Here is a 576,716-nt window from a genome sequence, read left to right as displayed (position 1 = left end):
TTGAATCTGCTCTGAAAATAAAAAGGGATAATATAGCTATGATAAGATATAAGATAGATAATTGAATCTACTTTTCAAAAGCAACTACTAGTTTTAAATGTTTTACATTGGATTGGACTCTTGTATATTGTATACAAATTTTATATATTAATACAAATTTGAGATTAATTTTGTTAGAATATGCTGTACATATATTTCTATTCTTTTTTAAAATATTTATTTATTTATTTATTTATTTATTTATTTATTATATATACAATATTCTGTCTGTGTAAATGCCTGCAGGCCAGAAGAGGGCACCAGATATCATTACAGATGGTTGTGAGCCATCATGTGGTTGCTGGGAATTGAACTCAGGACCTTTGGAAGAACAGGCAGTGCTCTCAACCTCTGAGGCATCTCTCCAGCCCTATATTTCTATTCTTGCTCAAGGAATGTACTTATACAACTCATTTAACAATGTAATGCAAATTTCAGGTCCTTATAAGTTATTATTACCAACTGTTTACGATAAAGAAATATAAGTTAGTAGTTAATCACTTAGCATAACTGAACTTGTAGTCACATTAGGAATGTTTTCAAGGTCAATCAAAGATATATTTTAGATAGGCAGATCATCTTCAAACACTTCAGAGATCTACAGAATATGACACTTAAGATGTTTTAATAACTTAGCTTCTTCTTTTTTTATGACAATGAGACATGTCTGCTCCTGGCAGCAGCAATCTACTTCAGAGAAGACAATGGGCATCAAAGATACTCCACATAAAGCAAAATTAAGCCAGTGGGCAAGAAAATGTCCCTGCCTCTACTATTGATTGAATGATGTTCTAATTAGATAAGCAGGAAACAAAAGAAAGTAACTACTAAGGATTGTCAAGACAAGGAGGGAATGCCCTTCAGAACATCCTGATTCACAGAAAAGTCTGTAGACCTATAGGCTGAAGATGAGTGCCCCAACATTACAGAGGAACTTAGGGTGACTGTTCAGGCAGCCAGCTGTTTCTGTTATTACTCACAATTTTTGGAAGTCACTTGCTTGCACTTCCTACTTTCTCAGTTAATATTATTTCCTTTTTGGGACTTTGGGAGCGTTGAAGAGTAGATAGCTATAGTTATAGTTTTCCTTGTTTACCTGATACAGAAAGAAAAATTATGATAGAAAGCAAATTAAGTACAAGACTTTGAACTCACAAGATAGGACGGATACGGAGTATTTTCTCTGAATTTGTCAATTGCAAATGGACTAGGCATTGCTGATGTATATTGCCTATATATTGTATATGGTTATTGTACAGAATTTTTCTTATATTAGCTATAGCTTCTTTTTTATTTTAGACAAAAAGGGGGAATGTAGTAATATTTCATTTGTATTTTAATAAATAAAGCTTACCTGAAGACCAGAATGCAAAAATACTCACACTAGTCAGCCATATAGGCCAGGCAGTGGTGGTGTATGCATTCAATCCCAGTACTAGAAAATATAAGACAAGATGAGACAGAAACTTCCTCTTTTTCAGTCTGAAGATTTCACAGATATAAGAGTTCTCTAGTGGTTTTGCTGCTTTGCTTTTCTGATCTTCCGGTTGAACCCAATATCTATCTCTGAGTTTTTATTATTCTTGCTACAAGTTATCAATGTAATAAATTGGAGGGTGATGACTCAGGACACCCAGCACCCTCTTCTGATGTTCACAGACAGATTACATGGGCACATACATATGCACAAACACCATGCACATAAACCACACACATATGTATACACAACTACCCTCAATTATGCAGAGAGTAATATTTTAATGTGCTATAAGTGGGAAGGGGCATGATAATGGCAGCTTGCTGCTGTAGACATTGTAGATCCACCTCAGCTATTCTGCAGAAGACACTGTGTGGTTGAGCTGTGTGTCTGGCAACCTGTGTGACCTTGTCAGGTCATGTGTCTGCATCCAGGAAAGAAGGGTGTGTGATTTGAAGGTAGTGCCAGTAGGTGTTTCTCCAGTGGTTCATTTGCCACACACAGAAACTCTTAGGCAAGCTAAAACATTACACGGAGAGTGAAAGGACTTTCGAGTTAAATTTGCTTGCTAATTTTGGAATATCACAGTGTCTGGTGCTTACTGATCATGAATAACATGCTGAGCATGGCATACATCAATCAATTTCTTCCTTCCAGCAAGTCAGCAGGCATCATTTACCTAAATGAATACATTAAAGAATCCGTATCTCTGCCTACATTTTATCGGCTTGTCTACCCATCTATTCCTCCATCCATCTGTCTATTTACAACTTCACATCTATCTATCACAGAGATTATAGGTTTGAAAAAAAAGATGCACCCAGGGCCAAACAGCCAATAGACACAACCCCCTAAGGGTTTCTTTCATTTGTTAAAATCTTTAGATAGAACAAGGCCAGAATGTGCTTTTTACATTTCTCATTTATTTCCATCTTGATGGCAAACAACAAATTAAGAGAAACACTGTTTCCACCCAAGATAAAAACAAACAAAATGGTTGAAAAAGGATTTGAACTCAGGTGTCCTGATATAGAATTTTCTGCTCATATTAAGTCAGCTCACCTTTGTAATTTCTTCTATTTTTTTTAGATTTATTTTACTTTATGTGTGTGAGAGTGTTTTATCTGTATGAGAGTATTGTATGTGCATGTATGTGTGTGTGTGTGTGTGTGTGTGTGTGTGTGTGTGTGTGTATGTGATACATGAGTGGGGTGCCTTTGGAGGCCAGAACATCTCCAAAATCTGGAGTCAAATTGTGAGTCACTGTGAGTGCTGGGTAATGAACCCAGATCCTCTCTGCAAGGCAGCTAAGCACTCTTAACTTCGGAGCTAACATCCCAATCCCTAACTGCCTTGTACTTTTATCAGGCTAGGTAGCCAAGGTGTGTTTTCTGCCGAGGATGACATTCTCAGCCTATAATTGGCACACCTCCAAAATGCTTAAGTTCAGGTCTCAAACCTGTGTGCACTTGTTATCTGTCCTCTGGCTGTGACAAAAGGCTCTGACCAAAGCAATGTAGGGAAGAAATGGTGTGAGATCATTCCATCATGGTGGAGAAGGCATGACTTCAGGAATGGCATGGCAGGCAGGAGCTGGAGGCCAGCTGACCACAGTGCATCAGCAGTCAGGAAGTAGAGAATGAACAAGAAGTGGGGACCAATTATGAAGCTCAAAAGCCCCTCCCCATGACCTACTTCCTCCAATGAGTCTCCTTCTCGTAAAGATTCCATAACCTCTCCAAACAGCGCCATCTACTGGAAATCAACGGTTCAGACACTCGCACCTTTGGTGGATGATTCGTGTTCAAATTGTAACACTCTGACTCTCAAAGACACTGAAGATGTAATTAGATGGACATTTAAAGGAAAATCTTTTACTTACTTCTTTCTTTTATTCTGTTTTGACTCTTTTTTATCTAGAGACAAAATAGCTTGGATATTATGATTCTCAAGCTTAATTAACTTTCCCCACAATTAAGTAATTGGATCAGTCATGTGTTTAATGTACTTCTTAAATACAAAGTGTAATTTAAGAGAAAACAATCATTGTGTTAATGAAGTACCCACACCCCTTTCCTAAAACCAAATATAGCCACCAAACACCACAGTGGGCCTTGTAATAGCAAAGATTCTGGATTTTTCTCATCAATTACTAACTTTTTTTTGTTGAAATTGAAAAGTAGAGATTAACTAATGATGAGTAGATTATGAAAATATTCTGACAACAAATGAGATTTTTCTCCTTGTTGCAACTGGAGGAATTAAAAGATAATCAAACAAGATGGAGCTTTTAAAATATGAGTCAGAGCCATTAAATATTTCATGTCAGTGAAATTCTCCCATCCTTAGAAAAAAACATGGACTGAAATTATAGCTCATTTTATTTCCAGGGGCTTCTTTGGAAATTAATCGACATGATTATTTCCCATGTATATGTGGTTGAGCCTTCATGAAGCTTTGATTTCATCATATATATGAGAAAGACATATAATTTTACCTGTCAATTTAAAAGCCAAAGTAGGATTTAAAATTGGCAATGGCTCCATCCAACAGGCGATGCTATTTAAATGACATGGCAAGGAGCTAGGAAGGCGGCTCAGTGAGTAAAGCACTTGCTAAAGCATCATGGGAATGAGAGCAGATCCTCCACACATCTGTTAAAACTGGGCACGGCTGGGGCTGGAGAGAGTACTGAATAGTTACGGGTACTTCCTCTACCAGAGGACCAGAGTGTGATTCCCAGCACCCACATCAGGCAGCTGACAACTGTGTATGTCTCCAGCTCCAGAAGTTCTCAGACATCCAGTCTATGTGGGCACCTGCATTCATGTACACATACCAACATGTAGACACATACCCATAATTAAAAAAAATGATAACAAATTTTTAAAAACCTGGGCATGTGTGTATGTATCTGTAACATCAAGTAGCTGCAGGGAGACAGGTGAATCTCTGGGACTTCTTAGAATGTAGCCAGTCAGTAAGTTCCAGGTTGAGTGAGAGACCCTATCTCACACAGTAAGATAGAAAGGCAACAGAGAAAGACACCTGGAGTAGATCTATAACCTCCATGTAGAAGCCCATGAGTGAACATCACCAACCACACATGCATATGCCACACACAAGAAATAAATATAGAAAAAAGAAAAATGCTGATAGAAATAAGCTATACAGATAGCAGATAGGTAGGTAAGTAGATAGATAGATAGATAGATAGATAGATAGATAGATGATAGATAGATAGAGAGATAGATGATAGATAGATAGATAGATAGATAGATGATAGATGTATGGATAGACATACAGACAGAAGAAAAGATAACAGATAGACACAGTAAACATAAAGGACTTGTGGTATCCTGGGCAGATAATAATCAATCTGTTAATAAAATCTATGTATGTCTCAAGAGATGGTTTCTCTGACGTATATGACTACAGTATCTCTGAGGATGGAGACACCATGATTATTCAGATCCATCGTCTCCACACAACACAACATCTCCACTCCACAGGCTTAGGATGAGGGGGCCTGAGATGGGCATTCTGTCATGCTTAAGCTGTGAGATATCATAAAGGAACCTCCAGTGGGTTTCTAAATCTGACTCTGTGAACAGATACTGAAAACACCCCATGGCAAAGGTATTAAAATTCCACCACTGCCCCTGAGGTGACTTGAGGATGCTAATTTTTCTGAATACCTGTGTGTTGCTATGTTACAGTTCCTCTAAGGTCCCAGGAATAACCAACTGTTTTCTAGCAGGAGACAAAAATGTAACATTTAGCAAAAGCGCCACTGCAGATGTTCACACCTGTGCTTTGGTGGCCATCACCCTTTATTCCTGGTAAGCCATCTAATAGGACCATTGATGACTTTCGCTTCAACTCCCCAACACCTTTTTGTGGAAATTCCTAGAAAGAAGAGTCCAATGAGGGTTTTATTTGTGCTAAGAATGCATTTCCATAAGGCCAGTTAATATCTGTTCATTACAATTAAAGTATGGCATTAAATAGCATCATAAGGGAAGTGAACATCGTCAGCTATTTAAACTCAGAAGAAATCATATATTAGGATTCAAGGAACAAGTCCAAGCATTAACCAATGAAGACTCTTTATTCTCTTTCTTTACTTTGTGTTGAAGGGAAAGGAGATAAATATGTTGGTATCTGTGGGCAAAGAGATATTGCAGAAAGAAGACACATGACGGAAAGGGTTAATCGAAGTTGCATGGCACACAGTGATGGTTTGTCTAAGGGTGACTCACATTAAGGCAGTGAGTTCACAAAGCTGTATTACCTAACAGTGCTGCAGCTCTTGTGGTTTATGTGAGCACACCCTACGGTGTCCTCAGAAGAAGAAGCTTGCTGAATGTCCTGTCTACAGAACATACTTCCTCCTCTGTGATGAGTGACACCAGGCAGTATATGCAGATGTTCTTTTCAGTGTCTTATCAGTAATCAGAAGAGACAGCTTGAAGAAGAGAATTATTTTTCTTATTCTGTTGTCCTCTGTCATGACCACAACCAGCATTTCACACGGTTGCTTTATCAGCTTCAGTTCCTGAGGGACAGCCCTGAAAGGACCTGTAAGGAAATAAACCCTGGATCTTTTAAATCATTGGCAATCTAGGATTTTTAACACATCAACTTAACCAGTGTTGCTCTGAACTAGTACATACAGAAATTGTTTGATAGCTAATGAAACACATCTTCTAAGGGTTCAACTCTGCTCCCAGATTATAAGACAGTGAGTCTGTTTTAGTGGGTTTTCACATAATGTTCATGGTTCTGGCAATCAGAACTCTGAGTTACACTGGCTTTTCTGTCTAGATTGATACAAAAATCACACAATCAAACTCTTGGACCTTCCCTTATCCTTGTCAACATCCTTGTTATTGCCACCATTATCCCACCAGCATTACAATCACCATCATCACCACCACCATCATCACCACAACCGTCACCATTATAATCACCACAGTTATCCTCAGCACCATTGTTATCACTATCACCACCATTATCACTACCATCACCATTGCCATCACCACCATTTTGGTGGCTACCTTTACATCAATTTGATGAAAGATAGAGTCATTTAGGAAGAGGCACTCACAACTGAGAAATTCATCCATAAAAAATCTGACTACAGGAAAGCCCTTGTGGCATTTTCTTGATTAATGATTGATGTGGATGGGGCCAGCTCACTGGAGGCAGTGCTATCCCTGGGCAAGTCCCTGGACAGTATAAGAAATCAGGCAGAACAACCCAGTATGCAGCACCCCTTACATGGCTTCTGCTTCAGTTCCTATATCCAGGCTCCTGCCTTGAGTTCCTGCCCTTACTTCTCTCAGTGATAGATTTATAAGCTGCAATAAAAGTTTTCCTCCTCACATTCTACTGGTCATGGTGCTCTTATCACAGCAGCAGAAACCCTAAGATAAACATCATCATCATCCCTATCACCACCACCATCACCTATTACCACATCCATCACAGTAATCATCACCATAATTGTCACCGTTATCACAACCGTTATCATCATCATGACCACCACAATCACCATCATCATCTTCACCACCACCACCACTTGTTCAATCTTGAAGAGATATATCAGGAACAATTATATGACTGTCACCTTAATTTAAAACAATATTCATGGATCACTGTTTTATCTGTTATTATCACAGTACCCTCATATCCTGAATTAAAGGCCTGATGAGATGATATGTATATATGATAAGTAAATGGTAAGAAAAAAGTCTAGCCAACTTTTGCAAATGTTTTTGAATAGTAATTGATTTAAATCCCAGAATAGGATTTGGAAGTGTACCTTAGTGATAAAACATATACTCAGCATATTAAGATTCTGGTTCAGCTTCAGCCATAAAAAAAATCAAAGTAGTGATTCCCACAGTTTTTCCTTAATCAAAATGGAATTAGGAGGCATGGAACTGAGCAATGTATGCACAATCATGTGCTTTTAGAAAAAATCAACAGTTTTTCTCCACTTTAACTTCATCTCAAAGTGAATTACGAGAACTGAATCCCAGAAACAAAAGTAAAAAATAGATAACTTATTTTCCATATTTATATGGAAATAAATCTAGGTAATAATAAAGTTTGATGTCAAGATTTAAATTATGTAAGTTATTAGTCTAAAATTTGGAAGGTGTTTTATCAATTGTCGAAGAGTTATTTTTCATAAATATAATATTACAAACCTATGTGAACAATTATGAAGCCTGCATATACTTAGATTTAATATTTTCACATTTACTTATTTTATGTGCATGTGTGGATGCTTGTGCCATGGTACATTTGTGGGACAGAGGACAATCTGCAAGTTGGTTCTCTTCTTCGACCTGGGGTTGATCTCAAGTTTTCAATCTTGGGAGAAGCAACTGGCAGGCTGGACGTTTTTCCAATCCTCTTTCTGAGCATTTAAAAGACCCAATGTCCCAGGAAATTGTCCAGAGGATGAGGGAACACCTAAGGGACTTGGCAGATGAATGTGGAGGCCTGGAACCCCTCCCTCTTGCTCCTCGTCTCCACTGTCCTCACATCTTACTCCTCTCCACCTCCATTATAGGAAAGACCTTACCTGCTCGATCTGGCAATTCTGTCACAGTTCCCTCACCATTGCTTGCAACAATTCTGAGAGTAAGATGTAAAATGGCTGTTGCTAAGAATGAGCAAAAAAAGAATAGCATGTTTTCTTTGTTCTAAGTTGTCCATATTTAATACATTACTGTCATACAATTTTTCCAGAAACAAGAAAGCATGCTATTACAATAAATGTCCTCAACACTTACTATAGTTGTGTGTCTTTATCCTAGAGAATCTGTCCTCACTCAGTGGCATATCTGCTTCATGTCGCCCTTCTCTGCAACTAACTAACTGTAAAAGTGGGGTTGACAAGAGGTGGGGAGTTAATTAATCAAAATACAGCAAAGCCAAGAATACTTAGATTTTAACCCATAGTTGGAGAGGAAAGAGAAGAAATCATAGTAGGCAATGTAGGCTTATGTGCCATGCAGAACCATGTATCAGCTGTGGGACTAACATGGGGACAACCATGGATTTGTTCTGTGAACAAAGCAAATGATGACTGACCTCAGTGTCAGGAACCTTGTGTCCCATAAAATCTCAGAATTCCATAGTGGAAGGGATGCTGAGAAATCCTTCCAGAAAAGCAATGTATCGCAATGGGCTTCCCTCTTTTATTTTCTTTTTTGAAATCATATTTTTTATTTATTCTATGAAAACCACATGTACCATACAATGTACACTTGCTTGCTTGGACTTCCTTTGATACCCACCAAACAGTTTCCCTCCTTACATCATGTCATTTTCTGATATTAATAACAGTACACAGAGTCCAGTTAGTGCTGACCATATGATGTGGAACCATCTACTGGGAAATGGACAACCTCCCAGGGGCTGTATCTCCAAAGAAAAATCTTTATCTTTCTCTCAGCAGCCATTAACCTCTAGTGTGGCTCCTCTACTGGAGGGTGGAGCCTCAGGAATCCCTCCTCGTCCATGATATCTCTTCTGGCTTGATCAGTTGCAGACAGCCACAGCTATAGTGTGTTGATGTGTGCGGCAGAAGTATCTTGTACAGAGGACAGCATTTTACAGCACTCCTCCTCGTCATTCAGCTCTTAGGTTGCTCTGCCTCCTCCTCCATGATGTTCTCTAGCCTTGGATGGTGGAGATTTATTACCCGCCTGTGGCTGGTCACTCAGTGGTCACTTATTCTCAGCACTTCGAACGGTACTGTGCTGCTGTGCCTCTGCATTAGCCACGACCCACTGCAGCAAGAAGGTTCTCTTGAGAAGGCTGAGAGCCGCAGAAATAGCAGGGTACAGACATAAATATTTAGGAGGCAATTGACAACACCAGCCAGGCCCCCTCTCAGGTCTAGGATATCACGGTCATTTTGGGTGTCCTCTTAATGAGTGTGAAGTCGAAGAACACAAGCAGAACATCGAAGAGTATCGATCCATTCATTACTTGTAGCAAGTAAGACGAGCATAGACGTTGTCTCAAATTATTTTCACCTTATGCAGAGGAAGCGCCGGGGACTCTATTCAGATAGACAGTACACACTCACATAGATAACCGCAGGGGAGGCAAGTTGGTGAGCATGCTTAGATTAAAACACACATTCCTCAGCATGCTCAGTTTATAATATTAATCACATACTTAAACAAGTAAAGACGGCTAACACAGTTCTGGGCATGTTCCGTTTAAAGTCATAAAATACATGCTTATTAAAGAAAATGGCAGACATTAATGCTTTTGGGCATGCTCTGTTTAGTATTATAGTGAGTCAAGTATTCTCTGGATCACCTAAAACAGTAAGTTGGAGAGACTGAAGGGATCTTGACTAGATCCAGGCAAATTTTCCCAAAGACTTTAATCTAAAATAAAAGGACTTTTAAGGTGTGTTAATGTACTCCCTTTTTAAGATTTATTTTTATTATTTTTAATTATGTCTACATATGTGTCTGTGTATGTGAGTGCAGGTATCCAAGGAAACCAGAGGGGTCAGATCCCTGGACCTGGAGTCACTCTCTCACAGGGTAGCAGCCTCCACCACCTGGAAGGGCAGGCATCCATCCCTAAGTCTCACTGAGCAGTTTAGAAAAGAGCCTTCATTTCATGCTGAAAATTAAGACCCAGAGAAGAACCATGGGCACAGAAGACTTTCCGCCAGGGACCAACGCTGGACTACCGCCAAGGCCTCTGCAGTCATTTCTTCACTCGGCTGTTTATTAAGCAGGATTATGCACTTTGAATCTTGCACTATTTCAGAGAAGAAAGCCAGGTTATTTCCTTTAATAAGCCTGCATTTAGCAAGGTGCTTTATTTAGTTTTTATTGTGAAATAATGAGTTTTTATTTATTGTTGTTGTTGTGGGTTTTTCTAAGATAGGGTTCTTCATAGAGTCCATTCTGACTATGGTTGCCCGCATTCCAACTCCTCCCACATCCTCCCCATATCACCACCACCCTAAAACCACATTCTTTCCTGCTCTCTCGCATTGGAAAAAAACAGGCATTGAGAGAGAGAGAGAGAGAGAAAGAGAGAGAGAGAGAGAGAGAGAGAGAGAGGAAAAACAATAACACAGTAATATAAAATAAAGACAAACAAACCAGAATAGGACAAAATAAACAGAAAAACAAAGAGTCAAAGCAAAAGCTCAAGAAATACATATAGATGCAGAAAGATACACCTTGGCATGCACAGAAACCACCTTAAAAAACATAAGATCAGAAACCATGATGCATGAGCAAAAGGTCTATTGGGGGGAGGGAGCCCAGACAAAGCATTATGAGACAAAAAAAATAAAACCTCCAAATTAATTATACCATTGAGTTTATTTCATTTTTATTTAACTTCCTACTATGTTTCAGTTCCCAGAAGCACCTATGAAAATAGTAAAAAAAAAAAAAATCTAGACAGCTGCAGAAGAGACAGATTTTAAGAATAAACTGCATTCAATTCCATCGAATTCAAAGCAGGAGGCGTTCACATGCTGGGGTGTACAAAACAAAAATAGGAAGCACATGGAGAGAGCGCTCAATGTAATTAGGGCACCTGCGTTTGCTAATTGGATCTTATTTAAAGCAGGCCTCTCTCTGCTGCAGGGACCGGGAGGGGCATCAGTCTTGATGGTTACTGCGGAGGATGCGTACAAGTTCTCCACGAAGACTCTCCCAGGCTGTTTTCTAGGGGACACCTGGGAGAGTCTCACTTTAGAAGAAGCAGAGAAGAAATCGAGCCTGTCAAGCATTCAAGATAAATGCTCAAAGAAAGGGGGTGGCAGAGGTTGACTGCAGAACTTGGCTGAAAAACAAAAACAAACAAACAAGAGTTGAACATAATCTTTGAGAAACCTCAGAGGTTGGGGAGCTTTGTGAAATTGATTCAAGTGTCAAGAGTGAGGATGGACAAACCATTTGTGATTAAAAAAAAAAAGTCCATGATTCTCATGGGTCTCGTGGAGATGATCAGAGAAGCCTGGCTGAATTTTGACAAGAAGGGAAACCTTATCAGAAGTAATATTAAAGATAATATGCTGAGAAAACACTGAGAAACATGTGCTGAAGGCACTTTGTAGACAGTAGTCTAGCCTAAGATGTTCAGGGTAGTGTCATTGTCTATAAAATCAACTAATTCGGATTGGGGTGGGGAGGAAGAGAAAGAAGGGGAAGGGAGGGAGGAATGGAGGGAGGAAGAAAGAGAGAGGGGGAGGGAGGGAGGAAGAGAGAGGGAGAGAGAGGGGGGAGGAGGGAGGAAAGAAGAGAGGGAGGGAGGGAGAAAGTAGAGGGAGGGAGGGTTTAATTAAATGGTTTAATGGCAGTAAATCGATCATCTTTCCATTTGGCAACTGTTTACCTCCAAATTTGGATGGGGACCTAGAGAATTAACTCTAGTTTGTTCTCTCTACAATTTCAGTCCACAAAGATGCTCAGCCTCTGCACATCTCGTCATACTGCATGTGACTCCCGACGCTGGGAGATTAGCAGCATTTCATGCTCAGTCTCTCAGACAGAAGCCAACAACTTCTGGCTTCCACCAGAGAAGCAGCCATCTGTTACGAGCCAGTGTGCTGTGCTCTCCAGTTGATAGCTCCCTAATCAATATGGATCCCAAGCAGGAAGGATGCTATCCCCAAAGAATCCACCTTCCAAGGTCAGGAGCCAATGGGGTCAGAAAGGTTCTGCTTTGGGCTGAGCACAGAGAAATGAATTTGTGAAGCAAGAGCAATGGGGAGATGAGCTGCCTGCAGCTGTGGGGTAGCCACGATCCTATCCGCAAGCCTTTACAGCAGCTGTATATAGCATTTTGGCAGAGTCTGAAGCTATCACCTTCAAACTGTTGCAAAGGAAGCTAAGTGGGGTCACAGAATGGTTCCTCAAGGGGCACCGGACAGAAGGACAATTGGTAATGGAAAGCTGTAGAACACAAGGCTGCTGGAAGGTGTAACATTTTCACAATAAATAAAGGCAGCAGTCTTGTTTGAGACTCCCAGAGAATGTTTGAGACTCCACCCAAGGTCATACACATTCAGGCCTCACTCCTCACTTTCACGGCTGTTTTAACATTAAATATCTATGTATGAAAAGAATATTGTTACTGTGTCAGCAACCTTCGTGACAAGTGTTAATTGTGTTAAGATTAGTGTGTGTGTGTGTGATGGGGGAGAGTCTTCTGGCTTGTGTTAATTTCAGTGGTTAAATAAAGAGACTGCCTTGGCCCTTTAATAGGACATAAAATTAGGTAGGCGGAGTAAACAGAACAGAATGCTGGGAGAAAGAAGCTAAATCAGAGAGTCGCCATGATTCTCCCACTCCAGACAGATGCAGGTTAAGATCTTTCCTAGTAAGCCAACTCGTGGAGCTACACAGATTATTAGAAATGGGTTAGATCGATATGTAAGAGCTAGCCAATAAGAAACTGGAACTAATGGGCCAGGCAGTGTTTAAAAGAATACAGTTTCCATGTAATTATTTTGGGTAAAGCTAGCCGTGAGGACAGCCGGGTGCCGGGGATGCAGCCCACCGCTCATATTACAACGTGTGTGTGTGTGTGTGTGTGTGTGTGTGTATAAAGTATATGTATGTACAGTGTATGTGCATATGCATGTGGGTATGCAGAGAGAACATCAGGTGTCCTGCTCTGTCACTTCCTATCTTATATCCCTAGACAGGGTCATTTGGTGAACCTTTAGCTGGTGCAGCAACCAACAAACTCCAGTGACCTTCCTGTCTACACCCCTCACAGCACTGGGCCACACATTGTTTTGCCTTTGTACTTTGAACTCAGGTCCTCCTGTAATGTGGGATTCTCCTCTGTATGATGTGAATACACTTGGTTAATTAATAAAGAAAACTGGTTTGGCCTGAGAGAATAGGGTAGAGCTAGGCAGGAAAAACTAAACTGAATGCTGGGAGAAAGAAGGTCAGAGTCAAATGAAGCCATGTAGCCCTCATGGACACAGATGCCAGAACTTGACCCAGTAATGTACAGCCTCGTGGTGATACACAGATTACTAGAAATGGGTTAAATTAGGATGTAAGAGTTAGCCAATAAGAACCTAGAGCTAATAGGCCCAGCGGTGATTTAATTAATACAGTTTCTGTGTGGTTATTTTGGGTCTGAGTTGCCAAGTGGCTGGAACAACCAAGAAGTCTCCCTTACAACACTCCTGCCTTCACAGTAAGAGTTCTCAACCACTGAGCCACCTCTACAGCCCCAACTATGCTAAAATCCCTGCTTCTTGGCTGGCAAGAGACTTAGACCAGACTCACAATGAGGGCTTCCTTCCCTTCCCATTTTCTTTCTCTCTGGCTCAGGGAGACTCTTCATGACTCTTCAGTCTCTGTCTAAAAGAATTTGGACACCTTGGAGTTTCCCTGAAACATCCACACTCCCAATGTCTGTGGTTGTGCCTGATGATGCTGGAATCCAGTAAGGAGGTCTGGCTACCTTTGACCTGTGTACACAACTTAGGGCTGAAGGAAAGAGCAGAAATTGAATTTCTCTTGGTCTGCATAGTTGTTTTCTACTAGAAGGTAAAACTCCTGGGTATGAAGAATTCATGTTGTGCCTGGAGAGATGACTTGGTGGTTAAGAGCCCTGGCTGCTCCTCTAGAGGACTCACTTGATGGCTCCCAGCCATCTATGACTCCAGTTCCAGGGGATCCATGGTCTCTGTACATGTGTGGTGCACATATATGCATGCAAACACTTACTCACATATAAAAATAAAAGTAAATACATTTCAAAGAGTTCACACACGTCTTGCAGAGTGGAAGTAAAAAGCCTACATCAGGCTAAGGCAGTTTGCTAATGGATGGGTCTTCTCTGACTGACAGCATCCTGAACTCATCACCTTCCTCATTGTGCAATCGAGTAACAGCAAATTCTAGCTGTCATCACCTCATCCGAGGGAGCATCTGTAACTCTGCAGTTCACCCTTACCCTGAATCAGTGTGGTATATTCCTCCAGAATGGCGATGGGAATTCCCAGAAAGAAGCTGTGTCTGCAAAGGCTGATTGGCTGCCTAGAAACTCACTGATGAGATGTTAGAATGTTGCAAGTCCAGTGTCTAATTAGAATTTATCTTGGGCTAGCTTTAGATACACGAATAGCCATTTCTTCTTGCCTCCGTGTTCTACTTAATGTTCTGTGCCTCATAGCTAAAAAACCTTTTGGAATGTATTAATTTGTCAGGCCACTACTTTTCACCATCCCAAAGCCAAGAAAGTCATCAGATAAATTCTGAGGCCCATAGCTGCTCTTTCCCCTCTTAGCTGTAACAGTGTCTCAGTGCTTCCACCAATACATTTGAAAGGTGACTCCATCCCTTTTTTTGTTCTGTTTCTGTGTCTCATGAATCTGCTTCCACACTGGAACATGGAGTTTATGGTAACCTTAGTCTGTGTTCCCAGGCCATTTTCACTCATGTTTGACTCCAGAATAAACTGTATCTTATCCCCTTTAAGGTGAGAACTGTGGTTTTGCATTAACAAAAGCATCGGCTCCCACATACCCTTTCTCCTAATTGCAATAACCATAAATCTTCACAGAGCTTGTAATTTATACCAGCATCCCCCCAGCAAAATGTGAACAAGAAAATCACTGTGTCTGCTGACATTACAAACTGTTTATTTATCAATGCATTCTCCATTCTCCACAAATGATTGGACTTTGGGAGACATAAAATTAGTACCTGCTTAGAAATCAAATATCCTAGTCCAAAAGTTCATCTGTTACATCCCCTGTGAATTCAGTGGCTTGCTGTTCCACACTTTTTACCCATGGGTCCACAAGGCTGGCTTCTGTGCATGACAGACAGAAGAAGTGTTCCCGAAGTTCAAGTCTGTCAAATGCTTTTTCACTCCCAGAATGTGCAAACTGTTTATTTGTAATTCAGTGGGAAATTTAACCCAGGCTTTTTATGAAACCAAAAGTAGAGATGTATTCAAGAACTTAGCTACATGGTGTTGTAGATACAGTGAACACAGCACTGATGGTGATCACGGTTACATTATCTATTTAGACAGGCATCAGCTGAGCAGAACTGAGAGGAGGCTCTATCTCAGTGAAATGAGCTTTTCAAATTCTTATTAATGCCTACTACATGCCAGGTCCAGTATCAAATCACTGGTGATCAGCAAAGAAAAAAATCCTTGGTTTTTAAAATTTGTTAGAGATTTATTTTAGTTTTGTTTATGTGTACCCTTGGCTGTATGTGCATGTGAATGCAGTGCCCATGGAGGCCAGAAGAGGGCGCCAGATCCATTGGGGCATTTGGGAGACACCTGATGTGGGTGCTGGTAACCAAACCCAGTTCAGTTCTATGCAAGAGCAGCAAGTGCCTACTTGGCCCCCAGTCTTGTAGACAATGCTAAATAAGTACTGCTAGCCACTGACTGCTGGGGCTATTTGTTACACAGCACTCAGACAGAATATTTCGTCAATTTCAACCAGCCTTCTTGAATAGCTGGTCAGTGTTAGAAAGATTCACGGTAAACTGTCCATCCCATAGCCTGTTTTCTGACCCATTTTACTTTCTCATTTTCTTTCTGGTTTCTTCCTCTTGACCATGACAAACTGCCCATCCATTCCTCAGCCAACAGGAGAACACAGACACAACATGCACAGTGTTAGTTACCTTTGCATCGTTGTGAGTAGATGTCTAGTAGAAACAGCACAGGGGAGGAAAAACTAATTTGGGCTAAGTTTCCAAGAGAGTACAGTCTTCATAATGGGGAAGACCGTTGGATCAGCTCCCTCTTTGGGGACAGGACTGGGGAGCAGTAGCTTGTTTGTATAGTGGCTGACTGGGAAACGTAAGAAGCAGGTCAACTCATACTGGACCCAGCTCAAATTCTTCCACCAAACAAGCTTAACCCCCTGAAGGTGCCACAGCTTGCAAAATGGCTTCCCAAGCAGAGCCTAAATATTCAAAACATGAGTGATCGGGATGCTTCAAACTCAACCCATAATGACCATTCAGATAACCAACAGTGCAGGAGAGATAAAAACACACATGGCATGCTGTGAAGCCTGCTCCCAGCATTTTAAAGAGCCCATATGAAGTAATACTGACATCCATATGATGGGAACTACATGCAGCTGAAGAAATCCTTATAACTTCTGTGCACAGTGAGTTCTGTGCAAGTAGCCAGTGTCTTAAGTGAAACAGCCCGTCTGACAGCTTCCTGCACGCACAGCACTGTGCACATTCAAGATCGAAATGAAATTGTTTGTTCAGTAACCCAGGCCTGTCTTGCTCCGTTGCTCTGAATTCATTGTGGAATCAATCAAAATGCCTCAACTTTAAATGATGACTTTGCTCTCTCCTGTGGCATTTCCAATGGAATAGTTTGGTGTTTGGAAGAATAAAGACAACCATTCACGTATGGTGTTAGTGTCTGTTGGAATCCACCTGCATTATTGTTATCTGCCCAGGTGAGCAAGTGCCACTGGAGACATTCATTGAAGTCGGATTTCTCCCTTAACTTGGGCTCAGATTGCTGCTGTAATTATCTTTTCTACTCAGTCCACATCAGAAGAGACGCTGTCTGCCTTGATTAGTAACAACAACTGGTTCTCCAAACGTAATGAACCTGCTGATCACTCTCCCAGGTCTGTTCTGCACATATTTACTTCTGACCACAGAGAGTGTTTCCCTGAGAGCCAATCTGAAGCTGGAACACACTCCCTTGTCTCCATCTTTGAAAAGCCAGGCATAAGATGAGGGTGGAGCTTTGCCACCTCTGCTGTTTTGTGTTAGAAGACAAAATGAGCAGCTTGTAGAGACCTAATGATGCTTCTCTCCTGCTTGTTGCTTTAGAGATCCCAGAGGAGGAGGGTTCTAGGGAGAATTGTCTGTATTCTGTCAATCATGTTTTAAATAAACACTGATTGGCCAGGCAAGAAATATAGGGGAGGGGGGTCAACCAGACAGGAAGTAGAGGCGGGGTGATGAGAACAGAAGTTTTCTGGGAAGCAGGAAGCTCCCTCTGCAGTTCCGCCCAGACCACTGAAGAAACAAGATGTGAGCTGCCCCACTGAGAAAGGTACCAAGCCATGTGGCTAACATAGACAAGAATAATGGGTTAATATAAGCTACAAGAGCTAATAAGTAGCCTGAGCTAATGGGCCAATCAGTTTTAAAACTTATGGAGATCCCTGTGATTTTTTTTTCTGGGACTAAACAGCTGGGGGACAGGCAGGACAGAAATCCCAATGAACCTGGCCTTCATGTTACAGGAGGGATTGGCTAAAGGTCCCACAAGAGGGAAAAGTGAACCAAGATGCCTCCTTTGACAAGGATTCATTTTAGAAAATGAGGCTAGAAACTTGAGTTTTCTGCACATCGCCACAGAAGAATGAAGTGCTAGATAATGGATTTTTATTTAATAATTACGTTTCATGTTGCTGTGACAAAAGCACAGCGACTTTTAGGAAAAGCAACTTTAGGAAAGGGGGTTTGTTCTGTCTCATGTTTGACCGATTCTATAGTCAGTCCATCATGCTGGGGACGGGCAGGATGGTTAGGAACATAAGGCAGGTGCTCACACAACATCCACAGCAAGGAAGTAGAAAGAGATGAACACTGGTACTCAGCTCTCATTCTCCTTTTGATTAATTTTAGGATCCAAGCACATGGGCTGTTGCCATTAACAACCAGGAGAGGTCTCCCCTCTTCAGTTTAACCCAGAGGTTCATCTTCTCCATGACACTACAGTCCCTTCAAGGTGACAATCAAGATTAATCTTCAAAGATTGTACTGTCTGGGATGGAGAGAAGGTTCAGCAGTATCTGCATCCCACGGCTCAGAACTGCCTGTATCCCCAGCTCCAGAGGATCCCATGCTCTCTGCTGGCTTCTGCATGCACACAATCACACTGAATGACATACTCATACCCATTTTTAAACAAATTAAAAGACAGTGCAGAAAAATCTCAAAATATGAAGTGTTTTTATCTTATTAACACTGATACTCTTTTCTCCTGCCTCTCTCCTTCCATCCCTTCCTTTTATTCCCTTTTTAATCTCTTTTATAAATATTTGTTTATTTATTTATTATGTATACAATATTCTGTCTGTGTGTATGCCTGCAGGCCAGAAGAGGGCACCAGACCCCATTACAGATGGTTGTGAGCCACCATGTGGTTGCTGGGAATTGGACTCAGGACCTTTGGAAGAGCAGGCAATGCTCTTAACCTCCGAGCCATCTCTCCAACCTTTCAAGCCCATAAGTATTGATTCTGTCTGTGGTGTTTCAACACCTCAGCTCTCTTTGAGGAGACTCTCTGGTCCTTCTGACCCCTCATCATGGGAAACTGATGAGGATAATGGTCCTCTTTCTGCTAATAACCCTCTTCAGCTTTCCCCTTCATTTCACAGCAACAGATGTTTATTTGAGAATGATTTGTGAACCCATCTCTTCCAGGCTAGCCCATTCCTGGCGTCTGTCCTCAGCCTGCACTTCCCTATGAGATAGCCACACACTCTGGCCTCCCCAGCCTCAAGTGTGCATGCTTCTGCCAATAAAACCAGAACCTCTGCGCCTGGTGTCACTTTCGTGGGAAATCCTGAAGAGATAATCCAATTATTCATTTGTTTCTTCTTCTGTCTGAACAGTTCCCACATGATTGAGTCAAAAGCTGGCCTGTCACCCTCAGTCCTGGAGAAGAAATTCCTGCAAATGTCTCAGAACTTTTTAACTACTATGATCAGGTGCCCGAGGAAAGTTACGTTTCTCAGAGTTTCTCAGAGCTCATTGCCTCACTCCGTACATCATGCATGGGAGGACTCGTATGGTGATGAAAAATCTGGGGGAAGGAGGAGTTAGGTAAGAGGGCGCCCCAAAGACACCTCTCTAGTGACCCCGATTCTTCCAACTTGGTGCCACATTCTAAGACTGTTGTCATCGTGTGAATCTATAAAATGACCTGTTTATTAGATCAATTATTAGCATTGGCTCCCTGGAGTCACCCTCACTCATACCCCAGCAGTCTGCTGCCATGGTTCTCAACCTGTGGGTCACGATCCCTACAGGAGTCAAATGACTCTTCTACAGGGGTCACATATCATATATCCTGCCTATCAGTCAGTTACATTATGATTCCTAGCAGTAGCGAAATTACAGTTATGAAGTCACAATGAGATAATTTTATGGTTGGGGGTCACCCCAACATGAGGAACTGTGTTAAAGGATCACAGCATTAGGAAGGTTGGGAACCACTGCTCTAGAAGTTTCCCAGTCTGGTCAAGCTGACAAGGTTAACAATGCCAGGATAAACTTCTTGTGTCACAAGCCATAGAGATACTGGGAAATATTTGCACACAATATATCCAGCTACATCCTTGCTTTAGAGAGTGGATAAACAGACAAAAGAATAGATGAGTATAATACTGCAATCATCATCTTAGCTAATTTCCTCGTAACTAATTCTGGAGCCTTTGTCTCTCACTAGCTATATACTCAACCTCTACGATTTTATATCTGTATTAAAATGTATGCATATCCACATGCTGTATCTATCTACCTATATAGTATGGGTGCATGTATGTTTATTCATTCATAATGAATGTGCTCATTTAAGATAAAAAATGCTATTGCAGTACAGCTTTTTGCTCCAGACATAATGACCTTACTGTCACATCATGGAGCAGAGATACCCTTGGCCCTGTAGACATAGCAAGCCATGCAGTAAGGTGATGTCATGACAACAGAGCTGCCAACATGAAGGAGCAGGATATAGCATCAGGCCCTCTTCTGGAATTTCATTCACCACTCCCTCTTGCCTTCCAACTACACACATGTGATCTTGGGAGTTGATACAGTACACTGGGTGTAAGGCTTCCTGGCTAGCTTTAACTATCAACTTTACAATGCCTATAGACATCTGAGAGGAGCCACCTACATCAGGTTTGGGGGAGGAGGGAGTTCTCGATTGATATAGGTAGAACCAACTACTCTGAGCAGCATCTTCCTAGGCAAATGGTTCTGATCTCTATGAATAAGTTCCCTGAGTATAAGTTAGCCTATGGACCAGCTAGGACACAGCATCCTCCACTGTTCCTCTTTGGCTGTGAAGTAAGTTCCCCACTGTGGAATACAGAGCAGGCCCGGCCGACTTTGAGTTCCCACTCCAGTTTCCTCCCTGACTTACCAAGGCAGAGGGTATAACCTGTATGCTGAAACAAACACTTCCTCCTTCAAGTTGCTTTTTGGTCAGAGTGTTTTATCCTAACAACTGAAACTGAGTTGGAGCATAGGCTGAAGGGAGGACCCTGTGATGGAGCTTCTCCCACCTTCTATCTATAATGGGTGGGACTTAGTACACTAAGTGGTGTCCATGGTCCTGTGGGTAACCTCTCGTCCATGCACTTGTAAATGAGCCCAGTGAACTCATTGGCTTGCCAAGTTGGACTTTGGCCAAATCCTTGTTACATCAATGATGCCTCATCTGGGTGAATGGGTGTTTGCTTACATCTTCCCAGAAAAGTAATACTACTGATGCTGACAGAAAAAAAATCCATGAAGCAATGTGGGTGTGACTAGACCACAGGGTGGTGGGGGGATGAACACAAAGATACCCTTCGCAATAGAAAGATGTGCTGTGCTCAATCTGAATCCTCCTGTCCTGTCTTAGTTTGCTTTTCTGGTTTTGCTGTAATAAACACCACAGCCAAAAGCAACCTGGGGAGAAAAGGTTTGTTTTGCCTTACAGAAGTCCTTCATCCAGGGAAGCTCAGGCAGGAGTCTAGAGGTGGGAACTCAATCAGAGACTAATAAATGAATGCTGCTTGCTCAGACACATTCTTTATACAACTCGGGCCCACTTGCCTAAGGATGGTACCAGGAAAGCTGGGCCTTCAATTAGCAATAAAAACATGTTTCATAGATGGCACAGGCCAATCTGATCTGGGCGATTCTTTAGTTGGGTTTCCCTCTTCCCAGGTGACTCTAGGTTTGAGTCAAGTCAGCTGAAACTGGCTACATGGGCTCGGAGCCACACTCCTCATACCTGTCAGTGCGTGACAAATCCTCAGCAAATGCATTTCAGCAGATGAGCACTGGAGTCCCAGCTCAAGGGAACCTCTTGGGCATGCAGGGCAGTGAGCTTGATACACGGAAGGGAAACCACCCATATCTTTCTATTCTGACCCACAGCTCGACAGCCTTGGAAACTTGTGTTTGATGAATATTTATGAACGCTGCCACTCTAATTAGAATATAAAAGCCCCGAGCTAAATTAATTAAGCCCAGAAAGCACACACCACAGCAACTGCATTTGCCTTCTAGAAGATAGAACAAAGGGCAGAGGTTGCTTTTATTCAGCCACAGAAAACTCCATTAAGGGTTTAAATAAGGAACATAATGTAAAAGCATTTCCAAACATCAAGTTGTGGAAACAGAAGTCCGATCTTGGCTTGCTGGCCAGAGTCAGCATGGAAGAGCCTGGGACATCAGTTACCTTTCCACAGGTGCTCTTTAAAAGGCCTCTGCTATCCCCAAATGCCATCTCATTGGCATACAGATGCCACGTCTGCCTTTCAAGTCTCTGGAAACTCACAAGATGCCTAGGGAGTCTCACTTTTTAACTCCAACTGCAGCTATTATGGTTCAACTGGCACCTACCAGAGGAGGCCCAGGTTCATGTGTCCAAAACAAGGAACTAAACGGAGTCACACAGAGAGTAAAAAGCAGAGTGGAAGAAGTGCCACACTTTAAAAGGAAGGATGTCAGAACAAAGAGAGTTCAGTGTCTCAGACAGTCCAAAGAGTGGGGGGAGGAGGGGTTAGGTAACAGAATACAGGCATTGCAATTTTTTGAATAGCGCAAGTCTATTTTCTTACACATGTGCTATCTGATACATGTAGTTCTGTTTACAACTTCATGGATCACAGGTCTCATTGGCATCTTAAATGTCCACTGAAGTCAGGTGTTTTAGTAGTAAACTGGGCCACAGTGTGGTGGTTACTTTATGTCAGCTTAACATAGCAGCTTGAACTTAGACATACCTGGAAAGGAAACCTCTGCCTCCAGCAGACTGGCTTGTAGACCAGTCTATGGGGGCATTTTCTTGATTAATGATTGGTGTGGGAGGGTCCAGCCCATTGTGGGTGGTGCCACCCCTGGGCAGGTGGTCCTGGATGCTATGAGAAAGCAGGCAAAGCAATCTAGTAGGCAGCACTGCTCCATGGGTTCTGCTTCAGTTCCTGCCTCCAGATTCCTGCCCTGACTCCCCTTGGTAATAGAATGTGACCTGAGAGGTATAAGATGAAATAAACCCTTTCCTCCCTAAGTTGATTCCTATTATGTTGTTTATTCCCAAGGTAGAAAACAAACTAGAAAGCACAGATCATTGCTGTACACTGGACTGTCTCTGCTCCCATGCTCTGCTGGATCCCCGCCCCCATCACTCTCTCCATCTTATGTATGGTATGATGGAGATCTTGCCCAACTTTCCTCTTTGCCAATTTATTTTTTCATATGCTAATTTCAAAGCCTTTGGTGAGGGTCCTTCCATACCTCACGCTCAACTGTCTTCCTGCCTCAAATCCACAGTATTGAACTGTTTAAAGCTCAGTCTACATCATGGTATTTACCACAAACACTCTTCCATTTTCCCCACATCAATTATGTTAAGTGAAATAAACCAGACAAAAAACTCAAACATTTACAAGTGAAATTTAAATAAGATTATCTCTAAAATTTAAGCAAAGAAAACTTATCTCTCTCTTGAATTTAGGACGACAGAAAGAGAAAGTGGGACAGGAATATGAAAGAATTTGGTCCGTGTGCACAAAGGTATGTTTAGATAGAGGAAATTCTAGAATTATATTACACAGATGAATAACTGTAGCTAGCAACAGTGAATCACATATTACAAATTGCTGGAGAGCAGGGACTTAAATGATCTCACATCAAGGCAACAAGCAATGTTGAAGATGGTGGAGGTATTTATTATGCTGGTTCCATCTTGACTTGATGTATTTATGCCCCATCCCATGGTAACCCTAGGGATGCATAATGGTTCCAAGTCAATAATCTTCCCACAGGTGGCTCCTAGATGACACCTCATCCCTTGAGGAAGGGAAGACACTGAGCTTCTGAAAAAAAGTATCAAAAAAGATTTAGTTTTCTAGACCCAGCATTATCAAGGTCGCAGGGGTGGAGAAATTATGTCCCCATGATCACTTATTCTGCTTTATTTGAGAATAGGGATAAATCCTACTTTAATTCCTTGGAGCTAACAGTTCTCTAAAAGCATCTGGGTAACTCGTAGAGTTCAAGTTCACTTTTATACAGCAGGGTTTTTTTTTTAATTTTTTATGGGTTTGCTTGCTTTTCTAGAGTAATTATCCATAGTGACACCTTTTATTTTTGATTTACATCAGCCTGGATCCTCGACCCCTGGACACAGCTGGCAGTTTTCCACAGGGAAGCAAACAAATGAGCTGTCCATGGTGCTGCCCTGGAGCCATTGTCTCCAGCGTCTGTTTTTCTTTTTTTTTCTTTTTTTTTTAATTTATTTATTTATTAAGGATTTCTGCCTCGTCCCCACAACCGCTTCCCATTTCCCTCCCCCTCCCCCAATCAAGTCCCCCCCCTCATCTGCTCGAAGAGCAATCAGGGTTCCCTGACCTGTGGGAAGCCCAAGGACTGCCCACCTCTATCCAGGTCTCGTAAGGTGAGCATTCAAACTGCCTAGGCTCCCACAAAGCCAGTATGAGCGTCTGTTTTTCTAACCATCTGCTTTCTGTTGCTGTCCATTACCAAAACATTAGCTTTAGTTGCCACCTTTCCAAGTTCTGGAAAGTCTGTGTGGGAATTGTTAAAAAACAGGTGTGTCAGTTGGTTTCTGTCAGCTTGACACAAACTAGAGTTATCTGGGAAGAGGGACCTTTTGGTTTTTGATTTTTCAAGACAGGGTTTCTCTGTGTAACAGTCCTGACTGTCGTAGAACTTTCTTTGTAGCCCATTTTGGCTTTGAATTTACTGAGATGCTCCTGCCTTTGCCTCCCAAGTGCCAGGATTAAGGTGTGTGTTACTACTGCCCGGAAGGAAGAGGGACTCTTAACTGAGGATTGTCTTGACCAGATAAGCCTGTGAGCTGGTCTGTGGGGCTTTGCCTTGATTAGTGATTAATGATTAATGATTGATGTAGGAAGACACAACACATTGTGTGGAGTGCCATCCCTGGGCAGATGATCCTGGGTTATATAAGAAAGCAGGCTGAACAAACCGTGGGGAACAAGTTAGTAAGCAGCGCCCCTCCATGGCTTCATGTTCCTGTGATGGCTTCCCTTGATGATAGACAATAAGGCTAGGAACTCTTATTTTATGTATACTTCCACTTTCTCTATTACATACCCAGTTTGTACCCTTCTTTATGTACCTCTTTAAGGCAGCTTTATGAGTTTTCAATATTTATAAAACCTCTATCCTAGTCACCATATCATTTTAAATGAATCCACATGAATTGATTTATTTTCAAGATACTTTATATTATCTTATGAATAGAAAATTGCTATTACTTGTCATAAACAAGAGACAAGAGGAGAGTCGATCCAGGAAAAACATGCCGATGTTATTAAATCACATCCCAGAGATTGTTCCATAGTGAAGGCTCTTGAAATGAAGCTGACTCTCCTCTTAATGAAAGGGGGATTAAAAAGCACTCAAGTGATGTTTTTAAATCCCCCAAATGTCAAACTAATTGTTCCACAAGGATGCACTAAAAATGTGGTGGGAATCATTCAGTAGTTCAATGTTACTCAATGACACAACCATCAGCTCATAATTTGCCTGAAATAAAACAAATGATCAGAGTGAATTCTTGCAAGAAGGATATGGTGCTAAGATACACCCATCTTAAATACTGAAAAGCACAAGCAATAACATGATGGAGCACTTTCACAAAAAAAGAAAAATGCAACCCTCAGTTTCTTGTATGTCACATAAAAGGTGTCATATGGATGGATACTAATTGTTCTAATAGATCACAGTATAAGGGGACCAGAAGAGCATGATTTTGTCCAGATTCTGTAGCTGGGAATACTGTGATTTGTTGTTATGTGTGGCATAGTCATAGACATTGGAGCTATCTTTGTAAGGTCCAGGTTAAAGTCCTGCTGTGATTGTCATGCTTTCCTTGGCATTCTTGAATACCTTCCCCAAATGTGCTTCAGGGCTAATTTGGAGGAGAGTCCCCTACTTTCATCAGGATATTTACATGTTTACTGATTGAACACACTAGATACTAGTTTTTCCCTAAGGTTTTCCCTAACAAAGACTATTTTGAAGCCCTTTAATTCTTTATATCTATTGTATTATTTTAGTTTGGGTATTATTGTGCAGCAATTTCCTCAATCTGTCCCACCAAATCCTGCAGCCATTCAGTTCCAAAGGAACACACAGAGGTCTACATTAATCATAAACTGGTTGGCCTATTAGCTCAGATTTCTTATTAACACCTACATCCTACATTAACTCATAATTCTTGTCTGTGTTAGCCACACAACTTGGTACCTTTTATCAGCTAGGCATTTTCATCTTGCTTCCTCAGCATCTGGGTGATGATTGCAGACTGACTCTTTTCTCCTCCCAGAATTCTCCTGTTTTCATCACCCCACCTCTACTTCCTACATGGTCATCTCACCTATACTTCCTGCCTGGCTACTGGCAATCAGCATTTTATTAAAACAATACAAATGACAGGATACAAGACCATTGTCCCATAGCATATTCCATCCTCTGGGAAGATCCTTAAGTCAGAAAGTAAACACATCGAAACATCATCAGGAAGTATCTGAAACTGATGAGATTCACTAAGCTACATTCTCCAAAGAATAAAAAATACAGACTGTTAAGAGTCACTCTCAGACAAGCAAAGATGCAAGGCAGACTTGAAGATCAGATCAACTGTCTGGAAGAAATGGAAACAGCCTAGAAGGGGTTTAGACCAACTGATTCAGTTGAACATTCTCTATAATCTGTTGAGTTGCCTGCAGTCTGTACAGTATGCTCTAGGTTCCCAGCTTTGGTGAGCTGTCACCCATACTGGAGTAGGTTTTGGTGATGCAGCTCTCATTGAGTCACTTCTGCTTCCATAAGTAACTTCTCACCTGTATTTCTGTAAGTTCAGTAAATCTTATTGATTTACCAAGTTGTACTTTTATCATAACCATACTTTGATCTGTCTTAGGATCCCTATCTGGAATAAGTAGATGTGTGTGTGTTGTGTCTCCCAAGGAAAAGTTTAGTCACACAACAGATATGAAATCTCTTCCTTAAGGAACTGGGGAGAGGGCTCTGTCTATAAAGTGCCCGATGCATGAGGACCCAAGTTTGATCTCTAGCATCATACAGGAAAACCACTGTCAATATTAAAGGCCTGTGCCTGGGGAGGCAGAGATAGGAGGATCTCTGTGGCTTGCTTATCAGCAAGTCTAATCAAATTACTGATCTCCAAATTCAATGAGAGGCCTTGTCTCAGAAAATAAGTAGAGAAGGTTTATGGAAGATGCTCGAGGTCAGTCTTTGGCTTCAATAATACACAAGAACATATACAAATATGCATGCAAGATAAGAAAAACAGGAAATGAGAGAGAGAGAGAGAGAGAGAGAGAGGAGAGAGAGAGAGAGAGAGAGAGAGAGAGAGAGAGAGAGAGAATTAGTTAGATTTTCTATTGCTGAGATGTAACACCATGACTAAAAAGCAAGTTGGGGAGGAAAGGGCTTATTTGGCTTACATTTCAGCATTGCTGTTCATCACTGAAGGAAGTCAGGACAGGAACTCAAACATGGCAGGATCCTAGTGGCAGGAGCTGATGCAGAGGCCATGGAGGGGGTTTTGCTTACTGGCTTGCTCAGTCCACCTTCTAATAGAAGTCAGGACCAATAACTGGGGATGGCACCCCCCATAGTGAACTGGGCTCTCCCCCATTAATAACTAATAGAGAAAATACCTTACAGATGGATCTTGTGGGGCATTTCCTCAACTGAGTCTCCTTCTTCTCATGATTCCAGCTTGTGTCAAGTTTACACATACAACCAATAAGTACAGAAAGAAAAAGAGAGAGAGGAAGAAAGAAAGAAAGAAAGAAAGAAAGAAGGAAGGAAGGAAGGAAGGAAGGTAGCTCACTCTTAAAAGCTCACACCTTCCTTGCAGGCTTGTTCTCAAAAGCAAAAATCATAGATGGCACTTCTGAAAGGTAGTTGGATTGGGTTATGAAGGCTTCAATTCATGAGTAGTTGATCTATTGATGGATTCCTAATTTGTAGCATTATTGAGAGGTGATGAAATGTCAGGGAGTGGTGAAAGGAAAAGTATTGGGTCAGGACTCCCAAGACAAGTTCTCAGCTCAAAGATTTATTTGACCTAGAAGGACAGACGACAAAGAATAAAACATAAAGACAGGAGATATGGGGATGAAGGAGAAGGGGAAGGGAAAAAAGGAAAGGGGGAAGAGATTTTGTCTCAGAGTGAAACAAAGGGACAGCCTTGGGATAGAGAGTTGACCGGCATGGCCCATAGGAAAATAGCAGTTTATAAAAGTAAAGGGATAGAATCCATGTTAGGATGGGGTGTTTATTTTTAATTGGGCTTGTTAATTAGGTGAGCCAAAGGGGACTTCTGATTGCTGGACTTCAAATTTTTAATAGCTGAACTTTGTTTGTCAGCCTTAGAAGGAAAAAGTCGCCAAATAAGGGCATGGACCTTAGTGGCTACTATTAGGAATGCAATCTAACAGTTTAATGATGCAGAGGGAATAAGGGAGGGGGGCAAAGCCTGCCTGAACCATGTTTGCTGTGCTAGGACTGGATAGAGTCCCTTCAAATGGAGCCTTGGGAATTTGGTGGCAGGCCTCTGAAGCACGTGTCTTGTTCCATGTCCCTTCCTTTCTGTTACCTTCCTTTCTCTGCTTTCTGACCACCATAAGATGAGCAGCTTTTACTCGGGCCCCACTACTGCAATATTCTGCCTCTTTTGATGGAACACATGGATAGCCTCTACACTGTCAACTTAAGTTGCTTTTCTGGAAATAAACATTTAAACCAAAGGCTAAAGTAGTCTCACCCAACACTGTCTCTCAACCCTAATGAATTTTCTTCATAACCTGAACAATTATCTGAAATTAACTTTTGAATTCTCAGTGCTCAATGAGAACAGAAACTTATGTAACCCGATCAGTACAGTAGCTACTTCCTGTCCATACTAAAAAAGTATTTCCAGAATGTTCCCAGGGAATATTCTAAATTATTTTGTTAAATGATACTTACTCACTGGAGTAGCTTGATGATGTCTCCTTCCAGCGTCTGTACACACAAGCATACAGGGCAAGTGGTATTGAGAGAAGGGACATGGCATTGGGTACCCTGAAAGGGGAAGATGAAGCTGATCCATATTTACATCTCAATATGGCTTCCTGGGTCCTTACAGTCTACATCATCTGTGCAAGTTACTTTTGTTGATGTTGTGCCAAATAGCAAGCAAAAACAACTCAAGGAATACTACACTTTGGTTCATAGTTTGAGAGCATCTAGTCCACTCCAGTGGGGAGGGCGGGGCAGCAGGAACATGAGGTGGCAGTCACATTTCATCCACAGTCAAGAAACAGAAGGAGATAAACATTGATAGTTTCTTTCCCGTTTTCCATTCAGTCTGGTCCTAGCAAATTGGATAGTGATGCCCACACTGAACATGAGTTCTCCCATTAAGCTCCTCTCAAAATGTTTTCATAGGAAGATCCAGAGACATGTTGTCTAGGAGATCAAGCTCCCACCATCAAGATGATTGGTAGGATTTTATTCACATCTTTCCTTCATTACCTAACTGTGTCCCAGGTGCCCTGTACCGCCCCAGTGAGTGTGGAAAACTGATAGGAACCGTGATGTGGAGAACACTGCCACGGGTACTGGGACCTTGGGACAGTCTTGTTGCTCTGTGACAAGCCTCACCTCACCTCGAATTTCAATGAACAAAGGCCTCCATGCTTTGAATTTTGGTTCTTTATTTTCATTGAATTTGAGGTTTCATTTTCACAGAAAATTCATCTTTTTGTTGCAATGTTTGATGATAATTAAAAGGCACAAAAGCAAATGAATGAATCATCACAATATTTTAAATTAAATATTACCAAGTCTGGATGCATGAGAAGGTTTTCATTATTCAGTGCCACAATTGGGCAGAGATTTCAATTATGTCTAACAATATTCTCTACTCTCAACATTAGAAAGTGTCCAGGAAATGAAAATAGAATTTTCTGTATTGATGCAATTCTGTGAACAACCCATCTGCTTATAATAAATACTTGAACTGCATTGATGTCAGTCAACTAAAAGAATTAAAAGGTTTTTAGCTTACTGCAAGCAAAACTTGACCATGGTGGGCAACTGCACATACCTCAGTCAAGACAGGAATTTAAAAACTACTTAAAATTATACAGTTACACAGATGGAGAGGAATGCTTGTTCCACAATCCAGAGGACCAAAAATCAGATCTTTAGAATACATATTAATAGCTGTTATAGCCCATCCATAATTTTGGCCCTGAAAGGTATACACCATGGATCCCTGGAACAAGCTAGCTAGTGAGACTGGCAATATTGAAGAGATCTGAATTGGCTTGAGAGATCTGGAATATATATACTTTACAGATGTTCATAGCACTTTGCTGATAGAACATGTAAAGAGTTTAAATGTTTATCAGCTGGTTACAGGATAACAGAAGCCCATCTCTTCACATGAAGTGGCACTATTTGCCACTAAAAGGGATTAAAAGCTATCATGATCTCATATGGGTGAGACTTGAGAACATTGGGCTAACTGAAAGAAGCCAGGCTCACTGAAAGAATCACCTGCCATCAGATTCTATTTCCATGAAATATCCAGAATAAGAAATTTCACAGAGGAGGAAGTGCACTACTGTTGGGGTGATCAAACACATTGACAGAAAAAAAAAAGGTTTTGTTTTGGTTTCTGGTTCCAGAGAGAGAAGTGTCCATCATGGAGGATGAGGCTTGGTAGCAAGAGGAAGGAAGCTGAGAGTTCATATCTTATCCACAAGCACTCAGAGAGAGACAGACAGACAGAGAGACAGACAAAGAGAGTGAACTATGGTTAGGCTATGAGCCTCCAAACACCACAAATGGCAAACCTCCAGCCAGACTCCAAATTCTAGAGGTTCCATAACCTGCCCCAAACAGCGCCATCTGCAGGCGATCAGGTGTTCAAACACATGAGGCAGTAGGTAATGATTCTCTCTCAAATGACCACCCTGATAATTAGGTAATGGGAACAATGGGGGTTAGAAATGAATCCTATTATTTATTTACAATCATTCTTAAGTTAAATTGTGGTCTTTGTCTCACAGCTTTAAAAATTTGCAAGGAAAACACTGAGTTTATATTTTTAACTAGGTCATTTGTGGGGTGCTGTACTTATTCCACGTTAACCACCACAAAACTTCAAACCAATTCTAAATTCAGATCAACGAATTCGCTTTAATTTGGTGAAGGGAACCCGATTTGATTGTATCCCCAGGTAAATACTCATGGTTAAACAGCTCTTTTCACCGGTGGGGCTGGTGCTTCCTCGGGTCTCAGGCCTCTTTACCTTATACGTTTCCCTATTGCCAAGGGTTCTCTGATGAAGACACTACTAGGAGTTGAGCTGTAGTGGTATCTTTGAGGACCAACTGTCAGGAACTCAACTCCCAGAGTTCCTCTTTCTCTTGGGGTTTTAACCCCAGCATTGCAGCAGGATCTCTTGTAGACTGAAACAGCCAGACATTCTACAAACCATCATCAAAGAGTCAATGCAATGCATAACCCATGCTTCTATATTCTCCTGAAAATAACACAGCTTTGAAAACCTATCCAGGGGTCTTAGTTATGGTTTCTCTTCTTGTGAAGAGACACCACAACCATGGAATTTTTTTTTTTTTTTTGGTTTTTCGAGACAGGGTTTCTCTGTGGCTTTGGAGCCTGACCTGGAACTGAACTCACAGAGATCCGCCTGCCTCTGCCTCCCGAGTGATGGGATTAAAGGCGTGCGCCACCACCGCCCGGCCCATGGAAATTTTTGTAAAGGAGAAACATTTAACTTGGGTGGCTTCCATTTTCAGTGGTTTAGTCCATGATCATTGTGGTGAGACAGACCAGACCTGGTGTGCCTGGTGTGCATGGTGTGCAGGCAGACACGGTGCCGAAGGGGTAGCTGAGAGTGCTACATCTTGCACAGGCAAGAGGAAGTGGTCTGAGACGCTGGAAATTCCTTGAGCATATATGACATCTCAAAATCCACCTCTACAGTAACACACACCCTCCAACAAGACCACACCTACTCCAACAAGGCCACACCTCCTAATAGTGCTACTCCCTTGAAGACTACTTTCTTTCAAACCACCACACCAGGGTTAAGAATATAATAATCCTGAACTTTGCTAGATCATTAATTAACATGCATTGTTTATAACAAACAATGACAGCCCACACTTATTCAGCACGTAAACCTTAGGCAGTTGACAAACTACTAATTTTATTACTAGAATATCTATTAGCTCAGCACCATTATGATGCCTACTTAAGTAGAGATAATATGATCTGAATTAATTCTGAAAATTAAAATATTAATTGTAATTGCCCTATTAACTTAATGAAAATATTTTAAAATAAAATTCATTTTTGTTACATGGTGGAGATTCATTCAGTTAAATTTGGAATCGAATTAGTGTGTTTTACTCAATAATACTCCTTTGGAGGGATATTTGATGACATAGGTTTTAGACTATTAAAGTTACCATTTTTTGTTTGCTTTTTTGAGTTCTCTGTGTGACAGCCCAGACTATCCTAGAATTTGTGTTGTAGACCAGGCTGGCCTCAAACTCACAGAAATCTGCCTTCCTTGGCTTCCAACTGCTGGGGTTAAAGGTGTGTACCACCACCGCCTGGGCTAAAGGTGACTATTATTATTATTATTATTATTATTATTATTGAAAAAAATTTCCTCCTCCTCCCTACCTCCCATTTCCCTCCCCCTCCCCCAACTCACCATGCCCCACTCCCCTCCCCCTCTCTCTCCAGTCCAAAGAGCAGTCAGGGTTCCCTGCCCTGTGGAAAGTCCAAGGTCCTCCCTCCTCCATTCAGGTCTAGGAAGGTGAGCATCCAAACAGGCTAGGCTCCCACAAAGCCAGTACATGCAGTAGGATCAAAACCCAGTGCCATTGTCCTTGGCTTCTCATCAGCCCTCATTGACCACCATGTCAGAGAGTCCGGTTTTATCCCATGCTTTTTCAGTCCCAATCCAGCTGGCCTTAGTGAGCTCCCAATAGATCAGCCCCACTGTCTCAGTGGGTGGATGCACCCCTCAACGTCCTGACTTCCTTGCTCATGTTCTCCCTCCTTCTGCTCCTCATCTGGACCTTGGGAGCTCAGTCTGGTGCTCCAATGTGGGTCTCTGTCTCTATCTCCATCCATCGCCAGATGAAGGTTCTATGGTGATATGCAAGATATTCATCAGTATGGCTATAGGATAGGGTCAATTAAAGGTGACTTTTTTAATCACTTAAAATATGTAACCAGTAAGTACAGTAAGAGTTTTTGAAGGGCCTTGTTCCATTGCTAATTATTTTCTCTTTAAATAACTTACATAATTTTCCTAATAAATAGAATAAGACAAACAACAACAACAATATACCCAGAATTACGCCTTTTCCCATCTTCTGGCGCCAGCTCAGCTCTCTTCTGTTAACATCTGATATTCTTTGTTGTTTTCCCACTTGACTTGTTTTGTTATTGCTTGTTCACCTTCCATCAGTTTCGTGTGAATTTCTTTGGTGCTGCAGAACTTGGGGTCAGCCCAGCCCACACTGAGCAGGTGCTCTCTAGCTCTGCCATTGCGCTCCACCATCAGTACTCTTTTTAATACTTGCTCTGAGACAGGGTCTCACTGAGGTGTCTAGGTTGGCCATAACTTCATGCTGAGGTCCATGAAGGCCTTGAACTTGTGATCCTCCTGCCTCAGAGCCCTGAGTAGTTGTGATAGCAGGCCTGTGCTGTTACACCCAGTTTCATATAAATACATAAATTACTTTTAAAAAAATTAAGTTACAGTGTGTGTGTGTGTGAGAGAGTGAAAGAGAGAGAGATAGCATGTGTACATGAGCATGCACATATCACAACATGTGTGTGAAGGTCAGAGGTCAGAGAACAAGTTGCAGAAGTCAGTTCTCTTACCACGTGGGTCCTGGAGATCAAATTCATGTCATCTGGTTTGGTAGCAAGGGCATTTACTCACCGAGCCCTGTGTCTCCAGGCCCTGGAGCTTAGGCTATCCAAAAGTTGTCTCCACCAGGTGGGAATGCCAATAGTTTTGCACCAGACCAGTTCCAGCCTCCCAAACCCCTGATCAGTTGTAAAATATTTTTTTAAATGTATTGAAAATTAAAAACTTACAAAGCACAAGAAAGAGAGGCAAATAGTAAAGAATCAGATATGCTAACTTTTTATTATATTGAATGATGAGGGTAGTGAAAAGTGCAAAAAAGATTAATTAAATGAAAAATAACAATTATAAAGTGTCCTAAACTTTCTTTATGAGATAACAAGTAAATAGAGAACATTTATGCAATCAGTGTCACCAAACTGATGAGATTAGTGAGAAGGCAATTCTATGCTGAGACTGTGTTGGGGATGGAGAAGAATACAAAACTATGATTTTATAATGAGAAGTCAATAGTAGCTACATAGAGAAGGAGGAATGGACTTAGCAGTGTCTAAGGAAATGCAGCTAAGAGAGTGGAAATGCCTCGCCTTCAGGAATTGATCTCTCAAGCACAGAGGACTCTCAACGTCAGCTCTGAAAGATTTGGCTTGGATATCTTCTTTTATTATAATAAAATATTGAATGAGTTAAGCGTGCCAAGGAGATGGAAAATTGCTAATGCCCTCTGCCTCAGTTGAGTGGAAATCTTGAGTTCGTGGCTGGCATTAGAATCAGAATCCATCCTCCGAAGGAGCGGGGCTTGGTTTGTCTGCACCAGAGTCACTCAGCAGAGAGAGGCCCAATAAATCAGCTGTTGGCTGGTAAATGCTCAAGAAGCGTCGTTCTGCCAACTGAGTGCTTTTGATATGGATCAAAATAGAAAGCAATCAGTGCCCCTATTGAGCTTATATTTAAGATGGGGAAGATGGTAAATGGAAACAAATAAAGACAACAAAGTTAAAGACTATATCTTAGAAAACAAGACATTCAAGAATGATTCCTAAAGCTGAAGGAGGGAAGACAGAGGAAGAGAGAAAAGAAGGAACGATGGAGGGAAGGGAAGAAGGAATTGAGAGTGAAAGATAAAAAAATTGGGCATAAAGAAATGTATTTAGGGATAAACCAGAAACAAATAGGAAGAGTCTGTTTAGAAGTATACCGAGACAGGAGCAAGTTTTATTTTAATATACAGGATTTTATTGTGGGGAATTATTGCAATTTAGGTTCTGGGGAGATGATTTCAGTAAAATGCTCATTATGCAAGCAGAAAGATCTGAGTTCCAGACCCCCAGAATCCACATAAAACAGAGCATAAGGGTAACGTTTATAATCCCAACACTAGGGAGATGGAAGCAGACAGATCCATGGCGCTTGCCGGCCAGACAGTCAAGAAGAATAAAGATGCTCCAGACCCAGTGTGAGACCCTGCCTCAAAACACAGGGTAGAGCACACATAAAAACAACATCTGAGGTTGTCCTGTAACCTCCTCATGCACATGTGGAAACATACCACCCATCTGAATACACCCACCTCTCACACACCCCACACAATTATTAAGAATTCCAGACAATTGGCTCTCATTTTCCCTTTCTCCGCTTCTATGTAAGTAGTCTTCATATCTATATATACCAGTTTAGCAGCCTCTCTCAGACTGTACTAGAGTCTGTGAGTACTTGTGTCCCCATTTATATGCTGCAGCATTTGCATGCAGGCTGTATGCACCATTCTGTGCACTTCAGTCATCTCTGGATGACTTCATACCCAATGTGATATAAATGCTAAGCAAATGCGCAGCACACTGTATTGTTTAGAGTATAATAGCAAGAAGAGCTAAGTTGTCCATTCCTAGGAATGGTTCTGGTTAGTGTTGACTGTCAACTTGATACAATGTAGAGTTAATCTGGGAAGAGTCTTAGTCCGGAGTCATGTAGAGGAAACTAGTTTATGGACATGTCTGAAAGGATTGTCTTCATTGTTCATTGATGCAGGAACACCCGGCCCACTCCGGGTGGCATCATTCCCTAGGCAGGCGTTCCTGAACTGTGTAAGAAAGCTAGCTGAGTATAAGATGGCCTGTGGTGCAACAAGCAACACCCTCTATGGCTCCTGTTGTATGGCTTAGTTATAAAATGATGTAACTCTGTGTGGCATTGCACGCAGGCCTAACATCACGTTCCTGCCTTGACATCTGTCAGTGATGGACTGTGACCCCTAAGCTAAAATAAACCTTAAATGCCCAAAGTCTCTTTGGGTTGAATGTTTTATCACAGCAACAGAAGGGCAAATAGAATATATTCTGGTTATTATGAACATTGCTGCACCCACTGTGGGAATGGGGATGTCTCTTTGACACATTGATTTCATCTCCTCTGTATCCACACCCAGAAAAGGGATTGCTTCATAAGTCACATCCATTCTATTTTTAGCTGTTGAAATCACTGCAATTCTGTTTCCCAAAGAGGTTCTAGGGATTTACACAAATGGCATATAACGTGTCCCTTGTCCACACATTCTGGGCAGTTCCCATTGACTTCTGTGGTTTGGTTGTGTTTTTCCTTGACATTGATGGTGCACAGCTCCTTTTTATCCATGTAGCTGCATTGCTAATGAGTCTTTGTGTGTTTACAAGTGATATATCTGGTTTTATGAAGACTAAATAACCAAGTGCAAAGAACTTACCCTCTTATCCATTAATCGTTTATTTAGAATGTGCTATCCACATTTATCTAGAAGTCATGGGCTCTTATGGTTCAAAACTTTGTATAAACCTGTGGCTAGATAGGTCATGGACCCTTGAAGGAAAGTTTACTGTTAGTAGTCTGCTAAACAGAAATTAAATAGGCATAGTATTAGAAGGACTTTTAATGACTTTTCTCTATACTCATAGATACAAATAGCTCTCATTCCTCATCAGAGAAACTTCCCCTTGTAGTAGATGACAATTAATTCTAAGATCCTAAACTGGCAAGCAAGGGGAGAATAATAAACTGTGGAATGTCCAACCCTAAATATGATGGACAAATCATTCCCCTCTTCTCAAGAATCAGGCATCATGAAGAAAGGGGTCAGAAAGATTGAAAGAGCCAGTAGGCAAAAGACAACGTCTAGAAAACCACTCTCTGGGCAGGCACAGTAGGCAGCTTCAAGCATGAATTTGCAGTGTGATTCTAAAAACATTCACAGGACCCAAAGACAGACAAATCCCAGCATGGGGTGTGAGGAGATGGGCAAGTCCAGCCCCTTGCTGAGGAACTATTGACATCTGATTTCTGCGGGGAGAAGGCGAGTCAGTTGTCTTTGATTGTGTGACCCCTAGCAGGGTGACCACACTTCAGTGCAGGCTGCACATCCAAGAGTAATTGCACGCCTAGAGAGTCAGTTTTCTTTGATTGCATGACCCCTAGTAGAGTGACCACACTCCAGGGCAGGCCCCACACCCAAGTGTAATTGTACAACACAAATTAGACTCAAGGAAGGGCAAAAAAAGAAAAGAAAACTCAAAGTTGGGTGGGTATGGAGTGGAGGTAGAGTGCGTGGACTTAGAAGAAGTAAAGGGAAAGGAGGAATACTATCAAAACACATTGCCTTCATTTCTTAAGGATTTGTACAAATGCTACTTTTAAAAAGAATCATAATTTTGCTTTGCAAAATCCACACCATCCACAGTCAAACAAAGCAATGCCTAAAGTTTCTCCTTCACAAGAGTCAACTTCACTAATGCATTTGCTTAAAAAGAAGCTGAAGAAAGCCTGCTTCCTACATTCATTCCTTTTATGACTGATAGAAAAAAAAACACCTCCCCTTCATTTTACAGCTCTGTGTGAGAAGTATCTTAATTCATCCCTCCAGTGTCTACTGGGAGCAAAAGTGTCAACCCCAGGTGTTTGTATATTGCTTTTACTGAGCTATATATTTTTCTCCACTCCCCTTCCTTTGTCTTTCCTCCCCTTCTACCCTCTACCAAGGTCTCCATGCTCTCAATTTACTCAGGAGATCTTGTCTTTATCTACTACCCATGTAGATTAGATGCATGTATGTCTCTCTTAGGGTCCTCATAGGTTCTCTGGGAATGTGATCTGTAGGCTGATTTTCTTTGCTTGATGTCTAACAGCCACTTATGAGTGAGTACATACAATATTTGTCTTTCTGAGTCTGGGTTACCTCACTCAATATGATGTTTTCTAGATCCATCCATTTGTCGACAAATTTCAAGATGTTATTATTTTTTTTTCTGCTGTGTAGTACGCCATTGTGTAAATGTACCATATTTACACATCCATTCATTGGTCGAGGGGCATTTAGGTTGCTTCCAGGTTCTGGTTATGACAAACAGTGCTGCTATGAACATAGTTGAGAACATGCCCTTGTAGTATGGTTGGGCATCCTTTGGGCATATACCTACTGAATGGAAAAAGATCTTCACCAACCCCACATCAGACAGAGAGCTGATCTCCAAAATATACAAAGAACTCAAGGAATACATCAACAAAAGAACAAATTATCCAGCAAAAAATGGGGTATAGACCTAAACAGAGAACTCTCAACAGAGGAACCTGAAATGGCTGAAAGATACTTAAGGAAATGCTCAACATCCTTAGCCATCAGAGAAAAGCAAATCAAAACATCTCTTAGATTCCATCTTACACCTGTATAAGAATGACCAAGATCAAAACACTGATGACACCTTATGCTGGAGAGGATGTGGGGTAAAGGGAACACTCCTGCATTGCTGATGGGAGTGCAAATTGGTACAGCCCCTTTGGATGTCAGTGTGGTGATTTCTCAGAAAATTAGGAAACAATCTACCTCAAGACCCACTTTGGGGTATATGTAATGTGTGATTTAAGGTTTAGAAGCGTTTCTTTTACATATGAGGGTTCCTTTGTATTTGGGGCATAGATGTTCAATATTGAGATTTCCTCTTGATGGATTTTTCCTGTGACTAATATGAAATGTTCTTCTCTCTTTTGATTGATTTTAGTTTGAAATCTATTTGTTAGATATTCAGATAGCTATACCAGCTTGCTTCTTGGGTCCATTTGATTGGAAAATTTTTTTCTCAACCCTTGACTCTAAAGCATTGTCTGTTTTTGAGGTTAAGGTGTGTTTCTTGTATGCAGCAGAAGGATGAATTCTGTTTTTATATCCAATCTGTTTGCTTGTATCTTTTTATAGATGTGCTGAATCCATTTACATTCAGGGATATTAATGACCAGTGATTGCTAGTTTCTGTTATTTTAATTTTCGTTGTTGGTGATGTTATTATGCGTGTTTTTCCCTTCTTTGGGATTTGCGGCTGTGAGATCATCCATTGTATGTGTTTTTGTGTAGCCATCTTCCTTGGGTTGGAGTTTTCCTTCTCACACTTTGTGTAGGGCTGGGTTTGTGGCTAGGTATTGGTTAAATCTGGTTCTGTCACAAAATATCTTATTTTGTCCATCTAGGGTGATTGAAAGCTTTGCTGGGTATAGTAGTCTTGCTTGGCATCTGTGGTCTCTTAATATCTGCACAATGCTTGACCAGTACCTTCTGGCTTTCATTGTTTCCATTGAGAAGTCAGGTGTAATTCTGATAGGTCTGCCTTTATACGTAGCTTGGCCTTTTTCCTTTGCAGCTCTTAATATTCCTTCTTTATTCTGTATGTTTAGTGTTTTAATTATTATGTGGCTAAGGAACTTTTATTGATCCAATCTATTTGATATTCTGTAAGCTTCTTGTATCTTCTTATGCATATCTTACTTTAGGTTGGGAAAATTTTCTTCTATGATTTTGTTGAATATATTTTCTGTGCTTTTGATGGACTTCTCTTTCTTCTATCCCTATTATTCTTAAGTTTGGTCTTTGCTTGGTGTCCCATATTTCTTGGATATTTTGTGTTAAGCTTTTGCTAGATTTAATGTTTTCTTTGCCTGATGAGTCTATTTCCTCTTTTGTATCTTCAGCACTTGAGATTATTTCTTCTATCTCTTGTATTCTGATGTTTATGCTTGCATTTGTGGTTCCTGATAGTTTTTTCATACTTTTAATTTTTATAATTTAATCAGTTTGTGTTTTTTATTGTCTCTATTTCAGTTTTTATGTCTTGAATGGTTTCTTTCATCTGTTTGATCATTTTTTTCTTGGTTTCTTTAAGGGATTTGTTGATATCTTCCAATTATTTTGTTTGTCTTTTCTTCCATTCCTTTGAGGGCCTCAAACATTCTCCTAAAGATATTTTTAGGAGATATCTGCATTTTCTTCTGCATCATCTATATTTGGTTGTTCAAGTGTTGCTGTTGTAGGGTCACTAGTTTTTATTGGTGTTGAGTGTATTTTTTACCTTATCTACCTATCTTTTCCTCTGATTGGTGTAGTTGGGGCTGTGTCTCTGGTGATCAGTCTTCGAGGTACCAGTGGATCCAAGGATCAGATGGTTGGTCCTCACGGTGCAATCAAGGCCACGGTTTCTGTCACCCTGGAGGTCACTCAGTGTTCCTGGAGGTCGCTCAGTGCTCCTAAAAGTTGTTCTGCAATACCAGGGGTCATTTGGGTCTGCTTGCATGGATGCTGCTGTCTTGAGCCTGCTCTGGAAGAGGTCGTTGGCTCAGGCCTGCTCCCTCAGAGGTCCCTGACTCGCACCTAATCCCTCAGAGGTCTCTGGCTCCCAACCCCCAGTGTTTTAAAGCTGATAACCCAGAGAAAGGAACTGCAGCCCATTCACAAATATCTTTCCATATTTGTCTGAGAAATGTAGGGTCAGGCCAAACATCCTGTAACACTGAGAAAGGATGTATGAAGAAACAGCATGAATTAAAAGCATGGGCCTTTGGTTCCCAATCTAGCACTTGTGTCAGAAGCAAGCATGAGAGGGGCTTTAGTTAAGTGCTGATGAGCTAAGCCTAGAAAGTCAGTGCAATGCACAGTGTATAGCTTCATCCCCAGATCCAACATGACATCCCCTAAAGTGATGGAGTCTGATACATGGCCAGGGTCAGGGAAGATTTGCAAAGCATTTACCAGAACTGCCTCATACCCAAGGCAGGAAGTTGATGATTTGGATTGGTGGACCCAAAGCTTCAAGCTCCTGCAGAGTCTCAAGGTGAAAGATATAAATCACTTTAAGTAAGCTGCTTTGGTTCCCCTTCGAATTTTACTTCTGCATTCTCTGGAGCAAGCAGATAAATTGAGCTTGTTCTGAGTATTATTTAATAAAGGAACAGGAAAATGTGCCCTTGCCTCAAGGCTGTTTAGCACAGAACAGGCAGTACACTGGCTTTGGTTCTCAACAATTTTAGTGTGTGTGGACCATCTGTTATTTGTGGGGAGTAATAGAATCCATTTTTCCGGGGTTTTGTCTCCAGCTGTGTTATAAGAAATGGTTCTAATTGACTCTTCTAGCTGTATCACCTTGAAGAAACTGCTCAGCCCTATAAACAGTTTCCCCAATTACTTTTTTGCACTAAGAGGTTCTACGATTTCCCCTCCCTCCCTAAGTTTCCTCATGCCATTCAAAAGTGTTTTCAGTTTAAATGAACGCCCCCTGCCTCCCTTGAAAGTCAGCTAGAGAAGACTCAGACACATTAACAATGGTTATGTAACCCTGTTTTCTGCAGACCTTTTTTTTCTGATCCCAGAAATATAAGTCAGCCCAACAAAATAAATGTGACAGAAAATGTTGTTTGGGAAATATCCACTCAAGTTTCTTAATCATTTGAGAAGTACTCACCCAAACTGCATAACCAATTGTTTTCTGTGGTGATATCTTGTTTGTACTCTAACAAATAAAGCTTTCCTGAAGATCAGAGGGTGGAGCTACCAACTGTTTAAACACAGAGGTCTGGAGGTCTGTACAAACAGACAGGAAGTGATATGGTTGGGTAGAGAGAGAAATATAAGGGGCTGGGAGACAGGCACTCAGTCTGTTTTTTGGCTGACAAATTACTAAGGTCAGAGTTGGCTGTGACTTGTTCCTTTCTCTTTTAGGTCTTTCATCATTTACCCCAATATCTGTCTCCAAGTTTTTGTTATTAAGGTCAATTAGAACGTGTACGACAATTGGTGCCCAATGTGGGGCTTGAGCCCGTGATCCTGTGATTAAGAGTTACGTGCTTTATTGACTGAGCTAGTTAGGCACAAGATAATGAAGAAATTGATCAAATATTCATTGGAAATGTGCTGGAGGGCTCAGAATTAAAAAAAAATCATGTCAACAGCAAAAGTTTGAAAAAAGATTTTTTCCATCACCTGGCAACAAGGCAATAAAAATATAAGAAAATGGCCTATTTGTTCTACATACAACCAAACACCACTACCTGCAGGAAGTAACCCAATGGATATTCAAAGGATTGAATTTTCATAGATGACTGAGTTTCATTTTGTAGAATTTGGAAAATTAAAATATGTATACACACCATTGATACCTATTCAGAATATAAATGGACAATTGATTTGAGTTCTGAAAAGAATGACTAGTAGTCATACATTTGCTAAAAGTCATGGCTATCATGGGTATACCTGTATAAATTAAGATAGACTATCAAAAGAACAAATAACCCAATATAAAATGGGGTACAGACCTAAACAGATAACTCTCAACAGAGGAATTCAAAATGGCTGAAAGACACTTAAGGAAATGCTTTACACCCTTAGCCATCAGAGAAATGAAAATCCAGATAAGAAATCTGAATATTGAGACATTTGAAGAAAATTGACAAATATTCTAGAAAAAAAATGTCCCAAGAAGAAGAGTAAATTGGCCCATTGGTATATCACATTTCCAACAGAATAAAGTTTCATAAATCTTTCCACAAGTTTGTTTTTGTTGTTCTCTACAGACATGCAATGCAAATGATCTTTTTTAGTCTTAGTCCAGTTAAAAATTAAAGCTAGCACATGTCCTTGTGGCACGACTGAGCATCCTGTGGATATATACCCAAAAATGTATTACTGGGTGTTGAGGAAGGTTCTTTCCTAATTTTCTGAGAAATCGCCACACTGACATTCAAGAAGCCTGTACCAGCTTGCACTCCCATCAGCAATGAAGGAGTGTTCCCTTTAGCCCACATCCTCTCCAGCAGAAGTTTTCATCAATGTTTTTGATTTTGGCCTTTCTTACAGTTATAAGATGGAATCTCAGTGTTGTTTTGATTTGCATTTCTCTGATGACTAAGGATGTTGAGTATTTCCTTAAGTGTCTTTCAGCCATTTTAGATTCCTCAGTTGAGAGTTCTCTGTTTAGGTCTGTACTCCATTTTTTTTATTAGATTATTTGTTCTTTTGATGACCAATTTCCTGATTTCTCTGTATATTTTGGAGATCAGCCCTCTGTCTGATATGGGGTTGGTGAAGATATTTTCCCTTTCTATAGGTAGGCTGTCATTTTGTCTTGTTGACCCTGTCCTTTGCTTTACAGAAGATTTTCAGTTTCAGATCTCATTGTTTCTCTCAGTATCTGTGCTACTGGGGTTATATTTAGGAAGTAGTCTCCTGTGCTGCTTAACTATGCTCATAGCAGCATTGTTTGTCATAACCAGAACCTGGAAACAACCTAAATGCCCCTTGACTGAAAAATGGATAAGGAAAATGTGATACATTTATACATTGGAGTACTACACAGCAGAAAAAATAATGACATCTTGAATTTTGCAGGCAAATGGATGGAGCTAGAAAACATCATTTTGAGTGAGGTAACCCAGACCCAGAAAGACAATTATTACATGTACTCACTCACAAGTGTTTTTTAAACATAAAGCAAAGAAAATCAGCCTACAAATCACAACCTCAGAGAACCTAGACAACAATGAGGAACCTAAGAGAGACATACATAGATCTAATCTACTTGGGAAGTAGAAAAAGATAAGATCTCCTTAGTAAATTGGGAGCTTGGGGACCTTGGGAGATGCTTGAAGGGGAGGGGAGAGGCAGGGAGGGGAGCAGAGAAAAATATAGAGCTCAATAAGATCAATAATTTTTTTAAAAATTAAATCTGATTTTGGAGTTGACTCTCTCCATCTCTAAACCCAAGCATGCTTGTTAAATTAAAGTCCAAAATCTCTGTCTCATGTCTGAAGAGCTTCCTAATATTAAACAGAAAAAAAAATCAAGGGACTATTTTATTGCCACTAATCTCATAATCAATTGGGGTTTTGATTCTTTAAAGCTTTGCTTAAGATATAAATATTATATCAAAATTTATAAGATTAATATATATATTAATTTTTTTCATAATATTAATGGTCATATAGAATACTAACTAATTCTAGAAAAAGGCTTTGTCTAGTTTCTTGTACATGATTTTTGCTTTGAGTCTCTATCAGGTAACTATGAATTAGGTTTTCATGCTCTGAATGTACTTAACAAGTATTGATTCTTTAACTTCCTTGAGATCTGCTGCATATGACATTTAAAATGTTTGAGTTTTCTGCAGGGAGTCAGGACCATGTCTATAAAAAACTTTGATGTCTCCAAAAGAATGACGAGACCCCACAATGACAATGCCACCAGGACTGAATATGCCACTAAGCTGACAAACATCATCTAAAGATCAGCTATGGACGACAAACTACTCAGGACAATTTTGAGGTGGCTATGATCCAACCTCACAGACTACTCTAGCCAGTACCTGAGACATGGCTTTTATTTTGCCATTATGTAGAGACTGGACAATAAATGATAAAGCTACCTCTCCCTCTCCCAGGACTTGACAAGTAACACGTTTTTTTTTTTCTTTTCAGGTCCCCTAAAGATGCCATCACCCCCAGACAGCAGGAAGTAAATTTAAGAACATAATACCCATATTCTCAAGAAGTGGAGTGGGTTAAATTTGTCATTCAAGGGATTATTGGATGTTTGTCATAGTTTAGGTAACTGGTTAGAAGTTGTTATTGGTAACAGTGAGTAAAAAAAATTTTAAAAAAAGAGATTAGATTAAGGGTTCTTGTCTTGGAAAAAAAGAAAGAAAAGGGAGGATATAGATATGATAGGATATAAGAGTAGATTATTTCATCTACTCTAAAAAGAAAAAGGAGGGATATAGAAATAGGATAAAAAGTAGATTATTGAATCTACTTTTAAATCAAAAAAGCAATTACAAGTTTTAAACATTTTAAATTGATATGGATCTTTGTATATTGATACAAATTTGTAATTAATTTTGTTAGAACATACTGTACATACATTTCTACTCTTGTTCAAGGTATTTTACCTATATAGCTCATTTAAAATGTAAAGCTAATTTATAGTCCTTGAAAGTTATTTTTGCCAATTAATTAGGATATAAAAAATGTAAGTTAGTTGTTAGTCATTACAATCAAACTTATAGTAATATTACGTATGTTTTCAAGGTCAAACAAATGTATTTTAGATAGGCAAGTCATCTTCAAACACTTCAGAGATCTACAGACTATGGAATTTAAGAAGTTTTAATGACATAGATTCTTTTCTCTTTTTTTATGACAATGACAAAAATCTGCTCCTGGCTTCACCAATCTACCTCAGAGAAGAAAATAGACACTGAAGAAACTCCACATGCAGTTTAGTTTCTTTGTGGCAAAAGTTAGCCACTGGGCAAAAAAGTGCTCTTGTCTTGACTGCTGACAATATGCTGTCCAAATCGGACAAGCAAGACACAAAAAAAGGACTGCTGAACTTTGCCAGGACAATGCAGAACAGCTCTTCAGAATATCTTGCTTCACAGAAAAGCCCATCAGATATGTTAGGCCTGTAGGCTGAATATGGGTGCCCCAACACTGCAGAGAAACCTTGGGTGACTGTCCAGGCAGACAGCTGTTTCTGTTATTTCTCACATTTTTGGAAGTCGCTTGTTTGCACTTCTTGTTTACTCGGGTAATATTATTACCTTCTTTGATCTCTGATGGAGTTGTAGACTTTATAGTTATAGTTTTCCTTGTTACCAGATTTGGAAAAAAATTCACTAAAGAGGTATAAAGTGTATAAGGTTGAGAGACATTAAAAGTTTCAATAATGCAAGTTAGAATAGATAGGATAGATATGGAGTACTTTCTCTGAATTTGTCAGTTGCTAATGGACTAGATATTGTTGATGCATTTTTTTGCCTGTATGTATTGTATTTATTTATTGTAATTATTGTATGTAGTTTTCCTCATAACCATGTTTTTAGACAAAAAGGAGAAATGCAGTAATATCTTGCTTGTACTCTAACAAATAAAGCTTATCTGAAAATCAGAGGGCAGAGCTAGCCACAAGTTAAACATAGAGATCTGGAGGTCTATGCAGAGAGGCAGGAATTGATATGACTGGGCAGAGAGAACAATATAAGGCAAGAGGAGAAAGCTGAGGAGTTAGCAAGGTAAAAGTTGACTGTGGCTTGTCCTTTCTCTTTCAGATCTTTCATCATTTGACCCAGTATCTGGCTCCAAGTTGTTTTTTTTTTTAAAAAAAAAAATTAGGACCAGTTAGAACTCCTGCAACAGCTGTCTCCAAGCTTCTCTAGAGAGATGGGTCCTTTCATTCAGAAACTTCCCTCATGTACTTTGTGTCCTAGTGTCTTGTAAATAACCAGGAGTTAATTCAGTACAAAGACACCAAATTACAGCCCTTCCCTTGAAGGGTAATTAGGACTGAGTGGGTAAATAAGAAACAATGTTGATAATCTGCCCAGCTTGGGTGAGGGACGACCTCAGAATATCAATACAGAGGGAGGGCTCTGAAGGTTGTGAGGCTGTGAGTGGGCCAAGAGGGCTCTCCAGGAATCAAGGCAGAGGGAACAGTATGCATGGAGGTCCTGGGGTGAGATTATAGCCAGAGTGTTTTGATTCCATCCATGGACATAGCAGATGTCCATGGAGCCTGGATGTCAGGCAGGAGTTGAGCCTGGAGAGCTGTCAGGTGAACTCCGAAATGGGCCTCTAGCCTTGCATCTGAAGTTTGACTTTCACTGTCCATTCCAACTGTTGACCTTTGAGGAACTTATAAAATTAGGGTAATACAGTTAATGTGCAAAATATCGTTCTATAGCACTATTCTGAAATGACTGAAACAAGAGCAAGGAGAGAAAGACAGGGAGGAGGGATGGAGGGGGAGTCTTGTAGACTTTGTCATAGACAGCGATGAGGGAAAATGGTGGTGAGGATGGGAGAGGTCAGGCAGTAGAGGTTTTCTGAAGCGACTGTGGTTCCAAGTATATCTTTAAAAAATTCCAGTAAAATTTGTTCATGGGTTAGGCACTGCTCTGGTTTTATTTCTCTTACTGTGATTAAAAAAAAAAAAAGCAACGTAAGGGAGAGAGGGTTGATTTTTAGCTTAGGTTCCAGGTTGAGTTCCTCAGAGTGGGGAAGGCAAAGTATCAGGAGCTTAAGGGACCTGCTCCTATTGCATCCAAAACCAGGGACAGGGTATCGGATGCACAGATGGTGTTCGGCTAACTGCCTCCACTCTTAAAAGTCCAGGACTCAAAATGTGGGAATGGTGTTCCCTGCTTTAAGACTAGGTCCTTCCAAATCAATGAACAATCAAGAGAGTGCTCCACAGGCATGCACACAGGTCAACCTGATCTAGACACCCCTATCCCCAGGCTATCCTAGGATGTGTCATGCTGACAATTAATTAAGCACAGATGTGAGGGTAGAGTATGGACACAAGGATTCATGCCCAAGTCCCAAGAATGTCAAATGACTGACATGGGAAATCAGTGGGATGTGCTTAAGGGAGGAGACTGAAGCTCAATTCTGAGTGGGAGGCAGGCTGCTACGGGACACAAGTCAGGGCCCAGTGAGTGGAAGGAGGACCAGAGCAAACAGTCTTGTCAGCTCAGTGTCAACAATCTTTCAAGATGAGGGAGCCAATTGATGTGGGTGCTGGGAACCAAATTCTTGTCCTCCAAAAAAAGCAGTGCATGTTCTTAGCCACTAAACCATCCATCTGATCATTTATTATTTATTTATGTATTTATTCATTCATTAATTTATTCATTTATTATAAACATAAAAAAGTAGACTGGAGCACAAGTATCTGGCACAGCCTTGATTCTGTGAGGTACATAGGCTAAAACTGGCAACCTCAAGCAGGAAACGCCCATTTACCTTTCAGCGTTCCTCATGATCCTGGGGCTGCAGAGCCATCCAAGCCATGTTACAGTGCTGATGCATCAGATAAAATCGTTTATATCATGGTGTCAATGTCCACAGTTGCTTCTAAGAAAGTGAAAGAAGTGGAGCTTTAACCTCTGCCACACAGAAAGAAAATTGTGGCAAAGAAATAAAACAGTTTATAAGATGAGAAAAAAATCTTTTTGTAATTTTTAGGGTGAATGACTGTTTTGCTTGCATGCATGTATGTGCATTGTGTGTACTCAGTGTGTGAAAATCAGGCCAAGAAAGAACACTGACTCCCCTGGAACTGGAGTTACAAACAGTTATGAACCATCAGGTGGCTGGGAATTGAACCCAGGGACTCTCCAAAAGCAGCCAGTGCTCTTAACCCCTGAGCTGTCTCTCTAGGCCCTGGAAAGGAGAAATTTAGCAATGTCCTGGTCTCTGATGGTGCTGAACTGTTTCTGGGTTGAGGGTCCTAAGTTTTTACTGGGAATTTCCCATCAAACTCCAGCAGGTTTTCCAGGTATCATTTACAGATCAGTTTCAAAGGTCTTCATCCACAGCACACACATAAGTAATATTATGCCAAGACTGTCTCACAGCAAACAAAACTTCCATCAAGGGCAGCAGTTAATCCTAAGAGAGTTGTCCCTTCCCTACCATTCCTGATTGAGTGACCAGAAAGGAGGACCCAACACCAGCAATGCCCTCAGGAAGAAAATCATTTAAAATGCATTTGGTAGCGCATTATCAATTGATTACATATCAGCCAGGATTTTCACTTCTTCTATATAGCTCACCCTGGAGCTATCCACCACTGTGAAATAAAGTTGATCAGCAGCCCAGGTGCCAAGAAGAGAGAACCTTGCCTACTGCTGTGAGAAGCAGGGACCACCAGAAGCAGGGAGAGCAGGGAAGGTTTTCCAGCAGGCCAGAAGAAAGAAGGAGATGAACCACTAGGATGCAGAGAATGGGAGAACTAAGACCAGTCAAAGCAGACAAAGAATCCAAGCTGGAACTCAGTAGGGGACTGGCTGCTGGTGCAGAGCAGAGAGGCAGGAAGGAAACCATACAGAAAGGTCATTCTCCCCAAACACAGTATGTGCCTCACTTCCTTTCATTTTCTTAAGGAACCTTCTAGATTGCAAAGCACTATCTCGACATACATTTAACTCATATGCACTTAGATACACATTCATAGATAGATAGTGATCCTACCTTAACGGAGTTGCTTTAAACCTTGACTTTCAAATTACTCTGTTTTTGTTTCCTTTTTATTGATTTGTTTTGTGTGCTTTTGGGAGACTGTGGATATGTGTATGCCATGGCACAGGTATGGATGTCAGATGACACCTTGAGGGAAGCTGTTTAATCCCTCTACCAAGTGAGTCCTGAAAATTGAACTCAGGACATCAGATTGGCAGTCAGCACTTTTACCTACTAAGCCATCCCACGAGGCCTGTATTTTGAATGCCTCAGTGCTATAATTTGATCATGTTACAGCTGTTTGAGTGGTCCCCCACACGTAGTTTTTTATGATTAAATTTTATCATCTATGTTAGTTTTTCTTTTTGTAATTGTGACCGAATGGCTAACAGGAACAACGTAAAGGAGCTGAGGTCTGTTCCAGCTCGGTTTCAGGAGAATTAGTCCATCATCATGGGAAGACACGGAGGCTGACAGCCCTGTCTGTAGAGGTAGGAGCTCGCTGTGTGAATGGTTCACATTTTTGTTGGGTCAGAGGACACAGAATGGTGTAATCAGAAGCGGAAACAGGCTATAACATCCAAAGGCTGCCCCGAGTAGCAGTCAGAGATCCTGTCCCAGACACTATACAATCTGTCAAAACCTCATCACCACCTGGGAAATCAAAAGCTCAAACACATGAGCCTGCTGGAATCAGATAACAATGAGACCCTCATGGAACAAACCTAAATTTCTGCTTGCAAGAGAAATCCAAGAGGAAGGACAGCACAGTCAATAAAGTCACCTTGACTAAAATACAGAACTAAACCCAACTAAGTTTCCGGAACCACCTATGAAGTAGCGGAGAATTTCCTCTACAAACTAGGGAGTTCGATACACTTCTGGGATGCAAAGAGCCAATTCCAGATGTGAGAGCTAACATTAGATAAACAAAGCAGGTTTGTGTCCTCTTTTTATTCTACTTTTGTGAGCGCACACACAGTACCTGCAGAGGGAGGAAGAGGAGGTTAGATCATCCAGAGATGGAGATACAGGAGATTGTGAGCCACTTGACATGGATTCTGGAAACTCAACACAAGTCCTCCGAAAGAGCAGCAAATGTACTTAATTGCTGAGCTCCCTCTCCGGTCCCAACTCAGGTTTCCATTGAGTAAATATCAAGAGGAAATGAGGGAAGGGAGCTTTCACAGCTTATAGGAAACTGCCTCACCAGTTAAAGGAAGTAGGAGGACTTTCTTTGTCTTTACAGTTTGTCATCCTAATTTAAACAAAATGGCTATAATAAAGTACATTTTGAGGCAATCAGCAAATTCAACACTGTCTGAGTATTAGTTATGATTATGCAATTATCATTAATGTTTTACAGGCTGTAATTGTACTTCAGTTGAGACAAAAAGTCATTCTTTGTCAGAGCTACATGGTGTTATTTGGAACAGAATACTGTTTGAAATTTGGTTCAAAGCCTCAGAAAGAACTGAAGGAAAGGTTAAGTGATGGACTCTTTCAAGAGGGCACTGCTGATCTGATGAAAGTAATGGCCATTTGGGGTCAGAAGACCACACTCTACAACAGATACCAAACCCTCCCCCAAGCTAGAACCACGTTCTTCTTGCTGGGTTCTTTTGGGATCCCCAGCCATCTCTGAGTAAAAGCCTGTGGTCGGAACCAAGGAGTTCCCAGCTTCCTCCTACAGCTGCTGCCATTAAGCACTGTGGTCTTTGGGGTCACCTTCAGTGCCTGTGCTTCTTCCACACTGACCTGCTTAGCAGAGGTTTGCTATTTCTTCCTGGGAAATAAACCAAATTGATGTATTTTCCAGCACATCACCTCAGTTCTGCAGGAGCCAGAAGAGCAAATTAAAAACTATGTTTCACATTTTGTGAGAGAAGTTAGTTGCATCTGTATTAGAATTAATGAGAGCGGCTGCCCAAGCAGCAAGTTCCATTTCTTCCAGGGAGCCAGAACATCCTGTCCAAAGTACCAAGAGACAGCATGCTTTCGGAGCCAATGACAACGCTTTAAACTTTTAATAACATTTTATTTGAGAATGAATAACATAGGCCCTATATGATTTAAATCTCTCTATTACATTACTTTTTTCATTTTGCAGATTATTATTTTATGATCGCTCCCCCTGCACAGCACTTGGCTCTTGCCCAGCGGTCTTCTGAGAGCTCAACAACAGTGAATACATTTAATTCTTTGTGCAACCCTCTGAGGAAGGTCCTATAATCACCCCCTCCCACATAGCAGGAAACTGAGGCACAGGCATATTAAGCTGCTTTCTCAATTGTGCCCTCAATAAGGGGAGTATACAGGATGCAAACTGGAACAGTCCAGTTTGATTCTGAGTTTTAATTCTGCAACAGTAGCCTTCAAATGGCTACAACCCTGAAACTGCTTTTTAAAACATCCACAGGTCTGACTGGTTGAAGAAGAATCAGTTGCAATCTCCTTCCTGGGACGCAATGTGTCCCCATTACTCAAGTCTTGGGGTGAAAGGAAGAAGGTCTTTTGGCATAGCAATGAGCATTTTCATAGCTGTGTCAAAAAGAACAACCACTTTCTGGTTGTATTTAAGTTCTGCTCCACAAGATGGAACCCATACCTAATGCCATTATAGAGCCAAGGACATGTGACTAAACAGGTCACAAGCCCTCGGGGAGAACCTACTACTAATTTACCTTGTTAAATAGACATGCATTAAACCGACTCCTGCTTATTTATCCTTATACCCAGAGATCAGCGCATCTCTCAGCACTGATCAGAGCTGCGTCTGTCTGCAGCAGATGGAAGTCAACACGGAGAGGCACAACTGGTCAGTGTTCAGAGGATAAGAGACTGGGGAGAGCTCAGACCAAAGTGGGACATCTGTATCCCATCCCTCCTCCTGAGGCCCAGAGATCACCGTGGAAGCAGGGCCAGAAAGATTGTGAAACCCAGAGACAGCTGATGACGACAAGGAACCTGAGTTCTGCACACAACAGGGCAAAAGCACCTGTGAACTCACAGGAACTGTGACAGGGTGTTCAAGACCTGCACAAGCTCAAGATAAAAGTCCAGCTAGAAGTGGGGGGCTGCAACATCCTACCTCCAGCTGCCCACCCTTGCCCTCATCTGTACGTGCACGATGAGAGGCTTGGATGTTGGTTTTGTTTACAGTCAGAGAAAAACCACAGGTTGAGGAAGTGGCAAAATGCATTGAAATTCCAGCTCTGACTCCTGTTAACCAGGTGATCCTTGTCGGTAGTAATGATGCCAGACCAGTTAGGTGTGACAGCCATAATTTACCTCAGGCCCACTGTGTTCTTAGCAGCATATGGTAAGATGTTTACAATGTGTGCCACTTTCATCAGTAGCAACAGCTGGGAAAGAAAAGGCTGATATTACGCTGCATTGAAAGATGAAGAAATCTAGGCTCAGAGGGAAACGGAGCCAGACTGAGCCACACCCACTGAGGAGGGAGGGGCTTCCCAGTACCTGTTCCTCCTGACCACCAGGTCACACTCAAACTGCCTTGCTCCCACACTACCAGTGTCTCCTGTTAAAAACCCCAATTAAACCTATTAGGAATATTCCACTTGCCACATGTCCCCGAGGGGCCTGTAAGACTCCTTATTAATTCTTATTTAATGTGATGCAGCATTTAGCCAAATTCTGGAGTTGTGCTCCAATTCTTTCCGCCACAGAGAAATGACTACAGAGCCCCAGTGCCTCCCTGTCTGTGTTTGCATCTGGGAGTTCAGCCAAATTGTGTCCTCAGGGCTCATGGAGTAGGGGAGCCAGGAATGCTTGGCTCCTGTTGATTTCTGCAGCAGCCTGATGCAGCCATTCCTCTAAGATAAGTACGCACCTCAGGGAGAGAGAAAGATGAGAGAGAAAGAGACAGACAGACAGATAGGCAGAGACACAGAGACAAAGAGAAACAGAGAGACAGAGACAAATGGAGAGAGACACAGAGAGGCCAAGACACAGAGAGAGACAGAGATATTAGGAGCAGGAGAGAAGACTAAGCCAAGCTTTTACATTTTTCCCAAAATATTGTTATCAGAATCCTACCCCCATAGCCACCCATGTTAAATTAGAAGACAGACATGTTGAACACAGATGTAGATCTACAGAGACAAAGAATGTAGACCCCTTGCCATGTGCCTGTCCTTCACCCCACTGTCTCCCTTCTGAAAAGATGATCACCTATTTCTAACACCCATGATGATCCAGACCTATCTCAAGTCCACCCCACTCACTGTCACTCTGGAGATCTTTTCTAAGGACCTCTTTTGGTGACCCTCATCTGCTCAACTGATGACATCCTGGGTTTGAATGCAGCAGACCCTCCTGGAAGGAAGGTCCCTGTGAAAAGAGCTCACTGCCTGGTCCTGGGTCCTGTATCCCATTTCCAGCTCACGGTATCTTGCTACATAAGGCTGTGGAGGCTGGAGCCAACCTGTCTAAGAGGATGCCCTACCTCCACATTGCATATTTTGAGTGAGAGGATAGAGACATTAATTTCTGGAAGTTGTAGATTCCTCTTATGCCCTCAGAGAAACCCCCAAACTCCACTTTACAAAGTCATTAAAGAGACCTAGTTCTCAGCACCACCACCATCTACACCCCACAATCCCATGGATGTGTTTGCACACTGGGCATATGATATGGAACAGAAGTGAATGGTAGGAGATCACACTCTTGGTGCTGGGAATGAAGAAGGATCCAGGTCCTTGGGAGTATCACTGAATGGTGTGAGGGAGGGGAGGAGGGAAAGAAGGAGGAAAAAGGAAGGATGGGCTTAATATCTTCATGCAATGAAGTCTGAAATGAGCCATCGCTGACTGGCTTTGAGAAAAAGCCAGCTTGGAGGGGAAAGTTAGCTTTGGGGCATTCCAGAAGGACATGCAGGCCACAGGTAGGTCAAAGTGGCAGCTACCAACAGTCACAGCACTCAGAGCACCAAGCTGCAATGTTTCTGGGTGGCTCATGAGCCCTGGCAGTAGAGCGCAATGCTGATGAAGGAGGCAGCCAGGTGGATAAACAGATGAATGATGCTCCCAGCCTTGCCTTGGCACTGTCTTCTCTCCAGACCCCAGCGCATGGAGTGTCTGCCCATCAGGTGACATAGAGGCTGTTTCTTTGGCCCACAGGTGCATAATATAAACAAATGAAAGGAATACAGTTGCTAGGCAAGCCTTCTCCACGCTGTAATGTGAAATTTAGTGCATGGAGGAATTAAAGCAAATTCTGTTGTAGAGGTGGAAACGAAGAACATACCTGTCTATGATGCTTGGCTGAAATTCTAGCTCTTGTGATACTTGCAGCCACTTCAGGTCCTTTCTGTTGGCTTTAGGTACCACACTTTAATTCCTGGATTCTTGGCCTGGGAAAGAACCCCAGTTTCCTGCCCAGGCACACACGGGATCAGAGATGTAGAGCCTGCAGAGGCTTCTGGCTTCAGGGCATTCTCAAAACAGTAAGCAGACATTCTGGGAAAGGTGATAAGGACAGGCTGTCTCTCTAAACCTAAGATTTCTGTTTAAGATTCTGCAAACACATGGAATCCAAACAAAATCTAAATGCCTTTTGTGTTCCAATAACCATAGCCAACCTAAACAGTGTCTGTGCAAAGAACAAGTTGCAATTTCCAGGGTCATTATGGGATTTTGTGTGTTCTTATGATTGTGTATTGTACTGTGAAGGCTCCAAATCCAGTCAGGGCAGGGTAAGAACTCTAACATGGCACCTTTGCATGCCTCTAAAGCATGAGTGTTTATTGTTCTACTAAAGCATAATGAGCATGGAATGGGGCTCAAACAGCAATGGAAGTGATGGATTGGTGGCTTAGAAAATAAGTTGTGATTGAAAGCTGGGATTTTATTTCACACCACTAATGGAATTTCTCCTACAGTTTCCACAACACTGACTTCAGCAGGTTTGTCACAGATCTGGCATTTCCTCTTGGGGTCACTGTTTTCATTTGATTCTATTTCTGTGACAAGTACCGTGACTAAAAGTAGCTTGGCACAGAGAAGTGTTTATTTATCTTCTACTTCTAGGTCACCGTCCATCATTGAGGGTGTTCAGGGCAGGAATTCAAGCAAGAACTTGGAGGCAGAAACCATGGAGGAGGCTGCTTACTGGCTCATTCATAGGCTCGTGTTCAGTTGGCTTTATAACACACCCTAGGATCACTGCCTAGGGAATGGCGCCACCCACAGTGGGCTGGGCTCTTCTGCTTCAAATAACAACAGATATAATATCTCAGAGACATGTCCACAAGACAATATTAATCTAGGAAACTTCTCAACTCAGACTTTCCTATGAGATGATCCTAGGTTGTGTCAAGTTTACCATTAAGGCCACACAGAACAGGCACCTAAATAATAATAATATTTTTAGACATTGTCTTATATGTGCAGATTTCTCAGGGAAGACACCAAGAGGGAAGTGGTATTGTTGTGGGAGATGGAAGGAGGGGGGACATACAGGCATTTAATCTAAGAGCCAAGACTTAATGCATTATTCTCACTTTTAGACCTCTTCACTACTCTCCAGAGTCAATGTCTTTTCACATAAGCAACTTGAACTTGGAGCCAGGTGAGCTGTGTCTACACAGGCACAATGACAAAGAGAGGCCTGAATCAGGCACATGGTTCCACACGAGGAGGCTCCACTAATGCTGGGATACATGAGTTCGTTCTCTTTTATCCTTGCACCCCAAATGGCAATATGAAGCAGAAGACCTTTCCCATGCCTAGGAGTCGTGGATGCCCCTTCCTCCACCCATGCCCATGTCTGCCTGAAGGAGGTCTGGATAGCTTAGAGTGTTTCTACCCCATCTCTTTGCTCCTCTGATTCTCGGAGAATGCCAAGCCGGAGCCCTGGGGCTGAAAGATGAACCCCATTTACTCTTCTGGGCACAGTCCCAAGTAGATCTGCATTTCCAGCATGGGGACATGCTTTCTTTCTGGGCTCCCATGTGACTCTCGGGTGGCAGGGCCATTTTACTATCTGTAAAATGATACATTTACAACAGCCTCTGCTATTTCTCCAAAAGACAATGAATCGTCTCAATCTTCAAGAAGGCACGATGGACCTTCAGGCCATCACTCTCCTCTCAGCCAATGTTCAGCTGAAGAAATGTCAAGACTGCCCAAAACTTTTTTGTGCATATGGACACAGCAAGCACCAATTCACACACTCTGTGACATGCCATCTGAGCTGGTGTGGATGTTCTGTCTCTGAGACCCATTAATCTCCTCCTGCTTTCCCCATTAGCTGAACATTCTCTACAGCTCCCAAACATCATGCCCCGAGGTCAGGGAGATGCGTTTTCAATTTCCTTCTGCAAATTGGACTGGGCCATCCTTTTATGGAAATATGAGACAAGGGAAAGACAGTGCTGAACTCTACTCCTTTTTCATAGGACCTTTGAAAGAAACGGTTTAGATCAAAGACAAAAGCTTGGTGAATCTAAGATTTGAAGCTTCATGCTGGGCCCTCTGTGGACAGAAAGGAGCAGACTCCACACAGCAAGGCTGCCTCATGCCTTCTGCAACCAAAAGCAAACTCTGGGACCTGTTGGAGAAGACTCCCATTTCTCCTAACCCATAACTAACCAGTCAACAGATCAGTACTCTGTACCTACTTCCTAGCAGAGTGGGCCAGCTACTGCAGACAACAAAGTAGGAAGTAAATAATATTAAATACTGAGAATTCACAGTCTAATAAAAATGAAGAATTTTTCCATTATTAATTAATTATCTATGGTTCATACAACCTAGTAGGGCTGTGAAGTGAATGTGTGGAGCTATTCAGGGAATGTGTTTTGCAACAGAGCCCATGATCCCCTGAGCTCATGGCTCTGTTGACTTTGTACTGTATGGTTTACCTCAATACTATCACAAAAAGCTGCTTCACACACACACACACACACACACACACACACACACACACTATATATATATATATATATATATATATATATATATATATATATATCCCTAAATTAAGGTGGTAGTGGATAAAGGAAAGTAACATCTAAAACAGTCGCTTAAAGAGACTTTTAGGAATTTCTTTCAGCAATTTCTACTGCTATGTCCAGGCTCAGAGTTAATGAATGAGCTCTCCTGGCTTCAAAAAGCCTACTGGGAAATGGAGGACATTTTCAACAGGAAAGTAAAATCCCAGCCATTAAGGGAGTAAGAAGGGAATGTGAGCATGCCAGCGTTTCAGCCACAGGTTAGGAAACAGTAAGAGTGTTCTCAGCTCATGATCCAATCATAGAAGGAAACGGCTAGAAGGAACATCCAGGCTGCACCCCAGAGAAACCAAGTCAGGATCATTGGCAGGATGGAGAGGAAATCAATAATTTTCAAATTAATAGATTTAGTTGTAGAGAATTTTTCAGATTTGTCTCCTAGGTGGTTTCAAACCCAGCCAAGCTAGCAATTTTGATTGACTGTGTAACAAGATGGAAGTACTGTAGTATGTCCAGAAATGAGCAGAGCACATCCTTGGAGAAATTCTGGACTCATGTGTGACAACAAAATTAAACATATCAAACAAGAGAGAGAGAGAAAAAAAATCATTTATTTAGAAAACAACAGAGAGTGTTGGATGGGGCCCATGCAACAGGCACAGCAGGCCTCTAGCCCAGGGCAAGGAGCCATCCAGGTTAAACTGCAGCTGTTCTTCACTGGTTCTTGTTCTCGCTCACATGAACTATCCTCAGTCCAGTATTAAGCACTTTCTTGCAATGCAGCACCACAATATTGAACTTAATCCATGCTAGTGCCTCACTCCTTCTCGGCACAGGCTCCCTCTAAACTCTCAAGAAACAGGGGTTGGTAGACTCCATCGTGCTCACTATCATATCCCACTAATGGGTGTAGAATCCTTCTTGGTGGTTTCTTTTGACTATAATCCTTTGTCTTCAATATATAACTTGTGGGATGAGAAGATGAATAGACAAAGAAATATGGTCTGTGTACATCATGGGGTTTCATCTAGCCATAAAGAATAGAAATCACATTGATTGGAGGAAAATGGATGGAACTGGAAATTACTGTGCTAAGCAAAATAAGCCAGGCTCAGAAAGACAAACATCGCATGTTCCTACTCATATGTGAAACCTAGAAAAAAATAAAGGGCATGTAAGAGTAGAGGGGAAGTGTTAGGGAAGAAGGGGGCTTTAGGGAGTGTTCAAGAGGGCAGTGGGGTTAAATAAAATAAAAGTGCAATATACACTTCTGAAATTGTCACAGTGAGACATGTTACACTCTACAATTAATATACATCAATAATAAAATAAAATGTTAATTTTAAAAAAGAGTTGGGGAATATGGTAGAGTGATAGCTCATGGTTAAGAGTAATTGCTGCTTTTCTAGAACATCTGAATTGGGTTCTCAGCAGCCACAACCACCTGTAACTCCAGTTCCAGGGAATCGGATGCCCTCTTCTGGCTTTGGTAACTACTGTACACACACAGACATATATTCAGGCAAATCATCCATATAGATAAAATAAAAATTAAAAATAATAAGTCTTCATTTAAAAAGAGTTGAGAGAGATGAGTACACTAACTGCTTCCTCCAAGTAGCTGTCAGTATCTCTTATCTTGCTAAGAGGAGGAGGCATTGAGTTCTCTTGGAAGAACCATGTTCCTGGTTCGGACTATCTTCACTAGCTGGCCCCCTTTCAATTTCTAAGATCTATGTGATACCTGTTTCATAACTCTCTCCTAATTATGCAGAAAGTCTTCACTAAGTAGATGTGATATCCAAAGTCAACCATCATATTGCATCTGTTTTCTGTCTCCTGAAGGTTCTATTCCTCATGGTCCCTGTGGCATTTTATCAAAGCCTTCACACATTTCCACTCTTTCTTTTTTTATTTTGTTTATCCATGTTTCTTTATTCTTTTTTTAAATTTTCTTTTATTTGTTTATTTATTTATTTATTAAAGATTTCTGTCTCTTTCCTGACACCGCCTCCCATTTCCCTCCCCCTCCCCCAATCAAGTCCCCCTCCCTCATCAGCCCAAAGAGCAATCAGGGTTCCCTGCCCTGTGGGAAGTCCAAGGACCACGCACCTCCATCCAGGTCTAGTAAGGTGAGCATCCAAACTGCCTAGGCTCCCACAAAGCCAGTACATGCAGTAGGATCAAAAACTCATTGCCATTGTTCTTGAGTTCTCAGTAGTCCTCATTGTCTGCTATGTAAACGGAGAAAGCATACATTGGGGACTCAACAGCACACCTGAAAGCTTTAAAATATTTTTTAAATTTTCAAATTGTTTATGTGTCTCTGTTGGTTTGTACACTCAAGTGTAGTGTTCACTGGGGACAGAAGGGGCAGAATATCCCTGGAGCTGGAGTTACAGCAGGTGTGAACAGCCCAACATAGTTCCAAATCTGGTTCTTCTGCAAGAGAAACACTATCAACAGGCAAGCCATCTCTACAGCACCATAAAAACATTTATTTAACCCTCAATTGTGTGACTATAAGATTTTAGTCAAGGTATTTAGAGTAGTTTAGGAATGGGCCTCCAGGAGCAAAGAGCTCAAATTCTGCTAACATCTTTACTTTTTGACCAGTAATTTAAAAACCTCTGTATGCTGATGTAAACATGCATATCATGATGTAATCATGTATCCCATTGTTTAGGGTTGTGTGGTGTTATTTCTTCTCTAATATACCCTACAAAGAAAAAGTTGTATCACAATTAAAATTTGCTTGTGATACTGAGGCAGTTCCAAGTGGTTTTTTGTGATATCCACTCATTTCTCTAAAAAGTAAAATAAAACAAAACAGTTCAGTGTGCACAGATTCTTAGCCATTGAAGTACTTGACTCTCCAGTCTATTCTCTGTGATTGCAGTGACTATACACCCACTGCAAAGTCACATACCCTCACCCATCAGGAACTTTACACGAGGTTTTCCACTCACAAAATTGCCTGCTCCTACAAAGCAAAAACTAGTACTGATATTTTCAGCTGGTGGAGAGCTGGATGATGTGGGTCCTAGTGAACTCTGGTCTTCTGCCTGCTGAAGCCATGTCAGCCTCTCTGACACTGACAACTACCCAAGACTTCTGTGCAGGACACAGCATTGATTCCTGATGGAGGAAGGTCATTGGCTAATAAAGGAACTGCCTTGGCCCATTTTATTGGTTAGAGGATAGGTGGGAGGAGTAAACAGAACAGAAAGCTGGGAGGAAGAGGAAGTGAGGTCAGTCTCAACAGCTCTGCTCTCCAGAGCAGATGCCTCAGCAGAGACGCCATGCCCTGCTCCCTGGCAGACACACGCGATGAAGGTCCGACCCAGGATGGACATAGGCTAGAATCTTCCCGGTAAGCGCACCTTGGGGTGCTACACACAGATGATTAGAAATGGGCTAAATTAATATGTGAGAATTAGCCTAGAAGAGAATGGGCCAAGCAGTGTTTAAATGAATACAGTTTGTGTGTTGTTATTTCGAGCATAAGCTAGCCGTGCAGGCGGCCGGGGTGCTGGGAACGCGGCCCTGCCACCCTAATTACTACAGTTGGCACCCCATGTGATGGACTAAACCCACTTAAAAAACCTGCGAAGGCTTAAAAATAAGGGAGAGAGAGTTTAACACAGATTTTTGCTGTTTGTTGGTGGCATGCTGTAGAGAGATTTCCTGATTCGGCAACAGTAGCAGAAAAAACGCTGTGTCATTTTAAAGCGTGACTTCCTGGGGCTGTGCCGCCATTGCGATCTCTGTCTGGCTCCTGTGGGAGACAGAGCTTTTGAATAGAGCATTTGGAGTAAAATGCTACGATTTGTTTGATGGCAACTAGACTTGCTGTGTTCTCGGGTCTGCTCTGCTTGCTAGAGGCAAGCCAGCGCCTCATCTGAGAGAGTCTTCCTGACTCAGCTTTAGCTGCAAAACCCTGCAGCTCATTAAGAGGTCCTGCCACAAAACACTTAAATGGTGTTGATGAAAAGCTTTTCGGTTTTCAGCTGTAGCAGGAAAAAAGCTGCGCCGTTTAAAAATGCCAGCTTTCTGGGCTGTCCTGCCAGGGCAAACTCTGACTCTTTTACGCAGGTGGTTTGTGCGGTTTGCAAGCACAGGCTGCTGAAGCTCACTTGCTGGCTACAGCCAGTACCTCAGCCATGAGGCTGGAAAGCTAAGAAATGGACTGGATCTAGCGGGCAAAGCCACACCTTTAATCCTACCCATATTGCTTGGTAAATTGTGTGGTCAGAAAAAGAGAGATTCAAAGACAGAGAAAATTTCTAAATGATTTACAGCGTGTTAAAAATACATGCAGACTAAAAGTCAAAATTCTTAAAGTAAAAAACAAAAAAAAAAAAAGGAAGAGAGTTGTTGTGTGTGGTAGCACACGCCTTTAATCCCAGTGCCTAGAAGGCAGAGGCAAACAGATCTCTGTGAGTTCAAGGTGTAGTAGCTTACACCTTTAATCCCAATGCCTGGGAGGCAGAGACAGGCGGATCTCTGAGAGTTCAAAGACAGCTGGTCTACAGAGTTACTTCAGGTCAAAGATACAGAGAACCTGTCTCAAAAAGCAAAAAGTTAAAAGTAAAAATAAACGAAATAGAGGTTAAAACAAAGCTGTACAAAGATGGAAAATACACAGAGAATCTTGATACTGTATGCTATTCTCTCTTTGAATTATTTGAATGCTGAGTAAGGAGCAACAGCTGCTAAAAGATATTTATTTATAAATACTGCTAAACTAATCCAACATAGATATTTTGAATTTGGATCTAAGGATATGATACTTTGGAAAGGAGTTTCTTATTTTGTTTTCACAGAGGATGAGACACTGTTCATTTCTTCTATTCCGATTTGGTATGATGGACCACGCCCTCCTGAAGGGTTGCAGTGAACATCTTCAGAAAATTGCTTCGCTCAACTGCCAACTGAGATGAAACTAGCACACAGGTTATACCATGAAAGACCTAATTAATGATGCCCCCATTCAGCAGGAAGCAGTTTGGAGAGAAAAAACGGCGCCCATGTTCCCAAATATGGTTTATAAACGTCCTTTTACATTTAAAGGGGAATATGATATAGATATGAATAATTTACATTAGTATAGATTTTGCTTTATTGATAGAGATTTAAGGTCAATTTTGTTATATATATAAGTGTTTCTGATTTTGATTAAGGTATTGTGATTGTGTAGTTCATTTAAATATGTATTGTATAATTAGGAAATATAGGTTGTTGATGGATAATCATTGATAATAGTAAAGCTTGCAGTCATGTTACTTAGATTTTCTAGATATATAGAGATATATTTTAGATAGACATTCTTCATGTCTTTCAAAGATTACAGAATAGGACATTTAATGTTTTAATAACTGAGGACTTTTCATGACAATGAGACACTCTGCTCCTGGCAGCACCAATCTACTTCAAGAGGAAGATGGGCATCGACGAGGCACCTTATGGAGTTTGATAGCCATTTGGGCAAGAAACTGCTCTTGCCTGGACTATTGCATAAACTGGACACAGAGAACCCGCAGAGAGAGGACTACTGAACTTGCCTAAGGTGAGATGATCTTTCGGGGTTCCTGATTCATGAAAGAGTCTGTGAGACATTCTGCAGGACACAACAGATAGTGACTGAACTGACTTTGAATTTTCCTGCTTTATGGAAATGTCTGCTGGATAGAATGGGCCTGAAGGCTGAAGATGGATGTCCCAAAGGTACAGAGGAACTTTGGGTGACTGTCCAGGCAGCAAGATGTCTCTGTCATTTCTAGAGTTTTAAAAGTTGCTTTTTTCTTGTTTGCTTAGGTAGTATTGTATCTTTCTGGAGTCTTTGATGGAGTTAAGAATAGTTAGTTATAGTTTTCCTTAGTTATGATAAAGATTATTGTAACTTTTACTTGATAACTGTTTTGTTATATGTAATTTTGCTATGTTAAAGTTAAAGCCTTTTTTTTTTTGTTTAAACTGAAAAAGGGGAAATGATGGAGGAAGGTCATTGGCTAATAAAGGAACTGCCTTGGCCCATTTTATTGGTTAGAGGATAGGTGGGAGGAGTAAACAGAACAGAACGCTGGGAGGAAGAGGAAGTGAGGTCAGTCTCGACAGCTCTGCTCTCCAGAGCAGATGCCTCAGCAGAGACGCCATGCCCTGCTCCCTGGCAGACACACGCGATGAAGGTCCGACCCAGGATGGACATAGGCTAGAATCTTCCCGGTAAGCGCACCTTGGGGTGCTACACACAGATGATTAGAAATGGGCTAAATTAATATGTGAGAATTAGCCTAGAAGAGAATGGGCCAAGCAGTGTTTAAATGAATACAGTTTGTGTGTTGTTATTTCGAGCATAAGCTAGCCGTGCAGGCGGCCGGGGTGCTGGGAATGCGGCCCTGCCGCCCTAATTACTACAGATTCCACCTATTCAAATTTGTGTTCTATTGCTGTGATAAAACATGGATCAGAAAATGACTTGGGGCCATCCAATGGTGGAGAATGACTTTAATCCCAGCACTTGTGAGGTAGAGGCAAGGGAATCTCAGTGAGTTCAAGGCCAGCTTGGTCTACCAAGTTAGTTCCAGGAGAGACGGGACTGTTACACAGAGAAACCCTGTCTCAAAAGACTAATAAATAATTAAATGATGATAAAATAGTAATAATAATAATAAAGGCTTGGGGAGGGAAGGGTTTAATTGGCTCACAGGTTACCTTTCGTTATGAAGTGAAGTCAGGGAAGGAACTTGGAGGAAGGAACTAAAGTAGAGACCATGGTAGAACATTCTTACTGACTTCCTTCCTGTGGCTTGCTCAGCCTGCTTTCTTATACTATCCAGGACCACCTTTCCAGAGGTGGCATCACCTATGGGAGGGAGGGGCTTCCATATTAAATCTTTAATCAAGAAAATGCCACAGTTTATAAAATACCACTTGTATAAGAAAACGTTTCCTTTGGGCTTATGGTTCTAGAAGGTGGGAGTCCACCATAGTGGGGAGGCTTGGCAGCAGGTGGAAGAAAGAAGTGGAGAGCTCCCTTCAACAGCTCCCATCATCAACTCTAAGCATGAAGCAGAGAGAAGAGAAAGCAACTTGGACATGGAGCAAGACGATAAATTCTCAAAGCCCACCTCCAATGACACACCTCCTCCACCAACACATTTCTTAAACCTCCCCAGATAGCACCACCAACAGGAGACCATGCTTTCAGATACCCAAGCCTATGGGGGACATTCTTATCCAAAGCCCCCATTATCTTTACTACTAACTGCATCTGTATCAAACATTTGTGTGAATACACTCTGTCCTTTGTAATCTAGGTTAGAACTCACTTCCAATCTTCTAGTTACCAGCAAAAAGTGAGTATAGTGGACTTTATCCCCCCCCCCATTCCCATAATCCTTGGATTTTATGAAGCTTGGCTTCAAATCTCAAAGACTGAAAAAATTCTCTTCAGAGAAAAATCCCTTAGATTGACTGAATTTAGTATAACATATTGGACCAAAGAAAAACAAAACTAAGGAAGACAGGTTCGCAAAGCTGGAATTTCCCAGAAGCAGAACAAACTCTGACAACACAACCAAAAACGTCAAATGGCATTTGCGAACACCAAAGTAAGGCAGAGAAAGCAATCTAATTGGCTACAGCCTATTCAATCGGCAAGTCAGTTGGCTGCAGCTTATTTAGTTAACTGACTTAAAGGACCCCTGCAACCAACCAATCTCCACAGACTGTGATTAAACTTAATATTGGTTCAGTCTACTGGGGCCAGTGAAGGGAAGCTGGTCCAAATAAATGCTCCTTTGCAAAGCATTATTCAGTGTGCACCAGACTATCAGGCAAGTGTCCTCTCTGTAGGGACTGGAGCATACTGGCCCAATGCAGATGTAATTACACTCTGTAATGTTCATAGTCAATTCTGCTCTTCCAAACTCCCTTAAGAGTCTTACAAACTCCAAACACCATCCCTAAACGTTGAGGTTAGAAGTCTAGTGAGCCTGTGGGCTCTGTAACTGACTCAATAAGCATGCTTAGCCTTACAGTTCAGTGGTTAGCATCAGAACGCCAGTGGCTACAGAGAGGAGGCAATTGACAGAGCTGAAGACAGCACATGGAAGACACCTGAGTCCCTTGGCAAAGGAGGGTCAAGAGGTAATGAAGAGGTAGATATGTGCTAATCCCAGATAGAGACCTCCTGGGAAAGCTCTCCCTGCAGGTGCTTTGCCGCAACTGGGAAACATTTATCCTTATGGGCTCCCACTGTGGGCTGCTATTTCAAGACCATGCACTTTCCTTTCCTTGCTGGGATATGCTGGTATCTCAAAAGCACCCCTGACGGCATAGGCAAATGAGTCGATTAACTCTACAGAGTCTCCCCACATCCTGTTCCTCAGACTCTGCTTTGCAAAGGCACCTGCAGCCCTTGGGGTCCATGGTGGGAAGTCACTTTGCTGCCTTGATGCCACTTAGATCCTTCTCTGTGGATGAGAAGTCAGGAAGCTGTCGGACACAAAATTTCCTTCAACAAAAAGATTCAGATTTTGTTGTTGCCCTTTAACTTTCTCTCAACTTGACATTAAAAGATGTTTTTTTCTCTCAGTATTTTCAATCCATCTAACTATAATATATAGCAATGAACAATAGTAGTTCATTGTCATCATCATTGTGCATTTAAAGATAGATTTGTTGTATTTTTAAACATACAATGATAAAGCTTATTATCAGATTAGTTTTCATTGGAAGACTGATCACTGGAGCTTGGGCCTCAGTAGACCCTTAGGGGATCATTAAGCCCATTCATACATCTTTCAGATAGGATTTCCCATTTCTCCTGACAAAGAAATACCAAGAATATCTGTTTGTTAACATGCCATACTTTCTTTTTAATAAACTAATTAATCATTTAATTAATGAAAACATAATCAAAATATGTTGTATGGAAAATGTTAAAAAAAGGAAGTGAAAAAATCAGTCTAGTTATCTCCAAAAGAATGATTTTTTTGGCCTGTTTTCACAAATAAAATGTAAAAAGATATTTATCTCTGTATAGGTTTAGCTTCCCAGGCAGTTTCCTCATCTCCACAGCTGTGGTTAGTGGGAAGGATACACAAATGCCCACAAACTCTCTTCTAAACACACGTTAGTATGCTAGCACGCTCTGGCTTTGGAATAATCACATTTTTCCTATTTCAAGCATTAGAAACAATGTGACAATTTGAGACCAAAATAAATGACATTTAGAGTTTGACAAAATGTGTCTTTCTCCAATATAGGTTGTCACATCCCTGAGAAATCCATAAGGGAAATCTATGAGACCAAAGATGGGTGATCCTCAATTCAATCTTTCCTAAGTAACTTATCTTCCATCCATGCACCGGTGGACAGAACGAGCCTTAGGAGACTTACTAAAGGGCCCTGTATCTGGTGTGGTAATTGCACACCGGGGAGTTAAGTGTCCCTGCCCAGAACTGCTCTTTCCCAAAAGTGCTCAGCCCTCTTGGGTTGTGCATGCCCCATATTTGACAAACTGGGAATGATTGCCAGGACACAGTCAGGACCTTGTATAGTACAGTAAAGATACCCTGAGAGCTGAATTTCCAACCTGTGAGTGAGAAGGGAAGGCGGGTGTGGAGATTACATTAAAACTGAAGTTAAATTAGAATGAATAATGCTGGAAGGTGCTTTTTTAGCCAATACCCAAGTTATATGGATCAACTATACCTGTAGATACCCATAGGACCCAGTCAGTGAGTCAGAGGTATTTATACACTCCTGTTTACTGAGGTACTGCCAATCACAGCTAAGATACAGAATGAACCTGGATGTTTGTCAACAAATAGACAAAGAAATGTGCTGTGCATTCACAGTGGAACTTTACTCGGCCATAAGGAAGGAAAAACAAACATATTGTTTGTGGGGAAATAGATGCAACTGTAGATTTTTCACAAATTAGGTCAGTTTCACGTGCTTCTTTCATTTGTGGATCCTGGATCTTATAGTGATAAATAACATCTTGTGTGTCTATGGCCTGAAAGTAGACGTGACGCTTTCTGGGACTGAGGAGGACTAAGGAGAGAAGGGATAAAAGATAACGGAGGCAATGTGAGAGAACTTGATTAAGAAGTGCTTTTATTTTAATAGTAAAAAAGGAGGAGAAAGTCATTGCAATGTATTAGGCTCTAACTGAACCACTGGCCAGTACTACTAACCGAGGTCCAAGCCACACTCCAACCAACAGAATGACACGTAGACTCTGTTTCATTGTACTTGAAACCTTCCCCAAGACAGACCAGGTGCTTTTTCCAATAACCAAGCCTCTAATAAAATTAAGAAAGCATAGTTGCATGTGTAGTATCAGGCTGCTGTAAGACAGAATCAAAAATTGGGCACTGGCTTTTAATTGTTAACCGTTAGTAACTCCACTTCCAGGAGATATGGCGCCTCCTCCTGGTCCCCATTGACACTGCTGCATACACACATGAGTACGCATGCAGACACACACATGCACACATACACAGAGAGACCCGATTTAAATTATTTTAAGTTTAAAAACCAAAGATTTTGTCCCCTCTACTTGAAATGAATTTTTCAGTTACAGAATTATAATTGTGTTTTTAATCTCTCGCTAGGTGAACTTTCACAGCCCCTGACTGCAGAAACATGATTTCTTAATTTAACTTAGTCATGAAGCTGTTACCAATACCCCAGTTTTACCTGCTTATATTATCAAATTTTGGCAAAAAAAAAAAAGCTATGGAAAGCTTAACTTGATAACATTTTTCCTGCAACATGTAGAGCGAAACTTGAAGTTAACAGAACTATTTTTTATTTCTTTTTGAGTCTTCTCAATAATCAAAAATATAAATATATCTTCCAGGACCATTTGAATTTCTACAAAATATTTTCAAAGATTTATTTTGCATGTGTTTGTGTGTGTGTGTGTGTGTGTGTGTGTGTGTGTGTGTGCCCACAGAGGCTAGACACATTTGATCCTCTGGTACTGGAGCTACAGAAATGGGTGCTCAGCACTGAACTTGGGTCCTCTGTGCTATTAATTATTGAGCCATCTCTCTAGGCCCAACAGTATATTTTTATAGATGAAATTTTTAGTAGCTGTACCAAAAGCCTTTAGGCATAAAACATACACTATTTATTTTTCAAAACACCTTAATAAACTATGACATATACATATGCTCCCAAATCATCATATGATCAAGGCTATTTTTTTTTTGAGAGGTAGGATTTCACTGTTTAGACCTGGATGTCCTTAATCCCACAAAGATCTACTTGTCTCATTCTCCCAGGTGCCAGAACTAAAGGTGTGCACTACTACCATGCCCAACAAGCTAATGCTTACATAAATCTTCCCCAAAAGATCACTCATGTCCCACTAACTGCTCTCCTGGCTCCTCCATGGCTAGGCAACATGGATTCAGTTCTGTCACTATGGCAACAATAGTGGAAAGTTCCAGAAAATTTCATTATGATGCTCACATAGAGAATCTTCCCATTATCTATAGCATCCAGCATCCAGCAGCTCCAGAGACTTCCACTTAGAAGATAACCTCAGACACAGATGGGTGTGATGGGTGCTGATGAGAAATGTGGTAACTGTGTGAACCCCTGTGCATTCTGGGAAACATGGTAGGAGAGGATATGGTATCATAAAAGGTGATGTTCTTACCCACAAGTCATTCAAATTAGCTAGAATGGAAATCAGAGCTGAAGAGTCTATGAACAGAAAAGACTTAGGGCTCAGCTAGGACCTTGATCATAGTTGGTCTTCATATGTAGCTGAAACGTGATTATTGCAAGTAAACTGTCTATGTGCAAGCAAAGTAAATCACAAGTGCCTCTTACATGGCAGATCTGGCCACTTTCCAGTCATACAATTTCTTGCTTGTTCTGACCCAGTTTTGCATTAAATAACTGACTCTCAGGCTTTATTGTCAAGGCGCAGAGTCTCTGGGCTGGTGTTCCCCGATACATGAATTTCTTCCTTTTCAATTTGCTGTATCTTTATTGATTAAAGCTCATATTTGCTTTTATTGAAAATTCATATAATACATTCTGATCACAGTTCCCCTCCCCATCTCCTTCCAGATCCTCCACACTTCCACAGCAAAACAACTTCATACCTTCTTTTTCTCTCTTTAAAACACAGACAAATTAAGAAAGCATACAAACCAGAATTTAAAAAAAAAAACTTGAAAAATACGAAAAACATGCACACAAAAACAAAAGCCATAAAACACAAAATTGCGAACCATAATATACAAGCAAGACCTGTAAGACCAAAAAATAATTTTTAAAAAAAGTGGAAAAAAAAGTGTTTTGTGTGGGACCTACCCTTACATGTAGTTTATATACCCAGAGAAAGTCCACTGAAGAAAACTAATTTTTCCTTCACAAATGATTATCAGTTAAGGATAACTTTTTTTTCTCGAGACAGGATTTCTTTGTGTAGTTTTGGAGCCTGTCCTGGAACGTGCTGTGTAGACCAGGCTGGCATCAAACTCCCAGAGATCCGCCTGCCTCTGCCTCCTGAGTGCTGGGATTAAAGGTGTGCACCACTACTACTGCCTGACTGGAGATAGCTTCTTTTTATTGTCAAGGGGACGAGCTCCCAGCATGCAGGGCTCAAGGAGAATCCACAGAGTCAGCTTACTATGACAATTTTTATACCTGAGGGGGTTAAGGGAAAAAACACTCACTCTCAATGGTTTCCTTCTTCATTCTTCTCCTGAGTTCTCTATCCTTTGCTTCCCTGGTGATTTCCCAATCTCAATCTCGATGGCTTCCTTCAAACTCATTTTAACTCTCTCTCTATTCTTTCCCTTGCAGCTTGTACACCACCCCAACAAAATCTTTCAGGCAATATAAAAATTACAATGTTCAAGCAAAGAATTACAATGGATACAAGTATAAAACAGCATGTTTTCCATATCCCTTCCATGAGTAAACATTTTATGTATTACAGATGAAAAACAAATTATCCCCAAGAATTCATGTACATTCATAACCAAGCAACTTGTTATAGATTAACAAAGTACAAGCAAGCAAGTTCTTTTTCTCAGCCAGGTCTTATTGGCAGGATGTAGTTTTGCAATTATGAGAGAGGTTAGAAGGAGAGGGGGAAGAAAGGGAAGGGAATGAAGAAAAATATATAGCTCAATAAAAACAGTAATAAAAATCAAAGGACTATCATTTTCTTACTTACCTTGAAAGGTAATCTTATGAAGAATCTTAAAGGAATCACAAACCTAAATGTATGTACATGAAAAATAATCTGTTGGCTCTACTTTAAATCTGTAGTGTGCATACCCACTCATCAATAGTTTTTAATATCAGGAGATTGAGGGCAGAAATGGGTGTACGAAATTGATCACTGCTATTGGTCATTAACTAATCCTAACAAGAAAGGCACGTTGGCTAATAATAATTGGGATGTTTTGTTCTTGTTTCCTGACCTTAATGAGTTCCTCATTCAACTCTGTGCCTTTTTAAAACTTTAGATTGTCTTCTAAGGTATTTCGCCTCAAGGCTATTTAACAAAAACATCTAGTCTAAACTTAAGTTATTTTCAGAGCTTTGTTTTACTATGATGCACTCTGAAGCCTGTGAACACATCTCCCGACATTAAGATTAAAAGAATTTGAGCCAGACTGGCTCCTGGGACTCAGTTGTTTTTCTTCATCATTAACCTAAGCCACAGCCTATACAGCTACTCAGTAGAAACTCATGTATTGTAGCTGTGTTGCACTTCCTCTATTTAAACTAAAATTATTATTATCAGTTACACAGCACAGCTTAGGAAACAATTGCCTTCATAATAATCCACAGGTAAAAATGCCTAGAAGAACAGGATGTTCCTATGAGATAAACACGCTACATTACAGGCAGTGGGGAATCTCCTCACGCCCATTCACACCATGGCAGATACTAGAGAAAGAAGGTAGTGGAAACATAGAAAGACACAGCAGAAGCAAACAATATTCTGTGGCCTGGGGTCTTGGGGCCTTGCTTATCTGAAATCCATCTATCAGAGATTTGCTTTCTGGTGGTCTGACACCCTAAAGTCAACTGCCATCTGCTGTCCCTCTGACATGGCCACGAGCAGCTTCTGGTTGGGGATGGGAGCTTGTGTCTTCTTCCATCCTTCAGTGTACATATTGCCACAACCACAACATTCAGTGGAGTTCAGAAAATGGCCTTGAATATCAGACCTTATCCTCTGCCTTGTTTGAGACAGGCTTTGTCATTACTCACCATCACAAACTCCTGAGCAAATGGACCACAAGTTTCCAGGAAGTCTCTTAACTCCCATATTCCCATAGGAATGATGGGTTTATAGACATGCAGTACTGCATCCAGTTTTAGTTGAGTTCTAGGGCTCCAAACTCAGATTATCAGGCTTGGGCAGTAAGTGTGTTTACCTAACAAGCTATCCCCTTTACCCCATGAGCTGTTTCCTAAAGAGATTCTCCAAAGGGTCATTGTATGCCAGATGCTTTTTATAGTAGGTACCATCATTGGCATAGTAGATGTTGGCTCACATTTTGTACCCAACGAGTAAGGGTGATGTCAGAGTTGAGGTGCTAAGATTGGAAAAGAGAAGACATTGTTATATAGGATTTTCCCGAGCCATCTGTGTCCTCAAAACTGAATCATTTCTCAAGCCGCCTATGTTCTATGTAGACTTTGGGTCTACCTGGCTTAGGAGAAGATGGAGATATGGGAGTGGAGACATTTGAAGTACATTGGTGGCCCTGAATCTTACAGCAGCCCAAAGAAGGTCCTGGGAATAAAAACTAATCAGACGTCATCTTCAAGGAGACATTGACCCACAATTGGTCCAATTACACTTCCTTGTTATTGTCACTTTGGTGTGTTGCATTTATTGGGTAGAAAATGCAGAGATGGCAGGACAACATTGTGAGCTGCACCAGTCAGGATGCGTGACTCATCAAAGAACCCAGAGGTGTCCTCTATAACTACACGGAAGCAAGTGTTCAAAGATCAATATAAATACTATTTTCTAGCCTCTTCACTGCCTACATTTCTTTTCAATGTGACTATTTTAATACTATTATTTACTGGTGTAAGTTTGCCAAGTCTTATCTAGGGGTTCTTGGTCAACTCCCCTGAGTTCCTTTTCAATCTGTAAAAGCTCTCTGTTCCCATACATAGCTCATGAACCGGAGAAGACCTTGTCCCATCAGCAGGTTTTACATGAGCATCTGTCTCCTTTGCATCCTTGAATTGACCATTCCTCATTGCTTCCTCCTATATCCATCACAATACATCACAGAAGAGCTTCAGGGTCTATGGGTTCTACTCAAATTTTACTTGTAGACGAGGAACTCAGGCCTGTCTATGGCTGAACATTTCTCTTCCCAATTTCTGAACAGATAGGGTGAGCATTTAATGATCAAATCAATTTCCAGCCAAGAACAGGACCTGGAGGAGGAGGGAGATGAGAATCAATGGAATCAACAGGACCTCACCAGCTACAAGGATTCTGAACTCTCCCTTCTCTGTGTAGAATTTAACGATTTCACTACATCTTCTGCAAAGGGGAGTCAAAATATTATTAACATGTGCCTCCCAGACACAGAATCTCCAAAGCATCATTTTGCTTAGCTCATGTTTAAACAGTAGTCATGTTTGTGAGACTTTATGGGTGTGGCTTCTGACATTACTAGTAGACATAGTCTCACAGCAACCTCCCTGTTCCTCTGGCTCTTCCACAGTGTCCCCTGACCCTTGTGGGGGGAGGTTTGCAGATTTGTCTATCAGGATTGGGCTCTACAAGTCTGCATTTTGATAAGTTGTAGTTTTCTATAATGGTCTCTGCCTATTGCAGAAAAGTTTCATTGGTGAGCGGAGAGGACAACACTTCTCTGTGGGTATAAGGACAATGGCAGACAAGCTAACATGAAGATAGGAAAGCCTGGGAGGCCTCAACCATAGACAAAGAGCTAAGAAATGCTGAGAGTGGGGGAAATAGTCTTCCCCAGGGAAGAGCACACCAGTTGATTATCCAGTAGTAAATAGTCATCCCTGAAAACATACATACAGCTAACACTATACAGTCTAAACTGGTTGTATTTAGGATTATATATGTATATACATACACACAAATACATGTAACAATTAATGAAGAAACCTTGAATTTGAAAGAGAGAAAGAAGTACGTGGGAGGGGTATATGGAATGATTTGAAAAGAGAAAAGGAAAGAGATAAATGATGATTATAATCTCAAAATTGAAAGAAATAGTTTAAAACATTTTTGTATATCATTTCTTAAGTAACATAAGATATCTTGGAAAATACCATGTCCAGAATATAGGACAGAGATCATAACTCATCCGCATTATGTTTATTACTGAAATAGTCATATTATCTAAGCTGTTATAACAGAAGAGCACCAGATTCAGTTTTTAAAAGATTTTCAATGGTACAGGAAGTATGGTGTAAAGTTTGCCATTATTATGACATTAACATCCACTTTGTGGTATTAGGATCCCTATGCACAAGGGACACTCTGCTATAGTCCTGAAGTGCAAAAGATGATGTCAGGGGGTGTGGTCAGCATTCACAGAAGGAGAAGAGTGAGACCTTGTTGGGATATCCTCAAAGTACCTGAGCTGAAAACCAGCTTCTGAGCTTCAGCAGTTGACTTTCTGGGGGAGGAGTGGAGAATAAGAGCCAGGAGCTCCTTTCTAGGTGGATCAAGAAATATTTCTGGAATACTAAACCCAGACATTTGGCATCAAACCATTTCCTTGCCTGTGTTGGTGCAGAGTCAGCTTATTCCAGCATGCATCTCGAGTACCCTAGGTATACCACACACATACACACACACACACACACACATACACACACACACAACACATACATGCACATTTTGGTCAATGACGTCTCACTGAGATTTTCTATAGTTATTGGATCTGGAGACATGTCCAAGTTGAGACAGGGATGAAGAGGATTCAGGGGGGGATGTTGAGAGTGAGAGGACGTGTGTGGTTTCTGAAGCGCTGTGGAAGAGAAGCTGTGTATGAGATATGGGGACTTACCCTGTTGTACATGGAAGCCACATACAAAATATACATCGAGATAGGATTTAAAGCCCACCCCACAGGAGGAAACACTTGCCTGGTACTGTACATCTGACCAAAAGCCCGTGTTTGGGGACCTCACAGGCCCCAAAGGTGAACCTACTATTATGATGTTGCTAAATGAACATAGTACCAACTGTCCTCTCAATTCATATCTTTCTAACCATAAATCAAGGCAGCTCTCAAATCTCATCAGAGAAGCTTTTTGCGCAGTGGAAGATGGAACTCACAACTGGTCAAGGTACAGAGAATGCCAGTGGAGTGCTCCTCCAAAAACTGGGCATCTGCACCACACCCTACTCCCCATCCCCAAGGTTCAGGGACTATCATAGAAGGACAGAGCAGAAAAACTGCAGGAAATGGAGGCTGGAGGTGCCTGGGGTGAAACGGTATTTCCTGAATATGCCAGGACACATGTTCATGGGTTCACAGCTGCTGTGGTTGCCTACAACAGATCGAGGAGATCAACATGCTATCAGGGAGTGAGGAGGGGTTCCTGAGCCTCTGTCCTCAGCCTAACTCAGCAGCTATAGACACTGATGGCTCCTAGGGGAGGGACAGTCAGTTTCCTTTAAGTGTGTGGCTCCCGGTAGATCAACTATGCTCCAGCCGGTGACCCCACACCCAGGAGAACATGGACAACAGTACAGTTTGTATTTAGCTCATTATTAAGAAAAAAAAAAGAGGACACATAGGTGTGGGGAGCTGGGAGGAGTTAGGGTGGATGTGGGAGAAGCTGGGAGGAGGAGTGAGAGGTGAATAATGGTTAAAATACATTGTATAAAATTCTCAAAGAATTAAAGAAAGTCAATAATTTAAAAGGCACATCACAATTATTTTTGCTTGTTCTGCACTGTTTTGAAGAAAGCAAATGATCAGATGTGTACTAGGAGTTGAGGACATCGAATGTCTCTGAATGGCACTGTTTGGAGGGTGTCGCCTTCATGAGATAGGACACAGTGATCTGTCTTCAGCCCACTTCTTGTTGGTCTCCTGGCTACAAGATGAGCAGTTTTGTTTGGAGGTTTTGTTTTGGTTTCGTTGCTGTTGTTGTCTTAGCTGAAGATTCCTGCCCTTACCACCAGGCATGCCCACTGACATTCCAAAGCAATGGGTGCGCCTTCTGTGGTCCTAATAAACCTTTGCCCTCTATAAGGTGATTGCCTCGGGTATGCCATTATAGCGGTGGAAAGCTGACTACAGAGTATTTCCTAATCTCAGGAAGGGAAAAGTCAGGGTTTCCCTTGAGTAAGATTAATTCCACCAGCACGCTTGCTGAGTTGCACTTCCCAGTGGGAGCTAGTGGCAGGTGAGACTGAACCTGGTGTCACATTGAGAGTCTTTGAAAGTCCTTAACTGACTGAGATTCTGACCCTGTTATTCCTGCCACTCGCGGAAGCACAGTGAGCATGGGGAACTGAAGTGAAACGGCCTTTTCCTTTCTTCCGAGTTTCATGTAATTGAGATAAAACATCTGAAAGCAGAAGCCAGCAGAATGTCCTCTTTCCTAATCACTTCTCAGAAAAGTCTGGCAGGCAGGGCCTCCAGACTGCAATTATTAGGGGACTCTGAGCTCCGGAGCCTGCAGTGTGTTCCTGGGAGAGCAGGGTACAGGCCTGGAGGGGAAGAGAGCAGATATCAAGGAAGAGAAGCATCGGCTTCACTCTCATTTCAGAAAATGGTCTCACATTTCTCTCCAGTTATCTGTAACAGTAGGTGAAAATCTTAGGGGGATTCTGAGCCCTGGAAATGAGAGAGACTTGGGCTACCAGTATCCACTCTGAACAAGCAAAGGAGGACCAGGCCCTCATGCCAGAGTTCAGCATGACGATGGGGTTGTACCTTCTGCTTTGTTTCCTTTGGACAACTGTGTCCCCCAAGAATGTCAGATACCAGCAGATCCCTCCAAACCTGTGAGGCTGTTCCATGATACTTGTTTAAAATAATAGTAATAATGTTGTGTGAGAGATTTTTCACCCAGGGTAACACAACACACAGACACAGATACACACACATGCACACACACACAAACACACACACCTATTCACCACAGAGAGAGAACCCAAGTAGAACAAACTAATGATCACACCAAAGTTCATTTTGAAGAGTCAATGAGTTTTTACCCAGTGTTAGCAACATAAATATGGGTGACGGTCACTGGCAAGGAGGAGAGACAACATAAAAGCAGCTGCATTACTGAAAAGCCCATGTCATCCTTGGTGACATCTGCAGAACCTGTGGGCAGCGCCATACTCTTTTCCTGGCCTCTACTGGCCAGACTCGCCATCCCCCCAGCAGCTGTCCATTTCTTCCAAAAGTTGGGGAGTGGGAACCTTGCCAGTGTTAACTTTCCCAGACTTGAGGAGCTTGTTTACCTCCTGGGTCTCACAAACCACCTCCTTCTCTTGTGGAGAAAATCAGTCTAAATCTGAGGAAAGTTCTGCACAACACATGTTAAGGATGTTGTATATGTGTACATGTAAATGTATGTGTGTGTATGTGTATGTATATGTGTGCATGTATGTGTGTTTATGTGTGCGTGTGCACATGCACAGTATTTTCTTCCTATCCTGGGAAGATGAGTGAGAACTAGAGATGTCTGGACATTGGTGCCAATTCAAAATCATACATCTGGAGAAAAAAAATGAACAAAACTTTCCATATGATCCAGCAATGTTGAGCATCATTCCAGATAGTGTGTGTGTGTGTGTGTGTGTGTGTGTGTGAGAGAGAGAGAGAGAGAGAGAGAGAGAGAGAGAGAGAGAGAGGGGGGGGGGGTGGTCCTCACATAGCCTAGGCTGCCCTTGAACTCCATTTTTAGCTGAGGTTGTCCTTGAACTTTTGATCCTCCAGTCTCCACCATGGTGCATGCATCACCAGCCCAGTGTAACAGCCTTCTTAATTGTTGGAAAATCCCAGACTAATCTAATGTTATAAAGGAGAGAAATGAGCTTTTCGCATCTGCCCACGAGGTGCATAAAAGAAAGCCAGGCTGTGCAGGGGTCTATTCCGGCCACCTCCCTGGAATGGCTGGAGTTTGCTTACAGGATCAATCTTGCCATCCGACTTATAAAGACACCTCTGTGGATGGTGTGGAAAGAGAGGGAGATGTATTTAAGTACTAAAGTTCCTTGAAACCCAGTCTATTTATTTTAATGCTTTTGTTTGAAAGATTCGTTCACAGACAGTGAAGGAAATTTCGGCTTTCAGCATCGCATTTCAGGGAACAATGGATTCTCTTCGCAAAGTGAATTGTCATCTGTTTTCCCCAGAAGAGGCACCATGCAGCTGAGCTGGGAAATTAACCGCTAAAATAGCAGGAGAGACGATCGCTGATCACAGGGACAGATGGGCTGGTCTGTTCCATTCCTATTTATTTCAGTGGGATTGCTGATGGGTCTTCAGCTCTGTCTCGCGTCCCTTTTTTACCCCTGTGGCAAGGTAGAACCAAAAGTCCTCAGCATGGGGTTTATGTTCTGTGGGTGGGGGAAAGATTCCGAAAAGAAGTGGCTACAGCATGGGGATTCCCCTAATTTGGGAGTTCATTTTATAATCAGACTTGACACTTTAATTTGCTTCCAGACTCTTAGGCAAAACATAGTCACTCTTTGAATTTTTAGGGAAAAGTAATTCCATCACCCCCTCCCTTTTTTCAAGCCATTCAAGATCAGTTCAGCAGATACCCATTAAGCATTTGTGTGCTCAGTGCTAGTCTAGAGTTGAGGATAGACATAAAAGCTTTGTGCTGCTTATATTCCAGATAGTAAGACTGTTAATAACTCTGAAAAAAGTAGAATATAATTTTGGGGATTATTGAATGGGAATTTATGCATTTTTCACATCTTTAAAGAAAGTATGATAAACTACTAAATGTTCTAATGGGAGGTTAGAGCAAGGAGGCTCCTCAGACTCAGTAAGGGAACAATTCAAAGGGTTCAGGAAGTTCCTGAAACTGACAAGATTCCCTAGCTCCCTGCCCCACATAAGCAGTGAGGAGGCTGAGAAACACTCAGAACAGATGAGATGCCTGGAAGGTCAAGTCAGAGACCAGCTGAGGCACTAGGAAAGGATACTCTCGAACCTGTTGAGCTGCAGTGAGCTCCAGGTTTCCAGCTTTTGTGAGCTGTCACCCATACGGGAGTGGGCTGTGATGACAGCTGTCATTGAGTCATTTATATTACTTTAAGAAATCCCTCGCCTATACTCTTGTAAATAACCCCAGGAACACTCATTGGTTCACCAAGCTGGACTTTGGTGGTACCTTCCTGCAGTCTGTTGTCAGGGCCCTATCTAAGCTGAGTAAGACATTTGTTTATGTCTCTCCAGGAACAGTGCCACACAACACTCCCTCAGTCAAACACTGGCATTGTGTAGATGTCCATCTCAATAACATGTGCCAACAAAGAGGACTCCAAGAAAGACATCCATGGATCTTCATAGGAAGGAGAAAAAGACAAGATCTCCTGAGTAACTTGGGATTTGGGGGTCATGGGAGAGGGTAGAAGGGAAGTGGAAGGAAAGGAGGGGAGTGGAGAAAAATGTATAGTGCAGTAAAAACAATAAAAAATAAAAAAATAAATCTTTGTTGTAGAATAAAGAGACTGATGCTCTTCCATCTGTATTATAGGCCTTCCCTCAGTTTTCATTTGTCTTTTCGTTCATTTAAGATGCAGTTTAATAAACACATTTTAAATTTACATGTACTCAAATTAACAAGTAGTTTTTTATGGTTTATTAATTTGCCTTTAAGAGGAAGAACCATGTCCATATGTCAGGAAAAGAGCAATCCTTTATTTTTATGTTTACTAAAATGAGATTTGCAATATTCTAATAACTTGCGTAATTTTGTTTGCTCCTAATAATTTCTTTTTCAAACCCATATGTGCTTTGTCCTCACCTCTGCCACCTCAGGAGAGGGCACAGCTTGCTTCAGAAATGGCAGGGTTTTGAAAGTAGGAAAACCATGCAATGAGAGAATCTACTGTACATGCGCCAGAGAGACTCCAGCCTCTGAGTTTCCCTTCTCTAAAACCTCAGCGTTCCTAGAAAACACGAAAGAAAGTAGTGATTCTTAGAACCACAATTTGTATTTACAAAGTTGTTTTATCATAATGAGTCTGGGGAGGGAAGCACATCTTTAGTTTCATATAAGTTGATATCAGAGTATGGCACAGAATAAAAATTTGCTACTTTTAGTATTGCATTTGCTTTTATTTTAAGTGTATTTGCCAGCATGGCTGTATGGGCACCATATACATTCAGTACCCACAGAGATCAGAGAGGGCCTGGCATCTCCTTGAACTGAAGTTAGAGACAGTTCTGAGCTACAGTGCAGGTGCTGGAAATCTAACCCTGGTCCTCTGCAAAAGCAACTGGTACTCCTAACCACAGAACGATCTCTTCATCTCTCCAGCCCCAACATTTGGCACACAAAAAAAAATCTTAGCTTTAAATAGTTTGGAAACTAGCTCATTGGGTGTTTATTGATTTCTCCCACCTCCCATATGCGTGTATGTGTGTGTGTGTGTGTGTATGTGTGTATATGTCTGTTTATTGCTAACTTGAAATAGAGTATTTACTGTGTATCAAATTCTAATGAAAGTGTTAATGAGCCTTAGGTGTTTTCTTCAAACTTTCTCCTGAGGATTGGATAATTTCTCAGTTCACTATGGGCATCAGATGGCTTTGGAAAATCACAGAAATTCCATGTGATTTAGAATGCAGCTTAGACAGTCTTCAAGGCAATAACTGCTTCCTCCGAACCATGCTGGAGTCTGGGTCCACCTTGCCACAAGTCTGGCGTTATGAAAAAGATTTGGCATGGTTTCTCTTTTTCTATATTGATCTGTCCATCCTAGGTTTCAACATGTTCTGCTGTCAATTTAGGCTTTCTTTCAATGTTTTTAGTTCAGCTTCATAGCTTCATTCCGGTAGGGTCTGTGCATCTCTTAAGGGGTTTAAGGCTAAGTGGTGTGAGTGTGTGTGTGTGTGTGTGTGTGTGCACATGTTATTTTGTTTTAACTAGTTTCTTATTGCCTTGTCTTTTGGGGAAGAATTAAGGATGAGGTCCGCTCCAGGAAAGAAACAAATTCTGTAAGAATTTTAGGTGGTAAAGTTTTTTCGGTTTTGTTATTGTTGTTGCTTTTGCTTTGTTTGCTTGTTTGTTTCTGTAAAAAGTTCTTTTAGTTTTTCTTCCAACATTCATCAATTTTAAGAGTATAGGAACAGATCCTTTTATGCTACAGTCTCTGTCTCCCCCTCCCCGGGGAGAACTTTCTGTATTTAACAGGGTCTTGTCGCCAACTCTTTCTGCACTGCTTGCCTCTGTCATCCGCAATGACCTCGGATGTAGTTATTAACTGCAGTAGGTGCAGAGGACCTTTGCCTCTCCATACCTCACCTCACTTGCAAAATCTCTCTTCGATGCTCTCTCCAATGCCCCCACTCCTTGAGATACCTCATCTGTTCTTTTCCTGTGAAACAGAATTTGAAGCCAGGAATCGCATTCTAGACCAGGGAGGCTAATGTCCTGAGGTTTATTTTAAAACCCACTGGATTAGGACTGGATCAGTGGCTATGGGCATTGGCTGATCTTGCAGAAGATCCAGGTTTGATTCCCAACCCCTACAGGGGAGCTCACGAGACATGGCCTCTTTTGCACTCCTTGAGCACTGAATGTATATGATGCACATGCTTACATGCAGACAATCACCCACACACATAAAATAAAACCATTTTTAAAAACACCATATGTTTACCAGCTGGGGCAGTGAATGGGGGAAAGGTAAGTTTCAAGGGACTTGGATCCTCCCACAATTTAAATATTGCTGTAATGAGCTGGGGTTCAGAGATGTCTCTGAAGTAACTGGTTCATTTCCTGTGGGTGTGAACTTACTGTGACCATCTCCTACTGTCCCAGAGCCCTTTGCCCCACCCTGCAGTAAAGAGCATACCATCTTTCCTCCTTTCCCTCCTGTTTTTGTCACTCAAGCACATCCTCCCCAAGGGCAGAGTCAGCATGTCTCTAGCCTTATGGTCTGATCTACACAGAGTGTGAAGGTTAATACTAATTATTAACTCAGCAGAAGATAGACTCACCGGGGTACAAACCTGGACGTGTCTATATGGTCATTTCTAGACCAGCTTAACTGAGAAGAGATGAGAAGCCTTAGCCTAAACAGGAGTGGGGTCAAGAACTGAATAAAAAGAAGGACTGAGCTGAGCACCTGTGTTCATCTCTCTCTGCTTCCTAAGTATGGATGCCATGTGACCAGCTTTCTCACACTCTTATTGCTGTGCCTTCCCCACCGCAACGGACTGTACCCCTCTCAAATGTGAGCCAAATAAATTCTTCATCCCTTTAGTTGCTTTTGCTAGGTATTTTGTCACAGCAAGAGGAAGTGTAACTAATGCACATGACAGCTCGTAGATGTGAGCAGGAAACTGGAATGGAATGGCGCTTTTACCCTCTGAACCCTCTACTGTGGAAAAGGCCAAGGTCAGAGTCTGTAGTCAGCTCTCTGGTGTGCATAGGTGTCGACATAATTCTTGGATCTGTAGGGCATAGCCTCTCATCTGTGGGGTCAGCGGACATTAGAAGTCTGGAACAGGCAGCTCTGTCAGCAGCTCTTCACTGAAAACAGAATTTTAGGAATTAAGCCTGGAGATTAACCCCACCACCACTAAGAAAATAGATAAAGAATGCACCCATCCTTCCCTGAAAAGGACCGAGGACCTCAGAAAGCAGTGGCATTGAATAAAGTCTATCCAGATGAATTGCTTCCTGATTTATAGACTGCTTCCCCTTTTTCTCTCAATTGTCAAGAAGCAATTTAAAAGGCAAACTTAGAAGTCTTGCAAGTCAAGGTGAGTTACAAGTAAAGGCTGGAAGAATGACTTCACAGTTAAGACCACTGGGTACTCTTGCAGAGGACCTGGGTTAGATGCCTAGGACCCACATGGTGGCTCACAGCCATATGTAACTCCAGTTCCAGGGGATCTGGCACACACATACACACACACACACACACACACACACACACACACATACACGCACAGCTTCTGTGTCACTGCATAGATTACATACACACACACGTGAGGTTCCAAGATATATCATGAACAACTAGATGTTAAAATGCTTATAGATAAGATGTATACTATAATGCATCCATAAAATAATTCCTGAAGTTATTACAAACACAAAACTGTTCTCCCCCTCTCATTGTTGAAACATTATAAATCATCAGGCTGAAGCATTGCATTACAGGGTGTGAAACTCACCAAAGATTTTCAAATTTAGAGATACAGTTTTATAACTACGCTAAAAATAGGTACAGCATATGATCCACCCTTGGTTCTGCGCCCAGGAAATTGAAGCCAGTATATCAGAGGCACAAATATGCATATATTTATGAAAGCATTGATCACAATTTCCATGATTCTAGGATGCAGAAGCCTCATCCCTGCCAGAATACAACCAGTGAACTCACCACGTCTTCCACTAGCTACCAGGGCTAGCAGCCAGGATTCTGGGGTCCTCTTTACTAATAGCCTTCACTGTGATAGGAAAAGCATGATGCAGATAGAGCAAGCTACCAGGGCTGTGCTGAGTCTCCCAACTCTCCTCTCATAGTATCTCTCTCCATACTCTGCAGAGACCACAGGACCAGGCCAGGAGTGTAGCACAGCCTTTATTGTAGTGTATGGGATGCTCACTCGTGCATCCCTGTTGAAGGGCAGCAGTGTGCCTGATGTGATACTCAGGTATATTTGTAAACAAGCAGAATTAGCATAAACACCTGCTGTGGCATCCTTCTTCACAATGCAGGACAACTCTTGGGAGAAAGGCAGGGAGGGAAGGGACCCCCAACACACATAGACACCTGGAAAACAGCCACGGATCACTAGCCTCACGGTTGTCCTTTATCTGACTTTTAAATTAAGTTTTACTCTATATTCACAGTGAAAGAGTAATCTCGGGGACTGTGAAAAAAATCCCTACAGATTTGTCCATTTTCTCCATTTTAATTGCTTTTTTCCCCGACTGTCCAAAATGTACTCACTGGTTCTCAGAGCTGTATGCATTTGGGGATTATGAAATGGTTCTTGTTTGTTTCTTGGTTTTGAACAGAAACTCAATAGACAGGAAAATAAGCGGAGGATTTTGGTGCTTTTTCTCCATTCCTATGTGATGTGTGTGTCACACGGGATTATGTTTGCTCTGAAATTCGGGGAGACTCAGCCTGCAGCCCATAATTAGCAATGACATGTCGCGCCAGTGAGAGCCACAGTCCTGTACCACCTTGTGGGACCCAAGTCCTGATGATGAAATCCAAGCCAGCACACAGACTCCATCCCCTTTGAAGGGTCTGAATGGTCCCTTGCAAAGCCCCTTTCATCCCTCATATGTTTCTCTCTGGCACCTGTCTGGTCCACCCTGCCAGAAAATGAAATACCTCTTAATGAGAAACTGCATCCACCTTTTGGCCTTCAGTTTCTGAGTTTCGAAGCTTATTAGGAAGCTCTCTGTCTATTACTAGTGTGCTTTTCTGATATGTTAACTCCATCTTTCAATCGGTTTTATTATAACTCTGTCTTGCTTTTTAAAACGAGCTACAATGAGATCTTTGGGCATAGGACATTTTATTAATCTAGGCTCTGAAAACCTGGCTGTGTTGGACATAGTCCTTCTCTTTCCTCTTTGGACTCACCAGGCAACGCTGAAGGCAGCTGAGGCCATGAGAGTAGAGTTCAGTGACGTTGTGGAGCCCCAGACAATGCTCTCCACATCTCCTGCTTTATCTCCAGGGCTGCAGAGAACCTGGTGCAGAGCCATGACCCATCCCATTCACAGACAGCATGCAGACAGGTTTCGTTTGTTTGTTTCACTTCTGGGAGTGAGGGTTCAACACAATGGGATACCCTACTGTTGTTACTGGTTTTATTCTTCAATCAAGGTTCTCCGCAGATGAATCTAGCAGGGGAAGTTTCACCTCAGTCTTGTTTTAATTTAAAAGAAGAGGAGGGGAAAAGGTGGGCACATGGGAGAAAAAAGAAGAGGGAGAAGGAGAGAGGGGGAAAGGTGGAGAGGAAAGAAGAGAAGAGGGGAGGAGCAATGGCCATTGGGAAGGGGTGAAAGAAGGAGAGAGGGAGGAGGCAAGAGGAAAGTAGAGGAGTGATGCGGGAGGTTCTTCGGTCTATGTGTTGCTTTTATTGGTTAATGAATAAAGAACTGGCTTGGCCTATAGCATGGGAGGAAGAAGGCAGAGTCAGGGATTTGCCATGGAGCCACTGCAGAAGATAGACATGCTGAAACTTTGCTGACAGGTCATGACCTCATAGTGATGCACAGATTAAAAGGGGATGGTTAAATTAAGATGTAAGAGCTAGCCAATAAGAAACTAGAGCTAATGGGCCAAGCAGTAATTTAAATAATTCAGAGGAAAAGGAGATAAGACAGGAAGAGAGGTCAGGAGAGGACAGGAATCTCATGTCCTCTGGTGCCTGAAGGTTCAGGACAACACCACTTTCAGCCTTGTCCCAATCTGGGAAGTGGCTTGTCTATTTCTTGGGATCCCAGTTTCTTCATCTTACTTATATCTGATAGGTTGTTTTCATTTTAGGGTCTATGTGAATTGATGGAACCCACATACGTTATAACAGCACCCACCCTCCCTATTCGATTATTGGTTGGAAAACAGAATGGCACTCTGGGAGAGCAGCAAGAATACCTGGTTCTTACCTAGAGGCAATCTCTTCACTGAGCCCACCTAGGAGAGAGAGTATCTACAGCTGTGGGCAAATAGAATGCGAGTGGGTTAGGGCGGGAGCATGCCTGCAACTAGACACCAGTCATATGGGGAGCAAATTAGTGGAGGAACTGTCGTTCCTGAACGGCATGTCTGGATGATGTTAGAACAAGTGAAGGGCAGTGAACCTTCAGTGACACTAATATCCAAGTTCAATCACAGGGATTGTCCAGGCACAGCAACCCGATAGGAGAGAGAGTCAAAACCTGATACAGGGCACATGCATAAAGCAATTCTTTGTTAATTATATATAAGCAACAAATGTCTTCTGTGTGAAAAATAGAGATATTAGCTGGCACACTGGGTGATATTGTAATGGAAGTCTACTCATCTCTTCCATGCAGAGACAAGCTCAAAGACACGTGGTGGCATTGTCTAAGAAATAAGAGTTTCACTAGTCCACCAATGCATCAGTCTTCACATGACCCCTCTTCCCAATGGCTCACAATGGCCAACATTGGATCCAGGCTGGAGGGTGGGGAGGGCCGGGGTATCCTCAGGAAGGGTCTCTGCTCCACTACAATGAGGCAGTCATTGGAGTTACAGTCACCTGCACAACACTTTAGAGAAGGGCACATTATTTGAAGTGGCCACATGAATAGCTGGGCATTTTGAATTCTAAAGTATTGTATTGAGAACACTGGAAACAGATCAGTGGTTTGTCACACCTGACTCCACTTTTAGCCACCTGCGGACAGAGATGGACCATGATCAGGATGTGTAAGCCATATAAACCCTTTCCCCCAAGTGGCTGTTGGTGATGCTGTTTATTACAGCAACAGAAACCCAACTAGAACAATTACATCCTAGGAAATCTGTAAAATACAGAGAGTCTCCAAGAAAATAATAAAATTATCAAACCATCAAGTTCTCAGAAAATCACAATGGAAAATTTTGATTTAAGTTTTTTGACCTTTTTTCAAACACATGCATTTTGAGGAAAAACATTACTCAAAAATAATGTTTTATAATTGTCAGCTGTGGCTGAAGCATACACCTCTTTTGTGTCATTTGATATTTTATGAATATTGTCTACAATAAATGACTAGAATTTCATTATTACAATATTTGATACAAATTCTTGAACTTAAAACACCTAAAGGGGTCATTGTGCTCATGTATGCCTGTTATCCTAGCACTTGGGAGGCAGAGGCAGGCAGATCTCTGAGTTCCAGGATCACCTGTCTAGAGCGTGATACCCTATCTTCAAAAAATTCAACATAGCTCAAATACATAAAATATTAAGGATCTTGGTGAGTTTTTATATTCCCATTTTGTACCCACTCTTTGTTTCCTTTTTGGTGAAATGTCTTTTCTATGTGGGAGTGTGTGTTTGTGGTGTGTGTGTGTCTGTGTGTGTGTGTGTGTGTGTGTGTGTGTGAGAGAGAGAGAGAGAGAGAGAGAGAGAGAGAGAGAGAGAGAGAGAGGTGTTAGTGGTTTTTCTATGTTAGGATTAGCAGAGGTGTAAATTATACATCGTTTAAAAGCAGATTTGACACATCCATATTGTTATAACAGCCTTTGCAATAATTTTTCTGTACCACAAATGATTCAAGATTTGAAGTATATAAAAAACATTTTGAAGAAGGGATAGCATTCTTGATTGAATGTGTACCTGTTACTTGAGAAATAAAAACAAATTTTCCAACAGTAAAAGAAAATGAAGGCATGACATCCAGGCACCATAGAAGAGAAATCAGTCTTCAGCTTTTTTTTCTTTCCCCAAATAATTGATAAACACATCAACTGTCTGGCAACCTAGGATGTGACCAGAATTATCCTTCAGCCTCCCATGGACCCTGTTTCTTACTGTAGTCACCATTCAAACCTATCCGAGTTATCTCTTACATATTAGTCTCTCACTTAAATGCTATGATTTAAATAATATTTTGGTGTTCTGATATACTTCAGTGAATATTCCCATTCACTGGCTGATGGGTGTTTGGAGTATGTCTACCTGATGGCTGGTGTCACTAAAATTTTAATGAATGTCATGTTATACATGGTTTTGTTCAGATGCGTGGGTGAAACTAATAGATATTATGCCAAAAAATGAATCAATGCATGGGTGGTCGTGTGCCATGCAGCTACCATTATGTGGAAATAAATGAGATAAATAAGCACACAGTGACAGAAAGTAAACCAGTGGTTGGTAGGGACAGGGAAGAGAGGGTAATTAGGAGTGCGTGGGAAGGTGGAAGTGGAAAGACCTTAAAAATATACAAAGCTGATGTTTGCAGAGCTTTGTAAAGAAATATAATAAAATGCTCACAAAAAGGAAGGGGAGTGGAAAATGTATAGCTCAATAAAAACAAGAAATCTAGAAAGAAAAGTAAAAATGCATGCAAAATGATGACTGGATAATTTTATGTCACATTATTTTCTCTTAATACCCACATATGTATATATCAAAGCAAATGTACAAATATTACTAGGCTGTATGTGTCTACTACCATCTGTATACCAGTTGTTAATCTGCAACTTATCAGCCATCTGTCTACTGATCATCTATCCACTTACCAATTATCTATCTGTTATCAACTATCTATCCAAATAATCTATTATCTATTATCTACCTTCCTATCACCTCTCTATCATTTATCTATCCTCCATTTTACATTTATCTGCTCATCTAATTCTCCGTTCATCTATCTATCTATTCTATCCATCTAATTTCTATAATCTATCATCTATTGTTTGTCAACAATCCGTTATCTTTATCTACCTATCTCATCTATCTATAATCTATGTAGTATTTATAATTCATCTAGTTCTGTGTATCTACCTATTCATATAATCTAGCTATCTAACATTTGTCTATTGCTACCTATCAAATATCTATGTATCTATGTGTCTGTCTGTCTTTCTATGAAGAGAGTCAGACTCATTGCTTCATTTACCTCTAAAACCTAATGATCCATTACAATGTCTAAAACACAGAACTGACTCAGTAGATTGCATTAAATTACGGTATTAGACCATTTACAGAAACTCATCCATAGTCCTCTCTTTCTCATCACCTACCATGTAGATTAGCAAAGAGGAGCCTGTTATTCTTTATTTGCGATCTGTGAAATGTCAGGCTGCCAGCTCCCATTTGATTCACAGTGTAGTCACCTTCGGTAAAAAGTTCCTCATGTTTTATTAAATCTGCTCATCCTGGGTGAGTACGATTCATCACACCATGCCCATGGGGTTTTGCTTGTCTTAGGGGCTCGGGGAAACACCATCTGGAAGGCACAAAGGCCATCTGAGGATCCGGAACTGAAATCTTTCTCAATTCACAGCCTCCTCTGGATTATGAGGAGTGATGCTGCATGTGGATACTTATGCATGAGCAGTAGTCATATTTGTGAAGGATCCTTGATTCGCAGAACAACGGGGGGAAAGAGAATAAGAGCCCTTGGCACCAGGGATAGGAGGGGTGCCTGCTTCTCCATTACACACACCTGGAACTGTCATTGACTTGATGGAATGAGGATGAATTTTTTAGTCCAGTGATGCTCTTATCTATCTTCTGGTAGTTTCTAGGGTGATGAGCTGTCTCAACTGCCCCAGGATTGTCCTACTTTTATTTTTTTTTTTTTTTTTGTTTTTTGTTTTTTTTGTTTTTCAAGACAGGGTTTCTCTGTGGTTTTGGAGTCTGTCCTGGAACTAGCTCTTGTAGACCAGGTTGGTCTCGAACTCACAGAGATCCGCCTGCCTCTGCCTCCCAAGTGCTGGGATTAAAGGTGTGCGCCACCACCGCCCGGCTTGTCCTACTTTTAATACGAAACTTCCTATATCTCAAAACACCCATGTCCAGGTCACAGAAAATCCTGTTATAGTGATCAACATGGGAGTTTAGCAGAAGATCCACACATCTCTGAAGACAGAGATGAGCATTCTTGTCTCTACTTTTTAAACCCTGTGTGTGTGTGTGTGTGTGTGTGTGTGTGTGTGAGAGAGAGAGAGAGAGAGAGAGAGAGAGAGAGAGAGAGAGAGAGAGGTGTGTGTGAGAGAGGGGAGAGGCAGGTTGCTTCAGCCCTCATCTTCCCCTCTTATCCGAGATAACATCTCTTGTTTACCCCTACAGATTTGCACTCTGACTTTTGGGCATTCTTTGGTCTCCTCACATCTTTCCATAGGATCAGTGGACTGTAGGCCCAACATGCTGCATGCAACTTTATGTGGGTGCAGCTTTATGTGGGTTCTAGTGATCTAAACTTAAGTTCTTATGTTGACCTTGGTTCCCAGAACCCACTTCAGCTGCCTGTCACTTCAGTTCTGAAGGATCTAGTGCCCTCTTCTGTCCTCCATAGGCGCTGTGCTCATTAACTACCTCTCTCTCTCTCTCTCTCTCTCTCTCTCTCTCTCTCTCACACACACACACACACACACACACACACGAACATAATTAAAAATAATAAAAGTAAATCTTTTTAAAAAATCACAACAAACCTCATTCCTCTTGTGGGAAGTTTCTTAAAATTTCAAATTATCTTTGATTTTATGAAGACTTTAATCAATCCACAGAAATCATGAAACAATAGAATTTTTTGTAATTTGTCAAAATACAAACCAGTTTTTACTCATTTTTTTTGCAGATTCACTCAGCATCCACTTGTAAATTCTGACAAATTCTACTCAGCCTATAAATTCGCCCCCAAAGCAAACAGTCATTATCTGTCAAAGCCTTGCTTGTCTCTTGCAGCACAGTGACAAGCAGAGTGGGGTATGGCATGCCTCCCAGTGACACGGAGGCTCTCAGCAGGAACATTTTTTGGTTAATTTTCTCTTTCTTCAAGAGTGCATAAGGACTTAATAAGATTTGGAAACTTTATAGGAATTAAATCAGATAGGATTCTTAGACATGTGTACACACGCTGACACAGAGAGGGTGTTAAAATGCCAGTCTGCCCAGAAAACCTTATATCCGATGTGCGGGCATGGAATGAGTGTGTCTTTCTCTAATCAGGAAAGGGGCTGAGAGGCAAATGCAGTGAAGAAGTGATTGGGATAGAAAACTCCATTGTTTGCTTGCGGCAGCTGGATGACCTCTGGAAGGGTCATACAGAAACCAAAAGAGGTGAGCAGATTCCCAGAGGGTGTCACACGTTACTACAGGTCATGATCACAGATTTACATGAAAAGGAAAGAGTTTAAATGTTTACCAGCAGCTCTAGGGGAGGTCCACCAACAAAGAGCAACTGTGCTCAACAATTTGTTGACGTCATTGCAGAATTCAGTATTATTGGGATTCCATCCTTGATTTCATGAGCTCAGAGTTTTCTTATGACTTTTGCTTTCTCTGACAAAAGAAGGGTGGAATTTGAAATACTTTCTGGGAATTTAAAATTGAAGGTGCAAGGCTGGGGGATAGCTCAGCAGGCAGAGTGCTTGTCATACAAGAGCAAAGAGCTGAGTTTGAGTTCCCGTGATGACCATGCAAAACCTCAGAGACCACAAAGCCCATCTGTTAATCCCAGCCTGGGAGACTCAGAGACAAGCAGATCTCACGAGCTTGCTAGTCACCCTCACTAAACAGTATCAGGTTCAGTGGGAGATCCTGTTTCAAGACATAATGGGAAGAGGAGTGGAGGAAGACCCAAGTACTACACATACATAATCATAAGTGTGTGTGTGTGTGTGTGTGTGTGTGTGTGTGTGTGTGTGAACCACACACAAAACCATGAATGGTGCATTTCAGACATGAGGAACCAGTGTTAAGAATCCATAGATTGAGAAATAATCTAAATAACACACCACTGGTCTCCCCCCGCAAAAAAAAATCAACACCAAGGGAATACACTATATTTTTTAAGAATAGAGACTCCTACGTGTGTAAGATTTTATTGATAGTCATAGGTGTGAACCTGTGCGTTTCAAGCCCAATATTTCCTGCTAAGATCTACAGTGACACATGGGCTTAAGAATAACTATAAATATAAGATTAAAATGGAAAAAAAATGACTGATTACAATGTACAGTTGGTGAGGGTTGAGCTGAAAGTCAGAACGATTTAACCTTTGACTGCATTTAGTTTCCAAACTGTGAAAACAAGGCTATTGGGAGAGCCAGCATCACTTCTGAAAAACCCAGAGCCACAACCCCAGGACAAATGAGCCATTCTTCCTCATCCCACCCCGACCCAGCACAATGGAGCCCATTCCACATGGTATTGTTTCCTCCGAAATTTGAGGAAGGAATATCAGGTCTGGTTCACCAGCTACAGCTATGGTGGCTTCCTGGAGGTTGTTCAGTGTTAGGCAATGGCCCAAAGGGATCTTGAGGTCGCAACTGCATGAACTCCAAAGAGTAGGGGGGATACCTGTTCTGAAGAGAAATGGCCATCGCCTTCTTCCTTTGTCACGTCCATGGCATGTGCTTGCGGTAAGTTTGTTCTTGTTGCCATCTCAAAGGAACAACAGCTTTGCAAGAAGTGGAGGGCAGAGGTCAAAGTAGACAACGCTTCCTGTTGTTTGGCTACTCGGATCAGCCCTCCACCGTTCCTTCTATCAACAATACTAAATTTTTATCAAGTTTTTGTGGAAATAGCTATCCTGGCCAATTACATACTCAGATTTCTACACATCACACACCCTTTGCCTAGCTAGAGGGGCTGAGTTTACCTGTGTTCAGGCTCATTAAATCACCTATGTGCAGCTCCTTGATATCAATGAAGAGCAAAGAGTTCACTGGTGGTGTCTGTGTTGTCATCTCTCTGGTTATGGTGGCTTTTGGGACAGGAATGTTGCCTATGTTGACAAGAATAAAGGATGTTTCATGACTGATGACATCACCTGTCAGATGAAAACAATCATTTCTGTGTAGTAACTAGAGAAATATATCAGAGAAGGGTCCCTTTTGCCTTAAGCCTGATCATATGGATGTTTAAGGTAAGTGTAAGTAGCTGAGAGCCGCCTAGGGAGATGGGTAGACAGAATCTGCCATGTGGTTCACTTCGGAGGAGGGAAGAGTTCAGAGTGAGCAGCCTACTTACCAGGAGGCTTGTTCTCTTTACAAACCATCAACATTAATGTACTTTGGTGGCCAGGTGTAGTCATGACACCAGGCAGAGAGCCCAGTGTGACCTGTCACCTTCCTGAAGAGGGAACACAGGTGCATTATGGCCACATTGCTGCCACCATGGAGAAGATGAAGCTGAGGAAGACAACTGAGTCCTAATTCACGGAGCCCCCAGAGGGAGGTGTCAGTTTCCAGCGGGACCTCCCTTGGACCAGATCCTACTCCTTCCTCTAACCCACACACGAACCAGTCTGTCTAAGTAAGTTTCTTAAATTTGTTTGTGATAAAAAGCTTGCCCAGTTATTTCCTTATTTGTAGAGAATCTGAGAATAGAAATAAAACATCCATGTAGCTTATGACAAAATTCAGCCACATAAGAAAGTAGAAAGAAGTTGGGCTCAGGAAGCAGAAGTCTAGACTTTCAGTGAAGTTTTCCTAAATGAGCTACACATAAATTCAAAGGCAGTCCTTGCCTCTAGTCCACAAATATGGCTAACCTTGGAGGTGGGAACAAGAGAGCATCATTCTTCACACTCAAGCCTCTTTGCAGATCAGGCATAAATATAGGCTCTGGCTGACTGGCTTCTGTTTTAGCACATGGATGCTGTGAGGTAGAGTATCCTGGGATAATGTAGGAGAGATGGATGTTTTGTGGTGACTTGGGGTTCTCCACCACTCTGCCCCACCTCTCTGTGTGGGGTCATTAACCCTCTAAGCAGCTGGGGATAGAGTTACTCAATTGTCCTGTACCTAATGCTGCTGGGGGACCTCCTTCAGCCAATAGCCTTTAAGGTATCAGCCCATTTTGGGCGTGGTCTCATTTAAATGGTCTCATATAAATGCAGACAAAAAGCATGACTGGATCTCTTGGGTGCTAGATTCGGTTCCAGTTCTCAGCACTCGCAGAGGAATGCAGATCGCTACCCTTTCTGTGAGTTTATCCCCAGATAAAAAAGCCGTTGTTATACAATCCTAGGTGATTGTGGAACTTTGTTCACCAACAGTACTCTTCAGTGCAGCATTCCACCACTGAACGGCTCCCTTCAGCAGCACCACACAGGTTCTCTAGGTTTATTCTCTCAATCAAGGAAGATACAGTTGCCAGATTAAACAAAGCCTTTTAGAGGGTTTGTTAGCACCTTTGTTGACTCCCCATGGAAGGCCTCACCCTCACTGAGGAATGGCTGGAGAGTGGGGTATGGGGAAATTGGTGGGGGGGGGAGTGGGAGGATGGAAGGGAAAGGAAACTGAGATTGCTATGTAAAATTTTAAAAGACTGTTTTTTAAGAAAATAATACATAATTAGTCACTTTGACACTTTGAAACATGTATATGATGCATAGCACTCATATTTGGGGGTTTAATTTTTAAGATCTATAATAATCATTTTAATTGTGTAGCAGATGCTACCAGAGGTCAGAGGCATCAGATACCCTAGAAGCTCAGCCACACAAGCAGTTGTGGGCTACCTCGTGTGGGTGCTGGGAACTGAACCCAGGTCCTCTGGAAAAACAACCAGTGCTCTTAGCTAACTGCTTAGGCATCTCTCCAGTCTCCAGAATTTTTAAAAACTAAATATTTCACATGCAGCATGTGAGACTTGCTTGCTTGGTCCTAAATTGTGTGTATTGCCTGAGATTCAGACGTCACTGCTTGCCCCTGTTTTATCTGAGAGCTTCAGTGGGGTGGGAACATGTGCCGTGTGGCTCGTCTAGGCAACAGTTACTCTGGAGTAGAGCACGCTCACACATTAGCAGTGTTAGGAAAGGATGGGGCCAGGGTGAGATTGGAGGTCCCTGCGGCCTTGCTTGAAAACCTAATCAGGAGCCGATTCCCAGAGTAAAGAAAGTAATTACTTGACAGCAATTACTACACTTAGGTTGTGTCTCCTATTGCAGGGAGTCAGAAAAAATAAAATCCCGCTTCTTTGGCCTTAGGAAAAGCCAGTGGAAGATCTTCACCGTGGCTCTCGCCTTGCCACTGAATGCCAATAGCAAAGAAGGATTTTATTTATTAATATTTTCATAAATATTTAAGATCATGAGGACCCCTAAACAAACACAAAGGACTTCCAAGCCAACTCCTTAGAGTTTCTCTGGGGACAGGTTTTATTTTCACATCATCAAGGAAATTAAACAAAGATCAGACCAACACATGAATAATTCACAAGCAGATTAGTAAGTATCTGGCATGGAGTGTTTTCCAAAGCGATGTATGTTTCTTCTTTCCTGCAGTGGCCACAAAGCGTCACAAGACCCACCATTCCCTTCCCTTCACTGAAGAATTTGTTGGCCAGAGAGATGGGTTGCTGGATAAACCATTCGCCACACAAACTTGAGAGTGGAGATTAGGAACACCCTTCCACCCCCACCCCAGGGCAAAAATAGCTTAGTCTGAAAGCTCTGGGTCCAGCCAAAGATCTCACTACATTAAGTAAAGTCAAGAGGGGCTGAAGAGATGGAAGAGAGGTGAAATACACTGGCTTCACGTGCTTAGAGGTGCACAGTACCTGTAACTGCAGTTCTAGGGGCCCTGATACCCCGATGCCCTCTTCTGGCTTCCTCTAGCAATGCACAGAGATGTATGCAGGCAAAGCATCCATGCACATAAATAAATGTAGTGATGGGCTGCAGGCCTGCTTTTTGTCCTGCCCGGCTCCTGCATGGTTAGCTTTACACCCGAAATAACAACACACAAATTGTATTCTTTTTTTTTAAAGATTTATTTATTTATTATGTATACAACATTCCTGCAATGTATGTTTGTATGCCAGAAGAGGGCTCCAGATCTCATTATAGATGGTTGTGAGCTACCATGTGGTTGCTGGGAATTGAACTCAGGACCTCTGGAAGAGCAATCAGTGTTCTTAACCTCTGAGCCATCTCTCCAGCCCCCACAAATTGTATTCTTTTAAACACTGCCTGGCCCATTAGTTCTAGCCTCTTATCGGCTAATTCTCACATCTTGATTAACCCATTTCTAATAATCTGTATAGCACCACGAGGTGGTGGCTTACTGGAAAAGATTCAGCATGTTTGACCCGGCGGCTGGCTCCATCGTGTCTGCCCAGAGAGGAGAGGCATGGCGATTGTCTCACTCCCTTCTTCCCAGCATTCTGTTCTGTTTACTCTGCCTACCTAATTTTCTGTCCTATCAAAGGGCCAAGGCAATTTCTTTATTAACCAATGAAATCAACACAAAACAGAAGACTCTCCCACATCACCAGACAGAATGACAGCAGTTACTATCAATCGTTGCAAAGTGGGAGGTGCCTTGAGACCTGTAATTTTCCAGCTGCCGGATGCAGGATGGATTCTGTTCTGGTAGGGTTGTGAAGGTTTTGAAAAATCATACTTCTGTTCATTCTGGAATTCACAGAGCAGTCTAGATTTATCATGTCTTTCAGGAACATGATTCTCTTATGGGTCACACAGAACTGAGTTTTAATTCTGACTGACAGTATTTTTAATTTGTTTTCTATAAAGAAAACATAATAAATTTGTCACAGTTGGCCGAGCGCCCACCAAAGGAAGTTCTGTCTTCCTTTCTTTTTGCTCTAATATATATATATATATATATATATATATATATATATATATATATAATACTGAGGTGTGTGTGTGTGTGTGTGTGTGTGTGTGTGTGTGTGTATGGTCGGGGGACAGATCGCATTCACCACAGTTCTCTCTGGAAACCCCCAGCCACCTACTCCAGCTGTTTGAATATCTATCACACAGCAGTTGGAGGCGCTAGAACCCCTCTCTAACCAACAGAGGAGATGAGGTTCTTCTTCGAGCTTTGGAACATCCTCCTGTGATCTTGGGTTTCAAGGTCGCTTTCTTTTCCTGAAGCTGGAATCTCCCCAAATGGAGCTGGACTGGAGACCCTGTAGACTGATGTCTTGCTGCTCATCAATTTTGGTAGCAGGGCTAGTAAAAAAAAATAGAGCAGTGTGTCACACCGTGATGCCCAATCTGCAGAACAAAACACAAAGAAGACACATTGATCCTCACCTTTATCATGTAGAGTGGCTTTCTGGTTCAGTACTTGGTAATTTGATTTCCTATCATAGATAGTTAGTGATAAATAGTAACCAATTCTATAGCTTTAAACTAATTTGAGGCTTCTATTCAGAGTAGTGAGTGTGTGTGTCTTTTTTTTCTGTGTGTTTCTGTCTGTGTGTCTGTCTGTCTGTCTCGCTGTTTCTTTCTCTATGTGTCTGTGTCCATCTCTCTTTCTATATGTGTGTCTATCTGTGTCTATATCTGTATGTGTGTGTCAGTCTCTGTGTGTGTGCACATGCATGCACACACAAACGCTCATGCACGTGCGTGCGTGTGGAGGACAACTTCAGGCACTAGAGACCTTGTTTCTTGAGACGGGATCTCTCAATATCCATGATGTCACCTGTTAGGGATAAGCTGACTGGCAAGCCCCAGTGAGTCTCGTATTTCATCCTCCCCAGCCCTGGGATTACAAGGCAGGTTACCACACCTAACTTTATTGTTATATAGGCTACTGGAGGTTAAACTACAGCCATCTTCCCTGCTTCAGCATATAGAGAGAAGTCCAGCTATCGCTGAACTGAGTCTGTGACTCTTGGTTTTCAGGAGTAGAGATAGCACACACAGAGTCCCTGTGGGCAGTGCCCATGTCCATTAGAGGCAGCTGGAGGAAAGGTTGACAGTAGTTTGGGGGGATGGGTTACATCTGTGATAGCATTTACAGGGTTACCATGAGCTAGTTAAACAGTTTCAGTGGGTTTTTAGTGTTGGGGCTGTTCTCAGTTTTCTGACAACTGACCACAGTTGACCACAGTGACAAGGAGAACAGAGGCAAAGTGGCCCCAGTGAGAGCCCCCTCAAGGAGGAGTTAGTGACGATGTGGTGAAGGTCTTAGTCTGTCTATGGAAGATGCACATTCTTTTGATGTTTCTAGCCATTAGCTGTCCTTGGAGAGCTGTCCCTTTCTGAGAAGCAAGGTCCCAAAAGCCAAAGCTTAGCAAACAGAAATTTAAGCCATTCATGATTAATACAAAGGTCACTCTCCCTCAGGCGACCTGAGAGTTGAAAGCAATTGTCCTCTCCTGTCCCGCAGCACTGTGCAAACTGATCTTACAATCCTCAAACCCTTGGGATTCAGGGCACAGAGGCGTGTGGCATAGAAGAATGTGCTCTCATTACAGACATCTGAACTTTAGCACCTGAAAACCCAGCCTATTCTGTACCTGGAAGGGGAAGACTTGGTGGTCACAAAGTCAATGAATGTGCTGCTTTTCTCAGCCCAGGGTTTATTGCTTGAGTCAGGACAAAAGTCCAATGGGAAATGAGGGCATGAGCTCTCAGGCAGCTTCAGCAAGTAGTTTCAATGGTCTTTCCTTGAATAGCATAGCAACAAATCAGAAAGCAGTTTGTAATAAAGAGAGGGGTTTGGAAAGAATGTGAGCGATACAAGGAAAGATTGTCTTCTGGAGAAAGTATGGAATATATACATATTAGAGTACTACTCAGCTGTAAAAAACAAGGACTTCTTGAATTTTGCATGCAAGTGGATGGAAATAGAAAACACTATCCTGAGTGAGGTAAGCCAGACCCAAAAAGAGGAACATGGGATGTACTCACTCATATTTGGTTTCTAGCCATAAATAAAGGACATTGAGCCTATAATTCGTGATCCTAGAGAAGCTAAATAAGAAGGTGAATCCAAAGACAAACATACACGCATCCTCCTGAATATTAATCTTCATCAGGTGATGAAAGGACAGAGACAGAGACCCACACTGGAGCACCGGACTGAAATCTCAAGGTCCAAATCAGGAGCAGGAGAGAGAGCACGAGCAAGGAACTCAGGACCACGAGGGGTGCACCCACACACTGAGACAATGGGGATGTTCTATCAGGAACCCACTAAGGCCAGCTGGCCAGGGTCTGAAAAAGCATGGGATAAAACCGGACTTGCTGAACATAGCAGACAATGAGGACTACTGAGAACTCAAGAACAATGGCAATGGGTTTTTGATCCTACTGCATGTACTGACTTTGGGGGAGCCTAGGCAGTTTGGATGCTCACCTTACTAGACCTGGATGGAGGTGGGTGGTCCTTGGACTTCCCACATGTCAGGGAACCCTGATTGCTCTTCGAGCTGATGAGGGAGGGGGACTTGATCGGGGGGGGGATGGGTGGTGGCGGGGAGGAGGCAGAAATCTTTAATAATTAAATAAATAAATTTAAACAAAAGATTGTCTTCTGGACACAGTCAGGCAGCTGCACATATGAACTCACAGAAGTTGTGACAGGGTGCACAAGACCTGTACAAACTCTACCCTTGCAAAATCCAAGAATGGAGAGGGGAGGTGGGCACAAAGTCCCACCCCCACCTGAGAGGCTACTGGCAGTTGGTGGCTCCTGGGAAAAGGACAGTCGTTTTTCTTCAGGGATGCCATCCCTGAGAGGCTACCCAAGTTCCAGTAGATGGCTCTACATCCATGCTCATACAGGCAGCACTAAGTGGACTCACTGAACTAAAAAAAAAAATTTGATGCAAAGTTGGGAGGAGAAAGTGATGGAGCATTTGGGAGGAGCTAGAAGGGAGGAGATGAGGCATGGGTTTGATTGAAACACATTATATGCATGTATGCAACTCTCAAACAACCAAAAAAGGAGAAAAAATAGAAAGCAGCCTTTTCTCTTCAGTTTGACCCAAATGAAGTCACCCCTGATGTGCTGTGTCTAGTGTAGTCAGCTCTACTTTCTATCAGGCATGCCGGACATGGATCAGATGCAACTAGTCCCTCAAGCTTCACTCTCTTTATCTATGAAATGGGATGACAATTGGATCCACCACCAAGGACCATCAGGGCAGACAAGATGGCACAGTGAGCATCTGTGATTTGTGTGGGAAGTATGGGCTCTGAAAATGATGGGTGTAATTAGGATGGAGGATTATGTGGTTATATTTTTTTCTCAAGACTGTAGTATATATTTTTGGGTTGTTTGTTCCCTTCACCTTTGGAACGGGGTGCTCTTCTACAGCTGTCTTAGTGATTAGGGTGTGCTAGACACTGGACTGTCAAATCATCAGTTGTAGCACAAAGGAGTTGATGCACCTTCTGCATTGTTACCTGCAGACTCTTGTGCTTTGGAAGCAGTTGTTGTGCTCAGATGGACTCAAGTGCCTACATAGAAAAATGCAGCCAGTGCCAGCATCAGCCTCTGTCTGCTTGGGACCTTTGTGTGGCATCAGTCAGCAGGCAATCATCAGCCATTTATCTATCACTTGATGGGTGCAGCTGGCCTGGCCCAGACCCTCCTATTCCAACTCAGACAGAATGATCACATAATAAAAATGAATGCCATTCTTTTAGCCCACTGAATTTCAATTTTGTTTTGCCGAGCAATTTTAACAGACATGCCCTGTTTCAATTATGCATGTCAACAGATTCCTCTCCCCAAACTTAAGATAGAAAAAGAATCAAAATTAAAAGTAACCTGGACATTTTCAGGTATGTGCAATCACACATAAAAAATGAGCAGCATATGAAAATGTTGTTTTTAAATAAACAATTTGTTGAGATAAATTGCTAGTTTATATGTATTTGTACAAATTACATTTTCAACATATATCAAATATTTGCTGGACTATTTATCTTATTATCAGATATCTAATCTAATTGAGTGTCTCTACAGACTAGCTAGGATAATAGATTAGAAACTGCTATTAGAAGTCAGATGTGGAGGGATTTACCACACCTATTAATTCATAGTCTATTTTCATATCTATTTACAGATTAGATACAAATATCAGATATGCCTAGATTAATAGATGGGTATCGATTGGACAAAGCATAAAGTGACACACAGAGAAAGAAATGAGGCAGCATTATCTTCCAATTTTTATATTTGTCTTCTTTGAATAGTTTTTAAAGCTAACATTGTGTCTGTGCATGTGGCGCCACTGCACACATGTGGAGGACAGAGGACAGTCTGCAGCAGCTGGTTCTCTCCTTTTCCCATGTGAGCCCTGGGTCTTGAACTCAAGTCATCAGACTTGGTGACAGGTACCATTTTAAACTAAGCAGTTTCACCAGCTCTGAATAATTTTTTAATAAACTGAGGACTTCTTGGTCAGTAGATTTGGTTCATTTTCTACTTGATGAATGAGAAATATCCACGCATGATCTCAAGAGAAGACAAAGGAAGAACAGCTGGAATTGTATTGCATGTCTGAACTTATTTTACAAATTCCATCTCAAAGGGTGTAAAGGCTTTGTAAGTAAGAGCGATTTCCAATTTGATTTGAAATGGCCTTGCTTACCTGGCTTTAAACTACCTTCATTTTGTCAGGTTAAGGAGTGAAAGAAGTAAAGAATAGCCTTCAGATGAATAGAGCTGGGTGAAGGTTCATCTTCATTATTCACATTTCCTCGGTGAAAACTTTAACCCTCTGAACTGTCTTTGTTAATGTCTTGTTTCTCAAGAACGGTCAATGGTTTCTACTTTTTTCCTGGAAGACTCTTTTGAAAACTCTCTGCCTTAATCAAGTTATGGCTGCTTGCTGGCCGATATTCAATATGAAAAATCGTCTTAATGAATTTGGCATGTTTTGTAGTAATGTCCTTAAAAAGTGAACACCTTCTTTTAAACTGATTTTTCTTGGTCAAAAAAAAAATGTCTGCACAATTTATACAAAAAAGGTTTATTTGGGCTTAGATGGCTGGAGAGTGTAATGAGTCCATCCCAGTGGGAAGGCATGGTGACCGCAAGGGGAAGCCCAGAACGCACATCTTCAAATGCAAGCACAGAACAGAGAGTGAACTCTCAGATTCCATCCTCCAAGTCCCAGCACTCCAGCAAAGTTCCACCTCCTAAAGATTCCCATAACCTCCACACACACAGAGCCACCTGCTGGGTATCAAGTGTTAAAACACCTGAGCCTGTTGAGGACATTTCTTATGCAAATCACCACCCTTTCCAAATGCTTTCGATAAGAAAATATATCTACTGTTACTATACTACATCAGCTATATGGCATCAGAGATGTGTCCCTGCAGTGTATGTACAAAGTACAAATAAAACTCAAACAGTTTGTGAGTCTGAGCTTTTGGTTACTCAAGTCAAGATTCTATGAGACAGCTATCATGGTTCTGTGTCTATGTGTGAGCACCAAGTCCAGAAACTATGGAAATGTCTGATATTTGGACACTGACGCCCACTAAGATTTCCTTCTCAAGAATCCACATTCCAAAGATCCAAAACCAATTCCGAGGCAGGGTCTCTTTCTATTTTATAATTCTTTTGCTGTTGTTTGTTTCTTGCCAAATATAAGGGCTGTTCTTATATTATTCCTTTTTAAATTGTCTAACCATAGCTCTCATTTTCCAATCAGCCACAATTATTATGTCTGTAAGACTTTGTAACACAGATCTGTATCCTCAGGTGGATATTTTATGTGAGTATTTTGCAAAAATAATAGGAAAGTCATTGTGTAAATGTTTAGCTAATACCTGAATGTATTATCTTCTTGTGATATTCCAACTCTCTGAAACAGGAATGCCATATGTTTGCAATGCCTCATATGGTCTTTCTTCTTTTGTTGCTGTAACTGGCTGATCATGTTTTGCATATCCTTGGGACTTGCTCATGGGTATATGACATAAGTTTGCACTTGGTAAGTGTTGCTGAACACAGAAGATGAGAGGCTACCCCTCAGGAGAAAACCACAGACTTTGACAACACAATCGCCCCAGTTTGGCTCTTGTCTGTCTGTTCATTGATCAATGTAGTTCATACAGAAGATGCTCACACTGAAGAAAAGAGTGGGAACCATGAGCTGGATAGCACTGAAGGATATGAAAACTAATTAAAATCCATAACAGGATCTAATGAAATGGTCACAAAATTTCTACGGACAAAACAGAAGATAAATTTCTCAAAATGCTTCCAGGAGTCAGGGCTAGAATCCTACTGAGGCATGGAATGATTGGAGCTGATTTAACTGGTTTTATGCTTGATTTCTGTACATTTGATACAGTTTGGACTCTTGCACGTTGGTGTAGCTGTAAGGCCACGTGAAGTGGCTCACACCTGTAACCCTATTATTTAGATGAGACAGGAGGATTGCTGGGAGTTTGCAGTCGACCTGGGCTAGAGGATGAGCCCAGATATTAGAACTTAACAAACAACAAACAACACAATCATGTGCAGGAATCTTGTTTCTTTCTATAGCTTCCTTCTTGGTGCTCTGGAAACACTTAATGTCCAAAAATAGTTAAAGAACTTGGAGAAACTTTTTTTGAGAAACTTTTAAGATAGCTCTGTGTAATGATTTTGTTGCCGTGTTCTTTGACATGGGCTGCCTATAACTCAGGGTGATTTTGAGTTTGACATGTGGTTAAGGATGGCCTTCAACTCCTAATCCTTCTGCCTCTAGTTCCCAAACTCTGACATTATATGTCTGTGACACTATACCTACTACATGCTGATTTTTCCTGTTGATTCGACGTGAATCAACGCAGGGAATTAGGAAGATTCACCAATACTACAGATATATGAATTCACTTCATAGACAGAGACTTGGCTCATGTCTCCTTATATTTGTTATTTTCTGGATGTCCCCAAGTGCAACTAACATTTAGAAACATCCTTAATTGGTTTGTGGTAGTTGCTTCAAGATTAAAGGCTTAGCCGAGAAGCCTCTGGGGTATAGTTAGAGGCAGAACAAGTCCAGCATTGCAAGAGCACTGTCAACCCCGAAAATGCTAAGGTCTGCCTCTTGCCTCAATGATGTTTCCCAAGACACTCTATCCCCACCACAGACTGAAGTTTAATGCTCTCTCTTATTCATTTAAAATCCAAATTCATTTCTCTCAATTCAACGATGGAACTTTTCACTGGGGGGGGGGCACAATTCAATTTCTGAACCAAGCTGAGTCTCATTTTGTCTCGATGATTGGGCTTTTGAGCTGAACTCCTGCAGAGAACCCAGCTCCATTATGAAGCAATGAACATCCGTGGTTTGGATGTGGAAACTGGACTGAAAGGCGGCCCTTCTCATCGGTGGAAGGAAAGGTGCAGCATCTACAGCTGATGAGTTAGAGGTTGAAGAACAACCCAAACTGGCAACATAGCTGATGGCGTTAAGACTGTATGCTCAACCTTATTTAATAAGGATGACATGGTTCCAGTACTACAGTCATATTCAAAGTGTCCTGACATTTTTAGCAAATACTACTTTAATTGAAAAAAAAATCTATTCTTTTTAAGAAACTCGGAGGAGTTTTTTTTTTAAGTTTTTCCTTGAAATTTTTATGTATATGGTCAATGACTCTTGGTCATTCCCACCCCTTATTTTTCTCACCAGCTACCCCCCAAACCCCCCATCATAACTTCATGCCCTCCTTTTATCTGGCTATGTGTTTATTCATGTAACCCATTTAGTCCAATTAGTGCAGCTCATGTGCTCATGGCTGGGATGTCACCCTCTAGGACAACTGGAGAACTCGCCAGTGACCACACTCTTAAGGGAAGCAACCTTGCACTTCCCCAGGAGCCACCAGTTGCCAATAGCAACTCAGATGGGGCTGTTCCCTCAGGAGCCCCTCTCCCATCTGTGCTGATATTTTTTAACTAACTTAGTTGTGTGCCAGTGATCACAGCTGCTGTGTGTTGTTCATGTTGTGCCACAGCCACATCGTGTCCAGAAGACAGCATTGCACAACTTCCTCCCGTCCTCTGTCCTTATCTTCTCTTCTGCCCCTTAATGTTCTTCTCTCTCTCTCTCTCTCTCTCTCTCTCTCTCTCTCTCTCTCTGTGTGTGTGTGTGTGTGTGTGTGTGTGTGTGTGTGTGTAACTGTGTGGAAGTCTGTTTGACAGCAAGAATATTTACAAAATCATTATCAGTATGACATTCCTAGCCATACATTTTGAACACGTTTTAGTGCCAGGCCTGAATTTCTACAGAGCAAGCTTCAGTCCAGTCAAGAAATCAGTTCGTGGCTGTCTTAGTCGGGGTTTCTGTTGCTGTGAAGAGACACCATGACCATGGCACTTCTTATAGGAAAACATTTAAATGGGATGGCTCACTTACAGTTCAGAGGTTCTGTCCATTAACATCAGGGCAGGAAGCAAAGCAGCAGGCAGGCATGCTTGATGCTGGAGCTGAGTGAGAATCCTTACTGCTTGATCCAAGGAAAACAGGGAGTGAACTGACACACTGGGCATAGGTTGAACATATATGAGACTTCAAAGCCTGCCTCCCTAGTGACACACTTCCTCCAGCAAGGCCACACCCCTAATAGTGTGTGTATAGCCACTTCCTTTGGCTGCTTTTTTCCCCCAAAACCTCCACAGTGGGGTTTCATGATCCTTCTTCACACGTCCTTGGTTTTTAGATAACTTACCTCCTACCCCTTTTCTCACCACTTTCCTGCCCCTTTAAACCCTCCCACACTCTTCCACTGTTCTCTCATGTCTCATAGATCCCATTATCCCCTCTTGTTGTATTTTTAACTCAAATTGCAAGATCATCGGCTCCCAAGAACTTCTCCACGCACAATTCACTTTGGTTAAGCATATGGGAATTTTTTCTTACTACATTAATTCGTTTTCTGTGAACACTTACATGTGTCTCAGTGTGTGTGCGTGGAGGTCAAAGGACAACATGCAGGAGTCAGTTCTTTCCTCCCGCCCTGTGGGTCCCAAGGATCAAACTCAGGTCATCAAGCTTGGTGTGAAACACCTTTGCTCACAGGGTCGTCTTACTGGCCCTCAGAAGGAATTTTTTAAGATTCTATTTTTTTTTTCTTTCTTCCCTTTTGGGGACAAGACCCCAGAAGCCTTATACATGGTGGACCAGATATCTATCACTGAGCGGTATCCCCAGCTCTCTTTCTGATTTTGGTTGGGAGACAGGGTCTTGCTGAGTTGCCGAGGCTGCCCCTAAACTTGCTCAGTAGCCCAAACAGGCCATGAACTTGTGGTCTTCTTGCCTCCCACTACTGAATAGTGGGACCACCAGACACAGCTCTTGCAGATTTTTTAAAAGAAGTCTGTTTTGCTTTTCTCACTAATATAGTGACAAGACCACCATGATCCTTAAAATCAGCTCACTATTTCTATAACCACAATAACAAGGCTATATCCCCAAATGCTTGAACATTCAGTTTTTCAGGAGGCCTCTGGGTTTTAGACACTCAGCCCCAAGTTCTGTTCTGTATCCTGCAATGATGGAGTCTTTCACAGTGTAGCTTTGAATACCATGTAGCAAAGGAGCTTCTAAATGGGCTGTTTGGCCACAGTGAGAAATCTTTATTGAAAAAATCCTCTGAATGCAATAATTAAATGGACATAATTGCAAGGCTTACTGCCATGTGAAATTGTAAATAGACTGACAATGTAATTTATGTTCATTTATGATACAGTAGCTCATTATGACTCCAATTTCCATTCCTTTCATCATCCAAGCTCATCTGTTTCTCTGATGGATGTGCCATTGTATTAACCGCGGTCTTTCGGGGGGAGTTGGCAATGAGGACAGAGTGTGCGGGGTGCAGGTGGCAGGCACATGGGTACAGTTAAATTCTGAATAGCTGTTGACGCCACATCAAGCAAGGAGCAGGTACTTAGGAGCACTGCAGTGAACACTGCATCTGCATCACACTTATTACTGCTTAGGTTTGGAGAATGACTTCTAAGTAACAATGTAGGTCACCACTAGCATTCTAATAGTCTTGATAACAGTATGAGCCATGACCTGAATGAATGAAAAGCCCACATGTTCCTGTTCCTTATAGATATGTGCACTCTTCAGATTCAATTTATCTTGAAATTTTTGAGGTGTGTGTGTGTGTGTGTGTGTGTGTGTGTGTGTGTGTGTGTGTGTGTGTTGGCTGCATGTAGTTCTGTGCAGCCCATGCATGCAATACCCAGAGGCCAGTAGGGAGAATTAGATTTCCCCAGGACTAGAGGGACAGGCAGTCCAGGTCTTGGACAAATAGCAGCCAGTGCTCTTAATCACTGATCTATGTTTTCACCCACCCAACCCCATCTCAATATTTTTTAGAACACTTAATAGACCTATATTCCTCTTTTATAAAATAGAAAAAGCACAGAAATACTTTAAAGATTCTGTGAGCACCCTTTCAGTTGACAATACACTCGCTAAGTTTGGGGTTCTTCCATCTGTATGCACTTTGTGCCCACTATGTAGGTAATGTCAATTTCCCTGTGACAGTCAGAGAAAACCTTCAGAACAATTCATTTGGTATTTTAAGGAAACTATATTTTCTACAAGTTCCCATCCAATTTGTTTTGATATTCTAACAACCTGGCTCAGGGTTTCAGAATCAGGAGAGATTTTTCACCATAGGGTGTAGAACTGGCGAGGTATGGGGGCAACTGGGGTCTCTTCATACAGCCTATAGGTAGAGGACTATTGATAAATAGCCCACAGTGAAGAAGAAGAAGACACAGAGGACCACTCCACAATGGGTTGTTTCAGCTTGTCTAAACCAGCAGTAGCATCTTAGTGCAGATGGAAAAATAGGACCATAAACAAATGGATACTGCAACCTTTGTCCTTTCTCTGATTTGCCGGTGCAGTTGCCATGGAGACAAGTTGATGCATTCCTGTAAATCCAATCACTGTGTAGAAGTCTCAAGGTCAAGATTGGGAGAAAGAAAATAGTAAATGTCAAAAATTTGTCAAAGACAATAATAAATGCAACAGTTGCTGTGTTGACATTAACAAGCCAGTTTCTGCAGTAGGGGTCTCTCCCTTAAAGCCTCCAGGCAGGTGAGGGGGGCCCGTTGGAGCAGGGGATTTCAGAGCAACCTGCATCCCCAAATATCACAGCCACAGGCTTGATTTGTTTCTCCTTTTCTGTCACCCATGTTGAGAGGTAACGTGTAATGAAGAAGCAAACTGCCAAGCCCTTTGAGAAGATCACAGACGTAGCAAGGGGAGGCACTTTCAAGACAGGAAGAGTGGAGAGGCCACTTGGAATCTCAGCGAGTTCAAGGCTTCTGCTAATTCGGCGGCAGATCTACCCTGCCATCGCTTCTTGTGGGAAAGCTGACTCAGGGGTAGTCACCTTGATTTCAGCACTCCTTCCTGGTTTCACTTCCCTCTGCGGGACTTCATTATCACTTCATATCTGTTAAGAGCAGATATTGATCTTCAAATCAAGGAAACCAGGAAAGCACAGCCATTCCCCAGAGCTGTTAATGCGGGAGCCATAGTGGGATGAACAGGTGGTTTTGGCACCGATCAGAGGACTGCTTTTCATCCACATTGTTTGAGATGAGTTGTGCCGAGCTGACCCAGAATTAGATCAAAGGTCGTAGGCTCCCAATATAAGCCTCAAAGAGAAGAGTTGTATGTGACAGAAAATACTCATAAGCCAGTCTATGGAAGGTAAACTTTTCCCCTGGTTTGATTGCAGAGTTTGTAGTTAGCCTAATCTGGGAACATTCTTGGAGCATTCAGCCCTAAAGGGGCATCTGTGTCACCTCCCCTTCCACAAAACATTCAGGGAACCACATAGAAGAGAGGATGGACACCTCATGTGAAGCCAGAGGTTGGGGAGGAGAGCTACGAAGCAGTGCGTCTGGACATGACAGGGCTGTTGCACTCAGGAGGTGGCAGAAGCTGTGAAGTGGGGAGGGCATCCTACGGTTCCACCCTGAGCTGAAGAGCTCGTGATAGTTGATGACTGCTCAAGGTTGTGGCCCCTCATAGGTTGCCCATGGTAACCAGTGGATGAGTCCCCATCCATGTGCATGTGGGCAGCACTAACTGGGTTCAATGGGTTTTTGTAAGGATATGCCAGACACACGTAGTGATAATCCTGGGAAGAACCGGGGACAGAAGTGTGATCAAAATGCATTGCACACATGTATGGAATTCTCAATGAATAAGTGAAAGTATTAAGCATATATATTTAATGTATACATTTTATATATAATTGGGGGACTGGAAAGATGGCTCAGTGCTTAAGAGTTCTTACTGCTCTTGCAGAGGACCCTGGTTCAGTTCCCATATGGTGGTGGCTCACAACCATCTGCAACTCTAGTTCTAGGGGATCTGATCTCCTTTTCTAGCTTCAGCAGACACCAAGAACATATGCAAGATATTTTTATTTATATCCACACATAGGCATACACATATAGGTACATATACATCCATACAGGCAAACACTCAAAGACGTACCATCAAAGTCAATGTTAAAATGCTGTTTTTGAAGGAATGTCACTGCAGATAGAATCTTGGAAATACAAACCTCATTATGACCAGAAGCCTCCAATGATTTTACCCACCCAGCGTTGTCTGTTGACTGAAGGGGTAAAGGTTGCATACCTCAACAGGAGTTCTAGTCTAAGACAGACCAATTGGCACACCCTGCATCTCTGTGAAGATAGGCGAAAATCAAAGTTCAGAGCCCTCAAGGTAGCTGAGACTGTGAGGACCAAGAGAGAAGGAAGAGGAGATTGATGAAGTAGGAACTGGAGGTTCTACAGCTCAAGGCATTTGACAGAACCTCATCTTCTTGGCAGAAGCTCAGCGCCTGCTGAGAAAGCTCATTAAGAAACTGAGAAGCTAAACATAGTGTTCAGGGCCTTTGCAGTGCCGGGGTGATGAAAATTAGAGTTAATGGGTATCTTGATGCATGACAAGAATGCCACCTTTGTACAGCAGAAAACGGCTCACTTGGTGTGTGGTGTCAGCTCCAATGAATAGTCATGGGACAGGGGACAGAAGAGAATGTGAGACTTCTGTAAAACCTAAAGCACAGGACTCAGCATGGACCTTATGTCTAGAAGTGAGGTGGACGACAACAATGGCTCTGGAGAGGAGCATGAGAGAATCTCGTTACATCTCTGAGTTAGGCAGCAAGTTCTAATTAGTGCCCTGGAAAGGAAATAAAATTCTTTATGTGAGAAGATAAAATTAGCTACATTAAAATGAAGAATTTTATGTACAATTTTTATTTGTTAATAATACTTATGTAAAGCTGGATTTATTTTAAAGTCACATCCAGGGCTGGCTCAGCAGGTAAAGAAGCTTGCTGTGCAAGCATGATGACATGAGTTTGATCCCCAGAATCCATATAAAGATTCTATCCAGAGATCACTGATGCCTGCAAGCTGTCCTCTGACCTGCACATGTGTGCCATAGTTTGCATGGCACAAGTGTCAACACACACACACACACTAACAATAATAAAAATAGTAATAAAACAACACATTCATAAGAGAAGGCAAGCCAACACAGAAACACGGCAGATGCACACAAAAGAAATAATATTCAAAAGAAATAATGAAAAGTATTGAAGCAAGTGCGTCACACACTAGGATGCAATGGTAAATGTGGGAATGCATTCACTACCTTAGGAGAGGTGGCAGCGCTCCACGGCCTACTCATAAGATTGATTTTACATTCTGACTTAATGTAATCATTATATATAGAACAATGGATTTGAAGATGCCCAGCATCAGCAAAGGACAGTGGTCCCTAAGCAATGACATGCATGCTGGATGGATCCTGAACTGTAACAATGCCGATGAGAGGAAGATTCCACCAAGTTCTCTGTGGATATTCTGGAGAGCGGAGTTGCTAGAACCAACGGGACAGAGCCCCTGTCGTTTCCTAAGCCGGTTCTGTTTCCTAATGATCACGCCTGCACTCTGGCTCCTTCATTGTAGACATGACAGTCAGAGAATGGTGTTTACTGAACTATATCTCCTGTCTCACTCTGCTTCATTTCTTGTCTGCCATAATCCCTCAAAATAGGGTGGAATTATAAAACGATTTTGATTCGCCTTCTATCTGATTTTTAAAATTCTAATAGGAGCATGGAGACATGACACGGTGGTTGAAATATTTGCTGTGCACTTGTGAGGACTGGAGTTCAGCTCTCCAGCACACACGCAGTTGCCAGATGAGTGTGGTGACCCACCTGGGATTCCATCCCTCGGAAGGCAGAGATGGGATCTCAACACAAGTGGGGTAGCAGACCAGCCATATCCTGTGCTCTGGATGCAGCTGAGATTCTGCCTTGAGGAGTAATGTGTGAAGTGACTTGGAGACTCTCGGTGTCAATCTCAGGTTTCCACATGTACATGCACACATATACACATGCACCTGAACCTAGGTGTGCCCTCACACATACACATATGCACACCACACACACACACACACACACACACACACACACACACACACACCATACACGTGCATTTAGAAAGAAGCCAATAGAAGAGTGCTCTTGGTTGCTTACCAGCCTTGTGCTGGACACTTCTCTCATCCCCTATGCAAAACAACTGTATTAAAAGCTTCTAGAGGCTACAGCATCTAAGTATTGCTGCTTTCTTATTGTGTTTGGTCTATTGTAACAACTCCTGTGATTGGTAAGTGGTGTGTGTAAATGTTCATGTGTGTACATATATGTGCAGGCATGTGGAGGACAAAAATTGATGTGGGTCCCTCTCCATTATATTTTTTTGAAGTAAGATCTCTCATTGAATGTGATGCTCATTATTTACTTGGCTCCAGTATGCATGATTAGGTCTTTCACTTCTTTGGTTAGTGTTACCCCCAAGATATTTAATTTGTGGCTATTGTGAAAGGTAATGTTTTTCTGATTTCTATTTCAGCCCCTTTATCCTTTGTATATAGGATGTCTACTGATTTTTTTAGTTGATCTTGTCTCCTGCTACATTATTGAAGGATTTATCAGCTGTAGGAGTTCCCTGGTGGAGTTTTTGGGGTCATTGATATATACTATCATATCATCTGCAAATAACAAAAGTTTGACATTTTTGTTTCCAGTTTGAATCCCCTTGATCTCCTTTTGTTGTCTTATTGCTATAGCCAGAACTTCAAGAACTATGTTGAAGAGATATGGAGTGAGTGGACACCTTTGTCTTGTTCCTGATTTTAGTGGATTTGCTTTGAGTTTCTCTTCATTTAATTTGATGTTGGTTATCAGCTTGCTGTATATTGATTTTATTGTGTTTAGATATGTTCCTTGTATCTTTGATTTCTCCAAGACATTTATCATGAAGAGGTGTTATGTTTTGTTGAATGCTTTCTCATCATCTAATGAGATGATCATATGGTTTGTTCTTTCAATTTATTTACTTCATGGATTACATTGATAGATTTTTGTATGTTGAGGCAAACATACCTGCATCTCTGGGATGAAGCCTACTTGATTGAGGTGGATGATTTTTTTTTGGTGTTCATGGATTTGGTTTGCCAGTATTTTATTGAGTATTTTTGCATCTATGTTCATAAGTGAGACTGGTCTGTAATTCTCGTTCTTGGTTGATTCTTTGTGTGGTTTTGGTATCAGGGTAACTGTAACCTCTTAAAAAGAGTTTGACAATGTTCTTTCTGTTTCTATTATGTGGAACACTTTGAGGAATATAAGTATTAGCTCTTCTTGGAAGTTCTGGTAGAATTCTGCACTAAAACCATCTGGCCCTGGACTTCTTTTGGTTGTAAGACTTTTGTTTGTAACTTCTATTTCCTTACAGTTTGTAGGTCTATTTAAATTGTTCACCTAGTCATGATTTAATTTTGGTATATGGTATCTATTCAGAAAATTGTCCATTTCTTTTAAGTTTTCCAGTTTTGTGGAGTACAAGTTTTTGTAGAATGACCTAATGATTCTCTGGATTTCCTCTGTGTCTGTTGTTATGTCCCCCTTTTAATTCCTGATTTTGTTAATTTGGATGTTCTCTCTCTGACTTTGGATTAGTTTGGATAAGAGTTTGTCTATCTTGTTGATTTTTCTCAAAGAACCAGCTCTTTGTATCATTGATTCTTTGTCTTGTTTTCTTTGTTTCTATCATATTGATCTCAGCCCTCTAGTTGATTATCTCCTGTCTTCTCCTCCTCAGCACCGGGATCTTATGAGAGTTCTGGGATCAGACCTCATGTCCTCATGCTCACATGACAAGCATACTACCAGCTGAGCTCTCTGCCAAGCTCCAGGAAGATTTTTAAATGTACCAAAATATATCGAACATCAAATGTTGTGTCCCAATCATTTTTAAACATGCAATTCAAATCTGTGAGAGGACTTGAGGGGTAAAAAATGTTGGTTTGCAAACTTAACAATCTAAATTGAATACCTGAAACCACATAAAGTGTACAATCCAGGAGTGCCAAGTACATTCTCATTGTTGAACAAGAAGTTTCCAGAACATTTTCACTTTGAAAAACCCAGACTTACATTTATTATTCCACCCAAACCTTCTAACCATTATTGATAGCATCCTGCCATTTCTGTGAGTCACACTAGGGAACTCCATTAAAACGCATGTGATATTTGACACTGGTGTCCGGCTTGCTTACTCTACATAATGTCTGAGCCAGTGATCCAGTTATTATTATGCTTGCCATAGTTAATGTGTGCAGTATCAGCCCAAGCATAAAGCAGGTATGTTAGACTTGAAAATATAAAATAAATTCCTATTATAGAATCACAAAATGTGTCATTTGCAAACTGACAACAGAAACTTAAATTCACACAAATTGTTTTTAACCTCTTTTGTAGTTACCTGCCTCCCCAGTAGCACATCCAAAGGGACGGTGATAGATGAGGTTAATACACTAGAGAATTCTGTCAACCTCAATCCCCTAGGAAAAGACCTTTCATTGGTGCAAGAAGGTCCCTGAATTAGACATGTTCTCACCCGTGCTACCCAGACATAATTTCTCCTCAAATTCTGTTACTGGCCTTTGGCTGCACACAAATAAGATAATTCACAGCCATGTCAATAACTCAGTCACACTAAAATTGAATCAATGGGTTTAATCAGGTCTGCTCCTGCGTTGTAATTTGGTGATGATGATATTCATGGTGAGCTGGTTGCATGAATCACACAGTGTCAGGAGTAAAATATATTGGCCCAGGAAGACTTGGACTCAGGTTCCCTGGCAGGGTTAAGTTGGTTGGACATGGAGGTCTTGTACAGCACCGTAGCCAAGCTCTCTGAAAGGAAGCCCAAATGAGCAACCATGATAAGAATACACCATGCATCTGCCCTGCCTTCTGCAGACTCCGAGACTAATGCATCAATATCCTGCTTAAGTTGCTCGGGTTTTGAAGGGTGTCAAGTGCCCATTGTGGGTTAGGAAACTTACAGTCCTTCAACAGGCAAAGGCAATACCTCAATGAGTGTATAGGGCTGTGTGTCAGGGGGAAAAGTGTTTGGAATGGAAGCAACAACTGAAAACTCTAAACCTCAAAGTTGAGAATAGGAACTAATTTGGGGCCAGCAAGATGACTCAGAAACTAAATGAGCTTGCCACCAAGGCTGAAGACCTGAGTTCAATTCCCAGGACACACACAGCAAAAGGAGAAAACTGACTCCTAAAATTTGTCCTCTGACCTTCATGACATGTACATGTGCAACAGGTCCCACGGCAACACACACACACACAAAGATAAATAAAATGCAATCGACATGTTTTTTAAGAGTTGTTTTCCACACAGCTCTTCTGAGAGTAGTCACTTGGCTTATGAAGTCACAGCAGGTCTGAGGGATCAAAATAAGCCAGAGCTGATCACATCAGAGATGTAATGTCCACCCTCAGTAAAAGTGGATCCCAGAGATCAGAGCACGCAAAGCAGCCTGGCCACGCCAATGGCGTGTCATAAGCTTAGGACATCAGAGATGGGGCAGGCAACCCTTAAGAGCACAGGTGTTCTGTTTAGTGTCACCTTTCACAAAGCTGCCAAGAGAATGCAAGATGTATTCAGGAATGTTCAGACACACAGAAGGGGTTGACATCTTGGTGGTTGTCAAAGGAGCTACGGAATGACATGGCACCAGAACCTCCTTGTCATGGCAAACTGCATGCTCAGACTGTGAGCCAAATTAAAACTTCCTTTCTTCCTGAAATTGCTTTTATCAGGCATTTTTTCAAAGCCATGAGAAAGACAACTAATACTGGAACTCTGCCTTGGTGATGGAAAAACAGCCATACTGGGCAGGGGTGCACATCAATAAAACTTTATTTATAAAACACATGGGAAGGGGCAATTTTGGACTCAGGACTGTAGTCTGTTCACTCTACGTGTCCACTGTTGTTATCTATCCACACTGATGACAGATATGGGACATACTGTATGGGAGGTATACAACACACTGCCTGAATGTTGTTTAATCAATACTAAATAAATTGCTTCTGTGTAACCAATGAAATCAAATGGCTTTCTGATTAAATAGCTGAGGAATCCCTGTCCTTTCTTAAGGCCTGTTGAGGAGCCTTAAAAGATACAGTGAAAATAGTTGGTGGGACTCTCATCGGGCTACAGTTCTGGGGACATCTGCCTGCTCTCTGCTTTCTGCAAATAAGGCTTTATGGGAGCATGCTGGGTAGTTTTCATCAATGTCACAGGGACCAGCTCATCTGGGATGGGAGAACCTCATTTGAGGAATTGCCTCCATCAGATTGACCTGAGGGCAAGTCTATGGTGATGGTTTGTATGAGAGGGTCCAGCCAACTGTTGGTGATGCCCCTCGTGGGCAGGGTTGGGTTCTAAAGAAAGCAAACTGAGCAAGTCATGGAGAACAAACCAGTTAGCTGCACTCCACCGTGGCTTCTGCTTCAATTCCTGCCTCCCAGTTTCTGCCTCGACTTCCTTCCAAGCTGTAAACTGAAATAATCCTTCTCTTCCCCAAGTTGCTTTTGGCCTTGGGGTTTAATCACAGCCATAGAAACGCTAAGACATTGCTCTTCTTTGACCTTGTAATTGCTCCCCAGATATCTGTAGCTCCATCCCTTTGACAAAAGAACACGGTGGACCCCCTTCCATTAGTTTCTGTGTGTTAAAGGCGGTGCAGAGAGCAGGTAGAACAGCATGAGTCCATGTCTTTGCAAATGGGCATCACTCCGTGAAAACACAACAGCATTTGCTGCCTGTCAAATAGACTAATAATTCCAGGCCTGGAAACATTTGCCTTGAAGCATCAGAATAATTGAATGCTGTAATGACTAGGCACCTTGCTTAACATTATAACACCAAGATTTACATGATTCTCGGCCAGGAGCAAATTTTTCATCAGCTTTAACAACCTTTCTCATGCTTCTCCCCACCCTGCTTCCCACACGGCAGCTGATATGAGGGACCTAGCTCTTAAGTAATACGTCTTGACGCAAATGCACTTGTCCAGAAAGGCGTGAACATCAAGGTCAAAGAGGAATTCTCATTTAATAGGCCTCAAAAATCTGTAAAGTGCAGTGATGGAGAGAACCTCCTGAACTGTGGTTCCTCCACTCTTCAAGGGTGTAATTGGCTTTGAGGTCTCCTCATACCCCCAGACTGTGAGCCAAAGGAAACCCTCTTGCTTTGTTGTCTTCTGTGCTGCAGGTCACAGCAGCAGTTATGAAATCCTTTCTGTACCCACCATTACCAATAACAACTTGGGAAGGAAAAGACTTGTCCACTCCACAGTTGACACTCCATCCCTGAGGGAAGTCAGGGCAGGAAACTCCAGGCAGGAACTGAGCAGAGACCACAGAGGAACACTGCATACTGGCTTGCTCCCCATGGCTTGCTCAGTTTGCTTTCTAATACAACCCAGGACTACTTGCCCAAGGGCGGCACCACCTACAACGGGCTGATTTCTCCTACATCAACCATAAATCAAGAAAAGGCCCCCAAAGACTCGCCTGTGGGCCAATCTGTTGGAGACATTTTCTCAGTTGGGATTCACTCTTTTTAGGTAACTCCAGCTTATGTCGGTTGATAAGAAACCGACCAGGACACCCTCCCTCCCTTCCTTCCTTACATCACTTTTCTCAGGTATATTGGTCCAGGTGACAAGAAAGGGAACTCATACAGGCACTCTGCCCCATTGATGGAAAAATAGCCATAGACAAAGTGAATGGGTTTTCCAGCCCCTCTTTGCAGAGCTGTTTTCCTGCATCCATTGACCTCTTCTGTGCTGGAGATCATAGTAGCAGTTATCAAATTATCTGTGTAATTACTTTGTTCTGCATACTCAAATTTCAAAGTCTGTCAGGGAAGTGGTCTGAATTAATGAGGCAGGATATATTAGCAGCTTTGATTAACCCAAAGGAGTACCCCATAAGAAGTCAGCTGGACTGTCCATAACTCAGCTGTTTCTGTAGAAGAATGCCCCGCTGTTATGAGTTCCTGGCATTTTCAAGAGTGTCAGAAATGTCTTTATTAATACATCTCACTGTTGGGATGGGTTTTGGTTCACAAGATTGCTGAAGAAATCTTATAGAGTCCATTCATTCTGTAGTTGATAAGGGATGCCAGGGACCTCCAGTTTGGTACATCTGGCACCAATTATTAGTACTTTTATTATTAAGTATACACCTTCATCATAAAAAAGAAGATTAACTGTGCTGTCACATAGACATATTAATAGGACATGTAGAATAATTGGTCCCTCAAAGATACTCAGTTCTCACACGCAGAGTCTGTGAACTTGCTATCTGCCACAGCAAAAAGAATTTTGAGGATGTAATGAAGTGTTGATTTAATGGAAAGACGGAATTCATTCTGTTGGATGTCTAGTTATATATAAACAGGTTTGACAGTCGCCTGGGACTTTGTGATAAGCAGCAATAGGGCTGTGTTTACTCAACATAAGGATGAGACCTGAGTCATAGCTCTGATCCTGGACACAGACATGGCAACTGAACTGCCGGGTGGTCATTAGTTAATAACCATCTACACCTGGTACCAGGAACCATAAATCTTATGAGGTCATTTTCTAGCCGGGGCTTCCTGACAAAGAAGGACATCTCATTGCTCTTCTTGAAAGAGCCCATCTGACTGAACCTGTCTATTACCTAGACCCATCCATCACCTGGATCTGTTCATCACCTGGACCTGTCCATCACTTGGACAAGAAAACATTTCTCAAAGAGGATGTTCTGGAGACTTTACACATAATATAAAGCCTACCCCAACTGCAGACTATGGTAACTGTCTCTTTGGTCATTGCTGGCTCTCATTTCCCAAGTGTTGTAGCTTCTTGTTGTATTAGGTTAACTTGACAAAGCTAGACTTATCTGAGAAGAGAGAACCTTAACTGAGAAAATACATCCATCAGACTGGCATGTGGGCAAGTCCATGGGGAATTGTCTTGATTAGTGATTGATGTGAGAGAATCCAGATCGCTTACAGCAGTACCACTCCCAGGCAGGTGGTCCTGGGTGTATAAGAAAAGATCTGAGCAAGCCAGTAAGCACTGTTCCTCTATGGCCTCAGCTTTAGTTCCTGCCTCTGGGTTCCTGCCTAGAGTTCCTGCTCTTACTTTTATCTTTTATCTTGTAGATGGACTACAAGATGGAAGATAAAGTAAACCCTTTCCTTCCCAAGTTGCTTGTGATCGCAGTCTTTATTTTTTTCTTTCTTCAAAATGTATTGATGTATTTATTTTTTAAAAATAATCTTTTCTCATTTTACATAACAATCCCAGTTCTTACTCTCTCCCATCCCACCACTATCTGCTCCTCAGAGAGCCTAAGGCTTCCCATGAGAAGTCAACAAAGTCTAGAACATTGCTTTGAGGCAGGACCAAGGCCCTCCCTGCAATATCTAGGCTTATCAAGGTATCCCTCCAAAGAGAATGGGTTCCAAAAAGCCAGTACAAGCAGTAGGGATAAATCCTTGTCTCAATGCAGAGGCCCTACAGTCTGCCAGCCATACAACTGTCAGACACATTCAGAGGGCCTAATTTGATCCTATGCTGGTTCTCTTGCTGTCAGATTGGAATTGGTGGGCTCCCATTAGCTCAGGTAAGCTGTTTCAGTGGGTATCCCCATCATGATCTTGACCTCTATGCTCATATTCTCACTCCTCCTACTTTTGCACTGGATTTTGGGGACTCAGCCCAGTATTGCATGGTCTCTGTCTTTATTACGGCAATAGGAAGCAAACTAAAACACTAAGAGCCCCACACTTTACAGTAAACACTATATATATTCTACTTAGGTCCCTGTATGCCAGATATGATGGTGGTCATGGGATTGGAAGATGAAGGAAGTCCAGAGCAAGGACCAGCTGAATATCCTGGGTCATCTGGGTGGACCCAAAGTGATGTAGGCAGGTCTTCTATCTATCTGTTGTTTCATTGGTTAATTAAGAAAGAAAACTGCTTGGCCTGATAGGTCAGAACATAGGTGGGTGGAGTAGACAGAACAGAATGCTGGGAAGAAGGGAAGTGAGGCAGACGTGATGAAGCTCTGGCCCAAGATGGATGTAGGTTAGAATCTTCCTAGTAAGCCACCACCTCGTGGTGCTACACACATTAATAGAAATGGGTTAATCAAGATGTGAGAGTTAGCCCGTAAGAGGCAAAAGCTAATGGGCCAGGCAGTGTTTAAATGAATACAGGTTGTGTGTTGTTATTTCAGGTGTAAAGCTAGCCATGCAGGAGCCGGGCAGGACAAAAAACAGGCCAGTCCACAGCTCCTTCTACACCAAAGCATCACATGGATCCTTGTTAGAAGGACGGAGGAAAGTCATAGTCACAGAGAGAGCTATGAGGACAGAAGCAGGGGCCAAATGCTATGGCCATTGCCATGGAAACCTGGAAGTGGCTAGATGCTGAAAGGGGATGTCAAGGATGGTGTTAAACTTGGGGCCTCCAGAAAGCCTGAGAATAGCTTGACAGGGAATCTTAAACTTGGGTCTTCCCCAACTATAGAAGATAAAGGTGGGCTGTCTAAAGGCTAACTCTGTGGAAGGACAACTAGCATGATATCTAATTCAGTGGGAAGGAAAACATTCTGTCATTCAATAGACCCCTACTACAACTGCTTTGCTAAGGGCCTTTGTCTGGTTCAGTGTTCCGACATTAACATTCCTGATTCCAAGACTGAACTCATCTGCATCTCTGATACTGGAACAATGCATGGTCCTTAGAACGAGTGTCATAATTGTGGGCTGAATGAAGGCTATTAACCATTTAGGATCCTTGAACAATAGACAGTTTATCTTTGTTTCAGGGAAAGAGATATTAGAAATAGCAACGGCATTGATCATGGGATTTTATGGCTCTGGGGTACTCTTCTGTATTTCTAGGAAGCTTCAAGCTTGCCTGTGATTTTTTTTATTATGGATTGGGTAATTTTGAAAATTATGTGAGCAGAGGAAACACCCCAGAGCTTGATGTCTATCCTTCCATGTTCAAGTGTCTGAAGGAAAACAAAACCCCAAAGACTATTGTGCTTTGTCCCTAAGACCTTTATGATGAAGCATCTCTTTTACCTGGTGTCTTCCTCAAGGATGAAGAACTCACGAAAAGAAATCTGAATTGAGATACTGTTGGACCAAGGAGAGAACCCTCAATGTCATTATGTTCTAACCTCTGCAAAGGCCAGGACACTGAAGCAATGAAACATGATGCAGAGATCAAAGTCATTTGAGGGGACTGCACACAGACATACATAGATACGCATATGCACACACACACATACACATAAACAGACACACAAGCACACATATACATATACTGAAACACAGACACACACACATAGATACACAAACATACACTAATACAGAAACACACACATACATAGATACACATACAGAGATATACATGCAAACACACATAAATACACACACAGAAATATATATAAGCACACACATATATACTTAGATTTTTTTAACTGGAGGAGAGAAAATTAATGGCTTAATTCAGTAGGAAATGAATTATATGTGAAGATATTGACTCCTCTAATAAATTCTTCTAATAAATTTAATAAAATAAACATCTTGTATATTAAAAGAAGTTATATTCACAAAGAGGTTCACTTCAATGTAGACATGGAAGTATGTTGGAAACTCTTCATCATGTAAAGAAAATGACCAGCTCCTGAGGAGAACATCTGACAATGTAGTCTGAGATATAATGTATAAGCAAAGATTTTAAAGCTTTATAAAAGTTTAAAATCTTTGATAACGCATAATCATTGTAAAGTGTTTGCATTTTAATGACAAGGCATCAAGAACTTTGAGGCAGAAACAGGTGAAAAGGGATAGATCGGTACTCACCGAGTGGAATTTTCATCCTGGCCGGCACACATTTATCATAAAGAGTGGTTCTCCATTCATCCCTGGACATTCATCTGAAACAATTAGAAGGCAAATTAAACCCCAGGAAAGTTGACAGGCAAAATAATCAAGAAAGAGCAGAAATTAATTAGCGATAAGCAAACTATAATTCCACCAGCTACTAAAAGGGCTGAGACACTGAAACACTTAGCAGAGCCCACGGAGGGCTGAGAAATCAAGCTGGAAATGGCATGAAAGCAACGCCCGAGATAAAGAGAGGGTGAATGCTTGTGAGAGACATTACAATGATAAAAAGGTAATATAAAAACCTTTACGATTAATAAATTCCAAGATTCAGATGTAGCCGAGAACCCAGCTAAAAACACACAGGAAGAGCTGAAACAGCTGAACGCTTTTCTAACAGGTAGAAAAAAATGAATCTATAATTTAAAATATTTTAACTCACACACAAAATGGGGGCGGGGATGACCAAAGAAAGGGAATATACCCTAACTGTGCCTAACAATCTCGGCATAAATCCTGGCTTATTCTTCTAGGAAATTGGCAATTTGGTTATATAAAATTTATACAGAAACGTTAAGGGCTACAATACCAGATTCCCATGAAGACAATAAATCAGATAAATAATATCCTACTTTGTACTGAGGTTCAATAAAAAGCTGTGCTGATTAGGAAAGCTAGGGCTGTCAAATAACTAAGGCAAAAAGTTGAAAAGTGAGCTGGGGCGGGGGGGTTGGAGGGTTGGCTCAGTGGGTAAGGTGCTCACCACAAAAGCATGAGGACCTGAACTTGGGTCCCAGCTTTTTAGTATTCCTATTAATGAGCAAGTGAGGTTTCCTAAGCCATGGGTTGTATCCTCCTGCTTCCACCTGGGTCTGCGTTGTCTTGGGTATGAGCCCTGGCTTTTCTATGATGATCACACATTGGCTGTTCACTTTCTGAGCAGATGAATTGACAGCCTCTCTGCATAGACGCAAGCGTCTCAGCTAGTCACAACTCACATGGATTCACACGATTAAGGGTGACTCGGGAAGTCCAAAGAGTGTAATTCCTCTCACCGTCAACATCTGGCCAAGCAAATCAGCTAGCTGAGTGTCCTCTGGAAAGCACTTTGACCTTGCAGATTGTCTGAACCGTGTAAAGACTAACACATATGTGACAGGCAGGCCAGTGGGGGTTTGGTTCTGGCTTTGTTACTAAGTGTGATGTCTGTACCTGTATTTCATCATCATCAAAAAAAAATGGGAGAGATGATGAGACTCCCTATCTCACACTGACACTGTAAGGATGTGGGCTAGGTGTATGAACACAGCCAAAACAAGACCTATGTGGAAGAACACAGATGACGAGTCAGATACACTGACTATTATTAACTTAATAGCACCCATAAGCTTCCTCATAGGAACTGCGTGATTTCAAAAGCATGATAATTAATTCAATAAAGGCAATATCCATCTCTGTGTGTACATGCCTGTACACACATGTGCGCACATGTCCTTATATGCATGAGCATGCCCCTGGAAGTCAAGGGATGTGGTTATGTACCCTCCATCATTCTCCACCTTAGACAGTAAGACTCTACCTCTCTGAATTAGATAACTCCAATTACATAGCTAGCCAGCTTGTTCTGGAGATTTCCTGTCTCTGTCTCCTGAATTCTGGAGTTACAGAGAGCCAACCACCCAACCAGTATTTACCTGAATGCTGCAGGTCCAAACTGTGGTCTTCATACTAACAGCCCCTAAAGGTAGTATCTAAATGGATGCGTTAGGACCAGGTCCATAGGAGAGGGTATAGGCACCAGGGAGCTGCTCTCAGTGTAAAGTTCATACATCAACCCTGTACACTCACCCCAACCAAAAAAAAAAAAAAACTAGAGGAAATAGCCTGTAGCAGAAGCAATGAGAGCCATGACAGCCAAAGCCACAGTAGCTGGCACTTCACTGAAAGGAATCCAGACAAAGCTGAGCCACCAAACCACACAGAAAAATATCTCTTGACCATTCTCTGATCGTCACCCCCAAAATCTCAGTTCTTCCCAATGGAAACTCTACCCAGAAGCCAGTGCTCAAAAGAAGCCAGGCATTCCATTACTGAAGCTCAGTGCCCAGGTTTCCTAGTATAGAGTCATTAAGAATCCATAAATTCTGAGGACAAGGGTTTAGGACTGTCTACTTTACCCATGTCATCAAGAGGAACAGACTGAACAGACATGACCAAATCAGTCATGAACTCCACCAACCAGAAGTTCAAAAGCAGTGACTCTAATCAGTAATGGCTCGTTCCTTCTGTGTCTGGCTCCCGGCTGCTGGTGGAGTGTGAGAATCCTAAGAAAATACCCGCACAAAAGTAGGAGTTGCAATCGGCATTTCTATCATCTGTCTTCGTTGCCAGGACACTCTGTACGGTGTGCAACATCATCCCATTTCAGCATCGCATGGCTCTACTGCAAGGGAGCTATTTATCCTCACCACACAGAGAAGGGAATCGAAGGCGAAGTGTTTCTTTGGTTAGAATCAAAAACATTCTGTGATTCATACTTGCATCTCTTCGACACTGCAAAGGAGGCTGTTGACACAGGGATACAAGACCCGGGAGAACTCAGTGTGGGGTTCGCTTGCTTTATTCAAATAAGATGCTTTGAGGGTCAGGCTACGGGGACCTCAAAGACCCAAATGACATCCTGCTTCTCCTGTAGATCTTAGTGACTACTCTAAAAATCTCTCAGTTAAAAGACCTACAGTTGACCCAGCATTCGCAACAGAAGTAAGCACACGTCTGTGCCAAATCTTAAGCATGAATGGTTATGGTGGAGCTTTCCATGACAGACAAAAGTGGAAACATCCCAAAGGCACAGCTACTGAGATACAGATAAAAATGTAGCACACCCCTACAGTGAAACATCATCTGTCTGTGGAAACGAAGTTCTGACACACGCTGCGTGAATGAATCATGAGGACATTATGCTAAGTGAGAGAAGCAGGTCAGAGAGGAACAAGTGTTATATGACCCTGTTTGTGAGGAGGCTCAAGAATGAAGGAAGTCAGAGGAAAATATATCAGTGGATGTCTAGAAGTGGGAGAAGTGAGTGCATAGGACAGATAGGAGCTATGGCCAAGGTATGTATTATCCTTTCAAGATAATGAAAACGCTTTAAAATTAGCCTCAGTGATGTATGTTTAAGTTTGTGAATATACTAAAAGCTATTACAGTCTATATTTTAAATAGGAGAATTGTATACTGTGTAAATTTTCTATCTATATCTCTATATATAGTGTGTATGTCTATATGTGTGTGAGTGTGTATGTGTGTATTAGGATTTGCATGTGACCAACCATCTTAAGTAGTATGTGGGTGTCTTTGTGTTTGGTTCGATTTCACTAGAAGATTTTACGGGGTTGATTTTGGAAAAAGCTCTGGGGGAGTGATTAAATATTTCTCATAAAACATCAATCCATGCGCTGGAGAGACAACTCACATACACCTCTTCCAGATGGTTCAAATTTGGTTTTCAGCACCAGTATATGGTGGCTCACAACTGCAGGGTGATCTGATACCTAAAATAAGTAAATAACCAAAAAAAACTTTAAAAAAATACATGAACATTTATTATTCAATCTCGTTTTTTTCCTCCAAGTTTATGTCAGTTTAAAAAATCCCAAACACATGTACATATGAGCAGTACTAAATGAACTCATTTTATAATATATATTATATATTTATTCACTTATATAATACTGTAGTATATGTTTATAATATAATGTAATATATAACTAAGTATATATTATTGATATTTATCAATAAGGAAGAAGAGATTATGAACTTGGAGGGAGTGGGAGGTCTGGAAGGAGTTAGAGGGAGGGGAGGGTGGGAATGATTTCAGTCCCTGGTGAGATGAGTAGGCAGGGTAAAGGCAGCCTCAGTACCCCAGGACTGAACTAGGATTTAACTAACCTTCTTGGAAGCAGTAAACTCTTTCTTGGATCATTTACTTTAGGGTATTTGTCATTACTATAAGCAATGGTGCAGAGAAACTGTCAAAGTAGACCACTCCATGAGCAGAAAGAAAGATTCACTGGGGATCAAACAGCCAGTAGATTTTATCTGACCGTCAGCAGGTTAAATATTGCACTCTCTGAAATCCAGAACTAGATGCCCTTTTTGTTGTAGTTCACCTTTGAGGAAAGGTTAAGGGAGGTTCGCGGTAAATAGAAGCTGAATTAAGAGATTAGCTTTCTAGCGGACCGAAACCCTTCTTAGGCTTGTTCACCAAATAGCAGTCCTTCTGTTTGGCCAAGGTGCAGTGCCATTGGGAGGGGGGGGCTTCCCTTTCAAATGTTTTCAGCACACACACGTCTAGGGACAGTGAGCCACTAGCTTTGTGGGAACTGCACTTCCGTCACAGAAATGAGACAATATCTGCTTTGCTTTGGGTCAAACCAATGAGCAAGCCTAGAGGGCTCTCACTCCAATTCTATACAACTTAACTCTCTTCAGAGGAGCTGAGCTCCATCTGAGGTCTGTCCACTCCACTATCTTCCAGAGTTTTAAATAGATGCTAACCCCTCTTTTTGTTTGGTTTGGTTTTGTTATATCTGAGGCAGGGTCTCCTCAGGTTGGCCTTGAACTTGCTATGTAGCCAAATAGGACCTTAAACTTCTTATCCTCCGTGCTCCCAGCGCCTTTCACACCTTTTAAACTCTCTAGTGAAATTTTGGTGGCTGGTTAAAAATTATGCATATAGCATATGTGGAAATCAAATCTTAGATACACAAGTACAAAATGATATGATGCAGGAGAAATTAATTTGACCACAGAGAAGGCAGAAGAAAATGGGAACGGCTGGTGATTTGGAGACTCCGTTCTCCACTGCAGTGGAGTGAATAGTGTCCCCATAGAAGACATGTCAAACTTTTACCCCTGGCCTCTGACACCGGTGAAAGAAATGTAAAAGAGGAGTGTTTGTGGTTGTTAACAAGTAGACATTCTTGAAATAGGTAATCTTCCACTTAGGCTTAGACCTAAGCCCAAATATTGAAACAAGGAGGAGGGCAGGGGAGGAGGAGAAAAAGTCAGGTATTTGTGCAAAGTCAGATGTAGGCAGAGACTGCTCATTTGTTTTCTAACTGCTCAGACCCCACAGAAATTATATTAATTACAACACTGTTTGGTCAATGACTCATGCATATTTCTAGCTAGCTCTTACATCTTGAATTAACCCATTTCTATTAATCTGTGTATCACCATGAGGTTGTGGCCTTCCTGTCCTTCCTGCAGGCATCTTTCTCCTTTGGCAGCTACATGGTGTTTCTTTGACTCTGCCTACTCTCTCTATATATCTCTTTTCGGATTTCCTGCCTGGCTTTACTAAGCCATTGGCCAAAACTTCTCCATTAACAAACGGTAATAAAATATATTCACAGCACGCAAAGGGGAATCCCACATCAGCCAGAGACCTGAATGTTGTATTCTCAAATGTGAGATTGCTTTAAAGCAAGGCTCTTGAAAAACCAGGGAGACACATGCCTGCAGATGCCTCTGGCTGCAGGCTTCTGTCCTCCTAGACTGTGGCTAGGTTTCCTGGTAGTTTATGTCACCATCATGAAATACATGTATCTATAATCTGTCTGAAATATCTCTGTCTGTAGACAGTGAGGAACAATTTACTTTTTCTCTATGTGTTTAACATAGTAATGGGCATAAGCCAAGTCTTCAGAGAGTAGAATAAATCCTCCAGTTTGGGGATCTGGCTGGGGATTTGAGTTTCATGGATTGAACTGTTCCAGGTGACTAACTCTTACAACATGAATCCCACCTGAGGGGCCGGTGATTGTTGGTTCTGAATGTGGTTTTTACAGTTCTTTTACCTAAAGGCCAGGGGGACTGTGGTTTGCTACTTAAGACATGAAGCCATGTCTGAGACTGGAGGTACGGGAGAATGATCTTGGATAATTGACCATAAGGCATGGCAGGCAGAGCTGCTCCTCCCTCTGGGGGAATTGTCAGTCTGAGATGATGGATGTCTTTTCTTTCCCCACTGATGCTGCAGATCTGGAGGGTTTAAAACAAGAATCCGAGTTGACTTATTTCTGCAAGAAGGAAATAACCGCTAGTAAGATGTGACTATAGCCCTTCCTGCTCCCTCATAGCTGGAGGCAGGGGCATGCTGGGCTGAGAGTACAGCTCCCATCCTTCTAATGAGGTTACACATGCAAAGAGTCTCCTAGAATCTGGACTAGATGGCTGAATGTTAATAATGAGGAGAACAGGGGATAGCAACTGGCCATGTAGGCTGGGAATCCCGAAACAGCCTTTCTGAGAGTGTCCCTGCTGGAGGCCACTTCTGGTTCCTCTGTCTTTATCTCCTAAATGAGTGCCTCTGTTTGAAGGTTACGTGTGATGACGTGACAGAAACTGACAGGGAGCACCTGCCAGTTGGGCCAACTGGACTCTGCTTCATGATATCACCCAAGTTTCTGCCTTAGATCCTTTAAAAAGCCCCCAGATTCATAGTTTAATGGTGCTCTATGTCCTGAGGCTTTCCCTGATATACAAAAAGGCTCTCTCTTTGTCTCTCTTCCTCTCTCTCCTTCTCTCTTTGTCTTTCTGTCTGTCTCTGTCTGTCTCTGTCTCTCTCTCTCTCTGTTTCACTCTGTTTCTCTCTCTCTCTCTCTCTCTCTCTCTCTCTCTCTCTCTCTCTCACACACACACACACACACACAATGCCACCTATCAGTTTATAATAAACTCCCCTCTAAAATCCACCCTTCTTGAGCTGTGAATTTCCTAGTATTCCCATATCAATATCTCACATACAGTCCCCACATTTCTAAGCAGTCCACTCTGGGAACTGTACTTAGCAAATAACAGCCAAGCTTAACTTCAACACATTCCCCTACATGCAGAAATGTCAGATGAGCCAGTGTCTCACATTACACGGTAACATCTTCTGCCAGCTCAGTTAAACTCGAGCAAAGATAGAAAAAAGAAATAAAACATCTTCCTTATAAAGACCCGAGTCAAATGGGCAGCTGGGGTCTTTTTAGTGAAATATACCTGTGGACCAAAGCCTCAAAGAACGATTGTCAGCAGTTAGTGGGTTTTTATTACTTTTGCAGGGAATCCCAAGCATCTGCTTGGCTTTGGCACTCATTTTCCTTGGCTATCTAGCCAATTAGCCCCTAAGTTCCCATCCCACAGGGACAGATTCCATGGTCTTGCAATCCAGGGTATCTACCAATCACATTCGAGAAGAAAGGGAGTCATGTGATGTGGTCCACAATGCCCAGGAGGTGGCAGAGTCTGTGTTTCCAGGACTTCAGAACTCATTAGTATATTGTTCCTAAGTGTGAGGCACGGAAGAGGAATTGTAGACTTAAAAGTCAGTGTGTGCCTTAGCCTTCCTTGACCTTAAACTGGAGAGAGGTCATGGTACTTCATGGGCTTCCGTGTCTCACGTGTAAGTGAAGCTGTCAGACTAATATTGATTGTAGTTGTATACTATTTGTGTTTTAATAAATAAAGCCTGTCTGAAGATCAGAGGGCAAAGCAGCCGTACTAGTCAGCCATACAGGCCAGGGAGTGGTGGCCAAGACTCAGGAGACAGAGGTAGATGGATCTTTGTGAGTTCAAGGCCACCCTGGGCTACACAAGATTGAATCTGTCTGAAAGAGAAACAGAGCTCACACAAAGGTGATCCCAGCAGTTGGGACCACACACCCTTAATCCCAGCACTAGAGAGGAAGAGACAGGAGAGATACAGTTGGGCAGAGAGAGGAATATAAAGAGGAAGAGACAGGAATTCAGTGTGGTATGGAGTTTGAGGATTTGTGGAGACAGGATCTCACCCCATTTTGGTCCAAGGTAGATGTAAAAGACAGTGACTGACTGCTTTGCTTTTCTAATCTTCAGGCTTAACCCCAATATATGTCTCTAGGTTTTTGTTATTTGTGTTACAATTGATATTAAGGTCAGAGGTCACATGCTGAGGCTGGAACACAGGTCTGTATGGACATCCTCATCCATGCATTGGGAAGGATTTATTATCACCAGGGAGGGCCTTCTCAGCCTTGTAGGGGATTAAAAATAGTCTCTGTGGTGAAAGCCTTTTTTTTTTCTTTTACCTGCTTGATTGACATTTAGCTCCCAACGATACTGGCACAATGAAAGAAAACAGCAATGCCAGAGCAGGGTTAAAATGGTTAGCATACAAATTTAATCATTTTTAATTCTACAAAAAGAATTACTATTAATATTTCAAAGGCTTGCATTTTAGTGATTGATTTGATCATGCTAAAAGTTTTTAAAGAGTCTTAGGTGCTTTTCTCCCCTCTTTGATATTTTTATTTAGTAAAGCAGCAAAAACGGAGAATTGACATATCATTTTAAAGTCATTAGAGGTGGTGGGCCCAGCTCTACCCACTCAGGGATCCTGGCTCTGAAGTGTGGCTTTCACACTGTTCCTATGATGTGGGACTTTCAATCCCCAGCTACTGGGGCTCCGTCTAACCTCAGCTGTCACTCTTTAGGTGCAGTCTGTCCTGTATTTTGAGGCAGGGTTTCTCACTGACTTGGAGCTGGTGCATTGGGCTAAGTTGGGTGGCAGAGATCCCCAGGGACCAGCCTGATTCCTACATCCCCACCACTGTGTCACAAGCATGCATTGCCCTGCTGGGCTTTCTTTGAAATCAAATACAGGTTTTTATGCTTTTCCTACTGAATGATATCACCTTTTGCTAAAGCCAGGTGAGGGAGCAAACAGCCCTTGGAGAGATTTTTTTTTTTTTTGGACCTTATGAACCCTCTTTGCTTAGGCGTTAAGGTCATTGAAGATGACTATAAAGGATATCTGATTATAAAGAATATTGTCCACTGAATTTTGTTAGAATGATAGAAAATAAAATTAACTCATTATTCAGTAAAGTCAAGGCGTTCAGGATTGACTGGGTAACTTGTAAAATAATAATAGGCACCAAATTTGCTTTTCTCAAATTTGTGTGTGTGTGTATGTGTGTATACATATGTGTGTTGTGTATGTAATTACAATATAATTGTTTGTATACATATTTACACATATACTTATGTATCTATACTATTCTTTATATGAAACCCAGTACTGTATACAATGACTATGTGTCCCCCAAACAAAAACCCAGGAAAACAATTGATAACAACAATGTACATCAATGGTTTCATTTTATTAAAGTAGGCAGAGAGAAGAAGTCAGAGCAACAAGCGCCCTTCTTGTTTCGCCTGTGTGTCATGAGGCGAGCCTGTAGGATAGCCTCTCCCTCCTCTGTTCCTGCCACCTGTACTTGTGATTGAGATGAGAGGCTGACATTGGAGATAAATCTGTAGGAACTGGTGATGAGGGATACTGACTTCGATCTTTTTATCCTTGAACATTTCTTTTCCTTCTCATCCTTTCCCGGGAGTTTGGTTACCCCACCTAGTGTACATGGCTTCAGAGAAAATCTATTCCATCAAAGAAAAGTCTACTGGGTTTTAAGTTTATTCATTCTGAGTGACTAAGGGAATGTGAATTTTAAACTATCGAATGAGAGGAACTTTTTCCATCCTCAAGGTCAGAGACGATACAAATCACTGGAATAAAGAAGAGAGCCCAATGGGAAGCTTCTGGTCCATGCAGAGAAGACAGGGACAGATCCCAACCTTTGTCCTGATGTTGACTGGAAATCATGAAGGTGAGATTCCTGAACTAATAGGGAACAATGCTATACTGCCTAATGTGAGGATAATTATTACTGGCATTAATAAAAGTTACTGAAATGAAAGAGTGAGTTCCTGGTAACAATCGCATGTGTAGACTGGGATGTGTTACTCTAGGCATTTAGGTTGAGACTTCCCACACTTCTGCCCCATGGGAAGAATCCTTGGTGAATGTTGCAGTGCTTAAGCCAAGCGTGGCAGTGCTCATCTGCAATCCCAGCACTCAGACGGCTAAAGCAGGAGGATTTCAAGTTCAAGGCCAGCCTGGATAGGTAGTGAGTACCTGTCTAGGAAATGAAGCAGAAGTTCTTGAAGCTCTGGGTTATCTATTACCCTAGTGATGGAAGAGACTAGAGTGGCCTATTTATTTGCTAGGTTAGGTTTTATTTAAATCACCCCTGTCCCTATAGCCTATTGGCCTTCCCATACAAAAAAAAAAACCTTCAGAGAATAAAAACAATGGCGAAATAGTTGAAGAGATAGTGCCAATATCTAAACATGGGACCCTTGAGTTGATCTTTGTCCTCCTTGAGACTCAACTTCCCTCGTTGCAGAGCAGCAGCTGATGTAGGTGACACCTTGTTAAGACTCTCTTTTCACATGGCTCTAGGCTGCATCAAGCAGACAGTTAAAACTCTACACATAAGATGGCTTCCCCCTGACCATGCTTCTATAGCCACAGCTCATCAGACCCCAAGTGGGAAGTTTGCCCAAGTCTCAAGGCGTGACTGGGCTGTGCTCATCTGAGGAAACAGCATAATGCCTTCACCCCAGCATCCTTAAGGATGCCTACAGGGTCCCTTTCACCAGCTAAGGCAAAGCATTCACTACCTCCAGAGATGAGGATGTTGGATTAGTCAGGTTCAAGTCACTGGGACCAAATACTCAACAGAAACAACTTCAGGAGGGCAGGCTCGCCGACTGAAGGGTACAGTCCACCATGGTGAGGGAGACACGCAAGTGTGTGTCTCTGATGGTGGCAGCTGCTAGTTCACATCTAGCAGACTGGGAGGCAAAGACAGCTGCTAAAGCAGATTCTCCTCACTACACACAGCACCTTATCTCTTAAAGTTTAGACAGTCCCTCAACACTCTGATACCAGTTGGCCATGAAATGGTCAAACACGTAAACCAGTGAGACACATTTGGCACTCAAGCCATGATATATCTGGATGCCTCTGGTAAGTCATATTGCTTCCTACACATCCCTTCGTGGTCCGTTCCTCCTGGTGGCTGACTCCAGACAGAGACAACTTGGATCCTTGTGGAAGACGAGTTGAAGAAGTGTTACATTTGTTTATGCTGCAGAACACTTGTTTAATGATGCAAAGATGTGTTGCATTCTTCTATGTTGCATTTGTTTAACTCTGTGAAGCGGTGTTACTTTACCTGTCTAAAACACCTGATTGATCTAATAAAGAGCGGAATGGCCAATAGGTAGGCAGAAGAAAGGATAGGCAGGGCTGCCAGCAGAAAGAATAAGTAGGATGAGAAATCTGGGAATGGAAGATGGAGGGCAAGAGGAGAAAGGACACTATGGGCCACCCAGCTGCACAGCAAGCCACAGAGTAAGAAGTAAAGAAAGGTGTATGAAATAGAGAAAGTTAAAAGCCCAGAAGCAAAAGGTAGATGGGAGAACTGTTAAGAAAAGCTGACTAAAAATAAGCCAAGACAAGGCCTGGCATGCATAAGTAAGAATAAGCCTCCATATGATTCTTTGGGAAATAGGTGGGTCCCCACTCAAAGAACAAAGAGTAAAAACAACTATAACTATAGATCCTCAACTAGATAGAGGACATGGTGAAGCCATATTGACCAGTCAAACACTTTCTAATGGCAGTGGGGGAGATGGCTCAGCAGGTAAAGGTGCTGGCTGCAAAGACTGACAACCTGAGTGTGATCTCTGGGATCCACATGGTTGAAAGAGAACCAATTGCCACCAATTACCACAACTGTCCACTGACCTCCATACGTGTGCCATGACATGCTCACCTGTGTGCATATAGATAGATAGACAGACAGACAGAAAGAGAGAAAGAAAGAAAGAAAGAAAGAAAGAAAGAAAGGTGCAAAAATAGGAAGCTTCTAAGGGTGTCAGAAGCTCAAAGAAAAGTTTAACTTATTAATTCATCTACCCCCTTGCCTTTATGTGTATTGGTCTTTATGCAAGTCAGCCTGGTGCTTCTTCAGAATCCTGACTATACATTTTGGTGCAAAGTGTATGTATCCCATTGTACTTCCACTAAACTGTACTCATGACTTCTGTAAGGACCCTTCTTTAAAAACCATCGACATTCATGTTTCCTTTCTGGCATCCTCATTTCCATCCTTCTGTCGAGGCCAACCCTTCAAGTCAAACCAAGACACTGGTGACTGAACTCGGTTGAGCATTTTTTGTGGAACTGTAGAAAAAAAGAGAAAATACCCTACAAACTCAATTCTCACATGTCTCCGTATTTAATCTTCTGACTCACTTCAGAAGGAAACTTAAATATTATTTGACATAAAGGTAAATTAAGGATTAAGGATGTTAATGTGTTAATGATTCCCCTTATCCACAATGCTAAAGTCTATACATATACACCCTTCTGTATCAACAGAGGATTTGATCAATGTTTTCAGTATTGAGTACTATGGGAAAGTAAGACGGAGATTTGGGGGAACACAGATCTGAAACGTTATTCGGGGATACTTTGGGGGAATTTTGGAAATCATGAAGACTGACTATAATCCTCGAACTGTTCTTTAATTTCTTGTCATTTAGAAATTATATCTGAAGCCAACAGCTGGAAGGCAAATTTAACAGTTCACTAAGAGACCCCCTGGGCCCACTGAACCTCGTGCTTCAATGAGGTACTTAGTATCTTCTCACTGAGATAAGTGAATATTTATACGACAGCAACCATGAAATTTAAGTTGATTTTGACCTTCTGTATATATTTCCATAATGAAATTGACATTAATCTAAATCATTTGTGGAGAAGGGCAAAAAGGTTTTCTGGATGGTAAAAAGTTTGTTTAAATAGCTAAGAACCACGGGCTTGTAACATGGAGACCCCAAACAATTGGTGTGGATCTTTTTAAGATGTCTGTTATAACCTATCAGGAGTCTCACCCTTGGAGAAGACAAATTCTCCCTCTCTCAGCAGCCATTCATTGCCCACAGCTCCTCATCTAGGGCGGGGCCTTGTAGGATTTCCCCACCCACATGGCCATGTTAACTGGAGAGGCCATTAAGCAGGTCTTGTGTAAGCAGCCATACTGTTGAGATTCTGTGACTGCATTTCCCCTGTCATATACAGAAGACACAACCTCACAGCAGGTGTCCTGGTTCTCTCACACTCTTTCCTCCCCCTGTTCTGTGATGTTCCCTTAGGAGGTTGTCTTGTGAATCTGTCGGTTGGGCCTGGGCACCTCCTAGTCGGTTGTTCTCTGCATTTTGACCAGTTGTGGCTTTCTGTAATGATCTCTCATATGAAAGAAACTTCTAAAAATGCCCAAATATATTGTATAAATTTTAAATTAGAGAAAGATTTTTGATGAGGCGTGAGAGATATAGTTACTCCCTGGGTATATGGGCAGTTATTTATAATGCAGCTAAAAATTACCTCTGTATGATAAGGTGACAATAATAGATTCTCCTCTAAGGTCTGCATCAACCTGAGATGCATATACATATGAGCAATACCAAACAGACGAGAGAGAGAGAGAGAGAGAGAGAGAGAGAGAGAGAGAATCTATATATTGTAGCAACACATGTAACAATTATAATTTTAAAAGATCATAAGTCTAGAAGGGAGTTGGGGGGTGCACAGGAGGGACTGAAGGCAGGGAGAGAGGGGTAAAAATGATTTAAATTCCACACACGAGTAGGAAATTTTCAAAAAGAAAGTAAGAGAAATCTGTTCGATGGCTTATAGGGTCAATCATACTTCCTAGGAAACTGATCCTTCAGTATCCTGAGCAGCAAATGACAGACTGTGGGCTCACACTTTATTCCATTGCCTCACTACTCTAAAGGGATCTGATGACCTTAGTATGGTTTTACAGAAGGGTAAGTTGAGGATTCAAGATGTTCAATGAGTCTACAGAGCCAGATGGACACTAATGCACCAATTCATACACCCACTCTTTCCCACTGTGGCCATCTGTAACTTCTTTGCAAACCTAAGATAGTCATTTCACAATATAGAAATGTAGATGGCTCCAAGATCAGATCAGAGGATAATACACTCGCCATACAAGAGCAAAGACCTAAGTTCAAATCTCCAATGTGTGATGGTCTGAGTGAGACAGGTTTTCCATGCTCACGGGTATTTGAACACTTGGCCCCGAGAAAGTAGTGTTGTTTGGGGATTTGTGGGCTATTGAAGAGGTGATGTATCACTGGAGGAAGCTCTTAAGACGAGCTTTGAGGACTGGTAGCTTTACTGTGCTTCCCCAGACATTATGGGCTGACTCTCCTTCTGAATTGGAATGCCCAAATAAACTCTTCCTTCTGTAAGTTGCTTTGGTAGTGGTGTTTATCACAGCTACAGGAAGGTCCAGCTGGAGATGCACCATGAATGTCTGTAAGCACAGTGCTTCTATGGGGAGACAGGAGGTCGAGAGACTAGAGAATCCTCAGAAACTCCCAGGCCAGTTGTCCTGGTGCATACAAAAGGCAAAGAGAGTCCATCAACAGGATGGGAGACAAAGACTAACAAACCAGGTTGTCCTCTGACCTCCATATACATCTGTGGCATGCGCCTGTCTGCAATTCAGACACATAAACATGCACACACTGTACACAAAAGAGGCTATAAAATCAGAGTCCTCTAGTGGAATCGATTGCAAGTGGATCTCAGAGGAGAGGGAGATTGGAGGTGATGCTAAGAGTCTCTTGCACCATTTAAGACAGTGAACTCTGAAAGTACCATGGATCCAGCCATCACCTCCTTGAGGACTTCATTATAAATCATTTGCGTCATAGCTGAGGCCGCCCTCCATTACAAAAACTTCCTGGGTGCTTCTTCCCAGCTTGTCCTAGGTACAGGTGGGTGTGAAGGATGTTGCTTGTATCCAGGGACTTCAGAGTCATTCATGATGTATCTGCTGAGGTCTTTATGGATCTTTGTTCTCAAATACAAACTAGAAAGTTAAAAGGGTCAGAAAAAGAGTTGTAAGCACCACTGTCTGGAGTTCACTCGTTCACGTTCAGAGCAATCTCAACTCCCAGATCCCAAGCCTGAGAAAACAAAGAGATTTTGCCAGGCTGCATGATTGCTAATACGTAAAGACAGTTTTTAAAATTATGCGAGGAGCAGCCAGCACGTTGTTCTGCTGTCAGAGACTCGATTCACTGGGTGAACTCTGGTGCAAAACTCATTTTCATGAAATGTTTCTGAGAATCATAACCGGAAAAAAAATAGATACGTGACCGGCATTACTCCTGAGAACCTGTCTGTGGGTGCGCTGGACTATAATTACACTGAAAGAGCAAAACTTCAAAACTAACAAAAATCTCCGTGCGAATAAAAGAAATAAATTCGCTGGGATTTAGATGAGTGAGGACAGCTGAATTAATAATGCTCATCTTTTATTAATCGGTACATTTTACATAAGACGTTTATTTTACTAGCTTGGGCAAACATTGCTGAAGTATTTTATGCAATCATAGGAACAACTGGGCTCTGACAATTTAATGCTATTTTGCAACATGGGGGAGTTTTGTTGGGACTCACGTGAGCCGATTTCACACAGATGGTTCTCTAATCACTTTATCTCAGGCCCTTGCTGGGACCTTGAGCTGGTTAGTTTTTGTCAATTTGACACAAACTGGAGTTGCCTGGGCATTCTCTTGATCTATGGTTGATAAAAGGGGGGCTCAGCTCACTGTGGGAGGCACCACCTCTGGGCTGGTGGTCCTGCAGGGTAGGAGAGAGCAGGCCGAGCAAGCCATGAGGAACAAGCCAATAAGCAGCTTCCTCCATGGCCCCTGTTTCTGCTCCCTGGCTGTTTTTTGTCTTTATTCGGGGACCTCTTCATACGAAGCTGTGGACATTGTTCACTACCCCTTGAGGAACTTCTGATTTGGGGAAGTTTTTTTGCCCCGTGCTCTCCGATCTGGACACTTTCTAGAGCTATGCACTAAAGTTCACTTGGTTTCTGTTTTTCAACCATAAACCCCTGTCACCCTGTTTTTTATCTCTTATAGTCTCTTCAGGAACACACCCTTCCTGGTGGTCTATCTCAGTCTCTCCTGAGCCAATATTTAGCCCTCTATGGGACATTGTCATTCTATACAGCTGAGTGTCCCCTGGCCATTACTTCTTGGTAACTGGACAGCATCGCACACGGCAGTTACTGTCCCTACTCTCTTGAATTTTTAGCTTACCATGCTATTTGTGCTAACTGAACTTTCATTTCCCATTAAAGCATTAGCATTTGTGACACTCCGTGATTGGATTTAAGATCTATGGAGACATCTGATTTAGCATTAGAAGGCATACTGGCTGGAGAAGATGGGATGTACCCAGGGTGAGCACCCAGAGTGGAGGTGCTGTAGGAATTTCAGTCTGCTCCATTCTTTACCAGGGGGGTCTTTAAAATGCTCTTCTTCCATCTTCTCCAAACAAGTCTGGTTTAGTTAAAGGGGGGGGGAGTATTGTGTGTATTTTGCTATAATGTTCCAAGAATTGGTGAGATTATAAGTTAAAGGGGGTTAGTGTATGTAGTTTGCTGTAATGTTCCAGGAATTGGTGAGGTTATGGAGATCTGTAAGGAAGTGAAATTGGCTTGCAGAGTAAGTTTGGGGAAATCAAACAATGTCCGAAATTGTCACGTAGTTTGTATCCAGTAATCTTAAGCAAGCCACCTGCTCTCTGCCACACGTCTGCTCGCTGCCATTTAGACTAATTTTCCTATGTAATGTCTGATGCCGAAAGTATGTTTGTAACTTATATTTTCTGTTTTGAAGGGAAAAAACTGCAGATTTTTATAGGAATTTTCACACTGGTGCGGTAGAGGCAGGGACTACACAATGTCTACAGCCCTCCTTATGAGGTTCAAATGATACCCCCAAGTTCATTTCCACCAGACTTCACCACGAGGAACCAAAGGGTTTATTAGACTTACATGGGTGAGGGGCTACTGACAGGAGCATGAGTGACCCCATAGCAGCCCCTTTGGAAAGTCTACACTCAGTGTGGATGAGGGCTTCCCCGTGACTGAATAGATGGAGTCCTTCCCTTAGTCTCCGGGAATATGTGCTCTATGCCCTAGGTGAGATCCTAAGGGCACATGAACGAAAACAGGACAGAATTTTGCACAAAAGATTAGGGATATTCAGCTCAAGTTGTAGGGATAAAGGAAACTATCTTAGGAGAAGCTGAGCTGGTGGCAATGGAGGGATCAATGAGATTTTTGAACACACCCAATGATGAAGGGGATAGTGATCCAAGGGAAGAGAGAGGCAGGAGGGAGAGTGGAAACCAGAGGATTACTTTATGGTGGCCAGGGAGGAAAGCTAAAAGGCAAACTTAGACCCGGATAAAAGAGAACACCATAACATCACATGAGTGTGGCTTTCTTTCCCCCTACTGCCGAAACAAAATGGGATTCACATGTTGAATGGGGGACCCGGAAAGAAGTCATCTCTGAAAAAACTGTCATGAAAATAGGGTGAGTGAGCACCTGAAAATCATGTAATTACATAAGTAGCATGTAAGAAATAGTTCTTATAAAATTTTAAATACTTCAGAGAAAGCTCATTTCTCTTGGCTCACTGTACCAGCCCCCACCCCCCATGTTCAGATGGAACCACAGTTACCTAGTTGATCAATGTCCTTCTAGATAGTTCTCTGAGATATTACTGCCATGGCTTACCCAAAGGCAGAGATTGGAACAACACGACATGGTTTTAGTAGTGCTTGCTTACAAAATGTCATGCCCATGGGTTACTTAAATCTGTAGCTCGGGTATTGTTACTACTAGAGTGTTTTTATTGCCACAGAGCAATCAATGGAGGTAAGCAGTGGTCAAATACCCCTACCATTTATGGGTAGTCAAGCCCTTTCCACATTCTCACTAAACAAACAATGAGGTAATAGAGCACCTGTGTAGCCAGTCTTTCTCTGTGCCGCCAGCCAATTCTCAAATAATGACACAGAAACTTATTATTAATTATGAAAGCTTGGCCTTTGCTTAGGATTATTTTTAAGTAGCTCTTATAACTTCAATTAACCCATTTCTACCCATCTATGTTCTGCCACATCTGGCCCATCCTGCTTCTTCCGTGTCTCTTGGAGTCTCTCCTCAAATCTTCTCCTCCCATTTCCCCTCTCTGCCTAGAAGTCCTGCCTATACCTCCTGCCTAGCTATTGGCCCTTCAGCTTTTTATGACACCAAATCACAGCAACACACCTCACACAGTGTACAGATATTCCACAACATAGGCGCATAAAAGCAAAAAGAGAGGTTATCTGGAGGGAGGGAGGAGACCAGCAGAAGGGGAAATAGGGACTGTGGGGAAGGCAGTAGAGGGGGCAAATTACAAAGTGTAATGACACAAATATGTGAAAATGTCACAATAAAAAACTTTCTTTACAATAAAAACAGCTTTCTTTGTGAAGCTTTCCCTGGCACCTTTATGAAATGTTAAAATTATATATAATTAAAGGCTGGCAAAATTGTTTAGTAGGTAAAGAAAGGTGTTTGCAGCCAAGCCTGATGACCTGAGATTGAGTCCCAAGCCCCACATGGTATAATGAGAGAACTGACTCTTGCAAGTTGTCCTCTGACCTCCGTATACACAGTGTGGGGCACACACACACTAGCGTCCAGACACAGGCAAACACTCTGTGTACAATCACTTGGTTAGGGGAAGCACTGCATATTAGTCATAATTTTCTAGGGGATCAGAGCTGATAAATGAATCTATTGAGGGGAGGAGAAAAGGAGGGGGAGGGGGACAGAGAGACAGAGGGAGAGAAAGACATTATTAGAGTTGGCTTATAACTGTGGCTAGTCCATCAACGGCTGTCTACCAATAGGAAGCCCAAGAAGCCAGTAGTGCAGTCCACAAGGCTGGGCATCTCAGTTCATCTTCAGTATACGTCAGAATTCAAACTCTGACGTGAGTGGAGAAATAAACTTGTCAGTGAAGAGCGAGGGTAAGCAGGCAAAAGCAAGCAGCTCCTTCTTCCACATCCTCTGTATTCCCTACCAGCAGAATGTGTGGCCCAGATTAAAGGTAGATCTTTGTGTCTTCAAAGATAAAAAGTAAACATGAGTCTTACCACTTCAAAATGACCTAATTAAGACAATTTCCCTCACAGGAATACCCAGACACTTGGGATTTAGTTGCTCCTTTGTGTCAGTCAAGTTGACAGCCGAGAATAGCCATCACACAATGCCTGCTTGATAACGCTGACCATGAAAATTGTGTACCGAGGCAACTTGCAGTGTTTGTGTTGCTTACAGGGGTGCAGGCAGAGGTCAAGGCTGACTCTTGAGTGAAAAGGGGATGTAGGTTGGAAGTGGATGACTCACACCCTCAGATGTCATGCCTACATGGCATGTGTCATGTCCGATTCCTCTCAGCTTGAGCAGCAAAAGACCACAAAACATGAAGCGTCACTTTCTGCCTTGGTCCCCTCTCACTTCACCTACAGCGGTCTCATCAAGCATTAGGAAGGACCCTTGACAGAAAGCATTCTCTTAGGAACCACCCAGGCTTGAAACGTTCATATCCTACCCTGGTCTAACACAAAATGCAACGCCCACCCCTTGCATCAGTGAAGCAATACTTGGGAGAGGTGTGTAAATTCTATGCCCTTTGCCCTTACAATTGCAGGAGGCATCTTATAAGTAAGTCCATATGCATGTTGCCCATGCCCAAGGTCTCCAGGAAGAGCTGAGTCCAGCCCTGAATATGAACTGTTTGTGGGAGCTGCTCCTTTGCCACAGTAAACCCCCCTCAAGGCTGATTTCACGGCCTAAGACAATTCCTGGATGCCAGTGCTGATAGGAGTCTTTACAGCCAAAACCCTGGCACTTCCAGAACAGTGTCCTCCTTGTGCCTAATTTTAGTAGCCAAGTTAAGGCAGGCTGTTATGGATAGGAAGAGTTCCTACTACCTTCCAATGCATTCAATCCTCCTACTCAGAAGGCCAAGGAAGGCGGAACTTGATGAGTTTGAGGCCAGCCTTACAGAGAGAGTTCCAGACCAGTCAGGGCTCCATGGAAAGGCTGTCCTTTGGGAAAAAACCAGTGCTGAGGTCTATGTGTAAAGACAGTTGAAATAAGAAAGACAGACATCCCTTGAAACAGGCTTGGTCCTGATTAGTTTTTGTAAACTTGATAGAAAGTAGAGTCAGTCACCTGTGAGGAGGAAGCATCAGTTGAGGGACTGCCTCCGTCAGCTTGGCTTGTCGGTTTGTCCATGGGGCTTTTTCTTGATAACTGAATAATGGAGGAGGTTCAGACCACTGTGGGGCTGATTCCCCTAGAACAAGGGTCCTAGGTAATAAAGAAAACTAACTGAGCAAGTCAAGAGGAGCAAGCCAGTAAGCAGCACTCCTCCGTGGCCTCTGCTTCAGTTCCCGCCTCCAGATTCTCGACTTGTGTTCCAGCCCTGACTTTCTTTCATAATGGACTTCAAGCTGTAAGCCAGATAAACCCTTTCCTCCTTAAGCTGGTTTTGGCTAGTGTTTTCTGTCAGCGATAGAGAAGATAACTAATACAGCCTTGAACTCCTGTGTCTATGCCAGATGGTCTCCTGAGCTCCATGCAGAAACAACACAGACTTTAGAGGAAGCAGGCTCACAGTACCACACATTTTCCTTGGATAAAGATCATCTGGAGCCTCCGCCACCCCCAGATTTGCTCACTTTGATCTGCCCTGGTGAATGTCTAAACTGTGTTACATGCAGAAGGACAGAACCAACAGTACCAGCCAGGCCACGGGAAAGCCAGAATGGCTATGCTTCCTTTATTGTGAGTCAGCACCTTACCCACAAGTGCCCAGAAGTAAAAATTTGTTCAAGCCTTGGAGAAGAAAGATGTTGAAGGTGTGGGACTGTAGATATCTGAGTGAAAATATAATTAAGTTGATTTCATACATAAAGAGGTTTAGAGCTTTCTCTTGTTTTCCTGGTTTGAAAGGCGATCATTTGACGCAGTCAGCATAACCCCGTGGACTCGTCTCTGCTAATTTTTCATCTAATGAGATCCGCTAGCTCCATATTTCATGCTTTTTGTTCTGTTTATTCTTTCAACTAAACTCCAAAGATAAAAGGTATTTTAGTTCAAAGAAATGCACAGCCCTTTTCTCTGTGCGAGGCATGTGTCTGAGTGGCATTTCTTTGCAGGTGTGCAAACAAATCCTATGAGAAGTTTCCCTGTTTGTTTTTAGATGTCTGTAAGCCACCCTCATCTAGGCCATTACCTTTTTTGATCAGATCAAGTGATGTCTGTGTGTGGAAAGAAATACATTTGTGCCAGTACACGCACACAGGGCCTAAAAAGTAAAGCCAGAAAAATCCCAGAAGTTGCCTGTGGAAATAAAATGAAAAGTTCACCCTGTATTGGTGAACTATCACTCATCCAGGCCTGGTGATGTCTGATGTCATTGTGTGTTCAAAGGTTCTGTCTCCAGATGTTCACCCAGCACTAACAATAGCTCTCACGGCTCAGGGCTGAGGTTGGAAGGCTACAACCAGTTTTACCCTTGACCCACAGACTTTCTGTTGGTCATTCTAACACAGCAATTCTCAACCTGTAGGTCACAACCCCTTGGAATCGAACAACCCTTTCTCAGAGGTTGCCTAAGATCATTGGAAAACACAGATATATGCATTATGATTCACAGCAGTAGCAAAATTACAGTTATGAAGTAGCAATGAAAATAATTTTATGGTTGGGGTCACCACAATATGAGGAGCTGTATTAAAGGGTCATACAACATGAGGAAGGTTGAGAACCACTGTAATAACAGGTCAGGATCCCAGGAGACCTAAATTTGCTAGGCTTCAGGCATTCACAATTTCTTTTCCTTGAGCTTTGCACACAAGCAGTGTTGGTCCTGTGTCCTAGGCATGCATGGCGGTCATCACTGGGTTTAACATGAATCTGTCACCTGTTCTTTCTGATCCAGGAAGACCTGTGCAGAGACAAGATGAGAGAAGGCCCCTGGGAGATGGAGGCTGTTTTCAATCCTGACCTTGGGGGTCCTGCGTGCTCAAGAAACATGACTTGCTGATAAATAGTCCTAGTTATAGGCATAAAGCAATAACCCCAATTTCCAACATCTCTCTGACAGATCAGTTGGTATCACCTCTGTTGTCCTCTTCCCAGGCCTGGCACTCAGCAGAGTTCTGGGTAAATGGCACCTGTCACCATGGTGGCTTCAGAAACACAGATGCTGAGGCATATTTAGAAAGTTTGTGCTCTTTGGTCCTTCCACTCTCTGTAAATTTCCCATTTCACAGACTAGTGAACCCAGAGCCTAGCTACAGGCCATAGCTAACAAAGACAGAACAGGGCCAGACTTTTCCCTGCCTTAAATGTCTCTCAGTCCTCCACCCTGCCAGGCTGCCGTGCACAGCCCAAAATACGGTCAGGAGAAAAATTCAAAATGAAGAAGAAAACAGGCAGAGTCTGGCTGGAAACAACAAGAAGATAAATGGTTAACGTCAAACCTTAGGGCGAGCCTGAGCCATCTTCCTGTTACCCCTCTACCCTAAGCTGTTCCTTACAGGGTGAGTGTGAAAGCCACAGGTTGCGGCTACAACTTGGATGTCACAGCCCAATGAGGTTATTTTAGTGCAGATCTCATGTTTGTCTGATTGGAAACAGGGTCTGACATAAACCAGCCTGACTGGAACTCCCTCCATATCCCCAAAATAACCTAGAATTTCTGATCTCCCCCCCCATCTCAGAAGTTTTGGGGTAGTGGACATGTGCCAACATACAGGGTTTCTAAGGTGCAGGACTTTGTGCCTGCAATGCATCCACTCTACCAACTGAGCCACAGCCAGGCCACACCTTAAAAAAAAAAAGCTTGATTATGGATAAAGATTGCACTTACTCCAAGCAAAAGTAACAGAACCATGACCTCCACCACATCAGCTGAGCCCTCATCCAATGGATCAGGGTTGATCAAGGATTCACTTTCAAAGCCCACGGAACTTCCAAGGGAGCTAATCATTGTGCCCACACAACCCATTCCTCATACTAGAATCTGGCCCTCTACTCTGCCAAGCCACAAGATTGCCCTACCTTATTCTTACTCCTAAACTGTCCTTTGAATCCTCACTCCCCCACTCCCAATCTCTGAATCTACCTCTCCCCTGACCTTTAAAAATTACTGTTTTATTTCAAATAATGTATAGATGTGTGTATCTCTGTGGGGATTTGTGCTCATAAGTGCAGTGCCTGACGGGGCCAGAAGAGGGCATCTCTGCAAAAGCAACTTTAGTGCTGAATGATTTCTCAAGCCCAGTGCCAAGCCATTCAGACCATTTCTTACTAATGTCACGGTTGTCCCAACGTGGAGCAAGCAAGACTGTTGTGTTTGGGGGTTGTCCTGGTTTCACTGCTATTGCTTTGATAAACATCATAACCAAAAGCACTTGAGGGGAAAAGGGTTTGTTTGGTTTACATTAACCCATTACAGTCTGTCACTGAAGGAAGTCAGGCCAGGAACTGAAGCAGGAGCAGAAGCAGGAACCATGGAGGACAGTCATTTACTGACTTGTTCCTTATGACTTGCTTTGACTGCTCTCTTACATATACCCCAGGCCCACTAGTCCAGGGATGGTGCTGCCCTTAGAGGATCTGGGCCTCCCTCACCAATCCTTAATCAAGAAAATGCACAACATACATGGCCATGGGACAGTCTGATGGAAGAGCTTTCTCAGTTGAGATTCCCTCTTCCTGGATGACTCTGGCTTGTGTCAAGTTGACAAAATACTAGCCAACACATTCGTATGCATGTTGGGTTGGACTGTGAAGCCGATGTTGGGAAGCAGTTTCTACGAGGTCTCTGGACATGTCCAGTCTCCTACATCTGATAATCTGCAGTCATTGCATGTGTGTGTGTTCCGCACTAAGGACTGTGGGTGCAATTCAACCCCGCTGCCTCATGCTCCTGACACATAGCTAGATTCACTCTCCCCATCATGCTTTCCCCACAAAAAAAAAATGGACTATGAACTCCCAAACTGTGAGCCAAGATAAACCCAAGTAGCACTGTATGCTTCTGTGTTGAACATTTAAGCTTTGAAAACACACAGCATGGGGCTGGAGAGATGGATCAGATGGTGGGACCATTGCCTGCTCTTCCAAAGGTCCTGAGTTCAATTCCCAGCAACCACATGGTGGCTCACAACCATCTGTAATGAGGTCTGGTGACCTCTTCTGGCCTGCAGACATACAAACAGACAGAATATTGTATACATAATAAATAAATATTAAAAAAAAAGAAAACACACAGCAAAAACAAGTCAGTCGCACCTTTTTAAGGCAAAAGTCTATACATAGTATTATGTATTTGATGATGCTAAAAGAAATTATACAAGGCACTGTCCAGAAAAGTAGGTCTCCAGCCTGGACCTCAGGAGCCATCCTGAGGTCTGTCCATCATAAATACACACAATTTTATTGTGACCTGTGGAGCATCCTTTTTGCGGGACAAATGTAGAGGAAATGAGGGTCAGGTAACAATCCCTAAATCATGGGGCTAGAGAGATACTTTAGTGGTTAAGAGCATTGGTCCGTAGGCAGAGGCAGCTTGCTCATTTCCCGGCTTCTCAGACCCAAAATAATTACACAGAGACTGTATTAATTAAATCACTGCTTGGCCTCTTATTGGCTAGCTCTTATATCTTAAATTAACTCATTTCTATTATTTTGTATTTTACCACGAAGTACGAGGTTTACCAGCAAGGTTCCAGCTGGTGGTTTGCATCTTTCTCCTCCAGGAGCTACATGGCATCTCTAACTCTGCCTTCTCTCTCTCTACATCTCTATTTGGATTTATCGCCTGACTTTACTTTGTTAAGCCATTGACCAAAAGCCGCTTCTTTATTAACCAATGGCAATAAAACATATTATTAGCAAACAGAGGGGGATCCCACATCACTGGCCATTCTTGCCCTGGACCCAGATTTATTTCCCAGAATCCACAAGGCAGCTCACAACCATCTGTAACTCTAATTCCAGGGGATCTGAAGCCCTCTTCTGGCTTCTGAGGGTACCAGGCACAGCTTTGGTGCAAAGAGATACATGCAGGCAAAACACCCACACACTTAAAATAAAATGAAAACTAAAATTTTTTTTCTAAGTTGTGAGCCACATTCCTCTGAATTTCTAGTGGAAAGCACATGCCTGTAGCTGCTATCCATATTGCTCCACATCCTTTCTGGTGTAATATTGAACCTAAATAGTCAACTTGATGGAATTTAGACTCATCTAGAAATGACATCTCTAGGTAAGTCTGTGAAAGCTTTCCAGCCAGATTCACTGAGGAGATCCATCAGCTCCATCCTGAATGCAGGAAGTACCAACCCATGGGCTGGACTCCTGGACTGAATTAAAAAGAAGAAAGCTGAATCAATCTCTCTCTCTCTCTCTCTCTCTCTCTCTCTCTCTCTCTCTCCTGAGTTCAGATGCTACATGGTCAGACACCTCACCTCCTGACGCCATGCCTCCCTGCCATGTACTCTTGAACTCTTAACCTAAATAAGCCTTTCTCACTTATGTGGCTTTTGCCAGGCATTATGTCACAGTGACAAAATTCACCAATATATCTGACTGATGTTTTAGTGGCTGAGAATAAAGTGACATCACGTTATATAGATTTTACCTGTGGCAAGCAGGAAATGTCTATAATTGTGGTTATTTAACATGTGTGAATATTCTGGAGAAGTTTTTTGCCTCATGAAATAATAAAATCCATGAAAATGAGATGGCCAGAAACCTACAAGATGGAGGAACACACACTTTGTTACTTGTCCTTCAGGATACAGGCAGATTCCTTGTAAGACTGGGCAATGGGTTCCTGTCATGATTGACTATGTGGATCTCTATCTTAGGATCATCACCAGTGGAAAACCATGTGACATAAGCAGCATGAATCATGGCATCCCCACAGCAGAACCACAGACTCAGGCCATTTGTCCCACACTGATGTGAATTTTCCATCACCCGGGAGCAAAAGCAGGCATGTCTTCTTGGCTTTGTTTTCTTTCTTCCTTTCCCCATTATAAAACTTAGTTTAGCTGTGGAAAGATAGAAAGAGAAAGATGACATTTATAGAGCACTCATCTCAGCATAAAAAGTGAAATATTTTTCTAACAGCCTTTCATTTCTTCCAGAAAAAAAGAGATACTTTTTCATTAGTCATAAGAAGGGCACATTTTCTGGATTCCTTACCTAATGTCACACACAGCTGCTAAGATTAATTTCTGTGATGTGTGTGTCATAGAGGGGGAACAGTAAACATGGTGCATGCAAGTAATTTGCATTATAAATATGGATGTTGTTTTTCTTTACCATAAACTATGAAGAATCACAATAAAAATGTCAAACTATGGTTTGGAAAAAACTTGGTATTCAGGAAGTTAAAGAAGGGCATTTGTGCGAGCCATTATTCTATTATGTGCCTACTAGTTTCCTAAGTTTCTCTGCTTATAAAGCTTTTATTCTCTGATTAACTTTTTCCAGGCCGTATGCTGTTTCCTTGAGCTCAAATGAGCATAATAAAATATTTGTGTGTGTGCAGTTGCACATGTATACAAGTGTTTTGTGCAGATACATGTATGTGTGTATGCATGCGTGTGAAGGTGCATGTGTGTGTTGGTGTCTGTGTGTGAAGGTACATGTGCATGTGTGTGCAGAGGCATGTGTGTGCCTATGTATGTTCAGCTGTATGTGAGCATGTGTGTGTGCAGGTACATGTATGTATGCATGTGTATGTGAAGATGTATGTGTGTGGCCATATGTATGCAGGTGCATGCAGATGTATGTGTATAACTGTATGTGTGCATGTGTATATGTACATGCATGTGCAAGTACATGTTGGCAGGTGCATATGTGCAGGTACATATGTATATACATATATATGTATGCACGCATGTGTGCTTGTAAATGAAGAGGCCAAAGGTCAACTGGGGATGGTGTGATTCCCTCAGTGCCCTGCTAACAGGTGAATACATTGTATAGAACTGACATATCTTCCATACTCACTGACAAAGAGTTCATAATTTACACATAAAATTCTTTGATAATATCCTGTCGTTTGGGAGGATAAATACAGGAAATGAGCTTTCTTCCAGCAACTTATGCTGATGCACAGGACATAACTCTTTTGATTTTATTTTAGTAAAGGAATCATATTCATAAAAGAAGCCATAACTCAGTTCTATATTCTTCAAAGAGTTGGCTACAATTGCTCATAATTGGTTTAAATGTTAATGTTTGCATAATGCATGATTTCTTTATTAAAAGGCCATGGCAGGAACACACATTAGTCCTCTTGAAAAGAGCCCCAGGAAAAAGATCTTTCCTGCAGTCTTGGATGATTTAAAATTGATCTCCTATCGTGTGTCCTACTTTTATAGTCTTAATGATAGACAAAATATATTTTTTCCATTTTAAGTCCAGCCGTTTGGAGGACCCCAGGTTGAGTTATGCTGCTATTTTCAGAGGATACTCATAGGTTTATCTTCTCTTCCTTGGTAATCTCCCTGCTGAGGGACACTCAAACAGGTATCTCAGACTGGTTTACCTGTGGCAAGCTTGATGTTTTCTAATGATCAAACTTGTATCCTATGTAGATCCACTCAACTCATCTAGACTCACCTCCATGTCTATCTATACCACTCACCTTGACACCTGTCTACACCACTCACCTAGACTCACCTCCATGCCTGTCTACATGACTCACCTAGACTCACCTCCATGTCTGTCTATACCACTCACCTTAACACCTGTCTACACCACTCACCTGGACTCACCTCCCATGCCTGCCTATACCACTCACCTTGATACCTGTCTACACCACTCACCTGACTCACCTCCACACATGTCTACACCCTCCCTAGGGGCTTCACAATTTTATGAGGCACATTTGGGAAGGGGACAAACCAAAGCTGCTATTGGAAGAAAATGTCTTGTGTACTTCTAGCCAATGTCTCAATGATCTGCTGCTAGGTCCTGTGCCAGGTCACGCGTGTGGAAATCAGAAGCCGGCTAGACACAGCCCTACCCCATGGATCTGTGTTCTGAAAGGATCACATGGTACATGAAGGAGTGTGTGTGGTGGGGAAAGGAGGAAGGGGTGTGGAGCTAAGCTGAGTTCTGTGAACTCATACCAGGTGTCTTAGTCACTAGTCTATTGCTGTCAGGAGACACCATAGCCAAGGCATCTCCTTTTCAAAAAATTCTTCTCACATATATTCCCTCCTGAGCACAGTTTCCTTTCTCTGTCATCCCTCCCCCTTCCCCATCCCCTCACCACTACCTCTCCTGTCCCCCAGATCTACTCCCCTCCATCTCCCTTCAGAAAAGAGCAGGCCTCCCAGGAACATCAAACGAACATGCCATAACATGCTCCAATAATACCAGGCACATACTATCATATCAAGGCTGGACAAGGTGAATCAGTAGGAAGAAAAGGGTCCCACAAACAGGCAAAAGAGTCAGGGACAGTCTCTGTTCCCACTGTTGAATTCCACAAAAACAACAAGTACTCAGTCATAGAATATATGTAGAAGGTCTAGGTGAGACCCCTACAGGCTCCCTGATCTTTATGTGTACCCATGAGTCTCCATCAATTGATTCTGTGGGCCATGTTCTTGTGGTGTCCCTGTCTCCTCTGGTTCCTTCAAACCTTCTCCTCCTCCCCCTTCGGGACTCCCTAAGCTCTGCCTAGTGTTTCTCTGTGGGACTCTGCATCTGTTCCCATCAGTGGCTGGATGAAGTCTCTCTGGTCTCTTTGATGACAATTATACCCAGTCCCAAGGCAACTCTTATAAGAGAAAGAATTTAACTGGGGCTCCCTTATAACTTCAGAGTCCATTATCATCATGCCAGGAAGCATGGCAACATGCAGGCAGGCACGGTGCTGAAGAAATAGCTGAGAGTTCTATGTCTGGATCCTTACACAGCAGGAAGAACAGGAGTGGCACCGGGACTAGCTTGGGCTTTTGAAACCTCAAATCCCACCCCGTGTGACACAATTCCTCCAACAAGACCACACCTGCTCCAACAAAGTTACACCTCCTAATCCTTCTCAAGTAGTGCCAGTCCCTGATGACCTTGCATTCAACTATATGAGCCTGTGGGGGTGACTCTTACTGAAATTGCCACAAGAGTGTTGGAGACCCTACCTCACTCAGAGCTACCACATCATCCAAAGAGAGCAACAGCTGAAAATCATTTGTAGCTGGTTACTACTAAGTGGAATGCTTGCACCATAATGCCATATCTCAGACTTGTAATCTCAAAAATATCACTAGATACCTGTATTTCATGCAAAATGCCCTATTGTTAAATGAGGCAGTGAGAGCTCACTTTGGGGAAAGCATCAGACAAATCTGAGGAAACACACTTGTATCTTCATCTCAGCCCATCTGTCTTCAGATCTTCACTGTCTCCATCCTCGAGGAGGTGTGGAGCTTTCTCCTGTTTCTTCTGTATGCATGCACACAAACCTGTTGATGTGTTAGCAAAACCATCTTTACAAAGCCTCCCAGCAAAGGAATCCTGGGAACACGGTTTATGAGGGAAGTTCCCTTCATAGAGTCTCCCCCATCCCCGGGGAGGCAGAGGACTGAAAACTGAGAGCCAAGCTCAAGTTGCAACATCAGCAACCAGCTATCTGTTCCTCAGAAGAATGACTCTAGGCCTGTGCAGGATCCACAGAGCTGACCTGATCCAGTCACAGAATTGTCCTCCACCACCTGTCATCACAGTGACAGCTTATCCAGGAATGGTGATAGAAGATTCTCTCTTTAGAGAGACTCAGCCCTGAGCCATTTATAGCTCACACTTCCTTCCACAGCTCGTGACCAGAGTCCTAGGTTGGTTGACATTCCATAACATTTCACTATGTGTGCAGGAGGCTGGTTCCACCTTCCAAATGACCAGACTAATGCTTGTGAGGGTGGTTTTTTTGTATTTTTTACGTTTTATTCCAAGTTAAATGTGTAGTCTTAGAGATATAGAAAGGAATCTTGTTTGAAGTGAAATTCCCTCAGCTTCCTTCTTTCACATTGTGTTTTGAGGAACGGGAACTCCTTAATACAGTTTCTTTTTAGCTCGTTCTGAAAATCAAATTGGCACAAGTCTATCATCAGTAGAGAAGGACACACTTTTATTAAGATGGGTTTTTTGGGGTCCCAGAGGCCTTTTAGAGAAATAAAGACCCAATGGGCCTGTTAGAAGCAACTCACATTGTGGGTTGGACAGAGAACAGTAGTTGTAAATAAGAGAAGATTAAGAGCTATCTTAGCTATTTTAGTGAGGTCTGTGTAGGACTGAGTGTGGGCTTGATTGCACCCCCAACCAAGCACAGGGTACTTGTCTTTTAGCGAAGGAATCTTTTGAGAATTTTATTATTGCTACTATAACTATTATTATTGCTGTTGTTATTGTTGTTGTTGGTGGTGGTGGTGTATATAGGGGTTCCTGTGTGTGCATGTGAGAATGTAAAGCTCAGAGGTCAGCACCTGGTGTCTTCTTTGCCACTCTCCATTGTATTCTTTGAGACAGCATCTCTCACTGAATCTGAGGCCTGCCGATGGACTCTATTGGTATTCCAGAAAGAACTACAGTTCCTTCTACTGTTTCCTTGTTGTGCTGGGATGATAGGCATATCCCTCTGCACTCAGAATTTCAGCGTAGCTTTTAGGAGCTCAAACCCAGGGTCTCATGTTCACACAGCAAACACTTAATTGATGCAGCCATCAATTCTTCTTTTTTGATGCAGCCCCTATTCTTCTTTTTATCAAACACAGAAGAGGTTACAATGACCTTATTTTATCTGATGTTTTTTGAGTGTTTTTAATTCAAAATAATTGACCTGCAAAATTAGTGTATTTTTACCATTCCTTTCATGCAAAGTCAGATTTATGGAAATAATGGGTTTTCACTCAGATTATATAGAAAGTTTTGCTTCACAGCCTGCCTGTGTGCCTTTGACATTGCTAGTTTTTTAGATCACTCTGAGACTTGTCAAGACTTTTTTTTCAGATCCATTACTCTTCATGCTTGATGATTTGTGGGAAAGCCCTTGGTGAAATTCCTCTCTGAAAATACTGTCCTCAGCCACGGATACCCATCTTCATATCCGCATTTTATGTCACCTTATATAGTTGTTATTAAGAGGTCAAGTCCCCAATCAGACATTACACTTTTTTGTGGTTATCAAGAGGAGCAATAGACTAGGGGCACTTCTAAAAATAACCTCAACTGGGATCCTTTAGGACCTGTGATTCTTCCTTTCATGGTCTTACGATAGTCTTTCTCAAGGATAATTTTGGGAGTGTGTCCTAGTTAACATTAACTGTTGGCTTGACACAGCTAAGAATTGCCTGATGAAAAGAGTTTTGGTTGAGTAATTCTTCATCAGGTTGTTCTGTGGGCATGTTCTGGGGGGGGGGTTGTCTTAATTATTAACTGTCACAGGAAAACCAACCTACTTGGGCAGTACCATCCCCTAGTCACTTGGTACTAGGCTATATAAAGAAGCCAGCTTAGCATGGGCAATCCAGGGGTGAGTCAGCAAGCAGTGTTCCTCGATGGTTTCTGCTTCAACACTTCATCGATGATGAGCTGTGACCTGGAAGTGGAAACCAAATGAATTTCTTCCTTCCCTGTGTTGCTTTTGATCAGAGTGGTTTATCACAGCAGCAGACTGGACTCCAGGCCGCAGAAATCTACTTACCTCTGTCCCCTGAGGGCTGTGAGGAAATGTGTATACTGGAGAATGGAATGTCTATGTGACATAAGTCTGAGTAATTAATATGAGAAGATGGACCCTGAACTGAGAAAATGCCTCTGTCAGATCAAGCTACAAGCATACAAACCTAAAGGGTGTCTCTTAATTGACAGGAGAGGGTCTAACCCATTGTAGGTGTTGTTACCTTTGGATGGGTGGTCCTAGGTGCTATCAGAAAACAGGATGAGCAAGCCAGGAGGAGAAAGTCAGTAAGCAACACCCCTCTATTCCCTCTGTATCAGTTCCTGCTCCAAGTCCCTGTCCTGTTCGAGTTCCTTCCTTGGCTTCCCTCAGTGTGACTAAGAATATGTAAGTCAAATAAACCCTTTCTCCCCCATGATTTTTGGTCATAGTGTTTCATCACCGCGGTAGAAACCCCAATAAAGACATCCAGCTTAGATTTTTTTTTAATTTTTAAATAATTATTTATACTTAAGCATAAATCAGTATCTGTGTATAGTTATTGCTTCATGTAAGTGCAGTACCTGCAGAAGCCAGGAGAGGGCATTGATCCAAGGGAGATGGAGTTACAGTGGTTTTGAACCGTTATGTGAGTGCTTGGAACCGAATTTCTCCATTCTCCAGAGCAGTGGATGCTCTTCACTGTTCTCCATGTCCCTAGCCCTATTAAGATATGCAGCGTTGTAAGCTTTGGTGCTTAAAAGCTGTGCTGTAATGAAGTGACCACAATGCATTCCGTCTCCTCGCTTGGCACCCCCAAGTTCCTGAAACTTCGAATTAAATTCTCCAAAGGGGAAAAATGCCACGGCTTCTAGAAAAACTTCTGTGTTTCAATGCAGCTCTCGACTTCTGTTTCCCAGGGTCTGTGACCAACAGGCCAAATGCTTCTCCTGTCTCCATGCAGCAAGGACCTTTTCATGTGGAAATATGACACAGACCATAGATGAAATGCCTCAGAGGCTGAAGAGAATCTCCAGGATTATCTTTAGCTCCAGTAAGAGTGACATCATGTGATTATTGATGACTGGTGGGGGCTGCAGAGATTTTCTGTAATCATGTAGTAATACCCTATAAGGTAAAACCATGCCTCACCTGAATTAATTCTGTGGGTCACAGCCAAAAGTCGCATTACCCACACAGGCTTCCCACTGGCTCAGCTCCCTTCAGACCAAACAACCATCTTAAGAGAACAGTGGTTGGGTTTTGTGTGTGTGTGTGAGTGGCTAACTGAGAATCCAATTTGCTTTAAAGTATGTATCTGATTGTGTAGGTACCAGCAGTTCCTCGTGTAGACAGACACATGTAAGATTTGAAATGATGTTCAGATTTTTTTATTGATTTTGAACTCATGCAATTTGGCTGGTAGCTGCCCCCTTGGGATCCATTACAGATTTGTCTCAGAAATAAACCTTGCAAATCCAGAATGGTTTGATTTTTTTTTCACTCTCTGCTCCAAGGAGAACAGGCTCAGACACTTTCCATTCATTTATGGCTATATATCATCCTTAAACCAATTTAAAACACAAAGGTCAATTGATCAAATACAAAGTTTAAAAAATTGCTTCCCTAAATAACAAGAAAGTGCTGAGAGAGCCTTTTTTCTCACAAGCCATTCATAAGGTTAACCTAAAATGCCTCTCAATACACACAGTAAAACTTTGCCTGCAGAGATAACCCAAGCTCTGTAATTTGAAGAAAAATACAATGCAGGTTTGCAGTTCTATGTGTCATAATGTTATATTCTTCTAAATGCTAGAAATTAAACATTTATGTCTCAAAATTTTAATTTTGTTATCTTATTTTAGGTGCAGGGGTGTTTGCATGCATGTATGTGTACCTCACATGTATACTGCTTGCTTAGGCCAGAAGGAGGCATCAAATCCTTTGGATCCGCAGTTACTGATGGTTATGAGCTGCCATGTGGGTGCTGGGGATGGAACCCAGGTCCTCTACAAGAACAACAACTGTTCTTAATCCCTAAACCATCTCTCCAGGTCCCTGGACATTTATTTTGAATAAAAATAAGTCTTGGAGTACATGTTTGTCTTCTCAAAGCCAAAGAGCAACAAGAAACCAAGAACTATTGATAAAAGTTGGGGTGTATTTTGAGGGAGATTTTATAGAGTCACCCATACTGGGTTTGGCCTGAATCAACCTTGAAAATGTCAAATGTCATTGAAATGAATAAATGCTAAGCCAGGGTAAGCAGAAGCTCACCAATGAAGCATAAAAAAGAGTTTGCAGCTTTCAAGACATGCTTCTAGCTTATTGTAAAATGTTTCCTGCTCAATTGTATCTCAGTTGCCTTTTGAAGCCTTGTAGAGGAGCAAGTCTCTGCTGCCTTGATAGTTGACAGTTGGCCAATACAGACAGGAAAGCTGGAGAGATAGCTGAGTCAGTGAGATATCTCAGTTACAAGCATGAGGACTGAGTGCAATCCCGAGAGCCTACCTAAAAAGCCAGGCATGGTGTCACATGCTTGCAACAGCAGAACTAACGAGCAGAGACTTTCGACTACTCAGTGTATCTATTCTAATGAGTTAATTCCAGACCAATGATACACACTGGGTCAAAATACAAAGTGGCCTCTCTGATGATGATTGGGCCGAGCCCTGACCTATGAGTACAACAGGATATCATTAGGAATCATTTTATTGATTTTTTTCTCTGTTTTTCTCTTTCTCTCTTTTATCTTGGTATACTGTGTTTGGTTCTTCTCCCTGGGAGACCAGCTCAGTTCTGAAGTGAAACAGACAAGGAGTGGATCTGGGAGAGAGGGGAGGTTGGAGGGGCTGGGGGGCGGGGACTGGGAAGAGTGGAGGGAAGGGAAATTTTGGTCAAGATGTATTGTATGACAGAAAAATTTCAAAAAGTGGAAGGTATATAAGGTTGATCTCTGGCTTCCACATGCACACAAACGCATGTACTTGAGTACACAGAAGGGGGAGGGGGAGAGAGAGAGAGAGAGAGAGAGAGAGAGAGAGAGAGCAACTTAAGATGATCAAGTACTGAAACGCCCAAGCGACTAAGCATGCAGTGCCACATTCACACCAACACAGATGTGTCCTCTCATCCTGCAGAGGAGTTATCCACACATTCATTCTAAATACAACTGAAAAACACCCTCTATTTGTCCCCCTACTCTTGTGTGTGCATGTATGTGCACGCCCGCGTGCGCGCACACACACACACACACACACACACACATACATAGAAAGAGAATAGTTTCATTAAAGTTCAATTTAACAAGGGGAGGAACACTTAGGAAAAATTCTGACATTCACAGAAAAGCCACCATGGCAGTCTACCTTTCTGAGGTTATAATGATTGGATAGTTTAAGAATATCAGAGCCCAGCTTCATATCTTCCACACAGTGAGGCTCACCTTCGGCCACAGTAATGCAGCTTCTGCAGGGGGATCCCCATATCACTCACATCTGCAGCCTGCCATCTTCTTCCCCTCCTGTGTGATCTCGTCCAGTCCCTGAGCCTTAAATGTAATTTACACACCACCTACTCATAAACATGCATCTTAAGCTCCTTTATCCAGTGGCATATAAGACACGCTTTAAATCTCCAACAGTCACCTCAAAGTTAGAGCAACAATGCTTAGTCTTTCTAATCCGTCCTCCTCTCATCTTCCAAGTTGATTTTAGAGCCACTGACTGCCTGCTTGGGCAGGGCTAATAATTTAGGGCAGAGTCTCTCGGGTTTGGGTGAGAGTCACTTATTCATGACAGCCATCTGGGACCTTCCCCAGAATCTCCAGTTCAGTTGCTCTGAGATGAGAGAATTCTCATTTCTTACAAGTTCTAGAATAGTGTTAATCACCATTCCATATCACTTGAAGAACCGCGGTCTTGAGGTTGTGTCGGGTGTCTCCCGTTTGCACCGGTGACCTTGCCCCTCCACCACCACTGCTCGGCCTTGAGGCCATCCTGACTGGTCTCGCTCTCGCCTTGTCATCTCCCCTCATTTATTCACACAGCAGCCCCAGTAATCCCCCTGAAATATAACCTAAATTGCATCCTTTCCCTGCTCAAACCTCTCCAGTGGATTGCTATCTCACTGGAAATAAAATCTGAAGCCCTGATAATATGCCGCAAAGCCCTTGGGGCAGAAGTTTGATAGGGGAAAATGAGGGTGGAGAGCTTTTGCTACCTGTAAATCAGGAAACAGAGCTGGGCTCTAGGCCCAGACAGTCTCACTCCAAAGTCCCCATGCTTCACCATTGTGCTGGCCACTCTTATGTCAACTTGACACAAGCTAATGCTAACTGAAAGGAGGCAACCTCAATAAAGAAAATATCTCCATAAGATTGAGCTGTAAAGCATTTTCTTCATTAGTGATTAATGGGGGAGGGTCCAGCCATTGTGGGTGGGGCCATCCCTGGGCCGGCAGTCCTGGGTTTTAAAAGAAATCAGGCTGTCAAGCCATGATGCGCAAGCCAATAAGCAGCTCCTCCATGGCCTTTGCATCAGCGCCTGTCTCAAGTTCCTGTCCTGACTTCCTTTAGTGATGAACAGCAATGTGGAAGTATAAGCCAAATAAACCCTTTCCTCCCCAACTTGCCTTTTGGTCATGGTGTTTTGTTGCAGCAATAGAAACCCTGAGACAACACTAAGCAGTCTGGTAGTGATGTATGGTTCTACTTCTAATGAAAGCTCTCCAGAGACATCTATCTACCAAACTCGTTGTCCTTGCACTTGGTCAGTTGGTCATTAATCTATAAATATAAAGAAGACAGAGTTCCTGACTTCAAGATCTTTGTTTGTTTTCCTGGGGGGCAGAAAGGGATAGTGGGAAAGATGCATGTTGTTTTGAGAAACATGAAGAATTGGCATTGCGATTCTTTCCTTAGAGTAATTCTAACAGCACGGGCATTGGTAGAAAAAAAAAATCTATTCTAAGTCCAAGAGGCTAGTTCATTGCATTTAATTGTCAAATACTTTGTGTTGCATAGTTATTGCAAAGTTCAAGAAGCATGTTCAAGAAGTGGTTGCCCTGTGTTTCTTTGTGTTATTCCTTGGAAGACAGATGATTGACACCATATAGAACGGGTGACCCACAAATATGCTTCCTGGACCAGGTGTAGCAAAACTCTAGTCTCTATTGCAGAGTTGACAACAGCTAATGGACACAAATCTCCATACATGGCAGGTGGCTAGCACAGTGTGTTTAGGGTGCAGATATGGATACATCTGACTCACTTCTGATTTTAATAAGATTGCTTCCAGTCGTTAACACATGGATAACCAGACCATCCGTGTGGAAAGGATACTAATGTTTCACTTTATAGGTAGTTTTTGTCAGATATAAGATCATCTTATCTTGCCATGCTCTTTCTCCAAAGTAACATCTCAAGCTCCTGCTTCCCATTATAACACTTGTACTGTCCCATATCTTCTCACCCCTCTTACCTGCTCCAGTGACGTTGAAGAAAAAATACACAGATATAAAGCCCAGCATTTTAAGTTCTTGTAGAAAGAATGTGTGCGAAATTTTAGTTTACCAGATTGCCACATAAAAAGTCGTTTTTCCCATTTCACTTTTAAAAAAAAATTAAAAATTCTATGTGCATGCACATAAATGTCTTATGTGCATATGAGTGCAGTGCCCACAGATGCTAGAAGAGGGCACCAAATCCATGGAGCTGGAGTTAGAAACAGTTGTGAGCCACCAGCTGTGAGTACTGGGAATTGAACCTGGGTCTTCTGCAAGTCAGCAAGAACTCTTACCTACTGAGTCATCACTCCAGCCCCAACCACTTTGTCCTGAATCACCTGTTGTTTTCTTCTTTTGTGTTATTTCTCCAGATATTCAAAACATTTGTGTTCCTCTAAACTCCAATGAAGCACTTCAGAAATTTTGTTTTTATAATTTTGCGTTTACTGATGAGGCAGAGTCTCTTGTAGCTCAGACTAGCCTCCAACGCTTAAGGTAGCCAAGGATGATTTTGAAGCTCTCTATCTTTTGTGTCTATCTCCCTAGTGGTTGTATCACAGGCATGCACTACCATGCCTGGTCTATGCAATGCCGTAGACTGAATGCAGGGCTTTTGTGTGCTAATAAACACTCTACCAACCGAGATATATCCTTAACCCCTACCTTTAGGCTCTCTCTTCTGCCACTTTAAGGGGTCTCAGTGCCCTCTGATACACCCACCATTCTCCCCATGCCACTCTCATTAACGTATTATATTTAAACTTTTGTTTTATTTCTTCTATCAAAGGTTTTTGCAACTCAAAATAAATACTTTATTCCCAGATTGTGAAGTAAATTTTAAAAAGTATTTTTTGCTTCCAAGGATATCTGTTTACAATCGTGTGTGCATGCACATGTGTGTGCATGCGTTTGAGAGACCAAATGAACACAAAGACAAGTTCAACTTTTTTCCCTATCTCAAATGCCAAAGAGAATACAAAACCAGGAACCATGAGGTGGCTCTGGGGGTAAAGGTGTTTGCCTCCCAACCACCTGAATTCAATCCCCAGTGCCTACATGTTAAAAGGAAATAATCACCTACTCAAACCTCGGTGAACATACTGCAGCTTACGTGTGTGCTACACAGACATACATCTTCATCTATGGTCCCTCATTCATCTCCAGCTGTGCTGTAGATGAGAAAGGTTATTTGCAAATTTCAGAACTAGGTTGTGATCTTTGCTTGGTGTGAACTTGGGTGTTGTGGATTCACCGTCAGGAGTAGATGATCGTTGGGATGTACAGGGAGTATAACTCATTGCTTCAATCAACACGACTGCATAGTCAGTCACTAGCAGACATTATTCCATGGCCTCAATCAGGTTTCTTAGTGGTTACTCCTGGTTCCTCCCAAGATATGTAAGGACCAAGTACTCTAACATGATGCTCCATGCCATTGGCCTCTATATTGGAGGAAAGACATCTACTGGGGTAAGTCCTAGGCATCTCTGTGGTGTGTGTGTGTGTTGGAAGGGAGGTTCTATACAGCACTTACAACAAACCTTTGCACAGAAGGATAGAAATCTAAAGAAAGAAAAGCCCATGCAAAGGAGTAGGAAAGAGAGGGGTTGACAAAAAGTCACCGACACAGCAGGAACCTGTGTCCTGAGTGGACTCATGTTTCCGAGCAATCTTAGAAGTCCTTGTTGTGAGTGGATGCTGTGTAGACTCCAAACATCATAACAAGTTCTGTTTAGCACGTGAGATGGCAGAGGCAGCTCCAGCTGAACAGGGCTAAGTGTGAGAAGTGAAGATCCCAGGGCTTTGGAAAACTAACAAATGGCTGTGGCCAGGACCAGGCCCTAATGCTGGGCAAAGGAGTGACATCACAGGTGATCAGACTGTGCACTCAACAGTCCCGTGGATCTTTTATAGCCCCAGCATTTTTATCATGGTCATTTTCTTGCAGGTTGTAGCATGGTGCCCTGTAAAAGATGCAGCTTTTCTTTTCTATTGCACAGTTTAAGTCATCATTTGCAAGGGCGATGGGGCTGTAAATCAGAATTCAAATGGCAGATCTTTGAGGGTAGATAAATTTAAAAATTCTCTTATTCTTAAAATATATGCTTTAAGGACCAAGACGTATTGTTAGACAGGACAAGGGTCACTTTGCACAATGCTTTAGACTGAGACTTTGGCAATCAACAGAAGCTGGCCGTGTGCAATTTTCACTTTTTGTATTTATGAAAAAAAGTATGTGCTGCCATTGTGATGGTTGGTTTTAATTTTCAACCTGATGTAACCTAATAGCACCTAGGAAGAGAGTCTCAGAGAGGGACTGTCAACATTGGGTTGGCCATGTCTGTAGGGGATTATTTTGATTAGTTTAATAGATCTGCGAAGATCCAGCCTACTGGGGGTGGCGCCATTCCCTAAGCAGAGGATCCTGAAAGAGTGGAGGCATCCAGATGAGCACAAGTTAGCAAGTGAGCATGCCCACACTCATTGTTCTCTAGCCCGAGGATGTGATGTTTGAAGTCCCTGCCTTGACTGCTCCAAAACAATTGTCTGGAATCTGAAACAGTGAACTGAAATAAATCCCTTGATTTCTCGGTTGTTTTGGTCCAAGTATTTTTATCACAACAGCAAAGATAAAACCAGAACAGCCTTCCTAACAAAAGCAAAGTTAATTGGATCCAGTAGGTTAGTATGAAAAGAAAAAGAGGACATGAAGGGAGCAGGCCAAAGTTTAGTGGGGAATGAGAGTGGAATATGATCATGTTTTATCACATACATGACCAAGATTCACAAACAATATCATTTAAATAAACTGAAATGAAGATGTGCCAGGTTGTGATAGTGTACACCTTTAATTCCAGCACTCAAGAGTCAGAACAGGCAGATTCCTGTGAGTTTGAAGCCAGCCTGGTCTACAGAGTGAGTTCAGAACAACCAAGGCTACTCAGTGAAATTCTGTCTAGAAAAAACAATAATAATAATAACAATAAAATAAAGATATATAGACTAAAAGTTATTCTGCTGTTGCTGTGACTGAACACCCCAATAAGGAAGAAAAGGTTTGCTTTGGCTCAGAACCCAAGGGTACAGCTCATCACAGCATGGTAGTCATGGCAGGAGGCGTTCGAAGCATCAGGTCATATTGCAACCACAGGAAAATGGGAGCAATGCATGCTGGTACTCAGCTCACAGTCTGCACTTGCACAGTCCAGGACTCCAGCCTAAGGAATGGTGTCACCCACATTTAGGGTGGACTTTTTCACTTCACTTAACATAGTGAAGAAACCCCCACCGCCTGCACACCCAGAGGCTCAATTAACCTAGCTAATCCCTCACAGGTGTGCCTAGTTGTGCGTCTCCTGAGTGATTCCAACCATCCCGAAGTCTATATTCCTTCTGTCCTCGTCTTGTATGCTGTGAGCTAGAGAATGATAGCTATGATGCATCTTGGATGGAACATGGCTTTGTAGGACTAAACTCGTGGGATTATGGGAATTTTTGAAATACTCTCTGGTATTTCTTCAGAATTCTCTGCACCCAGGACAACCTTGCCTCTGTCAAGCGAAATTTAAGTTGTTCAACTTAATAATTGATGAAACTTCTTCTTGTCTCTGGGCACCAAGAAGATGAGATTTTGCCACCTCTCCTCCTCATCACTGATGGATGCTCGAAGTCCAGTAGTGTGCCTCTGCAGGGTTGTGCTGGAGGCCTGCAACAGGTTAAATGAAAGTGTCTAAAGAGGACAATGGATGGTGCTCCAGACCCCTGTCATCTCTGGAACTGGCTTCCATTAACTGCAAAAAGGAATCTCTCAAAGAGTCCATCTCTGCTCTGATTTCCCTGATATAACACCTGACATACGTACTAATAGATGTATATGTATATATACATTCTATATGTCCTTAGCACCTGATATATGTAGTTTAGGTAAAGGAGGTTTGTGTCACCATACTTCTCGCAATGAAATTTATACTGAATTTTGCAATTGGTTCTCTGGGCCCTTCTAGAATCCACCTTGAGATAAAGAGAGAGAGAATGGAAACAAATTGCTTGAAGCCCAGTTTCAGAAGTGTGATCAGGGACAGCTGTGAGCAGCTGTGACTTTTTAATGTGTGACTCTGAGGCATGTTCAGCGTTTGGAATCACTTGCCAAATTTGGGAGGCCTTTTAAGCACTTTTTTTTTTCTAAAGAGCCATTTGTTCTGAGCCTTTGCCTCTCTGAACAAGGCTCCAAAGTTAATGAGGAAGCTGGGAAGCATTTAGCATCTGGTGCAGTGGGGCTTTCTGTTTATTCAGAAGATGGCTTTTGCTAGGGTTTGGTCACATATGTGGAATCCCAATCTTCACAGCTCACACCACAGGAGCTGGTTAAAAATCTTTTGCCCACTAAGGAGCTAGAGGATGGTATGGTGATACAGTACAACAGATAAAGGTGCTTGATGCCAAGCCTGATGACCTGGGTTCAATCCCGAGGTCCTACAGGATAGAGGAGAGAACTGGATCACTCAAGTTGTCCTGTGAACTCCACACATGATCAACACACACATACACACACACACACACACACGGGTGGAGGTGGGGCAAATAAAGTAATCAAAATTGTGAAGAAGATGGAGAATTAATAGAGTACATTGGCAGAATTTGGGCCCATTTGGGTAATGGGGATGAGTCTCTTTAAGAAGGGCTGCTCCCTGATCTCTTGATCACCTCCCCAAGAGATTGTAACTGATGAGCCGGGCAAAATCAGCCAGAGAGAAAAGAAAGTGTCTTAGTTAAGGTTACTATTGCTGTGATGAAACACCATGACTAAAAGCAACTTGGGAAGGAAGGGGTTTATTTCACTCACAGATTCGTATAACAGTGAGGGCAGGAACTTGAGCAGGAGCTGATACAGACACCACAGAAGAATGCTGCTTACTGGCTTGCTCCCCATGGTTTGCTTTCTTAAGAGCCCAGGGCTACAGGCTTCCTTCCAGCCCCATTTTATGGGAACATTTTCTTAATCGAAATCCCCTTCTCTCAGATGACTTTAGCTGGGGTCAAGTTGTCATAAAACTATCCATCACTGGGAGTCTGTCGTGGTAGGCCCCCAGAAGCCATATAAAGTCCACCCGGAGTCCCTGGGAAGGCTCTTATCCTGGGTTCCCTCCTGTGCCCTTGGTGGGGGTTGTTTATCTGTGCTAATCAAGTTTGTCAGTTTTTCTTCTTTCTCTTTGTAACTGTTGCTTTCACTCTGCGAGCTGCCCTCCCCTCTGGATCTGTAACTGTTCCTTTGTGTTTAGGACCGCTAAGATCATCTCCACCTTAAACCTGTAACTGTTACTTTCTATCAGTACCTAGCTTTCTAACTGCCTCTCTTCAATACTCACTTCCATTTTCTGGGTGGATCTTCTTTCCAGTACCAATAATTCTTTGTTAGTCCCACAAACAAATTCTGTGCCCCCCCCCAGATGGCCACTCATAATCCAAGACATGCCACCCCTCCACCCATCCTCCCCACTCCACCCCCGAAAACCAAATGCTCTGAGGAGCTGACAGGTGGTGCCCAGCTGCAGCCTTTCTCCCAAACATCTCTAAAGCATCAAGTCCCAGCCCCTCCTGGGAATGGACCCTTCCAAATAGAAAGCCCTAAAGAGGGACGGTCTTACAGACCAAACAAGTACCCTCATATCCACATCACAGTCTAGCAAAGTACAATTCTCTAGAGGCCACTTATCCAGGAATGCCCTTGGGACTTTTTAAACACCTGCCTTTGTCAGAGAGAGAAGAAAGCATGTCTGTGTCTCCTTAGGTGATGTCAGCCGACCTTGGCTCTGGTTCTTCATGGCACACCTCCCCCACAGACTCTCTCTCAAGAGCCTTTAGAGCAAGCCCTGCTCCCTGAGAAGGCGGAAACTTTCCTTCAGACAATGCCGTGTTGTTGTTTCTAACAAACTCTTAACTTTGGGGTGGATCTGACTCCGTCTCTCTCAAACTCAATCTCTTGAACTTAGGAGCCTACCTGCAATGACTGGGACTTCTTAATGGGGATGGAAATTTGAGGCAAATTCTTCCTTTCCTAAGTCCAGAGTGTCCATGCAGTGCCCTAGGTAAGGGAGCTGCCATCCTCTCTTCTGCTCCGAGTTATGAGTGAACAGTATTGTCTCCATTGTTGGGGCCACCAGGTAAAGATAATCCATCCACGAACAGAGAACAGACAGGAACTTATAACTAATAAAAGGCACAATGTAGTCATATTGGGGCAAGGAGGCTTTCTTAATCTTAATAAATCAACCGTGGAAGCTGAATAAATCAACCGAGCTGAATGTACTCCTAACAGAGGGAACCCCAGAAGAGATACCAGAAAGATAAAGGAAGGGCGGACATGACAAACAAGTATGGAGGATGTTGGCTGAGACAAAGGGGTCCCCTGGGACAAAGAGGGGGCTTTCATAATTTGGAAGATTACATGATCATTTTAGGAGGGCTACTGGAGACACGGCTAAGAGAGGGGACCCACACACCCAAAAGAAAAATGTCGAAGTTTTTCTGAGGTGGGACATGATCTGTTCTGTGCAAAAGAAGCAGAAATCACAAAATCCTAAGGAGGAACTCAGATCGGGGTTCTGAAGGATGGTGGGTGGGGAGACTGGAGAAAAGTCATGAGAGGAGGTGCCAGATACCCAGGGAGCTCCTGGCCGTGTGGTGAGATCTGCCAACCCAGCCCAGAGTCCTGTGTCTGGGGAAGTGAGTTAGAAATGTTCAGACTGGTGGCAGGTGTCTAGGTCAGGATTCTGGAGTCCCAGAGGCTGATACAAGTGGGAAAAAGAGAGATGGGATGATTTGAGTACAATTGAGAAAGACTGCATTGCTCACAACTGAGCTCCCAGGACAGACTGGGGGAAAGAGAGAGAGAGAGAGAGAGAGAGAGAGAGAGAGAGAAGCTGATTTCTCACTCATTGCTTGGAAATTGGTATGATGAGACGTTTCAATTCTTTTCCCTTTCATGGTACTGTTTTTGTTTGGACACAGCCCAGGCTGGTGGCTGTAAGGAGTGAAAATCAATCAGAACCAATGCCAACCCCACCCCCAAATTATTGCGAATCAGTTGATTTTTAAACCATTTTTTGTTTTACTTATATGAGTATTCTGCCTAAAAGTGTGTATGATATATATATTTATATGTGTGTATACATATGTGTGTATATGTATATAAGTGTATATATGTATATATATGCCTAGTGCCTGTGGAGGCCAGAGAGGGCATTGGATCCCCCAGAACTGGACTTACAGATGGTTGTGAGCCACCATATGAGTGCTGAGAACTGAACCCAGGTCTTCTGAAAGAACAGCCAGTGCTCCTAACCACTGAGCCATCTCTCCTTGAGTCAGTTGAATTTTAAAGGCTACAGGAAGGTTGGGAAGATGTCTCAGGGATTAGGGGGTTTTTGTCTTCTGGAACAAACATGAAGACCACAGTTCAGATCTCCAGAGACATTCAAATCAATGGCAATGCCTTGGTACAGTGGTCCATCTGTATTCAAGGCCTGGAAGGTGGTGACAGAGATCCTCCAGAGCAAGGCAGCTAGCAAGACTAGCCAAACCAAGCTCTGGGTTTGATTGAGAGACCCTGCCTCCACGAATGAGGTAGAAGAGTGGTAAAGGATCATTCCTGACATCAACCTCTGGTCTCCACATGCACACGCACACACAAATGCAAGCATGCATGACTACAAACACCTGTATGCACACACACATGCATGCACACGCACACACAGATGCAAGCATGCATGACTACAAACACCTGCATGCATGTGTGTACACACACATGCGTGCACACGTGCACACACGCACACCAGTCAAAACTGGAAAATAAACCAATGGAAAGCATCACCAGGCTGGAGTCTCACATGCTGAAAACAGTTTTGGGCCACTTCCCAGTAGTTTTGTTCAATTTAACATCCCATCAGCCTGAGGTGCAGCAGATCTGCATTTCTGAATTATTTCTTGGCCTTCAGACTCCAGGAAATTCTATTACTGACCCTCTGAGCCATCCCAGAAGAACGTCAGTCACGGAAGTACAAACTTCTTCCCTGAATTTGGCCCTCCATTTTAAGCCATCCGTAATTGCTAGACTCACATTTCCAGGAGACAGTTCCTGGTGTCATCCTTGCAGAGAGAAACACCACGCTCTGGTTGGCAGTACTGGGACAGCGAGTGGTTTAGATTCTGCAGAGTCCTCTGCTGGTTAGAAGAATCCTAGCCCAAGGGCTTGCATTTTGGAGCCTTGTGCTGTATCTTTTACCATGTTTCCTACCATCTCAGGTGAAATCTTTGATCCTAAAACATCTTCTTTGCCAGTGAGTCTTGTGTATCCTGTCCACCAGCAAAACAGTTTCCCTGGTGCATGGCCCTGCCCTCTCTACACTCTGCGTGTGCCTTTACTTTTGACCCCAGGAGAAATGCCGCCTGCAACTCTACCTCCCAGTCTCCTGCCAGTGTCTCCATCACCTCATGTCTCCACCTCCAGTCCACAGGGGAGCTCAGAGAGAAGCATCCTCAAGCAGACTGTCACTCTCTGCTTGCCTTTCTGGCTAAGCTAGGTTTCCCAGTTACATTAACCTGCCTGTTGTGTTCTTTTACAAACCAGCGTCAGGGTCCAACAGAGATGGGAAAACTGACTCGTGAGCGAGATCCCTCTGATTAAAGCTTGTTTGTACAAAAAGGAACCTGAGACACAGAGAAATTGAGGCACACAGTGATTTCAGGACAGAGCCAAGGACATGAATGGGGGCCACAGAGTTCAACCTATGCATTCCTTGGACAGAGCAACCAGCCATCCTAGGTGGTTCAGGATTTGCTGAAGTTTTAGTAATTAGAAAAGGTGTGTGTGTGTGTGTGTGTGTGTGTGTGTGTGTGTGTGTGTGTGTTTGTGCAAGGTCAGGGTTGTTTCCCTCAGGAACCACTGACTTGATTATTGTTTGTTTGTATGTGAATGGAATTCACTTGGAGGTAAGTTGCGAGAAGAGAAGCAGAGACAGGGAGCACATGGTCAGGCGCTATCATTAGACCATGTTCAGAAGCCTTGGGGTTCTCAATGACAAGACTCAGCCAACCATGTTTGCAACAAAGGAAATCTTGACAACAATAGCACTTCATTGTTGACTTACAGACACCTGTGTCCTTTTAAAGCTAAAAAACCCTTCCTAGCCTCACAATAAGTCTGTTTTAATAAAAAGAAAATCAACTGATTCCCATTATTTTCTTTCTATTGTCTTACTGCATGCAAACATTAGAATTGGGGGCCTGGTCCTAACTCAGTGGTTAAGAGTACTAGATGCTCTTGCAGAGAATACAAGTTGGGTTCCCAGCACCCATGTGGCAGGTCACAACTACTCATAACTTCAGTTTTAGGAAATCTGTCACCTCTTTCTAGATTCTTTGGCTGTTGTATACACATGGTGCAAAGATATGCATTCAAGGAAAACACATGTAAAAAAATGAATCCTTTTCAAAAGAATTAAAATAACTAAATAACTGCATCTTCCACCAAGTTTCCCCAAATGTTAATACCTTGATGTGTTTGCTTTTAAGCTTTTATTTTCAAAATTGGTAGCTATACTCTAATTGTATGGTAGAGGAAATATAATTAGCCCATCAAACGCATCCTTTCGTGGATAGTTTAGCTTAGGACAAACCAAGAGTAAACATTTAAGTAAAGGAAATAAATAAAACACATAAAATTCTAGAGCAGCTGGTACCTGTCAAGGACAAGGCTGTGATGGTGCCACGTGACAGCTGTCAGTCTCAGGAACAGGCTCCCAACCAAATGACACGCTCTAATGAAAAGCACATCATTTGGCCAAAGGTTTCTGTTCTTGTGTGGCAACTTTTAATGAAAATTCTGCAAAACTAAAGTGAATGGCATTAGGCTGTGTTTCAAAAACATATAATTCATCTTAAAGTTAGGGGCCATAGGGCTGAGAAGATGGCTCAGTTGATAAAGTGCTTAACTGTATAAGCACGAAGACTTGAGTTCTGATACCTACAACCCATGAAAAAGTAGGAAAAAAAAGTAGGGCAAAATCCTACCTACATATCCTGGTGCCAAGGGCATAAAGACAGGAGAATCCCTGATGCTTGATAACCAGCTAGTGTAGTCTCATTGGTGAGGCTTCAGGTTGAATGAGAGATCTTGTCTCTAATAATAAAGTGGAGAGAAACTGAGGAATACACCCAAAATAGACCCCTGGTCTCTACCCACCTCACACACATATATACATCAGTATGATGATCTGTAGAACAAATATCATACTACAAAATGATATTTGAGGGGCTGTAGAATTGTCTCAGTGGTTAAGAGCACTTACTGCTCTTCCAGAGGACCCATGTTCGATTCTCAGCACCCACATGATGGCTCACAATCTGTAGCTCCCAATTCCTGGGATCTGATGCCCTCTTCTGGCTTTTCTGGGCACTGCATACATATGAAGCACATGCATACATGCAGGCAAAGCACTCATACAATATGTTTTTAAAACAAAATGATATTTTTACAATTCAAGGAAAAAATCTAGTGATCCAGGTGACATTCATTTGTTCATTTATGTATGCCTTATCTACTTGTTAACCTACTTATTTCCTGAATTTTATTTTCCAGTTTGGCTTTACCCATCTCCCAAACTCTTTAAAAGTTTTCTGTAGCTGAAGAAAGCAGCAGCCATAGAGTATATCAGTCTCAGAAAAACAAGAAAGGTTGACAGCATCATTGCTAGCACTGTAGTCAAGGACGGTGCGAAACAACAGGACCCGAGTGGCAGTCCTCGGGGAAGTGGGTACTCTAGGACTATAATTGCAAGAAGCTGGATCCTCTCAGCTACGTGAGTGAAGCTGGAACTGATTCTCCCTGATGCCTCTGGATGAGAGAGAGATGGGGTGAGTACCTTGTTATTAGTTTGCTGAGACCCCAGACAAAACACAGGCATGCTGAAATGTGGAATGTTCTGATCTGCAGAGCTCTGAGGTGAGACACTGTGTGTGTGTGTGTGTGTGTGTGTGTGTGTGTGCATGTTCATGCGTGTGTGAGTGTGCATGTACATCTGTGTGTGTGTGTGTGTGTATGTGTGGGTGGTTTTCCTTAATTCCATCTCCGCTGAGGTTTTTCTGCACCCCGTCTGCTCAGATCGCCTTTCCTCCCCTCTCCCCATCTGAGTCCAGTTCATTGGGCATCCATCTCTCTCCCCACCTGCTACATTTCATGGACCCAGTGGTCACATGACTATGTAATTATTCTACTCATATTAAAACCCACCTCTGAGGTATCAGCCTGGGACTGTATGTTCATTGGCTACATGTGGACTGTGATTACCAGCAAGCCGGAGAAGATAGATTCTTTCTGAGTCCATTTTCATTTCTGATGTGGCTACCCACACAGTCACAACTCCCAAACCAAATGCCTGGAGGTCAGGTGGAGCTCAAGCCTACAGATTCCATGGTGGAGAAGCCACTGCTACCTCTTTACCTTTAACCTTTTCAACATGGATGTCCCGCCTTTTCACCCACCTCAAGCAGATCCCAGAGCCTGTAACCATCTTGTTGGCACACTGCCCTCATCCTATTTCATGGCCAGCACTCATTTAATTATGATTTGACCCTCTTGTCAATATGATCATGTATTTACAAATGCCAGCCCTGAAGTAATTTCACTAATGAGCTAAACATCATTCTGGTTTGAATTTTCAAAAGTATCAATGAAAAGGAGAGAAATGTGACTGTTTCACTGTTTTATCTTGTCAGCTGTGTGGTTTGAATGAAAACTGTCTCTCACAGGCTAAGGTGTTACACTCATGAAATGTATATACACAACTTTATATATCCATATAAATATTATTTTGTTTTTATAAGATTTATTTTTATTCCTCCCTTCTCTCTGCATGTATGAGCATGTGTGCATGGGTGTGTGTGTTGGCTGCATGTGTATGCTGTTCCCAGAGACCAGAAGAGGGTGTCAGATTCCCTGGAGCTAAAGTTATAGGCAGTTGTGAACCTGCCATTGTGGGTGCTGTGAACTGCACCCAGGTCCTCCAGAAGAGCATCCAGTGTTCTTAACCTCCGCATCATCTCTCCCGCCCAGCAACTTTCTCCTGAACAAACGCTAAACTCACTGTCAAGTGGAGGTGGTGTTAAATGTAAAGAATCTATGAACGAGATGAAACCAGTTAGTAGATTTCAGCCTGTCCTTTGGAGGCTGTTTCTCCAATACACGTGAAACTGTAAGGGACGGCATTGTCAGCAGTGATTACCTGAGCCCATCACAAGCCCGGAGCTGTGGCGCTTAGATTAATTGTTCAAGTGCTGAAAGCAGGCTCCAAGAGCTCTCCACGTAGATCCAATTTGAACTCAGTTTAAAACCTATCTTAAAATAGATCAGAACCAAGGCTCAGTCAGGAAGCCTTTGGGGGGGAAGTGGGCAGGACAGAAGGGTGACAGGTAGCTTTAAAGCAGAGAGAAGAGTGGCTCTCTCTGGGTCCGTCATCCCAGCCTATTAGGGGATATCTTTGATTCTGTGTGAACTTATTATATTCCCCTTATTGACACTGCCATCCTTTACCATGCTTAGGACTTTCAGGGGCCTCCCTGCCTGCCTTTCAAGGACAGGAACATATTTATACCAGTGCTGAGAGAGCAATCGGCTGAGCTGGGGGAGCAGTCGGCTGAGCTGGAAGATCAGTCGGCTGAGCTGATCGCTGTCCACCCCTCCGGAATGGCTTCAGCTGCAAAGCAGTGCCTCGGCCAAGTCTGTGTCCTCCCTTGGGCAACAGCATTTGATGACTGACGGATTTAGGGACCAAAAACTTGGCTAGCTTAGCCTCACTAGGGACATTCTCTAAGCCACCCTGTCACAGAACGTCCTTGTGGAGTCATCTAAAGCTTATTTAGAACTTCACTGCTCATTAGCGTTGTTGGTCCCCCATCCCCGGGGGCCCAGTTCCATCTGCCTTTCCACAGGTGTGGTCCCCAGGGTGAGATTTAATAAACATCCTCGATCTTAGAAACTTTCCCTGGCTCGGATAGCCCAAGCTGTGATGATCACCATGGCTGATGCTTCACAGGCATCAGTGACTTTGGCTGGGCATGATGCTCACATAGACATGATCTCATCTCACTTCCAAGTGCCTGTGACCTGGGTTCTTTTTTTTTTTAATTTATTTATTTATTAAGGATTTCTGCCTCGCCCCCACAACTGCTTCCCATTTCCCTCCCCCTCCCCCGATCAAGTCCCCCTCCCTCATCTGCTCGAAGAGCAATCAGGGTTCCCTGACCTGTGGGAAGCCCAAGGACTGCCCACCTCTATCCAGGTCTCGTAAGGTGTGCATTCAAACTGCCTAGGCTCCCACAAAGCCAGTACGTGCAGTAGGATCAAAAACCCACTGCAATTGTTCTTGAATTCTCAGTATTCCTCATTGTCTGCTATGTTCAGCTAGTCCGGATTTATCCCATGCTTTTTCAGACCTAGGCCAGCTGGCCTTGGTGAGATCCCAATAGAACATCCCCATTGTCTTAGTGTGTGGGTGCACCCCTCGTGGTCCTGAGTTCCTTGCTCGTGCTCCGTCTCCTTCTGCTCCTGATTTGGACCTTGAGATTTCTGTCCGGTGCTCCCGTGTGGGTCTCTGTCTCTGTCTCCTTTCATCGCCTGATGAAGGTTAATATTCCTGAGGATGCCTATGTGTTTGTCTTTGGATTCACCTTATTTAGCTTCTCTAGGAACATGAATTATAAGCGCAATGTCCTTTATTTATGGCTAGAAACCAAATATGAGTGAGTACGTCCCATGTTCCTCTTTTTGGGTCTGGCTTACCTCACTCAGGATAGTGTTTTCTATTTCCATCCATTTGTATGCAAAATTCAAGAAGTCCTTGTTTTTTACTGCTGAGTAATACTCTAATATGTATATATTCCATACTTTCTTCATCCATTCTTCCGTTGAAGGGCATCTAGGTTGTTTCCAGGTTCTGGCTATTACAAACAATGCTGCCATGAACATAGTTGAGCATATACTTTTGTTGGATGATAGGGCCTCTCTTGGGTATATTCCCAAGAGTGGTATTGCTGGATCCAGGGGTAGGTTGATCCCGAATTTCCTGAGAAACCGAAACACTGCTTTCCAGAGTGGTTGCACAAGTTTGCATTCCCACCAGCAATGGGTGAGTGTACCCCTTTCTCCACAACCTCTCCAGCAAAGGCTATCATTGGTGTTTTTTATTTTAGCCATTCTGACAGGTGTAAGGTGGTATCTTAAAGTTGTCTTGATTTGCATTTCCCTGATCGCTAAGGAAGTTGAGCATGACCTTAAGTGTCTTTTGGCCATTTGAAGTTCTTCTGTTGAGAATTCTCTGTTCAGCTCAGTGCCCCATTTTATAATTGGGTTGATTAGCCTTTTACGGTCTAGTTTCTTGAGTTCTTTATATATTTTGGAGATCAAACCTTTGTCAGTTGCAGGGTTGGTGAAGATCTTCTCCCAGTCAGTGGGTTGTCTTTTTGTCTTAGTGACAGTGTCCTTTGCTTTACAGAAGCTTCTCAGCCTCAGGAAGTCCCATTTATTCAATGCTGCCCTTAGTGTCTGTGCTGCTGGGGTTATACATAGGAAGTGGTCTCCTGTGCCCATGTGCTGTAGAGTACTTCCCACTTTCTCTTCTATCAGGTTCAGTGTGTTCGGACTGATATTGAGGTCTTTAATCCATTTGGATTTGAGTTTTGTGCATGGTGATAGATATGGATCTATTTTCATTCTTCTACAGATTGACATCCAGTTTTGCCAGCACCATTTGTTGAAGATGCTTTCTTTTTTCCATTGTATACTTTTAGCTCCTTTATCGAAGATCAGGTAGGTGTTCATAGGTTTGTGGGTTAATGTCAGGGTCTTCTATTCGATTCCATTGGTCGACTTCTCTGTTTTTATGCCAATACCAAGCTGTTTTCAATACTGTAGCTCTGTAATAGAGTTTGAAGTCAGGGATGGTAATGCCTCCAGACAATCCTTTATTGTATAAGATTGTTTTGGCTATCCTGGGTTTTTTGTTTTTCCATATAAAGTTGATTATTGTCTTCTCCAGATCTGTGAAGAATTTTGATGGGATTTTGATGGGGATTGCATTGAATCTATAGATTGCTTTTGGTAGAATTGCCATTTTTACTATGTTGATCCTCCCAATCCAAGAGCAAGGGAGGTCTTTCCATTTTCTGGTGTCTTCTTCAATTTCTTTCTTCAAAGACTTATAGTTCTTGTCAAGTAGATCTTTCACTTCCTTGGTCAGGGTTACCCCAAGGTATTTTATGCTATTTGTGGCTATCGTGAAAGGTGATGCTTCTCTGATTTCCCTCTCTGCTTCCTTATCCTTAGTGTATAGGAAGGCAACTGATTTTTTGGAGTTGATCTTGTATCCTGCCACATTACTAAAGGTGTTTATCAGCGGTAGGAGTTCTTTGGTAGAATTTTTGGGGTCGCTTATGTACACTATCATATCATCTGCAAATAACGAAAGCTTAACTTCTTCCTTTCCAATACGAATCCCCTTGATCTCCTTATGTTGTCTTATTGCTATTGCTAGAATTTCAAGCACTATATTGAAGAGGTATGGAGAGAGTGGACATCCTTGTCGTGTTCCTGATTTTAGTGGGATGGCTTTGAGTTTTTCTCCGTTTAATTTAATGTTAGCTGTTGGCTTGTTGTAAATAGCTTTTATTATATTTAGGTAGGACCCTTGTATCCCTATTCTCTCCAAGACCTTTATCATAAAGGGGTGTTGAATTTTGTCGAATGCTTTTTCAGCATCTAGTGAAATGATCATGTGGTTTTTTTCTTTCAGTTTATTTATGTGGTGGATTACATTGATAGATTTGCGTATGTTGAACCAGGCCTGCATCTCTGGGATGAAGCCTACTTGATCATAATGGATAATTTTTCTTATGTGTTCTTGGATTCGGTTTGCCAGTATTTTATTGAAAATTTTTGCGTCGATGTTCATGAGTGAGATCGGTCTGTAATTCTCTTTCTTGGTTGGGTCTTTTTGTGGTTTTGGTATCAGGGTAACTGTAGCTTCATAAAAGGAATTTGGCAATGACTCTTCTGATTCTATATTGTGAAATACATTAAGGAGTATAGGTATTAGTTCTTCTTGGAAGTTCTGGTAGAATTCTGCATTGAAACCATCTGGTCCTGGGCTTTTTTTCGAAGGGAGATTTTTGATAACCATTTCTAATTCTTCGCGAGAGACCGGTCTATTTAGATCATTCACCTGGTCTTGGTTTAGCTTTGGTATATGATACTTATTTAAAAAAAATGTCCATTTCTTTTGTATTTTCCAGTTTTGTGGCATACAGGCTTTTGTAGTAAGATCTAATGATTCTCTGAATTTCCTCTGTGTCTGTGGTTATGTCCCCCTTTTCATTTCTGATCTTATTTATTTGCGTGTTCTCTCTCTGTCGTTTAATTAGTTTGGACAGGGGTTTGTCGATCTTGTTGATTTTCTCCAAGAACCAGCTTTTTGTTTCATTGATTCTTTGGACTGTTTTCTGTGTTTCTATTTTGCTGATTTCAGCCCTCAGTTTTATTATTTCCAGTCTTCTACTTCTCCTGGGCGCGTCTGCTTCTTTTTTTTCTAGAGCTTTCAGGTGTGTTTTTAAGTCCCCAATGTATGCATTCTCCGTTTTCTTTAAGTGGGCACTTAGTGCTATGAACTTTCCTCTTAGCACTGCTTTCATTGTGTCCCATAGGTTTGAGTATGTTGTCTCTTTATTTTCATTAAATTCAAGGAAGACTTTAATTTCTTTCTTGATTTCTTCCTTGACCCAGGTGTGGTTCAGTAGTTGACTGTTCAGTTTCCATGAGTTTGTCGGTTTTTTGGGGGCAGCGTGGTTGTTGCCTTCTAACTTTAATCCGTGATGATCTGATAAGACACAGGTGGACACTGATATTTTTTTGTATCTGTGGAGGTTTCCTTTGTTTCCGAGTATGTGGTCAATTTTTGAGAAGGTTCCATGAGCTGCAGAGAAGAAGGTATATTCTTTCCTATTTGGGTGGAATGTTCTATAGATGTCTGTTAAGTCCATTTGCTTCATTACCTCCAATAATTCTCTTAATTCTCTATTAGGTTTCTGTCTGATTGACCTGTTCCTTGGAGAGAGAGGTGTGTTGAAGTCTCCTACTACTAGTGTGTGTGGTTTGATGTCTGCCTTGAGTTCTAGTAATATTTCTTTTACATAAGTAGGTGCTTTTATATTGGGGGCATATATATTCAGGATTGAGACGTCCTCCTGATGAATTGTTCCTGTTATGAGTATAAAGTGACCGTCTCGGTCTCTTCTGATTGATTTTAGTTTGAAGTCAGTTTTGTTAGAAATTAGTATGGCCACACCTGCTTTTTTCTTAGGACCATTTGCTTGAAACACCTTTTCCCAACCCTTTACTCTGAGTAGGTGCCTGTCTTTGTGGTTGAGATGTGTTTCTTGCAAACAGCAGAATGTTGGATCCTGTTTTCGTATCCAATCTTTTAGCCTGTGCCTTTTTATAGGTGAATTGAGCCCATTAATATTAAGTGATATTAATGACCACTGGTTGTTTACTCCGGTTATTCTTTTTGCTTTTGGTAGTAGAGATTGTGTGTCTCCCTTCTTTGAGATGTGCTCGTGAAGGGTCATTAGATGCCTGGGTTATTGTAGGCAGTGTTGGCAGTGTTGGATTCCTTGGGTTGCGATTTTCCTTCTATTACTTTCTGTAGGGCTGGATTTGTGGCTACGTATTGTTTAAATTTGTTCTTATCCTGGAATGTCTTGTTTTCTCCATTGATAATGAACGATAGCTTGGCTGGGTATAGTAGTTTGGGTTTGCATCCATGGTCTCTTAGCTTCTGCAGAACCTCTATCCAGGACCTTCTGGCTTTCATAGTTTCCATTGAGAAGTCAGGTGTAAGTCTGATCAGTTTACCTTTATAAGTTACTTGCCCTTTTTCTTTTGCAGCTCTTAATATTCTTTCTTTAACCTGTATATTTTGTGTTTTGATTATTATATGGCGAGGAGATGTTTTTCTTTGATCCAGTCTGTTTGGTGTTCTGTATGCTTCTTGAATATTTAAATGAATATCTTTCTTTAAGTTGGGAAAGTTTTCTTCCATAATTTTGTTGAAAATATTTTCTGGGCCTTTGAGCTGTGACTCTTCTCCTTCTTCTATTCCTATTATTCTTAGGTTTGGTTTTTTTATTGTGTCCCATAGTTCCTGAATGTTTTGTGTTGAGAATTTGTTGGCTTTGCTGTTTTCTTTGATCTGTTCGTTTATTTTCTCTATGGTGTCCTCAGCATCTGAGAGTCTTTCTTCTAGCTCTTGTATTCTATTGATTATGCTTGTTTCTGTAGACTCTGCTCGTTGGCCTAGATTTTCCATATCCAGCTGGTCCTCAGTTTGTATTTTCTTCTTTGCCTTCATTTCAGTTTTCAATTCTTGAACTGTTTCCATTACCTGTTTGATGGTTTTTTCTTGGTTTCCCAGGGTATCATGTACATATTTACTCATTTCTTCAAACTATTTGTTATACTTCTCATCCATTTCTATAAGGGCATTTTTTACATGTTGTTTAAGGGACTCTATTATCTTCATAAAGTCAATTTTTTCCACTTCTTCTGTGTTAGGTTGTTCAAATACTTCTGTTGTAAGATCATTGGGTTCTGTTGTTTTCATGTTGTTTTTCGGATTATTGGGTGAATTCTTGCCTTGGCGCCTGCCCATCTCCTCCTATTGATCCTATCCAATGGGTCCTTTAAAAACCGGATCAGGTTTCCCTGCTGGCCAAGGGCTCCGCTTACAAAATGCCCTCACTCTCTTTCGTGGTTCCTGCTGCAGGCCAAGAACCCTCTCACCCTCCGAAGGATCTTCAGGACAGGACCAGGCTCCCCTTGTGCCATTGACCTGGCCAACCAAAGGCCTACCTCTTTGATTCAATTGTAGTAGGGCGATCTGCTCTCCTTATTGCATGCCTGTCCCAGCCGCTTGGGTCTGCCGCTGCGCTGGTCCCCGAAAGCCTCTTCCTGTATGCGGTGTTGCTCCGCCGCGTCTGGCCGCCGCCGCTCCGCTCCGCCTCTGTGCGTCCGGCCGCGCCACCGCTCCGCCTCTGTGCCGTGACCTGGGTTCTTAAATACAGCTTAAGGATGAGCAATCTGAGACTTGGAGACTCGGAGAATCAAAGATGTAAACTCAGAATTATAAGCACTACTCTGTGGAGACCAAATTCCAGGCTATGTAAATACATCTTCTGTCTCCTGGCATGCCGGAACAGGCACATTTAAGGGACCTCCTGTACATAAACTTAGAATTCTCTGAATGTATTTTCTGTGAGGTGTCCCTGTGTGTGCTCTGTATGTATTCTCAGATGGCTGTGTACTGTGTATCCCCCAGTACCTCGGTTAGCTGGACTCTTGGTACTCTCTTATAGAAATAGATAGGAACTCCTCTGAGAAAGATTCAAACTCTAGAGCCCATTTCACCTTCTGGGAACACCTCTGTTTGTCTGCATCCCTACAACATGCTTCGTCTGTAGATGAAATATGAGGCTGATGAGCAGTGAGCTGTATCCGACTCCGCGTATGATGGGGAGCTTGACAAAAGCGCCATGCTGAGGTCAGGGTGTGGGGACTGGGAAAACCAACTGAATCCTGCAGAAAACCATGTGCAGGGACATCAGTCAACTGTTCCTCTGACAGGCTCGATGTTAATTCTGAGCCCTTGTGAGTCATGAGATTTCCCCAGATCTCTCCTCTCGGCACCTACACGCGGCATCTGTTCATGGAGCATTCATCTTGGACCCTCCATGCATAACAAAGAGGCACCGAGACAAAATGAAGACACAGAGGAGGAATGCCTTCATAACAGGGTATACACTGTACTCAGGATCTGTCTCAGGCTTCTCCAAATCAGCGCATTTAAAACGTTGCTTGGAGGTATTCAGTAGCCCTAATGAATGCAGTTTCCCACAGCGCATGGCTACACAGACAAGGCAACAAAGGGGAAAGACACATGTAATAAAATACAGAGAAAACCAGAAAGGAACATTCATCCAAGTCTTCTTCCGGTGCTTATATTAGGGTGTGCTTTATTTCTCCCAGGATGAGTCACGCCAACCAGTGTGAAACATCCTGCACCAGAGATGCCCAGCAGAGACTCCAGGACCAGAGCAAGTATTGAGGGCCGTGCACACAAGCACCTTCTAAAAGTAGGCACTCAGTATAGCCATAGTGCTTGAATTAACAGACAGGTGCAGGAAGACATTGATCTGAGTACCATGCGCTGTGTGTAGGAAGCCCTCTGAAGGACAGCAGTCTTGGGTCTGGTTGGGAACTCTTTCGTGTGTAGCACTCAGTATGAGTGTGCGAATAAGCACGTTCACAAAGACAGGGAGGGCCTTGTGGACAAGGGGGGGGGGGATGAGTCCAGTCCACATCAGCCCTAGCTGAAATCATATTATATGGGCCAGTTGCCTGTAGTGCTATGGGATATGGTCCTTGGGCTGGGATCAACTACTTATGTCTATTGTAGATGGAGAATGGCCTGCTGATGATGGCACCCACACTGTGTGTAGTGTTTGTCACCAACACATCTTTCTTTGATTCTGGTGTATATACATTTCTCAGGTCCCTTTCTTCACATTGGCCCTGTATGGTTATGGTGGCTGTCCTCTTACACCTTGCCTTTCCCAATGAGAAGGCTATACATACCATAGGCAATTCTCAGACCAGTGAGGCCAAGAGTGGACACTGTTAACAGGTCAAACTGTTTCATAGGTTAAAAGCATCCTGAGAAGGTATTGCATTTGGGGAACACTATGAGATTAAATGTAAAATTCAGGCTTCTAACTTCACTTGGAAAAAGCAGAAAATAGGATAAAATTAAATTTACATGTGTGAATAGCAACCACTGACTGGAAATTGGTTAAGGGTGTGAAGTGTGCGCATAGGTGATCTTTGAGTCAAAATCTACTAAGTGATACTTAGTAAATTATTTGAAGATGTGGGTTGGAAGGGAGTATTCTGAATAAGCTACCACAATCTACAATTAGGGACTATTTTATGTGAAGTTCTAAATTACCATCTGCTTCTGAAATGGAGAGAACTGACCCCAGTGGACCATGGTGCTCCAGGGGTCATTGCTGGTGACATAAAGCCCGCACAGGGAGGCATCCAGCTTTCCTGTATATTCTCCACAAGCTTTGTCTCCTCTGGATTTGGATTTAGAATCCATAGCCAAGGAAGAACAGGCGCGGGGAGTTGACTGTCAGTAGAGTGCTTGCTTTGCACTTGAAAGCCTAAGCCCAATCCCTAGGACCCATTTGAAAAGTTGAGGACAGTGGTGCGCATCTGTAATCCCAGCACTGGGGAGGTGGATGCAGGCAGACTCCTGGAGCTTGCTGACCAGCTAGCCTGGCCTGCATGATGAGTTCCAGGCTGGTGAGAGACCATATATCGAAACCGAGGTCTGTAGTACCTGGATTAATTAGGCTTTCTATTGTTGTAAAGAGATACATTATCAGAAAAAACTATTATAAAGGAAAAAGACTCAATTGAGGTGGTTTACATTTTCAGAAGTTTAGTCCATTATCATCACGGTGTGACACAGTGGCCTGCAGGCAGACATGGTAATGGAGCAGTAGCTGAGAGTCCTATATCCTGACTCACATGCAACAGGAAGTGATCTGAGACACTGGGCATGGCTTGAGCATAAATGAGACCTCAGAGCCCGCCTCCACAGTGATACACTTTCTCCAACAAGACCACACCTACTCCAACAAGGCCACACCTCCTAATAGAGCTACTCCCTTTGGTGCCATTTTCTTCAAACCACCACATTCCATTTCCCAGCCCCCAAAGGCTTGTAGCTGTACCATAATGCAAAAATGTACTTAGTCTAACTTCAACAGTTTCCATAATCTATCACAGTCTCAATAATGTTAAAAAGTCCAAAGTTCAAAGTCTCTTCTGAGATACATGCAATCTCTTAACTGTAATCCCCTATAAAATCAAAATACATATCACAAACTTCCAACATATAATGACATAGGATATACACTAACATTACAAAATATAGGGAAAGGAGCCTAGTTATCTTCTGGTATACACATAGACACAAGCACATACATGCCTGTGTACCTACCCACACATGAAATTACACACACACACCTACAGGCATGTCTGCTGGGGTATCCCTTTGGATGTGAGGTTTCATATTCTCACCTATGACTTCCTTGGCAGCAGTATCCCAGCAGATCAACACTTTAGCTGGATTTCTCCTTCCTTAGGAAAGTATCCGTGTCTTTGATAAGCACCCCTGTTATCCTATTTGGGTCAGACAAATCCTGCAAACATCTATCAAATTAATCCACTTGTTGTCACTTTGCTTTCTCAGTCGAATCAAAAATATGTATTAATCTTTAATTTATAACAAACCTTTGATTCCTGAATCTCATTACATTCTATAGGACTGAAAGTTGGGCTCTGTCTTGATTCACAGATGTCTTTAGTAATAACTACCTGGTGCCCCATTTAATCAGTGCATTGAATAAAACCAGCCCTGCTATCTGCTGGGGGATTAAATAGTTCAGACACCTTAAAAGTCTATTAACTACTCCCAACTTTTTCAGAGAAAACTTTTCTTATGTCAATAATATTTGCCCCACTCACTGCCCTTCCCATTTGCTAGGAAGAGTTTCCTACAAACTTCCCACTTATTTTCTGTTTTAAGCCTTCTATTCCACTTATTGCAAAATTGCTTTGTTCAACAAGTAAAGCAGGCAGTAGTAAGAAATTGATACTCTTATACCACATACAACACATATGTTATTAATAAAAAAACTCACAAGTGGCCCTTCATATCTGGAGGTTCCATACCCACAAGCCCAACCATCTGTATTCAGAAAAATATTGCAAAAGGTTACGTCTGTGTTGAACTTTGTTGTGAGAGTTCCCTTCCTGGGGGAGACATAAGCTATGTCTTCCCTTCCTCCTAAGGTCCCAATAACAAACCAAAGTACAATTCCCCCAGGTTCCACTCTGGGAAGTTGTCTTAGTCACTGTTCTATTGCTGTGAAGAGACGTAATGACCATGGCAACTCTTATAAAGGGAAGCATTTAGCTGGGGCTGGCTTAAAAGTTCAGAGGTTTAGTTCATTGTCATCATGGCAGGAAGCATGGTGGCAGGCAGGCAGACAAAGTGCTGGAGAAGTAGCTTGATAGTTCTACATCCAGATCCACAGGCAGAGGGAAGAGATAGACACTGGACATGGTTTGAGAATTTGAAACCCCAAAGCCTACAGCAAGTACCATACTTCCTCTAACAAAGCCACACCCACTCCAAAAAGACCACACCTCCTAATCCCTCTCAAGTAGTGCCACTCGCTAATGACCAAGCATTCAGATACCTGAGCCAATGGGAGTCAATCCTATTCAAACTACCACAGGAAACAGTGAGTTTCTTGGGCTTAGTAACAGAGGATGGGGGAGGGGTTACTGATAGGTACCTGTGACTTCATGGGAGTCACACCCAAAGTGTCCCTTCAGCTAACCTTCCCACCCTATAGTCTCTAGCACCTTCAGAACTGTGAGACCATGTGCGATTAGAGCACAATTTCATAAAAACTGCTGGGAGGAATGGCTGGAATCTGAGGTTAAGAGCCAATAACTCTGGTACCCACCCCTTCTGTGATGGCATGTAAGTCAAAAAGCCGAGCTTAGGGGATCTCACAAGCAACTGCTGCTGACCTGAGGGAGGGAGCAACTGTTCTGCTCAGAGGACCTAGTTCTGCACCAAATATGCCTGGAATTTTCCCTGTCAGTATTCCTTTATTAATATGGCAATAGTGTCAATAATTTACATAATACTTGCATTGTATTATCTAGTACTTGGAATCTACAAACAATGTAAAATGTATGGAAAATTTTCCACATTTATCTCTGAGAAAAATGTGTTCTATAAAAGGAGATTGAACATGAAGAGATTTTCTTTTTTTTTTTTTTTTTTGGTTTTTCGAGACAGGGTTTTTCTGTGGTTTTTGGAGCCTGTCCTGGAACTAGCTCTTGTAGACCAGGCTGATGAAGAGATTTTCATATGGGGTTGGTGGGACTGAAGTCAATCCCCTATGGATACCATGGGATGATTTTAAAAATAAGTATGCAGATTTCATATTTGTATAACATTATATGCACTGACCTGAACTTCCCGATCAGCATGAGCAACAATCAAGAGTGTACGCTGGAGAAAATGCCTCCTTGGTAAACATAAAGAGAGAAGGATCCAGACTGGGCTTGGCATGGATAATGCAGAGAAACCCAACTATCCATAGGCATGTTCCCTAATGGCTAGAATGTTCTAGAGGGTGCAGAGGCAAAGGTCAGCGTGAGAGCATGGGAACGGCCAACCATGGGCAAGTAAGGCCGGACTGCTACTCATATCATAGTTCAGAGGCAAGTCTGCCTGGCCTCTCCCAGGTTCCTCCTCAGCAGCATGATTGATGCTGGTGAAGGGTGAAGGAAGGTTGCTATGAAGGTGATAACGGAGGGGCCTTTGCTCTGAAGGCCCTTTCTAGATCCTGTTGTCAAGGTGCCATCATTCAGTGGGGTGATTATAATTATGGGTCCTGCATGTCCCCAGGCAAGAGTGGATGATAAAGGTCACAGACCAGCCCAGAGGTCAGGTTACCCTCTTTCTGGGCCCTTCAGTAAAGAGAAACCAAATGGCAAAATAACCATATATGCCTCAGCAACAGATGTGGCCCTAAAATCGAAGCACCCAATAAAGCGACTCTATGTAGAGCAAAAACAAACTCCCAGAAGGAGCGATAGCTGAGTGGGTTTGCTTTGTGAAGAAGTTGTCCTTTTTATGACTAGCTGACTTTGAAGGCTGAGTTGTAGAGACTGTAACAGTCATATTTTAATCAGAATGTCTCTGCTTCTGGAAAGGGGAGGGCAAAGGGGATTGCTCAGCTCTATGCATCATTGCTACTCCCAACATGTTTGCTGGGGCGGGTTTGCCCTTTGTGTGGCTCGTGGGTCCTAGGCTGGGCGTCTTGTCAGCAGGCTTGCCCTCTAAGTGGCAGTGGAGGAGGAGGCTTAAAGAGTGGAAGCACAGGGAGGCTGAAGCTAGTTTGAACAATCCAAGGTGGCTTTTCCTGGGACTCCCTTTAAGCTAATCGTCCAAACCCAGCAGAGCATCCTCCCTTCCCTTCTGCTGCTAATTTGGTCCCAGGAGTCCTGGGTCAGCACCCCTACCCTGCCCCATCACTGCCTGCCTATCAGAAAGAGCAGAGACAGGATAAGAATATACAGCAAATTTTCCTTATCAGGGCTTAGGGTCAGACAGCTGTCACCACCAACGCTAAAGGCTTCAGTTAAATCAGTCAGGAATGATAGAGGCCATTCTGAGGGTGATTGACAGATTAGGGGTGATGGGGTCAAACCTATGTTTCTGTGTTTGGGTCTTCTGTAAATTCATGAAGAAAACCAAGATCAATGGGCAATATGGTGTCTGGGCATGACCGCAAAGCCAACCTCTTGGGTTCACATCTTACTTTTGCCACTGGACAGACAAAAGCAACTTCCAAGTTATCATACTTGGATTGAGCTTGCTTGAGAATGAAAATTTAATAGAATATATGTGATATGTTGTATAACCAAGCAATGGTGAGGTCGTGGCAAAGCAGGGGAGGGAGCAGGGCCACAATGTAGGGTTCTTAGGTCTCAGCTCCTCTGCTTTCCCCATATACTCTAAGCAGGATATGACACAGCCTCACACCAAGAGGAAGGTGAGAGACAATACACATCCTAGAAACAACAACAACAACAACAAATGCTATTTGCTGACCAAGTTTTCTTCTCATACTTCAGATCAAAGGTCTGAGCTTACTGTCTCTTCTCCCTGCCTCCAGTCCCAAGGCTCCCTCTCTCTGTCTATAGCACCCATCAGGTTGTTTTATCTAGGGGACAGCCATTCCCCACAGAGAAAGGTTTGGTTCTGTCTTAGCTTGGAAGCATTGGGGGGTTCATTTCACCACAAGCTGTGTTGTAAGTCACCCTGGAGAAGTCAAAGCCATCAGAACGTCAAAGTGAAAGACAGTCCAGAAGACTCGGGCCTGTGGAGTACAAACCTTCCTGAGTGATGTCAGCCAGCCCTGTGTGGAAATCTGGAAGTAGACAATAACGGCTCTCATGAATGAGAGAACAATACACTGTTTGACCAGTTTGGGACCTCTCTTCCCTCACCATTAGCCAGAAAGGAAGTGACGTGGTTGGCATAGCAGACTCCATCTGATCTGCAGATCTGGGTCAGCAAGCGATGACTCCACTCCTGTCCCATTATCATCGTAGCTTAGTGATCTCAGACACTGCGGATAAAACAAGCTGAGGGTATGTTCCACCAAGATGCTCCCCTGCCTGGAGTCTAGTCTGCCTCATTTTTAAATTAGCTTTTATTGCCAAACTATTTTTTCATTGTATGAGGTACTAAGTTATGTAAGGCATCCCAATAACTATGTAACATATTTTGAGTATTTGTGCCCCAAGTCCACCCACGACCCTCCTTTCCTCCTTCCACCATTCTATTTGTCCTTAGGTCATTTTATACAGTGTTGTATCCACTTTCATGTCCTATGTACACTCATGATCTTATGCCTCTATATAAAATCTAACCACAAATAACAGATTAAAAAAAAAACTTGTGTTTTTGAAGCTGACTTATTTTGTTTAATCTGATCATCTCTGCCTACATCCATCTTACCGTGGATGGTGGCCGGTCTCCTTTAGAGCTGTACCAGTTCTGGAGATTGCCTCCGATGCCCTCTATGCAGTAGGAGAGTTGCAAGGAAAGCTGTGAGGATGGAGCAAGCTAGACGTGCACATCCCAGCAGGTGTTTGTCACCTCGCACATGTGTCTGTTCCTTTTATTCCATGAAGATATTAAAGGGCTTGGGTAACAACACACCTTTCTTTCTGACACCATCATTGTGAGACTGACTTCCACTCCCAGACCCCATGCCCACCACATAGACCAGCTCTTTCTGGGAAGATGTCCCTTTATCCTAATTCCCATTGCATCCCCCTAGACCCCAGCAGAGGTACCCTCCCAACTGGCTGGAGGAGAGCTCTTCTATGAAAAGAACAAAGAATTGAGTTTTGGACATCTGTGTTATAAAGATTAAAAATGTTTGGTTAAATGACAAATTAACCCTGAGAAACTTTATCTTGCTTCCTCTCCGTAGACCCAGAACCATGTTCTAGAAAGCTCCCCCAGCTGCCTCCGGCTCATATCCCCCACTGTCTCTGAGGCTCCCACTGACAGAGCTCACCTAAGCAACCTGGCCAGCATCCTCACAGCCAGGACAGGTTGCCCAGTGTTCTTTCTGAGGATCCACTCCTTCAGCTGCCATCCAAGAAGAAAAAAAAAATAAAAAATAAAAAGATGGCACACTCCTTGTTTTGATTCTTCTCTGTTTAATATTCAGACTTATAAAGACAAACATGGAGAGGGGCTCGCTCGCATCAAAGGCGTCGAGCTCTGTGGGAAATTCCTACTGCTCCATTCATAGATCCTTTCCTCTAATACCATCTCCACGAGGGCGTTTTAATGAGTTAGTGAATTACATTCTTTTAAATATTTCAAAATGTGTTCATAAATTTAACATATCTAGCTCCTTTTAAAGCAGCGGATAGAACTCATTAACATGGGAAGCATTCTCAAACACTTAAGGAGTCCTAATAAATCTCACAAGAGAAACTTCCAGAGAGCCCTTGACTGTTGCCGCGCCCCCCACTCTTGTTGGTACTGACATAAACTCTCCTAAGCTTCTCAACTTAGAATTACAAATCCAAAATTAATTTCTCACCACAGGCACCTCGAGGCTATTCACTTGCCTGAGAGAATAAACGATCATAAATATACGGAGAAAATACTATCTGATAATTACAAATGCTTATCATAAATAATATAAAGAAAGAGATCTGTTTTTATTTGGCAATAACTCTTTTAAATTATTATACTTCTTGGGTTCTAGGCTCAGGAAGAAAGCTCTTTGCCATCTTCAGAAAATTTAGATTTTACTCCAAGAAAGGCAAGATGCATTGCTCATTAGCAATTATGACTCCTGTCTCAGTGGGTCAAAACTGCCAGTTGGTCAACATTTAGGGTCAATACCATGATCTGCCGCCCACACACACTCTACCTTCATCCTTACCACCACGACTCACAGCATTATAGCCACCCTTTTGGAGTCTCCAGGGCCAAACTAGAAGTTCTCCCATAATCCTGTTGATCTGGCTGGATTCAACCTGTGTCTCACCCCCACCTTAATGGTCATAATGGTTTTAATTCTTCCAGACTTTTCTTTAAATAAAAAAAAGAGTATAGAATAAACAACCTTATTAGACGAACTGATGTTTTAGTTTGGGTTTTTATTGCTGCGAAGAGACACCATGACGACAGCAACTCTTACAAAGAAAACATTTAATTGAACGTGTCTAGCTTACAGTTCAGAGGTTCAGTCCATTTAGGACCAATGAGGGGGAGCGAAGAGGCATGCGAGCAGATGTGGTGCTGGAGCTGAGAATCCTACAACTTGACTCAGAGGCCTCAGGAAGTCGACTGCCTGTCACACTGACTGAAGCCTGAGCAAAAGACCTCAAAGCAGGGCTCCCCCAGTGATACACTTCCGACGGAAGCTGTGGCCCAGTTTAAAGGGGTGCCCTCCAGCCTCAAGGTCTGGATTAAAGGCATGTGTCATCCAGCCTCCTCCAACAAAACTATACTCCCTAATAGCACTACCCCCTATAAGCTTATGGGAGCCTAATACATTCAAACTACCACAACTGAGTAATCTGAGATTCATATAGTTAAATTATTCAAAGAAAAATGCCATGCCACTGCATAAAAAGAAGCACATTCTCATGTCAGTAAGTGCAATAGTGGTTTTTAAAATGGACGCTAGAATTTAATGTGAGAAACACTCTGTAAAACAAGGGAGGGCTGGAGAGACACCACCATAGTTAACAGCACTGGCTGCTGTTGCAGAAGACCCAGGTTGGGTTCCCAGCACCCACAGGGTGGCTCCCAGTCATCTGTAACTACAGCTTTAGGGGATCAGATGCCTTCATAAGTAAGAAGAAAAATAAATGTTCAAAAATGGATTCGATGAGATCAGCAGGAGGAAGCAGATAAGTTATAGAGAAAAGTGGTTGATAAGAACAAGCAACATTTAGATGTTACAGAGGAGAATGGCGAGGGGAGGCTTAAGCACCAAGTACATCATAGGCTCGTTATAGATCACGTGATAGTAGAGTCCTATGCAACCTGTACAATAAAATTTTAAATTAAAAAAAGAAAACTATGACAAGTCCTTAGAAGAAAATAATTATCCTCTAAGCAGTATAAAAACTTTCTTTGGTCCTGGCTGCCTGCCAGTATATAGTGAGTGTGTGTTCAGTTTCTGGATGAAGACAGATTTCTGGGAAGAATGGAAGCAGATACAGAGAAATCACGTGGGGCCATTGTTCAACAGCTCCCAAGGGTCCTTAGAGAACACACCCTCAGATCAGGACTTTGAGCTGGGAGCCAAACACAGACCTCACTGCGATCAGAATCTACTTAAGTGACCATGTCTCTTAACAGGATACTGTTAGTGGCTCCACCTGTCCCTCCCTGGAAGCCCCAGCCAGCCCCTGTCTAACCCCAGATGGCCTCTGATTCCACAGTCTGGCTCTTTAAATTAAGTTTGGTCTTCAGAGTCCTAGACCCATCTCTAGTGATGGCAGACTCCCATTGGGTTTCCATGACACTTCAATCATATTCCCCCACTCTTCACCTCGCTATCTGATCTTCCTGTCTCCGTGTATCTAGTTCCCCATCACAAAGTAAAACTGAGCTTTACGAATGAGCACCCACCTTCTTGGTCCAACCCGTGGCAGAGGGTAGACATTCAGTGTTTTAATTTGTTTCGGAGGAAAACCATCTGGGGTCCTCCATGCAGCTCTGCAGAGCAAAAGATACACAAGGGGAAACAATGGCCTCGTTAGCTGCATGCAGGTCCTGACACGGGAGAAAAATAAAACACCGAAAGCAAACAACAAAACTATATTCTTGAATAAAAATTTCCATCAATAGCTAATGTTAAAGTAACTAGTTTGATGAGGGCAAGGAAGATGTCAGGCAAAAGTAGAAAAAAAAAAGCAATTTTACGTTTTAAAAAATAGGAAAGGGAAAGCAGAAAGACTTTTACGCATTACAGCTCCGGGGATTCAGAATTGATTGAACAAACTCCAAAGGCTCTTTCTTAGGATGTGATTAGTTATTCATACAAGTGGCATTTGTTTTCTACCTGCATGGGCATTTTAAATATGATTTTGACAAACAAGAAAAAAAATAATTTCTACGCTTGACTTCCAAGTGGACAAAAATTGCAACTTGAAGGGAATTGTTGTTTGGAGGAGTCTAAGGGGAAGCAGGAGCTGCCCAGCTCAGGGCCCCTCAAACAAAAGAATGAAGAGAGAAGAAATGTAGGCTATGAGGAGATAAAGAAGGAAGGGGAGGATGCCCATATTTTTGTCTTTGGATTCACCTTCTTATTTAGCTTCTCTAGGATAGCGAATTATAAGCTCAATGTCCTTTTTTTAAAAAATATTTATTATTTATTATGTATACAATAGTCTATCTGTGTGTATGCAGAAGGCCAGAAGAGAGCACCAGACCTTATTACAGATGGTTGTGAGCCACCATGTGGTTGCTGGGAATTGAACCCAGGACCTTTGGAAGAGCAGGAAATGCTCTTAACCACTGAGCCATCTCTCCAGCCCTCAATGTCCTTTATTTATGGCTAGAAACCAAATATGAGTGAGTACATCCCATGTTCCTCTTTTTGGGTCTGGCTTACCTCATTCAGGATAGTGTTTTCTATTTCCATCCATTTGTATGCAAAATTCTCCTACTGCACATACTGGCTTTGGGGGAGCCTAGGCAGTTTGGACGCTCACCTTACTAGACCTGGATGGAGGTGGGCGGTCCTTGGACTTCCCACAGGTCAAGGAACCCTGATTGCTCTTCAAGCTGATGAGGGAGGGGGTGTTGATTGGGGGAGGGGGAGGGAAATGGGAGGCGGTGGTGGGGAGGAGGCAGAAATCCTTAATAAATAAATAAATTAAAAAAAAAGAACACATAGCCCATGTTAAAAAAAAAAAAAAGAAGGAAGGGGAGGAAGGCGGGAGGGAGGGAGGGAGGGAGGGAGGGGGGAAGGGAGAAGATAGCTGATGTGCCAGAGGAATTGATAAGTGGAGAGAGAGAGGGGGAGAGAGAGGGAGAGGGAAAAGGAGAGGGAGAGGGGGAGGGGGGGAGAGAATCTTCCTATGGGGATGGTACTAATCAGAAACTCATTGTTTTTAAAACCTATGCCACTAAAATTAGAAATAGACTCAGGAGGGGTCTAGATAAATGGATGGATAATTGCCAGGAAATTTAAGTTACTTTAAATTAAATTACTTTAAAGGTATTTCATAACTGCTCCTCTAGCTTTTTCCTTTTCGAGGCTGCTGAGTTGGAGATCCACAGTGGGCCGTTCTCGTGGACACCTGCATGCACAGCCTCTGACCTGGGCAATCAGACAGGGGGTCTGCATTGAATTAACCCAAAGTCATAGGACAAGTCATCGGGAGCTTCAGCACACGTGGCCCCAGGTAGAAGTGAGACCTTGGATAGGACAGATAATGAGTCTATATCAGGTTGAGGTGAGGATGATGGTTGTCCCTCTGACAAAAGAAAAGGGTCCCGAGGCATGGACTGCAAGGGAGGGAGTCACGTGATAATTGAGGTGGTAACTGATGCTGCCACGTGGAAATCAGGGACACAGAAAGAGTTGGGGGTAGGGGTGTTGTTTCCTGGAGTCTGCCAAACAACACAGCCCTGCTGGTGCCTTGACTTTAGATTTCAAGTTCCAAGAATTGAGAACAAATAAACTGGATTAGACCAGGTCGTTTCTTCTTCACAAAAGCGTCTGAAGCTGTGTATGGAGACAATAGATAGCTGAAGGATTAAGATAAAGGAGGTCTTCACAGTGGGGCCATCATCCAATCGCTTAGATAATGAAAGCCCCTCTTCTCCCCTTTCCTCTCCTTCTTTCTCCCCCTCCTTTCTCTCTCTCTTTTCCTTCCTCTCCCTGCCACTCACTACCCCCTTATGAAGACAGCAAGCCAGGAAGAACCCTCACATAAACCAAAGTGCTCTGGCACTCTGACATCAACCTCCCAGCCTCCATAACCAAAATAATAATGATAAAATAATAATAATAATAATAATAACAATAATAATGCAACTCACTTGTTCAATAGGCTCAGTCTGTGGTAGTCTGTGTCTATAGCCAGAGTTGATCAGATCAGTCATCGGCTGTAGGATAGCCTGCCACAGCAGCCACTGAACAAAAGACTGTAGAAGATTCTCGTGAAAAAAATCTAGGCATCACTAGAATGTCAAAGTTTGCCTATCTTGTTTAAATGGAGACCATCTAAGTATTTTTCCTCTTGGACACAGACTGGAGGAGACACGATCTCCATCCTGTAAGAGACATTCAGGAAAGACTCACTCCTGGGCAGAAATTGGCACTTTCTGCATAGATGTATCCCAGGCTCTCTTTTGTCTGGCTCAGAATCCATCAATGGAGAAGTGTGAGAGATGGAGGATGATGGGAGCTTGCAAGAAAGAAAAGCAATTCATACAACTGTTTGAGGATCAGTCCTATATTTCATGCAGGTAAATTCAAACCTCTCAGGTGCATGCATGATCCCTTCACACCCAGAAAGCCTGCCGGTCTCAGGGCATGAAGGCACCCTCAACACAGATGAAAGTTGAGAGTCAGTCCACGAGACGCAGTGAAGATGCTGTGTGGAAGCTTTGGGCTGACGTCACTGTTGTTTTGAGTATCCTTGTGCCTACTCCACACGGACTCCAGAAGAGAAGAGATAGGAAGCATTTATGTTATAAAGAGGATTTTTTAGATTGGTTACATGGCATGGGCTCAGCAGCCCAACAACTGTCTGTACACTAGAAAGGAAAAGAACGCAGGCTGCTCTGTCCACAAGATTGGATGCCATGAAACCTGTTGCTGAAGAGCTGGAGGATTCCTGGAGAGATGCTGCCCTTCAGTGTGTATTGGAAGGCCGTCGAAGGATGGTAGGCGTGAGAGCAGCGATAGGGAAGAAGCACTCACAAGTGTGGAGGGAAGACTGCCAGCATCAGCAACCCCCTTTCCTCAGACTTCTTTAGAAATAGGCTGTCAATCTGGCTAAGGGTCTCACAGCTCTTTCCAGAGGGGCATCTTCCAGCTGATTCCACACCCTATCAAACTGACAATCAGCAGGCATGTGGCAACTTTGTTCTTGCTGCCTCAGGTTGTCACACACAGGTGAGACACACAAACCACCCAGAGAGAGACAAGTAAACTCCTGAGACACCAGAGACAGGTCAGTTCCTGAGTCACCACCCACACAGTCACCATCTCCTCGGCTTCATCTGGGACCATACTTGTGCTCCAGATGAGAAATATCCCCTTCAGACTTGTGGGTTTGAACCCTTGCTCCTCAGTTGATGGTGTTGTTTTGGGGAGGCTGTGAACCCTTAAAGAATCAAAGCCTTGCCAGAAGTGGGTAATGTGACCAGGCCTTGTGGTTTCATAGCCCAATCCCACCTCCTGTTCTCTTGCTTCCTGTGTGTACTCACAATGTGATTAGCCAGTCTCCTTCTTCTGCCACTGCACCTTGGCAAAAGTGATGGACTCTGTCCCTTTGAAACTGAGCAAAAATAAACTTCCTCACCCTTAAGAAGCTTTTATTGTGTGATCATATGCTATCAGCAGGAAAGTATCTGGAGAGACGGTTCAGTGCCCTTTCAGAGGACTAGAGTTTAGTTACCAGCACCCAACTGGCAGCTTACAGACTCCTGTAAGTCCAGCTCCAGCAGGAATACGATGCCCTCTTCTCGCCTCTATTGGCACTGCGCTCATGTGCACAGACACACAGAGATAAACAAAAACACAATATTTTGACCTAGAGAGAAAGAGACCATGCACACATGAGAGCTAAGACCCTACCCTACCCACAAGCTCTTGAGGCCAGGCAGGTACCATAGTGAGTGGTCCTGGTGACAGAAGCATCTGGGAAACCGAGGCAAGCAGATGCTTTAGCCCATTGCTGCTATGCAGGGAAGGGACTGGACCTGTTTTGGCCAGATCTACAAGCTTCCGAAGAGAAGCTGGTTTCTGCCTCTCTGTGTTAAATACTAAAGTAATATGTGCTCTCTGATATCAGAAAACAAAACTGAAAAGGCCCCAAGTCTACATAGAAACAACTTTCAACAGAGCTAGGCATCTGTAAACCTTTGAAAGTCATTTTGCTTTGCCTTTTGAAAGTGAATGGTGTGTCTGCAATATGAGTCACAACTCATCTTTGCTCATGGTTTCCCTTTGCCATGGGTATTTCACTTGGGTTTGTCCTGCTTGGAAACCCAACAAGGTCCACAAGTTGCTGCCACCCATGCTGGACTGTGCTGCTATTTAACAAGGTCACTAACTAACCAACTTCCCATCCCTCATCCACCTTCACTCACTTCCTTTTTTTCTCTTCTTTCACCTTCTCTCAATCCCCTCTTACTCCCAGCCCCTTCTGTGGATGCTGGCTGCCTCCGAATCAAGGTCCATGGGAGCTCTTCACTTCCTGCTTGAGCAGAACAGATTTGTTCACAGCAACAGTACAGGAGAAAGTGTGCCTGGAAACATAAATGACGCCGGGCAGAAAGAAGACAAGAGAAAAATAGAGGAAGAGTCTGCTATTTTTAAGTAGAACATTCTTTTCTCTCCAGTGACTTGGGAGAAAGGTAGACCCTGCTGAAAATGAGTCTCTACTTACAGCGAAGTGCTGGCGAGTGGGAATCTATTTTGGACCAGAGCTGAAAACAAAGTCTATTTTGAGAAACAAGCTGTGATTGGCAGCCTGCTTTGTTTGACTTTTGAAGGCCATTGTCCCCCGCAGAATGAAAAGCTTGTGTGTTTGCTCATTATTTAAACGGGCAAATATTCTCCCTGCTTTGCAAGATACAAGATTGAAACTTTTGTCAGAACGCTCGCAGCAATGAAACAAGGCAAATTTCCGAACTCCAACGGCTCTGCCCTCCAGTCCTACTGCGGCTCTGTCTTTGGTATTCTTGCCTGTATCATCCACCATCACTAACTATTACCATCACCAGGCAAGCTCTTGTCCTGGGAAAGGCATTGTAGGAGAACCCAGAGAACACTGAAACATTAATTCTGTAGTCTAAAACATGAATTCCACAAGCTAAAATTTGGGGTCTGCCTGTGCCTCGCTGGTGTACCATGGGGGCTCTTCTCTTGGGGCTTTGGGGTGAACCCCTCAGGGTAACAATCTGAACAAGCTTAAACAGAAAGGACTTAAACTGAGAGAAAAGATACTATATCAATTATTAATAGACCCTCAGGTAGGAGATAATGAGATTTGTTTCTCTTAAAGGGAGGTAGGTGTCTTGTAGCCCAGGTTAGATAATTTATCATATTCTCATTCTCTTCATTCGCTGAGCAAAGAGCACCTGGGACCATTCCATTCCATCTTTGCAACTTCCTATAAATCTATAGTTATTTAAAAGGAGATTTTCTTTTAGATAAAAAAAGTATGTCCCAGACACCTTCAGTCTTATTTCTTTAAGAAGTCAAAAGACCACAGGCTCCCAGGGTGTGCCACTGTGTGGCTTGGTGCTAACTCTGCACATAAATGTATAATGGGTATCATCCAGGATTGTTCCTGTGGCACAAATAAGTGATATGTTTCCCATTAGCGCTTCTTGTTGTCAGGCTGTGACACTGCCTATATGACAAGGTCAACATGGAAACTCACACGTAATGTAGAATTGATCATTATGAGCAATCACCAAGGGCGATGGAGATGCTCACTCGGTGAGTGCCACTGGGCAAGCAGGAAGGCTGCATGTGGATTCTCAGCGCGCGTGCAGAAGCCAATCATTGAGTCACATATCAATAATATAGATACTGGAGAAGCAGAGACTTTAGACTCCCAGAGCTCACTGCCCAGTCTCTAGGCTCAGAGAGAGACCCCGTCTCAAAAACTAAGGTGGGGAGTGATGGAGCAAGGCTCTATCGCCGACCTCTGACATACATGCTCGCAGATCCATGCACAGAAAGTACTGTGTGAAAGTGAAATCACTGTAGATATTGACTATATCCTATCAACGCATGGTCATGGTGGCCCAATTTGACCACAAGCATTTTTCAGGACGTAAATGCCAAACAATGGGATCACAGACTCCAGGGTAAAAGATGTGGCTTCCTGCCTGCAAGATGTTGTTGGAGACATTGGGAGCATAAAATCGCAATGGTGGCATAGACGAACTCTGTCATATCTAAATTACATCAAGCCCTGAAAATACAAAAGAACACATTTTGATAAGGAACCCACTTAGAGAATAGCCAGTCCTCCTGAGCCAGGCAGAGGGAGAATGTGAGACCAGCTTGATGCTGGCAGTGGGGTTTGCTGAGTGAAGTCTGATGATTCGTTTAGTGTCTATTTAAATTTCATAAACTTTCTAGTATCCATAGCAACTGGATTTGACGAGATCAACTGTTTTTCTCAACACACATTCACACAACATAATATAATTCAGTTGTGCATTATTTTAGACCTCTCTCAAATATTAACTTTTGTAGACACAGCCGTGTGATTGATACCCCTGGGGTTTGGTTTTTTTGTTTGTTTGTTTGGTTTGTTGGTTGGTTGGTTGGTTTTTTTTTTTTTTTGTGTGTGTGTGTGTGTGTCTCTATAACAGCAATGGATGGGGTCACTAGGAGACAGCATCAGGAGTACATTTGACACCCTTGATAAAGACTCACCTACATGTAGAGACTCTCAGATGAAGCAATTTCTGGAGAAAGTATAAAAGGATACTGAGTCTTTAGGATCCTTGTAGGAAAATTCCTTTATGCTTATTTTTCCTTTCAAAATTTTCAAACAAAGATTAAAAAAAAAACCTGGGATCCCTGCTTCAATGCACCTGCACCACACTTAGCTGGGTTTCTTAATGTCTGTTTGCAAATGAGTCAATTATTTTCTTCATTGGCAGAAACCAAACATACAGCAAATCCTAAAAAGTGTTTTGTAATAGAATCCTCCCTAAGCAGGGAGGGAGGCAAGCTCTCTTCAGAAACCATCGGCTCCATGGTGCAATCAAACCCTACACTCCTGGGTCCACGTTAGCTTTTTGCTAACACTGAGCTAATTAAAGGCTACAAGCTCATTTTATATGAGATTCCCAAAAACACAAGGTGCTAATAAAACTGTAATTTCAATATTTTATATCAATCACAACGTCATTTCATTTACAAAAAACCCACTTAATTGGTAACTAATTTGCAGTACAATTTTGTTAATCACATTCTTGATGTGCACACTTACTGCAAAGGTTTGGTTTGGGTTTGGGGGGTTTACCGGGCATCTTTAAAGCCTGGAAAGGGTCTCATGATCCTGGATCCACAGTTGTGGATCTGCGTCTTGATTGGATGAAAGGCAAGGCTGAGGACCCGTGCAGCAGAAAACGGAAGACTCAAATGAATTCTAGCTGCACATGGCTTTATTTTTGCATCTTTTATTCCCCACAGTAAAGTGGCAGGAACTAGAGAGATGGATCAGTGGTTAAGACCACAGGCTGCTCTTTCAGAGGACTCAAGTTCAGTTCCCAGCACCCACATGGCAGCTCATAACTGTTTGTATGTCCAGTTCTAAGGGACCTGATGCTGTCTTCTGGACCCTGCAGGCACTGTATGCATGGTGCACAAATATGCATGCAGGTGAACACACACACACACACAATAAATAAATAAACCTTTAAAAACAAAGTAAAATGGACAGTTTGTACACAAGATGGTAAGAGCCTGTGGCAATATGTTCTAAATGGCTTAATGTTGCCTTTCTCTTGCTTTGTTTACAGTTATTCAATGCTTGCTACAATGACGGGTTCAATAACACTTTGTTAATTAATTTTTGGCTGAATCAATAAATTACTGGTGAAAAAATCAACACTTAATTTATCAGAAAACCAAGCTGGTCAAGAGGGTTGTATCTATGATTCAGCTTTTATCAGAGTCTTCAAGTACATCAAACAGTCAGGAAATATTGGGGTTTGCTACATGAACAACATTAGCATACACTACCTGCCAATAGAAGTGATATTTTAAAGATGTTTTTTTAATTTTATGTATATGAAGGTTTTGCATATATATATATGTATATGTATGTATATATATATACATATATATGCAGTGCCCAAAGAGGCCAAAAGAGGGCATCAGCTCCCCAGGAACTGGTGTTACAAATGGTTGTGAGCAACCCTGAAGGCTCTGATAACTAAATTCAGGTTCTCTAGAAGAGCAGTCAGTGCTCTTAACCACTGAGCCATCTCTCTAGCCCCTGAAGAGGTATATTTTCACACATCCAATGTTCCTGCTATGAACAAGAAGTCTGAGCTTAGTCCAGTATGGAGGCCAACATTGCTCCATCTCAATGTATCAGCTATATACCATGGTGGGTATGAGAACAGACCTAGATACTGATTGAATATTGTCAGATTCTTTTAGTTTTTCAATGTAAGTTTTGGAATTTTTAATTTAATTAATTTAATGTTTAGAGCCTTTATTTTAATTTTGTTAATTCAATTTTGAAATATTTAAATTTAATAGAAATAACATTTCAATTAATTTTTGCACAAGCTCTTTATTGCACAACTGGAAACTGAAAGCCATTTTACCAAAATAGCATATGCCCACATAGTAGCATATCCGTGCAGAGGTGTGTGTTCATACCTGGGACTGCATTGGGAATAACAGAGATGAAGTCTGAACCAAACCAACCCATGTGGCTGTTAAAATGTCACTTTGAAATTGTGCCACTGAAATTATGACATAGGCACATTCAGCCAGCGTGTCATTTAGATGATAAACGTATGCTCCAAGGATGTGGGAAATCCTCGCGATGCTCCAATAGATCATTGTGCTGATAGATCCCACTGGCTGAGATGGGTGGAACTGAGAGACGGGAACACTTCACCTTTGTCCATCCATTCTACAGATATTAACTGACCTTTGACGAGAAGATAACTCATTATGAAGTCTGCCTACTTGGGATAATATAGACGAGACAGGTTTACCACTAGCTAAACACTAGGAAAGACCTAGATGGGCACCATGAACAAGACACATGAAAGGTGGCAGAGACACAACTGGACCCCAGCATTGGACATCTTCAGCTGGGTGTTATATGTTACATCACACCCATTGCCATTTGTCTGATGGGAAAATACAGCCTCTTACATCTTTGTAATAAGTAGAAAGTTACTCTGACTGCCAGACACTCAGACACTTAGACAGAGACACAGATGTCATTTGCAAGTGGGTGGTCACAACTCAGAGCAGGCCTCGAAGGAGACATTCCTAGGAGCAGAGTTAAGGAAAGTGATTTAATCTTCGAGAAGACAAGCTTATGTCTCCAACACATGGCTGAAGGGCTCATAAATATTCCTTTTCTGAGAGCAATACTGACGGAATGGCTAATCCTAGTTGTCAACTCGACATCCCTGGAAAGACAGAACCTTAGCTGAACTATTACCCCATCATATTCACCTATGGCCACATCTGCGGGGCATTTGCTTGCTTATTGATTGATAGGAGAGGCCCCAGCTCATTGTGGGCAGTGCCACCCTTGGCAGGTGGGCCTGGGTAGTATAAGGAATCAGGTTGAGCAAGCCATGAGGAAGACTCAGTAAGTGTCATTGGTCTCTACTTTCGTTCCAGGTTCCTGCCTTGAGTTCCTGCTCTGATATCCCTCAGTGATGGACCATGGGCTGTGAGCGGGAATAAAGCTTTTACTCAGTGTTTTACTCCTAGAGAGCAAACTAGAACAGCTGGCTAAGCACATTGAAGACTTCTCTTCTCGGGGCACCAAGGAATTTATCTTTTTACTTGTGTGAGCAATTGAGTATTTGATGCCAGCTTGACTGCCCTCACCATAGCTTTGTGGTGCTAAGAATCGGGTAGTGGAGAAACTCGGTGAAAACCTAGACATTTTAAATGGCCATAGAAAGAAGAACTGTCATTAGTCTCAGCACCCCAGAATCCCTTGGTGGTCAGTCTGTGTGAGTTTCAGCAGGTTGGGACTCGTGGGATGAGGCCAGTCATTCAGCTCCCCTTCCTCACTGGAGCCTCAATTTCAAAGTCCTCTGCTAGGCCTCGACTTCACAGTACCTAGGTTAGGCAGCTGTTCATCATGGGGATAAATACCTGAGAGAAACAGTTTGGAAAAGGTTTATCTGGGCTCAAAGTTTTAGAGATTGCAAGTCCATCATCAATCCGGCCCATTACTTTAAAAGCTGTGAAGAGATAACTCATGCCTGGGATGTGGGTGTCACAGAATCAGCCGTGAGGATTTCTGGGTTGACTAAAATATTTCCCCAGGGCATGGCATGAATGGATCACTGGCCATTCCTAGAGCAGAAGTTGCTATGGTGAGCTACAGAATGTTTGGCACCGTAGCCATGGCGACATACTAAGAGCAACAGAGAGATGGCTAGGTCAGTAGGGATGGAACTGTTAACATTTCCTAGTAGGAGAAGGGAAGGCAGAAACAGCCTCCTCACCTGGGAAGCAGTCATCATTCCCTCCTGTCCACACATCACACGTGGTCTTGGGAGTTGCTAGAATATTTGAAGCTAGAAAGTTAACTAAAGGAATGTCCATGAGATCACCATCCCTGATAGAGTTGGAATCCTTGGTGACACCACCGTTCTGGGGTCACCCCTGGTCCTCCAAGCAACCCATCACCACTGTTCCTGTGAGTAACTTTAACTAGACACATTGGTTCATCGAGCTGGACTTTAGTGGTATCTTTCCTTTCATCTCTTGTTAGTTCCCAACCTGGGGTGAGCGAATGCTTGATCAGAAGCAGAAATGACATCAACAAAGCCCAGCCCATGACAGCTCACAGAACCTGGAAACCTGGAGCACTTACACCACTTGTAGTCAACTGGACAGGTTGATAGTATCCTTTCCAAGTGGGTCAGGTAGTTTAAGCCCTTTCTGAACACCTCAACTGGTCTGAGAGTGACTCCCAACAGTCCCTGCTACTTATACACACTCAGGAAGGGAGGGACTTAGCAGAACTGATCAGTTTCAGGGACTTCCTAGATCTTTTGAGTAGTTTACTTCCTGAGTTTTAGCTGAATGGACTGTTTCAGCTCAGAAGGAATTGCTACACAACAGCCATCTTCACAGGAAGTCCCTTGTCTGCTTGTCACTTGAATCTCAAGGGTGATCTCCATGGCCACCAATTTACAAACAAGAGAACCTACTCTTAAAGGCAGGCAAACCTTCAGAAGGACAGAAACCACCATGTGCTCAGAGAGTTGACTCTGAATGGTAATGCATACACAGGCAGCTGCCTTTCCCGGGACCCCGGCTGGCTACACAAAGTATACTGGCTCTGTGCCTATAGAGGAACTCTTGCAGCCTGCACAGCCGATAATTAAGCTGCCTTGTTGGAAGATTGCTGTGTTTACTGATGCACTAGGAAAAATCTGATTGAAAAAATAAATAAGAAAAGAAGTCAAAGAATACGAAGAATCACCTTTAAGTCTACTTTGATGTCAAAAATCTTCCAAACAAGCTGCTAAAATAAGAAGCACAATCCAAGGCGGCGTTATCCGAACGTGGCCGAGTTCCACAGCTCCCGAAGGATGCTTTTGTGAGGTGGCTGATGCCTATGCATGTGTATTGTTGAATTTTTAGGTATGTAAATCTGGGCTTAGGGCAGATGGAGACTGTTTATTGAACAATGCACAGAGAGGCTGTAATACCCTTAAAGCTGAGAGACCCAGACATGGCCAGGACTCAACCATGCCCTGGGGGCGGGGGGAGGCTTTGTCAACCAAGACTGAGCAGCAACAAACAAAAGGAACACAGAATGTTAGTCTCTTCAAAGCAAAGGGTCCTCATGAAGTCTGCAATTAACTCTTTGATTGCTGTAAGCAAGGCAGTCATATCTGATGTCTTAGTGAATCTTAGAGTTTAATGGCAGAATAGTTCAAATGAGTGTAGGTTGTCTTGATTGGATAAGCCAGCATGCCCACTAAGGAGTTAGTTTAGCTCAGGAGTGACTGTGTTCACATGCCAGTGTGCCAAGGTGACAGTCATTGGCTGCCCACATCTGAGAAATTGTCTTCTGTCTCTGTGCCAACTCATCTTCCATGGAGAGAATACAGAATCCTCGGGATACACTCCTCTGGGCATGTCTGTGAGGATGTGGCCAGGGATATTTAACTGAGACAGGAAGACCCTCCCTGAATGTGGACATCAGACCATTGGCTGAAGTCCTGCACTGCATACAAAGGAGAAAGTGAGCTGAGCACCAGTGTCCATCTCTCTCTGCTTCCTGATTGAGGGTGCAATGTGACCAGCCTCCTCATGCTCCTGGAACCATGATGGGGTTTACCCTCAAACCGCTAGCCTGGATAAACCCTCCATCCTTAAATAGCTCTTGTCAGACCCTGTCACAGCCTTGAGAAAAGTCACTATTTTAGATGATATGATGATGGCAAGGAGACATCTGGTTGTCTAATGGGCATCACTGAGAGCCTATGTGAGACAAGAATTCAGACTCGTGGCCTCTGTAACCACTAGCTCAGAGCCATCAAGGCCTGATAGCAACTGCCTAGTGCCCCACTTCCTACTCAGGATCAGATAGAGCAAATCCCAGAAGATTCACTACTTCTAATGAGTCCACCCACAGCCTCCCAAGGATGGTGGCCAACCTGAATACCATACACCCTGCCCTCTGTGTCCTGGATGACTCTCCTATGGCTGTGTCAGTCTTCGAAACTGAAGAACAAAAAGATGGCAGCTGACCTCCCTGTAAAAGTGATCAAGATGGGTTTGGTCTCACCAGAGAGGAGTTCTCTTAGTCTCAGGTAGTAATACTTAAGAATTTGATAGATTATACATTCAGGGCCTCAGCTGTGTCACGCTCTGCAAACCACTTCTGTCTCTAGCACCCCGAGCTTTTCATCCTTGCCCAGCAGCCCTGCAGAAGTAAATATACCTGTTTTCCACCTGAGGCAAAGAATGGGGAGCTGACATTCTGGTTGAAAGAGGAAAATGGAAATAAAGCAACATCAAAAAAGCTAAAGCCCCAGAATATTTATTTCAAGCATACACAAAAAAATAAAAAATAAAACAGAGCCTGAAGTCTTGTCTACACTTGGTGTGTATATTACTTCCTGCAAACCCTCGCCCAACAAGAATGTTTCCTGCAGGCCTTACTTTCCTATACATGTAGATATGGAAAGGGGGAAATGTTTTGGTTAGGGTGCCTGTATAGGGAAGCAAGTGGCTCTTGGGGGGTTCCGCAGCTGGCATGATTTGATTTTGCTCAGGAATCAGCCAAGTTGAAGACATCGCTGTGCATGTACGAAAATAGATTTCCCCAAATGGCTGTGTTGGCCCGAGAGATGATAAATTGCGCTGCCTCCCCTCTGTGCAAATCAGGAATGGAAATAGACGAAGCAAGGCCAGAGCAATGTCATGGCAAACGAGCCCGTGCTTCTCAGGTAATATTGTCTCTTTGAGGAGGTGGCATGTGGGGTAAGGGCGCACTGACTCTCAGCCCGGAGACAGGCTAGCGTGTCTCTATGGGCACACTAGTTACAGGTGGTATTTCTCACTAATATCCTGACTGCCATAACCTGTGTTTGGTATTGATTCTCACATTCTAACATATATCCAGTCTTTCAGTTTTAGGTGAGAAAAAGATATTAATTGAACTTGGTGTCCTTGGGGAAGGCCTAGAAAGTCAAAGGAGAGGATGTCTTCCTTTTCATGAAACAACTGATCCCTAAATTACTCTCAGATTCTCACACCATGCAGATGCTAAATCCATTTTATTCTTCCATTCTCTTTCTCTCTCTCTGTCTCTCTCTTTCTCTCTCTTGTGCATGTGTGTAGTATATATTTATGTTTTACATATGTTAATCCATGAAGTGAAATATGCAACATACATGTTGAGACCCCAAGGTTGACTTCAAGAATCATCCTCCATCACTCTTCTACCTTATTCAAGGAGGCAGACTCTCTCAATCAAACCCAGAACTCATCAATATGCCTAGCCTCTTTAGACATCTTGTTCTGGGGATTCCCCTGTCCCTTGTCAGCCAAGACTGGAATTACAGATAGACTTTCATTCCCACTTTGCATTTAGGTGAGGCTCTGGTGATCCAAGCCCCAATCCTCATATGGAAAATGCTTTAACTCTTGATCCATCTCCCGGAACCTGCAGGTTGGTTCATTGAGCACAATGCTGTTTAAATGTCTGTTCTGTTATCAGCCCAGTGCCTGGTACCATCCAAAACCCAAATGGATAGGCAGCCCCATTAAGAGAGCACAGAAAAGGTCACATCATAGCTCTTCAGAGCATCTCAAAAGACCATTTCTGGAGCATAAGAAGCAGCCTTGGTTCTTCCTAGACACCCTGAAGCATTTCCTTCCCAGATTACTTGTTTCTTGAAACAGAAGAGAGCAAATACAAAAGATCGGTAGATATCTTAACCAAAAGCACCAGTTGATATCCGCTGATATCTGAACCGAAAGACCACAGCTTGGTTCCCACTTTTTCTGATTTTATTTGTAGAATGGTTAAGGTTCAACCAGTTTCTATAACTAACAAACCCACAAATATATAACTGAAACATGATTGGCATTGTTTTCTCTCGGTGCTGTCAAGGGAACAGTTCATTGAGGCAGGTTTAACTTGGGGGAAGAAATGCCTCTCTTCTCTTCCGCCCACCCTGCCACCCACCCCCTTCCTCACATTCAGGTCTTGTTTCTTCGTGTTGGGACTCAGTGATTTTAACCATCTATGGTTGTTTGAGTGAGAATGGCCCTCATGGGCTCATATGTTTGAACACTTGGTCCTTAGCTGGTAAAACTGTTTGTGAAGGATGTGGAGGTGTGGCCTTGCTGGATTGTAACAGGAGCAGCAGGCTGCTTGTCGTGCTGGCCACCCAGCTATCTTACACCCGAAATAATCACACAGAAACTGTATTCATTTAAACACTGCCTGGCCCATTAGCTTTAACTTCTTATTGGCTAATTCTTAGATCTTAATTTAATCCATTTCTGTTGATCTGTGTATCACCACATGACTGTGACTTACCAGCAAGATTCTAATCAGTGTCTGTCTCAGGCAGGAGATCCATGGCATCTGCCACTCTGTCCTTCTTCCCAACATGCAGTTCTGTCTACTCCACCTATGTTCTGTCCTACCAACTAGGTCAAGGCAGTTTCTTTATTCATTACCCAGTGAAAGCAACACACAAACTAAAGGAACTCCTACACCACTGGATGAGGTGTGTCACTGGAGGTATACTTGGAGGTTTCAAAAAAAAACTTATGTCATTCCCAGTTAGCCACCTCTGCCTCCTACATGTGGAATAAATGTGAGCTCTCAGCTGTTTCTGTCACCATGACTTTGCTCCACCCACATCGACCCTAGCTCTTTGAAACTGTAAGTCCAATTAAACACTCTTATAAACTAGTCTGGTCATGGTATCTTGTCACTGTGATATAAAACTAACTAAGATGCCAGGACTGTCTACATTGCCAGGTCTGGTACTCTCCTGGAGGGTGTACTAAGTACACACATGAAGACATTGACTGAGACTGGGTCACATGAACTCAGCTATCTACAAGGTGGATAAGACCTAAACATATCCCACAAGGGAAAAGAAATTATTAAGTCATCTCTGAGAGTCCTTTTTTATTAAATTGTGACATTTTCATACATGTAAATAATGCATTCTGATCTCTCTCATTTTAGCTAGGAGAAAATTATAAAATTCCAAAAAATTTCCCCCAAAAGAAAACCACTACAACCAAAAATGGAAAGATGGGAAGATCTTATTTGTGCATTATTTTATTGACTTTTTTCTTTATTTCCCCCTTCTTGTCTTCTTTCTGCTCTTTTTGAATATTTGGGTGGGGGGAATTTTAGTCAAATTCTCATGTATCCCAGGCTAGTCTCAAACTCACTACATATCTAAGAATAGTCTTGACCTGTCTCCAACTATAAAGTCCTTGGATTATAGATATTCACCACTACACCCAGTTTTATGCAGTACTGGAGACTGGACCCAGGACCTTAAATAAGACAGGCAAGCATTCCACAAACTGAGCTATGTCTCCAGTTGTCCATAACTTTGAAGGTGCACTGCCCATGTATGAGAAGGCCTAGGTTTTATAAAAATGGATGTCAATCTGCAGAATGTAAGATAAACACAAGACAAAAGAGAAATGTACACATAATTTCACAGACCTGGAAAATTGTCTCAGTAGATAAAGTGCTTCCTACATGAGCATGAGTACCTGGGTTCAAACCCCCAGAACCCACACAAGCTTCACTCAGTAGCAAGCATCTGTAATCCCAGTGCTGCCTACAAAGATGGGAGTCAGCCTGATATACACAGGAGCATACAAGACATCTATGTCACATAGGAGGAAAAGTGAGGACTGACAGTCATGACTGTCACACACACACACACATTATAATTTAAAGACAGGTATATTTCAAAGACAACCTTTTATGTTTATTTCATCAATAAAAGCAACAGACCTTAAGTTAGTCAACCTTCAGAAGTAGTCATTTGTAGTACCATGGATACAAAATTGTGTCAAGTAAACAACCCCTCAGTGTTTGCATCTAGGAAAGGCAGAGCTGGTGTATGCATTTGTGTGGTCAGGCCAGTAATATACACTAGCAATGTGATAAGTTAATGCCTGGCTAGCTGTCAATCATCCCTTCACCTGTGATAGCTTTTATATCCAAACAGGAACTATGAATGATCCCCAGTTATTGTTGAGGAAAAAATGTGTATATTAATCTTGGTACAATTTCCATTCATCATCAATAGGGTCATAGAACACTCTTGGGCAGAATGTACTGAGACACAGGCTGGATGCTGAAGCAATGGGAGGGAAGAGTTGGGTCTGTTTCATGTAGAAAGCCTGGGTGTGGTGTGTAAGATGTTTGACATCACAGGAGAAAAACATACAGTGCCCCTGGGTCACAGTTGGCTTCAATTGTCAACTTGACACACTTGGGAAGAGAGAATCTTAACTGAGAAAAATGCCTCCATTAGACTGGCCTGTGGGCAAATGTGTGGAGCATTCTCTTGACTGATGATTGATGTTGGGAGGATCCAACCCCTTGTGGGTGGTGCCATCCCTGGACTGGTGGTCCTGGGTGCTATAAGAACGTAGGCTGAGCAAGTCAGTAAGCAGCAATCTTCAATGGTCTAAGTGTCAGTTCCTGTCTCCAGGTTCCTGCCTTGAGTTCCTATCTGGCTTCCCTGTGTGATGGACTGTAATCTAAGAAGTGTGAGTCAAATCGAACCACCACCACCCCACACACACCAAGTTGTTTTTTGTCAGTTTTTAACACAGCAACACAGAAGCAAAGTAAAACATCCTGTACCTGAGGAGTGTTCATGATGTCTCTCCAACCCCAACCAAGATGTCTGCAGCAAGTAAAAGGAAGTGGGGACAGAGAGGCTGAAGGAGGGGAAAGTGGACAGATTTGCAAAGGTCTGGTATTCTCAAATAGAAGCACTGGTGTCCCAATACCCCCTTGTAGGTCTGAAGCAGGGAGCTTGGGTGGATTGGTCAGAGTAATTGACCAAGGCTCAACAGTCTCTATTCGTGTACTCCAAAAAGTCACTGCCATGCTGCAGCGCCTCCTCTTAGGTCAGGGTCAACCACATCCAATAGCTACAGCCAGGCTCCCTCTGGGTCAGTGAGGGTCATAGGGAGGTGGCACATGCTCACTCGTATGCATAAATTGTCAGACTGTGGGTTCAGAGGGAGCTGTCTATGTTCAAATTCCCAGCCATCGGCTAAGCACATTTGACATAAACAGTTAACATTGATCAACTGACTTAGGAAAAACTTCCTAACATTTTATTCCTCGAAAACTTTTTAAATTAGTGTATGCCTGCCTCTGTATGTGCATGCATGTATGCCTATGTGCATGTGTGTGTGTGTATTAATTAAATGTAATTATGAGAAGTGATTATCCACTATATAATGAGAAGTTGGCCTTCGGGGAAACTGACCTTCTCACTATAAATGAGGTTCCTTCTCTGTCACCAGAATTTTCCCAACATGCCTCAATTTCCTCATTTACTAAACATCCTGAGAATGAACAATTCATGTTTCTTTTCATACTTCTGTAAATATTCCTAATCTGTCAGACTCAGATATTGGCAAGAAATAATTACCTAAAACTATGATTTCCTATCCTAAAACTAAATAATTATTTGCCCTTTATGTCCCAAATATATGAATGAACAATAAAACAGTGCAGCCTGGTAAATTTTCCACATGACTTTTCCCAACACTTATCAAAATGCGCCCTCACACACCGGTGCATTCCAGAATCTGACTGCTGTGCTCTGCTCAGTCTTCCGAAAGCCTAAACTAAGCTATGAGGACCATTCAGTAGTTATGATGCTACAAGCTGACATTAACGTCCTCTCGTGTTGTAGTAGCTACTTTCCTCTTAGTTGTGGCAAAATATCGAACAAAACAACTTACATAGGGATTTATTTCAGCCCATGGTCTGAAGTCACAGTCTGTGGGGGTGGGGAAGGCACAGCAGCAAGAGCTAGAGCCAGCTGTTACATTGCATCTCCAGTCGGGAAGCAGAGAGATGGATGCCGGTGCTCAGCTCGCTTTCTCTTTTTTATTCACTTGGGACCCCAGTCCTGCTGTCGCATCAGCCTCTGGCCATTGTGAAGCTCTCCTTTGGTTTCCCCATGACTGCTCAGCCTGATGCCCTTCTGTAGTTCCTTGAGATGAGAAGCCAGGGCTGTCCTGAGATCTGGAGGCAGCCTAGCCAGCTGCTGGACAGGCTGATACCGCCATCGCACCTCACACCCGCTTGCACAGCTCTGCTTTGCTCCAGCCTGTGTTCAAGTCTCCTAGAAACCCAGAGCCCTCCCTCTCCCTTCTTTGTCCACGATGCTACATATGGCTGCCCTGTGTCCCAGAAGGCCTGCAAGTAGTTCAAGAGGAAAACCCGGTTCAGAATATTTTATAAATCCTCTTCAGGGATAATGACTAGGTTCCCAGACACTGTCTTGTCCTTTTACAGTGACTAAAGGTGGTGACAGCTGTGGCTGTACCTGAGTGTAGAATACAGGCTGGATTAAGCACCTGGTCCCCACCCCTTCAATCAGTGGCCATTATAACTGGATAAGTCGTTTGTGTCTCCCACTGCAATGTGTCATGGGGTGAACAGGATTGTTTTTCTTTCCATGATAGGAGAAAAGATTTTCACAATTAAGGATAGCATGACCTCTGCTCCACAAATAATCCTGCTGATTGAAGACTGTCCAGCTCAGCTTCTTCCCTGACCCTGGCTACATCAATGCCTATTGTAAGAAACATGCTTGTCCTGCTGAATGAATACAACTGTGGATTCAGAGCAGCTGTGGCCTCCACTTCAGAAGGCAACGTCTTCATAATTTCATTTATGTCTTCCATGAAAATTCTACTTTTCTTTATTTTTTAATAGTGTGTTTGTGTGTGCTCACATGTGTGTGTGCCTGTGTATGTGTGCATGCAGTACCGGCAGAGGCCAGAAGAGGGCACAAGCAACTGAAGCTGTAGTTATAAGGCATTGTAAGCCATCAGATATGGGTACTGGGAACTAAACCCGGTCCTGTGGAAGAGCAGCAAGAGCTCAGCCTCTACCATCTCCCCAGCCCTATTCATTTGTTTGTATAAGACAGAGTTTCACTCTGCAGCCCAGGCTGGACTCAAACCTGATGATCTTCCTGCCTCAGCCTGCTGGAGTGCTAGAATTTGTCAAAACCCCAGATGCAGATGTTCCCTCAAGGGGGATGAGATATGGTTTCTTCTAGCACCAAATATGAGTGACCATGACCTGGGAACACAAATTCATATAACCCCAAGTTCTCTGTTCCAATGAGGTAACAATTTCGTGAAGTTTTATAGATACAGGACAAAGAAGGTAACAAATCAAGACATTGATGGAATTATCAGACAGGTTGGTTACAACATGGACCTCAGATGCTGTCTTATAGATCTCCGCCTTTGGGTGGACGGTGTGTGCTCTGTGATGCCAATACATTCCACAAGGTTTTGCCTGTTAGTTGTGGGATGTTAGGTCAGACACAGAAGTGGACAAGGAGTGACTATTAAGGGACCAAAGATAACCTATGATAAACTGTAATTAGGTTCTGTACCTGCAACATTCCAACCCCACCCCCCTACAATCAGTGGAGCTCTAATCAGCCAATCAGCCTGGCAGACGACCCAGAGGAAGGTTCCATTCTTCCTGAGAGCTTCTGTTGACAGATTACAGACACCAGCCATCCTGCCTACTCTGCAAAACATTTGGAAGTAACCAATCTTCATCAACTTGCTACACAAATTCTTAGTATGGGAAACAGCAAACACTGGCATGCCCCATGCCTCAGACATGACCTGAAATACCCTAGACAAGGTCACAGGACCCTGCCTCACCCACGTCATCCTCCTTCTAAAATCTGAGATAAATATCGTGTTACCTAGGACATTGTAACATCTGCATAAATTTCTGAGGCTTCTCCACCTTGAGAGGAAGGGAATAATTTGGCAACATTGTGAACTAAATGTCCTTTTGATTTTGTTTAAACGGTTGACCCTTCTCTGCATTGGCAAGGTTTCAGAGGCCAGGTCTACTGTATGCCAACACATAACATCCACTTCTACATCCTTTTCAAATTTACCTCAATTCAAGACCAGATGCTAGATGCAGATTTTACAGCACACGGAAACACCTACCCTGGGTTGTGGTGTAAAATGAGAGTGCGGAGCTGCCCCAATGGTGTAGTGAGACTCATTCCAAACTGATAAGGGATGCACAGTCCACAACGGCTTTTGATCCCAAGATGCATTGGTTTGGCTGCCAGGTTCCATCATAGCCAATGCAACAACTGGGGTGATGGAACAGAGACGAGGAGACACCGCAGGACCATCCGTCCTATCCCACCACTCCTCCATAAGGGGAAAATTCATGTCCTCTGCTCACTCGGGCTTTGTTGAAACTATAACCCACAAGTCAAAATACAAACCAAGCAGTATCTCCACAGAATTTCATGGAGCTCCTATCTTGGCCATGGAAAGGGCTCTGGGGCTGGGTATGAGGAGGTCTCCTGGCAGAATATGCAGTCACACATTCTACTGTGACAACCCTGGACCAGAGCACACATGCCTCAGCCCATTACAACCCATTCCCATGCTTGCGGCACAGAGTTTGCACCACCCTGTGCTACTAAAGAAGGTCTTGGCATCCAGAGGACTGTCCCAGCCACAGTCACACAGCCTGTAAACACCGGGCTGGTGCCAACATCCCACCGCACCCCTATCTTTCTTGCAGCGGGCTCCTGGCCAGAGGAGGATCCCACCTCTGCAGCAAGGGCTTTGTTTCTTTTCCCTCATCCCCCAAATAAAATCTTAGCTATCCTATGAGCAATGCTGCCTCCACTTCTGTTCCTGCTGTCATAATAGGATATCCCGATAAAAGCCACTTAAGAGAAAAAGCATTTATTTTCACTTATAGCACAAAATACCGTCTATCATCCATCATGGTGGAATCACAGAGGCAGGAGCTGGGAGTGGCTGACATCAATCCACAATCAGGAAGGAGAGAGGAATGGAGGCAGATTCTAGGCTCATTTTCTTTTCAAACAGTCCAGGATCCCCTATCCAAAAGAAATGATCCCACCCACAGAATGATAGGTCTCTCCACACCGTTTAACCTAACCTAGATAATCCCTACAAGCAAGTCCTCCCGAGCGTTTCCAGATCCCATCAAGCCAACAAGCAACAGTGTCAGGAACCAGGTTGGATGAGTTTTTCTCATCTCTGTGTGTTTCTGCTGCCTCCGGTGTTGAATGACTAAATGGGCTCATGTTGACAAGACGGCTGTGAAAGCACAATCCAACACCCTTGACCTTGGGGGAAAGTTAGGCAGCCAGAAGCCAGAATGTTCCTCGGGCTCAGAGGATGGATGGAATAGAAACAAGGACTTTACTGCCATTATGACCGAAGCCCTTGGAGGATTCTAAGATGAAATCTGGGCACGCTCTCCCTCCCAAACTCATATCAGGCTCCCACTCCCTTATTCAAGGCAAGGTCCAGGTAGCGTCTTTGCAAGTCAAGACCTATTACCTAAAATGCCTCTGATGTCTGGTCTCGTTAGCAGCAGAGTCAGGATAGGCCTGGATGGAGTAAGTGCCTCTAAGTATTCCTCGCCTCCGCCCTCTCCTGTGTGATTTCATGCCACATGTTCTTTGGTCTTTCTTGCAAGTCTCTATTTGGTATTATAAAAATTCTCCAATTCCTTGAATCTATTTAATCAGAGTAGAAAAAAAGAAACTCCCCTGCCATTTAGCCCTTTCGAATGAACAACTCAGCATAGTCTTGGATTACTCTACTATTTTGCATTCACGACAGAAAAATACAAAAGGTGACAGATGAAATGTGGGTCAGGCCAACTTTTATTCTGGCCCAATAAAAGTGCAAGTCCTCTGAAAAAGGAACCTTTCCCAGCAATTACGAATATAGAAGAATAATGTAAAAAGTGTGGCATTTGCGATGGAGGCCACAGTCATCATTTTAAAGCAGTGAGGGGCACATTTCAGAGTAAATAGGCCTGCTTCTGTATGCTGCCTGGAGTGGATGAAGCCAGATAGGATTCTCAGAAGCCCTCAAAGGGGAACTGCTTGTCGGATAATCAAGTCATTGGGATACGATCTGGAGAATTGAAAAAATTTTCATTTTGATGATGTGAGCCAAAATGTGTTGAGAGAGAAATGGGGGAGGGGAGAGGTGTGTCCTTCAACAGTAACATCTCAAGATTAGAGAGAGTGATGTACTTGGGCTGTTTGTATCTCTCTCTCTCTCTCTCTCTCTCTCTCTCTCTCTCCCTCTCTCTATCTATCTATCTCTCTCTCTCTCTCTTTGTCTCCTCCCCCCCCTCTCTCTCTCACACACACACACACACACAGAGGGAGGAAGGGAGGAAGGGAGAGAGAGAGAAATAGAGAGAGACAGAGAGAGAGATCATGGGTGTGTCTTTGTATATAGAAGCCAGAGGTGCTGCTGCAGGTAACTTCTTAAATCACTCTCTGTCTTATTTTTGAGACAGGTCTCTCACTGAACCTAGAGCTCACTGTGAAGCCCCAGGTGTCCCTCTATCTTCCCCCTCCCCAGAATCGGGATTATAGGAACACACTTCAGTGCCCATCTTTTCATATAGATCCTGAAGATATGAGCTCTGGCTATGTATTTTATGTGTTTGAGTGTTTTGCCTATATGTGACTGTGCACCATGTGTGTGCAGTGCCTGATGATGCCAGAAGAGAGTGCTGGGTCCTCTGGAACTGGAGCTACAGATAGTTGTGAGCCTCCACGTGGATCCTTTACAAGCCCAGCCTCCTCCCACTCCTCCCTTCCTGTTCCCACCTACTACATACCACTCTACTCTCTTCCTCCACACAATGTGTTCTCACATATAAATGAGAACATGCAGTGTGTGTCTTTCTATGCCTTGCTTATGTCACCTAATGTCCAGTGGCCCACATGTGCCCCTGAAAATGACAGCTAATCTATATAGTCCAACCTGCCTGTAGACTACATTTCCTTCATCTCTCCTCTATCATCTGTCATCGATGGGCTGAGGTAGGGAAGTATGGTGGAGCATGAGGCATGGAAGGGCTAACACAAAGTCTCCAGATTGGTGGAAGGGAAACTTCCTCTGACCAAGGTTAACTAAAACTGACTGGAGGCACTGGTGCAAGGGCAGAGGCACCCCAGAGTGCCTACAAGTGATCTGTGTGGCTCTTTATGATCTTACAACACATGCCCTTGGGAGAGATTCAAGATGCTAATGAGGCATACATGGGAGCATGAAGTTGTATGTAGAGCTACATGTAACATGCAAAGACACTTGAATCTACACTATGTTTGATGTTAAAACCCCCACATTGCACACACACTTAGTGGGTCTGTACTGTCTGAGTGTCCGAACTTTCTCCTGCTGGTGCATCTTTCTTCAATCAACTCCTCCTGTTTCTGCCACTATCTAAGTGCCTTTATTTGACTGCTCACTTCTGGACACACAAATCTGGAAATCCCAAGGGGTACCCAGCAAACCCCATGAGCCATTATCGCCCATATTTTGGTATTGTGGAGTGTGTCTTAATAAACAGTGCATGGTATCTCTCAGTACACTTGTTTGCTCAACCCTTATGCCAATGATTCTCATTGTCACATCTCAAGTCATGACCCCCCAAGGGTTGAACAACCCTTTCATAGGAGTCACATATCAGTTATTATGCATATCAGATATTTATATTATTATTCATAACAATAGCAAAATTACAGCTATGAAGTAGCAATGGAAATAATTTAATGGTCGGGGTCACCACAGCATGAGGAACTGTATTAAAGGGTCCCAGCATCAGGAAGGTATAGAATAGAACCACTGTGTTATGCTAAGAGCACAGCAGTCAGCTTAGACCGCATTCCACCCTCATCCACAAGTATTCCATTGTATTTACCTGTGTCTGCAATGACCCTATTTTTAATACATTATCACGTTTATATCTAATTGGAATTAGGCCTCCCTCCAATCACAGTTGTTCAGGGGACACAATTTTACCAACTCCATAAAGATCATTTCGTCTAAAAAAAAAATCTAAGCTCTGCCTATTCTGGACCTGGCTTCCCATGCCATTGGTGCTTTGAACTGAGTGGCATAAATGCCAGATCCTGGTTTCATAGTGAGGTTTCCTCTGGGCTTGATGGGACCATCTTAAAGCTGGGGAGGAAACCTGGGGTGAATCTAGCAGGAACTAGAGAGTGGTGTGATCAAAATGTGTGCATGTGTAAAACTCTCAAAGAACAGATAAAAAGATCACTTTTATCCATCCCTGGAAAGAAATTGGAAATAATGCAGTTTGTCCACCTGCTAGACCAGAGCTGTGTGAGAGGGAGGGAGGGAAAGGGCAGACACATAGTTAATTGGAACCCAAGAGCAAAATCCAAAATGGCTTTGTTTTAAATGATGGCTTTTGTTTAAACTTTTTTCATTACTGATGGATATTTCTGCATATTGGGATAAATGACTAGTGAAGGTCTTGTTATTTTTAACACACACACATAGTCTGTGTTAACCCATCAGCCTTTACCCAACAGATGAGAATATTAAAAGAGAAGACCCCCCAGTAAGCTGAGAATATGGGGTAGAACCTGAATATTCACATTTAACAAATCTCAGTGGGAAAGAACAGTACTTTCTAGGTGAAAAGTAAAAAGACAACAAATGGTTTTTAATAATCAAATAACCAAAGTATTTGAGACTTTGTTAATTGTACACCAAGTATTTGGAAATGAATCTAATAACTGGGGTGGGAAGTTTCTGTTGACCCTAGTAGTGTGGTTGCAATGGTGAAAGGGGAGAGAGAGGGAGACAAATGGAGAGAGAGAGAGAGAAAGAGAGAGAGAGAGAGAGAGAGAGAGAGAGAGAGAGAGAGAATAAATATGGGGAATAAATTGTGCCTTTTTAACATTTATTTTGTATTTTTCTTTGTATACCTACTGTATGTGTATATGCAGAACCCACAGTGGCCAGAAGAGGGCAATAGATTTCCCTGTATCTGAAGTTGCGGGAGTTTGTGAGCCTCCATGTGGGTGCTGGGAATTGAACTCTAAACCCTGGGTAAAAAGCAGCTGGTGCTCGTAACTGCTGAGCCATCTCCCCAACTGTTCTTTGACTTTAAAAGAATATTCATATTTACTGTATCCATGTACACAGTGAACCTCAAATCAGAATGCTATCTGAGGAGAACTCATCTGTATGGATTTTGTATCTTGCATAATTGACATGTAATTAATTCATGGCCAACATCATTTGGTTGAACAGGAACTTAATCCACCCCTTCCTCGTGTAACTTTACATAAACAGGCAACTGGACATGCTTTGGGGCTGGTTGTGAATGTGTGTAAAAAATACAGTGAAGCTAGATCCAGTATTTCACTTTGATGCCTTTAATTATATTTCTACCGTATGAAATACTTGATTTATATCCTTTGACCTATTCTCATTAGTTGCAAACAAGCTAGACAGTGGTGTTACCAGAGATGGGAGAAAGCAGACTGAGGCGCTTTTCCATTGGACTGGAATTTTCATGCTAAACATAGCACAAAGTACAGACAAATTCATATTCTCTGGCTGTGATGGAAAATCCTCTAACTGAACATGAGCTGTGTTAGAGACAAGGGGTGAAGGCTCTGAAGGTGGAGCTCTTTTCTAGATGGCTGTTTCCAGAACCTTGGACAGCTCTCTGTCCCCAGCATTCCGTTGACTCTCAAACTCTCATTGTTGGCGCACGCCTATAATCCCAGCACTCGGGAGGCAGAGGCAGGCGGATCTCTGTGAGTTTGAGACCAGCCTGGTCTACAGAGCTAATTCCAGGACAGGCTCCAAAACCACAGAGAAACCTTGTCTCAAAAAAAAAAAAAAAAAAAAAGATTCACCAACATCCTGACTTGCATCAGTGCGTCCTGGACAAACATGCACACTTTGTACAGCCAGGCTGGGTGAAGCTGGGGCAAATGCGCTTTTTCTCAGGGAAGAAAGGGGCTTTGTGTTTGCAGTCTGTATTAGTCTGTATTACATGTTTTGTTCTAGTTTCTGATGTTCCCTGGCTGCTAGTGGGCCACTTGTGCCTCTGTGGACACCCCCTACTCACGTGCATAGATGTAGGGTTAAGACAGACCCTTTAGGGAGCGGGGTTTGCCTCGGGCGAATGCCTGCCAATAAATGGGCGTGGGGGGAGGCGGCTTGGCCCTTTTTTTCCTTCCTACCTCCTGTACCACGCTGGAACTTCGGTTCTGTAAGTTTATCATTAAAGTGGTAAATATTCTTTAATATCTACATTACATTTATTTACGCCGGTACACATAGAGTATCATTAGCTGGAGCCATCAATGGCTGCAGAGGTGCCACTGGGGAACCTAAAGTATCATTCCCAGACATCCCTGACATCCTTGGTCACTCTGTGTTTGTGAGGGGCAGAAGAGAACTGACTTGGAAGCTCCCTGTGGGAGTTTAGAATTACTTCTAAAAGAGAAATATCCTGGGTCAGGAGACTAAGAAAATAATGTTCTTCTTTGCTGGGGAAGGAATTCCCAATCAAAAGGCATCCAGGACTGGGTGTTCCCTGCAACTGAGGGCATAGAGAGGGTGGGTGGGCTCTGTGATGGCTCATCTTGGCTATCAACTTGACAGCATCTGGAATTGACTGAAACCCAAACTGTTGGGCACATCTGGGAGAGATTTCCTTAATCAGATTCCTTGGAGCAGGAACATAGAAGAAGGAAGATTTTGCCTTTTGCCTGCTCGCCCTCACTCTTGCTGGCAAGTTCATCTGTTCTGTTGCTACAGCTGGTACTAAATCCAACTTTTTTGGGATTCTGATGTAGACTGAAAACTGGTAGTTCTCCATGAATCCTCCAGGACTCCAGTACCAGACTAGGGCTGCAGAAAAATTCAGTTTCATGGACTGAACAACTACCAGATCCATGGTCTTTCATTCTAGGAGACAGCTCTTGTCATACTCAGACTGAGTCTTGTGAATCACTCTCATAAAACCCTCTTCATATACATGTTCATCCTGTCAATCCTGTCCCCTCAGAGAAGCCTGGCTAATGCAGGCACCTAGCCTTCAGGTCCCTCTCCTGGGGTCTCTGAATCTGCAGAGCATGGAAGGGCAGCTCTTGCCTCTGAATAGAACCTGAGGACCTGAGATCCTGGAGTTGAGTCTTCAAGATCAGCAGCCATACTGGACCAAGAGGTGGCAGTCTTTACAACCAGTCTGGACAGTGTGGCTCCAGCTACCTGAGAACCCCACAAAGGGAAGGAAGACTTCCCTAAACCCCAACATGGGATGATCCTAATGGTGACCATTGAGGAAGCTGTGCTGGCTGGGTTGGATTTACAGGTATGAATGGGTATGGTATCTACTTCTCTTTCAGGATATAACCCTTTCAGGTTATGTAAAATATTCCCCCAACACAGACACTCAAGCTTAAATGCCTGTGAGTAGAGACAGTAAACAGCAGAAAGGGTTACAGACCCTGGACTGGAAGGAGAAGGGGGAAGAAGAGAGAAAAGGAGGAAGGGAAGAGAGAGCTGGAGCCTAGAAGGGACTCAACATGTCACTGTTGGGTTCAAGGTGTACAGGTGTGAGTGGCTTCATCTGAAGGGGGCTCCTATGGACAGGGAAATGATAGCCTAAGATTCACAGCTTGGTGGAACCAAATTCTGGCAATAGTGTGAATGTAGGTGTATATTGGTACCCTTCCAAGCATACAGAGAAGTCCTCAGGATGACAACACAAAGGAGGCAGATCCCCACCCCACCCCTATTCCCTCAGGGTTGTATTCCGATCTTCAGAACAAGGAGACAACTCCCATGTGGGTTTATGTCACAAAGTCCACAGCAGAAACAGAGTGGCATTACCAGTGTGGATGCCAATAGGAAAGCCCCACAGCTCTGCAGGGCATGAGAAGGGAGGAGCCAACCCCGTCTTCCTAAAAGAGGGAGGTAGAAATGTCCAACCCCAAGAGAACGCGATTCTGGGCTCTCCCCCAAAATACCCAGGAGAGTTGTTCTGGAAGAAGAAAAGGGGAGCTGTCTCCCAGGCCCCGTGTGGGATGACTGGATCTGGATAGATGGTAGAGACTAACTGTGTGATGTCACCCAGATGTGCTCGAGCAGCCAGGAGGCTTGTCTTGAGTTCAAGCGTCTCATGCAGCCATTTCTTTGCAGGGAAAGAAAATAGTTTTTATTGTTTAAATAGGAAGTAAAAAAAATCAATCTACATGACAAGAACATTTTTAAAGGCTAATTTAGTGAAAATTGTATGAAAAATGTAGAAAATAATTTTTTCCTAGCAGGGTAGATCTGAGTTTTCTATTTATATGCAAATGCTGGATGTCTGAGCCTATTTTATGTTTTACAATTTTGAAATATTACCTGTTTCTTAAGCCTTGGATTAATGGAGTCCTGACAGGGTAGTGAGCCCTTTCTCGGGAAATAGTTTGGGAAGCTACACTCTTCTCCGTGGACATTTGTTACAGCTATTTCTTGCTCCACAGAAAATCACAATGAACATTTTAATTCTTAGCCATACCATGTTCTATTTTCCCCACATTATTCTAAAGATAAGTTGATTCATTTTTAAGATTTATTTTATTTTTTATTATGTGTATGCCTGAGAATCATTCATATGAGTGTAGCACCCATGGAGGCCACAGACATTGAATCCATCCAGAGTTAAAGGCAATGGTAAACCATCTGGTGTAGGTTCCGGGAATCGAACTCAGCTCAATTGTTCTTAACCATCTAAGCCATCTTCCCAGATCCTTGTTTGTTTGTTTTTTTTTTAAGAAAAATGATTAAATGTTAAATCTTAAAAATAAGCCCACCTCTTGCCACTTAGCCTAGAATATCTGTGAATCTCTGCCTTTCAGATGACCTGGGACAGCAAATGTGACTGACAGTTCACCTCCCTGAGAACCCTCACTAGTCACAGTCACACAGGATATGGGGGAGGCACACCTGTGGGTGTGTCCATGAGGGTTTCTTCTGGGAGGAAGGGGAAAGAATGCCCTGAATGTGGGGACACCACCCCAAAGCATAGAATTAAAAAATGGGGGGAATGAGGAGGACAGCAGAGTGCTTTCCCTCTGTCTGCTGTGCTCCTACAACCAGGATGCTACCTCATCATGGTGGAGAGAATCCTCAGAAACTGTGAACAAAAGCAAACCCCCCCCTTTTTTTTTTGTTAAGCCATCCCCATCATTTTTATTGTCACTGCTTACAATAGAAGCTGACACTGGAGTATTTTCAAGTTGCCCAGGAATTCCCTGGACTATTTGGTTCCCAGGGTTTTAAATGTATCTAATGGTCACTGTGGGAGGAAAGTAAGTAATTCAGATTTATTTGCTAATTCTCTCCTGCACAGTGTAAGCTTATATAGCATAGAAATATATAACTCCCAAGTGAGTGGGAAGTTAAGAGGGCCAGATGTGTGAGCATCTGAGTTCAAATCCCCAGATCCCAGGCCAAAAGATGCTGGTATGGTTGTGGGCAAAACATGTAACCCCAGCACTTTGGGAGCAGAGACAGGAGGATCACAGGGCTTGCTGGCAGTCAGTGCAGCTCCAGGTTCAGGGAGAGACCCTGTCTCAAAGGAATATTGCAGAGTGATCATCCTGTACTCTCTTCTAGTCTCCATATGCACAAGTATGCATGCACACATACATACACACATTCATGCACATGCGCATACGCATACATATATATGCATGCACACACGCATAAATAAAAGTTTAAAATATCTATAAAATGAATTGCACTATTTGCTATCTATTTTAACTAGCTTCCTTGGTCAGAATAGAACTGAACATACCTTAATTAATTTCTACATCCTTGGTGATGGGTCTGTGTAAGACTGAATATACATAATTTCTACAGTGTAGGGGTCAGGCTGGAATTTGAGGAAGAGAGAACAAGGAGCACAAAACTCTGCCAGCTCTTGCCTAAGTTTACACTCAGAATGCACCTGGGAAAGCCAGAGGAGGTCATGTTGCTGAGACTTCTACACACAACCAAGCCTTGCCTGGGTGTTCAGTGTGGGGGATTCTTTAAACTCTGGAGTGATGTAGGAGCCCAGGGCATCAACCATACTCTTGTCCTTTACAAACATTAGTTCATTCCTTAGTTTCCATTCACAAGCTCCCAATGCCGCAGCCTGAATCACATCTACGAGCCATCCTGAGAGGAGAGTCCACAGAATGAAACGAGGAGGTGTCAACTTGATGGCTTGCCCAAGAATGTCTTTTTCTGACTGCGATGGCTTCATTGAAAACCATGCTTCAATTTATTCTGATAATCAGAGGAAAATCGCCTTATTGGTGAGATCTACGGGGAGGTAGGGAAGGGGAATTATGGACACACACTAATGAGGGCTGGCTGCGCACAAAGGCCATGAGTGTCTCTAAGCCTCTCAATTAGCACAAATCTCAGTATGCCAACAGAACATTTGTGATCTGCGACCCAATTAGGGCTCGCCTAGTGGGTCGGGATTAGGCAGAGGTAATCAATGAGCATAAAAGAGATGTGTCCAGGAGCTTCACCCTCTCGCCATTCACAGAGCCTTGCAACACCCGAGGGACAACTGCAGAGGACATCAGGATGGACTACACAGACACACGACAACTTCATGGAGCACGCGTGCCCATTTGCCATAGCTGCAAAGTGATCTGTACCATCTGGAGTTGAAACAGAGCTGTCTTCTGTGCAGAGACCCTGCAGCAGGAGAGCCTGGTGACATCAAGCAGATCAGAAAATGTCGCAGATTTCACGGTGCTTGTGTCTGTGACATCATCAGTGAAAGCCAGTTTAAGACATTTTAGTCTTGAAGGCAGCATTTTCTCTTAGTAGAGAACTGCACACAATCTTCCAAGACTTCTTCTGCTTGTGCGCATATTAGTGTGGGGTGTACACATGTGTCCAAGAGGCCAGAGGTCACCTCAGATGTCATTCTTCAGGTGATGTCCACATTTTTTTTTCTTTTTGGAGATGGGATCTGTCACTGGACCTGGGATTCTCCTATTGGGCTTGCCTGCTTGACCAATGAGGCTGGGGGAAGTCTCCTGTTTCTACCTCCTTAATGATGGAATTATAAGCAGGTATCACCACATCTAGCATTTTACATGGGCCCTGAGAATTGAACTCAGGTCCTGAAGCAAGCATTTCACCACCTAAATTACCTTCTCACTCTCCCTTCCTTTCAAGATCTCCAGGAGTTTTCTTGCTACTAGAAGGAACAGAGAAAGAGAGAGTGAAAGGCATTAGTCAGTCTTACGGTGTTTTTTTTTTTTTTCTTCTTCTACCATATACCACATGAGTGTAGTGCCTGAAGAGGCCACAAGAGGGTGCTGGAACCTCTGACCTGGAACTACAGGTCATCACAAATTGTCATGTGGGTGCTGGGAACTGAACCTGGGTCCTCTGCAAGAGCATCAAGTGTTCTTAACCACTGAACTATCCCTCCAGCTTCCCTCCCTCACAATTAAAGCTTTCTTAGTCTTACATGCTTTAAAAAGAATTTCACAGTCATGTCTACTCCCACACTACTCCCGAGAGGCTGAGTCCAAGGAAGGCATAACCCTATCTCCTCCACCATATTTTCCCCCTTAATGAATACACACTAGTTAGTGAGTATGGCCAGAACTTCTGAGCAATGGACATTCCCCTCACCCCCAGCCTACCCTACAAAGAAATGCTAACTCTAGTTATACAACATAAGCCCTGCTCTGAATCTAAATTTTCCCAGTGCCAGTGCTGTCCTATAGTAACAACCCTGTGGCAGAAACCATCTCATCCACTTGCTCGGCTCCCTTTGGCAAGCAGCCCTGTCTACTGAGTCACCTTTTTTACTCCTTTTATTTTTTTTTCTTTGTACAGCTAAAGCCTTGGCAGCCAGTAAATGTTGAGACTTTCCTTGAAAGTAACAGAGACCAAGGAGTCTCCAGTCAACATGGACAAACATGGTTTTCTATGTCAAATAAACACTTCGCTCCTTAGAGGAGGGTGTGTTCCTGATCCCTTTGGTGCTACCATACAGATTCCATTCTGCTTGTGCCATGGAACATTGTGTTCACCGCTCTGCCTTCTTTCTTCTCTCTGCTGTTTGGTGAGTCTGGGAGTGTTGGGGCTCTGGTATGAAAGGTCAGAGGAGTAATGGAATGAGGACAGAGACCTCGGTTCTGGCACCTGCCTTGTGGCTTGTGTTCACATGTGGTCTGATGTGGGATTCCCCTCTATATGCTGTGAAAACCATTGGTGAATAAAGAAACTGCTTTGAGCCTATAGCAGAGCAGGGAAGAACAGAGGTAGGTGGGGGAAACTAAATTGAATGCTGGGAGGAAGAAGGTGGCAGAGTGAGGAGAAGCCATTTAACCCCACCGGAGACAGACTTTGGGAACTTTACCCGGTAAGCCACAGCCATGTAGCAATACACAGATTACTAGAAATGGGTTAAATTAAGATATAAGTGTTAGCCAATAAGAAGCTAGAGCTAGTGGACCAAGCAGTGTTTTTAAATAATACAGTTTACGGTTCCTGTGTGATTATTTTGGGGCTGAGCAGCCGGGAACAAACAAGCGTTCCTCTACTACAGTGGTCCATATTTGAGACAAAGCAGGGTGTCCGATGTCCTCGTCCTTTTGTCTATTTTGGTGTAGGGAAAGTAAGTATGGTCCCTGCCCCCAATGGCGTCCTTGCACACAGTCCCTTGCCTGAATTTCACTCAATCCAACTAACATGTTTCCTCCTGAGGTCCTCATCCCCTGGTGACAAACTGGATTTCTTTTTACTTATTCAGGATCTCTCAGTCACCGGGTCTTCTCCTGAGTCTGGAGGCTAGCCTCGGATAAACATCTGCCCTTTCCTGCTGACACATTGATGGGCCCAGAGAAGTCAGCAATCTCAGCTGCTCTCCAGACATTTCCATGGCTTCCCACCCAGGCCTAGCCTGCCCCCTTGTGGTTGAGTAAAGGCTACATGGCTGCTTCCCACTGAAGGGTTCCCACCAGGGGCTCCTTCTGAGAGGGAGATGGGGATTCACGCCGCCAATGTTGTCTCACTGTTGTGTGGTCAGTTTCTGGCCTTCTGAAGCTCTTCTTCCCACTCTACAGTGATGCACGATATTGACATGTCAAACTAACTAAATGAACTCTGACCTCTGAGCATCTCTACTGATGGAACAACACAAAACGAGGGTTTTGGAAAGACCATCATGCTCCTGACTCTAAGATGTGAATATTCCCCAAGCAGAGGATGTGGAGGAGAGCTTGGAAGAGAGTGTAGGGGAGTCTGTTTTTGTCCACCCAGGATAGGGGTACCATTGCAGCACTCCTCTTCTGGGGACTTTTCTCCTAAGGGTAGGATACAAACATTTTCCAGTTGTGTGAGGAGCTGTATGTGGATATACATGCAGATACCAGTGGAGACAAGAAGGGGGAACCTGAGACTAGAGTTACAGTTGGTTCTGAACTGTAACAGTTATAGTATGCTTGGAAGTCAACCCCAGGTCCTCTACAAGACCAGCCATCCATCTGCTCATCCATCTCTCCAGCCCCCATGCAATTCTTTCGTGGCTGAGCTGATATTGCCCACATTATAAAGAATTCCACAACAGACTATGAAAAGACCATCTAGGCTGGTGATGTAGTCCAGTAGGCAGAGTGCTCACCTAGCATGCACGAGAACTTGGGTTCAATCCTCTCTGCCCCCCACACAAAAGAACACCATTTCCCATCTCATTACCCACACCCAGGCTCACACTAGCACAAAGTATATAGTGTAGCAGGTGAAAACACTTCTTTACTACCAAGTAGGAACCACCTGTTTGCTTCAGCACCAACTCACCAGGCATCATCCACTGATTAATAATGTCTACCAATGACTCTGTTGTGCAGGTGCAAAGGGTAGGATGGGAAGATCAGGGTTCGATGCTGCAGCTCTTGCCTCTCTAAACCTCATAAACCAGAAAGCAGGTTCTTCATTCTACTCATGTAAATGCTATTTAACATTTCTCTGCTCCAGGATTTGACCTACAGACAAGGCACCAAAGCTACGGTTCCATTTATAGAAAGTAATATAAATTTTAATAACCTTGTAATGTAAACATGTGGCTAGGGTTGGGGGATGGGGAGACCAGGTGCAGAAGGAAGCTCTGACATCAAAAATGTGAGTAGCCACAAGTTGGTTCCAGGAGGCTGGAGGGATGGCTCAGTCAGTAATGTGTCTGCCTCTAAAGCACAAGGAACTATCAGTTCAATCCTGGGAAGCTGGCTTTTAAAAATATTTCTTTTAGCTTATGAAAGACAAATGACATGGTCAACAAGACAAAACAGCAGCCTACAGAATGGGAAAAGGTCTCCACCAACTCCACATCTAACAGAGGGCTGATCTCCAAAATATACAAAGAATTCAAGAACTAAACAACAAAATGCCAAAAACCCAATTTAAAAAATGGGGTATAGATCTAAACAGAGAACTTTCAACAGAAGAATCTCAAATGGCCAAGAAACACTTAAAGAATTACTCGACATCCTTAGTTATCAGGGAAATACAAATCAAAACAACTCTGAGATACCATCTTATTTATACCTGTCAGAATAAATAAAAATGCTAATGACAGCCTATGTTTGAGAGGATGTGAATTAAGGGGAACACTCCTTCAATGCTGGTGGAAGTGCAAACTTGTACAGCCACTTTGGAAACCAGTATGGTGGTTTCTCAGAAAATTGGGAATCAGTCAACCTCTAGACTAAGCTATGACAATCTTGGGCATATACCCAAAGAAATGTGCAATCATATAACAAGGAGACTTGCTCAACTATGTTCATAGAAGCATTATTCATAATAGCTAGAACCTAGAAATACTCTAGATGCCCCTCAACTGAAGAATGGATAAAGAAAATGTGGTACATTTACACAATGGACTGTTATTCAGCTGTAAAAAAAAAAATACATCATGGAATTTGCAGACAAATGGATGAAACTAGAAAAAAAAACTCATCCTGAGTGAGGTAACCCAGATCCAGACAGACAAATATGGTATATACTCACTCAAAAGTGGATATTAGATGTAAAGCAAAGAATAACCAGGCCATAATCCACAGATCCAGAGAAGCTGGGTAACAAAGAGGATCCTAAGAGGGGTGCGTGAACGTCCCTGGGAAGGGGAAATATATGAGATCTCCAGAGTAAACTGGGGGCAGAGGGTGGAAGGGAGAGAATGGGGGGTGGGAACATGAGGGATTGGGTTGGTCAAGCTGCTGGCAGAATACAGGGGGAGAGTAATGGAAGCGATATCTTGATAGAGGGGACCATTTTCAGGTTTGGGAGAAACCTGATGCCAGGGAAACTCCCATGAATCTACAACAATGACCCCAACTAATACGCCTAGCAATAGTGGAGAGGGTGCCTGAGTTGGCCTCCTCCTGCAGTCAGATTGGTAACTACCCTAATTGTCATCAGAGAGACTTCATCCAGTAACTGATGGAAGCAGAGGCAGCGATCCACAGTCAAGTGCTGGGCCGAGTTCCGGAAGTCCAGTTGAAGAGAGGGAGGAGGAGAGCAAGGGGGGGGGGTCAAGATCATGATGGGGGAATGCACAGAGACAGCTGACCTGAGCTAATGGTAGCTCAGAGACTCTGGACCAACAGCCAGGGAGCCTGTATGGGACTGACCTAGGCCCTCTAAATGTGGGTGACCATTGTATAGCTTGATGTATTTGTGGGGCCCCTAGCAGTGGAATCACTACCATCCTTGGAGCATGAGCTGACTTTGTGGAACCTAGATGCTTTTCCCAACCTTGATGCAGGAGGAGGAGCTTGGTCCTACCTCATTTTCCCCCAAGACAGGGTTTCTCTGTTGGAGCCTATCCTGGAACTAGCTATTGTAGACCAGGCTGGCCTCAAACTCACAGAGATCTGCCTGCCTCTGCCTCCCGAGTGCTGGGATTAAAGGCATACACCACCACTGCCTGGCTGATCCTGCTTCATCCTGATATGCTATGCTTCGTTGAATCCCATGGGAGATCTGCCACTTTCTGAATGGAGGAGGAGTGGTTGAGAGGGGTATAGGGGAGGTGGGGGATGGGAAGAGAGAAGGGAGTGGAAACTATGGTTGGTATGCAAAATGAATAAAAAAATTAATAGAAAAAAGAAAAAAATATTTCTTTTACTTATATTTTTGAGATTATTCTCCCTTTCTGTTTCCTCTCTCCAAACCCCCACTCTCTTTTAAATTCGTGGCCTCTTTTTCCATTAATTGTTACCCGCATATATATATATATGTGCATGTATATACATGTATGTATATATATTCCTAAATATAACCTGCTCAGTCCATAGCATGCTGTCTATGTGCACGCTTTCAGGGCTGACCGTTTGATATAACCATTTGGATAACCAATCAGTGTAGTCTTGCTGGGGAAGACAATCTGCCCCACCCACTCCCAGCTCTCCTCAGTTGCCTGTGCTTCTTTGTCTGGGGCTGAAGTCTCTTGGGCTTTCCCTATCAGCTCCTGTAAAATGCCTGGCTCTTTACACGGGTGCGGGTCCCTAACTCAGGTCCTTCAGTTCAGGCGGCAGCACTTCCCTGACTGAGCCGCCTCCGTGGTCTCAGAAGGGTCTATTGGATGGTGAGAAGCTGTGACTTTTCATTTTCCTCCACCTCCTGCGGAAATTTAATTAACTGCCATGTGCACCTTCAGATATGCGACCAGTTCAAACAGACTTCCACAAGTAAGGAAAGGGACCCGAAGTGGCTTTGCTGAGTCCCACACAGCTGGAGAGCAACCGGTGTGCTCAGAAACCGAATGTGTCATTCTTGAAAAATGCAAAATGTTTGAACATTTTCTAAGCTATAAAATATTTTTAAAAACCCAGAGATATTCTCAGACTCTCTTTAATTCTTCTCAAATTTTTGTCATGTGTATATATGTATCTATACATATATATGTACACACATACATATACACATATATGCATATATATTATATCTATGGATTAGCAGCCCAAAACAATAATTTTCTCTGGGGTAGCATTTTCCTATTTTCATTGAGTTACTGCAATTTACAACTCAGGACCGGCCCGAATTTGAGAGTTCCACTGTCCCTGCCTGCAACTATAGGCGCTGTCCCTACTACCTGGCTCTGCCGTTGGTCCCCAGAGGGCATGAGTCTTCCCCACGGCCAGTGGAGCTTCTAAAGCCCAGCGTTGGGGAGGTGGACACTCCCTGCCTTGAAGCCTCTGCGCCTCCTTCCCATACAGCTGCCGCTAAACTCACTCCTGAGCCAGGAGGAGAGTGAAGAGGAAGGTTAGTACTGAAGGTAGTCAGGTGGTGAGAGGAGGCAGACAAGCCAGGCCCATCTGAGCAAAGTAGGCAGAGGCAATCCGGCTTTGCGAGCTCGCAGGCTCTGCAGTGATTCTGTGTGAAACCAGGTGCCCATCAGTTGTAATTTTGTGCACTTGTAGGAGTGGTTTGGGAACCAGGGAGTGGGGAGATTCCAGACCAGGCAGGATTTACATAAGACAAACATCTGAGCTCATTGCCCTCCAGGAACCCCAGCGCCAGTGCCAGGAGATTGGTGTTCACTCTGAGTACCTTTGAGATTCCCTAAGGAGGGCACAGGCTACCAGGGTCCCTTACAAAAGCCGGTTTTACGTTATACACAACAGCTTCTTATGATTTGCGTGACCTCAGCCTCAGTGCGCGAGCCATCAGGCTGTGCCCTCAGCAGGGTAATCTCTCATTACAAGCTTGGGTTTCTCTCTGGTCCCGTGAGCCTCAGCTGTGGCCCTCACGGGTGATCAGCCACAATCAGTCTATCTCTGTTCAATTTTTGTAGTGGGTGAAATGAGCAGAAAGGAAAACCAGGGAGAGACGGGAAGAATCTTTGAATTACAAGTTTAACACCCTTTGAAGCATGAGCTGACTCGTTTTTACCCAAACAAAGCCTGGGAAATTAATTTGATGACTATCTTTCCTCTGCAGGCTTCAGTCACTGAGTGAAACTTCTCCATATTCCTTATCAAAAAGAAAAAAATTTGGAGGTATTGTTCAGATTACAAACGCAGGCGCCATCCTGGGAGAGGGTGGGGCCCAGGAAGAGGGCATTTGTGGATCCTAATGAACTCTGCAGGGCAGGCAGGCTTTGTGAGCTGCATTTGAAGCCTCGGTCTCCAGCTGCTCCTCCCCCTCCTTTCCAAATTCAGAGATTAGTGCTGGGGAGATGGCTCAGTCACCCAAGAGTCTGTGGTGCAAGTGCGAGGACCTGAGTTCAATCCTAACCCACACGAAGAAGCCAGTCAAGGTGGCATGTGCTTGTAATTCAAGCCCCGGGAAGTGGACACCCTTCTCCCTGCGCTCACTGGGCAGACAGACTGATTGGTGAGGCCACTGAGAGACCCTGTCTCAAAAACTTAATGAAAAGCAAGTCTGCTTTAAGAGTCTGTTAAACATTGCTCTCTACCTTCCTGCTGCCAGCACGCCTGATGTCTTTTCCTAGAAATAAGCAAAGGCACAGAGTGGGGCATGGGACTCCCTAGCTAGAAGCTGTTGGATGCTTTCTGTTCTGCACTAGCTACCTGAGCAAAAGAACTGTCAATCACACAGCCCCGCCTGACTACCCTTATGCCAGCATCAGCCATCCAGAACACTCCACGGTGTCTTGGGGAAAACTACACAGTGATCACAGCTGCTTGCTCCAGATCCTGTAGACAGGGCTCCAGCCTGGACTGTATCTGTTTACACTAAGCTCTCTGCTATCACAAGCCTCTGTGAATTCTCCATTATCAGCTACCTAGGTCAGAGGGGAGCACTTCCCCTGGTGTGACTTGGGGCTAGAAAGGTAAGCTTTGATAGGCCTGAACACAAATCATCATTTGCATTGAGGGCTGCTGTGATTGGTACAAGCACAAGCCTTCATTTGCATGTGAGATCTGCTGTGATTGGTATAAGCACAAAATTGTATTTGTGTGTGTGTGTATGTAAGGTCTGCTACAATTGTTGCATTTTCATTTCGCTTTGTGTCACTGTGAGTAGCACGAATGTAGCCTCATTTGCATGCACACATGTAAAATGGTAACGTTGCCAACACAACTCTGATGGCTGGACAGGATTGCTCTGGAGTCACCTTCTTTCCCCATTAGAAATGTCCATGGTCTGACCAGTCAGTGCAGGGCCACCAGCCGAGGTTTGCACTATCCTGTTGATACTGTCACAAATCACCCCAAACTCCATGTCCTTAACAACAGACATATGACCTAATGAGCATGGAGTTTAGTAATCCTCAAATCAAGTTCATTCAAAAAGATAAGTGGAAGAAGAAAAACAATACACACTCAGGAGGCAGAGGCAGCAGGATCTCTGTGACTCAGTAGGTAAAGCTGCTCGCTTTCACAATGACATTGTGAACCCTCATTTTCATGGTGGAAAAAGAAAACCAACTCCCAAAAGTTGTCCCCTGACCTCTTCACATAGGCAGTGGCACTGCACTTCGTCTCTCTTTCTCTCTCTCTGTCTCTCTCTCTGTCTCTCTCTCTCTCTCTCTCTTATTCTCTCTCTTTCTCTCTCTCTCTTTCTCTCTCTCTCTCTCTCTCTCTCTCTCTCACACACACACACACACACACGGACGCACGCACATGCATGCACAGTAATAGTCACCATGAGAAAGGGAAGGGGGACGACAATAAACGTAGGACAGAATAGTTAATAGAGATGAACAACTGAGAGGACCACACTGATAAAAGATGAGGTGCAGACAGGAATGGCATCCATTCTGGTTTTTAAAATATTCTCCTGACTTTAAGCAGATGAACTTGGTTTTTGTAAAGCCCAGAGGAGCATCAGCTTCCAGTGCAGTGTACAGAAGGGCATCAGAGGACTGACCCCCAAACACCATGAAGAACTTCTCTCTATCCCAAGTCAGCCAACAGTCAATTGTAGTCTAAACGTCCGTCTCTATGGCCGCACCTGAGGTCTGGTTTCAGGCGGTTGAGTTTAGCTGTGAGAGTATATCCTAGGAATGTCAGAAGTTACAACTGTAGAGTCTCACCAACATGACTGTCCAAACATGCTGAACAAGAACAACAATAGATGTGCTAACATGGATGAAGGAAAACCCACGAGGCCTCAAACCAACACAAAGAACTATCAGCAACCAAGGAATGCAAGAGCAGGAGAAATGGTCTTCCCAAGGAAGAGCACACAGACTGGTTATCAGATACCAAATGGACATCAAATACCAAGTACATAAATACACATGGATTGGTTATCAGATACCAAGTGGTCATCAAATAGCAAATACATAAATACACATGGATTGGTTATCAGATACCAAATACATAAATACAACCTGCTCAGTCTATGCAATGCTACTTGTATGTGTGTAGCAACATTTTATTGGCTGAGCAGTTTGTATGTGTGTATTTAGGAGTGCACACACTTATGTAATAACAATATTTTTAAAAAGAAGCCATAAATTTGAGAGAAAGCAAGAAAGGGATACAAGGAAGGAAAGGGGCCAATGATTATATTTTAATTTTAAATATATATATGCTTATATATACATAGACATATTATTTATTTATATATTTATTTATAAAGGACTTGAGAAGAAGCTGCAGAATGGAGTCCTCTGGAGTCTGAATGAAGGAAATTCCAATGGCCTTTGGGATCGATAACTGTTTGACCCCCGAGTCTGTCTTCCTGAGTGGGTCTCGCTCTCAGCCTTGACTACCCCCTACCCTCAGCAGGGATATTAAAGTTCAGCCTTGGGAAGTTCCAAAGGCCAGAACATGCATTTGATTTAACAGTGTGACACCAACCAAGGAAAACAGGCCCATAAAACAAAGGCAGATACATCTGCTATACCTGTCAGGGGAAGAGACAAGAACGAATGGGGGAGAAAAGACCGGGGAGGAACCAGGAAACCAAACTAGAGGCCAGGCCAGTCTCTCCCACCCCAACTTACTTGGTGATAAAACTTCACCAGATGCTCATAACTTCAGGTGTAGCTGCCCTCCCACCTGGAGCGCAATAAGCCAATCACATTCATGCTTGGCACCTGCCCTATGTCATGTTGTCCTTATTAATTTTCAGTCTATGACCGGACAAGTGACTCCCACTCTATTTCATAGGTGAGACACATAGATGCAGGAACAGCTGAGACGTTTACCTAAGGGTGCAAGGCTGGGGAAGACTTAGAACCAGTCCTGGCACTCCAGAAAGCAATCCCCCAACTGCTGCACAGTGCCGCCTGCTGAGTACCGTTAATACAGCCTTTGTGAGGGGTGGGAGCTCTGGGGAAGAAGGTACTTGATTCAGAAGAGAAAATGATTGCTGACTGGGGATATTGCTCAGTGGGTAGCGTGTTCTCTGGGCATGCATGAAGCCAATCCTAGTGCCACATACGTTGGGCATTTTAAACTGGGCATGGTGGAGGTGAGGGTAAGGGGGGATCGAAAGTTCAGGGTCATCTTCAGGTACATAGTGAGTTTGTGGTCAACCTGAGCTAAATGGGACCATAGTTCACCACATCTCAGAAAGAAGGAGAGAGAGGAGAGAGGAGAGGAAGAGGGGAGGAGGGGAGAGGGGAGAGAGATAGAGACATAGAGAGAGAGAAGGGATCAATGCTAAGCTGGTCCTCATCAATACAATCAGAGCTTGTGGTTAAACACATGACTGTATGCATAAGCTCATCCTACTGAATACTTGGCTGAAATCCCCTCAACAGCAGGAGGTTTTGTTCAGTGTTAGGACACTTCCCCAGCATGTGTGAGGCCAGAGTCTCACACACACACACACACACACACACACACACACACACACACACACAAAATTAAGACCCCCCCCCCCTCCTCTGCAAGTGATAGTTTTAAAGGTATTAAAAGAAGCCACCAGAAAGTGGTGACAATGACAAACCAGGTGGGAGAGGAGTACTGGGGTTGCCACATTCGTTACCATGGATGCCCTGATTGTGCAGCCACCACAGCCAAACCCTTTGTCCAGGGAAAGCCTCACAGGTACTTACATCAAAGGTGTCCTGAGCCCTGGAGTGCATTGAAATCAGGAGGAGGGAGGGGGCTGAGAAAGGGAAGGGAAGTGCGGTTCCCTAAAAGCTGAGATCATGTCCTCACCTCTTCCATGTCAGACTGTTCTACTGGAAATGATCTTCTCAGAATCCAAGAAGAGTTAAAGAAATAGAACAGGGTTAATGCCTAAGTCTCCCAGCTGAGCAGCGGACTATCCCCAAGAGCACCTCAGCTGACCTTGCGATGCAAGCAGCTGAACACACCCTCTCCTGAGCCACAGCCTCCTGCAGGCCCAAGGCTGCCTCTCTGCAAAGACTATTAAGCCTGGAAAGAGGGACAAGCTGCAAATACGATGGGTCTGTCTGTTCCACACACCCCAGGTGTATCACCCTGAAAGATGGCTTTCCGGAGTCCTAAGCTGTCCAGGCTTCTGGGGCCCCCACTCAGCTCTTGGAGCAGCCACTTCAAATAACATGTGTCGAAAGAAAAGGCAAAGATTAAAGAGAAAAAGAATCAGAAAGAAAGGAGACTGGGCAGACATAAAATACATCTTAAAGAGAAACCCATTAATATTTGTATTCAAGTGCTTGGGGTTTAAAGGCGATGGCCTTTTTTATGGAAATGAACTGTTTTGTGTTCTCTTCTGAGATGGGTGGTCAGCTGTGGCCCTAGCAAGAGAGAATCATTGCTAACTGGGGAATATGGTTCTGTGTAGCGTGTTTGCTGGGCATGCATGAAGCCGTGAATTCTATGCCCTCCCCCAGCCCCTGCAGCAAACAAACTGTGTGTGGTGGTGGACACCTATAACCAGCACTCAGGAGGTGGCTGCAGGGGGATCAGAAGTTCAAGGTCATCCTGTGATACATAGTAAACTTGTGACCAATCTGGGCTGAATGTGACCTTATTTCAGAGAGAGGGGGATGGGAGGGAAAGGAGGAGGCAGAAAGACAGACAGATGGATAGATGAATAAGATAGTTAGTGCACAGATGAATAGATAAACAGATAGGCTGAGGAGCAGGGAGAGTAAACCAAGCTAAACCTTCAGGATGTAGGGACAGAAATCACAACTACCTACAGCACTTGGCAATGCCACACAGGGAGCTTGACAAAGCTGCCTGGCTCAATAAAGGAAACACACATTAAGGAAACTGGGGCTTTGAGCAGGTTTGTTTGCCCCTAGAGGGCTGAGCCCTCCTAGCCGAGTCTTTTGGTATCTCTAAGAATTGGCCAGCCACAGGCCTCTCTCTCCTGTAACCAAGTCAGGGTCCTGAAGATGTCAAGTCATCATAATACGCAGAATAATTATTTTAAAGATAATCTGAAGAAAATTAAGAAAGCACATGGGAAGACAGCTCAGAAATATGCTTGTCATACAAATGGGGACCTGTGTTTGGACTCCCAGCACCCACAGTAGATATGGTGTGCTGTGGAATAATCCTTCTGTACACAGTGAATATGCATCACTCTCACAGGTTAATAAAGAAGCCGATTGGCCTATAACAAGACAGGATAAAGTTAGGCAGGACAATCAAACTGAGGATTCTGGGATGAAGAAGGGCGGAGTCAGGAAAGATGCCAGCCAATTGCTGAGGAAACAGAGTGTGTAGAAAATGAGATAACAAGCCTTGAGTCACTTGGTGAAACATAGATAAGCAATATGGGCTCATTTAAGTGTAAGAGTTAGCTAGTAACAAACCTGAGCTATCGGCCGAGAATTTATAAACAATGTTTAGCCTCTGTGTCAATTATTTGGGAGAAGGCACAGGAAGCATCTGCCTGTGGTGATGGTGTGTCTAAAGCCCAGTGCTGAATGAAGGAGATTCTGTGGCTGCCCAGTTTAGTCGAATCAGTAAGCTCCAGCTTCAGTGGAACCATAGCATATAAAACAAATTGGAGACTGGAGAGGTAGCTCTAAAACACCAGCTGCTCTCACAGAGGATTGGGATTTGGTTCCCGGCACCCACACAGCAGTTCACAAGCATCTGTAACTCCAGTTCCAGAGTATCTCACACCCTCTTCTGGCCTCCATGGGTACTACATGCAAGTGGTGCACAGACTATATGTAGGCAAAACACTCAAAGGTAAAATAAAATAAACAAATCCTTTTTTAAAAAATCCAAGAGGAAAAGAAAGACGAGAAAAGCCAGGGCTGTGGATAAAGGATGAGAGAAGAATTTCACATAGAAAGGGACAACTGAGAAAGAGTCAGCCGTGTCTTCAGCAAGGTTTGCAGAGTGGGAAGACCACTTGGGCTGTGTCTTAGAGTCTGGCACTGACTTCTCTTGCAGAGAATGCTTTCCCACGCTTCCCACCAATGTTCACTAAGCGCTGCCCTCATCCCGGGCACAGGGTGACACACTGAAGGGACAACAAAGATGGCGTGTGAGGCTCCTACAGGAGAAAGACGGACAGGTCAGTGGGAAACTGGCATTTCAAGGAAACCTGAACAAGATGGTAAAGCAAGGCAGTGCCTGGAGGCCCGTGCTTTCTCTTCAACTCTCCCTGTACATCCTTCCCATTCCTCACCATCTCAACACTAGAAACGAAACAAAAGGATGGCAGGGGCTGCTTCCCATCTAACAACTCATGGAGAAACTCTGTTACCTGGCCCTTTTCCCATTTCCAGACATCCAAAGGTTGCCTGCAGTCCCTGGCTTGTGACCACTTAACCCTCTCTCTCTTGAAAGCCCATCACTCCAGCTCTTCCTGTGTCCTCACGTTCCCCTTTGTCTGCACTCCGCAGCTCTCCCGTCTCCAGCATCCGTTATTCCTCCAGTCATACACAAGTCGACACGGTTTGTTCCCTTTCCACTTTAAGACAGGCTGCGGTTGGTCGATCTTACATACAAGAACAAGAAATGACAGAATAAATAGTAAGATGCTTCAGGCTGTGGGAAAAAAAGACTATTGCAACTAGACGAAGTCTGGGAGGGAGATAATCATGAAAGCGGTGTTGAGCCTGGCGACGTGTGCAGTGGATGACAGGAGCTAGGGTGTGGGGCTCGAGAAGTGCTATACAGGCAGGAATTTATACCCCTGGGTCACTCAGACAACCCTGTAGCTGGAGGCTTTTCTCTGTCCTGCCTGGTCCCTCTGGATTGGTCTCTCCTGCCCCCTAGTCCCTGCAGCCACTTATAAATAATCATACAGAGGCTTAATATTAATTATAATTGTTTGGCCAGTGGCTCAGGCTTCTTACTGGTTAGCTCTACATATAAATGAACCCATTTCTAATAATTTGCATATTGCCATGTGCCCCATGGCTTACTGAGTGCTCTGGCATCTTACTCCTCCTGCAATGGCTGGCATCTCTCTCTGACTCTGCCTTCTTTCTTCCTGTATCTCTGCCTGGATCTCCCACCTAGCTTTACTCTGCCCTGCTATAGGCCAAAGCAACTTTATTCATCAACCAATAAAAGCAACACACATTCACAGCATACAGAGGGATATCCTGTATCACAATTCTGTTCCCATCTGTTGTCCGGGCATAAGCACTGGTGGTGTCCTGACCCCCTCCCAGATCTATCCTACTATGGTTACTTAATTACACAAGTGCCCTTTGTTTGGGGTACCCCAAAGGACCAAATTTACCAATCCTTCTGTCTCTGGGTTTCTACTGCTGCAACAAAACACAATGGCCAAAAAACAAGTTGGGGAGGAAAAGTTTTATTTGGCTTACACTTCTATACCATTGTTGATCATTGAATAACGTCAGAACAGAACTCATGTAGTGCAGGAACCTGGAGGCAGGAGCTGATGCAGAGACCATGAAGGAGTGCTGCTTTCTGGAATGCTCAGTCTGCTTTCTTATAAAACCCAGGACCACCAGGGTCCTAATTAAGAAAATTAAGACTAATTAAGAAAATGCCTTACAGCCTGATCTTATGGAGGCATTTCCTCAATTCCCTCCTTCCAGATGACTCTAGCTTGTGTGTCAGGTTGACATAAAACTGGCCAACACACCTTCCCCACCCCTTTCTTTTTGTCACGGCCAGGCAGTGAAAAAGTACCCACTCCACACAGCGCGCCCTCCCCAGCAACTCAAGGCTCGCATGCCAATGGCCCTGGTCCCAAACTCCTCAGATGTTGATTTTTCCCAAGCTCCACCTAAGAAGACAAAAGGCAGGGAGTCATCTTCAAGGTGAGTCAGGAGTGAACACATTGTGGTCCGAGAGGGAATCCGTCTTCCTGTAATTGGCGGCACGGAGAGATGGATGGAGCCGATGACTCTGTGGTTAGCCCTGCACCGGGGAAGGCAGCAGCTTCTGCAGACTAATGAGTGCCTGTCAATAACTGTCACAGACCTTTAAAGACTCAGTCTGAGGGCGTGTGTCAGGATGGGCTACTTAGCATTCTAAGAGAGGCATCTGCTCCAGACATTTCGGGGAAATCTTTTCTTACAAATTCTTAATGATTGCAGACATCTCAGAAGCAGGCTCGGGGGAGCAGAGGAGGTGGGCGGATGCTGGCTGAGGCCCTTTGATCACGCCTGTTCCTCGATGCCAAGATCAGAGCCAGGAGAGTGCCTTGTACCCTAAAATAGAGGCCTGCTCAACTCTCTCTGTCTCTCTCTCTCTCTTTCTCTCTCTGTCTCTCTCTCTCTCTTTCTCTCTCTGTCTCTCTCTCTCTTTCTATCTGTCTCTCTCTCTCCCTCTGTCTCTCTCTCTCTTTCTCTCTCTCTGTCTCTCTCTCACACACACATACCTGACAAAGTCTGTGGTTTATGTCATTCTGTTCTTTTTGTTTTCTTCTGCAACAGATAGTTGCAGAACAAATGTATGAAAAATAGTTCCCAACCAAAGGAAGGAATTGTCCTGTGAATGAATGTTTACTTAATAATTACAGAAAGTTTATTCCAAATGCAAAATACTCCTGATAATTTACAAATGCTTGCAAGTGTACACTTGCCTCACAGAGGTACCCTCCTGTCATTCTGGACACCCCTTGATGGCAGTGACTCAGTGTGGAAGTCATGTGATCCTCAGGAGCAGGCAGGAACCAAAGTGAAACTCTGTTTCCCAGGATTCTGGGGATCAAACTCAGGTCCTTCCGCTTGTGCAAAGCACTTCATAGGCTGAGCCATTTCCACAGTTCTTGCTTCATTTTTTTCAATAATAAGAGTGACTTTTCTGGCCTGCCCTGCTCTGACAGGATAGACCTGAGCATGGAGGGGAGAGTTGCCCTTGGGGCCTCTGCCTGGGAGAATCCTCATTTGGCTCTGGCTTCAGTTACACTGATGTATTAGTCAGGGTTCACTAAAGGAACAGAACTGGTAAAGTGTGTGTGTATATGTGTGTGTGTGTGTGTGTGTGTGTGTGTGTTCATCCTAATAATTTCCATACATGTGGAATTACTGGAATGGCTTTCAGGCTGTGGTCCAGCTAACCCAACACTGGCTGTTTACCAATGAAAGATCCAAGAACCCCGTAGTTGTTCAGTCTACAAGGCTGACTGTCTCAGCCGAACTTCAGGATATACAGGAAACCCTGAAGAAGCAGCCTCAAACACCAGCAAAGGAAGAAACTTGCCAGTGAGAGTGATGGCAAAGCTTCCTTGCATGGTCTTTATACAGGCTGCCAGCGGAAGGCGTGGCTCGGATTAAAAGTGGCTCTTCCTACCTCAAAAGATCCAGATTAAAAAGGAGTCTTGCCACTTCGAATAGCTTAATTTAGGGAAAAAGAGTTCCTTGTAGATGTACCCAGCCACTTGGGTTTTAGTTCATTCCTGACGTAGTCAAGTTGACAACCAAGAACAGCCATCATAACTGGTAAGTTGGATCGCAAGAACGCATCTTTGGCATTTAGTCAACAGCCCGCCCAGATTTAGATTGTTTGCGGCCGTAGCCACCTCGGTGCAGAGACAAACAATAGAGTTTGCCAGTCTTGACTGGGGACTCATACTCAAATGAGAATTCTTTTTTTAAAAAAAAAAAAGCTATGTTTTACTCTACTTAGAGTCAAGAAATGATTTGCTTTGGCGGCATGCATGCGTATGATTGAGACTGGTTATTTTTCTCCATGTGTTTTTATTGGTTTTTACTGAAATATTGATTTGATTGCCTGCACGGTGGCTACCTGGGTGGGGGGAATTCAAGCAAATGCATGAGAATCTTTACTGTTATTGTTATTTTTTTGATTTATTCACCCAGTGTGAAGCGTAGAGGGACTCATTTCAACTTCAATTATTTCCTATCGCCGCCTCCTGTTTAGTCACCAACATCCTCTGCATTAGGGAAGTTTGCTTTAACAATAAGATGCCCGAGGCACAAGCAGCCTTTTCCCCATACCCCACACGATATTTCTCTGCCATCTGCCAGCACGTGCCTGTTTGCACGTTTCTTTTAGATGTATAATTTTAGAATGTATTTGTAGGTCCGAACAGCTATTGCTGTATATAAAGAACCTATTTCCCGGCCACATTCCCATAAAGAATGACTGGTTTACGGGATTAAAAATCCACAACTTTTCTTTGAAATCTCACTTTCAAGTCACTTGCAAGGGGTGCCTGATGGATAGTGGTCAGCGCCCCTAATTTTGTTGTGAAATAAACTCGTTTCATTTTCACGGACGCCTTACAAATTAGCAAATGAGTCTCTCAGGCTTGACGGGCAAGAGAAGATCACGGAGTGGAAGAAATCTGAGATGCATTTGCTGAGGAAAGGCATTTGTGTGAAATATATTTACTCCTTAAACACCTTCCGGGAGCTTAAAGGACCTGTGCACACAGCAGCCCTGGGCCACGCACAGCTGAAGGCTAGTCCTCAGCTGTCATCTGGGGACTGTCATGAAAAAAGTTCAACTCTCCCCTCACAGGGGACAATTTCTGCAGTTAAATGTGATTGACCGTGGTGGCCAGAACACATTCAGGTTTCCCCCAAATTCCACATTCTAATATGGAAGAAATTTCCATAGCAACAGGATAAAGAACATCATAAATCAGAACTTTTCAAATACATCGGAGAAACGTAGGCAGGTGACCAAAGCCAAGTGGGGCAGCTCGGCTCTAGGCCTCCGTGCTGTCTGATGGCATGTCCAGCCTTTCTGTTGGTGGGAACCAGGATTTTTGTTCTGCTAACACTTTCTGGAAAGTTTATCTCTTAATAATGAGATATTGGGTCAGACCATAGTGGTACGCAAGGAATGGCTATTTAGAGAGCTAAGAATATTCCAGAATAAATAGTAATTAGACTGGACCCGCATCCTTCCAACCTCTCTACATCACTGCAATTCTAATCAGTTAATCCCAAGACTCGGTGGAAGGTGCAACTTCCTTCTGGAAACTTCTGGTCACAGGACTTGACTGGAAATGTGCCCTGCATAGATACTTGCCCTAGATGATAGACTAGTCCCCAGCATCTGGGCTACAATGTAGGGTTGCTCATCCAGGCTTTTGTTCTGATGGTGGTGAACAGCAGGCAGACAACCTCACTCTAAGGATGCCCTTCAACCCATTTTATTTTATTTTATGTGTGTGTGCATCTGTGCACTGAGTGCCTGCAGTACTGGCAGAGACCAGAAGGAGGCAGAAGAGTTCCTAAAAACTGTCATCCATTTTGGAATCCTGGACTTCACTGCAAAACATCCCAGTCACAAGTGTGGGGTCTGAGGGTTTGGCCTGCAAATTTGATTCACAGATACACAAGCCTTTGGATTGAAAGCCTTTCCCATCAGAGTAGCTTATCTGACCTCTTCAAACATTGGGGTGTCTCAGATGAAGCCCTCATCTCCCTCAGTCCCAATAACATCTTACAAAACAGTTGGGAGTTTGGAATTCAATACAGGGATTTGGGGCTCAGGCTTTAAGGTTCAGCTGTCACTGGCCCTTCATAGCAGATCCTTTAAAGTGTGTGTGTGTGTGTGTGTGTGTGTGTGTATTATTTATTCATAAACTGGGATCCCTGAACATTAAAGGAGGCCATCATGTGTAAGCTCTCTGCTGTAAAAATAGGGAAACAGAGGCTGGCAAGACACAACGCCCTTGGGATCCCAGTGATGGTAGAATCCAGACCCACACACTCAGTTGATAGCTTTTCTACCAGTGGGGTGGACTTTAGGATCCATGTGAGATGCACAGAAAACATTGATGAATATAAGATCTACACAGAGAAGACCCTAAAGCCACAGGGGGAAAAACTGAGTCCAAACTGGGGGAGCCTTATCTAGAAAGTGATGAAGGCCCCATTGCAACGTTCCTTGGAGCCAAAAGAAAAGATGTCCTAAGAGAGGTTTGTGTTTATATCTGACCTCATTCAAAACACAAAACTCATTTTAAGGGTTGGAGAGATGCCTCAGTGGTTAAGAGCACTGAGTACTCTTGCAGAAGACCTGGTTCCATTCCCAGTACCCACACGGTGCCTCACAACCTCCTATAACTCTAGCTCCAGGGGATCTGACACCCTCTTCTGGCCTCTGTGAGCATTGCACTCACATGCATGTACCCACATAGACATGCACATTCACATAATCACAAAATAATAAGGATAGATCTGTTTTTCAAGATGTGTACTTGCACTAGTGATAAGCCATATAAATAATTTGGATGTTAGATCACCACTCCTTTCCCATTTACATATACTATTTTGACAAAAATGTTCTCTCTTGTTGCATGGAGTGGGCCCTCATTCTGTCCCAGCCATCCGGCTAGCTTACACCCAAAATAACCACATAGAAATTGTATTAATTAAATCACTGCCTGGCCCATTATCTCTAGCCTCTTATTGGCTAACTCTCACATCTTGATTTAACCCGTTTCTATTAACCTGTGTATTGCCATGTGGCAGTGGCTTACCAGGAAAGATTCAGCAGGTCTGATTCTGGGGGCTCCGTGGCAGTCCTCTCTCTCTGCTTTCTTTCTCCAAGAATTTAGTAAAGTCTTCTCTGCCTAAGTTCAGCCCTATCAACTAGGCCAAGGCAGTTTCTTTATTTATTATCCCATGAAAGCAACACACATACAGAAGTAACTCCTACACCATTTCTTCTTTTCTGTTTTAAACAAAAAGGAAGGCTTTTTTAATTTATTTATTTATTAAAGATTTCTGTCTTTTCCCCGCCACCGCCTCCCAATCCCCTCCCCCTCCCCCAATTAAGTCCCCCCCCCTTCAGCCCGAAAAGCAATCAGGGTTCCCTGTCCTGTGGAAAGTCCAAGGAACCCCCACCTCCATCCAGGTCTAGTAAGTTGAGCATCCAAACTGCCTAGGCTCCCACAAAGCCAGTGCTAAAAGGAAGGCTTTAACATAGTAAAATTACATATAACAAAACAGGTATCAAGCAAGAACTGCAGTTACCATATTTATACCTACTTTACCTTTTATCATAACTAAGGAAAACTATAATTATAACTGTTCATCCTTCAACTCCATCAAAGAATCCAGAAGGATATCATATTACCCAAGTAAACAGGAAGTATATTGTAATCAACTTCCAAAACTCTAGAATTTACAGAGACATCTTGCTGTCTGGACAGTCACCCAAGGTTCTTCTGTACCGTTGGGGCATCCATCTTCAGCCTACAGGCCCATAGTGGCCAGAAGACTTTTCCATGAAACAGGAAACTTTAAAGACAGTTCTGCCTATATTGGCAGTTTGCCAGTCATTTTCTTCTGTATCCTACAGGATGTCTCACAGACTCTTTTCATGAAGCAGGAACCCTGAAGGTCCATCTCACCTTTAGGCAAATTCAGCAGTCATCTCTCTGTGAGTCCTGCATGTCCAGTGAAGCAGTCCAAGAAAGAGCAGTTTCTTGTCCAAATGGCTAAGGAGCCTCTTCAAGCCCATCTTTCTGTTGAAATAATTGGTGCTGCCCAGAGCAGACATGTCTCATGGTCATGAAAAGCCCTAAGTTATTAAAATTTTTAAATGCCATATTCTGTAGTCTTTGAAAGATATGAAGAATACCTATCTGAAAGATATATATATATATATATATATATATATATAAATCTAACATGACTATAAACTTGACTATTACAGATGATTATCTATTAACCTATATTTCTTAATTATAATTACTTTTTTAAATGAACTACACAATCACAATACCTTAATCAAGATCAGAAATACATATACATATAACAAAATTGACCTTAAATTTGTATCACTAAATCAAGATTTAGACCAATGTACATTATTCATATCTATATCATATCTCCCTTTAAATGTAAAAGAAAATTTATAAACAATATTTGGGAATATAGACACAGTTTTTTCACTCCAAACTGTTTCCTGCTGTAATCAGGTCCTTCATGGTGTATCCTGTGTGCTAGGTTCATCTCAGTCAGCAGTTGGGTGAAGCATTTTCTTTGTGGGGGTATTCACAGCAACCTTTTAGGGGGGTTTTGTTCCATGAAACCATATTGGTGTAGAAGCAATCCACAGGTTCTCATCTTCTGTGAAAACAAAAGAAAAACCTCTTTTCCAAAGCACCATATCCTTAGACCCAAAGAGTCAAGATACCTTTATAATATACATTCTGGTTTAGCTTAGCAGTTTCTTTACAGTCAAAAATTTCAAAGAAAACACAATAATATACATATTCCAGACTCTCTGTGAATTTTCCATTTTTATGTGGCTTATTTTTCTTTACTCCTTTTAATCTATCACTATTTGTACTGCCTGTCTCTTTAAAGACTTTACCCTTTTTAAAAGCATTAACTTTATTTTATGACTTTATATACTCTTTTTTTTCTCTCTCCCAAGCCTATACACATTTATCCAACACTGTGACCCATTTAGAGGTCTTTTCTGTCTGAATCTGTCCTATTACAAATCTGTAATTCTTTACTGTCCAGGAACACTTTTGCTTTGCACTTTTAAAATGCTAAGCACTTAAGAATCTAAGCTGCAACAATCCTAGGTCAAATTCAGGTACTGTGGGCTTGCCCCTCGCAATCCAGCATGGCGGAGCTGCTTGTGCCTCTGAGAGCCAAGCACACTGCCCCACTTCCAGGCACAAAGCTGGTCCACGTTGCCATCAAGCAAGCTGCAGCAATCTGCTCACAAACCCCATCCAAATGCTCCATCTCCCAAAAGAGTCAGAGGTTACACTGGTGGCACAGCCCAGAAACTGGTATTTTAAAGCCACCTCTTTCTAGTAGACCTGATCCTGCTGCCTACCCAGGTAGGAAGAGCTGAGCTATGGGCATGGTCTCAGCTACTTTACTCCCAACCCCGAGTGGGCACACAAACATCAGTGCCCACAAATGCTCCATAGCCAGAGTTTGCACTCGTGGCAGAGTCCAAGAAGCCTCATTTTAAAATGGCGCAGGTTTTTTTTTTTTTTTGCTGGTATTGCTGAGTCAGGAAAATCTCTCTGCAGCATGCCCCAGCAAACAATAAAAACTCTGATTTTCTCTGTGTCTAGAATTAAGCTCTCTCAGGTTTTTAAGTGGATTTAGTCCATCACGTTGGGCACTCTCTCCTCTAATTGTCCAACCAAACCAGAACTTGTGCCTCCAAAGAGTTCATGCTTGTTCAGCCCACCCTTCATAATCCCACCCAACTCATGGATAACAAGTAAGCTTTGGGCTTACTTGTTAAGGAAGTATTCAGAGCTCATGACCTAGAAATAGGCATGAGGATGTGTATTGAAAGAGGTGGCATTTAAAAAAAAGAGAGGAATACTTTTTGAAGTGACTGGCTGGCACAAAATGCATCAATTCCTGAAGCACAGCCCTGGAGGACTTCCAGAAATACATGGAGCTAAAGTATGATTTCTATTTATCATGCTGCAGATGACTCAATCCAGGCAAAAACTACCCAAGACCCCAGGGCAACCATCCTTAGACACTGGGTGCCGAACACTTCCTGGAAGGTGTTGATGCCAATATAGAAAGGCTTATCTGATGCCTTGAGAGGGTCCCAGTTGGTGGTAGATTTTCTGAATGCAAGAGCAGACTGAGGAGGATGGTGGTGGCTTCTGATCCATGCATTATACTTAGAAGAAACAAGTTACTTAGACTTTTCCAACAGGGAGGCTGCCCAGAGTCCCCCCTGCTGCTTTCATTATTAGAGTACCTGTCTCGTCGATCATGGTTGAAGGACCAGAGGCCCCTGGAGACACACAGAGGCAATTTTCAGTGATTCTGTTAAAACTCCCTCTTCCTTTAAGATCTACAGCTAGAAAGAAAAAAAAAAGCATAGCCTTGTATCAAGGCATTCGTCAGTCAATCTCCTTAGAGCCTGTGTTCTGAAAGCATCAAGTTGCTGAGCAGAGCAGCCATGTGGTGTATCAGAACCCAGCAACAAGGATGAACTGTGGTAAATGAAGACACCTCCCTCCATCAAAAAACATCAAAATCCAAAAATGCAACAGCCTTCTCCATGCATGGTGGTAGGACTGCACAAAAACATGAGTTCACAAATGCTCCCATTAAGCTTTCTGAAAGATGATGTTCGCAGCGTTGGGAGGGGTCTGTGGCTGTTCACCTACACAAGTCCTGTCTGGTCTAGAGCAAGTGAGAAATACAACTTGGGACAGTTTCTGTAAATACCAGGTATTCGCACGAATAGGCTGCGGAGTAAATAAATGTGCATGTTCCTGAACCCCACAACTGATAGGGGTTGGTGGAATGAAAATGTGGCCATGCCCACACTTTTAAATATTGTGTCCAAACCACAGAGTGTTGTTTCTCCACCCCAAATGAATCTGATAACCCTTCAGGGAGATGATGTCATCTGTCTCTCACTCAGAGAGAAAGCCAGGAGAGACACTTGTCCATGAGTAAGCATGTGACCCTGTCCTGGCCAATGAGAGAAAATGAGCACTGAGTTCCTTGGGGAAAACATCCTTGGGTTAAAAAATGGGTGCAGAGTCATTGCTGGGTTTACACGGACCCTTGGAGAATATGCAGTCATCCTCATTGGAGGGAGGCAAAGACTGACATTAACAGAAAGATAGAAAACGTACCATGAGCTTCTGGGGGTATCCCCCACTCTGGTCTTTGTCCCTGAGACTTTCTATGTGTGACTCTGGGCTTTTCTGTTTACTTAGATTGATTGTATGGGTTTGCTGTTATCTGAAGCCAGAAGGATCTCTATGCAAATTCTATTTTGTCTTTAACCATGAACTCTAAGATGGCTACTAGAGAACCCTCTTTTAAATTTATTTGAGTTTTTATCTTATGTGTATAGGTGTTTTTCTTGTGTGTCTGTGCAACACATCTATGCAGTACCTATGGAGGCCGAAAGAGGGCGACAGATGTCCTGGAGCTGCAATCTCAGGAGGTTGTGAGCCACCATGTGATATGGGTGCTGGGACTTGTACCCCAGGACCTTTACAAGGCCAGCCAAAGCTTTTAACCACTCAACCATCTCTTTAACTCCGAGTTGCTCTTACTGCTGTGACCAAACACTGGAAAGAAGCCACATAAACGAGGAAGAGTTTATTCCGCCTGCTGGTTGAGAATCTCCAGTTTGTTGTGGTGAATGATCTGCCTGAGGGGTGGGTCAGTCCACGGCAGGAGCTTAATATAGTAGATTCCCACTGGGTGGATCAGGAAGCAGAGGTGGGACTTGAAAACAGGGATGGAACCTTCAAGCCCGCCTTTCCTCCCCCACCCACCTGCTTTCTCCTGCAAGTCCCCGTTTCTACTGAAACAGTGTCACCCGCCAAGGGCTGATCATTCAATTATACGAGCTGATAAGGGACATTGCAAACACAAACCAGCAATATTTCCTACACCTGGAATTCGACCTCTGACCAGGTAGGTGTTTTAAGATGCTAAGTTTGAGGTGTTTGAGATAGCGCATTAGGAAAGTAATCCATCGTGGCCAATGTTGATCACCTACTGGTACCATAAGACCTGGACACATTTGAAATTTGGGATCTAAGTGGTAAAATGAGAATAAATGCAGCCACCCGCAGATTCACTGGGATTCCTCACCAATAGGTTCTGGAAAATGCTCAATAAATCTCATCATTGGATTCCTCTCATTTCCCCTGAAATGTGCGGAGCTCTATGCTCTGTCTGAAGCAAGCATCCCAGCCTGAAGACTGAAGGCATCACTTGACATACGTGTCCTCAAGACACAGCCACGGGAAGTAGCCATGTCTACAGGGAGCATCAATGAAATCTTGGCCAATGTGAGCTCAATGGGACAGAAAGGTTTGAATGATGGAGCCTCACTGTGTACTGATGAGGGAGGCTGCCCCCCCAATGCTGTCTCAATCACGTGTGAGAGCCATTGGGACCTAAGGGAGGAGATCTGGGTTTGGTGTTTGAAGCAGACTGTGAAACAGAATACAGGTATTCTAAATACAAATAGCGTCATATGGAGAACTCACAAATGTGCTGGGAATGCATCTTTGAGGCACTCTGACTTTGCGTTTTAATGTTGTTGGCTCAGAGGATGATGTGTGTGTTCAGGATAAAACCAAGTCTTAGCATGGTGATGCATGGAATCCACATGTCAGACAGAGCCTGGTAGTGTGGAGTACCCTGGGTACCATGGCCAGCTTTGCATCATTGTGATCCTAACATCTAGGAGGCACAACTTAGAGGAGGGGAGAGATTTGTTGCGGTTGCTGGCATCAAAGGGTGTCCATCTATCATGGTGAGGAAGGCAAGGCAGGCAGCTCAATGCATCATCCGGGAAACATGGTGGAGACTGTTCAGGCCATGAGTGCCAGGAAGCAGGGAGAGAATGACAGGACTTGGCCAGGGAAGATAGACTTTTAAGAACCTGTCCCTCACAGCCTAATTTCTTCTAGCGAGGTTCACTTCCCAATGTTTCCAGAAATATCCAAAATAGCACAGCCATCTGGGAACCCAGCTATCAAATCCTGAACCTGTGGGGCTACCCCGGACTCAAACCAAACTCAAGGCAAGTGGTTTGCCTTGTCTTCTAGTTTCACGTGGCTGTGAAAATAAACAAACAAACAAGAAAGACCTGGCCAAAAGAGATTTAGAGGAAGATAGGTTTATTTTGGCTTAAAACTTCAGGCCACAGTCCATCACTGAGAGGAGTCAAGGCAGGAGCTCAAGGCAGGCGCCTGCGGCAGGCTCACTTGCCTTTCCACACAACACCACCTCCAACTGAGGAACTCACAGCTAGAGAAGCATGAAAGGAACCATGGAGGATGCTACTTAATGCTTCATGTGGGCTCATACTCAGCTACCTTTCTTGTATAGCCCAGGACTGTTGTCTATGGAATGGCTCCACCCACAGTGGACCGAGCCTTCCTATACCAATTAACAACCAAGACAATCCCCATGCAGACATAGTCAGAGGCCAGTCTGACCCAGGCCAGTCCTCCACTGAGGCTTCTCCTCTCAGATGGCCCTAGGCTGTGTCACACTTACCAGTCAAAACTGATCAGGACACCTTGCATAACAACAAGGATGAAAATGTGACAATTGCATATTCATTCAAAAAAAAAAAAGTCCTGCTTGGAACCAAGAATTGGAGAGAGTGAGAGAGAAAAAATTATTCTCCTATGACTTCCCTGGTGATTGGCGTGAGGTTTGGGGCGAGAGAGCCAGAATATACAAAAGGATTCAAAGGCACCTGTTTCTTTCCCCTTGATGGACAGGTCTCCCTTCCATATTACACCTGGCTATGGTCACCACACTGCTGGCAGAATCCAGATCCTCCTTGAGCTGGCTAATCATGAAGAAAATGTTTTCTGATTCTTCTAATTGACTTTTCACTTGGCCTCGGATGTCAGGGCTGGCTCCTCGTGACACCTTCCTCCCGCGTCTTAGATGACGTCCATTAGTTATGCCTCAGCTATTGGAAACTCTGGAGGTGCTGGCGGTGAAGAGTCACGGTGCTCAGCATTGCCTGCTAATGAAGGAGTATTGATCTCGCTCCAAGAATAGATGTGGGGGAAAATGAAATGCTGAGTTAGAGTGAGCGCCCCGGAATATCCATCCTCCCCTTCAGCAGCCAGGGCATGCTGGAGACCTTGTGATGGACACTTGAGGGACATTTGCACAGTCCCCTTGTGCCGTCTCTGCTTCTGCCCAGCCCTCCAAAGGCTCCACCCTCTAGAAAATCTTACACCTGATTTACAGGCACACACTTGAGAAGTGGCAGCCTCCTGCCTCCAGCAGGCCCAGGCACAGCAAAGGACAAGGCAGGGCAGCAACGAAGCTGATGATCATTTTCTAATAGACTCTAAACATGGTGTGATTTTTTTCCATCGGTCTCTGGAGTCGCGGGAGAGCTGGGGCTCAAAATTGAGGTTGACTTTCAAATCTGCATTCCTAGGATTGGAGAATCTTAGACCAAAAATGAAGACAAAGCCAGAGACTCTTAAGAAGTGGGTATGGCAGGATTTATCCCTAGTGCATGAGCTGCCCTTTTGGAACCCATTCCCTATGGAGGAGGGCCTTGGTCCTACCTCAACTTGATAGGCCAGACTTTGTTGACTCCCTGTGGGAGGCTTTACCCTTTCCAAGGAGTAGATGGAGGGGGGATTAGAGGGAAGGTGGAAAGGGCAGAAAGAGGAGGAGGAGAGGGGGAACTGTGGTTGATAAATGAAATAAAAAAAATTGAATAAAAGATTTTTTAAAATAAGTAGATATGGAAAGAGGGAGGGAGAGAGGAAGAGAGGGAGGGAGGGAAGGAGGGAGGGAGGGAGGGAGGGAGGGAGGGAGAGCAGGCCAACTGCTGTTCTGTGGAGACACCATGAAATGCAGCTATTACAGCCCAGAGTCACCATCCACAAGGATGGGCCCAGCTCCATCTCATCCTTCATCCCCAGAGCCCCTGACAGTGCAGGGATGGAGATGGACTCAGTTTCCTCCCTCCCTCTACTACACATCCGACTGTTCGTTCTCATCGGAAGTGGCTCTCCGTCCTTACACATTTCCCTGGAGTATCAAAGCATTAAGAATGTTATCCCTCCTCTTCGTCTTCCTCGTGAAGTCAGGATGGATGTGGACATCAGCCCTTAAAGACTACACACGGCATCACCTCCTCAGAACTGAGACAGGCCAGAAGGTGAACTCGAAAAGCAACTTCCTGCCAATCAAGACCACTGGGAGGTCTCAGAATCAACCTTTTTTTTTTTTTTGACAGGATCTCACTATGTAGTCCTGGTTGGTCTTGGACTTGGTATGTAAACCAGGGTGGCCTCAAACTCAGAGAAACCCACCTGATTCTACCTCCTGAGTGCTATAATTAAAGGTGTGCACCTCTACTCCCAGCCTTAGATCCAGCCTTCTCAATGAAGATACTTGTATTAAGCTACTGAGATTGTCATGACAAAACCCCATCAGAGAACAATTTTCTGTGCTTCTAGATCCCACAAGTTAGGTTCCCATTGTTAGCAGGATTGGTTCTCCCAAGACTGCTGCCCTCCTAGGTGCCCCTCTTCAGTCACACCTGGGATCACCCTTTCTTATTATAAACACAAGTCATTAGGGCCTTCTGTAGCTGTAATTGCTCCTTTAAAGGGCCCATTCCAGATAGAGTTTCAGCCCATGGACAAGGTGGGGGGGGGGTGTCACAAATCCTCACTGAAGTTGCCTGTGTCAATTTGTGGGCGGTCCATCACAGCGATGAAAAAATTAACACAGCATCCCGCCCACAGATTCATGTTCATTTGAGCACAAGATTTTGTGGCTGTTTGTTGAAAAGACAGTCACGGCAATTGAGCCATGAAGCATCCTCGACTTTCCACACAGAGAAGTAACTACAGATCGTGCTCAACACCCCCACAGCATTGTGTGTTTGTTTGTAGGACCCCAAAGCCCATCGCAGGGTGAGGAGATGCCATGGCTCCCCGCTGGCTTGCACTTGCCCCTGCCTGCCCCCGCCAAGTCTCCCAGATACAGTCGCCCTTGGCTCTACAGAATCTAAGTGGAATTTCCTCAAATGCAGACTCGCTCCCAGAGCTGCTTAAATATTCACTGCCTGCATTCATTCCACTTGGGGAGAATCTTGCAGCCATGAAACTAGAATTGTCGTAGGCGCCAAGAGGCTGCGTTTCCAGTACTAAATTTGACTTCTTGAGCTGAAGATGATAAACACCAGGTCTCGTACCTCCATTTCAAGTAACGAAGCCTTGAGTACCACGGGGTACCCAGGGTTCCAGGATTGTTTGAGGGACACACGTGGGATGTATTTGGATGAGCTTTACAACACAGCTGGCAGAAGCGTGTGCGTGATGGAGCCTTGTCTGCCCAGGGAGTGTCTCAGCATGCTGAAGTGGCAGTCATCAGGCCGACAGCGTTTAGTGTAGTCAAAGACACACGTAGGACAGCTGACTGTTGGTATTAGTGGGGTTACTTATGGGAACATGAGTGACTTAAGGACAGCTCCATGTGGGGAAAGCCACCGCAGCCCGGAAGATGACTCCAACAAGCCACATCCCTCGCTCCATGCACAAATGCAGACAGCACCAAGGAAGAGCCTTCTCTCCCTCAGCAAATACCTACTGTTTGATAACCATGTGGAGAAGAGAGGCTTGGGGTTGACAGAGCTTTCTGAGTCCTCTTGTTCACTTCCCGGGCCTTAATGGAACTTTCATTTCTGAGGAAAGAGTCACACAAGAAACTCAGAGGAGGCTCAGGTCCTGAGCTGAGCAAGGAATAAAGGCCGCATGGTGAGGATTTCAGATTAGAAGGGCATGCTGGGTAGGAACTGGCTTCTTAGGTGGCTAGAAGCTTCTGGGTGATGGAATTCTGCCAGCAGAGAGACTGGATCGTCTCTGGTCTGTGGCTGAATGAAAGGCTGGTCCTCTGTTCCTGGGAGCCCTGCCCAGCCCTTCCTCTTTCCTTTCTGGTCTTTCCCCATCCTTAGGATTCCAAAGCCATTCCTGCAGCGGACATCTGGGATTTTCTGTTCACTACTTCAGCTTACATCTTCTTTAAGCTCTTATTTCTGATTTGAAATTGACTGGAATCAGAGAAAAGTCCTCGGGGTGCCATTGTGAGCACAGACAGAAAAGGCTGTTCACATAAAATTTACCTTATTCGCAGGGCAGTGGTGGCGCACACCTTTAATCCCAGCACTCGGGAGGCAGAGGCAGGCGGATCTCTGTGAGTTCGAGACCAGCCTGGTCTACAGAGCTAGTTCCAGGACAGGCTCCAAAACCACAGAGAAACCCTGTCTCGAAAAACCACAAAAAAAAAAATTTACCTTATTCATTGAGGTCTCACCTGGAGTGGCACAGGACCTTGGCCAGGTGTAACAGATGTGCTTATGGGGGTGGGGCTCCTTCTCATAACCTGAAGCTGAGAGACAGAGAATAACAGGAACCAAGGATGCTCCCCAAGGTGATGAAACAAGACACAAGAAAGATTCTGTCTATATTCACACCACACACACTACCCGGCCCCCTCTGCCATCCTCACCACTGTGCTGAGAAATGGCTATGGACTGACACCCTCCCTAGGGTCACTCAAGGAATCAAAGTTCTTCACAGCAGCCCAGATGTGCAAACAATGTACCATGCATCAGCAAGGGAAAAAAAATACAATGGCTTTGGGGTATAATATTATTCAACTATCAAAAAGAGATATGCTCTGGGGGCTGCTAAAACGTGGAAAGGAGTCTAGAAACAAGGCTAGGTGTGTTGTCTCAAGCCTTTAATCCCAGCACTCAGGAGGCAGAGGCAGGGAGATCTTTGAGTTTGAGGCTAGACTAGTCTACAAAGTAAATTCCAGGACAGCTGGGGCTACACAGCCAAACCCTGTGTGGAAAAACAACTTTAAACGAGAGTCTAGAAACATGAGAATAAATGGTGTCACATCGACAGTGAGGCATCTGATCCTTGGTGTGTGGGGCTGGATGTTGTTCACTGTAGGAACCAGCCATGATAAGCTAAATATGAACAGATCACCCAAAGGAAGTTCACCTGCCAGAGTAGGACTCAGCCATCAATAAATTTAATAGAGGCCTGAGTCTCAGTAGTTTACCCTGAAGCAATACCTGGTTGCAGGAAGGAGCATAAACTGAGATTACCTGAGCACCACCCAAGAACAGACCATCCAAAGGAAATGCCTAACATTCCAACCGCTGTAGATAGCATCACCTGCCAGCACAGACACCAGGACACCCCCAGACAAATGTCAGACAATTAAGGGCCCTGAACCTCAGAAATCCCTCACCCCCACATCTACTACTATAAAAACCCAACTCTATCTGAGCTCAGGGCTCTCTCCATTTATTCCAATACATTGGGTATGTGGAGAGACTGAGTTTGCAAACTTGCACAAAATAGGGGCTCTTTGCTTTTCATATGGGACTTGGTGAATTTGGGTGTAACGTTCACATATGTGTTCATGTGTGTTCACATGTGTGGGTATGTACACATGTATCTGCATGCATATAGAGCACAAATAACCCCAGACATCATTCTACAAGGCACCAAGCACCTTCCCCCCCCCCACCTTTTTTTTTTTTTTTAAATGAAACGGGTTATCTCACTGACCCAGAACTCTTCAAGTAGATCAGGCTGCTTGGACGACAAGCCTCTGGACCCAACTGTCTCTGCCTCTTCAAGGCTGGGGCTTCAGGCCTGTATCCTGGCTTTTTGTTTTAATGTGACTTCTGGGGATTGAACTCAGGTCTTCAGGCTTACATGGCAAACACTTTCTTGACTGGGTCATGGGGGAGGTGGCAGAGCCTGAGAGGTAGTGAATTAACCACGGCCAGGAGAGCCTGGCTGCCTGTGGGACATCCTCTGGGGAGTGTATGAGTAGCCTGAGCTGGGATCTTGGTGATGTTTGCACACAGCACTGACAGTGAACTCACAGCCAGAATAATTACTCACTTTTAAAGGGCTTGCAAATTACATCTCAATTAAAAAAAAATATTCCCAGTCTCAGGGCCAAGAGCTTTGGGCCAACATAGGTCATGTGTTCACCTGACACTGGATGGGGGCTGGGAAGGGGGACAGGTTTCCTTCAGTTCCCACTAAGGTTCATTCCGTGGGGTGAGAGACAGCAGTGGCTTCACTGCCATTCAAGGCCACAGGCAGAGGCTTGACCACGAGGAGAAGGAGGAACCCTGAGGAAGGAGGCCAGTGGGCTCTCCCCAGCTGTCCTCACAGACTCTGGATCCATTGATTGTTTGTAGACAGAGGGCGAGCTCTAGAGGCTCAGGGAGAAGCCAGTAATGGTTTCTATTAAATTTGATTTTCAAACAATCAGCATGCAATATTAAAAGTAAATAAATTAAATTAAATCCACACTTCTCTTCTGCCAACAGCCACAGGGAAGCGCTCTGCTCTCCAAGGGCTCACGTTCACGATAGACCACTTTTAGGGGTAGCATGAAATCCACTGATTAGCAAACTTAATTACATCCGGAAGCTTCAATTTATCAAGGAATATAATACAATCATGAGAAGATATCTGTATATTGACAATACATAAATCACGATAAGATCTCGGGGGGGGGGTCGCCTTATGGTGCTGTGGACTTATTTTGCCTTAGTTTATCAATGAACAGCCTCCTCCATCACATGCTTCGGTCACCACCGTGCCCTGCACCCCCTGTCCCAGGAACTGGAGTCAATTCACCACAGGCTCAGCCCTCTGAAAGCACAATAACCTCTTCCTATGCCATGTTATTTCTGTCAGGACACAGAAGGCCCAGAGTGACTGATGAACCCAACATGGTCACATGCATTCTTAAACAGAGTTTAAGTGAAGGCTCTGCCTCTCTGACCATCCTTCTCCACGAGTTCTCTAGGATTCTGGCCTCAGCAGATAGCTCCGCCCACCCACATTAGACTTAGCTTTTTTCCCCCCCTTTGCTCCGCACATCTGAATTCAAAAGGCCAGCTCACTCAGCAAATCGCAGCATCTTGCTCTCGGCATTTGCCAGCAGGATGCTTAACGAGGTCAGACAGGTAATGTGATTTCCTCAGGATCGCGGGCCATCTGAGCAAAACGGTCCTTGATCAGATTTTTATTTCATGAAGTAGCCTCAGGACGTCCATGGGAGCAAGGACTTTTCCACTCTGGTTTGGTTTGTGTAAGGGAGTGGGGAGCTTTTGTCTTGAGACGGAGCCCACCGTTGGGCTCGGGGGCCTTCTATGCTTTGCCTCTTAGTACTGGTGGGAAGAATGGAATCACAGGCGCCAGGCGGGTATTAGCGTTCTCTCTTCCCGGTGGGGAAAGGAAGCTGTGTCTATAACGCAATCCCAGAGCCAACCCCCTTTGAAGGAGTCACCGGGGTGGAACAGGTCTCCTCACTCAGAACGCTTACTAGTGAGCTTGGTGACCGTCATAAAATAGACTCAGCTGACCTGATACGCACAGGAGCTGGGTTCACACCTCTGATTCCCCTAAACTCAGCTGATAAGCACAGGAGCTGGGTTCACACCCCTGATTACATAGCTGTGTACACAAAGCCCACCTGTAATCATGGGGGACACGAATTGTAGAGTCCATGGCCAAGGGTAACCTAGAGAATGCCGTTCACTGGGTTACACTTCTGCCAACATAGCAGCAATGGTAGATGAGTGGGGACCCGATGGGACCTAGCACAGCTAAGAAATTGAGAACCCAAACCGGAGCCATACAGAGCTGCGCTAGCTGGCTAGTGCCTGCAGTCCTGATGGCTGGGTTGTAGTGCAGGCTGACCCTGTTGACTTGGCAATCAGGAATCACCTAGACGGACAACCAGGGCTCTGCTGGGTCATCTCTCTTTCACAGTGCTGTCTAGATATGGAAAAACAGTGCAGATGGGGTGGAATTCGAGACCCATTAGCTACATCAAACTTTCTCCCAAAAGGACCTCTGGAAAGGATGCCTCCCCTCTCCTCCCTTCCCGGCATTCATTAGGCGGCAGGAGGAACCAAGGCCTGCTGTGCCAGCATACAGCTGTGAGCTCTGAGGCAAGAGGCTGCCTGCCTCTTAACCTCAATTTTTTTTGCCTGTACAATGGGACAGGACAATGAACCTGCACATGGGTAAACTCTACTGTTTTCTTAAAGGGCCAGAACACTTTAACTCTCTTTTCTCCTCAGCTCTATCTAGATTCTTGCCATAAAAAGTGGTCTCAGAGAAGCCCACTACTCTAATCCTTGAACCACCAATAAACCAAAGCCTAGGAGTTTGAGGAGATGGCTTCTTGGGTAACAAACTTGCCTCCAAGCCTAGTGACCTGAGTTCAAATCCCAGGACCCACATGATGAAGTATGAGAACACACTTCTGCAAGTTGTCCTCTGGCCTCCCTGGGATCTCTCTCTCTCTCTCTCTCTCTCTCTCTCTCTCTCTCTCTCATACACACACACACACACACACACACACACACCACTACAACAAATAAAAGCATAAATTTTGTTTTAAAGAAAAGAAACATCTTGGCTGAACCCCAGGAATTAAACTCACGGGATCACAGTCAGGATCATCTCACAGGTCTTTTCCACGGGGTCTATGAGTTTAGCTGTCCCCTTTTGTTTTTATTTTTAAGCTTTGTTGACTTTCTGTTGTTGTTGTTGTTGTTTTAAATGATTCCCCCACCCATCCTTCCTTTTTCTTTCCTTCCATTTGCTTTAAATGGCCTACTCTCTATCTCATGATAATGAGCTCTATCTCATGGATTTTAGGTCATTCCGTTCTGCTATAAATATTAAGAACTGTAAGTTCCTTTCTTAACAGGTTTTAGGAATGACAGGTTTATAGGTGTTGTATAGATTCATAGTCATTCAATTTAAAATCTTTTCTAAGTTCCTTTGTCATTTTTGGTTCATAAGTTAGGTAGAGATTGATAGGTTTCCAAACGTCTGGGTTTAGCAAGATAATGTTATAAATTTCTTTCTGGGGGTGCAGGTAGCACATCCTAGACCATGAAGGGCCTTTTATATCCATGTGTGTGCATTTACTGAATAGTCAATATTAAGAGATTGTCGAGTATGCTTACAAACAACTCGTGTTCCTTGGTTCTGGTGTAGTGTTCTCTGGTCTCTGATTATTAGCTAGGTGAAGGGACTTGATAATTTGTGCAGAGCTGATATGGGAGTGTCATATATTAATCTGTTGATTTCATTGGTTAAGCAATAAAGAAACTGCTTGGTCCTCATAGGTTAAAACATAGGTGGGAGGAGTAAACAGAACAGAAGGCTGGGAGAAAGAAGCTGAGTCAGGAGTCGCCATGATTCTTCCACTCCAGACAGACACAGGTTAAAATCATTCCTGGTAAGCCAGCTCGTGGGCTACAACAGATTATTAGAAATGGGCTAGTTCAGGTGCGAGAGCTAGCCTAGAAGAGGCTAGATAGAAATGGGCCAAGCGGTGTTTAAAAGAATACAGTTTCCGTGTAATTATTTGCCGTGGGGGCGGCCGGGTGCCGGGGACGCAGCCCGCCGCTCCTACCACAATACAGAGCATTGTGTCTGCTCACACAGTAGGTAGACATAGGGATGACAATGAAATATGTGTGGGTAGATGGTGGGAAAATACATGACTGATTGATTGATTGATTGAATGATAGATGAATAGAGAAGTGGTTGATAACGATAGATATTTTGATATATAAAAAGTATATGATAATAGATGATAGATAGATAGATAGATAGATAGATAGATAGATAGATAGATATAGGACAGAACTATTCTACTATTCTTCCCATTACTGGTGGGGAGTGTTTGAATTTTCCAGCAGAAATTTTTGCATATGTTCCCATCTCTACTTAGTTCGGTTCCATTTTTGTTTGATATGATTTGAGCCTTCGTATTGAGTTCATATATATATGTAATCTTCTTTAATTGATTCTTTTGACATTATACAATAAGATGAGTCTTTTATAATTTTTAATTTTATATGTGTGTCTGTGCAGCTCATTCGTGCAGTACTTGCAAAGGCCAGAAGAAGAGGTTGGATCCTCCAGAACTAAAGTTGCAAATACCTGTGAGCTATAACATGGGTGCTAGGAATCGAACCTGCATACTCTGTAAGAGCAACAAGTGCTCTTAACCATAAGCCATCACTCCAGTCCCTTGACTAGTCTTTGTACCTGGTTACACATTCTTTATTTAAAGTCTATGTTATCTGATATTAACACAGCCGTTCCAGAAAGTCAATATTTTCATATGCATTGGAATTGTATTCATTACTTTGAAGTTTTAGTGCAATTCTTTCGAGTGATAAAACATCTCATGTGTTTTGGGTATCATCAACCCAGTCCTCGTGTCCATAGCTATGTGTCTTGGGGACCTTTCCACACAATTGGGATCGTGAGTCATTCAAAAATTTGTGAAAAGTCTCCCAGGAATTCAGTCATCTTCCCAGCTGCTGTTTCTTTGTTCAAATTCTTCCTTTTGTTTTGGAGGCTTCAAACAAGACAAACTTCGTCCCTGACTCTTTAAATCTTGCAGGGTGGTGCAGACCTTTAATCCCAGCACTTGCGTGGCAGAGGCAGGAGGGATCTCTGTGTGTTCAGGGCCAGCCTGATCTACAGAGCGAGTTTCAGGACAGGTTCCAAAACTACACAGAGAAACCCTGTCTCGAAAAACCAAAAACCTCTGTCATTCTCCCTTTCTGGGACAGGCAGCCGCTGATTTCTAGGAGAAAGGTAGGAATAACTAGAGGCCAGCTCCCTCGGTGCTCTCCCCGTTTCTGTGTGCCCAGCTCATTCTGCAGCCTCTGTCTGCTTTATATTTCAACGCAGTGCTCACTGGTGTTTGCTGATTGGAGCTGAGTCCAGGAAGATGCTGGCTTGTGTTCACCGGAGTCTGCATATTTCCCCTCTCAGCTCTCTTCGTCGTTCTCCCCCCTGCTCTTCCCAGGCTCTGCATCTCCAGAGCATCTCGCAAACTCTTCCAGGAAGCCAGTCAGTGGACTTTGCTTATCCTCCGCCGCCCCCTTCTGGTGCTTTCTTCTCCATTTCTGCCTCGGCATTCAAGGTCCAACCTAGATGCATATTTTATTTGCTCCAGGCAGAAACTGGCCTGGCACTCTAGCACTGGAGCCCATCAGTAAATAGAACGGCCACAGAAACAATTCCTGGTCCCCGCTTTAACTGTGAACCGGCAAGCTAGGAACCAAATCCTGCTCCCTTGTCTCTCTAGCTTTGCTTCTGGTCCAGCTAGCCTGAACCTTGGTCTCCATATCCTCAGTATCTCTCTTTACTCTCAATCATCAAGCTTCTGGGGTTACTGTAGCAATTACTGTTACCTAAGTCATTTTAGGGACGGGCCTCCCCCCAAGGCATATCCAACTATTATTATGAGTCAGACATAAAGGGCCAGTGGCACTTAGAACTGCCTCTTGGGGACAAAGTGTGAAGCACAGTTGAACTGGGAGCCCCCTCTCTGAAGTGTTATTCTGTCCAAATCCAGAAATCTGAACTTTTTCTGTATGTGTCCCGAACCTCCGTGCGTCCCGTGCCAGCCGCTGTCAGTCATCACCACTAGGGGGCGCTGTTGACCCTGTAACTGGCTGAAGGCTGGCTGGGTTTGGATCTGAACTATTCCTTACTCAAATTAAGGGCAATTGTATTGCCTTGTTCCAGCTGTCAAAACAGCACGACTTTAGTGGGGTTCCTTTGGAACTCAATCTTTTAAACAGGCTACCAGAGTCTTGTGGGACATTAAGAGCGATATAGAAGCTCTAACTAAAGCTTACAGGCTCTGTGAGTCCAAGAAAGGTGGTTGAAAGTGGCTTGCCCTAGGCCACAGTTATCAGTGTTCTTTATAAATCTACAGTTGACAAGCAACATAATAATCCAGTTGCTTCCACTGCCTGCCTGGAGGGAAACAGACAGATTATAATTGTGCCATTTGATGTCATAGTGGTGGCAAAGTTTGAACTGAGTTTTTTCCCAATAAATATTCAAAATGTAGGTCTTTATGAATTCTGGGTGTTCTATTAACAAAGCAAAAGCAAGGATATCAGACAACAGAGCAAAATCAGTGTCATGGTGAACATGGGGTCTCAATACGGAAGCCTGAAGAGTTACTGTGGCCTTTGGCTGGGTGATAAGATGGACTGCATCTTGCAGGTCCTAATGGCATAGCCGCCTCTCTTCCCGCCTCCCTTTCCTCCCTCCTCCGTTTGATAGCCCACTGGGGTCAGTTAGTGCCACCCATATGTTCATGGAAGTTGGTCACTCTCCCTAACTCAGTAGACACCAACCATGAGTTCCTCCACTTGAGTCAGATTGGAAACCTCTTCTCTCTTGCTGGAATTTCTCACTGTTTGGATTCAGACTACTTTGTATGTGCTTTGCTCTCCCAGTGGGCTCCCTACAGGCAAGGGACCTTGCTCGTAGCCATCACTCAACGACTACATAAGAATTAAAAGATGACCAGAGAGTCAACGTTGCCTGCAGAATCTCATGACCACAAAGGCCAGGGTTACAGTTGAGTGAATGTCACTCAACGCACATCAATGGCTGATGTGTTGATGGTAAGGGGTTACACTATAGAGCGGTAACACATAAGCCTCAAATTCTGGTGGTTTCTGACACCAGACAGCGGACTCTCATCCCATGTTCCAGGTTCCTCAGTGATTAGCAGGGGACTGTGTTCAGTGGGGTCCCTCAGGAAACAGGTGATGGAGTAGCTGGTACCTTGACCAGAGTTGGCCTCTGTTGGCCCTGTCCAAACCCTGGACTCACTGTGCAGTGAGCAACTGTTAGCTTACTTCATCCAAAGCAGCACAGTCTCGTGTTTCTGAGATAATATCATACGATCAGTTTGCTCACCGTGGTTGCTTATTAAGAAGCAATAGAGAGATAATTTGGATGAAACATCCAGATACTTGTGGTCGGGATGGTGAGAAGGCAGCTAAGTAGGTAAAGAGCTGGGTAGAGACATTCTTACTCAAAGAGGGACCCACTGTCCTACCACTCCACGCCACCTGGTGGCTTTTGAGAAACGCAGGGTCAGGGGCCACCAGACCTCCAGATCCACAGTCAAGAATCAACATTTTAACAAGGCCCCAGTGGAATGTGAACGGCAATGGCTGAGAATGGTTTAGTCGGTGAGGGATTCCTCTACCCAGAGAGCTTGGTTTAGAATCCCAGTTCTGACAACTTTCAGCTTCACAACACAGGGCAAAATCCTTCCCTTCTACATCTGTAATCAGAAATGTCTATAAATGGACTTAATAACCACAGTAACACCCTGGGATGGTCGTGAGAGTGAGCTAACACTGTCAGGCGCTTCTGTATGGGAGATGGTGATGCTGGTAGGGATGACGATGCTGATGGAGAGGATGTCGATGATGCTGATGGTGACAATGTTGATGCTGATGGGGAGGATGTCGATGATGCTGATGGTGATGATGATGTAGAAAATGTACTTACGGAAATGCATTAGAGCTAATTTCATGTGTAACCTAATCTGAAGTGTACCGACCCATTTCCTACAGTAAGTGAACGTCCGCTGTTCTTGAACCATGACAGAGGAATGAGCAGCAGAGAATTCGTCCTGTAGATTTTATTGAACAAGGCACAAGCAGTAGTGCATCCAACAGGTATCATGGAGGACATAGGATGAGAGGTAGGCAGAGGAATCTGAGCATCAGTCCTGATGTTCTCACAGGTGAGCATTACACGCATCTCACACCTCAATGAGGAAACCCAGCCCATGTTCCCATCAAGGGATATTCAGCTATATAGAGTCTATGTTAGGATGAATGACCAGGAGACTGTCAGTAACATTGTCATAGAACAACCATTCTTTAATGTTTGAAATAGAACTGTCTAATGAGTGAAAAAAAATCACATAAAGACCCCATCATCACAAGTAAGACCCAGTAAACGTCACCTAGAGAGACACCTGGTGTCAGGAGCAGACACATGTGAGCACAAGCTTGTACACAAATCACCCCCATGAACAATTGTGAGAGAGTAGGCTACTCCAGGTTAACTACTCCTAACCTTTTCCAAGCTGGGCAGCCTTAAAGAGCCGCATCACCCCTTTCAACATGTTTCCCTATCTGTGACCCGAAGACAATAAAGGATGACAGGGTCACAGGGTGCTTGGAGAATTGTCATCACCATAGCTGACTAAACGAGATAAAGGTAAAATGTTTCCATCTCAGATTCCTCATCAGTAAGACGGAGATATAGTCTATATAGCTCCATGGTGGTTCTTCACGAGAAGAGTGCCCCTCTGTGCCCAGATGCTCCTTATAGAGCTGCGAGCACAGAGTTGAGCAGATCAGAGCTAACACGGGATGGAATATTAACCAAGCAACAGAAAAATGAGCCAGAGTGGACAGGAAGTGCCCAGAAGGCAGTCCCTAAATAGTTGTGTCCTTACTGGTTGGTCCAAGGTGTGACGCTTTCTCTCAGTCAGTGAGGGAAGGAGGGGGGGGGGTCCTGGTTTTATGTTCCAGCCCCAGCTCCCTCTTCCTTAGTCTGGGGTTTGCCACATGGAGACATATCGTCATATCACGCTAAGTGTGGTCTTGTAACTCACAGCCTGGGGGCATCAAGATTGGTGTTTCAAGGGTTGGTTTTATATTTATCTATTTGCAAAGGTTGAGGTGCACCATGTGGTGTGTATATGGAGGTCAGAGGACACTCGGCCTGTGAGAGTCGCTTCTCTCCTTCTGCCATGAACATCCTGGGGACTGAACTCAGGTCCTTGGGCTTGGTGACAAGTACCTTTACTACCTGAGCATACCCCCTGGGTGGAAAGTTGATTTTCAGAGCAGTGATGTAGTCTTCTCTAGGGGCCTCAGTTTCCTAACCAGTGGCCTAGGCTGCCCCCCATTCCCAGAATTCCTCCAACTCCAGACAGGACAACCCCAGATTCAACTGCTCAAGATGCCTCCTCCTCTCTCACAATTACACAGGTCCATCAATCGCTTCACTTATCCACCCTGCCTGTCTTTGGTCCAGGCCTCCCCAGATGCACACAGAAGTCCTGAGCATCCTCTGCCATCCCCAGGGGTCATGTGCCACCAGGGCCTGGAGTTTGCACTGTGGATTTTTTTAAAATGTCTCAGCTGGCCTCCACTCGTCATCCTGAAAGTTGTCCCCTCATCACAATGGTACTTTCTCTTAAAGCATTACCGAAAGTCACAGCTCATAACAGACAGACAGCCTTAGTCATCCACCTCCCTGGAGCTCCCCTCTGCCACATGAAGAAAAAAAATCCCAGTGTAGGACCTCTCATTTCTGTGACAGAATACTTGACAAGAACAAGTCAAGAGAGAAAACTGTCAAGGGACAGTCTCACTGTCTGAGGGCGCGGTCCATCATGCCAGGGCAGACATGGCCACAGGGGCATGAGGCAGCTGGCCACGGGGCATCAATAGCCAGGACGCAGGGAGAGATGAATGATGGAGTTCAGTTCATTTTTTCCTTTTTATTCCATCCAAGATCCCTCCCCATGGGATGGCACTGCCCACACTCAAGGTGTGTCTTCGTCAGGTAAACCAATCTAGAAACCCCCTCACAGACACGCTCAGAGGCTTCTTTCCACACGAGTCTAAATTCCATCCAGCTGTCAATCAAGGATAACCATCAGGGGACCTTGGTCTACTCCACTCTCAGAACCTCTAGAAACCAGCTGGTGACCGGAAACAGTGTTTGCTGAATGGCTGAATGACGCGTGTTATTCCGAGGGTTGTTTCGATGAGTCTGTCTATACTGGGCATCACTGGCATATTGAGCTAAACGTGTATTTCTTATTTTTCTTCCTTCCCTGTATTCTACGTCCACCAGTAAGCAACGGAGTTAAGATGCCGTTTGCTTTGCAAGCTGACAACAGCTGCTTTATGAGGTCGATCTATAGCCCTTGTCCTACCACCAATAACATTTGCTCATTTAACGCATAACAGCAATACGCAGACACACACCCTTCTTGCAAGCAGACAGGGCAAGACACCAACAAGTTCTATACTTCGTATAATGCAATGTCAACCACCTAAAATTTCAGCTTGAACAAAATAAATCTAAAAAGCGGCCTCTTTCAGTTAGAAGCCCTGGGCACATGTGGAAGCCATGGGCTTTCTCTTGCCAATAACTCTGCCCTCCTATAAATCATGGTAATTGTCTCCATGTGCCCACAGCCTACGGGGAGTTTCGCAATACCCTTTGAGGAGATTAGTGGTCCCTGATGTCGCTTATGAGACTCAGGCAAGCATCTGGAAGCAATTTCAGTTAAAGAATTAATGATTTTGAGGTTCAATAATACAGGGCTTAAAAAAATAAATAAATACAGGAAACTTTGTTAGCCCCGGGAACCTGTGGGTTTCCCTAGCTGAGATAAAGGGACCGACAGTCCTCTGTCCCATTTGTTGAATCTGTGTGAGTGCTTGGTTGATGTTTAGAAGGTCACATGGCAGATTAAAGGCAGTCTTAAAGTGGGGCCTGCAGAAGGGAAACTCTGTTTTCTTTGGTCTCTTTCTGTTCATTCTGGGAGAACCAGGAGGGGAGATGCATCGGAGGTTCATGGGGCTGGAGGACGGCAGGTGCCTGTCTGGTGATTCAGGCTGTAGACATGGTGGCGAGGTCCCACTCGGGGCTTCATTCTTTATTCCTATTCTGGAACAGGACACGGGGGATGGCGCAGACCCCATCCTTCAGTCTGAAATCTTGGACTGCTGAGTTTCCTGTTGGGAGGGGACCAAACATTTCAATACAAAATATTCATTCTCTGTAGATTTCCAGAGAAAATGTGCCTTGGATTCTAGGGGCCCAAGTGACTTTGCTATTGTTCCCCAAGGATGTGTCTACAGTAGTGAATTGAGCTGGAGGGTTGGGCCATTGCCTGCATCACCTAAATACAAAGCCACGGCTATCTCTCCTTTCCGGAACGAGCTCCTCTTCAAGACCCGCGCACCCTCGGACTTCTTATGCTGTCTCAAGACCTGGGGGTTGGAAAGTTCAGCCCTTTCCCTGGTGTTTCTTCTGCATCAATCACTGTTATGTTTGTTTTCTTTTGAAAGCTTTTCCAAAGGACTGGCCAGCTTGATCCATTTAACCCTAGGTGGGAGAGAGATCCCCAGCCTGTGCAGTTTGAGACTCAGATCGGGGTGGGCCCCCCCCCCAGGTTTGGAGAGCTGGTGGCTGATAAGAGTCCTAGGCTTCCAGCTTCAGAACCTTTCACTTCCAGCCCCAGTCAGATCCTATCCGCAGCACACTGCCCAGACTCCTGAGCAGCCCATGAAACAAACCCCAGCGTCAGTAAGCATGCAGGGACATTGCTGGAACCTAGTGACACCACAAGGGAGCACCGGGAAATTGGGGGAGCGGGGAATAGGTTCAGGAGTGTGTGGAGAAACCGCTCTCACCAGGACACGTCTGGGGCATAGTGTCTGGCACTGAGGGGGACGTGGGGGGACGACGACGACGTTGTTTTGTTTTAAGCCTGGATAGTGGGATACACATAATTGGGTGAGATACAGAAAAACGAGTCTAGCCTTCTCCACGGAGCACACGTATCAGTACACATCCCACTGAACCACTGGTATACGTCCCACTGAGTCCAATCGTTCGTTCACCTAGATAGTTCCTCCACAGCTGCAAGCGACTTTGAATTCCAGATGTCCCCAGACCTCAGAAGAAGATGACCTGAAGTTACCGATGGGGTAACTGACGACCGCGAGACCTCGCGGTGACCGTGGGAGGTGGTAAGACTCAGAGCTCAAGGGTTTAGCTCCATCCCGCGTGGCGGGCACCTGGGCAGAGCCTCCTGTAGGACGTGGCTGCGTGGAGGCAGGAAGCTTGAAAGCCGGGGATCCGCTGTGGGAGAAGAGGATTTCAAGTCTGCAAGGCGCCTTGTTCCTGCCCCCAGTCTTGGTCCCCAGGCCAGCGCGCCCCGGGCCTCCTGGCCCCTCTAGCATCCTCCTTCCATCCGGCCGCGGGCGGGGCCGGAGGTGGGCGGATCCGGAGGGTGTCGTGGGAGGGCCCGAAGTGGGCGGGCCCGGGGGCGGGATCAGCAGGACCGCGGCTGCAGCCGGAGAAAAGTTGTCTGGACCAGCTCAGGAGCAGCTGCGGGAGCCGAAGCGCTGCCGGGGGCGGCCCCGGGCATGGGGCAGCCGGCACGGGGCCCGGGCTGGCGATGGGTGGCGTGACAGCGACCACGATGCGCTCCGAGGGCGCGGCCCCGGGGTGGGCGGCGCGGTACAGGGCACTGAGCCTGGTGCTGGCGGCTCTACTGGGTCAAGGTAAGGCGGACGCTGTCGGGGATCACCGGGTCCCTCGTCGGGGGCTGATGGGAAGCCAGGGCCCGGGTAGAGAGGGTAGCGCTGATGATGAGGGCTCCGGGTCCCACCGAGACCTCCCAGTTATCGAGACAGCGGATTCCGGCCGCAGCTGCGAGCCATTGAGCTGTGGCTGGGGATCCGCCGCGGCAGCCCACCCCGAAGCCCTGCTGCCTCCCTCCCGGAGAGCGGTGGGGGGGGGGGGGGCGCGGGGGACGGGGGGCGTGGCTGCCGGACTCTGGGTCTGGGCTGCACCCTGAGTTCTATATGGAGCTGCGCACCCTAGACTCGGTGCAGCTGCGGGACGCGGGGAGGACCCTGGTTTCCCGCGGTCCCTTCTACAGCTTTGAGAAACCCAGGACTTTCCGCCCCACATTTAGACCGAGCGGTGGAGTTGGGGGAGCATCAGGCGGCTCTGGTTTCCAGCGAGTCCACTGACAGGCTCCCACTTCGGTCCTTTGCCCGGAGCTGTGGGAACCAGGACTCTGCATGTTTCTGGAGACTTGTGCAAACGGGCTGACGCAGGCTTGCCAGGGCTCTCGCTGCTGCTAAGGTCGCTAAGTCGGATTATTACCCTTCTGTGGGTCAGGTTGTCTATGGGCGGGGCTGTAGAAACAGAGCCGCTGGCTTCAGGCGCTCAGAGTCCCGGAACCCTAGGGTGCGGTAGGGGCGCCCTGGTGAGGTTCTAGCGTGCTATAGGTTAAGCCTGGATGTTCTACGGTGTTCTGTGCTCACCCGCAGTGAGGCGGGTTCAAGCTCAGCCATTGACAGGACCGGACTGAGATTTCTCTCTAATCCACCCGGCACGAATGTCAAGACCTCTCTCCAGCCCGGTGCTCCAGGGCTGTGTTGGAAATGTATCCGGGCAGACAAGTTGTCAATTGGTGTTTAAAAAGTAGAATTTGCTTTACAAAAGTCCTTACTGCGCTATGGAAACTGGGGGATGCCCCTTATTCCAGGAGCATTCCCCCAGACAAGCCTACCATGCATTATGTACGCTGTGCTTCCTCCCAATGGGTCCTGTTTCCCCAGAGCCCCGGGTAAACTGGGGCTCGGGTGTTTATTAACCCAGAGGCTACTCTCAGCACACACCTCCCGGTGGATTCCCATCACTAAATAGATTAATGGGCATTTAGAAAGAAAAAGAGAAAGAGACCCAGATTTCACTCCGGATCAAGCAGAGGCTGTTATTGCAGTGGCCGGTGTAGACCTTGGACTGGCGATTGAAGGCGCTGGGGTGGGGCTGGCATGGTGGAGATCGCCCATGTGATACAAAGCGTCCCCCTCTCCCCCAGGCACCTGGATTTGCTACATTTCACTGTGTAGGGCTCCTAAGGTTGGTCCACGAAGCATCGTGTGCTAAATGTGTTTTCACTTTGCAGTGTTGATCAAAAGCTTGCAGCTCATTCTGTGTTCCCACAAAGCAGCCTGATGTTTACTCTGTAAGACGTTGCATGCATGCACAGGCGGGTGTGTGTTTGCACCTGTGTGCAGAGGCAGGCGACCAACCCATAGTGTCTTCTGGGGTCAGTCAGTCTCCACCTTGTTTTTTGAGACAGGGCTTCTCACTTTGCAGAGAGCTCTCTTGTTTTTGTGCCGAGAGCTCTCTCATTAGGCTAAGCCTTCGTGCCAGCGAACCCCTAACCTGTCCATCACGGCCTCAGCGCTGGGATTGCAGCCTGCTCCATCTGCCCCGCTCTGCTGCTGTTTTCTGAGTCTGGGATTCAGGTCCTCCAGGTTGCACGTGCACGTGCGTGAGTCTGCCACTAAGCCACCTTCCAGCTCCCCCCACACAATGTTTTACAGAAACAAACACCTTCTCGTCCTTGTTTAAATTTCCACTGTCTTAAAAAAAAAAATAACCATGCCAAACCTGTGTGGGTTTCTGGAACCCTGGAAAACTGTCTGGTCATTAGCACCAACCGAAGTGTGTGTTTTTGACTGTTGATGCTGAAGCTTCGCCACTCACCAGGGTTTGCAGAAAACACAGTTGTTCTTGCGAGTTTCCATAAATAGGACAGAGCATTGAAACAGAGGAATCGTTCTCTGAGATTTAGACCCAACTTGAGCTGAAACAGGCTACACCTGCCAACCTTCAACGACAGGTGGAAGGGTCTGAAGGGCTGATGGGCTCCTCGGGAGGGCTGTGAGGGCTTCTGCTCAGGTGTGGGGCCCCAGCAAAGGTTGGATCCAGCCGTTGTCCTCTAACTCACCTGACCTGTTGTAAGGTCCGCAGTTACTTCAATGTGCATATGCCCCGGTGAACAGAGACCTCCGTGGGGGGTGTGAGCTGCAAGCAGTGCCCATGGCACTGGCATCACACACCTCACCGGTGGTGCACGAGGCACAGGCATCTTTGAATAGAGGAGGCTTTAGAGACCTGAAGTGGCTTCAGAATCAGTGCTGTCCACTGAAGGAACGAAGTAAAGATGAGCAGTTCCTTGGCATCTCAGCACTATGGCGCCTAGGGGGACCTTGTGGAGGGGTGTGGGGGGAGGGTTGAGAAGGGTTCTTCTCCCCTGCCCTCAGCCATGCTGTCAGTGGGGTCCAGGGGCTCTGCTCAAATGCGCATCCAGCCTCTTCCATGCATCACTCAGCATCACCATCTGTTCGGCCTTTCAGAGGTCCCCCAAACCCCACTGATGATACCCCATCAGACCTTGACTTGCCTCAGTTCTCCCCTCTAGCCCGACTCTCAGCACACATGGGCTGTCTACAGGATGTTTGCAAAAACTAGACAGATTGCTGGCATCTTTTAATGAGAGAAGTCACACAGTTATATTTTAATTCAGTAAAAAAATAACATTTTTAGTCTTAAAAATGGGAGAAGGCATGTGAAAATATCCAGATTCTGAAGTGTCTGTGTCAGACTCCTAAGCCACACTGCACACCTGCATGCAGATTTTATAAGTAAATTACCAAGCCAAAAAAAAAAAATCTTCTATTTTCTATGAGTTGTATGTCGTCTTCTTGTAATTTTTATTGTGTGTGAGTGTTTGCTGCCTGTAAGTCTGTGCACCATGTGTGCAGTACCCATGGAGGCCAGGAAAAGGTATTGGAGACCCTGGAACTGGCGTTACAGATGGTCCTGAGTCATCATGTCAGTGTTGGGACTGGAACCCAGGTCCTCTGGAAGAGTAGCCAGTGCTCTTAAACCCCGAGCCGTCCCTCAAGGACCCAGTTGTCTTCTTTGTCCAAAAGTCGTGTTTAATGAGGGGAAAATGCATACAATGAAATTTGTCCCTTTAAGATATATAGTTGTAAGTTTTGATTAACACATACACGTGTCAACTTTTGGATCACCTTCAGCAACCCTGTGTCCTCTCCCTCCTCCATCCACAGTTGCTGACACACCGGTCTTGGTCTCTGGACCTTTCCTATTTTAGTAGCAACACCATGATGGGCTTACACCGTGGGTGGCTTTCAGATCTGCAGCTGTGCAGACAGCATCATGCATTCCATAGTCACCTTTGCCCCAGTGCTGGGCCTCCCTTTTTAAATGCTGAGTAATAGTCCTGCTCAGTTTTCTTGTTTCTCACATGAAGGCCATTTGAAGGACTCCGCGTTTTATTGATTATGAGAATATTGTGAATATTCACAGACAGGGTTTTGAGTGGCATGCATTTGTTCCTCCTGGTTAAGTATCCAGGCCTTGGAGTGTTGTCAAGTGATTTGGTAACTTTGGCTTTTTGTTTTCTCTCAACTGGGTTATTTTGTATCATCTGCAGCACTTGATATTATTGCTGTTTCTTTGGTCTGCCAATTCCAGTAGCCCAGTAGTTTGTATTTCTTTGAGACTTTCAAGCTCTTTTCTCTTGGTGTGTTCATGCATGTGTGTGGGTGCAGGTATGTGGAGGTCAGAGGGCAACGCAGACAAGTGGTTCTCTCCTTTCCACTGTGTGAACTCCAGAGGCAAAACTCAGATTGTTGGGCTTGGCAGCAAGCTCCTTCGCATGCTAAGCCATCCCACTGGCCCTTCTTTAGGATTTTACTTACTTTTTATTTTTTAAGTTTTATTTACTTCTTTGGGGTTTTGTTTATTCTCAGTCTTTGACAGATAAGGTGGCGTGTCCTTGGGTTTCATGATCATCTGTACATCTCCTTTGGTGAAATAACTTTTTCAAATGCTGCACGCCCACTTTAAAAATCGGTTGTTTACTTTCTTACTGATGATTTTTCAGGCAGTTTCTGTGTTCTGGACATGAGTTCTCATCAGACAGTGTCTGAAAGATATTTCTTTTCAGTTGTCCTAGGAAAATCATATTTTAAATTTTAAAGAAAATTTCTCTTAATAAGTGGGCTGTTGGTGCCAAATCTAGAAGATCATCCTCTAAGCCAAAATCACAAGACACTGGGGCCAGTGAATGCAGGCGAGTCCAGTGCCCTCAGAGGCCAGAAGAGGGCAGTAGACCCCTTGGAACTGTAGCTACAGAAGGTTGTAAACTGCCAAGTGGGTGCTGGGAACCAAATCCAGGTCCTTTTAAAAAGCAGCCTGTACTCTTAACCACGGAGCTATGTCTCTAGCCCCAAATCATTGCCTTTTATATTTTAGTGTTGGTGGTTTACAAAGAACATATAGTTGGGTTTCCTTTGTTTATCTAGTCTGTTAATCTCTGTCTTTTATTTTTTTTAATATTTTTTATTTATTATGTATACAATATTCTGTCTGCATGTATGCCTGCATGCCAGAAGAGGGCATCAGATCTCATTACAGATGGTTGTGGGCCACCATGTGGTTGCCTGGAATTGAACTCAGGACCTTTGGAAGAGCAGGCAGTGCTCTTAACCACTGAGCCATTTCTCCAGCCCCAATCTCTGTCTTTTAATCATCATGTTTATACCATTTATATGTAATATAATTATCTGCATGTTTAAATTAGGAACTGACACTGTACACACTGTTTCCCTTCATGGTCCTTTTGCTCCTTACTCTTCCCATGACTTTTCCTGCTTTAGGGTTAAGCATTTTCTATGAATCTATTTTATCTCCTTGATGGGCTCATTTGTGCTTCCTATTCAGTTTTACCCATTGCCCTAAGGTTTACAAAATGCATCTTTAATTCATCAAAGCTTAGATTCAAGCTGCTTTATACTGCTCCATAGGCTTTATACTAACCTTAAAAGAATATATTTCCAGTATGTTTCTGCCCTCTACATGAAATCATTTTGAAGTGCATGCCCTCTTATGTGTTAGGTGCCGCTAAGAGAATTGTTGATTAAGGATTGTTGCGATATAGTTTCTAGGAGAGTGAAAAAAATCACGTTTAATCGGCTCAGGCTTGTTTCTGAGTGGGCACTTTGGGCATGCGGATGCTGCCGTCCCTACGGATCTTTATTCTATCTCCTACCTTTACTCGATTTTCTTGTTTAAGCACCTTGGGGATTTAGAAATTGCTGCCTCTAGGAGACGAGGAAGGTCAATACTAGTGTCTGAGTTAGCAAAATTTTCAAGAGAATGGGTTGCGCTACTCTTCAGTGACCGACATCCCATCTTTGGCAACGTACACACATCCTTTCCCTCACGACAGTTGTTAGCAATACAATAGGACTCTGAAATGATTGGAATCCTGAAGCCACCAAGGATTTGATATCTTTTCTACATAAGATGCACCCCCTTTGATCCGTGTGAAGAAGTGTCACTTACAGGCTAATTGGGGTCAGACTTGGTGACCCTGAAAGGGCAACTTCATATGGAGCCTCTGTTCTGCCCATTTCTGGAGGAACTGTTCAGGGAACCCAGGCTGTGAGCATCAGAAGCATCGGAGGTCTCAGAAAAGAAAGGAGTTAGGAGTTCACAAGCTGAAGATACAACAGAAGTCTGCAGGCTGGGTCTCCTGGGCACAGTTTGTGGCTTGCTGTAGGCTTCCTGTGGCTGTCAATTATGTCTGCCTCCCATGGGGCATCACAGCTTAGATGCAGGGGAAGTTTTGGTCATTTCAGTGATTTTTGTCTCTGGCTCAGGTTGTAGATTCTAGGGATAAAGACTCTTGAACTTAGAATGAACTCGAGAGAGTCGTGTGTGTGTGTGTGTGTGTGTGTGTGTGTGTGTGTGTGTGTGTGTGTTGGGGGGGTGATGATGTTTGTCTTTTAGGAGCTCCCCGGGGCTAGGGATGTCACTTATTGGTAGGACCTTGCTTGGTGTGTAGGGGACCCTGGGTTCTGTGTGTAGAATGGCAAAGCAAACCAACAAAAGGAACTGCATAGTCTTCAGTAATCTAGACTGGCTGGGTACACCTCTGTCTAGAGTCAGATGAGAGTGACTGACAGGACCACCATGCCATATTTGATGGGAGTATCTCTCCCAGAGGGAAACCATAGAGCCATTTGTTACCAGAAGTGGGTGGGTAGATGCTGAAAGCAAAATCCGTAGACAATGTTTTTCCCAGCACAGAGACCTCATGGACGTGGCCGTTACAGTCAGCACAGTTCTTCTGAGCCCCAGATTTTATCCTATGAAGCAAGGGACCACACCTACTTCCTATGTTTTAAGGACAGAGATGCATGAGCCTGAGGCATGTAGCATCTCTCTCCCAGGGCTGGCATGATAAGAAACCACACAGTGAGCAGCTTCTGTGCCGCTTAATCTACCGCCTAAGGTAGAGAAATAATTCTCTCTCAGAGCCAGAGTCCTAAGTCAAGGTACCAACAGGGCCAGACGATTGCCTGGGTACCTAGGAAGGATGCTTCCTCGACTCTTGCAGCTTCTGGTAGTGTCAGGTTTCCCCAGCTGTGGCTGTAGCATCTTCTGCTCAGACTTGTGTTTGCATGACTGTCTTCTAGGTGGGTCCCCTCCCCACTGTCATTGTGCATAGGGTGGGAGAGTCAGAGGGAGGCAACTTTAAGTGTCAGTCATTCCTTAGGCTTTTTTTTTTTTTTTTTTTTTTTGAGACACCATCTCACTGGCCTGGGTCTTACCAATTAGAATAGGCTGGTTGGACAGTGAACCCTTGAGATCAACTTGTCTCTGTCTCCCCAGCACAGGAAAAGCAACACAAGCTACTACATCTAGCTTTTCATACAGGTTTCGGGGATCAAACTCAAGCCAGGTCCTCATGCTTGCAAGGCAGGCGCTGAACCATCTCTTCATCCCCCACTCCAGAGCTCTATAAGGACTGAATGTGGGTTCCAACATAATGTATCTACAGGACCTTTTCCTAAGTAAGGAATTGGTCACAGGCTCGGAGGAGGGCCACCAAACCATCACACATAGTTAGAAAAGTTCAGAACACTTGCTGTTAGAATTGGTGACATTAACACTGCCAGAAAGAATCAGTCTTGTCACAGAAAGATGTTTCCAAAAAGGCCTGAGAATGATGTCAAAGCAAACAGAACAGTGAACCTGACGATTTCGGAGGGAATGGAAAGACACATTTTGTGAGAGGTGACCATCTGTCACAGACCACAGGGAGCCGGGGCTTATGTTGTCCTTAAATGCATCAGCCGTCACTTCCATGAATTCCTTTCTTAAACACTACTTTCCCCCTGAGTTTCTAGAGCCATCAAAGCAGCCTAGAGCAGCCCCAGGCTATGCCCCTTGATTAGTTTTCTCACCCACTCTGCGATCGACTCGTTTTGTCTGTTTGGCTGAACCAGTCCCCAGCCTTTAATTATAACATCTGTTTTTGTCTGTGTCTCCTTGCCTTGTCTGTGAACCCCTGGCCATGAAAATGCTGATATAATGTCACCTGCTTTGGCATGTGGTGACCCATTAGGGACTCTGTGAGGCAATAACGGTTTCTTATATTCTCAAACTAAAGAAATGTTGAAGACTGTCCTATTGTCCAATATAGTGTGCACACACTGCTAATTCCTGCTCTTACCATTGAATTATACCTTAGCAATGATTTTTTCTTAGAAAAAAATGACAACAAAATAAACAAGAAATCTTGCACTATAAAAAAAAAGCACACTGTGAACAGTATCAGCCTTGGAAACATTGTTTCATCATTTTGTTTCCATGGGAAGCAATGACTTTGTGTTTCCCTACTGATGTGATTTCCATGCACCTGCCTGGTGGTGAGCTGTGGATGAATGCTGAGCTGTTCAGTTTTCAGTTATGCGACTGAAAAAGCTAAATATCCCAGCTTCTCATCTGCAGCAGTGTGTTAGTGCTGGTAACTGAAGAATCCTTGTGGGCTTCAGGCCCTGTTGGATCTAGGCACCAGGCAGTATTCACACTCTTTGTCTCCTCTAAATGACTTTGTCATCATTGCGGGCAGTTGCCTCTGTCATGTGAAGCTCCCCTGACAGTTATATTCCTTCTTTAAAGCACACCATCCCAAAGACATTAACTTCCTAAATGACCATGGAAATTTCAGGAGTGAGTCACTTGACAAAGTTGCCCACACTTGAACCTATCAAGGTGGCAGAGGGAATGGGAATTTCTGATTGGTCAGATCAGTCCCTGGAGTTTGAGGCTCCATCTAATCCCTAGGACAGAGAGTATGAAAGGAATGAAGATGCACAGAAATTTGAGGTAGGAGAGAAGGCTTGGGGGTCAAGAGCACATGACTACGTTCAATTCTGGCAAAACATCCATACACATAAAATAAATGCTTTCTTTTAAAAAGAATGGTGTTGGCAGAAGGGGGGACTAGAGGATCTATGGTGAAGCCAAGTGTCTCTCAACCATCAAAAGACCAATGTTTCTACCAAGGCAGAGAAGCCCCTTCCCGGGATGCAGAGTAAGCTGGATTCTCGTGCTTATGCAGAAGCAATCACTTCCCAGGGGTCTCCAGGAACACTGGGAAGGTTCAGTGAGGAAAGCGCTTGCCACATGAGCCTGAGGACTGAAGATCAATTCCCAGAACCCACGTAGAAAACTCTGTTTAGCGTTTCTCAGTTGTAATCTCATTTCTAGGAAGGCAGAGATGGGTGGATCCTTGGGCCTCGCTGGCCAGCCAGCCTGGCCAAATCAGTGAGTTCTAGGCCAGTAAGAGACCCGGTCTCATAAAGAAAATGTGTCTAATAGCTGAGGAATAACATCCAAGAATGACCTCTGGCCTTTTCATGTAGGCAGGTACACACGAAGCCAACCACATGTATGCACACACACACACACACACACACGTCCCCCCATTCCTCCACAACCAACACATCTCCCTCTCAGAGTGTTCTCTCTGCTTTAGAAATCATTTATTCACTTATTCATTCCGTCACCCATCTGACATGGCTCCAGCTCTGACTGAGGACCAGGCTCTCCATTCACTGACCCCCTCCCAGCTGAATGGAAGGGGTCCTCTTTCCCAATCCCCCCTCCCATCCAGGACTACAAAGGAACTCTGGGTGGGATTCCTAAAGCCATGGCTACATACAGCAGCCCCCAAGGCTCCCCTCCGCCATCCTTGCTGAGTGGAGACATATTCCCTGGGAGAAGTCTCCATCTGGGGCGATTTGTTCTGCCCCAGGTTTGTGTGGCATCTCCAGCTTTCTAACTAGCAGTGTGTTCTTTTCTTTAGCTTTTGGAAATGTTTTGGGTCAGTACACAGCCCCGGGTTCCCATTTCATTAATGAATTGACTCACTGTAGACTTTTCTCATTTCTCTTCAAAATCCAAACAGTTTCATCTTGTGCACATAAATTCTGTTAACAAAGTATGTTTTCCTACTTGGAGCCCATCCCTTCCTGATGCTCAGTTGACCCCCCTAGCCATGGCCCTGCCCTTGAGCATTGGGTCTGTGAGGAGAAACATTTAGTGGCTTTGCCTAAGAGGTCTCCATCTAGCTTTGGAGGCAGACTCCCCCCCTCCCCCCGCCATGCCTGAGGTCCTCAGTTCTGCAGTTCTTTGTGGCTAGGCCACAGAGCCCAGATATTTGGTCAGACATTCTGAGTTTCATTTATTTGGGGAATTTTATTTTTTTGAATTTTTATTTTGAATTTTTATTTAATTTTCAAATTTTGAATGTAGTGCATATTTTGGTAGACCTGGAGTGCATAGGAGGATTTGTTGGACATAGATAGGTCCCATCCAGGGAGACGAGGTCCTCATTATACCAACAGAATGGTCTACCCCCCAAAGGCAATGTTGGGTTTTGAACTACAGTTTTGGACTTCCCTGCAGCTGGCTGGCCGCAATTGACCCCAGCTGCTTCTGTCTTCTTCCGAGTTGGTTGCTTACGACAAGGCTCCCTGCCTGCACACATTGATTCTGACCCTGGATAACCTTGGCTAATAGAGGGTCCTCAGGGACTGGATTCTGGGCAAGGAAGAGTTGCTTTTCTCTTTTTGGGTGTTTCATTCTTCTCTTCTTTAATAACATCATCACTTGGGTTCGGGGCTGTTGTTTTCTTCCCAAATCACAACTAACCAACAGGGACGGTTCTTTCTTCTGAATTTCCGCCACCTCCAGGTAATACCAGCTGCCTCTGAGATTGGACACCTCCCACCCACCCAGTTCACATGGTCACATAATTGTGTCTTTTGCCACAGCCTCAGTGAAGCTCCCGTTAAATTAACAGTCAAAACTGTGGTGAACTGCAAGGCATTCCAAATGTGCCTTTGATTTTTCTTACAAACTAAGACAGGCTCTCTCTTACAAAGCTATAGTAGAACATTGAAATCAGGCAATTCTCATCTCTCTGATAGCCTGTCTGGTCCTCAGACCCAAGGTGTGGCTTCCTCTAGTCTCAGTACTGTTCTTTGTAACAAGCAATCAAGCTCAGAACTTCATGTATTTTGTAGTTGTCCTTGTCCCTTTTATTTTTTAAATCATGTGTGCACTGTGTGCATCTACATATGTGGCTATGCACCTGAGTCCATGGCCCACAAAAGCCAGAAGAGGGTGTTGGATCCCTCAGAGCAAGAGTTACAAGTGGTTATGAGCTACCATGTGAGTCCAGGAATTGAACTTAGGACCTCTGGAAGAGGAGCTAGTGCTCTTAACCACTGGGCCATCTCTCTAACCTAATGCTTCCTCACTTTTCTCAGTCTTTCTTTACGTTTCATGACCTTGACACTGTTGAAGATGCAGGCTAGTCTTTCCATGACTGTAGTGGTTAATCTTCATTGTTGACGTCACTGAATTTAGAATCACCTAGAAACACACATCTTGTCATGTCTGTGAGGGCATTTTCATGGAGTTTGCCTGAAGTGGGAAGATTTGCCCACTCTGGGTGGCAACATCCCGTATGCGAGGGTCTTGGATGGTGTCAGAAGGAGAAAGTGAACTGAGCACCTGCCATCACCTCTCTGTCTCTGTCTTTCTTGACTCTGGGTGCAATGTGACCAAATGCCTCATTCTTCTGCCTCTGTCTCTTCCCCAACATGGTGAGCTGTCCATCTAACCATGACTAAGGTCATTTATCAGGCTGCACAGCTAAGCACATCCCCTTAAAGAAATGCCTACTCTGGCGACTTGACCAAGGTGATCTCCTCCAGGCTTTCTGTGGTATCTTCTAAATCATTTTTTAATCAATAAGTATTTTTATGACAAGGGCATATGGAGACTTCAAATATCCCAATTCTTGGTAGAATTTCAGTTTTTTTCATTTTAAACCCAGATTCTTCTTGTACCTGTCTTTATTTTTATTACCATTCCTGTTTATTTTGAAGCTTAAAATATCTTAAATTTGGCCATGGGAACCATTTTTACAGTGAGGTCTGTTGTTGTTTTGACAGGTCTTCATTTTTCTTCAAGCTCTGCCCTACTTTCTGGATATAAGATGTTCCAGGCTTATCTGTACTTCCCCTGTCTTGGCTCACTATATATATATATATATATATTTTTTGTTCTGTGGTCTTAGAAAACAAAATCTCATGTCCGTATGTGCTCATTGCTCCCAAGTGCTCCAGCCCCCATCTACTAAGAAGGAGGCATGACATTGCTTTTAAGTCCTTGGAGTAACTGGTTCCCGTCTGTGCCACTGTCTACTGCACTGAGTGGAAATAATGAAGCATTACCAGGGTCCCATGTTTGCTCATCACGTGGTGTCCCAGTACTGGGGCCCACACACATATTGCAGTTCCCATCTGTCCTGGTTGGATTTAATTGTCAACTTGACACATCCTACTTTCATCTGAGTGGAAGGCCTCACTTGAGAAGTTGCCTCGATCAGATGCCTGTAGGAATGTCTCTCGAGGGATTGTTTTGATTGTTAATTGATGCAAGAGAGTTCAGCCCACTATGGGTAGGACCATACCCTAGGCTCGTGGTCCTGGACTGTATAAGAAAGCTATCTCAGCATGAACCTCTGACCAGCAATGTTCCTCCATGGTTTCTGCTTCAGGTTCTTGCTTTAGTTCTTCCCCTGATTTCCCTCAACGATAGACTGTGTAAGACAGATAAGCCCTTTCCTCCTCTAAGTAACTTTGAGTTATTGTGCCTTGTCACACCAACTGAAAGGAAGCTAGAACACCATCCAGTGCACATGGCTAAAGCTGGAAAAACAACCTTCCCAAAAGAAGAAACGCGTTGACATCAGAAGAGAGGAATGGGAGGCACATTGAGCTGGTGGACAGGACCACGGCATACTTGATAGACCTGCTATAGCTTGAGTGACAGTGGCTGAGTCAGAGAGAACAAAGCTAAGAAGGACGATGTCATTGCCACCAAATAGTGCTGGCTTCTGGTTAGTAGCTCAGCAGTTACCCCAGTTCTGCCAGTGATTGACGGGATTACTCTTTCTTTAAAATGTTGACTCTGTGTTTCTCAACCTCACCAAACTGACGTGCTGACAAGGGGAAGGGGTGTGTTGGGCAAGAGTTCTTGCCTGCAGCGTGCTCTCTCCAAATAATGCCAATCCAAGTGACTCCCCACATTGTTACATGCACCCTGGGCACACATAAAACTGTGTCTTCAGCATTGTCCAGTATATACAGAGAAATTCCTCAATCAAAATAATTGTAGATATTTCAGAGAAATTGCAGAAATGCTAAAAAGAATCTCACATGCTTTCTAACTCTCCAGATTAATTTCTGTGTATCACCCCTATGTCTCTATATTTGGGATTCTATGTAATTTTCTGAAGTACTTACAAATAAGTTGTCCCTATGGGATCCCTTGGGAGTGTATTCTCTGAGACAGGGGCATTCTCTTACCTAACATCACCGTGATCAAAACTACCCACGTCCCCACTGGACATCCACAGTTGTTCTGTTCGTGTCTTTTACAGCAAACATGTTGAGTCTGGAATCAGCTGTGATCTCACACTGCATCTTGCCCATGACTCGCCTGTGTCTTTTTATCAGATGCAGTTCTTACTCTCGATTCTGTCCTAACTCTAATGCGTTTGAACGGTGAAGGCCAGTGTTGGGGAAGAATGTCCCACACTTGATCCAAATCCGTTTGAAAATGAACCTCATGTTTCTTTTATATTGACCTGACCTCTGACCTTTGAACACAGACCTCTGGATTTGGGCGGGGGGGGGGGGGCGGTACATATTCAGTGTCATCTTAATGTCCGGAGTGACCCTGCAGTGCCTGCTCACAGGATACTAGAAGAACCCTCCTTTCTCCTCTCTTCCTCAGAACTTTTGGGCATCAAACCCCAGGAGCAGTTGTCCCCCACCATTGCTTCTTCTTCTTTATTGTTCAGTTGCTGAGATGGGTCTCACTGTGTAGCCCTGGTTGGCTGCACCTCACTATATAGACCAGGGTGGCCTTGAACTCACTCACCTCTGAGTGTTGGTATTAAAGTCAGTGTCGCCATACCTGGCTCCAGGTGGAAATGTTGGCCTTTCTGACCAAGGAGCAATGACAAGAGACTCCCCATACTGGCCAAGTGGCCATTCTTATATGTTGGTGGATCAGTCCCAACTTTGGCCTGTGAAGTCTGGTATGTCTCAACTTAGAGACTTGAGAGAAAAACTTTCTTGCTGCCCCTTCAACATAACTGGTTTCTACATTTCTGGTTTCTACTCTTCATGGGAAAATGCAAAGCCGGTGCTTGTGTGCATGTATGTGTGTGAATACACTCACACACATATGTACATATTCACCTAAATTCATGCATACATGTGCACACACACACACACACACACACACGCATGCCTGCAGGCCCCACAGCACCAGTCATTAGCTTTTAGACATGAGACAGCTGAAATGGAGGTGTAGCAATGACTTCTTTCTTTACGTCCCCAGCTGCATAGCATAGGGTGCTGTGAGTACATCTGTCTGACTGAACGCCACCTCTGATGTCTTTATTTAGCTTGATAATGGCTTCTGAGTTTTCTCCAGAAACATGGGGGCTTAGTTTTAAAAGTTCAACTGAAAACACACAGAGAGGGGTGACATTCTGGAGAACAGAAAGCATGTTCAAGATGCTGTGCTTATACACCCCACCTTCAAAGACAAGAAAAAAAATTACCTGTAACTCCAATCCCGTTTTCTAATTCTCAGTCGCCCTCTAGGGCCCTTAGTGATTTTTGCCGCCTCGCTGTCACGGGCGTTTTCACTGGCTTCACACAGTTTGTCTCTGCTCTAAATCTTCTCATCTGAGCTCAGCCCCAAGCAGTCATTTCCATAAAAGTCACTGTTTTACATACTAATTGCATTTCTGCAAAAAAAAAAAAAAGGCATCAAGATAACTACATCGGTTATAACATGTTTAAAGGTCCTTCTGTGTTTCCTTCCATATCATCTGCCATGGCACACTTGGGCAAACACTAGCCTGGAGCCCAGGTGCAGATGGAGCAGGCAGGTCTCGTGCCAGCTGCTTCCTCCCCACGATAGGACCTCCAGATTGCATCCTCTGTCAGAACTTATAAGAGGACCTTCAGCAAAGATGGTATTCTACTTTCATTTCTGTTGCTGTGCTGAAAGACTCTCCCCAAAAGCAACCTAGGGAAGGAAAGGGTTTGTTTCAGCTTACAATCCCAGAGCATGTCAGGGCAGGGACCCAAAGGCAGGCACAGCATCGCTTCCAACCAAGGAACTCAGTTGGCCATGCAAGTGCAGCAGGGTGTGGAGGAGGTGGAGGATGTGGCTTGCTGGCTCACTCACAGGTGTACACTCAGCTAGCTTCCTTATATGGCACAGGACCACCAGCCTAGGGAATGACATCACCCACAGTGGGCTGGGCCTCCTGCATCAGTGAACATAACAAGGTCCCAGGACTTTCCCGTAGTCCAGTCTCACTCAAGCAGTTTCTTAGATGAAGTGTCTATAGGCTGTGTCAAGTTAAAGCTGATCACAACAGATGAAAAAAAAGTGTTCTCAGGTCCCTGAAAGTCTGGGGGTGCAGATTAGTGGCAGAAGACTTGATTGCCATATGCAGTGTTCTGGATTCAGTCACCACGGTCTCCACCACCACCTTTACACACACACACACACACACACACACACACGGTCACACACACAGAGTCACACACAGTCACGCACACAGTCACACACAGTCATGCACACAGTCACGCACACAGTCACACACACAGTCACACACACAGTCATACACAGTCACACACACAGTCACACACACAGTCACACACAGTCACACACACAGTCACACACACAGTCACGCACACAGTCACGCACACACAGTCACGCACACAGTCACACACACACAGTCACGCACAGTCACACACAGTCACACACACAGTCACACACAGTCACACACACACAGTGACACACACACAGTCACACACACACAGTCACGCACACAGTCACGCACAGTCACACACAGTCACACACAGAGTCACACACAGTCACACACACAGTCACACACACACAGTCACGCACACAGTCACACACACACAGTCACGCACACAGTCACGCACAGTCACACACAGTCACGCACACAGTCACGCACAGTCACACACAGTCACACACACACAGTGACACACACACAGTCACACACACACAGTCACGCACACAGTCACACACACACAGTCACGCACACAGTCACGCACAGTCACACACAGTCACACACAGAGTCACACACAGTCACACACACAGTCACACACACACAGTCACGCACACAGTCACACACACACAGTCACACACACAGAGTCACACACACAGTCACACACAGTCACACACACAGTCACGCACACAGTCACACACACACAGTCACACACAGTCACACACACAGTCACACACACAGTCACACGCACACAGTCACACACAGTCACACACAGTCACACACACAGTCACACACAGTCACACACACACAGTCACACACACACAGTCACGCACACACAGTCACGCACACAGTCACGCACAGTCACACACAGTCACACACAGTCACACACACAGTCACACACACAGTCACACACACACAGTCACGCACACAGTCACACACACACAGTCACACACACAGAGTCACACACACACAGTCACACACAGTCACACACACAGCCACGCACACAGTCACACACACACAGTCACACACAGTCACACACACAGTCACACACACACACAGTCACACGCACACAGTCACGCACACAGTCACGCACAGTCACGCACAGTCACACACAGTCACACACACAGTCACACACAGTCACACACAGTCACACGCACACAGTCACACACAGTCACACACACACAGTCACACACAGTCACATACACAGTCACACACACACAGTCACACACAGTCACATACACAGTCACACACACACAGTCACGCACACAGTCACACACAGTCACACACACACAGTCACGCACACAGTCACACACAGTCATGCACAGTCACACACACAACAGTCACACACACACAGTCACGCACACACAGTCACACACAGTCACACACACAGTCACACACAGTCACACACACAGTCACACACAGTCACACACACAGTCACACACACAGTCACATACACACACAACAGTCACACACACACAGTCACACACACAGTCACACACACAGGCACACACACAGTCACACACACAGTCACACACAGTCACACACACAGTCACACACAGTCACACACACAGTCACACACACACAGTCACACACAGTCACACACACAGTCACACACAGTCACACACAGTCACGCACACACAGTCACGCACACAGTCACGCACACACAGTCACGCACACAGTCACGCACACAGTCACACACACACAGTCACACACACAGTCACACACACACAGTCACACACACACAGTCACACACACACAGTCACGCACACAGTCACGCACAGTCACACACAGTCACACACAGAGTCACACACAGTCACACACACAGTCACACGCACACAGTCACGCACACAGTCACACACACACAGTCACACACACATAGTCACACACACACAGTCACACACAGTCACACACACAGTCACGCACACAGTCACACACAGTCACACACACACAGTCACACGCACACAGTCACACGCACACAGTCACGCACACAGTCACGCACAGTCACACACAGTCACACACACAGTCACACACACAGTCACACACACAGTCACACACAGTCACACACACACACAGTCACACACAGTCACACACAGTCACACACACAGTCACACACAGTCACATACACAGTCACACACACACAGTCACACACAGTCACATACACAGTCACACACACACAGTCACGCACACAGTCACACACAGTCACACACACACAGTCACGCACAGTCACACACAGTCACACACAGAGTCACACACAGTCACACACACAGTCACACACAGTCACACACACACAGTCACACACAGTCACACACACAGTCACATACACACACAACAGTCACACACACACAGTCACACACACAGTCACACACAGTCACACACACAGTCACACACACACAGTCACGCACACAGTCACGCATAGTCACACACAGTCACACACAGTCACACACAGTCACACACACAGTCACACACACAGTCACACACACACAGTCACACACACACAGTCACACACAGTCACACACAGTCACATACACAGTCACACACACAGTCACACACACACAGTCACACACAGTCACACACAGTTACACACACACAGTCACACACACACAGTCACGCACACAGTCACACACAGTCACGCACACACAGTCATGCACACAGTCACATACACAGTCACGCACACAGTCACGCACACAGTCACACACACACAGTCATGCACATAGTCATGCACACAGTCACACACAGTCACACACACAGTCACGCACACAGTCACACACACACAGTCACGCACACAGTCACACACAGTCACACACAGTCACGCAAACAGTCACACACAGTCACGCACACAGTCACACACAGTCACACACACACAGTCACACACAGTCACACACAGTCACGCACACAGTCACACACAGTCACACACAGTCACACACAATCACATATACAGTCACATACACAGGCACGCACACAGGCACACACACAGGCACACACACAGGCACACACACAGGCACGCACACAGAGGCATGCTCACAGTCCCCCACACACACAGGCATGCACAGAGTCTCTCACACACACATTAGGGGAGAGATGAATGATAAATTATCAGGCCAGGAGGACAACCCTCAATGTGGTACTCACTTAGTCAGGCATCAACTAAAGACATTGAAGCTTTAGTCAGTCAACGTTTAATTCAGCATTTCCCAACTTTGATCATCCATGCCCTTTTCAAATAAGTCTGAAAACCCAGAGACATTTTTCTGCTGCTTCTCCCAGAGGTGGACACGCTGTTGCTTCAGGTCCATGTGCTGCCTTCTACAAACTACAAGAACAGCAAATACATCAACTCTGTTTTTCTGGGCTTTATTTTACATAGAACACAAGTAATTTCTCATTTCATAGAAAATACTGAATACAAGATCTAATGTTTCACGTACCCGAGTAGTCTGATACACACGTCACATCCGCAGATTGAAAATGGATAACTGTGTGTCTAATTTCAAATACTAAACCTGCCCATGCCATTGATGAGTACACTGTCCTCCTGTACTGCAGATTTTAGGCAAGAGAGTGATGGGGTAACTTCATTAGGGGTGGGAATGTTGGCTGGAAAGATGGCTCAGGGGTTAAGGGTACTGGCTGCACAGTCATGAGCACTTGGGTTTGAGTCTCAGCACTCATATAAGGGGTTTTACAAACACATGACTCCATTTTCAAGTGATCCAGCATGTTCTTCTGACTTCCACAGTACCCCGTCACACCACACACACACACACACATACACACACACACACACACACACACACACTATACACCAAATCTACATGATTTTTAAGAACTGGGGATTCTTGAGGGATGTTCTTGCCCAGTCCTGAGACAGGTCTCTCGCAGTCACCGCATTGATGAAAGCCTTTGGAGCCCAGCCCCTCTCTGCTGTGCACACCATCTTATCCTTGAAAGCCAGGGTTTTCTATCCATCCACTATCCACCATCAGTACCTCAGTCACCTAAAACCCCAAACACCTTCATTCTTTGATAGACGCCCTATGGTTGGTGAGCCGGGGCTGGCGATGAAGCTCACAGCTGCTCATAGTCACCACAGGCAGACCATTGAGGAGAGGAGGATGCTAGAGAGGCAAAAACAGAGGAAGGGGATGACAACTCTGGAGGGAGCCGAGATTCTTAGCTTCGATCTTCCACAGGCTTGATTAAGGATCATGTAGCTCCGTGACATGCCCTCTACACATGGATGCTGGGTCTGGTCTACGGCTCCATCCCCTCCTCCTTTCTCCCAGCTCACAGGGAACACTACCTCCCAGGCTCCCTTGTCTTCTGGCTTCTCCTCCTGAGTCTGCGGAGGCTATAGGAGATAATGGCGCAGGATAGTACAGTGGCCGCAGTGCATTCATTTCCACCTCTGTTTGCAGCTTGAACCACTGGTGGCTGTGGCAGCATCTTCTCCAGTTCCAGCTGCCTGAGGCGGCTCTTCTCATATCTCATTTTGCTCTCCACAGTTGGCACTGCCCCCCAGGACCCCCATCATCTCTGTCGTCCTCCCTGAGGACTGACGGTAGCCCCCCACAGTAGTTAACATCCATCATCTTGATCTTAACTCTTTCATCCCTGTGTAGTCTGATCCCCACATTCAAACTCTTCTATTGAAATTACTACAGCATTTTTTATTTTTTTTTCTGGTTAAGTCTGGCAAAAATAGCTCTTTTTATTCCTCACGTGCATGTTCAGGATTAGGGTCAGGACAATCCTGACTAATAGAGCTGCAAAGGAAAAAGAAACTGAAGACCTTGGACACAAAGCTCACCTCTCTATCCGATGCTAACATATGCACTTTCCCGCTCACCACCTGTTTTCTAGCAATTGAATGGGATTTTGCCAGTTTTTTCCTAAACACCTCGTGATGACACAGATGTGGGAAGTGCAGTTACCAGTATTTTATACGTAACATCATAGGACAGTATGTTTCATTATAGGCCTGAATTTGATCATCTCTCTCCTTATTGAAACCCTACTTACTATACAGGAAAATGCCAAGCATACAAGAGACACTTTATAAATGTCTATTATCAGTAATATGAACCGTGGGCCATGACACAGTAAAAGCAGCATTGTGGATATTAGAATTGAGTTTCTTGTGAGTTCAGTTCCCAGCACCCACATTAGTGACTCACAACCATCAGTAACTCCAGCTCCAGGGGATCTGATACCCTCTTCTAACCTCTAAGGGTGCCAGTCATGTGGCACACATACATTTATGCAGGCAAAAACACTTAAACACATAAAATAAATAAATTTAAAAGAAAAGAATAAAAATCAACTTGCCTGGTAGTTTGACAGGTTTTCTATGGGGGTGTGTGTCTATGTCAGCTTTCCATACAAGACCATTTAAGAATGTATTATTTTCACATGTATATACATGTACTTACATGGGATTATGTGCACCGTGTGTTCAGAAGCTACAAGAGGGCATCCGATCCCCTAGAACTGAAGTTGCCGACAGATGTTAGCTACCCTCTAGATGCGGGGAACTGAACCCAGGTCCTCTGCAGGAACAGCCAATGCTTTTAGCCACTGAAGTCATCCCTCGAGATTGCAACAGCATCATTGTTTTAATGAGCCATCATTTTAGAAAGCCTGAAAGATAACAGGCTAGCCTGTAGAAGCAGTGAGGATTTGTGCCTATTTTATGCCTTCATTCTTCCCCACCCAGGGAGCACAGAGAACATTTATAAAAATCCAATTTGTATTAGCTTTCTCATCTTTTTAACAAAGTACCCAACAGTAGTGATGTACAGAAGAATTCCACCTTGCTTTACGGGTTTTGGGGATCACAGTTTGTGGGCAGGAGCAACTTGGTCGATGGTAAAGACTGCTTGTGACTGTCGGTTGTCCTGTGCTGTGGACCAGGAGATCTACTAAGTGTTCAGGAACTAGTACAATGGTAAAACCCCATCCCCTGTAACCTACCAATGGCACCCAGGCACCAACACCTGCAAAAAAAAGCACCAGAAGCTGAGCCTGGAGCCCTCAAATATGACTCTGAGCCACCATTTCAGATCTGAACTTTAACATAGTCCTAGCCACCTCTCCAGAGGGTTCCTCAGCATGAGTCTAGCTCCCAACCTCTCCGGAAGAAATCAGTTCTCAGAAGTCGCTGTCATTACAGACACTGTTGTTGGCTCACAAATGTAGTTAAGTGATTAATGAAATCTGGTGATGGTTAATAAAACTCACGTGGTACACCAATTTTATTTCTTATAGTGCACACAAAATTAAATACCCCTCAGCCCTGATTTTGTTTTCTGATGAGTTTACATTGTCCATAGAGAAACCTGAAAACATTCATTGCTTTCCAAAGCAGGCATCTCACACAATTGAAGAGAACACACAGGTACCTCTGTGTGGCCGTATATTTGTTATAAAACAGGACTCACCCTTTCTTCTTCAGAAAGGATTTTCTTTTCTAAAAGATGAGGGCAGAAACAGGAACCTTGGGAAAGACATCTTTCCTGGAACTCCCGATCTCCATGTTGAAAAGTGGATCCCGTCTTGTCGACTTCCAGGCATCTCCTCGTTGCTTTTGTTTCTCTACCTCTTAAGGTCAGGGATAATTCTTTAGGACAAAGGGAAAAGGAAATGTTCTTGTAACAATACAACTCGCTCCCAGCAAACCAGAGTGTGGCTCTCCTGCATCTTTCCTGTCACCTCCCTAGGTTTTATTGTGTTAGCAAGTCTCTCCAAAGCTCAGATCCTATTTAATTATTCATGGTGCTGTAATGTTTATGTGATCCGAGTAATTATTATAATTATGCATTGTGAATTTTCATAATTAATGACCTCACTTGGATTTCATTTGCCACGGAATATTTCCAAAAGGGATTCAGAAGGGGAGACTCTCCCAGGGAATCAGACTGAAACAGACACGATGGCCTAGCTTGACTTTTCAAATATTGGTGAGAACCTTAGTCCTTCTTCTTGAGTGGGGATAGGTGGCTTCCTGAGAAGTAGGGAGATGGGATCCATTGGTGGAGTGCAACTAGGGGCCCCTGACCCCCCAGCTCAGCATCTTCTGGGAGCCACCCACATAAAACTGCTCAGAGGTGGTCTGGCAGAATAACCAGTGTCTGTTTCCTCCGGGTGGTCCTACCAGTCTCTTCTCCTGAGGCTTTAGAATCTGCTAAGACAACCAGTACAACCACCAACCCCCAGCCGTGTATGACAACAAGATGACCCATCCAGGGACACAGTTCTCCATTCTGTCCCCTCCCCTCGTTATGCAACGTGTACCATACCAGTCATTTGGAAGTGGCTGGTAGTCGTCTGGGCATGGGAAGCAATCTTGTCTTTTATTCCTGATGCTTTCCTTGGACCATGTGTTGAGGTGCTGCAACATAGATACCAGGACCTTGGCAACTTCAACACAGACCTTTGTACCCCACAGGCATGGGGTTTGGAAATCTGAGATCAGGTACCAGCCTGCTCAGTGTTTATCAAGGATCTGCTTCCTGGCTCACAGATAGCACCTTCTGCCACATCCGTCCAAGATGGATGGTACAGACTAGCTCCCAGGGCCCTGTAATAAGCACGCCATCTTACTTTCCTTTCCCGTTGCTGTGATAAAAGTCCCTGACAAAAGCCGCTTAAGGGAGCAAGTTTATTTGGTTCATGGTTCAAGGTTCAGGTTCCAGTCGGCCATGGCAGGGACGTCACAAGTGTCAAGGGCTCGAGAGAGATGGTCACATTGCATCTGTCGTCAGGAGCAGAAGGAAGTGAATTAATGCACGCCCAGTGCTCAACTCGCCTTCCTGTCGGTCCAGCAACCCCTGTGATGGCTCCACCCACGGGGACAGGGAGGTCTTGTCAGTCATCAAAATACTAGCCTCAGAAATGCCCACAGGCCAACCAGATAGAGACAGTTCATAACTGACTCTCTTACCGGGTGACTCTAGGTTGTGTCAAGGTGACAATTATATTAACAGTCATACTCAGTCCCATTCCAGGGACTCCAGTCTGTCACTTGGTCACTTCCCCAAAGCTCCAGTTCCTCGCACTATTACCCTGCATATTAGGTTAGATTTTATTTTATTTTATTTCTTTTTTTTCCCCAAGACAGGGTTTCTCTATTAAACAGTCCTGGCTGTCCTGGAAATCACTTTGTAGACTAGGTAGGCCTTGAACTCACAGATATCTGCCTGCCTCTGCCTCCCAAGTGCTGGGATTAAAGGTGTACACCACTGCTTCCCAGCTCAGGTTAGGATTTCTATATGAAAGAACAGACATTCAGATCATAGCAATGTCATGGTCATATTATAAATACTTCATTTTAATAGGCCTTCACTTGCTGATTTCCACCTGAGGGATGGATGGTTGTTTTCCTCTTCACAAAGACCTCTCACTCATTGCTCGCAGTGGCTGACTTCTGCGAAAGTGAGGTCATTGTCTGTGCCCTGCCCCCTCCCCTTGTTACGGAGGAGAAGAGCAAGGGAGAGGAAAATGACCAGTGACTGTTTGGAACCTCTGGCACCCTCGGCTCCTTTCCGATGGGTGTAATGGAACTTCTGATTTCATGTCTTGTGTTCTCTCTACCCTAGGCTAGTCAGATACCTCCCAGTGCCCTTGAGGAGGCAACCAGAATGAAATAGAAGAAGAAATGGAAGGTGAAAGAGCAAAATGAGGAGGAGGAGGAGGATGAAAGAGAAGGAGGAAAAGCAGGGAACCCCCACCTCTCCACCCCCTCTGCCTGTCTCACTGGCTTATTTAGAACACCAAGCTGTTCCTAGGCAGTCATTAGAAAGCATGGTAGATTAGTCTTAAAATCGTTCGAACCACTTTCTGGAGGTCCCTGGGTAGGGGTGGGGGACAGGTACAATCAACCCATGAAGCATTATTGTTCTTTGAGACTCATCTCTCTCTTTCCCTCCCCTCCTCTCCCTTTCTCCTTTCCCCTCCCTCTCTCTCTTCCCCTTCCCTCCCTGTCTCACTCCCTCAGTGTGTGTATGTGTGTTTGACGTCTATGTGTGTGGTGTGTGTTTGCATGTGTGTGTCAAACAGAGGTTGTCCCCAGGTGCCTTTCCCCATCACTACACCATGTATTTCATGAGGCAGGATCTCTTGCTGAGCCCGATATGGCTAGTCTGACTAGCCAGCTCACCCTGAAGATCCCCCATCTCCACCTGCCAAGTGTTGGGATCACAAGATCACCAATTCTATCCTGCTTTATAGGGGTGTCGGGCATGTTAACCTTGCTACTCATAGCTGTGTAGCAAGCACTTCATGCGTTGAACTACCTCTCTACCCCAAGACTCATTTCTTTAACTAAGGAAAATAATTCCCAAACTCTCTAGACTCACCATCACCGTGTTGTTTCCTTCTGTTGAGAATTAAAAAGAATTAGAATAGCATAGAGGCTTACCTGGTATCATTTGAAAGCCCTGAATTTAAGTGAACCTTCTTGGATTTAGACATGTCTCCTAATGTACTCTGTGGTCTTAGGAAGGAAATAATCTCATCTATTTTGGATGCAGGAGATGTAGGTGCAGCTTTTTTTTTCCATAATTGCAATGAACATATATTAGTTTTTCCCTCTTTGAACAAATAGGATTCAGTAGAGAGGCCTGTTTTTAGGGGTCGAACTGGCCAACTTTTCACTTGGCCTTGGCTTGAAATGAGTGGTAGCAAACAGAATAAGCAACTGCAGTGAAGGGGATAATGTGGTATCGACTGTCTGGCTCTGGTTAATTTTCTGTGGTTTGAACACCGCTCAGACTTGGCGGGATGCGATGCCCCCTCCGATTCCAGGGCTGGAAATATTATAGGTTTGTAAACTCAGAAGGGCTTTCGAGTGCAACCAGATTTACTTAAAGTCATAAATGGATTATTGGATTACCCCTCAGCCATGCCTCTGAGTGATTTATGGCCTCAAACATACTTTTGGGCCTATAATAAGCTTCCTGAATCTTCAGAATAGTGGGTGGTTTGCTTTTATTAATGCCCAGTCTTCTCCATTGAGTTCTTCTATTTGGCCGGCCTACATGTGCTGGGTTGAAGAAGTGTCTTAAAACTGAGGGGGTCCTGCTGTGATATATTTATATTCATATTCTCTCTCTCTCTCTCTTTCTCTCTTTCTCTCTCTCCCCCTCTCCCCCCCTCACTGTCTCTTACTGTTTTTCTCTCTCTCTCTTGCTCTCTCTCCTTTCTCCCTCCCTCCCTCTCTTTCTCTATGTCTGTCTCTGTCTCTCTCTAGGAGCACAATAACAATACTCCTGGAGAGTATAGCACGCTTTCAAATTTTTCTTTAAGATTCAAGATCATGTCTTTTTTGTTTCTTTTTGTTTGGTTGGGTTTTTGTTGTTGTTGTTTTATTTTGTTTTCAAGACAGGGTGTCCTTGTATAGCCTTGCTGTTCTAGAACTTACTTTTTAGACCAGGCTGGCATCGAACTCACAAGAGATCCACTCGCCTCTGCCTAAACCTAACCCTGTGTGCTGGGATTAAAGGTGTGCACCCCAACTGCCCAGCTGACATTTTTTTTTAAAAAATAAGATATCTATCTACAGGTTTTCAAAGAAAAACTCTCAGAATATCATGGTTTGTGTTAATACAGCATTGTAATCCTCTACTTTGGGACTGAGCCATTCCTTGTTAGACCCCCAAGCTTTACAAAAGCAATGAGAAGGTCCTTCTCACCCTGCCTGCAATCAACATTAAAGAAGTGGACAGACATAGGGCAGAAGGAAGGAAAGTTTGACAGATTGTTCACCTTTCATGACTTTAGTATCAGGTGCTTATGCCCCCCTCCTGGCCAGTCACCTGTTATACTGTAGCATAGACACCCTGTGATTGGTGCTGGCTGGGAGCCCACTCCTCCCTGAGCTCCCAACACTGAAGATCAGAATCTAGTGTGTGTTTCCAGCCAGCTGACCTGCTTTCCCTCTTCTCCAAGTGACTTTAGAACACTGGCTCTGAGTTTTCATAATGCTGTGACCCTTTAATACAGCTCCTCATGTTGTGGTGACCCCTAAACCATAGAATTATTTCATTGCTACTCCATAACTGTAATTTTGCTAGTGCTATGAACTATAATGTAAATATCTGATATGCAGGATATTTGGTATGTGACCCCTGTCCATACTATGACCTATAGGTTGAGAACCACTGCTTTAGGGTGTTGACAGAAAGCACTTGAAGAACATACAGCTAACTGGGTTACCCTTCCCTCTGAACCATAAGATGTCTCCCTTCGTTCTCTGGGTCAATCTAAGGCTCCCCATAATCTGCCACCTCCTCCAATCTCTCCTTCCTCAGCCCCACCCCTCCTCCTAAGCCTGACTCTTCTTCTTTGACTTGCCAAATACTCTTCCTCTAGAACATTTCCTTCTTTTGTCTGAGATCTGTTTTTATTTTAAGACAGGATGTATAGGAGATTGCCCTAAAAGGGGGGACATCTGAGTGTCCCCTTTTTCTTCAGTTTCCTCGTGGCCTGTTAACTATTCTAAGAGGCCAACAGCCCCGGCTCCCACTGTTGGTTCAGTGTGTGCAGAACACTGTCACTTTGCCATGATGCACAGCTGCAAGATCTGCTGCAGCAGAGGGGACTGAGCCGTGGGTCTCTTCTTTCTGCCTCCCTGGCCCTGTATGCTTCCCAGACCTCCTCACCCAGACTTCTTGACCTGGGTTTTGCCTTTAGAGCATTTTGTAAGTGGAATTGCTTGGTGTGTGAGCCTTGAAGATGCCTGATGCCCTTGTCCCGTAAGCCCTGGAGATGCCCAATGCTCTAGCACTGTGAGCCCTGAGATGCCTGGTGCTCTTGCCCTTTTTTCATCTATTCTTAAGCCAGTCTTTAATTATGTAAACAATAAGGAATACTTTCCTTTGGGAGAAAAATTTGAATACTGCTGATAATAGTGCTTGCATCTTCTCTAATGCTTAGCTCACATCTCTGCCTGTCCAAGCCCTCAGCTTACCTCCTAGGAACTTCTCCTCACCTGGAAACAGACGGGGTCCATGTTTTTATTCCCAACACATATTCCTGACAGTTTTGACTTACCCCCTTATAAAGTGAGTGCTGATGTTTATGGTCACTGTTTAATTTTAAAGTCTTTGTGCACAAGGATCTCTCTCTCCTGTTGAGTGTTTTGTAGAGTCGTGTCCCCAGTGTGGCACTGGTTTCCTGAATAGTGTTTTTTTTTATGCTTGTGGTACTTGTATGGACACTGATGGACCGAGCTGGACCATCTTCATGGCAGTCAGTGTAGAGCTAATGGGAAAGTCTAGGGGCCCAGACTCTCAACCCCACGCTGGCATTTTACCCATCACCCTGGCTCTTCAGGGGTAATTAATTTATATTCTAAAAACTCACAACTTTGCTAGAAACACTGGCCGTGAGACTCACTGCCATAGGGCTTCCCTGCTGCCCAGTAGCCCTAAGTATCAGCCAGCCATGTTTATGCATGGGATTTCTATCTTCTGTTCCTGAGTTATGAACATAGTTAGATTCTAAGAATCACCTCGAACCAGGAGAATGGCAAGAAAGTTGGTCAAGAATTCTCATGCTGAGCCTAGGCAGTTTGGATGCTCACCTTACTAGACCTGGATTTAGGTGGGTGGGTGGTCCTTGGACTTCCCACAGGGCAGGGAAACCTGATTGCTCTTTGGGCTGATGAGGGAGAGGGACTTGATTGGGAGATGGGGAGGGAAATGGGAGGCGGTGGCGGGGAAGAGACAGAAATCTTTAATAAATAAATAAATTTAAAAAAAAAAGAATTCTCATGCTGTCAGAGATGGAAAACAGTGACCCAGAGACAAATCCCTAAAACTATGCCCCCTTCCACCCTAGTAGGAAATGAAGGTGGCATTTTCTAAACAACCAGGAATCATCTGCGAGAAGTGGAGACATTCCAGAAAGTGTGCATTGACAAAGCAGATCTTGAATGGAAGCTGGGGGAGGGGGGGCGCTGCCCCAGTCTTCAGAGGGCCTGGAACCTCACCTGTCCTCCAGACATGGAGCTCTGTGAGGGTGGCCTCATTTGACTCTCACTTTTGCATGTCTATGGAACTCCCAGCATCCCATGCTGGGTAATTGGAGATGGCTTGTGCTACTCTGAGGTACTGGTGGGGAAATGGATGAACCAATCTCAGGAAAAGAACAAGAGCTTGGTCCCTGGGGAGCTTGAACAAGAAGCCCTCGCTTAAACAGAAAAGTCAGTAGAAGTCTAGACAGGCCTGGTTCCATCAACAGGTCTTAAGTAATTGCTAGACGCAATTTTTTTTAATAAAAATTACATTTATTTAGTGAGTGAGTGTGTATATACAGATGTCATAGGGTGTGTATGAAGATCAGAAAACACCTTAGGGAGTTCGTTCTCTCATTTTATTGTATGGGTCCTTGGGATCAAACTCAGGTCATCAGGCTTGGCCACAAGCGCCTTTGCCAGCTGAGCAGTCTTGCCGGTATCCTTCCTTCATGTACATGTTGTTATGGGGATACTAGTTAACGCCGTGTTCAAAGGCATGTAAAGTGTTGAGAGATGACAATTTTGGTTAAAGCCTGTTTCAAATGGAAGCTAGTGAAATACATCCGCATGGCACACAGCAAAACCGCCCAACCTTGCCTTTTGTAAGTGCAGAATGAGGGTTGGACAGATGGCTCAGTTGGGAAAGTGTTTGCTTTGGCTGCATGAGGACCTGCCTCCCCCCAGAACCTAAGTGAAGAAGCTGGGTGTGACATTTCATGCTGTGGTCCAGTGCTGGAGACGGAGGTAGGCGGATCCCTGGGACTCCTTGGCCAGCCATCCTAGCCTGCTCGGTGTGCTCCAGACAAATGAGAGACCCTGTTTCAGAAGTGAGGAACGGTGTCTGAGAGGTCACCCCTGAGGGTTTCCTCTGGCTTCCACATACATGTGCACACACATGTGAACATGCACACACATACATATGAAATAATAGGATCAGCAGTCTGTGGACTGACTGATGATGTAGAGTTGTGCTGGGTTAAGCCAAAGATGCTGAGCTTACTGGGTCCCCTTCCCATACATCAGATCTTTCAACGAAAGCACCATGGCCATGACCTCTGGAAGCATCTTTGGATGCTAGGGTAATGTGTGTATACACTCCACTCCCAACCTGAGCAGGTATCAGTATGCTCTCAAACAATGAAAGAAGAGCATCTGGCCTATCCCATGACCTTGGGATGTGTGTCCATTTATTCTTGGCTGCCAGGACACTGATGTAGACATGTGGCTTCAAGTTTCTTCCTACAGATATCGAAACAAGTAACTCCAGCTCCCAGATGCATAAGGAAAAGGAAACATTACTATAAACAAAGGATCCTATGAGAACTGGAAAGCAAAATATAACAGGAGAAATTAGTCCAGGCTCTTCCTGGCGTCTGAACCTTGCATTTCCCCAGTTGGGGCTATCAAGGTGACACTGCAAGGGATGTCACCTTGGCATGCAATGGGGGTGATTCTGACCGTGTCGATCTGTCCATCCAGCCTTTCCTGGAAGCGTTGTGTGAGACTTCTCAGTAAGAGGTGTGGGCATTTCATTTGTAAGACAATAGAGACTGAACGTTTCAATTATTTTATCCCACATCACCTTGGCCGTTGCTCCATTTTCCTTAATTGCCAGAGCTGTGCAAAGTCCCCCAAATCTTGCAATTACCCCAAGCCTATAGTGCAGTCATTTCTCTAAACATTAAGCATCCACAGAACTCGAGCTGATTCTGCGGCTCCGTGTTGTGGTTTCGTGGTTTCTTTAAAAAAATTTTTTCCTCCATTGGAAATTAAATTATCTGGAATGAGGAAACCACAGCTGTTAAACAGTGGGCACTTGGTGACATTTAAACATCATTATCTTACTCACTAATGGAAGAATTGGCTGGTGATTCGAAGAGTCCTCCCCCGCTATAGTGCTCTGGAGTCTCGTAGTTTATAAATTGCCTGTTTTAGGAAGACCCCTGAATCTGCCACTGGATGTTTGCAAAGAGAACTTGGGGACAGTGTTATCCACACCTGGGTCTTTGATGACTTCTATGATGACAGAATTTTCCAGCAAAATGGTGATGCCTTGGTCCCCGACCATGGGCACGACCTTGAATTGATAGCAGTCTGGTGATAACGATTACTGCAGAATGTGTTCTAGTTTCATTTCTGTCACAGTAATAAAGTAGCCTGACTAAAAGCAATGTATGTGTGTTGTTGTTGGGGAAATGGGGCTTATTTGGCTTACAATTGTCATATGTCACTTTGGGGGAGTCAGGGCAGGAACTCCAGCCCAAATGTTGTCACAACACATCCACTGTCAAGAGCAGAGAGAAAAAGCACCTTTGCTGCCTGCTTCCTTGGATATAGTTTTCTCCTGTCCTTTTCAGGGGCTCCTGCCTAGGGAATAGCACTGCCCACAGTGGGCTGAGCCCTCGTCCATCAATAATGTAGGCGATCCCTGGTACACAGGCCAACCAGATCTAGAAAATCCCTCAGTTGAAACTCTCCTCTCAGGTTGTTCCAGGTTGTGTCAAGTTAACACTTCAAACTAGCCAGCACATAATGTTTTATGGATATTAATAAAATTGTCCTGGAACACATACCTTTGCCCATTAAGGAGACCCATGTACTCTTGGGGGTTTCTGCTGTTTTCTCTTATAATGGCTTTATAAAGGCTAAAAGAAGAGCTATGTCATGACTGAGGTGTGAGGTCTACGTGACAGCAGGAATTCCGTGGCAACTATCTATGTCATTATTTCAAAATTCTGCTTTTTGAAGCTTCCAGGAAGTGCATATTTTAAAAAAAAATGAGTGTCACTGCTCAGGTTTTGTAGAAAAGGAGAAATGAAAGGGTCACAAATGGTTTCTGCAAAAATGAAATCATTGCAGAAACAAGAGCTGTGGGTTTGTGATCTCACTTGTATGTTGCAAAAGGCATGGGCATTACTCACAGTTGTTAGCACCAAGGGAAGTACCGTTCTTGGAGGCTTTGAGAGAAGAGGGTGTGGCTGGCCCAGGGATTTAGAAGGTGACGGATAACTCTGTTATGAAAGGATTCCCCCATTGTGGGAGGAAGGAAGGTCTTCCAGGTATTTTGTGGCTGCTGCTGTTGTTTTGAGACAGGGTCTCACGAAGCGTGGTCTGGTCTCCAACTCAGTGTGGAGCAGAATGACCTGGAAGCACTGATCCTTCTGCTTCCACTTCCCATGTGCTAAGATTTCAGGTCTGCACCACTAAGCGCTGTGATTGTTCCTGCGTTCTTTAGATCCTGAGTCTTCAAGAGTCCGGTGGTCCTCATGTCCCTTTACCACACGTGGATCCGTGGCAGTGGCTGAATCTTACCCGCTGGCTTCAAAGACGGGCTCTCCCTTGTATCCTGGCAGAACGGGGGCTCTGTAATCATCGCCTCCCTAAATCAGGGTATTATTCAGGAGGGAGAGAAAAATGGCAAATTGTCAGAAAGCACAAACAGCACAAGTGGGAACCACTATTAGCTTTAGAAAACCGGGACTGCTTGAGGAAAGACGTCGAGAATTTCCTGTAAAAAAAAAAAAAAAAAAAAATAACTGTAGGTTTTAACTCTGGTTTGGGCGTGGGAGCAGCTTTGGGGGGGGGGGCATCTATTAATGTTCACTATTATGTCTCATGGTATTTTCCTGGATGAATTTCTGTCAGGTGACATGAAAATGAGGCCAGATATTTTCATAATCTCCTGTGACCCACATGTATTATGAATCTCTCCATCCGGTTGTAATTTAGCTCTAAATTATTCCACAAAGTCTATTAATAATTAAGGGAAGCTAAAGTTGCATTATCTCTTAATGGCGTTTTGACTTTTTAAATTTTTTTTGAACGTTCTGAGTGAGAGCTTTGCTCTGTCAAGCTGTGTCTGGGCCTTAGAGTAGGCCTTTCTGTCTCTGGTTCGCTTCATGACTCCTTGAGTGTCTGTGAGCGGGGCCCCACCTTTGTCTTCATCCCCAAAAGTCACTGCTGTCCTCACTTTGGGCCCTTCACTCATATTTATTTGTGGGGAGTTGTCACTCCTGACTCTGGGCTTTCTGGATTGAGGTTTGATCTTCTGCTGCTACAGGAAGTCACATGGCCCAGACCTGTCCAATGAGAGCAGGGCAGTCTAGGAAGTTTGTGACTGAGTTCAGAGTTGACAGGTCTTCAAACACAGGGCCACTGAGAATCAACCAGTGACAATCCACAGAGTGTGGCTTCAGCCACTGGGATGTAGACCTTGCGTGTGGTTCTTATAGCTACCACTGGGCCTTCGTGATAGTTGGTGTTAAACACCCACTTGACAGAACGAGAGTCACCCGGGAGGCAGGCCTCTAGACATGCCTGTGGGGGCTTTTACTGACTGCATTAATTGAAGTGGGAAGACCCGCACACTGTGGCAGGCGGGGGAGGGTGGGTGCACATTTTCCAGGGCCGAGATACTGGACTGTAGACGTGGAGAAAGTGAGCAGAACACAAATACACGTGCTGTTTCTGCTTCCTGGGTGTGGATGGGATGTGACCAGTTTCTCCGTGGTCCTGCCGCCTTGACTTCCTGCCATGATGGACGGAGCCTGTGAGCCAAAATACATCATTTGTTCCTTCAGTTACGCATCTCAGAGTGTTCTATCACCAAAACTGGGAAAATGGCTAAGGCAGCCATTGTGCCTAAGACAGTTCTTGTCGATCACAGGAGCCCAGTAGGTCCTCATGGTGTTACCTGAGAGCGTGTCTTTCGTGCCCAGTCCTTCCTTGAGGCTGATCTCCAACAGAAGCCTCTGCTAAGCTTCAGGGAGTCAGTTTTCTCATACTCGTTTTTGAGCTTGTCAAACACACTGTCTTCCTGTAATCTTACAGCCCTGGTGAATCAGATTTGGGGCATGCTTGGTTTCTTTCATTATCTGAAAGCTCATTGGCTAGACCGGATGCTGGTGCTTGCGGTGGCCATCAGGGTACCACAAGCACGGCTGGATGAAGGCAAAGCTGGAGCTGTGTCTGGCAGGTTGTTGTTTTTCAGCAAACCTCAACTTGATGCACAGAGATGTCTTCTCCCCTATTCCTTTCACTGGGGAAGGTCTCCAACTGTATTTCCCCCGGGGGGGGGGGGCTGAGACACCTGACATGTCACTATTGGTCCACACTTCTGGAACCTCCAGGGAACCTCTGAAGACTGTGACAACCTGGAGGCTCCCTCTGCTGGAATTTAGTGGCTGCCAGAACCCAGAGCCTATTCTGCTCCCACCACCTTGGCTGAGATTTTAGCTTCATGTGGCAGAACTGGCTTTTAGGTTCAATGACCATTTCTCTCTGTGTCCCTGTACAGGCTAATGATATTTTAACTGATTAATCAATTGATTTGATTGATAGGGCCTTATGTAGCTAAGGGTGGTCTTGACCTTAAACTCCTGATCCTCCCAACTTCACCTCTCTAGTGCTGGGATTACCAGCATGTACCACCAGGGATTGAACTCAGGGCTTCATGTGTGCCAGGCAAGCATCTTACTGAGCCCCGTCCACACACCCAGCGATGATGGAAAGCACTTTCAGCTCTAGGGGTGGGACAAGAGTTGTCTGGGATGTCTGTCACATCAGTAGTGACAGAGATGAGAGGGTGAGGGTCACAGAGAATAGGTCTTCTCTGTCATGGCAGAGGCATTGCTGCCTGGATCTAATACACTGTTGTACAGGTACAGGTGGGAAGCAGGCAGATTCAAAGATGTGCCATGATTCATGAGCTAGAAACCAAAAGGAGGGAAAACCATGCCCTTCTTTGTCTCCCTTAATTAATGTCTGACATGTGGCGATTTAGGGACGAAGCCTTGGGTCACTGTTTTTAAACTTGCAGTGATTGACAGACGCTCAGCCAGCATCAATACATTTTTTTTAATGAAGTGGAATTCTCATAGCACACATATCTTAGTTTCTCTTCCCCAGGCTGTGACAAAAAAACAAACAAAAGCAATTGTGGAGGTCAGAGGACAGCTTGCAGGACTTGGTTCTCGCATTTTACGGTGCGCACCCGCCCTGAAGATCCAACATAGTTGTCAGGGCTGGCAGAAAAGTGAATTTTTACCCACAGAACCATCTCAGCAGCCAAGTTTTATTTCTAAGATTAAGACTTGTTGTGTGTGTGTGTGTGTGTGTGTGTGTGTGTGTGTACACGTGCGTATGTCTTAGGTTAGCCTTGAACTCACCATCTTCCCACTTTAACAGTACCTTTACTGGATAGCAGATGTGTACCACCGTGTCTTGCAAACACTAATGCTGCTTTGTGTATGTGTTTCACAAGTATGTACACATGTGTGTACATCTGCATGGGTGGGCTAAGCGCCTAGCACTGAATGCTGTCCTCAACAGCTCTCTGCTTTATTTTTGAGAAAGGGTCTCTTGCTGAACCTTGAGCTGACTAATCAGCCAGACTCTCCTGCCAGCAAGCCCTAAGGAGTCTCTGTGTCTATCCCCCGGCACTGGGGTCATAGGCATGTGCCACTATGCCTGGCTTTCTGGATGGCAAGCCCTTTACTGAACTATAACCTCAGACCATAGAACTATTTTTTTATTTTAAATAATTTATTTTTGTTTTATGTGCATTGGTGTTTTGCCTGCATGTATGTCTGTATGAGGGTATCAGATCTTGGTGTTACAGTTGGGAGCTGCCATGTGGGTGCTGGGAATTGAACACAGGTCCTCTGCAAGAGTAGTCAGTGCTCTTAACTGCCGAGCCATCTCTCTAGTCACCCCCCCCCCAAAAAAAAACCCACTTTTTTTTTTTTAATAACATAGACCAGCATCTCAGGAAGCTTCCTGCTTACCTGCTCCAGGTGCCCATGTGGTTTTAGTCAACAATCTCTTACACTCTGATAAGGAAAGTCCCCGCATCTGTCTAACTGATCAACTTAACAAATCAGGGTCATTTGTGGCCTTGATTGCACTTCCATGACTGGCTTCTGGTTACTCAGGGTGACTGTGGCCTATGATGCATCGCCCCCTCCTTCAACAAGATGCCAGACTTTGCCCCCTACTTAATGTGCACATGAGGCATTACATAGGTACCACTTCTCTGACTGAGATGACCCAGCAAGGGCCAGGCTGAAGGTGGCCCAATTCCTCTCTCTGTCCCTCGCCTTTGTTTTCTAAAGGAAAAAGTCTGAAAGTGTTGCCATAGTGACAGAGTTAGCGCCGAATGTTGATGAAGTCAATTAGATGTGTGCCCGGAAGTGCATTTTGCTCGCGCGTGGTCCATTCAGAATGACTTATCTGCTCCCTTTCTCCGCCGTGAAAGTAATGTGGCCACATCTGCTTAGGTGCCGCTCAGTTGCTCCCACTCTGCCACTCCTTGTCAGGATGCTTTCCCTCCCAACCATCCTACCCTTGAGAGTCCCTGAACCCCCTTCTCTGACATCTGCAGTGAATTTCCTAGGGTGTCCACATCCCCCTCACCACCTCGACAGAGTTCTTGTCCTGGCTGTTCCTGATTGCTGTCACGAGTGACTCTTATTTCAGAAGCTGTGTCGTATCCTTCAGTCACCATCTAACCCAGGCTGAATTCATCAGGATTCTAAGTAGCAGGTGACAGAAACCCAACTCCAGGTAGATCTCAGAGAGGTCTCACCATGGAGCCGGTTCCACGGAGACCCTTCAACATCCTCCCCGCCTCCTTCCCTTTCTCTGATTTTTCTGTGGTTGTAAAAGGTCCCCTCAAAACATCATGCTCACCCAGAGCCTCAGAATGCATTCTTACTGGAGATATGTCTTTGTGGAGATAGCTAGTGAATCTGATGGCCTAGCAGATAAGGAGTGTCCTTATAAGAGAATGGAGAAGCTTGTACGTAGACATATGGGGAAAACAGCCGTGTAACAATGGAGGCACAGATAGGGGTGATGGAGCTACAAGCCAGGGAGTCTGAGAATTCACAGGAGCAAATGGGGAGAGACAGGAAAGGAGCAGCTCAGAGCCTCCAGGAGGCGCCAGCGCACAGACACACTTGTCTTGAACTTCTGAGTAAGGAACCCAGAGGGAGTGCCACCCGAGCTCAGTCCACAGACAGGCTAACAGAAGAGTCAGGTGGTGGTGGTGGTGATGATGATGATGATGATGAGTTATTTTGTTCCTTTTTTCTCCAAGACAGAGTTTCTCTGCATGACCCTGGCTGTCCTGCAACTCACTCTGTAGACCAGGCTGGCCTCTAACTCACAGGGATCTTGCTGCCTCTGCCTCCCAAATGCCGGGATGAAAGGAATGCACCACCACGTCCGACAAGAGTCAGATTTTTAAAAATTGTTTGACAGTTTCATGCACTTGTATAATAAATTTTCGCCATTTGTACCTATTCCCCTCCCAGCCCTTTCCCTCCAGCTGGCATCGTTCAAGTCCCCCTCCTCCCTTAATGCCTGCTTCTACAGTATGCCCCGCAGAGTTAGAGTTCCTGGCCTAGCACAGATAGTAGGTTATCTTCTAGATCAAGGCCAACTTAACAGTTGCTCCACAGCCAAGAATGTGCCACCTCTCTCCAACAGCCATTACTTGTGGAGTGATACTCTGTGACCCCTTCTTCCACCCATCCTGTGCAGGGGACCACAGCTGACATAAGTTCACAAGCACTTAGCTGGGTCACATCAGCAATAGTCTTCTGTTGCTGGACACCCCACCCTCAGATATTTCTGCCCCCTATTCTATGATGTACCCCAAACCATGGAGGGGTGACACTGCCACCCCATTTAGGACCAAGCACTCTGCCATTTCTGAGGTGATGTGGGATTCCTCTCTGTATGCTGTGAATACCATTGGTGAATAAAGAAACTGCCTTGACCTGTTGATAGGGCAGAACTTAGATAGGTGGGGAAAACTAAACTGAATGCTGGGAGAAAAGAGGCAGAGTCAGGAGAGAAGCCATGTGGCCCTGCCTGAGATAGACGCTGGAACTTTTCCCAGTAAGCTACTGCCATGTGGCAAAACACATATTAATGGGGATGGGTTATATTAATATGTAAGAGTTAGCCAATAAGAAGCTAGAGCTAATGGGCCAAGCAGTGATTTAATTAATACAGTTTCTAGGTGGTTATTTCGGGGCTGAGCAGCCAGAAAAACAAACAAGTGGCCCTCTTCAGCACTGATGCTCTGCACCTTGTCCAGTTGTGTGTTTCTGCATTCGCTGTCCACCCACTGTACTTTGGATGACCTAGGAAGGTGAACCATCCCCCTTGCTCATCAGTCACAGGCGTCCCCCATAGAAGGGCACAGGCCATAAGGATCCAGAGAAGAGGGCTCAGCAAATCCAGGCTGCTGGTGGCTCCCTGGGCCCCTGTTTGCAGTGTAGATTCCTTCTTATATGCAGAGGGCTGGGAGGCCCCACTCAGCCTCATGTAGATTGAGATCATCTGTCAATCACCTTTGGCCATACTTCCAGGGTCCATGCTGCTGTCTTTACCCCATCTCCTGAGCGTGCCCACATCTTTCCTTTGACATGGAGCCCAGAGAAGCTAAGTGACCATTGTGATGTCACTTTCTGGTTGTCATCAGTGACAGAATCATCCTGAATGCCAGGGCCTTCATCTCCACATGGGAAATTCTACTAGCCACTGCCTGCTGCCTCCACCGATTCAAAGACGACACAGTTCCTACCTGAGGCCTGAAGTACCCAGAAGTTGGGATTTACTTTTCTCCTTTTCTACAACCAAAGAGTCAAGGACATTCCTGGTGGGGCTTGTGCACTCGGTGGACAGAATTTAAGCAAACATAGCCCCTGTGGGGTGTGTGTCTGTCTGTCTGCCTGCTATATCAAAACTCTCCTAGACAATTACCTTAGTTAGGACCTAGCACCTTTGGTTGTGAATGAAGCGGTAGAGGCTGTGAGAAAGTGACCAAATCTGGATTCTGTTATGAAGCCCAAAGGAGCTGTAGGGTCTTCCTTCCCTCCAGCATGATGTGAGCAACCCAGCTGCTATGGGCAGAACCACATAAAAAAATCAGCATGGGGAAGAGTGAGTTATAGCAAGAAAGGAAAAAAAATGGCCCAGCATGTGGGGACTATATATATATTTCCCCCCTGAAGAGAATCTTTAAGTTCCCACAAAGAAAAAAAAATACCAGTCCTGCCCTTCGTTGGAGGTGAACCATTCCTTTCCTGCTATAAGTTGTCTGAGAACTTGATTAAATCCATCACTCACAGCTGAGAAGAAAGGGTGGGAAACCCTAGAAATGGCCTGAGCCCCTGGGAGACACTTGAACTCGGGATCTATTTAATAGCTCTTGGCAGGAAAAGCAAACAAGAGTCTCTCGGAGATCAAAGGGCTTTTATCTCGGTGGAGAAATCTGTTACTTCAGTCAGTTAATGTTTGAGCCAAAAATACCCCTAGAGTGAGAATAAAAAAGGAAGAAATGTGCTGTCCATTTCTGTCTTTGTGACTAATCTCACTGTTTACATTTTAGTAGGTTTTTGAGCATTCTAGGAACCTGGGTATTTTCATTACTGAAAGCATGAATTAGCCGGCCCGTTCACAACTGCTGAACATGCCATTGGCCAAACGTTCCCTGGCTCACTTATTTCTCAACTTAGAATAAGTACACACTGACTACATTTATAATCTCAGCACTTGGGAGGCTGAGGCATGGGCATCGAATGTCCCATGCCAGCCTGAGCTACCCAGCAAGTCCCTGCATTACCGGAAACTAAGCTGTAGTGGATAGTGTCCCTCACATTCATCTCTACCGTGAATGGCAGAACACAGCTTAACTTGAAAATAGACTTTGCATATACATTAAAATATCTTTAAAAAGGAAATCACCATGCTCTGGGTTTAAGAGCTGGTTACAAGAATGCAACCCAAGAAATCAGGAGTGGTGCTACCCCACGATCCTGTAAAGAAATGGCTCAGTGCATAAGAGCACTTGCTGCTCTGGTAGAGGACCTAGGTACAGTTTCTAGTACCCACAAGACCACCAGCAACTGTCTGAATTCCAGGGGACCAAATATCTTCCCGCCTCTTGAAAGCATTGACTGCATGCATGCGGTACACAGACATGCATGCAGGCAAAACACCCATACAATAGAAAATAAAAATAACCATAAAGAAAAGAACTCATAGAGGAGGCCAGAGCAGAGATTGAAGTGATGTGTCTACAAGCCAAGGATGATGGGCTGCACTGAGGACTGGAGAAAAACCCAGAGTGGCTTCTGTCTTGGCGTCTCCAGAAGAGCTGGCGCTGAAGCACCTGGGTAAGAAAGTGCCTATTTTTAAAGCCGCATGCAAAGTGTGTATTTGCGTGGCTGCCACAGGATACAATTGTGGGGACTCCTGTCTCCCAGTGGGGGATAAATAAACGTGGAGAACAATGGCTATGCAAAGACACAGGTGCTGTTCAGCCCCAAGGCCTGTGTGATAAGTTACCTGGCATTGGAATGGAGGCATGGAGGTACCTACAGTGAGGATGGGCTGGCCTTTGAGCTGGAACCTGAGTGATCAGAAGGGAGGGATAAATACATCATGACCTTTAGAGGCAAAGCCCTGGGCTGAGGTGGCAGCCAGCATATGAAGTTCTAGAGCCTGGGAAAATCATGGCCGCATTCCTGAGTGCCAAGGGTGGAGAACTCAGGTTGCATGGGGATTCAAGGGGAGGTGTTTGTGCAAGCTATACAAGGTTTCAAGTGTAGAGATGTTGCAACATGCAAGATAAGGAAAGGAGCCCATAGCAGGACCAGACCAGTGCATAGGAAAAGTGAACTTGAGGGAATTATTAGCAAATACAAAGGAAACCAGGTCTGGTGGCACAGAGCTGTGATGCCAGCCACTTGGGAGGCAGATTCAAAAGGATTCAAGTCCTTCCCAGGTTACAGAGTGAGTTCAAGGACAGACTGGGTCATTTAGCAAGACCCTATCTTAAAAGGTGGAAAGAGGGCCGGGACTATAAGCTTGGTGGTAGAGCTCTTGCCTGCCATGTATGTGGCCTTGGGTTTAATCATTTGAACTATAAAGGAAAAAATATTAAAAAAAGAAGCTGAGGAGAGTCACACAGGAATCCGGGGGATGGTGCCCCTAGTCCCCCCACTTGGCAGATCTACCTGAGTTTTATAAGAAATAATAAATATGTTAGCTGGCATTTGGGAGTTGGCTCTCTTCTTTACAGGAGGATCAATGGCACCTATTGTATGTATGCATAAGTCAAACCACCCTTATGACGTCCTGAGACTCAGTGCATGACTCTCCCTGTGGCCCTGGCAAGTGTGGGTAGTAATGATGAGTTCAGAGTGGAACAGGGTGGGCCATGAGTCCAGCCGCTGGGGTCCTTCTAAGACAGCCATGTGGAGACCTAGGGAGAGAGCCAAAGGGAGCTGTAAGAGGTGAACCTGGGGACCCTCAGCCTTGAGCGGAGAACGGGTGGATGCTTGCTACACCTGCCAGGGGAGACGTTAGGGCTCAGATGTAAACTGTCCCTCACTTGTCTTTGGCTGGTGGCACCGATCGGGGTCATGGGACCTTTTAAAGGATGATGCTACATAAGGCTGTAGGAACAGGGACGGGGGTATCATTAGAAAGTATACAAACAGCTTGTGTCAACACAAGAGACCAAGGTGCAGTGTAAACTGAAGCCCCTGGTTGACCCATTTCGCTTGCAGTCTCATTAAAACAGGTTGAGATTTTCCATTTTGATCCTATCATTCTAGGAGCCCAGGTGTAGAATTGGCTTAATCATAACCCTTGTTCCCAAACAGGCTCTCTTCCTGTACCTCAAGTAACTCACTTGGATTTACACAATTATTTAATTAGTTATTTTAAAAAAAAACACATAATTCGCACCTGCGACCCCATTACCAAAGACAAAATCAGGGCAACCCATCTACCTGACCTCAATTTTCTGAGTTTATCTGTATACATTTTAAATGCAGTTATGCAATGAGGGAAGATTTGTGGGGTTTGGGTTTCGTTGTCTCTTTCTCCTGTTCCCTTTGAGCCATGACTGTTTCCGAAACATCTTCAATTCCCAGGTGGAACTGTTGGGTGCTCAGAACCAAATAGTCCACCCTGTTCTCCTAGGTGGGTGACTCTCCCTTCCTCACCAGCTCCTGTCCTGCAATTCTCTTTTTATTTTCCCCTAAACAGAACTTTCTCCCTAAGTGATCTCTGTTGGAGTCAGAGCCAGGCGCCACTGAGTTTCCATGTGGTAAAATATAATAAAAAGAACAACTGACTTGGGGTAAACTCAACTGGTAACAGATCTCTCTGTTTGAGCCAGGAATGTTTACTAAGTGTTTAGGAATCCAGATCACGGTGCCTCCTGCTCTCAAGTACTAGGTGATAAAACATAAGGGGGAAAAAGTCACGAAAGTAGCAAGAATCCAGCAAACCAACACATTCAGACACATGCACACGCAAACATGCACACATGCAAACACACACAAGCCCTTTCACACACATGTGACAACATGCACACATAAATACATGCACACATATACATACAAATGTACACACACGTGCACACACCACACACAAGCATGTGCATACACAAAAGCACATGCACATACATGCATATACAGATACACACGTGCACACACACACCCACCGGGTAGATGTGTTGGGATAAGGCCACAGCATATTTGCTCGTCTATACACGCACAAGATGATTCCTAAGGATATATTTGATGCCAGTTTGAAGTCGGACTTTTGAGACTGGAGTGAACACATGTCCACATGGAGTCTCAACCCTAAATCCTACAGAGGAGTAAGAAGCAGATATTTGGAAAAGATCCTGAAACTGACTGGAGTTTGAGTACAGTCAGGGGACTGATTTTGTTGTTTCCTCTTCAGTCTTATTGGACTCCAGAGACCCTGTTCCCGAGACCCTGTTCTCCAGGCCTCTGGAAAGTAGACACCATGGAAGCCTTGATGTTTCTTTCTCTTGGATCTTTACATGGAACCAACCTATTGGCCAGCTGCCCATCAGAAACCGTTTTATGTTCTTAAATGATAAGTAAAAACACCCCTTCCCCGGGAGTCATCTGATTTGCCAAAAGGCTTTTGTGTAAGAACAACAAGGGTCATTATGTGCTCTGTGGCTGATGACATCAGTACAACTTCAAGAATTAATTACATTCTTAATTATAGCCGTGTATCAAATTAGGGACCAGCATCCATAACATAATTGAAACCCTGCTGAGTTCACGTCTGTTGCCAACTAATTGCATGCCATTAAAAAAAAAAAACAACTAAACTTTAAGTGGAAAAAAAAACAGTATTTCATTTGTCTTAGCTTTAATTGACAGGCAAAACTTAATCAATGCTTTATCGATAGATTGAATATATTCACATGACTGAGGGACGAGCTGCAAGCTACATGCTGGGCCAGACTCTTTGGATACAATGTCAGGAAGGTGCCTGTGCATGAATTGGAATAGAAGAACTTGATTGTTCTGTGTGGAGCAGGGTGGCTTGTTTGGCAAATGCTTGCCGTGCAAGCATGAGGACCTGAGTTCAATCCACACACGGCAGATGTGTGCTTGTTGGCTCCCAGGACACACTGGCTATTCAGCCCAGCAGAATCTGAGAGCTGCAGGCCAATGTCTCAGAAAACAGGATGGGCAACATCTGGAAAGCTCACCTTTGTGACTCAGGGTAGAACACCCAGGCGAGGGAGAGGTAATATGTTGGTTTTAGACAAATCTGTCTTGGCTCTGATGTTGCTGTTCTTTACAGTCGGAGCCCCCTCGGTGGTCAGCAGTGGAAGCTGTCTTCAGCCTTTCAGAAGGACTTGCAGGGAAGAAATGCAGATGAGGGTCAGTTAGAACCAAAGCCAGGTACCAGAACACCCCTTGTTTGATGATAGCATAGGAAAGACCCCGCCAGGGTGTTGGTAACGGGACCAGTGCCTACATCAACTCATCCTTTCTGATTCCTTCTCACAGTCTGCAAAATTGAGAATTCTCCCAACCTTGGCTCAGGTCCTGACTTGACTGACAGTTCACTAAGTTTCCTAGGAAGGTGAGAGGTAGTGACCATAAACCAAAAGCAAAGGACTGGGTCCTATGCAGCACAAATGACCACACGCCCTGTCCCTTCTTATCTGGGACCTTCTGGGACAAACAAGGGATGGATCTCACTGCATTCATGAGAAAACTCTGTTCTCGTGAGCTTGTAGGGAGCTCAGAATGATTGAAGATTGACAGCAGTGTGCAGAAAAATAAAATCTTCTCATAGAGATAGGGGATCCTCAGCACCTTAAAGAACAAAGGAAAACAGCTCTAAATCTACGCTGTCTCATAAGAGTCAACCTATGTCCCAGTCAGGCATGATCTTCCCTCTGCTTTATTCTGTGGTTTGTCTGAAAACTGTCCTCAGATGAATTGCCTCTGTCATAAAAATCAATCCATTATATTTCACTATCAAAGCCATGGTCGAACGTGAGCTGAAGTGAGGCTGCCTGTACGTTCCTCGGCTTTTATTCTGCTTTTGCATTCTGCGTCACTTTTAGTGCTGTTGACTTTCGCTGGGTTGGAAACACGCCTGCTACTTGGAAGTTGCTGTTTGTCATTTGGAGACAGGGTCTTAGTATGCAGCCCTGACTGTCCTGGAACTTGCTTTAGACCAGGTTTGGCCTCACACACACAGAGATCCACCTGCCTCAGACCCACCCTCCCCCAGGTTCTGGGATTAAAGATGTGTGCCACCTCATCTGACTTTAAAAATTTTTAAGAGGTTTTAGATGTGTGTGTGTGTGCGCGCGCGTGTGCGTGCATATGCAGTTACTGCCTGCAAAGGTCAGAGACATTGGATCCCCTAGAGTTACAGTACGTTGTAACCTACCCAGCACAGGTGCTGGGAACCAAGCCCGGGTCCTCTGCCAGAACAGCAAGCCCCTTAACTGAGGAGCCTGTCCCTTCTCAAAATTTTTGTTTAGTCTCCAGTAGGCAGGATTCAATCTACCTCTATCCTTCCTATTGTTTTACTCACTTTCAAGTGTTATTTAAAATCCAGTTAACAGCAATACACCTTGGAGTTTAAATTGTCATTCAGCTTTTAAGGAATGGAGAGATGGCTCAAAGGCTGAGAGCCCTCACTGCTCTTCCAAAGGACTCAGGTTCGATTCCCAGTGCCCACATGATAGCTCCCAGCTATCTGTAACTCCAGAATCTGACACCCTCATCCATGCAGGCAAGACAACCAATACCCATAAAATAAAAATAAATTATTAAAGGAAGAACAGGCTTTAAAATGGGTATCTAAGAAGTTAAATGCCATTGTGAGCATCTGCTTTAGCCGGGCCATGTAGAGGTTGCTCCTTGTGTGTGAAGTAGAGAACCTCAGCTTTCTGCAGTAGAAACTAAGCCAGGTAAGCTAAGCCCACAGAAGCCCATCAGAGCCTTTGAAGGGCTCACTTACTCTGTTCTGAAGCCAAAATGGCTACAGAGGAATGTCAGCTGTCACCTACCCGAGGCATCGTCCTTGAGAGATAAACAAGTGCCCTGGCCCTGTCTTGTCCCCTTGTGTCTCCTTTATGATGAGGAATTTGGGTAGATGATGTCTTTCAATGGGAGACAGTACTTGAGTACCATGGAACCATATGCAGCAGTGAAAAGCAACCGATTTATAGGTTGGCATAGAAACACGAATGACACACTGCGTGAATTGTGGAGACTGATAAGCTTATTCAAAGGGTGGCATATTGTGTGATTCCCCCTGTTGAGAAGACATGGAATTTAACCTGGAGAGGGGGTCCGTGATGGCCGGGCACTAGGGTGGGAAGACTGATAAGCTTATTCAAAGGGTGGCATATTGTGTGATTCCCCCTGTTGAGAAGACATGGAATTTAACCTGGAGAGGGGGTCCATGATGGCCGGCCACTAGGGTGGGAACAGATGTTGGGAAAGAAGTGTGGTCACTATGAGGCATCAGGAGGGGTCCTGGTCAAGGCAGCTCCTGTGTATGGTAAGTAAAGGTGATAAACTCCCAGCCCACAGCTGTGATGAAATTGTATTAAACAGAACACATAGAAATGTGTAGTAAGCAAAGTTCAAACTCTAAGCTTCCAAAGATGAAGGCTATGGAATCACTGTGGATGTCCTGGCTGTGAGACCGCACTTAATAGTTTCTTTCTCTACTAGAAAAGGAGATAAAGAGTTCCCGGCCCTCGGCGCCTTTCTCATGGCTGTACATACAATTATAATTATGATAAGTATAATTATATAAATTTACAGTTATAATAACTGTAAGTATATAGGTGGACAATTATATGCAAATAAATATACTTGCATAAATAGGATTATAAATAGCTTCATGCTATTTTAAAATCAAAGGCCACATTCTATCAAAAACCTTTTTCTAAGAAAATTTGGAGGTATGTGGGGGGAACCCCCTTAAAGACCTGCGTTATGCGTCATTGGAATGAGGCTCTTGGGCTCTCGGCTCACCTAATGTATCCACTGTGGCATTTATGACCCACAGAGTTTTACAGACTTTGCTGTAAGCCGGGAGGATCTGGGAACGTTTTGTGACCCTCTGGGACTTACTGACTGGAATGATCTGACTCTGTGATTGTAAGACCAGCAACCCCTGGGAACTCAGTCCCCATGTTGTGAGGAATTCGATTCCTCCGTATGCCGTAGCCACAAACAAGTGCCATGCCCTCCATCCAACCCAAAACTGACTCCCAGAATTGAGAATGAATGAGTCTAGCTTCTCTTCCTTGGCATTTGTGCCACTTTGGCTAGAGACAGATGTTGTGGCTGAGCCCGGCCCAAATTACAGATTCATGAGCAAAATAAACGTTTTAAGGTGGAGACTTTTGGAGTGACTGATAACACTGTGACGTGTGACTGGGCCAACCTTCTGAGCAAAGTGTGCAGGGAGAGCTAGCGAGCTCTCTGCACATGACACCGTATTCCTGCCACGAAACAGCTAGAGCCGTATATGGCGGTGCTCCGTGAGGCACCAGACTGTCTACCTCTGTGCTCACCTTCCTGAAGACCTCACTTCAGGGACTCAGGACTTCCCAGTGACTGCAAGCTATCAAGACCAAACCTCCACACCAGAAGACCCTTTGCCATATCTAACAAGGCGTGCTTTAATTAATATTATGAGTACCTGTTTGTTTACACTTTGGATAAAATATGCCTTGCGTTTCCTTGACTCCCCCCCCCCCCCGCCCCCAGTTGCACTGTGGAGTCTTGGGTTTATGGAGGGTGAGACGGTCACTGAAATGAAAATAAAAGCGGAATGCATCCATCCACCCTGCATCAGCTTTCAAGTGCCTCTCCCGGTGTTCTCAGTGAGTTTCGCTTCTGTAGGTTTTTTATCTGGAGGGAGACAGCGTTAACAGACAAGCGAGCTAACCCACTAACAGCCATCTTTAGGGGGAGCCCACTCAGAAGAAAATGTGAAGAAAAATGTAGTTTATGTGTCGGCTCCAGGAGAAAAATCTCTGTGGTGTCCTGGCTCCACATGAAGAAAATGAAGCGGGAGTCTGGAAACGATCCATTGAGAGCAGCTAAGCTTGCTGAGCCCCGGCTGATTGGAAACACGGAAGACAGTGTCGGGTCGTCGGCCAAAGATTGGCCCCGAGCCACGGTACACAGAGCTGAGAGCCCCCTGGCCTGAAAGGAGATGATCAGGCGTGACAAAACAAGAATTTGAGCCTAAGAATATTCACAGATTGTAGGCCCAGAAGAAAGTGGGAAGTTCATATTCTCTTTACAGTCTCTCTCGCTGGGGGACTCGCTTGTCTTTTATTGTTAATATAAAAATCAATATAGCAGGAGGCGAGTCTTTGCCGTAATGATATTGGCTCCTTGGCAGCAGGCGCGTGGAATTAGATTGCTCATAGGTGTGCCTCTGTCACCTCCCCGGGTTCTGGAGAGAAGCTGCAGGCTTTGCCAATAAGCACAGCAACAGAGTGTGTGCTGAGGGCCAGCGTGTAGCCAATCGCATTGGTGAAAAACTCAGTTCCCTTATAAGAAGCCATCCTGGGGGAAGCTGGGAAGCAGCCAGTCTGGTGGCATAGGCTGGGCTGCACATGGCCTAGAGCCCTCCACAAGGAGCCTTTGGTGCCATACGAAGGGAGAAGGCATCAATACGGAGATGAGCAAAGGAAATTTATTAAAACATAAAGAACAGGACACCAAGAGGAGCGAAGGCCATGGGCAGCTTTAAGAAACTGTCTCCTTTGGGACTTTGATTGACATGTAATCCTTCCCATAAAAGACTGAGTGGTTTAATTATTTCCGAAGGATTCGGCACTTGGGGAGTGGCTGTGAGCCTGGCTGCAGAGCCTTGTGGAGAAAACATCTTCGTCCTCTTTCCTACCGTTCCTGTGGAAATGGGAGAGATCTCTCTCTGTGGCTTTCAGGAGCTTGTGCACGATCATGCTTATTCAGATTGCAAGACTCAGGGAGTGTTTAAATACTGAAATGAAGGTATCAGGATGCAGCTCAGGAAGATGGATGGATCGCCTGGCATTTACAGCGCCCTGGGATCGTTCACTGAACTGCAAAATCACTTAGCGTGTGCATGGAAATAGGGCATACATGTGAATTCATCAAGTACCCTGCTTTAGTGCTCCCCGCCTAATTCTCATGAGACAGAGTCTCTTGTTGAGCCTGGAACTAGGCTGTCAGTCAACAAACCCCAATGATCTTCATTTTCTCTGGCCTCCAGCTCTGGGGTTATAGGAGCATATTTGCTTTTTACATGAGTTTTGGGGATTTGAACTCAGGTCCTGCTAAGCCATCTCCCTAGCCACCAACTAATTGTTAAAAATAAAATATCAACTCGCCATAGCTTCCTCTCAGCCATATCAACTGCCATCCACTGTGATGGGTATCTGTCCTTTCTTGCTGTGGCATTTCCTTGCTCTGGCTCCATCTGAATGTGTTTGTTTCATAACTTAAGCGTATATGTGTAATTTTGTGAGTATAACATGTACATTGCTTGTTTACAAAGTTAAACCAAGTTGTATTTATGGGGGTTGTATTGTGTTTTTGTAACTTTGGAAGGTTTTGTTGTTTGTTTGTTTGTTTTAAACTGGCACCAGATCTCAAGTAGCCCAGGCTGATCTTAAACTTACCATGTAGCTGAGTGACTTTGAACTTTCAGTCCTCCTGCTTCCATATCCAAGAGCTGAGATTGTGGGCATGCATCCTATACCTGGTCTGTGTAAAAGTGTGAATGTAATCCAGGGCTTCATACACGCTAGCCAAGCATCTATCAACCAAGCCACAGCTTCCAACCGTGTTTCTTCATATTTTCAATTCCTGATGCCAAGAAATGTGTTGGAGAGCAGGGCTTTCTTATTTCTGTCTTGTAGAAAGTCAGGTTAATGGGTATTTGGGTTTCTCTTAGTGTTTCCTTTCATAAAACTCTGTACACAACGTTAAGTGGCAACCATTGAGCACTTTGGGAATATAGATAAATTCCTCAAGGTAAATTCCCTGTGCTGAATTCTGAAAAGTGGCATTGCCCATTAGAGGGGGAGGAGCTGCCCAAAGGTTCCTGATACTGATACCTGCTTGCTGCGTAGACACTGCTGCTGTCTACCAGCTTGTGAGCAGGTCCATTTAACATCAGCATCATGGCACTTCTTTCTGGTATTCAGTATGGTCATGGTTATCAGTTGCCAGCTTCTCAGTCTTTCTGGGGCAACTGTAAAAGATGAAAGAGATGTTCAGATAACAACAGCATCTATACCTGTTAGAGAGTGGTACCAGAGATAGGTGAACGTAGAAAGGTGAGCTGAGCACAGAGCCCACAGATGTTGTAAGGGGCCGCTAGTTAGTTCCCAGCTGCTCATCCCCGAAATAATTGCACAGAAACCATATTATTTGCAATACTCTTTGACCAATAGCTTAAGTGTATTTCTGGCTAACTCTTTTATCCTAAACTAGCCCATCTCCATTAATCTGAGTATGGCCACATGGCTGTGGTTTACCGGGTAAAGTTCCATCCAGTGTCTGTCTTCGACGGGGCTACATGGCTTATCCTCACTCTGCCTTCTTTCTCCCAGCATTCAGTTTCGTTTTCCCCACCTAACTCTACTCTATCCTATCACAGGCCAAGGAAGTGTCTTTTTTAACCAATGGTATTCACAGCATAAAGAGGGGAATGCCACATCACACAGATAATTACCATATGACCATGTGATGGTCTAGTGTTAATTATCAACTCATCTAGAGTCACTTGGGAAGAGTCTCCAGGAAGGACTGTCTAGATCAGTTTGTCTTGTGAGCATGTCTATGGAGGAATGCCTTGACTGTTAATTGTGTACAAGATACAGCCCATTGTGGGTGGAACCATTCCCTAGGCAAGGTATCCTGGGCTGTATGAGTGTGGAAACCAAGCTGAGCAACAAGCAAGTGCATGCATAAATTTCTCTCTGCTCTTGACTGTGGGTGTGATGTCCCGTGGCTTCAGTTCATGCCTCGATTTCCTACATGATGGACTGTAACCTGAAACTTTGAGCTAAAACAGACAATGCTATCACATCGTCCCTGCCTAGTTTTACTCTCAGCTCTGCTTTGCTGATAGGAATTGAACCGTGACCAGTTAGTAGGCTTTGTGCTTCAACATACCGTCGTCCAGTTGGTCCCCCGTCTGGTGACTCGAACCCAACAGCTCACTGTCCTCCCAGCATCCTATATCTTTCTGTATGGGATCAGAAGCATATGATGGCAGAAGGTTCTTTTCTCTTTACAAGTCCTTGCTCTCTATCCCACAGTGAACAGGACGGGTGTCACCCTTCTCTGTCTGTTCACTGAGTCTCATAGGTAGGATCCTTGGATCCCATAACAAGGACAGGGTCGGTTCACCATTGCATTAGTGAATGGGTGAGTGTACATTGTAGTAAAGAGAAATAGTGGGAATCTGCCATCTGCTACATTCTGTTATGTTTTTATGAGCCCACGGGAATTAATTGCATAATTGCGTCCCAAGTTCTAAAGAATGTAGGGGGCTGAGATAAGGTGAGGATCTGTCTTGGTTTTGGTCACCATTTAACTCAGCCTCCTGGGGGCTTTGCCTCCTGGGACCATCTGGCTGAAGATGGCTCTGCCACCCTGTAGAGAAAAAGTTTGCTTATCAAGTTGTCACATCTGCTAAGAAGCAGGTGGGGGGGGGGCATAACTTACTGAGCATCTGACTGCCAGGCACCCCTGCCTGGGGCTCTTGTCTGTTTGTATTTGAAGATTCACAGAGCAGCCCGGCTTTCCCTGGGCCCTGGGCTTCTTATCCCTCCTCAAACCCATGATGAGACTGCAGGGCCTGGGGTTCCACCATATTTACAAAGGAATTCGAGCAAGCCAGACCTGTCTGCAGCTAGGGAATTGCAATGTCACTTTTGTGGGAGGGACTTTGTAGTGAGGTCTCTCTCTGTTGCCACCCCTCCCTGAGTCCCAGCTCTAAGCTAAGCTAGAGGCAGAGGTTGGAAGAGACTCCCCTCTCCCTGTTTCAGTACCACGGGACACCTCGTTTGTGTCTTTCTCAACCACACAGCCAGCCGAACAGCGCCCAGCACTTCATTGTATTTTCAATAAAGTGGAGACTGTCCTTCTCCCTCCGCCCTGCTCCCCCGCATTGAGCTCGCTTAATTCTGAGAACTCAAGATGAGTCTTGTTCCAGAAGAAAAATATCTTGCAGACTGTCGAGGACACGTTCCTGTCTCACACTGTCGTTTTTCCCGCTCCTGTTGCTTTTTTTCCCCTCTCTTTTTCAATTATGTTTCTATTTATTCTTCGAAAATTTCATACAATATTTATTCCCATTTGCCCCAACTCCTCCCTGTCCCTCCCTACTCCTGAGTCACCCAAATTCATGTTCTTTCTCACTCTTCAAGAAAAATAGAAAGAAAAAGAAAAAAAGAGTCCATTTTATGTTAGCCAACTACTCATGGCCAAGGGTCGTACACGTGGCATGTGGTTGACATCTCCAGCATTGCTTCATTGGAGAAAACTGGTTTTCCCTGTCCCAGTGGGTATCAGTTTACCAATGTGTCCCGGTTAGGGGTGGGACTTTGTATTTGATCCTGTGCAGATCTTGCATATGTGGCCACAGTCTCTGTGAATTCATATGTTCATCAGGTTGCCACATCTGCTGAGAAACAGACATCTGCCGTGTCTGGAAGATACAGTTTCCTTAAGTCATCCATCACCTCTGGCTCTTCCATTCTTCCCTCTGCTGTCTAGATTCCTAAGGCTTGAAGGGAGGCCCTCTGTCTTTCTTTGCCCCCACACCCCTAGACTCCTTGCCTCTGTAACAAATGACATCATAAACAAGTGACCTAATGCCACATCCCACCTTTGATGCCCTGTGTGTGGACACACCTGTGTGAGGTATGCCCTGAAGGGCGGGCAGTAGGTGCTGAGAGTCAGTCACATTCACAGGGGACAGCAGCTATGGGGAATCAAGCCAGGAAGGCTGTGTTTTTTAAAACAGCCCCATGACTGCCAAGGATGGGGCTTCGTTTTAGCTGAGCTGGTAAGAATAGCACTAATGCTGACAAAGCAGTCTCTGTGGGATGGTGACCTGGGCTGTGGACACTTTTCTTACTACTGGAGTTTTAGGGTACAAGCCTCGGCTCCAGTCTTCCTAACATGTTAAATTCGACCACCCATCCTCAATATGCCAATTCAAAAGAAAATCATATTTACAAGCTGAGAAAGGGGATTTATTGATTCACTGTGGCCACAATGAGAAGAGCATAGAATGGCCAGCGCCCCCCCCCCCCCCACCATACACAAGCCTGCCTTTGGGGTTCTGACCTGAGGCTTAGGTTAAAATGGAAGGTTAGAGGCATGTGGCACTCTGCAGACTGGGTCACAGTATGGGTGGGGTCTGGGTTGCTCATCACTGAACGGGCATTGTGTTGGCTCCAGTCCATCCAGCAAGCTGTCAGAACTGTGAAATCTCTACACAGGAGGGAAGCGCCTCCTGTGGGGTAAGCAGGACTTTGGTCTCTGCCCTCTCCCAGCGTGTGATTCCTGGGGTCACTCTTACTCCTTTGTGGCACCCAGGGAGGTGAACACAATCATGCCTTTTTAAACCATTGGTTCTAAACCTTCCTAATGTTGCAATCCTTCAATACAGTTCCTCATATTGTGGTGACCCCCCCCAACCATAAAATTATTTTCATTGCTACTTCTTAACTATAATTTTGCTACTGTTATGAATCGTAGTGTAAATATTTTTTGGAGAGAGAAGTTTTTCGATGGGGTTGCGCCCCACAGGTTGAAAACCAATGCTTTAGACATGTGCTCTTGTCAAGATAGTTGCTGCCTCAACCCAGCTTTAGCGTAAGGACCTGAAGCCCTAAACCACCTAACTGAAGCAAGGCTGGAGCAGCACAAACTGTTTGCGCTGCAAGAATGCTACAAACCCTGTCCGCAGAGCCGGGGCTCAGAGATGTGGACACGCATGGTGGCTTATCCCCAGCTCTCTTTGCTCTCAGGCCTCCTCTGGATTCCCTCTGCCCTGGTTTCCATGGGAACTTTCTGGGACTGTTTTCCTGGTCACAGCTTTCTGCCTTAGGCCTGGCTGAGCCTCATCAATGGAAGAAGTAGCTTGGCCCTTGAGTGACAAGGTGACAAGTCTGCAGACACGGAGAGAGGCTTTGGTAACCCAGGGATTTGCAGAATGATTCTGCCATCTTCTCTAAGCAAACTAACAGATCTTCTAGAAGATTTCTGTACAGCTGAACTTAGACATAAACTCCTATTAGCCTACTTGACTTCTTTCTGTTTAACACACACACACACACACACAAAACTTTAGTTCTTTGATCTCAGCAAACTTTGCAGGGCAGTTGGGCAAAAGGTAAGCAGTTGGGAAGCCTGCAGATTAACCCTCCAAGAGCCAGTGACCTCGGAACCCCTGGCATTTGTGTGAGGCTAAAAGCCCTTAGAAAAGCAGCTGGGAGGCCACAGGATTAACTTTATTGGTTTGTGAAAATCCCAGTTCTCAGGGAAGTAGTGGACAGTTGTGCTTTCCTGGCCTGAGACCCCTAGAAGAGCGGTGTGTGTCGGTTCCCTTTCTTCTAGTGTTTAGGACCAGGAGATGGTATGAATTATCTCCCCTGCAGATGGATAGCCCAGCCACTGAAGATGGTATGCAAAGGTCTAGAAACCAGGACCAGGGGCTCTCCAGGCTTCCTGCTGCTTCTATAATGGGAGGCTTTGCCATCCCCCACAGAGAAGGCATGTGGAGGCCATTAATCTAGCCCCAATATGTCTGGGCAGTTTAGCATTAAGAGAGAAAAAAATCTCCCTGCAACACAAAAAGCCAAATATTTAGTCAAGAGCATCCTCGTGTTAGAGGTTTGACTTGTCAGATGGGATGGGAACTTGTGATGTACAGCCTGGCAGATGTTTGTGATAGCTTGTCTCTGGGCCCTGTGTCCAGGTCTATGTGCATTCTCCTTCCTGACCTGGAACTGTCAGGTCATTGAAGGGTTCCCCACATCCCCCAGGCTCCTCTCTGCTGAACCTGTTGGACACTAAGTCTCATGAAATGAAAGTTGTGAGCCTGCCACCCAGGCTGTTCCTCCTGCCTGGAAAAGGAAACCTTTTATGCTATCTCCCCTTTCCTAAGGAAGGCAGGTGCCCACCTCGTCAGTAAACCCTCGGGTGTCTGAAAAACACATATGTACACATCATGTGCACGTATACAAAACAGGTAGGTGCCCCAGATGAAAATCTCTGGAATATTGTGTTTATGAGGGCCAGTGGTCTGTTGAAGAAGCAAACATGTTCCTTCTTCCTGCTGAGCCCCGGCCAGCACCAGAGGGTCTCTGAGCATGGAGACTTTAAAGATGGTGTCTCTTAGGTGGGTGTGAACAAGTTCATTACATAGATGCTTTCCTGACCACTCAGTGTAACCAGAAACCTTTCCATATTTTCTCCATGTGTTCGTGTGTGTGTGTGTGTGTGTGTGATGCCCACAGAGGCCAGGAGACATCAGATACCCTGGAATGTTACAGATAGTTGTGAGCTGCCATGTGGATGCTGGGAGCTTAAGCCTGGGTCCTCTGCAAAAGCAGCCAGTAATCTTAAAGTCTGAGCCATTTCTCCAGTTTCCTGTCTCCCTATCACCATGGGTAAAACTGACTCTTCCTCCATACCACAGCAAATCCTGCTTCAAATGTGTGTGTGTGTGTGTGTGTGTGTGTGTGTATGGATTCTGGGAACCAAACAAATCAAACTCAGGGTCTCAGACTTCAGTGTCTAACCCTTGACTGCCTGAGTGGTCCCCCAACCCTAGCATGCCTTTTCAGTAGGATGACTTCACTTGTTAAAATGTCCCCTAAGCCAGTGAAGGATTTCTTCTGCTTCTTAGGAGACTGAGCAAGTTGATTTCCTGGCAGGTGGACCTGCTCCCTCCACTGTCCTTTTCCTGCCTTCAGGAAAACAACTGCCTCACCCAGGCAGAGGACTGTTTCCATTTACATGAAAAGTCACCTCTGCTTTCTGGCCTGTTTCAAAGTTGTCAACAGCTCCTCCTTGCACATGTGTGCCCCCCCCACACACTCCCCACTGCTCTTCTCTGTCTCCCTCTCAGAAGTGATAGACCCTGCAATTCTCACATGTCAAAGTTCTAAACCCAAGTCCTGCAGCACTCCCTCTGGCTCTCTTGAAGGATGCAGAGGAGAGCACTGCACCAGCTGAGGTCCTTTCAGTCTGCCCTGTGCCCCTGTTTCAGGGATGCGCCCCATTCTGTGTGCTGATGCTGGTCCCTGAGGACACCCCTCCTTCCTTGGGGTGTCCTGGAGCTCTGGGTCGGTCTCATTTTCTCCAGAAGGGGGATCGGATTTTCCCAGCAGTCTCTGAGATTATCTTTATTCTTCAAGGAGCTACAGGACCAGAGCTCTCTGTGAGCCCTGCCAAGTGCTCTGGGATCTTGGAAATCTGCCCAGGGGCTCAGTGGAGGCCTCCACTCCTCCAGACAGCACACACTTATGAAAGAAAATGTGCGTCGGCTCCCAGGGCTAGCAAACACACAGTGGGCACCTGGTCTCATGTCTTGGAAAGTTGAGCATAAATGGTTTTTGCTCACTGTGTGTTCGTAGGCTGAGTTACGGTGTGTAAGAGTGCAGACTTCATACACAGGCTTGTGGGTGTGTGGTTTATGCATGCTCGCAGTTGTATGTATGTGCTTATGCATGTGAGTGTTGTATGTACGCATGTGAGGGTGTCTATGTATGTATGAGTTGTGTGTGTATATATGATTGTTGTGTATGTGTGTTTCCACGCATGCATTTGACTGTAAAACCATGTGTGTAGGTGCCATATAGGCAAAGGGAGGAGACAAAGAAATTCTTACTAGTTTTCTTTTTATATAAAGTTGCTTATTGTATTTATATGTACCTGAGGGTGTGCCCATGCACCATATGTGTATACCTGAGTTTTGGTCCATGTACCTTGTGTGCCTGGTACCCAAGGAGGCCGGGGGGGGGGGGCATCATTGGATCCTCTGGAACAACAAGAGTTATAGGTGGCTGTGAATTACCAAATCTGTGCTGGGAATCAAACCCAGGTCCTTGGAATGAGCAGCAGTGTTTTTAACCACTGAGCCATGGCTTCTCTGGGAATCTCCCTAGAGTGCCTTTTCCCTTTTACCTGTGCCATCTGTAGCTGAGGTTCTTTAAAACATACCTTACTTCTAATTCCAACAAGAAAATCTTTTCTTTTTCCTTCTCCGGGAGTGTGCGGGTGGTGACGCATGTGTGCAAGTGTATTTGCCCACAGACTGTATGTAGATCTCGTCTCTCCTCCTTACTTTTCGAGACGAGTCTGATGGTGATAGTCATTTCCTCTCAGTGCTATGCTGTGATACAGCAGTGTGTGCACCTGTGAGGCTCTTTTTCCACCTTTAAGATACACGTAAGGAACCTGGGTGTGGTGGTGGCACATGCCTTTAATCCTAGCACTGGGGAGGCAAAGAGAGGCAGGCAGATCTATGTGAGTTCAACACCATCCTTGTCTACAAAGAGAGTTCCAGGACAGCCAGAAGTGTTCTACAAAGAAACCCTATCTCAAAACAATTGAAAAGAAAGGGAAGAAAAAAATATATGTAATGAGCTAAATTCAGGTCCTTAGGATTAGCACAGCAAGCTAATTGCCTGCTGAGCCATCCTGAAAAACACACACACACACGTGCGTGCACACGCGCACACACACACTTATATTTGAGAATTTCATACAATGCATTTTTAACATGATAAGGCATCACCATGTCTTCTCTTCCCCCTCCTCTCTTGAAACTGTTTTCTTTAAGGGCGTGGCTCCAGGCTGGTCGACCACACTCTAGTGGAGGACCCAGGAGCATATGTGTGTCGTTGGGTTATCTAGAAAAGTTCTCAGCATCACTACTTTCTGTTTATTTGTGCTATTTTGCTTAGAAGTCAGTTCTCTCCTGCTACCATGTGGGTTCCAGGGTCTGAACTCAGAGCATGATTTATTAGCAAATGCCTTTATCTACTGAGACATTTTGCCAGCCTAAGCTCTTGCCTTTAGTTCTAAGTAGTTGGGGATGTCCATGTCCCTCAAACTCCTGTAAATTGGGTCATTTAAATGTATGATGAATTACAAAAGTTAGAGGGTCACATGATTTTCAACAACAATGTGGGCTTGAACTTGTAACCCGAAATCCTCCCCCTTGTGAGGCCCCCACCCTGCCCTTGGTGAAGCGATCAGGGTTTAGGTGATGGCACTTGACAATCATGCCATTAGTGTGGAGATGATTTATGACTTTTAAGGTAATATCTGAATTTGCAATTTTACATAGAAATTTTGCTATGCTTGTGTTATCTACTAAAACATGCTCAATCTTTATGATTTATCCAGAAATTTTGCTTTGCTTGTGCTGTCCACCAAAATATGCTCAATCTTTATGATTTAGTCTCCTCTGTTCAGAATATGTTTATAAATGTGAATTTGGATGATGTGATCATTGTTTTTATTGTCAACTTGGCACAGTCTGGGTATCACGGGAAGAAAGTCTTTATGAGAGATTGTCTAGATGAGGTTGGCTTGTGTGTACGTCTTTAGAGGATTGTCCTAATTACCTTAATTGATGTAGGAAGACTCAGACCACTATGGGCAGCGCCATTCCCTAGGCAAGGGGTCCTGAACTGTATATGAGTAGACAAAGCCATCTAGGCATTAGCAAGCATCCATTAATGTACTGCTCCCCACTCTTGATGATGGATGTCATATGATCAGCTGCTTCAGGTTCCTGCCACCTTTGGCTTCTCCCAAATGATGTACCCTGACCTGGAATAATGGAGTAAATAAGTCCTTTGTCCCTTAAATCATTTCTGTCTAGGTGTTTTATCACAGAGATCAGAAAGGAAACTGAGCAAGTGAATGAATGGTGCCCTTTCAAATGTTTTGGATGTTGATGTTTGTGTTCTGGAAAGAAAACCCTTTTAAGAAAAATTGTGCAGGGAGCTAGAGAAATGGGTCAGTTGGTAAAGTGTTTGCTGTACAAGCATCAAGATCTGAATTCAAGCCTCCAGTACTCACCCCCAAAGACAGGAAGGACAGTGTGGGATGTAATCCCAGGGCTCTGGAGGAGAGACAGCAGATCCTTAGGACTCACTGGGCCTCCAGCCTAGCCAATGAGCGAGCTCCAGGTCAGTGAAAGACCCTGCTTCAAAACAGTAAGGGGGAGCAATGGAGGAAGACACCTGACTCCACACACACACACACACACACACACACACACACGCGCGCGCGCACACACACACACACTTGCACAACCAGGTACACTCACATGAGCATACACATACATATACAGAGAAATAAAGACTGTCCATCCCAAACATATTCTAAACTGCCATCATTCTATTGAACAGGGCCAAGAAATCTTCATAGCGACTGTTTTGAGGCAGGACCTCTCACTGGCCTGGGACTTACTGAGAAAGCTCTCATCAGTTAACCAGCCCCAGTCATCCTCCTGTTTCTGTCTCCCTAAGGCTGAGATTACAACTGTGAACCAATACACCAGTTTTTACAAATTGAACTTTTTAACAAACGTGGGCTTTGGGGATCAGACTCAGGTCCTCATGCTTGCAAAGGAAGCGTTATTAACTGAGCCATCTTCCCCGGCTTCTCATCTGGCTCCCCAAAGATTTCCTAACTAGACAAGGAGAGATGCCAGGGCAGATGCCAGGAGAGGTGCATTCCAAGCGCCGCCCCTGCCCCGCTCCCTTTGCATTCTTCCTGTCACTCTAGAACCTGTCCTCTGCAGAATTATTTATTTGAGACAGGGAGCATAGATAGTCTCTGAGATCTAATCCATAATTATCCACAATGTTTTACCCAACTCATTAACTTAGTTCAGTGTGGGGAAACACGGAAGCTTGCCTCTGTAGTATTGGGGTTTAACTGTTCAGAGCAATTTTCCATTGTAATTTTGTGTTCTAAATAAATCGAACCAGCGTCACTCCTGACACGCTTGTCTAATGTTGTACAATAAGTGTTTAAGTGGCTTTGGTGAAATGACTAATCATACTGGATAAAATAGAATTGTTTTTGAGTTTGCCCATTAGATGGGAGGAGGCTAAGTTTACAGAAGGAGATGCATGCCCTTAATACTGAATTTAAATAGGTGCACATGCAAACCGATGCTTACTCATTTACACACATGGTCATTAGGGAGCTTTGTGTGGGGATCTTTTCTATGCACCGGCTCTTGCTCAATGGGAGGGGCCAGATGCTGACATCCCAGGTCCATTTCCTTAAACCAGCGTCTCTAGTTGAGTAATTACACAAGGCAGACAACCCAGCCGGGGCTCTATATTTAAACCCAAGTCGCTGTTTCCAAGCAGACCATTCTTTCAGAGAGGTTAATAAGTCAACCCTGTTATTTGGTCCTACAAGTTAAATGTCAAATATGTGTGCGTTCCCCCCCCCCCTTCTTTCTCAAATACATAGCCATTTACCCAAACGGTCTTTTGCTATTGTTTTCTATGCTCGGGAATGAAACAGGCCAACTGAGATTAAAAAACCATCTTGGCCAGCCATCTGTTTGACCCTATGCTGCCTTGGTGGTGTTTCCGTTCCCGCACAGCAGGGCACAGATGGGGACGTGCCAATCATTAGGCCAAAGGCCCAAGGACCTGGCTTTGTTGTGAAATACTGTAAGATCCAGAGCCACATCTGTCCCCTGCAGGAAGCAGGAGCTAGGGCTGACTTCGAGGCTTAAGTCAAGGGAATTCTCAAGAGTGTGTGCTTACCTCTCCTCGCTACTGTCCACCCGTGCTTTTGCGGTTGGTTTTGCATGGACAGATTCTATTCCGTCTCCACTCTGGCCTCTTTCCAGGTTGGCATGACAAACTTCAGACTTGAAGCCGGGGAAATCAGAAACCACCCAAGCTTGAAGAGAAAGGGATTTAAAGGGAGAGAAACGCAAGTAGAGATGGAGAGATGCTCTCCCTCTTGCTCTCCCTCCCCTGCCCTTAGCATGTCCTTTCATTCCTATAGCCCTTTCTGCAACATGTTGTCACAGATTACAGCATCTGGCTAATTCAACAGAAGACGGGATAGGTAGAAAGTGGATACTATGTTGAACTTTGACCCCTTCATTGGACCTTCTGTTGTTTGGAGACTAATTTGGGACTAGCTAGGCTGAGCTGTTTAGGCACAACTAAACCACAAGGAAGCTTCCGGAGAGAGCATGGATATTGGTGGGGGGGGGGGGGGGGAATGTAGCTTTTGATTGCATTCCTTTATTCTCTTTTGCCCCTTAGTGGGGGAGAGGAGCAAAGAAACCTAGGAATTGTGTCCCAGGGTTTATGGCACCCATATTAGCCTCCAAATTGATGGTGTCCAACTCCAAAGTAGAAACAAAAATGGGGGTGGGGCCTGGGGAGGACAGCGACCCCTCCAATCCCACAGGTTCCTTTGTTCCCTACAGCCTTTTGCAATTAGGTCTCCTTACTGTTTCTTGTCTTCCAAGAGTTCAGGAGCCCCTTCTCCTGTTTCAAACATTCTGTCAGCCTCTTTATCCTTGTGCTTGGGTAACGACCCATCTACTTAATTCCTTCCTTCTGTAGCTCTGTAGAGCAATTGCTGAAATAAAGGTGGACTTCGGGTTTTTTGTTGTTGTTGTTTTCAATCTGGGGGTCACAAAAGCTACTTTGACGCTGCATCTTGCTCAGGATAGTGAAACCAAGGTGCTAGCAGATGTGTGATATTCCTCACACACAAACCTGGCACGAAGCCCCTGAAACCTCAGCTACACCCTCCTGCTCTCCCCACATCTCTCTGCATCTGGTTTTTCTGCCTTCGGGATTTTATCAGCCATCTGGAGGCATTCTCAGGCTGATGTGAACAGATCCTTAAAGGACCAGATATAAGTTCTCTGAAATCAGGAGACCAATATGAGGCATTAATAGGGAGGATGATGGGGCATCTTTGAGATAACTCTCACTCTTAGGTAGAGAGGGCTCCCGGATAGCCTGCAGGTGGATCTATCAGGAAAAAGCCATTGCCACTTAAGGATTACAGGAAGAAGCAACCTCTCCATATGCCTGCAGCTCAGTGTTTGCTTCCCATGAGTTAGACCCTGGGTTTCTACCCCATATCCACCACAAACACACAATAAATTAGGAACCTCCTTCATGTAGGTAGAAAACTCCAATTTGCTGAAATGGAAACCCAGGCTGATAATTTGTTGGGAGATGTTTTTTGGTCCATCATTAGCAAATGTGATCGTGGGGATCCTTCATATGAACCTTTGGAAGGAATAGGACTGTCTGCTGTTGAAGAAATGACCTTGCCTGCCAGCTTGTCTGTCTCCTCCCTGGCACTCTTACCTTTCCCGTACTGTTCTAGGCGACCTCAGAAGCATCCCAATTTGAGCAATTCCAGGTGTCTTATTTTAATAAATTCCTCATTGAAGAATCAAAATGACTAAGTGGCTTAGATCGCTCTGAAATAATGGTTTTCAACTGTGTCTTCTTGTGCTCCATGGGCAAAGGGCTTGTAAAACAAGCCTAAGGATCTGAGTTCTGATCCCTAGATCCCACCTTAAGGCAGATGCAGCAGCGTGTGTGGTAAGAACCCAGCACGCTTACTGAGAGTGACAGGGAGGGAGACATAGGAGAACCAGTGGGCGACCAGAGATCTTTTCTTAGGCAAGGTTGAAAACACAGACTGATACCTACAGTTGTCCTCTGACTGGGTATGCCTATGTTTGCATGTGTGCATGCACACACATAGTTTTTTAAATGTATCTTCTCACCTGAGTCGTTCTTTATTTTAAAAAAGTCATGAGTAATAAACTCTAAAGAAAACTTTCAAATGCTCAAAATGATTTGGTGTCTGCCCGACCCAGTTCTGGATCTGATCGGCCTTGAGGGGGTAGGGGATAAACTCACAGTCAACTTCTCAGATAAAGGAGGAAGCAACATGCCTATTTTGTCCAGCTTGTATACAAATACTGCAGCTCAACATGTTACAGAATTAGTCTTCCAGATACCTGTAAGCCACCCCCTTCGTGCCTGTCAATCAAAAATGCAACTACTACACATATATCAGAATGGCTAAAATCAGGAATGATAACACCACCAAATGCTAGCAAGGGCTAGCTGGTTCGTTACTGGTGGGAATGCAAAATTCGGGGACCTCTTTGGAAAAAGTTGTCTCTTTCCTCAGAGCTGAACACAGAGGTGCCGTGATGCGCACCAGTTGCATGCCTGGATGTTCATGCACATCGTTTGAAAACACAAAAACATGCAAATATTCCTGGCAGCTTTATTCATAATTGCAAAGCTGTGAAGGAAGCCAGCCCATCTGTCCTTCAGGTGTGTGGGTGAGCACGTCCTGGTGCATTCGCGATGGACTAGTACTCGGCTGTAACAAAGCTGAGTTATCACGTGACACATGAACACAGGGTAGCGTTCTAAATGCATATCACTGAGGGGGAGAGCCAGCCTGAAAAGGCTGCCCAGTGATTGGATGATTTTATTTCTGTGGCATTCTAGAAAGGCAGAAGTACTGCAGGAGTAAAAATGGCCAATGGTTTCTGGGGGTCTGGACTGTTGTCTTCATCAAGTAGATGAAGCACTGGGGTGCTCTCAGGGAGGGGAACAGTTCTGTGTGATGCAGTGGAGATGGACACCCAGCTCCACACATCTGGAAAAACCTGTAGACTGTATGGCACAGCGTGGGCCTTGATGTAAAATATGGGCATTCATTGGTGACATATCAGGGTGGGTTTATCAATGGCACCTTACAGAGTTCAATAATATAAGAGGGTAATAGTTGGGGAAGAGTGTGTGTGTGTGTGTGTGTGTGTGTGTGTGTGTGTGTGTAAGTAGCCATGTTTAAGTTCTTTGTACTTCCCTGTTACGTGAAACCACAAGAGTCTGTTAAGGGTCTCAAGAATTTATTTAGGTATATGATATGGACAAACACTGATACAGAACACTGATTCAGCTGCCTCTGTCCAGTCGTTCTTCCTAGAGCTGAAGAGCACCAACTTCAAGCTGTCTCTCCACCCAAGAGAGCACGAGAGCAAGAGAGAGTGTGACCCTCTCCCTCAGCTTTTAAGCTGTGATCCATGCCCTAAGACTTGCTGCCCCAAAAGCCATTGGCTAAATGGATCAAAATCCCACCATACTTCCCACTTAATTTTCCTATAACAGTAAAAGTATTCTAAAACATTTAGTACAAGGACTAGAGATATGGCTGAACAGTTAAGAGCACTGGCTGCTCTTCCAGAAGACCTGGGTTTAATTCCCAACACCCACATGGCAGCTCACAACTGCTATAACTCCAGTTTCAGGGGACATGCCACCTTCTTCTGGCCTCCCTAGGAACCCGCACACACATATGCATACACTTACTCAGACATGAACACACACATAAATAAGAACAAAATCTTTTTTAAAGTAAGTATTCAATTTTTAAATCATCATTTATTTATTTGTATATTTATGTATGTGCGGACATGCCACAATGTGCATGTGTATGTCAGAGAAAAACTTTGTGGATTCAGTTCTCTTCTTCCATCATGTGGGTCTCAGGGATCGAACTCAGGTCATCAGGCTTGGCAGCAGGCCCCATTACCACGCTTACCATCTCGCTAGCCCCAATGTATTCATTTTTAACAAGGTCTTGTCAGCCCCATCGTCTCCATCACCACCACATGGTTTAACCTTGCCGCAGAACCATTGACAGTTCGTCCTATTTCAAATGTGTCGTGTTTTGTGGCGACTGCTCTGGTGGGATAGAAGCCTCCGACGTGAAGTCTTGAGCACGGCTGTGTCTTGTGTGTCTAGAACAGCGCTTAGCACACAGTAGGTACTCAGCAAGTGCTGGAGAATAGGTGTGGAGAGGGTTCAGAACATGAGCGGCCTTTCCCTCTTGCTTTACCTCCCTGAGCCATAGGCCAGGCCAGCATGGCCAGCACGAACTGAGTTATCTGATAGATGCAGGCCACTGCACTCAGACCCCCACACACTCCTTTCTTATTTCCTTTCTGCAGATAATGTCTTTTCCTCTCTCTCTCTCTCTCTCTCTCTCTCTCTCTCTCTTCTTTCTTTTTTCCTCCTCCTGCAGCGAAGATGAAATCCATCTCAGGTCTTAGGATTTATGAACTGTTGCCTGAGTCTTTTTGCATGATGTCAGGGGAGGAGGTGAGGCGGGGCTGTGCTTAGAAGTGCCTGTACGAAGGGCTTTGGGTAATTCCCTGATTCTGTAAAGATGTTGGGGTAGCTTAAATGATTAGCCTGAGGTCCTTAAGGATGACTTAACTTAAAGCACTTAAGGTTCTTCCCCGTCTTTGAGGGCCCCTCCTGGGCCGCCCGGATTTTCACATCTGGAAGGTGAATTGAAAAGGCGTTTTGGAGTCCTTCCACCTTCCTGCTTCTTTTCGGAGCCCTGCTTGAGTGTGTCTGTGTCCAGGGGTCCCTGCTTCAAAGCCCTGGAGGTCAGCATCCTCCCATCAGCATGTGGTCTCGTCCAGGGAAGAATGCCAGACACATTCAGGCTTTTTACCTCTGCAGGCAAAGGGGGATCATGTTTCACAGGATAGGCCTTTCAAGTTCTGGAGGGGGAGCTTGTAGACCCAGGGGGGCGGAGGCTGGCCTCTCTCCTGGCCTAATCATTACCTTTACTGCCGGTGAGCCCGGAGGGGGTCCTGAGGCCATTTCTCTGTGAAGGGGTCAGGACTCAGAGCAGTCTGCTGCCCTGCAAGGCTACTGTCTGTTGCTGCTACTCTCTGCTGAGTTACCCAGAGGATAGGAGCATGGAGACCACACAGGCCTGCATCTCAGGGTGGTCCTAAGCACAGGGTCTACAGCATCCTCTCACAAAGATGACTTCCCTGGAGGGCATGAAGGACAAACTTAGGCCCCTGCTGCCCTCAGGGTTCTCTGCCACTGTTTCATCCCAGCATCTAGCACTTCTGGTAAGAATCCTGGCATGAAGTTCTCTATGCTTCCCACAAGGTAGCCCTACTGAGTGCAGACCTTCAACCAATGCAGGAGGGGAGCCATCTTGCTTGAGGCTTGGAATTTTGGTTGCCTTGGCAAGTGGAGACCTGGAAGGTGAGGGTATGACGGCTCTCACATCCACTCTGTCTCAAAACTTCACTTCATTTCCCTAGATCCAGAAGGTGTTTTGTCTAACCCTCCTCACAAGCCGACCCGAGGCTCTTCATTCCAAACTGTTTTATTCCATAAAAATCAAAGCTGATTCGATTTGGCTGCGAGATGCCAGAGGTATTTTGTGTGCACTCTAGAGAGCTGTTACAAATTGTTCTAGTTGCTCTTTCTGGTGCTTTGATAAAAAAAAAAAAAAAATGGCCCTAACCAAAAGCAACTTACGAGAAGAAAGGCTTTATTTCAGTTTACAAGTTAGAGGCCATCACTGAAGGAAGTCAGGGCAGGGACTTAGCAGCAACTGTGCAGGGTGCTGCTTGTTGGCTCTCTCACCACCTTGTGCTTATATAGCCTTCTTATAGAGCCAGGGCTCTCTGCCTAGGGAATGGTGCCACCTACAGTGGCCTAGACCCTCCTACCTCCAAAGACATGTCCCCAGGCGAGTCTGTTCTGAACAATCTCCTATTGGAGGCTTTGCTTCTCAGGTGACTCTCAGTTAGGTCAGGTTAACAATTACAGCTAGCCAGGCCCCAAAGTCAATCCAGAAACATAATAAACTCATTTGGAAGAAGAGCACAGACCTGGTGTAGTAGAGGCCTCAACAGGCAGTCTGTGCACATATGGTGGCCCATGTGTCCACTGACCTAACCTTGCGGGCTCAGCAAAGATGGTGGGCTGGTGACAGCGCTGGGGGCCATTGTTACTCCTTATTCCTGTGTTGTTTGGGATGCATCCTCCATGTGTCTCCATGGAAAGGCCAGGCCACCAGATCACTTTGTTCCCAGTTCTGATTATTAGGCACTGCTCAGGGGACATGTTTGGAACAGGAAAGGGAGGTATCAAAGAGCGACCATTGACCTTACTGACCACGCAGGCCCAGGTGCATTGCTTAACTCTAAAATACTTAAAAAACATTTTAGTTCAGTATGCAGTTTTTATGTATGTTAGTCAAATTCCAGTGCTGTGACAAAATGCCTGAGACAATCTACTTAAAAAGTGGTCTCTTTTGGTTGGTTTTATTATTTTGTTTTGTTTTGTTTTTGTGGTGAGGAGAGGATGAAGCATGAAGTGGGATGCGACAAAAGCACAGACTCTTTCCTGTTGGCGTCACAGAAGCAGAGAGAGAAGGAATGACCAAGGACAAGATACTGCCTCCAAATATACATCCCTAGTGACTGGTTCCCTGCACCCAGATCTCACTGCCTGCTCTATGCCACCTCCTGAGAGTGACACCAGATTACAAATCCCTCGGTGGATTAGTCACGTGACAAAGAGCCATCGTGACCCATCCTCCAGCTCCAAAGCCTTTCATCTCTGAGCTTGCAGGAGATGTTGCAAAGTCAGGCTGTATCATGGGGAATGCAAAGACTTGTTGGAAGTGACCAGTGTATATAACAGACACAAACGGGAGTAGGTTATACACCTTTTAGGACCGGTCTTCCAAAGAGCCAGAGCAGGCTTCTCTTCTTAAGGCTCATTAGGACGCAGATGTGATGGCTGGAACTGAAGCAGCAGCCATGAGGTAGGAGGCAGAGATTGACAGATACATTGGGGGCCTCTCAAACCCTGGGATGGTCAAATAACCTTCAGATAAACTCATTGCTTTGGACTTGAGATGAGTAAGAAATGAATCTCTACCTGCTTTGCAAACTACTGACATTTTGAACTGTGTTGAGGTTTATAAATGATAATCTCTCTTGCTCGCAGCCAGCTCCACTCCTCGCCTGCCCACACTTTGATCTTTTTAGAAAGAGGGAAAGTAAGAAAAGATAGTCTGTGCTAAGTTCCTGGGCTTTGTTTTCTTTCGTTGTTGTTATGCTTGGGGAATCCCCTTTCTGACCACTGTGGAATGAAAGTATCACCAAGAAGTGATGTTGTGGTCTATTCTGCCTGAGTCAGCTCCCAAAACTAGCTGAGATGGGCTAGAGGAAGGCGCTGAGGCTGAGCTGAGGTAGACGCCCCAGCTGTGGTGTCACTCAGCATCCTCCAAGGGTTTGATCACCCACCATTTCCTCCGATTTTCCTGTGTTCAGTGCAGCAGGAAGAAGCCTTTGTGGATGGCTTCCCAGACAAACCCAGACTCTCTGCAGACCAGCTGGGTGTGATTTCTGTGGCTCTTTGATCCTTCCTTGCGTGGCCACCATAGAACTCTCAGTCTGACACCGCAGCTCTCCTTCCCTGCCCCAGGTCCTCCTGTGGGGTGCGGAGAGGTTTTCTGTTAGGAGGAGAACATAAGTGGGTATTACTGCAAGAGCTGGGGGTGGGGCTGGGCTGGGCCTCAGCACCTTTCACAGTGCTGGGTGAGCAAGGCCCAAGAGGTTCCCACCGAGTCCTAGCAAGCAGGGGCAGTGAAGAACAGATGCCAGAAGGCAAAAAGGGACATGGAGGCATAGTGAAGAGCCCCTGAAGGCTCAGTGGGGTAGAAGACTCACAGGAGGACTAGAGAAGCAGTCACCTTCCTGCTAAGATCAGAGAGCTGTTTGGACATACTGAGTGACCTGTTCTGGTTTTCAGTAATAACAGTTTTGAGAATGGTCTGGGGCGCCCTGCAAAGGAGCAGTGGACTGAATGATAACCAGTGTACATCTGTGCCATCAGCATTTTTACAGCATGGGTGTATGTTCACTAAAGGCAAGATGTAGTTTACCAAATCATTCATATGTATATATACATACATATATACACACACGTATATACGTATGTGGATCCATGAATGTAGCATTTTTACACTAAAATGTATTAGCTAAAAAAATCCTACTTTAATGGTTCAGTTCTTAAAAACCCACTGTCTCAAGTAAATATGCATTGAGATTGCTAGAATCAAAATTAATAGTTTTGTCAGGGTAGAATTTACATACATAACTCTCCACATTAGTGTATGTCACTGGAGTTACATATATATGATCCTCAGAGTCAGGAACCATCATCTCTAATTCTAGAATTTTTTTCTTGCATCGTCAAATAGCCCTGTATCCATTCTGAAGCAGTCACACTCATCCCCCTGCCTCACAACCCACTATGTGAGGCCTGCTGCTGCTGCTGAAGATCTGCTCACCTGGGACTTTTCTGACCAATAGAGTCCAAACATAGTCCATAGAATAAAAGGCCTTTTGGTGTATATGGCTGTATATGGCAATCCATTCAGTTTAATATGTAGCATTTGTGACTTAATTCTCTCACTTGGCATAATGGTTTTGATGTTTATTCCTGCCATGGTGTGTACCTGATACTCATTTGTTTTCATGACTGGGTACTATTTTACTGTGAAGGCTGACCTAGTTTTCTGTCTGTTAATGTAATAAAATGCCTTGACAAAAGGCAACGTAGGGGAGAAAAGGGTTTATTTTCACTTAAAATTGCAGTTTATAGTCCATTATTATGGGGGATCAGAGTCAAGGAAGGAACTTCAAACCTCACACTGATAGGGCAGAGAGAATTGGGTGTGCAGACACGTCCTTGTGTTCAGCTCCCTTTCCCCATTCTTGTACAGTCCAGGACTTCCTGCCTAGGGAATGGTGCCGCCCACAGGTGACTGGGTCTTCCCCTATTAGTTAACTTGGTTAAGACAATCCCCACAGACATGTCTACTTAACTTAGTTAATATAATCCCTGCAGACATGTCTACGGGCTGCTGCAGTGTAGACAGTCTTTCGATGAGACCCTCTTCCCAGATGAGTTTGGGTTGTGTCAAGCTGACAGTTAGCCAGCCATCACAGTGGGTTCACTCGCCTTATTTTATTTATTGATTTACTAGTGGGTGAGTATTCAAGTCACTGTTTTACTTTGAAACCACATTAAATGCTGCCATCACGAATGTACACACACAACCTTTGTCATGAAATTAGCGTGTTCATGTCTTTGGGGGTAGGGTGGCCTTGTATCATCAAAACAAAATGAATTGCCCACAGACACAGGGCTCTCCTGGGCTCTAACTCCATGGATTTTGTTCATGTGTCTTCTTCTGCTGGCACTGCACCCTCTCCGTGGTGACTCTCAAACCTAGATAGTGTGACTTGTACAAATTTGTTCTTTTCATTCAAACTCATTTTGGCTACTTTGGAATTCACACAATTCCCTGTGAGTTATAAAATCAGTTTATTGTTTCCTGCGTAAAAGCCAGCAGGAACTCTGAGTGGGGTTCTTATCAATCCTGTCCATCAGTTTGCTATCCCAACAGTGTGTGTCTTCCAGTCCTTGGCCACGTCTTCCCAGTCACTTGAGAAACCTCCTCTGCATATATTATGACTTCCAGAGTCCATGTCTTAACCTCCCTTGTTAAGTTTATTCCTAAATATTTTATTCTCTTTGATGCTTTGCTAAGTAGAACTGGCTTCTTAATTTCATTTGAGGGTGTCCATTGCACATAAATTCAATTGATGTCTGTGTATTAATCCTGCATCTTGTCATCTTGGTGATGTAATTAGTTGTAATCTTTACGGACTCGTCTGGATTTTCCATAAACTGATCATGTCATCTGAAACTGGAAATGTTCTTGCAACTTCCTTCCCATGCTCGGTGGTTTTAGTGCTCTTTCTTGTCTAAATGCCATGACCGGATCCTGTGGTGCAGTCGGAGCAAAGCAGGGAGAGCAGACAGACTTCATGCATGTATATGCAGGTGCACATATGTGTGAGCATGTGGCAGCCAGAGGACATGGGTCACCACTCAGAGACAGGTTCCCCTCGTCAGGCCCCAGAGAGCCTCCTGTTGCCACCTCCCCAGTGCTGAGATTACAGGCTCACTTATGTCACCACACCTGATCATGTTTTTACACATAGGTTCTGAGATTCAAACTCATGTCATTGCATGGCACTGAGCTGCCTCCCGCTGGCTTAATCTCAGGATGAAACTGTCACCCTCCACTGTAACCGTTGACGTCAGCATCTGTGCTGGGTGCCTTCACATAGAGAAACTGTGTTGCTGTCCAGCCTGGGGTCCAGCCAGACACTGCAGCTAAGGTGGGGGTTCCAAGAGGTACACTTCGCTGTGGGGGTGTTCGTTCGTTGCTTTATTCATCCACACCTCTGTTTACCCGATAACTCATTGATTCATGCATTGCATTATTTCTTCACTAAATTCACTCATTTCTTCATTTGCCATATCATTCATTCATTCCCTCAACCCACGCGTTTGTTCGCCTGCTCACATCCATTCATTCTCTCACCCACATGCATTCATTCACTTGCTCATTCAAGCATTCATTCAGTGTTCATTTGCTCATTTGCTCACTATGTACATCCCCGTTCAGTTTCTCCAGTCAGCCCTTTATTTATCCACTTCCTTCCTCACTCTCCTTCCTGCTCACCTAGTCACACGTTCCCTCACGAGTGCATTCACTCACTCATTTGTTCACTTTAGCACTCACTCCGTTCATCCATTCATTCATATCATTCCTCTTGCATCCATTCCATCAGGAAGCCCCTGAGAGGCCTCCTTTTTCACCTCACCTCGGTTCCTTTGTGTCCCTGACAAGGAGTTCCTCCTCCACGAAGTGTCCCTGAAGATGAGGAGGATGGAACAGAGGAGGGCAGGCTGGCAATATTATTCACTAATGGAAGACACGTCTGTGTGGAAGAAGTTTGTCTATGACCATGGGTTTTTCTGGAGTAGGAGCCCTGTTTCTGAGACAAACCCACCATTGGTGACCCAGGCCACATGTGCAGAAGTGTGGATGAGCACAGGTGGTCAGGTCACATGACCATGGTGTCCTTGAAGCTTGGTGACCATCACCAAGGGGTCATACTCGCCCACTCCTGTCTATGCCACGATGAGGGGTCTTTAGGCAGATCGAGTCTCTTCCACCACAGCGCTTCAGGCATCTGTGACCAGCCAGAGCTATGGGGTCTCATCCTCATCCATGGCTCTCCTGTATCATTCCTTACTGTGCAAAGATAATCTCTCCTGTGGCTCCATGCTGCCCCGCAGGGCCGAATGCATGTTTGTGGGAGAGGTGGGAGAATTTCCCTCATCTCCCTTTTCAATTCATGTCTCCTTATCCTCAGGCTCTCTCTGAGTCACTATAACTCTGTGTGCATGTTTCTCTCACACACACCTGGATCCACAATTTCAGCCGAAAATAGGCTCCGAGGAAAAGGTTTTCATACAAAACCCTCCGCACTTCTAAAGATGTCACCTGCAGGTTGGTTTGTTTCCGACTGCAGTTCATGTTATGTTGAATGCTCATTTGAACAAAATCCTTTCTGTAATGCAAACGGCACGTGAAACTGTCCCCAGCTGTTACATGAATGTGTCACATATCCATGGAGTATCTTTGGGACCGATGGTGCGGGAGAGGTGACCCAAAGTCACTGATTTTCAGGAGCCTGCTGGCTGGTGAGGATTGAAAAAGCAGGCTGTCTACAAAGCTGCAGGTGCCATGCTGGGGAGAGGGGAGGGAGTGCGCAATGATGGAAAATAGCGCCGCTTTCCATGACAGCGTGATGGGACCTGCCTCTCTCAGAAACCGAACTTGGGGTCAGAGATGTGAGGGATGAGATGCAGGCCTGCCAGTCTATAGGAGGAACAGGAAGTGTGAACCGGTCCAGAGACTGGAGTAGGCTTGCTATACAGAGAGAATGGTAAAACCTTATAACTGGAGGTTAAGAAGGCAGCGTGAGTAGGCAGAGGCATAAGTAAGCTAGATCCCATGGTCCCCAAGGGCTGTCTTCTCTAAGGAACAGACTCTCTGATGCCCATCTGGACACTGGACACAGAGGGCAGTAAGCAGCCTCACCAACCAGTTTTCTAAGTGCAGGTCATGTGTCCCTGTGATATGGTCCTAACGTTTTGTATTGCAGAGTGGCTACCTATGTCACAGGGATTTGGTCTGGTTTGGATTTATGAGTCAGGGTCTCACTTGCAGCCCAGAGGGGTAGCTCACTGCATATAGAGAACCCTGACTCCCCTCCCCTGGCCGTCATCTCTGTCTACTCCAGACATCAGGCCATAGCCGCTTTGTAATCCTGACTTGCTAAATCAAAAGGATAAATCCTACATTCACAGATACTGCCACCCCAGGGTGCCTCCCACTTCCACTAGCCATTCTGTATATGGCTCTTTTTTCTTTCTTTCTTTTTCTTTTTTTTTTTTATTTTGCTTTCAGTGTAACCTTCATCTTCATAGACAAGGCCAGTCTGGTCCTGTTCCTTGCTTCCCTGCTACAGGGGCCAGAAAGGAACGCACTGTCCCACAGCCTTCCCAGTTCTTCATCACAGCACGTGAGCATCTACTCCAGAATGCTGGTGGTTCTCTGGCTCTGATTGTGGAATTGTGGGTACTATGAAGAGAAAACGGGACCACTTATCCTAGGACTCCTTGCTTCTTACATAGTGTTCTCGTTTCCCTGTGCCCAGACCATGACTGAATTGGCCTTTGGAGCGGATTTCCTATGAACCAGGCCTTCTTGCTGAGCTTTTCTATGCATGGTCTGGGTACAGCCTCTCCACACAGACAGCAGAGTGGGGGATGGGGGTGGGGGTGGGGGAAGACCTGGAAGGAACAAATTTTCTTTGGTAGAGATGGGAAAACCATAAGAATTAAAACTAAACAAGTAACAGAAAAGGCGAACTGATAAATCTGTGAGGGAAACAGTTGCCCCAGGGCATGAGCACTCAGAGGAAAAAAAAAAAAACGTGTTTTGCAGGCGTTTTAAAAACAAAAATTTGATACAGAGTCACAGCTCCTTAACCCTTTAGTGACTATCACGCTCAGAATGTGTGAAGCACCCAGGAGGGGCTGCTTCCTAAACATACACTGTCAACCGTATAGATGATGGCCTGATGCACGCTGTCACAGCCCTGTGAGCTCACATGCAGTAGCCCTGTCCTGCGCAGCAAATGCTATGTCACTGCAGGCCTCCCTCTGACTCTTATTATCTATCATTCTGCTGTCTGTTCCAAGTTGATTCCTGACTCTAGGGAGAGGGTTGTGACACAGATGTCCCATTTAGAGCCCGAGCACTCCACAGTCTCTTTCTTCCTGCATGTTGACCAGTTGGGTTGATTTGTATTTGCGTCTCTGTATTAATCACCCTGTACTGGGGGAAAACACAGAATGGAACCATCTTCTCAGGCGCGGGCTGAGACAAGTGGTAGCTTCTTTGACATGGGTCCGGGGACTAAAACTCAGGTCCTTCTCCTTTTGAGGCACACACTTTGCCAACTGATCCCTTTTCCCAGCCCCATCTATCCATTCTGCTCAGCCAGCTCTCACGAGAGCTCTTGTAGAGGACGGGCTCAGACACCTGGCATGTAGCACATCGGCACAACTCAAATACCCAAAGAACGGTGCATGTTTTTTTTTTCCCTTGGGCCAGTGTGTTCATGTTGCTTATCAAATCTGTGTGGCTTTGTCAGCAGCTTGATGGGTTCTAATTTAAGGACAGCAGCTAATGAGTCTTTATAGCAGGATAAAGCTAATTTGAAAGCATGCTAATGAGTGAAGTTTTCTATCAGAGAAGGCAAAATATTAATTTAAAACCCAAGAGGACTGGTGATGAAGGAGGTTTTAATTTTTTAATATGGTCTGTGTGATTGCAGGTGGAATAGCAATCACATGGTGGGTATGAGTGTTATGCCTCGGTTTGGTTCCATGGGCACTTATGGGGGGGTCTAACCTGTGCTAACCTGGTATTCAACTCGGCTCAAGTAGCCTGGGGGGTCTCACAGGCTTATAGAAGACCCTAACGTGGATTTGATGGCAATTTTATCGTATTTATTTACTTGGGGTTTTTGAGACAGGATCTCATATAGTCCAGGCTGACCTTGGACTTACCATATAGCAGAGGATGAATCTCTGATCCTTCTGCCTTTTCATGTGCTGAGATTCCAGGCCTGCACCGAGTTTATGTGATGCCAGGCATTGAACCGAGGGCCTTATGCATGATATGTATGATGGTTGACATTGATTGTCAACCTTATAGAAACTTGAGTCACCTATAAGACAGACCTATTGGCCTGTGTGTGAAGAGGTTCCTAGATTTGGTTAATTGAGTCAGGAGGATTCACCTTGAATGTGGGTGGCACCATCCCATGGGCTGGGGTCCTGGACTGGATACAAAGGAGAAAGTGAGCTGAACACCAGCATCCATCTCTCTCTGCTCCTGCCTGGAGGTGCCATGTGACCCACTGCCTTGAGCTCCCACTGCCATCCCTTCACTACCAAGGTGGACTGTCCTCAAATGATGAGCCAAAATGAGCCCTCCTTTTTTTTTTTAATGTTTCTTTTGTCAGGTGTTTTGTCATAGCAGTGAGAAGAGTAACTAACAGACTAGATGAGCCCACTGTTAACTAAGTTTCATTCATAGTATCTGATGGCAATTTTAAATTGATGCGTTATGCATGCATGCACATGTGTGTACACACACACACACACATAAATATACACTCACACCTAGATGCATATACTCAAGCACACATACCTACACAAATACAAGTGCACACACACACACACACACACACACATATATATATACATACATACATGTATACATACACACATATATGCACAGTCCCACACATACACAGATTGAGGGGGGAGGGAGGACCACCGCTTATGTATGCCAGCACACAGTCACAATGCATCCAGTGGGATTTGAGACCTGGTTTCTTCACTCTGCTTGGTTATAATGGATTTGAACTGAAGTAACCACGTGTGCCTGTGTTCCCACCTGGGCCCCTCATTTCCTGTGTTTGCTCCCAAGTGATCAGAAATAATGACCATACCATAGGCAACCCCCAAATGGATCCTCAACAGCTCGATCCATCAGTAAGTGGGAACCATGACAATGGATAGCGGACCTGTAGCACCGTCAGGAGCTCTCATTCTGTATCAAAAACTTATTCAGGGTTGGAAATAATTATCTCAGTGGTGATGCCCCTCAAGATCTTAGCTAATGCCAACCCCGAATCTTAGGAACTTCTCTTTCCACCTTCTCTACCAGCTGGCAGGGCCAGCCCTGCCAGAAGACACTAGTAGATTGCTGTCTTCATTGCACAGAGCCTCCAGAGGACTTCATGACTCTATTGCTCAACCCCAGTTGATGGCTTCTGGATGATGCGCTGTGCAGGTACTGGGGGACTTATAGATGAGATGGTCTCTGTCTTACTGATGCTCACAGTGCAGGGGCAGATGAGGGAGGAGTAACCCATGCACGTTTAAGTTTTCATGCATGACTTTCATACTAATTGTTCCTGAGCAGCTCATCTCTCCTCTGTGTGACTGAGGTCTCTCATCTGCAGCCCAAGGGGCTGGCCAAGTGGGGACCATCGTCCCCCAATTTACACCTGTACTATCAGGGAACAGAGGTGACTGATGTCGCTAAGATATTGGACATTCTTCCAGAAGGGAATGGTCTTGAAAACCTCAGAGACTGCTGGGTTCCGATGCTGTGTAGTGGCCCTGAGTCCCAAGGACATCTGTCCGTGAATCTGTGTGGGGGCATCTGACAGACTGGGAGCCGAGGGACAACTGGAAGTTGCTGGAGTGGCCCTAGCCCTCTCCTAGCCCTCAGTGAGAACAGACCGTTGAAGAGCAGCCCAGCCTCACTGGTTAAAGAAAATCCATGGTGACTGGGGCGCTGCGCGGACAACATCTTGAACTGGTTTGGCAGGCAGCGCTCCACAAAAGCGGAAACACATTTCTCTGCATTCCTCTTCCTTTTCATTCCCCTTTTTTTTTTAAAGCCCCATGCCTGTGAAGGAGGTGGAGGCCATCTGCTTCCAATCTCAAAACACTTAACGCTCCACAGCAGACCCGGGGCCAAGGACATTTGATGCACGGCCATCCCCAGGCCCCACACACTCTTGAAAGAATAGAGAGGCCCCCGTTCCCCTCAGAGGGAAAAGAATCTCAGGTGTGCCATTTGAGCGGCCGTAAATCATGTGTGTGGGATCCATTGCTAAGAGTGTGAGACTCGGGGACCTGAGGAAGGGACCAAGGGCATGCTGCATACCCCATGCATTCCTAGACATCACTGGTTATCCCCCTCTGTATCTCTAACAACACTCAATATCCTATTTTTGTGAAGAAAAAAATCAGTATTTTAATTGTCTTGTGCTCATGGTCTATAGTTTCAAGGCACAGTGTGATGTTTGAATATGTATACACGGTGTGTAGCCATCTATCCGAGTTGGCTTAGCCATCCCTGCAGACATCTTTTCTTTCTCTGTATTGAAAACATTCGAAATCTTCCGACTACCTACTTTGAAATCCATGATTAATTGCCATCAACCAGCAGCCCACCTACACTGCCCAACACCGGCAGCCATACCTCCTGTCCACCCATGCCCAGGGTCATGGGTGTCCTAACTTGTGAAATGACCAGGTTAAGAAAGTACATGTAATGAGTTGGGTTCAGACAAACATAAACGGGTAACTGTGGTTCGAGAGCAAACAGTGCCTGATAAAGTTACAACTGCATGTGACCTGTAGGAGGGATGCCAACTGTAGGTGATGCTTCACCACCCAGGGGTTGCTCTACCTGGTCACAAGTCCCCTCATCAGTAATCTATGCTCTTTCATGTTTGTGTGTGTATAGGTAGGGTGTGTGTACACACACGCACACACACACTCACACACACACATTAGATACAAAGGTCAACCTAGGATGTCATTCCCCTGTCATTAAGACAGGGTCTCTCATTGGCCTGAAGCTCAAGGGTAAAGTACCCAGACTACTGAGTGAACCCTGGGAATCCATCCACCTATCTCCACCTCCCCAGTGCTGAGATTACAAACATATTCTTCGTACCCAGCTTTTGACATAGTCTTTCAGGATCTTACCCCAGTCCTCAAGTTTGCAGGGCATGCATCTGGGTGGCAGACACCACGTGCATGGAATGTGAGGTTGAGGGAAGAAAGGAAGGCTCCCTTCTCATTGCTCATCTTTGTCCCTAGATGTGGCACAGAGCGGGAGGCTCCAACCCTGCCCTTTCTGTGTTTAGGTCAAAGGCCAACCCTCCTCTGGGTGGCTCCCTTCACTGCTTAATGGGTGGTATGGAGCTGACTTGTTTAAAAGCCAGTTTGCTGTCATAGCAACATAGGACTAAGTCTATCCCTGCCCTGCAGGGCATTAGAGAGACCCGGCAGACCATGATTTGCAGGCAAGTGCAGTATTTCACCCAGTGAGTCTTTGACTCTTGCAAAACCTGCAGGATTGCCTGTAGTCCACATCCTGACAACAGGCAAAGCCGCTGAAAGCCAATGTTGGGCCATGGTGTACTAGCAAATGAAGAGGAAATCAAGGGAGAATGATCTGAATATCAAAGTTATAAGAGCAAGCCTCCCTGAAACTGTAACATTTTAAATACTTTGCAGGGGAAAAATGTCATTATCTTTATGACAGAGCTGAGAAGTCACATATAAATGAGGACTTGCTATGGGTCTGCGAACCTCAGTTTTGTTAAGACACTCATGTCTCCCCAGCAGCCCCCACCGAATTCACATCCATTTCCTTTTCTTTGCATGCTAACAGAGACCACGTGGCTTTCATTAAAACCTTTATTTTGTGAAAAAGCAACTCAAATATAATTACTTTCATAACTTCTACTTTGGAAAAGAAAGCCCCAATCCAATCCTCCCGCCCACCCACCTCAAACTCTCTCCCCTTTGCTGTGACATTTCTTTTCCCATTTGAAGTGGGTGCCTTTTAACTTTCCACTTTCCAGCAGCTGTCCCTGGAAACTCATACAGTGCGGGGGGAGGGGGGGCACCCAGAGGAGGAGGACTGACCTTTGACCCAAACATAGAGAGGGCAGGGTCTGGGGAGAGGAGCCTGCTCCCTGTCAGACGGCCTGTTGTGCTTGGGAGGGACAGTGATAGGTGACAGGAAAGGACAGAGAATGGCGAGTCTCTCCTCCTTCATCCCATACATGTGGGAGTCTTAGTGTCTTGGACCCAGGAAATCAGCATCTGTGAGAGGAGAGGGCAGCACTCGGGAGCCAGCCCAGAGAGGCCAAGGGAAGATGCTGCATGCTGTTGGTTGTTTTTTTTTTTTTTTTTAACTCTTTTGGCTTTTTCGGGGGTCTGCCACCCAGCTCCCAAATAAGTCACACACAGAGTCTTATTCTTACTTATGAATGCCCAGCCTTAGCCTGGCTTGCTTCTTGCCAGCTTTTCTTAACTTAAATTATCCCATCTACCTTTTGCCTCCGGACTTTTACCTTTCTCTGGTTCTGCATATCTTTTCTTTCCTTCTTATTCCGTGTCCGGCTGTGTGACTGCTGGATGTCCCCCACCCCCTCAAAGCCAAAAGACTAAAACAACCAAACAATAGTGGCAATAGGCCGTCTGCCTGGAGGGCCCAAGTTATAGGATCTTCTGGTTAGAAAAATCTCTCTTATCTCTCTCTCCCCTCTCCCCCACCTCCTGCTTTTCCTCCCTCCCTCCTTTGCCACTCATAAACACACACACACACACACACACACACACACACACACACACTATACACACACACCACACTAACCACCACCCTGGTTTTGACTCTCTGTGTTAGGCACCTGTCTGGGTCCTTCTAACAATATTTTTTTTGCAGCTTGGGAGCTCTTTTCTCCCTCTGTCTTTCCCAGACCCCAGAGACTTCCCCTGGGAGCAGCAGGAGGCAGTGAGTGCACACAGGGTGGCCATAGGGCTCATAAAAGACAGCCTCTCTGCCTCCAAAGAGGGTTTGGGAACCTTCAGGAGGGCCCGTGCCTGTGGCATTTCAGGGTTCCTCTTTGGTCACTAACGCCATGGTCTCTCTCTTAACAGTCCTGACAGTTAAGTCTGATGGGGCAGCTAGCTCCTGGGATGTGGAATGGTCAGGACCAATGCTGCTGATGGATTCTTTTATCTCCATGTGTATTCATCCATGTGTATGCATTGTGTGCATGTAGATATGCGTTCTGGGCAGGTATATGTGTGTGTCTCTGTGTGTATGTGTCTTTGTTTCTTTTTTGTTTTTGGAGACAGTTTCTCTGTGTAACAGCTCTGGCTGGCCTGGAACTCACTCTGTAGACCAGGCTGACCTAGACCTCACAGAGATCCAAGTGCTGGATTAAAGGTGTGCGCCACCCTCCACCCCACATCTTAGTTTCTTTTCTGTTGCTGTGGTAATTGCCCTAACTAAAGCAAATTCTGGTCCACAGCCTTCATAGGCAGAGACACGAAGGCTGCTGGAACTCGATGCTGTCTACCTCGTTGCATCTACAGTCAGGAAGCCCAGAGTGAGGAATACATGCTGCTGCTTAACTCCCTTTCTGTTTAGACGGCCCGGCACCCTCTGTGGAGGAAAGTCCCACTCAGAGTCAAAACATGTTTTTCTCACATCCATTATTGCAGTAAAAATAATCCCTCCCAGGCATGTCCAGAGGCCTGTCTCCCAGGTGATTCCAGTCCTGTCATGTTGAAAGCTAACAGTGTTACAGGGTGCCTGCACATAAGTGTGTATGTGTGTGAGGGTGGCTATGTGTGTGTGTGTGCGCGCATGTGTGTGTGTGTGTGGAGGGCAGAGATTAATGCCAGGTGTCTTACTTAGTTACTCTCTACATTAGTTTTGTTTGTTTGTTTGTTTGTTTATGACAGGGTCTCACTGAACCAGGAACTCACAGACTGGCTAAACTGGCTAGTCATTGAGCTCCAGGAGTCTTCCTATGTCTGCTTCTGAGCACTGGCTTTATAGGCATGTACTTTTAAAAGACCAGTTTGTTTTATTTTTTGTTTTTTGTTTGGTTTTTGGTTTGTTTTATTTTTTTGGTTTTTGTTTTTGTTTGGTTTGGTTTTTGGTTTGGTTTTCGTTTTTAGTTTTGTTTGTTTTGGTTTTGGGTTTTTGTTTTGTTTTTTTGTTTGTTTGTTTGTTTGTTTGTGGTTTTCTGTAGCTTTGGAGCTTGTCCCAGAACTAGCTTTTGTAGACCAGGCTGGCCTCGAACTCACAGAGATCCACCTGCCTCTGCCTCCCAAGTGCTGGGATTAAAGGTGTGGGTCACTACCGCCTAGCTATTTTTTTCCCCCAAAAGAAACAATCTATTTTCATTTTACATACCAATCTCAGTTCCCACTCCCTCTCTTCCATTCTCTCTACCTCCCCACCAACCACACCCCCCCATCCACTCCTCAGAGAGGGTGAGGCACTTTGCTTTGAGGAAGGTTCAAGGCCCTCCCTACTATATCTAGGTTGAGCAAAGTATCCATCCAAAAAGAATGGGTTCCCATAAAGCTAATACAAGCAGTAGGGATAAATCCTGGTGCCACTGCCAGTGGCTCCATGATCTGCCCCAGCCATTCAACTGTCACTTTCATTCAGAGGGACTAGTTTGGTCCTATGCTGGTTCCTTCCCTGTCCGGCTGGATTTGGTGAGCTCCCTCTAGCTCAAGTAGACTGTTTCAGTCAGTATCCCCATCATGGTCTTGACTTCTTTTCTCATATTCTCACTCCTCCCACTCTTCAACTGGACTTGGGAGCTCAGCCCAGTGCTTTGCTGGGGGAAAGACCAGTTTTTAAAAATATTATATTCAATGCATGCATGTGTGTGCACGCGTGTATGCCTGTGTGTATGTTTGTGTGTGTGTGTGTGTGTGTGTGTGTGTGAAACAATGCATGTATGGAGACAGAAGACAATTTTCTGGAGTTTTCTCTCCCTCCTTCTTCTGGGGATTGAACTCAGATTGCCAGGTTTGTTTGACAAGCACCTTTATCCACTGAGCCATCTTGCCAGCCTCCATGCCAGGCTTTTCCATGGTTCTGAGGATCAGAACTCAGATTTCCATGGTTGAGCCATCTCGCCAGCCCTACCAGGGCTTCATTAACAAAGGACTTTGCGCACTTACCAGCCTTTATTTTCCTTTCCTAGTTGAATGTACATTTATTTCCAAACTCCCTTTTCTCACAACCCCAAATTGTCGTCCCTCTTCCCACAGGTTTGGGGATATTCCTCCTCCTTATGGCTGTGGCTTGCAGACCACATAAAATGAGAATCTCCCAGAATGGTGTGGCTCCCTCCTCCCCCATAGCGAGCTCCGGATGGTGTCTGAGTTTCATCTTTACAAGGGGCCTTTAAAGCCTTCTGGGCCCCTTGAAAACTCCCAGCCCCCTTTGTCCAGATGGGGACTGGGGTGGCCAGGCTGCCTAGCTGATTGTGTGCCGAGGAGTCCTCCCAGGCAAGGCTGTGATTTATACGCATGGGCTTGTCACAGGGTGAAAGGAAGGGGCCACTTTTTCATTTTGATCAAATGTTAGGTTTGAAAGCCACCCACTGCCATAAACTCAGCTGGATCCGCGGGCCGAGATGAAACACATTGCCTGCTTTGTTGTTGAGATGGTGTTTCGGAAGGCCGTGTGAATGCTCTTCCCTTGGCTCGGCTCACACACACATACACAAGAAGCAGAGTGCATGCAGGGAGAATGGCACCCTGGCTCAGGCCTCCGCCCGGTGTGAGACTGGAGAAGGTGCTGTTTGCTGTCCAGCCTGCAGCTTTCTTTCTAACAGGCCGACCACGGGCCTCTGATTCGCAGATCCTTTTTCTCCTCATCCTGCCCTGCGACCTCCCTCCTAGCAGCCTTTGAAGGCTGGGAGAAGTGTGACTGTCCAACCGCAGGGTGCCAGCCTGCTTACTTCCCCCTCCATGGGCCTGCAGCGTCTGAGTGTTTTAAAGGGTGCCTGTGTATGTGACCTGGACTTGTGGCAGCGCTTGACAACATCCTGGCTTCTCAGCTGGACAGGGTTTCTTAGGTCCCCTGCATCACAGGGCTGTTTGATGGCTTCCTGGACTGCCCGCAGCCTTGTGACTTCATAGTAAACAGGACTTGGAAGTGGCTCTTCTATCACTGTTCCTGGTGCCAGCACTGCCTGAGGGAAGTGTGGTCCAGCCCCAGGCAGCAGTAAACATCCTCGTCTACAAAGTTTAGGGATGCACTAAGGAGAGTTCTAACAGCCCTGCAACCTTCAGGCTCCCAGTTCACCTGCATTTATTAAGCATGTCTTATGTGATGGATTACTTATGGCAAGATGACTCAGTGGTTAAGAGCTCTCTCAAAGAGGACCTGGGTTCAGTTCCCTCACCCAGATGGTGGCTCATAACCATCTGTAATCAAACTTCCAAGGGATCCAATGTCCTCTTCTAGACTCCATGGGCACTAGGAATGCATGTGTGCACAGCTATTCATGGAGGCAAAATACCACTATGTATAAAATAATAAAATGCTTTTTAAAATTAAAAGTCAACAGTGAATTTAGGAAAGCAGGGCATTCTGGGAAGGAAACCACATGGGTGAGGTAAATGGTACCTAGATAAATTTAGGCCTGTTCCTAAAACAATGACACCAGAGGCTTTGTGTCCGGACACAGGTGGCAATTGTACTGAAGCCAGAAAGAAACGATGCTTCTCTCAGCAGCAAGAGGAATGTTCTGGAATGGGAAGATGGAATGTCCAAAAGCACTAGAGAGTAAATGATCCCCAAGCAGCAAGTGCGGGGGCAGCCCTTGAAATGAAAGGGGCTGCTCCAATGATGGGTTTGGTAAAGCCAGTGGGCAATTTCAGAACACCCCAAACTAGTGTTCATCTTTAGAACACCTTCCAGGGCCAAGGATGTCTCCAGAAGATGAATATGTGAGTGCCGTGTGCACACTCTCTCTAGGAGAGAAGCCTAGCTCTTCCAGTGAATCGGAAGGAAATACTGAGGTGGATTCGTGACAGTTACCTATGACATGCTCAAGCTGGGTTAATGGTCCCTGACCCTAGCTGGGTTCCTGGCAGGGTCCTCAGCTGGTAACAAGCTGGTAGCTATTTCCTGATGTGTCTAGACCCACCACAAACAGAATCACCATTAAGCCCTTGAAATGGGTCAGTCCAAATTGAGATATATTATGGGTGTAAAATACCCACTCAATATTTGTCTGAAGATGGAAAAGGGAAAGAAAAAACTTACATAAATAATTTATATGGTAATTACACATTGAAATGGTAATATTTGGATATATTGGGCGAAATGCATTGTTAATATTAACCTCACCTTTTTCTTGTTGTCCTTTTGAATGTGGCTTTTTGGAAATTTAATAAATTTAGTTCAATATTTTAGGCTGGTATTTTCTGTCCATCAGTCAGCTGAACAATGATCTCTGTGTGCCTTCTTACACTCTGGAGGTGAAGAAAAGCCATGAGACACAACGGGGATCTCAGCTGTTAATGTCACGTGTGGGAACTACGTGGTTTAGAGCGAGATGCAGGCCAGGGAACGTCCAGACCTGAGTCAGGCACAGGACTGTGTGTTGCTTGGCTTTAAGTGTCAACTTGACATGACCCAGAATCACGTAGGGAAAAGTCTCAACTGAGGAACTGTCTAGATCAAATTGGCTTGTAGACATGCTTGGTGGGAGATTGTTATCTTGATCGTTGATTAATGTAGGACGACATAGCCATTTGTGGGCAGTACCATTCCCTAGATGGGGTCCTGCACATTATACCAGAGGAGAAAGTGAACAGCAAGCAAGTCATCCATTCTCCTTCTGCCCTTGGCTGTGGATATGATGTGATTCGCTGCTTGGATTCCTTCCTTGACTTCCCCAAAATGATGGGCTGTCATTTGGAATTGTGAGCTGACTTGTCACGCCCACCTCTACCAACAAGGAAGATGCAACACCGGAGCTCTTCTAGCTAGCAGTTTATTCAGGACCTTGTTCTCTTTCTCTCTCTCCCCGGGCAAACCTCTCCCAGCCCTTAAAAAGGCAGGGGCCACCAACCCCGGATTGCCAGGTGGGCACTGCCCATAGGTCCACGCATATGCAAGCAGCTGACAATCATTGCGTGATAATAGGAGTTGATTATCACGGAGAGCACTCGCTTTTGGGATCGCGGAGGGCGGAGCCAGCACCATCAGGTGTGGCACCACGCAGCTCTCTACACTGACTGAAGTCTTTCTTCTCTGAAGTTGCTTGTCTGGACATTACAACTGCTGCAGGCTGCACAGCTGTATGGATCTTCTCAGGTCGCCGTCCCTCTTTGCTCTGCTACACAGCTAATACTGTGAGAGCCAGGGAGTGCGCTTAAAGGTGATAGGATGGTGACAGTCGTTACTGCTGGTGACAAGTATGCTTGAATCTAGTCTAGTTCTGACAACAAGTGACCAGATACTTGATCCTGGGAACTGGACTCATGGAAACCCCTCAAATCTGTTTCCCCATTTGTAAAACAGCAATGGCAGTGGTAAGAGGACCCTTGTGGGGTTGATGATGCGGTTAGTTAAACAATGTTATTGAAGTGGGGTTCATGCACTGTAATATTTGCCCCATTGTGTGGGCTGTTCGGGGAGTTTTAGTAACTTCCCCGCTATGTGTAGACATCCCTGTGACTCTGGTTTTAAGAGCTCTGCTAATCCAGTAAGATCTGTCACATCCTATTGGCTCCACCCCAGCCCAGACACTTCCATCCTTGTCACTGCTGGCTATTGGTAGCTGTCTTAATGCCGTGAGGAGAGGTCCTGAGACTGGAGTGAGATGAGAAGATGCAGAGAAGCCAACTTCTCTGACATTGTTGGCGAACCGGGAGTCATCTTAGCTTTCTCCTGGGATTTCCAGCGACTGACACACACCTTTATCTTTATAATTATGTATATGTGCACATGTGAACTTGTGGCTTCATTTCAGTGAAGTTTTTTGGTCTTATGTAACTGTACCTCTTTTGACTCATAAATTCAGTAACAAGTTACAGACAGTGGGGTGGGGTGGGGTGTGGTGTGCAGAGATGGGGAGAGGGAGAACATGTGTGGTGGGTAAGAGCTGAGACCGAAATGAACCTGTGAGAGAGAAATCAGGCTCAGCGTGCTGATGGCCGTTGTGGGGTACAATGTTCACTAGCTGGCACGCATCCCTTACTGAGCCGTCATGTCTTAAATTCTTTGCACAGTAATAGTTCAGTACCTGGTTATTAATTTCTTAAATGCCATCTTGTTCCACATCAGGAGAAACATGGAGGTGCTGAAAGTGCAGGAAGATGAAGCGCATGCAAATAAGAAAATGAGGAAAGGGGAAAATCCAGACAGGAGAGGAACTGGAAGCTCATAGATGCCCCCACCCCATGAAGGCTCAGGGAACATTGCTGGAGATGGATGGAAAGAATGCAAGAACCAGAGAATTGAGAAGAGAACCATGAGATACTGTCTTTGGGGCATGACAGGGTTGTCACACACATCAAATCGTAGTAACCATGGTCACCTGAATAAAAGCAAGCCAGTTAGAACACTCCCATTTGAATGGGAAGGGTCTACAAAGGCCACACCCCTAGCCGAGGAGCTACTGGAAGCCCCTGGGAAGGGGGAGTCATTTTTCTTTAGGGGTTCCTGGTAGATTGCTCATGACCCTGTGGATGACCCCACACACATGCGCATAAAGGCCACAGCAACTAAACCTGGTGGGTTAAGAATAAATAAGCTGTAAATTTGAAAAAGAGGGAATGAAGATATTCTAAGTAGATGCTTGTGTCTTTCAAACTATCAGACTATTGAAACAGTGAGCCCCGAAGAAATGGGAATTTCCCCCACGAATCTCATGCTAGGAAAAGGAAATGGCTCCAGCCAGAGGCAGACTGTCTTCTGGAAAGAGATTTCCCACAGTTCTAGCAACCCAGCTTACAGGATGAGACTGAAGCTCAGTCAGTGATGGGTCCATGGAGGGTGGGATCACATTTTGACTGGGGGAACTTGGATGTATATCTCCTTGGCCCTGTACTTAAACTTCAACCTCGCTTCAAGACCTGCTTAGGGATGGTTGCTGGGTCTCTCTGACCTTCTTCCCTATCTGGCCACATTGAATAAATCTCTCTTCTCTGCTTTCTACTTTAAAAAATAAAGTCATGAAGTTGGGAGGAAGACATGTTGGTGGACATATAAACATATAGCAATTTGACAGATGAGATGCCGAATTTGAAGATGAATGTAAGAAAGAGAGATCTGTGGTACTTACCTCAGCCTCAAAGTACTCAAGACTAGAGGAAGCATGGCTGCCTTCTAGAAATGCAACGTGTATAAATTTAAATCTTTCTCAAGCCACTTCCAAGTGCAGCTCACTCCCAGTAGCCGTATTGACCTATAACACCCATCGACACAAGCTTGGACCTCAGTCTGTGACCCAGCCCCTGTATGTAGAGTTTGTGTGCTCGGCTTTAAGGACAGTAGACCTGTCCAGGATGCTTTCAGCCGCTGGTTAGCAGAGGCCTCTCCACCGAGGCTCACAGCCAGCCGTGGTAGCGTGGATTCCAGGGAAGGGTCTGGGCTGCTGCCTGCAGAACGACTCTGCAGTCTTCTCGCAAGTCCTGTCTCTGTGTAATTAACTTTCTGCACAAAATCAAAAACTTATTCTGGCCTCTGTGTCACCACGTGCTGAGTTGAGAGAGGAAGATGCAGCAGGGCCGTTCCTTCATCTGTTCTCGCTAAACCTTTCCATCAAGGTCACCCCCTAGGTGTATCTGGCCAGACAAGGGTCACCCTCAGCTTCAGGGTAGACTCAAGTGCAGAGCCTGCTTAAAAGAAATGGGATGCGTGACTGGCAGGGCAATTATCTTCACCTGCTGGACTTGACAAGTCAGGTTCTCTGGGTGAGGAAGAAAGGAGTGGGTATCAGATTGGAGCTGGTAACACCTGCTAGAGGGGAGATGATGATTGGCCCCCATTCCTAGGCACGGGGCTCCCTTTCCTGTGCATAGCATAGGGACTTGACAATCTCTCAAGCAAATGCCTTCCTCTCTGTACATAGGCTAGTGGGGGACGGCAGAGACCATCTCTCAGGCAGATTGCCTACCCTTTGTGCATAGGATAAAGGAGTGGGTAATATCTAGGGAAATTGTCCACATACACACTCTGTGCATAGGATGGAAGACTGGAGCATGTCCCGGGTGGATAGTTTCTTCTCTGTACACAGGATCGAGGGGTATGAGCGGAACCCCTAATAAAGAAGGTGACCTCTAGCCCAAGTCAGGAACAGAGATCCGAGTTTGTTGACTGCCGAGTTTCATTGTTAAGGAAGAGTAAAGATTCCCTCTGGAGTATCAGAGAATGTAAAAAGGACTCAGAGGCTTGGATATGAGCTCTGGCCAGGTACTATCTGCTGAGGATTTAACATGTCGTCTTTTGAGCGAGAGTCAAGAGGGGCTGGGGCAGAACGTCGGGATGTTGGTCTTGCATGAGGGACTTCTAGCTTAGTCAGCCTTTATTCCCAGTGATTTAGCTTAAATCAGACAAGTAGAGTTAAAAAAAATAAAGCCTTAGGGCTGGGGAGATGTCTCAGTGGGTCAACTGCTTACTGTACAAACACGAGGATCTGAGTTTGGGTACCCAGCACCCACATAACAAGCTGGATGTGACCTTGCATATCTGTAATCACAGCATGGAGGGGTGGAGATGGGTGGGGCCCTAGGGCCTGCTAGTTAGCCAGCCTAGCTGTATTCGTGAGCTCCAGGTTCAGGAAGAGACCCTGTCTTAAAAGAAAAACAAAAACAAAAACAAAACAAAACATGAAGATCAATTAGGGAAGACACCTGATGTCAACCTCTAGCCTCCACAGGCATGTGTGATGTATGTATACATGTGTGTGAGCATATTCATTTCCCCTTGCGCATACACACACACACACGCACGCAATGCCTGAAACATTGGCTCTGGAGTCTGACTTTCTAATTTGAATCTGATTATGTATGTGTACAAAGGTGGTATTTCTAAATAAGGTCAATTCATAGGTACCAGGGCTTAGGACTTTAATGAGCCCAGAGAGTGAGACCCAAGCATTGTGTTGGGATGGGGTTGGACATCTAAACAAGGTGTGATGGATGTGCTGGTGATGGATTCTAAGGCAGGACATAGGGTGATGGCTCCAGGGAGAGCAAGGAAAAGCACTGGGCCTGCTGGATAGAGATGAAGGCAGGGGAGTATCGGGTGAAAGCTAGGAAGCTGGGCACACGGTGCTGGGATCAGAAGCGGTCAGGAGCACATTGGGCTTGAAGAGTGTGGGAGCTTCGGAGCTCGGAGTGGGGTTTGTGCTGTTTTCTTCTTTCTGGCTTCCTGTTTGGAGGAGGCTGTCTCCCTAGCGTTGGCGCCACAGCTGCTAATTGGCAGGAAGCGATAATCACCGCAAGAATGGCTGAAATCATCAGTTAAGGATTTTGGGTTTTTTGTAAGTAAGTGAAATCCTGAGATAGCCTGCCCTAATTATTTCCTGGCTTAAGGAAACCAGGTGCGTTGAAGACATTATTTTTCCTCTTCTGATTTATGGAGGTCTCTGGGTCTGCGTTTCGAAAGTGCTGAGGGAATGAGGTTCTAGTTGTCGTCGTTGGAATAAGTAACTTTTCTACTCATCTCCCGGTAAAAATTTCTTCAATTATTCTCTCTAAATTCTGACAAGTTAAAAAGAAGTGTCCTAGATTTTTTGTTTCTGTATCAATTTACTTACAGAAACACACAAGCACACACACACGTCCCTAGCATGCATATGGAGATCAGAGGACAAGATGTAGGAGTCTTCTTCTGCCATCTGTGATTGAACTCTGGTCCTTAGGCTTGCCTGCAGACTCCTTTACCCGTTGAGCCCTCTCTCTGGTCCCTCAACTTTAACTATCAAGGAATTATGAAATACTTACTGTTACCAAAGAGCAAGAGTGAACCATGGGCTGGAAGGAAGCAGAACAGGACAAATCCTCTTGCTGCAAGCATTAGGGGAACTCTAGGGCTTCAGGCACCTCAAGGTGAGGTACCAAATATGACTTGATTTACAGAGGGGATCAGAATGTGAAGTTAGCTGACACTTCTTGGAATTTTGAAGGCTAAATCACTCTTTTATCAGCGAGACATTCAAAACAGCGTGTTAAATGATGAATCAAACAAGGGGTATTATCAGGTCCTTCATAGGACGATGAGTTTGAACCCTTGGTCTCCAGGTAGTGGCGCTCTATGAGGAGATTATGGAACCTCTAGAATGAATGTGGGACTCTGGTAGTCGGCTGTCGGCCAGTATGGGTCTTTGAGGATGATTTCTGGTTTTCGCCTGAGTTCTCTGTGTCTGGGTCCACTGTGACATGAGGCATCCCAGCAGCACTCCGTGTCACCAAGAACTCCACCACGCCATCCCTGTCATGATAGCCTGTGCTCTGCCACACAGTTTGACCCTTTGCTTGCTGGAGTTTCTTCTTGACTTGACACTGAGGAGAAAAGTAACGCAAGCTCATTTGCTACAGGGTCCTCTTTCCTGCTAGGCCCTGCTGAGAGCCTGTCTTCCACGTCAGCTCTAGTCTCCTTTCTGTTGAACTCCTCTTCATGTGCCCTGACTGCTTCAGGACTCCCGGTGCTGCTCCACGGTGGCTCCCAGACTGCTGTTCGGCATTGGCATTCAGCTTTGGGAAGCACTTCAGTCTTTCTTGTCTGTGGGACTCACAGAACTCAAGGATCATCCACCCTTCTCCACACAGTTCCTGGGAACAATGACCCAAGGAAATAACAGGCTAGAATTTTGCTTTTAGTACTACCTAACTACCACAGGAGAGATGTGATTGCATCGTGCTGTGGGCAGATGCTCTGTAGACAGTGTAGTGACCTGGTGGATGGAGGTGAGACCCACAGACTAGGTGCTTGTTGAAAAGAGGGATAGAGTGGAACAGAATTTCACAGAGCAAGAGGGAAACAGAGCACTTTGCGTTAAGAAATTCTAATTTTGGTTAAACGAGTTTTGTGTTACATGTGTAGGTGGGTGTGTTTGCATCTTGGCGAGGTGTGTTTTTAGGCATGTAAATGCACAGGTGCTGTAAGCACGATGAAGATGCTTCAAACTATGGGACACACTTAAGAGTTTGAAAAATAACGCTGCTGGTGGTGGTGCACACCATTAATCCCAGGACTCGGGAGGCAGAGGCAGGTGGCTCTCTTGATTTCAAGGCCAGACGGCTCTACGGAGTGAGTTATAGAACAGCTGGGGCTACACAGAGAAACCCTGTGTAAACTAAAAAAGAAACAACAACAAAAAAGCTATAGCCTTTGGATCCATGTCTCTCTCCTCACTCTTGCGTGCGGGAGTAGAAAATAGACGGTTTACTTCTCCAGCTCAGATATTCTTTTTTGTTGTTGTTGTTGTTTAAGATTTGTTTATTTTTGTTCTACACGAACTAGAGTTTTGCTGGCATGTATGTGCACATGTGTGCCTGATACCTATACCTCTGGAGGTCAAAGAGGCTGTCAGATCCCAGATCCATAAGATTTCCTCAGATGACCATGTTGAAATTACATCAACCCTCTGCCCAGCTGTTTCTTCTTCTTCCAATACAGGGAACATTGTGGAAGAACAGGTTTGTTTTTCTGTTTGTTTGCTGTTCTTCTCCCATTCCGGGGTCTCAGGGACTCTGCAGAGGCATGAGTGAATGACAGGCCAGTGTGCGGAATGTCATCAGTGTGTGGACAATAATGAAAATATACGGAAAGTCACAGCACAGAGCCTATAAACCTGTAACGCTCCCTGCTTTGTTTTCTAAATTGCTTTTTCTTTATTGTACCCATGATGCCTTGGGTGTCCTTCATTTCATACTGTACCCATGATGCCTTGGGTGACCTTCATTTCATACTGTACCCATGATGCCTTGGGTGTCCTTCATTTCTGTACTGTACCCATGATGCCTTGGGTGCCATCACATATCACAAGATGTTGTATGGTGATAAAAACACAGTGTCTGTGTCCCCCATCTTGCCCAGTACAGACGCACCAATGAAGACCGTGATGGTGTGTTTACTCACAGTAGGTTGTAGGTTGTTCTCCGATGTCCACGTGAAAGATGACCTAGTGAAACTGGAGTCGTTGCTCCAAGGGAAATGGGGTCAGGCCCCTGTCTGCCTCTGCCTCTGTGTAGTTCCTTTCCCAGTAGAAACACGGACAGAAGGGAGGAGATTTTTGGGTTCATGTTTTGATGGGCTGTAGTCTATCATGGCCGGGGAGGAATAGTGATGTGAACAGGGGAGCTGCCTGCTCACAGTTTGGCTGTTCAGGAGAGGGAGCTCTGGCCAGAGGTGGAGAGAGCCTGTAACTCTCAAGCCCCACTTCTGTGCCTCTATAGCTTCTGGCTGGACCAAGGGTCTTAAAAATCAGTCACCCAAAACAGTGCCACCAATTGAGTTATCAAGTGTTCAAACATGGGAGATTTGGAGACATGGAGACATTACACAGGGAAACCAAAATACACATGTCACCATCAATAGTTATATGTCCTCTTGGTTGTATGTATGTGTGTTAATGTTTCTTTTTTTTCCACATTTTTTTTTTTTTTGTGGTGGTGGTGGTGGTGGTGGTTTTGAGAAATGCTCTCTTGTAGCCCAGGCCGATTGTCCAATTCACTATGTAGCTGTGGCTGGCTGACTTTGAACTTCTGACCTTCCTGTCTCTACTTCCACGTTTCAAGTCACTTGAGTCACTACTTTCTATTGATTGATTGACACTGAATCTTCAGGAAAACTACCGCAGCCTGTTCCTGAGCAGAGATCATCTCCATTGCATCATCTTGGTGGACAACCCCCGCCCTCCTGGCACTTAGCAGGAATGCCAGCACTTCAGAGCTGTGCTTTGGGGTGTTCTAAACAAGAAAATGGCTGTTTCCATCAAGAAAGCACACACAGAAGCCAGGCCTTGCAGCACAGTGGTCAGAAATACTCACTCTGGAGGCTGAGGCATGAAGATCACAAGTTCAAGGCTAGCCTTGGGTTGCAGAGTAAGGATAGAGACAGCCTGGGTAATTTGGTGAAACCCTTTCTCAAACTAAAAGCTACAAAGGGGGCTCAGAGGTAGAGTGCTTGCCTAGCATGCATGGAGCTCTGGATGTGATTGCCCCAGTGCTGAAAAAATTAAAAATAAAAAAGATGCAAAAGCAAAATTCCTGGCTTTAAAGTGATCCCCCCAAAAATGTCCGGTTACATCCAGGGTGAGAATTGAAGGGAGAGCAGGCAGCGTACCACCTTTTCACTTCCATTGGGAACAACACAGTGTCTCAGACCTTAAAATATTCCCCTTCCTGCTTGGCTGGAGAAGGGCATGATAGTCCCCTCTTGGTCCCTGGAGAGTTGATTCACTTTAGCAAGCAGACAGACCTGCAGCAGCAGAACCTGTGAGTGAGCAGGGCAGCCTGTCTGGTGGGTACCACCCAGTTGAGCAGCGGAAGTCACCCACAGCGTCTGTTGCGGAGAAAGAGCCTTCAAGATTCTAATGTGAGTCCTCAAAGGATTCATCTGCTCACCGTGGGTGTTCTTTCGAGAGAACTTAAAATAAACAAACACAGCAATAGAAATGAGTGTTTGTCGTGTGCGTGCGTGCGTGCGTGTGTGTGTGTGTGTGTGTGTGTGTTTACGTGTGTAAGGCAGGACACTTTTTCTTTATGCCCTTTGAGAAGTGACTTCTGGAGGAGCCTGGGAGGAGTGTGCTACTCTGGGTTTGCTATCTGAAGGCACAGTCCCCAGCAGACTCTGGGAGACAGATAGTCCGTGGGCGCAGGAGCTGTCCAGCTGGGAGGCTGGCCTGGGGTTTCATACCAGGACAGCCACAAAGAGCAGCTTTGAGGGACGAGACATCTGTCAGCTTGAAATAATGCCAGCAGCAAGACACCAGCTTCAGAGAAGGACTTCTCAGGAGCGCCCCCCTACTCGCCCCGCCTCATCCACCCCACCTCTCCAGAGGGAAGGGGGTTTGTTCTTGGGCAACTCTGAAGGAGGGACTTTCTCCACTCCCTTCTCTTTGTCTCTCTGAAGCCCTGTCTCAACACTCCTCCCCCAAAGACACCAGTTTTTGTTTTCCCTACTCATTTTTAAGAGTGTGTGTTTTTTTAGGCACCCAAATAATGCATTAATACTGTCTTGGTAAAGCGCCTTCCCTGTTGCCGGGCAACCCACCATCACTCTATAATCCTCTGAGATGCTCTACAGTCCCCAGACTCTTTTTCTTTTTTTTTCTTTCTTTCTTTTTTTTCTTTTACAAGCTCCACACACGAGTGTGTGCCTGTAGGAAATGCAGGGTGTTCTTTTCAAATCTACAAAGTTACGTAAAAGCTTTCCTTGAGAACCGCAGCAGCTCTGGGCAAAGTCATTTTTCCTGCTTTGTAGACTGAGGGAGGATCTGAAATCCGTGTGGCTAAATCCAACACGCAGACACTGCGGATCGGGGAACTTCTGCTGGGACGAAATGCCCTCTCCCAACAGCAGCCCTGCGTGCCCAAGGAACCGAAGTTTTCTCTTAAGTTAATTGGAGGTAACTGAAACTCCCATCCTGCCTGTGGTTGGTGGCTACCATCCGGGGCAGTGGCACCAATCTGAACCAGCTGCGCTGTTTGCCAGTTCACTTGTGCGTGCATGAGTGTGTGCAGGGTTGTATGAAGGTCAGAGGTCAGAGTCAGATGTCTTCGGTTGCTCTCCATCGTGTGCTTTGAAACAGGGTCCCTCCCTGCCTCCAGAGCTTACCTTTTCTACTAGACTGCTTGGCCAACCAGCCCCAGGGATCCTCCATCCGTGCCCTCAGCCCAAGGATTAGAGGCATGCTCCACCATGCCTGGCTTTTGATGTAGCTGCTGGGAATTCAAACTCAGGCCCTCTTGCTTTCCTGGAAAGCAGTTGGCAAACCAAGTGGGCTCTCTTCAGCCCTTTCAGTTTGGGAAGCCCTCCAAGAGCTACCAAGAACAGGGTGGCAGCTCCTTCTCTGGCCCCCCTAATTATCACCGCAGTGATCGCAAGTCATTCTTCCATCTCAATTCCTCCTCCTGGCCATTTTGCAGAGTCATTTGCAGAAATCATGTTTTGTTTCAGCATTGATTTCATTGATAGACCAATATTTATGTTGTTAATATTTTTCTGCTAAGATATGGGAAAGCATGATTTCCCCTTAGATGTTTCTGTGTCTGGGGTGGGTGCTGCGATTGGAGTGAGAAAAAGGCCCTCATAGGCTCACGTGTTGAACACTTGGTCTCCAGCTGATGGTGCTGTTTGCTTGGGGAGGTTCTGGAAATCTCTGAAGGGTGGGGCTTCACTGGCAGAAGTGGGTCCTTAAGATCTTGTATGAGAGCTTGGTGCTGCATAGCCAGGCCCCATTTCCAAGTCAGTCTGTGCTCCCTGAATGTAGATAGAATGTAACAAGCCAGCTTCCGGCCTCTGGCCACCATGCCCTCCCTGCCTCCTGCCATGATGGAATCTGCCTGTCTATAACTAGGAGCCAAAGTAACCCTCTCCTGCAGGTTGCTTGTGTCAAGGTGCTTTAACAGAGTAACAAGAAAGTAAGTCAGACAGGTGGTAGGTGTCTCTGTGTGTGTGTCTGCACATGAACCTGTGAGTCTGTCTATGTGTTTATATATGTGTGTGTACATGTGCCTTTGTGTATCTGTATGTGTGACTGCATATATGTACATTGTGAATGTTTGTGTACCTATGCAGGCATGTATACTTGCACATATCTGCACAGTGCCTACACATGTGTACATGTATGTGTATGTATATACATGTGTGTTTATATGTGCGGGTGTGAACACCTGTGTATCTGTCTGTCTATGTCCTTGTATGTATACATGTGTACACTGTCTGCATGTGTGTCTGTATGTGTATATGGACATTACTTCTTTTGTCTTTGCAATAATATACATTCATGTCTGTGTGTGTGTATGTCTGTGTGTATGAGTTGTATGTGTGTGTCTGTATGTGGTTGTTTATATATGTGTGCCCTCATGAGCATGGTGTGTGTGTGTGTGTGTGTGTGTACCTGTATCTTTGTAAGTGTGTACATGTATCTGTATATGTGTTCATGTCATCGGGTGTCTACATGCAGCGATTTGTCCATGTGTGTACACGTTGTTGTGCATATGGGATAGGTTCATTTTTGCCAGCTCCTTGCTGGTAATTTTTTTTTCAACAGCAATGAAATTAAGTAAAGCTGAAACACATCCAGTGCCAGGGCTCCAAGCCAGGCCCTCAGAAGGCATTCCCCACCCGTTTCCCATGGTGCAGCGTCCCTGTGTTGACTGGGAATCCCTTGGTGTCCCTGGATTCTGGGCCACATAAAAGCAGGTCAGATTAATGACACAAAGGCTCCCTGTCCCCATAATCACCTTATCATTCCTCAGTTCAAAAGGAATTTCTCTCTCCAGCCCCAGGGGAGTTCTGTCCCACCCCCACTCCCCCAACACACACACACACCCCCGCCTGGCTTCGCTTTTGTGGAATGGAGCTGGCCCCTCCCATCGGTGTCTCCTGGGCTTGCTTGAATGAGTTTTCCAGGAGAAAAATCTCCCATAAAGACACAATGAAGGGAGGAAGGACTCAGGCGCCCAGGGAGAGAGAAGGCTAAGCCACTTTCTCGTTTTAACAGTTTGCATAGTTCCGCTGCACTTCAAGAATCCTTGGATTTCAATCCCTTTCTCACTAAGAAATAACCCCCCACAGCCCCTGGTGATATGTATGGATTAGCTAAGGGACTGAGTCTCTTGAGCCGTGAAGAATATCAGCATTGCTTGCTTGGCTGGGTAGCATGCTTGGGCCAGACTGCAGAACCAAAGCGTGGTTTTCAGCCAAGCTGCTCAGTTGAAAAGAAAATAAAAACAAACACAAACAAACAAACATCACCCTATAGAACAAAGGGAGGCCACCAGAGAAGCAGGTTCACCTGTCACTCATAAAGCTCAAATCTGACTTTCTCCTTCTTGAAGGATAAGAGGGTGTGTTCCAGTTCCCTTTCTGGTGCTATGAAGGCTTGGCCAAAAGCAACTTAGAGGAGGGAAAAGGGTTTATTTCAGCTCAAATGTCACAGCTCATTACTGTGCAAAGTCAGGGCAGGAACTTTAGGAGCAGCCTGAGGCAAGAACCTTGGAGGACACTGATGCTGGCTCACTCACAGGTTCATGCTTAACCGGCTTTCCTCTGCAGCCCAGAACTGCCTGCCTAGGGAATGGTGCCTCCCACAGTGGACCAGGCCCTCCCACATCAATTAACCATCTCTCACAGACATGCCCACAGGCCATTTCTCTCCTGCATGATTCTAAACTGTGTCAAGTTGACAGTCTGGGCTAACTAGGACAGGATGCAGCTTAGAAAAGTGGGAATGTAAGCCAGGGTGGGATGGAGAAGTTACAGCACGTGTCAGGTCACGGGAAGAAAGAGGAAAAAAGCCTGTCCTCTCCAGGTGATGTCTTAGGAGGCAGAAGCTGCCAAGATGTGGTCAGCAGTGCCTATCCCCAAAAACTTCTGGTCTGATGACAATGGGTGACAGGATTTCACTGCTCCCCATCACCCGTGTTTTAAGGACTCCCTTCCCTCACAGATCAGACACCCACACTTTCACAGAGCAAAGCTAAGCCCCAGAGAGAGGTAAGCAGTGTGAGATCTTTTATACTCACTCTCTTGGAGACCCTGACCACAGCTCCCATCTCAGAAGCTGCCTGAGGTTCCCCGAGGAAGTACTTTGAACACCTTTCTCACCGTGAGCCCCTCTGGGTCATTTCCGCATTCCATGCGTATCTCCAGCAACCTTTGGCTCACTTAATCAGACCTCCAACAGCAGGAATGAATTCCTTCTGGGAATGCCCCTGCTGGTGGCAGCAAAGTCCAGAGTACGGATGAGGCCTTGTGTCCCTCTATACCCCCATGAGGACACCTGTATTAATCACTCACTGCCAATATCCAGCCTCAGGACCAGACCTTACCGTTGGGCCCTAGACCTTACCCTCTAACCCAGTGCTGATGCTGTGACCCTTTAATACAGCTCCTCAAGTTAGTAGTGACTCCCAACCATAAAGTTATTTTTGTGGCTACTTTATAACTGTAGTTCTGCCACGTGTTTGTTATGTAAATACCTGGGTTTTCCGATGGTCTTAGGTGACCCCTGTGTAAGGATCATTTGACCCACAGGTTGGAAACTGTTGATTGGGTCTGTGCCTATCCATGTGTTTGACCTGTAATATCTCTCCCACCCCCCACCCCCCTCCCTCGCCCCCGCCGCAGGCTCTAATCCCTTCTTCCTGCTCATGGAGGGCTTGCTCCATGGTGTTCACCTTGTCTCTCTGTATTTTCTCTTTCCTCTACCCAGTACTAATCAGGCAGGCTGCATAGGACTCATTTTTACTCTCCATTTTTTTACCCGCCTCTTGTCTCAGAGTAAGCATGGTGGTGTCTCTTCCTGTTGAATCACACTCACACTCAGAACCTTGCACGGAATTCATGTATGTAGAAGTGTAGTTGGAACTGGTTGGGTACACTGTGGGCTGGGGAGTGTGCAGTGGGTTACGCTGGACCGTGCCTCCCCTCAGCTCAGCCCAGGATGGGTGCTCTGATCTGCCTCCTAGCTCAAGTCCATGACCCAATACTGTCTCCTCTGCCATCCCAGGTCTGGGGTTTGTGCCAGAGAAAGTGCAGACACCTCTGGAAAGCTAAATAAATAGCTAGATTTGGCTTGGAAGATGTCTGTGTTGACCCAGACGTTAGCCTTTCCTTTTGGAGTTTTGTGTTATTTGGGTTTATTGTAGATGGCAGCAGGTCCAAGGGGTGGGTACAATCTTTGTAAGATTTGGTGGCACAACCATAGCATCCACCAAACAAGGAAATAAAGCTGCAGGGCTTGGGATGGGACTCAACAGGTGGAGTATTTTCCTGGCAGGCAGGAAGCCCTGGGCTTCATCCCCATTATTGCACAAACCAGACGTGATGGTGTATGCCTGCCATTGCCTGTACTCCCAGCATGTGGGAGGTGCAGACGGAGGCTTTAGGAGGTCAAGGTCATCCTCAACTAGGTAGTGAAGTCAAGGTCATCCTGGGCTACGGGAGACCCTGCCTCAGAAACAAAAGAAGAGAATTGTTTAATGTTCTCATCACAACAATAGTAACTATTTAGGGTCATGAATATATTTACTTTGATTTGTTATACAACACACACACACACACACACACACACACAATGTTGTATGATACTAACATGTGTTAATACTAGGTATCAATCAAAAGTAAAACTTAATCCAGGCTTTGTGACACATGTCTTTATTTCCAACCCTCAGGAGGCAGAGGCAGGTGGATCTCTATGAATATGAGACCAGCTTGGTCTATATAATAAATTTCAGGACAGCCAGGGATACATAAAATCTGTCTCAAAAAACCGTAAAAAATAAAATAAACTTTAAGACATGAACACCAAGAAAAAAAGACTACCAGACATCACAATGTTGGAGAGGCGCTTTTTGGAGGGAAGAATGCTAGGCCTGGCTGGACACAGGCCACACTGTCGTTTGAGAGGCCTCCCTGGCCTCACCTGGCCCCTCCAGAGCGCCATCTGCTGGTAAACCTCAGACGTATGCCCAGACCCAGGACCAAAGAGGTCCCAAGAGACTCAGACTTCTTTAGTCAGAAATAGGTTCCCTCCCACCAGGCCCCTTCCACTTCAAGGTACCTGAGCAGGGCAGAGCCTCTGGTCTGCTGCCATCCTGGGCCAGCCTTTGTCTGGGAAACTGCAGCTCAGGGTGGGAAGAAGAGCATCCCCTTTGAACCCAGGGTCATCGCAGAGCACACGTGGACCAGGCAGAGAAGAGAGGGTGGGCTGCCAGAAGAGTGGATTTTGGTGACCAAAGTGGGGCAGCTCCTTGACCCAATCATTTGCTACCAGACAAGAGAGCTAGTCTGGTGTTATTCCAAACTTCAGTCTTCCTGTACAAACTAAGAGTGTAAAATTTTGTGTGTGTCCTCTGATTTTAAAGAATTTCAGCTTTCTTTACTTCCCTCTTCCTCTTCTCTCTATTCTTTTTTAATGGCTCCATGGTCCAGTAATCATTTGAGCCTACTGTCCATGTACACGGGTGTACGAGGCTTCCCTAGAGATGCCCTAAGAGCTTTGGCAGCCTGGATCTGTGACATACTGTTCTCTGTCAGCTTTGCGGTCCCTTCGTGTGTCCCAAGAGTCCTTTGAAAAAAGAGATCAGAGACACCTGAGGCCATTTGTTCAGGGGACCCAGATAACTGATAGTCAGAGGCACGCAGGCTAATGATTTGTCTTACTGTTTCCATCTGTCTATCTGTCCATCTGTCCATGAATCCATTCATCATGACCCTTCCATTTATCGGTTCATCTATCTTCCCATCCATCTGTGCATCCATTCATTCATCTATGAATTTGTCCATCTCTCTGCTTTCCCTTCTATCCATCATCCATCCATCTATCCATCCATGAATGATCTGTCCATTTATCTGTCCATATATATGTATGTATATGTGTGCTCATATATATGTATATATACACACATGAACATACATTTTCTCATCCATCCATCCATAAATATATACAACATACTCACAAACATTAGTATCACTTGCCCATCCATCCATCCATCTGCTGTAGGAACAACTTTGTGTACCAATGAAGAAACGATACTTTCCTATGTCATCACTGGAATATGAGCTGTTTGTTTGGATTTTATTTCCTTGGGGCTCCATCTCAGGACTTAGCAGGTTGTCAACAAAGGGCCAAGTTGAGAGGAAGCCCTGAACCATCACAATGAGCCTTGTGAAGATTTTGTAGAAGCTGTGCGTTGATTGGCTGAAATTGAGATGCTTGTCCCACACCTGGACCTCATGCTAGGACCAGGGCATCCAAACACACATAGGCTACTCATCGAAGGCAATGGAAGATCCGTTATCAAAACAGAAATAATTATGGGGTAGGAAACTCCAACAGAGGGCCTCCTAGGTCCTTCAGTCCCCAGGTCAGATCTCACATCACAACCTTGCACAATTCAGCCTCCATGCTCACCAATGCCCAGAAGCCACACACTCTTGTGCAGCAGGCTGTTGCTTGTCTGCTGTGGCCTAATGTCCTCTATGGTGGCTGATGCATATCTCACATAGTCTCTGGGTGGCCCTGAGGCTTGGCCTCGTGAGGGATCATCTCAGGATGTTACTGAGAGCTGCTGCCATTTTCAGTCCCACCGACCCTCAAGATGACCAGCATTGTTGACTGTGAGCAAGAGACATTGGCTTCTCCAACATGTGGCTTTCTTCCTGGCTCAAGTGTCCCCCATGACATGGTAGTGGCTTCCTCCAAAGTGAGGGATCAAAATCAGACTTTTAGACCCAAGTTAGGAAGAGGGGAGTGCATCGAAATAACTATAGAACTGGAGGACAGACCTAGATACAACTGTGCAAACCTGACTTTAGTATAGCCTTGATGTGTGTGTGTGTGTGCACGTGTGTGCGTGTGTGATTATGTGGCTTTTATGTACTCAGGTGTACACACTTAGAGGACAGAAGGGAGTATCTGGTGTTATCCTCCCTTACTCTCCACCTGTTCCCTTTGAGTCAGGGTCTCTCCCTGGATCCAAGAGTCACAATTTTGTAGCTAGGCTGAAAGCCAGCCATCTCCAGTGACCTTTCTTCCTGTTTCCACCTTCCTCATTGATGGGGATACAAACATGTGCTGGATGTTCAGTTCACTATGTCTATGCTTGGATCCAAAATCCAGTCCTCGTGATTATACATGGAGCAATTTTAACCACTGATGAACCTCTCCAGTCCAGAGGTGGAGAAGGAAAATCCCAGAATCTAGTCTCTCTCTCTCTCTCTCTCTCTCTCTCTCTCTCTCTCTCTCTCTCACACACACACACACACACACACACACACACACACAGGGTTTCTCTTCATAGTCCTGGCTATCCTGGAACTCACACTGTAGACCAGGCTGGCCTCCAGAGATCCGCCTGCCTCTGCTTCCTGAGTGCTGGGATTGAAGGGGTGTGCCACCACCACCACCCAGCTAGTATCTCTCTCTCTCTCTCTCTTTTTTTTTTTTGGCTACAGGGCAAAACCAAATGGTGTTCAATTCATTAAGCTCATTAGTTCCCCCCCCAAAGCCAGTAGGAAAAAAAATAGCATAGAATGGGGCAGAGAAATGAAAAGATACTTGGACCTTTGAAGCACACACTGGTCTTCATCTTCTCTGTGTGGGTTTTTTGTTTTTGTTGTTTGGATTTCTTTTTGGTTTTATTTTCCCAACAATTAAGATAACAGCAGCCGTATCACCGAAGGAAGTCCTCTTTTTAAAACAGTATTTTAATCACATAACTGATGTGCATTTGTTTTGTTTTGCAGAATAGGGTTAAGCATCCATTAAAGCTAAAATATATGTGGCTATCCAAAGCTCTCATTTCTCTTCTTCTCTTAGGTGGTTATTACTGTGGGAATGGTGTTAGCATTCAAAGCCGTTTTCTAAGGGTTGGAGCAATGGATCAGTAGCTAATAGCCTCTAAGCCTGTACTTTCCTTTCAGAGGACCCAAGTTGGATGCTCAACACCCATGCTGGTCAGCTCACATCTGCCTGTAACTCCAGCGCCAGGGGGAATCTGATGCCCGTCTCTGGCCTCCACGGGCATCAACAGTCACATGCACCTGATACCCATATACCCAATTAAAAACAGAACACTTTTTTAAAAACTTTAAAGTTTTTTTCCCTGAATATTTGTGTTTGTGTATACATATGTATATAAATAGGTAGAAACACGGTGCTAATTTTGGGACCTTGTCATCTTAACAATTATGCTACATGTATTTATACTTTAAGATACCAATATAGTTACTTAACAAATATTTTAGCAAGATTTATTTCCTCCTTGTGTAATCATACCAATCCCAGCAAGAACATGCAGCTGAAGTTCCCTGGGCCAGATTTCTGAACCTAATAAATTTTCTGATGGTAGATGGCACACACATATTAACTTTTCTTCCCTGGAACTCAGATGTAATGGCTGGATGGTCAGCAGCTTTATTTCAGTCATGAAAATGAAGACTTTCAGGGAAGATGATGAGACAGGGAAATGGATGATACTCAGGTCTTTAATGTTTTCATGGAGCTGCCGAACAAAATCTGGACTGGGAAATCTGAAGGAAAAAAATCGCTGTAATCCTCCCAAATATTCCTAGTTGTTTAATTTTTTAAAGGTATTTTTTTCAAAACATATGCATAATTTATGCACTTAAGCACAGTGCCCACTGAGACCAGACAAGGGCATCAGATTCCCTGGAGCTGGGGCTGCAGGCTGTTGTGCACCAACTGATGTGGGAGCTGAATCTGGGTCCTCTGCAAGAACAGCCGGTGGTCTTAGCCACTGCACCCGTCTCTCTAGCACCTTTTGTTTGCTTTTAAAGTTTTTCTTCTTTAGAAAAATTGATATTTTTCTGCAATTTAATTTTTACCTAGTCATATGTGGAGATCTTTCTAGACAGAAATAATAAATAAATAAATAAATAAATAAATAAATAAATTCTCCTTTGCTACTGCCACCTTCCAATAGTTGAAACATTAATAAGCAATGGTTTCGTGTGCCTCCTGTGTGCCCGGATGGATGGGTAACGACTGAGGACCTTACCTCTTGACTGTCATTTCACCTTCAGCGTGGCTCCTTGAGCCTGAGCTATCACTAGCATTGCTGTGCAGTTAGAGATGCTGAGGCCCAGCTTTGCTGCGGCTAGGATGTGCTATGGTGGGACGGAGAACCCAGTGGCCTGGCTCAGGACTGTCTTCTGTCTTCATCCTCCTTCCCAGCATTCCATTCTGCGGCTGGCTGTGTTCTGACACTCTGTGATTTCCATCGTACCTTTTCCAGCTTGGGGTAATAGAGAAGTGCTCCCCCAGACCGTTTGGGTATTTCTTTCTGACTTCTATCCAGCGGCAGGGTCCCAACTCATCCACCTCTCCACCATCTTCCCACCCACGGCACCATATGAGAGCCTGAAGCCTGGATCTTCCTATCTGAGTTCTTCCCTTGTGGAGATAACATCCCCTCCTCTGCGTAAGCATCCTGCAAAGTCAACAAATGCGGATTGATGACCTGTACGTTCCCTTTAGCAGCAGAGCCGCATGGGGTGCACAGAAGAGCCTCTTGGTTCATGGATATTGAATGAAGACCATTCCTTGTGCAGCCTCGCTTGATTTAGCTTCGCCGAGATTAGCACAGAGAACAGGATTGATGTCTTAAGAACAGGCATAAGCTAGGAGGAATCATTTGTCAGAAACAGGATGCTGATTATCTGTTGATTTAAAATGGCAGGAAAGCATCTTAGACTTCCCTAAGCTTCGAAGAGACAAACTCCACAGATTCCTTCCCCCAACTGCAGACACAGTTGGATCCAGTCTCCTGACTCCTTGACTGACCCAAGCATGAGGTGGCGAAGTGGATCATGCCATCGCTCACCAAGCTCTGACCCCCTCTCTCCACAAGAAGCACATGGTGGTGGAAGGGAGATATGAGCCCAGAATGGCAGAGCCAGGAAGCTGAGGCCCCAGAGACACAAACTCCAAGTTCAAGTCCTGATGTCAGCATACCAGACAAGTGGTCGCCAGAAAATCCCAGCCTTCTCTGGGCTTCCCCTCCTTTGTTATGAGTAAAATAAAGACAGCGGAGGCTGAGTTGGCTCATGGATAAAGCTCTTTCCACGGCAACATGAGGACCTGAGTTCAATCCCCTGCACCCACGTAAAACAACAGGATGTGGTGGCTCAACATTGATCATCGCAGCACTGAGGATGTAGAGATGGGAAGATCCCTGGGTCTTGCTGGCCAGCCAGCCGGGCCCAATCAACAAGTCCCAAACTGGTGAGAGACCCTGTTTCATAAAACAAGGTGCATGATATCATATGGGATGACAACACAGGCGCACACACACACACACACACACACACACACACATTCACCCGGGTGTGCACTTATCCCAGAGTGATTTTTAAGTGTCTTTCTGGTGCCACCAAGGGTCAGCTTTTTGAGTGTGTCACTTTCTACATCTTGATGCCTTGTATTTCAGGCTTGTGGGGCTCAGCATTTACTTCCCATTTAAGTTAAAAAATAAATAAAAAGAGAAGAAAGAACAGAACTGGGCCTTGGTTTTCAGCACACCCACCCTGTAATTTGCCGTCCCCTCTCAGCAAGCTCAGTCTGAATGTTCTTTTCGCAGCACAGAAAGTTAAAGAGTTGGTGATGAAAGAGAAAATGGCCTTCATCTTCACGGGCAATCGGTTCTTGTATTTACTCAACCATCAAGAGTGCGTTTCCTACCTCGTATACCCCAAGACTCTTCGTTAATATAATCATCCTAAATTCCGCTATAACCAAACAAACCTACAGATGCTTACTGGCAAATGAGACTCATATGTGTGTTTGTGTGGGGCGGTGTGGGGGGAGCATATGCCTCAATAGGACATAGATTGTTTTAAAAAAAAATTAACTGTAATTATGGGGAAAGGAAATAAGGGCAGTATATTTAAAAAAAAATAAGCTCATTTATTTATTTATTTATTGAGGAAAAAGACCGGCCCTAAAGATGAGATGCTGTTCCTTTTTATTGACATGAATCGAGATAATTTGGACTCTTGGGATTAATGTCGGGTTCCACATAAATAATGACACCATCTGCCATTCATGATGCGCCTCTCTCTGAATAAACTCCATGAAGCATCCTGCAACCATATGCTGTGTGAGCGCAAGGGTGGTTATTTAAATCCCACTCGGGCTATGCAACTCCAGTTCCCTCCTGTACTCTCCCCCCTCCCCCGTTTTCATTTCCAAACTGTTTCAGATGCATAGTGAAAACCTTGTTGCTCCACAAGGTAAGCCTGACTGGTAATTCAGGTTATAAAGCACACTGGAGAAGAGGCCGGTGGCCTCCACCTGTACAGGGAACCCAACTCAGAAGGCTCTCTCCGTGCTAGAGACGGCAAAGCAGTGTCCAAATACTGAGCGCTATTTGTTTTTCTATAGACCGAACACTAAGATCAACTTCTTCGGTGATGGATATACTTTTCAGAGAGAGGGTTAGCAACCTTTTAGTGGGGATGGGGAGATAGATAGTTCAGCGGGTAAAGTCCTTGTGAGGCAAACAGGAGTGCTGGGATTCAAGTACACAGAACATAAGTGAATTTTTGGTTACTCTACACCTATAGGAGGTAGAGATGGGAGAAGGCCAGACTCGTCAAGAAATTCCAAGAGGGAGGCAGGTCAGGGCTGGAGGAAGCTGGGAAGCCATTTGCTTTGCAGATGGAGAAGAGGCCCCCAAGAAAGAGAAATCAGGAACCCCTAAGAAGTGGGAAAGAGAAGGAAAAGGGTTCTCTCCTGGGCTGTCAAGCCACACCCGCACGCGGACTTCAGATTTCTGATTCCCAGGGTAACCAAAAATGCACTTTTGTCCTTTGAAGCTGCTAAGTTGGTGGCGGTTTGTTCTGAAAGTAAGGAGAAGCTGATGTTCTTCCTCTATGCAGAAGCTGGGCCTCAGCCCATCGGAATCCACACACTGGCTTGGGACCTGCCCATGGTGTCCAGCGAGGACAGGAAGATGGAGGCGCAGGGACACAGAACTACTGTGAGGGCCACCACAGGCTCAGCTCCGGGAATACCTAGAGCCTCAACTCTCCACCCCGCCAAGACTCACCCATGGGCATTTCCCCCCTGTCTACCTAAAGCACTGTTTCCATTCCCATCAGGCCAGAGATCCTGAGTATCTTGGAGCATTGACTCTTGAAAAACAAAGCTCTTTGCCTGTTTCTAGGGACCTAACCTAGCAGCAGCTGAGAGTGATCCCACATCTCTCTCTGAGAAAAGAAGACGGGGATATCCCCTTAGGGGCCCCGACAGGAATCTAAGAGGCTATGCCTTTCAAGAGGCGTTTTTGGTGTGTTATGAAATTGCAAACCCCACTGTGTAATTTCAGCAAAAGGTATTCGGGTTCCCCCAGAAGCAGCATTGAAACCAAATAATCCGCTTATCAAGGTTCCTTTTGTTTCAGGAGGAAGGAAACAATGAGCCATATTTAGCAGAGAGAGAAGTCCTGCCGCCGAGGAATGTTAATAAATCAGAAATGGGAAAGGGGAAAGATTCAAATTGGCTCGAGTTTCCAGCAAGCTGCAGCGACTTGGCAGGTGCACCCGATCTGGTTTTCCTTGAGGCACACTGGGACAGGCCAGCAAGCCTTCTGCAGGTGTCTATGAGAGTGGGGGTTGGCAGCCAGTGTCTGATGCAGATTAGACTGCGCGCAGGTCCACCCTCCAAGACTTGAGACTTCTTATATAAATGTCACGCAAATGTTTTGTTTTGCTTTTTTGTTTTTGTTTTCTCTGTGTGTGCGCTTTAGTTTTTTGTTTGTTGTCTGTTTCTCTCTCCCCCGTGTGTCTATGTATCTACACTAAAACTTTAAAACTTTAAAAGTTTTAGTGGAGCCGGGCAGTGGTGGCTCACGCCTTTAATCCCAGCACTTGGGAGGCAGAGGCAGGCGGATCTCTGTGAGTGCGAGGCCAGCCTGGTCTACAAGAGCTAGTTCCAGGACAGGCTCCAAAGCCACAGGGAAACCTTGTTTCGAAAAACCACACACACAAAAAAGTTTTAGTGTAGTTTATCAACATAATCTAAGGGTGGAAAAGGAGAAGGAAAGGCTGGGGTGTGGTTGGTAGAATTTTTGCTTAGGATGCGTGAGGCTCTGGGTTTGACCCATCGTTGTATAAACAAGGTGTGCTAGACACCTATAATCCCAGCACTCAGGATGTAGAGGCAAAAGGACCAGGAAGTTCAAGATCGGCCTGGGCTACATAATGAGTTCATTGCCAGTATCTACATGAGACCCTGTCTCAAAAAGAAATGGAAAGAAAGAAGAGGAATGAGGAGGAAAAAGAGAAAGAGGGAAGAGGAGGAATGGGAAGAGGGAAAGAAAACAGTCCCATAACCTCTGTCCCCTTACCAGGCTTGCTGAGGCCATGAATCTGACATGTTCCGAGGGTCTTCAGTTGATTCTATCTATACAGATGATGATTCTGAGACTCGAAAGTTTCAAATATTTACAAGAAATAAAAATGTCCCTGATTATGGTAGCTCAGGGGTTCACCAGATCCTCATAGTTTTGTCTGACTCCAGCCATGGTTACCATGATGTGTTTCTTCTTTCTAGGCTGGAGAAAGCTCCGGCTGAAGTCCTTCTGTGTCACTTCTTGATGATGTTACTGTTCATATCCCATTCTCTCCTGCCATGGGGCCTTGTTAGATCAGGGTTTCTCTGCTGTGCCAACACGGAAACTTGCAGTGGCACTGCCCTGTCCATCAGAAGTGTTTATTAACATTGCTGACCTGCACTTGCTCTGCACTGGTAGTGTCCACGTCTTGGTTCTGTCCATCAGAAGCGTCTCCAGGGGCTGGAGACATGGCCCAGTTGGAAAAGCCAGTGCTGTGCTCACACTGAGGACCTGAGTTTGATCCCCAGCATGGGCCCATAAAAAACTCAGGTCCTTTGATGTGTATTTATGATCTCAGTACTATGGAGGCAGAGACAGATGGATCTCAGGAGCTCGCTGGCCGGCCAGTCTGTCCAAATCACAAGCTCCAGGTTCAACAAGGGATCTTGTTTCGAAAATAAGGTAGGGAGCAACTGTGGAAGGCCCTTGACGTCAGTACTTGGTTTGCAAGGCATTCACATGTATGTACATGCAGAGAGACAGAGACATATAGAGAAAGAACATACATGAAAATAATTAAATAAATGCAAAATAATTTTAAAAGAAGAGACCAGAGCTCCCTTAGACAGTTAATCAGTCACCTTTGGTGGGAACGCCTTCACTACTCTTTGCAGAAGTCCTCACCCTATCTTAAAACAATCTCGTGTAACCTGGCCACATATGTTCTGAAAAATTTCATTTCAGTGTTACCTGATTCAAAGCAGGAAGGATCTAGATAAGCCATTTGTCACCGAGTGACGTGGGCACCTTCTGAGAATCCCATGCTCCACCATGCCGCACCGCACAGTGGCTGAGACGTCACTAGGCCTCGGGGAATTTAGAACTTCACTCTGTTACTGTTACGCCACCACTGCATTCATGTTGCTTGGAGCATCTTGCCATGTTGTGTGACTACTTTGATGACATTACACTATGGATTTCTGCTGCTGATCCCATGCAGGACAATTCTTCCTCCTTCCACTAACCTAGGCCCTGGGTGATCCTTCCATCTGCCTGTCTTTCTTCCCCGCTCCCATCTTAAGTCCATTCTTTTCCACTTGCGCGAGCCGGCCTACCCTTCCCATCTTGGGCCAGAGAGAGTCACCTGAAAAAAGTCCATATTCTGCCAGCATGGCAGAGAGTGAGCCTCATGGTGATAGCAGGGCATCATGTGGACTGACAGGGTCATTCCCCCCGAGAGAATGTCTGGGTGCTAAGTGACACAGCCATGTCCTAGGTCCACTATCTCAGGATCTCAAAAACTCAATTTCCGGTGGTGACTTTGCACTGGGGTTCTTTGATGAACAACTGACGGAGGACGCAATATCCCCGACGCTGACAGCAAACACAGATAAAGCAAATGGATACACAGGGAGGGAGACAGCAAGTGGGCACACTGCCTGTGGCGTGGAGACCGGATGGGAAGGTGCAGCTGTCAGCGGCTCCCTGGGCCTCTCTGTGTGGCCTTCGCGAACCAGCATTGGCCTGAGACATCGATTCAGACCCTTAAGATCTAGCATTTGTCCTCTCTTCCCTAGAGATGCTGGCAGGCAGCAGTGAGCCAGAATGAGGGTTAGGACATCAGAACTCAGGGGCCCACCGCAGTGTGGAATGGATTCTGTGCAGTTGGGAGACATGGCAAAGGTCACTGACATTCCTATCTTCCTAATTAGCGAGACCCAGACTTCCCCAAACATGTGATGTGTTTTGGTAGCGCACACAGTGCTGAAACCTTTGGGAGTGCAGAGGTGAATGTGCATGGCCACCAGGCTCGTAGGCAGGCATTTGGGTGGGACATTGAAGAGACGAAGACTTTCTGGAGTCAACCACATCATCAGGAGATTGGTTCCCTTCTCATTCTTTTTGAATAGTTCTTCTTCTTCTTCTTCTTCTTCTTCTTCTTCTTCTTCTCCTTCTCCTTCTCCTTCTCCTTCTCCTCCTCCTCCTCCTCCTCCTCCTCCTCCTCCTCCTCCTCTTCTTCTTCTTCTTCTTCTTCTTCTTTTATCCATGTGTGTTTGCCTGCATGTATGTATGTGTGCCAAGTGCATGGAGTTCTCACAGAGCCCAGAAGAGGGCATCCGGTCCCTGGAACTGTAGTTACACGTAGTTGTGAGCCACCCAATGTCGGGACTGCGAATTGAGCCTGGGTCCCCTTGAAAGAGCAGTGAGTGTTCTTAACCTCTGAGCCATCTCCCCAGACCCTCTTTAAGTAATTCTATCATGAGAAAGTGTACTGGGTGTTCACCAACAAATGATGATCTTGCCCCTTACTGTAGAAATGACAAACCGTAAGCCCAGACCTCTACCTAGGCAGGTAGCTCTTGGACCATGTGATCTTGTATTTTCCTTTTAATTTCTAGAAGGATTACTTTAAAAATTAGTTGATATTAATGCATTGCTTATTTCAGTCAGTAAAGCTATCAACAATTAACCTCTTGGCTAATTAGAGCATATTCGTATATCTGACTACTGTCATGGAAGTGTCTGGTTGAGAGAGCTCAGTCAGTGAAGTTCTTACCAGACAAGCATGAGACCTGAGTTCAACCCCCAGGACTCAATGTAAAAAAAGTGTTGTGTGTATGTATGTATACTGTGTATATACATGTGCACATGCACCTGAATGTATACACTTAAATTAATAGGTAATAAAACATGACCCTATTCGAGCCCTCATCAGGAGCCAGGCTCTCACTAAATGGGTCATATGACTCTCATTACTGACTTTATCATTCTCATGTAGCTGGTAGAGAGAGGCCCCGTTGTCCACAGGGTCATGGTCTCTGGCTCCAGCCACCTGTTTGAAAAGCACCAGTACAATCAGGATTTCATGGGAAAAGTCTTTTTCTAGTCCCCCATTTCCTCATCGGTATGTAGACGTTCTCGTAGCATGTTTGTTAAGATTTGGCCGGGCGGTGGTGGTGCACACCTTTAATCCCAGCACTCGGGAGGCAGAGGCAGGCAGATCTCTGAGTTCAAGGCCGGCCTGCTCTACAAGACAGGGCTTCAAAGCTACAGAGAAACCGTGTCTCGGAATCCTGCCCAGAAAGCAGTCAAACTACTGCCTTCTCTAGCAGGATTGGCTTTGTAAGGGAGCACCCCCAATAAGCTGTGGTCTCATGTTAGTGGTCTACCTGGGCTGGGCTACTAAGAATGAGCTGCCTCACCTGATGACTTGGCTATAGATGGCTCGTGTACCATCAATGGGATGACCTTGCTCTCCCATATTCCCTCCACCCCCAGTACTCAGCCCAGGCTTCTTCCTTTGTGGGCATCAAAACCGAAAAAGACAGTGGTAGCTCAGCCAGGACACCTGTCATATTTGTGATTGACGATTATAATGTTTTCTTTTCTTTTTTTTCCTTTTTTCATTTTGTTCACTTAATTTGTATTTCTGGAAGCAAGAGGACAGCTTTTGGGAGTTAGTTATGTTCTTCTGCCGTGTGAGCCCTGGGGACCAAACTCGTGGCGTCCATCTTGGCAGCAAGCGCTTTTGTGAGCTGCGCCATCTTGCTAGAAGCTTACAGAAAGTAAACATGTACCCGGTGCCATATGGCTGGCGAGTGGATCAAATGTGGATATCTTCATACTCAAACTGCTTGCCCTTAGCCTTTATCCAAGGCTCCCGAACTTGACTCAGGTCCAATCTCACAGATTGAACTAGGTTCGGCTCAGAGACCAGAGCTGGTACCCTAGAATGTATGCTGAAGATACAGTGACCCTAGACGACAAAGAGCCCCAGCTCTGAAGATTTGAGCAGAAAGTCCACTCCGCCTTCATCTTGCAGGGACGGAACTCCACATTTGCTCAAAAGCAAAACAGTCATTTGTGGATTTGTTTTAGTTTTTTAGAGAAAGCAGGAAAAAATATCCCCCTCCTTGAGCCTGGAGAGGGCTCAGTCTGTAAAGTGCTTGCCTTGTAAACCTAAGGACCTGAGTTTGATCTCCAGAACCTACACTTAAAATTCGGAGCATGGTAGTACATGCTTGTAATTCCAGTGTTGTTGGAGGCGGGGGGGGGGGGCAGAGAAAAGGCAAATCCTTGGGGTTAGTTTGAAGGGTCCAGACCAATGTGAGACCCTACCCTCCCTGTCCCCATTCCCCCAAAATGGTAGATAAAGACTCAGAAATGATACCTGAAATGTTCCTCTGATATCCACATGCACGCTCACACAGTTGCACCTGCACACATGCACGTGTGCACACGCATGCACACATACACAGAGACACACAAATAGAGAGAGAGAGAGAGAGAGAGAGAGAGAGAGAGAGACCCCTTCTGTGCAGGAAGGAAGAGTGAAAAATGATGGCAAAACTTGTTGGCAAAGCTTCATGTTTCCAGCACTCCCTGCGACAGACGGACCCTACAATCCCATGCTTAGCCTTGGCTCGCTCTCCCCCACATAAAAACATAAAAGTGGCTCTAAATCTCTCTACTTCAAGTTCTTAAGAATTGTTTTGGACAGGGCTAAATACTTTAAAATGAAAGTTACTAGATGTGGCTATTTGCCTCTTGGTGTTTTGTCAAACTTTATGAGTTTCTTAAACAGTCACTGCTACACTCCTGAGGACTCTTCCTGGAATGCGGTACCTTGGCAGAGCTTTTGGGTGTCTTTGAAGCTGGCACAGGACCGAGTGGGTTAAACCGGAGATGCTCAGCCGTCTCTCTGTCCCTAACAAGAAAGGAATGAAGGTGCCCTTGTCACTGGTGACCTCAGCACAGGGCCTCTGGGGCTAGGAACAGAGTGTTACTTCTTTGAAGAGACATCTTGACAACCTAAGTTCATCTGGACACAGAACCAAAAGGCAGCTTTGATCTGCTTGCCAGTGTCCCTGCAGGGAAGGGATTAGGGATGCTTCCAGAGGAGAGCAAGCAGGATGTCCCATATGCTCAGGGGGGTTGTGCAGGCTGCTGTTGGAAGGAGAGACAGGGAGTGTGGGGGGGGGATGGGAGTCAGGGAGAATGAGGTTGGAAAGAAAGAGGAAGAGAAAGATTTCCCAGCTTCTCTTTTATGGATGGGATGGTTTGGACCCCACCCCCCACCCCCCCCACCCCCCCCACCCCCCGGGAGTCACAAGGACCAGGCAAGGAGGCAGGCTGACTTGAGGCTGCCAAGGTGGAGGTTGGGCATTCATGATCTTGAGCCCTGCATGCAGTCAGAGACTTAGTAGTGTCCTAAACAGTGGAAGCCAAAGCCCTCATGGGGATCTCATCACAGACAAGCAAATGGCTATCAGTCTACTCACTGGCTGATAAGTTATCTGGGATGGATAGAGGAACACAAGAGGGAGGCGTATGTGTTGTCCTTTGCTGACTTAGTGTGGAATCTGAGCAGCCCCAATAGGCACAGATTTAACCATCTGATGATTCTAAACTAGGGTTGTAAACATTAAGTGCATGCCGAGGGTCTAGCAGGCATCTCGCTCAGGATTCAGGTGCTGAGTACCAGACAACAGCCAGCATGCAGACGCCCGTTACTTACTCTGTTCACTTGCAGACAGAACCCCGCCATTTGCAAACTCACTATGTTGAGAGGGAAGCTGGTGTTTCAGTTTAGAGAAATCTTGTAAGATGCTGTGTGTTGAGCAAAATCAGTTTTCAGGTGGGGCCGGTCATCGTCCGGATCTGAATAGACTAAAGGGCAGTAGGCAGGCTACCAGGTACCAAGGAGTGCTGGTTGCTGCCTGAGCTGAATTGTGAAGGGGACCAGAAGGGCCCGGGAGGCCTTTAAGGGCTCCCTCCTAAGCAGGGGATGGTTGACTTATTCAGCCTCTTGCACATTTGGTGATGTGTACTCTGTCCTCAGCTGTAAAGGAAGACAGTGGTGACAACCTGGCCTTCAGTGATTAATGACTAAAGTTACGAAGCCCAAGCGGCCCACATTACCAGAGGACTTGAAATCCTTCCATGAGAATACAGCTGTTTTTGCTCCTGGTTTTTGAATAATGGAGGAGGATTTCTGCTGTTGCTGTTTTTCCTAACAAGCAGGCAAGATCTGTATATAGGAGATGAGGGATATAAAACGAACATGGCTTGCTCACATTCTTTTTGCTTTGCTGGATATGCTTGCTCTTCTTTATTTTGGCTTTGGCAATGGCTAGAAGAGTTGTAACATAGTAAAAAGAACCTCTCTCCCTCTCTCTCTCTCTCTCTCTCTCTCTCTCTCTCTCTCTCTCTTTATGGTTTTTCAAGACAGGGTTTCTCTGGAACTAGCTGCCTGTCCTGGAACTAGCTCCATAGACAAGGCTGGGTTCGAACTCAGAGATCCACCTGTCACATACTTCTTAATATACTTTAAGTTTGTCTGTGTGCTGTGTGTATGCAGTACCAACGGGGGCCAGAAGAGGGCATTGTGTTCCCCTAGAACTAGAGATATAAATAGGTTTAGGCGGCCATATGGGTGCTCAGAATTGAACCCGGGTCCTCTGAAAGAGCAGCCAGCACTCTTAGCTGTTGAATCATCTCTCTAGCCCCTGTTTCTATTTACCTTTTGCCCAGATGCCTCATATTTTACAGTATCTACTTCAGATGGATTTTCTTCTCCCTCCCCTCTGCCTCTGTTTGTGTCTCCTTATCTTTTCTCTTTCTCTTCTCCCTCAGTTATCCTCTACTTCACGGATCCATTCAGAGTTTAGTATTATAATTTGTAGTATGATGTGTGCGAGACTCTGTGCTGTGCATTCATATGTATGCACAGATGCACAAGGGTTTGTACCCATGCAGGTGTGTGATGGCCAAAGGTTGGCATCAGGTGTTTTTCTCTCTTGCCTTCCAGCTTATTTTTCAAACAAAGTCTCTCTCCAGACCTGGGGCTCACCAGTGCAGTTACACTGGCTTGCTGGAGAGCCCTGGGATCCTTCCATCTCTGCCTCCCCAGTGCAGGCCTTTCCATGGGTTCTGGGGTTTTGAATTTCGATCTCCAGGCTCACATGGCAACTACTTTACCCAATGAGCCATCTCTCTGGCCCTAAGGTTTAATCTTGCTTATAAGATTTGGATCTGGAGCGTTGGAGGGGTGGCTCAGTGATTAAGAGAACTGACCTGGGGTTCAGTTCCCAGCACCCACATGGCAGCTCACAATGGCAAAATATCAATGTACATAAAATAATAAATAAATTGAAAAAAATATTTTTATTTAACATTATATTTTTAAGCAAGTGTCTACCCAACTATCCCAGCAATATTTATTAAAGTCTATATTTTTGCCTCAGGGTTTGAGGTACTATCTTTACCTCAAACTAAATCTTTCTTTTTTAGGATTTGCTTGTGGATTTTATTCTATCCTAGGAGTCATTTTCTTACTCCTAAGGTCACTGATTTGGCTGGACTAGCTGGCCAGGAAGGCTTAGAGGTCCTCCTGTCTCTGCCTCCCAAGTGCTGGGACCACAGACACGTGTCACCATTACCACCTTCTTCTTCCTCTTCCTCTTCCTCCTCCTCCTCCTCCTCCTCCTCCTCCTCCTCCTTCTTTTTAATTCTGGAGATCTGAACTCAGGCCCTCAAGTTTGCATGGCAAGCACTTTTTTGTTAAGTCATTTCCCCAACTCCCAGCTTTACATACTTCAGTCTACTTTACATATTGGAACTTAAAAATTCTTAATTCATGGACCATCTGGAAGCCTTGGCTACTTCCGGAAGGTCTCTTTGAGGCTTTGTTCTCCTGGACTTTGGGACTTTAATTCCTTTGTTCTCAATTGCAGCCTGAACATCAAGACCAGAATACACCAGCCTCTTACTGACTGTACTTCTTCTCTTCTCTCCCTTTAGTGGCAGAAGGTCGCCGGATCATCGATAATATCCAGAGATTCTCTTCATTGCCGCCGTACCTGCCCGTGAGCTTCCACATCCTCAGAACTGAGACCTCCTTCTTCCTAAAGGAGGCCAACCCTGACCTGCTGCGGAATGCCAGCCTGCAGTCCAGGGTGGAGTCTTTCTTTACCTACAAGGCCAGGCAGCCCCCAGTATTAAATGCCAGCTATGGGCCATACTCTGCAGAAAAGGTTATACCCCTGGACTTGATGTTGAACCCCAACTTTTTAGGCCCAACAAATCAGTTTCCCTTTGACTGGAGGCTCAAGGCCTACATCCTCCAAGAGAAAGTCTACCTGAGTCGGCCCAAAGTGCAGGTGCTCTTCCATATTGTGGGCAGAGACTGGGATGACCACAGAGCGGCCGAGAAACTGCCCTGCCTGAGGGTCTTTGCTTTTCGAGATACCCGGGAAGTTCGGGGCAGCTGCCGGCTGGCTGGGGCCCTGGGGCTGTGCATAGCCCAGCTGGAGATGTCGCCTGGCTGGTTCAGTCCCCCGATGATTATGTCCGGGCAAAGGAGGCCCGCGGAGCAGCCAGAAGGGAACCTCGTGGAATTGTACTACACTGTGCATCCAGGGGACGAGCGAGGGGATTGCACCGGAGGTGACACCAGAAAGGACAACGCCATCCGTCCAGGGAAGGATGGGCAGGAGGACAGGACGTCCCACCTGCAGAAGATTGGCAGCATTGGCCTTTTCCGCACCCAGGACAGCATCCAGCTCAGCGAACTGCGTTTGGATGGCAATGTGGTCATCTGGCTGCCCTCCCAGCCCGTCAAGCAGGGAGACATAGTCACTGCCTCTGTCACCATCTCCAATAACTCTACTGTGGACCATTTCATCCTGAGGTAGGTGCCCAGGCTGGCCCCTGCCATGCCGAGTCCAGAGTGAAGTCTGACTCCGCGCATGGGGTAGGGCAATTGCCACCTCCCGGGGGACCCGCCCCTTAATACAGAAGCCAGTGATTTCAAGCCACGGTGTGCTGGGAAACTGTTCCTAGGCTCTGTCTGTTGTGGGTGATGAACGGGAAAGAGGGCGATGCTGCCTTGTAGGTGGCCCCTTTTTCTCTGCCAGCTACGGAATTAAAATTCAAGGAAACAACCCTGTGCAAAATGAGCTCATCGACTTGCAAGTTTCGTTGACTTCTCAGATAAAGAAGGGGCCCCGTAACTGGGGAGACCACCCACTTTAAGGGGCTTGGGAGTTTTCATTTTGTGTTAGGGTGTACCACCCAGTGATTGTCCCTCTTTCTCATTTTCTATTGATCCAAAGGCTTTGTACCTTCCTAGAGACTAGCTTTCTCTGTCTGTAATGTTGATGAACTGGTGTGAAGGTGGAAGCCCCCATTTTATTGTGGGTGTTCCAACAGTCATAGTGACCCAACACTACCAATGAGGGTGATGGGCTTGTGTTTCAGAGAAATGGAACCTTCATGCTGGGGGCAAAAAGCCATGCAAAAACCTCAAAGCTGAGAGATGACCGTTTGTCTTTCTACCATCCTGGGAGCCCATGGCCTTAGGATGGCAAAGCTGAAGAATTTCAGTGTTGTGATGATTTCAGTCTTTGGCCCTGAGGTTTCGTCAGACTGGAGAAGGAGGCTAACCTGTCTTTGTCTTCATTTGCTTGTCTACGGATGTGGGTGTGATATGAGCTTGCTCATTCACGCCCAGCCCAGGGGTATTGATGATCCCTAGGCTGTATCTAAGAAAAGAGTCTCAAGGCTTATCTATCTTGTACTGTTGGTTTCATGTTTCCCTTTGGGAGCTAGGACAGCTCAGTGATTCTAGGGGTATGCCTAGCAAAACAGCAGACAGGCACCATCTTGGGAAGCTCGCCTCCATGGCCACTGTGAGCTGGGCACAGGGTATCCAGAGGAGCTCTTATGGGCTGCATCTCACTAAGAGGGTTTTGGAACTCAGCTCAGGGACATGTGTTTTATAACGTGCCTAAGGAAAGCCCCATGAGGCAGAGCCGCTTCAGAGGAGTCCAGGAGTTTCACAATAGGGAAAGGCAGTTGATGTTTGTCTTCAAGTAAAGCTGAAGAGTGAGATAATCAAAAGAAAGGGCTTTTGATTGGCAGTCAGAAAACCTTGGGTTATAATTGATGTAGCTACATTTTGTTCCTCTTAGAAATATATATATATATATATGTGTGTGTGTGTGTGTGTGTGTGTGTGTGTAAGTGTGTGTATATGTATATATATATATATATATATATATATATATATATATATATGTCAGATGATTTGCTTTGGGGGAAAATGTTTTCAAAACAGAACGCCAGCCTGCTATTCCACACTTTAGTGCAGGCTTATTCTTGCAGTCTGGCTGCCAGGATGGTTATTTTTAAGGCTTTTGCTTTTTTTGCGTGTGTCACATAAAGAATTCAAATTCTAAGATTCTGATATGTTTCTTAATCCCGCATGTTCCAATAATTATTTACTGAGTGCTCTGTCTTATCAATATACACACTTTCCTGTGTCTGTGATCTTCAGGAACCAAACCGTGATCCAACCGTGGTCCCATCTGTTTGTGTTAACTGAATATTCAGTGGCTGAGCAGCACCCTCTGCTCTTTCTTGCTATTTATGAGTGGACGGATGCTGTGGGTCCAATTTTCTGTTGCTCTGGGTGTAATTGAAGAACTTAAAATACAACCCCCTCCCTTTGCAAAATCCATGTCTTTCATGGACTTGAAATGGATGGGTTCAGGGGCAGGGGCTTGGTGGGGGGCAGAGTATTCTCTGGAAATGTGTCTGTGGCTTCCTGCAAGTGCCATCACCTTATCAGTGAGGAGCCAGGGTGGTGGAGATTCAGCATGAAGATCCAGCTTCACCGCCACTTCGCCCTACCCCCACCCCCCAAGCTGAGCAGGGAAGTTACTGATCCAAGTTCTGAGTTTAAATCTGAGTTCATTGCTTTGCCTGGGGCTCTTGGATCTTGTAAATTGAATACAGGCAGTACTGGCTTGGGGATGTGGGGCTGAAGGGCAGGCAACTGCAACACTTGGAGGGAGTTATGACATGTCAGCGGCACCCTTTGTTGTCCCCCACTTGTGTGAAATAGCATTCCCCTTGAGAAAGTGCAGCCTCTGCTCTCCACAGGGTGACTCTGAGACCCCCTAGGCAGCCTGGATCTAAGCCTGGTTGCAGGGGAGTTGCTCTGGCTATCGCAGAATGATGTCTGGATTTTCCATTCTTAAGTTAGAACCTCTGTTCTGGTCCTGTTCCTGCCACACACAGCCTGGGTGACTTGCAAGGCTTCTCTTCCCAGCCTCAATCTCCTTATCTTAAAGATAAATTCAGTTTTATTACCCGCTTCCATAGGTCTGTGGTAATTCTGTATTTATGGGGTGGTTTATACCAGTGTCTCGAACATAACAAAGATTGAATATTATCCACAGATTTTTAAAAAAAAAAATTATGAAACTCCCTTGAGTTCTATTTTAACAGCGGAGGGACATTGTTCTGTGAATCCCTCTGCTCCCATGCTTGTCCTCCAAGCTGTACTGATTGACATATCACTCTGGCTTTGTTAGGAAGGACCATCTTTTAGAAAGCAGGGCTTTCAGAGCACAGAAGTGAAAAAGTCCCCAGAGTTGAGTGTCTTAGTGTCCCCACTCTGACTCACAGCATTCTAATCACAAATCACAACAGGCCTCGCGCAAGGAGGTGAGCCTTGCTTGCACACAAATGCTACATGTCCTCTGACCTTAAACTTGACACCAAGTTTCTCAGCACAGAAGACCTAGAGCACACAGAGACCCAAGTGCTTATGTTTAGAGCACATGCAGAATCCCACGTGCTTATATGTAGAACACACACAGAGACCCACGTTTTTATGTCTAGAGTGCACACAGAGACCACGTACTTACATCTCAGTTCTGAACCCAGTGACCAGAAAGAAAAGTCTTGTCTGATGGTTTGCCTTGGAGTGATCCACTCTCATTCCAAAGACCCAATTTTACTGTTTGAAATGGGGAAGGGAAATCATTTAAAAATAAAGGGGCGATAACTCAGCAGTTAAGAGCACTTACTGGTTTTCAGTCTCCAGAACCTCACAAATGCTTGTAACTCTCGTTCCAGGGGCTCTGGTGGCTACTCTGTGGGTTCCTGCATGCATGTTTACATATAAACTCACAAAGGCAAATACACATAATAAATAATAAATATTAAAAGGTGAAGAGTGACTGGGGAATTATTGTTCAGAGAGCCACACCTCGCCATGCTAGACTGGGGACTGGAGTTCAGGTCCCCAAGGCAGCCCACCAGTAATTCCAGCCTTGGGAAGAAGACATAGGAAAGTCACAGAACAAGCTGGCTAGGAGACCAGCCACATCTGTGACCTCTGGGTTGATTGAGAAACTCTGCCTCCATGAATAAGGTGTAAAAGAGATGGAGGATGGTTCCCAGCATCCACCTTGGGCCTCCGGGTGCTCACACATTTGCAAAAATATGTACACACACGTTGAAACACGCATTCACATACATGCATGACACAAATACATGAAACATGGGAAATAAAATAGCACAAAGTGAGGAGAGAGTTATGGACGGTATAGATATCTGGGGATTTTCTGCTATCTGGCTTTGAGTTGACCATTGGCCCATTTGACCAACTTATCATATGGTTTTCCATTCTGTGCTCCCCTATTGCAGATCTCAGCTTTTCCTGTCTCATTAGTCTCCAACCTCTACCTCGTCTATGTATCTCTTTGAAATCGGGGCATGGCAATACATGCCTTGAATCCTAGCATGCAAGAGGCAGAGGAAGGTGGTTCGCTGTGAGTTCAAGGCTAGCCTGGGCTACATGGAGAGTTCCAGGCCTGCCAGGGCTACACAATGAGACCTCATCTCAAAAACAAAACAAAAAGCAGCTCATTTCTTTTTCTGATACTCCTGTGGCCAGCTGCAGAAATCACTCAGTCATTCTCAGGTACCTTCTCCCAACTTCGTCCCTCAATCTGCCAATCCATACCTTGCTTTCAAGGCCACACATTGACCATTTTAACTAAGTTTCATGTGATATTTGGATTAAAAACTCATGTCACAAGGCACATTATCCCTTTCAAGTTTATTTGTAACTGCGGAAATTTTTAAAGCGGAATATGCCCAGTTGCCTTGGGCAAATTTTGGAAGAAATGTCCAGTTTCCCTTAAGAGATGTGCCCTGTGGACAGATGAGATATGAGACCTTTGCCTGTGCAGGGTGCCCTCTTCAGGCCCTGGATTTGGAGGGGGATCCTGCATCATTGATGGATTGTGCGCGCTCTGCCCACTCTGTCAAACATTCGCCGTTAAACATCTGGACTGAGAAGTGACCACAATATTTGGGCACGGTTACCACAGCCTGGACGATGATGATAAGGCCTGCCTTCTCAACCTGGTACTTGTCAGATGAGCAGGCATGTTCAGACACTAGATGCCTTAAGCTGGGGAGCATCTCAGAGACCCTTGAAGACCTTAGCATTTAGCCAGGGAGGCAAGGCTTTGCTCAGAGAACGCATCCCACAAGCAACTTCATGAGCAGTGAGCCCTCCAAGCCAGGCAGGAAAGCTCTGCGCTCCAGCAGGCTGGAGAAATAGCCATGTGCCTGTAAGATGCTCAGGGGGCTCAGGTAGCCACCCTCCTCCGAATCATCCAGCTCTTATTCCACAGGGAGGAGCTTGGTTCTCCGCCCACCCCCACAATTAACCCCTTAAGAGCAGCTCTGTGAAGCCCGCTCTTGAGCAAATGAAAGGCTTGCATTCTCCGAGTTGTTTATTTATTTATGTATTATCTCATGTCTCTATTGTTTGTGACGCATGCGCATGCGTGTGCCCATGCTCGCAGAGGCTGGTGCTGGATATTGGATGTCTTCCTGTCACTGTCTACCTTACTTCCTTGAGACAGGGTCTTTGGATATTTCTAGGCTCCACTGCTGGGACTACAGGCACTACCAACCATGCCAGCTTTTTACATAAATGCTGGGGCTTCAAACTCAGGTCCTCATGATTGCATAGCCAACACTATTACCCCTGAAAGCCTTCTTCCCATCCCATAAATTGTCATTTCTGTCTGGGATTTTAAAACATTGCTCTGTTTCCAGGGTTTTTTTTTTTTTTTTACATTTATAATTACCTTCTTTTTGAGCCAAACAAGACCCAACACTCTCCCATTTTCACTGTGCACACAGCATTTCTTTTAATTCAGTAAATCTTTGTTCCACTCATATTGACTAAGCCCATTGGCAGAGCATTGTTCTATAGCAGTGAAGGAACCAGGGTAACCACATTCCTGAGTGGGTTTTCTGCACTACTGCGAGAAGGGAGCCTCTCCCCTCCCCCTCCAATAAGGAAGTAAATGCTATGAATATGACCAGGGAGAAGAGGAGAAAGTTCCGAGAATGCATTTTAAATAAGGCAGGCCTTGCTGGAAGGTAGCATAATGGACAAGCATAGTCATGGAGGCTTCAGGACGAGGATGCTGAGACAGGATGGAAGAAGGATCAGTTAACGATGACCAGATGAATACACAGACCATGTGCTCCCAGCCCTGTCAGCAACTAAGCGTTCAAACTGAGTACAGATCGTTAAATGTAGAAGGCTCTGGAACACGCGGAGGTGACAGCTAAAGAGGAAAACTCGCTGTTTCACATGTATCTTTGCTCCCACGGACTCCTGTGTTTCTCCAGCCCTCAGGAAGCTTTGTTCAAGCTCTGAGACCTAGGATAACAAAAGTGTCCCCTTTTAGGTAGCTGCCAGCTCAGCCCAAACCAACCCTCCACAAAGGAGAAGCAGAAACATCTCTACTTCCTTTCCTGGGCCTTCCAGTAGTCCTTAGGATGCATGGGAGCCATTCACCTTGCTCTGTCCTTGCTGGGGAAGTAGATCCCCTAAGATATCAATCCCAAGGGGTTTGGCTTTTTATAAAAAAAAATAAATAAAATTCAGATTTCTTTGTTTTACTCTTTTATGTGTTTGAGTGTTTTGCCTGCATGTATGTGTGCACACAAGATGCTTGTCTCAAGACCATGGAGATCAGAGGAGGGCATCCGATGTCAGGAACTGGAGTTAACAGATTGTAACCACCATGTGGGTGCTGGGAACCCAACCTGGATCCTCTGGGAAAGCAGCAAGTGCTCTTAACTGGTGACTCATCTCTTCAGCCCCACCCCAAGAGGATTATTTTGTTACTAATTCTTTGAGAATTTCAATCCATCCCTACCCACCACACTTCCCTGCCGTGCTCTGGAAGCACTCTTTGTCATCATTTATTGGCTCTTGCCATCCTTCCACCTCTTCTTCCTCAGTGATCCCAGAGTCTTGCAGAAAGAGGATGTGATACGTATGTCCCATTTATGTCAGAGCACTCCCCGGTCTCTTACTCTCTGCACATTGAAGAGTTACGGGTCTCTGTATTAATCACTATCTGCTCTCGAGAGATGCGTCTCTGATGAGGGCTGAGAGTTATATTAATCTAAGGATATAAGGGTGAGTTGTTAGGTCTGTCCATTTAGCAGAGTACTAGCAGTAGGTTCTTCCTAGTGCCTACAGCCTGTCTAGACACAGGTTCTTGGTCCCAATAATGATGCCAGGTATAGGTTCCATCTTGTGGGATGGGCCTCAAATCCAATCAGAAAGTGGTTGGTTATACACCTGATGTTTGTGCCACTGTTGAGCCAGTGGACATGTATTGCCGGGCTGGTCATTATTGTACTTTGTAAAATTTACAGCTAGGTAAGATTGATGATTACATTTCTCCACCAATAGTGTGCCTGGAACCTTCTAGCACCATGAAAGCTTTCTAGTAGGAATGAAGCTTCCATGTGAATACCTGCTTGATTTCTTCATGTTCTATGACTCAAGTATATAGTGTCTTCAGCAATAGGGTCCTACAGTCAAGTTCTGGAGGGTAACTCCATTTAAATTCTTTTTATATGTATATGGTGGCAAAGTGTGGAGCTAATCCTGACAATGGAGGGGACAAAGAAAAGCTGTTCTAAAGCCAGCATCCAGCCCTTCATAGCCTTGTCTTCCAGAGATGGGACCGTAAAATGGGTGAGGAATGTAGTAGTAGCCTAAGATGGGCACAGAGGCGATGCCCCTTTCTCCCCTCACTCTTGTATACAAACTGAATCATTATCTGTGATCCCTGTGACTGCTGAGTGAGGCAGAGTCACCATAATCAGTGACCCCTGGTTCCCCAACCGAGTCAACATAGCCTTGGTATAATCTCAACACATTTCAATAAATAAATAAAAACCAATCCCTACTGTGACGTGTTCTTAGCATGTTCCAGTCAATGACTAAAAAGGATGAATGCAGGAAAGCAGCTAAAGAGATGTACCATGGGACTTCATCTACAAGAGGGCTAAGAGAGCATTGGTTCCCAAGTGGAGGAGGTGGATTGTTTTTGAGAAGCCTGACAAATGCCACTGAGGCTGGCTCCCACCTCCTTTACAGGGACTAGGAAGGTTAATCCAATAAAGTCAGCTTGTAACCAACCAGCACAAAGGGCCAGAGTCATGGACTCCCACCAGAGGTCAAAGGGTAGCATGCCATACAATGGCACAGAGGACACAAACATGTACAGAAATATTATTGTTATAGCCAGACATGGAAACCACTCATCAGCTGCTAGGTGAATTAGCAAATGTGAGGTACCTATGTAGTGGAAGAAAATGAAGTACTGATAAAGAATTAAATTATGAGATATGCTGCCATGTAGGTGAACCTCGAACATACAGTGCTGAAAGAAGTCACATACTTATGACTCTAGTGACTGTGATTTCATTTGTATAAAATGTCTTGAACAGGCAAAACAGAGGCGTAATCAGTGGCCAGGGCAGGTGATGAAAAGGGAGTGATGTCAGCTTCTGGGACTGATAAAAAATATCCTGAATTAGATAGTCATGAGGCTTGCAAAGTTTATTAAGCATGCTTCACAGTTCTAAATCCAACTGCCTACCTGCTCATGGCGACCAACCTTTAGGGTGTATGCCACGCCTAGGGAGCTAAAAGAAACAGGAGACACAGGCCCTGCATGCTCCAGTGTTGCTTCTGAAGGGATGGCCACCCGACAGCCCCAGCAACTGGTAATAAACAAAAAGTTTACTGCCAGGCTTTGTGGCTTTAAAGAGAAGCCAGAAAGGGGTATTCATAAGTGCCTCCATCTGAAGAGTGTTATAGTTTCATTTCTGTTGCTGTGATACAATATCCTGGTGAGGAGGTTAGAGAAGGAAAAGGCTTATTTGGTTTTTGGTTGATAGTTCAAGTTTACAGTCCATCATTTGGGGAAAGCCAAGCAATTAAATCACATCACATTCACAGTCAAGAGCATGCGAGATAAACAAATCCGTTACTTGCTCCCAGCTAGCTCTCTCTTTTATTATGCTGTTCAAGACACTCTGCCTAGGGAATGATGCCGCCCACAATGGACAAAGTCTTCCTATGTCATTTAGACAATCTTCCACAGACATGCCCACAAGACAGTCTAGATAGTCTAGTCTAATCTAGATAATTCTTCATTAAGAATCTCTTACTTGGGGCCAGAGAGGTGTCTCAGTGGTTAAGAACAATTGCTGCTCTTGCAGAAGACCCAAGTGTGGTTCCCAGCAGCCATATGGTTCCCAGCAGCCACGTGGTGGCCCACACCTATCCATGACTCCAGCTCCAGGGGATCATCTGACATCTTCCCCAGGCCTCTTCAGGAACCTATACTTATGTGCACATACCTACATGTAGAACCACATGCATTAACGTAATTTAAAACAAAATATTATTTTAAAAAGGATCCTCTTCCCCGGTGACCCTAGGTTATGTTGACAGCTAAAACCAACTGTCACTCTAGGTAGCCCAGTCCTATTACAGCTGTCACGTGACAGACACAAATGCCTGTAGGTGCTCTTTTTGCCTCCAAGAAGTAATAATTAGGGGCTGGAGAGATGGCTCAGTTAGTGAAGTGCTCTCTGTACAAGCGTGGGGACCTGAGCTTGGATCCTAGAGCCCGTGGTAAGAGCTGGGTGGTGTGGTGCCTGTAATCCTGGCATGGTAGAGGCAGGTCAGAGGGTCCTTGCCTCTCCCCACAACCCGTCAGTCTAGCTGAATCAATGAGCCCAGGTCCAGTGAGATACCCTGTCCCAGAAAACAAGCTGGAGAGTGCTGGAGGGAGGCCCTGATGTCTGCCTTTGGGCTCCACAGACACATTTTCATACCTGCATGTATCCTCGCCCGCCCCCCATACACACAAAGTAGCAATGAGATTTTTGCATCTGTCATGACAACTAGTTCTAAACTTTGTCACTTAAAGCAGCAAAGCTTCTTTCCCTCACAGGTTTGAAAGCCAGAAGTCAGAAGTCAAGGTGCCTGCAAAGCATCTAGGGAAAATTCCTTCCTGTCCCTTCTCGCTCCTGATGGCTCCTGGCGGTGTGGCCCTCGTCCCTCAGCTTGTGGTTGTGGTGCTCACTGCAGCTTCTGCCTGTCACACCTTCCTTCTCGTTGCTGCTCAGTGACTTTTACATCTCAGCGCCCGCTTCCTTCACCCTGTGAGGACATTGTCATTGAGTACCAGGGCCCGCTCACTGGTGGCACCTCACAGAGGCTCTGTTCCCAGACGGGTCTCATTGTGAGGCCCCATGTGGGCATGTGTTCTGGGATGGGAGCTGCATAGACTCCACCACAGAAAGGCCACTTCCAAGCCTTTGGCTCTTTGAGTGCTGCCATGTCCCCTATCAGGAAGCACCAGAGTTTGAAGTAGGTCTCTCCCTTCCCCACCCCCATCCAGTCCTGCACCCTCACGTTCACTCCTCTTAATTGTTGAGCCTAGACTGCCTGATGCTGTTATAATTCAATTTCACAGAGACATCTTTTCTCTTCTGATCTCTTTCATGTTTGAAGATTTGTAAAAGAAAGAAAGAAAACAACAAAAACATTAAAAAAAAAACCCAAAAAAACAAAAAGAACCCCACAGCTCCTCCTCCCCAAAGCATTTTCCAGATACCTGGACCACCCTGGCCATTTCTGCCCCTACCTTCCCAACTGGCCATAAAGCTATGAGGTCAAGGGAGGGCTGGTCTGTTCTCAGACTCCCCATTACCAGAGGAGACCCTAAGACACAATCAAGTTTGCATCGACAGTACCTTTGGAAGAAAATCAGAAAATTGCAGAAATTCGTTTTTCTGCACCCTGTCCGATGTCTGTTATTCTCCCCACCGCATGCCTGCGAAGGCGAGGGCTTGTTTTCATTTTCTTTGACTTGTCATTTTAAACGTGTCCTCCCGGAACAGACAAAGGAACCGTTTTCTTTCTGCTTGGGAAGAAGTAAAGAAATAGTTTCCTGCTCCAGCCCCTGTCTCCTCCCCAGCTCCCCCCAAACACATCTGGGTTGCCAGGCAGCCCAGCCTTGGTTCAGACTTTCAGAGCTATTTGCTGTTGTGGGAAACATTTGAGCAGCAAATTGACTCCAGCTCGGAACAGAGAGGAGCCAGAGAGCCCTTCCGACCCACCACCCGCCGCCTTTGTTCCACATTCTTTAACCCACTTAAAAGTCATCTTGGCTCTCAAGTTCCCCAAATTATGCCTTTGACTGTGGTGCACAGTTTAACCCATAAGGAATGGGCCTGTGGCATCTTGTGTCTTTCTGGAAAATTCTCAAAGTGCAGAGGTGCTAGAAGGATCAAGCTGTAATTGCAGCAGGGAGGCTTAGTCCTTTCTGTCTTTTGTTCCTTTGTTGTGGTGTGTATATATAAGCATGGATGTGTATGCAGTGTGTTTGTATGTGTGTTACTGTGCATGTATGCATGTGTATATGCATGTAAGTGTGCACATATGTGTATGTGTATATGTTAGCGTGTATGTATGTACATGTGTGCATTGCATGTATATGTCTGTGTCTGCATATTTGTATGTGGCATTAGAGTATATATATTGTGTGTATATATATATGTGTGTGCTTATATGTGTAAGTGTGTAGTTAGTATGCATGGGTGTTATGTGCATATATATGTATGTTTATGACTTGGGAGGTCCTTCTATCTGTGTGTTGCTTTTATTGGTTAATGAATAAAGAAGTTGTTTCAGCCAGTGGCTTAACAGAATAGAGCTAGGAGGGTAACTAAACTGAATGCTAGGAGAAAGAAAGCAGAGCCAGGAGAAGCTATGTAGCCCCACCAGAGACAAACACTGGAACTTTACCCGGTAAGCCACAGCCTTGTTGTGATATACAGATTAATAGAAATGGGGTAAATTAAGATGTAAGAGTTAGCCAATAAGAAGCTAGAGCTAATGGGCCAAGCAGTGATATAATTAATACAGTTTCTAGGTGGTTATTTTGGGGCTGAACAGCCAGGAACAAACAAGCGGCCCCTTACAATATGTTTCTATGTATATATTAGTATGCATGTATTGTGCGTATGTATGTGTATGCACACGTGTATGTGTGTTAGTATACATGCAATTTGAAGTGTGCATGTGTGTGTATGTGTGTATCATAGAGCTGTGTATGTGTATGTTTGTATTGTGAGTGTGTGCACATTGTGTGGGGGTGACTTAGGTCTATTGTATGTATATGTGTATTGTGTTCTTGTGTATGAGATGCATACCTGTATGTGCGTGGGTGTGGAGACCAGGGAACAACTTCAGATGTCACTTTTGGGGTGTTCCATCCACCTGTTTAGTTTTTGGTTTGGGGGTGTTTTGGTTTGGTTTGGGTATTTATTTATTTTGAAGCAGGGTTTCTCACTCTCCTGAAGCTCACCCTGTAAGTGAGGCTGACCCACCAATGAGTTCCAGGAATCCACCCATCCTTGGCTGCTCAATGCTGGGATTCCATCATGTACCAGCAATGCCTGGTGTTTTATGTGAGTGCGGGGCTTGAACTCAGGGCTTCATGCTTGCATGTTCAGCACTTTCCCAACTAGAGTGACTTCCCAAAGCCCGTTTCTGTTTATGGACACTGGCTCTTACTATGTTGCCGGGCTGGCCTTGCACACGTCTTGTAGCATGGGCTGGTGTCAAATTTACAGTCCTCAGCTGTAGCCTTGGGAGTGCTGGAATGACCAATGTGTTCCACCGTGCCCAGTGAAGTATTGTGGATATTTTCAGGTGTAACTGCCCAGTTAGTCTGTGGTCCGATGTCAGTTCTCTGGGGCTCCTGAGCGATGTGTCTTGTTCTCCTAAGAGATATTAGCCAAGTCCAACTCTTAGCCAGGGATGAAAAGACCATTTAGAGAGTTTTCTGATGGTGTCACCTCTTTATGATTGCTTCTAGATTCAGGCTGCCATTGCAGTCTGTGTTCCCAGTGTTCTTAGAGGCATTGGGCGTGTGTGTCTTGGAGTTCCCTCTGGACAAATGGGCTGCCATCCACTTTGAGAGGAACCCTTTCTGGAAAGGCAGAGGCTTTGTATGGGGACATTGGGGACATGGAGGTAGACAGAAGGAAACCATACAGCAGCAGGACAAGGGAAGTGGCTGCAGCTCTCAGCTGTCCAGGTCTCATCCACCTCCCTTCCCCCAGAGCTGGGATCCTTATCTTCCCCTCTCCCTCCAGTGCGATTCATGGTCTCTACATCTATCTTATATGAGCTAGGACTTTCTTCCTCGGTCCTCTCCCTGGAGGACACGGATCTGGGAGGCCAGGATGCTCCCCCTCAGACAGAAACATGGTAGCAATGTGCAGAAGGCAGGCACCACATCTTACCTTCCCTAAAGTCTCTGCCCCCACTGCCACATTGCCATGACATGACAATCACAGTGTAGGCTTCTCTTGAGTTTCCCAGAGGGGACTTTGAAAATAGAACTTGCTATCGACAAAGGAATGTGAGTTCTTTTCTGCCAATCTTGCCCAACACAGCCCGGATAGAACCTGTGGATCCCAAGAGTCAAACAAAACTCTAGCTCCTCTTGGATGCTGTGGCTCGGGTGGTCCTTGTGGGCTCCTAACAGTTGTATCTCCAAGGCGCTTGGGAAAAAAAAGCCAGTCTTCTCAGCAGCCAATCCTGCAGACGATAATACAGAGCCACGGAGAGGGAAGGCATGTGTCTGTCACATTCAGTTCAGTTACAACTCAAACTGACTTGAACTAAAAAGAGCTTTCTTTGTCCCCTGCAATGGAACTGGTGGGGGAATTTGGATTCAGAGCCTCTGGCTTAAATGACATCCCTTTGGCACAAATTATCCTTACCGCCCTCATTTTCTGCTCAGGGAGCCCCAGTGGCTCCTGCCTCTTGCCCTGCATAGAGTCTAAAGTAGATGTCTCTCTTATAATGAGTCCAGTAAATGGCCTGTAATTGAGTTGCCTTGACTTTGTTTGGGCCACACAGCCATCTCTAATCTACTTACAATGGCCGGCAAAGGCAAGTGGGCTATTCTTAAAGCTGAAAGAGGCGAATGGATCTCACCAAAGCATGTTAAGGGCCTGTGGAGATGGGGTCATCTGGGAAAGAAACAAAATGAAGGTGCTAGAACGAGGAGGACTCATGGGTGGGGCAGGAGCTAGCCACGGGTGTGCACTCTGGCTACAGCCTGGGGCAGAGGCGTGAGGGTCAGGCATAGGTAATGAGCTTCAAAGTCAGCACCACAGTTCCCCAGCTGTGTGACCACGACAGGTTCCTAAGCCCCTCTGAGCCTTGACTTCTTCGTGTGGATAAATCGTAGTGTACAGTGGTATCATGAGACTTCAACCAGATAGAATTTTATTACAGTTGGCACCTATTATACTTTTAATAAATATTATCTGTTTTTATATTGCTATTATTTTTTATTACACATATTTTGTTTTTGAGGTCCCCTGACACATTGGGCCTTCGGATAGAGAGCTGTGAGTAAAATTAGGAGCATCTGACTTGGGGGCCCCTATCTCTAATGCAGGATCAACTTCTATTGGGGAGACAATTGCCCTTGCTTTCATTGAGATCAACCAAGGACTGGTTCCACCCGCTTCCCCAGAGATACATTCAGGGGGATTTTTTAGTTATTGACTTGAGAGTGGGAAAAATTGCTACTGGTGAATGGAAACTAGGGAGGGTGTTAGGTACGTCACAGCGTGTTAGGTACGTCACAGCGTGTTAGGTACGTCACAGCGTGTTAGGTACGTCACAGCGCACGAGACGGCCTCCTCCACTGAGCAGAAAGAACAGCTCAGCAGGTTCATGACCGCCACTGTGAGAGTGGTACACCATTGCTTCTCAGACTTCAGAGCCCATGCGTGTCATAGAGACTCATCAGCGTGCCCTCTCCATCTTTAAAAAGCTCCCCGATAAGGACAGAGCATCCCTTCTTGGCAAGGCCAGGGTTCTGTTTTGCACATGTTGGCTGAAGATAATGTGGCCATGAGCCATTGAACTCAAGGCCAATTTTCCTGTTTACCAGAGAGCAGGGTTTTGATCTTGTTAGTTTAAACCTTGATAGTGAGTCCATCTTCCCATCTCTGCTTCTGCAAACAAGTGATAATCTGGATCATTCAGACGGAACCTGTCCTTGATATCACATCAGCAGGAAGGGGACTGTGCTTCTCTCGGGTCCCTTCAGTATCCGTTAATGAACACTTCCTGGAACGAGGTTGGGCATGTGACCTCACCATCGATGGATCTCTGTCAGGGTTTCTGAGATGCAAGACTTAAAGATGCAGTCCAGATGACAAACTAAGTTATGTCATCCCAAAGTGTGGAGTGGGGAGATGAGTCACACGTGGTGACTGAGTTAAAACAGGATCGTGGGAGCACACGTTTGGTTCAGTGGGGTTGTTGGATGAGAGGTGCTGGGGGAGGGACGCCCCCCTGGCTCCTCCTTGCTAAGTACATGGTTTTATGTCTCTGAAGAATTCAGGAGAGTATTTCTTTCCGTGCCCTTCCAGCAGCAAGCCTGCTATTGGAGTTTAACTCTTTAATGGCTCACCTCATAGTGGATATGCTATTTTGATACAATAAATGATACTTTCACCTGCTGTAGTTCTTGCTATATCATGGTTCTTCTCGAGACTGGGAGATGGGAGGGACTTTTACTTAGACAAAATCAGACCAACTCTGTATCTGTAGCAAACAATGTGGTCTTTGTCTTCCTTCCTGGCCTGTCTTCTGAAAGCTTCTCCCACCCGTACTATCCCTGTAGATGGCCCCAAACAGTTCCTGTCTGGTTCATGACTCTTCGTTTGCTCAAATAAAAACATTGATTTAGTTTTCTATTTAGCATCTTTAGTTAAAAGGGTTTATTTGTGTGAGTGTTTGCCTACATGTATTCTGTGCACTTTGTGTGTGCAATGTCCTTAGAGACCAGAAGAGGGAGCCATATCCCGTGGAACTGGAGTTACACATGATTGTGACCCACCATAAGGATGCTAAAAACCAAACCTGGGATATCTATAAGAGCAGTCAGTGCTCTAACCACTGAACCGTCTCTCCAGCCTAAGCATCTTTAAATTTTAATTTGGGCAAGTTATTTAGGCTTATTCTTATTCATATGAAGTTTTCCTAAACTGGCAGTAAAGTGAGCCAAATAAAACTTGGCAGGGAGAAGTGTTATTGGAACCATATCAGGCAGCCTCACCTCTGGAGGGATCTTGAGACCTTTGGGGACTCAGAAAGGAAGGGAATGAAAGTTTCTATCTCTGCAGCAAGAGGACTTCAGAGCTCCCTTGCACCCAAAATGTCAGGACAGGGCAGTAGAATAGAGATGAATGCAATTTCCAGCAGCTGTTGTGCAGGACAAACAGACACAGAAACAACTACAAGAGAAAGCTGGCATCGTCACATCATAGAGGAGACATGTGGTCGACGTGAGAAGCTCCTCCAAACTATGCCCATGCCCTTGATACTACCATGAGCCTTCAGCTCCCACCAGTAACAGCTTAGACAGGGGATTTGAAAGTGGTAACAGCACCCCCTAGAGGGCTTGTGCAAACACGCTGGACCCCCAACCCACAGTTGTTGGCTCAGAACCCATGTGCATAGTGAGGCCTGAGAATTCCACAGAACAGTGTGCACCTGCACCCATATGGGTGGGTCACCCTCCTCGACTAGCTGATCACACTGCTGCTGTTGGCACTATTTCCCGTTCACCCATGTGAGCTAGCTTGTGTGTTACCTTCAACTGTACTCCATTCCTGCCTATCTAGGGACACTCCTTTCCCCTCCAGCCTTGTGTCTGGAGGGACAGTGATTAAAGAAAGGGGCATTGGTGTCTCTGTTAAGATTAGGTTGCTTCCTGGCCCATAGGCTGCTGCTGTTGGGATAACATGGGTGCTTCCAGCAATGGGGACATGGCTCCTTCCACAGAAGGGAGAGGAAGAGGTAAACCAAGATACCTAGTGTCGCTGTGGGTACCTCAGAAAGGAAAGCCTTGTGGCCTCTGATGGTGGCTTTGAAATGATAAGCAGTAGATAAATGTGGAGGTGATATTTCCAGCAACTGGTGTTTGAGGCTCCGCTCATATGACCCTTACTTAATGCCACCCAAATTGAACCACTGTGAAGCCTGGGCAGCTGAGCTCATTCAGTTTTAGGGAGTTTTGAACCTTCATGGGCCTGAGTCTACCCATATGGAAATGGAGATTCTAGCTTTAAGATCCCAGAAGTCTCAACGTTCCCTGTTCCCTTTGTCCCCTTGTCATTTGCCTCTTACCATCATAGGTAGAATTCTTGTTGGTTTGTTTTTCCTTCCCATGGCTTCTGTTCTACTTTTATTCTGTTGCTGTGCTAATACCTTCTGACCAAAGCCAACTTGGGGGTGAATGCTTTTTAGTTTATACTTCCTGCTCACAATCCATCATTGGGCAAACTCAAGACAGGCACTCAAGCCGGAATCTGAAGGCAGGAACCATGGAGGATGTTACGTGCTGGCTCACTCGCAGGTTCGTGCTCAGCTAGCGTTTTTATTCAGCTCAGTTGCCTAGGGATGGTGCCACCCACAATGGCTGGACCCTTCTGTATCAATTAACAGTCAAGACAATCTCCTGCAGTCACACCTACAAATCGACCTGATAAAGACGGTTTCTCAGTTGCATTTTCCAGGTGAGTTCTAGGCTGTGCCACTAGGTTGTGTTCTTTCAAAAAGTGTCTCATTGACCCTAATCATGTAACTTCTCAGTAGGGTTTATTCTCCAAGGAAAACTGGTCAGAATCCTTCAATACCACGAATGCCCTGGAAAATGAACCAAAGGGAAGGTGTGTGTGTGTGTGTGTGTGTGTGTGTGTATGTGATGTCTGGCATGTCTGAAAGGAAAAGATTGTCAAGAATTGTCAACCAAAAGCTACGGAGAAACCCTGTCTCGAAAAATCAAAAAAAAAAAAAAAAAAAAAGAATTGTCGCCCGTGATTCTGGGAGCAAGTGTGTCTGTACTGAGGAGGAAATCACAGAGTTAGCCCTGAAATAGTGCATTTGCTGCACGGATATTCTTGAGTACAGCCCAGCTCTAGCTCCATTTTTAGAGAGACTCACAGCCATTGACCATTTAGTTCCCATCTCATCTCATTACAGCCTGGGACTGGAGAACTGGATCTCTCTCTCTCTCTTTCTCTCTCTCTCTCTCTCTCTCTCTCTCTCTCTCTCTCTCTCCACACACACACACATACATACACACACTGATTTTTTTTGAGACAAGGTTTCACTCAAGTTCCTTTGGAACTGTGTAACCTAGGCTAACCTTAATCTTCCAGCAATTCTCCTGCCTCTGCTTCACAAGTGCTGGATTTATAAGCATGAGCAACCATGCTTGGTTCTGTATTATGGTTGTTAATATTGTTGAGTATCTTAGAGATTGTCTTGTCTTAGGGATTGGGGTTTCTGGTTTCCAGGAATGTATTGTGGAATCCTAAGAGTGAAGTATCTTGGTGTTTGCTATTGCCTTACAAATGGCCCCAAAGCTTAAAAAACTCTCTCTCTCTTGCTCTCCCCCCTACACACACACACACACACACACACACACACACACACACAGCGAGGGGGGGGGCTTCCTTTGTGTCTGTGCGTGTGTGTGTGTGTGTGTGTGTGTGTGTGTGTGTAGAAAGAGAGGGAGAATGAGGGGGAGAGGGAGAGAGAAGAGAACTCAAGGGAAGAGAAGGGGGAGAGAAAAAAGGTAAAAATTTTAAAGTGCATGAAATCAGGTGAGATTAAATAGGATTTCTGGATGTTGTTTTTCTACTTTTTAAAATAGGTTTGTCAATCTTTTGAAAACTGTTAGAAGAAGCCTATGCTGGACCTTTCCATGACTCTTCTAGAAAAGCAAAGCAAAACAAAAATCTCCTCTTTGGCTGTCAAAGAGCTTCAGTAATATTTTCATTCTCCCTATTGTTTGGGGTAAACCCTGAGAGAGCCTTGGTTGTGGTTTCCACGTAGACAACATTGTTTAAGCTCCCCTTTGTCCACCGCACATAGAGCACATGCAAAGCGATCCCCAAACTAAGTCTGTGTGGGGCACCCTTAGAAATGACTGTCGGTCACAAATAAGAATGTATTTGGCCTGGGTGGTGGTGGCGCATGCCTTTAATCCCACCACTTGGGAGACAGAGACAGGAGGATCTCTGAGTTTGAGAGCAGTCTGGTCTACAAGAGCTAGTTCCAGGACAGGCTCCAAAGCTACAGAGAAACCCTGTCTCGAAAAACCAAAAACCAAAAAAACAAAACAAAAGAACAACAACAAAAACCCGTATTTGGACATTGTGTTAGAGATAGAAGTGGCTAGAGGAAGATGGCTGGAAATCATAGGGGCTTAAATCCATGCTAGTGGGATCTCATTCCTTTAAGGTTAATTGAGGCCACTTTCAACTCTATTCAAAGAAGCATTGGGGCTGGAAGCACTGGGGCTAGAAGCATTGGTACAGCACTTGCTGAGCACCCGTTTCAGCCCCAGAACAATTATCAGCAATTAGAAGTGACCCGCTTCTGGAAAACCCCCACATGGGGTTGTAGATCCAGGACTGGCCTGGCTGTCCCACCCTCCATCCTTCCTAGAGCAGTCTCTAGGAAACCGGCGGCCGAGCTGTTGCTATGGAAGTATCTACCATTCTGCGTGTTTTGTTCTTGCATAAGAAAAGTTACCGAAAATATTACATAAAATCCCTACAACTTCTCCCCTCCTTCCAGATTGCTATCATTTTGGCATCTCATTTAAACAGTTTAGCAGTGTGCACGTTAAACAGAGTTAAACAAGCAGATTAAAAGTGAAGGGTGCAATTCTGAAGGCTGGAGCAGCCTCTTTTCTCCTCTCTCAGGTCACCTCCTGGGGTTTATGTTCATATACATTTTCTGTTCTTTCAGCAAATGATAACCAGAAGCTTCCCAGGGAAGGTGTGAGCTTGACCTGTAATGACCCTGTGCCCAGCATTGAGGCCAGGAGCCTTGAGAAACAGCCTAGGCCATCCAAGGAGGCTGGTTCCTCCTCTGGGCCCCTGCTCCAACCCTGCTCTCCCCAGCAGGTGTTGCTTGGCTGTTAGTTAATGGAAGGCTTGCCCCCAGCGTCTGTGTTTACAAAACCTCCAGGGAAAACCTCTCTGTGTGCGCTGGCACTCGCTGTGAACTCCGTATGGATAAGAAAAAAAAAAAGTGTTCCATAATGGAGTCATAATGGTGATTATAGAAAAGAAAAAAAAAATGCCCTCATGGGAATTTTACATACTGGCTTCTAGAATGTTCTGTCTTCAAACAAGCAGCCAAGCCTATTTACAGAACATCAAAGGAGGGGCCACAAAACAACACAGAGTGACAATCACTGCGCCCTAATGAGTGTGAGATGATTAATCTGTCATTTCCCAAGCTGCGGAGGACTTCATCACTCGGCACTGTCAGTGGGTTCTTGCTTATCCCCCTTACACTGAAGAATGAGAACCTAGGGATGGCATAGATGGTGTGAGCTGGGTCTGTGGGCTCACCCCAGCTTTGCCTAAAGCGATTTGCCTTTTTCAGATGCGATAAGAAGGCCATGTGTTTTCAACAGACAGAGCGTGTGATTTGCCCAGACCACCAGCAGTCACAGAGCCCTCAGACTCCGCAGTGCCTGCGGTAACAGCTTCCTGCGTCTTTCCTGTATTACTCTTAACTGCTCAGCCTAAGTCCCAGTACCAAGAAGATGTGGACCAGGCTGTGAGCATTGCAGGGAGATCAGCCAGCCTCTGGGGTGAGGACGCTACAGCCACGAGGAGTCTCCTCTACAATGCAGAGGCTCAGGAGGCAGCATGATCAGGCTGCTAAGAACCAAGTATCCAGACAGACCGCACATTCCAGACCACCAGGTGTCCATTCTGTCATTTCCCCCCAAAGCATCTAAATCTCTGCATCTCATTCTCTTAATCAAACGTCTACTAACACGACTCTGTAGTAACCATGAAAGAAAACAACGCGGGTCAGCGCCATGGGGAATAATGATTTCTGCCAACTTCTGAACTCAGAGCTGGCTCTGTCGCTGACGGCTTTGATCTCCCACACTCCTGGGCCTGGTGCCTGTGTTTCAGGGAATCACAGCTTTCTGGTATTCCAAGTTACATTCAGCACATACTTAAGAACTGATGTGCTTTAGCTATGACCCTTTAAAAACTAAGAATATAGATAAAGCTTTCTACAGTCCCTCTGGGGGCCAACTGCAGTGTGGTTTTCCAGCACATGGGTCCCTAGCTGCCCATGTAAATGAATGCAGACCCTGCAAGACCCGTAAGTCCAAAGGACTAAGCAAGACCCTGAATGAACTCTTCAGATCTCGTGCTGACATCTGTCTTTTGTGGTTGTCAATCACGGGGAGTGAGGGCAACTAAGTAATGACCTCAGCAAAAGAGAAACCAAGGAAAAGATGCCCAGCCATGTGAATGAGAGCACCGGGGATCTTCTCAGGAATCCTCTTAAAAAAAAAAAAAAAAAAAGCTAGGGCTCGGGAGCAGTCATGAAGGCAGCAGTGATGTTCATAGTTCTCCTGACCCTGTTTCTGTTGGTTGGATGTAGTTCTCCCAGGAAGAAGCACTTGGTCTTGAACCGGCCATGACTGTCCTGGGGCAGCAGAGAGAGTAGATGGTTTGGTCACTTTGCTGGCTAGTTTTATGTCAACTTGACACAAGTTAGAGTCATCACAGAGGAGGGAGACTCCATTGAGAAAATGCCTCCATAAGATCAGGCTCTATGCAAGCCTGTGGAATATTTTCTTAATTAGTGATTGATAGGGAATGCCATCCCTGGGCTGGTGGTCCTGTGTTCTATAAGAAATCAGGCTGAGCAAGCCATGAAGAGTAAGCCAGTGAGCAGCACCAGCCCCATGACTTCTGTAGCAGCTCCAGCTTCCAGGTTCCTGCCCTGTTTATGTTCCTGTTCTAGCTTCCTTCGACGGTAGACTGTGATATGGAAGTGTACACCGTAGAAGCCCATTCTTCTCCAGCTTGCCTTCAGTCATGCTATTTCATCACAGCAATAGTAACCCCAACTCAGACAGTCCCTTAAGATGTCTCCTTCCCAACTGAGTGTATAGCTCTATATAAGATGACTTTATCAGCATTTCAGTTGTTATCAAGGCTCAGGGAACATCACAGAAGAAGAGACAGTTAATAGCTGGGGGATGGGGAGGGGAACTATGAAAGGATGGATTCAGGACAGGACATGGCTACTGCACACAGGACCTCACAGCTGCCATGGTTACTTGCTCAAGACCTGCATCATATCAAGCCAGTCAATGATCTCAGCATGGATAGTAGAGGAAGTCCCTAGGCCCCATTCATTTATGAGGGGCTATTGGTAGTTGATGGCTGCTGGGGGAGAAACATTCTTTTTAAATGGTGTGGATGACTCATACTGGTGTATATATACACAGTATGAATTGGACGTAGTGGAGTCTCAAAAACATAAAATAAAATTAGGAGAGGGAAGTATTGGGGGAATATGGTAGGAGATTCAGGAAGATGGAGAATGGGGATGTATAAGATCATATTTCATGGCATATGTATATAAAATTCTCAGAATAAATAAGGGAAGGGGGAAGATCTCTCTTGCCAAGACTTACTAATCAAGATAGAATTCATTCCCTCAATGGGATTTGGTGGCACCAAGAAGAAAAATCTTTATTGCAGAGGGAATTTTGCATCATGGCTTGGTTGGTGCATAAAGGTTGTGTGCCAAGAATTATAAATACAACTAGCCTCCAGCAAGGGAAAGAGGCAGCCTTTGTTTGTATTGTTTGGAAATTTCTCTGCTATCCATGCTTACACAACAGCAATTTCAACTTACCAGTGGGCTTGCCAAGTTCTTGACAATTCACAACTAAAAGTCAGGTCCAACACATTCGTTCCAACACATTTACTTGGTGGGTGGCTTCACCGAATTTGCTTCCTTCCAGTTCCTGAGATTTGGAACCTGCCAAATGTTAGAGTTGGTAGAAAGTAGGCTTATTATAGGTATCACTGATAAAAACTAATGACTTCAACTATGTGTGGGGTGTGTGTGTGTGTGTGTGTGTGTGTGTGTGTGTGTGTGCAGGCCAGAGGTCAATCTGTCTCTACCCCCTTAGTGTTGGAATTATAGGGGTCATACATGGTCCTGCCATTTGAATGACAAGGATTTTTTCAACTGAACTGTCCACCCAGCCCTTGAAGAACTTTTTGAAGGCGTCAGGTATTGATAATCCACTGAGGACTTACTTTACACTAATGCTTCCCTGGGCAGTACCATCCCTGGGAGTCTTCCTGTCTAATGTTACAGATCAGGAATCTTGGGTTAGTGGTAGTAGCTGTAACTGGGATTCAAGCCTAACGATTCAACTAGTTTATACACACACACACAAAAAAAAAAGAAAGAAAGAAAAGAGAAAGAAAGAAAGAAAGAAAGAAGGAAAGAAAGAAAGAAAGAAAGAAAGACCCCACCCTGATTATCCATGACTTGGACCAGCCATTACTTTTTATTGCAATTCTACAGGTCTGAATCTGTGCTGGACTTAGCTGGGCAGTCCTTCTGACAGGCCAAGCTAACTCCTGTCTCAATATCAACTGCCTCTCAGCTGGACACACTGCTTCCGAGGACTGACAGGCTTTCAGCTGAAGTCTCTGGACATAAATGTCTCATTACCCAGGAAGCTACCCTGGGTTCACCCTTGGAGCTATTCAGGAGTGTTACCAGTACAGCAGTACTAAGCACAGAAGGTCTTCCATGTTATGTGGGGAGGGCCCCCTCACTTCTTAGTGGGTGGAGCTTCAAAATCACATTGCCAAAGGACTAAGGGAAGAAAAAAACACACCTATTTCTGTCATCAACCACAGGTACTAGGCCAAGTACACTTTAGATTTTGTTTCTCCTTTGTCCATCAATCATGGAAACACTTGTGAGTACCAACGCAGAGTCTGTTTGGTCTGTAGAAGTGCATCATTGGCCCATATAGTATTCTATCAACTAACCTATTTAAGAATCTGGTTTTTCCTTATAAGCCAGAAGCTTTGAAAGTTAAGCCTATTTTCCTGCTGCCAGGGTGTGGAGCCAACAGTGACTGTGCTGAGGGGTGTTGGGCTCTGTACCATGCCACAGCCCCACACTTCATGCCACATAGGCCTCTGGCCTTCTCTCCTGAGCCACCTCCTGCTCCCTTCAGGCATGTCAGTTGACACTTCCCACTTGGGTGTTACAGCACTTCAGTCCTGGGCCTCATTAAGTTAATTGTGTTTAATCTGCTGGGAACAAACCAACCAGATAGCTTCTATTCATCTGCTTTGGGCCTGGGTAAACTGCGCAGGATGGCTTCTCCATTTGGATGGAGGCCAAGATAAAACTGTGCTCTTTGTGTGATGCTATCAGAGTTCCATTGTGGAGCAAGGAGTGCTGGCTTTCCAGAGTGTAATGTGTGAAGACAGAATCTTCTCAGGGCTCTGCTGCATGCATCCCGTCCTGTCAACCATCGGCATGGAGAGTGATGATGCCCCAGACCATCCCATTGTTTCCGGAGCAGTCAGGAGTCTATGGCCTGTGGCTTCATTGCTTCACAGGGATGAAAGTGGATAAGGCAGAGGCTTCCTAGGGAAAGGACTGCACATTTACACGTGGAAATTATCCACCAGGCCAGAAAGTATATGGATTCGATATCCAGGAGCAGAAAGGAAAGCTGGGGTGATGACTTGCTAACATCCTCACCTTACAAGCATTAAGCTCCAAGATCCATCCTCAGAACTCACATAAAAAGTCAGGCATGGTGGCCTCTGCTTTGTAATCCCAAAAGGATTATAAGAGGGTCCCTGGCCTCCCACCTAACCTAGCTGAAACAGGGAGTTCCAGGTCCCCGTGAGGGAGCCTGTCTCAAGCAATAAGGTGGATGGCCCCTGAGAAATGAGAAAATAACTGAAGTTTAAGAACTACACGCATGGACTTGGGTGAATGTTGTGTTATAATTATTACCCTTTTCCCTTTCTTATTAAAACAAGTACACATGCTGGAAAAACACAAACTTCTGCCCTTCGATTCTCAGTGCAGCTGGGAGCCCTCCTTTGTCTCTTTCCCTTGTTCCTTTTGCTTCTCTCGTTTAGGTCTAGAAAGCATGAGGCTTCACGGCACTGCTAAGTAAGCATGTTATGGAAAACTAAAACAGACGTGATGGTTTTCATTGGTGGCTCAGCAGTCAGGGCATTGAACGATGGGACCGGGAGTCTGCAAAGTCTTGTTGGTGATCAAACAAGCTTAGTAGTGGCTGGGAGCAAGGTAGTGTCTACCAATGAATCAGAAATTCATTCATTCATTCAGTCAATAAAACTCTCAACACCTACTAAACATAGTCTCTACAAGCTGAGGATTTGGGAGTGAGTGCAACAGGCCTACAAAAGGCACCTGGTGGAGTGGAGCCAGCGCCTTCTCTGAGGATGGACATCACCATCTCTGAGGATGGACGTCACCAGACAAATAAGATTTAAAATGCGATATTGTGAGCCTGTGAGATGACTCAGCAGATAAAGTTCCTTGTTGCCAAGCCTGAAGACCTCGGGTCGATTCCCAGGTCCTAAATGGTGGCAGATGATTAACTGACCCTTCCAAATTGTTCTCTGACCTCCATGTATGTTCTTTAGCATGTGCACACCCTGGCACACACATGCAGAATTAAGAAGTAAATGTAAGTGTGGTGGTTTGGGTGAGAATGGCCCTCGTAAGCTCATATGAGTGAATACTCGGTTCCCAGTTGGTGGAACTGTTTGGGAAAGATTAGGAGATGTGGCCTTGCTTTCCAAAGCCCATGTCACTTCCAGTTAGCTCTCCCCTTGTCGTGTGCATGTGACTTAGATGTAAACACCCAGCCACTGCTCCAGTGCCATGTCTGTCTGCCTGCTGCTGTGGTGGCCAGGTACTCTAACCTTTTGAAACTGTAAGCCCTCAATAAATTGCTTCTTCTGTAAGTTTTTGGTCATGGTGTCTTATCACAGCAATCGAAAAGTTACTAAGACATTGATAAAATAGGATAATGAAGGCAAAGAGTAAATATTAATTTTTGAGTATGATCTGGCAGGTGTTATATCTAGAAATGCCTTGAAGAAAAAAAAAAGACACAAGCAGAAAAGTGAATGGTTTCCCTGTGTGTGTTAGGCAGCGTTTCCGAGTGTGGTTCCTTCCCTGCTGGTCTTTAAAGATAATCGGTACACAGGGTGGGCCACAGAGATGATTCAGCACGCAAGAGTGCTGCTCTGGCAGAGGACTGCAGTTTGGTTCCCAGAACCGGCACAGAGGCTCACAACCACCCGTAACCCCAGTTCCTAGGGATCTGATGTCCACTTCTGGCCTCTGTGGGCACATAAACTTACACAGACAGACAGACAAATAAATAAATAGTAAAGACGGTAATGATTGTATATTTAAGGAAATAACTATCCATCCATTTTTATTGGGTGACATGAGATTTCTATCCATTACAAAGTTTTATTTTCTAGTAAATTTTAGACAAAAAGAGCAATTGTTGAGATGAAATCTTTGACTTGTCATGGAAGTCGTAAGCTGGAGGCGTGAAAGGGTCTGTAGCCAAGATACACAGTAGTCCCCATAAGCAGCTAGCACATACTTTATTATTATTTGTGGATTGTTATCATTTAGATATTCAAAAGGTGGGACAGCCACTCTTCAGTGTCAACCTGGCTAGATTTATAATCACCTAGGAGATCAAGGCACACCTCCTGGTGTGTCTATAAAAGTGTTTCCAGAGAGGATTAACCAAATAGGAAAGCTGCACTCTGCATGCTGGCAGCTTTATCTTATTACGGACTAGGATCTTGGATGGAGGGTGTCTCTCTAGAGGTATTGTGCCCATCTTGTTTTTATGGCTGTATAGCACATTACCCACAATTTAGTGGCTTTAAAGAGCCCCTGCTCTGCCTGCCTTTGATTCCCTGGTTGACTAGATAGGGCTCAGCCGACACTCCCATCTCTGCTGCCATGGCATAGTAGAAGAGGAGCTTTCTCATCTGCTGGTCCCTCTGCTGGGGTTGCTGAATTTCTGGGGCTGTTTTCTTCTTCTGATCTTTGACCACTAACTGCTCTCTGTCTGTGTGGTCTTGACAACACTGCACCTGGGCTTTTTGTCAAGGTAGTTCAGGGTTCCAGAGAACAAATGTGTAAACGTCCCAGTGTAAAGTAAGCTACTGAGCCTGATGTAACTCAAGGACAGGGGGTATATGACTAATGTTTTCAGGATTTTTTTATTTTATTTTATGTGTATGGGTGTTTGGCCTGCCTGTATGTATGTGTTCCATATGTGTACAGTGACCACAGGGGCCAAAAGAGGGCCTTGGATTCCCTGGAACTGGAGTGACAGATGGTTGTGAGGCCTTTGAGTGCTGGGAAATGAACCTGGGTTCTCTGTAAGAACAGCAAATGCGCTTAAGCACTGAGCCGTCTCTCCAGCCCCCACGTTTGATGCTTGATGGGAAATGGGGAAAATCTGCTTTGGGAATGATGGTTGTAAATCTCTAGTCATCCAGCCTTTGGTACTGGAAGCCAACTAGAGCTAAGTAGGGTAGGAGGTGCATGGGTAATGAGGAGAGGGCCTGATGGTAGGGTAGGGGGTGGGTGGGAAAACGATGAGAGGTCCTCATGGTGAGTGTGTGTGAGTTCTGATGATGGGGCACCTCGGGAGTAAGCAGTTTCTGGACTGGATGAAGAAGGAAAGGAAATCTCTGGCCGTGTATAGAAAGCCAAGAGAGGTTCAGCACTTCAGGGCCGGAGTTTAATGAAGGTATTGATTGAGCAAGACCACCATAGAAGATATCTGAGGACCACGGTCAAGAAGGGGGACAGAGAAAAGCATAATGCTGAAAGGAGAAGACCCAGCTGTAGGATCCACTTTATTTCTGTTTTATGTGTATGTGTGTTCATGTATGTGCCCATGCATGTGCATATACATGCATGTAGATGTTTGATGTCAATGTCATATGTCTTCCTGTCTCACTCATTTTTCAGCTTACTTTTTGAGACAGTCTTTCACTGAACCCAGAGCTCACTGCTGTAGCTCGGCTGGCTGACTAGCAGCATAGGTCTCCTCCTGCCTCCAGCTCTCCTGCTGGGACTGCAGATGTGGGCCCCCTGTGCCTGGCTTTTGTTACATTTTGAGACAAGGTCTCACTCTGCAGCTCTGGTTGGCTTGGAACTCATTATGTCGACCAGGCTGGCCCCAAATTGGCAGACCCACCTGCCTCTGCCTTCTGAGTGCTGGGATAAAAGGTACATGCTACCGTGCCTGGTTTATATGGGTACGGGAGATGGAACACAGGGCTTCAGGCTTGTACAGCAAGCACTTTGTGAACCAAATCACCTGCCCAGCCTCTATTTTAATAAGCCCTTCTATTTTAATGAAGATTTATCTTTGCCTCTGTGTATTTTCCCCATCTAGATCACCAAGGAAGGATATAACCAGCTTTTACTTGTGAGCTCCTTGGCAAGGTATATATGAAACTTAATTTGCACATAGAATAATAATAGGAACAACTGCCATTTATCACATCCTTGCTTTATGACACCCATTATGGTTAACACTTTGCACATACTAATTCTCAGGTTAATATACTGGACGTTTCAACATTTCGGGAAAGACTGTAGCTGCCTGGCCCGCATCTGCCCTCCTGTTTTAAGTTCAGTCCAGTGCACTGATTCCTTCTTCCCCGTTCATGCGCCTCACAGAACATCAGTCACACACCAGCTCTGGGAGCTGACGGAATTGGAATTCTCCTTGTTACTGCTGCATGGAAATTACCCTATCATGTAGGCTTACCACTTCTTCTTGGCTTGCTGTTGACCACGTGGGCAGGGCGTGGTTAGACTGTTATCCGTCCAGGTCTTATGTGAGCTTGGAGAGATGTTGGTAGGGACTGAAGTTTACAGACCTTCTTGTTGCTGTTCTCTGCTAGGCGGAATGAGCCTTCTAGATTCACAGAGAGTGGATATAGAGAGCAGCACTCATGGAAGGGACATCGGAGAACTTGGGACCACTAGGGGCAATTCTATCCCCTTCACCATCAGGTGACTTGAGACTGAGCACTGGTCATATGAGTCATGAATTCTTGTTCTTTCTCTGGGTGTTACCATGTCTGCCTTTTTACCCTCAGAATTCAGGAGCCATCCATATTCAGGGGACTTTAATCTGGACAGGGCATGAGGGGAAAAACAGGAAGCTGAGTTCTGGATAATTGATTAGGGTCTCAAGGTCAGTCAGATCTGAAACCATTGCGCTATTTGCCTTTGATGGTGTGGGGGGGTGTGAGTGGATGTGTGCATGTGCATATATGCACATGCTCATGCACACACACCTGTATGCATACATGTGTGTGTATGTGTGGTAGTGTGTGCACATGGAGGCCAGAGGTTGATATGGAGTGTTTTCCTCAACTGCCCTCTACCTCGTTGATTTTTTTTTTTTTTGAGTCAGGATCTCTCGTTGGCCTCGAGCTCACCAATTCATATAAGCTTCCTGGCAGAGATCCCCAGGGATCCTTTTGTGTCCCACTGCCTAGAGCTGGGATGACAGACACAGGCCACCATGCCCGACTTTTCACATGGGTGCTGGGAATACATCTCAGGTCATCACGCATTCATGACAACACCTTGACGAATGCAGCCATCTCCCCGGCCCTTTCTTCATTAAAACAGCTAGGTTGGACACAATCCTGTCAGCTTAACAAATACACTTTGACACAGAACTCCACTGACATCAGAGAAGGGAGAGAAACGAGCCCTGAAAAGGCATAGCCCACGGCTCAGTGCTGGATCTCTACTCGGTGCTCCAGCCTTTGACTGCAGACTTCCATGTTAATCTTCTGCCTTGCGTGGTGTAAAGTTTGCTCTTTGAAAATCCCAGAGCCAAGCAGCACTTTGTTCATCTCCCTCTGCATGCCTTTGAATTCTTTCCCTCCTCTTCCCTATCTGAGTCTGGTTCCATTTAGTTCCTCTTGCCACTCTCTTCTCCTCCACTTTGATGTTCTGAAATGCCCCCAGGTCTTTTCGAGTATTTCCCAATGTACTGTGTTGGCAGCCTGGTGTTCTTGGGCTAGAACACATTAGGGATGCGTGTGATGATGGTTTCCCAAGCACTCTGAAGGTGATGCAGTATTTCTGGGGGAATATGCTTCTTGCTGGTGGGGAGGGGTGTAGGTCAAGATAATGGAAAGAAAACCTGTTTTTCTATCTTAACTAGGGAAGCAAAGGACTATAAGGGCTTTATCACCTTCCGACATCTGTAGCATCCACTCCGAACAGTATCTGGTCTAAAGTGGACCTGAATCCAATAAATGTGGACTTTGAATGACTGCAAGTTTATCAGTAAGGAGGCAGGTGTAACTACACAGTCAGCCTGATGTGAGTGTCTTGCTGGGTCTTGGTACTTAGTGATTTACCCCTGTGAAGTGGACAAGTCTTTCAGTGTAATGACACATGCATGAAGACCCATTACAAATCTCACTATTTTATATGCTAACCTTAAAAAATTAGCAATAAAAAGTAATCAAATACACATGGTTAATAATAGAATACTTGGGGCCTCGGGTAGTGGATACATTGGTAAAAATGTTCCCTTGTATAAGCATGAGAACTTGAGTTAGTTTCCAAAACCCACATAAGATTGTAGTATTAGGAGCGGCTGGGCTGTGTTCCCGGCACCCCGGCCGCCTGGCTAGCTCAGTCGGTAGAGCATGAGACTCTTAATCTCAGGGTCGTGGGTTTGAGTCCCACGTTGTGTACCATTTTGTAGTAATTGGAGCGGCAGGGCTGCGTCCCCAGCACCCTGGCCGCTTGCTAGCTTATGCCCCGAAATAATTACACAGACACTGTATTCTTTTAAACACTGCTTGGCCCATTAGTTCTAGCCCTTACTGGCTAATTCTGATATACCAATCAACCCATCTCTAATAAACTGTGTAGCACCGGTCTTACCAGGAAAGATTCGGCATGTCTGACCTGGCAGCTTGCTTCATCGCGTGCATCTGCCTGGGAGAGGGGAGCATGGCCTCTGCTCCAGAGAGCAGAGCTGTCGAGTCTCTGAGCTCACTTCCTCTTCCTCCCAGCATTCTGTTCTGTTTACTCCACCCACCTATGTTCTAACCTATCAGGGCAAGCAGTTTCTTTATTTAATTAACCAATGACCTTCCTCCATCATAAGATGTTTGGTGTGACAGGGTTGGAGGCCAGGGAGGCCGAGTGGGAGGAAGGGAGGAAGTGGGAACCAGGATTAGTATGTTAAATTTCAATTAAATTAAAAAGAGAAAAGAAAAAGAAGTTGGATGTGTTTGTGAAATGGCTCAGCAGTAAATAGCACTGGCTGCCCTTGCAGAGGACCCAGCATCCACATGGCAGCTCACAATTGTCTATACCTCCAGTTCCAGGGAGTTTGGTGGCCTCTTCTGGCCTCCACAGGCACTTCACAAAAGCGGCACACAAACTCAACATAGACACACACAACAAACACACAAATAAAAACAAATGAATAGGTTTTTAAAATGTTGTGTGTGGGGGTGCATTCCCATAATCCTCGTGCTAGGGAAGTGGAAGGAAGCAGATCCCCGGGACTCACTGGCCGTCAGCTTAGCCTTGAAACCCCAGGTCCCGGTGAGAATAACCGTGTCAGAAAGCAAAGCAGAGCTGAGGAACAGCAACCAAAGTTGACTTCTGGCCCCAACACACTTGAGTAGACACATGCGCCTGCATGCATATATGCACACATGCATTCACATGTTTCTCTCTGTGAGTAGTGCATGCATATGCATGCAAGCAAATAGGCTTGCAGAGGCCAGAGGAAGACATGGATGCCCTGCTCGGTCATTCTCCACCCTATTTTCTTGAGCCAGGCTCTCTCACTGAACTTGACCAGCTGCCAACAGGCCCCAGGGGTCCTCCTGTCTCTGCCTCCTCCTACAGCCCAGTCATGTGCAGTTTTTCACATGTGTGCTGGAGGTTTGAATCTAGGTCTGCATGCTTTGTGAGGCAAGTGCACTTACTCACTGGGATCTCCCCCCTACACCTCCATGTCCCATTTTTAAAGTACCCAAATGCCAAAGAAGAGGCAGGGTCACCCTGCTTACATCCAGGATATTCTAAAGTGACATCTTTCCTTCACGTGTCCTTAAATGCCCCAAATTAACCATGACAGATCAAAACAAAAACAAAGCTACATAATAGATACAAATTTAATTCCTTGATGGTTTCTCCCCTTCCCTCCTCTCTCTTACTGGGACTTTGGGATGTCAGGAAGAAAAAAAAAAGGGAATCTGAATTTTTTGGTCCTCCAAGCAGGCTTGAGATAAGATGGGTGTTAGATGTGATTATGGCTCCAAGCACAGGCAGCCACAGTAAATAAATCATGGCTGTCAGGTCCAATTAGGTGGGTCTTCGGTGACTCGGGCTGCCACCTGAATCGAGTTTCACTCAAGACCTGGGCTCGCGGGCTCCACGGAGATGGTTCATTTAAGAAACCACAGAAGCAAAAAGGTGTGAGGTAGGGTGGGCACCTCCCCTACTTGGGATCCGTCTGCAAGTCCAGGAAAGACAGTCACTGGCTTATTCATAGTAAAAGAGATGAACCCCTTGCCCCGTGGAGATGGGGTGTGTGACTGGTGCCCTTTGCCTGCTTGTGAAAGATTGTCTGTCATCAGGCACTGTTCACAGCACAGTAGGCACAGAAACTCTTATTCTGAGGGGCACAAGTGCACAAGACCCCTGAGCTGGTGTTAATAAATGGCAGGTTGTGCACACTCAGAGCTGGGCAATAAAAAGCCATGAAAACAGAGGAAACAGGTGATGATGGGATGAAGCAATAGATGCTGGTGCCTGGGTGATGGGGGTGGGCACTAGGGTCTGACTAACTAACTAACTAACTAACTAACTAAATAAATAAATAAATAACTCGGACTCTGGGCCAGCAGCTATGGGGTTTGATCACTGGTCAGTCAGTGAACACAGGTGATGAATTTGTCCTGAGTGTCGACTAAACCGGGATGATTGGGGTATTGATCTTGATCATTGGGGAGCTTTGCCTTCTCCTCCAGACTAGGGACATGATGGCTCTGATCAGTTTGTAAGGAATGTCGGCAAGGTTGAGGAGAATTCTGAGGCTGTGCCTGAGTGGCTGGGGGAATGGGAAACTGAGTACAATGTCTACCATGGAGGAGAGGGACACAGATACAGCATGCATACCAAACCTCTCTCGGGTCCAGCTCTCTGTGCCTCGGAGAGCATTAGAAGCAGACAGAGGACAGAGGCTGAGACTAAATCCCAGGGCAGTCCCCACACGACCGACGGCTTCACGAGCTCTTAATTTCCTTTGTCCTTTCCTTTCTTTCCTTATCTAATCTTCATTTTCTTTTTTCTTTTATGTATTTTTTAATTTAAGTGTATGAGCGTTTTGTCTACATGTATGTCTGTGGACTGCATTTGCACCTGGTATTCTAGGGGACCAGAAGAAGGTGCTGGATAACCAAGAACTAGAGTTTCAGGTGTCTGTGAGTCACCATATGGGTGCCAGGAATTGAACCCAGGGCCTCTGAAAGAGCATCCAGTGCTCTAAACCCCTGGGCCATCTCTCCAGACCCTTCCTTTCTTCCTCACTTACATTAGTGTGCATAGATCTTAGCCATGTGTTTTGAATACTTTTGATAGATACTGACATCCACTTAACCCTCATTCCTGTGGAGACAATTCCTTCACCCTAGACATACCCCTTGTGTCTCTCTCCCAGGTAACCTTGTCCTGGTACAGAGGCCACCAATATTGCAACACCTGTCACCTTGAGTCTCCTCTGATCTTGGATGTGGACCATTAGATGCTGTTGTGTTAGTCTAGAATGTGAGTGTTAGTCTAGAATGCGTGGGAGTACAGAGGACACTCGTGTTCCAGGCATGAATGGCAGCGATGTCATTGGCTGAAGTAAAAACAATAGGAGATCCAAGTTTCCAGATGGTGGAGAATTCTCTCGCAGTATGGACAGGGAACATTATCAGCACGTCTGAATGTCACTAGCCAGTGCTAAAAATAGGGCCAGGGACTCCAAGAAAGGAGCGCGTGCAGTTCCCAGATGGTGGCGAGATCCTGTTAGAACTTCCAAACCTTAGAGGTGACTGATTCTGGATTCCAATTTGAATTCAGAACAGTCTTGCTTGAGGGGTATGGTCACCGGGGCTGTTTCCCTGATAGGTGGAGAAACGTAAATCAGATGCTGGAAACTGAAATATACAGGATCCTCTAGCTGAAAAGTCAGGGGTAGGAGCTTCAGGCATGGCTGGATTGGGGTGAATGACATGACTGAGTTCTAGCCATTCCCCCCTTTTCCTCCCTTCCTCCCTCTTTTCCTCCCCCCCCGTGCGTGTGCGTGTGCGTGTGTGTGTGCGTGTGCGTGTGCGTGTGCGTGTGTGTGTGTGTGTGTGTGTGTGTGTTGTGTGACTGTGTATTTCTGACTGGCTTAGAACTTGCTCTGCAGAGCAAGATGGCCTTGAATTCGCAAAGATCCGCCTGCCTCTGCCTCTGTACAGGGCTTAAAGGCCATGTGCCATAGAGCCAAGTCTGCTCTCTCTGATGACTTCTTTCTCATGCAGCCTTTCATCCAAACTACCAGCAAGTCCAGTTATAAGTCGAAGTCATGGGCAGGTGCCTGGAGGGCCATATGATATCAGGTGACTATTTCTGAAACAGCCACAGCAGATCGCTTTACCTGGCATGAGCATCTTGCCCTTCTCCAGCAGGCTGGGCTGGTCCCAGGCAAACCTCACTGAGCATCTTTGGAGATGGTCACAACCAGAGAAGACGGGGGAGGTAGGAAATATGACAGCAAGTATCCTTTGCTGAAGTGGATTGCTGGGCTAGCTGTCCTTCCCACACAGCCTCACCTGCATCAGGATTGTTCCCCCACTTCTGTGATAACCTGTGGGGCCCTCCTCTCTGTGTCCATCTGGTCGGCAACTCATGGGCGATAAACTTGATAGAGAGTCAATCAGAGGCTCAGGACAGCAGCAGACAAGGGTGCCCCGGCTTGTTCAGGCCTGGGGCAATGGCTTCATTTGAAACTGGTAGCTAAGGAGAGGAAATGTGCTCATCAAAAGCCCAGAACTTCTTTGTACTGGTTCTTCAAAGAAAGTTAATGAAGGCATGTTTGGGGGGAAAAATAACAATAACACAGTTCTACCGCTGACCTTGTGGGTGACCCAAATTAAAAAGCCGTTTATCTTCTCTGGATGTGTTTCACCTCAGAAAGTTTGCTCCTGGCAGCCGCTAATTGGAAAGAGAAAAAAGAGGCGACTGGAATTCTAAAATCTTTTTCACGTGTTCTGATTTCCCTCAGTCGGGGACCCAAGAGGCCAGTCCGGGAACATGAGATTCTGGGCTGGGGAGAAAAGAATTAACAAAGCCATGGCCGGATCTGTGGCCACTGATGTGTACACACATACCCCATATATAAAGACATTTTAGAGTCCTTTGAGTGATCTGAAAACTCTGTATAGGACACACACATACACACTCATGCCATGCACACATGCATGTGCATGCACACACACATACCTGACTGAGACAAATAAAATAAGAATGAATAAAATAGCTTCAGGTGCCCAGAAGGAACAAAGAGTGGGGCTGTAGGTTGGTCACTTTGGGCTGAGTTGTCAGCAGGTCCTTTTGCAGCAGGTGACAGCTGAAAAGAATAAGTATGGGGCTGGAGAGATGGGTCAGAGGTTAAGAGCATTGACTGATCTTCTAAACGTCCTGAGTTCAATTCCCAGCAACTACATGATGGTTTACAACCATCTACAATGAGGGCTGGTGCCCTCTTCTTGTGTGCAGGCAGAATTCTATACACATAATAAATAAATATTTTTTTAAAAAAGAAAAAAGAAAAGAATAAGAATGGTGGGTGAGATCTGGGGCAACATGAAGATCAAGAAGAGGTAAGATCCCACGGTCAGAACCAGTAGAAGAAAGCTAGGTGTATTCTACTCGAATGGTAAAAATGTTGAAGGTGTGAAGGGAGAGAAGAAAGATGAGCATGACCTCTGGTTAAAGTCTTAGGAATTCTTTGGACCGCAAGTATCAGCAGACCTAACTAATAGCAGCTCAGACAGCGATTTGTGTTCCACCTGGTGTTCCCACGATGGCTGACGCTGGTGCCAGGTGAACGCTCATGAAGGAAGTGAAACATGACTGACAGCTATGACTCACTCTTCTCAGGGAAGCAAAGGCCCATCTGGACCTCCCTGAGCATCTCTGCTCTTAGGTAACAGCTGTGCACGTGGGATTAGGGTTGCAGGCCATCAGCCTCAGAATGGTGTGGGCCATGGTGGGCCACAAGGTTCCTCCAGCCACTGTAATGATGGTATAGACGGCCGTCCACAAGGTCCTGTCCCTTCTTCCCCTTGATGTACCTTGTCTCAGGGAGACACTGCCCAGCCATGGACTTTTTACTACTCAGCAATTGCATGCCTGGAAGGAGGGTGCCCATTAATCAAGCTGAACTGCCCAGTGTCTCTTGCAAGACTAGCCTGTGTCTCCTCCTCACTCAGTCTTCCCTCTCCAATACCTGGATGTAGAGGCACCAGTCTGGAGGCAGAATGCTCCAAATGCAGGCAGCCTGGACTCTGGAGTGACCCATGGCCATTTCAGGACACCTGCCCTGTGACTACATGCCTGCTTTAGTCAAGAATGTAAGCATTAAATAGGCATTTGTCATGCTGGGCCAAGGACACTGTGACACATTCTCTTCCCAGGGGCTACTACTGCCCTAAAGCAGATAGAAAGGAAAGACCCTGCCTATGCTGGTACTCACCAACTATAGCCCTAGCCAGGTTCTGTGCTGACACTTTACTCTGCTTGCTGAATAGCACCCCACCCACTATGGCAAGCATTGCCAGGTAATGTGGCCAATGTCTCGCGAGGACAAGGTACACCAAGGGAAGAAAATAGAGGACCTTGTGGATGGCCATCTCCACCTTCGTTAGAAAGCCGAAGAGACTGTGTGGACTACCATCTCCACAATCAATGGTCACTCAGTGTTTGTTCATGCATTGTTTTTTTTTTCCCACTTTTGTCACAAGTCACCACGACTGCCCAGATTTCCCAAGCTGATGGTGGCAAAGTTGCAAACACAGCCTGTGCATTGGAGATTACCTCCAAGGCTACCCACGAAACAATGGGATATTTACATCTTCACACGAGGCAGGGACACCCTTTCACATGCCTGTTCCTTCATGAGTTCTGAAGTGGATTCCCATATCAGTATGTAACATGGTCTGCCCTTCCCCCCCCCCCCAAGCCCTAGCTGATGGTAAGTTGGTGCCTGGTCCGGCTTGGGCTCCCATGCTCCCTATGTAGGCATTCTATCCAGGCCTCCTTTCTGATGCTGTGATATAAAAACACTCTGAGAAAAAGAAGTTTAGGGAGTAAATGATTTATTTCAGCTACAGGTTATAGTCCAGCACTGGGGAAAGTCAGGGCAGGAACTCAAACAACAACTTGAAGCCCAAGCCATGGAGGGTTGTGGCTTGCTAGTTCACTCACAGACTTACGCTTGTCCTTATACAGCACAGGATCACTTGCCTGCTGGGGCTATCCTATATCAATCATGATATCAATCACGTACAGACATACCCACAAGCCAGTCTAATCTGGACTATCCCTCAACTGAGACTCCCTCTTCAGATAACTCTAGGCTGTATTGACAGTTAAAGCCGACTAGACATCAGGGCTGGAGGGGATAGAGCGCTGAGTACCCCAACCCCTAAATGTTCACGTATAAATTAGTAACTGAGAAAAACTGACCTTTTCAGAGAGACATAAGGGAAGGAGGTGAGAAAGATGGACAGAGATGGAGGCATGGGAGAGAGAGAGAGAGAGAGAGAGAGAGAGAGAGAGAGAGATTGATTCAGGCATCAGCTCCCATGGCTTTCCAGGGTCCTCTGATTTATGCTTCTGCCACTGTGTTTCCCATGGCTTCCTCTCCTCTCTGATCCTTGGCCTTAATTGAACTTCTGTGTCTCCATCCTACTCATTCCTTATACCCTCCAGGAGTCTGAGTCTAGCCTTTCCATTCCCTCCTCACAAAGCCGGGTCCTATTGACCACATCTGCTCACCCAACATCCAGAAGGAGCAGAGCCCCAAGGTGAAGCTGGCAGGCTCTGCCTTCTGCTAAGTTCATGGTGAAAACCGTTTGAGATTTCTAGCTCTGCACACGCTGAACTCATGTTCCACACATAAGCATCAATGTTGTGATGTGAATGTGCAAAAGCTCCCAGGTCAAAATCCTACCCCACAATTCTCATTCAAACCCTACCCCACAATTCCCATTCAAATGTTCATTGCATTAAGACCAAACCCCAGAAAAATCACATGCTAAATGTATCAGACACCTATGCCTCTGCCAGCTGCTGGCTTTATTCTGCAAGACTGTGGACAGGTGGATCAGAAGGAGGTGTGTCCACAGATGTGGGGAGGTGACTGTAAGAGTGGGGACAGGCAGAGAATAGGGTAAGTGACACATTTGTCATATCATGTACAGAACCTTCTGAGTCTACTCAGAAAGGCAATACTAGATCTTAAAATTTGAAAGCCAATGCAAAGTTTTATAAGGAATAAATAATACATCACAGATTTAAAACAAAGTCTAACTGTTTTGAGACAGAATCTCACTGTAGCTAAAGCTGATCTGGAACCCACTATATACATATAGTGGCCTTCACTTAGCAGTGACTTTCTGCCTCCACCCACCATGCTGGGTTTACAGGCATGAATGACCACACCTGCATCCTCCAGCCATGCTTCTTAATAACACACATCCTCATCTGCACTAGGATGGCTTACATACAGGGAGAATGCTATGCTGGGGGAAGGGGGCTATTCATCCTAAGAGCCCAGAAGATGACTTGGCTCTTAGGAGCCAGCACTTAAATGACTAGGACCTGTAGATGGTGAGGAATAGGAGGTTTGCCAGTGAATGCAAGGTAGCGGGAGGAAGCTACAAGGTCAGGATGCCTAGACAGGGTTACCTAGAAATTGTCCCTGTCTTTTATCCCATCTGCCTCTGGAAAGCCCCACAGTTGCTGTGTCCATTAGCATGAAACATTGCTAATTTGAAAATCCTCCTTGGTGCTAGAGAGACTGTTCAGTGGTTAAGAGTGTGGGTATATACTCATATATGTGTGTGTCTGTGTGTGTGTGTATGTCTGTGTGTGTGTGTCTGTGTGTGTACTGTTGCTGTTTTGGAACCCAAGTTCAGTTTCCAGCACCCACATTGGGCAGCTCACAACTGTCAGAATTCCAGTTATAGGGGATCTGACACCACCCTCTGGCCTCTGTATTTGCATATACATGCCCCGCCACACACACAGAGAGAGAGAAAGGGGGGGGGGAATATAAATTAAGAATAAAAGCATCCTTGCAAACTCATCGTAAGTGGACCCTCTCACTCTCTGGGAGTGTTAGGTGTTTTCTTCCCTTGTTGCTTTGTGTGAGGGAAGGGGGAAAGATGCCACTGGTGGTCCAGGATAATGGAAAACCACAGCTGCTGAAGAGTCCTCCACACCAGTGAGAGCTCTGTATTCTTAATAAAGATGCCAAATTGTCATGTCTCGCAGAGAGTGAGCATTATGGAGTTTTCTGTGATAATGGCTGTGTCGGCTTGGGCTATTGCTTCAGTGATTGAATTAAATGAGTTTATGTTTTAACGAGGCGGCTAATCAGAAGCTGATTGTTCCAAATGATTGCCAGCCGGGGGAAGCTAAGTTTTGTTTTCTTTTCTTTCTTTTCCATTTGTTGTGAGTCTGTGGACTGCAATGAATCTGGTCCGTGTTGGCCTCAGAAAATCTCTCAGTAGCAAAAACAGGGTTTGGATGTGGGGGTCAAGGGATGCTCGAGTAAAATGAAGTGGGTTTGGCCTCAGTGTGGGCCTCGTGGGGTTAGGACCTTGATTGTCTGGCTGAATAATCTGTAGGTGAGCACAAAGGTTAGTGTGTGGGAGGAGAGAGACTTGAGATTGGGGCTGGGGGATAACTCAGTAAAGGACTTACTGTGTAAAAGGGTCTATGAGTGTGGTTCCAGAACCCGCATAAACAACCAGGCATGTCTGCATGCATTTTAACCCCAGTGCTGGATGGGTGAAGCCAACAGGGTCTGTAGGGCTCCAGTTTAGCTTGTGTGGCTGATGAGTGTTGGGCTCTCGGATGGTGGAAGTACCATTAAGGCAGGTGTGGTGGTTTAAATTGATCATCAGTTAGGAAGGCTCTAGAGTCACCTCAGTGACAAACCTCCAGGCATGTCTAGGTGACAGTTTCTAGATTAGATTGATTGACATGGGGGAGGGTCACCATCGTGAAGGTGAACTGGAGCCCCTGGTGGCAAAGAGGGAAAAGGTAAACTGGGTACGAGGGTCTTGTTTCCTTTACCTGTTACTATAATGAAGTACTTAAGCAACTTATGGAGGAAAGGATTTGCTCTGACTCACAGTTCAGTTCACAGTCCCTCCTGTGACAGGGATGTCACAGCAGCAGGAGCTTCGGGGAGCTGGTCACAATGCACCTGCCGTCAAGAAACAGACACAGTGAATTCACTCTCGCAACTCAGCTAGTTCCCTTACTCCATTTAGGTAGTCCAGAATCTTCTGCCTGAGGCATGGCTCTGCCTGCAGTTACATTGTGGCTTCCAACTTCAGCAAAGGTAGTCAAAGAGAGTCCTCCAACGACAAATCTGGAGGCCCATCTCCTGGTTGGCCCTACGTCCTGTTGAGCTGACAATGAACAGTAACTATCCCAACCGGCATTCATCTCCCTCTGCTTCCTGACTGTGGATGTCATGGGAAGAGCTGCCATGCTGTCCCCGCCCTGATTGACTTCCCGACCTGTAAGCCAGGATAAAGCCTTCCCTCCTTAAGTTGCTTTGGAAAAGTATTTTGTCAAAGCAACTAGAAAAATGATGAATACAGTAGGGTTTTCATCTGTGCTCAGTTGCAGAAACACTCTACAGCATAACTCAGATCCTAGACACACACATTAGCACACAATATCTTGCAGCATATATCAGCATCTGTGTCTGCTGGATGGATGCACACACGCGTACGCACAGACACGTATGCGTGAGAGTGTTTATATCTGAAAGTTTCTCAAGAGCACATTTACTTTGGTGTGGTGACCTGGCCTTTTGTGTGTCTTCTTCCTGAGTTACAAATGGCTGCTTGAGACCAGCTGAGTTGACTTTAACACTCACCCGCAGCCCATGAGCCCTATTGAAGGAAGCCTGCTTTGAAAGCACCCCACTCCAAGCAGAGCAGCCTCTGAGAGTCCAATGAAGTGCGTATGGGCGAGATGCCAGGCTGGCACCCGGCCATTCATCTCAGTTTTGACAAACGGTGCAAATAGGACGGGTCAGCCGCTGAAGCAGAGAAAGGATGCTGACTGTCTACTCCTCTGCCATGATGGATGAGCTCTCCCAGGGAACTTCTGACCCCAAACTACTGCCGTTTCCCTCCCCCATGACCTTCTGTAGTCTCAGGATGGCATCGGCTGAGCCTACTGACTTCCCTGTAGCTCTGCTGAGACGGGCAGAAGGAGCATCGAGTGACTTCCTAGTCACCCATCTCTCTAATATTCCTGGGGTTGGTCATTTCTAATTTAGAAGGAAAATGTGCGGGACATTGGGACAAGGAATAAAAGGAGAGGATAGGTTAATAAATGTTATAGTTTAAATGTGGAATGTCCCCCATAGGCTCACGTGTTTGAACAGTTGGTCCCCAACCAGTGGCTCTTGTTTGGAAAGGTCTTATAAGCTTTTGGCGATAGAAAGGCTCACTCACTGGAGGAATTAGGTCACTGAGGGTGAGCTTTGGGCTCTTATGTCTTCAGCTCTATTTCCTGTTCTTGACTGGTGATGTCATGTGACCAGATGGCCTGTGTTCCCGCTGTCATACCTTCCCCTCCATTACAGGATGCATCCCCTCAAACTGTAAGCTGGAATAAGCCCGTCCTCCCTTAAGTAGCTTTCTGTCAGGCATTTGGACATAGTGATAAGAAACAAAACTAATATAACAGGCACGCATCCAGATCAGTCTCATTTGCTCAGATGAGCCAAGCAGATCCCACAGATCCCACAAGCCATACAAACTGAGCACCAGGGGAACAACCAGATCCAGAGGCTAAGCTGAATCCTCAGTGCAGAAAGAATGCAACTGTGTTTCCAGGGGCATGTGGCCAGCTAACTTCTTACTGTCAACACCTATAAAGTAAATACTCTCCTCTCCACAGGACAGGACATCTTTGTCATGCTTGTTCTACTGTGCCACAGGCATCGCAAGAACACGAGTGGGCTGTGCCCTAATAAAATCTTAGTTACACCAATCACAGGGAGACTGGGCTTGGAGAATGCTTTGTGGACCTCTGACCTGAATATAAATCTTTCCCTTATAGCCCTTCCATTTTTTCTGACTTTTCTGTAAGATATTCATGTAACAAGAAGTCTCTGAGCCAGGAGTTTCCAAACTAGCCCAATGGATGCATGGGGGTGGTATGCGGTGCGGGGACAGGTCCTATGCAACACGGGTTATTACAGCATTTCTGGCCTCTTCCCTGGTAATGCCAGAGACATTTCTACTTCCCTTAGCTCTTTTAAAAAAGAATTATCCACTTATTTAATGTGTGTGTATGTGTCTGTGTGTATGTATACCTGTATGGGTTTGTATGCAATGACCACAGAGGCCAGCAGAGGGTGTCAGATCCCCAGAACTAGAGTTAGAGGTGGCTGTAAACTACCTGACTGGATGTTGGGGACTGAACCCAGGTCCTCTGAAAAGGGACTATGTGCTCTTAACCTGAGAGCCATCTATCCAGCCCCAACTTGCCCCAGTTCCAGCCTCCAAAGATATCAGTAGACACTTCAGCTTGCTGCAGGCCAGATGAGGGAGGCCAATCCTCCTGTTGATAGAGCCTACTTTAAATCCTCACGTTGCTGTCCTTTAGCATTGCATTTGAGTGTGATGACAATTTGCCTGTAGATTTGAAGGTATAGGTGCCCCTGGTTCTGGATGAAAGAACAAATATGGACAGCGGGCAGTACCTCAGGCTTTCATCTTTTGAACAAAGCAAGAAAGCTGTCAAGTCTGGTCCCTGGCCTGGAGCATCACTTTAAGAAAGATCTTAGTATCAATATGGGCCATAAGAGTTTTGAAAAGACCTCTGCTAGAGGGGTTAAAACTGGGAAAACAGACTTAAACAGGTGGCAGTATCTCAAAGCTCAGTGATTGGTTCACAGGTGGGTCTCGGGTCCAATCACTTAGGACAATGCTTCTCAACATGGGGCACAACCCCTTTGGGGGCCTTTCTTTGAAACTTAGTATAAAAGCTACCTCCAAAATATATAGTAAAAAAGAGCAACAGGGGAGGAAGTAGCTCAGTGGTAGAGCCCTTGCATGGAGATCTTGAGGCTCTGGATCAATCCCTAGAACAGGGGCAGGAGTTACGTTTCTATCAGCAGCCCCACCCTCTATCTGCACACAGGATGGTGGCTACATCACAGCCTCTCTTCCCTCTGTGTCCTGAGCAGTCATTCTGTGTGATGCATGATGCTGGACCTGCTTGGTCAGAAAGGGCAGAGAGCCACACTTGGAAAAGCAAGATTAGTCAGGGCACAGTCGCTGCAGGATGCCTTGGGCTCTTGGTGGTCTCTGGTGCAGGGCATGTACTGGGTTATCTGAAGCTATCTTCTTCTATGTATGTCCCTGTGCGATTTGGCTTTTCTGTGTCTCAGTCAGGAGTTGCAATACGGCAGAGCAGCAACCACAGCTTCCGTGTCCAGCAGCCCCTGGTAACTTGTTTCTCAATGTGGGCAGTGTGTACTGTAGCCATACTGTGAATCTCAAGCAGATGGCATAAATACACTGACACAGGGAAGCCTCCAGGCTGAGTGGAAACAGAGCAGTAAAGGTTTTCAAATGCCAAAGGGCCAATCAATTCTGGCTGGATTCACTGAGAATGCAGTGGCCAGGCTCATAGAAGATTCCAGAAAAGCCTTGGGCTCCCACCTGGACTGGAGACTAAGTAGCAAAGAACTGGAAAGTCAACAGGCCAACTGGACAGACCCAGGAGGAGGGGATGGGCCGTGCCCCTCTGCACACCTTGACCTTACGAGCATGCTTACCCAGCATCCTTTGCTTTAGGAAAAGGTTGCTTTCCTTCTTGACATCTTGAAACCAGGAGTCTATCCACGTGTAAAGTCAGGTTATGGGTTTATTCCCTAGGATGGCTCCATCCACTCACCGTAGATGGCATGCATACATTCTCCGCCACTATGATAAAATACCCTAACAGAAGCAACGTAAGGGATTTGTGACTCACATTTGAAGACAGTCTATCATGGTGGGGAAGGCGTGGCAGCAGGAGGATGAGGTCACCAGCCACACTGCATCTGCAGTCAGGAAGCAGAGAGAGATGGGTGCTGGTGCTCTGCTCCCTCTCTCCTTTCTATTCAGTCTAGAATCCCAGTCTATGAGGTGATACTGCCCACATTTAAGTTGGATCTTCCAACCTCAGTTAACCTAATCTAGATAACCCTTCACAGACATCCCCCAGATACTGGTTTCCATGGTGATTCTACATCCCTTCAATTTGACTGTCACAGTTTAAAACACCAAAAATGAGTTAACCTCAAAAGTCTAGAAGCCAGAATCCCCAAGTCGAGGTACTAAGAGTCTTAGAATTTTCTAGGAGCTGGGGCAGGAGGTGGGGCTCTTTTACCTTCCCCAGCTTCCTCTGACTCCAGACATTCTCTTTCCACCTGCCCTTATCCCATCATTTCCAGGATCTTTGAGAAGGGATCAGTCAATGGAGTAAGGGCTGTGCAGACAACCCTCAACATCTTGGCTTCATTAATTTCATTACAGTCAGAAAATTGCCCTTTCAAAATGCAGTCACACCCCAGTTTCTAGACGTAGGCACATCTTGGGGGATTGTCACTCATCCCACTCTAGACCCTCTGGTGTCGAAAAGCTTTCTTCCTGTTGACCATGACTGTTTTGGTTGGCAGCTTGGGTCCTGGGTACACCGCTCAGTCACAGAACTCTGAAGCAATGGCTCTAGACTGTCGTGGTATACGGGTCTCCTGAAGGGCTTCATGAGTTAAAGATAAATTACCGGGTCCAACAAGTCTAGGGATGGCCTGGGAATCTTCCTTTCTAAGTAACTTCCAGGTTGTGCTGGGGGGATGGCTCAGCTGCTAAGTGTTTGCCATATAAGCGGGTGAACTTGAGTTCAGATTCCCAGCCCCCACATAAAAGCCAGGCATGTGGTGTATGTTTGTATTTCCAGGCCTAGGAAGGCAGAAGCAGGAGGATTTGAGGGGCTTGCTGGCCAACCAACCTAGCCTACTTGGCGAACTCTGGGTTCGGTGAGAGATCCTATTTCTGAAAATAAAGTGGATGGCATCTGAGGAACCACACAGAAGGTTGATCTTTGGACTCCACGCATGTACACACAAACACACCTTCATGCATGTGTACCCCCCCCCCAAAAAAAACCACACATACTTCCCAGGAAAAGCTTCTTCTGCTAGACTCTGTACCCAGCCTGTTGTTTGATCCCCAGGGGTATTTACAGCATTCTGGGGCTGCTTGTGGCAGGTGGTCTACACTCCTGTATATCTGCCAGCTCCCTAAATGGCTCTGCACAGGCCTCCCTGCCTTTGGCACCCACTATGATCCTCCCAAAAGGCATCACACCCAAGGATGCTGTTGGTCCACAAAAATCTCCTGCCAACTGCTAGCTGGAGCATCTTTAATGGAGGCAGGATTTATTTTACAGCCAAACAGCAGAGCCACACTTCCTAAACTCAAACACGTTTCCTAGTAAATGTACGGAACCAGTGGATACGTGTTTTGATACTTTTCACAGTAGTTGGAATGCCTGTGAGAATGCTCAGGATGTGTGGAACAGTCTGGCAGCCTGGGAGTGGGAACTGCAGAATAGGCTGTCTGTGTGGTTCCACGCAATCCTGTATCTTTGTGATGAATTCTCAGATCAGGACCTTTGATTGAATGGTGGTCTTTGAAAGTAAGCATGGAGCAAGAAGCTTCAATAATCACCAACCATCCCTTTTCCAAAAAGCAACAGCTTGGTAGAGAGCAACAAGAACAGCCGTGTCTCCATTTTCTCTGTGTGTATAGTTGTCAGACATTCACACCAAGCCATTTTGGAATAGTCTGTACAGAACAAAGAGTTATCCCACAACCTGTCTCCTCAGAGTTCAGGGGCCCAACAATGATGCCACGTGGAAGAAAGGGTGGGACAGGCAGCCATTCTATACGGCTGCAGAGAGGAGCACATGGGGCTTTCATTTGCTTTCCCCAGAAAATGGTCAGTGGTACCCTGATAACAACACACACACACACACACACACACACACACACACACACATGCGTGTCTTTATTCAGTAGACTTCCAGGGCCTCTTGCATATTTTTCTGAGTAGAATTATTCCAGGCTTAGACTCAAAGGGTCACATATTGTAGTTATTTCCATTCCGTTTATATCAAAAATGTCTAGAATAGGGACTGAGAGGAGAGTTCCCAGCACTCATGTTAAACAACTCACAGCTGGGCTGTCACTCCAGCTCCAGGGGAGCTGACACTCTTCTGGGCTCAGAGGGTACAGCATCCGGGTGCACACACTCACAATACAGACACATACATACTTAAAATTAGAATAAATCTTAACAAAATGTCCATAAGAGTCAAGTCTCAGGGCCAGAGAGGATGGGATTCAGGGCTGCAGGTGCTGGAGAAAGAGGAAAACGTAAGTGGCTGCTAATTGATACAGGGCTTCTTTTAGGCCAATAGAATGTTCTGGAATCAGGTAGTAGTGATGATCTACCTTTGGGACAGGCTAATGTACACGGTGTATGCCTTTTCTTTTGATTCATTTTTCTCTTATGTGTATAGTATCTTTGCCTGCATGCATGTTTGTGAACCATATGTATTCAGTACCCACAGAGACCAGAAGAGAGTGACAGATTCCCCTGAAATGGCAGTTATAGAAAGTTATGAACAGCCATGTAGGTGCTGGGAACTGGACCTGTGTCCTCTGGAAGAGCAGCCTGAACCATCTCTCTAGCCCAGCAACAGTGTATACTGTTAAAGTAAAAGTTTATTAGGGAAATTTCTTCCCTGAGGAAGATATGATAGATCGTACCTGCCATCTCCTCCCAAGTCCCCAGGGACACACTAAAGTACCATTCCACCAAGGTTCACCTTGGGGAACCAGGGAGTTTATTGGGCTCACTTGCAGAGCATGTGGAGAGGTTAATGGCAGTGGTGTTGGAAATCCCAAAATAGCCTCATTTGGGGGGATTCTCCACCCTGCAGCAGCATAGATGAATCCCCTTCCTCTCATCTTGCCTAGATTACATACTCTAATGCTCCCCTAGACCTCAAGGCCACATGCAGTTAGGGCAGGGTTGCATACAGATGATCGTGAGGAGTGGCTGGATACTCAAGTAAGAAGCTCATGACCCTCCCGAGTCCCTCCTCATGTCAACAGTCCACAGGCCCCATCGTGATGTACTCCCACAAACATGAAGATGGTGGCTGTGTCCCTGGGAGGATAGTGTTATACAATAGTTATCCAGGTTTAAGGGTATACTGATGGTCATCTCTGCCAGGGAGGACACAAAGTGTGAGTAAGAGCAGGCACTAGTAATTCTCCTCAACTCTTACACGTGATGCCTTGATGTGAAATGTCCCTCATAGGTTTATGTGTTTCCGCTGAGTCGACAGGTGGTGGCGCTGTTTGGGGACGTTGTGGGATCTTGGTGCTCAGGCCCTAGATGACAGATGCAGGCCACTAAGGGCAAGCCCGCAAGGTTGTAGCCCAGGTCTGCTTCCATCTTGCCATCTGCTTTCTGATCCACCAGGATGAACAGACTGTGCTTCAAGTTCCTGCCACCAGGGGCCAAGCCAGCCATGGGACTCCTCCACCATGATGAACTGAACCCCCTGAACTTGGAGCCAAAGCAAACCTCTCCTCTCTTTAGTCACTTCTGACAGGCGTTTGGTTGTCATGGTCCAAAAGTGACTAATACAAACATGTTTCTTCTTGTTTGCTGAGCACTTGCTATGTCCAGAGTGAACACGGCAAAGACACAGAAACAGGGCTGCACATGAGATCTCTCAGAGGTGTCCTGGGGGCTCCTTGGGATACAAAGCCTGTGCTGCCCATTGTACAGACAAGGAAGCCTGGGTAACACCTTGTCCTGCACTCCAGAGTTGGGGAGTGGCCAGGTGGGAGTGACATAGGAATAGCTGGCTTCCCTTTGTTTATTTCCATTATCTCGATAGCAGCCCAGAAGCCCACAGATACTTCTGTCTGCCCTGTCCCCAAAGCAGTTGTTATGTAACTTCATCCAGGTGATAATTGTAGCACATTCTGGGTCAAGGGGAGGGAGAGCTGGCAACAGAGCACCTTATCGACTCTTGATCGGCAGCAAAGGGAAAGAATTCAAAATGCCCAGCCTAATCCAAACCAGACAAACCAGCCTGTGTCTTCTGGAGACTAGCCCCTCGCAGCAGAGAAACAAACAGATATTGTTTTGAATCGTCAGTTTTGGAATTTGTTTGTTGCACAGCAGTAGCTAACTGATACACCTGTTGACTTTGTAAATTTAGTCAAGTGGGTTTCTCCAAACCAAGTCACTGATCATGGAAGGGACCCACCCAAAGGACTCACAGGATGGAGAGTCAAATACTCTTTAGACTGGGTGTTGTTCCTTGTGGAGTTTAGAAAAGATTACAGAGCGCATAGAGCCCAGCCAAGAGCAGCTGTGTGGAGGGGTGCGCATTCACTGCTTAACACGTGTGTAGCAAGGGAGGAAAGCTGGGCCGCACAAAGGGGCCTGATGACAGCGAAATTGTAATGGGGAGAGAGTGAGGGAGAGGATTCTGTGCAGCTGTCAGAAAGTGAGGGGCTCTCTGTTCTACAGCAGAAAATCTCAGAGAGGAAAGCCTTCCTCTCAGAGGTGATGCTGATAGGAACTGAGACATTCGTTCAGTGTTAGGAAGGGAGAGCATGGAATTGGCTGAAAGCCTCCGCCTCATCTTAGTTCCTCGGATCTTAGAGTCTTCCCTGGTGTTCCTCGGTGGCTCAGGCATTGAGGAAGCGACTCCTCTCTGACTGGTAGATTTCTGAGCGGAGGCAGATGTGCGAGGTGGCATGCTCAGACGTCATGCTTGTGCTTACCATTCGTACACCCTGAGCTAGAGGTTTATTATACTTCCTACATTGTGTAGGACTAAACCTCACTTCTCCACACAAATACAGGAAATCCAAGCCTGCATATGAGATAAAACCTTGCTTTCATCTTGGCTTAGACTATGTTACAATTACTTTCTCCAGAAAAAACTAGCTTTCTGTGAAGGCCTTACTGAGTTTAAAGTCAGATGATGTACCAGTTAACAACTGCTGTATAACAAACAATCTCCCAAAAATTAGTAGCCTACAATAATGTCTATTTATTTCAAAGACCACAAACATGGGTGTCAAGTCCTTTTGGGCACACATGGAAGCCACATTCAGTTTTAATGTGCATCTGTGTGTATGCATGTGTAGGTGAATGCCTATGGGGTCAGAAGTGGGCATTAAAGAACTGGAGTTACAGGCACCTGTCACAGAGCCTGGGTCTTTGGCAAGAAGAGCAAGCATTCCCAACTGTGGGTACAGCTCTCCAGTCTTTTCTATCTTTCTCATGTTTATAAAAGCAAAATCTTACCACTAGATGCAAAGATGGGAGTGCCATGTGCGTTCCTGGAAGGACTGTCTATATACCACCATCTTGGTTACATGTCTAAGCTGTGAGAAGACACCATGACCAAGGCAATTTATAGAAGAAAGCATTTATTTGGGGCTTACAGTTTCAGAGAGTCAGACTGTGCCCATCATGACAGGGAGCATGGCAGCAGGAAGACAGGCATGGCACTGAGAGCTCATATGGTTGAGGCACAACCATAAAGGAGGGAGGAAGGGAGGGAGGGACGGAGGGGGGGAAAGAGAGAGAGAGATTAATTTTGAATGACTGAGTCTTTTGAAACCTTAAGCCCACCCTCCCACACACACTGTGGTACAAGTCTTCTCCAACAAGGCCACACCTCCTAATCCTTCCCAAACAGTTCTGCCAACTTGCAACCAAACACACACACACACACACACACACACACACACACACACACACACGTCTGTGGAGGTCATTCTCGCTCAAACCACCACAGCCACATTCCAAGGCTACAGGGAGGGACAAAGAAGAAGCACAGTGACAGTCTGTCACTGAGGGTTTGCCTCAGTCTTCTTAGATGCCCTCAAGGAAGACAAAACCAAGGTCTTAGTCCTTCCATCAGGGAAAACAAGATAAGACCCACTGTTCTCATCAACAGTCATGCTTTCCTTAGACAGGAAAATCGGACATAACACATTTTGTTTTTCAGCTGCGTCTTTGGATCCTCCTTGGTCCCATAAGCTAAATTAGCAGAGTTTATGAGTAGTTATTTTCAAAGTTGTTGCCACTCAACAGCTCTCCTGAAGCCCGAACAGGTGAAGCAACCCATCAGATGAAAGTAGGTCACCGCGTCGTTCCCATCAAGCTGGTGCACTGTGCCACATGCGGGAGGCTTAATGAAGGCCCATTCGGTGTGATTGCGGCTGTGCTTCCATCCCCGATTTAGCCGTCAGCTGTTTATTGAAAACACTGATGGCGGTGTGTTCAGACTTCTTTTTTTTTTTAACTCCAATCTCTAAGCATTTATGACTTTTAAGGAAAATAAATCATATGGCCAAGAAGCACGGGATCACTCCTTGTCCTTCCAACTTTGGAGTCTATGGCAACTGAGCAAGGATGGAATCCTACTACCGGAGAGTCCCACTGGGGAGAATCTAGCCAGAGCTCTACCGCTGAGAGCACCAAACATGTGGGGCAGGGGTGGAATGTACATAATGATGATGATGATGATGATGACAAAGACACCATGCCACGTCACCTCTTAGCCTCCACATCCTGTTTAGCTCTGGGTAAAGTAGAGCATTTGATTGCTTCCTACTCTGCTCCTGCACCAGGTCTCAAAGTGCTTATCACTCTGTTCTTTGGGGCTGGCACCTTAGCAGGATGAAACAGTACCTTCTAGCACCTTCTGGTACCTCCCAGTGCGGCGTCTGTCTCAGAATGACAGACCTCAGCAAAGAGAGACGAGGACGAGCTGTCTACCTCATGTGGACCCATTTGCTTGCTCATACAAGCCCCACTCCATCCACGCCAGGAACCCTCCCTCCTGCCAGGACTCTCTGGCTCTCTGCCGGAGGTGCGCTGAGAATATGGGGTCCTTTTCTCTCCGCATTTGTATGGATTTGAAGATGTTTGCAGTAGAAAGTTAGAGGAAGGGGGCAGGGCTGAATACATAGCACAAGTAACCCCAAATCTTTCTGTGTCTCAATATAGGAACAGAGGGTGTTGGCCACGAGCAGAGGCTGACAAACTGCAGCCCATGAGCCAAACCACGTTATGTACGACTGTCAAGATAGGAATACGGGAAGGGTAGGGGGCGGGGAATAGAAAGGAAATGTTTTATGACAAGTGTAAATTCGACAAAATTCAAATTTCGGCATCCACCCGTAAGGCTCTGTTGGAACACGGCCACATTCATTGTTTGTGTTTGGTCGTCTTTCTCCTCACTTGAATGGCAGTGTTGTAAGGGACCATATGGCCTGAGAAATCGAACTACCCACTATCTGGTCCTCCGCTGGAATCCTTCACGGATCCCCTGCTGAGGGTGTAAACTCAGGAGCCAGACTTCTCCAGACCACGTTCCACCAGGGACACCTCTCCCTTCAGCCTCCGCTCCTCATCTGGGTACCCTTCCAACTGTGGCAGGAATGGGGGGCAGGGACTACCCACCCCACTAGGGTACACTGGTGCATGCAAGTTTCTTCCTCCAACTGCCTCCTGTTATTTTCCCCCTTTGGGGGGCAGGGGCTAAACAATGTCTATTTTTCCATAAGATCCCAATGGCAAACCAAAGTTTGATTCTATCAGTTCATTTAGGGAAACCAATGAGTCTATTAGGCTGACTTACAGAGCATGGGGAGGGGTATGGGCAGGAGCATGTGTGGCCTTAAAGCAGCCACTGGGTGGTCTGCACCCAGTGGGGATGATGTCTTACCCATGTCTGAATCAATGGAGTCTAGTTCCTAGTTCTTCCTATCCCTACATACTCTAGCCTCTCCCCAAGAGACCAGGTGTTATCCAGACAGAACTGTATACAAATGGCTGGGGAGGGTGATCAGATGTTAAGATGAGGGTCCTAGCCCCTTCAGACCACCACCACTGTCTCCAAGGGAACAACAACAGTCAGGAAGTCCAGTCATGTGATCATTCACAAATCTGCACAGCTGGTCTTACAAAGATGGAGGTTGTTTGGCTCAGAAAATAGCACTGTGTCATAGACCTTCCTCCCCAAATCTAGCTTAAGATGAAGAATACTGTAAAGAAACCCCTAACCTTGAACCGAAGGCTTGCGTCTGCCACGGTTAGAGCATTATATCAGATAGCTGGGTACTAGAGAATCACTGGGAAATGACTGTGTCCCATCTCAAAGCAAACCAACACAAGACAGCCTTCTCCCATGTCCACACCTGGCCATTAACATATGGGAATCTTCTCTAGGCCTAGACTGGGGCTGGAGAGATGGCCCAGCAGTTACAAGCACATACTGTTCTTACAGAGAACCTGAGTTCATTTTTAAAGTTCACGCCCAATAACTCACTACTGCCTATAACTCCAGCTCCATGTGACCCAGCACCCTCTTCTGGACTCTGTGGTTTCTGCTTTTGTGATTACACACCCCCACATAGATACACACCCATGCATAGACATAAAAGTTAAATCTTTTCCTTTTTGAATATAAGTGATTCAGACACAGGTGAAACTGGCTGTCCTATCTGAGATGTAGATTTGGGAACCTGCTAGCCATCATCCTTTTTAGCATTTAAGGCATAGATTTTTTTTTCTTCTTAATAAGGAGGCAGCCTGTGAGACTATAGTGACTCCATAGAGTTCCCTTCCTCCCACAGTAGACAGATGAAAGGAAGACACAGGGTGTCCATGGGAAAAGGCAGAAGGATACCCAGCATAGCACCAAGCATGTTGTGTTTAAATTCTATGAACAATAACTCAAACCCTACATCCTTTTTTAGTCCGTGGTTTGTCTCAGGAGATTCATTTGTCTGAACTGACTCTCATCAGCTCAGAGGGGTGGGGTTAAGCCTCTGCTATGCATAGTGACTCCTCGCTCTGAGCATTGGCCTTGGCAAACAGTAGGCATTTAACGGATGTGTGTTGAATGCTAATTGCTTGTAAAATACAGGCTTGTGTGGAGCAGTGCTGCTTGAGCGTGGCCATGCTGAAGTGAGGTTTGTTACCATCTTCATTGCAGCCCTGGGTAGGACTCAGGCATTTGCCACGGAGGAGGCTATGTAGTGCCCTTAACACCAGACTCCCTGGAACTGGAATTGTAGACGGTTGTGAGAAACCATGTGGGTTCTAGGAGCATGGATTAAGAAAGTACTCTTAATCACTGAATCATCTCTCCAGCTCCGTGGCTCCCTTTAAAATGCAGACATCCAAGAAAACAGCCACCTATGTGCCTGCCTCCTCATCAACATCTCGGTGAGATGGCTCCCATCAGGACCCAGAACTGGCTAAAGCTTTGAGCCTTGAAGTGTCAGAATCCTATGGAGATCTGTAAGTCAGGCGGTGGGGCTGCAGAGGCAAGTGGGCAGTGACTTTCTGGGCGCACGCTGACCCCAGAGCACCCCAGTCTCCCAGACTTTCCATCATGTCTGTATTCTGACTGTACTCCTTCCCAACAGCTCCTGCCTTCCTGGGGTTTCTTTAGTCTCATCGCAATCATTCTTGTGAATGAAATAATGATGGCCCCCAGTATTAAAAGAGTTCTTATGCATTAAGGAAAAGAACCTTGGGGAACGTCTCCAGGAAGGAATGTCCAGTTCTATTAACTGGAAACTTCTGTAGCAGTTTCAGATGGCTGAGCAAGAAGCAGTTTTATCCTCAAATGAGAATTTTCTGTTAAGAGGTCAAGCAGAGCCACTGTCTCCAAGGACACTAGAAAAGAGTTTGGCTTGGAAGGGGGTTGAATAAAAGGCCTGATTCCAGGGAATTCTTAGTCTAGAGCAATCCTCTCCTACAATCTGGTAATTCTGCATCAACTAAAGATGTTTCGGGGTTACCACCCCTGGGAAGGAGGTTGTGATGAATGAATGATCTTGATTGCCAACTTGACAGGATGTAGTGCCACCTAAAAGACAGAGCCCTGTACATATCTGTGAGGGAGTTTTTCTATCGGGCTAATTGAAATGGGAAGACCCACCCTAAATGTAGGCAGCACCATCCCAAGGGTAGGGTCTTGGACTGGGTAAAAAGGAAAAAGTGAGCCAAGCACCAATGTCCATCTCTCTCTGCTCACTGACTGTGGATACAGTGTGACCAGCTGCCTCACGCTCCTGCTCCCATCCCTCCTCCACCATGATGGGCTGGACCTTCAGACTGAGAGCCACTATGAGCCCGTCCTCCTTCTCCTTGCCTTTGTCAGGTGTTTTGTCGTAGTCAGGAGGAAAGTAGTTCTCTAGTGATCTCTGGTGTCTAACAGGATGCTGGAAAATGCCGGGGGTCTCACAGCGAGGATCTAGCCAGCCCAGACATCAGTAAATCCAGGGCTGAGGAGTCTGCCCTCTCATCTAGGGAAACCTGTCACCCAGGCTTTAACAGGAGTTGAACACTGTCCCTTCCCACCACCTCCAGCCCCAATTACAGGCTAGTGGAGAGGGCAGAGGTCTCAAGGACCCAGCAAAGCCTCTCCCATTCCTCCTCCTCCTCATTTTGCTTTCCAGCTTCTCTCCCTTTCTCTCTCAGCAGTCATGCATCATGTTTATAGCGTGTAAGGCTTCAAGGTTAGAATCCAAGGCGTCAAGTTCCCCAAAAAATGGCCTCTCTCTGGATGCACAGAGATTTTGGCTCACATTTAGGTGACAGGGATGGACACATCGGGTGTTGGCTTCATTTTAGAAATGGAACAAAGCATCATTCATGGGGACAGAGTCAAGGTTTTCCCTTCAACCGCCTTCACCTCCTCCTCCTGCGATATTGTCGGGTGCAGTGAGCAAGAAGGTATTTATAGACAGACCTGCTGTTCCATGTTGCACAGCCTTTGATCAACGTGCGACTGTCTGCAAGATCCTTGACATCTTTGTTGGGAGTCACGGGTGACCCTGTGTGACTTTGAGAAGTGGCTTCATCATGTAGGTTTTCTGGCCTCCAGATTCCCAAGCCCCACACCCCGGTGAGCTAGGCAAGGACTGGGGAAATGGAATATTTCTCAAGTGGAAGAAAACTAATTACGAGGAGTCCATGGAACAAGATGCTAAAAATGAAAATAGATTGGTGGGAATTGACCTGGCATGTATCTACAAGCTGGCTGGCCGTGAGCAGCCCTCTCTGGCAAGATAGCTCAGATGATGAGCGTGATCGATGTCCTTATATCCACCTGTGGGTGCTGAGGGCCAGTGGGACCCCAGGAAGACCAGCTACTTAGGAAAGGACTTGGTTCCTTGACAACCGGCCCCGGCGCTTTATTTCCCACCATCATTTGAAGGCACAGAGATGACTTTAAGTCACGGCTCAGGAGGGGGCTAGACAGGGACACCCCCTCGGCTCGTGGGCAGCCCAGTGGAGCATGCTAACGAGTGTCCCATCTCACTGTAAATGCTCTGTGACGTGTGTCTGATGGATACAGAGACTATAAAGCATAGTGAAGTAAGCGTGGCCCCTAGGAATACAGTTACCTCCCTCTCTTCCTCCCTCCATTCCTCCCTCCCTCTGTCCTTCCTTCCATCCATCCATCCATCCATCCGTCCGTCCCTCCCTCCCTCCCTCTGAACCTAAGAAAGGAAAAACAAACTAGGAGTCAGTGTGCAGGGAACTCAGCTCTTCCTCTAGTCTAGATGCCAACTGCACAAACCCAGATGGGCACGGCACCTGGGCATAGTGCTCATGAGTGAAGCCCAGAGGTTATGGCTCATTCTCTGTTGCCCCATAAGGGGCATGCCCAGCCTGGCATTGGTCTGTCTCTTCCAGGATGCCCAGCATGAGGCTAAGTCTCTGTCCTCAAGGCCTGTAAGTAATGGTGCCAGCCTTGGCTAGTCTCTCCGTCCCAGGGTACCCAGTAAGATTGCTTTTCTCCTCTTCCTCAGCCTCCATCCAGTGCCACTCAGCTCCCATCCAGTTCTTATCAGTCCTTCAACTAACCCACAGATGGTATATATTGACCATCTTCTCCAGCCAGTACCTCTATAGGTTCCGGCTCTCAGCTTCAGAGCTGGACCACAGTCTGTCCACACTTAGCAATTCTACCTCAAGAATGAGCTGTGACCCACGTGGTGGAAGGAGAGGACTGACTTCAGCAAGTCCCCATGGCATCTTCTGACTTCTACACTTGCAGCAGCGCATGCATACACATGCGCACATGCAGAAATAATAAATAAAATATCATTTTAAAAAATCTGAGACCTTTTCATTGGTCTCCCTCCAGCTCCCACTCAGCCACTTCCTGCTGACAGGCTGTCTACAATACAGTGACAAAAAGAGATTCTTGTGGGAACTGGAGAGATGGCTCAGCAGTTAAGAGCATTGTGTTCTTCCGGAGGACCTAGATTCAATTCTGAGTGCCCACATGACTGCCAACAACCATCTATAACTCCAGTTCCAGGGGGTCTGGTGCCCTCTCTGGCCTCTGTGAGTTCCAGGCATCCAGACACACAGACACACGTACAGGAAAAACATCCATACTGGTAATATAAAATGTAAAAATCGTTTGTTTTTTTTTTTAAGAGCAAGAACTTCTTTTAAAACATTCTATTTGATCGTATGTCTTTGTTCAGAATTCTCCAGTGTGCTCTCATCTCATGCATCCTAAGGTCCTGTCGTGCCCAGCTGGTCCTTGTGGCCAGGTCTTTCACAAGGACACCAGCCCACACTCCAAAGCTCTGCCGCCCACTGGCTCTGTCCCTGCCCTGGTGTCTTTGCACACCCTGGTCTCTCTGCATTGCGTGCTCCTCGTGTGGCCTCAGACTTCCCTGTGTCCTGTCACTCACATCTCTATTCAGATCTCTCTGGTCCTAAGCCACTCTAGAACAGACGTAGCCAGACTCAATCTCTAGATCTGCACCGCCATGCAAGTTCTTGTTAGCCATGAGTGGCAATTTAACTTACAGTTAGCTGAAATCAAACTTGAAATATGGTTCTTGATTATATATCAGCCCCCTTCCAAGTATCTGGCAGTCATAACAAGGATAGCTGAGATGTAGTTTGCAACTCTCTCTTGAGGAATCACACGTCCTTGGTGTAAACAACACTGCCATCCAGGGAAGGGGCTGGCCTGAGTCCAAGTTGTGAAGAGAAGGTAGGTTTTCCAACTCATTACAGATTTTCCCTTGTTCTAGCCACAAGCTCCATTCTGCCACTCGGTGGCATGTGGCTAGCATTACCACACTGAATGGTGTAGATTATGGGGGCATTTTGATCTCCAGTTCTATCAGAGCGAGTTGTGCTGAGTGACACTATCCGTTGATTAGGTTTGCCATTGCCATCACCTTATAAAACAATTCTATCTATAACAATTGTTGAATGTCCGTATTGTATTTCTAATAAAAAATCAAAACATATAACTCTAGTATGTTTCCTGTGTATTTATACGTTTGTGCTCTGACAATTAAAAGCCTACTGTGTGCAATTGGGAGAAATGTCATAGTGTGCCTAGTGCATAGAAATGTGTTTAGTGTTTCTTGAAAAATAGCATCTTGACTATGTGTATACAAAACTAATGGATTTTATAACTACATTCCTCTCTGTCCAGATTTTATCCTTTTGAGTGTGTGTATGTTGTAGTAGGAGCGGCAGGGCTGTGTCCCGCCACCCAGCCGCCCGCACGGCTAGCTTTATACCCGAAATAATTACACGGAAACTGTATTCTTTTAAACACTGCTTGGCTCATTAGTTCCAGCCTCTTATTGGCTAGCTCTTACATATTAATCTAACCCATTTCTAATAATCTGTGTAGCCCACGAGGTGGCTTACCAGGGAAGATCTTAACCTGCGTCTGTCTGGAGTGGGAGAATCATGGCTACTGCCTGACTCAGCTTCTTTCTCCCAGCATTCTGTTCTGTTTACTCCACCCACCTATGTTCTAACCAATAAAATGGGCCAAGGCAGTTTCTTTATTTTTTAACCAATGACCTTCCTCCATCGTGTGTGTGTGTGTGTGTGTGTGTGTGTGTGTGTGTGTTGGTCAGAAGACAACTTGCAGGAATTAGGTCTCTCCTTCCACCATGTGGGTTCCAGAGATGGAATTCAGAGCCCCAGGCTTGTCAGTCAGATCCTTTACCTACTGAGCCACCAACCTGGCCCAGTTCTTTCCTGTTTTTTGTTCATTTCAGTCAGTTTGAAAAAGGTTGAGCTCCCTGAAACCAGAGGCTTTGATTCACAGGTATGGATGCAGGATGTGTTAAGGATCCCTATCTGGTGTGTGCCTGAGGGCTCCAGACCACAGAGTTCACTGAAAGAAGCACATGACCAATCCTTTTTTTTTTTATTTTATCTTTTTTATTTTTTTAAATAAAGAAAACAAACTATCTTTTTTTTTTTCATTAAACATACCCAATACAAGTTTCCACTCTCTTTTCTCCTCCCTTCCCTGGTGCTGGAGAATTGTCTGTATTCTGTCAATCATGTTTTAAATAAATGCTGATTGGCCAGGCAGGAAGTATAGGTGGAAAAAACAGACAGGAAGTAGAGGTGGCACAATGAGAACAGGAGAATTATGGGAAGAAGGAAGCCCATTCCTCCTGGTCCTGCCCAGACCACCAAAGAAGCAGGATGTGATCTGCCCCACTGAAAAAGTTACTGAGCCATGTGGCTAACATAGATAAGAATAATGGGTTAAAATAAGTTATAAGAGCTAATATGAAGCCTGAACTAATGGGCCAATCCATTTATCATTAATATAGACTCTCTGTGTGATTTTCTTTGGGACTTGCCAGCTGTGGGAACTGGGCAGGACAGAAACCCTGACAAGCAGCCCTTCATGTTACACTTTCCCTCCACTCACACCACCCCTCAACCCCCCAACCACTCCATAGAGAAGGTAAGGCACATTGCTTTGGGGAAGGTCCAAGGCCCTCCCTACTGTATCTCAGCTGAGCAAGGTATCTATCCAAAGAGAATAGGTTCCCAAAAAGCCAATACAAGCAGTAGGAATAAATCCTGGTGCCAATTCCAGTGGCCCCTCAGTCTGGCCCAGCCATGAAACTGTCAACACATCCAGAGGGACTAGTTTTATCTTATGCTTGTTCCTTCCCAGTCTGGCTGGTGTTGGTGAGCTCCCATTAGCTCAAGTAGACTGCTTCAGTGGGTGTCCCCATCACAGTCTTGACCACTTCGCTAATATATCCTTAGGTGCTCTTGCCTCCACAGCCTCCCTCTCTCTTCTTCCTCTGGACTCATGCCCAGCCCCTCCCGGTCTCCACCTGCTGTGTCACTGAGACCTGGAGAGGTGTGGCCAGCAGGCAGGGAAGCACATCATTCAGGACTGACACGCACAGCTTCTCCTGTAAATGCTTCCACTTCCATCCAAGTCTACCACCTCTGACGAAAGGAAGAGGAAGAAGAGGAGAGAAAAAGAGTAATACCTGTCGGCGCCAGGGTCCCTCTAGGTACTCTATCCATATCTGAAGGCCCCACGCTCGTATTATCAAGATGTCAGAGAAAGAATGAGGCAGGGATTAGGAGAAGAATAAGATTTAAACACAGGCTAATGTCCCCTCCCGGGATCATATACACAAGAACACATGAGGTTGTTATTTTATAAGCAACACTCTGCTAAATACCCACCAGCTGAGCAGTGTACCAGCTAGGGTTTCCCATTTCAGCACCTGAAATACCCTGTTCAAGCAAGGAAAAGAGACATCTGTTCCATACAGACAAGCATGTCGCGAACCCCAAAAGACAGAGAGCCACTGCCTGCAGTTCACATCACACATTTGAATGTCAGTTATTCCTTCAAAGTACAACTCAGAACAAATTTCAATTAAGGGGATGATATTTGGAGTGAGGAGAATCAATGGAGGTTAATGGGGAGATAATTTGGGAACAGAAGTTCTTTTTAAAGGTCTTTTAGTGAAGTTTTGGATCCTGAATTGAATGTATATGAGCACTTAGTATTGACCCAGGGACAGACTTGGATCGTGGTGATCCAGGGACAGACTTGAATCAAGGATCTGAGTCTGGATAACCTTGGCATGCGGCTCTCTCTGCCTCACCCCACCAGCATCTGTATACCCAGAGAAGTCCTGGACACCCTGGTGGCTTCCTGGGCAGTGAGTACCAGGCTTTTTCCCAGGCTCCCTATCCTAGCACATTTGAAACAGAAGACTTTGTGGATGAGACCAGGCACCTATGGACCAAACAAGGGAAGCTACAGAATATCTAAAGCAGTGGATGGTGAAGCTCGTGAGATGGACACATGGAGGAGAGGTTGTCGCCACAGCATCTCAGTATCTCTGTTCCTGTTTACATAGCTACTGGCTAGTTCTAATTAACAAGCTAGTCAGTCACAAAATAAAATGTCTGGTTAACTGCGAGAGAAGAATACTTGGGTATATTAAATCAATAGAATGGGGTTTGGGAACTAGCTGTGATCCTGTAGAGTGGTGTCCTACTTTTCATTCCATTGCTGGGATAAAACAACAACCAAAAGCAACTTAAGGAGGAAAGGGTTTATCTCCTCTTACAGCTTGCAGTCTACCACCGAAGGAACCTGGGCACCGTAACTGAAGCGCAAAGCCCTCAGAGTAGCAATGCTCACTGGCTTGCTCAGCCTGCTTTCTCATGACACCCAGAACTAACTTCCCAGAGGTGGCACCACCACTCACCTTGTACTGGGCTCTCCTCCATTAATTTGCAATCAAGAAAATACCCCCCACAGACTTACCCACAAGCCAGTGTGAGGGAAGCATTTGCTCAGTCCATCACAGAGGAAGTCGGGTCCTGAAGCTAAGGTGGGAAACCCTGCTTACTGGCTTACTTCCTATGACTGGCTCTTCCTGCTTTCTTATATAACCCAGGACCACCATCCCAAGGGATGGCACTGCCCACAGTGGGCTGTACGTTATTCTAGAAAGGTCCCTAGGTCCTAACAGCCAAATCTGAGCCTGTCTCATTAGACAATGGCGTTCGTTCTTTGTACCCTATATGATAGTTAACTAGTGGCCACTGTTGCCTTTCCTTTGCTAATTGTCTTCAGTGCTGTGTGACTTAGTTAACTCACAGTCATCACAGCGTTTTATCAGCTTTAGTATCTATTTGAAATGAGGAGCTGAAGCTTAATTCTGACTACTCATCCAAGGAGCAGAATCAGTAGGAGCTAGGAGTTGAGACTTCAGTCCATAGTGTCTGGTGCTGACGTTCAAAGCCCTAACCATAGTGCTATGCTGTAGGGTGACCAGAAGGAAGATGAATACAAAGTCAGAAGCTCTCTGTGCCTTGAAATAAGCTTCACAATTTAAGGCACAAGTGTCCCCATCAGTAAGGATCAGGGACTTTTAACAAAAGACAGAAACATTTTAGTGAGTTTAGTTCCTGCCCGGGCATCTTCCTGTAATACAGCAGCTTCAAGGTTGATGGATTGGACTGCAGTTGCATGGGCTGAGCATATTAATAAGTTCTGAATCGCCAGTTGATTCTGCCCCTGAGATCTGCTGCAAGCCACCCATCTCAGTCAGCACAGACGTGTACACACATTCCTGGCAGGACCAGCTGGCTGTGCAAGGAACAAGGGCCAGTGGGAAGAGAGTCCTGTGTAGTTTCTGTGATGGCTTTTTTGGTTGAATCTAAAATTTATGTATGTTAGTATGGTCCCTAAGAGCTGTGGACACTTGAGGCTCTGGACCTGGACTTTGGTATGATACTGACATGGACTGTCCATCATGCCTAAGTCAGCACCCATGTCTCATTCCTAAGTGTGACAGCTCTGCACACGCTCACCTGTGCTTTCCTTGACCTCAGCTTCTTGGTTCTATCCCAAGGTCTCTATGATGACTGGGCTTGACCAGTCATCAGACTTAGCAACCTGCACCTTCCATGTGCTCTTGTTGGGTACCTGTCACTGACCTTTAATGTGTGTGTGTGTGTGTGTGTGTGTGTGTGTGTGTGTGTGTGTGTATACATACATATATATTCTTTCACATTTTCATATATGACCAAAAGTCATTTTCTTTTTTTAAATTGTTTTTATTGAGCTATATACTTTCTCTACTCCCCTTCCTTCCTCTCCCCTCTCCTTCTACCCTCTCCTGTATATCCCCATGCTCCCAATTTACTCAGGAGATCTTGGTGGGGTTTTTTTCTATTTCCCATGTAGATTAGATCCATGTATGTCTCTTTTAGGGTCCTCTTTGTTGTCTAGATTCTCTGGGGTTGTGAACTGTAGGCTATTTTTTCTTTGCTTTATGTCTAAAAGCCACTTATGAGTGAGTACATATGATATTTGTCTTTCTGGGTCTGGGTTACTTCACTTAATATGATCCATCCATTTGCCTGCAAATTTCAAGATGTCATTATTTTTTTTCCACTGTGTAGCATTCCATTGTGTAAATTACCACATTTTCCTTATCTATTCTTTGGTCGAGGGGCATTTAGGTTGTATCCAGGTTCTGGTTATGACAAATGTTTTTATAAACATAATTGAGCACATGTCCTTGTGGTACGATTGGGCATCCTTTAGGTATATACCCAAAAGTGGTATTTCTGGGTCTTGAGATAGGTTGTTTTCTAATTTTCTGAGAAATTGTCATACTGATATCCAAAGTGGCTATACCAGTTTGCACTTCCACCAGCAATGAAGGAGTGTTCCCTTTACCCCACATCCTCTCTAGCGTAAGTTATATCAGTGTTTCAAAAGTCATTTTCAGCCTTCCCCCTAGTCTGATCTTTTTTTCATCCACTCCCTCTCACTTGGAAAATCCTTTTTCTGAACAAGCTCTCAGCTGAGTTCCATGTTTTTTATATTTATGTGACCCACTGAGTTAGCATTGCTTGCACAAGGCATAGTGGGGAGTTCTGTGTTTCCATGGGAATGGTGCAGCCATGAATTTAAGTGTGATTCTTACCAGACTCGAGGTCCACTTTTTGCAGAAATTGTCAACCTGATTCAGAAATGTGCACAGAGAGTCTGGGGGTGTGTCTGTGTGCCAGAGTGTGTGCTCATTTAGCACTTGTGATGGACTGAGTTCAATCCTGAGCACCAAAAACATCCCAACTGATGTTGACAAAGAGAAAATGGGAGGGTTTGCGGTACCTGCTTTAAAGCTTACTACAGATTACGGGAATCAGAACTGTGTGGTGATACTAAGCAGTAGAGAAAGATAAAGACAGACCCAGGTCGACAGGTCATTGGGGAAGGATTGCAATTCCTGAATGAACTTATCATCCTGTGCTCAATTGGTTTTAAGTGACAGTGAGTATCAAGAAAACTCAATAGGGAACCTTGCCCTTCTAATGAATGGTGTTGAGATGGGTGGTTATCCTTCCACCACAAAACAAAGACCTCTGCTTTCTACCATCTATAAAAATTAGTTCCAAATGGATCGATACCCAGGTGAAAAAGCAGAAGTAAAAACTTCAGATCACATGGGTGGTCATGACCCCATATTATAATAGAATTCTAATTATATTATACATATATACATATATTCTAATTCTAATATATATTTTTCTGGATGTGGTGGTGCACACCTTTAGTCTCAGAACTCCAGAGGCAGAGGCAGTGGCAGAGGCAGAGGCAGGTAGATCTCTGAGTTCCAGGCCAGCCAGGTAGTGAGATCCTGTCTCAAAGGAAAGGAAAATGAAAGAAGGGACAAAGGAAACAGTTTCTTACCTCCAATTCTAAAATCATAAGCAATCAAAGAAAAACTCTATTAACTGGACCTTCATTTTGTGCTTCAAGGAACTGTACAAAAAAAAGGCAAGGTGTCACTTTCAGAATTGGGAGAAAATACTGGAAGCTGGTGGTCTGATGAGTGCTGAGACTAGCAAATAAGTCTTACAGTTCCGAGATAAAAACCCAAAGGACTCAGTTATGTAGACAAAGAATGGCAGAAAGCTCTTCTCCAGAAAGCATGTGGGGGTGCGGGGACTCCAGTCAATTGCTCTCCAGAGAAATGTAAATCAAGTCACAGCGAGATGGCACCTCAAACTCACAGCACCGTTAGCTTCAGAAGCAGGCAAAGGTTGAGGGAACGGGACCTCTAGCTCATCGGCCTCAGTGGAGCACTCTGCTCTGGAAAGCACTGCGGTGGTGGTTCCTCCAAAGTTAAGCAGAGTTAGTGTATGGTCCGTTAGCTCTGTTTACAGCTACAGCCCAGGAGAATAATAAGTGCCCATACCAAAACCCTGTTTGAGTGTAATAATGTAATACTAACGGAAGCAAAATGTGATGTAGCAGGGGCTGAAGAGATGGCTTGGAGGTTAAGAACACTCACTGCTCCTGCAGGGGACCTGAGGTTGGTTTTCAGCACCCACATAGTAACTCTTAACTTCATGGATTCCTACATCTTCTTCTGACCTACATGGGCATTGCACGCATGTAGTATAGTATGCACTCAAACCAAAGAACATATACGTACACATACATAAAAAATTACAAGTGTCCCTTCTCCCCTTCTGGACCCCTATGAGGGACTTCCCATACCAGAAGTCTCTAGTAAACTAGAGATTTGTGTATGCCCTGCCTTCAGTATATGGAGTTAAATGTTACATTTTATGGAAAAAAATGAAATAATACTACTGACCAATCATAATGACAAATTGGATCCACCAGATAAAATTAGGAAGACATGTCTTTGGCCCTAGAAGTCCAGATGAACTTTTGTGTTCTGCCCCTTGGTGAGGTATGAACAGGAATGACTAAGTTAGACCTCGCAGCCTGGTTCCCAATCACACCGTCTCCAGGTTTTATGTCTGTGGTGATGAGAAAATCTTACAGTTCTGGTGATAGCCTGGGACAGCTGAAGCCTCACATCAGTCGTGAGAAAATTCTGATGGGAATTCCCTGGTGTGTTAACTTACCATCTTATCTTGGATGTTTTAAGAAAAGGGTTAATAGACTCCCACAGGTACATGCAGAATATTCATGAATGAAATAAACAAGAGTCACGGCCCCACCATGTATTCAAATGTGAGCCAGAAATGGCAGTGACCAGGGAGAACCTTGAATTTATCAACCACATGCCCAGCATGTGGCTAGGATGCAAAATGGGCAAGATCTGTGTGTAGCCCAGAGGGGAAACAGACATGACCAACGGTGGGGTGTAGATGGGTATTCCTGCAGTGGTGTGAACCAATGTGTGCAGACAAGACAGGGTGTATGTATGATCCTACACAAGGGAGGAAAGGCACTGGAGGGACAGGATAACCTGTGGCTTCCAGTGGGTCTGCCAGGACAGTAACAACAACTCCCTCAGGACTTCAGGATCCCAGAGTTCAACCCTGGATTTCTTTGTGCTGGTTAGTTTTAACTGTCGCTTGATGTAATCTAGAATCATCTGGGAAAAGAATCCTAATGAGAAAATTATGTAGATTAGGTTGGCCAATGGACATGTCAGTGGGGGGGGGAGTCTCTTGATTGTTAATGGATGGAGACTCAGCCCATTGTGGGCAGCACCATTCCCTAGGCAGGAGGTCCTGACCATCTTAAGGGGAGAAAGTTAGCTGAAAGCAAGCAAGCAAGCAAGCAAGCAAGCGTGTGTATAGTCCCTCTGCTCTTGACAGATCTGGTGTGACTAGCTGATTGAGTTGCGGTTTCAACTGAAATAATGACTAGGAAAGGCGATCTAATCCCCCTCCCCCAGTTGGTTTATGTCGGGATGTTCATTACATCAACAGAAATAAAACTAGGATACCTTCTTTTACTGAGCTGAGATCTGTATCTCTGGCCACCTTGGAGAGACATCCCTGCAGACCTTTTGTCATCTTAGAGAACAGATCTCATGCAGGCATGGATGGAGGTGGTACAGTCAGTCAGCCCAATGACCATCCACCCCAGAGTGCCCCTGACTAGTTACCCTGAAGCTCTCAGCAAGAGTAATGGTATTGTGATTGACAGCCTCTTGCTTTTCACTTGACCTGGCCAAGGTGACAGACAACCTATGAGTAACTGTGTCCTTGTCATTGTAATAGCCTACATGGATGACAATTATCCACAGCCCCACCATAGTGGTAGAAGCCTCCGCAGCCCTAGTTCTGGGCTAGAGGAGTACCTCCCTTTGAATGGAAAAATGTATTTGTAGAACTGTCCACCTGCTCTGTTCTCCCAAGTATTTCTTGCTGCATCCCACTTAACAATCTCTGAGCTTTTTAGAAGGCCATGTCAATCGGAGCCTGGGATAATAGCTCTGCCATTACTTAGGGCATTGTTGAAATCTGAAGGGCAAAGTGTGCCTCATTATTCAGGTTTTCAGATGTGATGGCACCTAGCCAAAGTGGTCCCATTAACTCTCAGGGCCTCTCTCAGAGACTCTCCACCTCAAAATCATAACTTTTTTTTTCCCAAGGAAGTGGAGAAAAGTTGAAGGCTATCATCAGCCTCGACACGCCAGAGTCTCTCCCATCTGCAGGTACATTATCTATGCATGAGGCTTTCAGGGTCCGGCTTTTGGAAGCTTGATGTATAGTTTTTAAATCCGAAAAAAAATCTTCCCATCTCTGATTCAAAACAACGAGGAATTCAAGAGGGCATTAAGGAGCCCAAGTGGCGGCTCTGGTGAAGAATTTCTTGATGGGTATCTTGCCTTGCTAAGTTCTGCAAGGACCTCTTTCTTTCAGCGGCCTCATACTTAAACCCTTGGGATATCTGTGGGACAGGAGACTGACTCTAATATAGCCCTGATTCTGATGTTGACGTTTCTGGTTTTCATCATGGCGTAGACTTGGTTTCATGAATTAAAATAGCAAAAGCAGGCTGGGAGTCAGCAGCATGCTGTCTGTATCCTTCCTTCTAATGTTCTTACCAATGTCAGTCAGTTGATCCAGAGTTAGAAAGCAGGGCCCATTCGGTGAAGTGCTCACTGTGCAAACACGAGGACCTGAGTTCGATCCCCGGATGACACTGTTTACACTGGCATAAGAAAGGCAAATACAGATGGATCCCTGCTGTTCCCTGTGCATCCAGGCCACTGAGAGACTCTGTCTGAGAAAAGTCAAATGGACAGATCCGGCTGACTAACACCCGAGGTCATCCTCTGTGTACATATACACACTGTGCACACACAAGACACACAAACCCACACAAAGAGGCAGTGACCTCTTCAGGATAGGAAAGTCCAGTGGACTGAAGTATTTTATGTCACTCAGGCCAAACTGGGCAGGCCCAGGCACCAGTTATGCTATGATGCCTTCAAGTTTCATACGGACCACGGATCATGGGATGGTGTGGCTAGATGTTTATTCGTGTGTCCTTTTAATGGCAAATCCTCAAGCACTACCCCAGCTTCAGGAGACTGGGGAGAAAATCTGGGTTATAATTTAGGAAGAATACGTACCCCGGAAAATGGAAGTTATCAGCGGGTGTTCTTTGGTAAAAGCAGCATATTTGGTAAGTGTAACATATCGCTGTATCTGTATTTACAGGCTGCAGGGGTCACATGGCAGAAGAACATTTCCCAACAGTTCTCTAGGCTGCATTACCAAAGTGCCCATATGTTCAGTGCTAGGTAAAGGCTCTACTTGGCTGCAGGTGCCATATTCTTATGTCATCACAGGGTGTGTTTCTATGTAATATAGAGAGAGGGGGCATGAAAGAGGAGGAAGAGAGAGACAGATATAGACAGACATGGGGACAGACAGATACAGAAAGAGAACATTCCCTTAGTCTCTTGCTCTTTTTACATAGACACCAATCCTACTGATTTAGATTCCCATCCTATAACTCACTAACCGTATTACCTCCCTGTAGCCCTATCTCCCAATGAAGTCCCTCTGGAGTTCAGTGGTTTATCATGTAAACCAGAGAGGATGCCGTCTTCAGAACAATACTGTTCCCACCCTAATATCTTAAATCTTTGTGTACATTTACGGAAAAGTGGTTAAAGTCATTGTCCAAAGGCAAACAAAGGAGACAGCTGTACGTTCCACAGCCAACCTCACCTCCTTAGTGATGCCAGGACTGTGAACAGATTCCAGTGTGCCCACAGCCTCGGTGACCTCCTCACAGTGTCCCAGACCTTCCAGTGAACACACATCATCAGAGTCTCTGACGATGCACAGCAGAAAGCACTGCCATTAGGGAACACAGAGCAGAGCACTGTGGGAACGCTGCAAAGTGGTCCGCAGAAGCAGAGGAGCCAAGAAGCATCTAGAACTGTGGGGAAAGAAGGCGGGGGCTGGTCCAGCATCCTTTACTGACCATCCAGAGACAGGGCAGGTTCAGTAGCCACAGCAACCAGTGATCCCAAGGTATATTACCCACCAGTGGCAAGGGTCCACTCTGACGATGTCTGCTCTCCTCACTCCACCCTTTGTTTACCCCTGACCCACTTTCAAAGTCCCAGGAGGCACCACTTAGAAAAGCGTCTATCTTTTGCCAAGCCTATTCTAGAAGAGGTAAGATACTTAAAAGCCTGTTCCATCTAGATCATAAATAAAGGCATCTGAGAAATGCGGGTTACTATTGTAAGTTCAAGCAAGATGAAACAGGACTCTCTGTTCTCCATCAGGGAAAAGTGTGGTGAGCCCCACCAAGTGACAGAGTCCCGCCACCTTATCTCCCAAGCCTGTCATGGCAAGTAAAGGTGACATGGAGCAAGTGCCCTACATCTAAGAGGTCCTCGGTAATCACGACGGTCATTTAGAATCATGGCGAATGGGTCCTTTTGAGCCTCTTGCTAAAGACACAGAGCAGATGTGGCCCCTCGGTGAGCTTCATCGCCACTGCCACTGCGTTTGCTTCTAGAGTGACCTGTGTCCTAAACCTCAGCGAATGACCATGGACCTGGGCTGTGGCTGGTAGAGACAGACATCCTCTTTCCCAGGGTCAGAATCCAATGGTTGCTGTGTTTGCTTCCTGAATGCGAAGCCCTTGTAGAGGCAATGAGAACTCACCCAAGCAGATCCTCGGGAGCTGTACTTGGAACCCAGCACCCTGGGTGACCCCTCATGCCCATTCAGATTCATTTCTGTTTCCATGTCTATGAATTCACCTGGGGACCTAATCGTACCTGAGAAACTTCTACCCACAGTGGAGGGAATGTGATAATGAGATTTTCGGATCGGAGAGAGGGAAGATACTGGAATCTTTACAGCCCTGGCTGAATGTTTTCAACGGGGCTGTTTCTTTTTATAAGACCAAACCTGCCCTGTGGCGCTGTCTTTCAGATGGGTGTCCGAAGGACAGGATTCTTCCAAGTCCTCTGTGTATTTGGTTTACTTGGTCACCTTCCAGAAAATTCTACAAGAGTGTCAGAAATATATCTTTGAAAAATCTTCAGGTATAGTCGCTGTGACTAGGAGCCACCTCTGGGTTTTACCAGAGGGTACTTCTTGCGATGCCAGCTCAGCTGTCAGATCTGTTAAATGTCCAACATGTTCGGAGAGGCGGAGAGGCTTTCTCCTGCTATGCGCTTGTGTTGATCTTGAAAGGAATGGCTGGAGTCCACGTTTCTCTGCAGCCCGTGGTCTCACATTGGGGATAGGACGTAGACGGCAGGTGGGAACTGGAGGGCTGTTTCTGGCCTTGAAGTTGATGAGGCTCCACTCAGAAGTTGTCCCAGCTGACCCTGAACACCACCTCCGTGCTTTCTGGATCACCCGGAATGTGGCCCAGAGACTCCAGCTATAGGGTCACCTTTGCCATATTGCTCTGAGAATAAACCACCTGTGGAATGTCACCTGTCCTGTGACCCTTCAGAAGGGGGTGATGATAATGGTGTTTTCATGAACAACAAATACAAGGAGAAGATGGAGAGGATGGCGAGGGGGCCTGCTAGGTGAGCCCCCTGCAGAGCAGCTATCTTCCCCAGTTCCCCCTCCACTATAATACTTGTACAAAGCAGCCCTGGCTCCAAATTCTGCCAGAGCCTGCTTTTGAGGGGTCAGCTCGGATCCAGTGCCATGACAACCTGCGTAGCCCACCTTGGTGTAGGGACCCATGCCCACTGACCTGAGGGTTTTAGCTCCCCACAAACTCCCTCAAGGGCTGCTGGGAAGGATGCTGCCTCCCTTTGCTGTTCAGCTGACACACCTATCCTCGGATGATTTTATATCCGTCAGTTCAGGAAAGCGCTGGGCAGCTCAGAGCCCTGATGTAAGATTAAGAACCATGGTTCCTGCGATCTGGGTTGTCTCGCAAACTGACTTCAACAGTAAAGACTTCCCATGCAAATATATTTCCAATTAGAACTCCCGATAAAAGATGTTCTTCCTCCTTAAAATAGGTTTTCAAACAATGGTTTTTATAAGCTGTTTATCAAGCTATAGCACACATGTTCCAGAGAGCTCGGCTCTGAAGTACACAGCTGTGCCAGTGTTTGTGAAGCAGGCATTGGAAGCACAGGCCACGCTCAGGTGAGGCCAGAGAACAGCATGGCTGGAGGTTAGGCCTCTGCAGATGGACTAGCCAGGTTGGCTCAGGGGGGCTTCGGATGCTTGATAATGTTCCTCTTCATGTGGATCCTCCTTCTCCCCTCCTTTTTCCTCCCCTCCTGCCTTCTGCCCCTCTTCCCCTCCTCCTCTTTAGTACTAGGGATGGAACCCAGGACCTAGTACATACAAGTCAAACACTCCAGTGTTGAGCCATATCTCCAACCCTCTTTTTACTTTTTTTTAAAGCAGAGTCTCAGAAAGTTGCCTGTCCTGTCCCTTTGCTTGCCATCCTCCTGCCTCAGCCTCCTGAGTAGCTAGGATTCCAGATGTGAACCATCGGACCCAACATGACCAATCTACCGAAAAGTGAGGTAGGCAGCTTTCTGCTTCTTGCTCTAGGCACAAAAGCACCGTTTTTTTTTTCTTTTGCGTCAAAGGATCCCAGGATGCTCTTCAGTTAGCAGCCTGGAACAGAATGTGGGAGCCTATCAACTCTCCTTTCCCTCTGCCGGCTGTTAGCATGGTGCCATCTCTTCACTGGCTTGAATTCTTCAGAGCTTGAATGCAGGAGGGAATGGGAAGAAGGAGACTGAGTTTGTGTGCAGGAAGATTAAAAACTGTGGTGGGTCTGAGCAGCATGCTCAGCTGTGGGAATCCAGGGTCTCGTGGGCCACCTGTGGGAATCTGGGTTCTGAAGGTTCACCAGTGGGAATACAGGTCCTCGTGGGCCACCCCTGTGCATCCTGGGTCCCAGAAGATGTCCACTCTGGCTTAGGGAAGATGGGCTGTTTCCTCCCAGCACGTATCCACTACGAGGAGGCAGACTTCTTCTGATGCAGTCAATGGCTCATACTTGAAGTCGTTCGTCTTTGCTAGTGGATCCCCACGGAAAGCACATTTTAAAAACCTACACACAGAAATACACTCTATGTGTGTATGAAAATGTCCTTACCTGATCCAGTACCAAGACCATACACCACAGATAAACAAAGCACACCCAAAACCCTTCACCAACCAACTAAATGGTGACCAAGGGCTCTTTATCTGTGTGTCTCCATGACAAAGGACCAGGATCCTGGCAGGCTGGTGACTGACTGTTACAAGAGACTATATTGATGTATAAATTTTTTAATTGCATTTCTTTATTTATTTGTAGATATAAAGAGTGCATGCCAGGGTATGTGTGTATAAGCCAGAGGACAACTTTTTTTCAGTTGTTTCTCTCCTTCCACCGTGTGGGTCCCTGGAAAGCACCCTTCCTGCTGAACCATCTCACAGCCCCTTCTGTTATGTTTAAAAAAAAAAAAGCAAAGAACAAGGTGTGGTTGTTTTTCCACCCTGCATCTTTTTCCTGGGCTTGTGTCTTTCCAACCATCCCCTAGCAAAGGTCCTCCAGTCCCCACCTCTCCCCTGGCATTTTGTAAATACATCTAGAAGGCTATTTGCAAATGTTCTTCATTGTTAGAATTGGTTGGCAGCTCGAAGCTTTCTGGCATCCATCAGATGGTCATGAACCTGCTAGACCACAACTCACACTGAGCAGCCACAGGGGAATAAGCCAAAATTATCTCTCTGACCCTGGAAGTCCATCCTGAGAGGGATCCAAGAGGCTTAGCCAGTGTATATGTGCCAAGAGGGGGAGCTCCTTGCATGGGCATCTTCTATCCACTGGGCATCCCTTGCCTGGCAAGTACAGATGGCATCTGCCATCAGCACTCTGGGCTCGCTGCTTATTCCTACCCAGACTGAGGAAGGCTTGTGACCTTGTGCTCTGCCCCTACTGACCTGTGCTCACTCTTGTTCCAATGGTTCTGTGTCCTGTGTCTCTTGGCTGATGGTCATTCATTTCTGGTCCACCGTGGAACACCAGCAGTCTCACAAGCTGACGTGTGTGTTGTGAACAGAACGTGGGTGCAGCGATGATCTAAGTCACCCAAGGACTTCTATAGCTGAGGGAATACAGTGAGGAAGGGCCCCAATATGACTTACTTCACACCCAGGCTAAGTGCTGGCTGAGGGAGGTTCAGTATGGGACTGGACACCACCTCCTGCTGGGTGCTTCCTTCAGATCACTGCACAGCCACCAGTAAAGCGCCTTCCACAAGCCAAATACTTTCTAGGCATCTACCGAGAGGGCAAGTCCATCAGACGGTCACCCATTCCGCCACTAAGGTAGAGGGGTAGTCTCCTGGCCTCCCCATCTCTGGTACCAGGGTGGGTTTGGAATGTCCACTGAATCATCCATGAAAACCATCCTGGTTATGGCTTATGGCAAGAAAGGTTACAAATACAACCAGTCGAATGAAGACACTCAAAGCACAGAATCTGGGAAGTACACGATGTAGAACGTAGGCATCCCTTCATCATGCAGCTAGGGTGGCACCCCTTTCCTCTACCTATCTGTGTAAACAGCATGCTTACAGCTGCACCCACTAGGGAAGCTGGCCCCAGTCTGGGGACTAGAGGTTTCTGTGCTTTAGCCCTTCAGAGGGTGATGATATATAACCACAGACACACACACCCCTAAGAATAGTGTGTTACTACAGATACACACACACACGCACACACATTACACCTAAGGATAATGTGTGGTCACAGGCGCGCACACACATACCTAAGTCACAGGGCTTGGAAGGTCATATTCAATCACATTGCTACCATCTGCCTGTCAGGGTCATCAGACAACAAGCTTGGTCTGTCAAGTGTGACACACCCAGACTTAATGGTGATCTCAGTAGCCTGGAGGTGCCCTGACCTTGGACTTACCATCTGTGACCTTTCATCTCTGCTAAGATTGTCCACCTCTGGCTGGACTCCCTTGGGGGAGTCCTCCTATCTGCTCCAGGAACCTCTAGAGCCCTGAACACTGTGTCTAATTGATTTATTAATTAACTTAAGCTTTTTGAGGTCAGAGTCTTGACATGTTGTCTAGGCTGACCTTTAACTTTCAATCCTTCTGCCTCAATCTCCAAAGTACCACCATACCAGCTTCATTGTTTTTTTAAGATGTATTTTTAAATAAAAAATTGTGTGCACATGTGTATGCAGTGCCCACTGAGGCCATAAGAGGGCACCAGACATCTCCAGAGCTGGAGTTGCAGGTAGTTGTGAAATTCTCAACATCAATGCTGAGATCCCAACTTGAGCCCTCTACAAATGCAGCCAGTGCTCCTAACCTCTAAGCCATGTTTTGCCTACATGCATATCTGTGCTCCTTGTGTATGCAGTACCCTTAGAACTATAAGAGGACACAGGATGCCCTGGGACTAGAGTTATAGCTGGTTTTGAGTTGCTATGTGGATGCTGGGAACTGAACCCCAGTCCTCTGGAAGAGCAGGCAGCTATTTTTTTTCTCTTAAGTAAAATGGCATTTTATTAACTAATTGTCTGATATCCTCAGGGTACTCAATTGTTTTTTCTACTATGGTTAATTATAAAGGAAAAGACTGTGCGTGTTTTATAGATGGAGGAAACTTTCCTTAAGCTATCAGTAATATACGCAAACTACTTACCTTTACAGATCATTATTTGCAATCTTTTGCTGATTCTTAAAATTGCCATGGAATTGAGGACATTTTCCATTAAATTTCACAGGCAAATGTTCTTAGTCTACAATGCTTTCTGCTATAAATTCTGTTTTTCACTGAGGATTTTATACACGTATATAATGTGCTTTGATAAAATGCACCCTGATCCCCCTCCCTTCTAATTTTTCCCCAACTCCCCATCACCTTGGCTTCTAGCTTCTTATAATTTATTTGATTTTACTTTTTAAAGAAAACAAGCCATCTTTTTTCATTTTACATACCCAATCCCACTTCCCACTCTCTCCCCTCCTCCCATTCCCTTCACCTACCCCCCCCCATCCACTCCTCAGAGAGGACAAGGCACATTGCTTTGGGCAAGGTCCAAGGTCCTCCCTACTATATCTAGACTGAGCAACTGCTCCCAAAAACCAGTACAAGCAGTAGGGATAAATCTTGATGCCACTGCCAGTGACCCCGCGGTGCAACTGCCGCAGCCATGCAACTGTCACCCACATTCAGAGGGTCTTGTTTGGTCCTATGCTTGTTACTTTCCAGTCCAGCTGGTATTGGTGAGCTCCCATTAGCTCAAGTAGACTGTTTCAGTGGGTGTCCCCATCATAGTCTTTACCTCTTTGCTAATATTCTCACTCCTTCTACTCTTCAAGTGGACTTTGGGAGCTCAGCCCAGTGCTCCAATGTGGGTCTCTGCCTCTGTTTCCATCAGTTGCTGGATGAAGGTTCTATGGTGACATTTAAGATATTCATCAATCTGACTACAGAACAAAGCCAGTTTGGGCACCCTCTCCTCTATTGCTTAGGGTATTAACTGGGGTCATCCTTGTGGATTCCTGGGAATTTCTCTAGTGCCAGGCTTCTTGCTAGCCCCATAATGGATCCCTCAATCAAAATATCTCTTTATGTCACACCCAGTCCTACAGCCATTCAGTCTCAAAGAAAACACACAGAGGTGTATATATGTATATGTATATATATATATATTTATATATTTATATATTATAAACTGGTTGGCCTATTAGCTCAGGCTTTTTATTAACTCTTACATCCTACATTAAGCCATAATCCTTGTCTGTGTTAGCCATGTGAGGCATTCTCATCTTGCCTCCTCTGTGTCTGGGTGATGACTACAGACTCAGCCTTTCCTCTTCCTAGAATTTTCCTGTTCTGATTACCTTGCCTATACTTCCTGATTGGTCACCCCACCTATACTTTCTGCCTGGCGACTGGTCAATCAGCATTTTGTTAAAGCAATACAAGTGACAAATATTTACAGGGTAGAAGACTTTTGTCCCACAGCATGCAAATTTCAAAATGTCATGGTTTTTTACTGCTGAGTAATACTCCATTGTGTAAATGTACCACATTTTCTTTATCCATTCTTCGGTTGAGAGGAATCTGATCTTACTGAACCTGATAAAAGAGAAAGTGGGAAGTAGCCTTCAATTCATGGGCACAGGAGACCACTTTCTAAATATAACACCAGTAGCACAGACACTGGGAGCAACAATAAATAAATGGGACCTCCTAAAACTGAGAAGCTTCTGTAAAACAAAGAACATGGTCAATAAGACAAAAAGGCAGCCTACTAAAAGGGAAAATATCTCCACCAACCCCACATCAAAGGACTGAGCTCCAAAATATATAAAGAACTCAAGAAATTAGACATCAAAATTCAAAATAACCCAATTAAAAATGGGGTACAGAACTAAACAGAAAATTCTCAACAGAAGAATCTCAAATGGCCAAAAGACTCTTAGGGAAATGTTCAACAATTCAATGTTTCTTAGCCATCAGGGAAATGCAAATCAAAATGACTCTGAAATACCATTTACACCAGTCAGAATGGCTAAGATCAAAAGCACCAATAATAGTTTATGCTGGAGAGGATATGGATTAAGGACAGCATTCCTCCATTGCTGGTGGGAATGCAAACTTGTACAACCACTCTGCAAATCAGTATGTATGTCAGTTTCTCAGAAAATTGGGAATCAGCCTACCTTAGGATCCAGCAATACCTCTCTTGGGCATATACCCAAAGGATGCTCAGTCATACTACAAGGACGTTTGTTCAGCTCTGTCCATAGCAGCATTATTTATAATACAGCAGGAAGTTCTTATAACAGCTGAGCCAACTCTCCAATCCCTTCCTTATTTCTTAAAAGTGAATCTGGCTCAAAAGCCATGTGGAAAGGTAGGTGAGGGAGAAGTCTTACCCCTTCTGAACTCTCTGTGCCGCAGGACAACCTGGTAACTCCATACAGCTGTTGAGCCACCTGCACTGACTTCTGGGCTTCCTTCTGTCTCAAGTGTAGACAAAACTTAAGCAAATGCAATAACCATTTCTTCTTGCCCTTTCTTTTCCTGTGCAGAACTGGATGTCTTTCATGTTCTCTCTACATATATCTTTATACCAGTATCTATATCTATCTACCTCTACATCACCTATATCTAGATATAGATAGATATAGATTATAGATAGATAAATATGGATGATATAGATATAGATGATAGATAGATAGATAGATAGATAGATAGATAGATAGATAGAATGTAGATATAGATTAGAGAGAGAGACAGACAGACAGACAGAGACAGAGATAGATTTCTAGCTGACATTTCACAGAGCTGTTTCTGTATCAGAGACTACTCTCAACTGTCCATGATCACTTTATATTCACTGTGCAGAGCATCCACAATTTACCATCACAGTCACTAAGGGCTCAAGTATCTCACACACTCTCACTATTAACACACATACAAAGATATCTACAGGGCAAGTTCTCTGGCACTATTTAAGTAGGCTACATGGCCTGCTGGCCAGATGGGGTAACCATGAGCAATTTGGATGAATTTTATTGCTTGGGGCAAGACTATTCAGTACTTCACTATCCAACCAGAGTCTGTTCCTCACACCACCCAAGTCAGGGTGGGATGTGACTTCGTATGGATTCACACATCTATTTCTTTTAATATGTATGTGTTTATGTTTGTGTTTCTGTTTGTGTGAGAGAGACTGGGTACATACCTATCACAGTGCACATATAGAGGTCAAAGGACAACTTTGGGTGGTCCTCACCTTCCAGCTGGTTTGAGACAGACTTGGCCACTGCATTCACAATGTTAGCTAGACCGTGGGCTTTCAGGGATTCTCCTGTGTCTGCCTCTCTTCTTGCCATAGAAGTGCTGAAATCACAGGTATAGCTTTACATGGGCTCTAGGGATTTGAACTCAGATCTTTATGCTCTCTCTGAACCAGCTCCCTTCCTCACCCTCATGCCTCCCCTTTGTAATGCTAAGACTTTTGTGATTTTCTTTCTTGTCAATCTGAGCTCATATGACCAAGGTACTTATTGAGTGCCTCTTTGAGTCAGTATATGATATAGATGTGAGCTCAAGACACATCCCTGTGCATGTGGGCCTGGCTCTCTGGGGGAGAAAACACGAAATACAGACTTGTTACAGTGTGCAGAGAGACAGTTGCCAGGATGGAATAAAGCAGAATGGATGATACAGAGCAGGAAGCAGTTTGGTCCTCTAGGGGAAGGACAGTCACACAGATCTACTTAAAATTAAGTTAGAAAGAAAGAAAGAAAAAGAAAGAAAGAAAGAAAGAAAGAAAGAAGAGAAGAGAAGAGAAGAGAAAACCCTTTCCAAAAAACAGTCTGGCTTCAGGGATAGGAAAGCAACAGTGGAAGACACTGAAGGGAGGAGATGCCTGGGAAGAGTTCTGGCACAATTTCCCTGGCCTCCATGCCCAAGCACAGGGAAGATCAGGAGATGAATGGACGGTAGTGGTTGAAAATCTCTTTGAGACGATGGGGAGATGGCTAGGCAGTTATGAGTGCTTGCAGTCTTGCAAAGGACCTGCATTCAGTTCCCAGACCCCGTGCTAGGCAGCTCACAACTACCAGTAATACCAGTTCGGGGGGGGGGGGGGGAGTCGCCTCTTCCTCCCTCTCCCTGCACTGGGGACACTTTCTGCAGCCTTCCTTCTCTGACCCCCAGGAGGAGCACTGCTGAGAGACTCAGTCCCCCAGACAGGGGTTCACTTAGTTCACACACAGTGTGAGGGAGTTTGGCCTGGCTCCATCAGGAGCTACGGTGACATGTCCAATTACCTTGGGAACTTTTTCCTTGCAAGGAAGGAAAAGATGATTAGGAGAGATGACAGGTACAAAATGAGATGTAAGCCCTGGAAAGAGTTCTTCTCACTGAAGACTCGTCCAGACTCCGTGAGGACGATTCATCTAAGGAACAAATGCCTTCACCGTGCCCAGCCTCCTTTCCATCCAACCCATTCTATGCCTCCTTGACGATTAGCTTGGCCTCTTCTTCACACACAATTGACCAGGCTGTCTTCTTGAAGAGACCCATGGGCAATATAGTAGGGGTAAGACCACTTACAAGGGCACATGGCCCATACCAAACCTGGCCTGCAGCAGAAGGACCTGCGTAGAGGAGGCAGTGCCCTGGAGTGCCTGACATCAGCGTGCCACACAAGCTACAGGCTCAGATGCTCATGTAGAAGATGGATATGCCGCTGGCCTATTCAAACAGCCAAACAGGCAGGTGCCATTCCTGTGAGACAAGAGTGTTGAGCCCCATGAATACAAGAGAAGGTAGACTGTGCCAGCTTGGGGTACCCTCAAACTGAAACCCAGAGAGGTTTAAGACATAATTTTACAATTGGATCTCTCAAAAGAAATCAAGGCAGCAAGTCAGGTGGCAAACATGCTTTTCTTTACAGTGAACAAGGCTGAGAATGTGGCTCAGGTGGTGGAGTGCCTGCCCATCTTGCATACAGAGAGTTCTGGGTTCAATCCCCAGCACTGCATAAACCGCATGGTGATGCATGCCCGTAATTTTCAGACTGGGGAGACAGAGGCAAGAGGATCAGGGGCTCAAGGTCAACCTGGGTGATATGAGACCCTCTCTATAAAAAAAATAAATAAATATCGTGAGGAAGTTTCTCACATTCTGTTCAACACCCAGGATGAAGGAACATTCCTGAAGATGAGCTTTTGACCTCGGAGTTTGATGGAGCCAGGTAGAGCAGTTTCTTGGGACTAGAGTATTTATGCAAAGCTGGACGTCAGGCTATCAAGAGATGCCCCAGACAGGCATAGCACAGGCTGCCTTGGTTACCAGAGGAACTTAGTCTCAGAGCCAGGATAGGCTCCTGAGCCAGAAGCCTGGGGATGGTACGATGTTGCAATGAGAACCATTGAAATTCAGGTACCAGCCGTCTCACCCTCTGGGGAGAGCACAGTTAAGCTCCGGCCATCTCCCTTTATTAGAGTCGACATCCTACACAGAGGAAACAAACATGTCCTGGGGCTCCGAGGCCGCCCTGCCCTTTCTGGGTCCGCATGGATCAGGCTTATGTTTTCCGGGCCAGTGGTTTATTTGTGCAGAAAATGAAGTAACACGCTGACAATTAATGAGATGAGAGGGGCGTGTCTGGCTGCATTCCGGGAACCTTTTCTTCTTGTCTAGGGCTGTTTTGCAATTAACACAGGGGTCTCATCTACATGGCTTTGAACAGAAAACGAGACACGGGCAAATTTAGGTGGCCTCTAAGGGGCAGGTGGCCTGTGTCTCTTCTTGTCCCCATATGTCAGTGCTCAGGGCCTCATGTTCCAGAAGAGAGGCTGCAGTAGGAAGGGATGCATGTATGCATGCATTTATACATCACCGACTCCCCAGTTCTCTTTACTGATTTAAAGCCATTATTGGGGTGACTAGATGGCTCAGAGGGTGAAGGCACTTCACACCGAGTCTGATGACCTAAATTGGATTCTTGGCACCCACAAGTTAGAAGAAAAGAACCCGCTTCTGAGCAATGTCCTCTAGCCTCCACGTGTACACCAGGGTGTGTGTGCACATGAGCCCATATGCACATAAGTAAATAAGTAAATAAATATTAAAATTTAAGTCGATTATTATGCCCTAATTATGCAGAATTGCAAAGAGTCCTTTTGTGAGTTTTTTAAGTGTTATGAAAATATTTTCTTTTATCTTCAGCTTCAATCTAAATTTCTTCCTTACTCCTTTGAAGTAGCCATTGGAGTGTGTGTGTGTGTGTGTGTGCGCGCGCGCGCGCACGTGCGCGTGAAAGAGAAACAGAGAAACCCGAGGCAGAAAACCCTAGCAAGAATTTCAGGTTGCACACTTCTAAACTGTGCAAGCCCTAGGGTGGGCTGAACTGTCCAGCCTTCTTTATTTCTGCATTCAGGGGTCAGTAATTGTGCTGCCTCCTCTATGGATGGGACACATGTACATTTATAGACATGGGAAAGAGCTCAACATATAGTAGGCAGAATATGACTATAATGTGTTAATATATAATTTACATACTGCTTGCAAAAGACTGTAGTGCATAGTGTTTGGGGAGGAGATTAGACACACAATGCCAGGTTTTCCTCCACCTTTGGAAAGCTTGATTCTCCCAAAGCAATGCATCCTAGAGAAGAGCTCCCATGGTCTGTCACCTCTCTGCCCAGCTCTGCTTGCTACTGCCCTGGGCACAGCTTGGGAGGCTACTTCTCAGCTGCAGTGGTGATGGTACTTTATGGTCCAGCCTAGGGATTTCTCAGAAGGGAAGGGAAGGATGTCTTCATAGCAGTCACTCTGGGACAGCAGGACATGAGGGTCATACTGAGCAGGCCACACACGCACTGTTTGTCTCGGCTTCGGCGTTGATGGGCGCTGAACACCTTGAGATCTTTCCCTGTCCTTCCCCTGGGAAGCCAAGTTGAGGGAGGGGCCTTTTTTATCTTCTCTACAGATTGTGGCTGCCGCTACTGGCTGGGCAGTCTTCCTGACACTAACAAGGGATGACAGACCATCCCCCAGCTCAGACTTCGCAGCGTCTAGGTTTCCTGTTGCCCCTCAGCTTCATCACTTCTTCAGGTCTGCCTCCACCTGTTCTAAGGTTGGGGGCACCCCTCCCGAGTGTGCTGTGCCTTTTCTCTCTTCCCCTCCCCTTCCCCACCTCATCCGCATCCCCCTCTACTCTCCCCCCCTTCTTCCCAGCCTCTCTCCACTTTTCTTGTCTTTCTTTTTTGGGCTCATCATCTCCTGTCTATTTATTCGGGTGTTCATCCTGACACTAATGCCTAGGCCTTATCAAGGATTTGAGTGACAGATTAAGGACTTTGCTGTCCCCAACCCGATGGACACAGCCAGGTGTCATGTAGCTTCTATGCTGTGGGTCTTGAATCTTTATTTACATCTTCTTGCCAGTGGAGAATCACTTTTTTTTCATCTGTCATGGGGGGACTGCCATTTCTTATGTGGTACTATCCAAAGATCAGATACTCTGCTGCAGACTGCAGTGGGAAGGGGCTGTCCGTCATCTTTACCCTCAGGACGTGTGTGGGTGTTGTTTGGAATTTTTCTCAGTGAGCCAGAGAAATTAACAACATAGCAAGACTTTAAAACACTGATACATGGGTTATCATATTGCCTGAGCATTCTCTGGGTATCAACACATTGAACAATTGAACACAAGCTCACTGGAGGAGCACCACACTATAAATATTTGATAGGCCTTAACTTGGCTCTTCAGAATTGATTAGTGATGTCTGCCTTGGCCAAGCACTGGAGTAAAGGCAAAGGGTGCTTCATTGAAGGTTTATTGTCTTAAAGCAAATGTAAGGTGTGGGGCTTCTCAAATACCTTCAGAGAATTTATTCTTCTCATCCTCCCTCATCTGTCCTGACTCTAGCAGTCATCTGTGTGTGTTTATGAGTGTGCACATGCATGTGCATGCATGTTTATGTGAGCAGGTATGTGTGTGCATGTGTTTCAGGATGTGGTGGTGGGGGTGTGTGACAGCCAGAGATCAGGCTGTCCTCTGGCTCTGCCCACCTGTTTTATTTTTGAGCTGCAGCTTCTCAGTGGGACCTGAGGCTCACCAAAATCAACTAGAGGGTTGACCAGCAAGTCAGGCCCAGGGTCCCTTGTGAACCACTCTAACCATGATGTGAACAAAACCTAAATTCAACAAGGAGAACACAGGGCAAGACTCCTGGGCCCACCTCTCCCACAAAATCTCTGCTTGCCGTCTTCAGTACTCACTCCTAAGCATGGCTTGGGTGTCTGTGGTCTAGCTCGGTCTTTTCTCTCCCTCTCTGTTTCGAGATCCCTGCTTCCAGCTTCATGAAGAAGGTCCTTTGGTGAAGCTCATACACTCATTCCCTGCTGCCTCAAGCTCTTGATCTGTCTAGAACCTCAAAGAAATGGCACCTATTCTCTTTCTCTCTACAGTAACCTTCAGTGCTTCATGGGGACGGGCCCTTCCAGGCACCCCACTCCCCTTCTTGCTCTTAGAACACTCAGTATTCTGCTTGTCCCTCTTGCACACTGCTGCATCCTGCACCAGATACAGTCAATGCTGACCCCTATCATCCTTTCTTCCTTTTGCCATACAATCTGCCCGGAGTACACCTGTGACTGTTTGAATGAGAGCTGCTCACCGTAAAGCCGGGGATTTGGACACTTGGCCTCCAAATGGTGGTTCTCCTTAGGGATACCGCCTTGCTAGAGAAAGTGCACCTCTAAGGGTGAGGCATTCTCTGTGCATTCATACCCTACTCCATCCCCAGTTCACCGTCTCTGCTCCTCCTGTGCACTTGAGGATGTGGGTGCTCAGCTTCCCATTCCTTCCACTGCCGTACCTCCCCACCATGACTGGAAGCAGCTTATGAAAAGAAGAGTTAATTCATGGGCTGATGATTCTAAAGGGATAAGGGCCAGTCATGGTGTTTTAGCACAACAACCAAAAGCAGCTAATATACGCCTGTATTTCCCTTTTAGCATTTCTGAGTAAAAGAGATATATGCTTGCTTTTAGATTATATCATTTAAAGATTGCATTGGTGGATCTCTTCCTCATCCCCTGGCTGGGATGAAAATATAAATGGCAGGAGCTGAAGCAGCTACCTTAGACACAGAGTTGGAAGATACATGTTCTGTGGTATTTTTGTGCATGAAAATATAGCCTAGGACTGAGGCATAGAATAGGGGTAGAGTATTTTCTGGTATATGCAAGATTGGGTTCTATCCCCCAGTGCCACACGCAGACATATATAAACACAGACACATGCATGCACACACATACATGCAAGTTCTGATGCTAAAGTTCATGCTATGTATATCTTACTATCTTTTAAAAATGGAAGTTAAGGGGGCTGGAAAGATGGCTCAATGGTTAAGAGCATTGCCTGCTCTTCCAAAGGTCTTGAGTTCAATTCCCAGCAACCACATGGTGGCTCACAACCATCTGTAATAAGGTCTTGTGCCCTCTTCTGGCCTGCAGAAATACATGTAGACAAAATATTGTATACATAATAAATAAATAAATATTTTAAAATATGGAAATTAAGGGCTAGCAAGATGAATTGGTGGCTAAAGTTGCTTGCTTGCCATCCAGTCTGATGGCCTAAGTTTGATCTACATGTTGAAAGGACAGAACTGACTCCTGTAATATATTCTCTGACTGTCACATATGCACTGTGGCACCCTCATGAACACACACACACACACACACACACACACACACACTGGGGAAGGAATATAAAAATGGGAAAGAAAAAGGAAATCCATTCACCAGTCTCTGAGCTAACAAGTATGTAAGTGTAGCTTCGGGCAGAACTGGATCCAGGGGCTTGAGAGTGCATCAAGACTCTCCTTCCCTCTCCACTGTCAGAAATCTTCTGTACAACCATCCAGGCACACAGCTTCCAGCTTCATGGGGCTTAGAGGAGTGTTCTTTTCTATCTCCGTGCCATCAAATCTCCAAAGAACTCAGGCAAGCCACACCAGAGTAGTGGCATGGACCTTAACCTGCTTCCATGGCCATGAATACAAGTCAGCTGCCCTTATATAAGGCAGAACAGGTCCCTAGAGTTCAGTGAGGTCGGCGGTGCCTAGACAAGAAGGGGTTAATTCAAAGTCAAGGATGGCTGGAGCCCTGGCACTGAATGGGAAGGTTATGGGGAAGCGAGGAATCTGTAGTTGCTGTCTCTGAGTCAGAGAACATCCTGGGCTGTATGGATTCTAAACATTAGCATCCCAGACACATTCCCTCCAGGACACACTTGCTGCCATCGGCGGTGTGTGGACCAATCAGAGCTGTCCCCTCCAGAAGTGTGGCTTCCCTGCAGGGCTTCCTGCTCCCGCTGGCTTCAGCCCTGCATCGCTCAGGTACAGACTGCCATTTACAGCAATGGGTTGAATTTATTTCCATTTCCTCTCTCGCTCACCTTTTTTTTTTCAACCAAAAATATAATTCCAGCCTTAGAAGGCAAACTTCAAGGTGGAATTTATCAAAAAGGAAGCTACACTCGGTAATTTGTGGACCCGGGGAGAGTAAAGCCACACATTAGATTCTCAGTCAGGGGCTCCTAGGTGGAAGGGAGTGGGAATGCAGGCCTAGGGGGGAGGTTTGGGGGTTAAGTAAAGGCTCTCACATTCTCCTTCTTTCTGGGTTCTCATGGGAAAAGCTCATGTGACAGCAAGAGGACCCCGCAGGTCTCGCATCCACTCTCGATAATCATGTTGTAAATGGCAATTGGCCACTTACCCAATGGAGAAATTTTTTTTCATGGCTCCCTGTAGAAGCAATTTCCCCCTGCCCTGTCCACCAAGTTCTGAGAACACAGGGCGTCCTCCTTTGAGGCTTGGTATAGAAAACTGTCCTTAAAAATCAGGAACATGGTCTGGAAGGAGCACAGGGACACTGGCGAGGCAAACATCCCAGGAACCACTAGAGTTCACCCTGCTTCTCCATGGCAGATAAGAGGGTGATGTCACCAACCAACCGGTTGCTCCTGTCCTGTCCTCAGGGAGGCAGGGCATCCTCTTGTCTCAGAGGAGGAATCACCACGGATTTAATTCCAAGATATCACACCCATCTGGATTCTGTGAACGCAGCACGACCTGGGAGGAGCTCGTGGTCCAGGACAGCGGCTTCTGTACTGGCCTCTGTGAGAGCTGAGAGCACAGAACAGAAACTTCAGCAAAGTGCAGCGCATCAGAGCTGAACCCCCCAGTGTAATCTGCGAAGGCCTGTATGCTTCAAAAGTCTGAAGCCAGTGCTGCTTGAGACTGGTGCGTGTGCGTGTGCGTGCGTGCGTGCGTGCGTGTGTGTGTGTGTGAGAGAGAGAGAGAGAGAGAGAGAGAACATGCACATGTGCTCGCATGTTATGTACTATCCCAGGAGGTCTTGGAACTACTGCTATGTGTGAATGAGAGATTTTTTTTTCCTCTCGTACTTCGTTAGGACTCTGATAACAAAATCGTGTCAATTGGTAATATCAGACAACTGCTAATCCATTACAGATCTAGAGGCTAGAAGTTCAAGGTCATGAGATCAGCAGACTTGGGGACAGGTGAATGTTGCTTCCATGTTCATAGATGGTAGCTTCTGGCTATGTCCTCCCTTGGCCAGGGTCTGGCGGCTCTCTAGGGCATCTTTCATAATGACACTGATCCCATTCATGAAGCCTTCTCAATGATGCCCTGATTCCCCTTTAAAGGACCCACTTTCCAATACCATCCCTTGTGAGTGGGGGATTCATCCTGGGAATCTAAGGAGATACGTGGGGTCACACCAACCTTGCCCTGGTGAGAATTCAACGTGGAAACTGAGGCCCTATCCAGAGTCACACCACGCTGGCTCTGATGAGGTCAGCTTGCCAATGGGGGAGGTTGATTAGGGAGAATTAATAAACATGGTGTATAGTGATAAAGGCTGTGGATAAAATTACAATAGGATCAAAGGACAAAAACGAGAAGGCAAACCCCACTCTTTTGTGAGCCTCCCTAAGGCACATCTGCGCTGAGAAGAGGGAGAGGCCGCCAGCCAGGCCAGTACAGACAAGGCATGCAGAGGCAGGGAACTGTCAGAGGCACAACTCCGGGTGTGTTGCTTCGTCATGACTCAGAGCTGGAAAACGAGGTGAAAGGCAGGCGGGAGTGTGCAAAAACAGATCATGGTGACTGGCAAATGATGAATCAAGGGCAGAGGGTTTGAACTTGGTAGAGACTGCTCTTGAGCCCAAGTAAGTGTTCCTCTCGGCACATGCTACTAATCCCCCCTCAGCTCCTTAAAGTGGGTGAAAGACATCCATCATGGCCCACATACCAATGGTTTGCTCGCAGAGGACATTCTGGTGCTGGGTAAACTAAGATCTGAGAGGGCCAGGTAAGAAGCGGAAAGCAACCGTGCGGCTGTCATTGTGTCCCATCACGCACCTCGATATAACGAGTAGTGACAGTAAGGGTCAAGAAGGGGGTGGAATGGAGAGCCTGCCCATCCTGGGAGCTGCCCGTCATTGTCCTTTTGGAAACGTTTTACTGGGGAGTTTCACTGCCGTGCTGTGGAGAGCAGTGCAAGCAGAGACTTGCGGCACCTTCAGGGGCAAATTAGTGGGCCAGCCTCATGCAATATTGATGCAGCCGCTTCACTGGAGCCCTCCTCCTCCTGCCCTGCCTCTTCCGTGACTGGCTATCATGTCTCTCAAGGAAGATGCAGGTGCTGGTGAGAAAGTGCATAGGGAGCCATTAGGAACGTGACAGATGGACCCTTTTGCCTTCTTTGGTGTTTATTATTAATATAGTTTCGCACCAGTGGCTCTTGATGAGCAAGTAGGGTAGTTTCCACTCAAGGTAGCTGTGTGTGTGTGTGTGTGTGTGTGTGTGTGTGTGTGTGTGTGTGTGTTCACGCATGAGCATGCACTACCTTTAGCTAATCTTCCCTACCATAGTGGGAATGCACAGGTCCAGGTCATTAATTTCAAACCCTACCCCCTGACTCCTAGACCAGCCATCCTGTAGTTGTTAGGCAGTGACAAAATACCTGATGAGAGCAATTTAGGATGAAAGGGTTTGTTTGGGTCATAGTTTGAGTATCCAATTAGTCATGGAGAGAGGAGGCATGGTAGAAGGAGCATGAAGCAGCTAATCACATTGTATCCAATGTCAAGAAGTAGAGAGGGATGGATGCTGGTGCTCGGTGCACTTTTTCCTTTCTTGTTCAGTCTAGAACCCTAGCCCAGGGGATGGTGCTGATTATATTCAAGGTGCGGCTTCTGCAGTTAAACCATCACAGACACACTCAGAAGTGTGTGTCCCAGGGGACTCTAGAGCCTATCAACACAATGATCAATGTCAACCATCACATATCCTTGTAATGAGCAGAGGACAAACTGTTTATCATGGGCATGAGGCTGGTCCCTCCGTGGCTTCTGTGACTGTGTGTTTCTGACCAAGTTTTTCAAAAGGAGTCAGCTTAGTTATGGGTCTGTTTGGTGGTATAGTTAAAGGATTCAAACTCATTCAACACATGGCAAACAAGTAGCCGAAAATGGGCTGATGCTGGAAATACTCCAGAGTGGTTGGTCATCCTTACTCTGGCTGCCATTGGACATATTATTGACTTAGACTGATGTGGGACAATGATCTTGTACCCTGTAAAGATTTGTCTGTTGTATTGGTTTAATAAAGCACTGATTGGTCAGTAGCCAGGCAGGCAGAAAGTATGGGGAGGGGGGTGACCAGGTAGCAGGTAGGAAGTAGAGGTAGGGTGACCAGAGCAGAAGAATTCTGGGAAGAAGAAAGAGTCAGTTTGCAGTCGTTACCCAGACTCAAAGGAATCAAGATGATAATGTCTCGCTGATAATAAGGTAGCGAGCCACGTGGCTATCACAGATAAGAATTATGGGCTAATTTAAGATGTAAAAGTTAAAAAGAAACCTGAGCTAATTAGCCAAACAGTTTATAATTAATGTAGGCCTCTGTGTGTTTCTTTGGGACTGAACAGCTGCAGGATCGGGCAAGACAGAAACCTCCATCAACAATAGACATAGAACATGGACTCCCAGCCATTTTTCTCCTGCCATGTGAGTGTTAAAAAATCAGGGCAATAGAAACTAGGCATGGAGGAACATGCCTTTAACCCCAACAAAAGCAGATGGATCTCTATGATTTTGAGACCAATCTGTTCTACATACTGTGAGACGCTGTCTCAAAAACAAAACAACAACAAAGTTAGCGCAGCAGAAGCGAGAGATGGCTTTGTTTTCAGCTAGCCAATATCAAGAGATAAACAACCTGAAGAAGGGAGGATCCCTCTTTGGGGGTGTTCTGGATGGCCCCATACTCATGTACATATAGGCAGGATTAATTGTCATTAAAAAGAGAAAAAAGGGCATGAAGTAGGGAGGGGACTTGTTGGGGGACATGAAGAGAGTTGGAGGGGTACATGGATAGAGATATGATCCTTTATGAAATTCTTAAGAATAAAGAAAATTTGCTAGTTTTTGAAAAAGGTTTGTATTAAAAATTAAGAGGAAGAAAGTGAGAGGGATAATTCGGGACCACAAGCAGACAGACCCATAGACTCGTATTCTATAAGGTACATTGATGGGTGGTTGAAAACCGATCAGTCTCTGGCGAACTGGAAGAGATGCAGCTCATAGAGAGATAAGATGTAAGAGAGTGACGGCCGTGCTGTGCGGGAACCACGTTTGGATTTCTGATGAATTTAAACCAATTGTGTGAACGTTCTCTTTGAAATAATTAGGAGTGTTCTCGTTCTGCGAGATGATTTAATTCTGAAGGAATGATAATGGGGAAATAATTGTGTTGCTAGCAAATCTTCCCAGCATGCCCTTTAATCTGTCATTTGGCCACACTTCACTGTATGGACGTAGGAGGGACGGGATACAGAGCAACTCTCAGAAGTCTGCCTCTGAAATGCAAAGCGGAAGTAGGAACAGCAGTGGCAGGGTCGGGGTCAGAGGTTGGGATGCGGGAATGCAAATGAGAATTTCCCGTATGGGTGGCTAGATGATACATCCATTGATGGAGAGGGGATCTAGGACTCTGAGAACATATTTCTGTGTGAACTGTCCTTTAATAGAGTCAGCTGGTCCCATGGTGTGTCGGTTAATGCCCATCAAGGGACACTTTGGAGAAACACCTCCATTTGTCACCTCTGCCAATGGCTGAGTGCAAGTTCAGGTACCAGTGTGCTCTATTCTGCTGAATCCAGAGCTTGGAAGAGATGTTGTATAATTTAATACTGTGTACCGTTGCCTCTATACGGATACGCCCACAGAAATGAACTCGTGATGACAGATGATAGGCGGCTGAAATCAAGTAGTGAGTGGTGGAGTTTTGGGTGTCTCCTGTCATTTCTGTGTGTGGTTTTGAAGATACAGCCCAGGGCTGGGCACATGGGAGGTAAAGTCACTACCACTGAGCCTTGGCCCAAGACCTTTTGTATTCTTTAAGATGTATTTTTATTATTTTTAACTGTTCATATGTGGAGACAGAGGGAATGTGCACAGGAGTGCAATGCCCATGGAGGACAGAAGAGGGCGAAAGAGCCCTTGGATCTGGAGTTGTGAGCTGCCTGGTGTGGATACTGGGAATTGAACTTGAGTCCTCTGCAGGATTAGTACATACTCTTAACCACTGAACCATCTACTCACTTTTTTTGTGATTTTAGTATGATACAGGACAAGTTGTCTGGGCTGCCCTTGAACTCATCCTGTAGCCCAGGCAGTTTATGATCCTTCTGCTTCAGCCTCCCACATACCAGAGATGCCTACCTGTACCCCCCAGGCCCAGCTCTGGTGTAGGAGGTCCTTCTGTGTATGCGTTGCTTTCGCTGGTTGAATAAAGAAACTGCCTTGGCCTTTTGATAGGGCAGAACTTAGGTAGGCGGAGTAGACAAAACTGAATATTGGGGAAAAGGGCAGTGTGGCAGAATGCCATGGATCTCCTGCCTGGGACAGACACTGGTTAGAATCTTGCCGGTAAGCTGGGCGGTGGTGGCGCACGCCTTTAATCCCAGCACTCGGGAGGCAGAGGCAGGCGGATCTCTGTGAGTTCAAGACCAGCCTGGTCTACAGAGCTAGTTCCAGGACAGGCTCCAAAGCCACAGAGAAACCCTGTCTCGAAAAACAAACAAACAAACAAACAAAAAAAGAATCTTGCCAGTAAGCCACAGTTATGTAGCAATACACAGATTAATGGAAATTGGTTAAACTAAGATGTAAAAATTAGCCAGTAAGAAGTTAGAGCTAATGGGCCAGGCAGTGTTTAAATGAATACAGTTTCTGTGTGATTATTTCTAGTGTAAGCTAGGCAGGACAAAAAGCAGGCCCTCTCTCCTAGCAACACAGCTCCTTTTTCCTAATTGTTCAATCCTAAACATATTATGTTTATAACTGGATAACGGATTTATCTAACAATCAGCTTGCAAAATTCTGCAACTCCAACAGGTGCCTGTTTCATGCTGTTTAGCTAGCGGTGTGGGGAGGCAGAGTGGAAGTTTGAGAAGTAAGCCCATTGAAACCGTGCAGTGGTGCATGAGTTGTTAATGAACATCTTAGACCAGAGTCTGCAATGGAGCCGGGGAACCCACTGCTGAGGACCAGAAGCAATGGAGCTGAACAGCAGCTTCAGGAATCCTGCTGCTCTCAAGCTCCAGCTTTGCCTCGAAGCTATAAAGACCTGCTGATAAAGAAGTCACTGTTAACTCAAGATAGAAGCAAACACGGGGAAGCCACAGGCAATGGCCCATAGGGACCAAGATCCGATAAGATTATCATGACACAGAAAGATGCTTTGTAAGAAACACCTTTGGCTGTGCCTGTTTCTACCTGAGGGGTGAGAAGCATGTGCTCAGACAGGCTGGCTGTGGTCACTGACATCAGGGAATCAGGAACTGAGTCATTCTACGGGCAGGACAAAGAGCAGGGGTTCAATGGCTTTAACATGTGTACATCCGTATGCACATGTGCATGCACACACACAGGTGCACATATGATAAATGTAACTCATGCACGTATATACATGCACGTAACACACAACTCATCTTTATCCACATGCCTGTATATGCACACAATACATTCATGCACTGGCTTCTTTTAGGAAATACAGGCATGACCAAGGGACATTTCATGCCTTGGAACCATGCACAAACTCTTCATTTTCTTTTTCTTGGTTCCTGACAGATGTGGACAATCTACTCTGTCAGGTAATTTAAGGACAGTCAAAGAGACTAGCAGAGGAGGTGAGGAAGTAGGTCCTGGTCTGTGAAGGGACCCTGTCCCTGTGTGGAGCACTCAGCACCAGATCAGAATATGGCAGGCTGTATAGGGTGACTGTATTCATGGGGTTCCCATGGGAGAAAGGAAGTGGGAAAACGACCCCCACTGCTGAGAACAAGCTGTGACCATGTACATGATCGGTGAGTTTACATTCTACAAAACCGTGACAATGGTGGGTGGCATGTGTCTGTAATCCCAGCACTAGAAAGGCTGAGGCAGGAGGATTGCTAAAAGTTCCAGGCTAGTTTGGATCACAGGCTGAGACACTGTCTTGAAAAGAAGTGAGGGAGGGAGGAAGGGGAGGGAGGAAAATGGGAAGAAAAGAATTGTCTGTACCAAGCAATATTCACAAAAGTCTGCGTTTTTTAAATCTTAACATATTGCACCTTACTAGAGAGTGTGAGCATGCCGGTAACCAGATATGTTAACTTATGAGATCTATGATTAAGTTTTTCTTATTTCTGCTGTCACATTTTCATCTCAGTGTGCATTCATATAAAAACATTTCTCATTACCGAGTATGTAACCACACAAGGACTCCTTTGTGACATGACTTTTCTATAGCAGAGAGATTGCTGATTTCAAGAAAAGCATTGAGTAAATGAATACAATCCCAGAGAGTGTGTGACTCGCCAGCAGCTTGGGACTAGAACCTGGGTGGCTTTGCTTGCAGAAAGCCAGGAGGAGGCTGTATGTATTTGACCTTCCCTGAGCATTGGCCCCTGACATCCTGCTTGACTTTCCTGAGCTCAGAAGAGCTACAGGGGCACCAGGGCCACTAAATTCACACATTCACCTGGTCCTTCTTAGTATTCTGAACTGTTGAAATCCCAAGCCAGCTCTCCTTCCCCAGCCTGGCATCTCCCCAGGAACTCTGCTAGGTTAGTGGCTGACTATGGGTATGAACTTACGTGTATTCCTGCAGTAGGAAGACATACATACCTTCTACTCTGTGCCCTCGCATGCAGTGCGTGCCCACGCAAAGGTCCCCCCCCCCCTTACCAGCAGCTGCCACTGCGTACAAGAAGCAAGTGGTGTTCCTATGACAGCACCTGGAGCCAGGCTGGTGGAGAGCTCTAACTGCCGTGCTGAGTAGCCCCAGTCTCTAAGGCTGCCGCCTCTGCCTTGTAATGTCAGTTGGTCTTACATCTCCTAGAAGCCCCACCAGGTGGGCAGCTGCAGTGGGGGCTTGCTTCTATCCTCACATGCTGGCATCTGGGCCAGTTCTCGGGGACAGCTGTGGCATGGAGCCACTCACGGGTGGCTAACATGTGGTGATAGTTCGTATGTGCTCTAACAAATAAAGCTTGCCCGAGGATCAGAGTGTAGCATGAGCCACTAGTTAGCCATAGAGGCCAGGCAGTGGTGGCACACACCTTAAACCCAGCACTTGAGAGCCAGAGGCCAGTGGATCTCTATAAGTTCAAGGCCACCCTGAGGTACACTAGATTAATTCAGTCTCTAAGAGAAACAGAGTCCGGCGGTGGTGGCTCACATCTTTGATCCCAGGACTAGGGAGGTGGAGACAGGAAGTGATATGACTGGGTGAAGAGAGGAATATAAGGCAGGAGGAGACCAGAGCTCAAGATTTAGTCTGAGGTTTCATAGAGATGGCATTCAGTCTGAGGACTTACAGAGATGGGATACCCCATTCGGGCTGGAGATTTCATAGAGGTAAGAGCTAGGGGCTGGCTGCTTTGCTTCTCTAATCTTTCAGCTTTCACCCCCATTAGGGGTGATTAGATATTAATCTGACTCTGAGTTTTTATTATGAAGACCAATTAGAATTGCATTACACTAACACCTTGGGAATGTCTTCTCTTATGATGCAGAGGAAAGTGGAACAAAGGCATCAGCATGTGTTTCCCCTGGGGGCTATGTAAGCAAAGAAGTGATGGTTAATAGTGTCAACCTGACAGGGTGTAGACTCGCCTAGGAGGCATGCCCGGAAGGTTACTTCTAGACTAGGCTAACTGATGCGGGAAGACCCACTCTGAATGTGGGTTGGTACCATCCCATGTTCTGCACCAAAAGGAGAAAGTGAGCTGAGTACCAGCATTCATCTCTTACTGCTTCCTGAGTGGGGATGGCATGGGACCAGCCGCTTCACACTCCTGCCGCGATGGACTGTACCCTCAAACTGTGAGCCAAACACTCCTTTCCCTTAAGTAACTGTTATTGGTATTTAAGTCCCAGCAATGAGAAAAGTAACTAATGCAGGCATTGTCCTGACATTTCTCCTTGGTGAGTGGCAGCCATGTTTACCTGCACACGAATGTGGGTTCTCCTGCTGGGACTTTTGCTTCCAGCTTCCCCTTTGTGAGGACACTAACTGTTTAGATTTGGCCCACCTTTATGACCTCTTTTTAACTTGGTTCTGTTCACAGAGACTCTTTCCTCCTTTGTATGTGTGTGTGGTGAGTATGTGATCATGCATATTTTTTGTATGTGTGTGGACATACGTATGTGGGTATCTGTGCATGTATGTGCACATACATATGAAAGCCGGAAGTTGAGCTCAGTTTGATCCATCTTCCATCTTATTCACCGAGGCAAGGTCTCTCAAACCTAGAGCTCGCCAATAATGGCTGCAGTTCCCCCCCCCCGCCCCCAAGACCCTTTATGAATGAGACCACACTATGAGGATCCAGAGCTCAGACTCCAACATGTGCTAATGGGATGGACAGTGCACTCCAGACAGCTCCTAATTACATGGTTTTATTTCCTGGCATATTCTATCTGAGGTTTAGATCTGGGTCCCCAGGGCCCAAGACTGAGTGGTACCCAAAAATATCCTCACGCCTCACAGAGGTTCATACATCCAAGCAGAATGCAGCAGCTTCTAGAGGAAGCATTACACAATGAGGTTACAAATGACCGGAGGGAGATAACTCGGGGTGGAAATTAGCCGTTCGATGTTCAAAATGTGTACTGAGCATCGATTTTCTCTAAGAACACTTAATCACCCCTTATTACATATTGGGAAAAGACGGATAAAGCTATTGTTTCTAACCAGCAAGAACTGAGCAAGATTGCCGGCTATGAACATGCAGGATGGATGGGGGAGCCCAGCATAGGTACCTATAGTGAGGCTGGGTGTGCCACCAAGGTGAGGCCCATACCTGGATGGCGTCCTGAGGCATCCCAGCACCCAGCCTGTGCTGATAAACACTGGGCTCAACACCAGGCATTGTAAACAAGGATATCTCTGAACCCCAAGGCCAGCAACAGCAGTCCCACAAACCAAGGGACATCTCTGTTGGGAGCAGATGATGTAAGAGAAACACCTGCAGGTGATTGGAGCTGAGCCCCTTACCCCAGTCTGTGTGGCTCCAGTCCACTCACCCACGCTGGGAAAGCCAGCCTCTGTCTGGCCACAGAGCCGGGCATCTCCAAGGAAGAGTGTACATTTCACCATCTTCAGTGGAGATTTTGCAAGCCTCCACTTGCAAAATTTCCAGTCCTTGGATCCGAGCTGCTTTTCTCCCCTGTTCAGCCCATGGAATAGATTTAAACACCCATTGTTCTCACCCAAGAAAGTGATCTATGCTCACTAGAAGTCCTTCTAGCTCTTGGTCTTCCCTACCTTAGTGACGAGCTCTCCAGCTCTCTGACTTGAAACTACTCAGCACCCAGACCACCAGGCATCTCCAGTTCGTGTGAACTGCGGGGGGCACGGGTGGAATACATGTAGCTTTGCTGAAATCTAGAAGCTCAAGCAAAGTTCAAATGCACCCATAGCCTGTTTCCAGCTGGGTCACATGGCATGAAGCCTTACTTCCCAGGAGCAGAGAGAGGTGCCAGGGCTGTGAGCACCCGAGAGTGTCAGTTTCTCTGCTAGGAAGGATGGGACTGTCGCATGAAAGTGGACCTTTAAATATCTCCCGTCAAATGTATCTTCATCTTTTTGTACTGTGTTTAACACATCAATTTAATATAAAACTTAAGGCGTGTGTGTGTGTGTGTGTGTGTGTGTGTGTGTGTGTGTGTGTGTGTGTTGTATACAGATCCCCAGGAACTAGAGTTACAAGCAGTTACAAGCTACATATGGGTGCTGGGAAACAAACTTGGGTCCTCTACTAGAGCATCCAGACTCTAACAACCTCTCCAACTCTACAGCCCTGAGCTGTATTTTTTTCCCCTTGGTTTCCTCTATGTTTGGCTCTTACTCATTCCCAAACTTTCCTCTAACTGATCAGATCTTGTGACATACTCATTGGGATCACAGAAGTTAGGAATCTCATTGGCTGTCGTTAGTTTCTTCCTCTGTGCTGAAATTTTGCCTCCTTGAGGGAGGAAGTTAAGGAACGCATCTGGCTTGGGAAGCTGGAAAGCTAGAGGATTCCCAAAGCTGGTCCCCAAGTTTACAAAGCAGCAACAACATCTGGGGAGGAAGAGGCTCTTGAGTGGAGCTGACTGCAAACTGAGAGCTCCAGGAACACAGCTTGCACGAGTCCATCCCACACTCTGTGGGGTGGGGTGATGATTGAAGCCACTTTTGAGGCCCCCATGCTCCTGTCTGTCACCCCAATGAACTCACTGGCTCATGAATCATTTCTTTGTCTGTCATGGGTGCCCTATCTGGAGTGAACAGACATTTGTTTGCAAAAGTCACACAGCATCGTTGCTGGGAGTCTCCTAGGTTCTCCCTGCACTGTGCCCCCATGCCTGAAGTCTGGACCTGTTCCTTGTATCCCACCATTTCGCCCCTGGCTGCATGGAGCACGTCCCACATGGTTTCCCAAGCGTGACCATAAAGAGTACATGTTTTGAAGACTCTAATGTGTGGGGACACTGGATCTGTAACTAGGCTGGGCACAGAGCTCAGGTCTGAAGTCCCTTCTGCTCAGATTATTCCAGTCACTTCCGTGAGGCTGCTGTGGGCCCGGACCCCACTCCCAACTCCCAATCCATCATTGAAAAAACTCCAGGCAGGAACCTGATGGCACCTTCTCTTGTCATTCCACACAGTGTTATCCCCAACCAAGTTACTCACTTCACAGACAAAGAAACATGGCAGGAACCATGGAGCATACTGACTGTGGGACGGCGGGTTCGTGCTCAGCTAGCAAGCTTCCTTATATAATTGAGGATCACCTTCTCAGTGCCGCTGACAGTGGGCTGGGCTCTCCTGCACCCGTTAATAAGTACAGGCTCCCCAGCTATGCCCACAGCTCAATGGGATCCTTCAAGTTTCTCAACTGATGTTAAAGTTAACCAGGACAACCTTTTCCTCTCTAACTCCCCTCTGAGTAGATAGCATTTGAATATGCACTGATCATGTAGCTTGTTATTGTCCATTGTACTGGTCTCTTCTAGTATGAAGATAGATGCTCTTTTAGAAGTTTCGCGAACTAATTTGCAAACAATCCTCCTGGATTTTCTCCTGCAGCTCCCTGCCCCTGATAGTCACATGTTAGATTCCCAAGCCACGTTCTGAGTCATTCCCTCCTGTGTCTTCATGCTCTTTGTCTTTAGTTCTTACCCACATCTTTCTTTAAACTCCATGCTTGGGTGGCTAGAGAAATGGCTCAATGGTTAAGAGCGCTGTCTGCTCTTGCAGAGGACGTGGGTTCAGTTCCTAGCACCTACATGGTGGCTCACAGGCACCCTTCACTCCAGCTCCAGAGATCTGGTGCCTTCTTCTGGCCTCCTTGGGCACTACACTCTGTGCACTTACCCACACATAAACTTACGACTGGTACCGGTGAATGATTTCTCTACCTTCTTGGTAGATCTACATGTATGACTTTCTGGTGTGGTTGAGGGAATGTCCTAGTATGCTCCAGCAAGTTCTATGACTCATGAGCCTTGGGAGAGGGCTTTGCTTCCTCTTCCATGTGTGGTCCCAGTAGGGCCACCGCCCCGTACACTTTGACAGCAGCAGCTGAATCGGGCCCAACACCTCTGAAAGCTGAAGTCTAACACTGTGACCCTTTCTCACCCCCTCCATCCACAGAGCCAAGGTGAAGAAGGGGGTGAACATTCTGAGCGCACAGACCAGCGAGCCTCGGCAGTGGGATGTGAGACAGGAGGTGGGCAATGGAGGGAAGCACACCACCACCTCTGTGGCCTGCCAGCGCCTGGGCCCCGGGACGCGCAATAGGTAAGTAGCCCCTCCAGGGCACTCTGATTTTGCATCCAGTTTTATCTGGCTTCATCTTGACCACTGCTGGCCCGGATGTTAAACCCAGGACCTAATGCCCGCTGAGGTACCAAATAACCAACAATAAGTGCCAGCATGTGTGGTTTCCAGCCTTGTGCTCCTTAAGCATTGGGAAAGAAATAACGTCACACCCTGCTTTGTCACCTGAACTTGTTGCTGTGAACTTTCAGAGGGTGCTGTGACAAAATGCTCAGTCCTGTGCCCATGTTAGATTTACTCACTGGTGAGAAGGAACAGAGGGAAGGGGAGGATAAACTGGAATGCTATGGAGAGGCTGTGCGAGGCTCTCCATAGACACTGTGGGTTACCTCTGAAGGTGGTTGTTTTATGGCTATGAGACCAGTACACCTGCTGCTTTCGAAATCAAAACTCGGACACTTGAAGGCATCCTCTTACCTGCTGCTGAGACATGGGCTCATCTCTTTCCAGGGTCTTGCATACACAATCTCCATATACAAAATATCCATAGTTAGGTACTTGTCTTAGAAGTTTAGGATCATAGTATCCAGTTGGGGTTTTACAATGGTTTTGTTTTCATTCATATAGGAGACATTTCATTTTGACTTTAAGTACTTCTTACAGACAGTAGTAATGGCTACATAATATCCCACCATAAGCCTTTAACTTAATGCCAGTAAACAGTAGTGCTTTTCCATTTATTTATTTATTTATTTATTTATTTATTTATTTATTAAAGATTTCTGCCTCCTCCCCGCCACCACCTCCCATTTCCCTCCCCCTTCCCCAATCAAGTACCCCTCCCTCGTCAGCCTGAAGAGCAATCAGGGTTCCCTGCCCTGTGGGAAGTCCAAAGGCCACCCACCTCCATCCAGGTCTAGTAAGGTGAGCATCCAAACTGCCTAGGCTCCCACAAAGCCAGTACGTGCAGTAGGATAAAAAACCCAGTGCCATTGTTCTTGAGTTCTCAGTATTCCTCGTTGTGCGCTATGTTCAGCGAGTCCGGTTTTATCCCATGCTTTTTCAGACCCAGGCCAGCTGGCTGAGACAATGGGGATGTTCTAGTAGTGCTTTTCCTAATCAAGGCTGTTTAGAGGTTTGAGTTACCTAGACCAGTGGTTCTCAATCTGTGGGTCACAACCCCTTTGAGGGGGCGGGGCCAAGCAATCTTTTTACAGGGGACCCCTAAGCTTAAGACTATTGGAAAATACAGATATTTGCATTATGACTCAAAGCAGTAGCAAGATTACAGTTATGAAATAGCAATGAAAATTATTGTATGGTTGGGGGTCACCACAACATGAGAAACTGTATTAAAGGGTCACAGCATTAGGAAGGCTGAGAACCACTGTCCCAGATAATGCTAAACAGTGAGCTTCTTTCCACAAAAATCTCTCTTTAGTACACAAAGAAAACAGAGGACTGAAGTGGGTTTTCTAGCTTGGGTTTCTGTTGCTGTGATGAACACCATAACCAAAGCAACCCAAGAAAGAGCGAGTGTTTATTTGGCTTCCAGATGACACACTATCACTGAGGGAAGTCAAGACAAGAACCCAAACAGTGCAGGAACCTGGAGCCAGGAGCTGATGCAAAAGCCATGAAGGGTGCTGCTTACTGACTTGCTCCTCATGGCTTGCTCAGCCAGCTTTCTTATAGCGTGCAGAACTACCTTGCCCAGGCGTGGCACCACCCACAGTGGGCTGGGACCTCCCACATCAGTCATCAATCAAGAAAGTGCCCCCCACAGATAGTCAGTCTGACATAGGCAACCTCTCCATGGAGGACCCTCTTCCCAGGTGACTCTAGTTTGTGTCAAGCCAACAAAAACTAACTGGTACAATGCACCCACCACCTCCTAATGCATATTATATTCGACCCTGTCTTAGTGGTTGCTGGTAGAAGAGTGTTAAGTCATTGTGAAAGCTGTATCTAGAAAAATGGCTCTCTGCTAATCTGTAGGGTGGGAAGAAATGGAAGGGACAGTAAGGGGAGGCTACTGGGTGCAGTGAGGTATGCTCAGAGTACATTGTATACTTGATGCAAATAGTTTTGAGTTTGTGAGGCACGTGGTTTGTTCGCATTAACAGAGAAACTGATAACATTCAATGTGGGCTCCAATCTCTCTTTAGGAGATATTCAGGCTGACTTGTGTGCTGTCTAGCTGGAATAGAGCTTGGTTTTCCTGTGCTGGCTTGCATGCAATTGCTTAGCAAAAGAATTGCTTTGCCAACCTGAGTGACATAGAATTCCTTCATTAAAAATTGAAAACCCTTCTCCATTTGGCATCCCAGCTGTTTCTCTGACACATTCAATTTTTGCGTAGGTCAGTAAAACACAGCCACAAGAGTCGACAAGTTCCTGTGAGCAATCCACAGGTCAGTGGTACCTGACTTCAGCTCTACTGCCATCTCCAATGTCTGAGCTTTTGTTTTTAAACAGCAAGTGTAAATATGAATGGAGTACCACGTGGTATTTCCTTTTAGGCACACAGTGTATGGTCATTTTTGTTGTTGTTTTGTTTTGTTTTTCTCTCAGAAGTGCGTTCCCTTGTTAGGGCCCTCTTGGCTTCTCCTCTCAGTGCGCTTTCCTGAAGGAATTTAGATGCAGGAAAGGAAGGTGAAGTCACAGGACATGTCTAAATCGATCCTTAGGATGCTGCCATTAAGCAAAACTACTGCACTTTGTTTATGGGCGCCCTATTCGTGAGTCCACGGGACCCTCTGCAGCCCCCTCCTTCCACACCCAACCATGAAAGACAGCCGTCATGTTGAATAGCTCCTGGCTTCGGCCCTGGCCATCCCCATGGTGACCCCTGGAAGAATTTTGGAGCACACCTCAGTGTCTCAGTCTTTAACCTTGCAGAAAACATGGCCAGAAAGAAACGTGTGCCTAGGCCCTTAGTTATAGGGGAGATCAGAGGACAAATTAAGCCTTCCTCGTTGGTTCCATGTAAAATCTAATTACAACAGACAATTAAGGAAATGAAAGCAGGCGTGTTAATTAACAGATAGTGAGTTTACACATGTAAATAGTTCTTTGTATTAGACACGGGTTGAGAGTCCTTGAACGGCTGATGAGATATTTGCTGAAAATGCTGAAGAGCCACGTGGTCAGCCCTGTGTGTTCCAGGGTCACAAGCAGGTGTGTGTGTGGGGGGGGGGGGGGGACCTGGCTATGTCTGCCTGCTCTCGGTTTCTCTAAGTGACGTCTGAGAAAGTGATCTGCCTTCGTTGGCACTCTTGCTATGGGACGACCAGTATCATCAGTGTGCACAAACACCCATCGTGACTGTAACAGCCAGGATCTCACAATAGCTGCCACTCAGCCCCAGGGACAGTATTTATACGGCAAGGGCCTGGTACACACTGTGAAACAGCCGCCAGCTGCTGGGGAGCCTTGCCATCTGTGCAACACTAATACAGGTCCCCCTTCACACCCATTCCTCACTTGGACCCTTAGAAAGCACTGTGAGGCTTCCCACCCTATGCCGGGTAGGTACCGCTGAGCGAGAGCCACACCTGATCTCAAGTACCCAGAGTGTGTGGAGTTCTTGAGCCAGCTCCCTGCAGCTCGCACAAGGCATTAGATTTGTCTGTTACTGTACATCAAGTCATCCACGGACTTGAACCTTAAAACAATATACCTTTTAAATGTGTGTGTGTGTGTGTGTGTGTGTGTGTGTGTGTGTGTGTGTAAAGGCCAGAAGATGATCTTGGTTCTTGTTCCTCAGGTAACCATTCCACCTTGTTTAAGACAGGGTTTCTCACTGGCCAAGTAGCTGACTTGACAGCAAGCCCCAGGGATCATCCTGTCTCCTTATCCCCAGGAGATTGCTGGGATTATAAGCACATGCCACCATGCCCACCCTTTTTTTTGCACTATTCCTAGAGATCAAGCTTAGACTCTTGTGCTGAGTCAACCCCTCCCCCCAACCCCATCAGCATATCCTTATAGCCTCTGAGTATCTGCATAGCCTACCAGAATCTTCTGCTCCAGGTCTCAAGGAAGGTACCCATTCAAGTATCATCCAGGGTCTGAAGCACCATGTAAAACAGGGTCATTCAGGGAAGGGTCCTTGTCTCTGATCATAGATGATTGTCCTGATCAGACTTTTTGTCACCTTGACCCAGGCCAGGGTCAGGGCCATCTGAGAAGAGAGAACTTCAGTTGAGTAAATTCCTCCATCAGATCTGCCTATGGACAAGCCTCTTAGGGTATGAGAAGATGTGGCCTCTGTCATTCATTATGTCTTAACATTGCCCTGGGTCTTTATGTTCATCCCCTGTTGCTGTAAAATGTCACCATGGGTGCAATGCCTTAAAATGACATAAGTTTATCATCTGAAACTTGTTCATGAAGTTTCAATACAAGTGACGTCACTGGGAATTGATACAGATATCAGCAGGGCTGCAGGGACAGTCCCCTTGTCTTCTGGAGTCTTGCATCCTGTTTCCTGGCTTGTAGCTGACCCTCACCTACAGAGCCAGCCTCCGTCAGTCATCTCTGTTCCGAGCTTCAGGAAACCCTAATGTATACACATATCCCCAAGTCTCCTGCCTCCTACTTTGACCTCCAAGTCTTCCATGATGTCATCAGATCCTTACTAAATGATCCAGACTAACCCCATCCCCTTCAGCCCACCTTAAAACCATTGGTTGCACTTCACTTGCAAAGATGTTTGCTTTTCAAGGTAGTGTAGTTATCACTCACAGAGATATGTCCATGAACTCACTTTCTGGAGCAAAGAGCCTGCAGCACCTCAGTCCCTGAGACGCTGGAAGGGGACACCTAGATCAGGGGTGGGACTCAGCTCAGCAGTTTCTGCATCCACAGTGCCCACCAAGGAAGCGTCCTGGACCTCTGAGGAAGACTGATAAGGAAAACTCCCCCATGCCTAATGCTGTCCTGAACACCGGAGCTGGCCTCCCTAGCCAGCCTTAGCCAAAGCAGACAGCCCTCACCGGGACATGGATACCAAGTATTCTTGCTTCAAGGACAAACTCAGTCAATTATCTGAGGATCCTGTTGGCACGGAATCCCCCCATCTTCGTGATTTGTGGCTGCCTGTGGGAACCTCTCTGTAGGATGCTGGATGGTGGCTGCTGAAGAAGCTGAGAGTGCTTTGCGCCTTGCCTTTGGCTCTTGCAATGTCCCTCGTGAGTGTCAGCAATTAGGAGAGCTGCCCGTTGGAGCCATGGAAGCTGCAGCTGTGTCTCCAGATCTCAGTCACATCCCAGAGTTCTGGCTCCTGAAAGAGGATTTGCTGGAGCTAAGGAGGGGGCCCATCAGCAGAGTGCTTGCTGCCTAAGCGTGAGGATTTAGGCACAGTGGCCTGCACCTATAATCCCAGTGCTTCCTGGCCAGTCAGCCTAGACTAATTGGGAAGTCCACAAACCAGTAAAAGACTCATGAAAAAAAAAGAAGAAGAAGAAAGAAAAAGAAAGAAAAGAAAACTAAGGTGGACCCAGTGAGAGAGTTCAGTGGTTAAAGGCACAGGGACTTGTTGCCAACCTTAATAACCTGAGTCCAATCTCCAAAACTTGCATGGTAGAAAACACACACACACACACACACACACACAAGTTTTCCGCTGACATCCATGGAGAGAGACAGACAGACAGACAGACAGAGACACTGGGAACCTGACCCAAATATGAACCCAGCACTGGCGTGTGATAGGCCATGAGGCCATACACATACGGTCACCTTCTAATGAAGCTTGGTAGCGTGTGGGTGAAGAAGGGGTATTACTAGTAACTCACTGTCTCTCCATCCATGTTCTCTGCACATCCAGCCACCTCTCATCTACAGCAAGGATCTAGCATGATACTAAGTCTAAACTGGATTTAATACATCCGCTCTCATCAGGTTGTGGCCCTCCCAGGATCTCACTTAGACTTATAAATATCTGGTTCCCAAATACAGTCACAGCAGAGTAGGGGCTCCAGTATATGAAAGGGAGGGGGCTCACCATCTAGTTCCCAGCTATGAGGTTGCCCTCACATCCTACAGGGCTTTCACTGGGTTCCAGGTGTAAGGGCCCATTTGGCCCACTCTTGCAGGTCACTGGAAGGACACTGCGGGGTTGTCTTCCTCGGTTGCCCTTTCTGGGAGGTCAGGTGTGGGATGTCCAAACAGTGCAGGACACCGGAGCAAGCTCACCATAAAAGCAGGTGAGCAGCTGGGACTTTAAAAAGAAGACAGCCCTCGCTGGACCTATTTCCTGTGTTGGGGCCGTTTCCTTCTCTCTTGCTTCCCATTTTCTCCTGGAAGGAAAATAAAGACCCTTCCTTAATTCACCTCAATCAAATGATTCCCCATGCCAAAGTTCACGGTTGGTGACCCCAACCTGGGACTCAGGATCTGAAGCGCCCCCTACTGCCTCCTCTGGGGAAGTGACCTCTTAGATGGAGAGATGGGAGAGAAAGCTTGCTTGGGGAAACTCAGGAAGATGGTATGGAGCACTAGCTCCCCTTGCTCTATATGTCCACTAAAGAACTCTGGGATTCAAGGAGCCAAATCTTTTTGCCAGTGTCTCCCAGACCAGGAAGATAGCTTGTCCCTGAGCCATCTATTTATTTTGTGTTCCTTCCCCTCTTGCCTTTGAAGCATCCTGAACATCTCTGCTCTCAAACAGAGCCAGCTACCACCTATAAGAGAATCTTTCATACTTAGAGTATGAAGCCAACACAGCAATTAACACTCGGTCCCAATCTTTCCCCCATGGGAGCTGCACAGCTCTAAGTGAGTAGGGCAAGAGGCAGAGGTCTCTGTGTGGCTTCAGGGAAAGAGTGGAGGTGTAGGGGTGTGCATACAGCAGTGAACCTGAATCCAGACTCATTCCCCTGTCCCTTTCTGCATTCCTTCCTTCAGAAACATCCTGCATCTACTTTTCTTCTGCCTTCATCTTCTAAGTCTTTGTTCAGACCTCAGTGTCCAGGACAGTCCTGCCTAAGCAGCTAGGGATCAATTAGGCAAGTGCTTTGTCTGACCTGCAAGAATGACCTCCAGGTGGCAGAAAGAAAGAGGGAAGCTGGCCCTCCTGGACTCCAGTGTGGAATTTTCATCTGAAAACGTGCTCCTGCCCTGAGCATTCCCTAAGCCTTGCTTTATACAGCTGTTCTTCAGGGGAAATGGCCAAGCACAAGGCTGTTTTTAAACCGGTAGGTGTTCCCAGAAATGAATGGGGTCCAGTTAATGGGGTCTGGTTGCTGGAAGATGTAACCTCTGAGGTCATGATCCAGCTGGCACACGCTGTGGGTCACAAGTGCCTGCTGCAGGAATCATGACCCAGCCACACACTTGTTCCCAGCCGAACACCTTGACGTAAGACAGCTCTCTTCGGCACTTGGAATTTCCTTTTAGGTTCGGCTGTTAAAGCATTACTGTTAAAGCTGTCTCCCGAGCGAGCACGCTGCCTTAAAAGCACACATCGCAGTAACAGGATTACTCTGTGTGTTTCTTAGCGTTCGGCAGCCCTAGGACAGGCCCCCATGTAGTCCCTGGGGATTGGCATTTTACAAAATGTGCACATTGTTTCACTAAATCTTTCCGACAGCCTCCACAATCAAAGTCACGTGATTAAGCAGGCAGATAAAGACAGAAGGTGCTTAGAAGGAGCAGGCACCCAAACGGAATGTGTAAGTGAGTGCCTGCAAGTGTTTTCTTTCAAAAATAGCTTTAATGTGTGCAAATGGTTGGAGAAGGAGGTGCCTCACTTGTGGAATTAAAAAGAAGATGCAAACACAATCAAAATATAAAAACCAGGGCCAGGGAATGACTTGGTGGTTGAGAGTGCTTGCTTCCCTTATGGAGGACCTGGGTTTGTTTCCCAGCACCCACATGGCAGCTCACAACTGCCTGTATCTCTAACTCTAAGGGATCTGACTCCCTCTTCTGGCCTCTATGGTTTCCTGAACACACATGGTGTACATACCCGCACATAGCAACACGCCTATACACATAATTTAAAAAATAAATAAATAAATCTTAGCTGGGTGGTGGTGGCACACACCTTTAATCCTGACACTCTGGAAGCAGAGGCAGGTGGATTTCTGCAAGTTCGAGGCCAGCCTGGTCTACAAAGTGAATTCCAGGACAGCCAGGGTTGTTACACAAAGAAACCCTGTCTAGAAAATAAATAAATAAATAAATAAATAAATAAATAAGGGGAGTGACTCCTTTATTTAAAAAATGCTAGCAGAAGGCTGTATGCTGAGAGAGAGAGAGAGAGAGAGAGAGAGAATGAATAAATGAATGAATGAATATGAATGAATTGCCCAAGCCTGGTGACCCAGTCTGAATGGAACAAGGCTGAAGGAAGAAACTGGGAGCTAAGGATGTGTTGAGAGAAGCAGGCAGGGGTTGTAGTGATGCAGGTGTCCAGAACTTGTTCCAGAACAGCCCAGAGAACTCAAGAGACTCCAAAAGGGACCCACTTTTACCTTCAGGGTTCCTTCTTCATCAGAGATGGCAACCCCCTTTTGGAAGGGGACATTATAGGGATGTCCCACAGCTGCTGTCCCGCATATCTAAGCTGCAGAGCTAGATAGGGGCTCAGCCCCAGGAAAGCTTGCACTTGGAACTTCAGGACCATGGACAGGTTCTCAAGCACGGAGGGACTTTTGTGCCACTAGGAGGTGAATGGAATATACCTGCTTCCTCTCTGGGACCATGACGGGGAAGACAGGCTGCACATGCCTAAACAGGGTGTGCCTTTCAGGTTCTAGGGCCTCCCAGGTGGGAATGCATGGCGCCCTGTGTGACCAGAGCACCAGGCTTTTCTAGAGCAGCTGAAAACCCACATTGTCATATCAAATCTACCACAAACATTTGTTTTCTTTATTTTATTTTTTTCTTTTTTCTTTTTTTTAATTTATTCATTTATTAAGGATTTCTGCCTCCTCCCCGCCACCGCCTCCCATTTCCCTCCCCCTCCCCCCGATCAAGTCCCCCTCCCTCATCTGCTCGAAGAGCAATCAGGGTTCCCTGACCTGTGGGAAGCCCAAGGACCGCCCACCTCTATCCAGGTCTAGTAAGGTGAGCATCCAAACTGCCTAGGCTCCCCCAAAGCCAGTACGTGCAGTAGGATCAAAAACCCACTGCGATTGTTCTTGAGTTCTCAGTAGTCCTCATTGTCCGCTATGTTCAGCTAGTCCGGATTTATTCCATGCTTTTTCAGACCCAGGCCAGCTGGCCTTGGTGAGTTCCTGATAGAACATCCCCATTGTCTCAGTGTGTGGGTGCACCCCTCGCAGTATTTTATTTTTTTGAGTCAGTGTCTTGACAAGTAGCCCAGACTGGCCTGGACTCACTGTGTGTCTCACGCTGGCCTTAAACATTTCTTCATCCCCCTGAGGGCTGGGATTAGATAAGCACTTCCGACACACCCAGCCGCTCACAGTTTTAAAATCGGCCACACTTGTCCAACAAAAGGCTCATTGTTCAGGAAGATGGTTCTGCAGTCAGTAAACCCTATGCAAAAGCAGCCAACCAGGCTTCTGCCACAATAGAGCCCGTATTCTTCAGGAAGTTGATTATCTGTAACTTCCAGGGAAGGAGACTGCCCGTGAAAAGTCGTCCTGGAACACGACTCTTGCCAAGCAAGGGACTTAAGAAATGAGGCCAACGCCTTCGAAGGCTGAGCCACGTTCATTTTCCACCACAGGATCCTTCCTAAATAGAATGAATCATACAGACATCCCTTCTTTTCCAGCAGAAATGTAAAGGTGTGTCGTCTCTGCTTCCTCTTCCCCAGCCACCTGCAGCTTTACCGGCATCAGTGGCACCAGGACCATGCATGGAGGAGGTGCTTTCTTCCTACCCACCCTTCCTCGTGTTGAGTGACAGGTCAGCTAAGTTCTCAGGGGATCTTGAGGGTAGACCTTCTGAGGTCCCAGTGCCTCTATAGAACACAGCATGGATCCCATGTACCTCTACCTCCAGCAGCAGCAGCTGCTGCCACCCCCATCCCCTTAACTCAAGAGCATAAAACTTCAGGGACTATATGCTGCAGGGGAGTGATGTAAATCAGGCAGGTAATAAACGAGAAGGGTTTTTCAGAAAGCAAAAATCATTGAAAATGGTAAGTAAAATACCTTTTAGCATTCATTGAAGCGGTCTCAATGGCCTACCTTAGAGCTAGCTGTAGGAGGTTATTTGTTTTTTGTTTTGCTTTTCGTTTTTGTGAAGGATGCTAGAATGTGAGTGAGCTTGGGACTGCTTACTGGAAACAGCAGTTTAGGGAATAATATCGTAAGATAATCTGTTTTCTCCCAAGGGACATTGTCTGCCCTATGTCCTCTCTCAGAAACAGCAAACAACCACACACTAAGATCTCCATCTCAATGGCATGTGGGTCCATCCTGGCCTCTCAAAGAGAGACGTGTGCCCCCGCCACACCCAAGCATATTGCAGGCTCGTGTGGACCTTCAAAACAAGTGTGTGCCTGGATGTACAAGCTGTGTAATTTGTGGTATAGTCTCCCATCCCTCCTACTTTAAGCATACATTGGACTACCAGCTTCCTGAACTCTGGGGAGGTCTGGTGCTGAGTGAAAGGCTAGCATGGCAGAGGCCAGTGATGTGCCCCTGTCATTTGTAGAGAGGATTAACCAGAGACACCTGAGCATGGGAGCTGGGAGAAGTGGAAGGCATGTCATCAAAGAGTCATAGCTCAGGATAATGTCTGGTGTCTGCGGGATCCACGGGGGCTTCTCAAAGGTTGGTGCCGTGCAAGACCTGTGGTTCATCGTCTGGTCAAGACTCGCTACCTTCGAATTAAATGGGATGTGTCTGCAGAGATACTGGGGACTGGTTGAAGCCGGTGTTCTTGGTCTCGTGCCTGTGGAACTCGGTGTGGGAAGCCTGGGACATGATCCCTGTTGCCTGAGCACACACGGGGTGAGCATAGCCGGCTTTTGAATGACAGGCTTGAGGGTGTGGCCCAGTGGGTGGAAGGCTGGCCTAGCATGTGCCACACATAAATAGGACCTTATAGCGCATGCCTAGCCTCTCAGCGCGCGGAGGTAGAAGCTGGAAGATCAAGCCTACTGCCATCCTCAGCTGCATAGTGAGGTTAAGGTCATGGGTTGGCTGCTGTTTTGTCACCAGCCCATGTACCTTTCTTCTCACTCCTTGCTGGAAGATCATATCTGGCCCTCACCCATTGGAACCTGATAGGCCTCTGATTGGCTAATACTTCTCAACAGAAGTGACACCATATGACTTCTGAAGCTGGTCTGTAAAAGAACCTCCAGCCCACATCTAGGCAGTCTGATCACCCTGAGGCCTCCATGGTGGGAGGAAGTCTAGTCATACACTATGAACAGACCCCAGGGAGGAACCTTAAGCTTTTTAAAGGAAGAAATGACAACCCACTAACTCCCCCTCCTCATTACTTCAGCCCCTGCTCTATCTGGAGTCCCTACCTGATCGTGGCAGGGGTTGTGGGAGTTGGGGGTATAGGAGGAAACAACCCGAGACAACCTAGATGAACCCTTATAGAATTTCTGAGTCACTGAAACCATTAGACAATGGAATGATTGCTTTGGTTTTATTCTACTTGTGTAGGGAGTTCGTGGTGCAGCAATACAGACTTAAGACTCCAGGAATTCAGAGGGTTTATATGCTTGTCAAACTCACATTGATACTAATGGCTTGGTACCTCTTTTTTGACACCCCCCCCCTTTATCTTACCCCAAGTAATTATCCAACTCCTCCAGGAAGAGATGCTATTGGGTCTTATACCAAGGACCCCAGGTTACCTATAGAAGTCAGTTGCTTTGCCCAACTTGCATCCTGGACCAATTGCATAGCCCAAGCCCCACAGCTAGCATGGAGCATTTATTCTCTTCGTTCCTGTCTCAGCCTGGCAGGTAGTTCCCTGTGAACACTAACAGCTCTTAAGTTGGTCTTTCTCAGAGCTAACTATGTCAAGTTATCAAGTGGTCAAGCTCTTGCCTTATCTGTAAATAACTTTGGGGAATGGCCAGGGGAGCCTGTGTTCAAGCTCTGATTTGCCAGCATTTCAGAACTGGTTGGTTTCCCTTAGAGCCCAGCTTCCCCAAAGCCCCAGGGCGAGGGCTTCACCTGAGGCCATCCATTGCTTCCATGCCACTGTGACCATCATGCCTGACAGAACCGAATGAAGAGAACAAAAGGCTCCTAGGCTTCTTGGCTTCAGAAGGTTTGGGTCCATCATGACAGAAGCTGCAGTGGAGTTCCTGGCACGTGCTTGTTTCATGACAGACAGGAAGCAAAGGGGTGAAAGCAGAGCCAGGGCTGGACTTTTCCCCTCAAGAGCCTAACCCCAGTAACCTACCTAGATCCCCGACCTCCTTAAAGTTCCTCAGTCTCCAAACAGAGGGCCGCCTGTCCCCACCAGATTCGCCCAGTTAGTGCTTGTGCGCACACAACTGTCTTCCAGTCCCCAGAGGCTCCTTAACTCTTGGCCCTGGTTTCAGTAGCTGCTCAGCTCTAGATTTTGTCTTTTCTCTGCTTCTCCAGCACTAAGATGACAAGAACACACTACTGAGACCTGTTTTTTTGTTGTTGTTGTTGTTTTGTTATGTTTTGTTTCATGTGGGTTCTGGGGGGTGGGGGTTCACTCGGGTCCCCATCCTGGCACAGAAAGCACTTTTTATGGACTGAGTCACCACCCCAGCCTTCAACTAGGATTTATGGAGCCAATGGACTCTGTGTAGGACGTTCAGACATGTTATTAAAATGTTATTTCAGTTGACAAAGGCTGTACCGTTTTGTCAGTCTTGAAACTTGCTGGTCACAGGATGTGCGGACCTCTGCCACCCTTATTTCCCATTCCAGGGGACTCAGAAACCTGCAAGGATATAGCTGTTTCCCCAAACCTCAGACAATAAAAAAAAATCTTGTGTCGATTTTGAATATGTTAGATTCTCATCAGAACGTGCCTTCATCCAACATTAGCTTTATATGAAAAATCTCAAAGTGAGGCCGGAATCATTATATCTGCATTCACTTATCAGATAATGATGGAGTGCCCGGCAAACCCTGAGGACATCGAAGCTCCCACGACAGGCGTGCACGCCAACCCTCATGACATTGATTGGTCTCCAGAAAGATAGAAAGTGATTGGATAAGCAAGTCCGCTAGAGAAATGGTGTGTGTTATTAAGTCCCATAAAGGAGCGTATTACTTAAATACGGGTCAATTGCTTGCAAGCAAGGCCTCGTTTAAAGTGGTGTGAATTAAAGAGAATCTATTCCTTGATACAAATCCAGTGTGATTTGACTCCTTCCTGCAATGTCCTCTGCAGCTGTGCTTCTGCTGTCATGCGCTCAGGCCCCAGTAGGGGGCGTCCTGTGCTCTAGCACCCAGGATGCACGACAGGGGTATCTCGGCAGATGTGATCCAACATTACAACTGAAAGAACAAGGCTGGCCAGGTAGAGGAGGGGGAGTCCTTTACTCTGGGGACACTTGTCTCTATCCTAACACAAACTCTTTAAAACGTCATCAATAGGATGGTACCACCATCATGTTTTCATTTAAAATCTTAACAGACAAATGTCTAGAGAATAGAAGGAGATGAAGACGATGTGGGTGGCCGCTTAGATCTGGCAACAAGCCAACATAAAGACTCACTGTGTACATGACCTTCTGGTCTCTATACTCAAAGTCTAGACACCAGAGATCAGGGACCCCAGGCACTCCTCCTTAATCACCCTACCCTAGATCCTGTTGCCTCACGCCAAACCTCCTGAAGTGACACCCAGACTCCCTAAGGTGGTAAATGCTTTGAGTCTTTGTTCGGAAGAAAAGCTAACAACACATTCAGATGGGATAAAAAGAGCAGTGTGCGAAGACACGCTTCCTGCAGAGAGGTTATTTTAATAGCTTTGAATTGGTCCTCCAGACCTCACACTCTTCTCAAAGACGGAGTGACAGGTCGGGCCGCAAAGCCGTCCGTGTCTTTCCCTGGCAGCTGAATAACTCTTTCCTTTCTGTTCCCTGTCTCGCATTAATTCTTCATAAGTGGTTCTTACTATTCTGCACTTGTTCTGTCTCAAGTGCGGCATTTTCTCACCAGCAGTGTATAAATTAGGCCGGCTAAATGGCAGCGACAACTCATCCATCATGGCCTTAATTGTCTACCTTGGGAAAAGGCACTGATGCTTCAGTAAGGATAAAGTCAAGTCACCCTGGTCCGTCACGGGCTGCTGGGGCCATGTGCTCGCAGCACTCCCCGTAGGCAGGCAGCTGTCAGGGACCTAGGTGCTCACTATGTAGATGGAGGTGGGTTCCAATAAAAGGGATGTTTCTGTGACCGAGGGGCAAGCTGCCTTCCCTCTTGTTCGAATGCTACATTCTCATGGCAGCTCTACCCTGCCGAGGTGTCTAATGCTCCGACTCCACCCACTTTGTTGTTCCATTACCCCCAAAGTGTAGCTAGGCTCACCTCCACCCACAATGGCTTACCCCCTTCCCTGGAGAATTCCTGCTGAAGCAGGAAGCCTGCCTCCTCTTCTACTTAGGGGACATTGAATTTGTACCCATCATTTTCATGAGCAGAGCATGCCCACAGCCACACCTTGCTGTAGGAGAGGCTGGGAGATGTCAGCTCTGATCCCTGATTGCGACACTCCAAGCTATCAAGACATAGTAACTAAGGGTGTCTTCCCCAAGCAAGGCTCTAGTGATATGGAGTTTAAGTGTTGACAGTGGACCCTGTGAGGTAGGAGATCTCCAGGAATTGAATGAGAGGTCAGAATTTAGGGAGTCCACTGAGGGCTAGCCAGTAAGATGTCAGTGGGGACAGGGGACAGAGGAAATGGCTCAGCAGCTAAAGTGCTTGCTATACAAATGCAAGGACCAGAGTTAGGATCCCATGTATATGAATAGGACCCAAGAAACCCATGCACATGCTGGATGGGTGGGCATGGCAGCCAACCTGTAATTCCAGCCTCAGAAGGTAGAAAGAGGTGTGGAGGGCAGTTCTCCAGAGCAAGCTGGCTAGCAAGATCAGCCTTACCTGTGAGCTCTGAGTTTGTCTGAGAGACCCTGCCTCAGTGAATAAGGTAGAAGAGCAATGATGATTCTTGACCTCAACCCTAAGCCTCGCATATACATGCAACCACACATATGCAAGACCAGACAAGCCATGCACACATACATGAATGCACACCACAAGTAGCCACGGGAGAAAACTGGAACAGGAAAGGTGTCATCAGGTCAGGAAATTGAGGGTTCTACGGCAGAGGGCACATGTGTTCTTCCAAAAGTCTCAGGCATTTGGCACAATAAGTAGTGACCAGCACTAGAGGAGCTTGCGTGACTGGGGCAGTTACGGCCCCGGGGCCAAGAACTTGTCTGTGTTCCTGGTAATAGTGTCAAGAGCCCCAGTGCATTCCTCAGACCGCCCTCCCTTTGCAGAACATCCGCCGCTGTCCTGACAAATGCTATGTCCTTTCCGGGCCAGGAGGGAGGTGACAGAGCAAGATCTTGGTTCTCTATGGCCTTAGAATGGTCACTGTCGACTCTCGAGGTCCCCTGTATGTATTGGTTATTTAACTCATTGCTAGGACAAAGCATCCGACAGAATCAACTTCAGGGAGCGTGGATTCTGGCTCACAGCGGGTGCGGTCCATCACGGTGGGGAAGCCGTGGTGGTGAGGGAGGCTGCAGCTATGGTGGCAGGGTAAGGTGGTCACATGATATCCGCAGTCTCCCAGCAGACAGAGATGAATGCTGGTGCTCACCTCTTTTCCTTTTTGTTCATCATGAGACGCTGTCACCCACAGCTTACATGAACTAAATCTAGAGACTTCCTTGGTCAGAGAAGCCCAAAGATTGGTCTCTGAGCACAGCTCAGTCCTGTCTATCACACGTTCTATAAAATGGGTGTTATTCTTATGGTAGGAAGACTTCCTAAAACCCCAGCATGGAGCACGAAGTCCCACCACTAGCTGAGGAGCAATTGGCAGCTGATTGCTGCTGGGAGAGGAAGGTCAGTTTCCCACGATGGTGTGGCCCCTGGCCCTTTGCCATGCTCCTGTGGAGGCCCCAGATCCAAGAGTCTATGTGTAGCACAGATTGTAGTCAATGGCTTTTTTAATGACATAAAGTTAGGTGGGTATGGAAGGGAGAGTGGATAAGGAAGAGATTGAAAGGAGGGCTGGATAGGATAAAAATATGTTGCATAAAATTCTCAAATAACTAATAAAAATAAAAAATAAGATGAAATATTTATAGACTGAAAAAAGTGGGACACCTAATGCTGTATATTAGCGCGGAGGTTACATTTTCTAATACCTTCCACTGAATTGCTGGGGAAACAGGCATTCCTTTCTCAGTGCTGGAGGCTGGAAGGTCAACGGCAGGGAACCTGTCATCCCATTGTCGGACCAAGCCAAGCAAAATTGTAGGGTGTGTGATGCACGCCTGGGATCCCAGCATTCAGGGAAGGAGAGGCAGGAGGAGATTGAGATGAAGGCCAGCCTGGCCTATATAGTTAGACGCTGCCTCAAAACACCAAGATTAAAATCAAGCAGATCTGTCAGGGTTGCTTCTCGGTGCATAGTCCAGCAGCCTCCACCCTGACTGATTGCTGGGAAGTTCTGATTCTCCATAGGAACCCCAGCCTCCTCACCTGAGTCTTATGAGTCCTGAACTGTAGAGGCCTGAGTCTCATAAGCAAACAGAGTGGAGCTGGAGAGATGGCTCGGTGGTTAAGAGCACTGGCTGCTCTTGCAGAGGACCCATGTTCAGTTCTCAGTTCCAGGAGATCTGATGCCCTCTTTTACAGGTATTGCATGCACATGGTACACATACATACATACATGCAGGATAAACACTCATATACATAAAGTGAATATTAAACAAAAAAAGAAATTTAAGCATAATCGAGTGGTTGAGATAGGACCCACAGTGTGAAGTCAGCACAAGTGTTCGTCACACAGATTTCTTTGAGCTTCCGTTTCTTTGCCTCTAAAAGAGAGGTGGTGTCTCCCACTCCACGAGGTTGTTGTCAAGAACAAAGGATCAGCGTGGTTCAAATGCTTCACCAGTAGCCAAAGTGTAATTAGGAAAGCCAAAGTTTTGTGTCCCCTCCCCCCACCTGGCGTCCCTATCCTTATGTAATCCTGCTCTCCCTTCTTGTGGCGAGCTGAGCCGCTTTTAGTCAATATCACCGCATGTGTCTCCCTGTGATTAGGCAACAAAGACTGCGCTTATGTAGTGCTAGAAGCCCATTGTCCTCCTGGCTTGCATGCTGGCACCGCCAGCATGGCAAAGAGCGTAGGCTCCATAGCCAGCAGTGTTGGAAGAGCTGAAGCTGCCAGTCCAACAGCCCGTGAGGGACAGAATCCCTTCAACAACAACGACATCCTGGAGGCACATTCCGTTCCCCTTGACCGTCCCAGAAGGTCCCAGCCCCTTCAGTCACCTTGCTCTCAGCCTTGGAGAGACCTGGAAATAGGGGACAAGAGCCTTGTCTGCATGTAACGGTGCAGAACTCGCTGGTCATGCTTAGGCGCACCGGATTGCCTGCACAAACTCTGTTGTGGAAAACTCCAAACCAAAGCAGGTAAATACAATTCCTCATGTCTTAGGGGCTGGAGTGATGGCTCAGCAATTAAGAATGCTTGCTGCTGTTTCAGATGATCCAGGTTTCGTCCCCAGACTACCCATGGTGGCGCTCAACCATCTACAACTCCAGTTCTAGGGGATTTGTCGCCCTCTTCTGGACTCCACTGGCATTGCATGCACATGGCATACACGTGCAGACAAATACTCATACAGAGAAAAAAAAATAAAATGAGAGGAAAAAGTCCCTCGTGTCTTTATTGAATACTGCAGCTTGTAAAATGTCCCCTTGTAAAATCTATCCCCTTGCTGGCTCATCTCAGCAAACCTCGGAGACATACATGGAATGATAAAGGAAGTAGGATGCCGGGACCCTGAAGAGAACTCACCCCAAGCCAGCTAGCAGGTTGGAGGAATACTCTGAGACACCATGGCCTGTTTAGCAGTTCTTCTTTGTAAAACCCCCAAACGTGCATTTTCTTCTGTGATTGGACCCTATGAGAACAGCATGGGGATTCACAATGTGAATCTAATATGAGTGATTAAGAATGTGAAAGGCTTCTCTGAACTGAATTTTGGATTAAAAAATGATCCCACGGAAGACTACATGAACTTAAACAAGGGTCAACTTTAGAGAAAGATAGCTGACAGTTTTGGTACATGTACCCGGCAGCCTACTTTGCTTTGTGTATGTTCCACCTAAGGAACTGACTGACTTTTTTTTTTTCCGAGAAAGGGTTTCTCTGTGTAGTCCTGACTATCCTGGAACTCACTCTGTGGACCAGGCTGGTCCCAACCTCACAGAGATCCACCTGCCTCTGCCTCCTGACTACTGGTATTAAAGGCATGTGCCACCACTGCCCGGCGTGACTCTTTAAGCCTAAATGCATCTCTTATTTTGCCCGTTTTGTTTACGTATACCAGTTGTTTCTATTTGCTCCCTGAAATGTGGTGTGATATTTGTAACCCTGCATCGACGCCAGCTGCAGCACTGGAGACGGTCTGAGTGTTGTTCTCCTCAGCCTGGCACACCCCAAAGTGAGACAAAACCTCCATGGTCACCCTGGGGATAAGCTGCAGAGTGAGGTTGATATGACTTAAGGTTGTTTACAGTGCTGGAATCTTCCAGCCAGGAATAGAGAGGGAATAGCCATGTTCCCAGATCTTCATAGCTGCTGCTCAGAGCATGCCCACCTTCTGTGGAACTCTGGCGGTTTGCTGGTCTCTCCGTGTCTAGCGTCTCTCTTCTGTGGATAGAGGGTAGGAACCACATCTATGCTGGGATGACTGAGAAAGATGGATGGTGCTTTTAGAAACACTAGGAACACTGAGGTCTTTGTGTCACTGGGGGGTTAGCATTAGGATCGGGGTCACTGAGGTCTTTGTGTCACTGGGGGGTTAGCATCAGGATCGGGGTCACTGAGGTCTCTGTGTCACTAGGGTGTTAGCATCAGGATCGGGGTCACTGAGATCTCTGTGTCACTGGGGGGTTAGCATTAGGATCGGGGTCACTGAGGTCTCTGTGTCACTGGGGGGTTAGCATTAGGATCGGGGTCACTGAGGTCTCTGTGTCACTGGGGGGTTAGCATTAGGATTAGGGTTAAGGTTGGGGTAAAGTTGGAGTAGGGTCAGAGGCTGGAGTAGGGTTAGGTATTAATTTTAAGTGCAATTGTTAGGGACTAGGTTTTATGGTTGAGAATCAGGGTTAGGGTTCAGGGTTGGGTATTAAGGTTAGGGGTTAGGATTTGGGCAGCTAAGGGGTAGAATTACTATTGCTGTTGAGGTCGCCTCTAGGGTTAGTGTTTATATTCGTATTTTGTATTAGGATTGACAGTGTTTTCTTGTTTTTTTAAACTTTTATTTATTTCATGTCTATGGGTGTTTTGCTTGCTTGTTCTTCTATAAACCACATGTGTGCCTCATGCCTTTGGGTGCTGGAAAAGGGCATCAGAACTGGAGTTACGGGAGGTTATGAGCTTCAGTGTGGATGCTGGGAATCAAACCCAGGCCCTGAGGATGAGAAGTCAATGCTCTTTGACATCGCACTATCTCTCTGGTCTCTTGTTTGCTTGTTTCTTAGAGACTTATTTTATTTATCTGAATGCCTGTGTGTCTCTCTGTCTGTCTGTCTGTCTGTGTGTGTGTGTGTGTGTGTGCGCGTGTGTGTGTCTGTGTGCATATGTGTGTGATACCTGTGTGCTAGTATCTATAGATACCAGAGGATGTGTGTGTGTGTGTCTGTGTGCATATGTGTGTGATACCTGTGTGCTAGTATCCATAGATACCAGAGGATGTGTGTGTGTGTGTGTCTGTGTGTGTGTGTGTCTGTGTGCATATGTGTGTGATACCTGTGTGCTAGTATCCATAGATACCAGAGGATGTGTGTGTGTGTGTGTCTGTGTGTGTGTGTGTCTGTGTGCATATGTGTGTGATACCTGTGTGCTAGTATCCATAGATACCAGAGGATGATTCCCTGGAAATGAGTTTCAAGTAGTTGTGAGTTGCCCACATGAGTACTGACAACCCAGCCCAGGAAGGACAGGAAGTACACTAGAACAGGAAGTGTCTTTAACTGCTGAACCCTCTCCAACTTGGGGCTAAGGCTGTTGATGTCACTTCTATCACCTCCCTCCTAGAAACTGGGGGAAAATGCCAGACTACTGAATCCTCCTCAAAATCCAGTTCGGCTTGGTGAGTATTTAGAAAACACAAAGATCAGTTCTGTATCTCTGGGCCCGCCCTCATGGCCATCACTTCCGATTGCGAGATCAGAGAGCCTGTATCTCTGGGAAACTGAGGCCATCTGCCCTGAAAACACACAGTTGAGCTGAAAGTGGAAGGGAGACCCCTGTGTCCGTGGGTTCTGTTGTGCCCTCCTCTGATCTTCACTCGATGGATGAATGTTTATTGAGACACTTCTCTATGCTTTGTAGTCACCTCTAAGCTGTGTGCGCTGTGTGCACCAAAACCCCTCTAACACATCTCAGGGTCTGTAAGTCGTCCGGTGATGATAATGAGGGACACTGAGGCAGAGGCATGAAGGGCATTTGGATTACGTTTTGGCAGCCAGTCAAGTTCTTCTAGGATCAGTAACACGTAGCAGGTCCTATGGGAAGAACATTCCAGACAGAGGAGCCCTAAGCTGGTTTCCGACACACCCTGAAGTTATCACCATGGCTGAGCATCTCAGGAAAGGGACCATGGTGGGTTCCATCAAAGAGGAAAGCCAGGAGCCGATGGTGACTTGATTGGCAGAACAAGTTCCTCCTGGGCCCAGGGACCCTGTTATTTGTTGTTTCTCTGCTGCTGTAAAATCCAGATGCAAGCACATCCTTTGCACCAGCTCTTATAAAGCCAGATGTTAAAGACAGTAAGGAGCTAGTACGTGCCCCGGCAGAAAGGGCTTTCCCCCACCCGCCAACTGCAGTGAAGTGCTCTGCGCACCACACTTTAAAAGCCTCAGACGGAAATTTGCTATGCAAGGAGCGAAAGGGGGCGGGTTAGAAGGAAGACAGAGTGATCTGTCTTCGTTTATACCGCCGACCATTAGCCAGATGACAGGAAGGTAGCTCCCGCTAGGTGTTGTGTGTGGAGGGGGCTGTAAAACCCAACAGGCAGTTTGGTAAATAAAGACGGTCGGCAAACATCTGTGGGGGAGAAAGGATAATGTCCGAGCATTCCATTGTCTCTGGAGAAGCTGATTTGTGCTAGGCTCAGGTTAGTTTCTCATTGTCTCCAGTTAAATGGGGGAGGGGGGTCGCTTACACAGCTGCCTCGGGAGAGGCCTGATTGCATTACCTCGGTTGCCGAAATCATAAAAGGGGAGCAGGGAGAGACGTTCAATAAAATCTAAAACCAACTTCAGATGTGCTGGAGTCGTCTCAGCCCGTGGAGTCCCGGGGTGAGAGCTTTCTGCTCTGCTGTCTCTTTGATCCGCTTTGATGTCCCTTCCTGATCATCCTGCCCTGGTGAGAAGTGGAAGGGGAGATGAAGCCCCAACAGTGACTGTGTTTAAAAGGGAACATATGGAAAGGTCTGAATTAACCCAGCGTCTGCTGCCAGGGTTAGTGTCTTGTGGTAAAGCCCCCACCAGCATCACCAAAAGCTAAAGTGAGAGAAAAGAGAGAAGGGACAAGAAGACACAAGGACGGAAGAATGATCACGTGCACACACACACACCATGGTTGCACACTCATGCTGAACAAAGAGCAGTCCACTTTCTGCCAATGCCCTGGCTCACCGCCATGCAGGATGTGTGTTCTGATGTCCATTTCCTTTCCAAATAATTAACAACACTCGAGACTGTTCGAGGACCTTCACAAATCTTGTTGTGACAAGCTTGAGCTAGACCGTGGTCCAGAATTCAGTTGAATTTTCTCATCTTTATATATGTGTTTGTTGCCCTAATTGAAGTCCTGGCTGATTTCACAGAAGCCAGACTATAGACCCTTAAGGGGGGACAGGCTTCACTTGATCTGGTACAGCATGGCATGCAGAAGGCAGAGCTGGCCTGGGTTGATTTGGTGGCCCTGCAAAGTCCTTAGGGACCCAGACTCCTGCGCCTTCATCTTTGGCTGGCAGCTCTTCTTATACAAAAGGAGGTGACCCTATCTGCTGTCACCCTTTGGGTTCCAAGGGAGAAGGGGCGTGGCTTAAGGCACCAGGTAAAGGATGCTACCTACAGCTGTCTCTTTCCATCAGAAAGTGTAGCTAGGATCCCTGGAGCTTGTTGGCCTGTCAGTCTAGCCTGTGGTACCCAAGGTTACCCTCTGGTCCTTACATCCTTACCTGTGCAATAGTGTATTTGATGGTTGCAGATGCTGTAGCCACTTTGAGCCTCTATCAGAAGAGAGAGGTCAATGCTCTGGGCAGGGAGGAACAGAAACTTACAAAAGGATTGGATTTGCCTTGCCAGGGTCCCCAACTCACCATCTCTGAGTTTGCTTGCCTTCCAGCCTTCTGGTTTGGGGAGAAGACACAGCCCTCCCTCACTTAATTCCGTCTGAGCCTGATTTCTGGTCTGTTCAGCAAAAAAATAAAAAAATGCTGTAACTGACCCAGTCTCCCGTTGCCCTCTGTCAAGCCTATATAAATGAGAGTGCCTTTTTAATGGAAATTTTTATTATGGTAAAATATATGTAATATAAAACTTAACATTTTTAACCCCACTTAAGGGTGCGTGGAGTAAAATCCCATCAGTGCAGGAACATTCATCCCCAGCCTTGCACCTTCCCAAAGTGACACTCAGCCCTCATTAAACACCGCACCCCCTCACACCGCTCCTTCCTATCTCTGGGGATTGGCCTGCCTCCCGTACCCACTGGGAGGACACGGGCAGGATTTGTCTTTCAAAGAAGAGTGATTCCCTGAGAGTTTTCATGGTTAGAGGAGACGGGAACGCTCTGACATTTTTAAGATCTTTGTTGAGGTTTGCTGAGAGGGGAGACTTGGGTGGATTTATGCTGAGATGGGACTTCTCCACCATGAGCAGTGTGGCCTCTCCCAGCCCAGATTCAGTAGGAGGCTGGTTTTCCTCACCTCAGTACCGGGAGGTAACGGAGGTAACATCAAGGAAAAAGGAACCAGTCCTACTTGCTTCGCTGAGGTCATGGAAAACCTTTCCCGTCAGAGCCTCTTTTACTAGGAGTAAGAAGGTGAAGGACAGACAGCCACAGATGGAGCCAGTGTTAAAACTAGAAGCGGAGTCAATACTGCTCTTACAGGCAACCTGAGTTTGGTTCCCAGCACCCACAATAAGGCATGTCACAACCACCTTTAACGCTTGCTGCCAGAGATCTGGCGCCATCTTCTGGCCTCTGAGGGTACTATACTCAGGTTCCCAGCACCCACAATAAGGCATGTCACAACCACCTTTAACGCTAGCTGCCAGAGATCTGGCGCCATCTTCTGGCCTCTGAGGGTACTATACTCATTCGTGTGTGTGTGTGTGTGTGTGTGTGTGTGTGTGTGTGTGTGTGTGTGTGTGTGTTTAAATAGGAGGGAAAGTCCTTCCTTTGTTTGCCTACTTAAAACAACAAAAAAGTACAATTTTCTTACAAATTATGAACCAATGCCCAGAAGTTCAGTGGAGAGTAACCAGTGGAGGAATCTCTAACAGCTATAACCATTTATAGGAGACTTTAAAAGGCAGATATACATGGGCACATATAGACAGTACAGGAACCTAATTCACAGTCAATAGAAACTGGCTTTTCCACACAGATGGGGAGAGAAGGCAGTCATGCTCACTGTGTGTGATGTGTGGTGTGTGTGTGTGTGTGTGTGTGTGTGTGTGTGTGTGGCGTGCACACGCGCATGTGTGTGTATGAGTGAGCAGGGCGGTTGTGAGAATGGCCAGCATGGCTATCAGTGATCTCTGCAGCACGCAGAGCAGGAAGCAGAGACCACGAGAGTCTCTAATGATGGGAGGAACAGTGTTTCCTCGCTGTGACAAAATGCCTGGAAAAGGCCACCGAAGAGAAAGAAGGGTTTGTTTTGCATCATAGTCCATCATGGGGTGAGGCAGAGTGGGGGGCAGGCAGGCCATCAGGAATATGAGCGGCTGACCACATGGCATCCATGTCGGGGAGCAGAGAGAGATGGATGGCCCTCTTTTCAGTCCGGGACCCCAGCTCATGGGATGGTACTGGCCCCATTCAGGGTGTGACTTTCCTCGTCAGGAACTCCTCTCGGGAAACACCCTCACAGACATGCCCAAAGGTGTGTCTCCATGGTGATTCCACTGAAGATACCCAGTTGTCTTCTGGTCCAGCTCAAAGTCTATGACAGCACTGACGTATACTTTGTGGCCACCAGATCACGTGCATGTGTGACCCATGACTGTGCAGCTTTCCTGATCACCTCCTTGTGTCCCTTGGGGATTATTTATGGTCAAAGACTACTCCACAGAGTCAGCCATAGTCCAGACTCTGGGAGGACAGAGCCCAATCCATCCCCCTCTATTGAGAGAAAGTCCCACGAAGAGTTAGGGAATCATTATTATTTATACTCAGACTCCATGAGCAGGGCTGGCTCAGAGTCACAGACTCCTTGCCCATCTGGTCTCCCTGTGGCCCTCTCAGACTAAAGTGGATTCGAATGGCTCTCTCAGAAACAAACTGGTCCTGAAAGGACAGAGCTGTGTCTTCCCCTGGCACCTCTTGCCCTTATTAACCGCCCTCTTCTTCTAACCTGGCACTCCTTAGGTGACCGTTGATCTTTTAAAAGTTTGACGATCCATCTCGGGTTAGCCTTCCACTTCCCCCAGGGATACGAGGTGAGTCCCCTGACTCTCGAATTAGCCAGCCAGTTATTTCCCTTCCCGCCACTCTCCCCACCTCAGAGAAGGTTGGGCACACCATCTTGCTGCACTGTCCCAACACAGAGACCCCCCCCCCCAGCACTTCGGGAAACCATCCCTCGTGGCGTCTGCTGTAGATACAGTCACCAGCGCTGGGCTCATTTAGTTAGCCTTGTTTATTAAAGCCAATTCCGTTTTTTTTTTTTTCGCCTTAAATAAATATATTTCAAGAGGAAACTTGATGTCATAAGTGAACAAAACAAACGAATGAGCAGACAAACAAAAAAAAAACAGCATCAGCTGCCACAAATACAAAGGAGCCAAACAAATCAGTGCAATTAAACTCCTGGCCCAGGGCCCACTGCTCTTTACCAGTGGAGATGAGTAGCCCTAAATGGCTCTCTGCTTGCCTCTGAGTGCCCCCAAGAGAGCCCTCATCCCCATGCTCCTTTGTGTAAACAGAAGGATGCATTTGAAATCACAGTATCACGCATGCTTTGGGTGTAGGCCCACTACCCACCCCCCACCTTCTGACCCTAAGCTGATCCACTTAGAGTCACCTTGACAGCCACCCACTGCAGAAAATGCCCATCAGCACCTGATTGGCCTATATTCAGGGCTGCAGAAGGACATGTCAACATGTCTTCTTGTGTCCTTTTCTCACCAGACTCTCTCTCCCCAGATCTGAGCTCCCTGCCCCTCATTGTCTTTGCTCTTTCTGCCTCTCCACCTGTGCTCTTTCTCACCCACGCAAACTCACCCGCACACTTGGGGCCAACTTCTTTGTTTACTGTAACATATCAGATGCATACAGTTAGTTAAATAAAACCCGTTTCTCCTGTTAAGCTTAACCCAAGGAGCTAGAGAGACACTCAGTGGTTAAGGAGTGCTTACTGCTCTTGTAAAGGGCCATAGCTTAGTTCCCAATACCCACAGTCAGGTGGCTTACAACCACCAGCAATGCAAGCTCCAGGGGGATCTGATGCCTTCTTCTGGCCTCTAAAGGCAACTGCACTCAGATGTGCATACCCCACACAGACACACATGTTTACAATTAAAAATAAACCTTTAAAAACTTGCCTAAAAAAAGTTACCTGGGAATGGGAAATTTGAGTTCTATTTTTTAAAGAAATAAACACAGTTACAATTAAAAGAAAAGCATGAAGACGAGAGTGTTATTAGAAGTGGCTGGGCGACATTTATATTTAGAAGATTTAGACAGCTATTGAAAATGCTTGCCTAGCAACGATTAAACCAATGTCCTGAAATCGGTTAGGTGTAACAATCAGGCAAATAAATATCACCAGAGACAAGGATACCCCTGTGCTCTGCTCTGGCAAGAGGTACTATCTGGTCTCATCTTCTTCTAACCAGCAGAGGATACCCTGAGAAGCTCAGCCCCTGAGTGCATCACTTCTTGCCTGGATGCACAGCCAGGGGACCTGAGTTGGCATTGCTCTTTAATTCCAATGCCACATAGCCCAGCATGGTGATGTATGTAACAGACTGATCCTTAAGGGTGAGTCAACTCTACTTCCATCAAAGGTCTGTTGTTAAGGGCATGTCAATAGGCATGCCAACATATTACATTAAAATTTGAGAATCACGGGCTGCTGCATAGATGGGTCATTCAGTAAGATACTTGCTTTGCAAGCATGAGACCTGAGTTTGGTCTAGAGAATCCTTGAAAGTCTGGCATGGGAGTGATGGATTGTAAACTCAGCACTAAGAAGGCAGAGACAGGAAGATGCCTGGGGCTACTCAACAAGTCCAGTCCACTTGGTGAGTTCTAGACCAGTGAGAGACCCTAGAGTAAAGTTTAAGCTTGTATAGGGCAGATACAAAATGACCACATGTGATCTCCAAGGCTGCTTGCTGGTTCACAAGCAGTAGCAGCTTCTGTCAGGATTCATTTGGATTCTCATTCTGGGAATCTTCCTCTTCTCCCTCATCTCCCTCCTCCTTCCTCCTCACCCTCCTCTCCCTCCTTCCTCTCCTTCCCCTTCTTTCCTCCCCTCCTCTCCCCTTTTCCTCCTTCTCTTCGTCCTCCCCCTCCTCCTTCTCTTCCTCTCCCTCCTCACCCTCCTCCTCTTCCTCCTCTCCCTCATCTCTCTCCTCCTTCCTCCTCTCCCTTCTTCCTTCCTCATCCTCCTCTTCCTTCCTCACCTTTTCCCCTCCTCAACCTTCTTTTCCTCCTCCTACTTCCTCACCCTTATCCCCTTCTCACCCTCCTCTCCCTTTTCACTCTCCTCCTCTCCTTCCTCTTCCTCCTCTTCCTCCTTCTCCTCATCCTAAAGTATACATTAACCAAAGTAATGTTTAATTTGCAAATCATAGTGCCCTCCTAAATACAGTGACCCCCTTAAATACGTGGCATGGATCAGTAGCAAGGCCCTCACCAGCCTCTGCCTCCATCACTGGGAGAAAAAGCACATTGCACATCACTTGTGAAGGTCACATGGTATCAGTGGGCTCCGCAATACTTCACAGCTCACTTTGACTTCCCTTTGAAGACGATCAATTCTCATCCCAGCGGTTACGAAGCCCCAGGCTCCATGAATCAGAACCTGTTTCCCAGTCTTTAAAATGCAGAGCTGGCCATTATAATGACAGGCCGGGATATTAGATGCATTTGAAACCCAGCTGGAGCGTATTTCAGAGCCAGGCAGCTGATGTTGAATTTGCCGACTTCTCATCCGTTCTTTACGGTATCGGTCTAAGGGTGATGGTTCAGGGCATCCGCATGGTGCCAGACTATAAAGGAGTGGATGGAGAAAGCAGATGTTTGACTCGTGCACCCAGACAGACGAATGTGCTGTGATGTATAGCCGACCGTTTTATGCCACCGAGCAAAGACTGGGAAACGGGGGGTGCTAAGCACGAACTGAAGCATGAAAAGGCACATCCTTCATGCAGACTCCCAGCCGGGACAGGTTAGGCGTGAGGAAGAGTTACTGTGTGTGCTCAGGCCTCAGTGAGTACCTCTTGGAAAGACGAACATGTATGAGAACGTGGGGAATGTTTCAGCACATGCGTGCAGGTTTTTGCACATACACTTGCAGATGAATGTGAAGGCCGGGGGATGACCTAGCAGAGAAGAGTCACCCCCTCTCCTTGACCCATATTCTTTCTGTATCTGTCTTGTTTGCCCTTTGTATATTTTTCCGTGAGTCTTTCTTTTGAGTCTTTCTTAGGTTAGGGTTTTTGTAGCTATGACAAAAGGCCATGACCAAAAGCAAGTTGGGGAAGAAAGGGTTTTTTGTTTTAGCTTATACTTCTGCACCATGGTCCATCATTGAAGAACTCAAACATGGCAGGGATCTGGAGGCAGGAGCTGATGAAGAGGCCATGGAGAGATGCTGCAATTGGCTTTCTCAACCTGCTTTCTTTTTTTTTTAAGATTTATTTATTATGTATACAGTGTTCTGCCTGCATGTATGCCTGCAGGCCCGATTACAGATGGTTGTGAGCCACCAAATGGTTGCTGGGAATTGAACTTAGGACCTTTGAAAGAGTAGCGAGGACTCTTACCCCTGAGCCATCCCTCAGCCCGCTTTCTTAAAGTGCTCAAGACCACAACCCAGGTGTGACACCACCCACAATGGACTGTGTCCTCCCCTATTAATTACAATTAAGAAAATGCCCTCCACCCAGGTCTTTTTCCCTTTTTTATTACTTAAAAAAATACCAATCCAAATTCCCACTGCCTCCCCTCCTCCCAGTCCACTCCCTCTCCCTCCACAGACCCTCCCTCTATCCCTCCAACCTGAAGGGAGTGCCATGCAACCCCCCCCCCCGTGGAAAGTCCAAGGCACTCCCTACTATGTCTACGATGAGCAAGGTTTGCATCCAAAGAGAATAGGATCCCATGAAGCTGGTATATGCAGTAGACGCATCCCAGTGTCACTATCAGTGGCCCCTCAGTCTGCCCCAGCTGTCAATCCCCTTTGGGGGAGCTTGGTTGTTCCCATGCTCGTTCACTCCCAGTCCAGTTGGAGTTGATGAGCTACCATTAACTCAAGCAAACTGTCTCAGTGGATGACCCCCTCATGGTCTTGAATTCCTTGTTCATACTCTCACCCCCTCCACTCTTCAACTGGATCTTGGGAGTTCGGTCCAGTGCTCCGATGTGGGTCATTACCTCTGTTCCCCATCTGTTGTTGGACGAAGGTTCTATGGTGACATTTAAGATAATCATCAGTCTGACTACAGGGTCACCCTCTCCTCTATTGCTTAGGGTCTCAGCTGGCTTCATCCCTGGGGGTTCTTGGGCATTTTTCTAGAGCCAGGTTTCTTGCTAACTCCATATCTCTTTCCTTGCTCTCATATCTGTCCTTCCTCCATCTTGACCATCCCATTCCCTCAAGTTCTCCTCCCCACCTTCTCCCCCCTCACCCTCCACTCCCCCTGCTCCCAAATTTTTGTCTAATTCCAGTTTCCAGGTGGGTCTATTTATGTTTTTCTTTGGGTTCACCTTATTACTTGATTTCTCTAGGATCCTGAGCTATAGGCTTGTTGCCCTTTGTTTGTGACTAGTATCCACTTATGGGTGAGTACATACCATATTCATTTTTGGGGGTCTGGGTTACCTCATTCAGGATGATGTTTTCTAATTCCATCCATTTTCATGCAAAATTCATGATGTCATTAGTTTTTACTGCTGAGTAGTACTCTAATGTGTAGATGTGCCACACTTTCTTTATCCATTCTTCAGTTGAGGGGTATCTGGGTTTTTTCCATGTCCTGGCTATTACAAATAATGCTGCTATGAACATAGTTGAACAAATGCCTTTGTAGTATGATTGAGCATCTTTTGGATATATTTCCAAGAGTGGAATTGCTGTTTCCTGAGGTAGGTTGATTCCCAGTTTTCTGAGGAACCACCACACTGATTTCCAAAGTGATTGCACAAGTTTGCATTCCCACCAGCCATGGATGAGTGTTCCCCTTGCTCCACAACCTCTCCAACATAAGGTCTCATTAGTGTTTTTGATCTTAGCCATTCTGACAGGTGTGAGATGGCATCTTGAGGTTGTTTTGATTTGCATCCCCCTGATAGCTAAGGACAAAGATCATGTCCTTAAGTATCTTTTGGCCATTTGAAATTCTTCTGATGAGAATTCTCTGTTTAGTTCAGTACACTACTTCTTAATTGGGTTATTTAGAATTTTAATGTCTAATTTCTTGAGTTCTTTATATATTTTGGAGATCAGTCCTTTGTCTGATGTGAGGTTGTCCACCCAGATCTTATGGAGACATTTTCTTAATTGAGTGTCCCTCCTCTCAGGTGGCTCTAGCTTGTGTCATAGTTGATGTAAAACTAACTGCACAGAGTCTTTCTCACCATCTAATCCTGACTCTCGAGGCTAAGGTGGTTTTCCTTGTTTCCAAGTTTTCCTGTTGAGGATCATTTATGGAAATAACAATTGCTGTATGACAGGCAATCCCACCATGTAGCTTCACCCAGTTCTCCATGCTTGGTCTGTCTTAGGCTCAGACAGAGCTGGACCTATGCCTATTGCTCTATGTGCCATCAGCTCCATGGCAGCATGTCCAAGATGGCCTCATTTCTGTGGTGGGTAGACTGTGGTTAGCTGTACTGGGTGGGAGACAGACAGGGTGATGGGGGCTCACCTTGCTGATGCTAGCCGCATCTTTCCACCATGACCTTCCACATATCCCACCGTGGCAGCCTCAAGTGGTATGAGGCTACCTTCCTCAAATGCAATGGAATTGCCCCCCTTACCCATTACACTAGCCTCCATCCAGGGCAGCAGGAAGCAAGACCTGAACCCAGGAGATATGGCCCACTGAGGGCCACAATGAAGACAAGACCTAATTCACAGTCTTCGTGCATGTTGCTGGGAGATGACCAGAGTCCCATGGGCTGTGGTCACTTCATTACAGGACTTAGGGTCATAGCCTGTGCTGCAACAAGCCAGGTTCACCTACCTACCTATCCTTGATAAGACAATTAAAAGTCTAATCATTTTTAAGCATAAAAGGGATATTTCTTCAGTGTGGTCACACTGAGACAAGGAACAAAGAGATCCAGCCACCCCTCCCCACCTAGTCATGATCAGAACATCAGACATGAGATTGGGGCTTAAATAAAAAACAGTAGATACTCATAACCAAGCAGTCTTCGAGGTGTGGTTCCTGCCCATCAGGGGCCCAGCTTCAGGGTTTTCTAGAAGGACAGCTGTCAGTTTGTCAGTCTTTTTCCAGAAGACAAGTTCCTCTTCTGGCTGTCCCAAGGGCTTCAACTTATTCTTCTCCCAGAAGATTCCTAGGGGACCCCAGTTTCTGGAGGTCCATCATCTTAATAGTCTGATAACCAAAAGGAGAGGCCCAAGGCAAACCTAGTTGAAACGTCGAACTTCTTGATGCCAAGAGAAGGCAAATGTGAGAGTTGCTTGGTGCACCATCTTGGCGTTGTAAGTTGGTGCCCACTCTGTGGATGTCATTTTCACAATATGAAATTTCACATGTCCAAACCCTACGACCTACGACCTCTTCATGGAAGCATGCCTTGCAATGTCTCCACATGTATCTTCAGACAAGCTTGTCAAGGCACAGGTCAGACGCCCTCTGACACCCCTATTAAGTGGAATAGTATACAGTCATCTGAAATGAGATGTCTATATCCACTGGTCTGGAAATTTGTCCAAGAAGCATTGTAAAATAGGAAAAGAAACAAAGTATGGAGGGGTGTGTGTGGCTTGTAACCCTCTGAGAGTGAAGGGTGGAAGGATGGTACAGCGTGGGTGAACCTCAGGGATCGTATCTCACACCCAAGGAGCAATGCCTTGGGTGTCACTTGTGGTAGATCCCCAGGGCGCTGGACTCAGAGACAGGAAGCAGAGGGTGGGCACCAGAGACTGAGGGAGGAACAGCAGTTATGCAAAGTGGCAGGAGCTGTGGAAATGGACTTGTGGGGGCTGCGCACCTCACCACGTGTGCAGGACTTTGTCTGGGCTCAGTGTGTGCACTGCAGAGCTTGCGGGTGGATCCCACAGAAAATTAGGCCAAGTGTATTTCCTTACAATTAAAAATAAAGAGTTACTGTTGTGAGAGAGTGGCGGGCTACATTCCTGGCACCCGGCCGCCTGCACGGCTAGCTTTATACCCTGAAATAATTACATGGAAACTGTATTCTTTTAAATACTGCTTGGCCCATTAGCTCTAGCCTCTTACTGGCTAGCTCTCACATCTTGCTTTAACCCATTTCTAATAATGTGTGTAGCCCCACGAAGTGTGGCTTACCAGGAAAGATCTTAACCCGCGTCTCTCTGGAGTGGGAGAATCATGGTGACTGCCTGACTCGGCTTCTTTCTCCCAGCATTCTGTCTGTCTACTCCACCTACCTAATTTTCTGTCCTATCAGGGCCAAGGCAGTCTCTTTATTTAATCAGTGAAATTAACACAAAACAGAAGACTCTCCCCTATCAAGTTACAGAAGAGGGTCTGGTAAGATGGCTCAGTAGGCAAGGCTGCTTGCCACCGTCCTTGTTGACATGAGTTTGATCCCCAGGACCCACACAGTGGAGAGAGTTGACTCCCATGTGTGCTGTGGCATGCACCAACAATACACAGAGAGGGGGGCACACAGGCACATAGACACATTCTCACACAAATAAATACATGACTAATGTTAAAAATAAAGCTATACAGAATATATTTATAAGCCAGGATGATGGCTCAGTGTATAAAACATGATGGCCAGAGTTTGGGGTCCTAGAACGCATATTAAAAGCTGGGAGGTAGGCCCAGGGCATCCCTGGGAGTAAGCTGACTACGTAAACTAGCTGAATCAAGCCCCTACTTCAGTGAGAGACCCTACCTTACTGTTGAGAGCAATTAAAGGAGACACCGAGGCTCCTGCACACTTAAAACATGGGCACACACAGGCATGCACACACATGCAAAGACAGTAAGAAGGATGGGTTTGCAAATGCAAAGCCGACCTCTGGGAAGCTCCATAAGAAGATTTAAGAAATGTGATGTTGGGAGTAGGAGGGAAGCTTAATTCTCAGCCTCTTGTTTTGTGTGGTGTTTGCAGTTTTGTTTGTTACCGTGTGTTTGAAATGTCAAAAAATGCTAAATAATTACCATAGCCAAATATATCTGCTAGCGCCATACATAGTAAATATATGCTACATGCTTACATGTGATTTATGGTATGTATTTATATAAATACAGCTTTTATAAGTACACAATACATATTAGAGAGCTATATTCAGTAGAATATATTTAGCAATCTGTGACCTACTTTGCAAAGACCAGAATTTTGTTCTGTTACGGTTAAAAGTGACTATTAGCTACAGGGAGAGATGGGATTCGGGCTTGTACTTTTCCACTATTACATAAACAAATCAAACCACCACTCTGCCACGGATACTTAACTACTCCTGAGTGATGTATGAGGCTTAACCTCCACGTCAACTCCATCTTTCTCCTTTCTCTTTTTCTTTTGTGAAGCCCCAACCTGCACTTTTTCAAAATAAACTGAGGCAAATATTTATTAGGCTGCCAAGCTGCTGGTGGAGGGATGTGTCTCTTAAAAGCCACATGAAGTCATGTCCCTGAGAGGGAAGGAAGTAGCCTGAAGCCCGCGCTTTGTGTCTTTGCCTTTGTTTGCTCTTCTTGGTTCAAATTAGCTGCAGCTGAACCCAGTTCCTGTCCTTGAGGCCATACCTTTGGGTTCATACTAGCTACATTAAACGGAGCCCCTTTCCATGCCTGGATATTACTGCTCCCCTGAACCCCTGCTTAGGAGCTGCTGTTCAGCTGAGGTGCAGAAGTTATAAGCAGTGGGAAAGAAGTGGAGCCAAGGACCTGGGGACCCCAAGTTGAAGTCAGTGCTCTTCATTTCAACCCCAGACTTCGTGCACGCACACTAAGGGAAAAGAATTGTAGCATTCAGTTCCTCATCACTGCAATGAAATACCCAAGATAGGAGTCCAGGGAGAGAGCGGTTATTTTGGCTCATTGTTTCAGAGGTTTTGGTCTATGTTCAGCAGGCTCTGTCACTCTGGGTGTGAGATGAAGACGGCTCTCACGATGGCAGGGCATGTGGTGCAACGTGGCTCACACTCTGGTGGCCAGGACGCAGAAAGAAAACCATAGGAAGTAGCTGTAGACAAGGCGCCTCCTCCAAGGACATGCGCGCGCGCGTGCTCTCTTTCCTTCTCGCGCTCTCTCTCTCTAGCTCTCTCTCTTTCACTCTCTCGCGCTCTCTCTCTTTCTCTCTCTCTCTCTCTGTCTCTCTCTCTCTCTCACTCTCTCTCTCTCTGCCTCTCTCTGTCTTTATCTCACTGTGTCTCCCACCCTGCCCTGCCTATCTGGTGGAGTCAGAGCCCAGGTTCCCACAATGATACCAAAGCATTAAAGATATGGGAGGGTCCTTTCTCTAAGCCTAAAGATTATTCTGAGACCAGTTAAGAACACAAGACAGGAGAAGCAGTGAGGTCAGGTGTGAACCGAAGCCTGTCATTACAGGCTCTGGTGCCTCTGCAGGGCCTGGAGATCCCCCTCTGCCTCAATTTTCCCTTCCTGCATGGTGTTACCCCTTCCCAGCAGCCCCTGAGGCTGGAAAGGCCAGGCAGAAGGGTCCATGTACAGGACATGTGCTCAGGAGGCCATTACTGGTGGCTAGCTGGTCTGCCGTCAGTAAGTATTCCTCCATCTCGCACAGACGCTCGAGCTGAGAAACAGCCATCAGATTTGCTGGTGCTCTGTCTCATCGCACATTGCAGATGTACAATTCATCTTTCTTCAGGGAATACACACTGCCTGTTGTAGATGAAGGGAGCCAGAGACCTCCCAGCCCAGCACCTAGAAGACCCACCGCTGCTGCCCCTCCCAGACAGGGAGAGCGCAAAGGCCCAGCTGTCATGGCTGTTTTACCACACTTCAGCATGAGAAGGACCCTGGGACCAAAACCGTTTTTCAGCAGGATGATGTTTCCCATCTCCAGTGTGAACACAGTATTATCCAATTCCCCACAGCCTGCCGACTAGGAGTCCCCTAAACAGAGTTTACTCTAAGCCAAAATTACAGCCTTTAAACTGATTTCTCAAAGGATGTGGTTCATTTCAGCCTCTTTTTTCCTCCATTCCAGCTGCTTCCAAGACACCTAAGAAAGGCTTTTTCTAAATTGGAAGTCCCACTGGAGAGCCTCAGCTATCTCTCCCCATTACAGTTGCTCTGGGGACACTAGGCTCTGGGTGTGGTGCCCAAGGGAGGGGCTGCTGTCTCAGTGAACATTCCTTTTAGGGAGCTCCCAATGGTCAGCAAAGCAGAGTGAGGAATATCATTGGATTCCGCACTATTTTTTCATCTGCTGCCTCTTTTATTCCCTTACCTGATTCTCATGCAGGGTCTGGTGGAGGACATTTGTTTAAGGTGTCTGATGCCTATAAAGCTGGGCACCCCGGTGTCTGAGCACTGGATGTTTATAGCCAAGGGAGTATACTGTGGCTTCCAGGAGACCAGGGAAGCAGAGACTTCTTCCCAAAGTTACTTGGCCAAATTTCAGTGTACAAGCCGGTTGCTGCCAGGTTAGGAGGTGGGTAGATATGAGCACCGTGCTGGGTGTTAACACACAGCGCCGAATCCCCTGGTTATTTTCCATGGCTAATGCTTACAAGGCAGAGCAGGGGCTGTTTTGCTGTGGGAGCTTGTGGCAGCTCTTTCCATTGGGCTGTCAATCAACAAACAATGACCAGACAAAACGCAGGGTCAGGCTATCAACCTCAAGACTCACCACCCCCAAAACCCACTGCCTCAGGTGAGGACCTGCCTCCCAAAAGTCTCAAGACACCCCCCCCCCCCAACAGTATCTCCTGCTCAGAACCAAGTGTCACATTTACGAGTCTGGGAAGTGGGGGTGGGGACAGTTCAAACCACCATACTTCTCAGCCCTAGTTGAGTTCCTGCTGCTTGGAAAATGTCACTACACTGGATGCCAACAAAGAGAATTCTGGGACAAGAAAGGAGCCCCAGGGCTTGCTAATATGTATTGGTTGGACCGCTCTTCTCTGTGTCTTTAGCCAAGTGACTGGGGAGTGGACAGCGGGAGTCTGGGAGGTCTCGGAGGCGCTCTCCCGCCCACTGCCAGCTACAGTGACTGCGAAGTGTTTCTGACACTCAGCTTCTGAGTGTTTCCAATGGGTGCCTGGCAGGAATGTGCTTCCTAAGGGCTTGATGGATGGATGACTGGAGAGCGCATGGGTAGAGGAAGCCTTCTGTTCCAGAACTAAAAAACTTGCCTTCGTCCCCCTCAGGGCCCTTATGTCTCAGCAGTTAGTGCTGCCACAGAGACCCGCAACTCATCAATTACAAACATTAACTGTAAATTACACTTTTGCATAGTTAATTCAGAGTCCTCATTATGTACTTAGCAGAGCTTAGCAGGCGTAAAATTCAATAGCAGGCTTTGGAGTGGATCCAGCGTCTGTCCTCTGTGATATTTGGAAAATGCAAAGTTTTAGGAGTGGACCTCAGAGCATGTCTTCTCTGGAAGGGGTCCAACAGACTCTCATTTTTACTTCTTTTTTTTTTTTCTTGGAATGGGTTCAGCCCTTCTGGAAAAGCTGATAGCTTCGAAGCGTGCCCCCGTCCTCCGTTCTAACAAAATGGAGACTCTCCCCCTCCTGAGTAGAAATGAATATTAACCTGACAACTGGAAGGGAAAGTGTGACTATCAGGACGCCAGGCTCCTGGGGGCGTCGCTCATGTATTATTCGTTCAGCAAACATTGACTGCGTACGTCCCATAGGCCAGCATGGCCATGTGTCATTTGAAGGTAATGGAAGAACACCAGGCCACCGTGGCTAGGGAGCATGAACTGGTGAACTGCCCAGTGCAGAGAAATGCATACGGGCTGTGTGGCCATGTAAATGAAGGGTGAATCCCGAGCATCAGGGGTTCAGTGACATGAGAGGATGGGCTGTGGGAGCAGGGTGATAAGAGACACTGTGGGAAGTAATTGCCCTCATGGGAGATAATTGTCAACAGCCTGAATTAGAAGCACACCTGTGACCAAGGTGGGGTATTCCAAGAAAAGGAAGGAGAAAGAGGTTGAGGAAACAGAGAAACGAGGGGTCCTGTTGTCAGAACTGGGGAGATGAAAGGATTGTGGGTCACATCCACAGGCACGGAAGGTTGGCTCAAGAAATGCCTATGCCGAGCTTAACTTCAGGTACCAATTTGCTGTCATTGCACTTGGTGTCTCTCTTCAGTCCCGGAAATGGTTAACTTGAGCGGACTCAGAATCACATGCGAGACACATCTCTGGATGCGTCCGTGAGGACATTTTCGTAGAGGTTTTACTGACGAGAGAAGACTCACCCTGAGCGTGAATGGCACATTCGAGTCATCTGAGATCCTCATGACTCTGTGTCCAAGCCCCACCCAGGAAAACCAACAACTCTTAATGGACAAGCACAGATGTCAGAATCTGTGTAAAGCTCCTCGGCTGGCTCACTCCAGTCCCCTAGGTTGAGAGCTAATGTGTTAAGTACCTTACCTAAACTGTCCCTTCAATCCATAGTGAAGCCATAGTTCAGGCAGCCACATGTCTGCTTCTAGAACCTGTGGTTAGAACATCTCCCTATCCTGTCTCAGCGAAAACACCAAGACGGGGAGAGGACAGGAGTGGGGAGGCTGGTGCCCATGGAGAAAGCTTTCTGTGCACAGCTACAATGTCTAACCTTGACCGTCTGTAACTGTCATGATTCTGAGTGTCCACACCTAACATTGTCATTATCTTTGTGGAGAGTAGACTTGAGAATCCATTGCTTCTCTCCCAACTTCTCAGGTAGTTAAACTATTGGTGGGGTTGCAGTCTGCAAAAACTCGGGTTCCTTTCTAGGTTTCAGATACCTTATGCAAAGTCATTGTCATCTACATAATATGCAGGGGACGACTCTCTTTTTCTTTCATTTGCCTCCCCATGTAACTACCTGCCCCTGCAGGGTTTTAGGCTTTGGAGTACTAGATAGAAGTAAAGGCCACTTGTCTGCTTGGTTCAGTGTGTGTGTGTGTGTGTGTGTGTGTGTGTGTGTGTGTGTGTGTTATAGACATATGTGCAGATGGGTGCGCACATGTATGCATATGGAAACCAGAGGACAGTCTCCACTGTCATTCATCAGGATGCTGCCCATTTTATTTTGTTGTTGCTTTTATTTAAACATTTATTTTTTTTTAGTTCTCTCTGTGTGTGGCAGGGTGGTATGGATATGTTAGTATGGGTGTTTAAGGAGGTCAGAGACATCTGAATCCCTGGAACTGGAGTTATAGTTAGTTATAAATTGCCTGGTAGGAGTCTCGAGTATGAAATTCAGGTCCTCTGGGGAAAAAAAATAATATCGCATGCTCCGAACCTCTGAATCATCTCTTCAGTTTCTACAGATTTATTTTATTTTAATTGTGCACATGTTTATATGTGTGTTTGTGTGTACTTGCACATGTATGTAAGTGCCTATGAAGACCAGGACAGAGATCCTCTGGAACCAGAGTTACAGGCAGTTGTAAGACTCCCTATTCAGTTACCCATGAGGACTCGCCTCTCTCTGTCTTCCAATCACTGGAATGTTGGGCATATGCCACTACAGCTAGCTAGCTGTTCTACATGGGTTCCAGGGATCCAGTGTCCGTACTTGTGTGGCAAGCACTTTACTGACCAAGTCATCCCTCTAGCCCTATTTTTTTAATATTTATTTTATATATATGAGTGTTTTTCCTGCATATGTCTATACACACCATGTATGTACCCGGTGCCCACAGAGACCAAAAGATTAGGTATCAGGTCCCCTGGAGCAGATGGTTGAGAATGGACATGTGGATGCTAGGGACTGAACCCAGGCCTTCTGAAAGAGCAGCCAGTGCTCTTAACTACTGAGCCATCTCTTCACCCCATTGTTTGCTTATTTCTAGAGTCAAATCCAAGTGTGCTGCCTTCTTCCACAGGACAGATTTCCTAAGCCTCTCCCTTATGCTACCCTTATGTCTCGGGTTCTGTCTTTTGTATTAACTGTAGGCAACAGCAGGGGAGGCCAAGTCCTTGCTCTGTGCTAGCCTGTTGAATCTCAGCTGATCAGATATCCCCTTCGGTACCCTGAATGGGAGCCACTGGCACAACCGGTCAAGACAGCAGTGTGTGTGTTTGAATGTGAGGCATAGATTTCTCAAGAGCTGGTTTTCCTAGGATTCTAGCTGTGCACCCCCTTCTTCCCGCTTTTGCCCATCATGCCTCCATTTCTTTCTCTCCTCCTATCCTGCTCACTGTTCAGTCCCCACTTCTCAAGTCAACTCAGGCTCAAATCCATACTCGTCAGCACCATGGAGAGCTCATTGGAAAGCCTTTTCTGTGGGCAGCCTGGGAAAGAGATGTTTCCGTTTCTGTTCAAGACAGCACTTGAAACAAAATGGGTAAAATACAGCCCGAACCAGACTATGCTGTTCTCCTGGGAGAGGCTTCCCCATTCAGAATTTCATTTTTTTTCATTTTGGAGTCTCTTTGCTTCCACGGGCACTGAGCTGCCCATGATGACTATGATATAGGTACTCAAATCTCTCCCCGCACCCCCAGGCTGGGAAGCTAAAGTCCCTTTGGCGTTTAGCTCATTGTCGGCTCCGTTTTCTTACAGACGAGTCCAATGGACAAGAGGCTTGGAAAATTGGGTTTCCAATGGTCTGAAATTTGCTGTGACTACTGGAGGGGGTTTATTTACTTTGGAGTAACTACTTTATTTTGAGCCAATTTTGAAATTTTCTTTCAAGAGTTACATCTGTAAATCCACACCATTGATTTTTATCAAGCAGTGGTTCCTGGCACTCTCTGGGATTGCCTACTTGTTTAATTCTCTTTCTCTTTCTCTCTCTCTTTCTCTCTCTCTCTCTCTCTCCCTCCCCCCCCCCCCTCTCTCCAGTATCACCACACACCCAATTAGGCAGGGGCTCTTGGCCTCCTCAAGGCAGATCTCAGAGAAAGCAGAAAAGCGCTGACCACAGGATGAACTGACTCCTTTTCTTTGTCTCTGTCTTCCAGCAACAAGCAGAGAAGGGGACATCTGAGGGAGTCAGATTCTGAGTGAGGGTATGAACTACAGAGCTGGATGAATAAGGCTCATGCATGGCAGAGTCCATATCACCGCTGGAGTTTGTTAATTGGGGGAAGGGATTATATCACCTTTTAAAAAAAAAAGACAAGATTTCATGTATCTGAGGTTAGCCTTGAAATCAGAGTGTAACCAGGATGACCTTGAACTCCCATTTACCTGCTTCAACTTCCTAAGACCTGGGATTACAGGTGTGCACCAACACGCCTAGTAGATCCAGTGCTGGGGATCGAACCAGGGGTTTGTGCATGCCAGCAAGCACTCTACCACTAGAGCTACATCCCAAATCCGTGGGTCAGTTTTAAAAGTATGCATTATTGCGATTCCCCACCAGAGCATGTCTTTGGAGTTTAATCCCACTAAATAAAAACAAAAACAACAAGTGTTACCTTGCCATACTATCCTAGAACTCAGGAAATCAAGACAGGAGATTTCTACAAGTTTTAAGGCCAGCCTGGTCTACAGAATGAGCTCCGGGATAGCCATGGCTATGAAGTGAGCCCTTGTCTCAAAAACAACTCGAAGACCCCACCCCTCCACACACTGATCAGTGCTCAGTATATAAGAATTTCAGTTTAGGTCCATGGCTTGTGGGTGCTGCCCTATCCTAGCCCCCCACTCTCTAACTTGAAAGTGACGTCATGCTTCAAGTGCCTGGAGCTGTCTTGGAGAGGTGGTCTTTTCATCCTCTGATTCTGAGCACAATTGTGGGGTTGGAGGTAAAGGGAGAGCAGGAGCCTTCAAATAGCATCATCATATTAAGGCCGTTTCCTTTCATTCCCTTCCAGAAGCGGCAATCTATTCAACGAGGTCATGCAGATGAATTTTGAAATCGCCAGTTTCAGCAGCCTCTCCGGGACACAGCCCATCACATGGCAGGTGGAGTACCCCAGGAAGGGGACCACAGACATCGCTGTGTCTGAGATCTTCATCAGCCAGAAGGACCTGGTCGCCATTGTCCCCCTCGCTATGGTAAGTCATGATGTCATGACGGCCCTTGCATCCTACTAATAGTGCCCCTGCATACTTCCTCTTTTCCAGCTCATCACTGCAGTGACTTTATGTATAAGCGACTCCATCTTCCTCTACCTTGGAAGTGGCAAATTACCTTTTATTAGCTAAGCTTCTCAGATGAGCCACGTCCACGTACCAAAGTCCTTGTTGTTTACTTCTAATTTAAACCACTTCAGCTCTATTTTTCATGCTCCTATCTATATACAAAATTTAGGCTACCTTGTGTCCTGGTCAGGGTGAGCTGGGCTGGGCAAGGCTGTGGCAATAAGTGACTGCAAATCTCAGAGACCTGAGTCCACTAGCTATCTTGATTATATGGCATTATGTGAATGGCACGTGTGCTGGCTAGTTTTAACTGCCAACTTGACACAACCAACAATCACCCGAGAATTAGGTCTTAATGAAGAATTGTCTAAGCCATGTTGGCCCATGGACTTGTCTGTGGGAGATTGTCTTGATGTTCAGTTGAGGCAGAAAGACCCGTCCTGGATGTGGGTAGCACAGTTTCATGGACTGTGTCAGAGTCCTGGAAAAAGTGGGCTGTACATGGGCAAGCAGGCAGCATGGATGAACGTTCTCCTCTCTGCTCTGGACTATGAATGTGACTCACGACAAGCTGCTTGAGTCCCTGCCTTGACTCCCTCCCATGATGGTTTGTTACCTGGAAGTATCAGCCATGTAAGTCCTTTCTGCCTCAGGTTGTGTTTTTTTATTATAGCAGTAGAAAGGAAACTAAGACAGAAGGGGACCCTGTGTCATGCAGCCCCTGAGAGGTATTCCCAACTCCTCCCTGCCCCCTTCCTGAAGGAGGCAACTGCTTCATCCCACTTCCCTTGGACCACAGACTGGGCTCTCAATAGTCAAAATGTCAGCAGAATACATTGGAATCACAGAACCTAGCGCGTCTTCATCCTACCTGTGACAGGGTTGTATTGCAAATTACATGCTGGGCTCCTGTCACTCTCATTGATGAGCTCTTATCAGCAAGTATCCTATTCACTTAATAAGAGGGGCTGGAGAGATGGCTCAGAGGTTAAAAGAACTGACTGCTGTTCTGGAGGTCCTGAGTTCAATTCCCAGCAACCACATGATGTATCACACCCATCTATAATGAGATCTGGTGCCTAGAACACTATATACACAATAAATAAATTTAAAAAAGATTATGGAAATGAATTGATCAGGATTCTTCAGTATACATAGGAGACAAACTCAACAAACTCAATTTGAACTTAAAGTGTTTCTCAAACACCTGCGAGTGTACATTGCTTTAGATCTACCTGGAGTCTTTTAAGACTTCCTAGGAAGGGTCATTAGTGCTGTCTGCAGACCACACCCTGGGTGCTCCTGGCCCATATCATCAGGTAACCCCTGAAAGGACCATAATGGTGTTATCCCAGAAGGAAGAGTGAGACCTTCACAGCCAATCACTCAACAAGCCCCCTGGAGAAGCTCTGGTTTAGAACCATTGGTCTAGAGAGATGACTCCGTAGTTAAGAAGGCTTATTCAGCTCTTTCAAAGCCCCCAAGTTCAGTTCCTAGCTCTCACTGCTTGTAACTCCAGATCAAAGCATCTGACGCCCTCTTATGGACTCTGAAGGTACTATACTTAAATGTGCACATATATGCACACAGAACACATTACATACAATTTAAGAAAATAAAAAATGAATAAATCTTTAGAAGCATTGGCCTGGCATGGCTATGTGCTCCTTTTCAGCCATTCATCAAAGTCAAAGTGGATGCTACACTCTGCTTGCCAGGCCTAAAGCCGCATCACCCTAGGCGAGTATACAGTCAGACGCAGAATAGGCAGGCATGATGCATCATGGGAAAATCTGACTCTCACTGTAAGGTGAGAGATACTAGCCAGACACAACAGACATCAGCCCACGTGTTGTCTGCCACATTTGCTAATGTGGAGAGAAGGTGGAGAATAATTGCTTGTAATATTGTATTTTGGATGCTGCAGACTAACTCCAGGCCTTGTACACAGTTGACAAGCGCTTGACCTCTGAGCCACACGAGTCTCATTAGGAAGATCAGCTGATCAAAGTCTCAATCTCCCTGCCTCAGACTCCATAGTCCTGATATTATGGGTGTGCACTACCACGCATGGTTTGTTCTCAACTTTGAATGTGTACCATAATCTCAAGTAATCCTCCACCTGAAGCCTGACCTTGACTCCATTTTCAAGTCTACATTTTAAACTGTTTTGCTTTCCTGCTCAAAAAAAAAAAAAACCTTAAATATTTACTATGTGGCCCTTCAGGGGAAAAAATTGCAGATCTGTGTCCTAGAATTCATGCCAACATCCATTATGAAACATAAGTGCCCAATTCCTACCCTGCCTATTTCAGAAAGATAAGACATTCAAATACTTTGAAAAGCAAAACCATTGTAAGGATGTAAGATATTATTACAGACCATTGTCAACACGTACATACTCCTTGAAATGAGATGTCATTATTGTGGCGATTGTATTTTTATGGTGCTTTTAAGACAAGTAGGAATTGCTCCTTGTGTCACACCCCAAATCCTTTTGTCTGCAAGTTAGCCCAGGAGAATTCAGATTGGCTTCATGCCACGGTTGCTGACAGTGACATATCTACAGGGCCAGCATGCATGCAGCTTCTGTGTGACCCTAGGCTTGGGTGTTTGCCAGTATTGGGCTTGCCTGGAATACAGGACTTGACTTCAGCTGTGGACGCAGCATCGAGAACTAGGAACAGTTGTCAGTGGGATGTGGGTGTGCACACCTATAATCCCAGTACTCCACTGAAGCAGGAGGATTCCGAGTTCCAGACCAGCCCTTGCTTAGAAAATTATATAAGACTCTGTGCTAATGAAAAGGCTATAGATGAAATGGCTCAGAGACCCTTAAAAAGTAGGTTTTGGCATGGGCATTTTGTTGTTATTCCTGTTTTTGAGACAGGATTTCTCTGTAGCTTTGGAGCCTATCCTAGAACTCACTCTGTAGACCAGGTTGGCCTTGAACTCACAGAGATTCACCTGTCTCTGCCTACCAAGTGCTGGGATTATAGGCATACACCACTACCACCCAGCCTTTTGGCTAAGATCAAGTGTGGCATGGGCATTTTTAAGTAGCATAATGTTTTGGGGATTCATTTATTTATGAAGAAAGGGGATAAGCATATCCGAAAGTGTTTTTAAGTAAAACAAGATTAAGTAAATTTATAACTAGCCCCCCCAAAAAATAATCTTTATTGACAGTAAGTAGGAACAGAACTGTAGATACACTCAAAGATGAGAAACTTTATTTTTTTTTTTAATAATGGGATTGAACCTATGACCTCATGTGTACTCTGCACCCTCCCTACCACTGAGCTACAACCCCATCGTTTTTATTTTGAGGCAGGGTCTCAGGTTGCCCAGATTGGCCTTGGACCCATTCTGTACCTACTCCAGCCTTCAGCTTGAATCCTCCTCCCTCAGAATCCCAAGTAGCTTTCTTCGTTTTCTTTAAGTGAAATGGCAATGGGTTTTTGATCCTACTGCATGTACTGGCTTTGTGGGAGCCTAGGCAGTTTGGATGCTCACCTTACTAGACCTGGATGGAGGTGGGTGGTCCTTGGACTTCCCACAGGGCAGGGAACCCTGATTGCTCTTTGGGCTGACCAGGGATGGGGACTTGATTGGGGGAGGGGGGGAAATGGGGGACAGTGGTGGGGAAGAGACAGAAATCTTTAATAAATAAATAAAATAAAATAAAATAAAAAAAGAAAAAGAATCCCAAGTAGCTGGGAATAAGGGGCTGAGCTAAAGGTTTTCAAACGGGAAAGAGAAAAAGCAAACACTGTGAAGCAAAGCCCCCTGTGGCCTGTTGGCAGCTGGTTAAGTCTTTGAAAATACCAAGTAGGGGCTGGAGAGATGACTTGGAGGTTAAGAGCACTTGCGGCTCTCACAGAGGACCCCGGTTCAGTTCAACACTCACAGTGTGTGGCTCACCACTGCCTGTCACTCCAACTGCAGGGGATCCAGCATCCTCTTCTGACCACAAGGGACACCCACACACATCTGAATATACACACATACATAAAAATAAAATAAATGTTCATAAAAGGGAAAGCAAATAAGTAAATTTCCCAGGATACTGTTCATCTTAAAGAAAACAGCCTTCAGAAAGGTCTGACAGGGGTTATTAAAGAGGAATTTGCTTCTCTTGAAAGTTCTTGCTTCAACATTAAATCTTCCCAAACCTTTCTTCAGTGCAGAGAGGAAGCTGGGGACAGGAATGCCACCTGCAGACTGTACCATCAGGCCTCAGCGTCTGTCTCCCCCAAGCACGGAGCAGGCTGCACACGAGGGTCTGAAAGAGTGCAGACAAGGCACCTGTCCATCCCATGCAGTGCTGCTTGCTCTAAGGAACTGCACTGTTAAACCCCAGCAGCCTGTTCCAATGCAACTTGCTCAGCACCATCTCCAGACAGCTATAGGCTGCCCTTCCCATCAGCATCCTTTCCCTGAGGGACCCTCTCCCTACCTAGAACCCTCCTCATACCCACAACAGGCTTGGGGTAAGAGTCTAGTAAAGACCAAGAACATGCCAGGTCCATGTGGGTAGCATGAAACTGAGAAACGCATGGACTGTCAAATATATATGGGGGTAATCATTTCTTCTATGCAAAAAAAAAGTATTCATCTGAGTTATTTAGGCAGGAACAGAAGTCAGGTATGGGCTCAGTGAGACGCATTTCCTTGTGACAGGAGAAAGGGGGTGATAAAGGACCATAGACTCTCAGTAGAACTCATTGAGCCTCATGGAGCTCCCACACTATATCCATCCCAGAGTGGGCAAGAAACAGGCACCCCTTGCTTTATATAACCTGACATGCTGGTGGGGTTGCCCCCTTGGATAGATCTTGCATAGGAGAGGTGGGACTTTACCAGTGGCTGAATGAATGTGAGGGGATCTGTTGTCCCAAAGTGTCTCCCTACAAAAAAATTTTAATGGGAGAAAAATACCCCTACTTTGGGCCAAACATGATGGCCTATGTCCTAATCTCAGTACTGTAGGTCCAAGCATGATGGCATATGTCCTTAATCCCAGTTCTGTATGAGCCCATTCCTACCAGGTCAGCTAGGGTTCCTGGATAGGAGATCCTCGAGGCCAAAGGAAAGTCAGAAGAAACAGAAGACAGGATAGAATCTGGAGGTCTGTCTGGTCATGCCGAAACAGCCAAATAGCCCCGAGTTTATTTCAGAACTTGCTCATATACAAAAGCAGAAGAAAGCACAGCACAGATGGCCGGTCAGTATCTAACCACAAGACCATTCCTGTCCTTGAGTGAGCAGCCTCCTCTCCAACATGTGCTTGCTGCCCAGAAGCAGCCTTCCTTTCTATCTTGATGTTCCTGAGGTTTGTCGTCAGCAGTATATACTCTACTAGATAGAGTGTTCTTTTCTCACAGGCTAAATCAGAAGTCTCTCATAGCCCTCAAGGTTATAGGAAAAAGCAGAGCAGGCAAGCTTGAACTCAAATGACTTCTTTAAGTCAGAAATGACTCCAAATGGAGTCACATATGGGCTCCCACATAGTACTCAGAGTTCAAGTTCAGCCTAGTCTAAAAAGCAAGCTTTAAGCTACTCAGAGCTACATAGTAGGACATTGTCTTAATTTTTTTTTTAAATTAGAAACCCTAACTTTTAGGTCTTGTCTAGAAAAAAGTAGCTCTCCCATTTAGCAGATGCAAGAAATTGTCTTTCCATGACTGAGATATTTTGATTGGATTTTCTGATGTTGGCCAAGTTCCTTGAAGTTTTGATGAGTTTCAAATCATCACCCTTTACTGATAAGGCTTAAGATGAAGTCATTTTCCTTGACCTGAGCATGCCATGGGAACTTGGGGTTGTTCTTGGACTTTCTGTGGTGCAGGATAATCTCTGCAAAAGATCAAACTGAAAATCAACTGTCCATCAGTGGGCTGGTTAAAGGGATCTGAGTTTGGGTACCAGGGGTCCATGGCACAGGTGTAATGGGGCCTGTAGCTTGACCTTTCTGTTGAGACTCACTCCACCTCAGTGACCTGTGTGAACCAGGCTGGTTGCACTGCACCCCCAAGGCTGAGGGCACTGCCCCCACAGAATTCTGATCTCAGGCTCTTTGGCAGGTGGCATTCAGAGGTAACTGGTGGGAGCAGGTCGAATATCCCATCCCCCCAAGAGAGTCCATTGCAATCCAACCCCCTAACTCTTCATTCCCAACACAGTGTGGACCTGACCTTGTTTGGAGATTGCAGTTTTGAAAATGTAATGATGTGGAGTTGAGGCTCTCCTGGACTAGGAAAGTCCCCGAAGCCAGTGACAGGGGGTGTTTATTATGGAAATATTTACAAAGTTAAGAGCACTGATTGCTCTTCTAGAGGTTCTGAATTCAATTCCAGGCACCCACATGGTGGCTCACAACCATACACATATAATAAATAAATAAATAAATAAATAAATAAATAAATAAATCTTTTAAAAAAAGTAGTAGAAGAAGAATGTCCCAGTCACCCAGCCTGCCTAGATTTTCTCTCACAGAATGACTGTAGAGTATTGCATTGCACTTCTGCATTCAGTATCTGGATTTCCCCAGGAGAGGAAGGGATCTCTGTATCATCTAGAACAAAGCTTGGTAAACAGTAGGTACTTAATGAGGAGCTGTTGAATGAGTAAATGGTTAGGTGATGGATTAGGAGGAAGGTAATTTATTTGTTCCTTTTCCGTTGCTGAGATAACCAAAAGTGACTTAGAGGAAAATGAGTTTTCTTGGGCTTATGGTTCCAGAGGGAAAGCCCATGATGTCAGGGAGACATAGCAGTAGGGAGCCAGAGAGGGAAGCTGGGAGATCACATCTCAACCACGAAACGTGAAGATGGGAGAAAGAGCTAGAAATGAGGTGAGGCTGTGAACCCCCAAAGCTTATCCTCAGCTACATACAGCCCCCAACACTGCTCTTAGAGGTTCCACCACCTCCCTAAACAGCGCCACCTATTGGGGAGCCAAGTGTTCAAATACATGTCTGTGGGGGACATTTCTCATTCAAACCACAGATGGATAGATGGATGATTAGATGGATGGGTAGATATTTGAAGAGATGGAAGGATGGACTTAGGAGGCACTGAGTTTATATTCCCAGAATCCATGTTTGTTTGTTTGTTTTTAAAAAAAAAAGGCGGTTATGGCGATATGCAGTGGTAATACCAGCACTGGGGAGGGAGAAACAGAGGATCCTGGGACTTGCTTGCTAGCCAGCTTAGCCTAATTATGGAGTTCCATGTTCAAGGATACCCTGTCTCAAAAACTAAGATTAACAGCAATAGAAGATGACACCCAAGGTCAATCTCTGGCTTACATACACACTCAGAAACACAAGAACAGGCACACACACATACACATGTATGCAGGCTTGCATAGGCATGCACATGCACACACACACCCTATGTACAAACCACACACCTACACACAGAGACACTCACACACCACACCTATAACAGACAAATACACACATATACAGACACACCAAACATACATTAAACAGATACCACACACACACACACACACACACACACACACACACACACACATACACCCTAATTTCATTAGATGGAAACAGTTTACCTCTCATTCATCTTCATAATACTTTAGGATTTAGCACCAAACCAAGGGCTTTCATTTCTGCTTTCTCTGCACCATTGTGAGTGGCTTACAGCTCAGGGTGCCCCTTCTCTTTTTCACTTTCTGAAGGAGCTTTAGAAAGAAGATTGGGAGAGACACGCTGGCAGAACATTCATATACATAAGATAAAGCTTTAAAAATGAGAAACAACCCACAGGATTAATCAAGAAGCCAGTGCATAAGCCATATGTAGTTCCCTCCCCAAGTGTTACCACCGTGGTTGCCCAAGCACACCACCCTTGTCCTGACAGACACCAGAGGGCAAGGCATGCGGCCGTCCACAGAAATGAAAGCCATCCATTACTCCAGAGGGGATTTGACAGCATGTGTTGGGATCAGACCTAAAATTCACTTCCAAGGCTGTGGGTTATTACCTCAGACAGGGTGTGTGCGGCGTTCTGAGTCCAGCAGGCAAGCTGCTAAGCTAAAGCCCTGTGTCCTGAGGGGAGGGGAGGGGAGGGGAAGTTCTCAGAGGCACAGAAGCCCTGCTGTCCTGAATCCCAGCACACCAAGCCTTCTTGAAAGTAGAAACTGAAGAGAATGGATAATGGAATTCTATTTCTGAGAACCTTAGGTGGGTACAGATTTTAATGAGAATTAAGCCTGGTATTTTGCCTTAGAAATTAATACAAGAATGACTAAATGAAACAAGAGGGTTTTACCCCCCTCTTTCTGGGTTTTGCCAAGGAGTTTTAAAAGGTAAAAATCAGCACATTCATTTATTTTATGGAAAAGTGTTCCCTTTGCCTTCCAAACACACAGGTAGGATGGTTCCTCCTTCCCTTTAAATAGTTCCTTGCCACCATGTCCCACACATGCCTCCAACTTCATCTGCATTAACCTCAGGCTGCCGGCAGCCTCCCTGAGATGCTGCACAGTGATGAAAAATGCCCTGGACCACTTCCGAGGCTGGCTCTGCCTCTCAGGAGACCTTTGAGAAGCCAGGGCACAGCCGGAATCCGGCTCCTTCCTGAAGCTGTTCTCTGATGGCTCTCCCCTGCTGTCTGCCAATGGTGGCAAAGATTTAAGCTGAGGGTGCAAGTTCCAAGGATCTGCCACCATCCCTCAGAGCTCCCTCTGGACCTGCCTTCCTCCATGCCCTCCCAGTCCATTCCCAAGGAAAGCAAGTTCTGCCTCTTCCACCAACCTCATGGGGTGTAAAGATCCAAATGAAAATGGTCCCAATAGGCTCACAAGTAGTAGTGCTAGTAGGAGGTGTGGCCTTGTTGGAGGAAGTGTGTCATCGAGGGTGGACTTTGAGGTCTCAGATGCTCAAGTCAGGCCCAGTGTTACCCACTCTTCAAGCTGCCTGTGGATCAAGATGTAGAACTCTCAGCTACCTCTACGGCACCATGTCTGTCTGCAGGCCACCATGCTTCCCACCATGATGACAGTATACTAAACCTCTGAACTGTAAGCCATCCCCAGTGAAGTGTTTTCCTTAATCAGAGTTGCCATGGTCATGCTGTCTCTTCACAACAATAGAAACCCTACCTAAGACATGGGTTATTCAAAGTTTCTCACCACTTTTGTTTAGAAGATAACTTTGTTGAATTATAATGAAGGAGTAAAAAAAAAAAAGTCTGTAAGTTGATGATTTTGGATGTACTGTCACAACCAGGGTACTAAACTTATCACTGCCTCCCAGAATTCTTTTCTGTTAATGACTAGAATGAATGTCCCCAGTGGCATGTTCCCCAACCCATGGCACTGTGGGGGGTTTTGGAACCTCTAAGAAGTGGGGCCTACTGGAAGGAAGTTAGCTCATTGGCCAGGGATGAGAGACTTCCTGAAAGGGGCTATGGCCACCCGAGCTGTCTGTCTTTGGCTTTGCTTCCCCGGCTGCCATGAAGTGAGCAGATTCTTAGAGCCATGTCCTCCTATCACAACCCTGTCTCCTCTTTTGCTAGTAAGTTAAGTACTTCAGGTGTTTTGTCACAGAATCAGATGTCGTGCCTTTGCTCTTTGTGCATGTGGATATGTGTGCGCATGTGCACACAGAACACTTAACATGAGATATCTTCTGTGTGTGTATGTGTGCTTATTCATGTGTTGGCACATATATACATGTGGATTCTTGCATGTGAAAGCCAGAAATCAACCTCAGGTTCTGTTCCCGGGGAACCATGAGCCTCATTATTTGAGGTAGGGTCTCTCATTGGTTTGGAACTCACCAAACAGGCTAGGCTGGGTCCACCTTTCTGTACATCCCCAACCCTGGGATTACAGTTCTATGCCACTACTGTCTTGCCTTTAATCTCTGTACCCAAGAAGCAGAGGCAGGCAGATCTCTGTGAAGTTCAAGGGCAGCCTTGAACAGGCTGAACGGGCAGAGCAGGTTCCCAGCCAACCAGGGCTACAGAGTAAGACTCTATCTCAAGATAGATAGATAAAAGGAAAGAGGGAAGGAACAGAGAGAGATAGAGAGAGCCATCATGCTCAGATTTTTAAAGGTTCTTATGGTTGTGAGGCAGGCACTTTGCTGAGTCAGCCATTTCCCCGGCTCAGAATGTCCTCTTAACAAAGTTTCAAGTATACCCATAGCATCCTTGTGGTTAGCTACAAGCCCTATGTTATAGATCACATACCTGGAACCTGCCCTTCCAGCAAAATTGGAGCCTCATTCCCACTGATGGATACTCCCATCACCCCTTCCAGCATCTCTACCAATCACGACTCTCTCTCCTCCCTCCTCCTACGTGTGGGGGCATCTTAGATCCCTCCACGAATGGAGTCGTGCACATCTGCCCTGCATCTGGTCTGCTAGAGTAACACCATATCCCCCAGATTCACCCATATCAGCATTTCTATTTCCATAGCCAAATAAATAGTATTTCCTACGCATGGACCAGGTTTCCTTTATCCATTGAACTTTCAGGGGCACTGCCATCGGCTTCATGTCTCAGTTGTCACCGTGTTGCTATAGTGCACATGGAGCATAGACCATCTCTCATTCTTGACTTTCTATTTCTGACTTAGTAGGAATTCTTCCCACCTCCTAAAAACCCACACAGCAACAATGACTGAACACCTTAGAGTCTCAACCCCTTTTCAGCATCTCCCCTTTCATCATCTCGAAGTCCCCCAAGGTGCCACATGCTACTCCCATTTCTCGGCTGAGAAGGTTGAGGCTCAGAGAGGTAAAGCCAACCACTCAAGAGCTGATAGCTGGTCAAGGCACTCATGGGGCTCGACTTCAGTGTGACATTAGGGTCCTTCCCTGTGCTCAGAAGCTGGGACTAGCTGAGAGACTGAACGCACAGTCCTGGCAGAATTCATTCTATACCACAGCCCTGCTGAAGCCAAATCTGTGGTCTCATTCCTGGGAATTTTCTCCAGTTCATCTCCTCTTTTTCTGCTCCTGAAAAACACTGTAGCTAAAATGAGGCCTCCCCTGCCACGGAGTCCCCACCAAATCCCACAGTTGGCAGAGTAGAATTCTCTACAGGGACCTTTGGCCAAGTTTACCACGAATATTTGCTTCTGTGTGACCTATTTTTTCTGTGGCCTGTCACATCTAGATAGGAGTGGTGGCACTTTCAGAGTCAGCAAAAGAAATGCCATCCATAATTTGGGGTTGCTTTAATTGAGATGATTTATAAAATAAGTATCGTGCCGAGGCACCAGGGGAAACATGAAAATGCCTTCATTTTCCCAAGGTATTAATGATGTTAGTAATGGTGATGTACATACGGTAGTGGCCATGCTGACAATCATGGTAGTGGTGATGATACTGATGTTGCTGATAATGTAGCCATAGTGATAATGATCGTGATGACTGTGTCGACAAAAGTGGTCTTGCTGATAACTATTCTCTTGACAGAAGTCAGGGTCACAGTGGTGATATCATCTTTTAGAACAGTCAAAAATCAAATCTGACTAGTGAAGAGACAAAAATGACATCTTTAGAGCAGTGGTTCTCAACTTTCCTAATACAGGTCCTCATGTTGTGGTGACCTTCCAGGCATAAAATTAGTTTTGTTGCTACTTCATAACTATAATTTTGTTACTGTTATGAATTGTAATACAAATATCTGATATACAGGACATTTGATATTCGACCCCTATGAAAGGATCATTCAACACTCATGGGGTCATGTCCCACAGGTCTCTGCCCTAGAGAATATTTCAATGGACTGAAGATACCAATATCTTTCCTTTGTGTGTTCAAATATTTACTCTGAGTATGTGTCCACAAATGAACAGCCACAATACCTCAGGTATGGACTCCTCAGAGGAACCAACTGTGACCTCACAGGACCAGCCGTTCCAGTTTGCTAGGCCTGGGGAGGTTCCTGGGATACAGCGTTTCTGATTTTAAGACCAGGATAATCTATGTAAACCTGAATGAGTAGGCCATCTTGGTTTCCCAGCTTGACTCTGAGATTGTTCATGGGATATGTGTGACCCAGTGTTGTCACCTTAAGCCATTGCTATAGAAGTGAAGGTAGCTGTAGAGAAGTCAGTCTTTGTCTGAATTGCCTTAAGATGAATTTTGCTGTCTGTATGTACCAGTTGAAAGACTGCACACAAACACAGCTGGTTTCTCCCCCACACACACACACTCCCGTCTCTTGGTTTTTTGAGACAGGGTTTCTCTATATAGTCTTAGAACTCACTATTATAGACCAGGCTGGCCTCAAACTCACAGAGATCTGCCTGCCTCTCCTGGGGTTAAGGTTAGGAGCCACCACACCCAACCCTGGCTTCTCTTGGAAAGCACAGAGTCCCTGGCAATCCATAACCCACAAGGCAGCCATTAGCACTGCTGAGTGGAAGCTGTGCCCCACCCTCCCTGGACCAGGACTGAGCCAGCACTTGTGACGGTTTTCCCCAAGTCCAGTGGACCCGTTTGTTTTTCCTGTCCAACCCCTGAAGTCATCTCAATTGAAATAATGTGTGTGATTAGAACAGAGCTTGGATCCTAGGAAGCGCTCAGTGATATGGCCGTTTGAGTTTATGATTCCCGCTCAGCAATTGTACCGCTCAACTCAAGAGCATTGCAATCATTTGGCAGTTTAAAAAAATGGACTGCAGGCATGTGCTAGAGTAAGGCTGAGCTTCCAAACCATCATCCTAAGCAAAAGGAATCAACAAATCCATAGACACCAAGAACGACTTAGTGACAACCCAGGGTAAGGAAGATGGAGTAACAGCCAGAGGAGGCAAAATATCTGTGGTGTGATAAAATACACTCAAACTCATTGTGGAGAGGGTGGCACAGCTCTGATTCCTCCAAACAGCACTAAGTATACATGTGCCCCGCTAGTCACGTCTCGATACAGTTGTTTCAAAAACATGAGGCGGGGAGGGGAGAGGAATGAGGAGGATGAGGAGAAGAGGGAAAGAAAGAAGGTAGGAGAAAAAAGAGGGAGGAGGAGGTGGGACAAGGAGTAGGAGGAAGAGGAGGAGGAAGGAAGACAAGGGGGAGGGAAACTGAATGAAGAAAGAAGCGGGAGAGATCACAGATACCCAGTGTACATGTGTAAGTGCTCCACTCTCAGAGGAAATGAGGTTAAATCAAGAAACAGAAAAGTGCACCCTCTGAGGGTCAGTGACCATGAAACAACCCCTGGCTGGAACCCATCCTCCAGAAGGAGCCACCTGGCTTCCTGTCCTGCTGCACACACCCTCATCCCAGCCTCCCACATCCCGCCTAGGTGGTGTGTAGTCCACGTCTGCCTCTCTGTAATAATACGGTAGCCACGGACAGCCTTTCCCGGCACCTAGTGAGGTTTGCAGTCTGGTGGGTGCTGCACCTCAGAGATGAGTCCAAGTCCTCACCTGTGCTGCCTGTGGCTGTGGCTGATGTGTAAATCAGGTGTTTCCAGATGTGTACATCAGGCGTTTCCAGATGTGTACATCAGGCGTTTCCAGATGTGTAGATCAGGCGTTTCCAGATGGGACACAGATGAGGAGCACGGGAAGAGCACGCTGGGTGATGGTGAGCCCTAAACCTACATGTGCTCATAAGGGTCAGAAAGATGTCACCAAGACCACAGACATTGGAGGGAGGTATCCACAAGCCGAGGATTTCTGGCCAATAGCTGCGGCTGGAACAGGCAAGGAAGGATTCTCCCGTGGATCTTTGCTGAAAGTATGACCCCTGTATGTTTAGACTTTGGGCCTGCAGGGTGAGGAGAGGATAGCTTCTTACCAATAGAGCCATCGAGGGTATGTTGATCTGTATGGCAACTATAGACAAGCCACACAAGATTAGAGTTGCTGTTTCTTCATTTTAATTTGGAGGACGCTGAGGTACTGAAAGGGTGATGATTGTGATAGCCTTGAGTAGCTCAGTTACGGTGAGAATTACAAGCTAAAATGGACCCATCATTGTGCACTGATGTGCCCCTAACAGGTCACAGACAGGTTGTGGCTGGAGTCAGGTAAACTGGCTTCCAGGCATAGGATGCTCATCTCTTCATGAGAGTCAACCAAGCTGAGACCGAGGAGACTCTGGTGAGCCAGAGTGGATTAGGGTTTCTCAATACCACACCTCAAGTTATCCTTCAGAGCTACAGTGGCAAAGACTGGATGCTGCTGGCATAAGAGCAGACAGGCCAGTGCGTGCAGTAGGATCAGAAACCCATTGCCATTGTTCTTGAGTTCTCAGTAGTCCTCATTGTCCGCTATGTTCAGAGAGTCCGGTTTTATCCCAGGCTTTTCCAGACCCAGGCCAGCTGGCCTTAGTGAGTTCCCAGTAGAATATCCCCATTGTCTCAGTGTGTGGGTGCACCCCTTGCGGTCCTGAGTTCCTTGCTCGTGCTCTCTCTCCTTCTGCTCCTGATTTGGACCTTGAGGTTTATGTCCGGTGCTCCAATGCGGGTCTCTGTCTCTTTGTGGGAGCCTAGGCAGTTTGGATGCTCAACTTACTAGACCTGGATGGAGGTGGGGGTTCCTTGGACTTCCCACAGGACAGGGAACCCTATTTGCTTTTCGGGCTGGTGGGGGGGGACTTAATTGGGGGAGGGGGAGGGAAATGGGAGGCGGTGGCGGGGAAGAGACAGAAATCTTTAATAAATAAATAAATTTAAAAAAAATAAAAAGAGCAGACAGGCCAATAGGACAGCATAGAGAACCCAGGGATAAAACAGCAAAGCTGTGACTCCTGATTTTGACAAAGGTGTCAAAAATATACAGTGTAGAAATATCTGTTTAACAAACAGTGCTGGCGAGACTGGAATATCCACTTGTAGGAAAAAAAGAGTGAAATTAAAACCGTGTCTTTTATTTTGTACCAAAATCAACACAAAGTGAATCAAAGACTTCAATTTTAAACCTGAAACATCAAAGCTGCCAGAAGAAAACTTAAGTGATGCTCATTAAGACATGGGTGCAGGCGAGAGCTTTCCTACAAGTTCTACAGCACAGGAACCAGCCCCAGGATCTGCACGTGGGACACCATGAAATTAAAAAGATTACACAGAAAAAAATAACTTCTGACAGAGTAAACGGCCCATGGGATGGGAAAAAAAATCTTTGCCAGCTGTAATTCAGACATAGGGATTAATATCCAGAATTCTAAAAGAACTGAAAATTTATCAAAAAAAAAGAAAGAAAGAAAAAGAAAAACACTGCCAACTAACACACTGGCTAAGAATAAGAGACACTAATGGATAAAAAGTATTTTTTTTCTTAAGTGTTCAACATCCCTGGTCATTAGGTAAATGCACATTAAAACACTTTTGAGACAACCTTTTCCCCTAGTCAGAGTAGCTGTCATCAAGAAATATAACCACGGTTAAGCTTCCGGCGCGAAGGTCACGGACAAGATGGTGCCCCCAGTTCAGGTCTCTCCGCTCATCAAGCTCGGCCGATACTCAGCCCTGGTCCTCGGCATGGCCTACGGTGCCAAGCGCTATAGTTACCTAAAGCCCCGGGCAGAGGAGGAGAGGAGGGTGGCTGCGGAGAAGAAGAGACTGAGCTGAAACGGATTGAAAGAGAACGGCCAGAAGCTCAAGATGACAGCATACTCAAGTGAAGCGCCAGTGAGCTTGCCTTTCTTAAGTCACTGAGAATGAATAAAAGCATTGTCGTGCGAAAAAAAAAAAAGAAAGAAATATAACCACAAATGCTGGAGAGAATGTGGGGAGAGAAGAGATTTTACTCACTGGTGGGGGTGGTGTGCAAATTAGCACAGCAGTTGTGGAAATCAATTGGGAGAATGCCCCCCAATTAAAACTGGAATTCCCATGTGACCCAGCTACCCCACTCCTGGGCACATGCACAGAGGACGGCATACCCCATTGCCAAGACATCACTCATCCATGTGCCCTGCTGGCCCTGTCAGAATACCCAGGAAAGGGAGTCAGCCGAGACGTCCATCAACACGTGCCTTGACGGATAAGGAAAATGTGGGACCTATACACAATGGAATTTTACTCATTTGCCAGGAAAAAATAACTCACAAAATTTGCATGAAAATGGATGAACATGCAAAGTATAATGCTGAGATAACACGAAGTTCAAACATCAAAAAATGGAGCGTTCCCTCTCTTATGTGATATGTTAATCCCAGCCCCGGTAAGAGAGGTGGGAAGGGGGAGGGCGAAAACGTAAGTAAAGCCTAAATGAAGAGAGGGGATCGAGGGGCAGTGGATTGCCTCTTGGGAAAGGAGCAGTTCTTTGGGAGGTATATGGTCACTGGTGGGTTGCCGATGCTCCATGGATGCCCGTGGGCAGCATTAACTGAACTTGGTAGGTTACTAAAAGAAAAAATAATAGTTGATGGGGGAAAAAACAGTAGTTGATGTGTAAGCCCCAGGGGTATAAGGTCACCCGGAACATGAGAGAAGAAGGGAGACATGGGGGATTACAAGGGAGAATCAGCAGTACAGGGTGCAGGAGGTTCAGAGGGAGATGAGGAATGAGACATTTGCTCAAAATTCCCATAATGCCTTGCATGCTAACTTAAAGAAACGTAAGTGGGTCATCACGGATGTCAGAGCCTGCCTGCTGCCGCCCCACTCCTCAGAGAAATCTCCTTCAGTTTGCAGGAGCCACAGAGCCCACAAACTAGTTCCCCTTAATCATTTGCAGGAAAGTGGCAAGGATCCGCCCCGTCCCTCCGCTCTTATTAGTCTAATACAGTGTGGTTCTCTGTAGGATAGGGGGTTTTACCCTGGGATTACTGCTTGTACTCAAAATTAAATGTAAAGCGGGGTTGGAGTGCAGGAAGCTGAGCATTGTCTCCCCTAACTCCTGGAAGGTTTGAATGAACGCGAATTTAAACTCCATTTTGGACAGAGAGGGGAGGGGGCAGCTTCAGGGTGCTGCTGTCTGCCTGCCCCTCATAGTGTCGCCTCACTCTCTCAGGCCCCTCGGAGACATGTTCATTAACAAGCAAAAGTGGAGTGTAAAATTTTTTAGAAGAGAGCAGCTGACGGAGCTGGGAAATGTCCAAGGAAACAGCAGCTTGGTCACATACTCAGCTGCCAGGGCCCGCATCCCATGCTCCCCAGTCTCAAAATTCAAATGCTGTATCTGCTGGTATGGGCAACAGGTGACTGTTTTAAAAGTTGGAAAAAAATCTTATTTCCACACGGACTTCTAAGGGCAGACAGTTAAGTACTTCTAGTAAGTAACTCAGATGGCTACTCACAAAGATTGTGTCATGGTTTCTATAGCAAGCCTTCTACAGGCAGCAGCCTGTAGATCTGTGATAACCTGTGATCCCAGCAATGTAGGAGACTGAGGCAGAAGGACTGAAAGTTCAAGGTTGGCCAGGGTTCCAGAGTGAGTTCAAGGCCAGCCTGGGCAGTTTAGGAAGACTCTGTCTCAATAAAAAGGGTTTTTTTTTTTTTAAAAAAAAAGGCTGAGATATAGCCTAATGCCTGCACAGCACCTGCAAAACCCAATTTTCACTCTCCAAAGCCCAGGTTTCAATCTCCAGTTATATATAGTGGATTTTAGGACTCAGAATGCTGTCTGTCTCGCTGTCTGCCTTTCACCTGTCTATCATTAGTGATGAGCCAAAATGTTCCCTTGTCCTCCATTATCTGAGTCTTTAAATTTTCTCTTTACATAAAAACTAAACTTGGGGGCCTGAAGAGATGGTTCAATGATTAGGAACACTTGCAGGAGAACCCAGAACACACACAGGGGCTAACAACCAACTATAATTCCAGTTCCATGAGTACCAAGCAGGCCCATACTGCACAGACTTACGTGCAGGCAAAATACACCCATATCCAGAAAATAGATTTTTTTAAGTTAAAAAAAGGGTTAAATTTAGTATTAGCATAATGGCTTAAGGGATCTGAACTCAGAAAGTGCACATGAGCCAAAATTTAAATCTGGAATGTTTGGGAAGTAAAGGGACTTAATTTCACCCTGGGGAAATGCAAAAACTAAAAAAATTAAAAAAGAAAGCCAGCCATCTCACACTCAAAAGCATGGCTGAAATAGAAGAGCTGCCAAGTAAGACCAAGTGTTGCTATGGTAGATGAAAGAGGACCGCACAGGCTCTGGTGATGGGAATAAGCGGTGCTTGGTGGTTTCTTCCCATGGATACATAGCACAGTCCCAAGTTTCCTGGAGACTCAGGAGGGTGATAGTGCTGCCCATGATGGTATGGACAGACAGATGTTAACACACAACAGTTCTCATACCCGGCATAAATTGTCCACCTCGACTAGTGAAGGTAACCAGACGGTAGAACACTGCTTGTCAGTGAGCAATAACTGCTGATGCCCCTCTAGAAAACTGGAGTGGGGCTCATGTCTGTATCTCCAGCAAGTCTGAAGGGTGAGGCAGGGGGATTTCTGCAAAGTCAAGGCTAGCCTATCACCCCCACAATAACAGGTACTGGGGATGTCATGCAATTGATGAGGTGTTTGCATAAGGACTTGAACCTGATCCCAGCACACATAAAACAGGCATTGGGATGTATGTTCATAATCCCAGTGCTGGGGTGGGAGTGAGTGGAGACTGATGGAGGCCCTGGCTTGCTGGCCACTAGTCTACTTAGCAAGTTCTTGGTCAGTGAACCAAGTGGATGCCATTCTTGAAGGATGGCACTTGACGTTGTCCTCCGGCTTTTATGTGCCAACGTATGTGCACACACACATATGCACATGAGAAGAAAAACTGGGATGCGGGAAACTAAGCATTTAAAAATTGAGCATTCTGGGGATCATTTTCTAAAAATGGCAAAACGACAGGGACAGAACAGTCAGTGATTGCCTGAGGCTGGAGCAGAGATTAATTGGAAATGGCCCAGGAGAGCCTTTGAGAGATGGGATGCTCTAGGACTGTGAAGTGGCAAACGTGGGATGCTGTGCACAGATGCTCAAGTTCATCGTCTGGGCCCTTTACAGAAAGTGAGTCATCCAAGCTGGTTCAGGAGCAGCAATACCAGGGAATGAACGTCACTCCATTCTTCAAGTGTGCTGTGCGGTCTGCAGTTTGTGTTAGCATGGAAAAGATCACTGCTAGCTCCCCGCCTCCCCCCTAAAAAAGGGAGGGGAAGGTGCCTAAGTTTCTAGCTGGAACACTTGTGTTCCCGTGTCCAGTGTGTGGCATCTTCAGGAAGTCTTAACCATCTAGTCATGGTGGGCCACCAAGAAGAAAGTGGTCAGCATGGGTAGAAGAGAGACAAGAGATGAGAATCAGGATAAATCAATAACAATACAACTGCATATTGTGTGACATTGTCAAAATTTTAAAGTCTGTTTGTAATATGTGCTGTTTCCTGTCTCTGCCACTAGGGGGTGATGTTAATGTCATCAGATACTGGACCTTCACTGGGATGGTCAAGTTGGATTCTGGGGTTCAGGATAGCTTTGCAGAGGCAAAGCTAAAGTGGGAAATGAGTACCTTGAGCTGTGTGAGGCATAGGAGCTTCCTGGCCTTTGCTGATGTATGGCTGAGGCAGTCCACAGGTCTGGACAGTCTGCAGAACCTGGAGGTTTCTCTGACCCTCTCCAGAGCCAGGGGAGCTACCATCCACAGAATGTCTAGTAGAGCACAGAGCTATAAGCTCCTCAATCCCATGCCAGCTCCCTGCATGAAAACCTGGCTCACGGCCCACCCAGCCAGCCCTGGGCACCACTCAGATGGGGCTAGCTGGATCCTTCCAGTTCTGACTGGCCTGGTATAGGAATACTCCACCACCCGATATGCCCTAGCAGGCATGTCCCAAGCACAGGATCAGCAGACCCTGATATAAGGTACAATCATGGTGTCTACCCTATATTAAAACCCACATGTACTTAAGCCCGCCCACCCCTGAGCCAGCCTCCTACCTGAGTCTACCCACACCCGAACCAGCCTCCTACCTGGGTCTACCCACACCCGAACCAGCCTCCTACCTGGGTCCACCCAACCCTGAACTCACCCTTTCCAGCTTTCCAGAAAACTCCCATCTATTCCTTTCTGTGTCCACAGCCAAAGCCCCAAATGATGAAGGATCCGTATGTGGTTGTAATGACAACAAAGAAACTTGCCTGGAAAGCCACTCCCCTGATAGCCTCCCAAACATTAACTCCCAACTCACCATGACCAACCTACACCACTCTGTTAAGCATCTCCCACTGGCCAACATCCTCTCTGAAATGCTAGAGCTGCCGGCCGAAGCACCCTTTCTTCCCATCCTTCAGATTTGAATGTGGATGTGATTAACTGGAGAACCCCATGTGTCCAGATTGGAGACCAGCCTGTTTCCCCAGCTGACTGGCCAGGACCTCTCCAGATGTCAGAGCATCAATACAGCCATAATTTACCCACCATGCATCTGTGCAGTGTGTGGCCCAGGCTCTGCCCTGACAAGTCACTGAGAGTTCAATGCACTGTCCCGGGAACTCTGGATCTTGACTGTTGAGAAACAGAAAAGGGGAAAGATAGAGGGGAGAGAAGGAAAGAATTTGCCTTCCCCAGTTTCCTGTTTTTATATGTACACCCACACTGGGGAAGAAAGCTCTTTGTCTGTCTGTCTTTCTGTCAGCAGGGTCTCACACTAGAGCCCAACCAGGCTGTCCTAAAACTTGAAGAAATCCTCCTGCCTCACCTTCTCATATACCGAGTGGATAGCTGAGAGTCTGTATGTGTCCTCATTCTGACACTGTGATAAAACACTGTCCAAAACTGACTTGGGGGAGGAAAGGATTTTTGTTGTTTTTTTTTTGGGGGGGGGGTTGGGGAGTTGTCTTAGAAGCCACACAGTCCATCAGGGGAAATCAAGGCAGATACTCAAGAAGCAGGAACTGGAATTAGGAACTGAAGCAGAGGCCATGAAGGAATGCTGCCACTGTCTTTCTTCTTTGGTTTGCTAAGCCTGCTTTTCTATGCGCCCCCAGTACCACCTGCATAGGCTCAGCGCCACTTGTAGGCTGGGCCCTCCCTCATCAATCATTAATAACAAAAATGACCCCCACAGATGTGTGTGGTGGGAGCAATTTCTAAATTGAGGTTCCCTCTTCCTAGGTAATGTTCCAGGCTGTGTTGAGTTAGCAAAAACTACTCAGTCCAATATGCCTAATGCTGATCGCCCTTTATTGAGTTAGATGTTCTTATTCCAAAATCATACAGACATACATGGGGAAAGGATGAGGGGGGGGAGATAAAAAGAGGACCAGAAAGGGGTCCACATCATTTGAACTTCCCATCCTTAGCTGTAAGGGACCTTGGACAGACTCTTCCCCTTGGTTTAGGAAAGGCAAATGACCTAGGGATGAACACACATAGGTATCATGTCTTATGCAAGACAGAGGACTATGAGCAGACACCCCTGTTTCCTTCTTCCTCCCTCATTACATGACTAGAGCAAACTCCACCTTAGGGCCACCCGGGAAACATCATTGATTTGTAGCAGCATCCGCAGCAGCATCCGCAGCAGCAGCATCCTTGCAATTAAGAAGTGCAAGAATCCACAAGCAGAGAAAGTGGCCACAACTTTGCCAAAATAAAATACGTATTTCCCAAATGCCTCCTTTCTTGGCAAAATTGCAAAACAACGAACTTTCTTTGGAGACATTCCTGCAACCTATTCTATGTGCCACCCCAGAGGATGACTTGTTTAATAGCTCAGTTATCGGTCCGGACCTTGCGGATGGTGCCTAGCAAAATTGAATTGCTTTCTTGTTTTAAATGCACGCTTTAGAATAGATTCTCCATCTTGCCTTAGAAGCAAATTGACAGCTAAGTTAAGTTTGCCTCCCACACCCCAGTTTCATACCGTGAATAAATTGGAAGTAAATGAGGTGGGAGTTGGGTTTCCCCACAGAGACAGGACCTGGAATTATTGCTGTGTGGCTGCGAGGCCCACAGAGCTGTTTGCATGTGTCCTCGGGGAGGGAGGGAAATTTGCTGGGACTTTGGAGAGCAGCCACGACTCCCTGGGAAGAATGGGTAAGTGGCTCGCTGGAGTCTCGGCATTCCTTTGGTAGTGGGAGCTAACACAAAAGCAAAGCTTCAGGACAGAGGAGGAACGAGGCTGGCTTAGCTCCCGTGGTAAATACAGACAGTGCAAAGCATTATGTGGCTGGACCCTAGCAGGTCACGATGACAAGGGGGACTCTTTTCTTCCCTGACTGTCCGGATGCCCTTAGGAAGCTAATGAAGATCTTTACAGAGTATTTTCACTAGGAGCTTAGGAGCTGGCTCAGTTTGCAAAGTGCTTGCCGTCCAAGCATGAGAACCTAAGTTCAGCTCCCCATCACTACATAAAAAGCTGGTGTGGAAGTGTACACTTGTAATCCCAAGACTGAAGAGATGGAGACCAGAGGATGGCTGGGGCTCTCAGGCCAGCTAACCTGGCTCCAGGCCGGAAGATCCTATCTCCAAACATATATCAGGAATTGAGGAACACACCTAATATAAACCTCTAGCCTGCACACACACACACACACACACACACACACACACACACACACCATTACTGCATAATTTACAACAAACTAAGGCATCACTTAGAAGGCACTCTAGAAACAGAGAAAATCCACTGGTTACTTGAAACTTCCTATTTGTGTAGGTACAAATGAATGATATTCAGATTCTGCCCGATGGAGTGCTGCAGGCTCCAACCAATCAGAACAAAGCAGAGGGTAGCACTGACCAATCAGAAAGGACGTTGATATGCATGCATGTAGCATGTCAGTTCCTAATGTGGTTCTCTAACTACAGGAACAAGCAGCCAGGCTCAAACGATCCCTGCTTCCATAAGTCACCCTGAAAACTCCACAAGACAAGAAAAGCTTAATGCAGTCTTCCTGGGGACTTCTGCCCTCCCTGCTTCCATGGTAAAATTCCTGCATCGCCTACCTCCCAAGCCAAACCTGGAGCTTTGATGGGACTGTGACTCATGGTCCTAGTGTAACTTGTCACTCTATATCATCCATCGTTCTTGGACTGTGGCCCTTGAGTCATGCCCTGGCCTCACGTCCAAAGATAGAACCATGGAATAGCCTTTTCCAGGATTGTGGTCACATATACTCAGGGAAGTCAACGAAGGATCATCTCCCCCATTCAAAGCCTTCAAAGAAGACTAATCCCAAATGGCCAGACCACACATATCCCAGGCTAGTCTCAAGCTCACTACATAGTCAAGGATGTGTCTGACCAGATGATCCTCCTGCCTCCACCTCCCGAGTTCTGAATTACATGGTATGCACCACCAAGCTTGGTTTATGAGGATTGAACTCAAGGTTCTGTGCATGCTAGGCAAGTGCTCTACCCACTGAGTTAAAACCCCAGCCTTCTAGGTAGGTTTGGAAACTCAAACTAGAAGGACTTGTAGACAGTTTGTTTTTCTATCTCTGAACATATATTTGTTGCTAAGAGTTCTTCAGCAGTGGCTATTCCAAGTGTTCAGAGTGTAAGAGCGAGGAAGTGGCGGGGTGGGGGGTGCTTCTTCTGTAGACTCAGAAGGAGATAGACACAGACCTAAATCTGAATAGAATTATCTCAGGGGCCATTGATGAACTGTGGTAAACATAGCTGGCATGTAAATTTCTTTTCTTGTGACCATGTTCAAGTCCCCGACAGAAAATGAGAAAGGATGGATATCTTGTTGGCTCATGTTCCTGAGGGCTCAGTGGTTGTCACTTAGCCCCATGCAGGTAAGCAGAATATCATGGCAGCAGGCATGTGTGAGGAGGGACTGCTGCTCACACCCTGCCAGACAGAAAGCCTAGAGAAAGTATACAAGTAGGGGCTGTGGACAGGACATGCCCGCTAGTGGCCTACTTCCTCCAACCACGTCTCACTTCTCAGCCAACAGTGCTGTCAGATTATTAATCCATTCAGAAATTAGTGTCAACCAATCAGAGGCCTCAGGATCTGGTTGTCTTGGGAACTGCCCCCCAGACACACCTAGAAGTGTTCTTTGCTAATCTTAGGCATCTCTTAGTAATACCACATTGACAATTGTGATGGATCTTTCTAATCAGCACCCAGATAGCACAGGGAAGGGAGGCTAGAGTCCTGTGGTTATGTGAGGGAACAGCATTCCACATAAGAGGAACAAGACAGACGAAGAGACGAAGTCACAGTAACTAAGAAAGCACAGGTTAGGGAGGGAAGGAGACAGAGGCTCTGGAAGACGTGATGCTCCAGCAGAACAGAGACAGGGTCTCCTCATTCTAATCTCAAAGGGCTCGCCTCATATACCATGTAGATAATAGACTCTTGAAATGTGACCCAACCAGCTAAGCTGGAGGATGGAGACCGGCTACCATCCCACTGTACTCCTGAAAAGAATCCTTACAAACTCAGGGTTGGAATAAGGGTTGGGAGCAGAGCTACACCAATCGCACATAAGGATGCTCGCCTGTTCTCCTGAATGGGAAGTGAGACAAGCCCAACCTCACAGCATCCTATTGATCCTGGCCCTCAAATTGGAAGAGAAACAAGACGGAAGAAAGAGAATCTGTGCTAGTAAGGAATGGCAGGAGAGTCTCTCATTGAGATGGGGCTGGAAAAGCAGCCAATGGACAGAGGCACGCTAAACAAGGCACTGTCTAGGAATGCTCGCTGTCAGAACACAGAGTCCTCGGCAGCACAGAACACTGGGGCCTTGGTGCCACAAGAAACAGCATTCACAGTGCAGGCAGAAGGCTCCTGTGTGACTGAGCACAGCTTGTCCTGGGGACAGGGAATCATGTTGATCTCTTTCCGGCCCCTGACCCCGACAGAGTCCTTTGGGATGACAGTGACTTTATGAAATGACCCTAAAGACAATACTGGGAGAGAGGATGGTACATTAAGTGGAGTGCTCTCCCCTCTACAGAGGGAAATCTATAAGCTCGTTGTTATTCTAACATCATCAGTGCAGAGGGCACAAAGAGGTCATTCACCTTAGAGAAGTCCAGGTAATGGCCTCACTTTGGTCAGGACCTTTCTCTGCTACTTCCCAGAGAAACAAAGTCCTCTGACATTGGTGCTCCCACACTGTGGCCATGCTGGCTGGGTCTGCTTCCCATCAACTGGGCAAGGGACTGGTGCACACAGAGGGACCTCAGCAAGTAGCTTGGTTGCCAGGAGATGAGGTGTCCCAGGACCCAGTTTCCTCTGTGGGAGTGATACTAGCCTCCCCCTACAAGCTGTACTGAATGAAAGCTCACATGAAAAATTTCTGTGGAGGATGGGGAGATTTCTGTCCCCTGAAGATGCTAAGTCTTAAGGCCCAGCACCTGTGAATCTGAACTGGAGTCAAGTTCAAGTAAAGCCTACGAGTGAGTGCTGCTGGCCCAGTGGCTGCTGTCCCTTTAAAGAGGGAAATCTGGGTATCTGGCGCCCACTGGCAGCCATGGGGAAGGCTGATATGGGAGATGAGGATGACCCAGATGACAAGGGCCTACAGAAGTGGCCTTAAGCCAGGAAGAGAAGAGAGTCTAACTTTGAGATAGAGATGTGCCTATTCTATGCCAGGCTCAGCCACAAGCCCATTGCAGTGAACTGATACTTCCTCATGAATGTATCTGAGGTTAAGTGCAGCCAGTAAGGAGGGTTACAGATCCTATTGGCATCGTCTGGTATTGGGTTCATCTCCCCTTCTTGTACCACCTACAAGAGCTGCAGGGGTCTGAAACTCATCCTTTCTTGAATCCAGAGAAGACCTTTCTTCTTCTAGATGAGGTCATTCAGGAGGTCCTAGAAGAAAAGTTGGTCACTGAAGAAAAGAAAGAGATGAAGGATATGGACCCCTTACAATGGGGCTATGTTTTGTTTCATCTTCAGAGAGTTGGGAGAAAACATTAGAAATATCTTTCAAAGACAAAGAACTCCTCAGACAAGGTACAAGGAAGGAGTGGACCAGCAGAAGGACAGCAAGGTCAGATGAGGACCTGACTGCCCACAGTAATTACTCCATCCCCAACACCGCTAAATGACCCCAGGTGGTCATAGGGGATGCCAATGTTTCAACCCTAGGTGACTGCGACCATCCACTGTGGTGCTTTTGGTAATCCTGCCATGTCATTGGACAGAGTCCTGCGGGACATGGAAGACCAGGGTGCCCCCTGCTTAGATGACGACACCCCTGAACCTGCCACCTAACTGGGAATGTGCTGTCATGCATGTGATTGCAGCGTGCAGAGCTTCTGTATGATTCTACAGTGTTCAGCAGCCAGGAAGGGAGCCCTAAACTCATCCACAGACATAGTCCCTACCCCAACCCTGGGCAACCTGATAGGCTTCCTATCCTATGGTTTAGCTGGATCTAGATTGTCTTACCTGGTGTTAGGTGTCTCTGCTCTGCCTATCTGGTAGCCTGTCTGTGGCCCAGTTCTTGTTGTGGCTGAATCATACTCTGCCTGGTCTCTTTCACACCCAAAATCTCCTCTCCAGAGAACCCGGGGATGCTCCCCACAGACACTCCAGGGATAAGCACCCCAGGCACAACTGGTTACTTCCCTGTCATTTTTAGTGCGTTTGCATCTCAGACTTCTTAATGTATCAAAAGTAATTCTATCCTCTTTATAGAAAAGATTAGAAAAAATTTAATTTGTTCAGAAATGGACATAGCAGTTGATGTGAGAACGCTTTAGCATGTAGGAATGCTTTAACATGCTTGCATTGTTGATTCTTTTCTGCAAAGTAGTCTAGTTACCTGGTGTGTAATGGGGTTGTGAGCGGGGAGACAGGGAAACCGAGAGGCAATTATTAGCTTGAAGCCTCTGGGTAGTGGTGAAGCCTCCGCGTGGTGGTGACACCTCCATGGCCCCGTGAGGCTCTGACCCCCTAGTCATGAGGCCCTGTTTGATCCTCATAAAGCCAACAGGATGGCATGTGTTCGTACAGAGGGCTCTCTCTCTTTGTCCCCTCTCTTTATCTCTGTCTCTCACTCCCCACCTCCCACACACGGAAAGTGGGGAGGGAAGGAAAGAGGGAGAGACAGAGACAGAGCTGTTCCGTGTTCAGAATGGACTGAGGAGAGGTGGCCTGTGGCAGCATAACACTTCTCTGGATTGGGTCTAAGTCAGGAGATGGGAGACATCCCTGCTCCCACCAGGCCCTGTGAAAAGCCTCCCCAGGGCTCCCGCTGGAGTCTGGGTTTTAGAAAACAGTGTGATGCTAGGCTCTTTCCTAGTATGCTACCCACATCATTAGGAACTGTACTCCACTGGAAAGGTATTGGGGAAGTTAAAGAACCAAAACATGTGCCTGCTCCATTGGTATTAAACACACACACACACACACACACACACACACATATGCACACACATACACACAGACATGGGCACACACACGGGCACCCCTGCAGGTGTGCATGAGCATACACAGTTCTAGCTATATGCCTTCGCCAGACCCGGAATCACGACTTGTTCCTTCCAGCCTCCAGCACGTTGAGAAATATTTTATTCACCTCATCTGTGCTATCCTGTACAGTACTCCAAAGGAACTCAGAATGACAGTGATCTGGATTTACCGGTTCTGGGATGTCAAATAGTCACAAATGACATAGCCACCTCGCCACGAAGAACCTTGATAAATCTGATCCAGGTGATTCTGAAGTTGATAGAAAAGCCAGGGAAGAATCCAGAATGCCAGACTCTCTCTGCCCACATAGCAACAAACTTGCAGAAGTTAACTGGCCAGCGCAATGGCTGTTAAATACAGGGCACTTCTCCCATGAGTGTGAGCCAGGCTATTTCACAGGCGAAGGGTTTTCTTTCCCTTGTTTCTTATTTCTGTGACTGTTAATCCCTGAAACCGATGTGGCTGAAATTGCTGACGTCCAACTAGGCTTTACCAAAGATAAGGGCTAACGTTAGATGATAATGACGACGAAAATGATGTGTGTGTGTGTGTGTGTGTGTGCGCGCGCGCGCGCGCGCAGTTGTGAAACTGTAACAACCATTTAGGAAGGTAATCACAATTAGCCCATAAGAAACCACACTGCTTAATGAAGCCTCTCGCTGAAGACCATTCCAAGAGAGAGAAAATGAAAGACAATCCTGAGCACAACCTGTAATGACCTTGACTTGGGGATTTCCCCTGGCAATCTTAGCATCTCTAATAGCCGCAGTCAAGGCTACCCATAATTGGAACCTGACTTCAGGATTCCCGTGCACTCTGTGGAGGCAGGCAGAGCCTTGTTCATCTGCAGGGTGATGGACCCGACTGTGAGGATCTGGGGCTCTGCTTTTACCAGGACCCTCTCTGTGATGTGTGTCTGCTTCAATTAAAATGTCACCCTGAAGAAAAGCAGGGTTTGTGGAGAGGGACTTGGGGGAAACTGAGCCCTAGGTGAAAGGCGCCTGTAGAGCCCTAGACTCAGAGGTCTGTTTGCATCTTTGTGCCTCCATCAAGAGGACTGCATGCAGGTGGTAATCACCCTGCAGACTCAAAAGAACAGTGTTTTCTCTGTCACTCAGTAGAGTCTGCTTGCAATTTTACAGAACACTGACCCAAAGAGACTGAGCAGCCTTACCTGTGGGTGTGGTGGAGCTGCCTCCCAAGGGACAGCAGAGAGAGACAGTTCGGTTAGCAAAACAAAACAGAAACAAACAATCAAAAGCCACTTCAAAGAGGAAACCTATAGGCTGGGGATGTGGCTCAGTAGCAAAGCACTTGACTAGCTTGTAGGAGGCTCCCACTCTCATGCCCAACACTGCAAAGACAACCACAGACAAAGGAAGCCCCTCTATGAGTAAAGCATCACTTGTAGCCCCAGCTACTCCACATTCTGAGACATGAGGGAGGATTCACCCTATCTCCCTTCTGAAAGGTAGAGGTTTGCAACCCGAGGTGAAAGCTAGCTTGCAGCAGGGCCATGCCCCTCCTAGAAATTGTCTCCCTTCGCCTTTTCTGTCTTCAGCACTCCTTGGAGGAGTGCTGCTTACTGGCTTGTTCTCCCTGACCTGCTCAGCCCGCTTTCATAAATACCTTGAGAGCATCTGCCCAGCGGCAAGCACCATCCATAGTGGGCTAGGCCCCTCCCACATCAGTCATCCATCAAGAGAATACCCCACAGGTAGATTTGGCGGAGGCAAGTTTTCAGTTGAGCTTTCCTCTCTTCCCAGGCTGTCGAGTTGACAAATGAGATTAGCCATCATACCATTTGAGATGCCATGCTCCCAGGCTCTGAGCATCTTTTTTGCAGGTAGAGACAGGCATTAGTCAACCCAATTTGGTACCTTTCTTCCCGGAATACTCAAAATTGGTTTCTGTTACTTGCCACCCAGCTGCTGTACATCTCTACCGGGTCTCTGCAATACTAAATAAAGAATATGTGTTCTTTATTGTTATTGGAAGCAAGGAAGATAGTCACATGCAAGCCAAAAGTCAAGCACTCTTAGGACTCTGTTCCAAAGAATGTTTTTCTGATGTAGTTCCTAAGGACGGTCCCACGGTGTGTCTAACAGGAGCAACCCAACGCTCACCTCAGGAGCGTGCCTAAGTATCGCCCGGTACCAACTGGATGGACACTGTCCCTTGACTTGATGTGTCTGGTTCTCTGGCAGGACACGGAACTCCTGAACACAGCCATCCTCACGGGGAAGACGGTGGCCATGCCTGTCAGGGTGGTGTCGGTGGAGGAGAACAGCACAGTAAGGGACATCTCAGAGCTGGTGGAGTGCAAGGCCATGGATGAGGATGTCATCAAGGTACGTGGGCCTGCCGGGGATCTGTTCCAGCCTTTCAGACCCTGGGAAAGTGTATACTGAAGTGAGAGGCTCAAATGGGGTTCAGGTTCCCACACTGGCAGTGGCTTTATTCACCATTCCGCCCCCACTTCTTCATTCTGCACCGTGCAATTGTATTTTTCAGATATCTCAATCACTTCTATCCTTTCTTCCTGCTCCCTCCTTCCTTCCTTTCTCCCTTCTTTCTTCCTTTCTTCATTCTTTTTTCTCTCCTTCTTCCCCCTTCTTGCATTTATTTATCAAATTAAGCTTAAATCTATTTACCATAAAGAACATTTTTTTAAATCTACCTCAAGAAATTCCTCTGAGAGACTGAGAACACGTGCATTCGCTCACACCACTGTTACTTATCTCTTCCTTTAGAAACTTTCAAATTAATTACCCTTATTCACTATACTCACCATGCAGTGCAGGAGACCTAAATCTTCTCTGAGCTGAATTCAAAGAAGCAGGGGGCAGAGGTTGCCACTGAGCTGGGCTGGTAGTAGGTGGGGCATGGGAGATGTTGATGGAACAACACAGGATCTCGGTTGGCAGCCACTTGTTGGGAGGACCATTCCACATCCGCTTAATTTCCTAGAGGCAGAGAAGCTACCTCTCAGCCTAAGAAAGCCAGGTGGGAAGCAAATCCAGAAATAAATGCCACCGTGGTTGGTTACACAGAGAGCAACCTTTAACTTCACATAAGGGGTAATGGCATGGAGCCCGTTGCTGATCTTTCCAGGGATGCAATCAGTATCTTTAGGGAAATAAGTGTGTTCAAAATGAAAATTGCCTCCTGAAATGAAGCAGGAGGTGGTCATCCCCTGGCTGTTGACCCAGCAGAGCAGAGTGTCCAATCAGCAAGAGGGGTGTAGAGCAGGCAGCTTTAGTGTAGGAGTGAGTCCCTGCAATCAGCCCCATCTGCAGAACCTAGCTCCTCCCTCTGGGTCTTGGGCTCATATCCTCAGGACCGTGCTCTTTTCCAGGGCTTAGGTTCATCTCCTAGCCTCATCCCTGGGATTCTGGCTCTAGTCTGAGGTCACCAGTTCTGAAGAGCTCCTATGTGCAACTTGGCACACTGTGGGGCGAAGCGGGGAGTGTACATGGAACCAGTGCCCATTCTGCCGCATGTGCAAGAGGTTGGGTCTAGATGTTTTCATTGTCATGGCTTTGTGTGACAAAATGGGGTTCCTGGGTCCAGTACAGAGCAGCCACCATTCCAGTAGTTTCCTAAACCCATATCTTGAATGCCATCTCATAAATGGGTGTAGATAGGGTTCGTGATACATGAGTATGTAGCTAGTGGTATCTTGGGGGAGGAACCCTGGCTCTGGGAAACTCTGGCCTTATGTAATGGGCAGTAACTGACCACAAGTTTGGGAGTTCTCTGGCATCTTGGGAGAGTCCAAACAGATACGACACACTGATCCATGTTCCCCCATCCAAGCACTCTAGGAAGTGTCCCCTAAACAGATACCTGCCAATCAGCCAATGGCTACCACTCCCTAATGGCTCCTGTCTGGGTCACTCAATCTGTCCAATCTGTCAACTTGGCCCTGTGGGGAGGATGGCTGTTCTCAGGTCTAACATGTACAAACCAGTGTTTCTTTTATACAAATGGGCACACATTTGTAAGAATGACATCAGGCCATCCATATTATTTTTAGTATGAGACTTTTTAGTATGAGAGATTTTATTTTTAGCTCTGTGTGTGTGTGTGTGTGTGTATGTGTGTTCGTGTGTGTGTGCTCAGAGAGGCTAGAAGGGAGTGTTGGATCTCCTGGAGCTGGAGTTTACGGATGGTTGCAAGTCTCCATGTGGACGCTGGAAAACAAACTCTGGTCATAAGAGCAGCTAGTTCCCTCAAAACTATCTCTTCAGGGGCTGGAGAGATGGCTCAGAGGTTAAGAGCATTGCCTGCTCTTCCAAAGGTCCTGAGTTCAATTCCCAGCAACCACATGGTGGCTCACAACCATCTGTAATGAGGTCTGGTGCCCTCTTCTGGCCTACACCACAGACAGAATATTGTATACATAATTAAATAAATAAATATTTTTAAAAAAAAAACTATCTCTTCAGCCCCCATGAACTTTAGAATTATTTTTGATTCTTTCGAATTATTTTTAGTTACTATAAAAGGTAATGGGTTTCCATATATATTCTCATATATATTATATATTTTCATGTGTATGGTGCTATTATGTGTCACTATGCCTATTCTTATCCAATCCCTTCCCCACTCTCTTCCCATCCATCCACCTATGCCCTGGCTGGTCCTCTTCTCCACTCCAAGTTGCCCTCCTTTTTGTCACACAAATTTCACCACCTTCTCTTGTTCCCCTCCCTTTAGATCTCTTCCTCCCTCTTCGTCCCCTTTCTACTCTCATGTGCTATACGCATGCGCACGCACACACACACACACACACACAATCTACTCACAGACATGCACACATACACATACATAGTTCATTGACAGACGTGCATGTATACACATAATCCAAACACTCACACACAGTATATTCACAAACACATACACACATCATCCATGCACACACAAATAATATTTTCATAGACATACACACATAAACCACCCATGTATACATAGAATATAATCACAGATATATATGCACACACATATAGCATACACACAAACTCTGGAGCCAGTCTCTCTGGACCCCAGATATTCTGTATAACAGTGTCCCAGGTTCTTTTTTTTTTTTGTGGCTTCTTCCACGTGTACATGACCTTAAGCACATGCACACACTTATACATAAATATGTCTAAATATACTCAACATACACAAGGGCTTTTCAGCCCTGATTTCTTTTGTATTAACAGTGGCTTCTTGCAGTCATTTGCCCAGATTCCTGGCAGTACACTGTGAATCTCTCTGCCTGGAAATGCTGGGCCATGAAAGCAAGCCAGCAGGCCTGGTAAAAAGGCTTCCAAGGCTGAAGGATCTATCCTCTCTCTGCCCCATATGTAGCTTCATCAGTGCCTCAGCATCTGTCCGTGAAGACCTCTTTTCTACCTTGAGGTACCTTCGGAAGATGAAGGGTCAGGACACTGGAGAAGCGCAGTGAGCAGCTAGCCCACAGATACCCAGAACAAGGGTTGTGGAAGATATAGATGCTGTATCTGTATTGCCAGTGTCTTGGTGGCATCACAAAGTATCTAGTCCCCTACCTTTAAAATAAAGCTGTCTCATAGCTGGGGACATGGCATGGATCATGTGCCTGAAGTTGTTCTTCTTGATCCTTGAATCATACAAGCGTTGACAGTACACAGTTGGTGTCTTCATAAATCACAGGCTAACTCACTCGGTGAAGACTGATTGCTGTCCTGAGACAAAGGTGACAGGAAATAAAACAGTTGAGGACCCACCCTCACGAACCTGCCATTGATGGAGGAAACCAACAGCAAAAGATGCAGAAATACTATCCAGGCATTGTGCTAAACAGTATTGGGTTGGGGTGACTTTGAACAAGATGACCTCCTGGAAAGGGACGGTTGAGCCTATTAAAATGGGGGCAAATGTAACAAACACTAAGTGCCAGCTTGTGCAGGGCTGTCTGTACCTGATCCACAATGCCCATGATGGCCTCCCTAAGGGTGCTGCCTCAGTCTATAGCCTAGCATGTCTTTTCCAGGAGCTCCTATGTCCATAGATCGCTAGACACCAGCAATGATGGGCTAATGATTTGGTATTTAAGGGAAGACTCTGTGATATTTCCAGTGTGGCCTGTCATAATCTCCAGGCATAAACTCAGTGAGAGGATCCCAGGGACCTAGCTGCAAATTTGTGGCATGGGATGAAAGGGTAACTTGACCCCTATGTAACCAGATCCCTGCTCAGGCTCCAGGACACAGGAGCAATTCTCTGGGGTTTGTTTGTCCAAGGGTTCCTTGGTTGTCTGACAAGCCTTGGCTTGTCCCAGGGATCCTGTTAATACCAAACTTTACTGAACTTATTACTATTTCACAAAGTTTCAGGGATAGAGCATCACTACTACTCAGTGGCCCCGGAACTATGGCTCTGCCAGATGTCATCTCTCCCCAGAGAATACCTGGCAATATCTGAGACAGTTAGACTGTGATATGTAGGATTGGGACCTCTGACATCTAGGGATGCAGAAGATGCTCATAAGCACCCTACAAGACACATCTGACAGCTCTAGTCAGCAGGGCAAAAGTTAAGGCACATGCCCAGTGTTCTGTGAGGTGTTGCTCATGTCCTGAAAGTGTCCAATGTTGCAGCTTAGTGTGGAGGCTGGAGACAGACAGAGACAGACCCTGAGCACACCTCTGATTGGTCACTTGCCTTCTGAGTGACTGCAGGGAACCCAGCCACTCTGAGTCTCAGTATCCATGACTCATCTATAGAGCTCCCAAGACCCATGTGACAAAGACAAGCCTCCAGGGTTAAAAAAGATAGGTGTGTGGGCAGAAGAGATAGATAGGTTAGTAAAGCGCTTGACTTGAAAGCATAGGTATTTTATTCAAACTCAGTTTCTCAGTGTTAGTACAGTTGACATTTAAGGTGTACCCATCCTTTGGCATGAAGGACTGTCACTGAGCCTTTCAGAGTATTGACATGCAACCTTGGCCTCTTCCACAGTATCTTCCAACTGTAGTGTTCCCCCCACCCCCCAATCATGACCACCATGATTTCCAGAAGGGGCCAGAAGCTGGGACAGAGAAGACAAAGAGAACATAGGAATAGCGGTAGGAATAGTAACAGGCTGTAGCAATGAGTCTGACCATCAGTTAAGGGCTTTTACAGAGTCTAGGATTAAAAAAAAACCAAATTAAAGCTTGTCCTGGGGTACAAATTGAAGATCTAGGTCATGTGTAAGCCACAGTGGTATCTTCCTTAACTAATGGCATTTGCAAAGTCCCCATGTCCAAAGGCCATAACCATGTTCTGGAATGAAGTAAATTCTGAGCATGTCTTAAAGCTCACTCAACCTCCCAACACACTGTAGCTCTGGCAGACACCATCTCCTCCCTCTGGTCTCCTCCAACCCTGCCCAGATCTTCACCAAGTTCCTTCCTTCGGCTCACACTCCATTTTCCTGACCATCTGTCCCCTGCCTGAGCTCAGAAAGGCACAGCCTGTCCAAGCAGACTGGCCTGGGGTAGACCAAATGGACAAGGGCCAGGGCAGCCTGAGGAAGGGTTCCGGCATGCTGCGGGCCTGGCTGAAGTCCACACCCCACTTGCCAGTCAGCGGCTCCTCTCCGTGCCTGCCTTTCCTGCCACCTCAGCAATGGAAACGACACAGAGAGCCATGTGGCAGGAAGGCCAGCTGGGTCAAGGCCACCGTCTCATGTCAGAGTCTGTTAACGTGCAGGGTTGGAGCAGTCTAGGTGAGCTCTGAACTCATGGCTATAAATGGAATTCGTCCTCTCTGCTGTGGGCAAGCTGCCCTCCTCAGCAGGCCTCGGGGTTCTCATCTGCAAAATAGGATACTGTCTGTATGCCAAGCTCCCGTGAGGTTTCTGCAGCACTGGTGGGGGGGAGGACATATTGCAAGTGGGAAATGAGATCTGGTTGCATGGAAGCCGTTGACATTCTATATGTACAGAGCTGGCTCATGAGTTCAGGGATGTCCAGGAGGCAATTTTGATTTCCCTGGGCCTGAATTCCACTCATACACAGTGGTAGTCACCAAAATAGAAAGGAAGTAGGCCAGGAGTCTGATTATTGGATCTGCTGCATTTGAAATGTACATTATGTAATCTTATTTTGACAAGAAGGCTGAAGAGGGCTAAGGTTTGTGAGCCTACCTCGAGCAGAGATGCGGAAGAAAACAGTTGGATATTTGAAGATCGGCTGCTATTAGAGATGGCATTTAAAGTATTGTGATTAGTAATTAGAGCGACGATGGGCACAATAGGGATAGAAGATGCATAGCTGTATCATTTGAAGGAGTGATTCTCAGAGGGGTCCCAGCCTAGCATCACATAAGACCCTGTGAGATACATGAGTGTGGTCCCACCACAGTCTTCAAAAGTCAGAGGCTGGGATGGATACCACAAGCTGTGTGTCGACAAACCCTTAAAGTCCCTAGTGGCTAGATGAGAGTTCCCTAGACATCAACGGTTGGCAGTGGGCACCTATGCTTTCTCCATGAAAACTGACTCACAGGGTCTCCCCCAGGAGGCAGGTAGTATCCTCAGAAAATACCAACCCCTGAGGGACATCAAAATAAGACAATTGGCTATGTACCCCCCAACCTAGCTCTTTCCCTCCAGGTCTCTGTGGACAGGTGCCTAATGCTGGCCCGATTGCCCACCAAGCATTCGGTTCTTGTGCACAGCCCACTAACGGAGATGAAAAGATTCTGAGAAACACAGCCAATGAGCTGGAAACATTCCTGCAGGGATCAGTTTCTTTTTGTAAAAGAACCTGTTCATTTTGTGTGGTACCCTCGTCCCCACTGCCAGCCGCTTAGGACATGATTAATTCATCCGGAGACTTCCCCAGACACCAGTGACACCATCAGGAACAGAAGAGACGATGGCTCTATCATGTGTAGCACCGTTGTACCTTTGGTGTCCCTCCTAATCATTTATATATTCTGGAGAGGCAAGGTTCCCACCCACCCGAGCTCAGAAAGGTAATAAACGAGGAAAGTCAATGGTCTGTAAATTACAACATTGATTAAAGATGTGATTAGTGATAGACTCTATGCTTGGCTATTATGCTAATATGTTCCCCGATCCGGGACAGCATTTACATGCTAATGATAAGTCTGGGACAATGACTGAAACTGCTTCCCATCCTCACACAGTGTGGAAGCCGTTTTAAACCACTCTTGACCGGTGAGTGAAAAGACCCCTTCCCGTGGCCCCTCCCAACTGCTCCATGCCAGTCCCCAGCAGATGGAGAGAATTCTCTCTGCCCAGCCCTCACCATCTGCCCCGCAAACAGAAGAGATAAAAGTGGGGCCCAGAGTAGCCATACCTGGTCCTTCTGCAGAAAGAGCAGGGTGACTGATCACCTGCTCAGTACAGGTTGTTATGTGGTGAGGTCCAGATACCCTTGGTGGGGCTCTGCTCTTTCCAGAGGACACTGTCTAGTAGGAGATAGATATGCAAATGACAGTTGGAGCTCAGTGTGGTGTCATGTGGGTAACACCATTAGCTCAGAAATGGTTGCCGGACTGTACCTGTATGCAACTTGCCAGTACAAATCATCTCTAAGTAGATTCTCATTGTAGTCAATGGACCTAGAAAGGTTAAGAACTTGCTGGAACTTTTCAGATTAAATTCTTATGTATGCGCCACAGTTGCTTCTACCTCATCTTAGGGTCTCGCTTTCTCTCAATTGTTTTGGCTGTACCACCCCTCACCCCACTTTAACCACTCACCCCACCCCTACTTCTTGCTTCTCCCCCATCCCTTACCCCTCTCCCACCCCCACCCCTCACCCTGTTCCTACCTCTTACCCCACTCCCACCCCTAGCCCCAATCCCACCACTCGCCCCACTCACACCTCTTGCTCCTCATCTCATTCCTCACCCCACTCCCACCCTTCATCCCTCTCCCACACCTTACCCCACTCCCACCCTTCACCCATCTTGAGGACAAGGCTTCTAAAAGCAGAAATGGAAAGAAAGGGGAGGGAAAGCAAAGGAAAGAGAGCAGACCCAGGCAAAGGTAGGAAGTTACCCATGATATCCCACCCCACTCTCATGAGAACAGTGATAATACAAATGTGAAGATCCCAGAGGTCCTGGGTGGATCAGCATCCCAGAAACTTTTGACATGCTCAGGCCAGGCAAACTTGGATGGAAGTGTGTCCCTAGACCAAAGTCTGAGAACCATGGATGACCAATGGAACTGTGGGGTGGGGTGCAGAGACTGTGAGAAGGCATGTACTGGGCAGCTGCCAGGCCCCTCGGCCATCTGGGGAGGGAGCCGCTTACCTTCTGAGCAGACATCAGCTTGCATCGTGCTCCTGGAGGCCCCCACATACACACACAGACTTCAGCCTCAGCCACAGTTTTCTGCAGATTCAAGTTCACCGGGAGCTTGAAAGCTCTTACTTCCATTTGTTCTCTGCTTTCTTTCTCAGCAAAGGCGACCTCAGCCTGAGAACTGGAAGCTGGAAAATAGCATGCCTCTTGCCCATAAATGGGCAATTATGGATGCTTTCACGAGGCACCCAGTAGCAGCCAGTGCACCTTTCCCCTGGCTTCTCTCTTTCGCTGCATTCCCGGGTCTGCTTTCACACTCTTATTCTCTAGGTTTGGTTTCCCGTTAAGCCAATGACACTGAATCGTTATTTGGGTGTAGTAATAAGGGGCAGCAGGGCTGCGTCCCCAGCACCCCAGCCGCCCACACGGCTAGCTTATGCCCCAAAATAATTACACGGACACTGTATTCTTTTAAACACTGCTTGGCCCATTCTCTTCTAGGCTAATTCTCACATATTAATTTCTATGTTTTATTTCTATTTCTAATCATCTGTGTGTAGCACCCCAAGGTGCGCTTACCGGGAAGATTCTAGCCTATGTCCATCCTGGGTGGGAGCTTCATCCCGGGAGCAGGGCATGGCGTCTCTCTCAGGCGTCTGCTCCAGAGAGGAGAGCTGTCAAGTCTCTGAGCTCACTTCCTCTTCTTCCTGGCATTCTGTTCTGTTTACTCCACCTACCTACGTCCTAACCATTAAAATGGGCCAAGGCAGTTCCTTTATTAGCCAATGACCTTCCTCCATCATTTCCCTCGGGGAAGAGACAGAAATCTTTAAAAATTAAATAAATTAAAAAAAAGAGTGAAAAAAAAGAGGAAGGCTTTAACTTTAACATAGCAAAATTACATATAACGAAACAGTTATCAAGTAAAAGTTACAATAATCTTTATCATAACAAAGGAAAACTATAACTATAACTAACTATTCTTAACTCCATCAAAGACTCCAGAAAGATACAATACTACCTAAGCAAACAAGAAAAAAGCAACTTTTAAAACTCTAGAAATGACAGAGACATCTCGCTGCCTGGACAGTCACCCAAAGTTCCTCTGTACCGTTGGGGCATCCATCTTCAGCCTTCAGGCCCATGGTATCCAGCAGACATTTCCATAAAGCAGGAAAATTCAAAGTCAGTTCAGTCACTATCTGTTGTGGCCTGCAGAATGTCTCGCAGACTCTTTCATGAATCAGGAACCCCGAAAGATCATCTCACCTTAGGCAAGTTCAGTAGTCCTCTCTCTGCGGGTTCTCTGTGTCCAGTTTATGCAATAGTCCAGGCAAGAGCAGTTTCTTGCCCAAATGGCTACCAAACTCAATAACGAGCCTCTTTGATGCCCATCTTCCTCTTGAAGTACATTGGTGCTGCCAGGAGCAGAGTGTCTCATTGTCATGAAAAGTCCTCAGTTATTAAAACATTAAATGTCCTATTCTGTAATCTTTGAAAGACATGAAGAATGTCTATCTAAAATATATCTCTATATATCTAGAAAATCTAATTAACATGACTACAAGCTTTACTATTATCAATGATTATCCATTAACAACCTATATTTCTTAATTATACAGTACATATTTAAATGAACTACACAATCACAATACCTTAATCAAAATCAGAAACACTTATACATATAACAAAATTGACCATAAATCTCTATCAATAAAGCAAAATCTATACTAATGCAAATTATTCATACCTATATCATATCCCCCTTTAAATGTGAAAGAACGTTTATAAACCATATTTGGGAACATGGACGCAGTTTTTTCTCTCCAAACTGCTTCCTGCTGAATGGGGGCGTCGTTAATTAGGTCTTTCATGGTATAACCTGTGTGCTAGTTTCATCTCAGTTGGCAGTTGAGCGAAGCAATTTTCTGAAGATGTTCACTGCAACCCTTCTGGAGGGCGTGGTCCATCATACCAAATCGGAATAGAAGAAATGAACAGCGTCTCATCCTCTGTGAAAACAAATTAAGAAACTCCTTTCCAAAGCATCATGTCCTTAGATCCAAATTTCAAAGTCAAGACATCAAAATATCTATGTTGGATTAGTTCAGCAGCATTTATAAATAAATATCTTTTAGCATCTGTTGCTCCTTCCTCAGCATTTAAATAATTTAAAGAGAGCATAATAGGATACAGTATCAAAATTCTCTGTGTATTTTCCATCTTTGTGCAGCTTTGTTTTAACCTCTATTTCGTTTATTTTTACTTTTAACTTTTTGCTTTTTGAAACAGGTTCTCTGTATCTTTGACCTGAAGTAACTCTGTAGACCAGGCTGTCTTTGAACTCTCAGAGATCCGCCTGTCTCTGCCTCCCAGGCATTCGGGATTAAAGGTGTACACTACGACACCTTGAAGTCACAGAGATCTGTTTGTCTCTGCCTTCTAGGCACTGGGATTAAAGGCGTGTGCTACCACACACAACTCTTCCTTTTTTTGTTTTTTACTTTAAAAACTTCAACTTTTAGTCTGCATATATTTTTTTTAATTTTTTAATACTTTATTTATTTATTATGTATACAATATTCTGTCTGCATGTATGTCTGCAGGCCAGAAGAGGGCACCAGACCTAATTACAGATGGTTGTGAGCCACCATGTGGTTGCCGGGAATTGAACTCAGGACCTTTGGAAGAGCAGGCAATGCTCTTAACCTCTGAGCCATCTCTCCAGCCCCTGCATATATTTTTAACACACTTTAAACCATTCAGAAATTTTCTCTGTCTTTGAATCTCTCTTTACTGTATATCTCTCTTTTTCTGACCACATGAATCTTTAATTTACCAAGCAATCTCAGTAGGACTAAAGGCGTGGTTTTGCCAGCTAGATCCAGTCCATTCCTTAGCTTTCCAGCCTCATGGCGGATATACAGGCTGTAGCCATTTTTACTGCAACAACTGTATGGCATTTCAAGGTCCCTGCCAGCAAGTGAGCTACAACAGACAACACTCAAGTCCTCTCTCAGTAACCGGCCCTCCTGCCTCAAACAGTCAGAGTTTGCCCTGGCAGGATGGCCCAGAAAGCCGGCATTTTTAAACGGCGCAGCTTTTTTCCTGCTACGGCTGAAAATTGAAAAGCATGCATTCAGCTTTTCATCAACACCTTTAAGTGTTTCGTGGCAGGAACTCTTAATGAGCTGCAGGGTTTTGCAGCTAAAGCTGAGTCAGGAAGCCTCTCTTAGATGAGGCGCTTGCTTGCCTCTAGCAAGCAGAGCAGACCCGAGAACACAACGAGTCTAGTTGCCATCAAACAAATCGTAGCACTTTACTCCAAATGCTCTATTCAAAAGCTCTGTCTCCCGCAGGAGCCACACAGAGATCGCAATGGCGGCACAGCCCCAGGAAGTCGCGCTTTAAAATGACACAGCGTTTTTTCTGCTACTGTTGCCGAATCAGGAAATCTCTCTACAGCACGCCACCAACAAACAGTAAAACTCTGTGTTAAACTCTCCCTTATTTTTAAGCCTTCTCAGGTTTTTTAAGTGGGTTTAGTCCATCACGTAGGGCGCCAATCTGTAGTAATAAGGGGCAGCAGGGCTGCGTCCCCAGCACCCCAGCCGCCCGCACGGTTAGCTTATACCCCGAAATAATTACACGGACACTGTATTCTTTTAAACACTGCTTGGCCCATTCTCTTCTAGGCTAATTCTCACATATTAATTTCTATGTTTTATTTCTATTTCTAATCATCTGTGTGTAGCACCCCAAGGTGCGCTTACCGGGAAGATTCTAGCCTATGTCCATCCTGGGTGGGAGCTTCATCCCGGGAGCAGGGCATGGCGTCTCTCTCAGGCGTCTGCTCCAGAGAGGAGAGCTGTCGAGTCTCTGAGCTCACTTCCTCTTCTTCCCGGCATTCTGTTCTGTTTACTCCACCTACCTACGTCCTAACCAATAAAATGGGCCAAGGCAGTTCCTTTATTAGCCAATGACCTTCCTCCATCATCTGGGGCTCTGCGCTGGAAACAAGTGTGTTTCACAATAAAGTCGATCAAACTGGAAGCAGAACAGATGGCTCAGTCTAGAAAGTGCTCACCAAGAAAGAATGAGGACCCAAGTTTAGGTTCCCTACACCCGTATGAAAACTGGGTATGGGGGCACATCCCTGTAATCCCAGCACTGAAGGGGGCAACACAACAGGACCCAGAGGTTTGTTGACCAGCCAGCCTAGCTCAATTAATGAATTCTGGTTCCAAAAGTAAGGTGGAAAATGATACTGGAGATACCAACATCAGGTTTTTTTTGTGTGTGTGCATGTGCTTACATGCCATATGTACCTACAGACACACATATATATAATACACATATGCACATGCACACATCCATATACACATAAACACATATATATACATACACAAAATGCATAACACATACACACATTACATACATATGCACATATATACACACATACATATATGTATGCATATCCATACAAATGCACATACATGCATGCACACATGCACATGCATGCGTTCTCTCTAAAAGAACTGAATGGCCACGTGACCTCCATCTTCTCTCTCTCTCTCTCTCCTCTGTCTTTGCAGGTGTCAGACCACTGCGACTATGTCTTTGTCAATGGCAAAGAGATCAAGGGCAAGGTGGACTCCGTGGTGAATTTTACCTACCAGCACCTGAGCGCACCCCTGCATGTCACTGTGTGGGTGCCCCGGCTTCCCCTGCAGATCGAGGTCTCTGACACAGAACTCAGCCAGGTTAAGGGCTGGCGGGTTCCCATCGTGGCCAGCAAGAGGTGAGCGGTGGGTGGTGAGAAGATGTCCTCAGCCACAACAGCACCGACTGGATTTACAGATGCCATTGACAGGACCAGGGCAGGACCCAGGATGTAGTAGAAGCTGGTGTTCCCACAGCCATGATCTCCCTAACCCTCACAGCATACTCTTTAAAGGTCACAGTTCCAGGTCCCCTGGCAGAGTAGGATGATGTTCACCTTGGAACAGGGTCTTCTGGTTGCAGATAGCCACAGACCATTCCCCTGTGTGGATCACAGTTTTCCCTGAACAAGCCCATCTCAGCTGAGTGAGGGCTGCCACCAAAGCCCAGTATCTCACTCACACTTCTCCCCTACAGGCTGGCAGGTGGTTCCCAGACAGTTCCCCAGAACCCCTTCATTTTGAAGAGTCAAGAAGAGTAGTGTCCTAGGGAGATGAGTCGATAAAGTGTTTGCTGTGCAAACAGAAGAACCTGAGCTCCATCCCTAGACTATACATTAAAAGAAAATGCTGGGCATGGGCAGACGGGTGGGGCGTTGATATTCAACCAGCCTAGCCTAATCCGTGAGTTCTGAACCTAGATGAGACTTGGTCTCAAAGGAAACAGAAAATGTCTGAGCATGACACCTGAGGTTGTCATTTGGCTCCACATACACACACGTGCCCTCTCTCTCCCTCCCCCCCCTCTCTCTCTCTCTCTCTCACACACACACACACACACACACACACACACACACACACACACAGAGAGTGGCTGCTTATGGGGCTGTGTGAGCTTAGGAAATGGCAGCTGTCTCTTTGCCAGGCAATGCACTCAAACCTCTGCATTGTCCAGAAATGGATGCCTGCCTCCCGTGGGGGCCCGAGACTCCCGTCTTGAGCATCGCCTTCTGAGACTGAGGCATACACCTGCCCTCTTGTGGTGCTCTATGCTTCTTCCCCCCATGTCTGAGACTGCATCTTTCTTCCCACACAGACCCACTCGGGACAGCGAAGAGGAGGAAGAAGAGGAGCAGAGAGGCCGGGGTTGTGCCCTGCAGTTCCAGCATGCCACGGTGCGCGTCCTCACCCAGTTTGTGTCGGAGGGTGCTGGGCCCTGGGGCCAGCTGAGTCACCTCCTCAGTCCAGACTGGCAGTCTGACATCACCCACCTGGTGGCTGACTTCATGAAGCTGGAGTCCCCGCACATAGCCACCCTGCAGGACAGCAGGGTCCTGGTTGGGCGGGAAGTTGGGATGACCACCATCCAGGTAGGAAGCAGGAACTTGGACTCTGTGTCCTTGGCTGGTAGCATTCTTCCTGGGACTAGGGGTTCCCTGGGGGTAAGGCAGGTCACTGTGACCAGTTCATTGTCTTCATGATGGCTCCACAAGGTGACATGGGAACAAGAATTGGACTTGGCCAGCATTTCCATTTACAGTCTTTCCTTACCCGTTGGAGCCCACCTCAAGGGCTGTACCCATGTTCCCCCCAGTCCCACCTCCCACATAGTTCTCCAGACTGCCTTCTATCCCCTTGCATAAGATTTGCCTTTGCCCTGTATACTGCTGCTGCAAAGGCAAGCCTGGAATTTCCCTTCTCTCTTCTTGACTTCATTGTCTTGTGTGTTTAATTCAATACAATTTATAATATTTTATCATTCAAAAGAATGTATAGGATGGTTGGGTTTGGGTCAGATAACAAACAGGAGTAGCTTTCTTCCACCCCTCAAGTTCCACTTGATTTTCACTACCCTTCTAGAATGTCCTGGCGGATGCTAACCCCATGGTAAATGTTCCATCATTTCACCTGCACAGTTCCAGCCCAACCCTGGGCTTGTAGGATGAGACAGGGTGGCTTTCTGCAAAGAGGCAGTGTGATGATGGAAGGCAGGGGACTGATAGAGTTCTGTCATCCCAGTTGATCCATAGTTCCCTTAGAATTTAATTCATGCTGCACCGAGTCTGTGTGCAGCTCTTCATGCATGCAGCCTGCAGGACCATCAAGTACACTTAACTAGGTTGTGCACCGTACGAATGGTCCATTACCTAAAGGGAAGGGGCCGTTCATTCCTTCTTAAAATGGAATGGTTTTGTGATTATTTCTATATACCAATGGAAGTAAAGTTTCAGGGAAGGACTTTCTTGGCTGCTCACAAAGGCTCAGTGTGGAGCCAACAACAGTGACAGAAGCCTGGGTGCCTCCTTATGGTCTAGGTTCAGAACCTCTGGCCCATCTACGGGGGCATAGGGAGTCTTAACATGGGTTCCTTTACCTGGAAATGGGCATGATGGCGCTTCTGTGCTCCCACTGTTTCCACAGGTGTTGTCCCCACTGTCCGACTCCATCTTGGCAGAGAAGACAGTAACGGTGCTGGATGACAAAGTGTCCCTGACAGACTTGACTGTCCAGGTGGTGGCTGGGCTGTCTATGACCCTGCACCCCATCGCAGAGAACAACAAAGCTACCACAGCTATGGTCACAGCTGAGGAGCTGCTGCGGGCCCCCAAACAGGTAGGGGTTGAGGTGGGCCGGGGAGACCATGGGGCTAGTTCAGCGGAAGAGTGGAGAAAGATGACCGACTGCATCCTCCCGCTCCCACCCCCGCCATAGTCACCCCACGCCACACTCACTACCCTCCCCACACTTGCAGCCCTCACCACGCTCCCACGCCACAACTCCACTCATACCCTTCGGCCATCTTCCAATCTTCAACGAGCTCCCAACCCTCACCCCGCTACCAAACCCAACCCAGTCCATACTCTCACCCACTGCAAGCCCTTCCCCAAAGTTCAAATCCTAACTCTGCTCACCCCACTCACCCCACTCCCGTCACAACACAAACCCAGTCCCAACACAAACACTGATTCCACCCCACACCAGATCCAACCACTCATGCCACTCCCACCCCTCACACAGCTAATACCACTCACCCCTCAACCACTCCTAGCCCCTCCCACACCCTTCACCCCTTACCCAACTCACCCGTCTCTCACCTGTCAGCCAGCTCCCACCACTCACCCAGCTCCCAACCCTCACCCTAAACCCACCACTCACCCAGGTTTGACTCCTCACCACCTCCCACCCCTCACCCAGTTCCCACCCCTCACTAGGTTCCCATGCCTCATCCAACTCCAACCCTCACCCAGGTCCCAACAGTCACCCAGCTCACACCACTAACCAAGTTCCCACCCCTCAACCCTCACCCAGTTCATGCCCAGCAACCCTCTCCCACCTCTCACCAAATTCCCACCCTTGACCCAGATCCCACCCCACAACCAGCACCACCCCTCAACCACATCGCACCTCTAACCGTACTCCCATCCCTGACCCAGCTCCCAAAACTCACCTACCTTCCACACCTTACCCAGGTCCCACCCCTCACCCACCTCCAACAACTCACCGAGCTCCCACCCCTCACTCAGCTCCCACCCCTTACCCAGCTGCCACCTTCGCCCAGCTGCCACCCCTCACCCGCCACCCACCCATCACTCACCTCCCACTTCTCACCCTGATCCCACACATCACCCAGCTCCCACCCCTCACCCAGTTCCCACCCCTCACCCAGTTCCCACCCCTCACCCAGCTCCCACCTCCCTCATCCTTCTCCCACTGCTCACCCCTCTCCCAGCTCTTACCCAGCTCCCACCAATCACCCTCCTCCCACCCCTCACCCAGCTCCCACCCCTCACCCTCCTCCCACCCCTCACCCAGCTCCCACCCCTCACCCCTATCCTGCTTCTCACCCTACTTCTATTCCTCCATCTACTTCTCACTCAACCTTACTGCACTCCACTCCCAGAGCATCCTCCACTCCCACTCCTCTCCCTCATCCCAACCTTCACCCCACTCCCACCCAATCTCACCTCACTCCCACAGCCTCCTCCCAGTCCTTCCCCAATTCCCTCCCCTGGGCTGAGGATGCAATGATCAGACCAGGTCAACTGCCCCCTTGTGTTTCCCTAATGATACAGATACCTCCAGGACCCATATACCCTGGCAGGTACAATCCTGCCTGCTCTCTGTCCCCAACTCTCTGGAACTCCCTGGTGCTTAACAGGTCCCTGCCTGCCATGTTCATCTGAAATTCTTTCCTTGCATTTCTTCTGATCTGAGATGTGTTCCCCTGAGCTCACTCTTCCCTCAACACTGTTGGCTCATTTTCCACCCATAGTTTCAACCCCCTCTGCTCACTAAGGCCATCCTCACAGCCTTGTCGATCTCTGCCTCCTCTCCCACTTCTATTACGCATTCACTACGCCACAGAAATCACTGCTAACATGTACTCCACACCTGTGTTTGCTGTTGACTTTCTGGAAATGGGCTATAGGGTAACTTTCTGTGGGGGCAATGCTTTGCAGAGCTGACCCTCTACTGTGCACAGTAGGCTCACAGCAAACACCATTACAAGTCAGTGGAGGTTGGGAGCTGGTAGAAAGAGAGAAGGAAACATGGAGTACCACATACTTCTGAACTGAACAAGATTCTGGAGGTGGAGCTCTGGGAGGACCCAACCTGGACCTCAGTCCTTAGAGGGAACCACTTCATCTCATGTCTGAGAATTATATTGGAATCAACTACTGTGTGCTACAAAGAAGGTCTCTGTCACCATTCCCTTTGTGAGTGTCAGTCACTGTCCATCACTGTTAAGAACAGAAACATTAGGGACCTCAGGACTCCACCAGGGTAGGCCTCATACTGGCTCAGGCATTTGTTTCCAAAGCTGGTTCCCACGGGTGACACACAACCAGGAGAAGTTGGCAGGCTGCGGTGAAGCTCTATGTTAACCCCAGTGAGGACAGGGTATGCCAGGAGTTTGGCCTGCTGTGACTGGCATGGGCAACAGGCTCTAGACCAGACAAGGAGGCAGTGGGGCCTCCAGTCCTTCACACAGTATAATGGAACAAAACGGGCTCTGTGGGAGTAGACATACTATGAAGACAGAACACAGTGACCATCTGCGCAGGCAGAGTAAAGCCGGAGAGGTTTGGTGCTTTTAGGGAAAACCAGAAAAATCCTAGGTGCCCTGCAGGGTTTAAATACTGGCAGACATACACTGCCTATATTATGGCCGAGTTAGAGGTGCCAACAGGTGGCACATGATTTGTGAAATCCACATGACTTCATCATCCCTGCTGTAGGGTCCAAGAAGGACCCTGGAATGGTACTCAGCACACATGGATGTATCAGCTAGCTACTGCTGTGTAACGATTAGGACTGCCTAACAACTTACTGTAACATTGTCCCAGTTCTGTGGAAACCCAGCTGGGCCCTACACTCAGGGTGTTACAGTGCTGACTTCTCATCCAGGGAATGATCTACTTCCAGGGGTTTGCTGTTTGGGAGCAAGATCCTTGTTGTGAATGACGAGGTCCCCATCTCATAGTCAGTTATTGTAATTATCTAGTTGCCTCACTTAGGTCCTTGTGACCATCAATTCCTTCTTCCCCCACTTCACCTCCCTCACCCACAATAAAGTCTGCCCCAGGCTCTGTCACCCTCCTCTACTATCAGCAGCAGGAACTGGTGACCCTAAAGGGGGCGATAACTCCACCATCCCGTGGCTAGGTAGCCCAGGAAGTCATCCCTGTCCCATAGAGAACTGCACCATGTGACACAGACGAGAAGGGCATCCCTCACCATGTGCCCAGCTTCTGGAAACTCTACCAAGCTGTCTTTGAAAAGCCATCCTGAGCCAGGCAGTGGTGGTGCATGCCTTTAACCCAGTACTGGGGAGGCAGAGGTAGGTGGATCTCTGTGAGTTCCAGGATAGCCAGGACTACACAGAGAAACCTTGTCTCAAACAACAACAACAACAAAAACCAAAACAAAACCAAGCCATCCTATCTAGCACAGTAGACAGTTGCTACCTCACTTTGGTCCCAAACATCAGCTAGAGAGACTGGGAGTGCATTCCAGCCTTGTCCAGTCTGCAGTGATGGCTCCTCCGTCCTTCTCCCTGAAGACAGGAATTGGCGGTGTGGTCCAGTTTGTAAATGAGAGTGGAAAAGTGATACATGCTTACAGCACAGTTGTGGAGAGGTGGAGACAATAGGATTCCAGGGGTTTGCTGGCCAGCGAACCTAGCTCAATCAGCAAGCTTCAGGTTTAGTAAGATCCTGTATCAAGGTGGAGAGCCACTGAAGAAGATACCTAATACCAACCTTGGATCTTCATGCATGCAAGAAAAAAGATGAGGGTCCAAAGAACAGAGAAAAAAAGTCAAAAAGCTGGAAGCGCTTTGCTAAGATGGAACATGGATTAGAATGGACAAGCAGCGCAGCCTCTGGTTATAAGATAAAACCACTGTCCACATCCAACATGACCCATCTGTCTTCATCAACCAGTAGTAATTGGATGCCCAGGCCAGATGCAGGAGACTTATAGATAGAGCAGCTTCAATTCACAAGTATGACTCTCTAAAGAAGCAGGGTCTTAATCACTGGTGGCCACGTGTTATTTGAAGTCACTCGGCATTTATCATCTTGGGAGATGTGGGTTGGATTCTCTGGCGAGGTTTCCAGCCTTGCTGTAATGAGACGACAGCAGGACCAGATCTCAATCACAAGGCAGAGCTGATGGAAATGGCCCTGACCAGACTGAAGTTTCAATCCCACTATCGGTCCTTGGAGCAGGACTTGGTTTATATTAACGTACTTCTCTGTCCAGGTGGGGGAAGAAAAATTAATTCCAGATGAAAGGCAGCCACAATGAACAACATTTTATCTCACAAGGCAGACACTCCTGTGTGTGTCATTCATAGCTTCCTTTCTGAAAATTCAGAATATGAGCCTTGCTTATTTTTAAGCTTGGGTGGAAGGAAAAAAAAACTAAATGAGTTGCCTAGGATTCTGGCGGGTGGTGTGAGTATGAGAATGTCCAAGTGTCGAAACCAAAGGCTCAGGGCCACACTCTGTCCGTATCCATTTCCCTACATGCTGAGGCTGAAGCAAACATTGCTTGTTTATCTGGACAATGAAGGCCCCTCAGCAGACAAAGCAGGCAGTGTGCAAGGAAGGGAAGGGCAGATCCTGTATATACGTCACCCACTCAGCCACTGATGAAGACATGTTCACCCACCAATGCTGCCAGAGAGACCATACCAGACTAGAAAAGGCCAGGGATGGACCATGCTCAAAGGATGAGGGAGCTGGGTTTGGTAGAACACCACCGATCCATTGTTCATCAGGGACAGCCCTAGGGGCTGTGAATTCCTTGGCATCTCTGGCTTCACTCAAGAACTCAGGCTCCAAAGCCAGAGGATGCTTGTGAGCAAAGATGAATTCGCAGAGTTGATGGTGGAAAGCCAAGCTTGTAGGAGCTGAGCGGCAGGATAACTGTTCCACACCATTGTGAGGCTTCAAATTAGTGCAGAGTCTAACTCAGAAACGTAACTATTCCCTTTACCTTTTTTCCCTCTCACCTTTGGACAAAATCCTAAGTGTGCCCAGCCCTCTGTGCTTTCTTGTTTTTTGTTTGTTTTGTTTTGTTTCTGAAAGCTGTATAGACCCCACATAGAGCTGTTTCCAGACTTCCGTTGTTGGCATTAACTCAACAATTAGGAAGGGTTTCTCTCTCCCCCTTTTCTCTTTCTCTTCTAGGCAGCTGCCAAGATTTACATCTTGCCTGTCCTGTATTTTTTCTCTCAACCTCCAATAAAATAGTCACACTTTAAAATAGCGGAGAGCAGAGGAGCGGTCAGCAGTGGCCAGTGCAATCCCCCTTGCTCCACAGAACTTTGCTCTGGCCTTTCTGTTCCGAACAGTAGAGACTCAGCCTCAGTTGCCCTAAACAGAAGGAAGCAGCCTGTAGGCAGGGACACCTGAAGTCTTTCTTCCCCTGCTGCCATATTGGATTGCAGTCACCAGTGCTTGATTTTGCCTTTCTTATTCTGATTTCCTCTTGAAGCTTGTAACTGGACGACTGACCCAACTGGTTCTCCTTATCCCTCTCCACCTGCCTGTCTTGTCTTGCTTGTCTTCCTAGTCCTGAGTAGCATGCTGGTTGTGTTGGCTAGTGAGCTGGCTCTCTCCTCAGGCGTGTCGTGCCTGCTGTATAAGGCATCCCAAGTAACTCACTCACTTTCTCCCTCCCCCTATTCTTTTCTTTGAGATGGGGGTCCTGTGTAGCCTAGGCTGGCCTCCGTAACTGAGACTGACCTTCAGCTCTTGAGCCTCCTGCCTCCACCTCCCAAGTCCCAAGACTGCAGGCAACACACCTCTCAGTTTTCCATTTCTAGAAATTCTGTGTAGGTCTCCACACATCCCTCCCTGCCTTTCCCCCCTCACCTCTGCTCTCCTAGAGTAGTTTCTGCTTTAATTTCTCTTTTGCCATTTTATTTCATTAGCGATTGTTTTTTTTTTCTTGGTTTATTTTAATCCAGACTTTTCCAGTTGTTCCTGAATCTCTAATATTAGTCTGATCATCTAGGTTTTTAAATTATTAGTAGTAGTAGTAGTACAGTGTGTGTGTATTTGTGTGTGTGTGCTCGCGCATGTGCATGCCACAGTGAATGTGTGGAAGTCAGAAGACAAATTTAAGCAGTCCGTCCTGTCTCCTTTCACCTTGACAGTGGGTTTTTGAGATTGAACTCCTGTGGCGTCAGGCTTGCAGTCAGGGCTTTGATCCACTCAGCGATCCCACAGACCTCCTGTGTGTATTTTTAACGCGCCTTTTGTGACACCTGCCGCCTACCCACAGATGGAGTTTTGCTTTTATCGGGGAAGCCTTGTGCAGCTGTTGCTTTACCTTGCTCTGCTCCCGAGGAGCTCCGTGTGGTTCCACATTCACTTGGGTCCAGCTTCCAGTCCGTGTCTCTGCTTCCCTTCCCTGTGGCCCACAGGCAGTGCCACACCAGCCCAGGACTGAATACAGCTTTCTTGTTTCCACCAGTGGCAGAAAGGAAAGAGATTTTTCAACCTGTCTTATGTAAAGAGGCTCCCACTGCCTCCTCTTGCTGTCACAATAGGGGCTAAGGTGGGTGTGGCCAGGTGAGCAACCAGAAAGGCTCCCACAATCAGGACTGGTCTGGTACACCACAGTGAGCCTTTAGGGAAAGGCTAAGCATAGCTGTTCTGGGTACACCTAACCACGAGGCTTGGGCACTGGCTGATCCCTGGGTCTCCAGCACAGCACAGCTCAGCTAACTTCTTGCTAACCTGACAGACAAGGGACACGCTGCTTAAACTTGTTGTAGTGGCATCTACTTTGCAAGAGACGCAGCCTCTGAGCTGAGCCCTAATATGCATAGGTGCTCTGTTTGTGGTTCCTTCCCCTGTTAGAATCCTAAAGAGTTCCAGGTTTGTCCTGGTGACCAGCAAGTTAAGGCTCTGTCCACGGTGCTGAAGGTGAGGGCTTCCACAGGAAATGCTCGGCAGCATTCCATCTAGGTGGGTCTGTATCCACCATCTCAGTGTATTATCCCTGGACTGTGCATTAGGCAATGTCTGTGCTTACTGAGAACATAGCAAGCATATGAGGATGGAGCCAGAAGCACTCAAACTCCCTTCCCTGGTCTCCACAGTGGAAGAGTTTTTATGTCTGTTTGGGCCTTGGCTGAACGATTGCAGGTCTTTTTTGGCCGGAACTTTGCTGGTCTGTTGGTCTGTTCTAAGGCAGCTGAGATGAGCCCACCAGGTGTCATAGGCATGTCACTATTAGCCACCTGACAGTCCTGCAAAGAGTGTGCCATGGCACACTTCCAAAGGGAAGATAATCTTGTTTTTCTGTTTCCCCCCACAAAGCAAAAGGCACCTTTAAGACCCTGTGGAAGAATAGGGTGGGGAGGGGAGAGAAATTAGTCAGGGTCCTCTAGAGGAACAGAACTGTAAGAATGAAGATCTACATTAGAAGGGGATTAGTAGAGTGACTTACTGGCTGTGGTCCAGGTAGGCCAATAATGGCCGGCTCATGATGGAAAAGTAGAGAACCTGGTAGTTGTTCAAAGTGTGAGCTTGGATGTCTCTACAGTTCCAGTCTAGCTCAGGAGTTCTGGGTGATTCCTGAAAGGCTGCTGGTCTTCGGTCCATGATGAAAACCTGAAGTTGGATATAATACCAGCTGCAGCAATAGGATAGATAAACTTGCCAGCAAGAGGGCAAGCAGGCAAAAAGCAATGCTTCCTTCCTCTCTGTCTTTTATCTGGGCTGCCAATAGAGGCGTGGCCCAGGTTTAGCATGGGTCTTATTGCTTCAGGTAATCTGATTAAGGAAATTCCTCCCAAGAGTGCCCAGCAGCAAGGGCTTCTATTGATTCTGGATGTAGTCAAGTTGATGACCAAGATTAACAATCACAGGAGAGAAGACAAGCTTTTTTGAGACAGTGTCTCATGTACCCTGGAATGACCTCGAGCTCCTTGCTTCCAACTCCATTCCAAGCCCTGGAATAAAAGGCATGCTCTACCACATCTAGGCTAGGCAGTATGGGGAGTCAAACCCAGGACTTCATGAACTCTAGGCAAACATGTTACCAACTGGTCCACATTCCCAGCCCGTAGTTTTCAGTTTCAGGTCTTTGGCTCTGGCAGAATTTCCTGCTTCAGTTTCCCACCTCTACAAGTCTCCATTGTCCTATGAGGCTAATGAAGCCCAGGAACAAATGGTTGGCAGATAACAAAAAGCCGGTCCAGGACTGTGTGTGTTTTCTGCATCTGGCTGATGCTGGAGCCGTGTTAGGGTATCTCTCGGATGGAAAGCATATTCACTTCCCCCACCTCACTGGCACCAGATCAGGACTCCATGTCACCCTTCCTATTTCTTTGGTGGTGTTCTAGGATGAGTCCCTGGAGATAAGGCACCCCCCAAAGTGGTTCTCATGGTCTCTGTTCCTGCAGGAAGCTATAGTCAGCACATGGCTCCAATTCAGTGATGGCTCAGTGACACCCCTGGACATCTATGACACCAAGGACTTCTCCCTGACGGCCACTTCCTTGGACGAGACTGTCGTGTCCATCCCACAGCCCCTCTCACCTTGGTGGCCCACTGTGGTGGCTGAAGGAGAAGGCCAGGGCCCATTGCTCCGAGTGGACATGTCCATTGCTGAGGCCTGTCAGAAATCCAAACGCAAGAGTGTGCTAGCTGTGGGCATCGGCCACGTGGGGGTCAAGTTTGGATGGGACGATGCTGACGCCATCAAGACTGGTGATAAGGATGAGGAGGAAATAAAGAACCATGCCAGTGATCGCCGGCAGAAGATTCAGGACCTGGACCGCTCAGGCCAGGATGAGCGCTACCATGGCAACTCTCCTGGGGATCGTGAGGAAGGGGCCCTGCTGAGTGCCACCACCACTGCCAAGTCCCTGCTGGATAACAAAGTGGGGAAGAGTGGCAGGCTGGATGGGGCCAGGCTACACAGCATCCCCATAGACTTCACCAACTTCCCAGCCCATGTGGACCTCCCCAAAGCCGGAAGTACACTGGAGGAGAATGGTCTGATGCAGACCGCCCATGGCCTGAGTGACCTGGAGATTGGAATGTACGCCCTCCTGGGGGTCTTCTGCCTGGCCATCCTTGTCTTTCTCATTAACTGTGCCACCTTTGCCTTCAAGTATAGGCACAAACAGGTGCCTCTGGAAGGCCAGGCATCCATGACTCACTCTCACGACTGGGTATGGCTGGGCAATGAGGCAGAACTCCTGGAGAACATTGGGGATGTGTCACCTCCCCAAGATGAACACACGACCATCATAGACCGAGGGCTGGGAGGCTGTGAAGAGAGCAACCACCTGCTTCTCAATGGTGGCTCCCAGAAGCACATGCAGAGCCAGGTCCACAGGCCACCCGGCTCCGGGGGGCGGCAGGGGAGGGAGCTCAGGCAGGAACCTGCAAACTCACCCACCTCCAAGATGAAGAAGGTGAAGTTTGCCACCTTCACCATGCCACCCGAGGACAACTGCCCCACAGTGAACTCTATCCTCAGTGGGGACGATGACATCAAATGGGTCTGCCAAGACCTAGATGTGGGCACATCTAAGGATCTCAGAACCTATCTGGAGAAATTCCAAGACAATGTGTAGCATTCTGGCCACCTCTCCAACTCGGACAGTGCCCTCCTTTCTTCCTTCCCTCGGCCGAGTAGCTGGATGGAGCAAGCTCCCAGTGGACTGAGCGAGGAAGATTGGGGCCCACAAAATGCCAGCTAGCCGTTTAGAAGCTGGGAAGGGAGGTTTTTATATTAAAGGGTTTTTTGTTTTGTTTTGTTTTTTTAGCAGTTGAGGATGGATAGGTTTCCAGAAGTTTGAGTCTCTGACTCCACAGGGAGGCAGAGTTGATCCATGACAGAACTACTCAGAGGTGAGAGGGTTATTTTCTGACTCAAGATACACTGCAGAAAAGCTACCAAAAATATTTGTTAAAAAAATACAAAAAAGACAAATAAAAAGACACAAACGACTGTTGGTTTATATTTCTAATAAAGGAACAAAATGTAAACATAGGGCTTGCTAAGAGGCAGCCTCCATTTTAATTCAATCTTCATGTTTCTGAGGACAGCCCATGTCCATCAACCTGGTACCCAGGACGAAGTACATCTTGTACTGGTTGTCTTTTAGGAAGAACAAGAATTTTACATTCAATTCTATATCCCTTTTTGCTTCCATGTCTCCTTCTTGTGGCCTAGGCTTCCATTTGATTGAATTTCATGTTTATTTCCAAGGACCAAGTGGTATATTTTCCTAAATGAAATATAAATTATATTTCTATTCACTAGATAGGGTTTTTTTTCCCTCTTTTTAGGAAGATCATCAATGAGTTCGAGCTTGATGTTGTAACATTAACCTGTTTTTATATCTCCCTGCTTTGTTGACCTTTTCTGGCTTTTTTTCTTTAAACAATATAGGAAGTGCTCAGCTCCTCCCATGGGGAGAGTGAGTTCCACAGCCATCACCAGTTGGGTCAGGCCAGCGGGTGGAAGAGTGTTCACAGCTATCTGAATAGGATGTGGCCAGGAGAACAGGGCACAGACTGTGACACCCGGCCACTCCCTGTGAAGTCAGAGATTCGGTGTCTCCCTCAGTGTGAACACTGTAGAGAGATGTTAGTCCAATCATAAGGGCAGGGTGTTCAGAGCCAGGCAGATGGGCCATGGCTACCACAAGAGACAGCCAACACTGTACTGAACTAACAGAAAAGATGTTTGGGGGTAGAGTTGAGTTATCAGATTTTATTGGGCAGGGTAAACCAACATAAGCTCAAAATGATTAAAAAAAAATCTATGTTAGATTGTCATTTAAACTGTGGCTTTGCACAGCGGTGTAACAGCACAGCACAGAATTGTATCCACTCGGAGCAGAGTGATTGCATGAAAAGTGAGCAGATGAACTCCTAGGATGTCCAGGGCCTGGCGCTCTCCATCCATCATCAGAGGGAGAGGACACCCGGTACTGTGACCCTCAGCTGAGCAGCACTCATAGACATACCAGGGGATGGCCATTGTTTTCGTTTTTTTCTATTACTAAAATCTGTAGCTGAGAAAAGGTCCTGGAAGCCTGGTGACCTTGGTTGGACGTTGGACACGTATATTTGTAGCATTTACAATAGATTTTCAAAGCTATTTATTTAACCCGTGGTGGCAGTTGTCATTAAAACGCTTGCCATGGCTTCACAAATAAGTGTCTCATGGGATTTTCTTGTTTCATCTACTTCCTGCCCTCTGATCCTTACCAGATAGAGCTGAAGCATTCCCCTGTTAAAAAAGAAGCGACACACCTGCCCCTCCCTCGCTTCATTCGCGGTCAGATCCAGAGTTATTTCGATGGAATACAATCTCTATCCTATACCCACTGCCACCTACCTGTCCTCAGGTCACAGCAGGGCAGCTGGAGGCAGTTGGTCACAACCCAGTCAGGAAGCAGAGAGAGACAAATGCTGGTCTCAGCTCATTTTCTCCTTAATATTCAGTTCGGGTCCCCAGTCCATGGGATGGGGCTGCACTCGTTTCAAGGTGGGTCTTTCCTCCTCAGCTAATCCATTCTAGAAACTCTCACCCATGTAGTAATAGGGGCGTCGGGGCTGCGTCCCTGGCACCCCGGCTGCCTGCTCAGCTAGCTTATGCCCTGAAATAACAACACACAAACTGTATTCTTTTAATCACTGCTTGGCCCATTCTCTTCTAGGCTAATTCTCACATATTAATTTAGCCCATTTCTAATCATCTGTGTGTAGCACCCCAAGGTGCGCTTACCGGGGAGATTCTAGCCTAGTCCATCCTGGGTCGGAGCTTCATCCCGGGAGCGGGGCATGGCGTCTCTCTCTGAGGCGTCTGCTCCCAGGAGGAGCTGTGGAGTCTCTGAGCTCACTTCCTCTTCCTCCCAGCATTTTGTTCTGTTTACTCCTCCCACCTATCCTCTAACCAATAAAATGGGCCAGGGCAGTGCCTTTATTAGCCAATGACCTTCCTCCATCACACCCAGACACACCCAGAGATTTATCCTCTATGTGACTCTAGAGCCTGATGAGGTCATCAATGGCAACCATGACTACCCAAATCCCAGGGAACCCCTAAGTGGCAGCTGTCATTAAAGACTTTCTAGAGAGATGGCTCAGTGGTTAAAAGACTTGTTGTGCAAGCCTAAGGATCAGAGTTCGGATCCCCAGAGCCCATGGAAATGCTGAGTGGTCATGGTGGCCCATCTGTAATTCTAGCTGCAGAAGGCAGAGACACAGGATCCACCAGAGCAAGCTGGCTCTAGAGACACACTGTATCAGTGAGCTCTGGTTTTGATTGACAGACCTTGCCTCAATGAATAAGGTGAAAGATTAATGGAGGATGATTCGTGACGTCATCCTACAGCCTCCACATACATTCAAGCAAGCATACATATTCACAAATCTCTAGTAATCTTAAGACACGAATATGACCTCACTTACAGGGTGAGAGTGAAGTTGTCCAGACCTTCAGTCATCTCTTTCCTCAAGGGTTCACTGGACTCTGCCCAGCACCAGCTCCGCCCAGCTTTCTTCTTGGTGTGAACTCAGACAGACCATCACGGTCTGTGATGCAGACTGTGCAAACACGGGATACCTAACCCAAGGACCCACTTGTCAGCTCACCTTTCAAGAGAATCTTTTTTTTTTAATGCAGATGTTTTTCATCTGGATCTAATGTGGATCACCAATCCACTTAACACCAACTGACTGACTGTACCTTAGCTTGTAAAGGGTGGGTGATGAAGGAGACTATGAGGCTGTCAGTCAAAGGCAGAGGTGGAGAACTGCGGGCAGATGAGGGCCACACAGCTGCTCCAGTGTCACCTCCTGTTCCTGGACAGACTCACCCACTTGTAGTAATAAGGGCGGCGGGGCTGCGTCCCCAGCACCCCGGCTGCCTGGCTAGCTTATGCCCGAAATAACAACACACAAACTGTATTCATTTAATCACTGCTTGGCCCTTTAGCCCTAGCCCTTACTGGCTAATTCTGATATCCCGATCAACCCATCTCTAATAATCTGTGAGCACCGGTCTTAGTGAGCACTGGTCTTACCGGGAAGATTCTAGCCTAAGTCCATCCTGGGTCGGAGCTTCATCGCGTGCATCTTCCCTGGAGCAGGGAGCCTGGCGTCTCTCTGAGGCGTCTGCTCCCGAGAGGAGAGCTGTGGAGTCTGAGCTCACTTCCTCTTCCTCCCAGCATTCTGTTCTGTTTACTCCTCCCACCTATCTTCTAACCAGTGAGGGCCAAGCAGTTTCTTTTTATTTAACCAATGACCTTCCTCCATCACCCACTCTTCTCATGGTTTTTGGAAATGTGATGGGCTGGCCCAGGGTATCAACTTAGTTGGTAAATCACTTGGCAGGCAAGCATGAGGACCCAAGTTTGACTCCCCCATCCCAGAACTCACCATCTTATAAAGTCAGGAATGTTGACCCGTGCTTGTAGGCACAAGGGAGGCAGGTGGCACCCTAAGTTTGATGGCCAGCCAGCCTAGCCTACTTGGCAACTTAGAGGCCAGGGAGAGATTCTGTCTCAAAGGAAAATGTGAGCAGTTCCTGAGGAACAACACTTAGTGTTGTCTTCAGACCTCAGCGCGCGCGCACACACACACACACACACACACACACACACACACACTGAGGATCAAAATAAAGGAACAGAATACTTCTCAAGTTAACACGAAGACCTTCAGAACTCTATTAACACCAATATTCACTACAGACAAAGTAATAAGAAACTGTTCAATGGGCTTTTATTCTATATCAAGACCTGTGTCAAACTTTGTCCAGTTATCGACCCAGCACAGAAGTGTGAGCCCTAATTCTGACAAGGAATCCAGCTCAAAACATCTTTTAGATTACAGCTAGACTGTAACAGAGCCAGGATTCAGTATCCAAAGAGGATACTTAATTATCATGTGAATGCAAGCTTTACATATATTATCTTGGGTTAAAAATGGAATTTGAGTTATGGAAAAGAAATTCAGATCCACTACACAGCATCTGGGACTTGAAGAAAAGCCCAAAGAAATGAAAGAGATTGAAAAACCTCCCCTCTCCGTGCAGAAAGAGAAATGAATAATTCACCTAATGAGGGTGTCCTCATCTTCAGCAGTGTACACAATTGCGTGTGTGTGTGTGTGTGTGTTTGAATTCTCGGAGATTATTGTTATAAACAAGAGTTTCGACTTAATTTTAAAATGTAAAGGAGCCTAAAAACGTTGTTGTTGTTGTTGTTGTTTAAAAAAAAAACTCTTTTAGAGACATACATGGATCTAATATACATGGGAAGTAGAAAAAGACAAAAATCTCCTGAGTAAATTGGGAGCATGGGGACCATGGAAGAAGGTTGAAGGGGAGAGGAGAAGCAGGGAGGGGAGCAGAGAAAAATGTAGAGCTCAATAAAAATCAATAAAAAAATTCTTTTGAGACAGTCATATACTGTGGTCCAGGCTAGACTGGAACACAATATGTCCCCCAGGCTGACCTCAAACTCGTAGCAATCCTCCTGCTGCAGCCCCCCCCCCAATACAGGAGTTACAAATGCTCACCAACATAGCATGTTTTCATAGTTTCAGAAGGTGCTATGTGGGCTGCCGAGGGAGAAGTCACCAAAGGTCTTATCTTTGAATGCTCCAATGAATGCTGACCTGCCAGGCAGGATGAGCCCGCTGGTGAAACGGACAAGACTGTTGATGGGGCAACCACTTGCTCTCTTGACTGGATCGAGGCCTGCTCCACAGGAGGTGATTCATGCCTGGCACTGTAAACATGGTCAAAATCCATGGCTAGGGAAGTCGTAGGGGGGGACCTACTGATAATGATTTTCTATATGTTCACGCTGTCAAACTGCCTTCTAAATAGCTATGTTTATTCCCTTCGATTTGTGCTGCTCCTGACCTTGCAAAGAAGAGCTGCTTACTGCAGTGGGGAGCAGTTAATGCGAAGACACAGTACTAAGAGTAGGAGACCAAGTGCTCAGCCATAGACATTTTAGGCTCAGGCAACATTGAAGAAGAGCAGGCAAAAAGAATGTAAGAACAGAGGATGTGGAAGAAGATGCTGTGCTCTAGACATGATGTAGCTGTTGCACATGTAACGTGTTATGGTCACCTTCATGAGCTCAAGCCAGTTAAAAACTCCAACATGGAAGGGAAAGGAGAGCCTGGGGCTACAGCCATAG

The 576,716-nt window shown here is 45.3% G+C and overlaps 1 protein-coding gene and 1 pseudogene across 2 annotated transcripts; both read left to right on the top strand.

Moving 5' to 3' along the window:
• Positions 1 to 262,941: 262,941 nt before the first annotated feature.
• Tmem132c (transmembrane protein 132C) lies at positions 262,942 to 572,950 on the top strand. Of its 2 annotated transcripts, none has more exons than XM_041649352.1 (9): positions 262,942 to 263,122; positions 377,724 to 378,612; positions 475,511 to 475,657; positions 516,449 to 516,632; positions 546,260 to 546,403; positions 558,944 to 559,149; positions 560,106 to 560,184; positions 561,431 to 561,622; positions 569,940 to 572,950. In XM_041649352.1, the coding sequence occupies exons 1-9, from the start codon at positions 263,017 to 263,019 to the stop codon at positions 571,119 to 571,121; spliced, it is 3,129 nt and encodes a 1,042-aa protein (XP_041505286.1). In that variant the 5' UTR covers positions 262,942 to 263,016; the 3' UTR covers positions 571,122 to 572,950. The 2 variants fall into 2 exon arrangements, with proteins under 2 accessions (XP_041505286.1, XP_041505285.1); XM_041649351.1 differs by having other exon boundaries at positions 560,106 to 560,379.
• LOC121446622 lies at positions 532,104 to 532,338 on the top strand (annotated as a pseudogene).
• Positions 572,951 to 576,716: the final 3,766 nt, after the last annotated feature.

This window comes from Microtus oregoni, unplaced genomic scaffold, assembly GCF_018167655.1.
Source record: "Microtus oregoni isolate MIOR12 unplaced genomic scaffold, Mior012 000003F_ref0000135, whole genome shotgun sequence".
NCBI lineage: Eukaryota > Metazoa > Chordata > Mammalia > Rodentia > Cricetidae > Microtus > Microtus oregoni.
This window is presented reverse-complemented; position numbering and strand designations above follow the sequence as displayed.

What these genes read in the sequence shown, in the direction of transcription:
- Tmem132c (XM_041649351.1), top strand. Translation starts at nt 263,017, where the DNA reads ATGGGTGGCGTGACAGCGACCACGATGCGCTCCGAGGGCGCGGCCCCG. An exon ending in GGCGGCTCTACTGGGTCAAG is followed by an intron (nt 263,123 to 377,723) that starts GTAAGGCGGACG and finishes CTCTCCCTTTAG; the next exon opens with TGGCAGAAGGTCGCCGGATC. An exon ending in TTGGGATGACCACCATCCAG is followed by an intron (nt 560,380 to 561,430) that starts GTAGGAAGCAGG and finishes CTGTTTCCACAG; the next exon opens with GTGTTGTCCCCACTGTCCGA.